We start from the raw sequence: 576,716 nt of genomic DNA on the forward strand, positions 1-576,716 counted from the left end.
TCATTCCCACGCCTCGCTGGTAGCCCGCCAGAAAGTGTTTTCACTACGTTTCTGCGAAGTAACGGAACCTCTAGCCCAGCCGCTACTTCAGGCCCCTCTGGGCGTGTCTTTTGACAATGTCGGCGTCTGGAAAGCATTCACTCGACTCCCTCACACCCTTTCAAAATCAGCAGAGCCTGCCTGTCACCGGACCACCCGGGTGACGAGAGACGCTGCATGGGAAGTCCGCGTGTGAAGGAATAGCAACTTTCCACTGCATGCAATTAGAGAGGAGAATCGTAAGATAGAAATATGAGAGGGGGCTCATGCCACCTCTCAAGTTCTCTGTGAGACCCAATAGCTCGAAACATCTTAATGTCAGTTTAGAACCTGACACAGATCTCGAAGTTGTGGTGTGAAAAACAAAATGTATGGTGGTGTCCAAAACTGTGTCATACGCTGCTTGGGCATGTTGCGGCAGAAAAAAAAAAAACAATGTTTCAAACAATGACACAGGAACACCGGGACCTTCTCTTGCAAATGATAGTGTAGTCTGTGGGATTTGTTCCTCCTCCTACAGCCGGCCGGTGTAGCCGTGCGGTTCTAGGTGCTTCAGTCTGGAACCGCGTGACCGCTACGGTCGCAGGTTCGAATCCTGCCTCGGGCATGGATGTGTGTGATGTCCTTAGGTTAGTGCTCAAAGCCATTTGAACCTCCTACAGTAGAGCTTATGACGCTTTACGCTGGTCTGTACTGGCGACTGAGTGTATATTCAATGGGGCTCATTGCATATGCTCTATGCCAGCACATAGACGGTACTTGTTTTCGATATTATATCGAATTCTTTGTCGAGCGAAGTTAGCGGACTTTTATAGTTCGTAGTTAATGTTTTCTCTGTTGGTGGGTACATGATAGAATGTTTGGGTGGCAGACGTGGATGCGCCCTGAGAGTCACATATCTCCTTCGGACTGCAGTACCTGTATGTAGGTTGGAGACACACCGCAATTCAGCAGTAAAATTCTCGACCTTCTCCCAGGTCCCATAACTGCTCGTACTGTCTTTTATACTACCTCATGTTGCACGAGAAAGCTTCGTTTGGTGCTGACCTTACACATTGTAAATGGTTGGCGGCGCTACGATAATATGTGCCCATTTCCATCAAGTGGTCAAAACACGGCCCCGTTGCCTTAACTCAGCTCACCCTGTTTCTGCACTGGTTGCAGAAGATGGTAGATATAGTGCTCTCCGACGTCTGTACAGTTCCGATATTAATTGGAACGATGACATGCACAAAGCTGCAGGGATGGCGGGCACCGCCCGAGGAACACTTACAAGATGCATAGGGAATGTCTAAAACCACGTTGGAATTTTACTGTAGCAGATAGATTCGAGAAGGATGAGTCGATCCGAGATATGAGAGTGCCATCAATATGGTTCACTAGAGGCTGTAATCGTTAAAAGGCATCTCCACAGGATTCAACGCAGGTCTGTGGTTGAATGGAGATACTTGAGTCCAAATCACAGACAGCATTTCTATCAGAAAGCGAACAATATAGATCTGAAAAGCCAGAGTATTTTGTACATTTCTTACGAGTCAATCTAGTGTAGCATTTTTTTAAGTGATTCGTCGCATAACACACCGTTTACTGTACATGATCTTTCTCAATCAACCATCGCCTACAACCCAGTGGATATACTGCAGAACCTCTGACATGCCATCGAGATAGAATTGGTTACAAATACTGGAGAAATATCTAGCGGCGGCATGAGAGAGTTGCATATACCGGCTTCATACGATGTTTCTTTCACTAATCACATTCGAAATTTGGTGACTTTGTTAGGAGCTTACATCACCGGCTACGTGCACGCGCACTTTCGGTCTGTTAATACACACCCCAGAGATCACCATTCATATTCAATGTCGCGGTATATGTGTGGAAAACCACTTCATTCGGAAGCAATACCATATCTCGATTTGTATGGATACTTGAGTGCTCTGGTAGAACTAAGACCGATTGTGACAGTAACATAGTCGTTGCGATCGTGTTTTTAACATTTGGTGGCTTGTTAGACGATTGCAACTCTCTTTCTACGAGAGGCTGGTAACATTCACAAGAAAAACTTATGAGACATGTAAATTATAGATTGCAACGATCAGTCGTCCTTTTTAAATTTTATTGTACAGATTTAGATTTCGGCAAGAAACTAGCCATTCTTAAGGCACTATTATTTTCGCTCAATGCATGAAATTCCCTTTTGGTCGGGATTCATCCACAGTTCATTGAATAATTATGAGACATGCCCATCCATCGCGGATTTTCGCTCAGTATTGTTTGGTATCGCCAGCATTCAGTTATTGGCGAAGTATTATATTTAATCATATGGGGTGCATGAAAGGTTCGCTGTGATCAGTGGGCTCATGAAGTATGTGTGTGTTCCAACACGTGCGAAGAAAATGGCTATGTCCTGCCATAAGGAAAGTACGGATTCGACGTGGAAAATTGCGATAGCCGCAAAGGGAATGAAAGGTTTTCGTACTTGTAAAATTACGTCCAGTCATAAGAATGGTACAGATATTTCTATTTCCAGAGCCACAGTCGTCAGGGGGTGTTTCCAACACTTCGCTCATTGTCGAATGTCGTCCAATTGGGGCTGCAATAGTAATATTTAATTGTAAGTACTGTATCAGATATATGCTGCTGGTTTCCTAGGAATTGTGTCTGGGGTGCGTGGTGCGATGCGGCAGCGGCCTGTGGCGAGAACGGTTGACGTTTCCAGCTTATGGTGGGAGTTGTCCGAATGTTCAAAAATGGCTCTGAGCACTATGGGACTTAACTGCTGAGGTCATCAGCCCCATAGAACTTAGAACTACTTAAACCTAACTAACCTAAGGACATCACACGCATCCATGCCCGAGGCAGGATTCGAACCTGCGACCGTAGCGGTCGCGCGGTTCCAGACTGTGGTGGCTAGAACCGCTCGGCCACTCTGGCCGGCGCTGTCCAAATGGAGAGGCTGGCTGCGGTGCAGGAAGCTGACCTAACCCTGTCACTCTCTAGACGGCTGAATAGCGGACTAATACTCAGTAAGTGCTGGGTAGCCTCCATGATCGCGTGTGTTCTCCATGGAAATTTGAGAAGATTCGATACGGATGTGTGTTTGCGCTGGACAGTTTCACCCTCCCATGTAAATTGTCCGGTTGACAGCTTGTGCACATTTCCTGTCTTAATTTGACTGAGAAAACATCTATTGTGTTGTGCGCATATAGATGGTGAAGGATGGGTGGAAGACAGATTTGCTGGTTTTCCAGACATGAGAAACACCTTAGTTGACTTCTTAAATTGGAAGGATTCTTTGGAATCTGTTATATCATTGACTTAGGTATTCGCGACTGGAAGTATAAGTTTCCTCTATTGTTTCGAGTTTACACGTAAAGATCTTGGCAGACGAGATTAGTTTCTACTTACTCAGTGTTTTGCAACATGTTCCACCTCCCTAAAGTGTAGGGTTTCTAGAAATATAGTTTCCATTCTTTATCTTCAGAATTATACTGTCTAAGCGATCGGTAGGATACTGCTATGTGCTTGATATCGAGAGCTATCGCCTAAATAATATGAAATTCTGGCAAACCATATGAAAATATACACTACTGGCCATTAAAATTTCTACACCACAAAGATGACGTGTTATAGACGCGAAATTTTACCGACAGGAATAAGATGGTTCAAATGGCTCTGAGCACTATGGGACTCAACTGCTGAGGTCATTAGTCCCCTAGAACTTAGAACTAGTTAAACCTAACTAACCTAAGGACATCACAAACATCCATGCCCGAGGCAGGATTCGAACCTGCGACCGTAGTGGTCTTGCGGTTCCAGACTGCAGCGCCTTTAACCGCACGGCCACTTCGGCCGGGCAGGAATAAGATGCTGTGATATGCAAATGATAAGCTTTTCAGAGCATTCACACAACGTTGGCGCCGGTAGCGACACCTAGAACGTGCAGACATGAGGAAAGTTTCTAACCCATTTCTCATACACAAACAGCAGTTGACAGGCGTTGCCTGGTGAAACGTTGCTGTGATGCCTCGTGTAAGGAGGAGAAATGCGTACCACCACGTTTCCGACTTTGATAAAGGTCGAATTGTAGACTATCGCGATTGCGGTATATCGTATCGCGACACTGCTGCTCGCGTTGGCCGAGATACAATGTTAGCAGAATATGGAATCGGTGAGTTCAGGAGGGTAATACGGAACGCCGTGCTGGATCCCAACGGCCTCGTATCACTAGCAGTCGAGATGACAGGCATCTTATCCGCATGGCTGTAACGGATCGTGCAGTCACGTCTCGATCCCTGATTCAACAGATGGGGACGTTTGCAAGACAACAACCATCTGCACGAACAGTTCGACGACTTTCGCAAAAGCATGGACAATCAGCTCGGAGACCATGGCTGCGGTTACCCTTGACGCTGCATCACAGACAGGAGCGCCTGCAATGGTGTACTCAACGACGAACCTGGGTGCACGAATGAATCCAGGTTATGTTTACAGCATCATGATGGTCGCATCCGTGTTTGGCGACATCGCGGTGAACGGGCCTTTCTGGATACAGAAAATGTTCGACTGCTGCCCTGGCCAGCGCATTCTCCAGATCTCTCACCATCTGAAAACGTCTGGTCAATGGCGGCCGAGCAACTGGCTCGTCACATTACGCCAGTCACTACTCTTGATGAACTGTGGTATCGTGTAGAAGCTGCATGGGCAGCTGTGCCTGTACACGCCATCCAAGCTCTGTTTGACTCAATGCCCAGTCGTATCAAGGCCGTTATTACGGCCAGAGGTGGTTGTTCTGGGTACTGATTTCTCAGGATCTATGCACCCAAATTGCGTGAAAATGCAATGACATGTCAGTTCTAGTATAATACATTTGTCCAATGAATACCCGTTTATCATCTGCATTTATTCTTGGTGTAGCAATTTTAATGGCCAGTAGTGTATATATGTTCTTGTTATCCCAGAGTATGGAGATTGTTGAAGAAAGCAAGCCGGTCGGGGCCAGAAACAGTAACGTCTTTGTGCCGAGGGGAACCGGCCCCGCCTTTGTACAGCAGTTCGGAAAGTGACTGCTGTCCATGGAGGATGCTGCGGTCGTGTATCGGTCCAGCGTGTGTTTGGGGGCAGATGACTGGTGACTGCCGCCATGGATAACCTATGGAGCTCATGGGTAATATCTAGTACTGCAAGACGTGTATACGGTGTTTGTGCACATGCTATCTGTCTTTGCAGTATATGTACAAGTGTCTGGTCGACGACAGCTATATATGCAAGATGTAGAAGTGATGATCTTGTATAGTGCAGGATACGAGTTGTGTGTTTACTACATCGATATGGTATGTGGTGATATACCTGGGTTGGAGATCGGTTTCACGCTGAAATATTCAAAGTTTCCTTGACAGTAGCAGATCAGTGCGATTGAGGAAGTGTCTTTCTGTATTTCATAATCTGTAGACCACTTTTGCAGGGTTTAACTGTCAGTGCAATATGGCTGCTGTATGTTTTTATCATTCTGTACAAAACAGTTTTGCCGCTGAAAGTCTCGTAATTTGTCTGTCTGTAGAAAAAACTGGCGGACAGTGCTCCCACAGTGGCAGCAGCAGCAGTTTGGTTGGTAAATTCAGTAATAGCCATTCAGAATGCTCCATTCATTCACAATACGTCATCTGTGCAGGAAATAGAGGCCTCTACACACTGGTTCGAACAAGAAAGGGGACAGGTATCTACAGAAAATTCTGAGAGTAAAGTGATGTCTTCTTTGTCCGAGTGTTCAAAGGTAAGTTCAAGCAGACCATCTCTGGTGGAAAGGTGTTCCTCATCCGCCATTGTGGCCTTAGAGCATCTCCAGATCAGCGCTATGGGACCCCGAAAATTCCAGCCATTGTTCTCATCTGTAGGAGAGTGCTTCGAATTCTGTTTATGTAACTGTTATGATTTTCCCATATGTGCTTAGACACCAGTGTGTGCTTCGAGAAGTGAGGAAAAAAAACGTTCCTGACTCCACAAGCAAAAAAATGGCTCTGGGCATTATGTGACTTAACATCTGAGGTCATCAGTTCCCTAGAACTAAGAAATACTTAAACCGAACTAAGCTAAGGACATCACACACATCCATGTCCGAGGCAGGATTCGAACCTGCGAACGTAGCGGTCGCACGGTTCCAGACTGAAGCGCCACATCGGCCGGCACTCCAACAACAGTTAATACAGGGTTATTACAAATGATTGAAGCGATTTCACAGCTCTACAATAACCCTATTATTTGAGATATTTTCACAATGCTTTTCACACACATACAAAAACTCAAAAAGTTTTTTTAGGCATTCACAAATGTTCGATATGTGCTCCTTTAGTGATTCGGCAGACATCAAGCCGATAATCAAGTTCCTCCCACACTCGGCGCAGCATGTCCCCATCAATGCGTTCCAAAGCATCGTTGATGCGAGCTCGCAGTTCTGGCACGTTTCTTGGTATAGGAGGTTTAAACACTGAATCTTTCACATAACCCCACAGAAAGAAATCGCATGGGGTTAAGTCGGGAGAGCGTGGAGGCCATGACATGAATTGCTGATCATGATCTCCACCACGACCGATCCATCGGTTTTCCAATCTCCTGTTTAAGAAATGCCGAACATCATGATGGAAGTGCGGTGGAGCACCATCCTGTTGAAAGATGAAGTCGGCGCTGTCGGTCTCCAGTTGTGGCATGAGCCAATTTTCCAGCATGTCCACATACACGTGTCCTGTAACGTCTTTTTTGCAGAAGAAAAAGGGGCCGTAAACTTTAAACTGTGAGATTGCACAAAACACGTTAACTTTTGGTGAATTGCGAATTTGCTGCACGAATGCGTGAGGATTCTCTACCACCCAGATTCGCACATTGTGTCTGTTCAATTCACCATTAAGAAAAAAATGTTGCTTCATCACTGAAAACAAGTTTCGCACTGAACGCATCCTCTTCCATGAGCTGTTGCAACCGCGCTGACAATTCAAAGATTTGACTTTGTCATCGGGTGTCAGGGCTTGTAGCAATTGTAAACGATAAGGCTTCTGCTTTAGCGTTTTCCGTAAGATTTTCCAAACCGTCGGCTGTGGTACGTTTAGCTCCCTGCTTGCTTTATTCGTCGACTTCCGCGGGCTAAGCGTGAAACTTGCCCGCACGCGTTCAACCGTTCCTTCGCTCACTGCAGGCCGACCCGTTGATTTCCCCTTACAGAGGCATCCAGAAGCCTTAAACTGCGCATACCATCGCCGAATGGAGTTAGCAGTTGGTGGATCTTTGTTGAACTTCGTCCTGAAGTGTCGTTGCACTGTTATGACTGACTGATGTGAGTGCATTTCAAGCACGACATACGCTTTCTCGGCTCCTGTCGCCATTTTGTCTCACTGCGCTCTCGAGCGCTCTGGCGGCTGAAACCTGAAGTGCGGCTTCAGCCGAACAAAACTTTATTAGTTTTCTACGTATCTGTAGTGTGTCGTGACCATATGTCAATGAATGGAGCTACAGTGAATTTATGAAATCGCTTCAATCATTTGTAATAGCCCTGTATACTCGTAAAATAAGCCCACTCACCATTCCAGAAAACTGTTGAACACCACAGCAGCTGTAGAACTTAGAAAGTTTTCTCTCTCTCTCTCTGGTAGCGCCTTGAAACGAGCAGCTAAAACTCCAAAAGTAGTGACCGTCCTGTTTAGAGTTACAGAGATATTTATTTCGACTTCCAAATATCATCGTTTTGTATGTAAAATCAGGTACTGCAGCTGATATTGGTTTCGGGATCTGTTTCCCACAAAAGCGTGTGAGTGTCACAGGGAGTTTTCACAAGTGTGCCGCAATCTTTTTTTTTTAGAGTCAGTGCCGGTATACATCGCAAAATTGAGGTAATCTACTAAGCATCAATCTCTTTGAATGTGTATTTACAGACATATGAAGTAGGATTTAGTAACTCCTCAAGCAGCTCATGCTCAAAGGCAAGTTTTTTGGCCAAAAAAGCGGGCGAAGTGCTCGGGGACGGTTTCACAAATGTGTCAATGTCTTTTTCTTTTAGAGTCCGTGTTCAAGTGTGGCGGTACTGGAATTTCTTGGAATAAAGTGTGTGTAATTTTTTAAATACTCTCTCTCTCTCTCTCTCTCTCTCTCTCTCTCTCTCTCTCTCTCTCTGTGCAGTAGTACATTTAGTTCCTGTTATATTCAATTTACGCACATGAAAGTATTCCGCAACACAAAATAACTAGTGAAATAGTTCGTGTTCTATGACAATGGGTATCCGTGTGCTGAGGAAGGGTGTGGGGGAGGCCACAGGTATTTCCAACACGACAGAAAGTGCTTAGCAGCTACTGCACGACCGTGCCGTAAGCCGGCGCGGAGACTTGGCGGCAGGTTGCCTGCCCGAATTCCTGGGCCCGTTGGAAGGGGCCATACGCCAGAGTGGGTGATCGCCTCGCCTCTTGCGCTTTGATTGGGCTTTTGTCAAATGATCTACATTTACAGCACTCGCTTTTATCAGTACAAATTGCGAAGAGCAACTTAGTACGTATTCGTCTTCACCAAAGATCAATGCTACTGGACTTTTATCAAACGATCTTCATTTACATCACATGAATTTATCACTAGGAGTTGCGATGCGTAACATAGCCTAGATTCGTCTTCACCAAATATCAATGCTATAGACACAGTCCTCAGATTCTAATATACTCCTCCTTCCCCAGCACTGATATCTCCTGCATTGAACACAGTAAACAGTCCAGCAGCCAGACACAGATTGGGTTCTTTTCCCGCCATTTTTCCCCCAAATCGCCATCTTGGATCACGTCACGGGAGGGGAAGGGACGACAGTGTTCTCTGGTAGCGGCACTGTGAGCTAGGTCAGATGGACTCTGGACCTCATGGTGAACGCACTGGATAGAGCTATTGCCTATGACAACTCAAATTGTTTAAATAAATAATGTATGCAAAATAAAACTTACGTCCATCCTGTCCCGCAGCCCAGCACAGACTAAGTGCCTTTCCCTCCAATTTCCAGATGGGGAAGGGGAGGGGAGGGAAAGGGGGAGGGGTGGTGGGAGGGGAAGGTAGCCGATGGGGAGGGGAGGTGGTTAGATGGAGGTAGCCCAGTTGATCTATTTTCCCGCCAAAATTTGAATTCCTGCCGTGACGTCATTGTGACATCTTGGTCCGCCATCTTGAATAAATTATGCAACAATGCAACATTGGGCAGTGCTCTCTTCGTTCAAAATGTTCAAATGAGTGTGAAATCGTATGGGACTTAACTGCTAAGGTCAGCAGCCCCTAAGCTTACACACTACTTAACATAAATGATCCTAAGGACAAACACACACACCTTTGCCCGAGGGAGGACTCGAACCTCCGCTGGGACCAGCCGCACAGTCCATGACTGCAGCGCCCTAGACCGCTCAGGATATCCCGCGCGGCTAGCTCTCTTCGTCCTACTACTATTGTGCATTGCCAGTCACTTGTAAAATTGAGTTCTAAGCATCAGATATTAGCAGCTACAGGCAATGGAGCAGCACTGTCCGCAAGGAGCCTGCATCTGTAGCCATGGCACTCGAAATGCGGACATTAAGTCAGCTACCAGAAGCTTCGCCGTTGGTGATAACCCATACCAGTGATTCTCTGATCTCAGCAGTGCTACAAAGAACGATGACGAGATCGTCTGCATAAGTAGTCCAGCTGAAAACATGGGAACTGAGAGACATCCCAGACAGGTGTAGATGGAGGCCGCAGAGCAATGGTTCCATGGCGAAAGCATACAAGGTACAGAGGGCAGACAGCCTTGACATATCGAACGACAGATTAAGAAGGGAGGAGCGAGGCGGCCATTGCAGATTCATCGTTATATCTCCAGAAACTGAGACAAAGGAGAGTCAGGAGACTGCCATAATGTTGGCAGGTTGCTGACGTTGTGCAGGGTACTGCATAATATAATGCACATAGAGGGCAGACCCGATATCGCTTTGGGTATCTAAGCACCACCCATCATCAGTCGTAAGAACATTAACCAGAGTGATCCGTTACTGGCTCTGTTCTCCTTCACATGTTACATAGGTGTATGCTCCTGTGATAACCTGTCATTTGCCCATGCTCTGACCATATCTCCTTCAAGGTGATGTCTAGAGAGGGATTTGAGCTGTGCTTTGGCAGATTCATCATTGCGTGATGCTCTGGGGCATATAGCATCATCATAGTACATTCGTGGAGAATGCTGAAGTAGAGATCCTGGATTCATCGCCACCGTGCTACGACCTGGCGTCTACGACAGGCTATCCACATGGTCTCATGAGCTGCCAGTGGTCAGGTCAAGTAAGATGGATCATGGTCGGTTTCCATGGTCCCTGGCCGCACCACAGCCTTTGGCGGCAGAGATTGATGGCACAAATATGTGCATCATGGTCAGAGAATTCAACAGGCTAGATCTCAGCAGCCTGCATCCTACCAACAATAGCATAGGAGATATGAAGACGATCGAGGCTACTGGCAGAATGGTTAGTGAAATGTGTAAACCCTAGACAACATGAACATGCTCGCTACAGTCCACAAGGTTGAGGAGCTGGAGAATTGCCACTAACGTTGCACAGACAGAGTGACTTAGCAGTTGGTCTTTGGGCGTCTGAGTGGAGTTGAAGTTGCCTCCGATCATCAGTACATCCTGTTGACCCAAGAAGAGATGTGCAACTGCCTCGCAGAAGAAAGTTGAACGTCCACAGTGGCAACTCGAACCAGCTGGCACATAGACATTGATGATTCTGACGTCACTAAACGTGAGAGCTGGCATCAGGAAGATAGCAACTGCATCAGCGAGGATACCGTCATGAAGAACGATCGCCACCCCACTATCAGTAGAGAAAGCATAAATCCGTAGGGAGCACATGCAGTTGCAACGTGAACCTCCTGAGGAAGGTCGACGTCAACGTCTGCAACATACAGCATTTCATGGAGTAAAGCCAGTTTGTGCCATGCGCAAATCTATTGACATTGACCGTGACTATGCGATAAGTTTGAGACGCTGCCATCGCCACCGGCTAGTGTGGCCGAGCGGTTCTAGGCGCTTCAGTCCGGAACCGCGCGGCCTTTACGGTCGGAAGTTCGAATCGTGCCTCGGGCATGGACGTGTGTGATGTCTTTAGGTTAGTTACGTTTAAGTAGTTGTAAGTTCTGGGGGACTGATGACCTCAGATATTAAGTCCCATAGTGTTCAGAGCAATTTGAACCACTTTTTTGCCATCGCCAGCGTGATGGGTGACGCAAACATGAAGGAAGCACAGGGAGTTCACAGCTAGGCCCCTGTGGAAGGGCACATCACTGTGACTGGGAGAAAGTCGACCCCACCAAGGGGGTTCCATCGCTATGTGTACTTCCTGAACGTAGATCCTCGGCATCGATATCATCCACCCAAGAGACAGATGTCTCACTGGGGCGGTTCAGTGAAACACTATCAGAGGTGCCCCGAAAGGTAGCGTCAGACACAGAAATGAAGGCAACCATATCAGACGCAGTCGGGGGAAGGTCGGTGTCTGTAGGTGGATGTTGACTGGATACAGAAGTGGGCTCTGAGCACTATGGGATTTAACTGCTAAGGCCATCGGTCCCCTAGAACTTAGAACTACTTAAACCTAACTAACCTAAGGACATCACACACACCCATGCCTGAGGCAGGATTCGAACCTGCGACCGTAGCAGTCGCGCGGTTCTGAACTGAAGCGCTTAGAACCGCTCGGCCACCGCGGCCGGCACAGAAGTGGGGAGAGACATCGCATCATCCGGTGCCAGAGTGTCAGAGGACAGCGCATCATCAGTAGGAGGGTCGTCATCCTGTACCCACATCCAACGGAGATAGTCATCAGAAGGGGTACGGCATTGTCTCTTCCGTTTGCTCGACGGCGATCGCTTCGTAACATGTTGTTCTGTGTCGGATGGCGAGCAGCTGTCGTCCGACATACGTCCAGACGGCAGTACAGCTCCATGATCAACTACTATGAGGTCGGGACAGGCGGCTTGTGTCTGCTGAAGGCCATCGTCCAATGGTACTGCGTCCGATGGCAGTGTAGGAGAGACAGCAAAACGTCCATCAAGTTGTCAAGAGGAGTCGAAGTGCCGACTAATTGAGAGTGGCTGCAGCAAGCAGTCCCGCTGCGGACGCATAAGATAGAGGTAACACACTGGGCGCCGCAGGGGGAGCGACGTCTCTGATCAACGGCTGAACCAGTCTACGATGGAGACATACAGAGCTGACATGGTCTTCCTAGCCATAAATTGAACAAGTGCACAGCTGGCCATCGTTCATGACGACAGCCCTACAACTGGTAATAACCAAGTAGGAAGGCACGTGTTCCCTCAGATCAGTTTTTATCTGGCAGACACAAATGAGGACATGGTAGGCTTAGAACGTCTTCCACGTTTCAGCAACGCGACTGACGACATTGCCATAAGGTTTAAAAGCGACCACCACAACGTCCGACGGCACCTCAAACGGGAGTTCAGAAACTCTCAACGGTCGGAGGCCAAAACCAGCGCGATCAACCACGACGCTCCCTACGTGGCCGTCAGAGTATCGGTACTTGATATCATTATCGGGACGCCACACAACATAGGAGCACAGCTCCTCATTCGGCAGATTTATGTGCACAGTGTAACTGAAGATCGAAAAATGAATTCCGAGAACATATCACGGCGGGAGACAACTGTATAAACTGTTCTATTTCATACGCCTTTGGTCGTTCATGATCCAAAGGAAAAGTCAATTTAATCATGGCTCAGCGGTAGGAAAATGTCATGATGGTCGATGAAGATAAGCTGCTATGCACAAGTAAACAAACGCGCCCTCTCTCACAACGAGCACCACAGTGCCTTGGAGACAACAGCACTTTAAAAATTTCTCATACTTTCGAGATGCACAATACGCTATACACAATTTAAAAGCAAAATACTGACCTAGTGCTGCGAGAAATATAGCACTCGTAGTTCCGGAAGGGATGACGTCACATCAGACTATGTGCAGTAGAATACAGACAGCTGTGTCACTTCTCTGAGTTGATCATAGCTTGGCTGTCCATAATCGCAATACTTGACTCTATTTTCTAGTTATCACGGAGAGAGCGCTACAAAACATGTTTTCCTCCATTATATTAGAATACCAGCACGCATGTTAAGAGAAATGGCATTGTTTTAGTGCAAATTCCGACTCGTATGCAATGAGAAATGGTGTAATTCTAGTGCGATTTCCGGCCCGCATTCGAAGGGAAATTTCGTAATTTTACTGCGATATTTAGAATGTGCTGGAGAACATTAGCATATGATAAGTACCGGCCGCCACAGTTAACGACATTTGAAACGTCTTGGAAAGATGAGTTCAATGATTGGGGCGAGGGGACCAAACAGCGAGGTCGTCGGTCGCATCGGATGAGAGAACGATGGGGAAGTAAATGGGCCGTCCCTTTAAAAGGCACCATCACGGCATTTGCCTGAAGTGATGCAGGGAAATCACGGAAAACCTAAGTCAGGATGGCCAGACGCGGGCCGATGTGTGTCCAAAGTGCTAACCACTGCGCCACCTCGCTCGGTAGATCAACGATATAATGTTTGCTAAGGCTTAGCGAAATTTTCACAAAACCAGCCAGATAACTTCTACACTTACATCTATACTCTGCATACATCTGTGGAGCACATGGCACATGGTTCGTCCCATTGTACCCGCCAGTTATTATGGTTTTCCCCATTCCATTCATACATGGAGCGCGGGAAGAATGACTGTTTAAATCTCTCTATGCACGCTGTAATTAATCTAATCGTATTCTCACGGCCACTATGAGAGCGATACTAAGTAGAAGCGCCAAAGCATGCTCAAGGGGCTTTCCCTTCTACTATTAATTGATCAGAACTTGGTTCAGTGCCGGAAACACGTAGCAGATGAGAGACAGCACCATTCCTCTTGTTGCGACAGTGGTATTTAGAAAATAATGTTACTGCTTTGCGTAAATATTTTTGTAGAATGTGAGAAGCTTTATATCATTGAACCCCTCTTTCCAAGAGGTTTCAGGTGCCATTAAAAAGAAAATTTTTCCAATGAAGAACCGGTATATCAGTAGATTCAAGTGTTACCAACAGATCTATAGCAAGCCCATTTCTGTGCTACTACTAGGCAGAAACTTTATTTCGACACCTAGAACTGTTTACGAAACACTCGAGGAGTCCAAGTTATGTGGTTCACCCTGTATATAATAAAAAGTTTTAAAAATTACTTAAAAATAGTACTTTCATCTGGGTGCATGTAAATATGGCCAGTAAAATGTATTAGCGACACGGCTATGCAGCTTACAAGTATCCAGAAACAAATGACTGGAAACTTCAAGCTCTGTGCTTCTTGGTACAGGCCTGGTTCTGTGGCACCAATTTTCCAATTTTCAGCTCTTTTCAGCTTCCTGTTTTGTTTTCAGCTATGGTGTTTGTTGCAGTCTGTGGGGATGTCAGGCATCCACCTCACAGTGTTGCGATAAAATAGTTTGTGATTTCAAATAAATCTGTAATGACAATCTCAGTTGAATGAGCAAAATATTTCTGTGCTTTTGTGTGTGTGTGTGTGTGTGTGTGTGTGTGTGTGTGTGTGTGTGTGTAGCAAGAAGAAAATACAAAATTAATAAAACAAATAGTATCAAGAGTAATAAAAATACAAATGGAATTTATTTTAATGTCATCACATGATTTATCCACTATAAACTACAACGCATTAAATACAAATGACAAATTAGTTAATTGTGATAATCAGTTGGTCGCATTAAGTGTTATTAAAAAAGTTAAAAAAGTTGAGGCGTGGGTCACTTCTCCAGAAAGTAATAATCCGTTGAGATAAATACTGGTAAAGGTACCGGTACGTGACCTAACAAGAAACGTTGTACGGTGAAACGCGCTGACAAAGACGCGTCGTCGAGATGAATTAGTGTAAAAACGTAATGTATTCTTCTTACTGCTATCATTCTGCGTTCCACGACTGTAGGTTCTTCCGAATTCCTTGCAGAATGTTTAACGGGGCACGTCACTCAATACACAGTAACAGGAACAGCCATATACAGCCATACGATGAGTCTCGATCTTAGATGACGTATACGATAGGTCAATTGCAGAAATTCCCGAAAGAACTTTTATTGTGGTATTTAAATGATTTCACTCGTTTGACTGAGGGATTATTGGATGCATACGGCAAATTATATACGATTTCCTGTCGTGGCGAATTTTACGACGATGACGCGAAGTCATGCAAAACTCCGGTCATTGCTCTGGCAGCAGGACCTCATTTATAACGTGGATCACACCGTTCGTATTCACAATATCGCAGTTCACCATCGTCGCGTCGTTCACCTGAAAAAGAAACAAAATAATAAGCTACAAGAACTTGTAGAGTTTTGTGTAACAGTGTACAGTCTGAATCATAGTGTTTAATATTTTTAAATTGGTGGAAGTAAGACAAAGTGAGCGCACAAAATTCCACGAGTTTTGTCTTAAAACAAGGAAAACGAGGGATACAATGAAACTAGCTTTGTTCGCCTTCAAAATAATCGCGACATCACACACATCCATGCCCGAGGCAGGGTTCGAACCTGCGACCGTAGTAGTCGCGCTTCCGGACTGAAGCGCCTAGAACCGCTCGGCCACCATGGCCGGCCCAACCAGCGTCCTTGATGGAAAACATATAACAATTCCTAAACTTAGCCATTCTAGACGTCAGTACTACAATTACAATATCGCTTTTCAGTTGTTCTTCTGACAAAAACATATGCAAGATAGAAATTTCCAGCGGTTGATGTTTGAGATTATGGAAAACACGGTGATGCTGGTGTACTGAAAAATGAGGTTTTTCATTAAAAAATTTGATCAAATTGGCTTATTTTGCCTGGGCATTTCATCCTCCAAAGTGAGATTTGAAAGTGCTACCTGTGTTTGTTGGGCAGGAAGCATTTCCAATAATGGTTCAAATGGTTCAAATGGCTCTGAGCACTATGGGACTCAACTGCTGAGGTCATTAGTCCCCTAGAACTTAGAACTAGTTAAACCTAACTAACCTAAGGACATCACAAACATCCATGCCCGAGGCAGGATTCGAACCTGCGACCGTAGCAGTCTTGCGGTTCCAGACTGCAGCGCCTTTAACCGCACGGCCACTTCGGCCGGCATTTCCAATAATAACACTCGTAGAATGATCATAACCTACAAGAAATTTATCAGCTGAAAAAGCGTTTCCAACGAGAGACTTTTTCCAGCAAGAGATGTTGTGGAAGACTCCTTCGATATTCCCTAATCAGAGTGGAGAACTTTATTGAAAGCCACAGGTTCTGATGTTCAAAATGCTGTAGCAGTCATAAAGGCGGCTAAAATTCTGCATAATGCTGCCGTTGATAGCGATGGTAATGAATCTATATCATCTACTGTCAAAAGCAAGCTAACCTCGGGGACAAACACAAGTCCACCAGTGAAATTAAATTCTTCTCACACAGAAGCAACGATTAGAACCGCATTTTGCCGTTATTTTAATTAGTACAAGCAGTAAATTTACAATTAAGTTCATTTAAGGGCGTGTCCATTCAATGATATAAATGTGATCAGCCCAACATTTTTCTTACTGATTGCTGTATGAACTTACATGCGCTCTAACCTATTACGTTTTATAGAGCGCGCGGCATTGCCTGTCCCACGTCTAAACGCCTTTTTGTGCCCATACACATGTGCGCATTTGTAAAACATACTGTTAATCAGTATCGATCAATTCACAGCACATCTTGGGCACCTCTATTAGCTGATTAGAGACAGTTAATCAAAATGACATAAGCTGACCTAGAGGGCATACAGGCAGGAGTTGTGGAGTGGCATTCGTGTCAGTTTTGCGTTGAATAAAGAAATGGTTGTGAAATTTCGTCACAAATGACTATGGGTACACTTGCTACTGGTCTATATCCATTATACGAGGGTTAGTACTTAAATAGTGGCAACTATTTACTCACAACCGATACAAAAGAGTTACATGTTTGCATCTGTTACTGTCCTTCAAAGTAGTCACCAGCGTTGTGTAGAACCCGTTGCCAGCGATGTGGAAGGCGTAGTATACTGTTAGCAGAGCCTGTTCTGTTGATGGTGCGAATGGAGCGGTCTACTGCCTGTCGAATCTCTGGAAGAGTTCTGAAGCGAATACTATGAAATGGTTCCTTCATCTTCGGAATCAAATCAAAGTCACAAGGACTTGAGTCCTGGGAGTATGGTGGATGGTACAGTGCTTCCCAGTCCAATCGACCCAACAGAGCAGCCACAGCTTGCGCTGTATGCGCCCGCGCATTGTCGTGCAAAATGATGGGTGCGTTGCCCAGAAAGTGTCGCCGCTTCTTTCGCAAAGCTGGTTGCAGGTGATGCTCCAAAAACGAACAGTAATACTGTGCAATGACGGTGCCCGTTGTTCCTGTTTCGAAAACATAGTGACACCGTTATGTTAGACCGCTCGCTCACAAGTGACTATGTTTCCCTCGGTTGTGCGCACGCCGGTGACGTGGGATGGGCGAGTCCATTTGCTCGGAGGTAAGGTAGGTATATCAACAACGTGTGCTATAAGTGACAATAATAGATTCCATTGCATAGTGTTTGAACAGTAGTGTTGCCACTTCAAAATGGTTCAAATGGCTCTGAGCACTACAGGACTTAATATCTGAGGTCATCAGTCCCCTAGAACTTAGAACTGCTTAAACCTAACCAACCTAAGGACGACACCCACATCCATGCCCGAGGCAGGATTCGAACCTACGACCGTAGCGGTCGCGCGATTCCAGACTGAAGCACCTAGAACGGCTCGGCCACTCCAGCCGGCTAACGCACGTAACTACTTATAGTTTTTCAGGCTAGAGAGTGCACATGCCGACTCTGAAAATGTTGTCAGCTGAGACTTGAAATATGAAGTTCAACACGATTCTGTGCTACACAGACAAAAAATGTAGTTGTACAGTATTTTAAGACTACACCAGTAACTTATACCACAGAAAAATTACGTGTATGAGAACGTGTCAACCAATATTGCCTATTTTGTAAGACTTGATTACTGCTCGAAACATGCACCATTTCTTAAACTGTGGTAAAGATTATTTTTATTTTCTCTCTTCATAATCTGTTCAGGAAATATATTTCTTTCATTTATCGTTTATCAGGATTATGCTATTTTGTTATTTCTTTCAAGACATTTATGTTGTCCTGTGAGCCATTGTACTACAATATAACTGTGACCACACTACTTTCGACTGTCTCTCACACAAATAACTTGTTACAAGGAACGGACAAGTTCTGTGGAGCTCCCAGAATGCTCAAATGTTCAAAATTTACGCAATAGCTCGCAGCCTTTGCAGGTTTTTTTTAGTGAATGAATGAATGCACGTTTCAGTTGCAGGAACGCATGTGTAATACACACTGGTGAGTCAAAACTATACTTAATAGTGTACTTATACATCTTTAGAATTCTATGTGACGTGGATTCGACAAGTCCTTAGCAGATTTTCGAAGGTATGTGATACCAGATGTCTACGAACAGGTCACGCAATTTTTTTCAATTACGGGCGGGTAGTTGTGACAGCAGCGCTGGCGGCCGATAGCACCCCAGATGTGCTCCATAGGGTTCGTATCTGGTGAATTTGGTGGCCATGCTCTTCAAACCACTGTAACAAGATTCTGGACTTGTGACACGGGAAGTTATCCTATTGGAAGATTCTATCGCCGTCGGAGAAGACAAGCATGAAGGGATGCAGGTGGTTAAAATAATGGTAACATAGTCAAAAGCAGTCACGATGCCTACGATTAATACCACAGGTCCCATGGAAGCCCAGGAGAACGTCCCTCATCGTATAATACTGTCCTATCCCGCCTGTGTTTATAGCACGATCCATGTTTCCACCAGCCGTTTGTCTGGATGACGGCGTCTCTGGACACGGCCGCGGACCTCGTTAACACGAAACGTGATTCATCGGACCAAGCGAGACGGTTCCATCGGTCCACGGTCACAGCTCGATGAATCCCGTGCCCACAGGAATCGTAAATGACGATGTCGTCGAGTCACCATGCGAACACATAGGGATCGTTGCTGCGGAGCCCCATGTTCAAAATGGACACTGTTCAGTGTGATCTAAAATACGTCTGCCTGCACCAATAATGTACTCAGTTGTGGGATTTGCTACAGATCGTCACCTATCCTGCTTTTAAGAGAGGAAAAGCCTTCAACCTCCATGTATTCTACTGAGGCGTCGACGTGGGCACCTTGTGGTTTCACTGTCCTTCAACCAGTTTCCATATACACTTGCATGCGGACAGCTGACCAGTTTCGCCGTTTCCAAGATGCGCGTTCTCAGTCGCCGGGCCATAACAATCTGTCCCTTGCCAAAATCTCTAATGCCAGTGCATTTCCCCATTTGTAGTCCATATGGTGGCTAGAGTGATTCACCTTTTTTTTTCTTTTTTTTTTCCCTCCCTCTGTGCTACAGGCCCATTGCCCATACAATCTGCCGTGGATGAGTGAATCAGGTTACGGCAAAATTTATTTATTGATTTCCCATTCATCTCTGCTCTGCTTACATACTTTCCTTACCATGTTACGTGCTCACAACGTCTACAGGCGCATTCAGTATCGCAGTGGGCAGCGGTCATAATATTTTGGCTTCAGTATACATCCTCTTGCTTTATTTTAATTTTTCTATGGTCTGTGCATAGTCCTATTCAGTGGTCGTATATCCCTTTTCAGAATGATGATAAGTAAGGAGAACACATTTGGTTACTATAGGTTTGTGATGTCTTCGGTTTTAAGCGAAGTGGGCTTTTCCCAGCGCTCCTACGACATGCATTGTATGGTACAATTTCATAATCGATTATCGAAGTAAAGTCGATTGCGACACCTAACAACAAACTGTTTGATCCTACCCCATTGTATATCAAATGAATTACACTTTATTTGATACATGACATATTTATAACAACAGCATAACCTTCCTGATTCCATAGATACCACACACTCCCTCTGAAACTGTATTTTAGGAACTGCAACTGAAACTGTATTCTAGGATTCCCGTAAGAAATCCATATTTCGAATGTTTGAATCAGTTTAATTCGTCACCCCATATTTTTCTACCACATTTTGAGGATCCATGGCAACTAAATATCGTAATATGATAACTGGGTTCATGGGGGACTTGTTCAATTGATTAAATTAAAAATCGCGTCACGTATTAACAAAAGGAGCTGTTCCGCATTATTAAAATTCAGTTAAACAACTGTTTTGGAAAGTACCTTTCATTCAGTTGATCCCGGAGGACAGAATATAACGTTTTAGACTTACAACGGTAACCAACGCATCATCTGAATCAATATCAATAAAATATAAGTAGTAATATTAAGTTCTCGATAACTTCGCAAATACTGCAGAGCCACACAATCTAAGATCAGTTTTGAAATAAATACGAAAATTCCAATAAGACGAGATACTTCACACATCAATTCTAAGTTGTTTTAAATTTCGTAAAAATTTCATTTATTTTGTGCTAAGATGACAGATAAGATTGAGGAAATAATAGTGGACTCAAGTATGATTGACACTCCACTGATACACATTCAAATAAATTTAATAAGCAAAGGAAAAACGCTCTTAAGTTCATACTAATATAAATTAAAATAACACTAGCCTCCAGGCAGCTTAATTATGAACTTTTTTTATTCTTCATGTTTGTGACCTCACATCCCTTAAACTGGTGAGGAGAGGATTGTCTTTAATATATTTTGGAAAGATGCCAAACCGGCAGTTCAGAGTGAACTGAGAGGTCGTTTAGACCTGCAGTTCTTTTAATTTATACGAATACCATCCAAAAGTAGATTGGTAATAGTGCATATGCATGTCGAATATCAATGTTACTGGGAACATCTTTTGTAAATCGTTTACGAAATAAATATCTTGCTATGAGGAAAAGCTTTGACTTATGAGTATTAACATAGCACACAGATACAAAACCTGAGCAAAAGTGAACTTTGGGATCAGAAACCTGGAATGGACTGTAGCCATTAAATTCATCAGATTACAGCGACGAAATCCACAAGTTGTATTTGTGGCGTGGCTGAGTGAGGGTTCAGACTTGATTTTCATCGACCCCAAGTATAGGTAACGTCACAACCGTTTTTTTTTTCAATCAGGTATAAAATAGTACATTCATCGCAGTTACGTATTTGGTGAGGCAGCTTCGCCTTGTTTCACTTAAACGTGGCCACAGTGATCTCTGACATACGGATTCTAGGTCTCTTTTGACAGAATTTAATATTTTTGTTGTCTGTCAGGCAGATACGTTTCCCAACTCCAAGTATTCTCCCAACATTGTCTCCACTGAGTCAGTACATTCACGTGTGAACACACACTTAAATTCCTCAATCACTCTGTTCCGAATCACAACCAGATCATGAACCGATGGATTATTGATATGAGGCTGGGTATTTCGTAAGTACAACGTTTATTATGATTGATTCCCGACCGTTCCCAGAATTTTATTTTTACATTTGTCCTCATTTGACCTGCGGAAGTTCTTGAAGTAGGCCTATTTGAAAAATGTAAAGCTGTACCGTAATTCGGATTCAACGTTAGACTGCAGGTTAATCTAGTTGTATAATGTACAGTAAAGCACGTGCTGTTCAAACTGATTTTCCGGTTGATGACTGCTTTTAATAAATTTTACAAGTCTGAACTTGTGATATTGATAGTATGCAGCCATGATAGTAACGAAATCATCCAACTTTGCAACAATATAATAACACCAGAGACAGTAGTAGTAGTATTTCTTCGAGTATATACTATTGGATGATTAGCACCACGCTTACTCTGGCAGTGTTGTCTGGCAAGCGTAAATTACAGGACAAGTCTCTCTTTATATGGCAGAAGGAGACATCATCAGATTATGTCTGTAATTTCATAGTATATCTTCTTCGTTAGACCTCTCATCTGCAAGCATGTGGTCCATTTCCACAAACTGCGCTGACTGGTGGGTTTGCTAGAAACATGCAAACATGTCAATGTCAGTGTCAGCGACAGTGTGACATTTAATGCACACTACATAACTTTTCTACATACAGCTGCCTCCAAAAAACAGTTGGGCAGTCACGAATCACGTGCTCGGAACTTCTACCAGCAGCGAACCACCCGCTATTCGGCTTTCGGTGGTAGTTGAACGACAGGGAAAGCCAGGTTACTTGTCGTGACGTAGTACTAACGAGATGCAACGTTAGACGTTCTTAGATTGTCCAATGTCCACTACAAATTATTGTTATTTGTAGTAAATGACAAAGATTTTGTGCTATATGAGAGATGGTTGGGAAGATTAAGACGTTCCACGAAATTTAAGCTTTAGTAATAACAAAAAAAGCAAACCTTCGAGACAGTCTATTACCAAAATATGCCTCATGAAGATCTACAAACATCAGACGGGTTTCTTGATCGGTGTTTGGACTTCTCTCTGTTACTTGTTTCAAACGAAACACATTGTGGGTGCAAGCGCTGCGAGCTTTGAGTCCTGACTGCTCTTCTTCCTGTTGATCCTTGTATTCTGATTCCATCAGATTTATTAGAATCCTTCGATACAAACGACTCATTGCACTTGTCACTGAACTCCCTCTGTAATTTGCACGATTCAGTTTATTTACTTTCTTGTAAATGGACGACACCCAGGCATCGTTCCACTGACCTGGTACACGTTGGTCGGTTGATTCGGGGGAGAGGACCAAACAACAAGATCATCGGTCCCATCGGATTAGGGAAGGATGCGGAAGGAAGGCGGCCGTGCCTTTTCAAAAAACCCATCGCGGCATTTACCTGAAGCGATTTAGAGAAATCACAGAAAACCTAAATCAGGATGGCTGGACTCAGGTTTGAACCGTCGTCCTCCCGAATGCGAGTCCAGTGTGCTAGCCACCCACTTCGGTCGGTACCTGGTACAGGAGCACCGTCTAAGAACATGTTTATATACCAGGTCAAGACTTCGAATAGTTTCTTTGTTCCACACTTGATGAATTCTCCTAGGATTCCTGCTGGACCTATACGTCGGCCATTTTTCAATTTATGTAGAGTTCTCTTAAGTGTGGAAACGTCGAGGTTTATCTAGTATTCTTCGATTAATATTTCAGTCTGTGAAATGGTTTTATATTCATCCTTTTTTTCTGTCAGTAACGACTCGTAGTGGTCTACCCATTGTTTTCTTGATATTAATTGTATACTGGTACGATTCTCCTCGTTTGACTTAACACTTGTAATAAATTTCCATACTTCTGAACACTTTATTCCTTCTTAATGTGTGTTAACCTCAGTGCACTTTCTACTGATATGGATGAAATCTGCTCGTATACACTTTATTTTGCGGATGATGAAGTCATGACTGCCAACGGAGAAGATAATCTAAAATATATGGTTCGAAAAGCACAGGAAGAGTATGAACGATAGTACTTGGAACTTAACACCTACGAAAAAAAATTATCTTCAAATAGGGGCAGAACTCTCCGGCATCCAGCTCGATACAAATGTAATTGCAGTTCTCAATAGTTACACATATCTAGGAGCAGAATTTGGTACCGCTGGTAAATATGAAAAAGAAATTATGAAAACAGTAATTAATGTTAGAAGACTGGCCTATTGTTTAAACAGAATCCTTTGTAGCATCGAAACAGGAAAAAAAACAGAAGTTTATTACCTATGAAACTCTGATTAAAGGTTCCTTGTTGTGTGAGACACAGAGATGAGGAATTATACAGAATTAGCAGAAGAAGTTAGAGACCATGGAAATGAATGTGTTCAGACGCCCATTGGGAATATTCAGAAGAGAGAAAATACGTAACGAAGAGTTTCGATTTCGAATGGGCGTAGAAGTTCATTAACAACTGATATCGAACAGAAACAATTATTATCGGATGTTCACGTTCAATGGACTGGCTGAATTCAGGTTACCTAAAAAAAATATGCTATGGAAACTACTGAACCGCAGAAAACGAGGAAGAGCGAGGAAAACTTGTCAAGAGGCAATTGTGAAAGCAATGAGGTCAAGAGATCTAAGAGGAGCGCAATGCGAGGTTAGAGGACCATGGCGTCGTGGGTAATGATACCCATGAAATAAAAGCAAGCCTTCCATCCAGTTGTGCAGAAAACTGAGCCAAACGGGAATAATGCACTTGGAGTCTATGGCTCAGTAGAACTCGTGCTTCTCACTAGCCCATCTGTTCACTTAAGGAGAGGGAATTAAACAAAAAAAGGGGGCAGACTGATGTCAGTCAGTAAGTAACCAACAGGGCGGTCCTGTTCCATATCATCACACTCCGGAGCAATCAAATTCTGAGGATTCCGAGGCCTTCATGTTTTCTGCTAGCAACGCCGTCCACTAGATCATGGATAGTAAGACCCAAACGGAACATCTGCTCAGTATGCTAATGAATGGACGAGCACTAAAAGCCTGGTTGCTGTCAGAACTAACCAACGTACAACCATTTCTGATAACTGAAGGCTGTAATCGTTGCGCACCTGATCCTTGTATTCTGATTCCATCAGATTTATAAGAATCCTTCCATACTAATTTAAGATCTGAATACGATCACACGTAGTATAGCACTTCCCCATTACGTCCAATGCTGGGGTGCTATTCCAATGTCGGAGAGCCCTGTTAATAGTGACAATATAAGGGGAGATGTGAAACGGAATTTGTGGCGGGGAGGGTTTTAGTTGGGTAGCTCGTGCAGCTACTTTGACCATAATGAGGCGGTGGTGTACTGGTCAGCATATTTGCCTACTAAAAGTAAGAAGACCACGTTCGAGTCCTGGCCGCAGCACAAATTTTAATTCACTTCTTCAGCTTCCAACGTTATAGTAGATAAATTAGAAACTTAAATTTAATTTAAGGTCTATACGATCACATGTAGTATAACGCTCACCCATTACGTCCAATGTTGGGTGCTATTCGCTATTCCAATGTCGGAAAGCCCTGGTAATAGTGACAATATAAGGGGAGATCCCCCCCCGCCCCCCAAGAACCATGGACCTTGCCGTTGGTGGGGAGGCTTGCGTGCCTCAGCGATACAGATGGCCGTACCGTAGGTGCAACCACAACGGAGGGGTTTCTGTTGAGAGGCCAGACAAACGTGTGGTTCCCGAAGAGGGGCAGCAGCCTTTTCAGTAACTGCAGGGGCAACAGCCTGGATGATTGACTGATCTGGCCTTGTAACACTAACCAAAACGGCCTTGCTGTGCTGGTACTACGAGTGGCTGAAAGAAAGGGGAAACTACAGCCGAAATTTTTCCCGATGGCATGCAGCTTTACTGTATGGTTAAATGATGATGGCGTCCTCTTGGGTAAAATATTCCGGAGGTAAAATAGTCCCCCATTCGGATCTCCGGGCGGGGACTACTCAGGAGGACGTCGTTATCAGGAGAAAGAAAACTGGTGTTCTACGGATTGGAGCGTGGAATGTCAGATCCCTTAATCGAGCAGGTAGGTTAGAAAACTCAAAAAAGGAAATGGATAGGTTAAAGTCAGATATAGTGGGAATTAGTGAAGTTCGGTGGCAGGAGGAACAAGACTTTTGGTCAGGCGAATACAGGGTTATAAATACAAAATCAAATAGGGGTAATGCAGGAATCGGTTTAATAATGAATAAAAAAATAGGAGTGCGGGTAAACTACTGCAAACAGCATAGTGAACGCCTTATTGTGGCCAAGATAGACACGAAGCCCACGCCTACTACAGTAGTACAAGTTTATATGCCAACTAGCTCTGCAGATGACGAAGAAATTGAAGAAATGTATGATGAAATAAAAGAAATTATTCAGATAGTGAAGGGAGACGAAAATTTAATAGTCATGGGCGACTGGAATTCGGTAGTAGGAAAAGGGAGAGAAGGAAACGTAGTAGGTGAATATGGATTGGGGCTAAGAAATGAAAGAGGAAGCCGCCTGGTAGAATTTTGCACAGAGCACAACTTAATCATAGCTAACACTTGGTTAAAGAATCATAAAAGAAGGTTGTATACATGGAAGAAGCCTGGAGATACTGACAGGTTTCAGATAGATTACGTAATGGTAAGACAGAGATTTAGGAGCCAGGTTTTAAATTGTAAGACATTTCCAGGGGCAGATGTGGACTCAGACCACAATCTATTGGTTATGAACTGTAGATTAAAACTGAAGAAACTGCAAAAAGGTTGGAATTTAAAGAGATGGGACCTGTATAAATTGACTAAACCAGAGGTTGTACAGAGTTTCAGGGAGAGCATAAGCGAACAATTGACAGGAATTGGGGAAATAAATACAGTAGAAGAAGAATGGGTAGCTTTGAGAGATGAAGTAGTGAAGGCAGCAGAGGATCAACTAGGTAAAAAGACGAGGGCTGGTAGAAATCCTTGGGTAACGGAAGAAATATTGAATTTAATTGATGAAAGGAGAAAATATAAAAATGCTGTAAATGAAGCAGGCAAAAAGGAATACAAACGTCTCAAAAATGAGATTGACAGGAAGTGCAAAATGGCTAAGCAGGGATGGCTAGAGGACAAATGTAAGGATGTAGAGGCTTATCTCACTAGGGGTAAGATAGATACTGCCTACAGGAAATTTAAAGAGACCTTTAGAGAAAAGAGAACCACTTGTATGAATATCAAGAGCTCAGATGGAACCCAGTTCTAAGCAAAGAAGGGAAAGCAGAAAGGTGGAAGGATCTACACAAGGGCAATGTACTTGAGGACAATATTATGGAAATGGAAGTGGATGTAAATGAAGATGAAATGGGAGATACGATACTGCGTGGAGAGTTTGATAGAGCACTGAAAGACCTGGGTAGAAACAAAGCCCCGGGAGTCGACAACATTCCATCAGAACTACTGACGGCCTTGGGAGAGCCAGTCCTGACAAAACTCTACCATTTGGTGAGCAAGATGTATGAGACAGGCGAAATACCCTCAGACTTCAAGAAGAATATAATAATTCCAATCACAAAGAAAGCAGGTGCTGACAGATGTGAAAATTACCGAAATATCAGTTTAATAAGTCACGGATGCAAAATACCAACGCGAATTCTTCACAGACGAATGGAAAAACTGGTGGAAGCCGACTTCAGGGAAGATCAGTTTGGATTTCGTAGTAATATTGGAACACGTGAGGCAATACTGACCCTAAGATTATCTTAGAAGCTAGATTAAGGAAAGGCAAACCTACTTTTCTAGCATTTTTAGACTTAGAGAAAGCTTTTGGTAATGTTGACTGGAATACACTCTTTCAAATTCTGAAGGTGGCAGGGGTAAAATACAGGGAGCGAAAGGCTATTTACAATTTGTACACAAAACCAGATGGCAGTTATAAGAGTCGAGGGACATGAAAGGGAAGAGGGAAGCAGTGGTTGGGAAGTTAGTGAGACAGGGTTGTAGCCTCTCCCCGATGTTATTCAATCCGTATATTGAGCAAGCAGTGGAGGAAACAAAAGAAAAATTCGGAGTAAATTAAAATCCATGGAGAAGAAATAAAAACTTTGAGGTTCTCCGATGACATTGTAATTCTGTCAGAGACAGCAAAGGACTTAGAAGAGCACTTGAACGGAATGGATAGTGTGTTGAAAGGAGGATATAAGATGAACATCAACAAAAGCAAAACGAGGATAATGGAATGTAGTCGAATTAAGTCGGGTGATGCTGAAGGAATTAGATTAGGAAATGAGACACTTAGAGTAGTAAAGGAGTTTTGCTATTTGGGGAGCAAAGTAAATGATGATGGTCGAAGTAGAGAGGATATAAAATGTAGATTGGCAATGGCAAGGAAAGCATTTCTGAAGAAGAGAAATTTGTTAACATCGAGTGTTGATTTAAGTGTCAGGAAGTAGTTTCTGAAAGCGTTTGTATGGAGTGTAGCCATGTATGGAAGTGAAACATGGACGATAACTAGTTTGGACAAGAAAAGAGTAGAAGCTTCCGAAATGTGGTGCTACAGAAGAATGCTGAAGATTAGATGGGTAGATCATATAACTAACGAGGAGGTATTAAATAGGATTGGGGAGAAGAGAAGTTTGTGGCACAACTTAACTAGAAGAAGGGATCGGTTGGTAGGACATGTTCTGAGGCATCAAGGGATCACCAATTTGGTATTGGAGGGCAGCGTGGAGGGTAAAAATCATAGAGTGAGACCAAGAGATGAATACACTAAAGAGATACAGAAGGATGTAGGTTGCAGTGGGTACTGGGAGATGAAGAAGCTTGCACAGGATAGAGTAGCATGGAGAGCTGCATCAAACCAGTCTCAGGACTGAAGACCACAACAACAACAACAACAACAACAACAAGGGGAGATGTGAATTGGACTTGGTGGTGGGGAGGGTTTTTGACTTGGGTCGTTCGTGCAGCTCTGTTGATCATAATACTGCGGTTGTGTAATGGTCAGCATAATTGCCTACTAAAAGTAAGAAGACCCGCGTTCGAGTCCTGGCCGCAGCACAAATTCGAATTCACTTTTCACGTTAAAGCCTATAGTACTTCGAGAGAGACCTGTGTCGTGAATTTTAGACTATGTTGTATCTTTTCTTGACCTCTAGTACTTAAAATGTGACATGTTTGAAGCTGTAATGTTCTTTCATTATTTTACGTAATGCTGTGTGAGTTTAAGGATGTCCATTATAGGATGCAGAGCTGTATGTGTTTCTTACCTTAAGCTTTCCATTCTTCTTTACGACATCTACAACATCCTGCCGCGTTGGGACGTCGTAGAACAAATCGGGCTTGAAGGCTTCTGATGCCATCATCTTGTCCACCAGGTGGTTCTTGATTGTCTGAAAAGAAAAGTAATATACCAGTTATACCCCCAGTTTATACTAGATGCTTGAAACCATTGTTACTTGCTATATGAATATCAAATACGTAGAGTGATAACTTTATGGATAGGCAGGCTTAATAGCTTTGTAATCTGAATTAACATTTGTGCAAACGGCAACACCCAGAATGAATGGTCTTAATGAATCCCAAGTGGAAGTGTAAAAATATGTACCAAAAATAGTAACTTTTCTGGCATGCATCCATGATCCAATTATTTGCTCTTCCGATATTTCGGATGGGACCTTTCCACCCTAAATGAAAGCGAGTCGGTGACTGACTCCCGAGTTGAAAAAGCGCTATTTATGTACTAAGGTGCCAAAACCACTTGACTGGAAGGTATACTGGTGAGTATTAGAGACGGAGTAGTAAGCGTTCCGGCTGGAAAAAAGGACCAGGCGCGACTTTGATCACGCAGCCAACGCGATTTTCAGGCAACTGAGTTAGAGGAACCACCTGAAACTTATATTAGGTTGAGTAAATAGGGATTTCAAGCCTGCCGTTTTAGAATGTAATTGGAGAATCTTAGCTGCTGAGACACTGAGGTTCCGGACTGAAGCGCCTAGAACCGCTCGGTCACAGTGGCCGGCTGTGCCATGTTCTGTGCTTTTTTAATTTATTGCACTTCCTGAAAACTTTATGAAAGGTTATGAAGGACGTGGAACTCGCGTTATGAACGGTTTGCAGTAGGAAAGATTAACTGAAATTTTATTTTCTTTGCCTGAGTTGCTCTAGATAAATGATACAACAATTTTTGGCCAGATAAAAATTATTTTCCGGAAAATTTTGAGATATAGACTGAAATACACTGTATATAACTTCCACAAAATTTGTAAAGAAACAATAGTACTCTTTCAGGTTGGAGCTCTTATTTGTCACCTTTAATCAATGATATTCCATCTGAGAGCATGATGCAGGAGATTATGGGGTGGGAATGACTATATAGTTGCTATGGAAATTCCACTTATCGGGGTACACTACTATTTCGATCTTCTTTTATCGATACACATATCAGCAGCTCATGTGCCATGTCAAAAAAATGGTTCAAATGGCTTTAAGCATTATGGGAATTAACATGTGAAGTCATCAGTCCTCTAGATTTAGAACTACTTAAACCTAACTAACCTAAGGACTCCACACACATCCATGCCCAGGGCAGGATTCGAACCTGCGACCGTAGCAGTAGCGAGGTTCCGGACTGAAGCGCCTAGAACCGCTCGGTCACAGTGGCCGGCTGTGCCATGTTCTGTGCTTTTTTAATTTATTGCACTTCCTGAAAACTTTATGAAAGGGTAGAAGTTCTTCAAAATATTCTTAAAATCAGACTTAGGGCAATAAGGAGACTGATGAGCTCCGATGTTATGTCCCTTAGTGCTTAGAGACATTTGAACCAGTTGAACTTAGGGCAATATATACGTAACTCGAAAGGCTATTTACAATTTGTACAGAAACCAGATGGCAGTTATAAGAGTTGAGGGGCATGAAAGGGAAGCAGTGGTTGGGAAGGGAGTCAGACAGGGTTGTAGCCCCTCCCCGATGTTATTCAATCTGTATATTGAGCAAGCAGTAAAGGAAACAAAAGAAAAATTCGGAGTAGGTATTAAAATCCATGGAGAAGAAATAAAAACTTTGAGGTTCGCCGATGACATTGTAATTCTGTCAGAGACAGCAAAGGACTTGGAAGAGCAGTTGAACGGAATGGACAGTGTCTTGAAAGGAGGATATAAGATGAACATCAGCAAAAGCAAAACGAGGATAATGGAATGCAGTCGAATTACGCCGGGTGATGCTGAGGGAATTAAATTGGGAAATGGGACACTTAAAGTAGTAAAGGAATTTTGCTATTTGGTCGAAGTAGAGATGATATAAAATGTAGACTGCCAATGGCAAGGAAAGCGTTTCTGAAGAAGAGAAATTTGTTAACATCAAGTATTGATTTAAGAGTCAGGAAGTCGTTTCTGAAAGTACACTCCTGGAAATTGAAATAAGAACACCGTGAATTCATTGTCCCAGGAAGGGGAAACTTTATTGACACATTCCTGGGGTCAGATACATCACATGATCACACTGACAGAACCACAGGCACATAGACACAGGCAACAGAGCATGCACAATGTCGGCACTAGTACAGTGTATATCCACCTTTCGCAGCAATGCAGACTGCTATTCTCCCATGGAGACGACCGTAGAGATGCTGGATGTAGTCCTGTGGAACGGCTTGCCATGCCATTTCCACCTGGCGCCTCAGTTGGACCAGCGTTCGTGCTGGACGTGCAGACCGCGTGAGACGACGCTTCATCCAGTCCCAAACATGCTCAATGGGGGACAGATCCGGAGATCTTGCTGGCCAGGGTAGTTGACTTACACCTTCTAGAGCACGTTGGGTGGCACGGGATACATGCGGACGTGCGTTGTCCTGTTGGAACAGCAAGTTCCCTTGCCGGTCTAGGAATGGTAGAACGATGGGTTCGATGACGGTTTGGATGTACCGTGCACTATTCAGTGTCCCCTCGACGATCACCAGTGGTGTACGGCCAGTGTAGGAGATCGCTCCCCACACCATGATGCCAGGTGTTGGCCCTATGTGCCTCGGTCGTATGCAGTCCTGATTGTGGCGCTCACCTGCACGGCGCCAAACACGCATACGACCATCATTGGCACCAAGGAAGAAGCGACTCTCATCGCTGAAGACGACACGTCTCCATTCGTTCCTCCATTCACGCCTGTCGCGACACCACTGGAGGCGGGCTGCACGATGTTGGGGCGTGAGCGGAAGACGGCCTAACGGTGTGCGCGACCGTAGCCCAGCTTCATGGAGACGGTTGCGAATGGTCCTCGCCGATACCCCAGGAGCAACAGTGTCCCTAATTTGCTGGGAAGTGGCGGTGCGGTCCCCTACGGCACTGCGTAGGATCCTACGGTCTTGGCGTGCATCCGTGCGTCGCTGCGGTCCGGTCCCAGGTCGACGGGCACGTGCACCTTCCGCCGACCACTGGCGACAACATCGATGTACTGTGGAGACCTCACGCCCCACGTGTTGAGCAATTCGGCGGTACGTCCACCCGGCCTCCCGCATGCCCACTATACGCCCTCGCTCAAAGTCCGTCAACTGCACATACGGTTCACGTCCACGCTGTCGCGGCATGCTACCAGTGTTAAAGACTGCGATGGAGCTCCGTATGCCACGGCAAACTGGCTGACACTGACGGCGGCGGTGCACAAATGCTGCGCAGCTAGCGCCATTCGACGGCCAACACCGCGGTTCCTGGTGTGTCCGCTGTGCCGTGCGTGTGATCATTGCTTGTACAGCCCTCTCGCAGTGTCCGGAGCAAGTATGGTGGGTCTGACACACCGGTGTCAATGTGTTCTTTTTTCCATTTCCAGGAGTGTATTTGTATGGAGTGTAGCCATGTATGGAAGTGAAACATGGACGATAAATAGTTTGGACAAGAAGAGAAAAGAAGCTTTCGAAATGTGGTGCTACAGAAGAATGCTGAAGATTAGGTGGGTAGATCACATAGCTAATGAGGAGGTACTAAATAGAATTGGAGAGAAGAAGAGTTTGTGGCACAACTTGACAAGAAGAAGGGACCGGTTGGTAGGACACGTTCTGAGGCATCAAGGGATCACAAATTTAGCACTGGAGGGCAGCGTGGAGGGTAAAAATCGTAGAGGGAGACCAAGAGGTGAATACACTAAGCAGATTCAGAAGGATGTAGGCTGCAGTAAGTACTGGGAGATGAAGAAGCTTGCACAGGATAGGGTAGCATGGAGAGCTGCATCAAACCAGTCTCAGGACTGAAGACCACAACAACAACATACGTAACTAGCGATCATATTTATAATTCAGATTTCACATATACACTGAAGAGAAAAATCGCAACACCAAGAAATAATTAATGTAAAGTAATTAAATTTCGGGAATAGATTTATCTAGGTAACATATTTCAGTGATTAACATTGAAGGTCACAAGCTAATGCAAGCGCGAGATAAGCCATTGCAAATGTGAAATGCTGGTACATTAATAACTAGTGTAACCGCCAGAATCTTGACTGAAAGCATGCAAACGTGCATGCATTGTGTTGTATAGGTACAGGATGTCAGTTTGTGGGATGGAGTTCTATTCCTGTTGCACTTGGTCGGTCATTACAGCGACGGTTTATGCTGTTTCTGGATGACGCTTGAGTTGTCGTCCAGTGATGTCCCAAATGAGTTCGATCTGGTGATAGAGCAGGCCAAGACAACATGTCGACATTCTGTAGAACTTGTTATGTTACAACAGCTGTATGTGATAGAGCGTTGTCCTGTTGGAAAACATCCCATGGAATGCTGTTCATGAACGGCCGCACAACAGATCGAATCACCACAGTGCTTGGGATAACCACGAGAGTGCTCTCGCTGTCATACGAAATTGCACCCTAGGACATAACTCAGGCGTAGGTGTATTGTGTCTAGCAAGGGGAGAGGTTGGTTGCAGGCCCTCAACTGGCTTCCTTCTACCCAATACACGGTCCTCACTGGCACCGAGGCAGAACGAGCTTTCATCAGAAAAAACAACAGATCTCCATCCTGCCCTCCAATTAGCTCTCGCTTGACACCACCGTAGTCACAAATGACGATGGTTTGGGGTCACTAGAATGCACGCTACAGGGCGGGTGGCTCGGCGCTGTCCTTGAAGTAACCGATTTGCAACATTTCGTTGTGTTACTGTAGTGTCAACTGCTGATGCAGAAGCAGTACGATGCGCCGGGGTGATACGCCGAACACGATGCTCTTCCCTGTCAGTAGTGCTACGTGGCCGTCCGGAGCCCAGTCTTCTTGCGACCGTACATTTTCGTGACTAAACTTTGCCAGCAATCATGTACAGTGGCTACATTCCTGCCAAGTCTTTCTGCAATATCGCAGAAGGAACCTCCAGCTTCTCGTAGTGCTATTTCATAATCAAGGAGGTGTTGATAATGGCGTTTTTATCACCTTAAAGTCCGCCCCCGGTAGCTGAGTGGTCAGCGTGACAGACTGTCAATCCTAAGGGCCCTGGTTCGATTCCCGGCTGGGTCGGAGATTTTATCCGCTCATGGACTGGGTGTTGTGTTGTCCTAGTCATCATCATCATTTCATCCCCATCGACGCGCAAGTCGTCGAAGTGGCGTCAAATCGAAAGACTTGCACCAGGCGAGCGGTCTACTCGACAGGAGGCCCTCGTCACACGACATTAATTAATTAATAATCACCTTAAAGGCATTTTTGACTAACATCAGCTCAACACATCGAACGTCAAAGGTAGCTAACTCTCATGACCGTACAGCATACATTTAAAGCAAACCTGATTTACATCATCATAGTGGCGCTACTAGCGCTCTTTTATGCTACTGGCGCGAAATTTGAACAGACGTCATCTTTCAGATGTAGTAACACACCTATCAACTTTAGTTTATGTCGCACAGCTCCTGCTCGGTGTTGTGATTTTTTTCCATCATTGTATTTTAAGTCTGTGATATAAATTTGGAGTTAGTCTACGCAGTTTCAACGTCTTTTCAAAGTACGCTTGACACGGATTTTTTAAAAGAAATAACAGAATAAAACTGTTAGTTGCTTCAAATAAGTGGAACTACTGTTTTGTATCGATGGTACGGCAAGGCAAACGCTTTTTATTTAGTCGTTGTAAGAGTTAAATATCTTCTTGTTCTTTTTGCGCTCGTAGTTGAAAAGATTTATGTTTAGTTCTGTACATATTTAAACTTATTTTCATGTGACACTGACGGCTTTTTCGGATAAAAGAAAACGGAAAATTTTGTTGTTGCAGGTTTTAAAATGCAAATGTTGTCGCATTATCAACACAAGATTGCAGCTGCTTTTATGTGGCGTCACTCTTAATTGTGTAATTCTGGTACGGCTAAAAAGAGTTTTCTTGGTAAAATACTAAGTAAAACCAGAAATTTAAGGTTATATAGCTTAAGTCGGAACGAGTCTCACAGATTTAAGACACTTGTTAAGTGACAAATGTTACGACCAGGATTTGAGAAACAGATTTAGTTATAATTTTATGTTCGAATCCAAGCACCCAGTTTCTGGCAGTTTCTAGCAGCATTCATTTATTTAATGAAACCTTAATCGAGACACCACATAAAGTTCTGGAAAGAAGGAAAAATACACTACTGGCCATTAAAATTGCTACACCAAGAACAAATGCAGATGATAAACGGGTATTCGTTGGACAAATATACTAGAACTGACATGTGATTACATTTTCACGCAATTTGGGTGCATAGATCCTGAGAAATCAGTACCCAGAACAACCACTTCTGGCCGTAATAACGGCCTTGATACGCCTAGGCATTGAGTCAAACAGAGCTTGGATGGCGTGTACAGGTACAGCTGCCCATGCAGCTTCAACACGATACCACAGTTCATCAAGAGTAGAGACGAGCCAGTTGCTCGGCCACCATTGACCAGGCGTTTTCAGTTGGTGAGAGATCTGGAGAATGTGTTGGCCAGGCCAGCAGTGGAACATTTTCTGTATCCAGAAAGGCCCGTACAGGACCTGCAACATGCGGTCGTGCATTATCCTTCTGAAATGTAGGGTTTCGCAGGGATCGAATGAAGGGTAGAGCCACGGGTCGTAACACATCTGAAATGTAACGTCCACTGTTCAGAGTGCCGTCAATGCGAACAAGAGGTGGCCGAGACGTGTAACCAATGGCACCCCATACCATCACGCCGGGTAATACGCCAGTATAGCGATGACGAATACACGCTTCCAATGTGCATTCACAGCGATGTCGCCAAACACGGATGCGACCATCATGATGCTGTAAACAGAACCTGGATTCATCCGAAACAATGACGTTTTGCCATTCGTGCACCCAGGTTCGTCGTTGAGTACACCATCGCAAGCGCTCCTGTCTGTGATGCAGCGTCAAGGATAACCGCAGCCATGGTCCCCGAGATGATAGTCCATGCTGCTACAAACGTCATCGAACTGTTCGTGCAGATGGTGGTTGTCTTGCAAACGTCCTCATCTGTAGACTCAGGGATCGAGACGTGGCTACACGATCCGTTACAGCCATGCGGATAAGATGCCTGTCATCTCGACTGCTAGTGATACGAGGCCGTTGGGATCCAGCAAGGCGTTCCGTATTATCCTCCTGAACCCACCGATTCCATATTCTGCTAACAGTCATTGGATCTCGACCAACGCGAACAGCAATGTCGCGATACGACAAACCGCAATCGCGATAGGCTACAACCCGACCTTTATCAAAGTCCGAAACGTGATGGTACGCATTTCTCCTCCTTACACGAGGCATCACAGCAACGTTTCACCAGGCAACGCCGGTCAACTGCTGTTTGTGTATGAGAAATCGGTTGGAAACGTTCCTCATGTCAGTACGTTATAGGTGTCGCCACCGTCGCCAACCTTGTGTGAATGCTCTGAAAAGCTAATCATTTGCATATCACAGCATCTTCTTCCTGTCGGTTAAATTTCGCGTCTGTAGCACGTCATCTTCGTGGTGTAGCAATTTTAATGGCCAGTAGTGTAGCTTCAGTGTGTGGCACTGTGGCTCTGTGTGTCAATGGGTACGTGGGAAATTACAAACTCAGAGGTCTGCGCGTCAACGTCCAAGTAGGTCCTAAGATTTTTTCATGATATACTTACCCGCTGCAGGTAGGGAAGATCGTTCATTATACGCTGGAGCCGAGTAGAGCCCAGCTTGTTAAACGCCTGGTCCGTCGGTACGAAGAAAGTGTACGATGAAGACGACGAGGAGGACGAGGACGTCGTCGAGGATAACGAAGACGAAGAGGACGACGACGACGAGGAAGAAGAGGTGGACGACGTGGTCTTCTCCAGCTGCAGGAGGTCAGGGTTGGACTGCATGACGCGCTCCATCGCTGACAGGAAGATGCTGCAACACACACGCTTTTGGTAAAGTATCTCGACGTTCATCAGTTTCCTGGGTTTACTTTTTTTTTGTACAGAGAAAGCGCCTCCCCTCCGCACTGACGCGATGCTGACTATCTAGCCTAGAGCAGGATAGTTTCCTTTCCTTCTCAATTTCTGCAGCTCTACTTTGAAAATACTGGATTTAAGTTCCCATCTCCGTGGCCTAATTACAGTTACTTCGACATGTACCCGTGTCTATCTGGTTCTGATTTAGTGGTCCAGCTAACCTTCCAGTGGTACACAATGCGGTGCTGGAAAAGACTTTTTATCCTCACTACAAAATTAATTGTTACGCAGTCTGCGTCACAAGTAGTTATTTGACTGATTAATTTGGCCGAGAAGGATATGAAAAGCGACAGAGTGCATTCAAGACTATCGGACGTTTTGCCAATGTCTTGGGTTTCTTATATAGCGGCCATAATTCCCAATCGTTATTTATATACACAAACGGCACGCCCCCGATCGTCTTCCCATAAACCGGTTCATTGTAACGCCTAGATAATTATCACACAACCGACGACGCAGTGTTACAGACATTGATACGTCTGGGAACGTTACATATAACCGACAAAATCTAATGTGGCCTCAGGGAGGCCACCCACACTCCAACGAGGCAGACGCCCCCGGCCGCCTACCACAGCCAGCAGCATTCGTGCTGTCTCCTCCCAAGTAACCCCTCCACGAATTTAGCGTGTCGCCCTACCAACTGAAAGACTAAATAAAATGCAGGGTTTACTTTAGCGGGTCATTCACCATGGGCATCTCCGACGCAACACTCCTGAGCACGCGCCTCGCGTAACTGCTGACATCGGTGGTCTGCAGCCGCTGTTCGGACCTCTGAACTCCTCAGTCAACATGACAGGGTCCAGATGAGCTTCCTGACATTCCCACCTCCTCTCTGGGACTACCCCAGCGATCAGCTACACACTGGGGTGACAAAAGTCATGGGATAGCGTCATACACATATACAGATGCCGGTAGTACCGCATACACAAGATATAAAAGGGCAGTGTACTGGTAATCTGTCATTTGTACTTAGGTGATTCATGTGAAAAGGTTTCAGACGTGGTTAAGGCCGCATGACCGGTATTGACAGAATTTCAGTGCTTAATGGTAGCTGGAGCTGCACGCACGAGACATACAATTCCGGAAATCGTTAGGGAATTCAGGATTCTGAGATACCCATTGTCAAGAGCGTGCCAGTAATACCAAATTTCAGGTATTATCTCTCACCACGGACAATGCACTGGCCGACGGCCTTCACTTAAAAGACCGAGAGCAGCGGCATTTGCGTGGAGTTGCCAGTGCTAACAATAAGCAACACTGCGTGAAATAATCGCAGAAATCGATGTGGGAAGTACGACGAACGTATCCGTTAGCACAGAGCTGCGAAATCTGACGTTAATGGGCTATGGAAGCAGGCGACCGACGTGAGGGCTTTTGCTAACAGCACGTCATCCCCTGCAGCGCCTGTCGTGGGCTGGTGACCATATCGATTGGACTGGTCTGGTCAGATGAGTCCCAACTTCAGTGGCGCAGACCCACACGTTGTATCGTTCTTCTTAACAACACAGGCACTGCAATATCGTATTTATCCGCTTATACCAGGCAGCGACTTTCAATTGAAATGTTCTGCTCTGTACGGGAACTACTTAATGCGGTACGAGTGTAGGTTGTGGCACAGGAATGACGACATATGGAAGTTTGGGTCTCGCCGTGTCTCGTGCATTGATAGCCAAAGCGGTTAAGGCGACCGCTCGCGTAAAGCAGTATATCGAGGTTCGAGTCCCGGTCCGGCACATATTTTCATTGTCGTCATTCCCTTATACAACTGATGGTCGCAGCTGCGAATTAATTTCATGTACTACATGTTTCCTTACTAATTAGCGAGCTAATGGCTCTAAGCAAAGTCTGCATAATATGCCACAGTGTTACGATAAACAGTTAGAAAGCAGTTTTCACTGAAGCTAAAAGAACTCTCAGAAAAATCAGCCAAACCGGATGTAAATGATTATGACCGCTTTGTACTCTGCTCAGTCACACTGACAAAAAATATTTACTTTAATCTACCGTCACACCTACATTTTGTCTAATGACTGATTTGTTTTGGTACCAGGTACCATCATCAGCGATTCTATGGTCAAAACCCCACAGTACATAGTTAAAATATTCCTTAAGAACCATTTACATAACATTCGTCTCTATGCTGGCTAACTTATGGCATAAAATGCACCCTTAAAATATAGGCAGCTGCATATCCCTGGCATGCAATCGCCAAGCTCGCTTACCCAACCAAGTAGGTGTATCATAGACTAAAAGTAAACGTCAAGTCTATGTTTTAAAATATGCCAAATGCGGCCAGAAGTGATAAGTGTGCCGCTGCGTGCTGGTTTGTCTTGTATTTCTTTGAAAAATCGTAATACGAAAGATATCTAAAAATAAAAACCGTACAAAGTATAGAGTGTAAAAAGGTAAATAATAAATCATAACGAATGAAACATTTCCCACAGTAGTATAACATTAAAGGTAGAATAACACATCTAAACTGCTACGTTTCTATCCACCGTCTGTATTCAGTGCGTAGAAATACAAGACATCCATCTGAACGTGAATATTGTAATCATGTGTGTATTGTCCATAATAATCTCATTATTAGCTGAAAACCAACATAAAAAGTACTCGAGCATCCAGAGGGAATAGTGGCGCAGTGTGGCTATTTATTACCCCGCAACTGTCAGTTAACGCTGCCTGGCTGCATTGCCAGTTTCCTGTTTATGCCAACAGTGTCATGTGTGCGACGGAGCTCCCGGCGCCACTGCACAGAGTTCCTCCACACGACGTCGCATTTCAGCAGCCCGCCACAGCCGTGATAGCCACTCCTCCTATGCAACGTGCAGTTGTGAGGGGCTGCATCCATCTACATCTACATCTACATCTACACCCAAATCTATATGACTACTCTGCAATTCACAATTTAATGCCTGGCAGAGGGTTTATGGAACTATCTTCAAGTTACACTCTCTAAAAGTGCGTGCGGAAAACGAACACTTACATCTTTCGAATCAAAATACCTTTCAGCCGTCTAAATTTCCAATTGTTATTTTGTTCGAGCAACCAGTTTCGACGCTACATTACGCGATCTTCATGCTGACTGGTATCTGTGGATTTCTACTTGACACTGCGGGATGAGTGTCGCATATGCCTTCAACCAGACAATCATCGGAGACGTGTTTGGAAGTCAGGCTGAACGCCTTAGACACACTGTTCAGCGAATGTAGCAAGGTGGAGGTTCCCTGCTCTTTCGGAGTGGCATTATGTGGGGCCTATGTACGCCGCTGGTGGTCATAGAAGGAGCCATAACGGCTGAACGATACGTGAATGCCATCCTTCGACTGATAGTGCAACCATATCGGCAGCATACTGGCGAGGCATTAATCTTCATGGACGACAATTCGTGCCGCCATCGTGCACATGTTTTGAATGACTTCCTTCAGGATAACGACATCGCTCGACTAGAGTGGCCAGCATGTTCTCCAGACATGAACCGTATCGAACATGTCTGATATGGATTTAAAAGGGCTGTTTATGGACAACGTGACCCACCAACAACTCAGAGATCTACGCCGAATCGCCGTTGAGGAGTGGAACAATCTGGACCAACAGTGCCTTGATGAACTCGTGGATAGTATGTCATGATGAATACAGGCATGCATCAATGCAAGATGACGTGCTACTGGGTATTAGAGGTACTGGTGTGTATAGCAATCTGGACCACCACTTCTGAAGGTCTCAGTATATAGTGGTACAACACGCAATGTGCGATTTTCAAGAGCAATAAAAAGGGCGGAAATAATGTTTATGTTCATCTCTGTTCCGATATTATGTACAGCTTCCGGAACTCTCGGAACTGAGGTGATGCAAAACTTTTTTTGATGTATGACAAATATGCATGCCAACCAGTCAAGACACAGATGAGGAAGCACTGGAATATTATGAAAAGATTGAAGAAATTAAGGATGAAGAAAAAAAAGAAATATCTGCATCATCATTATAGGGGATCTGAATAAGTGGCAGGACATGGAAAAGAAGATGGAATAACTGGAAGATCTGGGTTGGGAAGTAGGAACAACAGGGGTGAAAGGCTGTTTAATTTCTGCAGAGAAAGTTCTCTTGTGATTAGAAATACATTGCTTGCCGACCACAGAAGATGAAGATATACAGGGATATCTAGAGTGAATGATGACAGACACAAAATAGATTATATCATAATTTAGAATAGGTACAAAGAGAGAATAAAGAATACCAGATCATACCCTGGAGCAGACACAGATCCGGACCACAGCTTTGTGGTGGCAGACCTGCAATTATGATTGAAGTGAGTGAGAGGAAGAAAACCAAGAGACTAATGGAAGAAGGTAAGGATGCAGAGTTGGAAACACATGTATGTAAAAATGGGATAGAGGGCCCAATGAACAGAGTGCAAATGAGAAATGGAAGAGGATGAGACAAAACCTTAAGCAATCTGCAGAAGAAATTGTAGGAAAATTGTAGGGGTGAGGAAGTTTGAAAGAATAGGGAGAGAATGGGTAGCAAAAATAATGCTGGATAAGATGGAACAAAGAAGGAAATGGGAGACAGTTGGAACTGAGGAAGGAAAAAGGATGTTCAGAAAGCTGAGTAATGAATTAAGGAGAGAAATAGAACAAGCAAGAAAGACAGGGATGAAAGAGAAATGTAAAGAAACAGAGACACTAGAAAAGGAAGAAAAATATGAAATGACATATAGATTAGCTGTTGTTCTAATCTTTGAAGCAAAGAAAAGGAGGACAAGTTCGAGAATAGAAAGATGCAATGGTGCTATGGACCATAAATCAGAGGAAGTGTTGAGAAGATGACAAGAATATATAGAGTGCCTATATGAGGCCAATCAAAAACCAAACAGTATTGAATGAGAAGAGGAGATGAGAGGTATAGAAGAGGACAAAGGATACTGCATCTTGGGAGGAGAAGTAGAAATTGCTTTAAGAGAGATGAAAAATCATAAAGCAAATGCAATTGATGGATTACCAGCAGAGTTGTTTAAGAGCCTTTGGAGTAATGGTGTGTAAGAGTTAATACATCTGTGTAATAAGATATGTGAAAAAGGTGAATGGCCAGATGACTTTCTATTGACAGTAATGATACCAACTGAGAAGTAAAGGAATAACAAGAAATGTGAGAATTTTAGAAGTATAGTTTTGATTTCTCATGTGGCAATAGTTTTATCAAGGGTGATAAACAGAAGACTTCACAGGAAACCTGAAAAAAGGAATTGCAGAGAAACAGTATGGAGTTAGAAGAGGGAAAGGTACAAGAGAGGCAATTGGACTGCTGAGAATTATAGATGTATGATACATTGAAAGAGAATGAGAAGTTTATACTGTTTTCATTGATGTGGAGAAAGCACTTGACAGAGCACAGTGGAATAAATTAATGTACATTCTAAGGAAGAATGGTGTTGACTGTGGGTTTATACAGGGTGTTTCAAAAATGACCGGTATGTTTGAAACGGCAATAAAAACTAAACGAGCAGCGATAGAAATACACCGTTTGTTGCAATATGCTTGGGACAACAGTACATTTTCAGGCGGACATACTTTCGAAATTACAGTAGTTACAATTTTCAACAACAGATGGCGCTGCAAGTGATGTGAAAGATATAGAAGACAAAGCAGTCTGTGGGTGCGCCATTCTGTACGTAGTCTTTCTGCTGTAAGCGTGTGCTGTTCACAACGTGCAAGTGTGCTGTAGACAACATGTTTTATTCCTTAGAACAGAGGATTTTTCTGGTGTTGGAATTCCACCGCCTAGAACACAGTGTTGTTGCAACAAGACGAAGTTTTCAACGGAGGTCTAATGTAACCAAAGGACCGAAAAGCGATACAATAAAGGATCTGTTTGAAAAATTTCAACGGACTGGGAACGTGACGGATGAATGTGCTAGAAAGGTAGGGCGACTGCGTACGGTAACCACAGAGGGCAACGCGCAGCTAGTGCAGCAGGTGATCCAACAGCGGCCTCGGGTTTCCGTTCGCCGTGTTGCAGCTGCGGTCCAAATGACGCCAACGTCCACGTATCGTCTCATGCGCCAGAGTTTACACCTCTATCCATACAAAATTCAAACGCGGCAACCCCTCAGCGCCGCTACCATTGCTGCATGAGAGACATTTGCTAACGATATAGTGCACAGGATTGATGACGGCGATATGCATGTGGGCAGCATTTGGTTTACTGAATTAGCTTATTTTTACCTGGACGGCTTTGTCAATAAACAGAACTGGCGCATATGGGGAACCGAAAAGCCCCATGTTGCAGTCCCATCGTCCCTGCATCCTCAAAAAGTACTGGTCTGGGCTGCCATTTCTTCCAAAGGGATCATTGGCCCATTTTTCAGATCCGAAACGATTACTGCATCACGCTATCTGGACATTCTTCGTGAATTTGTGGCGGTACAAACTGCCTTAGATGACACTGCGAGCACCTCGTGGTTTATGCAAGATGGTGCCCGGCCACATCCCACGGCCGACGTCTTTAATTTCCTGAATGAATGTTTCGATGATTGTGTGATTGCTTTGGGCTATCCGAAACATACAGGAGGCGGCTTGGATTAGCCTCCCTATTCGCCAGACATGAACCCCTGTGACTTCTTTCTGTGGGGACACTTGAAAAACCAGGTGTACCGCCAGAATCCAGAAACAATTGAACAGCTGAAGCAGTACATCTCATCTGCATGTGAAGCCATTCCACCAGACACATTGTCAAAGGTTTCGGGTAATTTCATTCAGAGACTACACCATATTATTGCTACGCATGGTGGATATGTGGAAAATATCATACTATAGAGTTTCCCAGACCGCAGCGCCATCTGTTGTTGAAAATTGTAACTACTGTAATTTCCAAAGTTTGTCTGCCTGAAAATGTACTGTTGTCCCAAGCATATTGCAACAAACGGTGTAATTCTATCGCTGCTCGTTTAGTTTTTATTGCCGTTTCAAATATACCGGTCATTTTTGAAACACCCTGTATGTGCTATGATGTCCTAATCATTATGCTTGTTTTGTAGGCTTCCAAAGTATGTGTAGATAATGGTGAAACTGTATTGACTGCTGGATCATGTCAGTGGATGGAAGTCCATAAGATTGTCCAGCAGGCTTTACAAGTTTCTCAGCTCCACACTGAAGTTTTGATGAAAGTGGAAGCTATCTTCATCTATAGAAGTCATCACTGCTGAAGATCAGTCCTCAAAGGACTATCAGCCGGCTGTTGTGGCCGAGTGGTTCTAGGCACTTCCGTCCTGAACCGCGCTGCTGCTACGGTCGCAGGTTCGAATCCTGCCTCGGGTATGGATGTGTGTGATGTCCTTAGGTTAGTTAGTTTAAGTAGTTCTAAGTCTATGGGACTGATGTCCTCAGATGTTAAGTCCTATAGTGCTCAGAGGCATTTGAACTATAGGACTATCCCACTCCCTGTCCTTTACCAAAGGGATCATATCCCTGTGGAAGACTCAGGTACAAGACCTACCCAATCCATGCACCCAGCACTTCCTATTGCAGTCCATCAGTCATTTCGTACACCAGCTACGTTGCAACCATTGCACAGTTTTTTATATTGGTATAACTACCAACCAGTTGTCCACCGGGATAAACGGCCACTGCCAAACTGGGTCCAAGAGCAAAGTACACCACCCTGTGCCACAATATGCAGCTGAATATAACATGCTTGATTTAAATGGCTACTTCACAACCCAGGCCATTTGGATTCTCCCTCCACCATCTGCTTTTCTGAGCTGCACTGATGTGAGTTATCCTTACAACACATCCTCCACTCCTAAAATTATTCCAGCCTTAACTTATGGTAACAGTGGTGTCACCGCCAGACACCACACTTGCTAGGTGGTAGCTTTAAATCGGCCGCGGCCCATTAGTACATGTCGGACCCGCATGTCGCCACTGTTAGTGATCGCAGACCGAGCGCCACCACACGGCAGGTCTCGAGAGACGGACTAGCACTCACCCCAGTTGTACGGACGACTTTGCTAGCGACTACACTGACGAAGCCTCGCTCCTTTGCCGAGCAGAAAGTTAGAATAGCCTTCAGCTAAGTCCATGGCTATGACCTAGCAAGGTGCCATTAGCCTTACATAGCAATTGATACTTATCGTATAAAGCATGTCTCATCAAGAACGATGTTACAACAAGGATGGATTAAAGTTAAGTATTCCTAAAGCTACGTACTTTTCTTTATAGCATTCATTACGTATCCTGTTTCAGACCTCACGCCATCCTTCGTGTGTTTATAGCGTGCATTGCGGTCCCCTCAAATCACACTGTGTCGGCACTTCTGTCGACACATCAGTAACATACTGTCCTCCACCTAACAGTTTCCATCCTGTTTCTCCTGTCACCTCCTTCCTATTCTCACCTCCCACCCACTGACAGCACACCAGCCTGTCTTTCCCCTTTCTTGCTCCTCTAATTTTCCACCCCCCCCCCTCCCCTCCCTATCTACCTACCATAACAGCCTTCTGACACTGCACCTGGTAGTAGTCTTGTCATGCCTCCATCTAGTTCCTGTCTGCACACTCCACCAAACAGTTCTCTTCTCTCCTCCCACCTGTAACCTCATAGCCCTTTCCCTTCCCCACCACCTCCAGATTGCTGCATTCATTCCATGTGACAGATGGATTCTGGTCCTAGCTGCCAGAGGCGGCAGTCGTGTGCATGAGGTGTGTTTCCTTGTGTGAATGAATGAATGTGTGTATGTTTTTCCTTTTCTGAAAATGTTTATTTAATATTTTATGTCTTTCATATCTAGATTTTTTTCCTTACTGGTCTGCTTAATTTCTTCATTCCCTTTTGTTCATCTAGCTTATAATTAAGACATTTTAAATGAGAGTGTCTAATTGAACCTTTGCTTTATTTTTCTTAGGTATTTTTTTTTCCTACCTGCAAGATAGGATGTGGGATGAAGCCAGTTGTCTTCTGGAGACATTACCTCACTTCTTTTGTCACTTATTCTGACTTCTTAAGAAGGCAGAGGAATGATCAAATCTGCAGTTGTAATCTTCTCAGAAACATCAACAATAGAAATAGATGGCACATTATTGTTATGGTTAGATTCTGTTGGCAAAGATCAATCAGTCTAATAAGTCTAACTTCTGTATTATTTCCATTGGAGAAGACAATGGGAAATTATATACCGACCTGTACAGAACATCACAGATTGTTATTGATCTTGCCATAAGATCATAACATACTGTATTATAGAATAACCTGAGAGAAGCAAGAACTCCTGAGTCTAGAAGTAGACTATTGCTTGTGTGAGGTAGCAGAGTAAGCAAAATTATACTATTAGTATTTTGCGCTGATAACTGTGCAGGATGTTGTAAATTGTCAAAGAAGACTTCCACATTTGCCCCTGTGAAGTTAGTGTTCCGCCATAGACATGTCTGGTGTACATAATAGAAGCTGCATGAGGCATTACAGTTTTGCCATGTTCTCTTTCTTGTGTCTGCATTACAGATTTTCCACTTCCCTTTGCAAATTCATATACCAGAATGCTTGCAGTTTTTGTAGTTAACACATAAGGGATATTGCATAGAGAAGTAGTATAATCAGGAGTTTTTTTTTTCTTTCACTTTTGTTAAGACATTTGACAGCCTGAAACATATTTTCAAATCTAGAAGAAAAATCTCTTGTGTGTATTGTTTAAGGGTTGACAAAGGAATTCCTACAATTCCTTGTAGTTTGATCATTCAGCAGTTCTGCAGTGAGAGATAGAGAGAGAGAGAGAGAGAGAGAGAGAGAGAGAGAGAGAGAGAGAGAGAGAGAGAGAGATCTATTGCTTTAATGCTGACACTTGATACAATTTCAATTTTTGAAGACTATTGTGTGTTGAATTAGAACAGTTAAATGTGAATTATTCATTTAAACTTAATACTTGATACACACATGAACCATTTTAAGTAGTTCATATCTAATGTTCATATAATACTTTTAACTATGATTGTGGTAATGTGTAATGATTTGTAAATGCCATAGAAAAAGAAACTGATTTTCATAATTTTTTGTCTGTGTATTATAATATGGTAGTTTGTTGACTTGGATTATGCCTGTACAAAGAATTACAATTTTATTGGAAATGAGCCAGAAAAAGATCACAAATTGTGTACATAAGGAAGCTAAATTTGTAAGGCCTTTACTGAAGATTACTCACCACCCACAAAACTGAGGCAGCATTCAATAGAAGTACATGATGGTGATGCATCACTAAGGCAGGTACAAACCTTGAGATTTTGAGATAGCTTTACCACCAGAAAATTATATTCATCAATATGTATTTTTCACATTAGTCTAAGGAACCTTGTATGTCTCTTGGCCTTGAGTTTCATGTAATTTTGTGCCTGATACCTGTGTTATCTTTCCTTAATTTTTTCCTTTTAGATTTGTTATATTGTTTAGAGAGCCTGCTGTTAAAAACATTAGCAATCCACATAGAGTTGCCATATGTGTCTGATACTACTTGTGTCACAATCTCTTATTTCAGTTTTACTCTGTGGTTTCTGGTAACTTTCACCATGCAAGAGTAGATTTGTTACTCCAAATATTGGCTACCTTAAGGCAGATTCAGAAATATATCATTTACAAATTAGTGAAAAAAGCGGCAGGGTTTCCCAGAAGTATCAAGGGATGCCCGAAGTAAACACTTTTATTAGATTAAACTACACTCCTGGAAATTGAAATAAGAACACCGTGAATTCATTGTCGCAGGAAGGGGAAACTTTATTGACACATTCCTGGGGTCAGATACATCACATGATCACACTGACAGAACCACAGGCACATAGACACAGGCAACAGAGCATGCACAATGTCGGCACTAGTACAGTGTATATCCATCTTTCGCAGCAATGCAGGCTGCTATTCTCCCATGGAGACGATCGTAGAGATGCTGGATGTAATCCTGTGGAACGGCTTGCCATGCCATTTCCACCTGGCGCCTCAGTTGGACCAGCGTTCGTGCTGGACGTGCAGACCGCGTGAGACGACGCTTCATCCAGTCCCAAACATGCTCAATGGGGGACAGATCCGGAGATCTTGCTGGCCAGGGTAGTTGACTTACACCTTTTAGAGCACGTTGGGTGGCACGGGATACATGCGGACGTGCATTGTCCTGTTGGAACAGCAAGTTCCCTTGCCGGTCTAGGAATGGTAGAACGATGGGTTCGATGACGGTTTGGATGTACCGTGCACTATTCAGTGTCCCCTCGACGATCACCAGTGGTGTACGGCCAGTGTAGGAGATCGCTCCCCACACCATGATGCCGGGTGTTGGCCCTGTGTGCCTCGGTCGTATGCAGTCCTGATTGTGGCGCTCACCTGCACGGCGCCAAACACGCATACGACCATCATTGGCACCAAGGCAGAAGCGACTCTCATCGCTGAAGACGACACGTCTCCATTCGTCCCTCCATTCACGCCTGTCGCGACACCACTGGAGGCGGGCTGCACCATGTTGGGGCGTGAGCGGAAGACGGCCTAACGGTGTGTGGGACCGTAGCCCAGCTTCATGGAGACGGTTGCGAATGGTCCCCGTCGATACCCCAGGAGCAACAGTGTCCCTAATTTGCTGGGAAGTGGCGGTGCGGTCCCCTACGGCACTGCGTAGGATCCTACGGTCTTGGCGTGCATCCGTGCGTCGCTGCGGTCCGGTCCCAGGTCGACGGGCACGTGCACCTTCCGCCGACCACTGGCGACAACATCGATGTACTGTGGAGACCTCACGCCCCACGTGTTGAGCAATTCGGCGGTACGTCCACCCGGCCTCCCGCATGCCCACTATGCGCCCTCGCTCAAAGTCCGTCAACTGCACATACGGTTCACGTCCACGCTGTCGCGGCATGCTACCAGTGTTAAAGACTGCGATGGAGCTCCGTATGCCACGGCAAACTGGCTGACACTGACGGCGGCGGTGCACAAATGCTGCGCAGCTAGCGCCATTTGACGGCCAACACCGCGGTTCCTGGTGTGTCCGCTGTGCCGTGCGTGTGATCATTGCTTGTACAGCCCTCTCGCAGTGTCCGGAGCAAGTATGGTGGGTCTGACACACCGGTGTCAATGTGTTCTTTTTTCCATTTCCAGGAGTGTATTTTCACATCCTTCCTGGAGATTTCAGTCTCCTGCATCCTACTGTAGCAATATGACAAACCAGTGGTTGCCTCTAATGTCATGAATCCAATTTGTGTAACAGCAAAATATGACAGAATAACTTAAAAGCCTTGGTGTACATGTCCAGACCAGAAACAAACTTTTTATTAAAAGCACTAAGGATCTGTTCAATAACTACATTTGTTGATGGTTCTGTTTCCATAACTTACATTTTGTGTCATGGCATTTTATAAATATTTTTAACAAGCAGGAAGAATGGGAATTGTTTAACTTATCTTTATCCTAAGCCATATTGCAGATTTCACATGCAAAACAATCAACACTAATTGAATAAGAGCTCTTAGTTCACCTGATAATTATTAAAAGAAAAAATTAATTTGAAGGCAATATTATAGGAAGCATATAAAGATGATGATGGCATGTGATACTACGAGAATAATTTCACTGGGCAATGAAAGACCTGAGTCAAAACTAGTCCTCTGGGGTAGACAACATTCTCTCACCTTTGTGGAGACCCTCAGACAGACAGACAGACAGACAGAAAGGACAAACTATTCCCCCCTAGTATGTAAGATCTGAGACAAGTGCAATACCCTTAGACTTCAGGAAGAATGTAATAATTCCTGTTTGAAAGAAGGCAAGTACTGAAAGTCATGAATATTGCACAGCTATGAGTGTGGCACATCATGGTTACAAAACGTTGACTAATCAACCACAGATGAATGGAACAATGGGTAGAGGCTGGCTGACCTCAGGAAAGATAACTTATGGATCTGCAGAAACGTAAGAACATGTGAGGCTGAAGTGACTATGGCTTATCTCGAATACAGAAGCTGAACATACACTTATAGCATTTATGCATATAGACAAGGCTTTTGACATTGTTAATTGGACTACACACTTCAAAATTCTGAAGGTAGCAAGGGTAAAATACAAAGACAACATTTAGTCTAAAACTCGCACACAAATGAAACACAGTTTTGCACTATGACTTGAAAGTGATGCAGTGCCTGATAAGGAATAAGAGGGGGAGGGAGGGATTGTTGAGGGAGAAATCACAGCATCAGTATAGCATGTAGCTTCAAAGGGATGTTGTTCCAAATAAAGTCTCATTTTTGTTGTACAGAAGTTAATTATTTTGTATACCATCCTTCCTGTGTTTTGTGTAACTAATATTTTGAAGGGAATGACAATATTAAAGCGATTGTATACAAATTCAGCAATGATATTTTGACTCGTCAGTGTCATCTTTGTCATGCTGTGATGCTTCAACATGCATTTAAATTGCTTGGATGTATATTATTACACTTGACTGTAGCTCAAGACAATTCATTAGAAAAAATTTGAAGATTCAATAAACCTGACATAAAAGTAGCATTCATTGAGCAACTAGATATGACAGTGATCCTACCCTGACAATATTTTTCATATAAATTATAGCCATAGGTGTTACTTCATTTCAATTCAGCTGGATGTACAGCGGTAAAATCTACACTATAAATATATATTTTATCCTTAAGTACGCAACTTAGCAACTGAAATGGTGTCACACCATACTGTTCAGTGAAGCCTTGTTTAGCATACACTAATAAATTTTGTTATGTAATGTTACTAGAATTTTCAAAATGCAGAACCTATATATATCTTGGCATCAACAACAAATTTAAATAACACACAATTTATCTCACTGATTAGGAAGCAGTCTGCAACTTACTTTACAGGTGACAGCAGAGGCAGCAATTTCCTTTCACTGTCATTTGTATGGTAAACAGTAGCCTGTCTTCCTAATCACAGTTATTGTAACATAGCTCATAGTCTGCAGTCTTTTACATTTAGTCATCTTGTCAGACAGTAGCATATCATATTTAATAATTATTTACAGGATAGATACAGTAGCATTATATATACACCCGAAAGCAGAAAAACAAATGGAGAGAATGGACTGTTCTTAATTAATAAATATTCTACAGATTCAGGGAGCTTGAACCATTGCCTACTTCTCTCTCCTTATTAGAACCTCTGAATCAAATGCACAGTAACTTCGCATTACATGGTGCAAATTGTAGATGTGCCATGATAATGAATGATGCAGAAAAGAGCAGAAATAAAGCTTGTAGGAATCTCACACTAAGATTGGTTACAACAATCCTTTACTGAGCTGAAATTACAGTAAGGAAAGCTTCATAGTGTTCTGTTCTGCATGCTGAAAATTTGCAGTTTTCATGAATTGAACACTTACAGGCATATGAGAAGAAATTCCATTTGAATTGGATTCATATACATAATGGACTATTTCATTTAGCTGTGTGGCATGTACAGTCATGTTTGCTAACAATTAGAAATAATGTGCAAGGTTCACAATGAAATGAAATGAAATGAGCATATGGCATTGCTGGCCAGGAGGCTTCGTCTGGGGAAGTTCGGCCACCAGGTGCAAGTCTTATTGCAGTCGACACCACATCGGGCAACTTGTGTGCCAGTGATGAGGATGAAATGATGATGAGGACAACACAACACCCAGTCCAAGAGCAGAGATAATCTCCAACCCACCCAGGAATCGAACCCAGGCCCGCTGCATGTGAGACAAGCATGTTACCACTCCGGCTAAGCAGGCAGATGGTTTACAATAACTCTCTTCGTACAGTAACATAGTTTCTGTCATTTACTCTTTTTTTTCCTGCTGAGGGAGAGATGTAGCCTATATAGCAAACTGTATTGTAGCTTGTGCTGTGAATATATTTACCCATTCTTTCTGCACCTATGTATAGTTCTTGTGCGGTGGCACTGAATTTCATTATTGTGGTGTAACTGGCAAGTATTGTTACCAATTTCACTGTAGTAGAACGAGTACAAGGAAAAAAAACAGTAATTTTATAGAATTTATGGTGCCCTTGGGGGGTTTCTTTCATGATCTTTAAAACCCATTTTTGCATGCTTGAAATCTGACTCTATGAACATAAATACCGTTAATATACAAGACGAAAAGAAGCTGTCATGTGTGTAGCCAAACAGACACTACATAAATGTATAACAATGGCTGCTCTTTCTGAAAAGTAATTTGGTAATTAATGGAGAAGACTGTAAGGGATTAAAACTTCCTGTCAGGCATATACCAGAAAACATATCTAGGTATATGTTAAAATGTGTAACAGCTTTTGGTAAACCAATATTTAATTATAACTACCCTGGAATTATATGTTACCCAGCAAGCAAAAATTAATGGCATTATGATGACACTCTCCTTAAAGTTCATTGTATATTTTCTGAAGATGGGCTCTGTACTCAACAACAAATTGCTATTTTTCATATGCAATGACAATATTAAACCTCTTTTTATAGTCCTACATAATGATTTCTGGAACATGTTGTTATTATTTAGGTGTATACTAAAGTACACATTATGCTACATATTTGGTCCTCAAAGGAATAATCAGATCAATCAAAACAGAGTCAAGGAACAGGTAAAAATAGAGTAAGATGAAGCACCATATGACTTACTGTCTTGTATGTAATCCACCCTTGTTTCCATTTCTTCACTGTAGTGTAAATGCAACAAGTACACCAGACACAACAAACCACACTACTTCTGCACTACACTCAGATTACATACAGAGAGCATCGAGCAGTGACTCAGCCTCACTTCAAAATCCTTCTGTGACACACACACACACACACACACACACACACACACACACACACACACACACACACCCACACATATATATATACACGCACGCAAAATACATACATGTGGTATTACAAATGAAAAAACAAAAAACGTGTGTGTGTGTGTGTGTGTGTGTGTGTGTGTGTGTGTGTGTGTGTGTGTGTAAAACTTTCCCAAGCCTAGTTGCCTGACATTGTGCAGAACATTGAGAGGCCAACTCGCTACTGCCTCCCGCCACCCTTGCCCCTTTGTCCTTCAGAGGTTCCGCGTCTTTGGGAGCGTCTATTTGTGGACTTTGCCAGTCCCTTCCTCAGAGAGATACAGTTTATCTTCACAGACTGATTTTCCACGTTACCTTGTGTAGTTCCAAAGTCAAAGACCACAGCAAGGGAGACATAAGCGCCTTGCAAAGAAATATTAGCTATTGAAGGGTTCCCAGAAACAATTGTCTCGTACAATGGGTCTCAGTTTTCATCCAGTATATTTCAGAATATCAGCTTTCGGAATATCATAAAACATCTGACAACGGCGCCGTTCCACGCAGCCTCAAATGATGATTCCGAGGAGTTCTCCTCCATCTTTAAAGTCCAGATACAGAAGATGGTGTCAACTATACCCGAGGCCGAGATTCCGATCCATTTCCCGATCTCCTAGAGGACCACATCGATAGAAGAGCGCATCCCAGCAGAACTGCTGTATGGGCGCCAACCGGATCGTTTGGAACCTTTGGGGCCTACAACACGCCCACAACAGCCTAGCTGTCGTCCCTGCTACACGCCAGGCATAGAGGTTTGGGCTTGCACCTTCGGGAGGGTACCAGGACGGCTTCCAGGCGTCATCAGAGTCACTCGCAGACAACAAATGTTAACAATGGTGCCATGCTGGTTGTTGTAGGTTGGCAGGAGAGCCAACACCGTGTTACTAGAGGAAGCACGCGTTTTAGCTCACGCAGGCTGGCGTGAGGTCTGGAACACGACAAGGAAATTAGAATTTAGAAAAAACGGACGTAGCTAGTGGAATACTTAACTTTAATCCATTAATGGTGAACGTCGCTCTTGACGGTACATGATTCAGTATCAATAGTAACTGGTAATGGCGCCTTGCTAGGTCGTAGCAAATGACGTAGCTGATGGCTATGCTAACTATCGTCTCGGCAACTGAGAGCGTATTTTGTCAGTGAACCATCGCTAGCAAAATCGGTTGTACAACTGGACGAGTGCTAGGAAGTCTCTCTAGACCTGCCGTGTGGCGGCGCTCGGTCTGCAATAACTGATAGTGGCGACAGGCGGGTCCGACGTATACTAACGGACCGCGGCCGATTTAAAGGCTACCACCTAGCAAGTGTGGTGTGTGGCGGTGATACCACACTGGTACTATACGGTCACAAGCTGTGTCCTCGCTTAGCGGCTGACACGTGCGATCGACGTTTGACCACGCCGTAGAACAGGAATGAGGGGGACCGACGTCAGCGTGCTCCACTGGACGACAGCATATGCCAGTAGCTGTCTAAGCATACTGGAACAATGAAGTGTTTACACGCACGCCGTCTGTCTTGCTGCAAACACTTCGATGGATTCCTGAAGCCTTAGCCAACCCACCGAACCCACTGAGTCTTTTTCCTTGAAACAACCGCAAAGAGCCACATTGTAACTTCCTCACTTACGAACTTCAGTTTCGACATTGTGAAAGAAATATGCTGTCGACCAGACATTCTTCATATTCGCAGTCTTCCATCTGACCACAAAAATGTCATATTTCTCAGACTGTACAATGTTTGTGTTTTTACACCAGTTTGAATTCATGATGCTAATGAAAATCTTGTACAATCACTTCTCCCAGTTAACAGTCTCGTCAAAAGCCGCGACCGCGGCTCTGTCTACAGCCGTCCACAGAGGCCTAACTCCACAGGAAGGAGATTAGATTACATTAGATTTACTTTCATTCCAATTGATCCATAGTGAGGAGGTTCTCCAGCTTGTAGAACATGTCAAAAAAACAATAATACATGACAAATATTTACAACTGAAACAAATAAGCTAATGTACATTCCACAGGTCCCAAGTGGAATGATCGTAATTTTTTTAATGAACACTATATGAAAGAATCATTTTACGAACACTAATGCACTGAATTTAAAATAAAAAAAAGTTTTTTTTATTTATGATGTAATAAACATGTAATAGAACTACTACAACACTTATTTACAATGAACACATTACTGCAGTGACCACACACACACACACACACACACACGCACACACACACACACACACACACACACACACACACGCACACTTATTCACAATGAACACATTACTGCATTGAAATGGTGCAGAAGTTATATTGTACTTTATATGTATATATCAGTTGGTTTCACTGAGAAATTCATCAATGGACTAGCAGGAGTTGGCCACCAATAAATCCTTTTGGCTTCTCTTAAACTGAATTTCATTGGTTGTTAAGCTTTTTGTGGCTGCTGGCAAGTTATTGAAAATGTGTGTTCCTGAATATTGCACCCCTTTCTGTACAAGAGTAAGTGACTTTAAATCCTTGTGAAGATTATTCTTATTTCTAGTATTGATTCCATGAATTGAGCTATTGGTTTGAAAAAGTGATATATTTTTAATGACAAATTTCACTAAGGAATAAATATATTGGGAAGCAGTAGTTAGTATCCCTAGTTCCCTAAACAGGCTTCTGCAGGACGTTCTTGAGTTCACACCACATATAACTCTTCCTGCACGTTTTTGTGGCGGAAAGTGGCTTTAGTTTTGAGCAACTTTTGGTAAATATGAAATAATAAAATTTCGCGAAAGTCTTTACCATTAATAGCTGAAAGTGGTCGTATAGTTCTTACCGTCTGTAATGTGGCATGCATAAGCCGAATGAGAAGTTGTTTCTGCCTTACGTGAAGTTTCCGTCACGGCGTAGGATGTCGCCGGCCGAGCTGTTAGGGGGTTGGAGCGGCTTGTTGATGACGTGTATGCAGCCGTTCATGCCGTGGATGTCGGGCCTGCGCAGCATTGCGTCCTCCACGCCCAGCGCCTTGCGGTAGACCTGCAGTCGCAGCGGGTGTGTCTCGTCCAGCGACATCAGCACCTGAACACAAGTCTTGCAACTACAACTGTCCTCTGTCAACAATCTTCAGCCTAAAGCAGCGCACCCAAAGAACCGAAACCATATGCCCATCAGTCGTATTTTGTGTAATGCACAGTGGTTTCAAATTAATGGACGAGTTCGTGGGGCTGTATTTTCAAGAATAAGTTTCACATTAAACTTACAAGGGGGATCCTCAGATTGAAACAGTGACTTTCAAATCGCACACAAACCTCTGTAGAAGCTCTCGAACGTAGCGTGCAGCAAACTTGTAAGCATTTCCCATTAGCGCTTTGCTTACAAATTGCGTTTAATTGTTTCGATTTAAAAGTGATGGCAGCGATATGCGTTTTTGTTTGCAAGTATATTTCATGGAAAATCTACATGTACATCTACATCTATACTCCGCGAGCCACCTTACGGTGTGTGGCGGAGGGTACTTATTGTACCACTATCTGATCCCCCCTTCCCTGTTCCATTCACGAATTGTGCGTGGGAAGAACGACTGCTTGTAAGTCTCCGTATTTGCTCTAATTTCTCGGATCTTTTCGTTGTGATCATTACGCGAGATATATGTGGGCGGTAGTAATATGTTGCCCATCTCTTCCCGGAATGTGCTCTCTCGTAATTTCGATAATAAACCTCTCCGTATTGCGTAACGCCTTTCTTGAAGTGTACGCCACTGGAGCTTGTTCAGCATCTCCGTAACGCTCTCGCGCTGACTAAATGTCCCCATGACGAATCGCGCTGCTTTTCGCTGTTTCAGTGTAGGGGCTGTAATCCATACAAATTATAAAAATGTAAGTATTTGTGTATGTATGTACCACATCTCCCCCTAAACCACTGGACCGATTTCAACCAAATTTGGTTCCCATATCATTTACTATCTGGAAAGAATCACTGTGGTGGTAAGAACCACCGTCCTATCAAAAGGGTCGGTGTGAAAATGCAGTGTAGCTCATGGCTGGACGTTACCCATACTTTAGTTATCCAGTCTCTGAGACTGAGAGCATTTGGAGACTTGCAACAAACTTTAGACATAATTTCAGACCGTCACGAAACTTTTTCTCGCTGATGACCCCCACGAAAGGATGAAAGGAAAAAAATTGTGGCTCTTTTCATTTTCGCTGTTCATGCAGTAAAGCTGCCACATGAAGTTTTAATTGATTACTTTAGTATTCCTGACATTTTGCAGGCGGTATTCACATATACCACTGAATGAACGAGAAAAATTACATCATTGTGCGACACTTAATTCAGGAGATACGACCTCATAAACACTGAATGTTTGAAAAACCACTGCACACTGCATCATGCAAGATGTTTAAATTTATTACTTCTTTGCTTCAACTCTGTTCGTAACACTTTTGTCAGATAGTACTCACATATGCCGCTGAATGTACGTGCAGAAATATATCATTGTATGACTCATAGTTCAAGAAATATGACTTCAAATACTGACATGCAAGAGAAATCTATCGCATCATGCATGACGTTTTAATGTATTACTTCTTTGCTGCTAATTCTATTCACAACACATTTCTTAGACAGTAGGCACATACACACTGGATGTACCTGCAAATTTACATCATTTCACAGTACATGGTTCAGGAAATACGACTCATAAACATTGAGCTGCGGGAAAATGGAACTACACGGTGAAGTTCGCTCGACATATAGGTGGGAATTTAAGGAGATGGGACCAGGATAAACTCACTAAACCAGAGGTTGTACAGAGTTTCAGGGAGAGCATAAGGAAACAATTGACAAGAAAGGGGAAAGGAATACAGTAGAAGAAGAATGGGTAGCTTTGAGGGATGAAGTAGTGAAGGCAGCAGAGGATCAACTAGGTAAAAAGACGATGGCTAGTAGAAATCCTTGGGTGACAGAAGAAATAATGAATTTAATTGATGAAAGGAGAAAATATAAAAATGCAGTAAATGAAGCAGGCAAAAAGGAATACAAACGTCTCAAAAATGAGATTGACAGGAAGTGCAAAATGGCTAAGCAGGGATGGTTAGAGGACAAATGTAAGGATGTAGAGGCTTATCTCACTAGGGGTAAGATAGATACTGGCTACAGGAAAATTAAAGAGACCTTTGGAGAAAAGAGAACCACTTGTATGAATATCAAGAGCTCAGATGGAAACACAGTTCTAAGCAAAGAAGGGAAAGCAGAAAGGTGGAAGGAGTATATAGAGGGTCTATACAAGGGCGATGTACTTGAGGACAATATTATGGAAATGGAAGAGGATGTAGATGAAGATGAAATGGGAGATATTTTATTTATTTATTTATTTATTTATTTATTGATTTATTTAACCTGGCAAGATTAGGGCCATCAGGCCCTCTCTTACATCTAACCAGGCATTCTACTTATTTTACATTCATATGTTTTAGTAGGCATGTTAAACTACATCTAGTACAAAAAGTGAAATAAACAATTTGAAAGGTACACCTGGAAAAATACATACATATAGAGTTTATATTCTTAGGTCACAAGTACTGTTATAATTAGACATTATTGAAGAGACAGATTTTAGATAGGAGTGCCGGCAGCAGGGAGTATGAGGGAGACTCATGGTGAAGGGAGGAGAAGAATAGAGACATGATGAAACATAATTAAGGAAATATAAAGGAAAAGAAGATTGCGTGGCTAATAGAGAAAGATGAAGAGGAAGGCATCTCAGGAGCAAGATAGGAAACGCTAGCTTTGCTATTTGACTGATGAGGGGATTGTCCTTGTACATTAATTTTGTGGAGAACTTTGTGAGGATGATAGTAGGAAATGCTTCAACTTCTTCTTAAAAGCAGCAGGAGATCGAATTTTGCGCAAGGTAAGGGGCAGTTTGTTCCAGAGGCGGACAGCGGCAACTGAGAAGGAGTTTGCAAAAGTTTTTGTTTTGTGAGTGGGCACAGTTAGGATACCAAATAAGAGTGACCTCGTGTTTCGATTATGATGACATGACAGGTTTTTAATCTCTGAAGCAAGGTACTGGGGTGCTTGCGCGATGAGGAGTCGGTGGAGTAGACATAGAGTGTGGTAGTCACGCAATTTGTCCGGCCGCAGCCACCCTAGCTCGGAGTATGAAGCACTAACATGATCATATCGGCGAATGTTGCAAGTGTAACGCACTCAGGCATTCATGGTTAGCTCTAGCCGTCTTTTGTTTTCACTACTCATGCCTTAATGAATCACATCACAATAGTGGAGGTTCGGTAGAACAAGTGCTTGCACGAGCTGGCGTTTCAAGTCCTGTGGAAATATGTTCCGAAACTTTTTGAGAGCATAGAGACAAGCAGACGTCTTTCGGCACACTGCGACTGTATTCTCCGCCCAGTTGAGATGCTCATCCAAAGTTACACCCAAGTTCTTCACTGTTTTCTGATATGGTATTGGAGTACCGTCGAGCAGAATAGGAGGTAGCTGTTCGCGGAAATCTGAACTTATTAATTTCTGATGGGCTATTAAGATTACTTGCGTCTTTTTTGCATTTAGTTTAAGCCCCAGGTTTTTCGCCCATCTCACTACTGAAGACAGATCATCATTCATCTGAGCGATTGCAGTGTTTACATCTTCAGGTCTGACGCTTAGGTAGAGCTGGAGGTCGTCGGCATAGAAATGATATTTACAGGAGGACAGAACCGATGAAATATCGTTGACATATAAAGAAAACAAAAGTGGTCCTAAGACTGATCCTTGTGGCACTCCCGAGGAAACATGTTTCCAGGAAGATTTTTCATTTACGCAGACAACACATTGCTGTCTGTCTTTTAAGTAGCTTTCAAACCAACTCATTGCACTATCAGAGAAATTAAGCTGTTGCATTTTTCTGAGCAATATGTCAAAGTTAACAGTGTCAAAAGCTTTGCTGAAGTCCAGTAGTGTCAATATTGTTGCCTTTCGATTGTCGATGGCATATTTCAGGTCATCAGTTACTTTAATTAGAGCAGTGTTTGTGCTGTGATGTTTACGGAAACCGGATTGAAATTTGTCATATAGGCTGAATTCATGCAAGTGTTCAGTGATTTGGTCATGAACAATATATTCAAGTGCTTTGGAAACAGCAGGCAGTATGCTAATTGGTCGGTAATCACTAGGCAGTTGCGGGTTTTCGATCTTAGGGATGGGTCGAATTAGGCTTCTTTTCCATGCAGTAGGATATATTCCGTTCACGAGGGAAAAATTAAATATGTCAGTTAAGACAGGTACTAAGATATCGGCAACATTCTTAATCATGGTTATACCGATACTGTCGTTGCCTATTGCATCAGAAGAGATTCTCATTATTGCTTTTCTTGCCGTATTTGTTGTTACATGTTTTAGATGGAAGGTATCGTTGTTAGTTATCCTGTTTGGGGATTCTTGTGGACGGTAATTATCAGCTGTGCTGGTATTCAGAGGTGCAGAGAAGAATTCATTTAATTCGTTAGCTGACACATGAAAAGTAGTTTCCGATTTTGCCTTTCCGACCCCCAAGCTACGGAGATTCTTCCATAGAGTCGTGGGCGTCAGATCGCTGCATACAAGGGAGCGAGCGTGCCTGATTTTAGCATTGCGAATGCATTGTTTCACTCTGTTCCGTAGCTTTCTATATTCTTCGAAACGCTCGGGTTTCGGATCTGCCTTGAAACGCCTGTGAGCAGCATCCCTATTAGTCATCATTTGACGTAATTCAGCTGTCAGCCATGGAGCAGGAGATTTTCTTACACGGATTGTGCGCACAGGTGCATGTTTGTCATAGAGGGCAGTGAGTTTATCACCAAGTTCATTAATTTTGCCGTCGATTGTGGGTTTTCTGATTATTTGATGCCATGAGATTTCTGAGCAATCGGCTGTTAGAGCGTCAAGGTCAATACGTTTCATGTTCCTACAAGTTATGTAACGCGATTTGATCCTTGGGGGCTGCACAGAGTAGGCCAGGAATATTACATCATGTGCTGAGAGGCCAGGGGCCAATGTTTGGCCAACATCTCTTACTTTGTGAGTCTGTTTCGTTGCGATTACGTCTATAAGAGTATGACTGTGCGCCGTATGGTGTGTAGGTTGTAATGGAAGAATGTTCATGCTATTGCAACTAAACAGTCTTCTTAGGTTTATTGCGGAGGGAGTGTCTCTTAGCAGGTCTATGTTCAAGTCACCCATTACGATGACATGTTCGTATTGGCACTGAAGTGAATGTAATTCCGACTGGAAGGAACTCATTGAGCTTATTTTTGGCGGCTTGTACACGACGCCAGTCAAGAATTTCCGACTTTGTATATTTATTTCAATGAACATGAATTCAGCCTCTTTTTCTTCTGCAGGATTTGACGTACATAAGACTTTCGCTTTGAGATCTGTTCGTATATACGCGCCGACCCCGCCACCTCGCTTTCTTGATCTGTCTGCCCTAAGAAATGTGTACCCTGGGAGATGAAAAGATGCAGAGGATATGTGTGGTTTCAACCACGTTTTGGATAAGAGGATTACGTGGTAGTTTAGTTGGTTGAAGAGGAGGCTAAGTTCTTCGTAATGCGCAGGTAAAGACTGGATGTTGCAGTGAGCTGCTAAAAGCTCTGACGCGTTCCGCCGAGCTGCCTGGAGTAGGGTGGCAGACTGGTTTGTCCCTTTGTTAGGCACTACCTGCCGTGAGGGGCACTGGCCGCTGCTTCCGCCAAGTGACATAACACAGGGGTGTCCGAGATTTTGCACTCCCTGTTTGTGACACCGCGAGTGCCGAAAGAAAGGCGCCTGCTAAAGATTTCCTGAGGTTGCGGGAGTATAGAAAATGGATTAGGGGTATTCTGTGCAAGGAGAATATGACCAAAATAGTGACGGCTGTCTGTCACTGTGTATCCTCTGTCGTACGAGGAGAAATGTAATTAGCGTATTTGAAACAGCTTAGGGTGGAAATAAGGGAGAGGGGATTGATTTAAGAGGCCGATGCTGCCAGCAGAGAGAAGTAAGCTTAGTAATTAATAGATTATCGTAGGAAGCTAGAATTAAATTGAAATTTACTAAAGTGATACTGTTAGTGATTATCGTAGGAAGCTACAATTAGATTGAAATTTGCTAAAGTGATACTGATAGTGATTTTTGTTATGAACAATTTAAACCGAAGAGATGGGTGATTAATGAACTAAAGGAGAGACTAATAATTGCAATAGAACTATTTCAGAACGGAAGAAAATAAACTGAGAAAATGAAAAAAAGAATTAGCAGTAACTAAAATTAAGTAATGGTTAGAGCTACAGACACAAAAAAAAATAGTGAAAAGTTAATACAGTTACAAAAACAATTAGTTGAAGGTACAAATATGGGTATAATAAAAAAATTAATAAAATTACAAGACTATATCTGAGTATTGGGGCTGTTACAATTGCAAATGGTGTTAAGTTTGCACTTTTGGCTCGAGTAGCTTCACTTAATACTATTCAGTTCTGTCATGTTTGTGACTGTCTTCTTTCCAGCTGCTGTCTTAATGATTACTCTGCCATCCTGAGTCAACACATTCTGAAGACCGAAATGGGATATGGCACTGTTTAAAATCTTTAGGCGTTCGTGTGTCAGATCTTCCCTTATTGTAAGCCCTGTCCTTGCTAACTTCTTCTTCTGGGTAAAGATCTCTGCCCTTTTTCGGTACGAGACAAATTTAATTATTATTGGACGAGGTTTGGTGGCACCTGGTAATTTTCGTCCCACCCGATGGCTCCTGTCAATGTCTGCCTTGGTCACTTCAACGCCTAATTTTTCACGCGCAACCTGTATAAGCAGGTTGTCAGTGTCTTCTTCCTTATTTTCTACTACTCCAAACAGTCGTAGACTATTTCGCCTTTGGTACTGTTCTAGTTCGTCAGTTGCGGCAGATAGTTTGACTTCCAACTCTCGTGCCTTTTTCTCGTATTCAGACACAGACTTTTTTAGTGCTGTAATTTCGGCAGTATTGGCCTCAACAGTTTCACGCATTTTGGCCAATACTGCTGCCGTTACAGTATCTGATATAGTGCCTGCTATCAGATCGAGGTTGTTTTTATCGCGAAGCGCAGCGTTTACCTCAGAGCGGACCAGCTCCGCTATACCGGGAGCCGCGGCCGCACCTTCCGCCAAGAGCGGGCCCGCCGCACCTGCTGCTTCCCCGCTGCTGGACGCGCTGCTGTTCACTCTTCTGTTTACCATTTTCTCGAAGATATTGGCGGAGCACAGAAAACAAATAGCACTACTGCACAGAACACTGTTGTTTTCACGATTTCCACTTGTACTAGACAACACCACCTGCGAGAACACCTTCGAATTCAACTAAATTTCGCGAGCCGAACTTAACACGTGTTACACTGCAGCCGCCATGACACGTGCCGCCATGATACTGCGTGAAGAGTTTGATAGAGCACTGAAAGACCTACGTCGAAACAAGGCCCCCGGAGTAGATAACATTCCATTAGAACTACTGACGGCCTTGGGAGAGCCAGTCCTGACAAAACTCTACCATCTGGTGAGCAAAATGTATGAGACAGGCGAAATACCCTCAGACTTCAAGAAGAATATAATAATTCCAATCCCAAAGAAAGCAGGCGTTGACAGATGTGAAAATTACCGAAATATCAGTTTAATAAGTCACGGCTGCAAAATACTAACAGACGAATGGAAAAACTGGTAGAAGCCGACCTCGGGGAAGATCAGTTTGGATTTCGTAGTAATATTGGAACACGTGAGGCAATACTGACCCTACGACTTATCTTAGAAGCTAGATTAAGGAAAGGCAAACCTACGTTTATAGCATTTGTAGACTTAGAGAAAGCTTTTGGTAATGTTGACTGGAATGCACTCTTTCAAATTCTGAAGGTTGCAGGGGTAAAATACAGGGAGCGAAAGGCTATTTACGATTTGTACAGGAACCAGATGGCAGTTATAAGAGTCGAGGGACATGAAAGGGAAGCAGTGGTTGGGAAGGGAGTTAGACAGGGTTGTAGCCGATGTTGTTCAATGTGTATATTGAGCAAGCAGTAAAGGAAACAAAAGAAAACTGGGAGATGAAGAGGCTTGCACAGGATAGATTAGCATGGAGAGCTGCATCAAACCAGTTTCAGGACAACAACATAGGTGAAATATGTGTACAAATGAGCGTGAAATATGTTAAATATGTGTAAAATATATCTGACATGTGCGTGTGCGAGGAAAGCCAAGGGTAAAAAGCTTATGCTAATCCCCTGGGAGATTTCAGTCAGATTTGGTACACACATTATTTACAATCTGGAAAGATATACTGTAGGGCTGTACTGTAGGGGTAAGAGCCACAAGCCTCCTATTGGGTCGAATGTACTGACACGGAGAGAGAAGGGAGGACGAGGAGATGGGCAGACAACAGTGGGGGGGGGGGGGGGAGGAGATAGGAGCACAGATAAGAGGAGGAGGAAATGGACAGTGGACAGAGGTGGGGGAGGGCGAGATGGACAGAGAGAGAGGGGAGAGAAGGAGATGGACAGAGAAAGAAAACAGGAGGAGCTGGGCAGAGTAAAGGGGGACGAGGAGACGGACAGAGAGAGGGGCAAGGATAAAGCAGAGAGAGGAGGGAGGACGAGACAGACTAATAGAAGATTGGAATAACAGATTTTTCTAAAGTTACGCACCGTATTCGGTTTGATATGTACAAAAACTTTGTAAAAGGACTTTTTTTTGCAAATTTTTCAGTATTTATTTCACAAGTATGAATTTTAAAGTCTCTATCTTCTATGAAAATCAAGTAAAATTCTGAAGCAGGCGTGGTATAGATCTTTATAGCGTCTCCCCTATGCATTCCTTTCGACTACTTGCATCGCAGATATTAAGGCATGCGAAACTAAAGGTAAAGCGACTCTCATACTAGAACAGTTCATTGAGAGTTTTGCTTTGCGCCGACAAGGGCAGGCTCCAACTTCTGCGCTGCTGGAGGGCGCAGTCCTGGCCGCAACCTCTCAGATGACAACTTGTTTGAACCGAATTACACGATCTAGTCAGATTAATGTGAGCGCCGCCTATGTTCGACGTCGATGCGCAATAATGCAGACAGCAGGTGGTAGCACTAGCAGTGGAGGGTATATAAAGCTCGCCGGGGGATGTGGAAAACAGTGCAGTCGTTGTCGTAACGCGGAAACGCTGCGATTTTTCTGACGTCCGGAAGGAAATGATCATTTGCTTTCGGGCCAAGAGTGGAAGCATTTCCGAAACGGCTAAATTAGTAAACTGTTCGCGTGCCGCCGCGGTTAAAGTATACCGTGCAAGGTAAAAGGCATTATCTAAAACTGGCGCTGAGGCAACTGTGGTGCGTCACCGGCCACGGACGACAGGGTGAACGACAGCTGTGGAGGTGTGTGCGGGCGAACAGGCGTGCAACTGCAACTGTCGAGTAGCTGACTGCCCAGATGAACCGAGGGGCTACCAACAGCGTCTCCTTAACGAACGTTCAGCGAACGCTGCCGCGTGTGTGCCACCGCGGCAGGCGTCTGGTTCAAGCAACCGTGCAGACTGCTGTTCATCGGCGATGAAGGACGGAATGTTGTTGTTGATGTGGTCTTCAGTCCTGAGACTGGTTTGATGCAACTCTCCATGCTACTCTATCCTGTGCAAGCTTCTTCATCTCCCAGTACCTACTGCAAACTACATCCTTCTGAATCTGCTTACAAGGGAACATCCCCATCGCACCCCCCTCAGATTTAGTTATAAGTTGGCACAGTGGATAGGCCTTGGAAAACTGAACATAAATCAATCGAGAAAACAAGAAGAAGTTGTGTGGAAATATGAAAAAAATAAGCAAAATATACAAACTGAGTAGTCCATGCACAAGATATGCAACATCAAGGGAAGCGTGAGCTCAGGAGCGCCGTGGTCCCGTGGTTAGCGTCAGCAGCTGCGGAACGTGAGGTCCTTGGTGCAAGTCATCCCTCGGGTGAAGAGTTTACGTTCTTTATTTTCGCAAAGTTATGATCTGTACGTTCGTTCATTGACGTCTCTGTTCATTGTAATAAGTGTAGTGTCTGTGTTTTGCGACCGCACCGCAAAACCGTGCGAAAGGTCGTGCCTCTCCAATGGGAACCGAAAACATTTGATCGCAAGTTCATAGGTCAACCAATTCCTCCACGACACTGGTGACAGCATGTGCGTCACATGACAGGAATATGTTGTCGACCCACCTAACTTGTGCACTTGGCGAATGGGTAAAAGGATTCTTCTACCTTGCCCGATTTAGGTTTTCTTGTGGATGTCATAATCACTCCCAAAAAAGTGATGAAAACATAAGAGTTTGTCACATAAACTGCAACAAATGAATGCAACAGTTTCACAGTGGCATAGTTTTCCCTGTGCTCTGCCAAAACATTTGTTTTTAACGTTTTCAAATTTTTCCGTGTGTAGACCGTCAAATCCTGCATATGTCCAAGGAGATCTGAACATGTCCTGGAATTTTAGAGAGCGAAGTTGATCGTGTGTGAGTGCCTGAACTTTGATAATTGTCTGAAAATAAAAAAAAACTCGTCACTCGGGGGAAGACTTGAACCAAGGACTTCTCGTTCTGCAGCTGCTGACGCTAACCACAGGACCACGGCGCTCCTGTGCTCACATCATCCTTGATGTTGCATATCTTGTGCATGGACTACTCAGTTTGTATATTTTGCTTATTTTTTTCATAATTCCACACAACTTATTCTTGTTTTCTCGATTGATCTATGTTCACTTTTTCAAGGCCTATCCACTGAGCCAACTTATAACTAAATCTGAGGGGGGTGCGATGGGGAGGTTCCCTTGTTAGCGCATTCATCTCTTGGTCTCCCTCTACGAGTTTTACCCTCCACGCTGCCCTCCAATACTAAATTGCTGATCCCTCGATGCCTCAGAACATGTCCTACCAACCGATCCCTTCTTCTAGTCAAGTTGTGCCACAAACTCCTATTCTCCCCAATCATATTCAATACCTCCTCATTAGTTATGTGATCTACCCATCTAATCTTTAGCATTCTTCTGTAGCACCACATTTCGAAAGCTTCTATTCTCTTCTTGTCCAAACAATTTATCGTCCATGTTTCACTTCCATACACGGCTACACTCCATACAAATGCTTTCAGAAACGACTTCCTGACACTTAAATCTATACTCGATGTTAACAAATTTCTCTTCTTCAGAAACGCTTTCCTTGCCATTGCCAGTCTACATTTGATATCCTCTCTACTTCGACCATCGTCTGTTATTTTGCTCCCCATATAGCAAAACTCCTTTACTACTTTAAGTGTCAAATTTCCTAATCTAATTCCCTCAGCATCACCCGACTTAATTCGACTACATTTCATTATCCTCGTTTTGCTTTTGTTGATGTTCATCTTATACATGCACGTGAATACCGAAACTGGACGTTCACCGAGCGGCGTCAGGGGGCCGTTTCAAATGAATCGCGTTTCATGCTCCACTGGAGAAATGGCCGTTGGGTATGGCGCTGCAACAATAGTAGTAAGGAAGAGGGACGATTAAGAACTGGGGAATGTTTTCGTGGCGTTCCCTTGGTGATCTCGACATAATGGAGGGCACAATGGATCAACACTAGTAAGCATCTCTGCTTGGGGAACAAGTCGACCCCAACATGCAGTTTGTTTTTTCCCTGGCACGATGGAATCTGACAGCAGGATAATGCAACGTATCGCACAACTCTCAGTGTACGCGCTTGGTCCGAAAAGCACTAAAATGAGCCTACCATACTCCCCTGGCCACCTAACTCCCCGGATTTAAATCCAATCGCGAACTTCTGGGGCTACCACGATGTGTCTATTCGCACCGCGGATTCTCAACCGAGAAACCTAGGTTAGGTGGCCACGGCACGGGGGTCGGCACCTTTCAGAATCTCACCGGCTCACGTCAACGCTCCAAATGTGGTTATCCAGGTTTTTGACAGGCGACCGCATTAATGTGATTGGACAGTACGCGTATCCACGTTTCAGTCGCAACAACTCTTTCGTATCTAACGACCCATATGACAAATGGATGCTAAGCTGTAACCCGTTGTGCCATTTTATAGCCTGTTGCCCAGAATTAAGTTATAGGACATCCTGCCTATAGGATTCAAGTCATTCATAAGAATTTTTGTACTTACACAGACAGGAGGCCCAATTAGCATTTTTGAGGGACACATGTCTCCAGAGGCACCGGTTGTAAGAACTTACGAGTTGTGCACAAACCTGGTTGTCTGTGAAGTCGTGGCTGTTGATGCGGCCTTGGGTGGCGTGGAAGAGGACGAACTGGCGGGCCTTTTCCCGCTGTGTGCGGAGTTCCTGCAGGCGCTGTGGAGGCAGCGCTGCACACAACATACACACAAGTCAGGCAGGGTCCGTCATCTCCGTGTCCGTCTGGGCGGGCAGCCGGGCAGCCTAGGCACGACTTACCTTCCATGGCTTGGTCGTCCGGAGCGAAGACGGTGTACTCGCCGTAGTTGTCGAAGGCGTCGTCCAGCCCGGCGGTGCCCACCACTTGCATGAAGGAGTACAGCCGCTCCTGCTGCAGCAGCTGCAGCAAGCTCTTCGCTGCACATCACGTACTTTGAAAATATCTAGTCTGGTATTGTATGTAAACATGTATGCGTAAAAGTGTATTGCTATGAATTATACACTACTGGACATTAAAAGTGTTACACCACGAAGATGGCGTGCTACAGACGAGAAACTTAACCGACAGGAAGAAGATGCTGTGATATGCAAATGATTAGCTTTTCAGAGCACCCACACAAGGTTGGCGCCGGTGGCGACACCTACAACGTGCTGACATGAGGAAAGTTTCCAACCGATTTCTTAACACAAACAGCAGTTGATCGGCGTTGCCAGGTGAAACGTTGTTGTGATGCCTCGTGTAAGGAGGAGAAATGCGTACCATCACGTTTCCGACTTTGATAATGGTCGGATTGTAGCCTATCGCGATTGCGGTTTATCGTATCGCGACATTGCTGCTCGCCTTGGTCGAGATCCAATGACTGTTAGCAGAATATGGAATCGGTGGGTTCAGGAGGGTAATACGGAACGCCGTGCTGGATCCCAACGGCCTAGTAGCACTAGCAGTCGAGATGACAGGCATCTTATCCGCATGGCTGTAACGGATCGTACAGCCACGTCTCGATCCCTGAGTCAACAAATGGGGACGTTTGCAAGACAACCACCATCTGCACGAACAGCTCGACGACGTTTGCAGCAGCATGGACTATCAGCTCGGAGACCGTGGCTGCGGTTACCCTTGACGCTGCATCACAGACAGGAGCGCCTGCGATGGTGTACTCAACGACGAACCTGGGTGCACGAATGGCAGAACGTCCTTGTTTCGGATGAATCCAGGTTCTGTTTACAGCATCATGATGGTCCATCCGTGTTTGGCGACATCGCGGTGAACGCACATTGGAAGCGTGTATTCGTCATCGCCATACTGGCGTATCACCCGGCGTGATGGTATGGGGTGCCATTGGTTACACGTCTCGGTCACCTCTTGTTGGCATTGACGGCACTTTGAACAGTGGACGTTACATTTCAGAAGTGTTACGACCCGTGGCTCTACCCTTCATTCGATCCCTGCGAAACCCTACATTTCAGGAGGATAATGCACGACCGCATGATGCAGGTACTGTACGGACCTTTCTGGATACAGAAAATGTTCGAATGATGCCCTGGCGAGTACATTCTCCAGATCTCTCACCGATTGAAAACGTCTGGTCAATGGTGGCCCAGCAACTGGCTCGTCACAATACGCCAGTCATTACTCTTGATGAACCGTGGTATCGTGTTGAAGATGCACGGGCAGCTGTACTTGTACACGCCATCCAAGCTCTTTTTGACTCAATGCCCAGGCGTATTAAGGCCGTTATTACGGCCAGAGGTGGTTGTTCTGGGTACTGACTTCTCAGGATCTATGCATTAAAATTGCGTGAAAACGTAATCACATGTCAGTTCTAGTATAATATATTTGTCCAATGAATAGCCGTTTATCATCTGCATTTCTTCTTGGTGTAGCAATTTTAATGGCCAGTAGTGTACTTTTAGAATAGAGGCAACCAAATTAATCCTGGATCGAGTCGTGCCTAGTCATACAAAATCGGTAACTTTTTATATCGATGATGCATTTTCAAATACTCTAAGACACGTACCGACTCTTTCGAGTTATAACTAAGTAAATAACACGTGGCAGATACAAGTTTAACAAACCCACAGCTCTAGCATATCCAAAACTTAGCTCTCTTTCTCGAAATCGTTTCATACTCTATCTCTGAATCTCAGCCAAAACTGTTATTTATATATAATTCTACCACCGTTGCCATCCTAATCGTTCCACCTAAGATTTGTAAAATGCCACTCGATTACGAAAACGAGTACAAAAGGTAGTCTACATAACAGAAAATGACTTGTATACCACTTGAAATATCTACTCTAACGTAGGTATTCATAAACTCAACCAAAAATCTCCACAATGCTTTAAAACGTACTTTGAAATAACAGTGTTGTTTTGTTATATGCTCTTTGCACTTCGAAGTAATACTTCTGTTTTTGCTATATGTTCTCTGCATCTAGTAATTTCAAGGTACCATCTTTGTTTATAAAATGTAACCGTTTTTGTGTGATGTACACTAATGCTCATAAATTAAGGATAATGCTGATACATGGTGAAACAACGCTCTGGTGGGCAGTTTTCGGGTTTAAATCACGTCGGGGTATGACCATGCATCGTCACACGGTGGCACTGGCAGCAGTCCACATACGCAGAGGTGTGTTGGTGCATGTCAGAGTTCGGTGCAGCGAGCAAGTGTGCAGACGTTTTCAGACGTGCTAATGGTGACTGTATGTTGAAAATGGCTCAAAGAACACATATTGATGACGTTATGAGGGGTAGAAAACTAGGGCGACTGGAGGCTGGTCAAACACAGCAGGTCATAGCACGAGCCCTCCGTGAGCCACAAAGTGTGATCTCAAGATTATGGTAACGATTCCAGCAGACAGGAAACGTGTCGAGGCACTACAGTACGAGACGTCCACAGTGTACAACACCACAAGAAGACCGATATCTCACCATCAGTGTCCGCAGACGGCCACGGAGTACTGCAGGTAGCCTTGCTCGGGACCTTACCGCAGCCTCTGGAACAGTTGTCTCCAGACACACAGCCTACAGACGACTCAATAGACATGGTATTCACCCGGAGACCTACAAGGTGCATTCCACTGATCCCTGGTCACAGGAGAGCCCGTAAAGCCTGGTGTCAAGACCACAGTACATGGTCATTGGAAAAGTGGTCCCAGGTTACGTTCACGGACGAATCCAGGTGTAGTCTGAACAGTGATTCTCTCCGGGTTTTCATCTGGCGTGAATCAGGAACTAGATACCAACCCCTTAATGTCCTTGAAAGGGACCTGTATAGATGTCGTGGTTTAATGGTGTGGGGTGGGATTATGACTGGTGCACGTACACCCATGCATGTCTTTCACAGAGGAATTGTAACAGGTCAGGTGTATTGGGACGTCATTTTGCACCGCCTTTTCAGGGGTGCAGTGGGTCCCACCTTCGTCCTGATGGATGATAACGCACGGCCCCACTGAGTTGCCATCGTGGAGGAGTACCTTGTAACAGAAGATATTAGGCGAATGGAGTGGCCTGCCTGTTCTCCAGACCTAAACCGCATCTAGCACGTCTGGGATGTTCTCGGTCGATGTATCGCTGCACGTCTTCACACCACTGGGACACTTCAGGTGCTCCGACAGGCACTATGCAAGAATGGGAGGCTATACCCCAGCAGCTGTTCGCCAACCTGATCCAGTGTATGCCAACCCACTGAGCGGCCTGTATACGTGTGCATGGTGATCATATCGCATACTGATGTCGGGGTACATGCGCAGAAAACAGTGGTGTTCCGTAGCACAAGTGTTTCGGGTTTTCTCAACTTATCACCAATACCGTGGACTTACGGATCTGTGTCGTGTGTGTTCCCTATGTGCCTATGCTATTAGCGTCAGTTTTGTGTAGTGCCACGTTGTGTGGCACCACATTCTGCAATTATCCTTAATTTATGAGTGTGAGTGTATTACGACAGAGGAGCCTGTGGCCAATGGAGGTATTCTATTTCAATTGTTTTATTTTCGTGTTTATCTTTACACTTAGTTTTTAGTCAGAAACCTCCCCAAAACCGTATTGAAATAGTGCTTTGTTTCTCGGCTAGACAATGCCACAGGCTTTCCCGAAGTCTTAATGTAGCACACACATGTCGTATTAACACATATAAATTCACCTGATGATGGAGGCTTAAACCTTCTAAACTCGTTGTGGTTACAAATAAACAGAGACTGGCAACAGTAAACTTGTTGTGCATCAGTAACAGTCACGGTAAAGTCTAACCTAAAATGTTCGAATTGAAAGAAAAAGTGAGTTAGTGCAGGTGTCTGACCCCTGTCAGGCAGCAGCAGGTCGTCAATCATGTAGAGGACGCCGTTGCGGCCGATGGTGAAGTCTGCGCGCAGGCGCTTGCCCTCCACCTTGGCGCCGTTCTTGTCGCAGTCGAAGGTGAGGTGCGGCTCGCCCAGCGTGCGCAGCTTCTGCTCGCCCAGCACCGCCGCCAGGCACACGGGGTGCGGCAGCACGTGGTTCGCCAGCAGCGCTGCAGAGGGCAGTCACACCGTGTAATCTCAGTACACAACTCACTCACGCCCAGCTCAAACCACTAAGGATTGGAACTTGGAAATTCCAGATGGTATCGATCTCATGCTGCAGGCGTCGTTTAAGAAGGGATTTTTTGAATAATTAATCCCTAAAAGGGTGAAACAGGGGATGGAAAGTATTTTGAAAATATGTCGCTATTACGAAAATTGTGAAGTTAGACCTACGAGAATTGGTATTCGGTTTCTCGGTCAGAAACAAAGAAGTCCGTGTTTCAGCATTTTTGGAAATTTGACTTCTATGGGTGTGAAACAGCGAGTGAAAGAATTTTTGAAAATAAATTATCAAAGAACTACTAAATTATTTTTAAAGCTACATCTATGAAAATTGGTATTTGATTTCTCAATTAGAAATAGAAAAAAAACACGTCTTTCAATGTTTTTGGGAATTCAACCACTAAAGGGGTGAAATAAGGGATGAAATATTTTATGAAAATATTCCATTATGAATGCATTTTTAAAGCTAAATCTACTAAAATTTGAATTTGGCCCCTCGATTAGAAATAAATAATACGCGTTTCACTGTTTTTGGAAATTCAGCCACTAAGGAGATGAAATAGGGGTGAAATGTTTTGTGAAAAGTTTCATTGTGAGAACACTTTTACAGTTAAATCTTTCAACATTGGTGTTTGGCTTCTCAGTTAGAAACGAAAAAATACGTGTTTCACTGTTTTTGCAACTTCAGCTCCCAAGGGGGTGAAATAGGGGATGAAAATTTTTAAGAAAGTATTTTGTTATATTGCAAAAATGCTAAATCCATTGAAATTGGTGTTTTAATTCCTAGTTAGATGTTCCACTGCAAGTATTACGACAGTTAGGAGGGAAGTGAGAAAACTTGGATTTCATGGTCGAGAGGCTGCTCATAAGCCATACATCACGCAGATAAATGCCAAACGACGCCTCGCTTGGTCTAAGGAGCGTAAACATTGGACAACTGAACTGTGGAAAAACGTTGTGTGGAGTGACTGATCACGGTACACAATGTGGCGATCCGATGGCAGGGTGTGGGTATGGCGAATGCCTGGTGAACGTCATCTGCCACTGTGTGTAGTGCCAACTGTAAAATTCGGAGTCTGCAGTGTTATGGTGTGTTAGTGTTTTTCATGGAGGGGGATTGCACCCCTTGTTGCTTTGCGTGGCACTATCACAGCACAGGCCTACATTGATGTTTTAAGCACCTTCTTGCTTCCCACTGTTGAAGAGCAAATCGGGGATGGCGACTGCATCTTTCAACACCACCGAGCAGCCGTTCATAATGCGCGGCTTGTGGTGGAGTGGTTACACAATAACATCCCTTTAATGGACTGACCTGCACAGAGCCCTGACGTGAATCCTACAGTACACCTTAGGGGCGTTTTGGAACGCCGACTTCGTGCCAGGCCTCTCCGACCGACATCGATACCTCTCCTCAGTGCAGCACTCCGTGAAGAATGGGCTGCCATTCCGCAAGAAACCCTCCAGCACCTGACGGTACGTATACGTGCATGAGTGGAAGCTGTCATCGAGGCTAAGGGTGGGCCAACACCATGTTGAATTCCAGCATTAGCGATGGAGGGCGCCAGGAACTTGTAAGTCTTTTCAGTCAGGTGTCCGGATACTTTTGATCACACAGTGTATGTTTATGAAATTATTTTTGATGTAATTATTACACAAATGTGGGCGAAGCAGATGGCGCTAAGCTAATAACAAGCTAAAGTGGAGTCAACCCACAGATAAACTGAGAATCTCCATTCAGGGAGTTATGTACCTTGAAACATCTCTCACTGTATTGACCTGAAGAGAAGTGTGTTGCTTATTTTCACTTTGTCATGTATTATTATGTTCTGGGTCAGTGGACCTAAAGTAAACGAGGTGTTTATTCGGCATTAGCGAGTAGGAAGAATATCGACGAAAGTAGAATAACCGTACATCATGTATATGCCTTTCCAAGGAGCTTTGGGATTCGCACGTTCACTTCACAGTACGTTTATTCCTGAATGGTTTCCATTTGAGCTGAACTGCGATTTATACAGTCACCATATAAGACACAAAAGTAATTCTGATGTAAACTTTACCTTAATGCCTAAGATTCAGGACAGAGCTATGTACTCCGGTTGTAAGATATTCAACAAGCTCCCGTCTAACATAAAACAAGAAACTGCAATTCCTACGAAAGTTAAATCGCAGCTCATTAACCACTCTTTACACAAATTATCTGAATATCAAAATTCGGGGATTCAACTCCAGTGGGTTTCTGTAGCTCTAGTGGCCTTTTTGCCAATACCATCTCTAAAGACACTGATGGCCTCATTGGTCACTTTTGATACCTTGCAGCTCATTTGAAAACGTATGTAGGTCTTCAGTTACGAGCAGGGAAGCCGCGTTTTGTTCGTTTGTCTCTGATGTGATTGGTTAACGTATCCAGTTTCAGTGCTAAACTCGTTCGAATGGTTCAAATGGCTCTGAGCACTATGGGACTTAACATCTGAGGTCATCAGTCCCCTAGAACTTAGTACTACTTAAACCTAACTAAGCTAAGGACATCACACACATCCATGCTCGAGGCAGGATTCGAACCTGCGACCGTAGCGGTCGCGCGGTTCCAGACTGAAGCGCCTAGAGCCGCTCGGCCACAACGGCCGGCCTAAACTCGTTCGTCTATAATAAATCATTATTACTGTAAAATCAGAGACCCTGCTTCAGAGGTGAACTACGCATGTGCTTGAAATAAATAGAATTTGATTGCTTAGCATTTTCTTAAAGCAGACGGATGTGATATGTGATTAATTATACAACTTAAACTTTCCTAAAATGACATCGAAAATTTTTAGTTATAAATCGTTTCTTGAGCTGCAATTAAGATTTATTTTTGCAAATAAAAACTAAAAAAACTCCTCCCGAACAGGCCATGAAGGCCCAACGGTACCGACCTCAATCCATAGGCGTCACTGGATGCGGATACGGAGGGGCACGTGGTCAGCACACCGCTCTCCCGGCCGTGTGTCAGTTTCCACGACCGGAGCTGCTACTTCTCAATCAAGTAGCTCTTCAGTTTTGCCTCACGAGGGCTGAGTTCACCCCACTTGGCAACAGCGCTCGGCAGACCGGATGATCACCCATCCAAGTGCTAGCCCAGCCCGACGGCGCTTAACTTCTGTGATCTGACGGGAACCGCGGTTACCACTGCGGCAAGGCCGTTGGCCCATTTTAGCATATAGTAGGGAAGAAAATTAGAACTGTGTCAGCTAAAGGAATTAGAAGGGAAAGATAGTTGAACAAAGGAACTAGCGTCCTGTCGTATCCCGCCCTTCATTGTCGATTTGGAATATACTTCGAAATTGTCACTCTGCCAGTCAGTTACCTTTACCTTAATCTTGTGTTCTCGTATTATGACGTTCTTAGATAATACAAATCTCCTTCATCATAACCAACATGGATTCCGCAAACAGAGATCATGTGAAACTCAGCTCGCCCTATTTGCCCAAGAAATTCACAGTGCCGTAGACACTGGCGAGCACTTTCATGCCGTATTCCTGGACTTCAGGAAGGCATTTGATACGGTTCCGCACTTACGTTTAGTGAAAAAAATACGAGCTTACGGAATATCGGACCAATTTTTTGTGATTGGATTCAGGATTTCCTTGAAGAAAGAACACAACATGTCATTTTTAACGGTTCAAAATCTGCAGATGTAGAGGTAATTTCGGGAGTACCGCAGGGAAGCGTGATAGGACCTTTATTGTTTACAATATACATAAATGACTTAGTTGACAACATCGGTAGCTCCGTGAGGCTATTTGCAGATGACACGGTTGTCTACAAGAAAGTAGCAACATCAGAAGACTCGTACGTACTCCAGGAGGACCTGCAGAGGATTAATGCATGGTGCGACAGCTGGCAGCTTTCCCTAAACGTAGATAAATGTAATATAATGCGCATACATAGGGGCAGAAATCCATTCCAGTACGATTATGCCATAGGTGGTAAATCATTGGAAGCGGTAACGACCGTAAAATACTTACGAGTTACTATCCGGAGCGATCTGAAGTGGAATGATCACATAAAACAAATAGTGGGAAAAGCAGGCGCCAGGTTGAGATTCATAGGAAGAATTCTAAGAAAATGTGACTCATCGACGAAAGAAGTAGCTTACAAAACGCTTGTTCGTCCGATTCTTGAGTATTGCTCATCAGTATGGGACCCTTACCAGGTTGGATTAATAGAAGAGATAGACATGATCCAGCGAAAAGCAGCGCGATTCGTCATGGGGACATTTAGTCAGCGCGAGAGCGTTACGGAGATGCTGAACAAGCTCCAGTGGCGGACACTTCAAGAAAGGCGTTACGCAATACGGAGAGGTTTATTATCGAAATTACGAGAGAGCACATTCCGGGAAGAGATGGGCAACATATTACTACCGCCCACATATATCTCGCGTAATGATCACAACGAAAAGATCCGAGAAATTAGAGCAAATACGGAGACTTACAAGCAGTCGTTCTTCCCACGCACAATTCGTGAATGGAACAGGGAAGGGGGGATCAGATAGTGGTACAATAAGTACCCTCCGCCACACACCGTAAGGTGGCTCGCGGAGTATAGATGTAGATGAAAATTCACTTCTATACGGACTTTCAGGCATAGGCCTTTGAAATGACTGAGTCTTTGCTGCCCTTGTCGGATCGGTCCTTACCGTTCCAACATCTGAAATGGTGCCAGGTTATCGACATATATTTAGAGTTGGTGAAAAACATATTATTTTCGAAATAAATCTAGTGTCAGAGTGTGCTTACAGGAAATATATTTTTAATTGGTTGTTATGTGTATTCTAGTTTGGCCGCGAACGCCTGTGGTCCTGATACGTGGTGACAGGTTTGGCTTGTCTAGTGTGCGTTTTCTGAACTCGCCGCAAACCTCTGAAGGCTCTCCGTTAGCGAAACATGATGTTTGTACTTCACTTTTTCCACTGTGCATCGATATGTTGCAGGAGATGGGGCCTGCAACACTGTGTGTAACACAAATATACAGTGTAGCAAACACGTGCCTCTCCACGGTCGTGCCGCTAAGTGCCCATAACGTAACTGACGTGGGAAATAAGCAACCTTCCAACGCATGCGTCGCAAAATAGACTCTTTAGAGCAAACAGTGCATTCTATGCCGAGGTCACGTTCCGCGAGACGAATAAAAAGTTGACAGGAATGTGACGTTTCACTGGCAACTGTTATGTTATTTTGAGCGCAGCTGTAGAGCTCTGAGCACTCAGTAAAGCTATTAATACAGTGGCGTTAAGCGAAATGCACGTAGCCACTTTGTTCGATTTATTTAGTTGTTTTCTTCTCCCCGTAAACCTACTCTCTCCCATCATCTACTTAGAAGTGTTTTACGACAAATTTACATATTTTGTAGTTTAGAGGGCTCTTCAGAATGCATAAAATTATTGCCACAATCCCACACTTTTATTACGTGTTTTTTACTACAACTTTTAAAGAGCCACTGCCATTGATCTATCTCTAGAAATATTCGAGTCAGCGTGTCGCGGAACTTCTAGGAACTGCATAAATCGCACATTTCGGCTGGGTATTCTGCAAAACAAGAAGTCGAAGGTAAGTGTGCTGATGTCGAAAAGGATGTTCGGAGGTTCTAAATGGCTTCAAATGGCTCTGAGCACTATGGGACTTAACATCTTAGGTCATCAGTCCCCTAGAACTTAGAACTACTTAAACCTAACTAACCTAAGGACATCACACACATCCATGCCCGAAGCAGGATTCGAACCTCCATCCGTAATGGTCGCGCGGTTCCAGACTGAAGCGCCTAGAACCACTCGGCCACTCCGGCCTGCTCGGAGGTTCTCATTGAGAAGTTTTTTGGTAATGACAACGCAAAGAAATCGAAAATAATGTAAGCAGTAGACATCTCGACTAAACGGTATATATTAAAACTGCTACGGAACCGATTTTCTGCAATATTTAGTTACATTAACAATAAAATGAGGTTTGCGCTGATCTCCGTAAGTCGGAGCCAAATGCTGAGTACACTGAAAGATACAGTTCCTGTGTAGAATGCTTGTCGTTGTGCTAAAGGCGACTGCGAAAACATAGCCAACTCAGTTATAATGTGGAAAGCTCATTCTTGTTGAATGTAGTCACAAGTGAACGGGACTCTCGCCACAGGGCTCGCTTTCACGGGCGCTTGTGACTGGAAAGTATCATTCCGTCCTTCCAGTGGCCAAGTGATTCAAAGAGAAATAGAGCATTAGACCCACTACGTCTACCTTACGTGTGCGCTTCGGCTGTGAACAAACGGCAGTCGCTCGGTGAAGTAATCAAAATAACACATCAATGGCGCCATTTTGACGCTATGTTATTGTTATACTCCTCGTATGCCTCGAAATAAGTCCTACAAATCCGGCAGTTCCACGACATTGAAACTCATGTCATCTTTCTGAGACGCAGGAAATCTTATTCGTAGGCCTGTAAAACGTCTGTCGGGAGTAACTAATCCACAATTAGCCAGTGTATGGAGTTAACTGATTTATAGTATCCAGTGATGCTTGCAGAACGTATCACTGTCGAATGGACTGCATCCAGTTTCCAGCCAAAATGTGCGTCGGAGGCTGAGATTAATCTATCTGTACCGCCAGTGTTAACGTGGGAGAAACCGAGAGGCGAAGCTGGAAGTGCTAAATGGGTAAACAGTAGAAACGCAAACGCTTTTCCTGTTGGTCTCACCGAGTATAATTTCATCCTTGTAACTACTATGCTGGATCGCCCAGTCGAAGCCACTGAAGACAATTGTTACCTTCATCGTTTACGTCCAGGTTTCCGGTGAAACAGCTGTACTAGGCCTACTGTAAGCAACCGGTCGCTTGTTTCCACCAGAGCGAATTCATAACCCAACAGTCTTCTAGGTTTGGGAAAGCTGCGAAAAGGCATTAAGGCAAGTGGGTCCCCACTCAGACAAAGAGGGGTAACAACAATTGCCCTGCGCTTACCAAACGTCGTATAGGTGACAATTGTTAATATTATCTATAACAAAAAGTAAGGAAACCTCCCTCGCAGCGTCACATGAAGGGAGACGCGCATAGCTGGAATAGTTTCGTGACGCTCTCGGAAATCCATCACGTGAGACTGGCCGCCTGTCCCCACGACAGGGGAATCTGAAGAAGAGAAACCCTAAACTATAAAACCCCATGTTTTTTTGCACCGACGATTCTTTCGTTTCAGTCATAGATGAGCTGAACCTGTGGCGGCCGATTTACGACCAGTGATGTAGAACTTATATTTCTGCGTCTTGTGTCTCCACATTGGGCACTGGCAGCATTATATCTCTCGTGGGACTTGAATTTTTGTGCACTTCTTCTACACCAGTTGCTGCTACTGAACTTCAATGTTCGTTCCTTGGGCTTTCCCTTTTTCGCGAAGGACTTCTTAACTAGCCGAGTCCAGTACAAGTGTCATTGCCACGGGGCACATAGCCACCTCAATTCATAGCGTTAACCTTACAGCAGATTGGTGTTGACCGCTCGTGACACTAAATGCTCTTTACAATCTTTGACAGCAAGTTTTTAAAACTGAGTCAATTCGTCTTCACGAAGATTTACTCTCGCTGCCTAGTAAACGCCTCAGATCCAGAAGACCAGTATATGGAGGAGTCCAAATGCTCTCCATTGCGTTCAATTGCGCCACTGAGTGGAAACATGAGTGAAAAGCTACAGAAACCCGGAATCACGAACTTATTGACAACCCATATGTTAAAGTTCCAGACTTTAATGATTCGAGAGAGGTGTGGGTATAGCTTAACAGATACCGGACTGCAGAAGGTATGTGCAAAAAAACATTAGCAAGTGGGGCTTTTGCACTGTCAGTACATGTCACTGTGTTGACATTCAGACAACGAGCTACATTGTAAATGAGTATCCTAACAGACGTTTCCCAGGTGGCATCAAGAGTCTACACGAAGCATCCAGCGAGGTGCTCCACTGGATTGAGTCTTCCGACATTAGTGGGTAGCCTGGGCTATTTGATATTTGTGGAGTTTAAATAGTTGAATATGTGTATTTTTTATTTAAATGTGTATTGGATTGGTTGTAATTGATGCATACGATAATAATAATAATCATAATAACCTAAAGTTGATGCGCAGACAACAATGTGCTCTTTACTGACAAATTCTGTTTCAATACGCAAAATTATTCTCGTCCCACACTCGTCTTGGGGAACGCAGAAACTAGGAGTTTAGTGATGGTAGGTGCTTGATGGAGGACACGTCGCTTTTTATCAGCGCGTGCAATTTCACATTTTTGTTCGTGTTTGTAAAGCAAAGAAATGTGTGACTGGTGCCACATCTGCGATTATTTAGAGCTGCAGTTGGCCTAAACGTTCTCTGACCGTACGATAAAACCCATCTACTCCGAGATGCTTAGCTAGGTGAATTTGTCACAGTTAAAGGAACCCATTCCATGGACTCGCTAGCGAGATCTAGGAATCTGTCAATAAATTTGGATCATAATACTAGAGGCCAGTCGCATGTTCCATACAGGTGCAAAAGATTCCAAGTTTTCCCACGTAGTGATGTCTCTTACAGCGCAACCACCACTACAGGCATGCACCATGGACAGTATATATTATAGGTGCCTAACTGTCGTTCGATTGAAGCCAAACACGCCCTTAGTGATCTTATAACTGTGCAGAGAATGTGTATTAAAGACGTAAACAAAATGTGTGACCACCTTTAAAGTCCGATGGCTTCATGTGCTTCTAGGGAGCGGCCACACATCCGTCGCATCATCCGGTTATAGTTCTGATGTTTACTGGAAATTAATTAAATTACATGCACGATGGGACTGGAAGAAAATAATTGTCCATAATACCGGAGTGGTTATAGTTTGCTAAATAAATAATTTTTTAGTGACGTTTGCACGAACTGGGAGTGCAACAAAAATTGTCAACAGTTCAGCATTAGAGTTATATTTGCGATTCTTGGAAAATGAGCTGAAGTTCTAATCACTCGAAGCTTTCCATGAAATAATCAGAAGTCCATTACGTGCACTGAGGAAAATACTACTTGTCCGCGAACTCGTGCAAGGATTTACTAAGTCTTGAATAACGCGCTTCAGCCAGAGTTAGAGCCCATACAACATAATGCAGAAATTTTTACTAAGTCTGCGAACACATTTAGAAATATTAAAAGTCCCTAGATCTATCGCATGAACTTTTCAGACATCTTTACAACTGACCGATATGCCACAAAATTCAGCTGGCTATCGAAGATCCTTCTTCGTCGAACACGCACGCAAGACTGCCCCGAACGAGATGGCTGCATCGCTTAAAAATCCGTCAACCTTTCAAAATCATTCCGCCTCCGTAGCACAGTGGTCAGCGTGACTGACTGTCATGCAGAGGACCCGGGTTCAATTCCCTGTACTGTTAGGGATGTTTCTTTGGTGGGAGGACTGGAACTGGGTCCATCAACGTCGTGATGCCAGTTAAGGAAGTGTGCGAATGAGAAATAGCCGATCCAAGGTCCTCAAAGTCGACAACGGTTGAAAGAGTTGTATGCCAACACCATGCCGCTTCATGCAGCGTCCAAATGATGCCACTGTCTGAGGAAGACACGGCAGTCGGTAGGTGTCGATTGTCCTGTCTCAGGCCAGAAGTAAGGTGATTTGCTCTGATTCTTCAAAAACAGGAAAAATTATTAATTGTATAACTACAACTCAAATTGTATGTCTAAACACGTCACACAATTCATACTTAGGCGTTGATTTCAACTATTTGCTAATTTAACATTGGTTACTTGCGAAATTTGGGATACAATCTGTCGGCTGTCTCAAGCGAACTTTTTCGTGAATAAAGACTATATTAAAACTTAATGCTACCACAAGTGTAATACAGGGTGATTATAATTAAAGCTCCACTTTCAAAACGGGTGTAAAGAAAGAACGACTGCTCGTAATGACGTCAGATTTGAACAGAATATTATAAAACAAGGGGGAAACGTTATGGAAACAAAAAAACAGTTAACGAGAATTTTACGAGTAGATGGTGCTGTAAGAGGCAGAATATGTGGAATAAAAGACCCAGGATACACGGCTATTTCTCAGTTTGCGTCTGAGACGCTCGCCACCATTGTCTCAATGCGGGATCGCGCGCTGCTGATACAGCTCTTTTACAGGAACGGTACCTGTACGTCAATAGGTCTGCAGAAGCTCGGGACTCTTAAGGGAATGAAAAGAGGCCTTGGTCTGATGTCTGCCAAGAGCCTGCAGAAAATGATCACGAAATCTGAAAAAACAGGTCCTTTCAAAGTGCAGTGTGACACAGGCAGGAAAACAATTGATCCGACGTCAATAGAAGATGCGGCCACAGCACTTCAGGGGGCAAGCGGTGGTCTGCAAACACGTAGGGCACATGGGACTGCTCGAACTTTGGACGTGCATCTGAGAAAGACGAATAAAATTCTACCAAAAATTCTGCACATGTACAAAATTACCCATGAAACTTCCTGGCAGATTAAAACTGTGTGCCGGACCGAGACTCGAACTCGGGACCTTTGCCTTTCGTGGGCAAGTGATCTAATGTCTGAGCTACCCAAGAACGACTCAAGCCCCGTTCTCACAGCTGTACTTTTGCCAGTACCTCGTCTTCCAAGGAAGTTCGGAAGATAGGAGACGAGGTACTGGCAGAAGTAAAGCTGTGAGTACGAGGCGTGAGTCGTGCTTTGGTAGCTCAGACGGTAGAGCACTTGCCAGCGAAAGGCAAAGGTTCCGACTTCGAGTCTTGGTCGGCACACAGTTTCAATCTGCCAGGAAGTTTCATACCAGCCCACACTCCGGTGCAGAGTGGAAATCGCATTCTGGAAACATCCCCCAGGCATGTATCCGCAATATCCTAGTGCTAGTTTTGGAAGGTTCGCAGGAGAGCTTCTGTGAAGTTTGGGAGGTAGGAGACGAAGTACTGGCAGAAGTAAAGCTGTGAGGGTGGGGTGTGAGTCGTGCTTGGGTAGCTCAGACGGTGAAGCACTTGCCCACTAACGGCAAAGGTCCCGAGTTCGAGTCTCGGTCCGGCACACTGTTTCAGTCTGTCAGGAAGTTTCATATCAGCGCACACTCCGCTGCAGAGTGGAAACCTCATTCTAAAATTAACCATGTCCAGTGGTTGCTTCATGCTGACCCCCCAGTAAAACAAACGTTTATTCGCATGGAAGTGGACAATGAATGGGAATGGAACATTCTGTAGACAGACGAAGCCCATTTCCAGTCCCAAGAACACGTCAATACACAGAATTGCGGAGGACGAACAACGGAAAATCCGTTCGCACATGAACCGGTACCGCTACATTCTGCAAAGGTAAGTACTACGTATGTGGTGCAGTTTGACGATGTCGTTTGTCGTAGAACCATAATGTCTCGAGGAGATGGGTCCTGGGGGTGCCGTTAGCTGCACCGTCACTGATAAACGCGATGAGCGTCTTTTGCGCACCAACGACGTTCCGACCCTTCAACAGCGTGGATGTGTGAGTAGGATTATTCTACTGCAAGATGAGACTCCTCCGAACACGGCACAGCCAGTGAAGCAGCTGCTGCAGGGGCATTTTGGAAATGCTAGAGTTATCAGCCGTCATTTCCCTACAGCAGTGGTCCCAACCTTTACGAGACCATTACCACTGAGTGGAATCAGGTATTAGGTAGCACTCTCACTATCATGAATATTAGCACCCACTGAACTTCAGAACGAAAAGAATTTGATATGAAAACTAGTTTTTAAAATGACGAAAGATAATGGTATTTAGTTTTGTAGGCGATTTATTAAACTAAGAACTAATGAGTCAATGAGGTAGATGGTACTGCTTGTTTCTAACAATATTTTTTCATAGAATGATGAAGGAATTCTCAGTGCATCGCGAGTGCTACCTACAACTCCTTCTCAGAAACTGTGTGTACTATACTTATTGTTTGTAAGTTTCATAATTTCTGGATTTATTAGTCTTTTTACCTCTGTGTTGGCAAATGGTAGCTACTAGGAGACTTCAGACTGCCTACGTTTTGTGTCTGACCACCGCCACTAATAATAGTAATTATTATTATTACACTTAGATTCTACAGCAGTGTAGTAGCCATTACATAATTACTGGTTAGTTCTGCTGTGAATTAGTTCGTTTATTTGTTACGAAGTGAACAATGAAGCGATTTCTGGTCCATTGTGAGAACTATCAGCATCTCTGAGAAGGAATTTTCATGAGATATTTAAACATATGTGATGTACTCAGTATGTGTCTCCAGTTTACTATCCTATATACGTGATACAAAGAACAAAGTATGTGTGTACCGCGTTGACTATGTGAAGAAGATGATGTTCACACATTCGTTTCATAATCTGTTACTTCCACCATATTGTTTCGCACGATAAATGTAGTCTTTAAAAATATGTAATTATTTCTAATTAATGTAATCAGTATTATAGTCTTACGAAATAGCGATAAGAGTAACAATCTTTTAAAAATAACTTAGTTTCGTCACCGAAACACAATTGAACCCTTTGGTTTTAGCCTTCAGAAAATTACTTTTTAGCCCTCAGGTTGAAACCACATATCTACAGCCTGGCCGTCCAGATTAGTTGATCTTAATCCGTGTGACTTCTGGCTATCAGCTTATCAGAAAGATGTTACGTTCAGTATTCCTGTTACAAACATAGATGAACTGAGGGACTGCACTGCGCATTGCATTCTGAACGTGACTTCTGAGGCACTCCGATCTGTTGTGGATCATGCTGGGGGTTCTTGATTTCACTTTTGGTAGAAAACGAAGGACAGCATATTGAAAATGTTTTGCGTCAGGTTCACGACAGTTACAAATCGATTTAATTGTAGCTTTGACTGCGTTTTTCGGTCTCAGGACAATCAAAAACCGATGTCATTTTCGCTTTTTATGCGGTTTATGGCCTCAGGGCAATGAAAAGCCGATTTTTCCCATCCGATGTGGTGCGACTTTATTGTAATGGATAGTCTTACATAACTAACAGCGCCACAGCTGTTCAATGCCGAAGTTGTGCAGTCATGCAAAAATATTCAAATGTGTGTGAATTCCTAAGGGACCAAACTGCTGAGGTCATCAGTCGGTAGACTTACACACTACTTAAACTAACTAATGCTAAGGACAACACACACACCCATGCCCGAGGGAGGACTTGAACCTCCGGTGGGAGGAGCTGCGCAATCCGTGACATGGCGCCCTAAACCGCGCGGCCACTCCGCGCGGCTCGGTCATGCACATTATACGGCTGGTGTAACGTGCAACTCTCATCGTGGCCGTCGTATTGTGACTCGTATGTCACTCATAGCCGGACCATTTACGTTATGACGCTTACAGTGCAATCTTGTGCAAAATTTTCGTTCAATTTTTTTCTTCTTTTCACAGGTTCCCTCCTTCTGCGATAATATTCCGTTCGGATATGAAGTCGTTGTGAGCAACGTCCCTTTTTTTAACTGCGTTTTGAATCTGGAACTTTAATTATACTCACTACACAAAAAATCCATCAGCTTTTACATTATGTCTTTGGTTTTTGATTGGGCAATAAGTTTGGAATTTATTTGCATTTTATTGCCAATAACTATTAGAAATTATTGTTACTCCCTATAAACCATTTAAACCCAACAGAATTATGTATCTACAGATTATTATGTTGATTTACTGTCGGATGCTGCCGTTAAACTCTTATTATTTTTTAAAATTTAAATTTACTTAAATTAGTTTGTAATTTTCATAAAACAGCATTCCAGCTTATTATTCAAACTGAATTTTGTTAGTAAAAAGTATGATACTGTTTCTCTACAGCTATTTGTCGTCACAGAGTGGCCAGTTTGAGAAGCAGAAGACGCTATAAAAGGCGACCGATGTATCCGACGTATACCAGTGTATTATACAGGCATCCACTCCATTATTAATACCGTCACACGGTGCTTTCCTAGGCTATCATCAATCTTTCGCTGTCTCCTAGAGCTGTATTGGTAGTCTGTTTTTTCCTTAATGCTGATACCAGTTTTGATACATTCTGCGTCCAACACGTGGAGCCATTTTTAATACTGGTCACGGAACGGTGGAGGAGCTTATGCGTCATTTCACTGGGAGCCTCGGAGTAGCTTCGGTTGGGTACTAGGCGATCGAATTTCGAACAGCTTTTCTCTGTGGTTTCTGGGTGGCACCAATTAGTTGAATCCTACATACAGGGTGAGGCATCCATTTCTCTTTAGATACCTTTTGATGCGCTAAAGATATTGATAATCTGTTTTCACTTTGACGAATAGTTACTATGCCCAAGTAAAACAACAAACAGCATTTTATCGAAACCTTGTTACACATCGAGATGCAGACATCAGATTTGTTTTTCCAAATGGAACCATGCGGCTTTTTGGTTTCAGAACAGTAGCTCTAGATCAGTCTGCTAATCTCTATGCATTATCCGTAAATTAACATTGACAGCTATTTCTTCATTACTAAAAGCCATTGTAGACCTAAAAATCATTTACAAATTTGTAAAAGAACGACATCAGATAGTTTACGAGAACGATTAATTAAATCAACTTCGGCATAAGTCACCTTCAGAAAGACAATACACGATTAATCGAGGACTTCCTCTCACAGCGAAGAATTTTATATAGAAAGAAACATGAAATTCCGGGCGGTACGTATCAAATACGAACACATGGAAAAAATAACTTTAAATATTTTTTCCTGCATAATTTCTTCCTAGACCTAGATACGAAATATTTATATCTCTGAATCACACAATCACTCTCTCTCTCTCTCTCTCTCTCTCTCTCTCTCTCTACCGACAATTCTACTAAGGTTTTCCAGGGATGCTTTGTGAGTATTTTGGTGTAAGGGACACATGGTTGCCGACTGCTCGTTACAGAGTAATAATAATTTAATTACAATTTATTGAGTTCGTTTCACAAATTACTTTTGTTTCAGTGAAAACACATTCACAACAGCCAAAAAGCCTGTAATATGCCATCACCAAAACGCACAACACAACGCACAGGTAGTGCAATACCTCTCAGATGCAAAAGTAGTGAGATGTGGTTGCTATTGCTGCGGGAACAGCTCAGCATAGCGTCGTTCTGCCGCTCTTGCAGTGCGTATCGGCCAACTGTTCACCAGCAGATCTACCCATACCGCTGTTAACAACTAAAGCTGCTAGACGAACAAACCCGAGACAGAACTGTTCAGTACCGAAAGCAACATTTATGGCGAAGAGTAAGGCTGACATTACTGTTGACAACAACAAGCACTGTGGGTGATTTGACAAAGTTTTTCGCAAACAACATACACATCGCATACAGCCGTCATTTTCACTGTTGTGTAGAGGTTTTGGTACACACAATTACCGAGTTAATGGGGGGAGGGGGATAGCAATCAAACGAAATGCAATTACTCTGTAATGTGCCACTGGCAACCACAGGTCCATTATACGAAAATGTGAAGAAAATATCACAGAACAACCTCCGAAATTTTGTTCAAATGGTTCAAATGGCTCTAAGCACTATGGGACTTTTAACATCTGAGGTCATCAGTCCCCTGGACTTAGACCTACTTAAACCTAACTAACCTTAGGACATGACACACATCCATGCCTGAGGCAGTATTCCAACCTGCGACTGTAGCAGCAGCGCGGTTCCGGGCTGAAGCGCCTAGGACCGCTCGATCACAACGGCCGGCTCCGAAATTTTGGCAATGGAGTACTATTCAGGATGATTCAGCTGCCCCTAGCCATCGGTTTTATGCAATCCTCAACACTTTCAAATACCATGCGCAATATTTTCGTATTCTCTCCCTCACTACGAGCAAACTTTTAGTTCTACAGACAAAACGAAAAGCACATTTTTGTAGAAAATTTAATATTGCACTGGGATATATATTTGCCAGTGACCATCGCTTTAGAATTATTCAAGGAGGATGTAAAAAGTGACCTTCAGACGCGTTTTTCTTGAATAACTCTAAAACCGTGACTTCGAGCAAAAACCTATCTCAGTACGAAATTTAACTACATTAAATTTCCTACAAAAAGGCACTGTGCATTTTTTCCGTAGGACTAACAGTTTGCGTGTAGGGAACGAGAGAATATGAAAATTTTGTGCATCGTTTATGAAGGTGTTGCGAGTTGCATAAAACCCATAGGTAGCTGAATCACGCTGTATATATACTGGTCTGAAATGCTTAAGGACGAGATAAGTAAAGTGACATACTATATGAACTACTCGATGGAAACAAATGAAAGTGCAGTAGTTCAAAAAATGGCTCCAAGCACTATGGGACTTAACATCTGAGGTCATCAGTCCCCTATACTTAGAACTACTTAAACCGAACTAACCTAAGGACATCACACACATCCATGCCCGAGGTAGGATTCGAACCTGCGACCACAGCAGCGCGGTTCCGGACTGAAGCGCCTAGAACCGCTTGGCCACAGCGGCCGGCAAAGTGCAGCCGTATGTTGCCAGCGGTCTCCCAGTTGTACATTGGAAGTTGGACACCATATGACGTAGGATCAGCGTGACTGTAGTGCCAAATGGAACAGGCCCCGTAACACGAGGCAGTTTAAAGGTTGGGAAAAGACAGCGTGTGTCAATTAGCGAGCAGTTATGGTGCACTCTGGTGGTGTTCTTCATTACAGCACGACCCGGAGACAACATTTGGATAACTTAATTTGGAGAAGAATCATCGGGAAACAGGAAGACGGACGAAATATGACGAGTGTAGTCCAGGAGTATGGTAATGCTATCACTGTTTCATGTGCATGAGGAGCATTTTGAATCACAGGCACTGCTGCCTGAAGGAGGCGACGTGGTCGATGATGGTCGAGTATAGCAGCTGATGAGTACTACATTGTACAACACTCAAGAAGGTACCCACATCGATGTGGGTGCACTTGAAGTCACCTGCAACAGGACTGCAAGGCATGCAATCACAAGTTCCACAGTATCACAGCGACTGCATGGTTTTGGTTTCTTTGCCCAACTAGCAGAACGTCGTGTTCCGTTGACACCCACACATCGGCGACAGCATTTGCGATGGTGCCGAGAGTATAGGGACTGGTCCAACGAGAATGGGGTCGCATGGTCTTCATGGCTGAGAGCAGATGCAGTTTGAGTAGTGATTCTGGACGTACACTCATATGACGAGGGATGGGAAGACGCAATGCTCCCAGGAACATTGTCGAACATGATCGTTTTAGTGGTCCGACTGTTATATTGTAGGGAGGCATAATTTTGCTTAGGCGATCTGACCTCCAAATCTTTGAACACGATACACTCACTGGTCAACGTCATTGTGACATTCTACTCCTTCTCCATGTGGGTCGTTTTAGGGGTGCATTCAGTTCCGACTTCGTTTTTATGGATGACGGTGCGTGACTGCATCAAATTGCGCACGTGGAGAAGGTCTTGGAACGAGAAGATATTCGGCAAATGGACTTGCCTGCCCGTTCTCCCGACTTAGATCCCATCGAACACGTGTGTGAAGCGTTGGGGAGACGTATTGTAGCACGTTCATATGCACCAACGACCATGCAGCAGTTTACAATCGCACTGGTGGAGGAATGGGACGCACTGCCACAGAAGCTCTTTAAGAACCTTATAGCCAGCATGAGAGCACACTGCAAAGCATGTCTTGCCGTCTATGGTGATCACGCGTCCAATTAAGAACCACGTTCCGTCTTTTATAATGTACAGGGGACCATCATAAATTTCGGTGATTTCGGTGAAATTATTGTCTATGAATAAAACTGTCATTTTGTTCGTATCATTTCTTATTTCTTTCAGTTACCTACTGTACTATACTGTAACAGCTCCTTATATGTAGAGTCGAAGTTTCATCGAGCTATGTGACTTGGCAGTGGCACATCATGCGAAAGTTACTTTCGTCCTTAAGTTTTGCACACCACTGTATTCAAACTTCAACGAACATATTCCTCCTTATGACACATTAAGCATATTATAACACAGAGTGTCAATTTTTATATCCTGTGTTTCAGCAAATAATGGTATCATATATTTCCTCGCCCCCCCATGAACCATGGACCTTGCCGTTGGTGGGGAGGCTTGCGTGCCTCAGCGATACAGATGGCCGTACCGTAGATGCAACCACAACGGAGGGGTATCTGTTGAGAGGCCAGACAAACATGTGGTTCCTGAAGAGGGGCAGCAGCCTTTTCAGTAGTTGCAGGGGCAACAGTCTGGATGATTGACTGATCTGGCCTTGTAAAATTAACCAAAACGGCCTTGCTGTGCTGGTACTGCGAACGGCTGAAAGCAAGGGGAAACTACAGCCGTAATTTTTCCCGAGGACATGCAGCTTTACTGTATGATTAAATGATGATGGCGTCCTCTTGGGTAAAATATTCCGGAGGTAAAATAGTCCCCCATTCGGATCTCCGGGCGGGGACTACTCAAGAGGACGTCGTTATCAGGAGAAAGAAAACTGGCGTTCTACGGATCGGAGCGTGGAATGTCAGATCCCTTAATCGGGCAGGTAGGTTAGAAAATTTAAAAAGGGAAATGGATAGGTTAAAGTTAGATATAGTGGGAATTAGTGAAGTTCGGTGGCAGGAGGAACAAGACTTTTGGTCAAGTGATTACAGGGTTATAAATACAAAATCAAATAGGGGTAATGCAGGAGTAGGTTTAATAATGAATAAAAAAATAGGAGTGCGGGTTAGCTACTACAAACAGCATAGTGAACGCATTATTGTGGCCAAGATAGACACAAAGCCCATGCCTACAACAGTAGTACAAGTTTATATGCCAACTAGCTCTGCAGATGATGAAGAAATTGATGAAATGTATGACGAGATAAAAGAAATTATTCAGGTAGTGAAGGGAGACGAAAATTTAATAGTCATGGGTGACTGGAATTCGTCAGTAGCAAAAGGGAGAGAAAGAAACATAGTAGGTGAATATGGATTGGGGGGAAGAAATGAAAGAGGAAGCCGCCTTGTAGAATTTTGCACAGAGCATAACTTAATCATAGCTAACACTTGGTTCAAGAATCATAAAAGAAGGTTTTATACCTGGAAGAATCCTGGAGATAGTAAAAGGTATCAGATAGATTATATAATGGTAAGACAGAGATTTAGGAACCAGGTTTTAAACTGTAAGACATTTCCAGGGGCAGATGTGGATTCTGACCACAATATATTGGTTATGAACTGCAGATTGAAACTGAAGAAACTGCAAAAAGGTGGGAATTTAAGGAGATGGGACCTGGATAAACTGAAAGAACCAGAGGATGTAGAGAGTTTCAGGGAGAGCATAAGGGAACAATTGACAGGAATGGGGGAAAGAAACACAGTAGAAGAAGAATGGGTAGGTCTGAGGGATGAAGTAGTGAAGGCAGCAGAGGATCAAGTAGGTAAAAAGATGAGGGCTAATAGAAATCCTTGGGTAACAGAAGAAATATTGAATTTAATTGATGAAAGGAGAAAATATAAAAATGCAGTAAATGAAGCAGGCAAAAAGGAATACAAACGTCTCAAAAATGAGATCGACAGGAAGTGCAAAATGGCTAAGCAGGGATGGCTAGAGGACAAATGTAAGGATGTAGAGGCTTGTCTCACTAGAGGTCAGATAGAGACTGCCTACAGGAAAATTAAAGAGACCTTTGGAGACAAGAGAACCACTTGTATGAATATCAAGAGCTCAGATGGCAACCCAGTTCTAAGCAAAGAAGGGAAGGCAGAAAGGTGGAAGGAGTATATAGAGGGTTTATACAAGGGCGATGTACTTGAGGACAATATTATGGAAGAGGATGTAGATGAAGATGAAATGGGAGATAAGATACTGCGTGAAGAGTTTGACAGAGCACTGAAAGACCTGAGTCGAAACAAAGCCCCGGGAGTAGACAACATTCCATTAGAACTACTGATGGCCTTGGGAGAGCCAGTCATGACAAAACTCTACCATCTGGTGAGCAAGATGTATGAGACAGGCGAAATACCCACAGACTTCAAGAAGAATATAATAATTCCAATCCCAAAGAAAGCAAGTGTTGACAGATATGAAAATTACCGAACTATCAGTTTAATAAGTCACGGATGCAAAATACTAACGCGAATTCTTTACAGACGAATGGAAAAACTAGTAGAAGCGGACCTCGGGGAAGATCAGTTTGGATTCCGTAGAAATGTTGGAACACGTGAGGCAATACTAACCTTACGACTTATCTTAGAAGAAAGATTAAGAAAAGGCAAACCTACGTTTCTAGCATTTGTAGACTTAGAGAAAGCTTTTGACAACGTTAACTGGAATACTCTCTTTCAAATTCTGAAGCTGGCAGGGGTAAAATACAGGGAGCGAAAGGCTATTAACAATTTGTACAGAAACCAGATGGCAGTTATAAGAGTCGAGGGGCATGAAAGGGAAGCAGTGGTTGGGAAAGGAGTGAGACAGGGTTGTAGCCTCTCCCCGATGTTATTCAATCTGTATATTGAGCAAGCAGTAAAGGAAACAAAAGAAAAATTCGGAGTAGGTATTAAAATTCATGGAGAAGAAGTAAAAACTTTGAGGTTTGCCGATGACATTGTAATTCTGTCAGAGACAGCAAAGGACTTGGAAGAGCAGTTGAACGGAATGGACAGTGTCTTGAAAGGAGGATATAAGATGAACATCAACAAAAGCAAAACGAGGATAATGGAATGTAGTCAAATTAAATCGGGTGATGCTGAGGGGATTAGATTAGGTAATGAAACACTTAAAGTAGTAAAGGAGTTTTGCTATTTGGGGAGCAAAATAACTGATGATGGTCGAAGCAGAGAGGATATAAAATGTAGACTGGCAATGGCGAGGAAATCGTTTCTGAAGAAGAGAAATTTGCTAACATCGAGTATAGATTTAATTGTCAGGAAGTCGGTTCAGAAAGTATTTGTATGGAGTGTAGCCATGTATGGAAGTGAAACATGGACGATAACCAGTTTGGACAAGAAGAGAATAGAAGCTTTCGAAATGTGGTGCTACAGAAGAATGCTGAAGATAAGGTGGGTAGATCACGTAACTAATGAGGAGGTATTGAATAGGATTGGGGAGAAGAGAAGTTTGTGGCACAACTTGACTAGAAGAAGGGATCGGTTGGTAGGACATGTTTTGAGGCATCAAGGGATCACAAATTTAGCATTGGAGGGCAGCGTGGAGGGTAAAAATCGTAGAGGGAGACCAAGAGATCAACACACTAAGCAGATTCAGAAGGATGTAGGTTGCAGTAGGTACTGGGAGATGAAGAAGCTTGCACTGGATAGAGTAGCATGGAGAGCTGCATCAAACCAGTCTCAGGACTGAAGACCACAACAACAACATATTTCGTCGGCGCCTCCTATGATTGCATTGCACATAACCGGAGGGAGCCTACTAGCCAAAAGCTACGGTTTACTCGCCAGTTAGTTGGCTTCGCTAACCTCTGTATCTGTAGTTTGGTCAAATGATTGCCCTCCGTTCGCTGTAGTTGCTCATGGACTCCTACGGTAATACTGCGGGACGCTACCCGTAGCTCCGGTTAACCTTCACCGTTCATGAGCTCTGGCTACTTGTAACAACAAGTCAGTTCTTTACCAAATAATGGTAGGTCCATTGACATATCAACACGAGAACATTACTTGCTTTGTAATATTACTCTCTTTGCTTCAGGTTATAAAACAACTATTACAGATTTTTTATTCTATACCACTAATATAAAATAATACCTCACCAATATTTGCAGCTACGCCTAGCACTGCAGGCTGCAAATATTATAGCAAAAATTCTATATTTAGGACAAAAATATCATATATCCTCCTAATACAGTAGCGTTTAGTAGCATCCCATTGTCGGTTGAATACTAATAACACAACGAAAATTCGAAACTATAATGTGATGCTAATTCTATGACTGCTTCTCTTCATTGTAATATTCTTTCATTGTATCTTCGTTCACAGACGAGGTTGAATAATTCTCAATCACTAGTTTCATTTGGATCATATCCCTGTCTGGCCGTCGAGATTTAGGTTCTGCACTGTTTCGCTTAATAATTATGGTACATGTGACATCAAAAAAATGGTTCAAATGGCTCTGAGCACTATGAGACTTAACATTTGAGGTCATCAGTCTCCTAGAACTTAGAACTACTTAAACCTAACTAACCTAAGGACATCACACACATCCATGCCCGAGGCAGGATTCGAACCTGCGACCTTAGCGGTCGCGCGGTTCCAGACTGTAGCGCCTAGAACCGCACTGCCACACAGCCCGGCACATGTGACATCGATTTTTTCGTGGTCGTGCATATTTCTCTTATGTAACTAAGTCGACACGTATAATTCACAAGCTTTCTTACAGCGGTAGGCGGAGGCTACTTCGTAGCATTGTTAGCCATTCCCACTGCTGTTTCGTTCGCATATGGAATACGAAAAAAATGACTATCTACATGCCTCTGTGCGTGATCTACTCTCTGATTGTCATTCGAAGTACATCAAAGAGACAGTACAACTGTAACGCTGTCTGTTGCCAATACCGATTGTCTCAGCTTACACAACAGGATTTCACGTGAACAACGACTACTGTCGTCTAACGATTCTCATTCAAGTTCCCTACACCTCTCTGAAACGCTTCAGATATGCTAACATGTTGCAATCTTAGCATTGTGTCTGTGAATGTCTTTGATTTCTACTGTTATTCCCGCTTTATTGAAGGCTCCAAACATTGGGGAGCTACACTTCAATGCTATGGCCTTTTATGCGTTTTCTTTACACGATGCATTGCATTTACCCTTGCTCCACTCACTATTATCCAAGTCTACTGTTCGTCAACTCAAAAACCAATTTCTTGAATCCTTTCCATTCCATATTGACTTGTAATAGTACCCGCAGGTTTTTAAACGATGTGGCATGCTTCCTCATTTTACCACTAATCCTGTAACCGGAAGCTGTCGGATTTTCTTGTTTATGGGCATTAACTTACGTTCATTCATATATCTTAAAGAAAACTCCTATTCAATCCAGCTGATGGAAACACTGTCCGAGCCATGTTGCGTCGTCTTTAAACTCAAGCAGCGATTATAATTTCCGACAGACAACAGCTTCGCCAGTGAACAATCTGAGTAAGTCAGTGTTAAAAAAATGGCTCTGAGCACTATGGGACTTAACTTATTTGGTCATCAGTCCCCTAGAACTTAGAACTACTTAAACCTAACTAACCTAAGGACATCACACACATCCATGCCCGAGGCAGGATTCGAACCTGCGACCGTAGCGGTCGCGCGGTTCCAAACTGTAGCGCCTAGAACCGCTCGGCCACAGGGGGCCGGCTAAGTCAGTGTTATCTCGAATTAGTTCAGTTTGTGTTTTTCTATTTTAACACCAGGCGAATATAACATATCACTTCAGGAACAGGTGTAGGCAATGACAGTGATTATCAGAAACTGATTTGAGTAAAACGTCAAAGCAACAAGTTTAACGAGTGTCGAGTCGAGTTGAAGAGTTCATGCTGTGTTAAAAGAGACTTAAGGAGCTGAAGACAAATGAAGATCTGAAATTCATGCCGTGCTTAGAAATAATTTCGAACATAACGTATCAGATATGGGGTGGGAACCAACTATATGATTAGTTTAACAACAGATGTAATCATTGATAGCTGAGTGGATTTTCACAAGTCTGAGAGTAGTAACGATGTGGAGATCAGAGCTGATGTTCGTCCACTCGTCCAACGTAATGCTAACCAATCTAAAAAACAACACCAAGAAAGGCTTGTCAAGTGAATGAAACGGGAGATTGGCACGTTTCCTTCCCACGTGTCAATACTCGTGACAACAGTGAATAACGATATTTATAAATTGCTTGTGGTATTCTTGTTAATTGTTCGTACTGAATTATAGTCGATGAGTTATTTAGTTAGTTAATGCGTGTCAGCCAAACCAGATTCACGATATACGTTTTAATGCGGAGCATTTCAATTGAACAGGTGTCTTAAAAATAATACTTGTATGGGTACACGCTGGCTAGTTATGGATTTTTCTGTATAAATGATTAATCATTACCATTCAGGAATTCATGTGTGGTGTAGAAGGAGTTGTTAAAACACTCTGTCTGTCTGTCAGACGTTTTATTCCAGTTGGTAGATTATCAAAGAGTTGTATAGCTATATATTTCACCGCGTTCTGTGTCAGAGTTAGAGCAGTTAATGAGTAATTACGTTCTCTTGAACAATGAATACTTTTAATGTAAGTGAGGAATCACCTCAGGATGTTATTCAATAAGACGACAGGGAATGAAAGTGTACAAAATATATTAACTTACTGACTTCTTTAGGCTCAAAGTTGACAGTTGTTCTAATGAGAAAAGTAGCATTACCTGAACGCTTCAGTAGGTCTCCTATATGGTTTTTCCAGTTTAAGTTTCCACCAATATGTACAGCTAAGAACTTAGTACTTTCTACCCTGTTATTTCTTCTTGGTATTCTAGTTTAATAAAGGTGAGATATTTTTGATAGTATAGAAATCTGTGAATTGTATTCTTTTAAAGTTTAAAGTCAGTTTGTGAATATATATGAATTTGCAAGACGACTTAATTCCTTAGAGGTAAATTTTGAAAAACAACAAAAGCCAGTTTATTATCTTCCTGAAGCGAATAGTGCACCAACTTACTGTACGATGTGATACGATTGTCGGGAATGTACTTGAGCATTTTGCGAATATCTTTAATTTTGTTCTCATTGAGTGGACACGCATCATTTGGATAAACATGTCTGGTTGATAGTTCTGGGCTACGTGGATATGTTGGACAGAGTGTGAAAGAATGTTGAATTCTTCCAGCTATGAACGGTTTTGTCACAAGTATTCCGCTCTGTTCAGCAGATAATCATAATTCCTTAAAAGTTGGAGCAGTGCACACCTTTTTATCCCTAGCCCTTAACAGAAGTCTATGGAACTGACCTTTTTTTTTTGTAATAAAATGGCCACTAGTTATTGTAATCATAAACATCTTCACTTTCAATGATAGTAACTGTAAAATTTCCTTTACCACTAGAGCTAACTATGAGTTCATACACGTCCTTCAGTGTATAGAGTCTGTCCACTGTCTCAGTCTTCTTCTCACTACTGCAAAGCCATTATCTGACGGTAGAAAAGAGTGTCCTCCGACGGGGAAAGTAAATACGATGCCCAAACAATGCTTCTGAGCACTTACAACCATTAAAAGCCTGATAAGGGTGATGTTCTTATTCTGCCCTGGACATCCCTCACAAAACAAAACAGATTTATTTAGCACTAGATGAAACACAGGTATTGCAATAATGGAGAAAAAAGCTGCATACCTGACAAGCAAATCAACTTAAGTGCTGGACTAAGGCAGTTTTGCCGGGTGACACGAATATTTCTTTACTAGAAGTAGTGTACAGAAGATGCGCACACGTGGTATTAAACTTCAAGGCCCTTTTTAAGGGCGTGGGGCGAGATCAAGACCACAGGGCGGGTTCTCGAGTGTATCCCACTTGAGTTGTGAAACTTTTGTGTTACGACACTTGCGATGTGGGGACGTACGTTATCATGAAGCAGCAGCACCCCATGTCGCACGGAACTTGGGGCACCATTCCACTACGGTTGTTTACGAGGGGCATGGTGACTCATATATATTCTTAATTTTCCGGTGGGTGTCTACCTGTATTTGTCTTTCGGCAGCCAATTCAAGAATAAAAGCACGTTAGTACTTTTTGGACGCATTTGATAATAATGTCACCGTAATTCACGTTCCCGTATTTATCGCACACACATCGGAAAGACACGAATGCTACGATAATCCGATAATCACTTGCCCACATGTCGGTGTTTATATGCCCGCATCAGAGTCTCAAAAATGGTTCAAATACATCTGAGGTCATCAGTCCCCTAGACTTAGAACTATTTAAACCTAACTAACCTAAGGACATCACACACATCCATGCCCGAGGCAGGATTCGAACCTGGGACCCGTAGCAGCAGCGCGGTTCCAGACTGAAGCGCCTAGAACCGCTCGGTCACAGCGGCCGGCTCAGAGTCTCACTAAGTGGCATATACGCTGCAGCAACGCCATGAGGTGGAAAATTTCTTATCGTTCCGTGTGTGTGTGTGTGTGTGTGTGTGTGTGTGTGTGTGTGTGTTTGAATGTTTTAGGTTCAGTTTGTTAATTTAAAAACTAGTCTGTTAACGTATGACGCAGAGACTTTTGCACACTGTCATTATTAAAGTGTTAAGAAAACTTCGTTTGCTGTGTGAATGCCCCTTTTGAAACTCTGCGATACAGCGACGAAATTTACACTCAGCGTAGTACCTGCAGCAAACGAAATTAGTTCTCCATGTTTGATTGAAGAAATGTTCCTCGACTGAAGTATCGAGAATTTTTTAACGACTACAGCAGTAGTTTTGCCACAGTTTAACGTGACGACAAAGGTGAGAAGCAGTGAAGAACTCACCCTCCCTGGCGGCGTCGTCCTGCAGGATGCGGTCGAGGCGCGACTTGGGGATCTTCTGGAAGGCCTCGTCGGAGGGCGCGAGCACGGTGCACGGCTGGTGTGAGCCGCGTAGCCGGTTCACCAGCCCCGACTGCTCCATCGCCTTCGCCAGCTGCCAGAAGCGCCCGTCCTGCCGAACACACATGCTGCACATAGCTTACGTCGCAAGCCACTGTTACGGCCGAAACTGATTGTCTTCTGTAAATTCGAGTACTGTGACTGAGAGCGTCACTCTTGTGTTTAGCCAGGCTGAAGAAAAGATGAGTATCTCTTTACTAAGTGCTAATTCATAGTTTGCCTGTGTTCTCGCACTTGACGATTTTCGATGAAATTATTTGAAATGAGTACCAGATGAACATTTCTCGCGTCCTTATCGATCTATACAGTCAACAATTGAGAATTACTATGTACGCATTTCAGCAAGTCAAATTTGTGCTCAACGACTGTAGGTGCCGCCCGTTAAGATGCCACTATGTGTTAATGAAGTATGTATGAGAATACAGGTTTTCTCGCCGAAATTTAAGCAATGTTTCTACAACATTCTGAGTTGTCTATTACGGCGGTGTGGGTCTCCCGCATCGTCCCCCTACGCTCCTCGGAGTATGGGAATTCTCTCATTTTCATGTACAGCATCGAGACACCACAGGTAGAATTATATTAATACCTTCTGCTGCTAACGGGCATTGATATATATCAACGGGGAAAGGTGAAAATGTGTGCCCCGACCGGGACTCGAACCCGGGATCTACTACTACATGGCAGACGCTCTATCCATCTGAGCCACCGAGGGAACAGAGGATAGCGTGACTGCAGGGACTATCTCGCGCACGCCTCCCGCGAGACCCACATTCTTACCTTGTATATCCACACAAATGGTTCAAATGGCTCTGAGCACTATGCGACTTAACTTCTGAGGTCATCTGTCGCCTAGAACTTAGAACTAATTAAACCTAACTAGCCTAAGGACATCACACACATCCATGCCCGAGGCAGGATTCGAACCTGCGACCGTAGCGGTCACTCGGCTCCAGACTGTAGCGCCTAGAACCGCACGGCCACCCCGGCCGGCTATATCCACACACTAAATTTGTAGTGTCCCACCCCAACAGACTCATTACTCTTGGAAGACATTCTTACCAAGTCCCGTAAGAGTTCGGCGAATATATGTGCATCGGCACAGAAGAAGTAGGTCATGGCCGGTGTTGCCAGAACTATATCCATATAACCATAGGAAGTGGTTCTTTGTGGGCTCTGAACTACATACTACCTCTCTCTGGTGCACCAATCGCGTGTTCGGAAATGAGTTTCTCGTCATTGATGGGGGTTTTGGTGGAAAACGTAAGAATAGCGTGCCTCAGCCAGAGAGACATGTCTCCAGTATCAGATGAAAGGTTCCGTTTCGGAAACGGATACGTGTCGGAGGGCTTCGTATAATACATAACGATAGATTTGTGTTGGAAATGCTAAAAATATTTTCCTCACAAGTTAAGGCTTTTTCTATTAATGTGTTGCATGTTCTGAAAATAAGCGCAATGCGTAGTGCTGTGAAGTGATGCTTCGGCACAGAGCCTGTGCTTTAAGATGGCTGAACCAAGGTGGTGACATCTCTTGGACATATCACGAACTCGTCGTCCACAAAGATGGATTTTAAAGCGAGGGTTGTAGGGCTTCGGAAATTTTAAACGATTCTTTTTGCAGTTAACCTTACCTGGTGACCGCCATTATTATTTTATGTTTTGAGAAAATGGTTGGAAATAGAAAATCGTAGTTAACTACACATTTCGTCGTTCTTAGAGTAAGGCACTTGCAGAAGAACATTGTCTTACAGAGCATTAAACTGACGATTTTAGTCTGCATATAATGAGAACTTGCTGAGTCCATGAATTGTAATTGCTTTGGTGCAACAAAGCGAGAAAGGTTCCGGATAAAAACTTCCGGTGGGCATAGGGAAGATTTTCTTTTCTATTAGAAGAAAGTGGCAGAAGTGACTAGAATTTGTTTTTGATTCTTTTACAGAGGCCAAGGCTTGTGTAGGACTTGAATGGAGACAAGTAGATATTGATGATTTATTCTACTGCATCATCTTCAGAGCTATGCGAAAACAGAAGCCCATAGTGGCATTGAACGGTTTACTGATCAGTGTATTTTTATATTTAGTGTATCCTTTTACTTGCATACTCAAATTTTTTTTTAAATTGGGCTAATCGTTTCAGTAGCTTTTAGCGCAGTGATTATAACCAGAATAGTTTTTCCGAAGTTCACACGATAGATATAAAGAGAAGAAACACGACGGAAGCATTTGTTAATATTAGCCAAAGACGTATTACTGAAAATAATTTATTTAATCTATCGAACAACTGGAAGAGAATCAAAGAACTAAATCAGTAAGGTATTATAGGGGAGAAAGAAATTATTGGAATTGAAATTGTACTGTTCTAAGTTTTGAACTCTGACGATGAACAGGAATACCCAAGCTATGGCTGGTGTTGGCATTCATCTGTATATAATGCACAAAGAAATCATTTCTCTTTCTATGAGTAATACGGAATCACGCAAAATGGCTAATTAACGTCATAAAATAATTCATTTTACAATAACTTAAGGAGGACCTGCTACGAAGCGCTTATATCGCTGACGAGCATGACAAAACACCCCCACCGAGAGAATTTTGAAAGCAAACAGAATTTGGACGTTAAAATATACTGAGTGCTTCAATGAAGTCAAAGTTTTAGGAGTATGATGTTGAATGCCATTAAAAAGAGGGAGACGAGGCGGTAAATTCTTGTTTCGTAGAACGCGGTCGGCCGCTGACGGATCCATAACCGCCCCCACTCTTGCACTTCCTCGTCCGACCGAAACCGACGTCCATGCGTGTCTCTCTTCAGGCCTTCAAAGATGTGAAAATCACACCGTGAAAGATCCGGACTGTACAGAGGATGTTTCTGCGTTTCCCAACCAAATCGCCGAAACGTTGTTTCCGTCCGACAGAATTTCTGCGCGTTTTGACATTATGATGTGAGGTAGTTTCTTCAAAGCGTCTTCATAGAGCTGTGCATTGATTGTGATTCCACGCTCGAGGAACTCCATGAGCAGAGGAAATATCGTGCTGTACGAAAACGCTCGCCCCACACTGCCAATCGGACGACGGCTACGTTTCAGCGATTTGGTTGGGAAACATAGTAGTCCTACCTACAGACCGGATCTTTGGCCGTGTGGTTTTGACATCTCCGTCAGCGGTCGACCGCTTTCTACGAAACAGGCACTTATCGCCCCGTCTCCCAGTGCAATATAACATCTTAACGCGTGTGGTAATTGCTTTTTAATGGAACTATTCCATGATCCCGTTGTCGGTTTTCGTTTGAGTGCCCTTATAATACACACATCTAAAAAAATGTCGCATCACACCGGTTCTCAGAACTCCTGAAGATAGACGTTGACTGTGGATATTCTATCACAGACACAGATGTAAGCAATCATGCATGAGCAGCGCCTATTAGAGGGAGGGGGTCCGACAGCCAATCAGTTCCAGTCACTCCACCAGGAAGGGGGTACATGGCTCGTGTTGTCTGTAGTTTAACCATGCCTAGACGGTCAATACCTCGATTTGATCACGTCCGCATTCTTACTTTGTGCCTGGAAGGGCTCTCAAGAACGAACGTGTCCAGGTGTCTCGGAGTGAACCAAAGCGATGTTGTCCAGACATGGAGGAGATACAGACAGACAGGAACTGTCGATGACATGCCTCGCTCAGACCGCCCAAGGGCTACTACGGCAGTGGGTGACCGCTAGCTACGGATTATGGCGTGGAGGAACCCTGACAGCAACGCCACCATGTTGAATAATACTTTCTGTGCAGCCACAGGACGTCGTGTTACGACTGAAACTGTGCGCAATAGGCTGCATGATGTGCAACTTCACTCCCTCTTGCAGTCACGACACCATGCAGCACGGTACATATGGGCCCAACAACATGCCGAATGGGCCACTCAGGATTGGCATCGCGTTCTCTTCAACGATGGGTGTCGCATATGCCTTCAACCAGACAATCGTCGGAGACGCGTTTGGAGGCAACTCGGTCAGGCTGAACGTCTTAGACACACTGTCCAGCGAATGTAGCAAATTGAAGATTCCCTGATGTTTTGGGGTGGCATTATGTGGGGTCGACATACACGGCTGGTGGTCACGGAAGGCGCCGTAACGGCTGTACGATACGTGAATGCCATCCTCCGATCGACAGTGCAACCATATCGGCAGCATATTGGCGAGGCATTCGTCTTCATGGACGACAATTCGCGCCCCCATCGTGCACATCTTTCTCCAGAATAACGACATGCTCGACTAGAGTGGTCAGCATGTTCTCCAGACATGAACCCTATCGAACATGTCTGGGATAGACTGAAAAGGGCTGTTTATGGATGACGTGACCCACTAACCACTCTCAGGGATCTACACCGAATCGCCGTTGAGGAGTGGGACAATCTGGACCAACAGTGCCTTGATGAACTTGTGGATAGTATGCCACGACGAATACAGGCATGCACCAATGCAAGAGGACGTGCTACTGGGTATTAGAGGTACCGGTGGTTTTTGAAGGTCTCGCTGTATGGTGGTACAACATGCAATGAGTAGTTTTCATGAGCAGTAAAAAGGGCTGAAATGATGTTTATGTTGATCTCTATTCCGATTTTCTGTACAGGTTCCGGAACTCTCAGAACCGAGGTGATGCAAAACTTTTTTTGATGTGTGTATAATACGTGCATTTGTATCAAATCTGCACGGTACGAAGGTGTAGTACTAGTATTCAACATCGGTCTGCGACTATACTACAGCGTTTGTGCCCTTATACAATCAAGCTGATAATTATTATGTGAAAGGAAAAGTTTTAGGAGGTGAACTTTTCTACTGCTTTGGCTGTTGTTCGTAAAGTATATGGGCAATTAGTAACCGCTTCTCTGCGACCCTTACATATTGGCAGAATGTGTTTCTTAATGAAGATAACTGACAAGTGTCAGAGTGTTTGCACTACTGGGCCTATGTGAAACACTGGCCAGGGCGCAGTATCCTTGAAGGACAGCTGTTGGACGTAAAGCAAAGAATCCTTGCCCTGTCTATAGATTCTGAGACTTTGTAAACAAAGAGACTGTGGAAATACAAGTGAATGACAATTTAGTCAACCGGAACAGTGGTTTCCATCTGAGTTACACATGGGATATTGCATATCGCCGATTCGACACGAGCGTTCCCTGAGAGCTATGCATACAGTAGGAGTTACGGACTGGTGTCATCTGGACTCGACGTCTGGTCCACCTACTACCACATCTCCACCAGACAGGAACACTCACTTTACGAGTCACGTCTATATAAGATGATTTTCCTACATGATTCCGACATTTTGTCAGGTGACGAGTAGAGAATTTATCGGAATGTTATTTGAATATGACGTTCTTACTGAGCATTGACATGTATTTAACATCTCTTCTGGTAAGATGGCAAATGTCTTTTCAGTTTGCGTTTCCAAACTGACTGTAACGAATGAAGATATCGATAGCGATGACGAGAGAAGGTGCCTGACATTAAGCAGATGGGTGGTGAGGGCCTTACCTCCATGATGATCTCAGCGACGTCCCTCTTCTCGACGAAGACGGGGTCCAGCACGCCGTCCACCAGGTGAACCACTCCGTTGGTCGCCTCCAGGTCGCGGCGCGCGATCCGCTTGCAGTTCACCGTCTCCACCTGACACACACCCCGTACTCGGTTGGAACACACTTTTATCACCAATACAGAGTTATTAAAAAGTACCTCCGTGGTTTCGGAAGATGACTGCGTGGAACATACAACACGGACAGTAACATGACACGTACCGGTAGAGAGAGCATTTCTCCGTGTTTCGATTCGTAATACGCGCTGTGGCATAGTTGCTCTAGTGGGTAGGCGTGTAAGAAAATGTAAACAAATCATCCACCCCGTACTATCGCATTAAATTAGTTCATGTCTGCATATGGGCAACCCAATGAAAATATTTACAAAGCGGAGGTCGTTGTTACGCCTTCTCGTGCAGTTTGCGCCAGCGACTTCAATGAAATGTTCTTAAAATTGCTGTTTACCGGGTCACAAATTGAAATGGCTCCAAGCATTATGGGACTTAACATCTGAGGTCATCAGTCACCTAGACTTAGAACTACTTAAACCTAACTAACCTAAGGGCATCACACACATCCATGCCCGGGGCAGGATTCGAAACTGCGACCACAGCAGCGCGGTTCCGGACTGAAGCGCCTAGAACCGCTCGTCCACAGCGACCGGCTTACCGGGTTACAGACGGTGCCCATATTAAACATCGGTAATGTGAGTTAAAAACTTCGAGAGATGCTCTGTCCACAGAAATATGTCTTTTTTGTTTATGTACTGAAGTTTTCGCACAGTCATCTTCTGAAACTCCGAAGTGCTTATAAGTAACCCTATATTCGGCTGGCAGGAAAAGGAAAGATTGTGGAGTAACGTTCCTGTACATGATACTGAGCCAATGTCCTCGGTGAAAATTATAAAATGTTGCAGTTTCTCAGGGAGTGCGTCTGTTATATGATGCACAGTAAGGTCTGCGGGCCCTTGATGCGAACTTAGTGGCGAAGGTATGTGGTGCACCAGATTTCCTTTTCCCTTCATTTCCACGGTGATAAACAACATAAACACAAAACTACACTCTATAATCAGTCCTGAGTAATCCGCGTGACACTGATACATACTTGATGTTCTAACTGAATAACTGAAGGCAACCGTTCCACACTATTTTAGTACGTCCCACAAACACTCATGACAATGGGTCACAAACCAATAACAAAGTGTAATTTTTTCTTCGTGTGGCTACCCAGCAAATCAGTTTTCTTGAGTACGCCCCGAATCAGCACTCTAAGTAGATCTTCAAACATATTTCTATTTCATGGCGTTGTTAAGACGTTCCATCTGCTAAATGATATATAAACGGTACGATTATAGGGTGCTTAATATTTTCCCTGCTTTATTTTTGTAATTCTTTTTGACGTCACATGAAAATTATGAGCGATTCCTTATATAAATCACAGATCAGCAAGAGAGCATTTCGAATGCTGTGTTTCGGTGACAGCTTCACGTGATTACTTGTTGCACTAGTTGTAGACTATCGCCGCACGACAACTCTGAAATGAGAAACGTGCATGACACGATCATCGTAGCGACACGGGAGTTCACGTTTGTCCTACGATCGACAAATTCTCGTCACTCGTACAGCTGTCCTGTACATAGTTGGAGTTCACGACCAATGACGTGTTTTCAGATTTAACTACTAGCAACTGCATTCCTAATTTGAAATCTGTCTTCTTTTTCTAAGGATTCCTACATCTCATATGGGGAATGAAGTGACAAGAAGCTTTGATTCAGCATAAGCCATTCACGCGTAGTTCATGGAAAGGAGAATAACGAAAGTAAGTGTTTAACTTTCGATCGATAACGAGGGCATTTCAAACACAGCACAAGTTCGGATTGGCGAAGAATGGGGAAGAAAAATGTAATTGAACTTGTTAGTGGAATCATACAGGCATTTGCCTAAGTGGTTTAGCCACTGCAGCCTGCTACCTAAACACTGAGGCGACAGAATTCATGGGATAGCAATGTCCACAAATACAGACGCCGGTAGTATCTCGTATACAAGGTATAAAAGAGCAGAGCATTGTAGGACCTATCATTTGTACTCAGGCAGAAATGGAAATGAGCGTTTGGCGTCATTGGCCGGGAGGCCCCTTGCGGGGCAGGTCCGGCCGCCTTGGTGCAGGTCTTATTACATTAGACGCCACACTGGGCGACCTGCGCGCCGGATGGGGATGAAATGATGATAAAGACAACACAACACCCAATCCTTGAGAGGAGAAAATCTCCGACCCAGTTGGGAATCGAACCCGGGCACGTAGGACGGCAAACCGTCACGCTGACCACTCAGCTATCGGGGCGGATTGTACTCAGGTGATTCATGTAAAACTGTTTCCGACGACATTATGGCCGCACGACGGGAATTAACAAACTTTGAACGCAGAATGGTGGTGGTATTTTTTGTGGTAAGTTCATCTGGGACCAAACTGTTGAGGTCATCGGTACCTAGGCTTACACACTACTTAATCTAACTTAAACTAACTTACGCTAAGGACAACAGATACACCCATGCCCGAGGGAGGACTCGAACCTACGACGGGGAGAACCGTGGCAAGGCGCATGAGACCGCGCGGCTACCCCGCTCGGTTGCGGAATGGTAATTGGAGCCTGACGCGTAGGACATTCCATTTCGGAAACTGGAAGGGGATCCAGTATTCCGAGATCCACAGTGTGAAGAGTGTTTCGAGAATACCAATTTCATGCATTACCTCTCACCACGGACAATGCAGTGGCCGACGGCCTTTACTTAACGCCGAGAGCAGCAGCGTTTGCATAGAATTGTCAGTGCCAACAGACCACCAAATCTGCGTGAAATAACCGCAGAAATCGATGTGGGACGTACGACGAACGTAGTGTTAGGACAGTGTGGCAAAAGTTGGCGTTAGTGAGTGTCTTTGCTAATAGCACGACATCGCCTGCAGCACCTCTCCTGGGCTCGTGGCGACATCGGCTGGACCCTAGCCGACTGGAAAACCGTGCCCTGGTCAGATGAGTCCAGATTTCAGTTGGACAGAGCTGATGGTAGGGTTCGAGTGTGGCGTAAACCCCACGCAGCCATGGACCCAAGTTGTCAACAAAGCACTGTGCAAGCTGGTGGTGGCTCTATGATAGTGTGGACTGTGTCTACATGCAATGGACTGGGTCCTCTGGTCCAAATGAACCGATCATTGACTGGAAATGGTTATGTTCGGTTACTTGGAGAATATTTGTAGCCATTAATGGACTTCACGATCCCAAACAACGATGTTATGTCACTGGGCCACAATTATTCGTGATTGGTTTGAAGAACATTGTGAACAATTTGAAGAGCATTGTGGACAATTGGTGTGAATGATCTGGCCACCCATCGAACATTTATGTGACATAATCGAGAGGTCAGTTAATGCACATAATCCTGCACCGGCAATACTTTCGGAATTATGGACATCTATAGAGACAGTGTAACTCAATATTTCTGCAGGGGACTTCAAGTTGTTAAGTCAATGCCACTTTCAGATGCTGCACTAGGTCGGGCAAAAGGAGGTCCCACGATATTAGAAGGGTCCCACGACTTTTGTCACCTCATTGTACAAGCAGCACAGGTTCTTACTTCAGTCACGTTTTAATACAAACCTGGGACGACGGGTTTCAGCGGCATGATGCCGTCATCAGGTGCTCATCTATTAATTACACATTATTTTGTCGTGCCAAATTAAATGTGATATTTAAACGGACTGAGGGAGAAAAGTGTGCTTTTATATAAGTCGCAGGCCACGTACAGTTTTATGTAGTATTTATAATTTTAAGTTTAATCAGCAAATATGGAGTCACGCAAATGTGTTACCATAACTACATGCGATTTCGCTGGCGAGGCAAGTGTGCGCATTTCTACGTTTATGAAATACAAAAAAAAAAAAAAGCGAAAAAAGTCTCGATTATGCACAAGACAGCGAATTCACATTATTCTTCGTTTGTAAAAAAATATAGTTTTGTGGCGGCGTTCGTAGCGACAAACAATTCGCTGTAGAAACGGCTTACGAAGTCACCGCCACACTTTTAATAGCGGGCCGACCGGTCCGCTGGAACAGTGAACAGAAAGATGAAAACCCAAACACTCTGATTAAATAAAAGTCGGTACTTATCTTTATTAACGAAGATACAGAAACACAGTAGTGAACTCCGTGTCTACAGAAATCTGTCTAGTTTGAGTCGGAGCGGCTAGGTCAACGTCGGCTGACGACAAACAACAACTCTGCTGCGATGAACACACAACTGACTAGCAAGTACACAATTCGGTGGCGAGTATCCAACTGAGCGGCGAATACAGAACTGTCCTAGCGCTCGCGACTCCAGCGCTTAAGAAACCAGAAGCCAGCGGTGGTGCGCGCAGACTTGCGGCGATTTTCTGTCTCGCTGGCGCTGCTTATGCGGACGGCGTCCGGACTTTGATGCTGCCAACCTTTTGGCAGCGGGCTCGGGTGGCATTACTGGCTAGGATATAACATATAGTTTTCAGTTTTATTTCTTTCGCAAAGTCGGCACTATGGACATGTCCCACGTTGTATGGATATCTCATAGGATGGCTATATGTGAGCGCCACATAGTTCCGAATGAAGTATTGGTTCCACTTGAAGTATAACGTACACTACATCGTCCACGTACAGAATCTGCAGCTTATGTGTAGGCCTCATTTTGATATAGGACACAATTCAAAGGTATGTTTTAGGTTTATGATTTCTTGGACATGCTTCCAAATAACCATGCATTCATACTCCTTATTACAATTTTCATTGTCGAACAAGATATCATCTCTCCCGATGAGCGCGATACTGCACTTACACGTTAATTGTTTTGACAACATATTTCCCTTGAAAGAGCTTTATCTCTTAAAGGTAACACACATAACCTTAACTTAACGCTTAAATTAAGTGAAGAATGAAGGGAAACAGTGAGCAGATCTGTTTCAACAAGGACCAGAGGAACGTCTAAAACCCTGATAGCGGACGTGTTGGTGGAAAAGTAGTTATTATGGAATATCTCTCCCGATGCTTAAGAAAATCCTACGTCGTTTTCATCGTAACACTGGCAACCCTTTTCGAATGTTTGATGTTTTACTTGTTTAAATCATCCGCTACTAGACAGCACAGAAATTACGCAGAATTATGTGCCAAGATCTCATTTCCGCTACCAGACACAGAGGACCCATGTGGGGATAGCAGTATCAACACAGAGGCATTTGAGTTCAGTGGTGGTGGTGGTGGGGGAGGGGGGGGGGGGGGTTAGTCGAGACGCGTTCTCTATTTTCTATATTTATGGTCTTTCTCCCGCTAGTTCCAGTACGGTTTAAAGCTTTTTTACACTGCACCTTGTTTTGCTCAGCAAAGAATTTCGTTTACTGTTTTTATCTTTGTGACTCTCCTTCGCTTTGTATTTCTTATGTCATATTTCTATACACTACTGTGAGGTATTTGTCTACGACCATGCTCTATATTTAAACTAGTTGTCACTTGACAGGCAACGGGCTGCAGGGCTCTCGCCACCAACAAACCAATGGCAGCCGGCTGCCACTGCATTGCCACTTCGCTCTGCCGAGCTGACTAAGGCATTGTGCCAGCCAGTCCTCAGCGAGCCGTTGTAGACGTGCGGGTGAGAGATTTGAGTGAATTGTAGCTTCGCGTATTTACGTTGTCTGATGACAGCAGTCACAAGAGAGGGAGGCCGAGGCTGCACACTCCTTGGAAACCTCCAAAAAGTGGCGGACTTGGAGTCGTTATACGCAGTCAGGCGTGTGAATACGTGTGTTCCTTAAGGGAGTATTTTGAGAGACAGAGAGGGATGCAGGAGGGCCTCTCGTTCCTTTGGATAAGGTGGCGGAGTGAACTGCAGCTGCTCTGCAAGTTAGCGAATGATCAGTGATAAGAATCTGCAAGGAGAAATTCACGAAAGAAGGCTCAAGCGAATCATCTAAATTGGATACTCCTGGGAAAAAGAGGCGACTAGAGAAGTGGGTCACAAAACCTGACTCTTTTCAGGAAGATGCCATTCGTCGTCAAATATACGCATTTTATTCGAGGAAGGAGTAAAACGGCTCTGAGCACTATGGGACTTAACTGCTGAGGTCATCAGTCCCCGAGGAAGGAGTATCCAACACTCAAAAAACTACATGTTACCCTCACACCGACTGACCTGTTTCAGGGTAGTAAATCGTCTTTGTTACGAGTCGTGAAAATGTTAGGATTCCGCTATAAATCCATCTCTGGAAGAAAGTTACTAATGGAACGCGAAGATATTGCAGCCTGCCGATGCCGCTTTCTTAGAGAATTAGTGGGGACGAATTTTGATGATATCGTTTGGCTTGTTGAAACGTGTGCGAATGCAGGACACAGTTTAAAAAAAGGCTGGACAGACGGTACCATCTGCGGTAGTATGGCAGCTCCGATCGGCAGAGGGAAAAGGATAATTGTAGCACATGCCAGAAATTCAAAAGGTTTAATTCCAAATTGTCTGCTGCTATTCAGTTAAAATAAGACCTCCGACCACCACGAGGAGATGAACCACAATACTTTTGTGAAATGGTTTGAAGTCTGTGTGCTCCAGAACTTAACAAAAAACTCTATCATTGTTATGGATAACGCTCCTTATCACTCAGTAATACAAGATAAAGCACCCACAAAGGCAACGAGGAAAAACGACATTGTTAGCTGGTTACAGAAACATAAGGTACAGCTCGACAGTAATTTGACAAGGGCAGAATTATTAGAACTTGTATCGCAACACAAGCCAAAGAACCCTATTTACATTGTGGATGAAGTAGCAAAAAAATATGGGCATAAAGTGCTCAGATTGCCTCCTTACCATTGCCATTTCAACACAACAGAGCTGATTTGGGCTCAGGTTAAACGGCATATTGCTGCAGAAAATAAGAAATTCACATTAACCGAAGTGGAACGCCTTTTGAAAGAGGCAGTTGAAATTGTGACATCGGAAGACTGGCAGAAGGTAGTGCATTACGTGAAAGGAGTGATACAGGACGCATGGAACAATGAAGGTATCTTACAACAAAGTGTCGAAGACTTGATTATATCTGTCAATACGAGCAGCGACACGGATAGTTCCACTGACTCTGACTCTGAATTAAGCGGTGTTTTCTCATTGTCTGATTAGTGTGTAGTGTACTTACTGCCATTAATATTGTGTTTGTGAATTTATTTCGATTAATTCTTATTCTTATTGTGAGACTAAGAAATACTGTTTGGCCAGCTCTCGTCATCTCCTTACGGTAAGTTAGACTGAATTTTAATTCTATTTCATATTGTATATACACCAAGATGTTATTCAATGTGTGTAATAGTTTTCGAGATTTGCAATCTAAATAAGAAAACTTTTCCGGACGCGAAAATTTCTCACACTTCAATAGTTAATGTAACAACGGGCCTAATTAAAATTAAGATATTTGATATGCTTAAAGATACCACTGAGACCGATACTGTACGTAAATTGCAAAATATTTACATAATATTTATAGGAGATAGAGATTTTAAACGTCATACTTGTTTCGAGTTCAGTAGTGATAGGGTTGCTTAAAAACGCTGTTTTCAGAAATTTATATACAGGAAACGTAATGCACTACGAAAACTTTTAAGGATTATTTTCCGAGTGCATTGTTTTGGTAATGAATGGAAAAAAAAATATTTTGCTGTAACACCAATAGTTTTTCAGTAATGACGTGATAAGTTAGAAGCTGTTTTCGAAATCGAGAATTTAAATGGTTTCAAACAAATTAACGTAACTCTTGTCCTAATTAAAATTAAGAATAGATATTTGACAGATTGAGAGACATTTTAGAGATATACATCAGATGTGGGTTTGAAATTTTTTACTTACTTTTTGTAGAATATACAGGCTTTAAAACGATTTTCTATCGCAAGGGGTAGCGATGCGCTGAGGCGGCTGCCTCCAGCCAGTGCTTGACGTGACAGCGCCGCAACTTCGCTGCGCAAATGTCAAGTGACAACTACTTTAAATCAGACTTTAAGAACCAAAAACCAAACGTTTGAATGGAAGTAAATGCCATTCACGAAAGCTTATATTTTAGTATATTTGTACCTACAGAACTAGTGAATAATCTAATATTTCTCATTCTGTTATGTTTTATTTATTATTAGTGCCTTGATTTTGCGTCATAATCCAGACTGCAATCCTTAACTAAGGCACTTCTTCTTGTCAGTCACTTGATGATTCTGCACTAGCAACAAACCGTATTTAAATGGTCAGAGGATATCATAATCCTTCATCTACTAACAATCAACCTGAAACATACCAAAACTACTCTCCGGCTCAACTTAGGAATGGCTCGCTTTCCAGCGTCTATATCTACAAAAATTTGGTGTGAGCCATCCTACCCACGAAGAAATCATTCTACCAATTCACCAAATTAATTTCGATTGTTCCCTACATAGAACACCTAGGAACTGCGTACAGCTCTAGCACACCTGTAAGATAAATCACTATCGTATCGCACATTGGTTATCCTAATACTCTGTCACACTATCAACGCACTGTACCTACTATACATAATTAGATTCTCCGAACCCTCGTACAGCGTAAATTAACTGATGCTTTACGAGTTAGCATCAGTTCTTCCGTAGAGAACTAGTTGGGCATTTTCATCCTTCACAGCTTCCCTACTTTACTTCACTTCCACATCTCCGGCCTGGCTTCCGTCGTACATTTTCCCAAACATCTGTAACTAATCTTTACTCAGGTTCACTTCGTTGCCACTGCACAACCTACACAACGACCACTCAATGTCCTTTCTCCCAATATACCATTTGTAGGTGTATGTACTGCTATTAACACCACCATCAATAGCATCCTCAATAAGGATCACTATTGTCTTACATTAAATAACCAAACGTTAATACACAAATATTTTATTTATTGGGGAGTAAATATTTTTCTGTTTTACTTTATGAGTCATTCAGATGGATGTTACATATTTTTTTTACTACTGGCAGCTCACCTTTCTCGTTAAGGGCGAGGAGTTGTATAAAAGCGAAGAAATAGTAATGTAGGATGAGAATATATAATTACACAATTTCTGTAAAACATTCTAGCGAATAATTTAGGCATAAAATGTTCTAAACTGTTGAGCAACAGGATGAAAGACCCTGCCCTAGTAACGCGTGAGATCCCTTTCCGCCCTAATGACAAATATGGTAAAATGATGTCGTGGACTGCACAAGGTATAAGTACACGGACCTATAACAGTCATCCACAATTCACAGCACTGATTAGAGCAGCATGTGATGTGTACTCATCTTTGGACAAAATTTAACTTGTAATTAAGAGAGTTCAATTCAGACGATTTTGGGAGTTAGAAACGTACCCTATATCTGTGACCGAGCGAGGTGGCACAGTTGTTAGCACACTGGACTCGCATTCGAGAGGACGACGGTTCAAACCGTCTTGGTTCAGGCTTTCCGTGATTTCCCTAAATCGCTTCAGGCAAATGCCGGGATGGTTTCATATGTCTGTGGAGCATTCGGAGGTAATGATCTGCCTTGCTGAATGTGAAGACATCGAAAAATTTGCTGCTGATGAACAAAGTGTTTGAACATGAGACCTGCATTGCAAGATTCGATGGCAGATGTAGCAGAAGTCTTATTACATTTTATCCATTTGTTTTTATCCATTTGTACCAACAGGTAAGGTGAGTCATCAGTGTTGGCTACGTTTTTCCAGATTCAAACGTAATGTGATGCTGTGCCTGTATCCATACTGTAATATACCGACAAAAACCGGCCTTCCGCAGAGTCACAGTGTTGCCAGGCTCCGCTGGTCGTAGCGGAATTCCAGGAATGCGGACAGAACTTAAATTGTTCTGCCAGCTACTCATACGCACAATATGGCATATTTTGGTACAGACCCAGAGGTCCGCTTGGTCACGCTTGAGGTTATTAGCATGAAGTTACAAGTAAACACTATTGTACGACATGCAGAGAGCAATCTTATCTTTGGCGCCTAAACACTTCGTTACGCCCACTGCTGAAGACCATGTGAAGGAATGCTAGTTTTGAAGTACATTGAATGTGAGGCGCTCCAACGTACTTGGGCGAAGAAAATCAAGGGGAAAATTGATAAATGAGAGGAGAATGGAGAGAGAGGGAGAAGGAGAGAGCAAGAGAGAGAGAGAGAGAGAGAGAGAGAGAGAGAGAGAGAGAGAGAAAGACAGGAATTGGCGGGCAGAAAGCATGAACTAAGCCAACTGTGACTATACTAATCAAAGCCCTGGTCATATATAACGAACGGAAGAGGTGACGAAGTTTTGTTATAGAAGTGGAAAATGAGATTTTGTGGATTCTCCGATAATTCGTAGACAGGAGGAGTCTTTCGTTTGAGACTGAGAGAGGCGGCTCGGAGACGAACTGCGAAGGCAGCGGCCGCTTCTCACATAGTCAATGACTAGATGCACATCGGAGGTAATTGGAAGTTTGTGGTAGGGTTTCATGGGACCAAACTGCTGATGTCATCGGTCCCTAAGCTTACATACTATTTAATCTAAGTTAAACTAACTTGCGCTAAGGACGACACACACACCCATGCCCGAAGGAGGACACGAACCTCTAACGGGGGGAGCCACGCGGACCGTGACAAGACGCCCGAGACATCGCGGCTACCCTGCACGGCACATAGGAGGTCAGATACCGAATGCAGGCATAATGTTTGTTTACTTGATGGTCCATTGACGCAGTGAGCAGGATAAACGATCCGATCGGTAGCCTCTGAAGCAGCAGGACTCCTCAAACATGCCACGCTATGTACTGTATTCCCCTACTTTTGATCTAGCTCAAGCGACCCAGAGAGCACCGAGCAGTCTTATTCATTTGCGTAATTAATTGTTTATGAAGTTATACAGAATAAATGTTACCTCTTTTAGGTCTCAGTTGAAAGTTTCTGCACAATTCCTCCGAAACCCTATTAAAGCGTTAAGTTCATGGTCTGTTGCCCACGCCAGGAGGCGACAAGAGTCGATGGAGAGATTACGATAAGTGTAACGAACTCTCAAAGTCAGTGTTATTCCGTTAAAGTCAAAACTACCATTAAAATACTAATCTCAACGATCCCAGACGTGTTATGTCATTGTGTGGGATGGTTGTTTCAGTATTCCATATCTGATTTTTATGGGTGCTATCTCGTATCGGCGACTGTCATAATTTCAAGCCATAAGAGATCTCGTGATTCACACTTCGTTGACGAAAGCGGTTGGTCCTTGTGGCGACAGTTTTACTCGAATTCAAGAATATACAACACTCACATGAGACGGTTGCTTGTCAAAGCAGCATTTTTACATGACGATGGATACCTTGTTCCAGGTGCTTGACTTAGCCAACATGGACCCGTCACGAACAAAATATAGTAAGCGTACGTTTACCCCGTATCCCCGCTGCTCGCACGTCACCAGCATGCCCCGATGATGCAGAAACAAGTCCAGTTAGTCTTACAGGTGCATTTAGCTCGCAGTAAATCAAATTCAAGAGGGAAAGAGTCACACCAAAACCCCACTCTCAAATTGACACTTAAACAAATAAAATATTTTCGTTATCAGTTAACCCTAGCCAACTCCGTCACTTTTATCCAGCACCACCTCCAACTGGCCAATGGCTCCACGCTCTGCCTTGAGACCTCTTTTTAGCGAACAAGTCCACGATTTATAATCTAGACACTCGACGAGAAAAACAGAAAACTACCTAAGCAGAATTCGACGTCCGTATATAGGAACGCACTTTCGAATCCTCTGTAGGCTTTCCGTGCGGGAAAAGTAACTTCGTTGATAACGAACGACTTCCAGAAGAATAAGAACCACTTTCAACACAAACTCCGGCGCCGAGAGCCCACGACCTGCCGCCTCAGTCCCACGATGGCTTGCAGCCGGCTCGCTGATTTCGCCGAGCTACAGATCTCTCGAAGAAATTATTTTAAATTTTCGCCTACCAATTAATACACATCGGGAGTGAATGAAATGTAGGTATTTTCATTGGCCATTCCCTGCTCCCACTTACAGCACTTATATAACGTGCGGCATTCTCGTGGGACTTTAAGAACTCACTTTGCAATGAGTGTTGAAAAACCAGCAGTCCTGGACAAATTACTCTTTCCCAAAATCCACCTAGTGTCCGGGTCGTGCAGCGGTTAACGCAATTGCCCAGTAAGCAGGAGATCCCAGGTTAGAGTCCCAGCCCAGCACACATTTTTCACTCGTCGCTGCTGATTCCGCATAAAGTCCCAAAACAGCTGATATCATAAGCTCCTTTCCTTTCTCCTCCTTCCACCTTCAATTACATAAGATGTATTACAGCTGCAGATTCCTCGTGGTGTCTGCTCTTTCGGATGTGTCCGAAAGAACAGACACCACGTACGTATTCATGAATTTAATGTAATCAGTTAAATACGGGCACGAATTTTTATTAGTTGTGGAGCTAGAATCCAATTTCATGGTTTAGTTTCCACAGTCAGTCCAATAATAAAAGTAGTAGCCTACTTAAGGCGAACTTAACAATAAGCAGCCAACACATAGTTATTCTCGCTCGTACTCGATTGTTTACATCGGTCTCGTGCACCTTGGCGTAGCTACATACCTACATGGCCCCAGCTTCTCAAAACATAATTTTCGTGGGCGGTGTGGCGTCATTTTTATTATAAATAGTAGGTACCTGATTAATGATTAACGGACTCAGATTAAGTTAACGGAAGTGAAAGAATCCGTTACTTGAAAAGTTAACTTCGTTAATTAACAATTAACAGGTTAATCTTCTCGTGTCCAGTTACATCTAGCAGAAGAACGAGTGAGGCGGCGCAGTTGTTAGCACAATGGACTGGCGTCCCGCCATCCTGATTCAGGCTTTCCGTGATTTCCCTAAATCGGTTCAAGCAAATGCCGGGGTGGTTTCTTTGAAAGGGCACGGCCGACTTTCTTCCCCGTCCTTCTCTTACCCGATGGGACCGATGACCTCGCTGATTGGTCCCCTCTCCCGAATCAACCAACCAATCAATTTAGCACAAGGCGGAGGAGCATAACGTAGGTAGTCTGTTTAGTGTATTTGTTGCATCTTCTAAGTGTTCTGCCAATAAAACGCAGTCTTTGGTTCGCCTTCCCCACAACATTATCATTGTGATCAAATGGTTCAAATGGCTCTGAGCACTATGGGACTTAACATCTGAGGTCATCAGTCCCCTAGAACGTAGAACTACTTAAACATGACTAACCTAAGGACATCACGCACGTCCATGCCCGCTGCAGGATTCGAACCTGCGACCGTAGCAGTCGCGCGGTTCCGGACTGAAGCGCCTAGAAACGCTCGGCCACCATGGCCGGCTCAGTGTGATCATTCCATTTTAAGTTATTCATGATTGTTATCACTAGCTATTTAGCTAATCTGATAGCCTCTGGAATGGTGTGGTTTACAGTGCAACCAAAATTTAACGAATTCCTTGTAGAATTAGTGTTGATGACTCACGCGCTTCATTATCTAGAATCAATTGCCACTTTCCACACCATATAGATATCTTGTCTAAATCATTTTGCGATTGGTTCTGATCATCTGATGACTTTGCAAGACCGTAAATGACAGCATATCTGCAAACAATATAAGAGGGCTGCTCAGATTGTCTCCTACATCGTTTACGCATGTCGATAACAGCAGAGGTCCTGCCACGCTTTCTCGGAGAACGCCAGGTATTACTTCTGTTTCACTCGATGCTTTCCCGTCAGTTAGTAAGAACTGTGATCTTTCTGACAAGAAATTACGAATCCGGTCACACAACTGAGACAATACTCCATCGACACGCAATCTGAGTAAAAGTCGATTATGGGGGACAGTGTCAAAAGCCTTCTGAATTCTAAAGGTATGGAGTCAATTTGCCCCAAGGAGATAATTTCAAGAGTGAGAACTGCAAGAAACAATTTTGAACAGGCATTTGTTGCAGTCCTTTCTGAGAGGGTGTGTGTGAATTCCTAAGGGACCAAACTGCTGAGGTCGTCGGTCCCTAGACTTACACTCTACTTAAACGAACTTAAACTAACTTATGCTAAGAACAACACGCACACACACACCCATGCCCGAGGGAGGACTCGAACCTCCAGCGGGAGGGGCCGCGCAATCCATCACATGGCGCCTCAAACCGCGCGGCAACTCCACGTGGCCTTTTCTAAATACAAAGTTATTTGAGACAAGAGATATACAGATCACCGCAGCTTCATAATGTAAAATTTTGTTTGGTAAAACATCAGGATTAAAATATACAACTAGCAGTTGTAGGTCACGAAGCAGATGTCCAAGAAAATGTTACAAAATTATACCTCAGAATGAGTAAGCCTACTAATGCGTCTTGCATAAAATTTGTATTAGTAATTTTAGGTTTCATCTCATATGTCTGTTTATGGTTCAGAAATATTTAAAATAAAATAGAAAATCTAGGTAAGCTGTCAGACAAACTAGCCAAAACACTGAAAGCCCAAAAGTATAAAATATCATTTTATGTAAGAGGTACTACAGCTAATCTCCTATTCAACAGCAAGGACAAAACAGATAAACTAAGCAACAGTGGGGTCTACAAAATAACCTACACTGACTGCAATAAACTGTACATTGGTCAAACATGTGCTCAAAGAAGGACACAAATATCTAACACACACAGAAATGCTACATATAGCCAACAAAGGCAGAAAACTCAGCGTACTAGAAGCACTTGAAATTAACAAACACTTAGCCCTAAATCCCCGGCTGGTCCTAAATGACCAATTGCAACTGAGCACATCACCACTCTTAACCTTTACACAATAAAGTAAACCTGCTACTAACCATAAAGTGTCCCAATAGTAAACAAATTCACACCCCAATATAATGTAATATTCCTTATGTGTTTACATTCCTAACTGTAACTCAACTGTAACATTATAATATTTGGTATATATTAATGCGCAATTTTCTAATAACAAAATGTAACCGCCAAAGAAAACGTCGTTGTTGTACAACCAACAATTAATGCCCAGTGCAACTGTTCACAACAAATACCGAAAAATTGTAAATTTGTAATAATGTGTACTGTAAATAATTCTAATTGTTGTTATACATGGTACTGACAAACCATAAAATGTGATTTATTACGTTAAAGAACAGTTTTACAGAACAAAAATTCAAAAGACACGTTTGACAATTCCAAAGACAATACCACAATTAAAGATCGTATGTAAGTGCGCTGTATCTTAGTCCAGAATGTTTGGTTCGTAAGAACACAAGCTCCTTGTAAACAATAGCCAGTAGTTATCTGAATATGGCCTAATAAGCCGAAAACTAGTTCATACAAATAAAAATCAGTAGAACAAAAAACTGTCTAAGTGTTATTCAGCCCTAAATAAAATAGAAAACTGCGTTCGACATTCGAACCTGAAAAAATTCTCTCAAGAATTTTTGAGCTGTTATGAGAACTAATGAAAGTTTCTACAGTGTATACTGCATTCGAAGGGGCCATCTACACCGACTCTTCTTTCTCTTGCCAAGCGAACGAGCGACTGTTACTATCGCCAAATGACCCAGAAAATATAGTTTTCGTTTCACATCAGTACAAGTTGTGGTGTTACCGCCAGACACCACACTTACTAGGTGGTATCCTTTAAATCGGCTGCGGTCCGTTAGTATACGTCGGACCTGCGTGTCGCCACTATCAGTGATTGCAGACCGAGCGCCGCCACACGGCAAGTCTAGTCTAGAGAGACTCCCTAGCACTCGCCCCAGTTGTACAGCCGACTTTGCTAGCGATGGTTCACTGTCTACATACGTTCTCATTTGCAGAGACGAAAGTTTAGCATAGCCTTCAGCTACGTCATTTGCTACGACCTAGCAAGGCGCCATGTTCAGTTACTATAATCTGAACAGATAATATTGTGAATCATGTACCGTCAAGAGCGACGTTCATCTTTAATGGATTAAAGTTAAGTATCAAACTAATTTCTTCCGCTTTCTGAATTCTAATTCCTTGTCACGTTCCAGACCTCACGTCAATATAGTCTTTCCCTCCTCACGCCATCCTGCGTGAGCTAAAACGCGTGCTTTCGGCCTCCTCTAGTAACACGGTGTTGGCTCTTCAGCCAACACTACACAAGTAATCCATTCAAATAGCGATGCTGAAGACTCCCGGAGAGCAGCGAGATGCGATATTTAACAATGGTCAGCGAGGCTGCAGAGTAAACGTACCCAAAGATCTCGTGTATGACACATTTTGTGTGCAACAGGAGTAGTAACTCACAGACATGGAAGATAGATACGCTAGCGTTTGATGTGTCAGAGTGCTCACCCCGCTGGCGTACTTGTTGACGCGCAGGTGATGTCCGGTGTAGCGCGACTCGAGCAGCAGGTCGGCCCGGAAGTGCTGCGACGGCACGCGTCCGGACACCATGTGGTACAGCAGCAGCGACTGGTCCGTCAGGCGCGCGCGCTCCTCCCGGGACAGCTCCTGTGTAACAGTAACACCCTGTAACAAAACTTCGAGGAGTAACAGAAACGACTCTACAGATCGTCTAAGATATAGGGCAAAAACATTCCGCTATGCCACCCTTACGGCTGAAAACGAGAGTTGGTACGCTGACTGATTAGACCTGGCCGTCTCAGCAATGCTGTGGCATGCGTGGATGCATTCGATGCAATCCGACGTCCTGAATGTTGTCAGGCCCACCGACAGAGTCCGCAACTCGTAGTATAGTGGGTAGCGTCGCTGCCTCTGGATCGCGGAGTCCCGGGTTCGATTCCCGGCCGGGTTGAGGAAAAAAATAGTTCAAATGGCTCTGAGCACTATGGGACTTAACATCTGAGATCATCAGTCCCCTAGTCTTAGAACTAGTTAAACCTAACTAACCTAAGGACAGTACACACATCCATGCCCGAGGCAGGATTCGAACCTGCGACCTAGCAGCAGCACGGTTCAGGACTGAAGCGCCTAGAACCGCTCTGCCACAGCAGCCGGCGCAGGGCGCCACACTTTTGCACCATTGCAGAAGACATTCGTAGACACGTTTGAGCCAAATTACGCACTGCTGCGTCGGACTGGGGGAAAACGAAGAGGTTGCAAAAGAGTGACTCTTTAATTCTTTTGCGCAGTGTATTTCGTAATGAGTTCTTGTCCTCAATCTGTTCTTCAAGACTTTCAATACAACCCCTCGACGTTTGTCGGTAACATTTTGTAAACGTTGTGTATCACAGAAGTTCACTACATTAAGCTTAACAACACTTACATAAGTATATATGAACTTGTGCACACTATATCCAAACTCCCTGTATGGAACAATAACACACAGACAAAGCTGGGAAACATTAATCGGAAAGCTAACCTCGCTAATCGTTAATCCGTTACTAAAAAAAGGTAAGAACATTAAAGCGTTACTTTACAGGAGATTTATCAGAAGTTAATCATTAATCGTTAACTCGTAATAGGAAACTTTATGTTCTGGATGTAGTGAAATGGCCGGCCAAGTGGCCGTGCGGTTCTAGGCGCTACAGTTTGGAACCGCGAGACCGCTACGGTCGCAGGTTCGAATCCTGCCTCGGGCATGGATGTGTGTGGTGTCCTTAGGTTAGTTAGGTTTAATTAATTCTAAGTTCTAGGCGACTGATGACCTCAGAAGTTAAGTCGCATAGTGCTCAGAGCCATTTGAACCATTTTGTAGTGAAATGAGAAAGTGAATCAAACATATTACCGTTGCTTGAATAAAAATCTTTTGCTTTAAATGCGAACATTTTTAGGTTAGGCTTTACCGTGACTGTTATTAACATTAAATGAAACAACAAGTTCACTGTTACCAGTCACCGTTTTATTTATTTCCACGACGCGTTTCGAAGGTTTAAACCTCCATCATCGGGTGGATTTACATTAGTAAGTATTACATTTGTGTGCGTATTGTGTTACGATTTTTTGGAGAAACTTGTGGCACTGCCTAGTGGAGAAACGAGACACTATTTCAGAATATGGTTTAGGATTACTTTTGACGAAAAATTAAACTGATATCTAATGGTAAACATTAAATAAGTAAACTACAGTACCTTCAGTGATCACAGGTTCCTTTTGCTATCGTAACACATCACATGTATACTGCCACATTTGTAAACAAATATGGCGTCTGGAATCAGCTGGGTACAAGGTTCGTATAGCAGAGGTGAAGACATAATCGCAAAGTGCAAAGAATATACACCATAACAATATTATTACAGAATAATTGCATTGAGCATTTGGCGGTGTTTGTTTTGAGGTGTCAAATATATGTGTGTGTACTTCAGGTGGTATATAAATCCAATTCTGACAAGTTAAAACAGCAAACATTCGTACTCGTTTATACAATCAGGTGAAATGTTGAAATGGCTTAAGCTTCATACTTATTGATAACAATTAGGTGAAATGTTACAGACTGTAATTACAATGATCATATTGGCTATAACAGTAAAATCATACATACATTACACTCTTTGATTGGGGTTAATAAACAGATGTGAACTGAGGGGCTGGAGGCAGAAGGAGAGGTAGAGAGAAAGAGAAAGTGTGTGTGTGTGTGTGTGTGTGTGTGTGTGTGTGTATAAGTGTGCATTTTTATGAGTGTAGGCAGTTGCTGAAAATGGAGATGATACTATTGTAAATATTGTCATTTTTGTCATTTAAGATGGATTCTGGTTGTTTCATTTGATGTTTGTATATTTGGAATGTTTCAAGGATGTCTAGTTTTCTGCCGTTTGGTTGGATGTGTAAGATGCTAATACTTGTGTTGTTAACATGGTGTTTTGTTTCATGCAGGGAGGTAGCTATTGCTGATGTGTGATAATTTTTTTTTTTTTTAGCGCTGCCATGTGTTCCTTGAACCTAATCTCAAATGATCTGCCTGTCTGGCCTATGTAGAAGCAGTCACAGTCCAAACATTCAATTTTGTACACACCTGTGTGATGAAGTGGGTTTCGTGTGCCGATGTTGTGGGGTAACTTCTGTCCAATCTTGTTGTCTGTTATAAAGGATATGCTTATGCCTTTCCGTTTGAAGACATTGGCAATCTGGTATGAAATGTTACCCAGAAAGGGGATTGTATGGAAGGTGTTATTTTCTTTTTGTTTTTTGTGTTGTGATTCCTTTGCCATTATTGAGTGTTTTAGGGTGTCTACTAAGGAGCTGTTATAACCATTTTCAATAGCTGTTTGTTGTAATGGACAGAACAACATACATAGAAAAAACTTTAGACTTCTTCCAAACCAGCAACATAACTGAAATACATAAAGATCCAACAGCCAGAATACAAAAGGAGATTAAACACATTTCAAACAACATTAACTTCCTACTCACCATCCAAGAAGCAAGAAACATTGTAACAATGAGCCCACAAGCACCTTGCCTTAGATCACAACCAAAGATCCACAAAAACGGAACCCCCATCAGGCCCATAGTGAACTGTAGGAACAGCCCAACATTCAAGCTCAATAAAATACTCTTCAGAATTCTCAAACAAACATACACATTCAATAATGAGAGAACACTTAAAAACACAACAGAATTTACACAATATGTCAAAAACATACAAGTACCTGATGAAGCCACACTTGCCTCATTTGTCATACAAAACCTATATTCCTCTGTGCCAATAGATCACACACTACAGATAATTAATGCCAACCTACATAAACACAAAAATATCCCTTCAACTCACATTAATGAACTAATGAACCTGCTTGAATTCACACTTTCACACAACTATTTTAAATTTAACAATAAAATCTACCAACAAACAGATGGTCTGGCAATGGGCTCAAATCTTTCCGGATTGCTAGCAGAAATATTTATAAGTAACCTAGAAGACAAAATCCTGAATTCCAATCACCCCCTCCTCAAAAATATCATCTACTACTACAGATATGAAGATGATACCATCATTTTAATCCAAGGCACTAAAGATGACATCAGTGAGTTGAATCAGTTTTTCAACAACTCCCATGAAAACATAAAATTCACAGTTGAACACCAAAAAGACGACAGTATAAATTTTTTAGACCTTACCATTAGAATAAAGAATAAGAGACATCAGTTTGAAATTTATCGGAAGCCTACCACAACACATACCACAATCCACAACTCCTCTTGCCACCCCGCAGCACACAAAATGGCAGCTTTCCGGTACATGATTAATAGAGCTTTCCAACTACCACTCTCAGAAGATAAATGTGATCAAGAAATTGAAATAATAAAACAAACAGCTATTGAAAATGGTTATAACAGCTCCTTAGTAGACACCCTAAAACACTCAATAATGGCAAAGGAATCACAACACAAAAAACAAAAAGAAAATAACACCTTCCATACAATCCCCTTTCTGGGTAACATTTCATACCAGATTGCCAATGTCTTCAAACGGAAAGGCATAAGCATATCCTTTATAACAGACAACAAGATTGGACAGAAGTTACCCCACAACATCGGCACACGAAACCCACTTCATCACACAGGTGTGTACAAAATTGAATGTTTGGACTGTGACTGCTTCTACATAGGCCAGACAGGCAGATCATTTGAGATTAGGTTCAAGGAACACATGGCAGCACTAAAAAACAAAAAATATCACACATCAGCAATAGCTACCCACCTGCATGAAACAAAACACCATGTTAACAACACAAGTATTAGCATCTTACACATCCAACCAAAAGGCAGAAAACTAGACATCCTTGAAACACTCCAAATATACAAACATCAAATGAAACAACCAGAATCCATCTTAAATGACAAAAATGACAATATTTACAATAGTAGCATCTCCGTTTTCAGCAACTGCCTACACTCATAAAAATGCGCGCACACACACACACACACACACACACACACGCACACACACACACACACACACACACACACCCCTAATATTTACCATAAATATTGACAGCTGCCAAGAGTACAAGAGATTGACCTCATTCACAGATAATTCATCACACCAACAGCTTGTACCACTTGTCAGCTTAAAACTGTATGTACATCAACTACTGGCACAAATGTATATCTATCTGCATATTTTATAGCATTAACACACACACACACACACACACAGACACACACACACACTCTCTTTCTCTCTCTCTACCTCTCCTTCTGCCTCCAGCCCCTCACTTCACATCTGTTTATTAACTCCAATCAAAGAGTGTAATGTATGTATGATTTTACTGTTATAGCCAATATGATCATTGTAATTACAGTCTGTAACATTTCACCTAATTGTTATCAATAAGTATGAAGCTTAAGCCATTTCAACATTTCACCTGATTGTATAAACGAGTACGAATGTTTGCTGTTTTAACTTGTCAGAATTGGATTTATATACCACCTGAAGTACACACACATGTATTTGACACCTCAAAACAAACACCGCCAAATGCTTAATGCAATTATTCTGTAATAATATTGTTATGGTGTATATTCTTTGCACTTTGCGATTATGTCTTCACCTCTGCTATACGAACCTTGTACCCAGCTGATTCCAGACGCCATATTTGTTTACAAATGTGGCAGTATACATGTGATGTGTAACGATAGCAAAAGGAACCTGTGATCACTGAAGGTACTGTAGTTTACTTATTTAATGTTTACCATTAGATATCAGTTTAATTTTTCGTCAAAAGTAATCCTAAACCATATTCTGAAATAGTGTCTCGTTTCTCCACTAGGCAGTGCCACAAGTTTCTCCAAAAAATCGTAACACAACACACACACAAATGTAATACTTACTAATGTAAATCCACCCGATGATGGAGTTTTAAACCTTCGAAACGCGTCGTGGAAATAAATAAAACGGTGACTGGTAACAGTGAACTTGTTGTTCCATTTAAAAATCTTTTGATTGGAAAGTATATAGTATATCGAAGGTACATAAAAATAAAATTTAATGATTTAATCATTTAGTTTAATGATTAATTAGTTATCAATGTTAAGTCAGGGAAGAATCAAAATACAGGAGAATCAGTTAGTATCTGACATAACGTGCATATTTCCCTTCATGAACATCAACATGCTGTAGTTTTCATCCGAGAGGGAGGCTCGTTTAGGAGACAAATTATCTTTGCCTATAGAAAGTTATATTTAATGAATACATTTATTAAAACCTGTTCCCCAAGAAATACCGCATCATGAGTCTCTTGACTTTATGTCCAGTGACATTTTTACTAGATTGGTTCAAATGGCTCTGAGCACTATGGGACTTAACATCTATGGCCCCCTAGAACTTAGAACTACTTAAACCTAACTAACCTAAGGACATCACACAACACCCAGTCATCACGAGGCAGAGAAAATCCTTGACCTCGCCGGGAATCGAACCCGAGAACCCGGGCGTGGGCAGCAAGAACGCTACCGCACGACCACGAGCTGCGGACATTTATTTATTTATTTATTTTTTACTAGACTCTGGGCTTCACTTTTTACAGATGGCTCCTCTTTAGATGGTTGTGAGAGCTAGAATGCGATGCCATGATTTAGTTTCCACAGTCAATCCACTAACAAAAAGTAGTAATTAATTATTAGTGCGCACTCAGTAAACAAACAACAATAAACAGCAAACATCCAGTTATTCTCGCTCGCACTCGATTGTTTACATCAATCGAGCGCACCACCTACATGACCCAAACTTGTCCGGACAATGTTTCCGCGGGATGCGTAGCGTCATTTTTGTTGTAAATAGTCGGTGCCTAATTAACGATTAACGAACGCAAAGAAAGTTAACGAAAGTTAGAATCCGTTAACGTTTTCTAAAATTAAAAGTTAATCCGTTACTCGAAAAGTTAACTTTGTTAATTAACGATTAACAAATTAATTGTCTTGTGCCCAGCTATGCACACGGGATGAAAAAGAGAGCACTGGAAATGGATAAACTGTTTCTGCCAAGCCCATTTCCATCATTCTCCAGTAGTGCAGACGTTATAACGAATAATGATATGATTCTCGCGAGTAGCATCTTCACGAATAGATTGCCAAAGTGCTGTAACAAATGCGACTGATAGTGATCACAGCATAACAAATTTAAACGTTTGTAATCTCGTGTGTATTCTGAACAGAAATAGCGGAACCAGAGAAACTGCAGTAAGACAAAGTAGGAGGATCGCTTCTCATGCACAGACATCAGATAGTGACTGTAATACTAGTGAGAGCGCACAGCCAACAGGGAACTCTCTTCACAATATGTCATTTAGGAGAAGGGCTGTTACACACCGCTCTATACTATGAGGTGCAGTGAAGTATCTTTAAAGAGAAAAGAGCAAATTTAGAACGGTACACATTCTTAAAATAGTGGAAGAAATTGTTATTCTGAATATAACAAGGAAGTGGCGAACTTCTGTAAGTAAGTACTTATCCATGTTAATGGTAACTGAGTTCCGTGACTGGGTTCAGTTACTAAGAAGAAATACAGCATCCAGCCACATTTTGTGTAGTTTCGCGCCGTCAGTACAAGGTTTTCATAGACAGCTTTTTGCATGTTGCAGCTGCCTTTCGTCCTGTAATTTATGGCTCCTTTTCCTCCTTTGAATACGTAGCGCACACACTGTAAGGTTCACTGATGCTCTGTCGTAGCGCAGTAATCGCCGAGTGGCCGCCTACGCCAGCTCGAGATGGCTGAAAGTCCGAAAAGCGTCTGGGCAGCTGGTTACTGTATTTCTTGGGTTGCACCACAGAAAGTAATTAGAGAGGAAATATAGTTCCGATAACTCTTTCCGTAATGAGAGAGGAATGAAAGTCTTCAGAGAGACAGCGGTAGCCTTCCTCAGAGACTTGCTACATGACCACTATTACGAATTTTTTGTAGTTCGAAGGCATATGAAAGGTACCTTAGAAGAAACATTACTTGATTAATAGTGAAGGTTTTGTGTTTTTAGACTAATTCACCAAATTTGACCAAACGGCTCCACTCTTTTCCTCAATTCCCGTTCTGCTGCTGCCCCTGACATCTGCAAAATTGTTCTCCAATGTGATGTATAGCCGACCATACAGTAACCAATATCTGGCGGCCACATAAGGTTGGCCAGTGAACCTGATAATATTTTGAGTGGTAAGGCTCAAGGGCGAAACGCAATTTCAGGAGAAGAAATGCAAAATTTGTTGCTTGCAGTAGCTGCTCTGTTGTCCAAAAGAATGCCTTGTATAGGACACACTTCTCGAATCTTTGGGGTACTACCTTGTAATGCAAGGCGAAGGGTACTCCTACTAATATTAGCCACTCCATGTCCATTGTACTCAATTACTGAGAGAGGGAGAATGATACTACGCCTCAGTACGTGCTTTGATCTCGCTTTTCTGATACAGACAGTAAAATACTAATCCTCTAATATTATCTAACAGTGTTTCGCGAAAACAATATCCGGTTCCTTCCAGAAATTTTCTTTTCGGTTTACAGAGTATCTCTGTTAAATTTTTAATGAGCTATACTGACCTCTTACGAGGGTAGAACCGCTTTTCTGCGTTCCTTCGGCGTTTGTGGAAAGAACTGCTTGATTGGGCTCCGAATATTCAAGCAGTACTTTAGAATAAGTCTCAAAGGAGGCCTGTATGAGGTTTGTCTGCCACTTGCACTGCAATTTTCCATAATTCCCCTAACAAATATAAGCTTCCATTTGCCTTCCGTACTAATATTTTTTTTTTCAAAAACAGCAAGGTATTTAAAACCAATGAACAGTGAACAACAGCAGCTCCACATATGGCGTATACAAACAAAAGTCGTATTCTATAGCGACTTGTAACATCATAATGTGGAAAGGAACCAAATTACCATCACCTTTTGAAATACATCATAATCGTAAAATATTTAATCAGAAACAAATCTAACAGAATATATAATTATAAAAACCATTTTAAATGACACTTCACAAGTAAAGATTTAAAATTCATCTGTTTTTGAAAAAAATTCAAAGAGCTTAAGTGTGGTAGTTACTTGTACTTTTATTGCATTAACTGCTTTATGCTTGACGAATGGAAGTTGTAATAAGTCATTCTCTACACCCAGGAAAGTCACCCCTACCTGAGGAACCCTTGTGGGACCAGAGGTAGTATATTAGTAGTTATACACTCCTGGAAATTGAAATAAGAACACCGTGAATTCATTGTCCCAGGAAGGGGAAACTTTATTGACACATTCCTGGGGTCAGATACATCACATGATCACACTGACAGAACCACAGGCACATAGACACAGGCAACAGAGCATGCACAATGTCGGCACTAGTACAGTGTATATCCACCTTTCGCAGCAATGCAGGCTGCTATTCTCCCATGGAGACGATCGTAGAGATGCTGGATGTAGTCCTGTGGAACGGCTTGCCATGCCATTTCCACCTGGCGCCTCAGTTGGACCAGCGTTCGTGCTGGACGTGCAGACCGCGTGAGACGACGCTTCATCCAGTCCCAAACATGCTCAATGGGGGACAGATCCGGAGATCTTGCTGGCCAGGGTAGTTGACTTACACCTTCTAGAGCACGTTGGGTGGCACGGGATACATGCGGACGTGCATTGTCCTGTTGGAACAGCAAGTTCCCTTGCCGGTCTAGGAATGGTAGAACGATGGGTTCGATGACGGTTTGGATGTACCGTGCACTATTCAGTGTCCCCTCGACGATCACCAGTGGTGTACGGCCAGTGTAGGAGATCGCTCCCCACACCATGATGCCGGGTGTTGGCACTGTGTGCCTCGGTCGTATGCAGTCCTGATTGTGGCGCTCACCTGCACGGCGCCAAACACGCATACGACCATCATTGGCACCAAGGCAGAAGCGACTCTCATCGCTGAAGACGACACGTCTCCATTCGTCCCTCCATTCACGCCTGTCGCGACACCACTGGAGGCGGGCTGCACGATGTTGGGGCGTGAGCGGAAGACGGCCTAACGGTGTGCGGGACCGTAGCCCAGCTTCATGGAGACGGTTGCGAATGGTCCTCGCCGATACCCCCGGAGCAACAGTGTCCCTAATTTGCTGGGAAGTGGCGGTGCGGTCCCCTACGGCACTGCGTAGGATCCTACGGTCTTGGCGTGCATCCGTGCGTCGCTGCGGTCCGGTCCCAGGTCGACGGGCACGTGCACCTTCCGCCGACCACTGGCGACAACATCGATGTACTGTGGAGACCTCACGCCCCACGTGTTGAGCAATTCGGCGGTACGTCCACCCGGCCTCCCGCATGCCCACTATACGCCCTCGCTCAAAGTCCGTCAACTGCACATACGGTTCACGTCCACGCTGTCGCGGCATGCTACCAGTGTTAAAGAGTGCGATGGAGCTCCGTATGCCACAGCAAACTGGCTGACACTGACGGCGGCGGTGCACAAATGCTGCGCAACTAGCGCCATTCGACGGCCAACACCGCGGTTCCTGGTGTGTCCGCTGTGCCGTGCGTGTGATCATTGCTTGTACAGCCCTCTCGCAGTGGCCGGAGCAAGTATGGTGGGTCTGACACACCGGTGTCAATGTGTTCTTTTTTCCATTTCCAGGAGTGTATATATGTTCTGTCACCGTTTTCTGTTAAACTTGGCTTTGTTGTAGGTATGTGTAAAATCTTGACATGTTTTACATTCTATTTCGGAAAATATTGTATTGCCTGTCTGGTAAGTATGTACCGGTACGATATATTCTGTGTCTTGTCAAATGCACGCAATAATTTTTGTAATATTTTATCGAATAATTTGTAATTTTAATATTCCGTCCCGCAGGATGATTTGAAAATGGTTTCACGTAAATCGAAACTTGTTGCCAGTTAAATAAAAAGCGAATCTTGCAACTTTGGCTGTTTCTATATCGAATTGGCTAATGCAAGTTGCTATCCTGCAGTTAATCAAAATGCTCACATGTGTGTGAATTCCTAAGGGACCAAACTGCTGAGGTCATCGGTCCCTAGACTTACGCACTACTAAAACTAACTTATGGTTAGCACAACACACACACACGCATGCCCGAGGGAGGACTCGAACTTCCGGCGGGAGGGACTGCGCAGTACGTGAGATGGCACGTCTGACCGCGCGGCCACTCCACGCGGCTGCAGTTAATATACGAGGGTGAGTCAAATGAAAACCTTAAGTATTTTTTTAAAATATTATTTATTGTGCAGAAGTGGTACAAAGCTGTATCACTTTTCAACATAATCTTCCCCACTCTCAATGCAAGTCCTCCAGCGCTTACAAAGTTCATAAAGTCCTTTAGAACAAAAATCTTTTGGTAGTCTGCGCAACCATTCATGCACCGCGTGGCGTACCTCTTCATCAGAACGGAACTTCTCTCCTCCCACTGTGTCTTTGAGTGGTCCAAACATATGGAAATCGCTTGGGGCAAGGTTGTTGAGTATGATGGATGAGGAAGACACTCAAAATGGAGGTCTGTGATTGTTGCAACTGTTGTACGGGCAGTGTAGTGCCTTGCGTTATCATGTTGAAAAAGGACATCTGCTGACAGCAATCCACGTCGCTTTGATTTGATTGCAGGCTGCAGATTATTTTTTAGGAGATATGTGTATGATGCACTGGTGACAGTGGTCCCTCTAGGCATGTAATGCTCCAAAATGACGCCTTTTTTGTCCCAAAAGCGTGTCAGCATAAAATTCCCTGCTGATGGTTCTGTTCGAAACTTCTTTGGTTTTGGTGATTAGGAATGACGCCATTCCTTGCTCGCTCTCTTCGTTTCCGGTTGGTGGAAGTGATCCCAGGTTTCGTCCCCAGTAACGATTCATGCAAGGAAGCCATCACCTTCCCGTTCAAAGCGCCAAAGAAATTCTTCACAAGCATCAGCACGTCGTTCTCTCATTTCAGGGCCGGCCGCGGTGGTCTAGCGGTTCTAGGCGCTCAGTCCGGAACCGCGGGACTGCTACGGTCGCAGGTTCGAATCCTGCCTCGGGCATGGATGTGTGTGATGTCCTTAGGTTAGTTAGGTTTAAGTAGTTCTAAGTTCTAGGGGACTGATGACCACAGATGTTAAGTCCCATAGTGCTCAGAGCCATTTGAACCATTTGAACCATCTCATTTCAGGAGTTAGCTGCCGTGGCACCCATCTTGCAGACACTTTGTGAAACTGGAGCACATCATGCACAATGTAGTGTGCTGACCCATGACTAATCTGTAAACATGCTGCAATGTCATTCAGTGCCACTTGCCGGTTTCCTTCACTATGGCTTCAACTCCTGCAATGTTCTGTGGAGTCACAACTCCTTGTGCCTGACCTGGACGAGGAGCATCTTCAACTGAAGTCACACCATTTGCGAACTTCCTACTCCATTCGTAGACTTGCTGCTGTGACAAACATGCATCACCGAACTGAACCTTCATTCGTCGATGAATTTCAGTAGGTTTCACACCTTCTCTGCGCAAAAAGCGAATAACAGAACGCTGTTCTTCCCTGGTGCAAGTAGCAATTTTTTTTCTTTATTGTTATTTTTAAACCTGTTTACAGGCAGGCCAGCAGCAGCATACTACGCCGCTCTTTGGCCACAAGTCGCAAGTGAGTCGGCCATCTTTATACTGATACAGCGACGGTACGTGTGCACCTGCACTATGCTGCCACCTACAGGCCCTTCTGCACGCTGTTTGTAACACGCTTACCAACTTACAGGATAACGACGCGAAATTTCGATTTGTTATTACAAATTTAAGGTTTTCATCTGACTCACCCGCGTAGCACACTGGAAATCCAGTAATATTTTAAGTTACCGCTAATGTTACAGTCAGATAATATCAGGTTCTTTCTTTCGTCTGTTGTTATCTCCCATTTATCAGCATTTAAAGAGAACTCTCATTTAACACCCGAGCTGGAAACAGTAAGCTTACCTAGTGACGACACGCTGATGACTCGTAAAAGTTCACACGATTGTCTCTATAGTAGAGAGGTAAAATAAAATTCCAAAATGGAGGCAGAGCAGCGGCGACTTACGTCGAAGGTGTGGTCGAGCGGCGCGAAGAGCGTGACGGCGCGCCCGCCGGCGAGCACGTCGGCCAGCCCCGCCTGCTCCACGTAGCTCACGAACTTGGCCGCGCCTCGCTCGCGCGCCGTCTCCAGCACGTTCTTCAGCGGCCGCACTGCACACAACACAAGCACTTCAGGCTACTGCCCACACACACCCAGCCCACGGCTCACACTCAGGAGCAAGGCTGCAATCACTCTTGAAAAGCAATAGTATAACACTAAAACAATTCTGAAGTCTTTAGATACATACACTGAAGCACCAAGGAAACTGTATAGACATACATATTCAAATACAGAGATATGTAAACAGTCAGAATACGGCGTTGTGGTCGGCAACGCCTACATAAGACAATAAGTGTCTGCCGCAGTTGTTAGATCGGTTACTGCTACTACAATGACAGATTGTAAAGATGAGTTTGAACGTGGTGTTATAGTCGGCGCACGAGCGATGGGACACAGTATTTCCGAGATATCGATGAAGTAGGATTTTTCCGTACGATCATTTCACGAGTTTACTGTGAATACCACGAATCCGATAAAACGTCAAATCTTGGACATCGCTGCTGCGGTAAAAGACCCTGCAAGAACGGGAGCAACGACGTGTGATGAGAATCGTTGAACGTAACGGAAGTCCAACCTTTCCGCAAATCGCTGCAGATTTCAATGCTGGGCCATCAACAAGTGTCAATGTACGAACCATTTAACGAAACATGATCGATATGGGCTTTCGGAGCCGAAGGTTCACTTGGTACCCTTGATGATTGCACGACACAAAGCTTTACGACTCGCCTGGGTCCGTCAGCACCGATATTGGACTGTTGATGACTGGGAACATGTTGCCTGGTTGGACTAGTCTCGTTTCAAATTATATCGAGCGGATGGACGTGTACGGGTACGGAGACAACCTCATGAATCCATGCCACCTCTTGTCAGAAGAGGACTGTTCAAGCTGGTGGAGGCTCTGTAATTATGTGGGGCGTGTGCAGTTGCAGTGATATTGGACCTCTGATACGTGTAGATGCGACTCTGACAGGTGACAAGTACGCAAGCTTCCTGTCTGATCACATGCATCCATTCATGTCCATTGTGCATGCCGACGGACTTGGACAATTGTATCAGGACAATGCGACACCCTACACTTCCAAAATTGCTTCAGAGTGGCTCCAAAAACACTCTTCTGAGTTTCAGCACTTCCGCAGGTCACCAAACTCTCCATACATGAACGTTATTGAGCATATCTGGGATGCCTTGAAACGTGCTGTTCAGAAGAGATCTTCACCCCCTCATACTCTTTAGGATTTATGGACAGCCCTGCAGGATTCATGGTGTCAGTTCCCTCCAGCACTACTTCAGACATTAGACGAGTCCATGCCATTTCGTGTTGCTGCACTTCTGCGTGCTAACGGGGGCCCCACATGATATTAGGCAGATGTACCAATTTCTTTTTCTCGTCAGTGTAAATCTAATAGCTTGGTAAACAGCACATTGAGAAATAAAGTTTAATCTTAAATAGAGTACCATACGTGATACACCAGGAACGATAGCAACGAAATTTAATTCATTTTTCGTGAACAGTTTTTTTTAAAAAGTCACAAGTCTTCATCAGACACAAGGGTATCGTCAGGAGTGACCCAGGGATGTGTGACAGGACCGTTGTTATTTTTTATATACATAAATGAACTGGTAGACAGGCCGGGCAGCAAGCTGCGGTTGTTTGCTGATGATGCTGTGGTGTGCAGGAAGGTGTCGAAGATGATACAAGAAGACTTAGACAAAATATCTAGTTGGTTTGATGAATGGCAGCAGGCTCTAAATGTACAAAAATGTAAATTATGCGGACGAGTAAGAAAAACAATCCGGAAATGTTCGGACACAGTCATGTCGTTTAAATATCTGGGCGTAACGTTGCTCAGCGATATCAGATGGAATGATCACGTGAGGTATGTGACAGGGAAGACGAATGGTCGACTTCGGCTTATTGAGAGAATTTTAGGAAAGTGTGGATCATCTATAAAGGAGACAACATATAGGACGCTAGTGTGCGCTATTCTTGAGTACTGCTCTAGTGTTTGGGAACCGCAACAGGTCGGATTAAAGGAAGACATCGAAGCAATTCAGAGGCGGGCTGCTAGATTTGTTACCGGTAGGTTTGAACAACATGCAAGTGTTACGAAGATGCTTCGGGAACTAAAGTGAAAATCCCTGGTGGGAAGGCGACATTCTTTTCGGGGAACGCTAATGACAAAATTTAGAGAACCAGCATCTGAAGCTGACAGCAGAACCATCCTACTGCCACGAACATACATTTCAAGTGAGGACCATGAAGATAAGATACGAGAAATCAGAGCTCATATGGAGACATATAGCCAGTCGTTTTTCCCTCGCCCTATCTGAGAGTAGAACAGGAAAGGAAACAACCAGGGTACCCTCTGCTATCCTCTGCCATTCACCGAACGGTGGCTTGTAGAGTATTTATGTAGATGTAAATGTCGATGTAGATGGTTTGGTGCGGCCCGCCACGAATTCCTGCCCCGTGTCAACAATTTCATCTCAGAGTAGCAATTGTAACCTACATCCTCAATTATTTGCTGTATGTATTCCAATCTCTGTCTTCCCCTACAGTTTTTACCCTCTAGAGCTCCCTGTAGTACCATGGAAGTTATTTGGTGATGTCTTAACAGATGTCCTATCATCCTGACCCAGATTCTTGTTAGTGTTTTCCATATTCTCCTTTCCTCGCCATTTCTGCGGAGAACCTCTTTCCTTACCTTACAAGGCCACCTAATTTTCAACATTTTTCTGTAGCACCACATCTCAAATGCTTTGATTCTCTTCCGTTACGGTTTTCCCACAGTCCATCGTTCACTACCATACAATGTTGTGCTCCAGACCTAAAGTTCCATAACTTCTTCCTCAAATTAAGGCCTACGTTTGATACTAGTAGACTTCTCTTGGCCATGAATGCCCTTTTCGCCAGTGCTAGCCCGTTTTTTATGTCCTCCTTACTCCGTCCGTCATGGCTTATCTTGCTGCCTAGAAGCAGAAGTCCTTAACTTCGTCTGCTTTGTGATCCCCAATTCTGACGTTAAGTTTCTTTCTGTCCTCATTCCTGCTACTTCTCATTACTTTCGTTTTTCTTCGATTTACTCTCAATCCATATTCTGTACTCATTAAGCTGTTCATTCCATACAACAGATCCTGTAATTCATCAAATGGTTCAAATGGCTCTGAGCACTATGGGACTTAACATCTGAGGTCATCAGTGCCCTAGAACTTAGAACTACTTAAACCTAACTAACCTAAGGACATCACACACATCCATGCCCGAGGCATGATTCGAACCTGCGACCGTAGCGGTCGTGCGGTTCCAGACTGAAGCGCCTAGAACCGCTCGGCCCTCCGGCCGGTTGTAATTCTTCCTTACATTTACTGAAGATAGCAATGTCATCGGCGAACCTTATCACTGATATCCTTTTACCTTGAATTTCAGTCCCACTCTTGACCCTTTCTTTTATTTCCGTCTTTACTCCTTCGATGTATAGATTGAACAGTAGGAACGAAAGACGTATCTGTCTTACACCATTTTTAATCCGAACACTTCACTCTTGGTCTTCCAGTCTTATTGTTCCCTCTTTGTTCTTGTACAAAATCTCGAAGTACGACTTTCCTCATTCAGACTTATCGTATAAAACGACGTATTTTTATTACATTTCCGTAGAAAACATATCGGCTATAACGTGAAATGTTCATTTTTGTTCGTTACGTATTTACTAACACCAATTAACGCTTATTTTCAAACTGTTGTTTTCTGGAGATTTTTTGTTTCAAATCAGGAGTTAAAACGACTACTTCATCAAATGTAAAGTGCATACGCACATCTTAAATGCAAAAAACGAAATAAAGAGAACAGATTACTTTAAGCAGGACATTACACTATAGTACGCGTTACTATACTGCATTTGAAGTTAAAGCAACTGATTAAAAAACTAAACAACTCAACCTTTGCTGTGACTGTGGACAACTAGAAAATTAAAACCCAGCGTGTGTTAATACACTCCTGGAAATTGAAATAAGAACACCGTGAATTCATTGTCCCAGGAAGGGGAAACTTTATTGACACATTCCTGGGGTCAGATACATCACATGATCACACTGACAGAACCACAGGCACATAGACACAGGCAACAGAGCATGCACAATGTCGGCACTAGTACAGTGTATATCCACCTTTCGCAGCAATGCAGGCTGCTATTCTCCCATGGAGACGATCGTAGAGATGCTGGATGTAGTCCTGAGGAACGGCTTGCCATGCCATTTCCACCTGGCGCCTCAGTTGGACCAGCGTTCGTGCTGGACGTGCAGACCGCGTGAGACGACGCTTCATCCTGTCCCAAACATGCTCAATGGGGGACAGATCCGGAGATCTTGCTGGCCAGGGTAGTTGACTTACACCTTTTAGAGCACGTTGGGTGGCACGGGATACATGCGGACGTGCATTGTCCTGTTGGAACAGCAAGTTCCCTTGCCGGTCTAGGAATGGTAGAACGATGGGTTCGATGACGGTTTGGATGTACCGTGCACTATTCAGTGTCCCCTCGACGATCACCAGTGGTGTACGGCCAGTGTAGGAGATCGCTCCCCACACCATGATGCCGGGTGTTGGCCCTGTGTGCCTCGATCGTATGCAGTCCTGATTGTGGCGCTCACCTGCACGGCGCCAAACACGCATACGACCATCATTGGCACCAAGGCAGAAGCGACTCTCATCGCTGAAGACGACACGTCTCCATTTGTCCCTCCATTCACGCCTGTCGCGACACCACTGGAGGCGGGCTGCACGATGTTGGGGCGTGAGCGGAAGACGGCCTAACGGTGTGCGGGACCGTAGCCCAGCTTCATGGAGACGGTTGCGAATGGTCCTCGCCGATACCCCAGGAGCAACAGTGTCCCTAATTTGCTGGGATGTGGCGGTGCGGTCCCCTACGGCACTGCGTAGGATCCTACGGTCTTGGCGTGCATCTGTGCGTCGCTGCGGTCCGGTTCCAGGTCGACGGGCACTTGCACCTTCCGCCGACCACTGGCGACAACATCGATGTACTGTGGAGACCTCACGCCCCACGTGTTGAGCAATTCGGCGGTACGTCCACCCGGCCTCCCGCATGCCCACTATAAGCCCTCGCTCAAAGTCCGTCAACTGCACATACGGTTCACGTCCACGCTGTCGCGGCATGCTACCAGTGTTAAAGACTGCGATGGAGCTCCGTATGCCACGGCAAACTGGCTGACACTGACGGCGGCGGTGCACAAATGCTGCGCAGCTAGCGCCATTCGACGGCCAACACCGCGGTTCCTGGTGTGTCCGCTGTGCCGTGCGTGTGATCATTGCTTGTACAGCCCTCTCGCAGTGTCCGGAGCAAGTATGGTGGGTCTGACACACCGGTGTCAATGTGTTCTTTTTTCCATTTCCAGGAGTGTATTTCAAAGTACTGAAGTAGAATAATAGTGTATTCGTTACTGATGTTATGCGGTTATGTGTGTTTGATATTTTCAATGTGTTGTAGTAGGTACGATACATCACATTTGTACAACGTTATGAAGAGAAGCATAGGAGAAAGTGTAGGTCTTCGTGGAATTTTGCTGCTGTTGATCAGTTTTTGCAGTACAGCAGCTGGAACGGAATTGTGTCATTGATGACTGTTATGCCACACAGCACTTACATGAACATTTAGACACGCCAACATTTTTTGTGATTCGTTATCCATGGCCGTGTTTGACAGTATCGAACAATTTACACTCTTTCTACTTCTTTCCTCACTTTTTAAAGGTTTTTACATTTTTGTGATATTTTGCTGCTGTATGTGATGCACAAATGTAAAAAACCCTGTTCACACTCTCTCTACAAATACTATATTATAAATACTGTAGATGAACTGTATTTCTGCTAATGTTTGCAGTGTTTACTCTATGCCAATCTAAAATTTCGAGTTACAAAATTTTTATCAAAAACAAAGAAAAAACTAAGTTATTGCGACTATCGGCTATAATGAACGTAAACTGTCGGTCCCTTCGACGCTGTCATAACCAGTTTCGACTGTATTACCAGTCTTCCTCAATAGTTTACCCCTATTTTTTCGGAATTTCGAACATTTTGTATCATTTTACATTGTCGAAGGCTGTTTTCAGGTTGACAAATCCTATGAACGTGTCTTAATTTTTCTACAGTCTTACTTTCATTATCAAACACAAAGTCAGAACTGCCTCTCTGGTACCTGTACCTCTCCTAAAGCCAAACCAATCGTCATCTAACAGATACTCAGTTTTCTTTTCCGTTCTTCTGTATACCATTCCTGTGAGCAACCTGGATGCATTAGCTGTTAGGCTGATTGTGCGATAATTGTAGCACTTGTCGGCTCTTGCTGTCTTCGGAATTGTGTGGATGATGTTTTTTTGATGGTATACCTCCAGTCCTACAAATTCTACATACCAGCGTGAATAGTCCTTTTGTTGCCATTTCCGACAATGGTTTTAGAAATTCCGATCGAATGTTATCTGTCACTTCTGCCTTTTTGATCTTGTTGCCCAAAGATATTTTAAATTCCGGTTCTAATACTGGATCCCCCATCTCTTCCTTATCTACTCGTCTTTCTTTGTGTGTCATGCCACTAGACAAGTCTTTCCCCTCATAGAGACCTTCAAGTTACTCTTTCTACCTACCCGCTCTCTCCACTGCAGTTAACAGTGGAATTTCCAATTGCACTCTTATTGTTACCACCCTTGCTTTTAATTTCACTGATAGTTGTGAAAGGGTACAGTACCGCCCGACAGTGAAAATAGGTACAACATACTTCATTATTTTTGTCAGAACAACATATTTTTTCTAATAATAACTCAATTTCAATTAATACAGTGAAGCCGGATACCAGTGTCGGAAAGAATGACAATTTATTTACACTCCTGGAAATTGAAATAAGAACACCGTGAATTCATTGTCCCAGGAAGGGGAAACTTTATTGACACATTCCTGGGGTCAGATACATCACATGATCACACTGACAGAACCACAGGCACATAGACACAGGCAGCAGAGCATGCACAATGTCGGCACTAGTACAGTGTATATCCACCTTTCGCAGCAATGCAGGCTGCTATTCTCCCATGGAGACGATCGTAGAGATGCTGGATGTAGTCCTGTGGAACGGCTTGCCATGCCATTTCCACCTGGCGCCTCAGTTGGACCAGCGTTCGTGCTGGACGTGCAGACCGCGTGAGACGACGCTTCATCCAGTCCCAAACATGCTCAATGGGGGACAGATCCGGAGATCTTGCTGGCCAGGGTAGTTGACTTACACCTTCTAGAGCACGTTGGGTGGCACGGGATACATGCGGACGTGCATTGTCCTGTTGGAACAGCAAGTTCCCTTGCCGGTCTAGGAATGGTAGAACGATGGGTTCGATGACGGTTTGGATGTACCGTGCACTATTCAGTGTCCCCTCGACGATCACCAGTGGTGTACGGCCAGTGTAGGGGATCGCTCCCACACCATGATGCCGGGTGTTGGCCCTGTGTGCCTCGGTCGTATGCAGTCCTGATTGTGGCGCTCACCTGTACGGCGCCAAACACGCATACGACCATCATTGGCACCAAGGCAGAAGCGACTCTCATCGCTGAAGACGACACGTCTCCATTCGTCCCTCCATTCACGCCTGTCGCGACACCACTGGAGGCGGGCTGCACGATGTTGGGGCGTGAGCGGAAGACGGCCTAACGGTGTGCGGGACCGTAGCCCAGCTTCATGGAGACGGTTGCGAATGGTCCTCGCCGATACCCCAGAAGCAACAGTGTCCCTAATTTGCTGGGAAGTGGCGGTGTGGTCCCCTACGGCACTGCGTAGGATCCTACGATCTTGGCGTGCATCCGTGCGTCGCTGCGGTCCTGTCCCAGGTCGACGGGCACGAACACCTTCCGCCGACCACTGGCGACAACATCGATGTACTGTGGAGACCTCACGCCCCACGTGTTGAGCAATTCGGCGGTACGTCCACCCGGCCACCCGCATGCCCACTATACTCCCTCGCTCAAAGTCCGTCAACTGCACATACGGTTCACGTCCACGCTGTCGCGGCATTCTACCAGTGTTAAAGACTGCGATGGAGCTCCGTATGCCACGGCAAACTGGCTGACACTGACGGCGGCGGTGCACAAATGCTGCGCAGCTAGCGCCATTCGACGGCCAACACCGCGGTTCCTGGTGTGTCCGCTGTGCCGTGCGTGTGATCATTGCTTGTACAGCCCTCTCGCAGTGTCCGGAGCAAGTATGTTGGGTCTGACACACCGGTGTCAATGTGTTCTTTTTTCCATTTCCAGGAGTGTATTTAATTGATCACATGTGCACTCCCACAAAATAAATCCCTACATCCAGTTTGGTGAGATCTGTGAAATGAATGACTGTATGTTGGTCTGCTAACCGCAGATAGTGAATGCGAATATATGATTATCTTTGGTGGAACCAAAGAGATGAAACTTACCGGAGCTTTGAGCGCCTGAAATGTGGCTGACCAATACGGTTGCATGGTCTTCCCCCACCTCGACAGAGGTGCGAGATGACCTAAAGAATGGCCATGTTTCAGCTCTCTGCCGCTGGATCTTGTGCTGTTAAGACCTGTTTTAGTTGTGCTCCGTAATGACAAAAGAGTGGAGACATGGTATGCATGTGGAATATTTAAGAGTAGTTTGAAATAATAATTTCTCTATTTCAGGAACTTTTGTGGGGAGAATTAAATGTCAGGCAGGTAATATTAATGGGATTGTAGTAATTTTTGGAAGTGACCAACAGTCACAATGAAACCACGTGTAGCAATAAGTCGAAATACTTCCGTGTGCTTAAGTTAAGCTGAATTACTAGCGTGTGTACAATAAGTCGAAATATTTAAGAAATAGCGTGTGTACCATAAGTTGAAATATTTAAGAAATGGCGTGTGCAGGACTTGAAATTAGAGACGAGTACTTCCACGTGGAGAGTACTGTGTGAGTCTCAATCTGTGTATGAGACAAAGGATAAAGAGAAGTACTCGTCCATGGTATCAGTTGAGGACTCGCGTGTGTGTTGAATATGTTCTTAATATTACTTTGCGTGATATGATTCCGTGTGACGCTAGATTCAAACTCTGAGAGAGAAGCAAAGTGAGTCGGCCGTCTATCCAGCAACGCCACTTGGCTTGCATTGCACGGGAAGACGTGCATATATCTCCAGAGTTCATAGTAGGAAAGTAGAATTACAAAGTGGTGCAGTGTCGTGTGAAACTGGGATAAATACTAATTGAAGTGGGAAAGCTGAAAGTGATAGTGTTGTGACTATTTAGTGTATAGTATTTCATATTGTAGTGTGGTGTATGTCATGTAATTTGGGTATGTGTAGTTTGCATGGGAGAGTAGCGAGGTAGTTTCAGAAGATTAGTGGGTTATGCTTGTTCCTTCGGTACCACTCGGTCTGGAGGAAAGTTTCGTGATGATGATTGTGAGAGTCGACGTGTGAGGTATAATAAAAGATCCACCATCCTATCCAGAAAGTGCACTGTAGCGTTAAATAATTACGAGACCATAAGGTAGAGAATCACCAATGTTAAGCCATGCCCTCTGGGCGGAATTTCTCATGTGTTATTGTTGTAGGTAATAGAATTTGTGTGTTTAGGTTATAGAATTTATCGGAATAAATAAGTTAGTGAAAAGAAAAAGATTGGTGGACTTTTCCTTCGAATTGTATGTTGTCATGATGTCCCGAATTTATAATGTGTGCGCCATTCATATTCAGTGCGGTGGCCACGTGTTGATAAAAGCCGTTAAATAAAAGACAAAAAGAAAATGTGGTATTGCCAGTGCGTAGTGAACAGTCAGAGTTCTGTAAATTACTGATAGTCAGATGCGTGTTTCCGTTGCGTATTATTCATACAGGAGGATAATTTGTAACTTAATTGAGAGCACGAGAGTTCATATTACTCGATAAATAAGAATGAATCCACTCGCTTGGCAGACCACTCATCTTGCAGGCCTGACTGTTTGATGCCACAGTATGAGCAAGGCATGTGGGTGCCTCTCAGTTGTTTTGATTTTTCTATGTTATGTGTCAGTGCTTCCGACAATCATTTGCTTTTCGATTCCTTCACATTTTTCACGTAGCCATTTCGTCTTTGCTTCCCTGCACTTCCTATTTATTTCATTCCTCAACGACTTACATTTCTGTATTCCTGAATTTCCCTACACATTTTTGTACTTCTTTCTTTCGACGATCAGCTGAAGTATTTCTTCTATTACCCAAGATTTCTTCGCAATTACCTCCCCTGTATCTGTGTTTCTCCTTCCAGCTCCTATGATAGCTGTTTTTAGAGACCTCCATTCCTCTTTAAATGAAATTCGCTTCTGATCTATTCATTATCGCAATATCTATAGCCTCAGAGAACTTCATGCGTATTTCTTTATTCCTTAGCACGTCTGTATCCCATTTCTTTGCACACTGATTCTTCCTGACAAGTGTAGTAGGATGCATACATGATTAAATTGGTAATTTTTACTAGGTATACAGGGTGTGAAATTTAGTACGCTGTGCTGCCATCTCTGGCAGCAGCAACGGTTCTAACCCGGCTGGGCATCTAATCGAACTTTGAACTTGGCCAGCATATACGGGGATGTCACCTCACGCCGCTCCAACTCTCAGCCAGAGTTCATCAGTCGCAGACGCTGGCGAGTGGTAGGGAACTAGCCCCTCAGCCACTCACGGTCAGGGGTTTCCAATGGAAGATAGTTCTGAACAACGTACTGGCCGAGGCAACAGTTCTCCTCGGAGCCGTCACACACGTATACGTCCTTCGAGAGGCTATGCGCAAAACTGCCACTGTGAAAGAAAACACGTGCTGCCGCTCCCGTGTCCGGTGTCGTCGTCGGACGCATCACTGTCGACGCGTCTCTGTCTGTTGTCGCGTCTAAGGAAGCCACAGCAACGGTCGCCGTGCTCACAGTCCGTGATGCTGTAGACGACGTCGCCCTCTCCGTGTGGATACTTGTCTTATTGCAAATAAGCCCAGTCCGTGATTCTCGATACCTGACGTGCCTGTACGATCGTGAACGGCTTAGCGAACATTACGGTTGTCCTCTCTGGCGCTAGCCGCTTAGGACCGTTGAGATCTCACATGGCGCTGAGTATGGCCCCTTAACCCATCGATTACGTATTCGATAAACCGCAATCTCGATAAGAAACAATCCTTCCTTCCGCTGACAAGTTCCACACATGCTGGTGCATGTTTCTCCTTCTTACACGAAACATAACACGATGTTCTCACAAACAACCAACATTTAAATGTCAGTTCTGGGTGAGAAATCCGCTGCTTTAATTTTATTTACATAGAGAATGTAGATGGAGTTACTCCTATCCGCTTTGTCCGGTTGCGCTGAAACGATAATCACTTGCTTATCTAAGCAATTAGTATACTTCACCTACATCTATACTCGGCAAGCTTTTCGCCTTGCATTCTTAGAAGTCAAATAGCGCAGTAAAAGTATCCCAATGAACCAAAAAGAAGAGAAGAGAAACACGAAGGCAAAAGAAGAGAAGCCCAACTAAATCTACTTAGATGGTGCGTAGAATGTTAGCTGGTGTGTAGAATGTATAGGACTGGCGTTATACCATCAGACTTTCGGAAAAACATCATCCACACAATTCTGAAGACAGAAAGAGCAGACAAATGCGACAATTATCGCACAATCAGCCTAACAGCTCATGCATCCACGTTGCTGACAAGAATAGTATATAGAAGAATGGAAAAGAAAATTGAGGATCAGTTAGTTGACGATCGGTTTGGCTTTAGGAAAGGTACAGGCGTAATTAGATGAAATTTTGAAGCGGTATTAAACTCTGAAATACTGAGAAACAATACGTAAATAGCACGGCGAGGCAGTTGGGGGCATGTTCGTAAGTAAAGACGGGCGCCTAAGTCAGTCCATTGAGATAAAAGATACGGTGAAAAGTCTCTGCACTTTGGCCACAACTCCCACTGTTCATATATCACAGTACGCGGAATATTCTCATTGATTCATTCAAAATCGTTAGGTATTGTGCTTGAGAGCTATCGAATTACAGGCAGTTGATAATTTGCGATTGTGACGGCATAAATAAATACATTAAAAGTATAATATCACCGAGCCTCAATCGTGTAAAAGGGAAAACTTGCACTGGGGAACTCAAATCATTTTAGTTTGGAGTTGCTGTTTTTCAAACTAATAACTTGGAATTTTATATTAGGTTGTTAATCACAAAAAATTTTCTTCGATGGTCTTCACAAGGCTACAGATGAAGTAAGCCAGAATAAACAATTTACAAAGAAAAGTGCAGCGTTCGACCTAACCTATCAAGAAATTGTCGCACTGAAAGTCAACGAGATCACACACTTCTGTTGCTGCAAGCAACCGAAACATTCTACAACAGCTTTCCCACTAGTAGCCGATACTCTTCACATATCAGCTGGGGTTCAGCATGCCATCAACATTTTCGTCCCTGAAAAAGCGCCTAACCTGATGCTGGCTGTGTTTTGTACGAAGGTGTCCTGGAAAGCAAAGCCTCCGAATTTTTTATTTGAAAACTCTTAAATATTTTGAAATAAAACAGACGTAATTAACACTCTACAAATTTATTCTTCGTGTTTACGTATATGCTTCCCTGTCTGCCCCCTTAGCTGTGTGGTCAGAGCATCAGACTGCCATGTAGCGCCCCGGGTTCGATTCCAAGCCAGGTCGGAGATTTTCTACTTGCGGGGACTGGGTGTTGTGCTGTCCTCATCATAATATCATCACAATCGACACGCAAATCGCCCAGCGTAGCGTCAACTGAAAAGACTTGCAACTCGGCTGACGAACTTCCCCAGATGCGAACTCATTTCTTTCTTTTTTTTTCATTTTTGCTATCCTTTGCCTCTAGAGGCTCCGAATTGTAGCATCTAACACGGCGATGTGTGAGAAACAGCATGCTGTAATCGAGTTTCGAATTCGAAGAGTTCGTCCACACATGAAGCACCCTCTGCTTCAGCATGACAATGCCAGACCACACACGAGCGCTGCGACATCTGCAACAGTCCGGCGCCTTGTGTTCATTGTCGTCGATCATCCTCCATACAGTCCCGACTTGGTCCCATCCTATTTTCATCTGTTTCCAAAATTTAAAGAACACCTTCGAGCCGGCCGGAGTGGCCGTGCGGTTCTAGGCGCTACAGTCTGGAGCCGAGCGGCCGCTACGGTCGCAGGTTCGAATCCTGCCTCGGGCATGGATGTGTGTGATGTCCTTAGGTTAGTTAGGTTTAATTAGTTCTAACTTCTAGGCGACTGATGTCCTCAGAAGTTAAGTCACATAGTGCTCTGAGCCATTTGAACCATTTGAACACCTTCGATGACTTCACTTTGATACTGATAAAGCGGTGCAAGTCGTGATGTTGTGGCCCGTCAACTAAGCCACACATTCTACATTGACGGAATAAACAAACCGGTCTCTCGTTGGGAGACGTGTGTTCCTCGCCAAGGTGACTATGTTGACAAATATATATGTATATACGAAGACTAAAGATGTGGGATGTTAACAGCATTTGTTTTATTGAAAAAGCTTTAAGAGTTTTAACATAAATAATCCGGAGGCATTACTTTTCAGCACACTCTCGTACGTTGGTGGCAGCAGAATCGCTATTCTGTCTGCCGTAAACGCGGTTCTCTAAGTTTTCTCAGTAGTGTTTCGGGAAAACAAAGTTCCATGGGTTCCCATATTATATTACGAAGTCTTTTCGTAATACTCACGTGCTGATCGAACCTCCCAGTATCAAATCTAGCAGCCCGCCTTTGAATTGCGTCGGTGTCTTCCTTATATCCGACCTAGTGTTGATTCCAAACACTGGAGCTGTAAACAGCAATGGATGACGGAAGTCTTCCTTACGCGGACTCGTATGTAGATGAGCTACGCTTTCCTAGAACTCTCCCAATAAACCCAAGTCGACCATTGGCTTTCCCTACCTTGGAATTAACGTGATCGTACCATTTCATATCCCTTTGCAACGTTACTTCTAGACATTTAATCGACGTGAGTGCGGCAACCGGCACGCCACTAACAGAATTTTTTATAAATGATCTTGTATCCTCCTACGTTCACTCATCGACGACACATTCCCTTACACTTCAGAGTCATCAACAAACATTGCTACCTGCTGCTCGCCTTATCCAATAGATCGTTTGTGTATGTAGAGAAGAAGAAAGATCCTGTCACACTCGCATTCGGTAGAACGGCGGTTCCCAATAAATCGGAAATAGGCTTTCTGTTGTTCCGCTTAATTGTGGAGAGCAAAGAACGGGATGTTCACTTAAAAAAGAGCTTGTGCTCGACAGTATGTTAAATCCTATTCTTCCTTTTTTTTTGTCGGACGCTACTTCCGCTTCTGGCGCCGCTTCCGCCACAAAGTCTTCGATCCGTGATAAGCGCGTTTACTATGAGAGGATACAGACCTGTAACGAAGGATTCCCGAAAGTAAAATAGTGGACCAACTTGGGTTCTGCCGTGTTAGATCTTCTGGATCTCATGGAAGAATAGAGAAAGATGGGTGCTTGTGGAATCTTCGTCGAGTCTCATGGAGCAATGGTTTCGTCTCCAAAAAAAGTTATCATACGCAAGTAGCAGAGGATCAAGTAGGTAAAAAGACGAGGGCTAATAGAAAACCTTGGGTAACAGAAGAGATACTGAATTTAATTGATGAAAGGAGAAAGTATAAAAATGCAGTAAATGAAGCAGGCAAAAAGGAATACAAACGTCTCAAAAATGAGATTGTCAGTAAGCAGGGATGGCTAGAGGACAAATGTAAGAATGTAGAGGCGTATATCACTAGGGGTAAGATATACTGCCTACATGAAAATTAAAGAGACCTTTGGAGAAAAGAGAACCACCTGCATGAATATCAAGAGCTCAGATGGAAACCCAGTTCTAAGCAAAGAAGGGAAAGCAGAAAGATGGAAGGAGTATATAGCGGGTCTATACAAGGGCGATGTTCTTGAGATCAATGTTATGGAAATGGAAGAGGATGTAGATGAAGATGAAATGGGAGATATGATACTGCGTGAAGAGTTTGACAGAGCACTGAAAGACCTAAGTCGAAACAAGGCCCCGGGAGTAGACAACATTCCATTAGAACTACTGATAGCCTTGGGAGAGCCAGCACTGACAAAACTCTACCGTTTGGTGAGCAAGATGTATGAGACAGGCGAAATACCCTCAGACTTCAAGAAGAATATAATAATTCCAATCCCAAAGAAAGCAGGTGTTGACAGATATGAAAATTACCGAACTATCAGTTTAATAAGTCAAGGATGCAAAACACTAACACGAATTCTTTACAGACGAATGGAAAAACTGGTAGAAGCCGACCTCGAGGAAGATCAGTTTGGATCCCGTAGAAATGTTGGAACACGCGAGGCAATACTGACCCTGCGACTTATCATAGGAAATAGATTAAGGAAAGGCAAACCTACGTTTCTAGCATTTGTAGACTTAGAGAAAGCTTTTGACAATGTTGACTGGAATACTATCTTTCAAATTCTGAAGGCGGCAAGGGTTAAATACAGGGAGCGAAAGGCCATTTACAATTTGTACAGAAACCAAATGGCAGTTATAAGAGTTGAGGGGCATGAAAGGGAAGCAGTGGTTGGGAAGGGAGTGAGACAGGATTGTAGCCTATCCCCGATGTTATTCAATGTGTATATTGAGCAAGCAGTAAAGGAAACAAAAGAAAAATTTGGAGTAGGAATTAAAATCCATGGAGAAGAAATAAAAACTATGCGGTTTACAGATGACATCGTAATTCTGTCAGATAGCAAAAGACCTGGAAGAGCAGGTGAACGGAATGGACAGTGTCTTGAAAGGAGGATATAAGATGAAGATCAACAAAAGCAAAACGAGGATATGGAATGTAGTCGAATTAAATCGGGTGATGCTGAGGGTATTAGATTAGGAAATGAGACGCTTAAAGTAGTAAATGAGTTTTGCTATTTAGGGAGCAAAATAACTAATGATGGTCGAAGTAGAGAGGATATAAAATGTAGACTGGCAATGGCAAGGAAAGCGTTTCTGAAGAAGAGAAATTTGTTAACTTCGAGTATAGATTTAAGTGTCAGGAAGTCTTTTCTGAAAGTATTTGAATGGAGTGTAACCATGTATGGAAGTGAAACGTGGAAGATAAATAGTTTAGACAAAAAGAGTATAGAAGATATCGAAATATGGTGCTACAGAAGGATGCTGAAGATTAGATGGGCAGATCACATAACTAATGAGGAGGTACGGCATAGAATTGGGGAGAAGAGAAATTTGTGGCATAACTTGACTAGAAGAAGGGATCGATTGGTAGGACATATTCTGAGGCATCAAGGGATCACCAATTTAGTACTGGAGGGCAGCGCGGAGGGTAAAAATCGTAGAGGGAGACCAAGAGATGAATAAACTAAACAGATTCAGAAGGATGTAGGTTGCAGTAGATACTGGGAGATGAAGAAGCTTGCACAGGGTAGAGTAGCATGGAGAGCTGCATCAAATCAGTCTCTGGACTGAAGACCACAACAACAACAACAACGCAAGTAGAAGATACACTGACGGAAAAAAGGGTTATAACACCAAGAAGGAGCTGTTCGATACAGACGAGCGTTGGTATGCGTGTTTCTATATGTAAAAGATGATGTCTATTCAAATTTCACGCCAGCCGCATAAGAGTCGCGCTAGTAGCACCACTATTAGGATGCAAATCAGGTTTCTTTAAATTCACCCTGTAGTGGTGGTGAGCGTAGGTTACCTTTGAGACTGGACGCGGTGAGTTAGTCAAGAATGCCTTTAAGGCAACAAAGACACCATGATCAACAGCTCACGAAGTTTGAACGAGGTCATGTAACAGGGTTACGAGAAGCTGGATGTTCCTTCCTCGATACTGCAGAACGACTTGGCCTGATCGCTGACAGCAGTGGTCACGAGAATAAAGTGTCGCAAGAAGACGGGTTCTGGACGGCCACGTGGCACTACCGAGACGGAAGACCATCGTGTTCGGCGTATGTCTCCGGCGCATCGTGCGTCTGCAGCAGTAACTTGAGCAGCAGTTGGCGCCACAGTGACGCAACGAACTGTTACAAATCGATTACTCAAAGCACAGCTCCGAGCAGGCGCCTGTAGCATGCATTGCACTGCCCTCAAACCACCGCAGTTTATGACGTCAGTGATGTCAAGCGAGAGCTCATTGGAGAACAGAATGCAGGTCTGTTTCGTTTTCTGATGAAAGCTGGTTCTGCCTCGGTGCCAGTGATGACCGTATGTGGGTTAAGAGGCCAAATGAGGGCTTGCAACCAACATGTCTGATTTCTAAGCACACTGGACCTGCAACTGGAGTATTGGTCCGGAGTGCAATTTCGTATGACAGCAAGAGCACTCTCGTGGTTATCCCACGCACCCTTACTGTAAAACTGTACGTCAGTCCGGTCATTCGACCTGTTGGGCTGTCATTCATAAACAGCATTCCAGGTGGTGTTTTCCGACAAGATAACGCTCGCCCACATACCGCTCTAGTACCCCAACATGCTCTACACAGTGTCGGAATGTTGCCTTGGCCAGCTTGATACCCAGATCTGCCTCCAATTGATCAGATATGGGATATCGGACGACAACTCCAGCGTCATCCCAAACAGTATTAACCGTCCCTGTACTGAACGATCAAGTGCAACAGGCATGGAACTCCACTGCACAAACTGACATCCGGCACCTGTACAACATAATGCATGCACGTTTGCATGCCTGCATACAGCATTCTGCCTATTTCGCCGGTTATTAATGTGCAAGCATATCACATTTGCAATGGCTTATCTAGCGCATGCATTAACCTGTTATCTCACAGCGCTTATCACTTAAATGTGTTACCTAGACAAAGGTATTCCCAAAATTTCACCACTCTACATCACTTATCTTTTAGTGTTGCGATTTTTTTCCGTCAGTGTATATTTCATAATTGTATAACAATTAGACTCCATGTAAAAGATGTCAAATTCTTCATCTACATACTTATATGGAAATGGTGTCTGTTCTTTCGGACATGTCCGAAAGAACAGACACCATATCCATGTAAGTATATAGTTCTGGCAGTACCGGCCATGACCCTCTTCTGTGCGGATGCACACATATTACTCGAACTCTTACGGGACTTGGTAAGACTGTCTTCCACTGTAATGAGTGTGTTGGTAGGGACACTACGAATGTAGTGTGTGTACATAAAAGGTGAGAATGTGGGTCTCGCTGGAGGCGTGCGCGAGATAGTCCCTACAGTCGCACTATCCTCTGTGCCGTCGGTGGCTCATATGGATAGAGCGTCTGCAAGCAGGAGATCCCGGGTTCGAGTCCGGTCGGGGCACACATTTTCACCAGCCCCCGTTGATATATATCAACGCCCGTCAGCAGCTGAAGGTATTAATACATAATTCTAATAATTCTTCATCTGCCTCGTGACCCTTCTTAAAATCGCAAACGATGTGCAGCATTCTCGAATCACGTGGGACGCTGCATAGTTACAGCGACTTACGAGAATCTGTTATCAGAAGGCGGACCAGTTCCTCCACGTATTCGACATGGACCCTTGCAGTTCCTTTGTCGGACTAGCTCTCTTGTGCTCTTGTGTATCAGTCGACTTTAGTCGTAATTTAGTTCCGTATGTCAGTTTTACATCTCTAAGTAAAGTATGACAAAATTTCTTACAGTTTCTCACAAACCTACAGGTAAGATCGTTCTTTCAAATGTATTGAATACTTGTTGTGTAGTTTAATCATGCTTGCTCCGACATTGTTCAGCATTTGTTTATCATCAAGGAATTGCTTTCTTTAAATCTACCATACATCTCTCACTTTATTCATACATACTTTTTCATGTTATTATTGAACCCTGGTGGGTTTTAAAATCACTGTCTGCTTTCCACGGCCGAAATTTTTGTGTTACGTATCCTAAACCACTTCTGAATTTCATCCGTACCTTCTCCATACTCTCCACATTAGTGTAATCACAGAGTACCTGTACTCCATTCCTAAAGAAGTGCGACTCACCCTTTCGTTTACTTCGCTTCAAGTCTCGCGCACTATTGGATATATTTAATTATGAATTAATTAACATTTAGTTAGGATAGCCCACGTTTTCTATATGCTAATACGACTTAAGTAATTTCCTTTGAACAAATAAAGAGGAAGGGACATATACACTGCAGTGCAGAACTTAGGGACGAGCTAGATAAAGTAACATAATACATTAATATTAACTGCTCAGTGAAGATGAATTAAAGTGCAGGTGCAGGTTGTCGAAGGTTTCCCAGTCATGCACAGACAGTTGGGCGTCACATGGCGTGAGTTCAGCGTGACTGTAGTGCCAAATGCGACTGTCCCTGCAACACGAGGCAGTTGAAAGAACGGGATAAACATTGTATGTCTGTCAGTAAGCATTTATGATACACTCTGGTGGTGTTCTTCATGACAGTGTGGCTTAAAGAGACAACACCTGGATGACTGCACACTGGGAAGAGTGCCTGGGAAATTGGAAGAAGGACGAAGTGAGGCGAATGTAGCCCAGGAGATTGGTATTGCTCAGAGTATTGTTTCACGTGCATGGTGAGCGTTCCGAACCACAGGTACTCATGCCCGAAGGAGAGGTCAAGTACAATAGCAGATGACTGCTAAATAGTGCAACAGGCATGAAGGGACTATCGTCAAACAGCGGCTGCAGTTGCAACCAAATTTAACAGGACTGCAAGACATGCAATGTCACGTTCCATAGGGGCACGGAGACTGCATGGGGGTGCTCCCTTTATTCGACGACCTATACGTTGTATTTCGTTTGCACCTGCACAGCGGCGGCATCGTTTTCGATGGTGCCAAGAGCGCAGGCATTGGAGCAAATATGTGTGGGGTCGCATGCTTTCCTCGGACGAGAGCAGATTCGGGCTGAGTAGTGATTCTGGACGTACCCTCCTATGGCGAGACGTGGGAACACGTAATGCACCCAGGAACATTGTCGAACATGATTGTTTTGGTGGTACGGGTGTTAAGGTGAGGGGAGGCTTAATGTTGCATGGGGGTACTGACCTCAAAATCTTTGGAAGTGATATACTCACGGATCAACGTCATATTTACACTGTATTTCTTCTCCATGTGAGTCTTTTCATGGATGGTTCAAATGGCTCTGAGCACTATAGGACTTACCTTCTGAGGTCATCAGTACCCTAGAACTTAGAACTACTTAAACCTAACTAACCTAAGGACATCACACACATCCATGCCCGAGGCAGGATTCGAACCTGCGACCGTAGCAGTCGCTCGGTTCCAGACTGTAGCGCCTAGAACCGCTCGGCCATTCCGGCTCTAACGAGCATCTAGCATTTATCAACTGCGCTGGTGGAGGAATGTAACATTGTGCCACAAGAACCCGTTACGAACAAGGGGGCACGTTGTGGCGCATGCGTTGCTGTCCTTGGTGGCCACACACCCAATTAAGAACAACCTTCAGCGTTTTGTAGTGTATAAAGGGGCCATCATGAACCGCGGTGATCTATCAGTGTTACTTGGCAGTGATGCACCATGCGAAAGTTATCTTCGCCCTTAAGTTCTGTACAGCAGTGTACACCGAAGGATCTAAAGTGATTTTTGAGGGTGCTAGTCTACCTGAAAGGTACGACTTGAACCGTATAATTTAGTATTAAGTCGGAAATTGCTAGCGATATAGGATCGAAAATTGAAGTAATGCTCGAAATAACTTAGAACTTTGAACCTCTTGACTTCAAGCAAGTATTAGGAAGCAGCAGACTGAAAGCAGAGAGAAAATACCACCACTGTATGAAATCTCACCGTTAACACAGAAGTCAATGTTCTTTAGTGGGGAAGCGTATAGCATGTTGCCTGCGAGTTAGGCAGCCCACACTGCTGTCGTGCACACCGTTTGATCTACAACCCGGATTGAATGTGGTAGTGCGTTGGAGACAATTCGATCCGAAATCTGTTTCGTGTTTTGAACCAAATACTGATAACTAATCTTGCTTTAATTGGTGATAATGCAGGATGATCGAAAAAAAAGAATTTAAGAAATTACCACACAAGTGCGTTATGTGGACTACACTCTCTCATGTCTTGGGATCCTGGTCTCCGGCATGTGCTGAACGTGTTTCTTCCATACATTTTTGTTATATGCAGCTTTCCCTGTTGTGTACGTCATATCGATTTCCAGATTTATGTACATGTTCCCGATTTTAACTCCTCTCTTGCAACTTTTTACAGAACAGATGAACTTCAACGTTGTTTATAAGGTTTATAATGCAAACAACAACCAGCCACAAGCATGGTTTATAAAAATTGTTTGAACCAAACAGTTTCGGAATAATTAAAAACACACGACGAGATGGCTCTAACAGATTTCCTTGTTTTCCTGCTGGGTCTCATTTTGTACTCGGTACTGGTTTTGCGAGCTAACATAAACAAAAGTTGTCGTTTAAAATTAGGTAAACTTACAAGATTTTTTTCTTTTTGACCTTCACAGAAACCTATAGGGAATGATTTTAAAGTTGATACAGGATGAAAATTGGCGAAAACTTCCGTGTTGTATATTTCATCTCGTGGAATTCGTCGTGCATTTATGTTATGCATTTTAAAGTTAACACATGTTTGCACGCACACTATATGAGTGCAGTTAAATTCTCTGAAAACTACATCGACGCACACAAATACATGACGAATTCATCACACAGAAATAAACACCACGTAAGTTTTCGGCACATTTCACCCGTAAGTTTACCGAATTTTAAGCGACAATTTTTTTATCGTAGTGAACGAACACGAGATCCCAAAAGGAAAGCAAGTAAATCTGTAAGAGCCATGTGAAGATGAATTTGTAATTGTTTATAATTTTACTACAGCCACGGTTCTCATTCGACAAGACAGCATTCAATGTTGATGTTTCCATTTTCGTAAGATATTTCTTGATTTGAGCAAAACATTATGCTACATATAGCAAGATGGAGACTGCCACTGCTTTATAACATTTCATTTAAATATATTTCCTCAATTTTACTTTGAAAGTTCTTGTAATTGTTCCACCCATTTTCTAACACATACTTTTTTATTATTTTACCTTTTTGTCGCAGCCGATGTACTAGGAATAAGAATACCGCTCCGATGTTTTATCATCAATATAAATTGTTTATGGTTGGTACCTACCCTATGTTAGTTATCACATTAGCTTTAGTAGCTGAAACCTTTAGACTATATACAGGGCTCAAGCGAAATGAATTGCATACTGCCCTTTGCAGAATTATTGTGTTTTTTCAGCGCTATCTCTGGAAGTATCAACATCGCTGTCTCATATAAACTACAAGTGTGGATAATTAATATAGAGAAACGTTGTTTTTACCTGTATGTTTCCTCAGTGGAAAAAGACCCTCGTGTAGTGAGGATTTTAGGTGCCTTGTGCGTAAAATCCTTTTTTCCCGAAAATTATTCCGCTTTTATATTTTGGTCAGTTTGAAGTCGAATGTGATCGGCCATCCTTCCACTCATGGTTTAAGTATTAGAGTAATAGGGGAATTTCTCTCTTTCATTCTTGATTCATTACCTCACATTTTCTCACACTATCGCTCACACAGGAAAACTATTGAAATAATTTATTTTTGTTTATTAAAATATTTAATGAATTAATGCTCAAAGGGCAATAGTTTTTTCCGATTTATGACAAATTACAGTACGTATGAAAGTCTCAATACTACGATCGGTTACAGGTAAGATAATGAAAAATAATTGCGACTAATGATTGGTTTTGTGTTGGAATCAGAATTTCAAAGAGCAGAAGGGATAGATGACATTGCATCAGAATTTCTAAAATCACTGGCGGAAGTGGTAATAAAACGACTACTCACGTTGTTGTGCAGAATGCATGAGTCTGGTGAAATACCATCTGACTTTCATAAAAATATCGTCCTCACAATTCCGAAGTCTGCAAGAGGTAACAAGTGCGAGAATTATTATCGCACAATCAGCTTAACAGCTCATGCATCCAAGTTGCTGACAATAATAATATACAGAAGAATGGAAAAGAAAATTGAGGATGTGTTAGATGACGATCAGTTTGGCTTTAGGAAAGGCAAAGACACCAGAGAGACAATTCTGACATTGCGGCTGATAATGAAAGCGAGACTAAAGAAAAATCGAGAACCGTTCATAGGACTTGTTGACCTGGAAAATGCGTTCGACAATGTAAAATGGTGCAAGATTTTCGAGATTCTGAGAAAAACAGAGGTAATCTATTTGGAGAGACTTGTAATATACAATATGTACAAGAGCCGAGGGGGTATATAATAAGAGTGGACGACCAAGTACGAAGTGCTAGGATTAAAAAGAGTGTAAGACAGGGGTGTAGTCTTTCACCCCTACTGCTCAATCTATATATCGAAGAAGCAGTGATGGAAATAAAAGAAATGTTCAGGAGTGGGATTAAAATTCAGAGTGAAGGGATATCAATGATACGATTCGCTCATGACATTGCTAACCTGAGTAAAACTGAAGAAAAATTGCATGATCTGCTGAATGGAATGAACAGTCTAATGAGTACCGAATATGGATTGAAAAAGACGAAAGTAATGAGAAGTACCGGAAATGAGAACAGCAAGAAACTTAACATCAGGATTGATGGTCGTGAATGAGATGAAGTTAAGGAATTCTACTACCTAGGCGGCCAAATAACCCGCAGCGGACGGAGCAAGGGGGACATCAAAAGCAGACTAGCACTGGCAAAAATGGCATTCCTGACCAAGAGAAGTCTACTAGTATCAAACATAGGCCTTACTCTGAGGAAGAAATTTCTGAGAATGTACGTTTGAAGCACAGAATTCTATGGTGGTGAATCATGGACTGTGGGAAAACAGAAGAGAATCGAAGCATTTGAGATGCGGTGCTACAGATGAATGTTGAAAATTAGGTGTGCCGATAAGGTAAGGAATGGGAGGTTCTGCGCAGAATCGGAGAGGAAAAGAATATGTGGAATACACTGACAAGGAGAAGGGACAGGATGATAGGACACCTGTTAAGGCATTAGGGAATGACTTCCATGGTACTAGAGAGAGCTGTAGAGGGCAAAAACTGTAGAGGAAGGCAGAGATTGAAATACATCCAACAAATAATTGAGGACATCGGTTGCGAGTGCTACTCTGAGACGATGAAGTTGGCACAAGAGAGAAATTCGTGGCGGGCCGCATCAAACCAGTCAGAAGACTGACGACTCAAAAAAAAAAAAAAAAAAAAAAAAAAAAAAAAAAAAAAATTGTTTTGGGTGTGAAAAAGAAACTCTGTTGTAGAATCAGAAAAAAATATAACATACTTTTAACACAGACTCATAGTTAGGTGATATGTGTTATCCAGTATTTAGCGATACCATTGGTGGTGCGCTGTGTAACGGTACGAGATCAGCAATATCATTTACTCAGAGGTCTACTCTGTCATAATACATGCCGTTGGAATTGAAAAGAGTCAGTTAACTGTGTTACTACATGAGTTAATAGTCATGAAGCTAGTTGAGCCCAGTTATTCCGTTTGAGATTTCACGAATAATACCTCAGCGCCCATGGAGCCAATGCTTTGCTCTGCTGTCAGTGATACGGGATTAACTTGCGTACTTAAACTTTCCATGATATTATACGACTGCTACTTTTTTTTCAGTGTCCGACTGGTCACAAAATGGACAGCACACTGAAAATAAAAAAAGGTTGTATTTGCAACATTTTGCTACACCTTCCAGCTACTTGTCTACATAGTCGTTCCTACGACTTAGACACCTGTCGTAACTTGGCACCAACACCAACTTTCCAGTAGAAGACATAGAAGGTAGCCGCCTGTGCTTTCCGCCAATTCTCTACGCTGGTCTACAGCTCGTTCTCTGGACCAAAAATGCTGTCCTGATAGCCAGCGGTTCATGTGAGCAAAGTGATGAAAACCAGAGGGAGCGAAGTCTGGGCTGTATGGTGGATGATCAAACACTTCCCACCGAAAACTCTGCAGGAGCGTCTGTGTTGTAGCTGCAGTGTGCCGCTGAGCACTGTCATGAAGAAGGACAATGCTTGATGACAACATTCCTCTTTACTAGTTCTGAATGAAATTTTCTCGAATCGTCTGATCCACTGGCGGAGATTGTTTGACACTCGCTTCCTTCCCCGACCGCCTGCATCGTCAACGTCTATACATGCTTTTTCAAAGTTTCTGCTCAGTTGCACTTTGCAGTTACGTGATTTGGGCTGCATGAAATGAGACGGAACCCCTGAAATTGAATGACTGCACGCACTTCGGCCTTGGTGGGCGACTCTTCTGTGCTAGGCATCTTTAGTGCTCACTGTGCGCTCAGAACTGAAAAGTGCGATGTGACACGATAAACGGGCCTACTAGAGACACTGCGTAACACATCTGCACAAAATTTCATTGGATTTTCACAGTGGTTGTAATTTCAGGTGCGATAGCACCTTGATAAAAAGAAGCCTTCATATTACCAAGATCAGAGTTCTTTTTATTAAGGACAAGACAAGTAGATGCCTTACTTGTCGGTCAGTGCAGAGTGGTTCCTCGAGAGAATTCTACATTTGTTTATTTTTAGGAAATGTTGTTCCAAGTCGGTTTTAATGATTTTAGCATTGGGACTGGTTAGTGAAATTACAGTTTTTCATTCTGCGCAGCGACATAAAAGCGGTTTTTTGCTGTACTGAACCTGGTGGGATAAGAAAATGCCTTTGAGCAGTTTGCCTGCCTTCGCCTCTAGGCTGCAGCTGATTTTCTTAGGGGGAGAAACAGCAATATAGTGTGATATCTAATTTATACTTCGTATGAGGAAAGGGCCAAAGAGATGAAACTATTTAGGAAGCATCGCCACATGGAAGAGGTGTGCTCCCGCTCACAATAAAGGGCTTCTGAGTCTGCTGGATCTTCTCACCCAGGACACGCCCTCAGAGGGCCAGTCTCGCTAGCGGGATGAAAACAGAGCTCACCATCTGCAGCGTCGTCGACAGGACTGACTGCGGACCTTTGGTACAGAGCCGAGTGGAGGGTCTGAATCAGAGGCTGAGACGGTTCTGCGACCGTGTGGGCTGCAGATTCCTCGACTTGCGCCATAGGGTGGTGGGGTTTCGGGTTCTGCTGGATAGGTCAGGAGTCCACTACACGCAACAAGCGGCTACACGGGTAGCAGGGGTTGTGTGGCGTGGGCTGGGCGGTTTTTTAGGTTAGATGGCCTTGGGCAAGTACAGAAAGGGCAACAGCCTCAACGGGTGCGTGGCAAAGTCAGGACATGCGGGGACCAAGCAGCAATCGGTATTGTAATTGTCAACTGTCGAAGCTGCGTTGGTAAAGTACCAGAACTTCAAGCGCTGATAGAAAGCACCGAAGCTGAAATCGTTATAGGTACAGAAAGCTGGCTTAAGCCAGAGATAAATTCTGCCGAAATTTTTACAAAGGTACAGACGGTGTTTAGAAAGGATAGATTGCATGCAACCGGTGGTGGAGTGTTCGTCGCTGTTAGTAGTAGTTTATCCTGTAGTGAAGTAGAAGTGGATAGTTCCTGTGAATTATTATGGGTGGAGGTTACACTCAACAACCGAACTAGGTTAATAATTGGCTCCTTTTACCGACCTCCCGACTCAGCAGTATTAGTGGCAGAACAACTGAGAGAAAATTTGGAATACATTTCACATAAATTTTCTCAGCATGTTATAGTCTTAGGTGGAGATTTCAATTTACCAGATATAGACTGGGACACTCAGATGTTTAGGACGGGTGGTAGGGACAGAGCATCGAGTGACATTATACTGAGTGCACTATCCGAAAATTACCTCGAGCAATTAAACAGAGAACCGACTCGTGGAAATAACATCTTGGACCTACTGATAACAAACAGACCCGAACTTTTCGACTCTGTAGGTACAGAACAGGGAATCAGTGATCATAAGGCCGTTGCAGCATCCCTGAATATGGAAGTTAATAGGAATATAAAAAAAGGGAGGAAGGTTTATCTGTTTAGCAAGAGTAATAGAAGGCAGATTTAAGACTACCTAACAGATCAAAACGAAAATTTCTGTTCCGACACTGACAATGTTGAGTGTTTATGGAAAAAGTTCAAGGCAATCGTAAAATGCGTTTTAGACAGGTACGTGCCGAGTAAAACTGTGAGGGACGGGAAAAACCCACCGTGGTACAACAACAAAGTTAGGAAACTACTGCGAAAGCAAAGAGAGCTCCACTCCAAGTTTAAACGCAGCCAAAACCTCTCAGACAAACAGAAGCTCAACGATGTCAAAGTTAGCGTAAGAAGGGCTATGCGTGAAGCGTTCAGTGAATTCGAAAGTAAAATTCTATGTACCGACTTGACAGAAAATCCTAGGAAGTTCTGGTCTTACGTTAAATCAGTAAGTGGCTCGAAACAGCATATCCAGACACTACGGGATGATGATGGCATTGAAACAGAGGATGACACACGTAAAGCTGAAATACTAAACACCTTTTTCCAAAGCTGTTTCACACAGGAAGACCGCACTGCGGTTCCTTCTCTAAATCCTCGCACAAACGAAAAAATGGCTGACATCGAAATAAGTGTCCAAGGAATAGAAAAGCAACTGGAATCACTCAATAGAGGAAAGTCCACTGGACCTGACGGGATACCAATTCGATTCTACACAGAGTACGCGAAAGAACTTGCCCCCCTTCTAACAGCCGTGTACCGCAAGTCTCTAGAGGAACGGAGGGTTCCAAATGATTGGAAAAGAGCACAGATAGTCCCAGTCTTCAAGAAGGGTCGTCGAGCAGATGCGCAAAACTATAGACCTATATCTCTGACGTCGATCTGTTGTAGAATTTTAGAACATATTTTTTGCTCGAGTATCATGTCATTTTTGGAAACCCAGAATCTACTATGTAGGAATCAACATGGATTCCGGAAACAGCGATCGTGTGAGACCCAACTCGCTTTATTTGTTCATGAGACCCAGAAAATATTAGATACAGGCTCCCAGGTGGATGCTATATATCTTGACTTCCGGAAGGCGTTCGATACAGTTCCGCACTGTCGCCTGATAAACAAAGTAAGAGCCTACGGAATACCAGACGAGCTGTGTGGCTGGATTGAAGAGTTTTTAGCAAACAGAACACAGCATGTTGTTATCAATGGAGAGACGTCTACAGACGTTAAAGTAACCTCTGGCGTGCCACAGGGGAGTGTTATGGGACCATTGCTTTTCACAATATATATAAATGACCTAGTAGATAGTGTTGGAAGTTCCATGCGGCTTTTCGCGGATGATGCTGTAGTATACAGAGAAGTTGCAGCATTAGAAAATTGTAGCGAAATGCAGGAAGATCTGCAGCGGATAGGCACTTGGTGCAGGGAGTGGCAACTGACCCTTAACATAGAAAAATGTAATGTATTGCCAATACATAGAAAGAAGGATCCTTTATTGTACGATTATATGATAGCGGAACAAACACTGGCAGCAGTTACTTCTGTAAAATATCTGGGAGTATGCGTGCGGAACGATTTGAAGTGGAATGATCATATAAAATTAATTGTTGGTAAGGTGGGTACCAGGTTGAGATTCATTGGAAGAGTGCTTAGAAAATGTAGTCCATCAACAAAGGAGGTGGCTTACAAAACACTCGTTCGACCTGTACTTGAGTATTGCTCATCAGTGTGGGATCCGTACCAGATCGGTCTGACGGAGGAGATAGAGAAGATCCAAAGAAGAGCGGCGCGTTTCGTCACAGGGTTATTTGGTAACCGTGATAGCGTTACGGAGATGTTTAATAAACCCAAGTGGCAGACTCTGCAAGAGAGGCGCTCTGCATCGCGGTGTAGCTTGCTCGCCAGGTTTCGAGAGGGCGCGTTTCTGGATGAGGTATCGAATATATTGCTTCCCCCTAGTTATACCTCCCGAGGAGATCACGAATGTAAAATTAGAGAGATTAGAGCGCGCACGGAGGCTTTCAGACTGTCGTTCTTCCCGCGAACCATACGTGACTGGAACAGGAAAGGGAGGTAATGACAGTGGCACGTAAAGTGCCCTCCGCCACACACCGTTGGGTGGCTTGCGGAGTATAAATGTAGATGTAGATGTAGATGTATTTATGTGAAGGGCACGCACTGCATGTTTTAGCACGTGACTGGTTAATATTTTGCACTTTGTCAAAGAGCCGATGGAGGCAAAGTGTCTGATGTGCAGCAGTTCTACTTCTTATCGCGGTTTCAGCGCGGAAGCGGCCGTATCGACAGAAGCAGTTGTTAGCTTTCGTGCTTAACGCTGTGCCTGGAGTGTGACCCTCGGGATCGAGTAACAACACCATGGCCAAGCAAGAGACGACAGAATGCCTGTGCTAATGGCAGCCTGATGCTGCGATCTGGCGAACGTGTAACCCGTCGCCAACATGTCGAAGAACTTAGGAATAATCCGGTAAGGGGATGCCGCCAGTTCTACTTGCTGACAACACAGAACCTACACAAAATGCTCCTAATGGATAGGAATGGCCAGAGGTGGGAAGACCAGGGAGGGACGAGGCGGTGGTGGATGGGGTGGGGGGGAGGGGGGGAGGGGGGGGGGGGTTAGCAGCATAACGCAGCTGCTTCCCTGTGAGATGAACGTCGAAGGTGAAAATGGACTGCGACTGGACTACCTATTCAAGATCAGCGAGGCATCCGACCTTGTTATCTCTAGAACTTCCGCCGCGATGGATCCAGACGCACAGCTTCCTCGTACTTCCTCAGCGCGGGGGGAAATTCCGCCTCGACTATCTAGGCGGATGCTTTAGCGAATTCCTCTCAAAATGTGTGCGTTGTGCAATGCAGTGCCAATTCTGTAAAGTAAACTGTCATCACAAAATCAAACGTGACAATTGAATAGAGTGCTGTTTCGAATGCAATGGTCCAAGTTCCCAAACTAGTCGGTGTGTGCAACAAAGAATAGCTCCGCGTTGAGGAATACGTGCAAGTACGTTCTAAACGAAGTAAGAAGAAAGAATTACCGACTTAAAATAATGCGATATGTCATAATACTGCGAGACTACTTCTTAATATTCATTATACACTACTGGCCATTAAAATTGCTACACCACGAAGATGACGTGCTACAGACGCGAAATTTATCCGACAGGAAGAAGATGCTGTGATATGCAAATGATTAGCTTTTCAGAGCATTCACACAAGGTTCGCACCGGTGGCGACACCTACAACGTGCTGACATGAGGAAACTTTCCAACCGATTTCTCATACACAAACAGCAGTTGGCCGGCGCTGCCTGGTGAAACGTTGTTGTGATGCCTCGTGTAAGGAGGAGAAATGCGTACCATCACGTTTCCGACTTTGATAAAGGTCGGATTGTAGCCTATCGCAATTGCGGTTTATCGTATCGCAACATTTCTGCTCGCGTTGGTCGAGACCCAATGACTGTTAGCAGAATATGGAATCGGTGGGTTCAGGAGGGTAATACGGAACGCCGTGCTGGATCCCAACGGCCTCGTTTCACTAGCAGTCGAGATGACAGGCATCTTATCCGCATGGCTGTAACAGATCGTGCAGCCACGTCTCGATCCCTGAGTCTACAGATGGGGACGTTTGCAAGACAACAACCATCTGCACGAACAGTTCGACGACGTTTGCAGCATCATGGACTATCAGTTCCGAGACCACGGCTGCGGTTACCCTTGATGCTGCATCACAGACAGGAGCGCCTGCGATGGTGTACTCAACGACGAACCTGGGTGCATGAATGGCAAAACGTTATTTTTTCGGATGAATCCAGGTTCTGTTTACAGCATCATGATGGTCGCATCCGTGTTTGGCGACATCGCGGTGAACGCACATTGGAAGCGTGAATTCGTCATCGCCATACTGCCGTATCAGCCGGAGTGATAGTATGGGGTGCCATTGGTTACACGTCTCGGCCACCTCTTGTTCGCATTGACGGCACTTTGAACAGAAGACGTTACATTTCAGATGTGTTACGACCCGTGGCTCTACCCTTCATTCGATCCCTGCGAAAACCTACATTTCAGCTGGATAATGCACGACCGCATGTTGCAGGTCCTGTGCAGGCCTTTCTGGATACAGAAAATGTTCGACTGCTGCCCTGGCCAGCACATTCTCCAGATCTCTCACCAACTGAAAACGTCTGTCACTACTCTTGATGAACTGTGGTATCGTGTTGAAGCTGCATGGGCAGCTGTACCTGTACACGCTATCCAAGCTCTGTTTGACTCAATGCCCAGGCGTATCAAGGCCGTTATTATGGCTAGAGGTGGTTGTTCCGGGTACTGATTTCTCAGGATCTATGCACCCAAAGTGTGTGAAAATGTAAACACATGTCAGTTCTAGTATAATATATTTGTCCAATGAATACCCATTTATCATCTGCATTTCTTCTTGGTGTGGCAATTTTAATGGCCAGTAGTGTATCTTTCATTATTTGTTTTATAAAATTAATTTATTTTCTAACATGAATGCTTTACATAAAAGCTAAAGCTACCATTTTCGAGTACATATTTCTGTAAAATTGTCTCTTAGCTGACTAGACTATAATGGTTCGGCTGTTTGAAGAGCTATGTATTGACGCGCATTATAAAATTATTGGCAAATACTTATGTACAGTGTGTTCAATGGCCTCTGTGTCACACTTATAAAGGCTTTAGAAAGGACTCCGTGGACTACGTTTCACTGAGAAACTAGCTTGTGCTAATAATTGGCTACGTTACATAATCAACTACAAGAGCTGCTCTATCTGGCTAACTGTACGTTCTCTGCGCTAGCTGTATCTGCGTTTTAACTTCTGATACGTTGGGTCGAATATACCTAGTGTGTGATGAATCATTTCAGCGTCACCCATAACTGGAGCAATCTGGTCTTTCTTAGATTGTACAGCAGCCTATTCTAGTCCCACAAGAAAAAAGTCTTAAAAATTAACTCGGGGGACCTTGGTTGTTAAGTACGTTGTCCTTTCCCGATTGTTGATGAACATATACAGCTACTTGGATTATATGTTTAGTGCTGCGTGACCCAGTATTGAGTCGAGATGGCCTCGGATTGGAACTAAAAGCGTGCCAGCACCCCGTCGTCGCTGAACCCGCATTGCTTCACGAATCGTCTGCGGCACAGCTTCAAACACCATCAGTACTTCATACTAAATAGTCAGATAGCTTGACCCGTTAGGCGTGGAGGATGGATGTACGCCTCAATTGAAACACAATCGTTGTTTACTATTCATGTATACGAAACAGCACTTAAAACGTGGGCACCATGTGATGTCAGTTGATCGTGTTATGTAACTGCTGTGTGTTGGTAACCTATGATACAGGAAAACATCGTAAGATACATTGACATTAGCACAAAAGCTTATTTCTTAAAAAAAGGAGAACATGAGTCGGTTTAGTTTTACGTATGTCATTGAAACGGACCGTTTTCTGAAATATGTGCATACAACTGGAATTGACATGTTTGGCACATAGCGTGTTTCGGTCATCATCTTTACGCAAAGATTGAGGTAATTATCCTATTTCGGTTCCCATAGCTTCTTGACTTTTCTGGAAGGTCGATATCTCCAGTAGTGGATCCACCCAAGACTGATATGGCCTAAACCCAGGCTGGATAAGTTGAGCAACAAGACTTTCACACTACGCTCTGTCAGAAATTCTTCTGCCAGGTCCATGATGGTGGAAGTTACATGCGAACGGAATAGTGCGAGCGAAGCGCATGACGACTTAAAATTAGGTTTTTCGACTAAGAGGGAAACAATTCATCGAAGGAAATGGGGATTTTGTGGGGATCAGTAAGTGACTCATCCGCATCAAAATCACAGGACCAAGAATAATCTCAGAATCCCTGCCGACTTCAAGATGACAATAAAGAGTGAAGCGATTTCGGTGATATAGACATCTTAAACATATTTTTTATTGTACTTCCTACTTGTAGAGGTCCTACCGTAACTCAGTTGCTTTTACAAATGTTTAAAATGATTTACCCTTTGCGTTGATGTAATAGGACACTGATGACTGCGTTAATTTTGTGGAGAAATACAAGTCAAATGTAAAATTATCTTTGTTTCGAGATAGTCCTGTTTATTTCTAGGGGCCTTTGACTGAGACCATTTGTGAGGAAAGCTGCATTAATTATGGTGTATTGCCTTTCGTTACCCTCATTTAAAATCTGACTGACGTTGGGACATTGATTTTTCGCATCAAGTCTTCCCCCCTGCCACGTCTTCAAAATCTCCAAAGCTTATGTCTCCTTCTGTACAATTAGGGAAACAGAGTGAGATTTTCCAACCATAAAATATCAAAGAATACGCAGCTTACAACGCAAAATAACTTCTGTTGTTTGAGTCTTTCGTAAACACAGCAACGGCCAGTAAATCACGTGTTTGTTCTTCATATTCATTATGAGCTGAAGGTTCTTGCGAGTTCGAGAGAGTGAAGTGTAATGAGTACCCACTATTAGTTTGCTGTCTATGTAACATACCTTACAGGAAGTCTTTTTCTGCGTAGAATGTTGTCTTATTTTTAAATAAGCACTCTATTTCATTATTTAGCAATTAGCTAATTTCGCTCCCTTGAGCATTATCAACGTACATCACAATAAAAATTGTTACGCTTTTTTAATAGATAAGGAAGATTACGTAACATATAGCAGGTCGGCAATATTTGGCGAAGCCAGTCAGACTCAGATTCACAGATATCCATGCTCACACAGTTCGCTATAGAAATTATGAAAATGGCAATATTCAGAAAGCGTACAAACGCGGAGAGAATTGTTCCAGCGATATATATTTAAGGTTGCAGGGAGACGAAGAACTTGTGTGAAGAGCTAAGTTCTCTCTTGTGTAAATGGAAATGTCGGTGTTGCTCCAAGTTAAGACATGAAAGTCTCGTAAAATGAAATGGAAACGTGGAAGCATCTGTGTATACACCTACATGACTATTCTGCAATGAATACTTAAGTACCTGGTAGAGATTTTATCGAACAACTTTCACACTATTTCTTTACAGTTCCACTCTCGAACAGTGCTCGGGAAAAACGAACACTTAAAATTCTCGGTGAAAGCTCTGTTTTCTCTTTTTTTTTTTTTAACGATAATCATTCATTCCATGTAAGTGGGTGTCAGAGAAGTATGTCCGCATTCGGAGGATAATGTTGGAAATTGAAATTTCGTGAAAAGATCTCGCCGCGTCGAAAACCGCCTTTGTTTTTATGATTACCACCCAAACTCGCGTAGGTTCGATTCCCGGGGGGTCAGGGATTTTCTCTGCCTCGTGATGACTGGGTATTGTGTGATGTCCTTAGGTTAGTTAGGTTTAAGTAGTTCTAAAAAAATGTTCAAATGTGTGTGAAATCTTATGGGACTTAACTGCTAAGGTCATCAGTCCCTAAGCTTACACACTACTTAACCTAAATTATCCTAAGGACAAACACACACACCCATGCCCGAGGGATGACTCGAACCTCCGCCGGGACCAGCAGCACAGTTCATGACTGCAGCGCCCGAGACCGCTCGGCTAATCCCACGCGGCTAAGTAGTTCTAAGTTCTAGGGGACTGATGACCATAGATGTTCAGTCCCATAGTGCTCAGAGCCATTTGAACCATTTGAACCAAACTCGCGTAACATATCCGTGACACTCTCTTCTCCATTTCGAGGTAGTACAAAACGAGCTGACCTTCTTTGAACTTTCTAGATGTCCTCCGTCAGTCCTATTTGACGCGGATCCCACACCATGCAGCAGTACTCTAGCAGCATAACTGGGTAACGTTAATCAAAAAGTTGACTTCGCTAATCGTTAATCCGTTACTAAAAATGTTAACTTCGCTAAACATTAAAGCGTTACTTTACAGGAAATTTATGAGAAGTTACAATCAATCGTTAATCGTTAACTCGTAACAGTAAACTTTGTCGTGGTATAGTGAAATGGCAAGTGAATCATACGTATTACGGTTACTTAAATAAAAACGTTTTGGTTGGGGAAGTTTTGGGAGGAAGATAAATAAAAAAAACAGTTTAATGGTTTAATAATTCGGTTTTATAATTATTTAGTAATCATTGTCAAATCACAGGAGAATAAAAATACAAGACAATCAGGTAGTATATTTTAATAAGATATTGCTTTAATCGAATATGCTCATCAACGATGCGTCTACCAAGTTTTCTCTTCGAAACTGAACTTTATCTGAGGTTTAAAGTTTTTATCGACTTCTCAAACGACTTCTATTCGACGACAGGTAAAGGAATCATGTTCGTAGTAAAAAAGTTTACTACGCATTCGTCCACACTATCTTGAAACATACCACTGCCAATTGCTGCATTGCCAAGAGTCTCTCCAGGGCTTCTCTGTCGTATTCTTTCAATCGGTTTTTTTGCTACTGGCTCCACCGTCGGTAACTGAATTTCCAAGGCTGATTTTTCTTTTCGACTTTCCTAGACCACATCGTGCCTTCTCTGTTTCTTCGAACTGTATGTATCGAGATTCATGTGCTCTCCTAATGGGTTGTTTCAAATTGTTAAGGCCCGAAGTGTTAACCATTAAGGCTAACACAATGGAAAAGTATTTGTGCTCCCGATCTGGATACATAATTGAAGGCGGAGTTTGCGGCTAGGTGGCGTTAGGTGGGAATGTGAGCCGGCCAGGAAGCGTACCGATATAGTTCGCGCATTTGCGGCAAACACCTTATCAGGGTGGTGCAGTGGTTAACGCAACTACCTAGCAAGTTGTGGATCCCGGGACCGAGACCTGATTCGGCACACATTTTCACTCGTCGCTGGTGATTCCTCACTAAGTCCCAACACAGCTGATATCGTAGGTCCCTTTCCTTTCTCCTCCCTCCACCTTCAATTACATAGCATGTAGCAAAGCTGCGGCTTCCGAAAGAACAGACATTAGGCATTCATAAAATTAATGTAATAATTTAAATGCGGGCAAGGATTACTTTTTAGCTGTGGAGCTAGAATCCGATTCCATGTGTTATTTTCCACAGGCAGTGCAATAATAAAAATTAGTAGCCTACTTAAGGCGAAACCAGCAATAAACAGCCGACACCTAGTTATTTTCCCTCGTACTCTGTTTTTTTACATCAATCGAGTGCACCTTCGCGTAGCCACACACCTACATGACCCCAGCTTGTCAAACATAATTTCCGCGGGCGGAGCAGCATTATTTTCATCATAAATGATGGATACCTAATTAACGATTAACGAACCAAAGAAAGTTAACAGAAGTTAATGATTCCGTTAACGTTTTTTAAAAATTAACTTAAAAGTTAATCCGTTAATCGAAAAGTTAACTTCGTTAATTAACGATTAACGGGTTGACAGTCTTGCGCCCAGCTATGTGTAGCAGAAGACGGACAAGCATAGCGCAGGCAGTCTTTAGTGGATTTGTTGTATCTTCTAAGTATTCTGCCAATAAAACGCAGTCTTTGGTTCGCCTTCTCCACAACATTACCTACGTGATCGTTCCAGCTTAAGTTGTTCAGAACTGTTATTCCTAGGTATTTACAGAGTTACTACTACACAGGCCTGCGACGTAAAAATTGTTTCAAATTTATGAAGTGATTTTTGTAGTATTTTCAACGCTGATTTCGGGAAAAATAGTGAAAAAATTCCATCACGTACAGTTATTTCACAAACTGATTGTCTAGTTTTAGCTGTTTTCGATATTTCAGCACTGAAGTGAGCTTGCATTTTGGGTTTTAGGATCTCCACAAACTGTTATTTAGCCGTTTTTATACTAGATATACGTAAAATAAAGATTAATTAGGAGAAACCAGCAGTATTTTCATGTCAGTGCCTGTCTGTCGCGCTGCTCCTTCCCCGGCCATCACCAACTAGTGAGCTTCTGCTATTAATACTGGCAGAAGTAAAGCTGTGAGGAGGGGGCGTGAGTCCTGCTTGGGTAGCTCAGATGGTAGAGCCCTTGCCCGCGAAAGGCAAAGGTCCGAAGTTCGAGTCTCGGTCCGGCACATAGTTTTAATCTGCCAGGAAGTTTCATATGAGCGCTTCCGTGATTTCCCTAAATCGTTACAGGCAAATGCCGGGATGGTTCCTTTGAAAGGGCACGGCCGATTTCCTTCCCAATCCTTCCCTAACCCGAGCTTGCGCTCCGTCTCTAATGACCTCGTTGTCGACGGGACGTTAAACACTAACCACCACCACCACCACCACCATATGAGCGCACACTCCGCTGCAGAGTGAAAATCTCATTCCAGCTTCAGCTACTGTCCTTCAGTTCACAGTACCTCTTCACTCTGTGCTGTTCACGTGTTGTTGTTACTAGTGCTTTAAAGTAGTGATTGTTTTCTTGTGTTGTGAAGTTGTTTTATGGACAATGGACAGTGGCTACCAGAGGATGTATAAACTCGCCAGATAGCTTCTCCAACATTTGTGGTAACTATACCGTTAAAAAGCAACAAAGAAACATTTCCGATTTTGTTGAAAAAGTATATTTCACCTACTTTGGTATAAAGTTAGGCGATCAACGTAAGCCTTGGGCCCCACACAAACTTTGTTCAGTGTGTGTTGAAGAACTGAAGCAATGGTTTCAACGTAAAAAGCAATCCTTACGTTTTGGAATACCAATGGTTTCGAGGGAGCCCAAAAATCATAGTGATGACTACTATTTTTGTTCTTGCAACGTACGAGGTTTCAATTTGGAAAACAAAAAGGATGTTTCTTACACTAACATTCAATCAGCCATTCGCCCTATTCCTCATGGACCTGAAGTACTAATACCCTCTCCTCCAGATTCTTTGGATGATATAGATGATCAAGATCCATTGGCTCAGCAAGGTGATAGTGACGAAGACACAGACTGCTACGATCCTGGCACAACCGATCCCATTCCATTCTCACAATCTGAATTGATCGATTTAGTTAGAGACCTAGGCCTTTCTAAAGAATCGGCAGAGGTTTTAGGATCTCGATTGAAAGATAAGCATATGGTGGCTCCGGGTACATCCTTTTCTTGGTATCGATCGAGGGAAAAGGAGTTTGTATCTTTCTTCTCTCAAGACGGGGACCTGGTGTTTTGCAGTGATGTTCCTGGACTTATGACACGTTTCAAAATAGAATATGCTCCTGATGAGTGGAGACTTTTTATTGATTATTCATAAAGAAGCATTAAAGCAGTACTTCTACACAATGGCAATAAGTATGCTTCCATACCAGCTGGACACTCGGTTCACTTAAAAGAATGTTACGAAAACCTTGAACTGCTTTTAAGTAAACTGTGTTACTCAGACCACAAATGGACACTATGTGGTGATTTAAAAGTGATTTCAATGCTGCTTCGTCAACAAAGTGGCTATACAAAGTTCCCTTGCTTTCTCTGTGAATGGGACAGTAGCGACAGAAAGCAACACTACATAAAAAAACCTTGGCCCTTGAGAAAAACCTTACCGTTAGGGGTTTAAAATGTTGAGAGGAAAAGCTTTGTGGATCCCAAAAAGGTGTTACTTCCACCATTTCACATTAAGTTTGGGCTGATGAAACAATTTGTTAAGGCATTGCCAAAAAAGGGGAGTGTTTCAGATATCTTTGTGGTCAGTTTCCTGGTTTATCCGAGGCAAAGCTAAAGGAAGGAATCTTTGTCGGACCAGACATTAAAAAACTAATGACAGATCCCAACTTTGTGGACAAAATGGAACGAAAAGAAAAGGCGGATTGGACATCTTTTAAATTAGTTGTTACGGGTTTCCTAGGAAGCCGGCCGAAGTGGCCGTGCGGTTAAAGGCGCTGCAGTCTGGAACCGCAAGACCGCTACGGTCGCAGGTTCGAATCCTGCCTCGGGCATGGATGTTTGTGCTGTCCTTAGGTTAGTTAGGTTTAACTAGTTCTAAGTTCTAGGGGACTAATGACCTCAGCAGTTGAGTCCCATAGTGCTCAGAGCCATTTGAACCATTTTTGTTTCCTAGGAAACAAAAGAGATCCAGGCTACAAGAAAATCGTCGCAGACATGCTCGACAACTTTGAGAAGCTGGACTGTAACATGAGCATTAAAGTTCATTTTCTCCACTCACATCCTGACTACTTCCCTGCATACCTTGGTAATGTAAGTGAAGATCAGGGCGAAACATTGCACCAAGATATCAAAGAAATGGAAAGAAGATATCAAGGAAGATGGAACGTTAACATTGTAGCGGACTATTGCTGAATGATAAGAAGAGATAATCCTCGACGATTCCACAGCCGGAAAATCAATAAAAGAAGCTTCGACAGAAAGTGAAAGCGTTGTTGTAAGAACTTACGAGCTTCAAGAGAAATGGAAGTGTACTGGAAATGTAGTTTACAACGTGATTTATAAATAAAATAAAATTTTATAACGTTGGAAAAAATGTGATAAATGCTTAAATTTTTTTATTATACCCAAAATACTTCCTTTTTTGTGAGAAAACCTGACTGATAGAAAAAATGGATTGCATTTTTGAAAAGTACATAAAATTCAGCTATCAAATTTGAAACAAGTTTAAAAAAATATTTTTTTGTAGACTTGTGTTACTGAACTATATGAAATAAAATCGTCATAACATCTGAACGGCTTGTGTTAGGACGTTGAAACTGCAAGGTTGGCCGCGGGGCGTGATGGGAATTAGTATACGCATGTATGGTTTGGTTTAGCGACGAAGCCCACTTTCATTTGGAGGGGTTCGTCAATCAGCAAAATTGGCGCATTTGGGCGATTGAGAATCCGCATCTTGCGATCGAGAAGACTCTTCATCCTCAACGGTTGACTGTGTTGAGTGCAATGTCCAGTCCCAGAAAAATCGGTGCCATATTCCTTGATGGTGCGGTGACTACCGAACGGTACGTGAAGGTTTTGGAAGATAATTCCATCGCCATTATCCAGAATGACCCTGATTTCGAAAAGATGTAGTTCATGCAAGACGGAGATCGACCCATCGAAGCAGGGGAGTATTTAATGGCCTGGAGGAGCACTTTGGGGACCGCATTCTGGCTCGTGGGCACTCAGGGGCCACTGACATCGGCCTCGATTCGCAGCCATATTCTCCGGATCTGAACCCATGCGACTCCTTTTTTGGGGCTATATTAAGGACCATGTGTACTGAAATAACCCTAAAACCATGGCTGAGCTGGAAACCGCCAGTCAGGACGTCGACAGCATCGATGTTACTACACTTCAGCGGGTCATGCAGAATTTCACTATTCGTCTGCGTCACATTATCGCCAATGATGTCAGGCATATTGAACATGTCATAAGCTAAATCCGAATATCCGTAGCGCCGTGTAACAGGAATTTAACAAATTCTTTTTGTAACTCATGTGGATGACATCACATTGTTCATTACCTAAATTGCCACTTTTATCACTAAAGAGATATTTTTGCATTTGGTTTTGATCATCTATTGACTTTAGAAGATGGCAAATGACAGCATCATCTGTAAACAATCTAAGAGGGCTGCTGAGATTGTCTCCTATATAGTTTACGTAGGTCAGGAACAGCAGAGGTCCTATCACACTTCACTGAGGAATGCCAGGTGTTACTTCTTTTTTACTCGATTGGTTTCAGTCAGTTAGTACGAACTGTGACCTTTGTGGCAGGAAATTACGTAACCAGTCTCACAACTGAGATAATACTCCGTATGCAGGCAATTTGAGTAGAAGTCGCATGTGAAGAATGATGTCAAGGGCCTTCTGGAACTCTAAGGGTATGGAATCAATTTGATATCCCCTGTCGATATCACTCATTACTTGATGAGAATAAAGAGCTAGTTGTGTTGCACAAGAGAGATATTTTCTGAATCCGTGCTGACTGTGTGTCAATAGATCGCTTTCTTCGAGGTAATTCATAATGCTCGAACACAGTATATGCTCCAAAATCCTGCTGCAAATCGACGTCGGTGATACGAACCTGTAATTCACTGGATTACTCTTATTTCCTCTCTTAATTATTGGTGTGACCTGTGCAACTTTCCAATCTTTAGATACTGATCTTTCGTCGACCGAGCGGTTGTCTATGATTGCTAGGAATCTAGCTACTGTATCAGCATACTCTGGAAGAAATGTAATTGGTATACAATCTGGGTCGGAAGGCTTGCCTTTATTAAGCGATCTGAGTTGCTTCGCTATATTGAGGAAATCTACTTCTAAGTTAGTCATGTTGCCAGCTGTTCTTGATTCGAATTCTTGAATATTTACTTCGTCTTTTTTGGTGAAGTCCTTTTGGAAATCCTCATTTAGTAATTACTTTAGTGGCACTGTCACTGGTAACGTTACCATCTCTATCGAGCAGTGAAGGTATTGTTGTGTCTTGTCGCTGGTTTACTGCTCCTAAGACAAGAATCTCTTTGGATTTTCTGCCAGATTTCGAGACAGAGCTGGAAACTATTAAAAGCCTCTCGCATTGAAATCCACACCAAATTTCGAGCATCTGTAAAACTTCGTCAATGGTGGAGATTTTGCGTTCTTTTAAATTTTGCATTCTTTATTTCGTTGCTACTGCAACAGTGTTCTGACCTGTTTTGTGTACCATGTGGGATCAGATCCGCCTCTAAATGAGTTATTCGGTATAAAACTCTCAGAATAAATCAGAAGGTGAGTTTGAACGAGACAGAATGAATTGTCTTCGGGAAATGGGTTTGACATACCCAAACATTTTGGCTCATAAATGGCATGCAGCTCGGGCAGTAATGCGAATGTGGAACTAATAGATACAGACGGCTGCGCGGAACAACGAGTAGTTACTGAACCACGCGGAGCGATCACAGCGTAATATGACCACTGTCTAGTCTGCATATCGTAACGGGCAGTGTGCTTCCGTTTTCATAGTTGGCGCGAAGCGTCTACGTCGTAAGTTTAATATTGTCTGCAGTGGGCTGAACCGGTGGCACATATGCCTTTGCGTATCTATTATCCAGACACTATATATGACTATGATTGTAATGGGAACATGTACGACGACGTGCTTAGTGCAGAAATTTAGTATTTCCATACAGCTTTCGCATCGACCTTCACAACTGTGATTGCTCCGAGAGGACTTCAAAAATTGAGTTACAAATTATTATTTCAGGTCACGTTACTTTTATTGAATGCTGCACTACACCTCAAAGTGACATAGAAACATGAATCTTTCTCGACATACTTTACAAGTCTCTGCAAACAGCGGTCGGAACGTTCTACCAATCTGTCGATTCCTCGACGATAGAAATCCACTCCTTGGTCACGCAGCCATTCGGGCACCGCTGTGTGAACGATCTCATCTTTGGAAAATCTCTTTCTCCCCAGATGTTCTTTCGGCTTGCCGAAAAGGTTGCATGGTCGTTGTCGTCTCTTGACGATGTCGACAGCCTTCCTTCCCGATCAAAGTCACCCACGTCTGTGCGGCCTTTATCAAACTGGTCAATTTCATTACAGCTGGGCCGGCCGCGGTGGTCTCGCGGTTCTAGGCGCTCAGTCCGGAACCGCGCGACTGCTACGGTCGCAGGTTTGAATCCTGCCTCGGGTATGGATGTGTGTGATGTCCTTAGGTTAGTTAGGTTTAAGTAGTTCGAAGTTCTAGGGGACTGATGACCACAGATGTTAAGTCCCATAGTTCTCAGAGCCATTTGAACCATTACAGCTGGACGCGACATTACACGTATTCCATATACCTCCAGGATTTCGAGTTGAATCTGCGTGCAATTTAGACTTTTGCATTCAAGAATCACACCGTCGCGATCGTTGCAACATTGGAGTACGTTTCCACTTACCGCGCAGCTTTACTCGCACACTGTGAGGCACCTGATATCCGTACCGCAGCAGAACTGTGTCTGCAGGAAATCTGGTACATGTACTCACTTCTGACAAGGCTCTACTCTTGTTGCACAGTGGTATTAGCGTGGGACGACATGTATAACTTGCTTTTGGAAGTACCTTTGTGTAAGTACATTTGTGTAAGACCGCAGCTGTCAACCTGAATTGTTAAGCAGCTTAGCCGATAAACATTGCATGTCATGTTTTGTGGCACTTGTAATCTTCACTCCCATACATCACTATTAAAATTCTCTGTCTCTGCACAAGTTTTGGAAACTTCGTGAGGCGTAAGATATACAAGAGAAAAAATTTTTACTTATCTTCATTTTCTCTTGTTGTTAGCTCCAGTTCTGGCGTCTAGGGGTAGATTTTTGCGGCTGAAATTTTGATTTAAAGTTGCGGTTTCCTGATGACTAAATAACTGATGAAGTACTATCTGTTGCTATGATCTTCTTTTCTTTAATCCCGTCCTTCTATATCACACTGATTTCACAATATCCATTTTCATACAACCATACATTGCTGTAGAACAAATTAAAAAACACGTGCTTTTCCATCAGAGGCGTGCCACTACTCCCAGCATTTTGCGTTACTCACAATATTCCAAGGAGTTTACAAAGGGAAAGGGTTTACATACATTCTCAACAAAAGAAGAATCATCACCAGGTTATAACATTATTTTATAAATGAGTCCAGAAATAAATTTAATAATTAGCGTTAGATAGTGCAATTAATAATAAGAATTTTAAATATGCCAGATACTGCGTAATTTCAAATATTTCTATCGTATACAAAATCAAATGAAATTCTTTCAGTGAAACAGACGAGAATGTTCACCTATACCAGATTCGGGATTAATCCTGGTATCGGGTACTTGTATAAAAAAAGGTTACGTTAGAAAAGGGTGTCCCATTACACACTGCTAGGCACAATATGCAATCATAGCCACTTCATATTGAAAGCTATCTACCACTACATCGATGAAGTTGTAGAGCCTGAATTACTTTCTCTCCCTCAGGTCATTTGGCAATAATAGTTGAGTGGTATTTATGATGCAATCGACGTCGTATGGTTCTGGTGATTCAAGATGACTGTCATAACGTCACTCCAGCCACCTTTCAATATTTTCGGTAAAAATTGGGGGAAAAACCCAAGATAGCGTAAAAATTCCACTTTTAATGTGTAAAAATCCACGATGGCGTAAATGCGTAATTTGTGCTACGTAAAAATGGTGCAATACGATTTTGCAAGAAAAAATAAGTCAACTAAAAACAACAAGAAATTTAAATTGAGTCAAGCGCTAATTTATAAGGCTAAGAAATATACAACATTGCGGAAATGGGCAAATTACCTCACGCCAAAAATTACTCCGCCCCAGCACCCTTTCCAGTTTTAACTTTGGACATTCCCACACAAGTTCCCGCCAGTGATTCAGAAAGTAACTTCCGGTAACAGCATTGTTACGCTGTTGTCAATAATTCGCCCTTTCCGGGTTTTTACTCTTCACAAGTGTATGATTTCACAGTTTTACATCAAATTACCCACACCTCACTGTTTGTAGTCCCAGAAGCAGTACCTTTAACCATATATTTCTAATTCCACTGTTGTGACATTGTGCAAGTGTTGTGAATACACACGTAAGCTGCCCAGTAGAGTTTACTTTAATATATTTATTTATTTCCAGACTAGTGTCGGCCGCATCTTCATCATCAGCGGCATCTGCATTATAGAAGACAGAACTGTACCAGTTTCGTGATTTCATTTGCTATAGACTAAACAGTTAGTTACAAAATTATTTGAACAATTCCATCCTTAACTGTAAGATGTTGTTCTTGGTATCTAATTTAAAGAATGGAAATTCTGAGAAAAACCAACACACTACGCTTAATTTTCTAAACATCCTGCAAGTAGTACAAATTAGGAAACTGGTTTCCTAATTTGCACCATGGGTGCATAAATTGTAACACCCTCATAAACTATGTCCCTGATCTTAAAGATATGTACTAGTTTAAGTTTAAGGAACGTTCCGTACTTTAGTTTACACATATTTTAGTTTTTTCATCACTTTTTGAAGGCACTACACTAGAACTTTCTCACTCCTTTCCCCCTTCCCCCTTTGCACATTTTGCATAAATCCACATTTTGCTTTTCCTTGCATCTGATAATTTTTTCCCCATACGATTTTCTTGTACTATTTTACGAATGAGTTTCAGTGGTAAGTTCCCCGCAGAGTCTCCAAAATTCTTTTCCACGGGTGGAGCTGTAGTTCTACATCTATTCTCCTGTGCTTTAGTTAGTTGTTTTTATGCATGGGCTCTTCGTCAGTTCATAGCTACATCTTAAAGTTTTGTTTGGAGCTTTCATGAGTTCTCTTGCATTCGGCGATATCGCTTGGATGGGCAATTATAGCCCACATTTTGCCTGCCATGGCTTCTTCCGCATTGAAATTATTGGGCAATCCGTTTCCCTCTGCAGTTTTTCGTTGTTAGTTTCCTACAAACGGACCACAAGGGATACAGATTAATGATTCCCTGAAAACTAAGATAATTTCATGTATATTCACCCAGAAATAGAACATTATATTGTCCCTTACTTTATAACAGTAATTGTCTTTGCAATGTACACAGAAAATTGAGGGATAACTATCACAAAATCAACACTGGCTGCAGGCGATCTGTTCTTCAACACACAGAACTCTTGGCTGACAATATGCGTCCAGTAAGAACGTAGAGCCGGTATAATATACACAACTCTACGCTACATTTATCTCTAATGTACTGCGCTTTGCATTACTTAATGTGACTGTTTCTTTTCATATAATTTAACTTATATACTGTTTTCTCAGCACATGCCTAAGACTTTTGCCAATAACAGTCATATAATTATCTAACTATATGGATTTTAAGTAGCACATTCTTTTTGCATAAGTGTAGTCATTTACTTGTCAATGGCGATGTGATTAACATCCAAAGATACTAATTGAGTTGATAAAATCATCTCGGGATTCCGTGACGTTTGGATGACTGTCACTCTCATCATTTTCTGGTGAAGTGGCGAGATTGGGTGGGCCTGTCTCCCCACCCGTTCCCCAGGTGTGGAGTTCAGCGACCTCGTTGCGTTTATTATTGCCCATACTCGCGAAGCGTGAACTGCTGGGTCCGGTATTGGCATATAGCTGCTAGTGCAGGGCTTCATGCCAAACATAGCTGGTAGCCCTCGTCCCTATTGACACGATTGTCATGGAGCCTTATCTCAATTGATTTTTCGATGATGCTCATCCAAAAGTATCTAGCTCGGCACAACATGTTTGATTTCTCAAATTAGAACATACGTCCCTTGTTGAGGCTGTGCTCTGCCACTACTGATTTACCTTTATGCCCCAGACGGATGCAACTAATGTGTTCAGTCAGGCAACAGCGACCGGCTGAGGCAGACGCAGCAACAGGGAAGTAACCGATTTTGTGACCTTTACGAGATCCGGACCAGGAGCGAATTGTGTGCTTTCATCTGTGTGCTTTGATAGTTTAATTTATTGAGTTTCTGCGTATTAATTTAATATCTAAAAGCCACAGCTCTCGTGTTTTCGTTTACATCGTAAAGTAAACGGATTTTGTGACATTTTACAAGTTCCTAATCACGGGCAAATTATTTAGTATCACCTGAGTGCTTCGGTAGTTCCGTTTCTGAATCTCTGAGTATTAATCTAATTTATTAGACACAGTTGTTGCATTTTAGTCGGTGTCTACAGTGGAGATCCGTAGCACGAATCGATAATCTGTTTATCTTTGCAGTGTAGTTTTCCAAGGTCTTTCGTATAGACAGGGAATGTGATTGTTTTGTGCGGATGTGAGCCGAGTTGGTGACATTTCACTCTCAGCTCCAGGCTGTGATGACTTCGATTACATAGCTTGATGCTGCAGTGGATGGGCACCACTGTTGTGGGCCCACTGTGGGATCCAATGGACGTCCAGCACGTCCAAGTCGTCCAATCGGTCCTCACTGGTGGCCAGCACAGTTACTATTCGCAGTGGGGTTGACCCCTCACCTGTGGTCGAGTGGGAGGTCGCCTCAGAGCGTGGCAGGCGAAAGACTTCTCGGGGGCCCGCATGCAAGGACTCCCCAGTTAGTCTGACAAACAGGTTCCAGGTGCTGTCTGTGGCTGACACTGTCGATCAGCCAAATGCAGTCGCCTGTCCTGTTTGAGAGGACGACTCTTGGCCTGCAAGATCTGGACAATCACAGAGGGTGGGATTATTGACAGTTTGGAGCTCCAACGTTAGGCGCATTATGGCGCCTCTTAGGGACATGGCTGCCAAGAAGGGGAAGAAAGTCAATGTTCACTCTCTGTGCATACAGTGTGGTGCCATTCCAGATGGGGAACGGGTCCTTCTGGATGCCATGAAGAGCACAGAGTGCAGCCAACTGCAGGTGGTAGCTCACCTTAGTACCAATGGTGTGTGTCACTTTGGATGTGGATGGTTTCGAGCGGCTAACAGAAGTAGTAAAGGCTGCCAGTCTTGTCTGCAAGATGAAAGCAGAGCTCACCATTTGCAGCACAGTCGACAGGACCGATTGCGGACCTCTGGTACAGAGCTGAGTGGAGGCTCTGAATCAGAGGCTCAGATGATTCTGCGACCCTGTAGGCCGTAGATTCCTCGACTTGCACCATAGGGTGGTGGGGTTTCAGGTTCTACTGAATAGGCCAGGAGTCCACTACAGGCAGGTGGTGGCGTGGACTGGGCGGTTTTTTATGTTAGAGGGTCTCGGGAAAACACAAAAAGGGCTTCAGTCACACACAGTGCAGGCCGAACACAGGAAGAATGTAGATAATTGTCGTAGCTATGTTGAGGAAGTACCACAGCTCCAGGCGCTAATAGAAAGCACTGGTTCTCGAATCGTTATAGGCACTGAAAGCTGGCTAAAGCTCGAGAGAAGTTCAGCCGAAAATTTTTGCGGAGAGTCTAACGGTGTTCCGAAAGTATAGGCTAAACACAGTTGGCTATGGCGTGTTTGTTGCTGTTAGAAGTAGTTTATACCTTGTCACGAAATTAAAGCAGATAGTTTCTGTGAGTTAGTATGGGCAAAGGTCATCCTTGGCAGTCGAAATAAAATAATAATTGGATTCTTTTACCGACCTCCCAATTCAGATGATACGATTGCTGAAAGGTTCAAAGAAAACTTGAGTTTGATTTCAGTACAATTGTAGTTGGCGATGACTTTAATTTAGCCTCGATATGTTGGCGAAAATACAGGTTTAATTCCGGAGATAAACATAAAAAGTCACCCGGAACTGTGCTAAACGCTTTCTCTGAAAATTATTTCCAGCAGTTAGTTCATGAGCCCATGCGAATAATAAACGGCTGTGAAAACACGCTTGACCTCTTAGCAACAAATAATCCTGAGCTAATAACGAGCATCGAAACGGATACAAAAATTAGTGAACACAGGGTTGTCGTAGCGAGACTGAATATTGTAAGCCCAAAATCATCCAAAAATAAACGAAAAATATACCTGTTCAAAAAAGCAGATATTAGATTAGATTTACTTTCATTCCAATTAATCCGCAGTGAGGAGGTCCTCCAGGATGTAGAACATGTTAGAAAAACAATAATACATGACAAATATTTACAACTGAAACAAATAAGCTAATGTACCTACCTTCCACAGGTCCCAAGTGGAGTGATCGTCATTTTTTTAATGAACACTATATGAAAGAATCATTTTACAAACACTAATGCACTGAATTTAAAATAAAATTTTTTATTTATTTATAAGGTTATAAACATGTAATAGAACTACTACAATACTTATTTACAATGAACACATTACTGCACTGAAATGGTGCAGAAGTTAGATTGTACTTACACACACACACACACACATACACACACACACACACACACACACACACACACACAAACACACGCACACACACACACACACACACACACACACACACACACACACACACATTTCTTCATTTTCAATACCACATTTTTGTATTTTGTGTGGAATATCCGCTCAGTTATGTGACTGGATTCGTGATTTTCTGTTAGAGAGGTCACGGTTCGTAGTAACTGACGGAAAGTCATCGAATTAAACAGAAGTGAGTTCTGGCGTTCCCCAAGGTAGTGTTGTAGGCCCTTTGTTGTACCTTATTTGTATAAACGATTTGGGAGACAATCTGAGCAGCTGCCTTAGGTTGTTTGCAGACGAGTCTGTCGCTTATCGAGTAGTAAAGTCATCAGAAAATCAAAACAAACTGCAAAAAGATTTAGAATAGAAATCTGTATGGTGCGAAAATTGGCAGTTGACCCTAAATAATGAAAAATGTGAGGTTATCCACATGAGCGCTAAAAGGAATCCGTTAAACTTCGGTTACACGATATATCAGTCAAATCTACAGGTTGCAAATTCAGCGAAATCCCTAGGAATTGCAATTGCGAATAACTTAAATTGGAAGGAGCACACAGAAAATGTTGTGGGGAAGGTGAACCAAAGATTGCGTTTTATTGGCAGGACATTTAGAAAATGTAACAGATCTACTAAAGAGGTTGCCTACACTACGCTTGTCCGTCATGTTTTAGAAGACTGCTGCGCGGTGTGGGATCCTTACCAGACAGGATCGACGTAGTACATCGAAAAAGTTCAAAGAAGGGCAGCACGTTTTGTATTATCGTGAAACAGGGGAGAGAGTGCCACTGAAATGATACAGGATTTCAGGTGGACGTCATTAAAACAAAGGCGTTTTTCGTTGCGGCGGAATCTTCTTACGAAATTTCAATCACAGACTTTCTCCTCCGAATGCGAAAATATTTTGTTGAAGCCGATGTGCATAGGGAGAAACTATCACCATAATAAAATAAGGTAAATCAGAGTTCATCCGAAAGGATATAGGTATTCGTTTTTTCAACGCGCTGTATGAGATTGGAATAATGGAGAATTGTGAAGATGGTTCGATGAACTCTCTGCCGGGCACTTAAATGTGATTTGCAGAGTGTCCATGTAGATGTAGATGTAGACATAGACATGCAGCATCCTGATATAATTTTACAGGTATATTCAATAGTGTATGTGAATTCTGTCTGCAATATGTGTCGCGAATAAAGTTAGTAATAAGGAAGTAATTAATTAAAACGTCATGCCTGATGTGGCATTTATATTGCACGAACATCGAAAATGTAGTAAGCGATAAACTTTTTCCCGTTCATCATTTTGTGGGTGAGAGAAATTCTCGTAAAAGTTTGAAATTATGTTAAAGTTTGTAGCAAGTCACTAAGTGCTCTCATTCTCAAATACTGGATTAATAAAATCTGTGCTTCCACACGTCGTGGTCGACACTGCCTTTCCACACCCACCACTACCCCTTTGATAGGCAGGTGGTTTTTACGCCAACAACGGGTCTTTGCAGACAGTAACTAATAAGTGTACCAAGTTTGGTTGAAATCGGTCCAGTGCTTTAGGAGGAGATGTGAAACAAACAAACATACATACATACATAATACATACATACACGAATACTTACAACCATTTTTGCAATATGTATGGATTCTATTTGTCAACGTGTAACTATATCGAAACATTTAAATTCTGAATCAAACTCCAAAATTGCCCGTGTCTGATTATGATGATGGAATAAAATATTATGTTTTCTTTCTGATGCTTAAATCTTATCGTTTGATGTTCGCTTTTGTCAAATTTGTTAATCGATCTCATAATTATTTCAAATGCACGATTTTTTAGTCGTTTTCCTGTTTTTAGTTGAGATAAATACAGTTTGGTCTTTAAGAATTCATTCTTTTTATACTTTTCTCGTATTTATTTTTTATCTACATCATTTAACCTTTTTGTTTTACACATCTGGCAACTTTTTTCATTTGTTTTATAATCACGTAAGCATGTAATGGTGTAACTCGATTGGTGAGACACCTTTTACTGAAACATTAACCTTATGCATTCCTCGTATTTAACACATATAATACAGTTTAGAAATATCATTACATAAACTATGAAATAAACGACTAAATGAGTATATACGTATGTTAGGCATATCATCATTTACAATTACATAACATCCGAAATTATCATGCTAATTAAAACTGACATATAACTAGATAATTATATGACTGTTATTGGCAAATGTCTTTGACACGTGTTAAGACACCAGTGTACAGGGTGTTAGGAAATTCCCGTTACAAACTTCTGCGACATATAGAGGGGACTGACTACATGACATTTTGAAGAGGAACCCATGTTCGGAAACGTGTCGTTTCCGTTTTACGACGCTTTGAATTCAGATGAGTAGCACGTCCACGTCTTCTGAGGAAAAGAGAAAAGCCGCAGACTTGCTTTTCCTGGTATGCAATAGTGTATACAGGATTACGCGTTCATCGGATTTACTCCTATGGAACACTTCTTGTGGGTCGTATGCAAAATTTAATTTACGAGACTCATGTGGAGATGGAGGAAGTTCTGTTGGCACGAGTTCTGCCCGCTGCACTACTCGTATAAACTGAAGAGACACCAGGTGGAATGGAGAGTGTATGCCAGAACATGCTCGTAGGTACAATGTCTGTAACAACACTGGTGGTCGCCACATTGAGCAGCTTTTATAATGCAGCAATACAGTTCTGTACGTAAAGTATGCTGGATCATTTTTTGTTTTGGAATAATGTGAACACGTAATGTTTAGATGTTAATACAAGCAAATATGCTTAAGTGATAAATGGATGTTTCGTTATGTTTCTTCTCGGACTGTTACCCAATAACTGTATTGCGTCAAGCCTAATTCAACTCCTCAGCAGAAGTGGATGAGTTAAACACCTGAACTGAGACCATCCTAGAACGGAAACGCTACGTTTCCGAACAAGGGTTCCTATGGAAAATACTATGTACTCATTCCTCTGTACAAGTCCCATAAGTTCATAACGGGAATTTAGGAACACCATGTATAAGGCAAATTAACATGTATGAAAAAGTAGCAGTCACATTAAGTAACAGGAAACACTGTACACTAGAGATAAATGTATATCGAGAGATATTTTGCCTTCTGTAATGCAGGCGACAGTGATGATTGGCATGTGCCAGATACTATTCTGTCATTAAATAAATAAATAAAACGAATATCTCTTGGGCAGCTTACGCGTGTGTATTGTTGTAGCTTTTGTCGACTACAAAAAGATTTATAATTTCATAGATAGCCAAACATATATTTTCTAGGAATTCACGATTGACAGGTAATCAATGGCAGTTATCCAGCTGATGTTAACAGCTACAGCCTCCAAAGTTAAATTCATGGGAGAAACTTCATAAGCATTTCAAATCCACACCGATGTTCGCGAATCAGACGGACTCTCCCTCTCCCATTTAATACAATCCTGTAAAAAACTGTGAAATAATGGGAAAAGGAAATAAAGGGACTCCAACTCGGGATTAAAAAAGAGCAGAGAATCAATATGAAGTGTCTGGCTTTCGCAGACGATATCGTTGCTTTACAAACATTAGAGGAGAAGCCAAACTTGTCCTGGAGAAATGTCACGAAAGCTCACAGCAAACTGGCCTACGAATTTCCTACGTGGAAATTAAATAGATCGGAGGAAGCTTGCAGATAATCTTTCCATTATAAGTCGGTGAAGGGAAGTGTCCTAAGTTACACACTTTAAAAAATCTAGGTATCTAGGAGAGACCATCCAGACATCAGGACTGAACACAATAGTCCCAATCAAGGAAGAATCTGAACATTACAAGAAGCACACAAGCTCACTTTGCGTCATTTCAGTAACAAATCTCTCTTTGTCAATGCGAAATTAAGGTATTACAACACAGTAGTATTAGCGGAACTCCACGCTGCAGAAAAACGACGATTCTTGGTCAAACAAACACAAAAGAGACTGAAAAGCAGGAAAGGAAATTTATGAGGAAAATATTTGGACCTAATTTTCGCAAGGGTGTTTAGACAAAGAGGCCGTCGTGAAAGCTCTGCAAACAGACAGAAACAATAACGGACATCTCTGGAAAAAGGATAAAATTCTATGGACATATTCACAGGATGAACAAGAACAGGCTCACTATGGAAAACTCGAAATTAGCAAAAAACACAAAATATGTCACTAAAACAGAAGAATATATTAAAGAAGAGGGAATCATACAAGGTAACATAACGACCTTCCACACCTAAACAAACGTACATGCACACATAGAAGTCTTAACGGGTTCAACAACACCAGCACACTGACCATAAAAAAAAAAAATGCTTGCCTTTCACACAGAACACCTCGTCGTAGCATAAAACTTTATTCTCGCACATAATTCCGACGCTAGATGTTCCTAGAATATCAAGTACGTGGTGCACAAACGTGGAGAGGCCTGTTTTAGGCGCACGCACCGCCGGCAGGCAGGAATGTAGCGTGTGGCTCGCTGCCACCGCGGCTTCAAAGCACGTAACTGCGTGCCGGCAGCTGCGGTCAGTAGGCCCAATTGGTTTGCGGACGTGCCGCGGATTGTGGCAAATGACACCTGGCATTGCCCTGGTCTTTTTGCGCTACAAAGCCAATAAACACTTTGGTGTTCCGATCACCAGCTAGAAGTACCCTGGTTCACATGTGGGAAATCTCGGTCAGGCTTTGCTAGTCCTGTTGCCTCCAGTCAGCCCACCGAAAAATACCATCGCTCCATTTCATAAAATTATTAAAATTTACAAGCGTTTACCCCTGGATCCATTCGGAGCGGATTATATGTCTTCATGAAGTTTTTGCTTCAAATGATCATTTATAGCATCTCTCAGAATACTGAAATTTCCTGATAGGGCATTCTGTACAGCATGTGACAGGTGATATGAGGTTGTGCAGTTAGCACGAAAAGCGTGGTGATCACCACATCGGTGTTAGCAAGCTGAAATCCTAATAAGGCATTGTTGTTGATAATTCTTCCGGGTTATAAGGGCGTGGTCCATGGAATACTTATATTCCTAACGTTTCGTCCAATACTACGTTGGACATCCTCAGAGGTATGGCTGGTCCTGTTGAGTCCTGCCGACTGACGAGTCGGGCGTCGGAGAGCGGCCTAAATACCGAGGGAAGGGGGCGTGGTCTAGCTTGCACATAGTAGCAGAGAGAAAACTAGTCAAAGATAAAATGTAACTATCGATAATAGTCCGTCATAGATAAAAATCACTTATCGATTCTGTAACGCCACTGTCCATATCTCGCTTAATTTCAAGGCCTCTTCTCTTATATTAAAATTATCTTCATGTTTATAAATTTCAATAGCCTCCCTATACAGTAGTGGATAAAGTTCGTGGTAGCACTTAAAACTGTAGTTTCAGAAAACTTAACTACATGGTCTCCGGACTGAAGTGCATGTTCCGCATTATCTATTTTACCCAGTCGGAAAAGACTTTTATGCTCCTTTACCCTCGTATTCACACTTCTTTTCGTGGTACCAATATAGACCTTGCGACAGGTACACGGAATTTTATACACACCGCTAGATGATTATGGTGGCCTTCTATCTTTAACAGAACGAAGTACTTGTCCTATCTTTCTGGTAGGTTTAAATACCGGTTTCACTTTATGTTTCAGCAAAATTTTGCCGATTCGATCTGTAACCTTACTAATGAAAGGTAAAGACACCGTGTTCTTCCATTGTTGTGTACCATCCTTGTCCTTTGGCCTGCTGTAATTAGGTCTTGCTGAAACATAAAGTGAAACCGGTATTCAAACCTACCAGGAAAATAGGACAAGTACTTCGTCCTGTTAAAGACAGAAGGCCACCATTATCATCTAGCGGTGTGTATAAAACTCCGTGTACCTGTGGCAAGGTCTATATTGTTACTACGAAAAGAAGTGTGAATACGAGGGTAAAGGAGCATAAAAGTCTTTTCCGACTGGGTAAAATAGATAATGCGGAACATGCACTTCAGTCCGGAGACCATGTAGTTAAGTTTTCTGAAACTACAGTTTTAAGTGCTACCACGAACTTTATCCACGACTGTATAGGGAGGCTATTGAAATTTATAAACATGAAGATAATTTTAATAGAAGAGAAGAGGCCTTGAAATTAAGCGAGATATGGACAGTGGCGTTACAGAATCGATAAGTGATTTTTATCTATGACGGACTATTATCGATAGTTACATTTTATCTTTGACTAGTTTTCTCTCTGCTACTATGTGCAAGCTAGACCACGCCCCCTTCCCTCGGTATTTAGGCCGCTCTCCGACGCCCGACTCGTCAGTCGGCAGGACTCAACAGGACCAGCCATACCTCTGAGGATGTCCAACGTAGTATTGGATGAAACGTTAGGAATATAAGTATTCCATGGACCACGGCCTTATAACCCGGAAGAATTATCAACAACAGTACCATCCGGTCGTGAAAGCCTTCATTGCCTAATAAGGCATACCAAGAATGTATGTGACTGCAGTAAGTTAAATTTTTCGTATGAGCTTAAATAATCAATAAGCAGTGTAAAAGTAAAAGTTAATACTGGCTGAAATCGGAAGATAAGAGATGATAGTAAGAAACGCGGCTTACCTCCTGCGCAGCCTGGCTCGCGGGCGACTTGCTGGTAGCCTTCACAGCACTCGTAGCGGATCACCCTGCAAAACACAACACAGCCTTTGCTCATACTCTGCACTTTCATTATAGATGTTTTGCTTTTGTTCTGTGATATATGACGCTGGTTAGAGGCTTTAGTACGCAATTCTGCTGACAGATATAACGCTGAGTACGATGCCAGAATTTGGGGGGGGGGGGGGGGGGGGAGAAGGGGGAGGAGAGAGGAGAGGCGGGGGTTAGTACGGACAATAACGGGAACAATATTTCCGGAAGTTATAAAATGAGGATAGAGAAGAGTATCCAGAGGAAGGAAAAGTGGAAGGAAAGAAACAGGGAGGGGAGAAGATCCAAGTTTTAGAAAGAGAGGTGAGTAAGGTATTAAGAACAGGAAAGAATGGTAAATCACCTGGACCAGGCAGTATCAATCCGAAGCTTTTAAAATATGGTGGTGACGAAATAGTGAAACTATTAACACGGTTGTTCAATAAAATGTTACGTGGAGATACAATACCCAAGGAAATGAAGCTGGGCGATATTAATACTATTTTTAAGAAAAAAGATCGCAAAAGATGCTCGAATTATCGAGCAATTTGTGTTATAAACACATTAATGAGAAGTTTTGGGAAAATAAGCCGGAAAAAAAATTAAAACGCAGGAAGAACAATGTGGTTTTACAGCTGGTAGATCATGCCTAGACCATATTTTTACATTACGACATATCTTAGAGAAACATAGCGAAAATAAAAAAAAACATAGGATTAAATTTCATAGATTTACAAAAAGCATATGACACTGTCCCAAGCAAACTACTTTTGAGAGCATTACATACGACAAACATAAGGGATACTTTAATTAAAATAGTACAAGAAATGTATAAAGGTAACATATGTCAACTGAAAATTGGTAGCACACTTTCACTGAAATTTAGAAAAAGCAATGGTCTGTTACAAGGCTGCCCCATTACACCAACATTATTTAAAATCGATACAGACATCAATCTTAATACATAGTCTCGTAAATGCAATGGGATGGGGCTATGAATTACAGAGGGAGTTTATCTGCATCACCTATTATTTGCTGATGATCAAGTAGTTATAGCAAAGATTATATATGTAACCAATTAGCAATGGAATACAGAAACTGGGGATTGAAGATTATTTACCACAAAACAGAATACCTCACTAATGATCCAGATGTCTTATTCATAGAGGGAATGAAAATTAGAAGGTCAATACTTTCTGTTATTTGGGATCCATTTTAGAGATGAAGGGATCATCAGAGGTAGAAATTAATAAAAGATTGCCAGTGGAAGGAAGGTCACTGGGATGCTCAACTCAGTCTTATGGAGCAGAAATGTAATAAACCAAAACAAAACAAAAAATCATATAAATCGATACTAGAGAGCATAGTTATGTGCGGAGTGGAGACTTGGATTACTAATCTGAAACACATAAAAAGCTGCAAGCAGTAGAAATGGACTCCTAGAGATCAGCAAGAATTTCTAGAAAAGAGAAAGTAAGAAACGACGAAACAATGAAGAGAATGAAAGTAAGAGAAAGAATACATGATGTGATGGATAAAAGGAAATTACAATGGTATGGGCATGCAAGAAGAACTGAGGAAGCTAGAATTCCGAAAATGATCCTGGAATGGGAACCGGAGGGAAAGAAAAGAGGACGCCTTATGATCACCTAGCTCTACAATGTATGATTAACAGTGGGAAGACTTTGCGCAGAGGAAGAAGATATACAAAATCGAAACACCTGGAGGGACATCCTGAGGAGATAAATTAAGATCTTATGTAACAGATGTAATAATTTCCGTGTATTTGTTATGTTGGAGAAAAATCTTTGTATAGAAAAAAATCTCAATAAAAAAATAATAAAAATTCCGTCTTATCCAGATGAATCTCTTTTCTGTGAACCAGACACGTTTCGCCTATTCATGTTAGGCATCTTCAGTGGTCTATAATATGTAAGAAGATTATTTAGTTACACATATCTTGTTATGAGATTTTTACAGCTTCGTGGCGGTTTTGTTTAAATCTGTTTCTATTCATAACTGTATGGAATGTAAGTAAAAAAATACAGCTACATAAGTATAAATAGAAATAGCTAGAATTAAACAAAACTGTCAAAAAATCACCACATATCTAATATCAAGATATTTATAAGTAAATAATCTTTTTGTATATTATAGACCACTGAAGATGCCTAACATGAACCGGCGAAACATACCTGGTAAACAGAAATAAATTCAGTTGTAAAATACGGACTTTTCATAAGTTTTATGATAAAAAAGAACTTATAACGGCTCCTTTCCCCTTCCCCTCCTTCTCCCCCTTCTCCGGCAATTTACGTACCTGCTGCGCAAAACGGAACACAGCTAGTAGTCTAAGATCTCGACTTAAGCCAACCTTCCCTCATCGAGTTTCCTAGTAAAACGTATATTTAATATATTATAAAGAATAAATAAACAAAACGCGATAGGATTGCCGCCCCATGTCGCTGCACCGCTGTTTTAATTAAGGATTGTTTAATTAAATGTTTTTCGCTATTTGCTCTCATGCAGTTTTTTTAATTACCATCAACGAGGAGTAAAAGATGTAAATAAAACACTAAAGTAAGGTTGCCTGTCTTTTTTCCCCTCAATAATGGATGTAGCTAGGAGCAAACAGGCACACTTGTAGGAGTAAATTGTTCTCATTGAGTTTCCTTATACAATCATACGTAAAATGTAGATAACTTTGTTGCAAACACGACAGTATAGCGTTGCCTAAGAAAAACTGGACCTACTTTAGGGTTGCTGCAGTTTCAAGTTTCAGTAACTGAGTACGAGAGCTTGTCGTGTCGAGTCCACGCGAAATTCCCACAGTTTTTTTGTAACTTCTACTGCAGCACCGCCAAACGATTTGAATGTCTAAACACACTGCGAAATGATTGTGTATTGGAGGGTAGAAGCACTCTCAAAACCCATATCTACACTCAGCTAATAAACTTACCATCGACTCCATAAGTTCGCGTCAAAGATGGACTCTCACAATCAGCTATAGTATGAGAACGAAAATATTGACTGCTGTCAAGAAGAATATTGCTTTGTCACAACAAGATGAGACATATTCTTTGCAAAAAATCAGGATAAAAAGGACAAAATATTATTATAACGATTAAAAATAACATACCCATTTGATAGTAGTGTCGATAAATAGGTTTTATTTAACATTTCTACAGGTAAAGCAGCAGCATCCGCTGTTACTGATTTCTTGCTTGCTGCTAAGTCAGCTGGAGGTTAACAAAAGTTAAGTTTTATATCTAAAAGCTACTTCGTTACGGGAAAATTTGAGAAACCGATATTACGAAACAGAATTTTTAATTCCGCATCACAATGCACCTCCAGAGCTCAGGTGAATAATAATAAAGAGGCAGTACTGAAGTCTAAACGTCAAAATCGACAAGGATTTGATATTACTTATAGAATTACAGAATCTTTACAACCCAAATATACTGATTTTTTGGATGCCTTAAGAATTATCGTTTTAAGAAGGCTTTGGTACAGTTATTAGCCAATTACTGGGAGAATGACTATTTGGCATCAATAATGCAAACTAAGGAAGTATTTATAGCCGTTGGAAGTCACAGGTACTCTTATCAAATAAAGAAAATAATTTCGTGAAAACTGAAGAAATTGATGAAGAAGTGGATATGGGGATTATTATTCATATTAGCAAAATGCCACTAAGTTCAAAAATTTTAGTAAAATTCTCTGATAATGATGTTTTAATAATTTTGCTGGCCAATATGCATAAAGTCTCTGAGTCTGAAATTTGGTTGGTAGGTTCAGCACCTAAGACAAAAAAACAATGAACATATTAATTGTATCAACTGCGCAGAATTAGCATCGATGTTGGAACCCCATTATGTCTAAGTTTACCAGCATTCGACGCATTTACAAGCTGTGATTACAGCTCTGCTTTCTGCAATACAGGAAAAGTCACAGCCTTTCAATTTCTTGCAAAAATCTGCAAAACAAGTTTTGTGTCATTTACAGATGACATCGACGTTTGACGAAAAAAGTAAATTGGTTCAGGAGTCTACTGCTGTTATGTGTGGCATAAAGCAGTACGAAAGTGTTAACGATGCAAAATTTCGTGTGTTCCAAACGAATTATTCAAACCAAAAAGGTAAATAGGAATATATTAAAAAATTAAAATCTTCAATTCAAATATAATACCACCATACTGGAAATCGTTAAACAAAAAATTTTACGCACTATATATGTAAATTCAATGTGGCTTAACGCTACCGACCCTTATTGTAAATCTACAGCCTGAATCTTGTGGCTGGTACACGAATGGCTATTTAAAGCTAATCCTCGGGGACCCAACGCCCTTTACAAATTGACGCAATTTTACGGGTTACACACAGGGATAGTAATGATGACAATCCCTCAGAATTTGATTTAAGTATTTCAGTATTTCAGTATTCAGATTCTGAATAAATATTAGTATTTTAAATCTTTGTATTTTAAATTGTACTATATTGTTTTTGTTACAACAAATGTGCTGATAGGTTTTTAAGGTGTTGATTTATTTTCTTCATTTATTGACCCTATTTTATAAATAAATACATAAAATATGAAAGGTGAGTGAATATTTCTTATTATTAGTACATTGTGAATTTATATAGTGGAAATTATTAGGTACTTTAAAACGTTAAACACTGAGTGTAGATTTGCGTTTTGAGCGTGCTTCTACACTAAATAAATACAATACACAATCATTTGACAGAGTGTTTATTACACTCCAGTCGGTTGGCAGCGCTGCAGTAGCGGTTGCAAGAAAACTGTGGAAGTTTCGCGATTCATTATCTTGGAGTCTGGTTACACGGAGAAAAGAGCATGCCCTCTTTCCTTTACTCGGCGACTCACACACAGCTATTATTCTGCGTCTTTCTCTGTCGCATAGATTTGTACGTTCAGTGTTTCTCTGTTACTGCAACCTAAGTCACAGCAGTACTAGTCCCAGTTTTGCTAAGGAAACCCTGTACCATCGTGTTCGCAGTAAAAGTACCTACATTGTGTATATTATTGTATAAGGAAACTCGATGAAGGTAATTTACTCCTACACGCTTACCTATTTTCTCCTAGCAACCTTTCATTATTGCCTGGAAAAAGGTAATTATTTCCGGGTTTTCTTTATCTCTTGATTGTTGCTGATGTTTTAAAGAATCTGCATAAGTGTAAATATCGAAATAATTAAACTAAACAGTTTTAATTAGAAACAGCTGGGCAGGGATATGGAGCGGCATCCCTAGTACGTTTTGTATATTTATTATAGACATTATATTGTATAAATTATATATATTTTACTACAGGATCTTAGACTATAGTCTCCTTGTCGGCCAGGAGAGCAGCCGAACGCAGGAAGTAGTGGGTAGGGAGTCGAGCTAGAGCAACAGGTGGCTGCAACCAGTGGATGACAGGCGCCACCTCCCCGCTGCTCCTGCTACCCTGCGCGCCAGCGCAGGTGACGTAACACGTCGCTCCCAGCGGTCCGTAGGGGGTTGGCAACACTGTTTACAGTGATGGATTAAGATAGGCTAACTGTGAAACTGAAGTACGAAAATATGAATGAGAATAGTACTTCGTCATGCCCGTGGAATACTATACCTGCTACTTTTTAAAGGCTGTAAAATGTTATCAGGCTTCCTGTGTGCATGAGTATGATTTGTACGTATGTAGCCGGTAACGTAACTCTTCTGCACAATATATTTACCTTCCACACAAATATATGGTTCAATAAGCGTTTAAGGGCTAGCTTCAAATGATTTTTAATTAATGGACATCATGACATCTTTTCAGTAAAACGGAATGCAAACAGTCGCTAAAATTTTGTTTGAAACTTTAATGCTCAATTCTGTAGCCCCAACGATACATCAGCTTAATTACTTACATGTTAATTACATCTGGAGCATCTTCATCCACAGCAATGCATTAATTATTTTAAATGATGAAAAAAGAATTGGTCTTTACAGTACATAATTAAATAAACCCTCTGAGGGTACGCGTACCACAGTTGTATATCACTGCTTAAGTTCAACTAATAAAAGTACTACAGACTGGTTTCACTCAGAAGAATTAATGGGTAGTCAACTGAAATACTAAACAGTCATTTTATTTGACAGAAAACCTAAAATGGGTAGTCAACTGAAATACTAAACAGTCATTTTATTTGACAGAAAACCTAAAATCAATAATTCAGTCAATATTGGAAACCATAATACGCTAGGTCGACTGTTTTTATCCAGTTGCTCCCACAGACTGGTTTCACTGAAAAGAGTGAATGAATAATTCCATCAATATGCAGAACTACAAGAGAATGAACTGAATCGACTCTTTTCATTCGGTTGTTGCCATCACGAGCCTGCAGCTGTTTGACCACGTTCGCTCAGTACGTTCCAAGTGTCAGTTATTCACAACAGTGTTCTCTGTAGGTATGACTGAATAAATACGAGTAAGAGCAAAATAAATTCGAATTCGAATGTGGGCAAATAGTTGTTGCTTGTGTGGTCGGTGCTCCCGTAACCAAGAAAGCCGAAGTGTTACGTAATCCAAGAGGCATTGTATCGAAGATTTATACCGCATAAAGCCGGCTGCTGTGGCCGAGCGGTTCTAGGCGCTTCAGTCCGGAACCGCACGACTGCTGCGGTCGCAGGTTCGAATCCTGCCTTGGTCATGGATGTGTGTGATGTCCTTAGGTTAGTTAGGTTTAAGTAGTTCTAAGTTCTCGGGGACTGTTCACCTCAGATGTTAAGTCCCATAGTGCTCAGAGCAATTTGAACCTTCCAAAACTCTTTTGATACTCTTAGTTGATGACACCGGAAAATGTAGTTAAGAGACCACGACAGGTACAATCTCAAATGCGGAAGTACGAAGAAATCAAAATAGGCAGCTATAGTTGATGGACGTCATATGACACCATTACGTCCAAAGGGAAGCGAATTTGAAAGTGTTCGAAGATATTTCCAGAACATTGTTCACGTTTTAACCATCAAAACCAAACACAGGCAATAGGACGAGTGTATCAGTAAAATATTGGATAAAAGTAGATAGAGACATTCTCATCACTGGGGAAGGAAAGTCTTCTGGGAAGGTCGAGGTAACTACGCAGAAGATAAAAACAAGGGGAAACACTCAGAATTAATTACAGTAAGTTTTCATAAGGAGATCGTACACCATAATTAGAAGACCACCGTAACTGACAACTGTTTTCAATTAGCTGCAAAGTCATTGCAGTAAACTTCCATTATTATCAACTCGTGTAATACATGAGAAACAAAAGGGTGAAGATGTGTGAGGTAATTAACTTTCTGTTAGTTGAATACAAGTTTTACCCAATTTCTGACTAAATGACAACAAGAAATACATCATACTTTACCTAGAGCAGAAATCAAGTTGGTGACAAAAAACTGAGAAGCTCGATGGTATGATCACAAGTTTTAAACGATGTAACAGAAGCAACGAGTGGGTGTTGCCACTTCATGTGGAACTTATGGTTCTAACAACGTTATTTGCCACCCTTCAACAGAATACATGCTGACAATACTTGAGAAACGGGGAATCACATCTTCAGAGCGAGGTGAGTAGTGGTCAAGTCACTGGGAAGTAGTGGTGTTCAAATCTTCAGTAGGCCACCTAGGCTGTACTTTCGCCTTAATCGTTTACGGCGAAAGTGGGAGTGGTTCTTTTGAAAGCGCGCTACCATTTTCCTTTCCTTTCCTGGTGCTATAGAAACGTTTTCTCTGCTCCCAATTACCTCGTTGTCTACGGGTATTAAACAGTAATTTCCCTTGCTTTACTTACTCCGTTAGACCAAGAGAGTAAAGAATTTGAAAGCAATTAGGGAGTGCATGTACTGCAGTCTTAAGAGAAATGTTACGAATCTCTATGTTAGGGCAAAGAAAGTGTTTGCACCAGCGAATCTTACTTAAACAATTTTCAGTCTGCAGATATTATTATTTTGTTTGCTTGTAATAAGCAAGATCTTCAATGAAGAATGAATGAACTGAAATGGGACAGTGTGAGAGTAGACCAGAAAATTGAGTACATTTAGACCTAAAACATACCAGTATGCTTAAAGGATGACAGTTAAGCCTTACAACGGTGGTAATGAGCTTTTTGACAAGTCAGTTACTTAAGCTACCTGAAAAGAGCGAGCGGTTGGAGACCAAAATAAATAAACCAAAAAATAAGATTCACTTGGAAACTGCCGACTTAAAAGTGAATTTACCGTTTGCTTAAATAATAAAGTCAGTACCCAGCACATACTCTGAGTTACAGCCTATGGCAGTGAGACATCTACATCTACTTTTACATCTACACTTCTCAAGCCACCTTATGGTGTGTGACGGAGGGTAGATTGTGAGCCACTGTCACTTCCTCCTACGATTCGCGGAACGGACGATTACTGGACATGGACGACAAATGCGCAAACTTTCCAAGCAATGAGATTAACTCGACGCGCTAAGGAAAGAAGCATACTACGAATATCAGTGTTTCCCAGGAAGATGAACAGATCAGAAAGAAGAAAGGCAGGATTTGAGGGGGTCATAATAATTATTACATAGTTGGAACGGAGAGGATTTGTGCATATAGCCACGCTATCTGACCGAAAATGAACTAAGAATCTTCTGTGCTGCATTCACTACTACAGGTAACATTTAGACGACCAGGATGGCGAATAGAGGATAAATAGGGACGTTGCAAACTCTCAGTTAGATACCACTGAAGCAGGAATTCAGTCATGGGTTAGTTAAAGTACTATACTGATATTCGTCGGAAGCGATTTAGAGAACCCATGGAAAATCTAGATCAGGATTGCCGTGCGGGGGTTTAAATCTCTAACAACACACACGCCCAGTGTGCGACTGGACTAATGATGAAGATAACAAGTGAGTAAGTCTGAAAGAAGCCATTGTCCATTACGAATGTATGTACTCAGCGAAGAATCATCGTGCAACCCAGAACGTATAAAAACTGCCCTTGTCGGGCAGTAGGTAGTGAACGTTCGTGAATGATAAAGTAACGGAAGGATTCATAAGAACCTAATAGTATACAGAATTTCTGAGCCCTGGTGCAGGCACATCACGCTCACAAATGGATACTATTTTGTGTTGCTCGAGCGCTTCGACAATTACGTGATGGGGAAACGAAGAACCATCAGCAAAATTTTGACGTACACGAAAAGGTTAATGAAGTGGACTGACAAGGCAGCCAGTCCACAGTGACGGGTGGCCGACAGAAAGGAAGGCACGCGTACACACACACGCCGACGGGCGTCAATTCTGGAACAGGATAACTATTGAATGGTAGCAAGAAAAGTACGTAGCTGCTTTATACTTAACTTTATTATTTGATGACTACAGCATTCTTCTTGAGACATTTATACTATAACTCTCAAAGTAGGTAAGGCTAATGGCGCCTTGCTAGGTCGTAGCCATGGACTTAGCAGAAGGCTATTCTAACTGGCTCTCGGCAAATGAGAGGAAGGCTTCGTCCGTATGGTCGCTAGCAATCTCCTCGTACAACTGGGGCGAGTGCTATATCGTCTCTCGAGACCTGCCTTGTGGTGGCGCTAGGTCTGCGATCACACAGTGGCGACACGCGGGTCCGACATGTACTAAATGGACCGCGGCCGATTTAAGCTACCACCTAGCAAGTGTGGTGTCTGGCGGTGACACCACAGTTAATATTCGAAGTAAGCGTGCCAAAAGATGAAGCACTACAGAACAACTGACCAAACAACACAACAATGGACCCCAAACTATTTATTCTTGGTGTCCATGCAGTGAAATCTCACGTAATTTGGACTATTCCAGGGGAAAGTCAAAGTGTAGCCAGTGCTTAATACAGAAGAATACTCGAAAACTACGGGTCTTTTGCAACGAGTACGTGAATTCAGTGGATACCAACTATTAAAAATGCTTCTAAATGTGACGATTCATGGCATTCTTCCACACTGTGATCTACGAGTGAGTGTTACGTAATTTATTTTACTTTCATCAATTTCCTCGTTAAAAATAATTTTTATAGAAATGAAATACTGTAATATCGTTTCTAGCACACATAGAGTTGATTTAATCTATGTGGTTGCCATCTCGATTGCAAGCAGTCTTTTCTACAAACAAGCAAATGTCACTACTACAGTGAGTGTTTCTTGTCAGACTAACTAAATAAATATTTTCACATCAATAAATGTTCCTAGATAGAAAACTTCCATAAAATAAGTGAAGCACCGAAAAGACATGGGTTGATGTCAGTGTAGCTTTGTACATGCACAAAACGTCGGTGGGTATATAAACAATTTGAGTTGCAATTGTCTACGACATGCAGAACGGCCACCAAGTTGATTTGTGTTGTCCTTGTTTAATATTGTAACAGACTTGGTAGAGTATATAAAGGTCATGGACAGCATCAGATGTTGAGCTCTTACCGTGAAGGACGCGGAGATACCACGCACTCTATGAGGTAGCGTTATCAGCACCTTACAGATACTGAAAGGGTTCTCATTGTAATTCTCCATTCGACAGCTAGTCAAATCGAGGAATATCGAGATTTGTGGGACATTCAGATGTGTCAGCGGCTCAGTGTTGGACAGCATGGGTACGTCAGGTTCGACCACATCTGACCACCACAAAGAAGGATCGTCGTATTGTGCACCAAGCATATTGTAAACCGTTCGCATCTGGGCCTGCCATCAGAGAACAAGTAATCAGCTGCTTGTGACATTCTGTGTCATCTCGCACCACTGGTCGAAAACTAACAGCAGCCAGACTAGGGAATTACCGTCCCATGAGCAGGTTGCCACTAGCACTGCATCACCAACGGTTGCGTTTAGAGTGGTGCTGTAACCGGGAAGCATTATGGCGACGACCTGAGTAGACGCCCCATTTTTCAATGTTTTGGAGAGGCACAGCTGTGTTACACATGGCGTCATAGTGTGGCGAGTCATCGAATGTTACATCAGGTCACAGCTGCTAATGACTGAGAAAACTCTGATGGCGCAACTGTAAGTCACCTATATCCTGTGTCCTCGTGCGTCCTCCCATGCGACAGTATCGAGGAGCTATTTTTCAACAGGATAATGCTCGTCCAAAAATGGCACGCGTCTCTACGACATGTCGGAGTGATGCTGAGGCAGCCCCGTGGCCAGCAAGATTGCCAGATGTGTCCCCGATAGATCATGTGCGGGACCAGCTCGGACGTAATCTCAGTCCCAATGCTAGTATCCCCAAGATTCCAAGGATCAGTTACAACAGTTGTGGGCCAGCTTGCCTCAGGAGAGGACATAACAGGTTCATGACATTCTTCCCAAGCAAATCAACGCACGCATACAGGCTGGAAGGAGTGTTACGTCGTACTGATAAATGAGCTCCAATGGCAAAGTTGGTTGTAAATTTGATTCTATGTTATAATCACTGAAAACATCACACAACATCCAACCCCCGAAGTTTCGTTTCGTCACGTCGTCGGATGACATACTTCGCCGCACGTGTAGTGGTTGGGCTCGGATGTGAAGGGATGACTGAGCGATGCAGTACTTGCATTCCAGCAAACGGCGCAGATTTCGAACTCCTTTTGTAAGTGTGATTTGTTGAGAACCTATAAGTTGCTAAATTATTGTCCTCTCTGTAACCAAGTAAAAGCTATTCTTCTTTTGTGTTTCTTTCCTTTCGCCCTTTTTTTTTGTTTACAGACATTATTTAGCAAAGAAAGGATAGATCATTTACTGCTAACAATGCAACTCGGAAGCTTTACTTCTGACGCAATACGTAGGTTTCTGTTGTACTGTACTTTGCAATTAACCTGTGGAGATCGCGAGCCCGGTAAATAAAATGATAAATCTTACCTCAATGTCGACATATAAGTGTCGAACGCAGTGAAAAAATACTGACTGCCAGAAACAAGTATCGAAACCCGAGCCCGAGGTGCTAAAGTCGCATCCGTAGGCTTAGAGCGACACCGACCTGAATACTTGACTTGGGGTGGGATGATCAGGTGGTTCAGGCCTACAGGCTCAACAGCTGCACTTGTAGCGAGGTACGTCATCTGGTGACCTCACATGTTCAACATTTCTCCTCCACTCCTGGGGTATTTCCCGGCATGTATCTTATATTAAATTACTTATCTCAGCGTCATCTACAGCACTTCGGAGGTTTTTAAAAATTAAGACTCACCCTCCATAACGGCATGAATATGATGAAATTAGATTCAGTGGGGTACAGCAACGTAAAACGGAGAATGTACAGGTACTTCTCAGCAGGAGACTATAGGGTAATAACAACAGTATTGCAGTTAGTAAAACAGTGGTAGCTTCGTAATGAATTGCAATATGGCTAACGGAGTGAGTTACTACAAGCAACACAGTGAGGAATTAATCTTTTCAGTATTGGAAAAAATCTTCGGCAGAGGGATTATATTGGAAACTGAGTACTTCATAAAATGTGTGATGATGTTCGAAAATGTGGTAAGTTTGATTAACTGAAATGCTATGAAAAAGGAATAATAGAGTTTAACGTCCTGTCGATGACGAGGTTATTACAGACTAGCACTAGTTAGGAGAGGATGGGAAAGAAATCGATCTTGTTCTCATCAAATGAAACATCTTCGCACTAGCCTCAAGCGAATTGGGGAAACCACCGAAAACTTAAATACTGATGGCTGGGCGGGTATTTGAACCACCGTACTACCGAATGTGGAATGTTACAATAGAGGAGAAAAACGAGGGCAACGTTATTGAAGAATATTCGACAGAGAATCGAAACGAAGGGGGAGAAACAATTAAAATCTGCAATATGTTAAAAATGACAGCAAGAAATATAGTCTTCAAAATCACAAAGGAAGTAGATATACCTGAAAATGAAACACTACTACGAAAAGATATCGAGTGAATTGCATAAACATTAGATAAGGAGTTGAGAACTAAATGTTTGCCTGTTAAGTGCATACAGATACGCCTACGGATTCAACGAACTGTATCACTAAATTCATTAGAGTATATCGGAGCTGATACTTTGGGGTGGGGCATTTATCATCTAAGAAAGAATAAGACAAAGTCGACATTCTCCGAGACGATGACTACAGGACTGAGTTAGGGAGTTGAAGTCAGTTTAGTGAAAGAGCTAGCGAATGTCACAAAGAAGAAAGTAATTTAAAGTGTAAACGCCTGTATAGGTACAGGAAAGCTAGAAGTGAAAAAGCTATGGGTAACACTAAATATACCCAAATGTATTGATGCAAAAAGTAAATACTTGAAGTACAAGGATTACGTGGGTAGCCAGCAATGCAAGTTATTTTTCGTGGTAAAATTCACAGTGTTCAGGAAGACTGAACGACAATACCGGGCAGTGAAATATACATATATGAAATGCAAATGTATGGAACGCAAATCGAATGACTGTTAAATGCAGCATAAAGACAGCAGCAAAATATCTAAAACCAGAGAATAGCTGACACGCAATGACATAGAGGAGGATGGGTTTAATGCGAAAGAAATAGGTGACCCAATAATGGCCTTAGATTTTTTAACATTGGTGCATGATGCGAAATCAAATAACTCAGAAGCAGTCACTGAGATGTACTCGCAGTCGCTGATATCAGAAGAAATACCGCAACGTCAAAGTTATTCGAGCTGGTGTCCAAAACCTATCAAACAAAAGCCTTACAAACAGATTTCCAGAATTATCACCAGCTCACCGAAAAACGCACGAGCTGATAAACGTAAACATCTTCGGATGATATATGTGACATTTCAGGTTTGGAACTTGATGGCTAACATAAGACTCAGAAGAATGGAAAGAAAAATCGAAGGCGTAATACATGAAGGTCAGCTGGCTTCAAGAGAGTTAAGAGAAAATAGAATAAATTGTGGTGGTACGCTTTGAACTGAAAGGAACGTTGAAAAAAGTTGAGTAAACCATCATAACATTTATGGACTTACGAGTGTAAAAGCACTTGGACTTTGTAAGGTGACGTAATATGATCGAAATCCTAAGCGGAAACACGTGTAACCGATAATATCTACCGCAATAGAGTGGGAACAATGACATCAGAAAATTTATAATGAGAAGCCTGTGACGAGGAGGATGTATGGCAAGATTGCAGGTAATCGCAACTACATTTTAACTTGTATGTCGATGATGTAATTAAGGAAATGAAAGAAATTTTCAAACAGGACAGGAATAAAAGTACAGCGCGAACAGACACAAGTGATATGTTACCCTGTTGACATAGCTCTTTGGGTGAAAGTATAAGGCCGTTGAAGAATTGAAGAGTTAAATGGGGAGGCTACTTAGCTCAGGACATTTGTTAACGACAAACAAAATAACGATAACATTCACGGAGAATTGTGGAAACAAGAAAAGCGTCCGTCTAAACATCGAAACTAGGAATGGTAAAATAGAATGAATAGCAAGATATTTTAACCTAGAAAGCGGGTGGGTGAAACAAGGAAGACACGAGAAGCAGAATGGAAATGAAAATGTTATTTATCGAATAGTTGCAGTTGTATGAAATACAGAATTAATGGAAATGTTTAAGAAAGTTTATTTCTGGAATATGAAAATAAATGGAAAAGAAGCATCGACTGTAATGAAGACTGGAAGCACTTGGAATGTATTGATTCAGTATGTGACAGGCGAAGATCAGAATTTGTGAAAAACATTATTCCTGGAGTATGGAATTGTATGGAAAACAAGCGTCGAGTTTAATAAAGACTGGAAGCATTGAGAATGTATCACTACAGTACCTAGTAGGCGAAGATAAGAATATGTGAAACATCATATTGAGGCTATAGGATGGTGAGGAAGAAAAAAAAACGAAACCAAGCCATTCAAAACGATATGAATATAGAAACGTATTAATAATGACTACAAGCACAGTCACCCAAACAGAACAAGGTGCCATCTAAGCAGAGACTAAGATACAGTGTTGTCAGTAGATTTCTTCCCGGGTATTCGCTCTAATTGTGTATGAACGAGTGCTCTTTCAAATAAATGAGTACAAGATTCATTCTCGAACTTCACTGAATGATATGCTCGTAAAGTATAATGCGCAGCGCACTACCTTGCGTGAAAGGGACGTGGGTAGTCCCGCGCGGCGGATTAACAACCCAGTACTGGTACACTGGCTAGCCTAAGTGTAATTTTTAGGTGGTTTCCCACATTCATTTAGGTAAATGCTGGGGTGGTCCCCAATTCCCGTCTCACGGAATACGATACACAAATAGTTAAAACATAATAATGCACAGAACGAAATTTACAGATTCACAGGCAATGGGTGCACACGATTCTCTGCTTTAGGTTGCCTTGATGACTGTGACTTCAAGAAGGGCACCTGGCAACAATGTTCAACGATAAAATAAAATTTTCCAAATCCCGAAACAGTTGACCCTTACTGAACGGGATCAGTGCTAGAGAAAGGAAGGAGACCATAGACAGTAAGCATTCAGTGTTATCTCGCAACTCTTGATTTTGTTTTTATGACAAAACCAAGAGAATTTCTCATCTGCTGGCTAGGATGGTAAGATGAATTTGTTAGGTACCTCGAAAGAAACACTTCATATTCGCATAGGAGTTCTGAAATCACTCGGAAATTACAAAGGAGGTACAATTTTTAACAAAGTCTATATATTGGAATCTAGTGGCTGGCAGACAGCTGAGTCAGGAAATCCGAATTTACAGCACAAACTGTTAATATCTACGCTAAACAGCGGGGTTAAGTGGTTGCCTGTTAGAGGTAACTGGATTGGCCTCAAGTCGAAGTATGAAAACAATATCTAACCTAAGGATGGATAGAGAGAAGATACATTCAGATCTGGTAAAGAGTTACGACACGCATCGGCAACTGATTTTTGTTGTTATTCAGTCAAAAGGCAAGACTCGAGACATCATTCGAAGAAATGAAGCGCAGCTTCACGGGTTCAAAGAGTAGGTGATGTTATTTCAGTGATTGCAATATTGAGAAAAATTTACAAAGAATACGACAGTATGAGCAAGGTCATCGCCATACTAGCTGTCAATGGTCGTCCGGTATAGTGCACAACGGCGATTCATGCTGTACGCAATGCGACACCATTCACCAGTAGTTCATGCTTCAAGGTCACGAGTCCGCTCCAAATGCAACCGTTTGCGTTGTGGTGTTAATGGCAGCCTACGCATGTGATGGTAATTCCCCTTGTCTGGCTGTTGCTAGTCTCTGACCAACGGTGCATGATGATACAGAACGTAGCAGGAAGTCCATTACTTGTTCTCGGAAGGCAGGTGAAGAATTGAGGGTTTACTATGCGCCTGATGCACTCTACGATGATCATCCCTTGTGGTGGTCGAGTGGAACCTTGACGATGAGTAAGCCCACTCTCACGTTCCCTTCTACATCTACATCTACGTAGATATTCTGCAAATCACATTTAAGTGCCTGGCAGAGGGTTCATCGAACCACCTTCACAATTCTCTATTATTCCAATCTCGCACAGCGCGCGGAAAGAATGGACATCTATGTCTTTCCGTACGAGCTCTGATTTCCCTTATTTTATCGTGGTGATCGTTCCTCCCTATGTAGGTCGGTGTCAACAAAATATTTTCGCATTCTGACGAGAAAGATGGTGATTGCAATTTCGTGAGAAGATTCCGTCGCAACGAAAAACGCCATTCTTTTAATGATTTCCAGTCCAAATCCTGTATCATTTCTGTGACACTCCCATATTTCGCCTTTCTTTGAACTTTTTCGATGAACTCTGTCAGTCCTATCTGGTAAGGATCCCACACAGCGCAGAGGTATTCTAAAAGAGGACGGACAAGCGTAGTGTAGGTCAGCTACATTTTCTAAGTGTCCTGCCTATAAAACGCAGTCTTTGGTTAGCCTTCCCCACAACATTTTCTGTGTGTTCCTTCCAATTTAAGTTGTTCGTAAATGTAATACCTAGGTATTTAGTTGAATTTACGGCTTTGACATTAGACTGATTTATCGTGTAACCGAAGTTTAGCGAGTTCCTTTTAGCGCTCATGTGGATGACCTCACACTTTTCGTTATTTAGGGTCAACTGCCAATTTTCGCACCATTCACATATCTTTTGTAAATCGTTTTGCTGTTTGTTTTGATCTTTTGATGACTTTATTAGTCGATAAACGACAGTGTCATCTGCAAACAACCCAAGACGGCTGCTCAGATTGTCTCCCAAATCGTTTATATAGATAAGGAACAGCAAACGGGCCTATAACACTACCTTGCGGAACGTCAGAAATCACTTCTGTTTTACTCGATGACTTTCTGTCAATTACTACGAACTGTGACCTCTCTGACAGGAAATCACAAATCCAATCACATAACTCAGGCGATATTCCATAAGCACGCAATTTTACTACGAGCCACTTGTGTGGTACAGTGTCAAAAGCTTTCCGGAAATCCAGAAATACTGAATAGATCTCAAATCCCTTGTCAATAGCACTCAACACTTCATGTGAATAAAGAGCTAGTTGTCTTTCACAGGAACGATGTTTTCTAAACCCATGCTGACTGTGTGTCAATAGACCGTTTTCAAAATGGTTCAAATGGCTCTGAGCACTATGGGACTTAACGTCTGAGGTCATCAGTCCCCCAGAATTAGAACTACTTAAACCTAACTAACCTAAGGAAATCACACACGACCATTTCCGAGGCAGGACTGAAGCACCTAGAACCGCTCGGGCACTCCGGCCGGCTAGACCGTTTTCTTCGAGGTAATTCATAATGTTCAAACACAACTTATGTTCCAAAATCCTGCTGCATATCGACGTTAACTGTATGGGCCTGTAATTTAGTGGATTACTCCTACTACCTTTCTTGAATATTGGTGTGACCTGTGCAACTTTCCAGTCTTTGGGTACGGATCTTTCGTCGAGCGAACGGTTGTATATGATTGTTAAGTATGGAGCTAATGCATCAGTATACTCCGAAAGCAACCAAATTGGTATACAGTCTGGACAAGAAGACTTGCTTTTATTATGTGATTTAAGTTGCTTCACTACTCGGAGGATATTTACTTCTACGTTACTCATGTTGGCAGTCTCGATTCGAATTGTGGAATATTTACTTCGTCTTCTTTTGTGAAGGCATTTCGGAAGGCTGTGTTTAGTAACTCTGCTTTTGCAGCACTGTCTTCGATAGTATCTCCATTGCTACCACGCAGAGAAGGCATTGATTGTTTCTTGCCGCTAATATAGTTCACATACGACCAGAATCTCTTTGGATTTTCTGCCAGCTTTCGAGACAAAGTTTCGTTGTGGAAACTGTTATAAGCATCTCGCATTGAAGTTAGCACTAAATTTCGAGCTTGTGTAAAAGACCGCCAATCTTGGGGATTTTGCGTCTGTTTAAATTTGGCATGTTTGTTTCGTTGTTTATGCAACAGTGTTCTAACCCGTTTTGTGTACCAAGGAAGATCAGCTCCGTCGGTTGTTAAGTTATTTGGTATGAATCTCTCAATTGCCGCCGATACTAGTTCTTCGAATTTAAGCCACATCTGGTCTACACTTATATTATTAATTTGGAATGAGTGGAGATTGTCTCTCTGGAAGGCGAAAAGTGAATTTTTACCTGCTTTTTTGAACAGGTCCAACATGGGGCCACTGTCATATCTGAATTCCCCACAGACCTGGATACTGCACGATTAGACCATCCGGCTAAATGGAGACTCACAATGAGGCTGCTTTCAAACTCTGTCAGGTGCTGCTAGCGCAGTCTCGCATTGGTGTGCGGCAGCTCCGTGTCCTTCACAGTGATCACTCAACATCTGACACTGTTCACGCCCGTTATATACCCTACGAGGTCTGGTAACAGAACCAAAAACGAACAATACTAACGCACTCTGGTGAACGTTCGACCTGTCACAGAGAATTGCAGCGATATTCATTTACATACCCGCTGATGATGTGTACGTGTACGAAGTTACCTTCACAACCAACCATGCCTTCTGGGAGCTTCACTTTTTTTGTCAGGCAGTGTATGTGAGACGGCCACTCAAATATTTATCGCCCATCAAACGTAACAGGAGGAACGCTTGTAACGAGCAGTCGAAGATATACACTGGACTGCAGTCCAATGGAAGACCTTTTCGTCATTGTTGAGTAGCGGTGACAGCGAATTTATTTTGATGTGCTAAGAAGCATAAATGCTCCCAGTCGTGACAGCATATGTGTGGGATATTATACCTTTAGGTTGTCGCACAAACCTACATGCCTTTAAATTTTGAGTTAGTTAGTTATTTACATATTCCATAGTCCATTTGAACGATTCTCTTACCGAAATGATGTGGAACGAATCAGTTTACAGAATATGTATGCATGATTAGTGTTAATATTAATGAACACTTAATTTTTTAGTCCTACTTACGCAACTATGCTTAAAAAAAGATTTTTTCTCTATGTTGTTCGTGAAGTTCTGTAATATGCTTCTTCCCGTCCAAGTTTTCATCAATATATGCACCCAAACATATGAGACCTTCTACCTTACTTACTGACTCCTACTCATCTGCTACATTAATTATTGCTATAACTATTTGTTGTACAGAACAGAATATAATGTGTTTTCCCAGAATTTAGGGAGAGTCTATTTTCAGACAACGACTTATTACTTCTTTGAAAAATATCATTAACAATCTCTTCTGTGGGATTTATTATAACACTCGTATGACCTACAAAAAGTACCAACTCTGCTTCTTGAATGTAAGGAGAGGTCAGTCACACACTGTTGCTGTGGTCCTCAGTCCAGAGACTGGTTTGATGCAGCTCTCCATGCTACTCTATCCTGTGCAAGCCTCTTCATGTCCGAGTAACTAATGCACCCTACATCCTTCTGAATCTGTTTAGTGTACTCAACTCTTGGTCTCCCTCTACGATTTTTACCCTCCACGCTGCCCTCCAATACGAAATTGGTGATCCCTTGATGCCTCAGAACATGTCCTACCAACCGATCCCTTCTTCTGGTCAAGGTGTGCCACAAACTTCTTTTCTCCCCAATCCTATTCAATACTTCCTCATTAGTTATGTGATCTACCCATCTAATCTTCAGCATTCTTCTGTAGCACCACATTTCGAAAGCTTCTATTCTCTTCCTGTCCAAACAATTTATCGTCCACGTTTCACTTCCATACATGGCTACACTCCATACAAATACTTTCAGAAAAGACTTCCTGACACTTAAATCTATACTCGATGTTAACAAATTTCTCTTCTTCAGAAACGCTTTCCTTGCCATTGCCAGTCTACATTTTATATCCTCTCTACTTCGACCATCATCAGTTATTTTGCTCCCCAAATAGCAAAACTCCTTTACTACTTTAAGTGTCTCATTTCCTAATCTAATTCCCTCAGCATCACCCGTCTTAATTCGACTACATTCCATTATCCTCGTTTTGCTTTTGTTGGTCTTCGTCTTATATCCTCCTTTCAAGGCACTTTCCATTCCGTTCAACTGCTCTTCCAGGTCCTTTGCCGTCTCTCACAGAATTCCGATTTCATCGTCAAACCGCAAAGTGTTTATTTCTTCTCCATGGATTTTAACTCCTTCTCCAAATTTTTCTTTTGTTTCCTTAACTGCTTGCTCAGTATATAGATTGAGTAACATCGGGGACAGGCTACAAACCTGTCTCACTTCCTTCCCAACCGCTGCTTCCCTTTCATGCCCCTCGACTCAAACTGCCATCTGGTTTCTGTACAAATTGTACTCGTAAATAGCATTTCGCTCCCTGTATTTTACCCCTGCCACCTTCAGAATTTGAAAGAGAGTATTCCAGTCAACATTGTCAAAAGCTTTCTCTAAGTCTGCAAATGCTAGAAACGTAGGTTTACCTTTCCTTAATCTATCTTCTAAGATAAGTAATAGGGTCAGTATTGCGTCACGTGTTCCAACATTTCTACAGAATTCGAACTGATCTTCCCCAAGGACGGCTTCTACCACTTTTTCCATTCGTCTGTAAAGAGTTCGTGTCAGTATTTTGCAGCCGTGACTTATTAAACTGATTGGGGATTGGAATTATTATATTCTTCTTGATGTCTGAGGGTATTTCGCCTGTCTCATACATCTTGCTCACCAGACGGTAGAGTTTTGTATGGGCTGGCTCTCCCAAGGCTATCAGTAGTTCTAATGAAATGTTGTCTACTTCCGGGGCCTTGTTTCGACTTAGGTCTTTCAGTGCTCTGTCGAATTCTTCACGCAATATCGTATCTCCCATTTCATCTTCACCTACGTATTCTTCCATTTCCATAAAACTGCCCTTAAGTACATCGCCCTTGTATAGACCTTCTATATACTCCCTCCACCTTTCTGTGTTCACTTCTTTGCTTAGAACTGGTTTTCCATCTGAGCTCTCGATATTCATACAAGTGGTTCTCTTTTCTCCAAAGGTCTCTTTAATTTTCATGTAGGCAGTATCTATCTTACCCCTTGTGATATATGCCTCTACATCCTCACATTTGTCCTCTAGCCATCCCTGCTTAGCCATTTTGCACTTCCTGTCAATCTCATTTTTGAGACGTTTGTATTCCTTTTCTGCCTGCTTCATTTACTGCATTTTTATACTTTCTCCTTTCATCAATGAAATTCAATACCTCTTCTGTTACCCAAGGATTTCTACTATCCCTCGTCTTTTTACCTACCTGATCCTTTGCTGCCTTCACTATTTCATCTCTCAAAGTTACCCATTCTTCTTCTACTGTATTTCTTTCCCCTGTTCCTGTCAATCGTTCCCTAATGCTATCTCTGAAACACTCTACAACTTCTGGTTCTTTCAGTTTATTCATATCCCATGTCCTTAAATTTCTACCTCTATTCAGTTTCTTCAGTTTTAATCTACGGTTCATAACCAATAGATTGCTGTCAGAGTCCACATCTGCCCCTGGAAATGTCTTACAATTTAAAACCTGGTTCCTAAATCTCCGTCTTACTGTTATATAATCTATCTTAAGCCTTCCAGCGTCTCCAGGTCTCTTCCATGTAGGCAAACTTCTTTCATGATTCTTAAATCAAATGTTAGCTATGATTAATTTATGCTCTGTGCAAAATTCTACCAGGCGGCTTCCTCTTTCATTCCTTACCCCCATTTCATATTCACCTACTACTTTTCCATCTCTTCCTTTTCCTACTATTGAATTCCAGTCCCCCACAACTATTAAATTTTCGTCTCCCTTCACTGCCTGACTAATTTCTTTCATCTCATCATACATTTCTTCAATCTCTTCGTCATCTGCGGAGATAGTTGGCATATAAACTTGTGCTACTGTGGTAGGCGTGGGCTTCGTGCCTGTCTTGGCTACAATAAAGCATTCACTATGCTGTTCGTAATAGCTGACCCGCGCTCCTATTTTTTTTATTCATTATTAAACCTACTACTGCATTACCCCTATTTGATTTAGTATTTATAACCCTGTATTCACATGAGCTGAAGTCTAGTTCCTCGTCCGCAGCTCGTGGCCGTGCGGTAGCGTTCTCGCTTCCCATGCCCTGGTTCCCGGGTTCGATTCCCGGCGGGATCAGGGATTTTCTCTGCCTCGTGATGACTGGGTGTTGTGTGCTGTCCTTAGGTTAGTTAGGTTTAAGTAGTTCTAAGTTCTAGGGAACTGATGACCATAGATGTTAAGTCTCACAGTGCTCAGAGCCATCTTGTTCCTCCTGCCACCGAACTTCACTAATTTCCATTATCTCTAACTTTAACGTATCCATTTCTCCTTTCATATTTTCCAATCTACCTGCCCGATTGAGGGGTCTGACATGCCACGCTCCGATCCGTAGAACGCCAGTTTTCTTTCTCCTGATAACGACGTTCTGAGTAGTCCCCGCCCGGAGATCCGAATGGAATATATTACCCAAGTGGACTCCATCATCATTTAACCATACAGTAAAGCTGCATGCCCTCGGGAAAAATTACGGCTGTAGTTTCCCCTTGCTTTCAGCCTTTCGCAGTACCAGCACAGCAAGGCCGTTTTGATTAATGTTACAAGGCCAGATCAGTCAATCGTGCAGACTGTTGCCCCTGCAACTACTGACAAGGCTGCTGCCCCTCTTCAGGAACCACACGTTTGTCTCGTCTCTCAATAGATACCCCTCCGTTGTGGTTGCACCTACGGTACGACTACCTGCTCATAGTGCCCAATACCGCAAACACCCCTTCTGGTGGTCAGATGTGTTCGACCGGAACCTTGATGACGAATAAGCCTGCCCTCACCTTCCCATACGGTCCAACATCGGGCCACTGTCACGTTCGAGTGTTTCACGAACGTGTACATTGCACGATTCAATCAGCTGGCCAAATGGAAACCTACAATGAGATTGTTGTTGTTGTTGTTGTGGTCTTCAGTCCTGAGACTGGTTTGATGCAGCTCTCCATGCTACTCTATCCTGTGCAAGCTTCTTCATCTCCCAGTACCTACTGCAACCTACATCCTTCTGAATCTGCTTAGTGTATTCATCTCTTGGTCTCCCTCTACGATTTTTACCCTCCACGCTGCCTTCCAATACTAAATTGGTGATCCCTTGATGCCTCAGTACATGTCCTACCAACCGATACCTTCTTCTGGTCAAGTTGTGCCACAAACTTCTCTTCTCCACACTCCTATTCAATACTTCCTCATTAGTTATGTGATCTACCCATCTAATCTTCAGCATTCTTCTGTAGCACCACATTTCGAAAGCTTCTATTCTCTTCCTGTCCAAACTATTTATCGTCCACGTTTCACTTCCATACATGGCTACACTCCATACAAATACTTTCAGAAAAGACTTCCTGACACTTAAATCTATACTCGATGTTAACAAATTTCTCTTCTTCAGAAACGCTTTCCTTGCCATTGCCAATCTACATTTTATATCCTCTCTACTTCGACCATCATCAGTTATTTTGCTCCCCAAATAGCAAAACTCCTTTACTACTTTAAGTGTCTCATTTCCTAATCTAATTCCCTCAGCATCACCCGACTTAATTCGACCACATTCCATTATCCTCATTTTGCTTTTGTTGATCTTCATCTTATATCCTCCTTTCAAGACACTATCCATTCCATTCAACTGCTCTTCCAAGTCCTTTGGTGTCTCTGACAGAATTACAATATCATCGGCGAACCTCAAAGTTTTAATTTCTTCTCCATGGATTTTAATTCCTACTCCGAATTTTTCTTTTGTTTCCTTTACTGCTTGCTCAATATACAGATTGACTAACATCGGGGAGAGGCTACAACCCTGTCTTACTTCCTTCCCAACAACTGCTTCCCTTTCATGTCCCTCGACTCTTATAACTGCCATCTGGTTTCTGTACAAATTGTAAATAGCCTTTCGCTATTGAGGTAGGTTTATTATTCTGTCAGTTGCTCATAACGCTGTCACACACAAGTACAGGCGCCTGCGTGTGCTTTCCAGTGCTCGCTCAATGTCTGACGTTGTTCGCGACCGCTATCTACCCTATCAAGTCTGGTAACAACGCTAAAACGAACAACATTAAAGAACTCTGCTGGCCGTTCTGCGTGTCAGAGAGAACTGCAACTCCAATGATTTACGTACCGGCCGATAGTGAACACGTGTACGGCATTACATCGACATCTGACCACATCTTCTGGGTGCTGCACTTTTTATGTCATACAGTGTATTAGAAGAATTATGGCAACAATTCTGGCTTACGTTAAGGAGCGGGAGTAGTCTAACGAGTTTTCTTCTATTTCCAGTAAACTATTCTAAGTAAATTTAATTAAGGCTGGAGATGGGGAGTGCAGGTATTATACGCCAAATATGCAGGTGAGTATGCGAGTGGAGTTTTATTGCCAAGTATTTTCTTAGATCACCTGTGAAGGAATTTGGAAAGCTTAATCCAATTTGTTTGTAGACCGTAAAATATCAGAGGAATATTGTAATGACAAAAAAGAAGACAAGTAAACTAAGGTTTTAAGTTTAATTAGAAGATACGGTGACATAAGCAATATACTTAAGTAATTTTAGCTAATGGGAGGATTAACCGTCTTGTAAAACCATTGCTAATGTCCTCTGCATATTCCCGGCAGAGTATTCTGCTTCACTTTTAAGTATTTAACTGCATAAGATACAATTCTCATCCACCCATGTTTCCATCTTTTGTCTCTGCGTCCTGCAAGCGATGGTGTGCGCAATGCATACAGCAAAACGTAATATGGAGAAAAAAACAACAGTCTCACTAGTCAAAAGGCAGACTGTATTGATTTGGTCGGACGACTTCGAGAGTAAAGGACGTGGTGTTGCCACGCGATAACGTGACGCATTACACCGTGCGACGGTCTGTTGCAAATATACGTATACAGTGGTTACCAAACATGAAACAACCACAAATGGCAATAAGAGGATTGACAATGTTCCGCTGCTTCCTTGCAGCACTGACTACAAGAATACATTGTTAGTCATAGATTTTGTGACTGTCCACTCGATTTCAGTCAGGCTACCGGGGTCAGTTCAATGGCAGTGAGTTAGCTAGAAGTTGAAATCTAATGCATGCTCAGCAGAAATAGTTAACATTTTTTGAAATAAAGTGATACAAGTTCCACCATTCCCATGGATAAGTGGCCGATTCACAGTGGTAACAGGAGATCACAGGAAAGTGATTCACAGACTGTCTCTTCTCCATCGGGAGTATGGAGTTCTAATAAGCAAAAAGATTCGAATTTAATAAAAGTACATTCCTCTTTCGCTTTTTCCTGTGTTTTTATAAGTAACGTTAGTTCTAAATGCGAAACAGAGCGCTTCTTGACTGCCATTCAATGGTTTATCTTTGTTAAACGATTAGCACAGCGGTTAAATGATGAATCTTGTATGACGCCTCCACATCACCAATCACACGATTTGTTTGGAAAACACTGCAGCATCCTCTGTACAGCCCGGATCTTTCATAGTGTGATTTTCACATGCTTGGCGACTTGAAGAAAGACAAGCGCGGACGTCGGTTTCAGCCCGACGGTGAAGTGCAACAACGGGTACGGCTATGGATTCTTCAGCGGCCGATCGCGCTCTACACAGAAGGAATTGATTGAATTGTGGTGACTATTTTTGAATGGAACGATTCCACGCTCCCCTTGTGACGAGTGTTCGGTTTTCATTTGACTGCCCCTCATATTGTGTAACGAGTCACCGGAAAGTAGTGTCCTACACCAGAATACTCGGAAAATATCCTTGCCAACCTCCGAAACCATGTCAGTGGTCTTGTAATTAACTACGTGTAAGCCACGAGTTGTAACTAACCATTACGTTGTTCGCTGAATACATTAGTTTAAATTACATTCCACGTTTATCACAATGACATTTGCATAATATGCATAAAGGAAAATGATCGGTTACTCTTTTATGTCCAATGATAGATGTTTGACAGGCAGCGTGTCCTCACTCTTTAAGATAAAACACGGTAATGTAAGATATGGAAATAATGGGTGGAAATGAATATTTAGGGTTTTTTTTTGACGAAATCAACTCACGCCTTGTAGCAATTACAAATGCTAAATTTTTTATCATAGGAACTGTACAGAGTGGAGTTTACTAGCGTAATAAATGCATTACGATATAATATATAGACAGAAGAGCTGGTGGTTTCATTAGTTACCACAATGGTTATGATATCGGTGTAGTTGCTGCTTCACCAGTAGTCTCCAAGCAGTATTCTTCGAGTGTGTATTTCACGGGTAAGGAGACGGGTACTCATTGTTGGATCTTCTCCCAGATGATCTACCATCACGGTGTATGTTTACTATTATATTTTAGATCACAATGATAGTATTTCATGGAGGCCACGGAAAGTGGTCCCTAGGATATGAAAAGAAGTCAAGGCTGTGTAATTTAAGAGTAATGCAGTGGAATAACTTTATATTACTGTATTAATGTGCTAATTTAATTATAAACGAACATAAACCGTGAAATTTAACAGTTTGTGTGAACATGCTCTTCACTGGAGTGGAAGGAGTTGGCAAAAGTAAAGTTCTTGAATTCAGTCTTAAACTATATCGCATTATATGTACATAATATTTAATGTGCTCTGTAGGCTGTGTGTTACCATATATCAATGTCCTTTCTGTACTAATGTTAACCCCGTGAAGTCTTTGTAGAGGTTGTTCTCTGTCCTAGTACGAGGGGTGTCCAGAAAGTAAGTTCCGATCGGTCGCGAAATGGAAACGACTATGAAAATCCGATAAAGCTTTGCACAGATTTGTTGGGCAGTGTCTCTAGAATGACCCTAGATAGCACCACGTCGCTCATTTCATTTCTGAGCTCACAGTGAGCCCTTAAAGATGTCTAGAAAATAGTGTCTACCGCCAAGTAGGAGAGCCTGGTGAGAAATTTCGCCTGAAGCTATGCAGCCAACATTACATAACTGTCGTGCGGTTTCTTTTTCAAGACAATTCTCAGCCGCATTCTCCAGGGGCAATGAAGATGCTCCTGCTTCGTTTTAAATTGGAAATGTTTGATTACCCACAATACAGCCCGTAATTGTCTCCCTCTGAGTTTCATCTCTGTTCACATGAACTGCTGGCTATGAAGACAATATTTTGGCACAGACCAGCGTAGAGAATTGGCGAAAAGCACTGGCGGCTGCCTTCTATGATGAGGGTATTGAAAAGTTGGTACAACGCTACGACAAATGTCTAAGTCAGAACAGCGACTATGTAGAGAAATAGCTGTTACAAATAAAACATTTCGAATTTTCACTGTGGTTTCCATTTCGTGATCAATCGGAACTTACTTTCTAGACAGCCCTCGTATTACACTACGCTTTTCACAATGTTTTGTCAAGAAAGAGATATAGGCAATGACAAAGGAAGTTAATAAATATACGTGTTGTGCAGAAGTTGTCAAAATAATCAGCTTTTTGAAGAGGTGCTTGCAAGATGTCTAGAATCAACGCCAAACATAATTCTAATGACACACTTCTCTATTCCGAAAATGATATCTCTGTAACCTAATGCTGTAACTCATTAGTGAATGGAAATATGAAGAAAAATCTGGTTTTCATCATTTTTAAAGAACCTAGGTGCGTCGTTAATTCTAGGTAGCAGGTAGCAAACTGAGATTGTGATCTGTCTGTATCACCAAAAGCTTAACACATTCAATTACATGTATTTCACTGTTTATGAAACCTATTTTTATAGCTTGTGGAGTTCTATGAGAAGTACTGAACTGCATGTATTGAATCTTTTCAAAATTCAGTGATAATCCATTTGCGCTGAAACATCTGTTGAAGTTCTAGCATAGGTCATTAGCTGCCTTTTCATTAACGTGGTTTGTGCTATTTTATATTCCTATTATCGTATCATTTGCAAAAAGGACAAAATTTGGATCTTCTGAAACTGCAAGCGAAAGATCATTTCTGTAAAATGTGCGAATTTTTTTATTTTTTTATTGACAGCATTGGACAGTTCCCTGTGATTCTAATGAGCTAATTTCTCTAAAGCCTGTGTTCACGTTCACGATGTTTTTCTACTTAAGACAAAAATTGTTGCGAAACTCTTTCTCAAGATATTTCAAATGGTTCAAATGGCTCTGAGCACTATGGGACTTAACTGCTGTGGTCATCAGTGCCCTAGAACTTAGAACTACTTAAACCTAACTAACCTAAGGACATCACACACACCCATGCCCTACGCAAGATTCGAACCTGCGACCGTAGTGGTCGCGCAGTTCCAGACTGATGCGCCTAGAACCGCTCGGCCACTCCGGCCGGCCAAGATCTTTCAGCTTTCCACATAAAACACTCCACTACAGCATATATTAATGGCACGTCTGCAATTTCTTGTAACGAGTAATGGTTTACTTTCGACAAACGGTCATGAACTGCAAAGAGCCGGCCGGTGTGGCCGTGCGCCTCTAGGAGCTTCAGTCTGGAACCGCGTGACCACTACGGTCGCAGGTTCGAATCCTGCCTCGGGCATGGATGTGTGTGATGTCCGTAGGTTAGTTAGGTTTAAGTAGTTCTAAGTTCTAGGGGACAGATGACCACAGATGTTAAGTCCCATAGTGCCCAGAGCCAACTGCAAAGAGAGGTGAATTCTACAGACTATCGTGTATTGTTTATCAACATGAACGCGGCATGTTATGAATCATAAGCAGTTCGCAAACACTTAACACACCCACAAGACCTCAAACTGCCTGAAGCATTTATTTCGGATTGTTGATTTCTGACCACAAATGGTTGGTTCAAATGGCTCTGAGCACTATGGGACTTAACTTCTGTGGTCATCAGTCCCCTAGAACTTAGAGCTACTTAAACCTAACTAACCTAAGGACATCACACACATCCATGTCCGAGGCAGGATTCGAACCTGCGGCCGTAGCAGTCGCGCGGTTCCGGACTGAGCGCCTTAACCGTGAGACCACCGCGGCCGGCTCTGACCACAAATGCTCAGTTTCAGATCCTGTACGATCTTCACCGTTTTACCCTAACGATTTGGTACCCCCTTTGTATTGCAAAAATCAGTTGACCTGCAACAGAAACCTGTGGCATTATCCAGTTTCCAGTACGCCAGCTATATTTCTGTACATAAATTACATGTACCGAGATGTGTTACTACTGTCTTACACATCTTCTGAAAATTCTTCGAAAAGACGGGTAGCAAATAAATCGGCGGGTGATTGCCGTTGCAAATAGGAAGGATATGATTGTAGCCACCTGTAGAGACTGTGACCATACTACAGGAGAGAGCATATAACGTTTAATATACGATTTATACTTGCAAAACGAAGTATAACTGAAAGAAATAAAACGTTATCATTTTCATCTCAAGGGAAGACTCGTAAGGTCAATTGTCAGGCTTTGCAGAGGCATAATTAGTTGCGTTGTTAGTGATATTTTCCTTACGTTAATGAGACGGTTCCCTGAATTAGTTACCACATCTCTTTCCCCTTTGTGTACGTAACATCGATCTATTTCTTCACAAATCACGCAGGTAAGTGTAATAGCGAAAAAAAGTTTGCCCGAAAAGTCACGGAAAGTGCCAATACTCGAAGTATAACGTTAATAAAACCAACTTACAACATTTCGTTAACTGTAAGTGACAGGCGTCTTAGGTTCACGTAACAAGGAACAATGCTGCTCACCTATACTGTCCAGTCACATTGATCTGACCACCTGTCAAAAGCCTGAATAACCATCTCTAGTAGTGTGATATGTGCAGGAAGAGAGTCAATGGGGCTCTGAAAGATACGTGCGGTTCTAGGCACTTCAGTCCGGAACCGCGTGACTGCTACGGTCGCAGGTTCGAATCCTGCCTCGGGCATGGATGTGTGTGATGTCCTTAGGTTAGTTAGGTTTAGGTAGTTCTACGTTCTAGGGGTCTGATGACCTCAGATGTTGAGTCCCATAGTGCTCAGAGCCATTTGAACCATTTTTTTCCAAAAGATACCGACAGGGATGTGGAGCCATGTTGACTCCAGCGCCGTAGCCGGCTTCTCGGTTGAGGATCCCTGGCGTGAACAGCCCGATCGAGCTGGTCCCATAGAGTCTCGACTGGATTTAAATCAGGAGGGTTTGGTGAACGGAGAAGTACGATAAAATCGTCCTGGTGCTCTTCGAATTCCGCACGTACACTGCGAGATGTGTGACACGTTGCATTGTCCTGCTGGCAGATGCCGACGTGTCGAGGAAACAGACACTGCATGTAGGGATGGACATGGTCCCTAAGGACAGATGCACGCTTGGGTTGATCCGCTGTGCATTCCAGAATGACGACATCTCCCAGAAAATATATATTGATACAGTTCCCCACAGTCCTTTAATGAACAAAGTAAGAGCATATATGGACTATCAGACCAACTGTGTGATTGGGTTGAAGAGTTCCTAGATAACAGAACGCAGCATGTCATTCTCAATGGAGAGAAGTCTTCCGAAGTAAGAGTGATTTCAGGTGTGTCGCAGGGGAGTGTCGTAGGACCGTTGCCATTCACAATATATATAAATGATCTTGTGGAAAACATCGGAAGTTCGCTGAGCCTTTTTGCGGATGATGCTGTAGTATATCGAGAGGTTGTAACAATGGAAAATTGTACTGAAATGCAGGAGGTTCTGCAACGAATTGACGCATGGTGCAGGGAATGGCAATTGAATCTCAATGTAGACAAGTGTAATGTGCTGCAAATACATAGAAAGGAAGATCCTTTATCATTTAGCTACAATATAGCAGGTCAGCAACTGGAAGCAGTTAAATCCATAAATTATCTGGGATTAGGCATTAGGAGTGATTTAAAATGGAATGACCATATAAAATTAATCGTCGGTAAATCAGATGCCAGACTGAGATTCATTGGAAGAATCCTAAGGAAATGCAGTCCGAAAACAAAGGAAGTAGGTTACAATACACTTGTCCGCTCACTGCTTGATTACTGTTCACCGGTGTGGGATCCGTACCAGATAGGGTTGATAGAAGAGATAGAGAAGATCCAACGGAGAGCAGCACGCTTCGTTACAGGATCATTTAGTAATCGCGAAAGCGTTACGGAGATGACAGATAAACACCAGCGGATGACTCAGCAAGAGAGACGCTCAGTAGCTCGGTACGAGCTTTTGTTGAAGTTTCGAGAACATACCTTCACCGAGGAGTCAAGCAGTATATAGCTCACTCCTAAGTATATCTCGCGAAAGGACCATGAGGATAAAATCAGAGAGATAAGAGGCCACACAGAGGCCTACCGACAATCTTTCTTTCCACGAACAATACGAGACTGGAATAGAAGGGAGAACCGATAGAGGTACTCAAGGTACCCTCCACCACGCACCGTCAGGTGGCTTGCGGAGTATGGATGTAGCTGTAGATGTAGATGTAGAAAATATCACTAAAACATTCCCGAGATCACAACGATGCCTCCCCGACGATTGTTGCAGGGCCGTACACAGCTACGGACATCTGTCCGCTGGATCATAAAACGTGATTCATCTGAAAAGGCCGCCTGTCGCCACTCAGTGGACATCAATTGCAATATTGGCGTGCAAATTCCAGCCTTCGCCGCCGATAAACAGGGTCAGCATGGGTGCATGAACCAATTGCCTGCCATGCAGCAACGTTCGCTGAACGGTCGTTGAAGGCAGACTTTTGGTAGCCCCTTGGTTCCTGTGGGCGGTCAGCTGCTCAACAGCTGCACGTCCTTTCGCCCGCACACATCTCCGCAGCCGTCATTCACCCCTGTCATCTATGGCCCGTGGTGTACAACAGCTGTTCAAAAATGGTTCAAATGGCTCTGAGCACTATGGGACTTAACATCTATGGTCATCAGTCCCCTAGAACGTAGAACTACTTAAACCTAACTAACCTAAGGACATCACACAACAGCTGTGTTGGTGCCTGTTTTGAATAGCGCCATTTTGCCAGGAACGGTATACATTAATCTCGGCGTCACGTTAACAGTTTACAAACCCAGCCGTTTCGGAAAGCCATTGATCATGCCCGTTTGGACGTCAGATAAGTTGCTCAGTTTCCGCATTACGACAACGACTGCAGTGTTTTCCGTGTCCCCCGACACGTTTTATATACCCTCCACTGATAGTGCTGCCACCTACTGTCTCTGAATGGTTATTGTACGTTGACGTCGAACAGAGACGGTTGCCACATTAATGTGACTGGACCGTGTATAAAGCCAATATTTCCTGGCAGCAGCAATATCTGCCGTCTTTTGAGGCCCACGAAAGATTTCATAGGCGCGCTTGATGCTACAGCTATGTATGGAGTTTGGTGTGAGTGCAGCGACGTCAATGTTGGTGAACCAAGGAGAGGGAATAGAACACCCGTGCCGCTCTGTGCGACTGAAGGAAATCAGTATCAAGGCAGCCGCGGATGCAATAACGGAAAAAGACAGATTATTGAGATAGTTGAAGTCTCTATCAGGAAGGATGGTTACTAGCTGCCGACGTCCTGGCTGTCCGTGGTTCCACTCCAACGGGCTGCTTGTATTCAGCAGGCAGCCGCTTCACCAATGGCAGATAGACAGGAATACAGAGAATTGCCGCACAGTACTGACGTCCTTCAGTTATACAAAAGTGTCCGGGTATATGCTTCCGATTCGCTGTTGCCACCTAGTCACCTGCTACAGTGGCACAAACAGTAGTCTCATATAACACCGGCATCTAGAATTTAGATAGCCCTCTCGTGAAACTAAGGAAAGGGTCCAAAAAAAGAAAGCTCATCACCAAATACCCACGCGAGTGACAAAATTTTAGTGCGCAACAGTGAACAAGATGTTTATTGACCCTGTAACTGGGCGCATAGGCTTTTGCACGTAACACCAGCACGGACAGTTACCAGTGTCCAGTGTGGAACATTTCTTTTGTAAAGGAAGGATATTCGTACTGTCAGTCGAGAAATCAGAGATAATAAATACTCTGTTACTCGGAATACACTGAGGAAACAAAAGCTATGAGATAGCGATGTGCATATGTACGGATGGCGGTAGTATCGCATGCAGTTGTTGTTGTCTCCAGTCCAGAGACTGGTTTGTTGCAGTTCTCCATGCTACTCTATGCTGTGCAAGCTTCAAGTTCAAATGGCTCTGAGCACTATGGGACTTAACATCTGTGGTCATCAGTCCCCTAGAACTTAGAACTACTTAAACCTAACTAACCTAAGGACATCACACACATCCATGCCCGAGGCAGGATTCGAACCTGCGACCGTAGTGGTCACGCGGTTCCAGACTGAAGCTACACCTGTTATTCGTGACCAGGTAACTTCACAGTCACACTCAACTTCTACCTCGATAGAGACATCATTTCAGAAACGGGTTGGATAGCGCGGCACTCGCTATCCGCTGTGCTATGGGCGATTTTGACGGAAGACCGAGAAGCTACTCGGCGCAGACATTTGATGTCAACAACTCCAGTATCTGGACAGCTAGCAGCGCGCAAACTGCCCAATCAGATCGAAAATAGACTCCTGTTGTCAACAGCGACGACAATGATGTTTCTTCCAATCGAGGGAGTCGTACTCTACAATCAGATAGCCAGGAGATAACGCTAGATGCATATGTCATTACTAATAAGTAATGAGGTAAAATCTCCAGTACGAGGCCGCTTACTTAATTACCCGTACAATAAATTCCGTATAGATTGAAAGAGGATTATTATACAAAATATAGGAAACCTAGACGGAATTATTAGTAATAATTCCATTACAACGCCCTTGGAAGCGTCCAAGGAACCAACAGGCAACATCTATGAACTGGGGAGCGATGGAGTTTCTTTCCGAAAACTAACGTGCAAAAGACTGTTGTTGTTAATTATTGTCTACAACTCATTTCAAGTAGATATAGTGAATACCTACTCTAGCCAGTAATGAGACTGCCTGTTGTGCACTGAGTAACTGCATTTTATTTGACTTGCTACCCTCGTTTATCTTTGTATCTGCGTTGCAGTAAAAATATTGACACAACAGTGCAAATGTCGTCGGTATGCGGTGTGTGTCTTGCTTGGAAACAAACTTGTTCCGTTCACTCAAGAAAACTGCCGTAGACAAAAGTAATGACCATTTACTCTTCGTCCTCAAACTTGAATTGAGTGCTGCCCGGGTCTGTCTCGAGTTTGCTTCTCCGGCAGTGTTAGCTGTACCTTAAGAATGATACACACCAGCGTAGGCAGGTTTACTAATGAAGAGTTGCCAATGTGCAGCTCGACTGTGGGTTCACTGAACGCAATAGAAAGCGTCACAGCGACGTTATGCTGAATTGTTTCCGCATAGACAGTAACCACATCACAGGGTACACGATTCGTCTCAGAGCTGTTGCATTACTCTATGTTTAGTGCTGTTGTCGATGGTTGTAATTTAAGTGCAGCTACTCTTAGAAAGTGGGGGCTGTAGTTATCGGCTGACAGTGAAACTCGGTAGATATTCTCATGCGTTAATGCGAAACCGATCTGCGCTGGAAAAAAATAGTTTGAATTTGGGCTGCCAGGTACAAATCTGGCTCTGTGAAAGCAAGAAATGTGTCCACATATAATGGATTAGCAACAGGACGAGTGCAGAAAAGGTCAGACAAGTGAGAAAGGCACAATGTTGATTTTATTGTTAATCGCCGCTTACACAATTTCTTCAATATCATCACCGGAGACGTAGACGAGATGCTGCCCACATCCTTTTCCTAATCCATTACATATAGAAACATTGCTATTGTATTATGAAATGCATTCGCAAATTGAGGATTCTACAACGGCTGCGCGATTAATTTGTAACATTCGAAAATTTGTGCCAGACTGGGACGCGAAACCGGATTTCTCGCTTTAGGCGACCTGTCGCCTTTACCGCTATGGCTATACGTGCACGACTCAACGGCCAGAGCCAAACTTCCATACGTCCCAGTGTCTACAAACCATAGTGCTCGCAAACAAATTGTATGTTTCCCGCACAGGGAGAGACAGTGTTTTGATTGTTAGATTGCCTTGCTTTGGTATTAAATACATTAGGACAGTGTCTGTATTTTGCAGTGTGTATATAGTTCGATGAAATGCTCCTTCGGATATGCATGCTCTACTACATTTCTTTCATCTTTCACAGCACAAGATTGGCACTTGATGGCCGAAACTGGAACTAACTTTTTTTCAAAAAAATGGTTCAAATGGTTGTGAGCACTATGGGACTTAACTTCTGCGGTCATCAGTCCCCTAGAACTTAGAACTACTTAAACCTAACTAACCTAAGGACATCACACACATCCATGCCCAAGGCAGGATTCGAACCTGCGACCGTAGCGGTCGCTCGGTTCCAGACTGTAGCGCCTAGAACCGCTCGGCCGGCTGAAGATTTAAGTGAGTTCGAACGTGGTATTATAGTCGGTGCACGGCCATGGGACACAGCATCTCCGAGGTAGCGATGAAGTAGGGATTTTCCCTTACGACCATTTCACGAGTGTACTGTGAATATCAGGAATCCGGTAAAACATCGAATCTCCGAAATCACTGCAGCCGGAAAAAGATCCTGCAAGAAAGGGACCAACGACGATTGAAGAGAAATGTTCAGCGTGACAGAAGTGCAACCCTTCCGCAAATTGCTGCAGATTTCAATGCTGGGCCAGCAAGAAGTGTCAGCGTGCGAACCATTCAACGAAACATGATCGATATGGGCTTTCGGAGCCGAACGTCTACTCGTGTACCCTTGATGATTACACTAAACAAAGGTTTACGACTCACCTGCGCCCGTCAAAACAGAAATTGGACTGTTGATGACTACAATCATGTTGCCTGGTTGGACGAGTCTCGTTTTAAATTGTATCGAGCGGATGGACGTGTACGGGTACAGAGATAACCGCATGAATCCATGGCCCCTCATGTCGGCAGGGGACTGTTCAAGCTGGTGGAGGCTCTGTAATTGTGTGGGGCGTGTGCAATTGGAATGATATGGGACCCCAGATACGTCTAGATACGACTTTGACAGGTGACACGTACATAAACATCCTGTCTGATCACCTGCATCTTTGCAACGTGCTGTTCAGAAGAGATCTCCACTCCCTCGTACTCTTACGGATTTATCGACAGCCCTGCAGGATTCATGGTGTCAGTTCCCTCCAGCACTACTTCAGACATTAGTCGAGCCCATGCCGCGTCGTATTGCGGTACTTCTGCGTGTTCGCGGGGGCCCTACACGACATTGGACAGGTGTACCAGTTTCTTTGGCTCTTCACTGTATACCACTGTATTCCTATGACTTGCGTCAACGGTGGAAGGTCACATGACCACATGGTACCAGTTCTGCAACAGCAACGACACTGTAAAGCGAATGTCGCGCCCTCTAAAAGGAGATGTCTAAGATTTTGTCTAGTGAACTTAGGCCGGTATTACATTATCATATTTGTTTGACAAAGATTTGGTCAACGATATGATCAAATATTCATCAAATTTGTTTGAAAAAGATATCTGACATGGCGCTAAAGAGGGGTATTACACTGTCTTCATATTTTTCATCAAATTTCAAGATGGCGGACGACAACCTATTATTATGCACTGCAGTTGCTAGTTCCACAACTGCACTGTGTGTGTGTTTGGCAGAAAAGCGGCGGAAAAAAAGGAAACATACTTCATTGAAGCCATAGGTATTACGTCGAGAAAGTAAAAGCATTCAGCAAAATGTGTTACGTGAGCAGCTTGTGGAGGACGTAACATACTTACGAATAGATGAAAGTGTATCTCAGTATTTGCTTAGTAAAGTGGCTTCTCACATTGCAAAAGAGAATACTCTTTTGAGAAATGCTATATTTGCAGAAGACAGGCAAACTGTGACACCGGGATTTCTTGACACAGGAGAGAGCTACTCTAGTTTACCATAAAGCACTCGAATATCACATTGCACATTAACCAAAACAAGGTCTACTGATCCAAATTCACAAAGTTGCAGAATCCTACGCGTTTATTTTTGCTGGAGATGAACTGTCTGGTGTTAACTTTGAGGATAACATGTAAGGTAGATTAGAATACCTCACCCCCTTCATGCTAAAGTGAAGAGACACTTCAAGTTGAAAACTGATTTCCCTGACGTCTGTCTCATGGAAAATTGAAAACAAATTCTCCCTGAGCGTACAGAATAAATTTCCTACAATAGGAAGAGAATATATCATGGTAACACCCCGCGTGAGATTCAAGTCCTCTCCTTTTTTCTGAAGAATGGATGTTGTTGAAGGAATAGATCATCTTATTTCTAAAATTATTTAATGATTCCTTCGTTACTTTACGACACATAATTTCCCATGCGACATCTTCGTGCATACATCACTTCGTAGACGATTTGTTACAGACTGAGCCTATAAAGTGTACACAGTATGAGTTTAGAGATAGTGTGGCGGACCCATCAGACACGGTATGTGCAACAGCGTTGCCAAAGAAGTGAAGTACCCAAAAATGTTTCGATAATGTGGTGAACTCAGCTTACTGTAATCGTAACACTGAATAATACGGCACTGACTGCACTAAATGTTAAGGAGGAGAAACGTAGTTGCAAATATCTACTCAATTGTGTTACTCTAATGAAGCAGATCACGTGAGTGAAATATGAAATATTTATCATCACAAGAAGAGGTATGAAATGGGTTTTATATATGATACCGGCTTGACTGTACTGGAGGAAACGCGGAGAAGGTAGGTTATATAGGAAAAATTGTACGCGCGTAACGAACGGGAAAAGGTGTGGCGGGTTGTAACGCCTAGACATAGCACACTAAAAGCTAAGATCGGTGTACATTTGCTAGGGAATAAATAGATCATACGACGAATGTTGTCTTGCTGGCTAATCTTGCTTTTTTCAGATTTTTCGAGTAGTCTTCCCGTGGACAAATAACAAATAAAAGACAGACAAACGAGTCACCAAAACGAGGTACTTAATTTTGCTCATTGAACAGTTTATTACACTTTCTTATCAGTTAATCATAGTTCTTGTACCCTGAAAGACGGAGAAGAGAATTTGACTCCGAACTCTACCTCGTGTCTGGTGAATGAAAATATTTTCAAGGTACGGTGCCTCTGCGACATTTCATAATTGATAGAAAATCATTTCCACTGTCACAAGGATAAAATGTTATCGTCTTAAGTGATAAAAAAGTTTTGGTAATAGGCAATAACCGAAAAGAATTCATCCGAGCAACAGCGAAAAGGTCCGCAGCTCGTGGTCGTGCGGTAGCGTTCTCGCTTCCCACGCCCGGGTTCCCGGATTCGATTCCCGGCGGGATCAGGGATTTTCTCTGCCTCTTGATGACGGGGTGTTGTGTGATGTCCTTAGGTTAGTTAGGTTTAAGTAGTTCTAAGTTCGAGGGGACTGCTGACCATAGATGTTAAGTCCCATAGTGCTACAAAAAAATAAATAAATAAATAAATAAATAAATAAATAAAATAAAACAGCGAAAATTTTTGCCTGCGTATGTCCTGTCTGCGTTATGTAGCATGTTGTTAGTTACATCATTTGTGAATGAGCTAAACACGAGGACTGACACTTCAGAATAACTTACGTTTTTTGTCCGCAGATGTCTCTGTTGCGCCAGTACTTGCACTCTGTGTAGAATCGCAGCTTCGTCCCGGGTACTTCCTCCACAACACAAGCGTTGGGCCTGAAACGAAGTGTGGAAAGCATATTTAGTGTATAGCTAAAGGTAAGTATAGAATAATATAAGCACTATTTCCACCCATAAAGTAACATCATCTGTAATAAAATGAAGGCCAAAGATATTTTAAAGAGAAATCTCAAACACATTTTCTCCATATAAACCAAAAAATGTGCCTAATATATTGATTTGTGTTAATATCTGATATTTTGAGAGAAAAACCGTAGTTCAGATGAGCGTTTACGTAAGCCTCTACCTGTGTATATTAAATGAAAAGTTTCGTTAATTACATTTGGAGTCAATGAAAGGCCCGTTCGTTTCCGGAAAAGATCGTGGTGAAGGTGGTTTACCATTGTCATCTTCCAACTATATATGACAAGACAAAGATTCTTTCAGGTTTATCACCTGATTCGCTTCTTTTTCTTTCTTGTGATTTCATCTTACTGCGCAGCATTAGACACGTTTGAAGGAAGGAAGTATATGGCTTTTGTGTGTAATACGCAGTCTTAATGCCACAAACACCTGAGGGAGAAACTGTTGCACAGAATGGGCACTTTCTCATGGAGTGAAATTTAGGACGAAGGGAGAAAGTATCGATGATAGGAAACGATTTCAACCTCAGCGAGTCATTCACACTATTACTGAAAGTTTCGATACGTCTCTTGCGAGCAGGTAGTGTTCTTGCCTTCGTTTTGAGAATAGCTGCCAGGCTTCGCACAGCTGTCTGATGACGTCCCGTGATAAGCCTGAGCACTGAACGTGCTTTCTGGAGGTCGCCTCTAATTTCACCCTGTAAGCTTTTTATTGGGGAAAGATCAGGAGATCTAGCCGAATTCCAGGCACTTTAACCCGAGAAGTAATGACCATGACGGAAACACTACTGAAATAGTCGACAGTAAGTACATCGCGGGAACCATTCTATAAGTATATTCCACAGTTTGTAACGATAAAAGGCCGTTCTTTAAGAGGTGATGTTATTGCCAGTAACTGCAGTAGTACAGAAGACTCAGAGACGCAATTTATGACGTCAACATCTAAGGGCAGTCCTCTTGGTTTTCCTACGGGAGGAGCCTCGTACTTAGAAAACATGAAACTAGTGTCCAAAAGTTAAGCATAACTGTGAATAAGGCCTGGTGAAATTTACAACGTAATGGTCCAAAGACTTCATTTGGAATCCTTAAGTGGCTTGATGCAGATTCCCCAGAAATGAACCCAACTGATTTCTCATAATTATTTTTGTTGCACAAGCATCAGCAGGGGAAATGGTAACTAGTGGAGTCACGGGAACCTCGTGGACAGGAACCAGACTGGTGGCGATGGGATCTCGGTGTGAACAGAGATCATACTCGATGTATGTACGAATATTAATGTTTTGGGAAAATATGATGTGTTTGTCACTGTGTGGATAAAAACAGTGACTTACAAAATGTTTAAAATGTTTATTTACGAAGTATTTCATGGAAACAATCTGCCCAACAGACATCAAGCGTTTTCAGATCCATACAATCGAAATACAGTTCTACTTTTTTATTTGTAAATGTAGAAAGTTATTGATACATTGTCTATAATATTATGAGTACTACTCACTGTACAGAGATGAATGACTGTTTAAATTTTCCACACACCTACAGGAGGTAGAGAACAGCAAAACAATAACCACAGAAGATACAGGGTGTTTCAAAAATGACCGGTATATTTGAAACGGCAATAAAAACTAAACGAGCAGCGATAGAAATACACCGTTTGTTGCAATATGCTTGGGACAACAGTACATTTTCAGGCGGACAAACTTTCGAAATTACAGTAGTTACAATTTTCAACAACAGATGGCGCTGCAAGTGATGTGAAAGATATAGAAGACAACGCAGTCTGTGGGTGCGCCATTCTGTACGTCGTCTTTCTGCTGTAAGCGTGTGCTGTTCAGAATGTGCAAGTGTGCTGTAGACAACATGGTTTATTCCTTAGAACAGAGGATTTTTCTGGTGTTGGAATTCCTCCGCCTAGAACACAGTGTTGTTGCAACAAGACGAAGTTTTCAACGGAGGTCTAATGTAACCAAAGGACCGAAAAGTGATACAATAAAGGATCTGTTTGAAAAATTTCAACGGACTGGGAACGTGACGGATGAACGTGCTGGAAAGTTAGGGCGACCGTGTACGGCAACCACAGAGGGCAACGCGCAGCTAGTGCAGCAGGTGATCCAACAGCGGCCTCGGGTTTCCGTTCGCCGTGTTGCAGCTGCGGTCCAAATGACGCCAACGTCCACGTATCGTCTCATGCGCCAGAGTTTACACCTCTATCCATACAAAATTCAAACGCGGCAACCCCTCAGCGCCGCTACCATTGCTGCACGAGAGACATTCGCTAACGATATAGTGCACAGGATTGATGACGGCGATATGCATGTGGGCAGCATTTGGTTTACTAACGAAGCTTATTTTTACCTGGACGGCTTCGTCAATAAACAGAACTGGCGCATATGGGGAACCGAAAAGCCCCATGTTGCAGTCCCATCGTCCCTGCATCCTCAAAAAGTACTGGTCTGGGCTGCCATTTCTTCCAAAGGGATCATTGGCCCATTTTTCAGATCCGAAACGATTACTGCATCACGCTATCTGGACATTCTTCGTGAATTTGTGGCGGTACAAACTGCCTTAGACGACACTGCGAACACCTCGTGGTTTATGCAAGATGGTGCCCGGCCACATCGCACGGCCGACGTCTTTAATTTCCTGAATGAATATTTCGATGATTGTGTGATTGCTTTGGGCTATCCGAAACATACAGGAGGCGGCGTGGATTGGCCTCCCTATTCGCCAGACATGAACCCCTGTGACTTCTTTCTGTGGGGACACTTGAAAGACCAGGTGTACCGCCAGAATCCAGAAACAAATGAACAGCTGAAGCAGTACATCTCATCTGCATGTGAAGCCCTTCCGCCAGACACGTTGCCAAAGGTTTCGGGTAATTTCATTCAGAGACTACGCCATATTATTGCTACGCATGGTGGATATGTGGAAAATATCGTACTATAGAGTTTCCCAGACTGCAGCGCCATCTGTTGTTGAAAATTGTAACTACTGTAATTTCGAAAGTTTGTCTGCCTGAAAATGTACTGTTGTCCCAAGCATATTGCAACAAACGGTGTATTTCTATCGCTGCTCGTTTAGTTTTTATTGCCGTTTCAAATATACCGGTCATTTTTGAAACACCCTGTACTTTATAAATTCAGGCGAAAACCGTCCGATGTAATACTCTATTTAGTTAAATTGCATTAAGCTTAAGACGAAGAAACAAATAATAACTGATGTCAACAATTGCTGCGGAAATTGGCCATGCAAAGAAACACACCAAAACAAATATATTTAGTTACGGTACATATGTTGTGTGACCGCAATTTCTGATGCTGTGGACGATTTACACAGGAGGTAGTTCAGTATGCTAATTTACAGCAGTGGCCTTCTCAGGAACTGCTCGGATGCGCTACCATTGGCCTGTATGCACGCAGTGCATCGTCGGACCATAGATTGTCCAGCCCGTTCGAAATCTGCTGGCACGTCGGGAATGGCACCAGGAGCGACCGCAATTCAAGTGAAGAGGTCTTCTTCTGTTTCCACAACGGCTTCCTACACCAGCTGCTTCATATGCCCCCAGAAGAAGAAATCTAAACACTCGAGGTCAAGTGACGCGGAAGGCCAGGCCAAAGAGCAACCTCTATCGATCCATCGATTCCCGAAAGTGGCTTTCAGATGATTTCCCACAGCAGTGCTGAAACGGTTAGGCACGTTATCGTGCTGGCGGGACATACTTTGTCTAGCATTGAGAGGTACATCCTCCAGCAGTTCTGACAACACATGTTCCGTGAAAACGCGATATCTCTTTCCGTTGAGGCGGAATGAAAGTATGTATGGTCCAATTAGCCTACCACTGAGAATGCCGCGCACATATTAACACCGAATCCCATTGATGAGCACGATATCGAGTACGTCGTGGACCCACATTTGTCCCAACATGCGAATTGTTGATATTTGAATGGCAGTACACATTTCCAGTCAGCGAAACCGATACAACAACTTACGTCAGCACCACTAACATTAAAAGCTGACTTCGGAGACCATATTTTCCTTATTGAAATATATTCGTTTTAATGCTGTCTATCTCCTGTGTTAATTTGAACGGATAGTTTCGGAACATCCTGTATATACAAATGTTGTTTATCGTTATGGTACTTTAAGATGGAAAAAAACCTTGTTTAAATAAAATGTTTGAATATATTTTTGCTATGTATGTAATACGCATCTTTAATATTTAGTACACATCTTATCTCGGAAAAGAGTTTTTAAAGGACGTTACGATGTGGATTTTTTCAGGTATTATAAGTGGCTAAATTGTAGTTCGAGTAATGCAGTTATGTCATACTGTGATGTAGATCAGACACGTAGCTATTTAATGTAATGAGGGCAGATTATATCCATTTGTTTGTAGGAAAATGTTCTTATATTACCGTCTTGTTTTCTTTTCTTTTATTTTATTTTAAAGTTTGCATTTTATTTTGCACTGGTCTTGTAAGATCATTGTTTTCAATTCTGTATACCATCGAATGTTTCACGCTGTGGCAACTCCAATGCGTCAATGCTATGAAAATGTAAGATTTTCTCACCATTTGTACTGGTTAATAATGCTGTTACTTGTAACACCGAGATTATCACTGTTTCCCACTATGGTGTGACAGTCTCGCAAGATTTAAATTTTAACAATGTTCCATGTTAAAATATTTAAAATTTTATCTGAAATTCACTTTCATTTGGTTCTTATAGAACTGAAGAGCGCCTGAAAATCGTTATTTATGTGAATTATTTTGTTATTATGCCAGAAAATAGATATTTAAAAAAGCTTCATATCTTCGTTGGTAGTCCAGAACACTGTTAATCCTAGAGGCGCGGAGACAATGTCCTGTAGTCGTACGTGTTGTGTCTCGAAGGAGAGGCTGTTGCATACTACCACGCTATGGATAGTGTTGTCTGTCCGCAGTCACCTTCTGTAGCTATCAGAATCCTGTACTGTAGTGCTCCATCCATTTTCAGTATGCTACCACTCGTTTTCAAACAAATCGAAACTGAAGAGTTTCCTCAGGGCTCACTTCTTCTGTTCTGTCGAGGAGTTCCTTGAAAAATTAAGTTGATTCTTGTTGCATTGTTGACTGCGTTTACTTAAACTTATGGATTGACATTTTTCGGGTTCATAAACATTTTATTTTTATCTGTTATTTCTTTTATGTTGTAATTTCATGTACTGAGACGTTCCATGACCTTGGAGATTTGTTCCTCAATTTGGTTCTACGGAACTTGACGTGTAAATAAAATTAAAAAAAATATTAACGGAAGAGCTGATATGCTATTATTCTTTCCACCGAACCTAAGTGAGTTGGTATTCAACACTGCGTAAAAAATCAAAAGTTTTACACATATTTTTTAATTTGCACATTAATTAAAGAATTACCATAAACATTTAAATGTACACATATTGAATTCCATAAGATAGTTACAAGGCTACTGTAGCCAAGCATCGTCAGAAACAAAAAAACAGAGTTGGATGGTTACTTACACAGATCGCTTTACTGCACTCATGCTGTGCCGAAGTCAGATACTGCACTGTAGTCAAGTCATGAGATACAGTGGCTATATAGATTTACAAATGAAATGAAACGTCGTGTTTTGCAGTAGACAATACACACACACACACACACACACACACACACACACACACACACACATACACACATGCTAACGCAAAAGCACTCAAAACGTATTTTAGTTGCCAATACGAGTAAAATTCTTCGTTGTAAGTTGCTGACTGCTACCATCATGTATGCATGGGCAACTATGGCAGATTGGCGCCTCGGTCGGATGTATTATTGGAGGTCACACTTTAAGTTCATCACCAGTTACTGGTATAGCAAACGAATCGTACGACCTCTGATAAAGTACCATGAATGTCCTGGCACTGAGAAGAAATCGTTAGAATGTTGTGCAATGCGGAACCATCTGTCAACTTTGGAATATTCTCATCGTCCTTGAAGGTGTATCTCCTTTTATGTCGATGTGTATAAATCAGCGTAATAATAGCTCAGAAGGTTAAATTACAAACCGAAAAGTCCGGGGTTTGATTCCCATTCCCTTCTAGAATTTTTTCTGTTATCGCTTCTTTCACCTCTGGCAATTATATTTATGTGTGAGAAACATCAAATTATAATATCGTTAGGAGTCCACGCTGAACTGGAGGACAGCTGTAACTAGCTGGGTAAGCTAATTCAAAGATCGGCAGAAGGCAACGGTATGCAACATCAAATAGGACCACACCTAGTAAAGCTCTGTGGTATCCGAGCGAATTTCCAGGTGGAAGGCGACTTTGCCTTACCTCTGCCTAGATGTGAATAGAATCAGATTCGTCATTTGATTACTTCATGAAATTTGTGAAGTATTACTAGTGGCCAACGGTCATCTCTCGTTGAATATACCGGTTCTCGTCAGATTCCTCATGTTAAGCAACATCGGACGTGACCGGTACTTGGATGGGTAACCGGCTGGGAAAGGGACGTGGTGTTGGCAGTTTTTCGTTTGCCTTTTTGGCAGAGGGGAGGAGGGTTGGTGGCGTAAAGTCCCTGATCACTAGTCTTGTACTAAAGCAATAAACCCTTAACTTGACAAAATAAAAGTCAAAACAACAAGGAATACCGCAAACACAGTAATTCTTGAGACTGACGAGAGGAAGATTACTGAAAAAACATCACACTTAACGGACGTTCGATGCGAAGAGCCGACGAAACTAAGACCACTGCTGTCATACGCAGCGTTCCGACAACACTTACAGATCAAGACATTGTAGAAGAACTGTTTAAAGTAAGATCACCAAAGAGGAACTTCAGGAAGTCAATATACGATTGAAAACATGTCCGAAAGGGAAAATAACGGTAAATAATATTCTAGAGGTAACACCAAGGGTCAGATTACTGGTGTCACAGAGGGATAGGGTGTAAATACAATCTGAATCACCACGCATTAGGAACTACGTTTCAGAGCAAAAGTACCTCAACTGTTGGGATTCTGGCCATTCGTCGAGAAGAGTTGACAGGGAAGCTATCTCCGGAAAATGTGCGAAAAATGGTCACAAAAAATTCTAATGTAATGAAGAAACAACCGTTGGCTGTATTCGTTGCATGAACAGGAAAAGAACATTTAACAAAGCGGTTAGAGTAGAATACCCTACTTACAATGAACTCTACTAAAGATAAACAGAAAAAACGGAGTATGATGTCACCAACAATGTCAACTAGCACACACCAAAACAAAAGCGGTGAGATGACATTCTCTGGAAATATAGGTAGGGATACGAATACAAATACCAACAACGGAAATGTGCAAACGTCTTCCCAACAAAACAGATATGAATACCAGCATTCCTAATCGCAGAAGCAAACACAAATCACCAGGAACCAAAACAAGAGCATGGTGACGTGCAGTAGCCTGGAGGCAACAACGCTGCTTATCAGAGACTCTCCAACGGACATGAATCCCCTCAAAAGTTGCAACATTGTGCAGATATACACTCCTGGAAATTGAAATAAGAACACCGTGAATTCATTGTTCCAGGAAGGGGAAACTTTATTGACACATTCCTGGGGTCAGATACATCACATGATCACACTGACAGAACCACAGGCACATAGACACAGGCAACAGAGCATGCACAATGTCGGCACTAGTACAGTGTATATCCACCTTTCGCAGCAACGCAGGCTGCTATTCTCCCATGGAGACGATCGTAGAGATGCTGGATGTAGTCCTGTGGAACGGCTTGCCATGCCATTTCCACCTGGCGCCTCAGTTGGACCAGCGTTCGTGCTGGACGTGCAGACCGCGTGAGACGACGCTTCATCCAGTCCCAAACATGCTCAATGGGGGACAGATCTGGAGATCTTGCTGGCCAGGGTAGTTGACTTACACCTTCTAGAGCACGTTGGGTGGCACGGGATACATGCGGACGTGCATTGTCCTGTTGGAACAGCAAGTTCCCTTGCCGGTCTAGGAATGGTAGAACGATGGGTTCGATGACGGTTTGGATGTACCGTGCACTATTCAGTGTCCCCTCGACGATCACCAGTGGTGTACGGCCAGTGTAGGAGATCGTTCCCCACACCATGATGCCGGGTGTTGGCCCTATGTGCCTCGGTCGTATGCAGTCCTGATTGTGGCGCTCACCTGCACGGCGCCAAACATGCATACGACCATCACTGGCACCAAGGCAGAAGCGACTCTCATCGCTGAAGACGACATGTCTCCATTCGTCCCTCCATTCACGCCTGTCGCGACACCACTGGAGGCGGGCTGCACGATGTTGCGGCGTGAGCGGAAGACGGCCTAACGGTGTGCGGGACCGTAGCCCAGCTTCATGGAGACGGTTGCGAATGGTCCTCGCCGATACCCCAGGAGCAACAGTGTCCCTAATTTGCTGGGAAGTGGCGGTGCGGTCCCCTACGGCACTGCGTAGGATCCTACGGTCTTGGCGTGCATCCGTGCGTCGCTGCGGTCCGGTCCCAGGTCGACGGGCACGTGCACCTTCCGCCGATCACTGGCGACAACATCGATGTACTGTGGAGACCTCACGCCCCACGTGTTGAGCAATTCGGCGGTACGTCCACCCGGCCTCCCGCATGCCCACTATACGCCGTCGCTCAAAGTCCGTCAACTGCACATACGGTTCACGTCTACGCTGTAGCGGCATGCTACCAGTGTTAAAGACTGCGATGGAGCTCCGTATGCCACGGCAAACTGGCTGACACTGACGGCGGCGGTGCACAAATGCTGCGCAGCTAGCGCCATTCGACGGCCAACACCGCGGTTCCTGGTGTGTCCGCTGTGCCGTGCGTGTGATCATTGGTTGTACAGCCCTCTCGCAGTGTCCGGAGCAAGTATGGTGGGTCTGACACACCGGTGTCAATGTGTTCTTTTTTCCATTTCCAGGAGTGTATATTAGCCTAACAGATTACGTCGACGATGCGTGCTTCTACGGCTGCATGGACTACAATGTGGGGAGGCACATCAAACATGAACTTTTCCAGTGGGCAACTCTCCAAACGGCGACATTTCTTAGAGTAGAAGAACTGGAAGAGGAAGCCCTCAGTAAAGAAGACATCAAAAACAACACGCTACACTCAGTAGATGTGCAGAAAAATGGCAACAGACATCAGAGACACGGTCAAGCCCATCCAGAACAGGTTCATAACACAGACGAAACACCAGTACTTCAGGACACATCGAAACAACATAAACATGAATTAAATCTTCCCCCACCAGAAGACAGCCTACTAAACTAAACTCCGCCCGAACAGGCCTTGAAGGCGCAACGGTACCGATCAGCCGCCGTGTCATCCTCGCTCACAGGCGTCACTGGATGCGGATATGGAGGGGCATGTGGTCAGCATACGGCTCTTCTGGCCGTGTTGCAGTTTACGAGACTGGAGCCGCTACTTCTCAATCAAGTAGCTCCTCAGTTTGCCTCACAAGGGCTGAGTGCACCCCGGTTGCTAACAGCGCTCGGCATACCGGATATTCACCCATCCAAGTGCTAACCGAGCCCGGCAGCGCTTAACTTCGGTGATCTGCCGGGAACCGGTGTCACCACTGAGGCAAGGCCGTTGGCAGAGGACATTTTACAGTATAACAAAATAACAACTACAGAAAGAATGTGAATATAACACATCAAAATGTAAACAATACATGCAAATCGTATGTTTCATCCACGGTGGGAATACGCACGAAAAGACACCTCAGGTGCAACAAACAGTTATGAATGAGAAATGAACGCGAACAGAAAACTTCAAACAAGACGTGACCATAGACCATCCGGACGCTAAAAACAACATAAACACAAAAAAGCTCACACTGAAATATCACAACAATCTCCACTTGACGAGACACCAAAACTACATCTACACTTACATACATACTCCGCGAACCACCTCACGGTGCGTGAGGGAGGGTACTCTGTACCACAACTAGTCGTTTCCTTTCCTGTTCCACTTGCAGACAGAGCGAGGGAAAAACGACTGCCTATATGCCTATATGAGCACTAACCCACAACCGAAAACTACAGTAAGAGATAAACACCACGATCCAGTACAACAGATAGAGTTACAAAGCCATGAAATAAGAAACAAAATAGACTACGACGACATCGAAGAGAACTTGCGCCTCAGTCAACCGGGAAAGAAAGAAGTTTTTCATACTTCACTAGGACTAGTAACAAGAATGAATCACCCACTGGGCAACATTATATGCTACCTCGCCACTGAACAAACAGACAGAATAATTCTACGAACCGAAAACATACACACATATAAACGAGAACTCTGTAATTTTTTTAAGAAAATCATGTGGACGAAGAAATGGAGGCCTTAATCTTAACAATGTCTACAAGGACCTAGTAAGGGTTCACGGACGCGTGTACTTCGATAACATCCAGAACGCGCGGAAGTGCTTTGTTCATACAGACGAGGTGGAAGATTTTCAGGCCTTCCGAGGCAGTACATGCAAACCACAGGTGCAAACAAGACCATGGGTGCAATCGTTGTAGTGAACACTAACTTTACAGTAACACAAATAACGCAACTATACACACAACACACGATTACCGCCGAAATAACTTCAGGCAGGGAAACATGAATTATCTCGTCGATCTACGCCAAGTACTAAATGATACAGAGTCTTTAGCTGAAGTAATAAAAGAAGTTGCGCGATTTGCAAATGGCAGACGACTACTTATCGTGATAGACATAAACCTAGATCAACCCTCTGACACAACGAATGCCAGAGGACAAATAATAATCAACGTTATAAATGAACGTAAACTTTTCGTTTGAAGCAAACTAGCCCAGCTGCCAACTTAACCGCGGAAATAGTGGAATAGGAAGCAACATTGATATTTCTCTGGAAAACGGCGCATCATTAACACAGCTATCGAACTGGCAGATGCTCGATAGGAGAATACTCAGTTATTTTATTTTTATTTATATTCACTAAAACAGACACATCACAACACCCAAGGTTGCTGCTGCGTAAAGCAAAGTGGCAAAAACGCATGCACGTGACTCAAGAGTTTACTGAATGTGTCACCCAAGGAAGCATAGATTACAGAGGTCACATTCTTACAGACGTCCTCCAGAGAGCACTAGCTACAGCAATGCCTGCAGAACGCAACGTAGCCAAACAAAACCCACCATGGTCAGTATTATTAACTAGACTAAGAAAAGACATTCGTGATAAACGACGCCGGCCGCTGTAGCCGAGCGGTTCTAGGCGCTTCACTCTGGAACCGCGCGACCGCTACGGTCGCAGGTTCGAATCCTGCCTCGGGCATGGATGTGTTTGATGTCCTTAGGTTAGTTAGGTTTAAGGAGTTCTAAGTTCTAGGGGGCTGATGACATCAGATGTTAAGTCCCATAGTGCTCAGAGCCATTTGAGCCGTTTTTGATAAACGACGATATTACCAAAAATTCAAGACAGTACAGGAAAGAGAAATTAGACATTTAGCACCACCGCGACGCTAAAACACTATACAAAAAAGAACTACATAGGACTACGAAAGAACACTGGGACACATATATTGGGACAAACTTACAGAACAATATCTGCGATATCTGGGGGGAGCCATTTAAACTGCAGACTCCTACAGTGTTTTCAACACTGAAGAAACCAGATGGTACTAATACAAGGGGCTGGAGATGCACAGCACAGTATCTCCTCAACAAGCTACTTCCTGTCGATGACCACACTCAGGACAATCAACTTCACAACGACCTTCGCAGACTACCTGATGACAAATACGAAAACGAAGGTATGACCATCCCCTTTTCACGAGAGGAAACTGCAGTACACAAAATAAAAACAAAAAGCCTCCGGGCCCGAATGGCATCCACCCGAAACCATCAAACAAGCTGCTCCACTTATCTTACCGAACCTGACAAACTTACTGAATGATGCTCTACAAGAATACCGACTAGATCGAAAACGGTAAATGCAGTTATAATCAAGAAAGCAGAGGACAAAGACCTGACTGTCCTTAAGACATACAGACCAATATGCCTCATTAACATTCTGGCAAATGTGCAGGAGAGATTGCCGTGTGGCAGACAAGACATGACAAATAAATAGTAGGAATACAAATTGACATAGCTGGTGCTTTCGACAAACTTTGGTGGTCGGCCCTGTCTGCGAGACTTAGAGAAATGAGTACTCCGCTGGCTCTATATAACAGCCTTAGAGATTATTGTAAAAACAGGATGTGCAATGGGAGACTGGTCACCAAAAGGCTATAAAGAGAGTAATCGGAGGTTGTCCGCAAGGATCCATATGCGGACCGCTTTTCTGGGTCATTTACATCTACATCTACACCAAGCGGTTTGTGGCGGAGGGCACAATTCGCGCATAAGTCGTATTTTCCCCATTCTGTTCCACTCGCGGATGGCGCGAGGGAAAAACGACTGTCTGAACGCCTCAGTACGAGCCCTAATTTCCCTTCTCTTTGAATGGTGATTATTGCGCGATTTGAAAGTTGGTGATAATAATATAAGCTCTACATTCTCGGCGAAGATCGGATTTCGGAATTTAGTGAGCAGCCCCTTCCGCTTATCGCGTCGTCTAACTGCAAGCGTGTCCCACTTCAAACTTTATATGAGATTTGTAACGCTCTCGCGATGGCTAAATGTACCAGTCACGAATCTTTCCGCTCTTCTTTGGACCTTCTCAATCTCTTGAATCAGACGCAACTGGTAAGGGTACCATACAGACGAACAATACTCTAAGACTGGACGAACTAACGTATTGTAAGCAATTTCCTTTGTTGAAGGTCTGCATCGCTTCAGGATTCTGCCAATAAACCGCAATCTAGAGTTCGCCTTGCCCGTTACTTATGTAATCTGACATAGCGACAGAAGGCTATTGAATGCGCTAGAAGACAACACATGATAAACAGAGTGGTTGCGTACGCTGATGATCTTATGGTCATGGTATCTGCAAACTCCAGGTTCCAATTACAGAGTAAAGCCTCGCAGCTCCTCGCGTTCATTGGTGAATGGTGCACGAACAGCAAACAATAGCAACTAACGAAACTGTTTACCTACTTCTAAGAGGCTCACAAAAAAGAAATCCAGTTATAAATATAAACAACGTATCTATAAAAAGGAAAACTATGACAAGATAATTCGGCATTTGTTCTGACGAACATTTACGCTTTAACGAACATGGCAGACTAACAATTAACAAAGTGACGAAACTCGTGCATGAACTTGCAAGACTGAACACTATACGATACAGAATACCCCTACAGTCAATGAGGACATATTACATAGTGCTCTTTGGGTCAATAACTTGTTTCGCAGATAGTGCTCGGGTACATCGATTGTGCTTAGGTACTTACAAAACTATTGTGAGGTGCGGCCAGAGAAGTGTTCTTCTCGGAATCTCGGGGGCTTTCGGTACGACCTCGATTGAGGCACTGTGTGTGGTACCGGGAGTTTTCCCTATAGCTATTATAATTCGCTACAAAGCAGCGGCCTACTGGCTGAAGAGGAAAAGACGCAACAAAATAAGAGAAATAACTGGACAAGACGTAACAGAGAAACGGAAATTAAGCAAGTGGAGAACTGGTGCATGGCAAACAGAGTGGGACGCAGCTGATAAGTGAAGACGGGTCTACTCTCTCTTCCCCAGTATCAGAGGGCGGTTGAATTTGAAGTACATAAACCCAATACGTAGCATGTACTTCCTCACGGGTCACGGTCCGTATGCTGTTCACCTTCACAGGTTTGGCCTAAAACAAACTCACACCTGTGCCTGTGGTGAAAGTGGTACACCAAAACACGTAGTGCTCATCTGCGATGCCCTAGGACATATAAGACCGAGGATAGGGAACCAAGTAATAGGACACTTAATACGCAGACAGGATGTCTGGAACTCTATGAACAACATCGCAGATGAAGTATCGAGAGTGGTACATGCGGCATACAAACAGGAGAGACCACACGCTAGAATACAACAGGCTCCACATCTGACAGATCAGCAGTACATTTTAAACGACATAGATTCAAACACAGACACTGATTCAGATGCTATACCACGCACAGGAAGTGAAGACGAGATCACATACGAACATAGTAAAAGTAAGCTTAGGTTCTCCAATACTAAATCGAATCAATCTGAAAATATAACTCTATACGTAGTTGGTTGTTATACCATTTCATAACGTGTAACACTATATAAAGATGTGACATTTCTTCTTCTTCCGCTGCATCAGGTGCGAATGATGCCGCTGACTATCAACTGGGAGTTGGGAATCTCCACTGTTACCTTAAGGGTGGAAACGCATTGTAACCTAACTGACCAGTACATTATTAACTCTTCCAGACCCTCTGGCTACAATTGTGTACATAACTTTTACTGTGTCTTCGCTGCAACAGAAGTATTTTTTCCCAATGGAAACCTGAGGTAGACATTTTTGAATGTCCAATCTGGCAAGTGGTGTCAACTGTTGGCCATCAGCAAGTCAACGTTAACAGTGCGCAGCTGCTCGTGACCACCAGAATACACGAATGTGGTTGGTTCGCTATATTCCACTGTATAATTGAATACTGTTATTGTTTTTTGCATGATAATTATTGAATGATCATTTTACTATTTATTACAACAAAGAATATCTCGTAATTAGTTATTTTAGACCATGAAATGAAGTCAAGTGTACAAAGAATGTTTTGATAACGAGTAGATATTTTTGTATAAATCTTACATAAAAAATCATTAAAAAATCACCTAAAAGCAGTACCAAGTAAATAAAAATTTTCCTTCCTCCAGAAAAAATTCAAGTCTGAAAGGGTTAACTAAGTATTGGCACACTCAAGGAATCATATGTAAAAGATGTATACCAAACACACAGAAGTTTTAGAGGGAAGAGCTGTCACATCATATGTAAGTAAAATTCATTGTTATGTTATTACTTCCATTACATACAATTTTAATGTTAACTTAAAATACATTCACAGCTCATTATGTATCTTTTTATTATATTTATCTAGGTTAGCAACAAATTTATAAATATATATATATATATATATATATATATATATATATATATATATATATATCCTTTTGCAAAATTCTCAAAAGAAATTGCAATAAAACTGAATTTGTGTGATATAAAATATAAAATCACAAAATGTACGACCTGCTATATTACAACAGGCAGCAGGTCTTTACATGAGAAATAAGAAAATTAATTAATTAAATTTCAGGACTCTACGCAGCGTCCTACATAGTGGGGACATGTGATGTCGTTGACGGTGATCCGTCCTGCACATGGGGACATTAAGATCGGCGGCCCCCTTGCTGCTATTCGATAGGAGTAGGCTATGTGCCGGAACCGGGTTTCCCCTTTCCCCTTTTCTCATCATCATCCGTGACAAACATGGCACCACACTACACGTACCCATTACAGTCACCTACACGTATCAGATACACTTAAACACACAACTTTCGCACTTCTCGAAGGAAAGGTGATATTGTGCGCGAAGGAAGAAAAAGTGTTCGAGTTAGGCGGCTGGACCTGCCCTTTGGGATGTCGCAGCCAGCAATGCCATGCGACTTTGCTTTATTAGCTGCACTAACATCACATGGCAGTTACAGAAACAGGCTAATTATCGGCGTTGTTTTAGCATTCGACCTACTTACAGGCATGGATTCCCCACGTTATCGTCCTTTCCTGAATACTAAGTGAGAGCATGTTGACATCCTCATTCGTCTCTGCTACCATCTTGAAAGATATCTTTGAGGTTCCTGATAATATCTACATTGACCGTTACGAGCTTTCCAACTTGCCCCATTGCTATAAATCAATGACCACAGACAGTTAATGGCTTTAATTCCTTTGTGTCTTGTTCGGTACTTTCGCTAGCGCGCCGGGACAACTAGTACTTCGCTCCCCCTCTCACCCCCCTCCGCCCCCCCCCCCCCTCCAGGAACTTAAACGGAAAAATAGGTCAGTGGGAGAATCTGCACTCAAGCAGATGCTTAGTTTCGTTGGCCACACCGCCACGGATGAACAAAAGAGAACGACTGGACATTTTCCATGATATAAAAATTTCTACCCGTAGGTGTAGAGAATGTGAGATGCATCATCGGTTGTAAATACTGGTTTTCATTAATTTTTATCCGTTTATTTTCAATGATCAGATATGAGTGGGAAGACATAAAATTACCTTTTTACCCAATTAGTTTAATAATAAAAACAGAATTATATGCAGAAGAGCACCATTTATATTTTATACCCCACGCAGTAATCCTCTCTTCCGTAATAAACGAGAACTTGCTGACATCCACACTAGTACCAGTCTCCCTGTTTGCTTAATAATATTAACTGTATAAGGTTGCTCGAGTCCAGTCTGTTGCCATTCTGCAGGGAGCAACAAGTAACTGTTTACAGTCTGCCTAAGGCATTCGTTTGCGAGAGATAACCAGATAAGAATTGTTGACTGCCCTTAGTGAAGTTATCACCGGGTTTAACGGTAGTCATTATTGGTATTCGGAATATTTTGTGAATGATCAACCACTAATCAATCCCTAAACGAAGGGCAATATTACAGATGTGCTACCTGTAAACTGTGCAGCAAGAATTATTAGGAAAGCAGTAGCAGAGATGAAGGTGAGTAGATCGATGTGAATGCTTACCTTGTGTGTGAATAAACAGTTGATTGCTTACCCCAAGAGCTCATCACCCACGAACTCAGTACTTTCGCCAAGGCCAACACAAGGTCTACTTTGACGGGTACGTCAGTTCACGACGAGAACACTTCACAGAGAGAGATGTAGCCTCCAGTCACAGACTAGGATGTAGCTATACTCTCGCAGAAAGATCACGACTTTGCCAATTACGGCTATATGAAAGAATCCCATGGTCATTGGTACAGTATGTAATACTGTCCTCTATATTACTTTCTATCCCCCTATTCCGCCTGAATTACACTATGTCGGAGATTGCTGCGCAAACACTGTCTCCACGTACGTGTGCCGGCCGCGGTGGCCGAGCGGCTCTCGGCGCTTCAGTCCGGAACCGCGTGACAGGTTCGAATCCCCTCTCGGGCATGGATGTGTGTGATGTCCTTGGGTTAGTTATGTTTAAGTAGTTCTACGTTCTAGGGGACTGATGACCTCAGATGTTAAGTCCCATAGTGCTCAGAGCCATTTGAACCATCCACGTACGCGTACACCATCATTACTCTACCACGCAAACAATTGGGATTACACTCGTCTGGTATGAGACGTTCCCGGGGGGTCCTCTGGGATCCACTTGGGGCCGAACCGCTCAATAACCCTGGGTTCAGTGTGGGGCGGCGGTGGGATGGGTGGATTGCAAACCACTGAGGGCTACGGCGGGACGAAGCCTCTCCGTCGTTTCTAGGTCGCCGGTTCAATATACACAATATACGATACAGAAATGAAATGTAACCTACGAATGTGACTGTGAGATCGCCAACTTATGATACACGTTTCCTATCTTTAAATCATCGATTTTCAAAGATTACTACAAGTTAAAATTGACATTCTGAGGGCATTGTCGCAACACCTATAATAGCTGATATTACAGTTCAGTTTGTGCTCAGTGGGAAACAGCAGTACGCTCGTTCTCTTGACTGGACAATGAAAAAGTGATGGAAAAAATTGAGGTACGTGGTTCTATTTCAGACAAGAACTTGTGTAGGAGGGGGAAAGGATCCTTGTGCAATTTTTAAGAAGAGAAGAACTACGTTATCTGAGTTCAAACACACAATTATGAGGAGCAAACTTACATACAAGAGAGGTCTGGGTAGCGATTCATAAAAGATACAGACTCTGGAGCTCAAATTCATCGTTACTAATAAGTATGAAGATTTGCTAAAATACGTGAAATGTGCGAAACTGTCATCCCTCGGGCTTGCACTGGGCATTGCTCAGCCGACAAAACAAGGATAACAGGATTTAAACTAGAAGTGGCAATAACTGGACTTTTCTGTAACACTAAAAGAATGTAAGATAATGACACTATAACAGGAAGAGCATTTGGTAGATTTTAATCTAAAATAATAAAAAATATACCGATTTGAGAACTCGAACTCACGATCTCACAAAAAAATGAGGTACGGAAAGGGTAGAAACTCAAAAAAGACAGGAGTTTAGTTGCAGAAGGAAGGAGTCCACGGGTAAGTAGGAGTCCTGGCCTACTTTCAGTTGGGAATTCACGTTACGCTGAGAGATTTTCACCTTGGCTTTGTCACATTTGTCACAGTTTTATCATTAGCCTGAATTCTAAGGTAATTGTCACTGCCACCAATAACTGACCTTATATTGTATTAGGTTATTCATTTTGGATGGTCGACTCGGCCAATATTGATGCTGAAGAACTACAGCGAAAATGTCGAGTATTAATGACAAAAGCTCGAAAAGTAATTCAGAACTATTGAGAGACTAGTCCACATGGATATCAGCTAGCAGACACAGAAGTGTTATACTGCTGGTTGACACCCAGGCAGCTGTTCCCAGTAACTTTTGGTTCCTAGGTGGCTTCGCAGAACCAAGTGATTGCAACAAGAAGCTATCTAGAGACTCCTCTAGTACAAAAAAAAAACAACTGTCAATATGGAATGCATACTCTGGAGGCAGTGCACCCACAACAATACTTAGAAGTATGAATGAAAAAGAATATTAGATATGATTCAGTTGTAAAAGTATTGCACTAGTAACCTGCACTGAAACATTAGGTAATTTCTGATGACGAACAGCCATGTTTAAAACACGGATGTCAACGCATTTTAGAAAACAATCAGCAGTAAATATATTTGGACCAAACGCTATTGACAGTTCGTAGATCAGTAAATCGTCCTGCATAATTGTTCCTGGATAGATATAACAGTAATGCATGACTAACATACATCGTATTACTTAATACCGTCAACTTTCATCAAAAGCATAAGATATATATTCCTGACATGGTCAGTCTGGGAGCGATCTGCGATGTATGGTAACTGAAGAAAACTGCACAAGCCGAGATAGCTAAAAAAAGCATTTATTGGATGACCGGTTTCGAGAGAGCTATGCTGTCGTCATAGGAACTTACGCTTTTGAATTTTTACAACAAATTATCCATCAGTGTTACAATGCAATGTGAAGCGACATGTAACACTGATGGATAATACACTCCTGGAAATTGAAATAAGAACACCGTGAATTCATTGTCCCAGGAAGGGGAAACTTTATTGACACATTCCTGGGGTCAGATACATCACATGATCACACTGACAGAACCACAGGCACATAGACACAGGCAACAGAGCATGCACAATGTCGGCACTAGTACAGTGTATATCCACCTTTCGCAGCAATGCAGGCTGCTATTCTCCCATGGAGACGATCGTAGAGATGCTGGATGTAGTCCTGTGGAACGGCTTGCCATGCCATTTCCACCTGGCGCCTCAGTTGGACCAGCGTTCGTGTTGGACGTGCAGACCGCGTGAGACGACGCTTCATCCAGTCCCAAACATGCTCAATGGGGGACAGATCTGGAGATCTTGCTGGCCAGGGTAGTTGACTTACACCTTCTAGAGCACGTTGGGTGGCACGGGATACATGCGGACGTGCATTGTCCTGTTGGAACAGCAAGTTCCCTTGCCGGTCTAGGAATGGTAGAACGATGGGTTCGATGACGGTTTGGATGTACCGTACACTATTCAGTGTCCCCTCGACGATCACCAGTGGTGTACGGCCAGTGTAGGAGATCGCTCCCCACACCATGATGCCGGGTGTTGGCCCTGTGTGCCTCGGTCGTATGCAGTCCTGATTGTGGCGCTCACCTGCACGGCGCCAAACACGCATACGACCATCATTGGCACCAAGGCAGAAGCGACTCTCATCGCTGAAGACGACACGTCTCCATTCGTCCCTCCATTCACGCCTGTCGCGACACCACTGGAGGCGGGCTGCACGATGTTGGGGCGTGAGCGGAAGACGGCCTAACGGTGTGCGGGACCGTAGCCCAGCTTCATGGAGACGGTTGCGAATGGTCCTCGCCGATACCCCAGGAGAAACAGTGTCCCTAATTTGCTGGGAAGTGGCGGTGCGGTCCCCTACGGCACTGCGTAGGATCCTACGGTCTTGGCGTGCATCCGTGCGTCGCTGCAGTCCGGTCCCAGGTCGACGGGCACGTGCACCTTCCGCCGACCACTGGCGACAACATCGATATACTGTGGAGACCTCACGCCCCACGTGTTGAGCAATTCGGCGGTACGTCCACCCGGCCTCCCGCATGCCCACTATACGCCGTCGCTCAAAGTCCGTCAACTGCACATACGGTTCACGTCCACGCTGTCGCGGCATGCTACCAGTGTTAAAGACTGCGATGGAGCTCCGTATGCCACGGCAAACTGGCTGACACTGACGGCGGCGGTGCACAAATGCTGCGTAGCTACCGCCATTCGACGGCCAACACCGCGGTTCCTGGTGTGTCCGCTGTGCCGTGCGTGTGATCATTGCTTGTACAGCCCTCTCGCAGTGTCCGGAGCAAGTATGGTGGGTCTGACACACCGGTGTCAATGTGTTCTTTTTTCCATTTCCAGGAGTGTATGTTATAAAAATTCGGAACCAAAAGATCCGATGATAGAGCATAGCTCTACTGAAACTAGTCATCTGCTAAAATTCTTTTTTAGCGATCTTGGGTTGTGAAGTTTTCTTCACTTACCACCAAATATAAGAGTCGTAAGTCACACTGATTGAAGATCTAAATGGTCTGTGCATGCCAATAAAGTTCAAGGTGTAGTTGCACCCGTTTGCTTATAATGTTATCAAGATGATCTTCCTTCCATTGTTTGAGTATTTATAATCTTGTCAGCGTAGGAATGGAACTCAAAGTTACTTTCTGCGGTCAGATATCTGCGTCGTTGTATTTATCTATTTCCTCATGGCGCCCTCGATGGTAGTAATAAATAAAATAAGTGGACTTCAGTTGTTATGTAAATTGAAGGTAGGAGGGTGACCGGGGGGGGGGGGGGGGGGACAGGAAAGGGAAGGAACTGGTGACATCAATTGCATTGGGACTTCATGCAGAATCAGCAGCCACGGTTGAAAATGTGTGCCGGAACGGAACTCGAACCCGGGATCTCCTGGGTAGCAGGCAGTTACTTTAACTACGGAGGATACAGTGTTAATCGCAAATGCGCAGACTATTTCGGCACGCTCCAAGTCAAGTAGCGCCACCACTTATCCCCAGTCCCCGTCCATGTCCACCGTGCTCGCTAATTTTAGATTCCCGCCTGAGAACGAACGTATATGTGCATCTGCGCTGAAGATTGTGGATTCATAGCGCATCGAGACATATCAATTATATGAATGTGTGGTGTCTGCTCTTTCGCAGTCATGTAATCATATATCATCAACTGTAGTTTTTTCGCTTGATGTTAGCCTCTTTGACAGACAGATCTTACCCAAGTGTTTCAGAATCAAGTTCAAAAGGCAAGTATTGACAGCGAAAGTGTTTCATATGTGCAATTAAAATTTGTGTAATTACAAATTACATCGCAGAAATGATCGTACGCTCGCATATGAAAGACAGTGCATTTGCCGTTCTGCTTTGGCGTATAAATTGAGTCCTCCTGAAGGTATAAGTGTGTCGTGGCCTTTTCGCGCCGCCTTCCACGGGCACCAGTCATGAAACATCTGCCCGTGGCGGTGACATGCCGTGGCTATTACAGCTGCACCGCTCTGTAACCTTTGCAGGAGCTGTTAAGCTGTCACAACTTAATTACACAACACCACAGAACCTACTTGCAGCGTTATTCTGGGAAACACTACGTAAACTTCTGTCCTAAGACTGGAACTCCTGCGGCTTCTATTCTTTTCTCTAACTATGCTCAGTGTAACCTCTACTTTGGTCGTGGAAGTAGACTATTTTGTTGAGATTATTAGTATTGCGAAAGAAATAATACCCTTAAGTGGAGCTACTGTTGGATGACGTAACAACAAAGATTGTTGGACTCCCAAGGATTTGATTCACGTTTTCAGTCAATGTGTGCCTTGTGCGTTTTTAACCGCAATGTTTCTATGTAAATTGTATACAGGATCGGCTGTTACGAGTAATTTTATTCTAAAGATGTAAGTCTGTAAAAAGGAGCTGTGAAACTAACCTGTTTATAACTTATTATCTAGCTGAAGGACACAGCGAGAAAAATCAGTAATAGCTAGTAACATTATGCTGTAATAATAATAGCACTGGAAGAATCATGGCACAGTTTATATCCCAAGATAGTAAACAAAAATTTTAAGGATACAGGTCCACGTGAAAACTGACGTTTAAAACTAAGAAGGTTATTTTTGGCAAGAAGTCCAGGTTAATGAAAAATATATAACATCGTATTGTTTCATATTTCTTTTCCATCAAATAAATGGCTAAAGCATATAATACAACGATGGGATTCGGAGATCTCTCAACATATTATGGCCAGCTGTGAAAAAGTATCAGTGGAGAAGACGAGCGCTCAACATATTAAACCTCTTCTATGGGAGCAGGACAATACAGTCACATTTTAAAAGAATGATGGTGGAAGACTATAAAGACAAACGGTCGATTGAAAAGAGGACCCATCAAAGAAGAAAGAGAGAGCGAATGAAACAGAACACTGAAGAACTGGAGCTTGTGAGGAATAAGATGGAGGCAAGAAAATTTTAGAGAGAAGTAAATGCAGCACAGAAACCCTGTGGTGGTAAAATAAGCCTGATAAAAGATGAAACGGGAATAATTTTAAGTGGCTGGGAAGAGATATGTGAAAGATGGTGCCGACACTTTGACAAATTCTTCAACCCCAGTACAGTAACATAAAGAGATCCAACGTAGGTGCACGAAGGAAATGACTGATAGATCAGAGCTACTAAACCCAGAAGAAATAAGAATTGCCATGAATAAACTGGAAAACAACCAGATGGCAAGAACAGACTGTATCCCAACAGAACTGCTAAGGCAAGAAGGATGCGAACTGGAACGGATCTTGTTAAAGATGGCTTACTTTAGAATAGGAAGAGGAGGCAATGCGCCTTCAGTGGAAAAAGGAATAATATGCCTCATATACAAGAAGGAAGATCAGTTAAAATGTGATAACTGGAGGGGAAGCACATTACTTAATTTTGGGTATTGAGTATCCTCCAACATAAAATTCAATCGTCTCCTCTCAATAGTTAGGAGACGGATCAAATCTATACTCTAAGGCAAAACCTGCAGAAGATGGAATTCGGTTTTGGCACGTATCATCTTATAGACTTTAAATCAGCATCTGATAGTACAGATAGAGAGCAATTATGTTATGCCATGGCTGAAATGGAAATCCCTAGGAAGACGCGATGCAGCATAAAAACTGGAAGAATGGGGTCTGACACACCAAACGTCGCAAATGGGGCAGGGCAAGGAGACGCGCTGGCCTGTCTCCTTTTTAATGCTGCTCTAGAAAAGGTGGTGAGAGATGCAAACCTTTTGAGCAAGGGGACGATCTTCCGTAAATCAGTACAGATACGCGATTAAACGAATGACATAGATACAGTAGCAAGAACGCGAAAGAAGGTGGCAGAGACATTTATCAACCTCGACCATGCTAACATGGTATTAAACATCAACCAGCAGAAAACAAAATACCATGGCTCCCCAATAATGGTGGGAAACTATGCCTTTGAAAAAGTTAAGCAATTCAGGTATATGGACTCGACAGTCACCTACTGAAACACGCTTTCTACGGAATCAAACAGAGACTAATAACAGCCAATAGACCCTATTTTGCTCTAACAATACTCTTATCACATTGATCCCCATTCCGTACCACCATGTTACCCATATACAAAACTCCATAAGATCAGTGCTCACATATGCCTCCTATACTTGGACCCTAATAGCAAAAGACATCGAAATGTTGAGCGCATTCTAAAGAAAGATTCTTCCAAGAACAATCGCTCCAATTTTTGAAAGAGGAGTATGGAGGAAATGATACAATCATGAGTTGCACATGGTTTATAAAGACTCACCTATCAGAAGAATAGTGAAATCATCCAGATTGAGATGGTCTGGGCATGCAGCACGGACGAGTGATGCAGAAGTACCTGAAAAGGTATTATAAGGAAATACAGGATGACAGAGAGGCCGTGGTTGGCCGAGAATCATACGAGATAATGGGGTCACTGAGGATGTACGGAAAAGATGTTATAGAAACTGGAGACCACTGGCAACGGACCGAGATAAGTGGCGGAAAACTGTTAAAGAGGCAAAGACTCTCAGTGACTGTAGTGCCACAAAAGAAGAATTCTCGATGTATCTACGTCGACTAAAGATACATAACACAAGTGAGGAGGAAACTGCATAAATCATGAGATCATTCGTGAGGTAAGACTCACATCGGTGTGATGCAAACAAATCTACTTAGATCTGTTACCTATGCACACTAGGGGTTAGAAAGTTTTGGGGAGAACTGTGCAAGAGAGTAATAACACATATCAGTATGCGAAATTTGCTGTCCGGCTCGCAGTTAGATTACATGGTTTGTGTAAACCATATTGATCTTTTGGAGTCGTGGAATTAAGAGAATAGCTCATTACTGATTCATTTCATGTCTAATACCTAAAAATTAGCTGTCGGGAAACTTCCTCTGCTATATTAGTGGGTAACCGTTGGCATGTGGGTCAGATCGAGCTCGCTATTGGTTTCAATCAGACCCAAGGAAAAAAAATCATGATAGAAAGAGTGACGTATTAGAACACTTCACTTGTTGAATCTCAATCTAATTTATAATGAATTAACTGAAACCAGTTGCTTTTACAGGGATTTGTTTTTCCATGATGACATGTCAAGGTGCTTGGCATCCCACTTTCAAAAATGGTTCAAATGCTCTGAGCACTATGGGACTTAACATCTGAGGTCATCAGTCCCCTATAACTTAGAACTACTTAAACCTAACTAACCTAAGGACATCACACACATCCATGCCCGAGGCAGGATTCGAACCTACGACCGTAGCGGTCACCCGGTTCCAGACTGAAGCGCCTAGAACCGCTCGGCCACACCGGTCGGCTCATCCCACTTTCAGACGTTTACATTTATCTATGTGTCCTGAACTTTTTTCCTTTTATAACGGCTTTGCAGAAATTTTCAGCGGAATTTTTGAAGACGGGCTAAACATAAAAAGAATGTTCTCTCAAGAAACACGTGCTATGGGGCATAAATTGTTAGCGTGATGTATCGGGGAAGGGGTGCCATTCACACCGGTGTGTCGCGCCATTAACATTGTGACGAGCGATAAAATTTCGACTTATGCGCCAGGAGAGCTGCTGTTACGTTACGTGACGAGGCGGCCTGCGAGCTGCAAGTATGCGAATAGGGGCCTGCGGGTAATCAAAGATTTCCCATGTCTGCTCTAGTGTCACCAAGCAGGGACACATTTGAGTCTGACAGTGGCGTTATAAAGCGGTGGTGAGGGGACAGAGGAGGGTAATGGTCTCAAAGCTGTTCTGGGTCTAAGGCTTTAGTTATAAAATATCAATAAAGCACAACAAAATGTGACAGGTTATTAACAACAGTATCTTTTTTGTAGAAGATACAAGTATTATCATGAAAGACATGGAATGTTATGTAACTTACAAGTAGGATAGTTGATAGTTCATAGGCCTACAGTTTCTGGTGAAGCACTTCCGTTAAAGAAAAATGCTACCATCACAGAGCGATCAAACAATCGCTGATGTAGAAGAGTTCAAATTCTTAGAACTGAAAATAGTTTTAAAAAATTCCTTAGGCGTATTATATTCAGCGTGGTTTGTGGAAACTGAAAGCTGCCTGCTTCACTATAAGCATAGTCTACACTGTCACTGACTATGAAGTAGGAAAACCAGCTTACTTTTGTTATTTTCACTCTATTGCCTTATCTGTTACCATATTTTGGGAAAAAGCATAGCGTTTACAAATGCACATTCGTAGTCCTGAAAAGTGTGGTCAGGGAAATCTATGGTGTCAATTCTCGTACATCGTGCATACCATTGTTCAATAATCTCAGAATGAAAACCCTACCGCCCCTGTACATATAAGGTCTCCTGGGATTTGTAGCTAATAATATTAATAATATGGACTTAATCAAATGGACTTGTTGCATTACATCAGTCAAAAATCGATAGAAATGGATTTATATCTGGATAGCACTTCCGTAATAATTTTACAGAGAGAAGTGCACATTTCTGTAGATTCTATTATTATTATGTTTCGAAGAGAAATTAAGTTGACAAATCCTAGACTCTCAAATCAATGTTGAAAGGCTTCCTTGTTGCAGACAGATCTTATTATTTACAGGAATTCCTCTCCGCAGTTCAGAATCTTTTATTAGAGTTTAATTTCTTTTTCAATTTAAGACCTTTGTAACAGTGCATGCGACCAGTTTATTTTTTTATGTTTTTGTTCACAATCCTACGAAGTATGTAGTAACTTGTTTCAAGACCAAGTAATGTTTGTTTACTCGGATTCTAGGAGGAAAAATGAGAATGCAGTGTAGCCGTCAGTTTGTGGCAGAAAACTGTTCATAGTTTGGTAAAAATGACTGCTTACGTCCGTATTTGTGTTCAGAAGTAAACTAATATCTTTCTGGTATATCCTAACATCACATATTAATTGTTTAATTGTGGAACAAATGACTAACGCAACACAAAATATTTTCATCATTGAGATGGTGTAATAGAAAGAACAGAAAAAGCAAACATCCTGAAACTACTGATTCGGATGTTTTGTTCTCCATATTATTCAATCGACATCAATAGCCGTATCTTCGACGGCATGAATGTCCGCACTATATGACCACTTCACCGTTATAGCGTCATTAGACGTTTATAGTATCCTGCGTTCTTGTTAACATTGACTGAATCTTAAAACTTCTCTCTTCAGAGCTTAAGTATCAAGAGATTTCTCAGATAGAATTTACCAATTAGTTAAGGTTCAATGGCACTCTGTCAACTAAGGACTCCCTTTTTACCATCTGCAACGAACCTGTCGCGGAATTATCTAAGGAATCAGAGCGTCGTTAAAGTGGACAGTGAACAGTCCAGAAAACCGTGAAAACGAGAAATATAGAATTGTCGATCGCAGGACCACCGTATGACTTCGCTGGACTATATAGTTAATTGAAGTGGAAGACGAGCACATGTGTGTTTGAGGAATAATGAGTACTCTGGTACTTTCAGCGATGTGCGTTACGCACGTTTCTTGTCTGCGAGACGCCAAGGTATGTGGAGCACTGGCCAGGAAACTGGACCTACATTCGAGAGGAGCGTCGGTACAGATCTCGTCCGACCATTTTGGTTTAGGTTTTCCTAGGCTTTTTTTAAATAGTTTGAAGTGAATGCCTGAATTCCAGGTAGTTTCTTCTAAATGAACGCCACCAATTTACATTTCCATAGTAGTCCAATTAAAGATTGTCTCCGCTACGTACATCCTCATCGTCAACGCGAGGTTAGACCCTAATCTTCCATAGTTACTTCATTTCTCTCGATGGAAACACAGATCTTGCAGACTCAGCTCGTTCTATTAGCCCATGAAACCCAGAGTGCCACAGATATCTGCGTCCAGGTTAATGCCGTGTTCCTTGATTTCAGGAAGGCATTTGGCACGGTTCCGAACCGTTGTTAAATGAACAAAATACAAGCTTACCGAGTATTGAACCAAATTTTTGACTGGATCCAGGACTTACTTGTAGACGAACTAAATACGTCTTTCGTATTGGAACAAAATCGACAAATATATAGATAATTTCAAGAGTATTCCAATGAAGTGTGATAGGACAGTTACATTTTACAGTCCATACACATTATGAAAATTGAAGTATGTATATATCTATGTTCTACATCTCCTCCTAAATCACTGGACCGATTTCGACGAAACGTGGTATATGTTTGAATTACTATCTGGAAAGAACCGCTGTTGGGTAAGAACCACCTGCTTATTAAAGGGGTGGGGGTGAAAAGCAGTGTAGCGCACGACTCGTGAATACCCACATTTTATTCATCCAGTTATTGAAAATGAGAGGACTTAAAGGCCTGTAAAAACATTAAACATTATTTTAAACTTTTTCTTGCTTACAACCACAACAAAACGATGCAAGGAAGAACGTTTATCGCTTACTACGTTTTCGCTGTCCGTGCAGTAAAACTGCCGCATGATCCATGACGTTTTAATTCATTACTTCTCTACTACTGACTGTATTCGCCACACTCTTTGCTTACAATATTCACATATATCACTGAATGCAGCAACAAAATTATATCGCTGTACGACACACAGTTCAGGAGATATGACGTCATACTCACTGAGATGCGTGAAAAACTACCGCATCAGGCATGACGTTTTAATTTACTTTTTCTTTACTACCAACTCTATTGGCAACACATTTTGTAGTCAGTAAGCACATATACAACTGGATGTACCGGCAAAACTGTATCATTGTACGACACATCGTGCTGAAGATTAGATGTCATAAACATTGAGCTGTCTGAAAATGAAACTTCAGGGCAAAATTCGCTAAGAATACAGGTGAAATATGTGTACAGATACTCGTGAAATACTTGAAATATATGTGAAATATGTTTGTCATGTACGTACGTAAGCAAAGTCACAGGTAAAAAGGACATCCTAAACCCCTGGAACAATTTGAATCAAATTTGGTACACATATTAATTACCATCTGGAAAGAAATTCTGTGGGGGTAATAACCTCCTGCCTCCTATTGGGGGGCAGGTGATAATGTGGAAAGAGAAGAGGGGGAAAGGAACCCTACCTTGGGCAGCAATGTCACCGTATCTCTCCCCAATTGTAGCATTATGGCCATGGCCCCCAAATAAATCACCCTATTTTTCTGAAATTGTAATCATTCGTTTCTCTGTATATATACAACACACCTACCGATTTCCGTCCCATTCGGATAATTTCTTCATGGTGAGTCTGTTTTCGTCTTACAGTGTACAGTATATAAAAATAATCTAGTGGATAAAGTGGACGCTCCGTGAAGCTATTCGCAGATGATTTGGTCGTCTATAAGAAGATAGAGAAGCGAGAGGACTCTATTCTGCGGAAGATCGATAACTGGTGCAAAGACTGACAGTTAACACTGAACGCAAATAAATGTATTGAGTATTGAGCATTCCAATTCGGTTTTACAGAGAGTACTCTACTACATTGGCTCCTTACTTAGCTTGCATTTATCGCGAATCTCTTGCCCAACGTAAAGTCCCGAGCGACTGGAAAAAAGGGCAGGTGACGCCTGTATATAAGAAGGGTAGAAGGACGGATCCTCAAAATTAAGGACCAATATCCTTAACATCGGTTTGTTGCAGGATTCTCGAACATATACTCAGTTCGAATATAATGAGTTTCCTTGAGACAGAGAAGTTGCTGTCCACGCATCAGCACGGCTTTAGAAAGCATCGCTCCTGCGAAACGCAACTCGCCCTTTTTTCACATGATATCTTGCGAACCATGGATGAAGGGTATCAGACGGATGCCATATTCCTTGACTTCCGGAAAGCGTTTGACTCGGTGCCCCACTGCAGACTCCTAACTAAGGTACGAGCATATAGGATTGGTTCCCAAGTATGTGAGTGGCTCGAAGACTTCTTAAGTAATAGAACCCAGTACGTTGTCCTCGATGGTGAGAGTTCATCGGAGGTGAGGGTATCATCTGGAGTGCCCCAGGAAAGTGTGGGAGGTCCGCTGTTGTTTTCTATCTACATAAATGATCTTTTGGATAGGGTGGATAGCAATGTGCGACTGTTTGCTGATGATGCTGTGGTGTACGGGAAGGTGTCGTCGTTGAGTGACTGTAGGAGGATACAAGCTGACTTGGACAGGATTTGTGTTTGGTGTACAGAATGGCAGCTAACTCTAAATGTAGATAAATGTAAATTAATGCAGATGAATAGGACAAAGAATCCAGTAATGTTTGAATACTCCATTAGTACTGTAGCGCTTGACACAGTCACGTCGATTAAATATTTGGGCGTAACATTGCAGAGCGATATGAAGTGGGACAAGCATGTAATGGCAGTTGGGAAGGCGGATAGTCGTCTTCGGTTCATTGGTAGAATTTTGGGAAGATGTGGTTCATCTGTAAAGGAGACCGCTTATAAAACATTAATACGACCTATTCTTGAGTACTGCTCGAGCGTTTGGGATCCCTATCAGGTCGGATTGCGGGAGGACGTAGAAGCAATTCAGAGGCGGGCTGCTAGATTTGTTACTGGTAGGTTTGATCATCACGCGAGTGTTACGGAAATGCTTAACTCGGGTGGGAGTCTCTAGAGGAAAGGAGGCGTTCTTTTCTTGAATCGCTACTGAGGAAATTTAGAGAACCAGCATTTGAGGCTGACTGCAGTACAATTTTACTACCGCCAACTTACATTTCGCTGAAAGACCACAAAGATAAGATAAGAGAGATTAGGGCTCGTACAGAGGCATATAAGCAGTCATTTTTCCCTCGTTCTGTTTGGGAGTGGAACAGGGAGAGAAGATGCTAGTTGTGGTACGAGGTACCCTCCGCCACGCACCGCGTGGTGGATTGCGGAGTATGTATGTAGATGTAACGTGTTGCGCATAAAAGGGTGAAAAAAGCCACTACAGTACGTGATTAATCACTGGAAACAGCAACTAACGCATAATACATAGGCATAACAATCCGGATCGACCTAAAGTGTGACCGTATAGCACAAATTGTAGCAAAATCAGATGACAGGTTAACATTCATTGGAAGAATCTTAAGGAAATATAATTTGTACGCTTGTTCTACCGTTTCTTGAGTATTGCTCGTTGGTCTGCGACCCTTACCGGGGTGAATTAATAGTGGAGAGAGAGAAAGAGAAAGAGAGGGAGAGAATGAAGATGCGACGAAGAGCGCCGCGGTTCGTCACATGGTCATTCAGTCTGCGCGAGAGCGTTACGGAGGTGGTCACCAAAAGGGGCGCTGCACATTACAGAGAGATTTATTATTGCCGCTCCGACTGAGCAAGTTCCGTAAGGAGTGGGGCAACATATTACTTCCCCTCACATACGCCTCGCGAAATGACCTCAACGAGAAAATATGAGAAATTAGAGCCATACGGAGGTTCACCGACAGTCATTCTTCCCACGCACGTGTCGCGAGTGGAATAGGGAAGAGGGGAAAAGCTAGTGGTACCACCAGGAGTACCCTCCACCACAAATCGTAACGTGGCTTGCGAAGTATACATGTAAATATAGGTGAAGATGCGAAATACTATACTGACACCCACGCAGACCCAATGACGCACCCGCTGTGAATTCCATATGGTATTTTACATTCATCTTCGCACAGTCTGCAATTTGCTTTCCCCACAACATTATCTATGCGAAAGCTCCAATTTAAGCTATTCGTAACTGTAATTCGTAAGTATGAAGTTGAATCTACAGCCTTTAGATTTGCGAGATCTATCATGTAGCCGAAATTTAGCGAATTTCTTTCAGTTTTCCTTATTTAGAGTCAATTGCTACTTTTCGCACCATACAGATATCTTGTCTAAATCGTTTTGGATTTTGGTTTGATCATCTGATCTGAATCTGCAAGACGGTAAATGACAGCATCATCCGCAAAAAATCTAAGAGGACTGCTGAATTTGTCTCCTAGATCCTTTATGTAGATTAGGAAGAGCAGAAGTCCTGTAACACTTTCTTGGGTAACGCCTAATATTATATCTATTTTACTCCTTGACTTTTCGTCAGATACTACGAATTGTGATCTTTCTGATACGAAGTCACGAAACCAGCCGCACAATTGAGACGATACAGCGTAGGCAAGCAGTTTGGTTAGAAGTTGCTTGGGAGGAACGATGACAAAAGTCTTCCATAAACCTAAACACATGGACTCGATTTGGCATACATTACTTCGTGAGGACAGAGAGCTAGTTGTGTTTCACAAGAACGATATTTTCCGAATCTATGTTGATTAACTGTCAATAAACTGTTGTTTTCGAGGTAATTAATAATGTTCGAATAAAGTACATATTCTAAAATCTTACTGAAAATCCACGTTAGTGATATGAGTCTGTAATTCAGCAGATTACTTCTGTTTTCTTTCTTGTATATAGGGTGTGACGTGTGCAACTTTACAGTCCTTAGGTACGTTCGACAAGTGAACGGTTGTATTTGATCGTAATTATGCTAAGTGTGGAGCTGTTGTATCAGCACACTCTGAAAGTAACCTCACTAGTATACAGTCTGGCCAGAAGGTATTGCCTTTATTAAGTGATTTAAGCTGTTTTGCTGCACAGTGGATATTTACTTCTAAGTTACTCATATTGACAGTTGTTATCGATACGAATTGTGTATTTGCTTCGTCTTCTTTACTGAAGTAATTTCGGAACCCTGTGTTTAGTAACTTGACATTAGTGGCACTCTCATCCATAACATCACCATTGTCATTGCGCAATGAAGGTATTTATTGCGTCTTTCCGCTGGTGTACTATACGGTTAGAATCTCTTTGGATTTTTTGCAAGATTCCGCGTCATTGTGGAAACTATTAAAAGCGCCTCAATTGAAGTTCGCGCTAAATTTCGAGCTCCTGTAAAACTGTTCCAATCTTCGGAGTTTTCGTTCTTTTAAATTTGGGGCTATTGTTTCGTCGCTTATGCAACAGTGTTCTATCCCATTTTGTGTGCCATGGCGTATCGGTACTCTCTCTTATTAATTTATGTGGTGTGTATATCTCAATAGCCGTCGATACTATTTCTCTGAATTTAAACCACATCTGCTCTATGCTAACATACTCAGATCAGATGGAGTGGAGACCGTCTCTTAGGAAGGTGTCAAGCGAATTTTTATCTGTTTTTAAATAGATGTGTTTTTAGTTTAGTTTTTGGTCGGTTTGGGTGTTACAGTGTTTAGTCTAGCTAAAACAACCTTGTCGTCACTAATTCCTGTATCTGTCAGGATGCTCCCTGCCTGCGCAGCATCATTTGTTGTAGCGAGGTCATCTATGTTTTCGCAAACAAGTGCATTTCGAGTGGGCTCCTGAACTAAATGCTCAAAGTAATTTTCTGAGAACGCATTCAGAACTATTTCGGACATTTTATGCTTATCATCGACTCTGAACATGTATTTTTCGCCAACATGTCGAGAGTAGAGTGAAGTTATCACCAACTATAGTTGTGTGTGTGGGGTATCTATTGAAATGAGACTCAAGCTTCATTTGAACTGTTCTGTAAGTGTTGGGTGAGGGGGGGGGGGGGGGGGGGAGGGGGAGGTCGGTAAAAGGAACCAATTATTAATTTATACAGGTTGTCAAGTATACTCTCTACCCATACTAACTCACAGGAACTATATACTTCAATTTCAGAAAAAGTTAAACTACTTCTGATAGCAATGAGCACTTCACCATGAACTGCACTTAATCTGTCCTCTCTGAACACGGTTAGGTCCTTTGTAAAAACTTTGGCTGAACTTATTTCCGGCTTTAGCCAGCTTTGCGTACCTGTAGCTATTTGAGCTTCAGTACTTTCTATTAGCGCTTGGTGCTCAGATTCTTTTCCAACACAGCTACGACAATTTACAACTACAATTCCTGTTTCTGCTAGGTCTTGAGGCTGGATCTCCTGTTCTTTATCACAAATTCTACCACTAAACACTAGTTTAAGGTGCCTAAGCACTTGACGAAACCTCTTGTCACACTTTCACTGTCTTCTGCTGGTGATAGAGATATAGTAGGATATTAATGAAATCAGCGGAACATAAAAAATTGACATGGGTAAAGTAGCAGCTCAGTTAATTCACGAATTCGTTTGTATAGACGTCAATATGAAAATAAATTTTCGAGTTGGGCTCTGAGCACTATGGGACTTAACTTCTGAGGTCATCAGTCCCCTAGAACTTAGAACTACTTAAACGTAACTAACCTAAGGACATCACACACATCCATGCCCGAGGCAGGATTCGAACCTGCTACCGTAGCGGTTGCGCGGTTCCAGACTGTAATCGCTCGGCCACTCCGGCCGGCAAATTTTCGAGTTCTTCGCTCCCTCACCATTACGTCTGTCACTAGAATGTTGGCTGGAGTCAGGTAATATATAATTAAAATCTACTTAGTGTTCACACGTTTGTGGCTGGTTTATGCCCTATGGTGCTGATTCAACGTACAGGGAACAGGTCTCGCAAGAACACTGCGTTATTTAATGAACTGGCTTGTTCTAAGGAGACAGCTTATGGGATTGCGAGCAGGAGTATACAGTTCATCAGTGAACTGTTCACTGCAGAACGAGAAGCTGTTCAGAACAGAGCAGGGTGTAGTTGCCAAGATTGCATAACATCCATCACATTTATTTCGTAGATTTTCTGACATGCGGAAAATAGTGGGCAGTGTGATTTGTAATGTAGACCTAGATGGCAGAAACTATTTAAATGTTTTTATAAAGGAACTGGTTTGCTCATTCTGCGGCAAGAAATTGTTAACCCAACATTCACTGGTTGCTCTGTGATGTCGGAGTCAGTATGAGACGTGCCAGGGGTATGTCCTCTCATTGATCTCGCTCAGTACATAATCCCTAAGGTCTGGTATTATAGCATCTAATTAAGATAAGAAATCAGTTAGAAACAAAAGCTGTGTGGATGCAGATTTTTATTTATGAGAGAGTGATGTAAACTACATCATGATACGAGCTTGTGATCACGATATATTTTAATTTTGATTAAGCGCTATAACCGGAATTGATGACAGCGAGCAAGCAGCCATTGTCGCGTGGGGTGAAGGTGTGTGGGTGGAGGAGGGGTAGGGAGAGGGGGGAGAGGGGGGAGAGGGCGGGAAGTGGGAAGAGGCCAATTAGCCCAAATACAACCAGATCTGGAAGGCTGGCGTAAGAAGTAAGAAGGGGTAAGAAGTAAAAGTTGGACATCCCTTTGGCGACAAACAGGTGGACCCAGTCAAGGTTGTGCAATTCGGGAATGGGAAAGTAGTCCATCAGAAAATTACAGTATTTAAGACTTAACTTGGATGGAAAATTGTTTCATGTATTGTTGTGTAACCTAGAGGAACCGATGTAAGACCTCACATCCACAGCCGGCCGCGGTGGTCTCGCGGTTCTAGGCGCTCAGTCCGGAACCGCGCGACTGCTACGGTCGCAGTTTCGAATCCTGCCTCGGGCATGGATGTGTGTGATGTCCTTAGGTTAGTTAGGTTTAAGTAGTTCTAAGTTCTAGGGGACTGATGACCACAGATGTTAAGTCCCATAGTGCTCAGAGCCATTTTTGAACCCACATCCACAAAAAGGGAAATTAAAGTTGATTGGCTGACATCACTGCAGTCCAAGAAAATTAGAAGTAGAGGTTATGGACCATTGTTTCGGAGAATGTGTCGGATATAGGGCGAGGTAGTGTGGGTGTCGAACGGCAGCTCCAACTCACCTGATTAACAAGCTTTGCCCTTATTCATTTTAAGTTGACAATGTCTGATGAAGTGCTGTCACGTAGGAAGTCCTTTTAACTGGTGTTTGAAGTATGGTAACAGTATTTGGCAGACTTATATGAATGTACAAAGAATGTAACGTGCATATGTCGAGTAATGCACCATCACTCGAACTATAGTCCAATCATCTTGCCACTTCAGTTGTAGTTAGTCTTTCTGTTACAAGATCACAATCAGTTTCGTGGCACTTAAAACCATATCCTCAGATTATATGTAACTAAGTAATAAGAGCTTAGCAGCCCCGCACATGGAAGATCAAAATTATTTGTCAGATTAAACTAACAAACTGCTAAATGGCGATAGGTCAATGAATCAAAATCAGCCGGACATACCACCATTTAGCATTCTGACTATGAATGTTGGGCTTAGCCCTTATGACTTAGTTACATGTCACCTGAGGATGTGGTTTTCAGTGCCACAAAACCGATTGTGAAACGATAATACAAATATTAAATACAGATGAAGCGGTTTGTTAGTCCCCAAGATCATTAGTCACAGCTGCAGTTGCCATATCTACAACGATTTGTGCTGCTGTCGGAGAGTTGGACGATGTTGATTGTCTAATAGTATACTATGTCACTGTTGTCAATAGGCCATCACTGATGACCTTCTTGTCTCAAAGGTGGGTTTAGGTTATTTTGTGTCCTAGAGAAAATCATGTGACTTATTCCCAATATAATCAAAACAATCCTGGCGTTTCGTTTCTAAGTCCCATGTGGCAGATAGCAGAAACTGTTTGGAAGACAGTGGCACAGTGGTATTTTATACACGAGTAACCATTATGCTGGGGGCAGAAAGGAGCTCCCAACTGGGAGTAGTATTCGGCAGCGTAAACTTCTTGAATTCTAATACGCACTCTTGTAACCTTGCTTAATATTGTTGAAACACATGTACACCAGCAAAATTGAAGGACGCAGGGCCTCGGCAAATTAGTTAGTTCTTTATATGATGTTGTGCCAACCTCCCCTGGAGATTTGTTATGTTCACATATGGGAATGCAGAGAATGAAAAACTGCGTAATAGGTAAGGGTAGGTATGATTAACACGTCGAATATATACGGCTGGACTTGGAGTATGCAGTACCGGAAGGTAGGTCTGTGTGGTAACTCAGACACGCGCAACTGTTAGCTCTCCACTTACTATGTCTGGCAGTTTGTACTATATTATATTGTATGTTAAGCTTTTTGCTTTTATTTTCTCTTTATATAAAGCAATGTATAAATAAGTCAGGTCTCGTTCCGATTAGAACAAAACATGCTAAATTCAGTTAAATTCAACCACGGGTGGGAATTCAAACCTTCCAAGCAGAGCAGTGTTGAAGCTTTGCGGTGAAATGGAACCACAATATTTCGCATGCCTCCAAACCAAGGTTCTCAGCTGGAGCTCATCATTCTACGAATCTTCTGAGGTTTATGAACACACAACGCCTAGAGATAGAAAAACTGAATGAACAGTCACATTTAAAACGTGAAACGTTTGCTATGAGCCATCTATCTGACACTGTTTTAAAGTTGCGCATACACTGTAAAATACTGGGAGGCGCTACAGATTATTCTTTTATTATTAAATGTGAAAACCTAAGGTTTTACCCCACACCAATATTTGAAAGTAATATATTTCATGTGATTTTATTCTGGAATGCTGTGTGATTAGTGTGATTTGAGTTGTAATAGTATGAAGCATTTTGACTATAAGACCAGTAGTGAAGTAGTCAGTTACCAGGCTATTATCTGGGAGGAGCAGGGCTCAAATCAGTATTCGATCATCATAATTTAGGCTTTCTGTATTTTTGTAAAACATTTGTGGCGAATACTGAGGTGATTTTTTAAACAGGAAACTATCGATTTGCTTATCCGTCTTTGTCCAAAACGAGCACACAATCCAGTCTGTCCCTAGAGATCCCGGTATTGATGGGGCGTTGCAACCTTGCAACCTGACACTTTTCTATAGAATTTCTTTCTGCTGTGTAACTGGGCATATCTCGGCCTTTACTGTACTGTAACAGTGCAGCAGTGGAGTTAAATATTGCGCCCTTCAATTGATAAACATTTTTTAGATTTTCTATAACGGATAAAGCGAAGAAATTAACAATAAAACTCATCATACTATTTTGTCCTTAGCAGATTTTAAAAAAATCTTATGACTCAGCGGCCCGTAAATCTCTCTTCCAGGTCATGAAAGAACAAGGTCTGGACATGACGTCAAAACCACTACAGTTATTCGTGAAACAATAAATGGTAAAAAATTTAAAGTAAAATTCAAGGAAGAAATTTCTGAACAGTTAGAAATTAAAAGAGGAGTGAGATAAGATCGTGGACTCTCTCTATTATTTTTAAAAGTAATCCGAGAGTGGCGGAACTTTAGTTAAAATTGAAATTGACGAACCATTGAGATTACTACGAACAAATATATAAAAAATACATTTTAAAACATAAAAAACGAGGACACTATAACACAGTAAGTAAAACCAGAACGTCTTTATAAAGCTGAAACGCATTTTAAACAGGGGGAGAAATATTGAAAATATCCAAAAGAGAGAACGAAAAGTAATTAGGAAAGTCTTATACCTTAATTATACTGAAGATGGAACTCCGGACCAAGAACAAATAAAGAAATTGAAAATTATGCCAACATTTATTTGGATATGAGAAAAAGAACTCCAAACACAGTGGGAATATTTAAAAAAAATAGAAGCAACCGTATTAACTAGACTGGTTGTGCAGTTCTACGAAAGTTGCAGTAAAGCCAAAATTAAGACTATAAAATGAATCGGTGCAGTAAAAGAAACCCCGAAGGAGCAGGAATAACACAACTTAATATTCCGGACCGAAACATTTCAGGCAGAACATTCACCACTGGACAGCTGGCCTGGCAGAAAATCTAAATAAAACCAGAACAACTTGCACTGACGAGCAGAAAAGAACCCGTTCTGAGATAATTAAAGTAATATGGGCACAAAGAAGAGCTAAAGCAAAACTCTGGATATGCCCTTCCTTGTGCGTCGCTTGGCCCAGTTGGGCCCAAACGTGAATAACAATAATAGAGCTCATAATAATGTGCGGGCGAATGTCAAAGAATTTAGAGAAGATAAATAAAACATGTAATGAGAAGCAATCCAGGAAGCACATCCACAGCGTTTATTGGTGTGAAGTAGTTCAAATGGTTCAAATGGCTCTGAGCACTATGGGACTCAACTGCTGAGGTCATTAGTCCCCTAGAACTTAGAACTAGTTAAACCTAACTAACCTAAGGACATCACAAACATCCATGCCCGAGGCAGGATTCAAACCTGCGACCGTAGCGGTCTTGCGGTTCCAGACTGCAGCGCCTTTAACCGCACGGCCACTGCGGCCGGCTGTGAAGTAGTAATGTGGGTATCCGTGAATGGAATGGTTCATTGTATGTCGACAAGCGAACATAAGAATTATAAAATCATCGGATGGTACTGTCAGGAAGTCTACTTTTTCTGGTAGCCTTGCATTTTGCCACACTACTAAAGCAAGGTTGCACGTAAATGCTTGTGTACTTGATAAATAAACAGATTGTCTCGACGACGAAGTAGCGGAGACAAGAGGGCAGTTGTGGTATTCAAGTGCACTCGATATCCGCCCCGATAACTGAGTGGGCTTCGTGACGGACTGCCGTCCTACGGGCCCGGGTTCGATTCCCGGCTGGGTTGGAGATTTTCTCCGCTCAGGGACTGGGTGTTGTGCTGTCTTCATCATCATTTCGTCCCCATCCGGCGCGCAGGTCGCCCAATGTGGCATCGAATGTAATAAGACCTGCACGAAGGCAGACGGACTTGCTCCGTAAGGGGTCTCCCGGCCAATGACGCCAAACGCTCATTTCACTTCATTGTACTCAATGTGTGAATACGGGTAAAATGAGGAAGCATGGTATAAGACAGATGAGGGAAGACAGGCGCCAGTCAGCTGGTGAAGGTGGTGCAGTGGTGATGAGGGGACGCGGTAAAGTGAGAATGAAGTACAGAAGAACTAAAATGTGTGTGTGTGTGTGTGTGTGTGTGTATGTGTTACACACGGAGTGAGCTTTCTTCCTAAATTTTTATGGAACGTTTTACAGTACTTCACAGTGCATAGGAACATCTGGTTAAGATTTTCTGCTGTAACGTGTCATTAATGGCTTTGTTTTGATTGTGACTAACAGCAGATGGATGGAAACACATTTATCGAGCTTCTGGAAGAGAGCTTGCTAACGTTCTAAGTGATTTCTCTTCGGGAGGTGTAGTGTTCGAATCCTTGTCGAATCATCCACGGATCGGTTTTCTGCGATTTATCTAAATCAATTTAGGCGAGTGTCGTAATGGATCCTTTCGAAAGATCACGGTCGATTTCCTTCTCCTGTTCATTCTCAGCGTGTACCCCGCCTCTAATGATCTTGTCGAAGACGATCGCGAACGAAGTTATACCAGAAACAAGAGATCCTTGAACTATAAAACGAAGGAAGTTATAGCAGGAACAAGGGGATCCTTGTACTATAAAACGAAGCGTCAGTTAACTGAAGAAACATTGTCACGTTACACCGACGAACACTATGACCACGAAAAAGAGTGCCAACGACCTTGCCTCGTTGAATACAGCGGTTCTTGTGTGATGACCGAAGTTAAGCTGCGTATGGACGTGGCCAGTACTTGGATTGGTAACCGCTTGGTTACGCCAAGTGCTACTGCCTGATTTCCCTTTTCCATTACAGCAGAGGGGAGGAGGGATTGTGCTACACTTACCTGATGTACTTAAACACACAGCCAATAATGCCATAGGACTACTTTTTGCCGGCCGCTATGACCGAGAGGTTCCAGGCGCTTCAGTCTGGAACCGCGCTACCGTTACGGTGGCAGGTTCGAATCCTGCATGGGGTATTGATGTGTGTGATGTCCTTAGGTTACTTAGGTTTATGTAGCTCTAAGTTCTAGGGGACTGATGACCTCAGATGTTAAGTCCCATAGTGCTCAGAGCCATTTGAAGCATTTGAATTTTTGACTACTTTTTACCATGAGAAAGTGTCTGGTCCCCTTACTGGCTTAACTAACATAGATAGAAAAGTTCGGTCCTATCGTTACCTACTCCTCGCATCATCTGTCAAATACTATCTGAAACGTGTTTCAACTAGGCATTATTATGAACGGGACCTAACTATCGCCATCCCTAGCGCAATTCAGTCGAGCAAATGAGTAACGTGTGAACCGGGACTTATTGTCACTTCTGTTCCATTTATTGCAAATCTTTGTTTGCCCAGCATATAAAGCAGGCTGCAAAACGCAACAGATGCGAGTAATCGTGATGCAGGCAGACGATCGCGAGACGGCGATCAATAATCAGCTACCCCGTGACGCACGCGTGCACTATTATGATGCTGCTTACTGAGCAATACATTACGAACTGTCTAACTGAAAGGGCTGTGTATTAAAAATTGTAGAGGATATATTTGCTATAGAAAGTAAATGACCCTTCTGAAGCAATATCTGTTTACATGCGGGATGCGGAGTGTGTACTTTTATAACTTCGAGGGATGACTTTAGGTCTTTAGTTAACAAAGTACAGCCTGCAAACGCATAGATGTTTTTCTCTGGGCTGTTCTCCTGAGAAACAGATTCGCCTGTAGCGGAATATTTACTGTAGGCCCGGCTTTCATCGTTCGTATTTCAGCTGTTTCAAAATAGAATTTCAAATCCTCGGTATGTTTGACGAAGTCCAATAGTCAAGACATGCACTATCTGTTTGAATTCTGAAGGAGGAAATGTTTAACCATTTCTACTGTATCGCTCTGTCAGCAATACAAAGTACTCGAACTGTAATGTCTAGTGTCGTTTCACTCTCCTCTACAACTAGGACATTGAGTTCCCTAGAGAAAAAGATTAACTGTTTTTAACTCTCCGTACCTCAGGCATCTGTAGCAGACGCGCGGAGTGGCCGCGGGGTTTAAGGTGCCATGTTCAAATTGCGTTGCCTCGATGACCTCAACAGTTTGGCCCGTTAGGAATTCACACACACACACACACACAACTTTAGCAGAAGACTCTGTCGCAATGTATTTTAACGGGAGGAATTATTTTGATATTGGATAAAATACTGCCTCTTTATACACATAGCCAAGATATAGGGATAAAAATTCAACATTTTCGCATTGTTAGTTTATCAGTTGCTTTCATACGCTCTTCCACAACTTTCTTCTTACGGTAGGTTTTGGTCTGTTCGTACATGGTATAAGCAAGATCTTCAGTGAACTGTACCGAAAAAAAAAAAATTGTTTCTCACCAGCGCGAATATAATTACTATGAGATGAACTCATTCTCGATGATTCGAGAATGTATTATAATCCTGCCTCTCTTTGAGATATTTCCACGTCGTTTTGTTTATATCATTTGCAATCCGTGTTCAAAGTCTGTTATTTCCCGTCGTGCGGTCATAATGACGTCGGAAACCTTTTCACGTGAATCACCCGCGTCCAAATGACGGATCCGTCAATAACTCTTCCCTTTTATACCATGTGTACGTGATACTACCGCCATCTGTGTTTGTGCATATCGATATCCCATGACTTTTGTCACCTCATTGTATATATTGTAAATTTTAGAGTGATAAAATATGAGAGGATACTAATTAGAAGGATTACAAAACAATTAAAAGCCTTGTGGCACAAAACAGTGTCCAAAACACGTATGTAATTAGAAAAATCCTGGAATCTAAGACACATTTTAACAGAAAATTTCTTCCACACAGCACAACACTGAACAGTAAACAGGGTTACCTATGGCTGCCATGTACACTGGGCAGTCACTTGCTACGTTCTCTGTGAGTGCTGCAAGACCTCTGCTACCAGCCGAACACATTCCTGAATAACCGCTGTTTGGATATCTGGAGATGCCCTCGTTTGGTAGCTGGCAAGCTGCATTTTATCTCCTCGACACATACTAGACAGACTCTCTATGGTTCAACTAGATGATACATTCTGCCGACAACAAAAGTGAAAACACTACTGAAACATCTTGGTTGTAAGAAATCTATTTTCGTTATCTTTGTCTGTCGGAGTTATTCGAAGGAAGAAATTATTCTCTCTTATGCAGGTAACACAATTCCGATTTGTGACCAAACACTCAAAATCAACTCCTCCGTCAGTGAAATGAATTCTGTTTGATTTTTACCCCCTGTACAGAACGTGTCAGTGAATCTGTTACGATCATTCGAGGTATAAAAGCCAGTTCAGCATGATCAGTTCTAGGAGTACACAGTTCGTAAATTCATTCCGCTTTTTATTTGTGCTACGAGTATTAAAAGAGTCCATCTCATGGTTTTGAAACTCGTCGGATGTTGAAAGGAAATTGACATTCTGTTGGGAGAATGAAGAAGTCGATCAGCTACCGTTCAGTTTCCGTCTGTCGTGGTTAATCAGTTACCACTGTTTCAACAGAAGAAACCATTTTTTACACGCATTAATATTAGATATTGGTCTATACAGCGACTGCTTTTGGTTCTTGACTTCCACATTATTGTTCATATGTATTTTTCTATTCGTGCCTCTAGGATTTCCTGCTTTGCGCAGACTTTGAAAGAAGATTTATGCACCATCAGGCAAGAGAATCTCGTTTTCTGTCTCTTATCGTGACATTAACCAGTAATCTTAACGACTCCAATACAGATGGGATTGATTTCGTGAAGAAGATCCAGCAATAGAAGAAATTCTGCTATCGACTATTGGTACAAATTTACACGGCCTAAAATCTCATACGAGGATAAATTATGGAAGTGAAGTGAGTATCGTATTATCACATTTCATGTATAATGCACGTGCCAAATTTTCTGATAGATGAGAGATTCACAGACATAGTCTGTGAATGTCCATCTCCACCCGTTTTTTTGAGGATGTTTTTACCTGCATTCATCTGATCTGAAATATATTCAATGTGTTTAGTTTTTTTTAAATTGCTGTTTACGTGTGATAGTTTACCGGAAGAGTACCAAGTATGTTTTTTTCTGTTGAGTGATCTATTTGCTTCAAAATTCCGTTAGTTTCTTTGTACATTATGTTAGTAGTCCTGCTGGGCGTTTCGTCTCTAACAATTGTGATAGCTTAACTGGTAGACAATTGACGTCTGCGTTTTGGTGCGTGTTTCTGTACCAAAGTGCTACTTCTGTAAGCTATGTCAACGCCTCATTATATCACTACATACCCTACTTTGTCTGTGTTTTGTTCTTATATGTTGAAGAGTGTCCTTTTTGTGGTTTCATTTTCACGTTTCAAGCATCTGTCTGCAGTGTGCTGTCAATGTGTATGCACAGTTGTTTTGATTATTAGTTTTTGGAGACGACACGTTGGTACTTGCTCTTCTTTTTCCACAATTATATTGGGGAACATGAAGGTAGCCATCCCTTGTATTTGCTGTTCATGCAGAATTCAAAAGAGTTGTTCCTCTATCATCTTAATTCTGGCATTATCTGCTGTTAGTGTAAATTTGTTAGTTGGTTGTGCATTCTCAAGTTGTCTTTCAATTGCTGTATAGCCTCATGTAAATAATATCTGTCCTCAACAGCAAGTTTTCGTGACGATATTTGGTGTAGGATGACTCTTTCCATGTGCCTTAAAAGACGAATAGCCGTTTTTGCTGTTTTGTTATAATGTAGTATTGAGTAAGATGTGTTAACAAATGATTGGCCAGTTGGTGTATGGCAGCTACTGATCTGATGAAAATGTCCTGTATATAGCTTTCTTGACATGTCATTATTTAATATTCTCTTGTATAGTACTCACTTTTTTGTATTTGTTTGAAAATTCTATCTGTTTTTCTCTTCAAGGTGCCTTTAATTTTTAGTGGATATGAATTTCATTAAATGTTGCTTCTAGGAATGAAAACCACTTTTCCTCTATATATTCTGCTTTGCTTATTAGCTCAAGTGAACATTTCACTAAGCCGAGCTTTTTGTGCAATGAAGCTAAGCGAGTAACAATATAAAACAGAATCTGTGATGGTAATTATTCTTTTTATGCATGCACCAGATGTTGAAAGACTCTACCAACAATGAGTACGTCTGTGAAAAGGGTATACTGAAACTTCCTGGCAGATTAAAACTTTGTGCCGGACCGAGACTTGAACCTAGGACCTTTGCATTTCACTACCATTACGTACGGGTTTTTCGATACTTTTGATCAGACAGTGTACATTAGAGCTTATTACATCATCATTGTTAACGGCCATTAGAAAAGCATCAGGATAGCGTTACAAATATCAGCACGTCAATTTGCTGTTGGTTTAAATACCTGATTAGTAGTAGATCTATCTACAAATATTTCACGATAGTAACAGAAACATAAATGTGTCTTACGCTTTGCTGGCAGAATCTAGTTTCATTGCCACTACCAACTACCATCATCGCATAACACTGCGCCTTCTTCAGTCTACCAAGCCATGAGAAGTCAAAGCCACGAAGTCTCCGCTAGAAGGGAACTTTGCAACGTCCCCCTGGGAAGTAAAAGACAATCCGGGCTAGAAGGAACGTTCTGTTAGCTCAGCACTTTTTCAGATTCGCCAGCCAATTACAGGGCAGTCATCTTCCCACGCTGTGTCCTTTTGCTATTAAGGAAACTAGGGTTTTTCATTTATTTTTTAAAACATCTGCTTTTTTTGTCTCGGTTACACTTGATTCTACAGTAAGGTACTGTTTCTGTCTCCCAAAGGTTAGTTTTAATTGTTGGTGTACTAGCTGAGTCCCAGGCGTTGATGGGGTGTGTATTTATTCTCATCTTCTATTAGTCCGCCTCCTCCTTCTGCCTCTCTCTCTCTCCAGCTTCTCCAGCGCCCACTCTCTGTTAATCTCCTCCTCCCCCTTCTCTCTCCACATTATCACTCTCACCCAAATGGGAGGTTGTTTGTTCTTATCCCCAAAGTATTTCTTTCCAGATAGTAAGTAACATGTGTGCTAAGTTTGGCTGAAACTGATCCAGGGCTTTAGGATGAGCTTTTCACCCGAGGCTTTGCCTGCATGCACACTTGTCACAGAGACTATTTATTTCACATATATTTAACATATTTCACTCATATTTGTACACATATTTCACCTATATCTGTAGCGAATTTCACCCTGCAGTTTCGTTTCCATGTAGCTCAATGTTTGTGACATGATATCTCCTGAACTATGTATTATACAGTGATATAATTTTAGAGGTACATCCAGTGGTACATGCGGATACTGTCTGCGAAATGTGTTTCGGTTAGAGTTAGTAGTAAAAAAAGTAATAAATTAAAACGTTATGTATGATACGGCAGTTTTTCACGCATCTCAGTGTTTATGACGCCGTATCTCCTGAACTCTGTGTCGTTCAATCATTTACTTTTGCAAGTACATTCAGTGGTTTATGTGAATACTGTTTGCTAAACGTGTTGCTAATACAGTTAGTAGTAACGAAGTAATACTGTTAGTTCAGTGATTACAATATACAGGGTGGTCCATTGATAGTGACCGGGCCAAATGTCTCACGAAATAAGCATCAAACGAAAAAACTACAAAGAACGAAACTCGTCTAGCTTGAAGGGGGAAGCCAGATGGCGCTATGGTTAGCTCGCTAGATGGCGCTGCCATAGATCAAACGGATATCAACTGCGTTTTTTAAAATAGGAACCCCCATTTTTTATTACATATTCGTGTAGTACATAAAGAAATATGAATGTTTTAGTTGGACCACTTTTTTCGCTTTGTGATAGATGGCTCTGTAATAGTCACAAACGTATAAGTACATGGTATCACGTAACATTCCTCCAGTGCGGACGGTATTTGCTTCGTGATACATTACCCTTGTTAAAATGGACCGTTTACCAATTGCGGAAAAGGTCGATATCGCGTTGATGTATGCCTGTTGTGACCAAAATGCTCAACGGGCGTGTGCTATGTATGCTGCTCGGTATCCTGGACGATATCATCCAAGTGTCCGGACCGTTCGCCGGATAGCTATGTTATTTAAGCAAATACCGTCCGCACTGGCGGAATGTTGCGTGATACCATGTACTTATACGTTTGTGACTATTACAGCGCCATGTATCACAAGGCGAAAAAAGTGGTCCAACTAAAACATTCATATTTCTTTACGTACTACACGAATATGTAATAAGAATTGGGGGTTCCTATTAAAAAAAACGCAGTTGATATCCGTTTGACCTATGGCAGCGCCGTCTAGCGGGCCAACCATAGCGCCATCTGGCTTCCCCATTCAAGCCAGACAAGATTCGTTCTTTGTGGTTTTTTCGTTTGACGCTTATTTCGTGAGATATTTGGCCCTACCACGATCAATGGACCACCCTGTAGAGCCAAATTTACAAAAGAACTTGGTCCACTTCTCAATGTGACGTTGCATCCCCTCTAACCTGGACGCATACATTGATTCTGTTGGGCTGAGTGTCGTAAACTGGCCCAAAACTGTTTTAAGTATTCGTCCATATACTGGATAGTGGCACTAAGACAGAGACAACGTCTGACATGGTCTCACTCACGTTCTGTCGGGGGCAGATCTGGCGATTTTGCTGGCCACATGAGTACCTCAGCATCACAAAGACAGTTCCTACAGACACGTGCCATATGTAGATGAGCATTGTCCTGTTGAAAAATGACACATCTATAATGTCGCACGAAAGGTGATGCATGTGGATGCAGAAATTCCGTCATGTACTATTGTACCTTCAGACTTCACTAAGTCACTACTAACCATGACCTGAAGTTATACTCGATGGATATCCACAACATGATGTTAAGAGTAACACCGGTGTGCCTCCCGAAAACATTGGAATTACAGGACCTCTCCCCGGGTCGCCACCATACGCGCCGACGATTGTCAGTTGGAGTGGTGCAGAACCGTGATTAATCGCTGAACACAATACTATATAACTGATTAGCAGCGCATGCTTCCTGGCCACGGCACCTCTTCAAGTGCAGCTGTTTGTGTTCTGGTGTTAGTGGCAGCCTGGGTATGGGACGCTAATTCTCTTGTCCATCTGGTGCTAGTCTCTGGCCAATGGTGAAGCATGACACAGAATGTTGCTGGGAGTCCAGTATCTGTTTTCGGATGGTAGGTGCAGATTTCAAATTGTTATAGCGTGCTTGGTGCACGATCCAGCACTCCTCCATTGTGTTAGAAGGGAACCTTGACGACGAGTATGCGTGCCCTCGTGTTCCCATGCAGTCCTGTATTGGGCCGTTGTCACATCAGCATGTTCCACAAATCTAGATATTCCATGATTCAACGCCCGGCCAAACGGAGACCAACAATGAAGCCCCTTTAGAACTCTGTCTGGTGCTGATAACGCTGTCTCACACGAGTGCACAGTATCTCCGTGTCCTTCACAATGATATGCAACATCTGACGCTGTTTAAGCTCCTTATATCCTTTCAGACCTGGTAACAACACTAAACACGAACAGCATTAACGCATTCTGGTGGCCGTTCTACCTGTTACAGAGAATTACAACTCTAATACTTTACATAACTACCGAAGACATGTACGTGTGTCAAGTTACATTGACATCCGATCATGTCTTCTGGATACTTGACTTCTTTGTTAGGTAGTGTACTTTAACAGCTGAATTTGTGCATTGTATTGTAACAAATGACACTAATACACAGGGAAAAAATTTTAGAAACACAAGTTGCTCTTAAAACGTCTCATTATTGACTAATATCTAAATTTTACCGTGTATTAGAAATGTGTAAATGTCCACGGCGTGGAGGAACATTTCCTGAAAGATAAGTAGCTTCGAACACACTCAAGCTGACGTATATTTGTTTGCTGCAGCCAATCAACACATAGTGGAGGTGTGGGAGTGTGTCATAGTGCTGTGAAGCAACTCATGTTGTTGTTGTAGTGGTCTTCAGTCCTGAGACTGGTTTGATGCAGCTCTCCATGCTACTCTATCCTGTGCAAGCTTCTTCATCTCCCAGTACTTACTGCAACCTACATCCTTCTGAATCTGCTCAGTGTATTCATCTCTTTGTCTCCCTCTACGATTTTTACCCTCCGCGCTGCCCTCCAATGCTAAATTTGTGATTCCTTGATGCCTCAAAACATGTCCTACCAACCGATCCCTTCTTCTAGTCAAGTTGTGCCACAAACTTCTCTTCTCCCCAATCCTATTCAATACCTCCTCATTAGTTACATGATCTACCCACCTTATATTCAGCATTCTTCTGTAGCACCACATTTCGAAAGCTTCTATTCTCTTCTTGTCCAAACTAGTTATCGTCCATGCTTCACTTCCATACATGGCTACACTCCATACAAATACTTTCAGAAACGACTTCCTGACACTTAAATCTATACTCGATGTTAACAAATTTCTCTTCTTCAGAAACGATTTCCTTGCCATTGCCAGTCTACATTTTATATCCTCTCTACTTCGACCATCATCAGTTATTTTACTCCCTAAATAGCAACTCATAAATGTACAATTTGGTGTACAAATTGCGGAGGACGGTGACAGATGTGCATATGACTAGCCCTCCATGTCTTTAGCTAACATTTCTACACCGCGGAACTGTACAATCACTGGAGCAAGGAACTATCACTATACGATCAAAAGTATCCGGATACCTATTAGCGGACTTTAGTATGGGATGGGTCCACTCTTCTCCTTTATAACGGCTGTAATTTAGCTGGGGACACTTTGAATGAGGTGTCTGAGTGTCTGTGGAGGAATGGCAAACCATTCTTCCTCAAGAGCCGAAGCCATAAAAGGTAGTGAGGCTCGACGCTGCGATCTGAAGCGATGACGACGTTCTGACTCATAACAAATATGTTCCATACGGTTCAGGTCGGGACTCAGGGCAGGCCAGTCCATTTCAAGAATGTCATTGTCCACAAACCATTCACTCACAGATGCTGCTTATGACAGCGTGTGTTGTATTGTTGATACAGTCATCGTTTTCGATCTGTTCCTCTATTGTATGTAGTACATAATTCTGTGTAATTTTTTCATATCTTGATGCATGTAGCGTTTTATTAAGGTCAATAATGCGACCACACCCCAACCACGAAACCCAGTCCCAGATCGTAACCCCACCATCCATGCACTTCGTTGTTAGCACTATATATAACAGCACGTAAGGCTCTTCAGGCATTCGTTCAAAACCAAACAGTTCCATCTGACTGGCATAGTTTATAGTGTGACTCATCACTCCCAGTCTCTCGTTTCCCGTCGTCCACTGTCCAATGGTGCTGCTCTTTAAATCGGCTCAAGCGTCTCCTGGCATTAACTATAAAACTGCGTGGCTTATGTGGAGATGCTCGACCATTCCAGTCCATCCTTTGTAACTCCATACACACAGTCATAATGCTAGCTGAACTGCTGGGAGCACTTAGAACTCACGAGTGGGGTTGAAATGACTTTGATGGATTAGTTGCTCAGGTGACATCCAATGACTGGTCCACATTTGAAGTCACTGAGCTGCTGCCTTTTATGCTGGTGGATCCGCCTCTCATGACATCTAATGGTCAATTTCGCAATACATAGGGATGTCAGGATACTTTTGATCAGATAGTGTATATCATTAGCTATTTTAGCAAAAACCTTTGCATAAAGACATCCTCTAGAATTTTCCATGCATTCTGCTGTTCAGCGATACGATGGTGGTGGTGGTTAGTGTTTAACGTCCCGTCGACAACGAGGTCATTAGAGACGGAGCGCAAGCTCGGGTTAGGGAAGGATTGGGAAGGAAATCGGCCGTGCCCTTTCAAAGGAACCATCCCGGCATTTGCCTGAAACGATTTAGGGAAATCACGGAAAACCTAAATCAGGATGGCTGGAGACGGGATTGAACCGTCGTCCTCCCGAATGCGAGTCCAGTGTGCTAACCACTGCGCCACCTCGCTCGGTTCAGCGATACGAATCCACGCAGTTTACGATTGTTCTGTTATGTCATCTTCCCACTTTTATCTCTGTCTTTCCTCATCTCTTGGAATCTAGCAAAGAATTCCCTTGGTTAAAATGGCTCTGAGCACTATGGGACTTAACACCTGAGGTCATCAGTCCCCTAGAACTTAGAACTACTTAAACCTAAGTAACCTAAGGACATCACAGACATCCATGCCCGAGGCAGGATTCGAAGCTGCGACCGTAGCAGTCGCGCGGTTCCAGACTGAAGCGCCTAGAACTGCTCGTCCACAGCGGCCGGCTAATTCCCTTGGCCCATTTGCCATCGATTTCCCTGAATATAGGTCGCGTCCGGCTCCTTTTAATTTTAATGAGCGTCATAGTTAGTAGACAATGCTACAAAACTGGCGACTGTTTCTGCGATTGAAACTGGAGTAAGTGAAGATTAGTAAAAGACAAGGTTATCCCTTTCAGTCACAAGGCGAAAGATGTGTTCACAACTTGTACCGCACAGACGCATCTAGGAGGAGAAAGTAACATGGATGGACGTCGGGACCACGTGGAAACGACGAGGATGGCCTTCCGGCGATACTGCCTAGGAAAGGAAAGTTCCACTATTAGTGCATTGTCTTGTGAGGGTGGAAAATTGTAGTTTTCGGCGATGAACTACTGCTGCGACCAGTTCAACGTTTTCCAGACAGTATATTTTCGCGTTTCACTTCCAACTTACGCAAGTAAACGGAGCGAGACTGCAAGTGAGAATCTTACGGTTAGTTATGTATGTTTGTATTTAATTTTCATTGAAATTGGTGCATTTGAATGTAATGAGCCGGGTTATCACCCACGCGTTGTCAGCTGGCCACTTTGGAGGCAGACAATGAAGGACAGTGTGGCAAAAAATGACTGCAGTGACCCTGTCTGCTGGCTAACAAACACGCTGTGAATCCTGGAGTTCGTTCAACGTCCGACAATATATGAAATTAGAGTGTTTCCCACTCAATGGTGGCACGATATGTGCCGAATACAGTTTTCAATGGTGTCGAGCCGCAGTCATGCGATATTTTTTAATAGAGTAGACCGCCGTTTGACCTTGTATTACTATTTTTATCTTCTGTACTATCTAGATTTCGGCTCTTACGTTATTCTCAAGTAAAATGCTAAAAGTTGGAGCGTGCAAATAGTAAGACACATAATAAAAATAATGACAATTAAAAAAAATATTGCAGCCACACTGATATAAAATTACAAGACATTCACTTACTTGTTAGACCATTATTATGAACAAATCTGTTAAGGCAGTCCAAAGCAGGTAAAAAAGACTAACGTATGTCTTTAAGATGAACTGTCGAAGAACGTCGACTGTAGGAGATATAGTAAATATAGAAGTATTACAGAAATAGGACTACAAGTGTTAGGTGTCATCCGACCGCATGTCATTACCTTTGGAGGCAGCATTTTGAATCATCACCTTTGCATTTAGACGTGTACATCAGATCGTGAGTAATATGAAGTGAACATACGTTTACACAACACGAAAAAAACGAAGTCCTTAAGCAACAGACGAAATAGCGTAGAGAAGGCAATGAATCGCACATAACGATATAGTAAGTGCCAGTAATAATATAAAAGGTACTAAACATAAATATACGAGTGAAGAAACGGCGGCGAGAGGGGGGGGGGGGACAAGGGCGGGGGTGGAAATGGGAGAAGTTGAAGTAGGAGTGGATATTATTATGTGAAAGTCGTATAAGATTAAGAGAAGGAGGAGGAGGAGGAGAAGATTAATATCTAACGTCCCGTCGACAGCGAGGTCATTAGAGACGGAGCTCGAATTAGGGAAGGATGGGGAAGGAAACCGGCTGTGTCCTTTCAAAGGAATCAACGCGGCATATGCCTGAAACGATTTAGCGAAATCACGTTAAACCTAAATCTGGATGGCCGGACGCAGGCTTGAATCGTCATCCTTCCGAACGCGAGTCCAGTGCGCCAGTCAATGCACCTCCTCTCACGGTTATAAGATTAAGAAAAAGAAGAAAGTGAAGAGTGTTATTGGAAGGGTAAGAAGGGATAGGATCTGAGGGGAATGTAGGGGGAGGGGTGGCCAACCTATAGAGGTCAGTTTGTGGAATGAATAACCATGAAATCTTGTGTGAAAATTCGGTACATGTAGGGGAGGGGAGGACAGAGGGGGATGTAGAAGGGGGGGGGGTTGGAAGAGGGAAACTGCATAAGTAACATGAATGAATATTCGACTGAGTGTTGAAGTTGGATAGATCAAACTGGTGATGAGGGAGTGGGAGTAGGCTTGGGAGGGGGAGGTCAAGAAATTATGACTGACAGGCAGATTACGAAGGTGCTGAAAGCTTAGGGGTGGGGGGAGGGGAGGATAGAAGAAATATAACAGACATCATGATGCACAATAAGCTGAAGAAATGGGGGATGTAGGAAGGAGAGAAATCCACATTGTATTGGGTTGGTATAATATTGATGTCAGAGGGGAAGGAGGACGAGAAAAATGGGGCATGGGAGAAGACGTGAGCTGGCAGACGTGTATAATGAAGTTTAAGAAGATAGAAAAATGGGGCAGGTGAAGAAAAAATGGGGGCAGGAAAATAGAGGCGGACAACAGCGTGGGGGACAGGTGGTGCGAGTGAACAGAGGCGAACGAATAACGTGGGACTGCAGCCTCATTGCAGCATGCAAGTTTGCGTATGAAATACACTCCTGGAAATGGAAAAAAGAACACATTGACACCGGTGTGTCAGACCCACCATACTTGCTCCGGACACTGCGAGAGGGCTGTACAAGCAATGATCACACGCACGGCACAGCGGACACACCAGGAACCGCGGTGTTGGCCGTCGAATGGCGCTAGCTGCGCAGCATTTGTGCACCGCCGCCGTCAGTGTCAGCCAGTTTGCCGTGGCATACGGAGCTCCATCGCAGTCTTTAACACTGGTAGCATGCCGCGACAGCGTGGACGTGAACCGTATGTGCAGTTGACGGACTTTGAGCGAGGGCGTATAGTGGGCATGCGTTAGGCCGGGTGGACGTACCGCCGAATTGCTCAACACGTCGGGCGTGAGGTCTCCACAGTACATCAATGTTGTCGCCAGTGGTCGGCGGAAGGTGCACGTGCCCGTCGACCTGGGACCGGACCGCAGCGACGCACGGATGCACACCAAGACCGTAGGATCCTACGCAGTGCCGCAGGGGACCGCACCGCCACTTCCCAGCAAATTAGGGACACTGTTGCTCCTGGGGTATCGGCGAGGACCATTCGCAACCGTCTCCATGAAGCTGGGCTACGGTCCCGCACACCGTTAGGCCGTCTTTCGCTCACGCCCCAACATCGTGCAGCCCACCTCCAGTGGTGTCGCGACAGGCGTGAATGGAGGGACGAATGGAGACGTGTCGTCTTCAGCGATGAGAGTCGCTTCTGCCCTGGTGCCAATGATGGTCGTATGCGTGTTTGGCGCCGTGCAGGTGAGCGCCACAATCAGGACTGCATACGACCGAGGCACACAGGGCCAACACCCGGCATCATGGTGTGGGGAGCGATCTCCTACACTGGCCGTACACCACTGGTGATCGTCGAGGGGACACTGAATAGTGCACGGTACATCAAAACCGTCATCGAACCCATCGTTCTACCATTCCTAGACCGGCAAGGGAACTTGCTGTTCCAACAGGACAATGCACGTCCGCATGTATCCCGTGCCACCCAACGTGCTCTAGAAGGTGTACGTCAACTACCCTGGCCAGCAAGATCTCTGGATCTGTCCCCCATTGAGCATGTTTGGGACTGGATGAAGCGTCGTCTCATGCGGTCTGCACGTCCAGCACGAACGCTGGTCCAACTGAGGCGCCAGGTGGAAATGGCATGGCAAGCCGTTCCACAGGACTACATCCAGCATCTCTACGATCGTCTCTATGGGAGAATAGCAGCCTGCATTGCTGCGAAAGGTTGATATACACTGTACTAGTGCCGACATTGTGCATGCTCTGTTGCCTGTGTCCATGTGCCTGTGGTTCTGTCAGTGTGATCATGTGATGTATCTGACCCCAGGAATGTGTCAATAAAGTTTCCCCTTCCTGGGACAATGAATTCACGGTGTTCTTATTTCAATTTCCAGGAGTGTATAATAGAAGAGTGGGACAATATGAAGTACCCATAATAAGCTTCCAGAAATGCAATAATGCATTACAAATTGTATCACATAGGGTGATTGCTCCTTAAAACACCTGAGATAACAAAACCAGTATTTTATTATATCACAGTAACAAACTTTTCAGGCACTTGGTATTGTGTTTTACTTCTCTGCTGCCCACATATTTTCTAAATCAGTTATGTGTGTGTAAGGTTCCTGGATCAATATACTTTGCTGAAAGTTCCTGTAAATGAGATTATATGAGAAATGTATTTTAGTTACCAGTTGACAACGTAAACCTGACTGTTACTGCTTCTATATTAAGTTATTGCTGACTTCTTTTTATAGCAGTATTTTACACTGAATGAACTATCTTCCCCCAGCAGAGTAATTCTGGTCTATCCACAACTAAGGCATGTAATAATCTTTGCATAATTAACCACTATATTAATTACTGCACCAGCCGGCCTGGGTGGCCGAGCGGTTCTAGGCGTTATGGTCGCAGGTTCGAATCCTGCCTCGGGCACGAATGTGTGTGATGTCCTTAGGTTACTTAGGTTTAAGTAGTTCAAAGTTCTAGGGGACTGATGACCTCAGAAGTTAAGTCCCATAGTGCTCAGAGCCAAGCCATTTTTTCTATCTGCAAGAAAGTCTTGAATCCTATCACAAATCTGCTCCGATACTCCGCAAGCTCGTATTTTTAAAATCAACGTGGATTCTGCAAAAAGAGATCCTGCGAAACTCAGCTCGCTCTGTTCCTCCGTGAGATCCACTGCGCAGTGGACAACGGTGCTCAGGTTGATGCTGTGTTTCTTGATTTCAGTAAGGCATTTGACACCGTCCCGGATTTGCCGTTTAATGAAAAAAATACGAGCTTGCGGAGTATCGAGCAGACTTTTAAAATCACCCATTTTCTTTTTAGGATCTACAAGCTATCTGAGTCCAACATTTCAGAATGAAACGATAGGGTGCTTAGGGAACAAACTTGAAAATGAGCTGCTAAACAAATTAGAGCATCACCGTATTTCACCATCATAATGAACACTACATAGTATATATCGATGGTATATCAGCTAAGCATTGTTCTGAGATATGCAGTAATAACCAGATCGGAAAATGGACAACCAATCGATATAGAAGTAAAAGAATTACTTCTAGGCTTTTATGCAGTCATCAAAAATGGCGCAGCAGATTTAGTCAAGCAAGTGACTAAATTATTTTGTATTGACAGAAATATTGATTTGATATTCAGCCAAATGTGGATTATGTGCATTGCGCCAATCATAATTTGAGTTTAGTGATATAGGATGCCGTTAGCAGTTGTGTGGAAGTACAGATCTTTTCGCAACAATGCAAGAATGGTATAATTTTTTCGGGAATGGAATGAAGCGTTGGGATCTACTGCTGAAATTCGCTGGCGAATCAGAAACCACTCAAAATAAATAAATAAAAAAATCCGACTAGATCGTCTAGTAGACGTAATACGATATCTGCAATAAAACTTCGGTTTTTTTATAAGTAATCAAGGCATTGTCAGAAATAGTACTGAAGAGTTCCAGAAAAGATTAGCGTAGCGAAGCGGAAAGTATTAAAACAAAAATGCTAAATTTCGAGTTCGTATTTCTTTGTGAATTCATGTACCAAATATTGAATGACATCAATTATGCATCTAAAATTTTACACAAACTCGATTGATATTTTGCAGAAATGATTTCGCATCATTCAAGCACAAAGCCACTGAAAATGCAAACAAAATATTACATAGATCCCAATTTTCACTAGAAACGGCAAAAGAAAGTTAAAAAAAAACGTTTTAATGAACTAGCTTCTGACCACCGATTTCGAAACAGGGGAGGAATATTTAAAGTTATTATTTTCAGAAATGTACTAGACACAATAATACCTCAGTTAAATAAACGTTTTTCGCGCCAAGGTGGCCGAGCGGTTCTAGGCGCTTCCGTCTGGAACAGCGCGACGGCTACATTCGCAGGTTCGAATCCTGCTCGGGCATGGGTGTGTGTGATGTCCTTAGGTTAGTTAGGTTTAAGTAGTTCTAGGTTCTAAGGGACTGATGACCACAGCAGTTGAGTCCCATAGTGCTCAGAGCCATTTGAAGCCATTTATTACAAGAATGTGATCAGTTCCAAAGTAAATACTTTGATATAACAGGCCCAAATTTTTCACTTCAGTTCATAAATACTCATCACCTTGTCCTACCTAAATTGAAAGTGAACTGGACTGTTCACCAATTATGTAAGGCGCTTATAACTAAACATGCAGTGCTAGAATGCGACATTACGAAAGTGTTTACCACAATTTTATTACTTTATACAATACCTGTCACTTCGGCAACAGCAAATTAAAAATAATCGAAACTTACTTAAGGAATAGTTGGGTCAAGCTCGACTACGACATCTAGCACTCATAGCAATCGAAAACAAGGCCGCATTAAGTCTAGATGTAACGGTACGTATTGACGATTTCGCAAAAACTAAAACCAGAAAAGGATTGTAAAATAAATCGTTAAAATAAAATAGTGTACTTCGTTTTACTGTTTACCTGTATTATTAACTGTAATCTACTACAGCTACGAAAACAGTGCCCTTGCCTCAGACGCTTACCGACAATCACCGGTCGGAAATCGTAGCTCTAAAGGCCTGGTCAGACTGTGCGGTTCACGTCGCGCCGGCTAGCAGCGTCTTTCAGCGGCGAGGGACGCCAGTCACGCCACAGAGCTGCAGATAGTGGTGCAAGAGAAAAATGAGTTTTCCGAATTTCTTGCTATAAAAAAATACTATATGTAAATGAGGCAAAATTACACCGACTCCCGTAGTTAGCTTTCCGGTAGCGATTCTCTTCTTTAAAAAAAAATTAAAAACCATTTCTTTCGGTTTTGTGCATTTTCCTCACTATAAAATACGTCTCATTCGAGTCTAATAAGGACAAAAAGTTGATATTTGCATATCTTACAGTTTCAAATTATAGCTTGATGATGAAGTGCGTATTTTGTTGATGTTGATCATAGTAACTGTGATACCTACTTTCCAAGTGCTACTTAGCACAAATTTTGAAGGGTTTGCAGTGAAAAATGTGGTCGCTGGCTACTTTACGTTTCGTTCGTTTTAGGTGATATGTTGCTTCCAACTAAACGTAGCTAATATATCGAAATTGTTTTAAAGTTTGAACGAAAGCCATATCTCGGTACAGTATGGAGAAAATAAAAGTTAAAGTACTTTATTTGTGTGCGCTGCCTGAGCGCGCCGCGGCCATTTACCGTAGCCTGCAGCGCAGTCATGAACATTTCGTGGAAATATGCGCATCTTTTCCAAACTAGTGATCGCGAATTATTATTGAACTTTCTGCTGGAAGAAAACGATGATGATGAAGAAAAAGACATTTCATTCCAATAGTTGCGTAATGGAATAGCTGAAACGTGTTCTATCTTGCTGACAAGGCTTGATAAAAATTTAGTTTTTGACACTTATCAATCGTCATTTATTAAACGAAGACAAAGTTCTGTGAGTTCTTCAGGTTAGATCTAGTCAGAAAAGCTTTTGAGAAGAATTTACACTTCAAGTAGAACGTTCTACCATTTTCAAGACAGTAAAGCAAGTTAGCATAAAATATGGCACGTTTTTCACAACTATACAAATCTGAACCGTATCAACATTTATCAAGCTGAGCCTGTCGTAGCCACAGAGATATTCTTTCAAGTGTCTCATAACGCAGTTAACTGCAGAGCTACCTATGTTGCATTTTCAGTAATGGGTAGTTTCGTAGACTGCTACAGTATTACATTTGAATAAACGAATACCTTTAAAGAAAAGAGAACCAAGCGCCACTTCTGCGAAACTGTATCCAAGATCTTACTTCTTTTTTTGTGTATCTAGACGTAATTCTACATCTACATCTATGCTCCGTGAACCGCTGTGAAGTGCGTGGCAGTGGGTGTGTCCTATGGCACCCTTCACATATGGAACGCGGAAAAATGACTGTTTAAATGCCTCTATGCGTGCTGTAATTAGTCTAACCCTGTCCATACGACCCACATCGGAGTGATGTGTAGGGGGTTGTGGTATATTCCTAGAGTCATCATTTAAAGCCAATTCTTGAAACTTTGTAAGTAGGCTTACTCGGCCTAGTTTACATGTATCTTCAGGTATCTGCCAGTTTAGTTCCTTCAACCTCTCAAAGGTCAAACAAACCTGTGACCATTAGTTCAAATGGCTCTAAGCACAATGAGACATCTGAGGTCATCAGTCCCCTAGACTTAGAACTTCTTAAACCTAACTAACCTAAAGACAGCACACACAGCCATGCCCGAAGCAGGATTCGAACCTGCGACCGTAGCAGCAGCGCGGTTCCGGACTGGAGTGCCTAGAACCGCTTGGCCACAGCGGCCGGCGTGACCATTTGTGCTGCCCTTCTCTGTATACGTTTAATATCCCCTTGTAACGTTCAAACTGTTACGAGTTGTCAACTTGCAATGAAAGCGTAGCTTGACGTGGAGCCAGGAGGAGAGCGGATATTGGTTCTTGCGCTGGCATAGCTGACGCTGGCTACTGGGCCAGCGAGCCGTGTACCTGGCTAATGCTGCGTGCAGTACGTTACAAAAAAATGGCTCTGGGCCCTATGGGACTTAACTTCTGAGGTCATTAGTCCCCTAGACTTGGAACTACTTAAATCTAACTAACCTAAAGACATCACACACAGCCATGCCTGAGGCAGGATTCGAACCTGCGACCGTAGCGGTCGCGCAGCTCCAGACTGTAGCGCCTAGAACCGCTCGGCGACTCCGGCCGGCGCAGTACGTTACACATACACATTATAAATCTGAGGAAGTACTATTAAATATTATCGATTTTTTCATGCTTAGTTTACCAAATTCTACGGATAACACAACCGAACTGTTAAACTTTCAAATCTTCAGTACTTTCGGAGATATTAATTTTTACATAAAACCCATAATAGTCATGCTGGCATTGTGAAACCGAGCTATGGACTCTAATGTATTTATCTATAGAATCAACTGAAACAACAACCAAGAGTATACACTCATATAATCTAATTTTCTGGAATTTTCTTTAGTTTGATTAGGACAGATTTCTTTCGCAATTAAAAGTACTTTGGCAAATTTTTATTTCATCGTGTTTTGGTTGTGTGAGTGTTTTGGAGAGACTGAGAGAGTGAATGGAGGACATACGCAAAGAGAGAATGAGATATTTTATTAAACCATGTAAATGTAAGCGTGAGAAAGTTGTTGCGCAATAGGGGAATTTGTGCCGTATATCCGGGTGAGCCGCCCGGATTTAGCCGAGCGGTCTAAGGCGCTGCAGTCATGGACTGTGCGGCTGGTTCCGGCGGAGGTTCGAGTCCTCCCTCGGGCATGGGTGTGTGTGTTGTCCTTAGGAAAATTTAGGTTAAGCAGTAAGCTTAGGGACTGATGACCTTAGCAGCTAAGTCCCATTAGATTTCACACACATTTTTTTGTCCGGGTGAGCTTAATTTTGTAAAAGGCAGCTAGAAGGGTAGTTGAGTATTAAAATTTTAGTAATTTATTTTGTGGAAAGGAATTGTATTTTGTTTTCATTAAATTTTATTTGGTTTCGGAATTACGAGATTTGTTGTCTAAATTACTTGAAGTAATCTGATTGGCTGACATACCACGAGTATAGAAATGCTTGAGATGGTCTCATTGGCTGCTTCACATACTAGACAATCGGAATTCAGAGTTCCCCGCACGTTTCAGTTGGGCTTTGTGCCTCAGATCTAGAAGTCGAGATAATCGCTCTGGAGCCATCTTCTGGTAAACACCAGTGTTAAACTGCACTGATAAAACTTGTACCAAAATGAAGAAATTTGCACGTTTCATTGGTTCTCGTGTCTCGTGTGCTTACAATGATGTATATCAACGCCTGTTTGCAGCTAGGGTGTCGATTTAATTATCATTTCAGTCTAGAGAAGCTGCACGGTCATCAATGGTATCTGTTCTTTCGGGAACAGATACTGCCTTGATATATAGTCGAAATGGTTACGTTCGGCTACGTGGAGGCCATTTGTAGCCGTTCATGCGCTTCATGTTCCCAAACAAACATGGAATTTTTGTGAATGACAATGTGCCATGTCAGAACATTCTGGGCAATTACAACGAATGATCTAGCCGCCAAGATCGCCCGACGTGCATCCCATCTAACACTTAACGGACCTAATAGAGAGGACAGTTCGTTCAGAAAATACTGCACCGACAACAGTTCCGTAATTGTACGCTGTTATAGAGACAGCACAGACCCGCCAGGGTAGCCGAGAGCGCTAACGCGCTGCTTACTGCATTCAGGTAGGGGCGCCGGCCCCGGATCGAATCCGCCCGACGGATTAACGACGACTGTCGGTGTGCCGGTCAGCCTGGATGTGGTTTTTAGGCGGTTTTCCACATCCTACTATGTGAATACTGGGCTGGTCCCCACGTCCCGTCTCACTTACACGACTCGCAGACATTTGACACACATTCACACTCTTTCACGATTTACACTAGATGCAGACAGCTGGGATACACTAATTCCATCCCGGCGGGTATGGGGTGGTGGCAGGAAGGGCATCCAGCCACCCCTTCAGAATTAACTATGCCACATCTGTCCTTAACCCTGCCAACCCTGCGCACAATGCGGGATAAAGGCAGTAGCAAAAGAAAGGAAGATAGAGACAGCATAACTCAACATTTCTGCAAGGCACTTGCAACAACTTGTTGAGTCCGTGCCATGTCGAGCTGCCTCACTAAGCAGGACAAAAGGAGATCCGGCACGATATTGGGAGGTATCACATGACTTTTGTCATCACTGTGTATATGATGATTGGAAAATAAGTAGATGAGTAGAATTTTCCGATATGACAACCATAATGATTCTAACACATTTACATGTTTACTGACTTGCAGCATTAGTCCTATACGATATCACAGCGTTAGGCTTATATGATATTACAGCGTTTTTCATAGAATTTGGAAGAGCAAAATATCATAATGTTAAGTGAGATTTCCTTTTCTATTAATGTGCATGTCGCAACTTCATTGGATACAGTTTGACCCTTGGGCTGCGTAACATGAAATGGTACACAAGATTCGGAAAATACTACAAAAATATATCGTAGACAGTGTGGTCAGTCTCATTACCAACACACCCTACGTGGTGTGGCTCGGTGAAGTGATGTGAGACTTCTTAAAAATTAGGGAAAAGAATTGAGAAAGAATATTTGTATACTTGTTGTTGTCTGGTCTTCAGTCCAAAGACTGCTTTGATGCAGCTCTCCATGCTACTCTATCCCATATACTATCATATATTTATAGACTACAAAAGTTTGTAACTATAATTTAGAAATCGGGAATATAATTTGGAATATAAAGATGTCGATTTACTATGGGTAAATATACAGAAGAAATATTGCGAATATTCGCCAGAAGAAAGCAGATGTGTAATGAGCTTAGTGTGACGTAATGGTAATTTTGAAAGATCTCTGTGAGAAGGTGTGAGTAAGGAATCGGTTAAATTAGCAATGGCCTTAGAAAGAGGGCTTTCTACAGAAAAGGTTGCTGCAGGTCACACAAAAAGTTGTATATGGGCTTGCTGCAGGGTACGTTTGAAGTTTCTGTCACCTTGCAAGGTCACTCGATTTTGTTGAAATCACAGAGCAACGTTTTTACAAATCAGCATAAACTGGATCGACGAGGTCACTTTCTTAGACAACCAGCACATTCACGCTAGACATCGGCACCAGTGTACACCTATTGACTAACGTATTTCCACAACTCTACAATGGAACTTTGTGATGTGTGTCCACTAGACACAAGTATCACACATCCACAAAAGTCACACCAAAAGTAATGTTTCGGTTTCTTTAACTGTCAGTTAAAAGAAAAAAAGGGCAGCTGATTGAGTATCTATTATGCATTTAATAAAACAATAACAGTTAATGATTTTGTAAAATTAAAACTGAAGTCTCTTCATCCATTTAGGGTCTTTGTGGCAATGATTTCCCTAAATTGGATAAAGAAATAATGTATTTAAAAGTGTTCGTTTCTTCTCTCGTCAAATTGAAATTTCTTGCAGTGTTACATATGTTCGATAAAATTCAAAAATTCTGACGTTTGTAAGGAAAGTACTGTTTTTGTGATTTTTAGGGGACATTAGACACTTGTTACTTGTTATAGCTGTGTTCACCTTGGAAAATAGATCTTATGTATCATAAAGATATCGTTTGGCACTCCCCGCGGCATAGTGATAGAGTCATTCTTAAGGTTAAGAGTTCAAATCTGTTATCATATGAGACGAATAATGAGTTCCTCTTGATTTACGATAAATCTTTCTTCCTAAAAACTTCGGAATGAGATAGTAAGTCCTTGAAATACAAACAGAAAAAAATGTGTGATCAATAATGCGGAAAGAAGGCAATGGAATTCCTCGAATGCGTTATATTTAACGACACTGCCCAATCTCTTTGATTCAAAAAAGCTCTACTGGGCAAGTCCAAAATCAAGGCCATACGTTTTTTTTTATATTAGCGGCATCATTCACAAAAATTTGTGACTCTTGTTTGAACTATAAACCAGTTATTTTTATAAGGGGGCTTTAGATGACTCTGTATAGCAAATGGTTCAAATGGCTCTGAGCACTATGGGACTTAACATTTGAGGTCATCAGTCCCCTAGAACTTAGAACTACTTAAACCTAACTAACGTAAGAACATCACAAACACCCATGCCCGTGGCAAGATTCGAACCTGTGACCGTAGCGGTCGCACGGTTCCAGACTGTAGCGCCTAGAACCGCTCGGTCACTCCGGCCGGCTCTGTATAGCAGATTTGTAGTAGATCGCCCACTGCGGATATTTTTATTCTACAGCATGACCACTCTCCCTGTTGTACGGCCCGTTACGTCAACTAGTTTTTGATGAAAAAAGAATTTCTGTGACTCCACAGCCCCATATGCGTCGGATCAAAGTTTGTTTTATTTTTGTTTTTGTTTCACCTGATCAAAGATAACTCGAAAAGTGGTTACTTTATTACTCTCGATAATATACACACATGTCTCGCGAAATGACCATGACCGGAGAAATTAAATAAATTCAAGTTCGTACCTAGACTTGCCCGCAGCCATTCTTCCAGCGAATGGACAGGTAATGAGGTAATGATAATGGTGCTCCAAATTTTTCAATTTATTGTACTTAACGTTCAATAAATGTCGTGCGGGCGCTTTCTAAATGATTCCAGCAAAATAGAAATTATTAAGTCGTCGTGCGAACAGAACATCGCTTCTCTCAATGGCACTCTTACCGGCATAAACACATGGGAAGCACGAGAGGCGGGGTCAACAGCCTGTGGTGGCTGAGGGATACGCTAAACATAGAAATTCTTGATACTTTTCACAGTTGCTTTATCTTTAATTTATTTATTGAAGTTTATTGGAATGTGGTGTACATTCCGTGCATCCAGCAAAACAATATACAGAGTAGTCAGAAGCAGTCTGAAAAGCTTGTAAGGGTGTTGCAGGGTAGGTTACTCTGAGAAATTATGGTTAAGAAAAAAATCGATATGTTGCGTCGCTTCCGATTTAATTAGCATTGGCGTTACCCAATCACGTCGTTCCGCGCGCCAATTCAAGCCCTTGCACGCACTAAAATGCGGTAGCGTACAGACATCTATGGATCCGTGAGATATCACTTGTTTAGATGATTGTTACCAGTTAAAAATGAGCCTTTTTCAGAAGTGATAAATTTAACCTAGCTGAGCAAAAGCTACGTTTGTTCGGTTTAAGGGATCAAACGATGAACACGCTTGGCGACAATTTCTCTGTCAGGCTGTTTGAATTTGCTCGCTCAACGACCTGACTGTCTGACGTCAATGCTAATTAAATCGGATACGGCGCAACGTATCGAATTCTTTCCTCAGTAATTATTTGGCAACACAGCGTACGCTGCAATACCCCCACAGGCTTTTCAGACTGTTTCTGACAACCCTGTGTAGTGCTACATCTGATAATTAAAGCAAATTTGTGTACGTACACACAAAGGAGCTTGTAATGGGACACCCTTTTCTAACATAACCTTCTTTTTTTATATAGAAGTAGCAGATACCAGGATTTATCCCTGTGAACATTCTCGGCTGTTTCATTGAAAGAATTTCATTTGATTTTGTACACGATGTATTATGTTTCAGACTAAAATGTATAAAAAGGAATTAATTTGTTAAAATCGTAACGTACTAATCTGTATGTGCAGTTAAAATTACTGTTCCTTTCAAAAATAGTTGAAATTATGAAATATCTGCCATACTTAAAATTTATATTATTAATTGCGCAATCTAACGTTAATTATTACATTTATTTCTGGATTCATTTATAAAATAATGTTACATCTTGGTGATGATTCTTCTTTTGCCAAGAAAGTTTGTAAACTCTTTATGCGTTGTAAACTCTTTGGAATATTGTGAGTACCGCATAATGTAAGGAGTAGTGGGTATGGCTCCGATGGAGACGGGCAGTTTTCTTTTATCGACGCTAACAATGCAATTTGGAATATTAAGTGGAAATTGTAAGGACAGTGTGATACTGAAAAATGTGACAAAGAATAAAATTTAAGAAATATATAGGCAAATCTTCACCAGTTATTTAGTTATCAGGAACCCAAAACGTTAAATCAAAATTTCAGCTGCAATTATGTACCCCTAGACGCAATAGCTGCAGCCAACAACAACAAGAGAAAATGAGGATAATTAAAAATGTTTTCGTTTGTATATCTTACGCCTCTCGAAGCTTTTGGAACTAATGAAGATACTAAGAAAAATTTAATAGTGATGTGTGGGAGGGTAAGATTACAAGCTGATAACCTATAACAAAAAATGTACATGAAACAAAAAAGGTTAAGAACGCTACAAATATAATAATTTGTTCTGAAGTAATATCGTGACATTATGTTATGTTTATACGGTGCTTTCCAAAAGGTAAAGATTAAGCAGTACATAGCTATGGCACTATCCTTGACAGACAGAAGCTCTCCACATTAGCAGACTCTTAATTATACGTGCAGGTTACAATTTCTTAAAAACTCCACTCTTGTCCTGTAAGTTGTTGCATTTTCTGATGCCAGGTTAGTGGTGTTATAAGTGGTGAATTAGTGTCTCAGTTTTCTTAGTTACTTGCTGATTGCAGTATCACCCACACGAAAAGAGCACGTAATTAAAATCACCTTCTGATGCTGGGGTCGATCAAACCTCTGCTATGGAGGAGATAACAAGTTTCTGTACTGGAAGCGCATCCATATGATGGTCGTTGGGCATCGTCTACCTCACGTCTGATTAACAAACTACCGTATTCTGGGGAGAGAAGGTTGTAGCAGTCGTTTTTCTCACCATTTCATTGCTCAGCTGAATGTGACTTCATCTAGTGTGAAGCAACACATAGATTGCCGTGACGAATGACTCTCGAATTCTAAGAGTGCAAATCTTGTATATTTGCATAAAGTTTTCACGTCGTTATACGCAACTGACATATCGATTAAGAGTAAACCAAGAACGCTACGTCGCATGCACGCGGCTAAAAAGTCGGTCGTTCATATTTCATTATTATCATAAATTTCCCTTCCGTTGCTAAACTGATTTTTGCTGCTTGGCAGTAATAAATGGCTATCCAACCACCATTTCAGCCGTGTTTTAACAATGCGTTCCAGTGTTTAGCTTATGTTTGAACTGTTGGGCAGGCAGTTCGTGGCCTTCAATTATAATGTACAACATGACATCCAGTTACAACCGTCAGGTCTGGAACCGCGCGACCGCTACGGTCGCAGGTTCGAATCCTGCCTCGGGCATGGATGTGTGTAATGTCCTTAGGTTTAAGTAGTTCTAAGTTCTAGGGTACTGATGACCTCAGATGTTAAGTCCCATAGTGCTTAGAGCCATTTGAAGAACAGTCAGAGTGCAATTCATTTCGGAACAAGACAAGAAAAAACATCCATGAGAAGTCTTAATATGACGAAATTGTGCAAGAGTTCACACCAATGTTATGCCCTGTTTATCACAAAAAGGGTCGTCGTTACCTTCGTTGCAGGAATACACGCTCAAGACTTTTGCATTGCTTGAGAAAAACGACATTTCTTGGTACATCCTTTTGATTTATGGTATTTGGCACTGTATTTCATCCGCAGTAGAGACTCCTACCAGTCACACGTCAATTTATTGTTCAAAGGGCCGCAAAAATTCTGCGCACATGATCACAAATCGCTGTTTCAGTTCTAATCCTGGAGAAAGAAATGGCCAAATGGCCAACATCAGTATTCGCTGACCATGAGGAGAAGTGGTGGTTCGTGTATTTCCTGACAACCAGACCTCGCTCTAAATCCTATGTTAAATCTCAAGCACAATTCTTGTGTCTCATAAATTGAGGACTTGGAAGAGTGTTAATCGATGGTGATCAATGGGTCAGGAGGATGCGTTAGGGTCGGTGGAAATCTTGATTCTACTCAGAAGGAAAAGGCTATGTGATGCCACAGTATTTCCCCCTCTCCCTTCTCTCTTCTCTCTTTCACGTCATCAACAACACGAACAACACACTAAAACCTACACACACTCACCACAGCCAAATAGGCGAGAAGAGTTTCGCTTCACACATAACAGTTGCAATTTGCAAAATGAAGTGCCAATGAAGTATGAATACATAAAACGTTTCTCATTTAGGTGCGTTAAGTCCTAGAGAAAGTGTCAGACAATAATGCAATGTTTGTGACGTGTTGTGCACAGCCTGGTGTACTGTCCCACGACCTGCGTGGGTCCAATTGCTTCATAGTTATCACAAACAACAAGACGGTGTTCAAGAATAGTACGAGGATTCTTTGCCGCTGAAGTCATATCATTTTCAAATTTCCTAATCCAGTCAAAATTTTAATGTATTTTTCTTCTGTAGCACTACATTTCAAAAGATTCTATTGTCTAAATTGTTTATCATTCATGTTTCATTTCCATAAATGGCTACACTCCACACTTGAATCCCTAGTCGACGTTAGCAAACTCCTCTTCTCCAGAAACGCTTTTGTTGTCATTGCCAGTCTACATTTTTATCCTCTCTACTTCGGCCATCATTAGTTATTTTGTTGCCCAAAGAGCAAAAATCATCTAATACTCTAACCGTCTCGTTTCCTAATCTAATTCTCTCAGCATCACCTCATTTAATTCGACTACATTCCATTATCCTTGTTTTGCTTTTGTTGATGCTCATCTTATATCCTCCTGTCAAGTCACTGACCATTACATTCAACTGCTCGTCTAAGTCCTTCGCTGCCCCTGACAGAATTACAATGTCATAGGCAAAGCTCAGAGTTTTATTCCTCCCGCTTTCTTCCTACTCCACATTTTTCTTTGCTTTTCTTTACTGCTTGCTCAGTGTACAGACCGAATAACATCGGCGACAGGCTACAACCCTGTCTCACTCCCTTCTCAACCAGTGTTTCCTTCTCATGACCCTCGACTCTTAAAACTGCCGTCTGGTTTCTATAAGAGTACAAGAGAACGGAACGATAATACAAGGATCCTGGGGTCGGAACCCTATGTGGAAACATTTTTTTATTTTGAAAGTTTACGTCACTTACGCTGCACATAAACCGAAACAATGCACAACATTTTGTTTATATTAATATTTTAAAAATAGAGGAAAATTTGGAATTGCAAATAAATTTCCGAGAAGGGATTATCAGGCGCACACGAGAACTTCATATATATAATTAGACACTTTTATTATTGTACAGTTGATGATTTATGCGTTCTGTGTGATATAAATCGTCAAAACAGAGGAAGCAGGAATTATCTTGGCTTCTTACTCCGGGAACACATTGATCGTGTGCAACTACGTAGGGCTATTCGAAGGTCAGAATGAAACTTACGGTATACGGTGTCCTGTATGCTTTAATTACAATCCATTCTTCAAAAGTTATTTGCAGAATCCTCGTGGATGCTGTATACACAATCCTATCTTGGAAATTCATTTGCAATCCCCAAATTTTCCTTTCCCTCTCCTTTTCATGCCTTCTATGATGATATTAATAAATACAATATATTGAGCATTATTTCGGTGTATTTGTAGTATAAGTAACGTAAAAATTCAAAATAAAACAACGTTTCCGCATAGGGACTCAACCCCATGACACTTGGATTATCGCTCTGCACTCATTCCACTACTCAAACCGCTGCCTGGAAAATCAGCTAACGTAAATGGCTCATGTCCCGCACGACCGGCGCCGAATATGTTATTTTTTGTAAATGTTTGACCATCTTTAGCTCTCACTTCTGTCACTTTCGTTTGCTGTCAAGCCCTGCATATACCACCAATTTGGACGAAATCGGTGATGAGTAAGTGCGATCCCCTTGTGAAGTCCATTCCACCGTAAGAATCAATAGGGATCTACAAGCATAAGGAGACTGAATTCCAATTTACAATGGAAACTGGTTAAAGCCAAGGTGTACTGTATCGAACGACAGTGCGCTTGTGTTGAAAATACTTCGCTGAAGAGTACCTTCATGAAATCAAGAACAAAATAAAACCAGACCAGGTAACATGTGAGGCATTATTAAAGGTAAGAGCATGGAAATTCACAGACACGAAGTTCATAAACTGATTAAATGCGTGATCACTGGGTTATGCAACAGTTAACGGGGGCTAACAGAAGAAATACTTACTTTCTGACTTACCCGAAATTGTGAGGTTCCCTAAATGAATGACATTTACGTTCAAACTGGGACTTTTACGGTAATGTGATATATCTATGTACGTCGTTCCAGAATGCAAAGGAAACGCTGTGACCTTGAAAACATCGAGTTTGACGGACGACTAAAACGTTAAAGGATTAGTCATCTCTAGTCAAGTGGCGACCCTCTTCTGTGACTCCCGTCACCTCATACCGTTTAAGTTTTTCCCACCAGAAAAGGTAAAAAAAAAAAAAAAAAAAAACAGTGACGCACAGCGCAAAAACCATACGTAACAGCTTTTCGTCACGAAGCAAAAGAAGTGAAGTAATGAAATTTTTGCCTAATGTGATGGAAATCCAGACATCAAAAGAAAATATTGAACAGAAAAGTATCTCCAGAATATGTGTGCAGCATCCTCATTTTTGTTCGGATCGAGCACGATCATATTTTCACATATTCCGTCCATCAAGGAAACTCTTGTCAACAACAGCATAAATAACCAGCTGTACAGACATGGGAGGAAATGCAGTTGTTTGCAGGACGACCGACGCTCAAATCTCCGTCAGGCTGCACTTACGTTTACCTAAGTCACCCCAGGTGACTAAATCAGCTGGTATATTTTTATGCGTTATTCAGATGACACCAACGTCAATTTAAGCTCTTTCCAAATAATTGCTCAATTACGTAACAGTGTTATCGGTGATTTTTATGCAGCACAATATGTTTAATGTAGTCGCTAGGCGCTGCAATATATGCTCGAATGCACAGGGTTTTTGTGCTACCAAACTGAATTATTTTTCCCTAGGAGAACGTGTAATTTGGATGCGTACGACTCTCACTGAACAACACCTTTAACATGAATGTATTGATTTATGAGTTCCGTTACATTCTCCAAAGAAAGCTAAGGAAATTCTCCGAGTAACAATTGTTTATACGCTGTCCAGTCACATTAATAAGACCACCCGTCAAAAGTCTGAATAACCTCCTCTTGCAGCGCAGGACCGCTGCGAGACGTGCAGGAAGACAGTCATTGGGGTTCTGGAAGGTACTGACAAGGAGTGCCATGGCCAGCTGCGCAGGTTTTCCGGTTGAGAACCTATGGAGCGAACAGCCCAACAGAGGTGGTCCCGCAGATTCTCGATAGGGTTTAAACCCGGGGTGCTTGGTGACCAGGGGAGTTCAAAATGGTTCAAATGGCTCTGAGAACTATGGGACTTAACATCTGTGGTCATCAGTCCCCTAGAACTTAGAACTACTTAAACCTAACTAACCTAAGGACATCACACACATCCATGTCCGAGGCAGGATTCGAACCTGCGACCGTATCGGTCACGCGGTTCCAGACTGAAGCGCCTAGAACCGCACGGCCACACCGGCTGGCACCAGGGGAGTGTGACAAACTCATCGTGGTGGTTTTCGAACCAAGCACGTGCACTGCGAACTGTGTGACAAGTTGCACTGTCCTGCTGGTACGTGCCACCGTGCCGAGGAAAAACAAACTACACGCAAGGGTGTAAATGGCCCCCAAGAATAGATGCCTACTTATGATGATCCATTGTGCCTTCCAGAATGACGGGGTCACACAGGTAAAGAAAACATTCATCAGACCATAACGCTCCAAAGATTGTTGCAGGGTCTATTCGCCCGTACACATCTCCACAATCGTCGTTCATCTCTGTCATCTTTGGCCCATTGTGCACCACTGTTCCCCTGGCGCCAGGTTTTGATAGTGCCGTTTTGCCATGCACGGTATACTTTAAGCATGACGACACGCCACTTAATCGTCGTGGATGTATTCTGTGTGTATCACTATGACCAGAGACAGAGCAAAGGAACCAGTCGGGACTTGTGGATTCACTACCGTCAAAAAATGAGCACGAATCGACTATCATCGGTATAGTTGATACTGAGTGTTTTCGGGACTGCCACGGTGTGGGGCTAACATTTAATTCTCGAAAGAATCTGACTCTCGCAGCAACATAGCCTTCTGTAACCTCGTCAGATTTCGGTGGCGTCAAAACTAAGTGTCACTGGTATTTGTCCAAAGGGATACTTTTGCTACACGAAAAAAAAACCGGCTAGTTCTGCACATGATAGAATCACACATGTTGTTTCCGATGGCCTCACTCGACCTATTCTCCTGATGTGGCACCCATTTACTCTTTTTTTCGGATGAAGAAAACATTGCGTAACGGGTATTTCCAGAGTGATGACGTAGTGATTTATAATGTGTAACGTTACCAAAACAACCAAAATGCGCTCTTCTACAACTTATGTCACTGCCAAGCCATTCATTGTTTGAAAACATTGGAGGGTGACCAACACCACTACCAAGTTTCATGGTGACAACTTGCTTTTTGTCGAAGTGATGATTAATACTTTACGACTAGCCTCCTATAGGGAGTAATAAAAATAGGTTACTGCCATTTATGGAAGAGCAGCGCATATCAATTTGCGCAGTTAATGAGATATTGTTAGCTGCACCGGATGACTTCTCCATGTCGGGTTATAACATTGTCCATGGGGAACGATTGGACGGTTATGGCGGGATAGCATTTTAAAATAAATATGGTGTTCAATACAAAAAATTTTGATTCAGCGCTTACCGATGCAGAATTTTCTTTCAGAAACTGGGAACGTTGATATAATCGCTGTATACAGAGCACCAAATAATAAAATAAAGATAGGCTAGAGGCGTACTCACAATAATACCACTATTAACCAAAAATTAATAGTGGGGAACTTAATTAGGCAGCAACCTGCATTTGGTCTAGGTCGTGATGAAGGCTCTAGGAAGTTAACTGCAGAGTTCATCGGTGAAAACAACTTAGAAATAATCACTGCTGGGGACAAATGACAATCAGCCAACATTAGCGACGGAGGAGTGCAGCTGACCTTCGCTTAGCGTTCTCATCCACAGTTATAACTTTCACGTGGAAGGTGTCGGAGGAATTACTAGGTTCGGACTATTTACCAGTTATCCTCAAATTTATACCAAGAAATCACGTGAAATCGATTGTATACTCTAGCTAGCGTTGGAAAACACCACAGGAAGACTGGAGGTAGTGTAAAATGGTTGTAATACCCCTAATAAACATATTTTAAGTTGGAGGAAACCCTGTAGAGCATTACATACATTTCAGTAAAAATATTGAGAAAACATTGAAGATGTTCATACGATAGCGTAAAGTGTTCGTTCCAAGAGAAAACTTTGACAGGCTGGTGGTATAAAGATTGTAAACATGCGGTGGAGGAACGTTGAAAAATACTGAAAGTGTACAAACGACAAATCAAAGTACATTGATTTCAACCTTGCGCAGGCGAAAGTGAAATGACTTTTAAATTACATGACTGGAAGAACTACTCAGAAAGCTTAAATATAAGATCATCCATTTCGTATACAGGGTAAAAAATTAAAGGTATCAGAAAATTACAGGTATAGAAATCTAACCCCTCGTTCTTCGCAATTAATATGGTGGAGCTGTTTCTATAATGTATTACAGCTGATTCTGTGGACCTCGATGTTAGTAATACAAACGCTGGACATATTTCTTAAAGGAGCCCTAACAGTAATCCAAATATATAAACTGAACGCTGTTGGACCAAGCTGAGCATCGTGCTCCGACAATATCCACATGCTGTTTAACTTGAGATGAAGAGAAAAATTCATTTGTGGAGTATTTTAAGCAAATCTTGAGAACGACTGATATAACGTAGGACAGAATGGTGATACGAACATCACATCCATTACGTATTAGACAAGTGCGATTCCACAGAGAAAGTGGAAACAATGAAATACAAGTACAGTCCATTACAGATATCCAGTTTTGCCTCAGCAGCAACCAGCTACTAATAGCGTGTCTACTGATGAGCCAAAACATTATGAAGATCCCTATCATTTACATAGAGAGCAGTTAAGAGTGAAATGCCGAGTAGCGACGTAGATGTACATTCCTAAAATTTCGGCTGCCGAAATTCGACGAGTGTTTGACACAGTGTTCAGAAGGTGTCAAGATACTCTTTCGCAGATGGCTGTCACGTTGTTTACATGCTGTAAATTAAGGGTCCTCTTTATTTATTCGGATTGCCTCTTGCTGAATTTTTACCTCGGGGAAGACGCGCCGAGCTGTCATGCAGCAACTGAGGTGGGAACAAATGAGCGCACGTAGTATGCGAACTACGTTCATGCAGCTGCGCTGTACAAGAATTAACTCCACGCCATTACCTCGCATGACACACTGTCCGAGCAGCGGGCTGGGACGTCATGCAGTGACGGAAGGCAGGCAAGTGTTGCTGGTTCCCGCGCAGCGACGGAGACAACACTGGTGTCGTACGTGCAATATCCTTTATCTTTTCCCATGCATCGACAGCAAACTGTATCATGTTAGAAAAGTATTAACGAGCTAAGATTAGTGGCTGGCGTAACATGGCGTCCGACTACAACACCTAGAACGACGGCACCTAAACTGCGGAAATAGAAGCAAATGGTGCTGATCGGCGACGGACAGCTTATTATAAAAATTAACAGAACACAATACAAGGCACTTAGAGCACCTCTTGATGCCAAGAAATCGATACCAACAGATGCATTACTGGTAGAAAGTAACGAACCATACCTCCACTTGAGGCGAAAATACCTAAGTATAACATTATTAATTAATAGAGATTACTTTTCGTAAGATGCTTTGTTAGATCACATAGAGAAACTTCCTATAATTTTCTGCACGTAAATAGCTGGTTGCGCAAAGAGCTATCTCCATTCGCAGGGGAGTATGTAGAGGCATCGTCGAACATCCGATTAACCAGTTCTGGAGGACGGCTCATCAAGTTTGCACAAAGGTAATGTACAGAGTATAAAGTTTGAATCAAACTTGAGACTTGATGTTTCGGTTAAATTAAGTTTAAGAAATGGCTCTGAGCACTATGTGACTTAACTTCTGAGGTTATCAATCCCCTAGAACTTAGAACTACTTAAACCTAACTAACCTAAGGACATCACACACATCCATGCCCGAGGCAGGATTCCAACTTGCGACCGTAGTGGTCGCGCGGTTCCAGACTGTAGCGCCTAGAACCGCTCGGCCACCCCGGCCGGCTAACAGTTTAAAAAGATCGTTCTTCTTGAATCCGGGGCCGATTATACACAAGCAAGGATACTCTGCACTTTCGATTCAAAAAAGAAGGAGCGTACAGGATACGCTTTTGGGGATTCTCATACCTAAGATGGACTTGAGTGCATGTTGTCGACGGGAGTTACCACAAATCAAATGGCTCTGAGCACTATGGGACTTAACATCTTTGGTCATCAGTCCCCTAGAACTTAGAACTAGTTAAACCTAACTAACCTAAGGACATCACACACATCCATGCCCGAGGCAGGTTTCGAACCTGCGACCGTAGCAGTCACGCGGTTCCGGACTGCGCGCCTAGAACCGCGAGACCACCGCGGCCGGCCGAGTTACCACAACTTAAGCTGAATTTACGGAGATTTTGGACGCCTTTTACTATTGTCAAATGGTATCGGAGTCTTGTCCAACTCAAAATCTGCGCTCACTCTCCTGAAGCGTACAAACTAAGAGATGACGGCATATTGAGCCCGACTGGAAAGAAAGGATCGTAATGAGTCCGTATTGGATTAAAGCCCACTCAACACATCGAGAAATGAAACTGTTTATTCCCTTGCGAAGAACGCAGTAATTTCAGGTTAAGAAGACTGTGCACTCATTCCCGCTAATGATCTCTTACCGAACTACGAGAAGAGGATTTGTAATGAGTAGTACAAATAATGAGATACCTAGAGGAAAATGCTACGCACATACAACGTCAGGCATACAAGCCAGCCGTTTATGTCACGAACTTTCGTGTTCACGGAAATTTGCAGTTACCATAGTGCGGCTGCAGGTCAACTATTGTTGCTTTGTACAGCGCCGACCCCACATTAACATAACACCATCTCCACTTAGTGCCTACGGCGAAACGGAAGACACAAATCATGTATTCTTTGAACGCATCAACTTGTGGGACCTGACATAAAAGCCACAACGTAATGCCATTAATCGGTATATAAGCCCATAATGTTAGCAAGCAAAAAAATTTGCAGTATATAAAGAATTTTACTGCTCCGAATGGAAGGTGGAGGAAGGTCCATTCTTCCCCAAGAGCCGAAACCAGAGAAGTTAGTGATGTCGGACGCTTGGATCCTAACTCATCCCAAAGGTGTACCATTGGTTCCAGGTCAGGACTCTGGTCAGGCCATTCCATTGTCCTCCAACCGCTGACGCACAGGTGCTGCTTTATGACAGGGTACATTGCCATGCTAACAGGAACAGTTGTTGTCTCCGACCTGTTCCTCTACTGTTCGTTGTACATAATGTTGTTAAATGTGTTCATATCCTTCCTCATGTAGAGCCCTTTCTTAAGCGCAATAGGGGGGCCAGAAACAAACCACGCCGATCACCCCCATACCGTTACCCCACCATCTCCGTACTTCAGTGTTGGCGCTACCCATAATGACAGATATTGTTCTCCAAGCATTCGCGTAATCCAAAACGATCCATCCGTTTGCCACAGGGTATAGGGTGATTCATCACTCCAAATCACTCGTTTCCAGTTATCTGCTGTCCAGTGGCGTCCACTTTACACCACCTCAAGTGTCGCTTAGCAATAATAACGGAAATGTGTGGCTTTACGATGAGCTGCTCAACCATTGAAGCCCATAATTTTAACTCCCTACGTACAATCATTGTGCCAGCTGGACTGTTGGCAGCACTTCAGAACTCAGGAGTGACTCCTTCTGCTCGGCAGCTCCCGTCCGTCAGCAAGTGAGGCATGTCTGGTTTTCGTTTATCTGCGGTTGTTCCTGTATATTTCCACCTTACAGCCAAATCACCAACAGACAACCCGGGGAGCTTCAGAAGGGTTGAAATTTCCCTTATGGATTTGTCACACTGGTAACATCTAATGACTGTTGTTACTGTTTCCCTACTGACAACAAACTTGCTAGCCGCTTATCTGTAGCGCTTTCCTTGCTCCACATGTGTGCAGGTTAAACATAAGAATGTTATTCTTGTTGAGCATCTCGATGTCGTGTTATGATTATCTGACGTGTAGGATTGGCCTCAGGTAATGTGGATATGCTTGTCCTCAAGTTGCTGTGAAGAAAATTATTCTCGCAGCAAGGTTGGCCTGTGGTGATGTGGAGGTGAGATGCCCTTAGGCTACTGCGGAGAAAATTGTTCTCGCAGCATGTCCGGTCAACGTGTTGTCGGCATGCGGTGTTGTTGTTGGCGTAGTTGTAGGACGAGCCGACTGCGGTATTCACCTGACTTGTCGCAGGATGCTCGAGCACTCTGCGGGATTCTGGGTTGCAGCGGCAGGATGCTCATTTCCTTATGCAGCAGACAAGTTGAATACAGTCTCGGGAGGCATAGAGCGAGTTTCAGAGCCCGTTTCTGCACCTTCTACAGCGCTGCGATGTGTGCGTCTGCGGCCTTTCCCCACACTAGGGCCGGGTATTCTAGCAGTGGTGTGACCAGTTTTAGAGCCTAATGCTGTGGTACGGAGGCAGCGACGACGGGGGATTTAGCAGAGGATACAGGGCGCGGAGACGCCCCACTGCTGTGTTTACGACGTCACGAATATTCTGCGCCCATGTGAGGCTCTGGTGGAGAACGGACACCCTGTCTGCTTTTATACTGGCGGGTCCGCCTCTGGTAACATGTGTTTGCCAGTTACACATCACGTAGGAATGTGCGGGTACTTTTGATCAGATAGTGTTTGTTTTTTAAATCTGCTTTTATATCATCAGAAAGCGTTTATTATCAATTACTTAAGGTATATCAATGGGAAATAGTTTAATTTTATGACATATCTAATTGATCTATTTATTTATATTTATCTGCTATGTACGCAGTCAATAGATACACAGCGAAATCACAAGAGGGCGCCACGAAGCGGACGCTGTTCACACCAGGCGTCTCACAGATCCGAGCAAACCTCCGCTTGATGGCGCTTACATACTGAAACTAATTTATTCTTCCGCTACGGGCAGTTCAAAGCGTCAGACCCATCCGCCACTAGTTCCGTCAGCCACCACAGGCGACGCTGAAACCCGGAACTACTTTTCTGCTATCGCCAGTGAGATCGCAGATGGAAGATTATTCCGCCGGTCGCCGATACATGGAGAGGCGGTACCACACTCAGCATGTTTCTGCAGCTTTATAGTTGCTGATCCAGTTGCGGCTGACCAGTTCGTCCGTGCTACAGTCCAGTTTATATTTCCAACCGCGCTGATCATCCATTGCTGCTGTAAAGGCAAGCCGCTATTTCCGAGCGATCATCGGACAGTTGAAAGCCAGGTGTCTAGCGAAAACTGTGCTCAATAATTGCTACAGACAGCCGCCGAAACAGGACTCTATAAATTAGACAATTAACTTTCAGAAGATAGGACTTGAACCCCAGTGTCACACAGCTATCCGCACTCCGAGTTGAGTATTGTGCATATACATTATTTTAATAAATGTTTATTATATATTTCATATTCTATTGCCGACAATAATTAATTTAGAGATTACACCCTGTGATAAAATACGTCGAGAAGCATGCAAGCCACCTACCTTTTACAGCAACGAAAGTTCTGTGTTAAGAGTTTCGCTTTCTGCTACATTGGGTGTTGGGCGCTAGAACTGTTTTAGTGAACACGGCATATTGTGGATGACATGACATGAAGTGGATTGCTGTGTAGGATGTTATCAAACGCAAAAGAAAATAGTTTACACACCAGATGAATTAAACCAGATAACGCTACCGCTTTGGTGAGAGAGAGGGCACTTATTTCGCGTCAGGATGGAAAAGTTCTGCTGGACACATGAACTTACCCTAGCCACTGGCGTTACAATCTAGTGCATTATGAACAAGAAGTGCGTTAGATAGGGGCAACATAATGGGGACACGACCAAAGGAACACCCAATCCCGTGGTCGCCGTGGTCGTACACACACAGATTCTCAAGTGCCATAGTGTCAAGAGTGTTCCACTTGTATTTCGAGAGGGATAAAACCACCGCCACCTACGTCAGCTGACGTGGACGGCAACGTATTGATGATAGAAGTGGCCGTCGGCAAGAACCGATTGTAACAACGTGTGGACGGGCCACAGTGCGGCGATTTACTTGATGGCCAACAAGACTGAGTATTCATACCATCTAAAACAACCACTACACGACACATGATCTAGTTTGGGCGTACTGCCACCGCAATTACATACTCGAGGCGTGATAATTGGATGACTGGATTGATGAGTTGCGGCACATATTGACACACAGTGATAGCAGGGTACGAATGAGGTGAAAACCACGTGAGGCGATGCATCCTGTTGGCGACAAGACAGCATACAGGAAGACAGTAGAGGCATTCCTGAGTGACGTTGTTTACATGGTTTTAAATGGGATCTGCTAGACACGTGAACTTACCCTAGCCATTGGCGTTACAATATAGTGCGTTATGAACAAGAAGTGCGTTAGATAGGGGCAACATAATGGGGACACGACCAAAGGAACACCCAATCCCCGTGGTCGTACACACACAGATTCTCAAGTTCCGTAGTGTCAAGGGTGTAGCACTTTTATCTCGAGAGGGATAAAACCAGTGCCACCTACGTCAGCTGACGTGGACGGCGACGTGTTGATGGTAGAAGATATGTCGCTCTTTGGCGAATGATACTGGATCCTGGTGTCGGACTATATGTGTCCATTTGGTCGTCTGCAGAGCCTGCACGCGACTTGCACTAACCACAAGGCATTGCAGCACTCCGTTAGTCTTTCTCTCTCACACATGGAAAATAATTTGGAAATTTGTGCTAAGGACTATGGAACCAAACTACTGAGGTCATCGATCCATAGGCTTACGCTCTACTTAATCTAACTTAAACTAACTTACGCTAAGGACAACACACACACCCATGCCCGAGGGAGGACTCGAACCTCCGACGGGGGGAGCCGCGCGTCTCACACAAGGAAGCCAACCTCATTCCTCTTGAGCACATCTTGGACGCCATCGATTGAGATGTGCGAAACTTGGACTCAGCTCTGCCAAAATGTAGTGAGTCGTATGATGGGTTTCTGTCGTCATGCTTTGGGAAGGTTGCCCAGTAGTTTCAGTGTCGCGCTGATTCAATGGCACGACGTATCATTCTTATGATGGCAAAAGGATGTTATGTGCTAAAAAGCCCTTTTGAAAAAATAGCGAGATCTGTACAAGAAACAACAATGATTACGATTGGAGTGCTTGTGCTATTGCTAATTACAACGCAAAGTTCCTTCGGACATGTATGGATGCATGTCGAAGCAACCTTGCGTCTAAATCGCAATAACATAGGCACTGCAATATCGTAATCATCCACCGACACCGGGCGAGCGATTTTCAAGTAAAATATCTCCCCTGTACGGGAAAATACATAATAGATGTACGGGTACAGGTTGTAGATACATGGCTGATGACATATAAAAGTTAGGGTTTCGTCGTGAGTCGTGCTCGGATAGTCAAATGGTAAGGCGACCGCTAGCGATAAACGGGGAATCCGGGTTCGATTCCCGGTCCGGCACAAATTTTCATTGTCGTCATTCCATTATACTCGTACAGCTGATGGTAGTCCATATTCGCAGCTGCGAATATATTTGATGTAAAATTATCACTATGGGGAGGAATTTAATTTATTTGCACTCGTAACGTCACGATGATGGACCAAGAAATGCAAAATACGGTAATGTACGACATATCAGTTACTGTGTGACATTCATATTACTTGCTAAACGTTCCGTAATTAGTTGCTTGACAAGTGGTAGAACTCATCACTCAGTGATTTGTGCTGCTCTGGCATCATTCCTCTCAAGGTTTATTAGTGGCTCCTTAATTTCAGCACTGAGAAAAAAGGTAGTAAATGAGTTCCAAGAAAACATAACTCCCCACGCGAAAGCTGCAGACAAGACTAGACTTGTTCTGAGGCAGGTTTTCCAGACGCGTAATGATCAGTACTAGCGTTTACGGCCAGTATCTCATACGCATTCCGGACGCAGCTCAAGAAACGCGAGATGACAGACTGAGCACCTCACGGCTCCACTGTGCTCACATGACGTAAGCATTTATCCAGGTGTGCAGCGGGTACTTCGTGAACATCACGACTGTGTAGTCAATTAATTATAGCTGCGTCCAGTCACCCCACGAAGAACTCGCATCAATAATAATTTCGCGCCATTTCTCCGTCATCTTCAGACTGTTAGTGCAAAAGACGTGTATGCTGTCATAAAATCATCATAGTAGGCACTACGTAATCGAGTTGAATAAAAACGACGCACTGCACATTGTTTACTTAGATTTGACTGAAGTTCGTGGATACAAAATCTGTTAACGAGAACGAAACTCTCGTGTAGAAGAAGTGTATAAAACAATAACAAAAGTGATTGTAATCAGCTCTTGTAAGGGATATCATCATTCACAATATTCACATAACTCGGTACTATAGACTAGCGTTAATAAAGATGTGAACGTTCGAGACATCGTCATCTGTGTTCGAAAAGCAGTTTGAAACTTTTGTAGGACTCGCAAAAGCGTTTAAGGAATACGAAGATTCACTCTAATACATCCCACGAGTTCAAAAACGTTCAAATGTATGAAATCTTATGGGACTTAACGGCTAAGGTCATCAGTCCTTAAGCTTACACACTACTTAACCTAAATTATCCTAAGGACAAACACACACACCCATGCCCGAGGGAGGACTCGAACCTCCGCCGGGACCAGCCGCACAGCCCATGACTGCAGCGCCTGAGACCGCTCGGCTAATCCCGCGCGGCATCCCACGAGTTCCTGTTTGCTTTGTGTAGACGGTTATTATCGAACTGGCCCGTGTTTTCCCTTCCCATTATTATACTGTCTAAGAATTTCGTATCTCTCACGAGGTATCTTTATCACCTGACGAACATACACTTTCCATTGACTAGTTCCACGTATAAGTTGTAACTGACAAGTTGTATCCTTTGTTTCCTGTTCAGTCTCCTAGAAGGAAAATTTAACATCCCAGCGTCGTAAGAGTCACAACACAAACTGAAACTCGGGAAGGAAAAACGCCGTGTTCTTTCAAGAGGAACCTAAATCTGGACGGATTTGACCTTGTGACCTCCCCTTCTCTCTTTGCTCCGTTTCTTTCGCTGATCTTTCCTCTTCTTTCTTCCTTCTTCGTACCGCGGCTATATCTCAGGGTTTTCAATGCAGAAATGTAGTGAGAAGGGGGCAGATGTGTGTGATGGTTCACGATATCGTAGTGCTGTGAGGGAGCGTCACTCGTGCCTCTGCTTTGAGAATACGTATGACTGAAGTACGAACATTTCTCAAAAGAAAAACAGGTATGTGCTCTCTTTTCTTTTAAAACTATAAATAGTAGCGTAGCTAGTGCTATCTATCGTTCTACTAAACTGAATGAGCGCGACACCATTGATCAAGTTTCAACCTAGAAAGAAGTTTATTAATAGCAATTAGAAACTCATCCAATCCAGAAGTCACTGACAGTTAGAGTAATTAGTTTCTGATGTGTTTGTAGTGGTCATTGATACTTAAAAGATCGTTTCAGTAATTCTATCACTGTCCGTTTATGAGTTGCTAAGCAACGTATCGACAAGCTGACTATGCAATGATTAATATTTGTCGCATCCCGGCAGTAAATCGCTTCTCGCTTGCTTTAAGCATCAAGACGATTACTATGCCGCTCATATAAGTCTTTGATAGTTATTATCAAGCTAATGTCCGTAAATTGCGGTTAATGTTATTGAATCCTTCACGCGAGGATAACGCCCAATATCCAGCCGCGTATTTTAAACTCCGCGCCGATATTTGAGAATTCGCGCGCGATTTGTTTGCACCAAAGTCGGGCCGTGGTTCCCTAGAATAATTTTTAAATAAACTCCGGGTTGTAAATTAACATTTCTATGCACATTCATGAAAGTTACAGCAGATCCGCAGTCGACGTCTACTTGACCGCGCACTCGAGCAACACGGAAGTTTTTGTTCTTACAAAGAGAAAACATATCATGCATAATGCAACAAGGTGATTTGCTATGTCAAAACATATTTATATCTATCTCATTAAAACTCAATACCTATTAAATGTTGTACATAATTAAATTTTTTAACTCTGCAAATAATCAAATAAATTTAACAATGAATTACGTGTATAAAATTATCTCAAGTTGATATAACGTCATGGGTCATTACTTGTTTCGACTCCCCTACACTCACGTGATGCAATGTAGATCCTACTATATTGGAAATACTCATGTAATGTTACAACCTACCATCTTCTCAAATGTGAGTCTAGTGTGCAAACCTCTATCGCTTTCCAGTCTTCGTCGAGAATCATTGTCTACAGAGAACTGGGAAGGAGTGTGACAGTGGCTGCTCATGCGTCCATTTCGTATGCGGTGCAGTTCAAATTAATTATCAGTGTTTGTACCAGTGGTTTTCGAGCAACAAGTGAGCGTTCGTGTCCCTACATGTGTCTGCGATTGGTACTTGCTCCATCTTCGAAAGAAATTCGAAGGCATTCCAAGCTTGACTGGACTGTTGCGTCATACTCGATAATTAAGAGAAAGTTAGGGTAGAGTTTTCTCTGTTTTTGGAGTGTAACTGCCGCAAACATACGCATGAATCATTTAGGTTTGTAGTATCATGAGTTGACTAGTTCCTACTAATTATAACCATAACTGAATTACACAGGGACGGGTCTGAACATCGTCTTTAGTAATCCACATCTTTCTCACTAAGATTTTGATGTTCATCCTCACTTCCCTATTCAGCAAATGAAAATTGAAAGTACTAATGTAAAACTTACATTTTCTTTGGGTAATAATGACATTCTTAGTAAAAAGTGAAGCGCTCGTCGTTCTGCTTTTTATCAAAACCATGCACTCTTTTATAAGTACATTATTCTGTTTTACGTGCAACTATGAAGAAAAAACTTTCAAATGTAAAGAAAACACACGGCCACTCACACAAACATGACGTTACCAAATAAGTAAAGAATAAATAAAGTCTACTAAATACGACAGTTTGTTTCATTTGAAGTAGTCACGTAACACGCATAATGCGGAAGTTAATGTCGATAGAAGCCGCGTTCTCAATAGCAGGTAGCTCGATAGACTTCTGTGTAATGGAGCAAAACGGCCTCGGGGCGTTAGAACACGATTGGGGGTTACATGTGCAATAAAAGCACGTGGGTACTGGTTTGAGTGTGGAAAGAGCAGGCGGTATGATAAGTGGAAGCTAAACATAGATCTTCCGGGGTCATGCGGCGCGGATTTAGGCGGAGGCGGAGGCGGTGCGGCCGAGGTCGCAAAGCGTTGCGCAAAGCAGCTTTCCCTGCCGCGGACCCACTTTCTCCCTGCTGTCACACAACATCTATTTCCAAGTCCCCTTTTACGTCATAGCGAGCATTTCTTCGAAAACACCCGTCTCCATCATACGCTACCTGAAAAAATTACGCCATCGTCTACAAGGTTGTTTTTTTGTACCAATCAGAGGCATTATGCCGCGCTGTCAACACCATCGCTCTATGAAGATGGAAGTTCCCATTAATTCCGAAATTAGACCAAAGATCAGGATGAAGAAAACGGATTCGATTCAGCAGTATCTCATTATTTTTCGACTTGGGAGTGAAAAGTATTCATCAATACGTTATTTCCTGCGTCAGACGGCGGTCGTTTTACTCAGCTCGAGGTAGTAGTGGTCCAATCTTGACACGGTGGTGCGTACGTCCGCGATGGTCGGGCTCCCTTGCGTCGGACGCCCATCATATGACCGCGATCAAATGCACTTCTTGCCTACAATGAAGTAGAATGCAAAGCCCACGGCCTGTAAAAGGTCACACGTTTCGCGGAACTATTCCATTCGCCGCAGCGAAATAAGCGTCCTCTCTCTCACCAACGCGGCAGCTATATCTGATTTAACTTTTCTGGGGCGTGTAGTTTTTTTCGTTTGCGGTTGATAATAACCTAATGATTTAATTATATTTAATCAGGAAGTCAAAACAACAGTGGACTTTGTCCCCTGTTGTCCACACCGAAAGTAAATTAATACTGCCGTATCTCTCCCTGCCATTCTTGAGAAGCGAGCCGGTACCTCTGAAATACTATGGGACTAAACATCTGAGGTCATGAGTCCCCTAGACCTAGAACTACTTAAACCTAACTAACCTAAGGACATCACACACATCCATGCCCGAGGCAGGATTCGAATCTGCGCCCGTAGCAGCCACGTGGTTCCGGACTGAAGCGCCTAGAACCGCTCGGCCACAGCGGCCGGCCCTCTGAAGAGTAGCGGGAGTCACTTTTTAACTTATTTCCAGGATTCCGGAAGGCATGATGTCAGCAACTGTACGGTTTACCAATTCATGCAATAAATTACAAAAACCGTCGAAGTTGTAATATTGCTACTTCGACGATTTTTTTGCAATTTATTGCAGAATTTGGTAAAGGAGTCCTTTTGCTGGGTCTTTGCTACAGACAGTCTCTTTAGGAATTAGTGGCCCAAATATTTTGTGTCTTTCGGCCTCCAGTGCTTCATAATGGAAGGTGAAATCTGCTACGGTTTCATCCCCTTCCTCACATAGTCTACACTTACGGGCTTCTTTCTCTATTTCCACCGTGTGTAGATGTTTCTTGATGTTATCGTGGTCAGTCATTAAACTCACTATGAGCTTTCTGTGTCTTCGTTCAAGCCCAGGATTCCAAAACTCCTGGCATCATTAACTTGGCATGTTTCTGTTTTCGTATCTTAGTAAAAAATTCTGCGTTCTGCTTTCTCAACCAGCCACATAGTTTAGATTTTGTCATCAGCTTGCTGATAGGATAGGTTCCGGTCCAACAAATGGGGTCGTTCCCCTGTCCTGCTTAGCCTATCGGCTTATTCGTTACCAGTAGTACTGGGGAGACTAGAGACCCACAGCGGGTTAACTCTGTTGCTTTCCCCTAGCCTCACAAGGAGTTCTGGCATACGGTTGACGATCTAAGACTTCGTTGCAGGAGCTGACACACGTTGCAGGAGCTGATGGAGAGTATAGTGCTGCTTGGCTGTCTGAATGATGGAGAAGCTACGATCCCTGTAGCATCTACTACGTAAAATCTCTTTCGCAGACCTTGACAGCAGATACCTCCGTCTGGAGTCTCCCCTTAGAGAGAATGCGCTCTCATAGTCTAGTCTGTACCCCACATATCCCGGCCCCAGCTCCGTCTGTTTTCGACCCATCAGAAAAGCAGAACATGTGACCTGAGCGGTATCGTAGTCATTCTTCCAGTGCTCCCAACTTCGAATTGTTACGATGAAAGTTATGTTGAAGCAGCTGGACGCCAATGTATAGGCAGCCATAACTTCTCCACCCATTCTTATATTTCCGAAATTCATTGCATTTGTGTGGGATTCTGGATATCCTAAAGATTTCCAGTTTTCTTCCAGATTTTAGCCTGTATGCCCCTGCCGCTGCCTCCAGCTACGCTTTCGATCCAAATCACGTTTACAGGAATCCAAATAAAATCCATTTGCCTACACACGTGGTAATTCAGATCCAATTATTAATGCCACCGCGTTTTAGAAGTGCGATCATTCCCATTGATAGCTAGCTTAAGAAACGCTTCGGCTAATGAACGTTTTCTGGCTGTGGCGAGTCTAATGGAGAATTCGAAACATTCTAGAACACGTTTGGCAGCTATGTCGCCGTTTATTTCCTCGTGTGGTGCAGAATTATCCTACGAAATTTACTCGCTAATAACAGTATTTTGTTATTTCGATAAACATCCAGAATGATTGTCACATAAGCGGTGCCATAAAGGTAGAGAATTCATGTTTTTGAGTGCAGAAAGCTCTATGCAACAGAAACTGCAGATCATTTTGCCATTTTCATTTCGGAATTGCTGGCTTATTCATGTCTCGGGTAATAATAGAGGGCTGTTTGCCTGGGTTGTCTGCTAACGTAGTGAAAGATGTTTGCTACTTCAAGGGAGGTCTGGTTTGTTTTCGGTTCTAATCTCGATGGAGGCAGATAGACTATCAGTAAAGCATTTGTAAGAAATTCTCGCGCCTTCAATACGTTTTATTGCTACCTTTATTCTGTACTGGCGCTCTGTGGATGTCAATATGAAACTTTTGTAGAATTTCATACTTGTTACTGCGTACTTTTTCCGCTTCAGTCAATAATTCAATTGACTTAAGTGTGGCACTGAATGATTTTTAGCTGAATTTCGTTATGAATCTTAACGCATTGCTAAATTTCCACACTTTCATGGTCAGCAACGGTAATCCAGTATGACTGGTCTGAAGGTTGACACAGACCGTTTCGCGGCCGAATGCTCATAATATTTTGCTAATTCGTAACGATCTGGGGTACTTTGTCTTACTAAATCAGTTATGTTATCTCGACAATCTGAAATTAATTTTTATTAGTACAGTTCATACTAATTAGCGTTTCTTGTTTCATTTATATCTTATATTTACGTGTTGTGTTTACCACACTAATCAGCATTAATATAGTCTTACACATGATTGAAAACAGTCTGACCAAGTTCGGATAGTTTTTCAATTTCACGCCTGTGCGTAGTATGTTGGTAGCACTTGGTCGCCTTGCCTGTTATACTGTGTAGCAGACTTTAAAGCTGTGTGGATCAGAATAACGAAAAGGCGAGGGGTCTCGCACGTTTTGTCCACGACTGTACATTCCATTGTTTCAGTTATTAGGACTTGTTCCCATTCCATTCACGTATGGACTGCGGGAAGAGTGACTATTTAAGTGACTCTATGCGCGCTATATTTCATCTTGTTGTCACGATCCCTAAGGGAGCGATAAGTAAGGGATGCAGTATGTTCCTGGAGTCACCATTTCAAGCCGTTTCTTGAAATTTTCTAAGCACGGTTCCTCGGGATAGCTTACGTCCATCTTCAAGAGTCTGCCCGTTTAGTTCTTTCAGCACTCTCCCACGGGTCAAACAAACTGGTGGCCACTCGTGCTGCCATTTATCCCCTATTAGTCCTATTTGATGGGGGTACCACTTACTTGAGCAATATTCTAGGATGCGTCGCACGAGAAATTTGCAAGTAATCTCTTTTGTTGACTGATTGCATTTCCCTAGTATGGGACCAATAAATCGAAGTCTACCACATCTTTATCTATGACTGAGCCTATGAGATCGTTCCTTTTCATATCCCTACAAGGTGTTACAGCCAGGTACACTGACGGCAAATAAAATGGCAACACCAACAAGGAGTTGTGCGACATAAACGAAAGTTGGTAGATGTGTTTCTAAATCTGAATGATGATGTCTATTCAAATTTCGCGCCAGTTGCATAGGAGTGGCGCTAGTAGCGCCAATATCAGGATGAAAATCTGGTTTGCTTTAAATATACCCTGTAACGGTGATGAGAGTTAGTTACTCTTGAGAATGGAGTGGTGAGTTAATGTTATTTCAGAATGCCTTTAAGGTGACAAAGACGTCATTATCAACACCTCACCTCAGTTAGTTTGAACGAGGTCGTGTAATAGGACTACGAGAATCTGTATGTTCCTTCTGCTATACTGCAGAAAGACTTGACAGGAATGTAGTTACTGTACATGATTTCTGGCAGCAGTGGTCACATGAGTGTAAGGTCAGGGCTCGTGAAGGCCACTTGGCACCACCGAGACGCAAAATCGTCGTCTTCTGCATATGGCTCTGGCGCAACGTACTGCATCTGCACCATCAATCTGAGCAATAGTGGCACAAATCACTGTTAAAAATCTGTAACTTCAAGGACAGCTCAGAGTCAGACTCCCTATAGTGTGCATTCCACTGACGCCAAACCACCACTATTTGCTTCAGTGGTGTCAGCGAGAGCTCATTGGAGGGCAGCGTGGAAGTCTGTTGTATTTTCTGATGAAAGCTGGTTCTGCCTCGCTGCCAATGATGGCCGTGTTTTCGTTAGAAGGAAGCCAGCAACCAATCTGTCTGCGTGCTACACAAGCTGTACCTACACCTGGAGTTATTACCTGGGGTGTCACGTCCTATGACAGCAAGAGAACTCTCGTGGTTACCCCTCGCACCCTGACTGCAAATTTGTACGTCAGTCTAGTGATTCGACCTGTTCTGCTGTCATTCATGAACAACATTCCAGGTGGTGTTTTCCAACAGGATAACGCTCGCCCACATGCCTCTGCTGCAACCCAACGTGATCAACAGTGTCGATATGTTGACTTGGACTGCTCGATCACCAGATCTGTCTCCAGTCGAACACACATGGGACATCATCTGATAACATCGCCAGTGTCATCCTAAACAGCACTAATCGTCCCTATATTGACTGACCAAGTACGACAGGCATGGAAATCAGTCCCACACACTGACATCCGGGTCCTTTAGAACACAATACATGCACGTTTGTATGCTTATATTCAACATTCTGACGGTTTCATCGGTTATTAATGTACCAGCATTTCATATTTGCGATGGCTTATCTCGAGCTTGCATTACCCTGTGATCTTGCAATGTTAATCACTTAAATATGAGGCGGGCGCTGTGGCAGAGCGGTTCTAGGCGCTTCAGTCCAGAACCACGCGGCTGCTACTGTCGCACGTTCGAATCCTGCCTCGGGCATGGATGTGTGTGATGTCCTTAGGTTAGTTGTGTTTAAGTAGTTCTAAGCCTAGGAGACTGATGACCTCAGATGTTATGTCCCATAGTGCTTAGAGCCATTTGAACCATTTGAACTTAAATATGTTCCCTAGACAAATGTGTTCCCGAAATTTCATTACTCTACATTAATTATTTTTTGGTGTTGCAATTTTTTTTTGTAAAAGTATTTGTATGTGCTGATCGATTCCAGCTGTCACTCACTGATGTTACAGTCATTGAATACTACTGTTTTTCGCTTTGTGAAGTGCATAGCTTTACATTTCAGAACATATAAAGCAAGTTGCCAATCTTTGCACCACTTTGAAATCTTTTCAAACTCTGACTGATCCTTTACAACCTATCAACCGGAATAAGTTTGACATACCTACAATGAATACATATAAAGAAACAAATCAAACTGATACCACAAAATTATACATTTTTTTATGTAACTTAAGCACTTGATAATAGAACGCATTCTGATGATATAAAAACAAAGAATAAAACAGATATAAAGACCTTCTAGGATTGCGCAATATTCGTTGATTTACACCTGTTAGCTCATATTCATCTTTTCGGTTCCCTTAGGAAGTAGTAACGTTCTTATATACTGCAAGTTTTTTGCTAGCTACCAATGTGGGGGTGGTGATAAGTGGTATTTCTTACTCACAACATTCCTTCGTGGCTTTGATCACAGGCCCTATAAGTTGATGCGTACAAAAAATGTATGAATTGTGTTTTTCGTTTCGCCGCAAGGACAAAGAGGAGATGGCGCTATGTTAATGTAGTATAGGTGTTGTACAAAGCAGCAGTAGTTGAACTGCAGGCGCTATGGTAACTGCCAATTTCGATGTACACGTGAGTGCCTTATAACACCGCCTTGTTGCTATTACTGATTTTATTCGTGTGCAGTGTTTTCTTCTAGTTATCTGATAGACTTGCCATTATTTGTCCTACTATTATTATCGTAACTTCTTACAACCTTTCTGAAATAGTCTTTGAGCCACTTCCATCAAAAGTATTCGATATCTAAAATTTTAACCATCTCCTGATACACAGCTACAGCTGCGGGCCTACCATGCTATACGAAATCAATTCATAGATTCCGTGAAAGCCGATAAATGAAGTTGGAGCTTCATCACCATATCTCTATCTACTACTTACACGTGAGAGGTTCATTTATTTGCTCACTGTCTTTAATGGAGCGATGCGTGTGGACCTGAACAATATTCGTAATTTATCCCTGAAAGCTCGTTATTTGAATTTTACAAATAGGTTTATGGAGATACACTTTTTTAGCATTGCTGTGAAACTCTCCTTCAGCTAAACATACCGATCACCGTTCACTCCACCTTTTTCGTATACTCTCGACGTCCGATTTCAGTTCGACTTGATATGGATTGCAAACAGTTGAGTTATATTCTAGTGACAGCAGCGCAAATAGAGTGTTTTCTAAGCAAACTACAGTTTCCCAGTGTCCTACCAACGAATCAAAGCTTGATCCCATGTGATTTCCACACACTGCTACTATCACGTATTTTTATGACACAATTAACTTAATACATTTACATTGTGCTGTGAAAGGCTATTACGTTTTTGCCTTTCGTAAAGCTCAAAGCTTTATATTTTTGTACGTTAAGAGCTGTGTGCAAGATTTTTGCAGCAGGTTGTTATCCTTCCGTGCCCTAATCAGATATTACTGCAATTCGCACTGGATAACACATCCTCACAAATAAATGAATAATAAGCGAAAAGTCTGAGAGTGTAACTAGTATTAACCTCAAAGTCATCAATGTACTCCATAGACAGAATGAATGTGTGGCACTTCCTTGGAACACACCAGATATTAATTGTTTCTATGAATAACTCTTCGTCGAGGATAATGTGCTGTGTTGTCCCTGTCAACAAGTATTCAGTTTAGTCGTTAACATGAATCAATATTCTTTTAAAATTTATTTCTGTATTAGGCGTTCTGATACTGAATCAAATGTTTTGAATCAGAGCTGGAACATCGAATACACATAACTGCCTCAACCCATGGCACACGTGTTAAGATTTCATCATGTCACACTTTACAGATATTTTCATTCAGTATTTTCCACTTTTGGCTACGGATCGAGATAGATTCTCCTGAGTCGAATTTAGGGTTTAAGGAGACGAAACATCTGAGGTCACCAGTCTACTATCCCCTCCCCCCCCCCCCCCCCGCCCCCACCCAGTTTGCGTGTGGCCGCGCGGTTTGAGGCGCCATGTCACGGATTGCCGGAGGGGTGTGTGTGTTGTTCTTAGCATACGTAAGTCTAGATAGTGTGTAAGTCTAGGGACCGATGATCTCAGCAGTTTGCCCCATTAGGAATTCACACAAATTTGAACATTTTTTTGCGTTGCGCGTAACTGTGGCGGGACTGGGGTATCAACCCGGCAGTCACCTAGTGGGATGTGGGGAACCGCCAGAAAACCACATCCAGAGGCTGGCCGGCACACTGACCGTCATCGTTAATCCACCGGGCGGATTCGAAACGGGGTTGTCGCTTCCCAGTCCCTAAAACGAACACTTGACGCGCTTGGTTACCCGGTCGGGTGATGGAGATGGCGAACCACATCTCATTCTGTAACGTAATGCCCACGGTGACCTTCCGTTTAGTACTTTGACCACAACGCGTCCAGGTTCTGTATGGAACACTTGTGCACTGAAACCCTGGACACTCGTTTGCGAGGACGTTTGTTGAAATCGCCCTTCGGCCATCCAGATTTAGGATTTTAGTGGTAAGACGAATGCTGGGATGGCTCCGCTGCAGTGAGGACAATCCCGATGTCTTTTCACATCCTCCCGCAATACAACGTTGTGCTCCGACTGTAATGAACTAGTCGTCGATGGGATTTTGATTTTTGTTTTTTGTACACTGAATTTCATTTCCTGACGGAATACACAGGTCAATTCTTGGATGTCTAACAGCTACCTATTAGCAAACTGAATACAGTTGTCAGTAGAAAATTATAATCAATACAAATGTTCCTGCAAAACAATGTTTAAATTGAACATTGCTTCTGACTTTATACCTGTGATTTTGAACAGTACGGACATTTTTGTCGATTTTTCTCCATGACAGCTAAGAGAGGTACTGTAACTCTTGCAATTATCCTTTCAATAGAAAATTTTATTTTCTTCCGAATCAAGGTTAACGATACAAGCCACAGTTGTCTTTGCTTAACAATAAAAAAAGAAGAAATGAATTGCCGCGATGTAATATCGGAGAAGTGTAGTGATAAATGAAGTTTCTACATCTGTTAATCTTTGGCCACAATTGAATTAGACTTTAAATTTAACCAGTTATAGCTAAGAGGAATATATGGAGCAATGCGAATACTATTTAAGTGACACATTGAGTAAATATAGAAACTGAGTTTTGCTACATTGAATCTGATATGCATTGACAACACGTCGTCAACGACAGATCTTTCTCAAGAGACTGGCACGACTCCACAGTGGGACTGTTCATGTTAAATACCAGCTAATTCAGATTACTAATGTCCATGTCAGTGGGAAACACCTTCTTACGTCGATAAAATATTCAAATGAGACATTCAGATATGTCAAAAAATACAGTTGTAGGAGTATTTCAGTAAGTAATTTAATATTTTAGAAGGGGAGGTTCAGTTCGGTAGAAAAAGTCAGCCCATTAGAAATTTTGGAAATTTGTGGTAAGGACTTATGGGACCAAACTGCTGAGGTCATCCGTCCCTAAGCTTACACACTATTTAATCTTTCTTTAACTTACGCTAAAGACGACACACACACCCATGCCCGAGGGAGGACTCGAAACTCTGACGGGGGGAGCCGCGCGGACCGTGACAAGACGCCTCAGCCCATTACTCCGAACAGATTTAGAACAGCAAAACTCAGTTTTAACTGAAACGATTATAGTAAGACGAGGGTAGAAGTATTGAGGGACTCTGTTTACCCCATATAAACATTTGTACACCAAAGAGCCTCAACAAAAAGTCCTAAAGGTATCGTGTTGCCAACCACGTTGGTTTTAGCCGTTCTTGTACCCTGCAGTCGGCATACGGGGTAAGCAGAGGTAGATTCATCTGGGACTGTCATCTGCAACCCATAGCGAGGAGGTGCTTCTGGGCGATACGGTGATCGGTTTTTGAACTGAGGAATGGTTTGCTGCAATCTGGATAGCCTACCTGCTGTTACAATTAACAGTACTCAACGATGGCCCTGTCATCAACACGTTGTCCATGATGAAAGACTCTGATGGCAACAGTTTTCACCGAATCGAGGCACTCAGCTCATGCTATATGAAAGGTGCCTACACGACTTCTGAAAAGGCGAACCACTGCATCGAGAACTCTTTTTTAGACAATGATTCTCAAAGCACACTCTTTACAGCTGAACAGGCTCCATTCGAAAATGATTTTTACTTATAGTTATTTATTCCTGTGATTCAAAATATGTCTGGTATTAGAGACAGGTTGAAATGAGGAATCTTAGATCACACAAAATTGTTCATGGGGATAATAGCTGTCCGTAAAGGCAGAAGAGAATTCGTAGGTTGCTCGTAACTTTTTTTCACGGGCTTTCAACTCCTTCACTGATCATACAAATGTTATGAATTGCTTTTCGAACACAGAGACTGGAAATGCCTGCAATGCAAGGCAAAATGTTAAAACCCATTTTTAACACTGTCACACTTAGGAAATCACAACTGATGTTCCATTACGTACATTTGTGTCAGTGAAATGTGTGGCATTATATTTGAAAACTACTTAATTCTACGTAGGAATGGAAATCTGTTCCCACTCTAACACGTTCACGTCGACGTATACCACTGGTGGCTCACGCTAGATCCTCCCCTGGGTCGGAGTGTACCATCGGTGGTTCACGCTCGACGCTAGCAATAGTGGTACCAGCAATACATGATGTACTGCCTATCAGCTAGGCGCAACAAACAGCTGCGAATACGATTTTTGTGACCCTTCAACGAGAGAGCTTTCTGAATAAATGAGATATCACATAAATTTTGATTAATTTAGTGTAAAATTACTTAATGCGATCTCTCGTTGTGTTAAGAGAATGGACTTTCAAAATAAAAGGAGAATATATTAAAACAGTAGTCTAGGGCATTTGAATACGACCGCTGCCCCGCGGCAGAAACAGGAAAAGCATCGCCGCCACACGGAGGAAAAAATGAAAACGGCCGATGCACATAGGAGTGTTTCACGCAAAAAGTTAGCCCAAATTAATGTTTGGTATTTTCTGTAATGTGAGACACTAGATGTTATTGGTAGAATAACAATGCATTTACGTGCTTTATAATATTATATAAAACAAAATTATGGTATTTTTATTAGATTCTTTATTTTTTAGCTACAATACTATGTATTATTCAAATGATGTCTGCCAGTCTTGTTCATCTGAGCCGTCTGTTTCTATTGCGGTCTCCTCTTATCATCATTTTCAGCTTGAGGAACCTGCCTAATCCATCCTTCGCTTGAGAGCAGTAAATGTAATATTTCTTCAAGAAAGATTTGCTGGTTTTCTTTAACTTCGGTCTCACACCTCTTATTAATGGATCAGATGTCAAAAGTATCCTGTTTATTATGTCCAGACTGTATTCTTCTCTTGAGAATTTCCTAGCAAACGCTTGTCTGTACAGACGAAAGTGCTTAATACTAATGTTTTCGGAATTCATTTCGGAGATGACATGATTACAGCTAACAACTCATTAATGTAAAACAATCGTACATAATCAAACTGCAGTATTCAACAGCTACGTTTTTAAATTTACTGTGAGGAAATGAATTTTATATCACACTTTGTTAACAAATATGCAGGGAAACACCCTGACCTATAACAAAAAGAATGATTGCTAGTAAAAGTAGAAGCCGGCCGGTGTGGCAGAGTGGTTCTAGGCGCTTCAGTCTGGAACCACGTGACCGCTACGGTCGCAGGTTCGAATCCTGCCTCGGGAATGGATGTGTGTAATGTCCTCAGGTTAGTTAGGTTTAAGTAGTTCTAAGTTCTAGGGGACTGATGACCTCAGATGTTAAGTCCCATAGTGCTCAGAGCCATTTGAACCATTTTTTAAAAGTAGAAAATAGTATGAATAAAAATGATGATAAGTAACCGTACATACTCGGATCTTCGGAATCCATGTTGCTTGTCACCACACTTCAAGTAAAAACTCACTTTACACATTCACAAACGTAGAGTGGTTTCAAGCCAGCAGAGAAGCTTCAGATTCACTGCAAGTGAGACGTAAATAAGTAGCTCTATGGCGTATCAGTGCAAAATGGTTGAAATGGCTCTGAGCACTATGGGACTTAACTTCTGAGGTCATGAGTCCTCTAGAACTTAGAACTACTTAAACCTAACTAACCTAAGGACATCACACACATCCATGCCCGAGGCAGGATTCGAACCTGTGACCGTAGCGGTCGCGTGGTTCCAGACTGTAGCGCCTAGAACCGCTCGGCCACTGCGGCTGGCGTATCAGTGCACAATAAGCAAATAATATACGGCCTCATTTATAAGACTACCGTAGGAATTTATGCATTCCATGAATTATTCGCATTTGGAAAGTGCACTTTTGGCCAGCTTTTAGGGCATAGTACCCCTATGTGCGCCACCTCACAGCAAGAAACAATTCTCAGCACCGGCGTGAACGTATTAAATACAGGGTGATTCTGTGATGATACTACAAGCTGTCGGGAATGGTGCAGAAGGGTAAATGTATCAGCTTGAGATAAGGAACCATGTTCCGAAAACGGCCGAGTCAAAAGTTATAAATGAAAATTGTTCTGATACCTCTGACAGTGGAGTAAATCTACAACTACTCTTGTTGCTGAGATTGTAGGGTAGGCAACTCTCAGAGGTGGCAGTATGGACGAAAACAAGAAAAAAATGTCTAGCAAACAGCCCTTAAGGGCTGTGAGCACTTGTTCAGTAGAAGAGACAAGCTTCACAGTAGCGAATGATGGAGAAGTCTAAATATATCCACCCTTCTCCATTATTCCTGAAAGTTTGTAACATCATCACGGAGTCACTCTGTGTAGCGACATATATTTCACGAACGCAACTGTAAGTAATATAACAACTCTTGTAATTTGTAGAGTATGACAACATTAAAAAAAGTGTTTTACTTCTTTAGACGCAACGGCCTTGCCGCAGTGGATACACCGGTTCCCGTCAGATTACCGAAGTTAAGCGGGCGTGCCCGGCACTTGGATGGGTGGCCATCCTGGCCGCCATGAGCTGTTGCCATTTTTCGGGGTGCACTCAGCCTCGTGATGCCAACTGAAAAGCTATTCGACCGAATAATAGCTGCTCCGGTCTAAGAAAATAATCATAACGACCGGCAGAGCGGTTTGCTGACCACACGTCCCTCCTATCCGCATCCTCATCTGAGGATGACACGGCAGTCGGACGGTCCCGATGGGCCACTGGTGGCCTGAAGATGGAGTGCTTTACTTCTTTAGCTTGTATTACCTCGTTGATATTTGATACTTCAGGCATTTGAAAATGCCCATAGGCTGTAAATTGTCAGTGATGTAATACAATATGTAATAAAGTTCATCTGTATGAAAAAGGTCCAACAGCTTACAGTGGGCATAAAACGTGGTTTTAGCGTTCAGAAATCACGTCGAGGTTGTGGACTCACACATAAAGGGACTAACAGGGAAAAGTTCTTAAAGGTGATGATATTAATTGCTAGAGCTGAATACAACATTTCTTTTATAGTTTTGTAAAAATCTCTTCGAAACTTCGGAACGTATTGACAAAGAGATGGTATAGCTACAATTTTCATTCACTTCTCTGCAAATCACGTAGATCGGTAATATTAAACTCCATTATCTGTTTCTGGCATGATGATTTAGTTACAAAAATACAAGCATTTAATCCACCCATCTGAGCGTGAATGATAAATGGCGCGAAACTAATTGTATAAATAAGAATTTTACGAGGCGATTGCATGCACATATAATTAATTGACTACATAGTCATGGTGTACACAAAGGACACACGCCACTCGTGGATAAATGCTCGTGTGATGCGGCCGTGAACCGGTCACTCACTCTGCCCTTGTCTTGAGTCGCTCCCGCAAAGCGTCTGAGTTATTGGCCATAAACGTCAGCACGGAGCGTTATGTGCCTGGGAGGGATTTCTCAGAACAAGACGCATCTTGTCTCATCAGACACTTCATGTTGGGTTCACTGGATTTTGCACAGAGAGTTACGTTTTCTGGGGACTCAGCTGCTTCATACCATGTTTCTTCATGTTGAGACGAAGGAAAGGGTAACAGCCCTTTACAGAAATGGTCGAAGTCCTTCATAAGCAACCAGAGCAGCACAGATCACCAAGTGGTGAGTCAGTCTGATTGACATTAATCATCGTGGGTTAACCACTATAAAGCATTTTAAATGAGTTTAATGGTCCTTCTGAATATGCCAAGTTACTGGGATGACCCAGTCATTGTTCAAACATAAGAATACATAGCATCCGGTCATTTTCCTCAATTTGAAACTCGATCTTCAACAGTTTATAAGTTACACTAACCTTATTCTAACCTCAGAAACAGAATGCATATTTATGATCACAATCATGTAACATGAAAGACAATTGTTTTTTCAATCTGTATGCCGCGAAACTGCGCTACGAGCAATTGAATTACAAGAGAGTGGAAGTAACGTTGTTGTTATCATCACTACTTCATTGTGTACAAAGTGATTCACGCTACGGAAAAGGTCTTTTACGGTTCAGCTGATTGCTTTTGGAAATTAAATTCCTCTTACTGATATCTATAAAGTTATTCGTTATGTATGTCTGAAACAAAGTACGCTTGTTAGTGTAATCAAGCGATCATCCATTGTGCTCTTGAAGCTCGAAGTTTTTGAAACGAGACAGGTGTTCACCGTGTGCGAAAATCTACACGAAGTGCCATATGTTGTCCACTTTGGACCAACTACATTTTATAAACAGCGACCGTTGCAGATTTCCTCGGAAATAGGTTCCACTCGCTAGTTTTTGCTGAGAGAATTTGTAAATCATTCGTTGGAGACTATAGCAGAATCCACGTAACGGTTCAAGCCTGTTAAAAGTATCGTTCGATAATCAAGAAACAGATCCGAAACATATCTTTCCAAAATCATGATTTGGTACAACAGCCGTACGTCACTTCCTTACTACAACAAAAATATCGGTCAAATAACAGACCAACCCCACGCAGATGCCGGCCTAGTGCTCCGCCCTGACAACGTATTGCTTTATGTGTCACGCTGTTGCTTCCCTACATTTTACAATTTTGATACAGAAAATTGATAACTATGATTACGAAACTAATTATCATATTTGCACGTATGCGTTGTAATGAATCTTTTTATTAATGCCTGATCATGGTCTGTTGCGTGACCGAAACTGCTATTGCTTCAACGAAGACATTATATGCAGATACATCTACATCTACATCTACATTTATACTCCGCAAGCCACCCAACGGTGTGTGGCGGAGGGCACTTTACGTGCTACTGTCATTACCTCCCTTTTCTGTTCCAGTCGAGTATGGTTCGCGGGAAGAACGACTGCCGGAAAGCCTCCGTGCCCTCTCGAATCTCTCTAATTTTACATTCGTGATCTCCTCGGGAGGTATAAGTAGGGCCAAGCAATATATTCGATACCTCATCCAGAAACGCACCCTCTCGAAACCTGGCGAGGAAGCTACACCGCGATGAACAGCGCCTCTCTTGCAGAGTCTGCCACTTGAGTTTGCTAAACATCTCCGTAACGCTATCACGGTTACCAAATAACCCTTTGACGAAACGCGCCGCTCTTCTTTGGATCCTCTCTATCTCCTCCGTCAACCCGATCTGGTACGGATCCCTCACTGATGAGCACTACTCAAGTATAGGTCGAACGAGTGTTTTGTAAGCCACCTCCTTTGTTGATGGACTACATTTTCTAAGGACTCTCCCAGTGAATCTCAACCTGGTACCCGCCTTACCAACAATTAATTTTATATGATCATTCCACTTCAGATCGTTCCTCACGCATACTCCCAGATATTTTACAGAAGTAACTGCTACCAGTGTTTGTTCCGCTATCATATAATCATACAATAAAGGATCCTTCTTTCTATGTATTCGTAATACATTACATTTATCTATGTTAAGGGTCAGTTTCCACTCCCTGCACCAAGTGCCTATCCGCTGCAGATCTTCCTGCATTTCGCTACAATTTTCTAATGCTGCAACTTCTCTGTATACTACAGCATCATCCGCGAAAAGCCGCATGGAACTTCCGACACTATCTACTAGGTCATTTATATATATTGTGAAAAGCAATGGTCCCATAACACTCCCCTGTGGCACGCCAGAGGTTACTTTAACGTCTGTAGACTTCTCTCCATTGATATTAACATGCTGTGTTCTGTTTGCTAAAAACTCTTCAATCCAGCCACACAGCTGGTCTGATATTCCGTAGGCTCTTACTTTGTTTATCAGGCGACAGTGCGGAACTGTATCGAACGCCTTCCGGAAGTAAAGGAAAATAGCTTCTACCTGGGAGCCTGTATCTAATATTTTCTGGGTGTCATGAACAAATAAAGCGAGTTGGGTCTCACACGATAGCTGTTTCCGGAATCCATGCTGATTCCTCCAGAGTAGGTTCTGGGTTTCCAAAAACGACATGATACTCGAGCAAAAAACATGTTCTAAAATTCTACAACAGATCGACGTCAGAGATATAGGTCTAGAGTTTTGCGCATCTGCTCGACGACCCTTCTTGAAGACTGGGACTACCTGTGCTCTTTTCCAATCATTTGGAACCTTCCATTCCTCTTTAGACTTGCGGTACACGGCTGTTAGAAGGGGGGCAAGTTCTTTCGCGTACTCTGTGTAGAATCGAATTGGCATTCCGTCAGGTCCAGTGGACTTTCCTCTGTTGAGTGATTGCAGTTGCTTTTCTATTCCTTAGACACTTATTTCGATGTCAGCCATTTTTTCGTTTGTGCGAGGATTTAGAGAAGGAACTGCACTGCGGTCTTCCTCTGTGAAACAGCTTTGGAAAAAGGTGTTTAGTATTTCAGCTTTACGCGTGTCATCCTCTGTTTCAATGCCATCATGATCCCGGAGTGTCTGGATATGCTGTTTCGAGTCACTTACTGATTTAACGTAAGACCAGAACTTTCTAGGATTTTCTGTCAAGTCGGTACATAGAATTTTACTTTCGAATTCACTGAACGCTTCACGCATAGCCGTCCTTACACTAACTTTGACATCGTTTAGCTTCTGTTTGTCTGAGAGGTGTATTGTGTCACATTAACGATTTTTGAAAAGTATTTCAAAACTGTAAATCGTCGCTTTCTCAATATCATGTGCAAATTATAACTAATGCTCAGTGTATACCAACAATATTATTGTTTATCTGGTTACATACCAGTCTCCCAGCATTTATTCTGGGAAGCTAGGGCTGCAAGTATTCCTGCCGTGGAAAAATGATGCAGATCTGCATAACATTACCGATAAGCTCATTAGATATTAGAAAGCGGACTGTAGTTAAATGTTGACACCGACACGCCTTTGATGACGTGCAGCACGATATCAGTTGTATTACTCTCCTCAGGTGATTTGGGAAAATATAAAGCAGTCCAACCTGGTGAGGATTTGAACCTCACTTCTCCCGCAGGGGGTTAAAATTCAAAGTTAATGCGCTGCTTGATTTCGGCTGTTCAGGGTGGGAGCTTCGTCAATGTAAAATACTTTTTAGTTGAGACTTTTTTTGTTTAAATGTGTGATGTGCTATCGCATCACACAGAATTCTCTGTCATGGACCTTTGCCGTCTAATGGAAATACGAAATTATAAATCATTGTTAGTAGTGTGGGGTATTGCTAGTTTGCTTCCTCTACCATTGGAAGAACCTTGCACAACATGAGGTGACAAGAGTACAATCAGAGGATTGTCACCATTTCATTTTAGACGGGTGCTATTTTTTGTTTTGTCGTCAACGAACGTGGAAATTCCTCAGGTCATTAAATATCACTTAAGAGTCTGGAACTAACCCGTAAGCCAATGTTACATCGCCAGATAAGATCTCTTCCGAAGTCAAATCTCCTTTCTCTCTCGCGTCTCCTCGAGTGAAGATGAATGAGCACATTCATCACAGCAGCAAAAACGGAGCTCATGTCATTTTTTTTCCTTCTTCAGCCAAGCAGAATGAGTCCATTCATCACAGCGATGAATAGCTATCTAATGTCACTCTGCAGGCCTAGTGTTGCTTATTACTTCAGAGAAGGACGTTGACAGCACTTGATACCGTTAAATCATTAGTCTTGCTATTATAATGCTGAGTCGCATTAACAGCTATCACTTTTTTCCGTCACGCTCAATAAAATCGAGCCTGAAATTGAAACATCTCGTTTTGTGTTTCTCAGAAACAACAAGGCACTAAGATCTGGGATTATGTGATGAAAAGTATAGCAATGTAATATGTGCATTTTGTACCTTTTTTAAGGCCTGTGAAAGTAAAGTGACCTCTTGCTGCATGGATAAATACGGAACTACGTCAGTTAATGGATACACGAGTCTCTGTATATGGAAAAGTGAAGCGAAATCCAACACGTGAGCTGTGTGAGGTATATAGGGACCTGCCGAATACAGTGGAGCGAAGCAAGAGCAACGTTAACATAGGCACACCCGTTCTGCTGCATACAGTGAGTTTAATCCTGCAGTACCGTCAGAAAAACGGAGCTTCTTCTGCATAGGAAAGATAAAATTTGGTGCTATTTTTCAAGCCTCTGCAGTCTAATTAAACGACTATTTTTCAGCAGCAGTCAGTTCTCAAGTTGTGATAAATTATTAATTACAAGACTACACTTTCTTCACAGACGCAATTTTCTGTAACCTTGTTTGTACGTAGAGTACAAAAAGTATTCACGAGAATCTCTTCAGGATACTCTACGTAAAGATGGAGTGAGCGTAGGTATCATTAAAAAGTTGCCAATACTAATATTCTGGTTCTCACAGACATTTTCAATCTCTCTGTTGCTAGTGATACATATCATACTGAGTGGAAGCTTAAAGTAACCAACGCCTTGAACAGATAGATAGAAACCCACACACAACGGGAATATTTTAGACTTTGTAGTTACAAGCAGGCCTGACCTTAATGACTGTGTCAGTGTAGAGACAGGGAATAGTGATCATAATGTCGTCATACAGACGGTGTTCAGTAAAGTTAATAAATCAAGAAGGCTAGGAGAGTATTTATACTAGAAAGAGCAGATAAGCAGTTATAGCACCCTTCTTAAGCGCTGAATGGTCATCACTTATTTTCAATGAAATGGACTCAGAAGACTTATGGCAAACGTTTAAACTGACTGTAAATCGCGCTCCGGATAATTATGTGCCGTGTAAATGGGTTAAGGACAGGAAAGACCCACTGTGGTTTAAGAACAAATTTCAGAAAATGTTGAAAAAAGAGATATTGTTGCACTCTTGGTTCAAAACAGAACGCAGAATTGTCTGCAGGCAAAAGTTAGTAGAAATTCGTGTGTCTACAAAGAGACTAATGCGCGAAGCTTGCAGCTTTCATTGTCACAACTTAGAAAAGATCTTCCCGAGAACTCGAGAAAATGCTGGTCCCATGCAAAATAACTAAGCGGGTTGAAGTCTTCAATCCAGTCACTCGTCAACCAGTCTGGCGTGACAGTAAAAGAAAGAAAGAGGAAAGCTGAAGTTTCAACATTCTCCTTAAAAAAAATCACGCACACAGGATGATTGTGTAGGCATACCATCGTTTGACCGTCGCACAGACTCCTGTATGGAGCAAATAGACGTAGACATCCCTGGCGCTGAGAAACATCTGAAAGAGTTGAAACCAAACAACTTGCCAGGTCCGGATTCTGAATTCGGTTTTACAGAAAGCATTCTTCGTCATCGGCCCCTTACTTAGCTTGCACTTATCGCCAATCTCTCGCTCAGTTCGAAGACCCAAGCGACTGGAAATAGGCGAAACCCTAAAGTTACAGGCCAACATCCTTAACATCGGCTTGCTGCAGAATTCTTGAGCGTATTCTAAGTTCAAAAATGGTAAACTTCCTTGAGACAGAGAAAAACTTCTGTCAGCAGATAAGCACGTATTTAGGATGTATCGCTTCCGCGAAACTCAGGTTAACCTTCCCCTGTGTGATACCCTGCGATCCGTGGAAGAATGGCAACACACAGAGTATGTTTCTAGATTTTCGGAACACATTTGACACGGTAAAGACTGTTAACGAAGGTCCGAGTATACGGAATAGGTTCTCAGATATGTGAGTGTCTCGAAGATGTCTTAAGTAACAAAACCCAGTGCGTTTCTTTGGGCGGCGAGTGTCCGTCAGAGACAAAGGTATCTTCACGAGTGCCCCAGGGAAGTATGACAGGACCGCTCTTGTTCGCTACATACACAAATGACCTGACGTATAGAGTGAGAGCCAATCTGCGACTGTTTGCTGATGACACTACAGTTTTCTGGAAAGTGTTGCCTTTCAGTAAGTGTAGGAAAATATGCTGGCGTCCAAAATTAAAGTAGCAAACTGCTTTACCCCCGTACTGTGTCTAATTCAAGATACAAACATACAAACTGTCAACAGATGTCGTTACGATCGTATTCTGCACAGGGGATGGCATTCCAATCAACGGACAACCACTCCAGCAATGACGTCAAGGTACCTATCAAGCGGGGTAGTGTTTGCAGGGTAGTCCCACATCCACAATCGCTGTGTAGACAGTCACAGACGGTGCTGTATGGCACAGAGAAGACGCCTACAGACTCTGTGGAGGGAAATAGGAAGAATGGAAGCAGGAGAGTCGCAAACTAATGTCGCCCGATGGCTAAATGTGAATCGTTCTGTTTGTTTCTCGGATGAGGCGACAGTTCATAGAGACCGAAACTGTATCCCGGAGACAAGGACGGGGCGGACCACGTGTGATATCGGAAAGAGTGGACCGTTATTTGGCGGTAAGGGCACGAGGGTACCGCCTTAGTACAGCACTGCAACCAACATTTGACCTCGCATCATCCCCTGGTCGTGTAATATCGAGGCAAACGGTGTGCAGCAAGCTTCAGCAGAGTGGCCTTTATTGTTGGAGACCTGCTGTCTTCACAGAAGGGAACGTCTAGAGTGGAGCCTTCAGCATGCCACCTGGACGGTCGAACGGTAGGCTAATGCTCTTGTCTCAGATGAGCCCCGATTTGGTCTGGAGAGCGATTCTCGACGGATTCGCATCTGGAGGGCACGTGGAACACGATTTCGGGACCCAAAAATTGTGGAAAGAAAATGACATCGAGGAAGCTCCCTAATGGTGTGGACAGCTTGACCACTCAAACACCTCTTCATGATGAAATTGTATGTGTGAATCAGCGAGGTGCTGTGGGCCCAGACTTTTTTTTTTTTTTTTTTTTTTTTTTTTTTTTTTTTTTTTTTTTTTTTTTTGAAACGGAATATATTGTACGCATGGCATGTCCTGCTCGCTCTGCAGATTTGAATCCCATAGAGCATGTCTGGGATGTACTAGTGAGACAGGTTGCATCACGTCAGTATCCACCCACCACTCTCCAAGACTTGTGAGCAGTTCTCTACGAAGAATGGGCGTTATTGCCTCAACATGAGATTGATGACATCATTCACAGCATGTCCCATCCTTGTCAGGGTTCTATTAGTGCCAAAGGTGGTCACACCCTATGCTGAGCACATTAACCTGTTGTCGGAATATGTGTGTGCAAATCCGGTTAGTTGGAAAAGAAACTAAGAACAGTTTTGTCTGCCGTTATGCATATCGCAGTTGATTACGTTCTGTATTCTTTATATTGTTTCTGCTTTGCTATCATTGATTACGTTCTGTATTCTTTATATTGTTTCTGCTTTGCTATCACCTATTTATAGTGTTTTGCGGCAAAATAAACGCAACCTTGCAAAATTTCCGTTTGTTGCTTTAATTTTGGACGCCAGAGTACAAGATGATTTATAATTTTTATTAGGTGAGAGGAACGGCAGCTTGCTCCAAATCCTAAAGAAAAAAGTAAGCTACAGCAAATGAGTAGGAAAAACAATCCTGTAACATTCGAATACAATGTTAGCGGCGCGTTGCTTCACACAGTCTCGTCCATTAAACATGTAGGCATAATGTAACAAATGATTCAAATGGCTCTGAGCACTATGCGACTTAACTTCTGAGGTCATCAGTCGCCTGGAACTTAGAACTAATTAAACCTAACTAACCTAAGGAAATCACACACATCCATGCCCGAGGTAGGATTCGAACCGGCGACCGTAGCGGTCGCTCGGCTCCAGACTGTAGCGCCTAGGACCGCACGGCCACTCCGGCCGGCCATAACGCAACAGAACAATGTGAAATGGAACGAGCATGTAATTTTATAGGTAGCAGGGAAGGCAAATCGTAGACTTCGGTTTATTGGGAGATTCTAGGAAAGTGTAGCTCATCTACACTCCTGGAAATGGAAAAAAGAACACATTGACACCGGTGTGTCAGACCCACCATACTTGCTCCGGACACTGCGAGAGGGCTGTACAAGCAATGATCACACGCACGGCACAGCGGACACACCAGGAACCGCGGTGTTGGCCGTCGAATGGCGCTAGCTGCGCAGCATTTGTGCACCGTTGCCGTCAGTGTCAGCCAGTTTGCCGTGGCATACGGAGCTCCATCGCAGTCTTTAACACTGGTAGCATGCCGCGACAGCGTGGACGTGAACCGTATGTGCAGTTGACGAACTTTGAGCGAGGGCGTATAGTGGGCATGCGGGAGGCCGGGTGGACGTACCGCCGAATTGCTCAACACGTGGGGCGTGAGGTCTCCACAGTACATCGATGTTGTCGCCAGTGGTCGGCGGAAGGTGCACGTGCCCGTCGACCTGGGACCGGACCGCAGCGACGCACGGATGCACGCCAAGACCGTAGGATCCTACGCAGTGCCGTAGGGGACCGCACCGCCACTTCCCAGCAAATTAGGGACACTGTTGCTCCTGGGGTATCGGCGAGGACCATTCGCAACCGTCTCCATGAAGCTGGGCTACGGTCCCGCACACCGTTAGGCCGTCTTCCGCTCACGCCCCAACATCGTGCAGCCCGCCTCCAGTGGTGTCGCGACAGGCGTGAATGGAGGGACGAATGGAGACGTGTCGTCTTCAGCGATGAGAGTCGCTTCTGCCTTTGTGCCAATGATGGTCGTATGCGTGTTTGGCGCCGTGCAGGTGAGCGCCACAATCAGGACTGCATACGACCGAGGCACACAGGGCCAACACCCGGCATCATGGTGTGGGGAGCGATCTCCTACACTGGCCGTACACCACTGGTGATCGTCGAGGGGACACTGAATAGTGCACGGTACATCCAAACCGTCATCGAACCCATCGTTCTACCATTCCTAGACCGGCAAGGGAACTTGCTGTTCCAACAGGACAATGCACGTCTGCATGAATCCCGTGCCACCCAACGTGCTCTTGAAGGTGTAAGTCAACTACCCTGGCCAGCAAGATCTCCGGATCTGTGCCCCATTGAGCGTGTTTGGGACTGGATGAAGCGTCGTCTCACGCGGTCTGCACGTCCAGCACGAACGCTGGTCCAACTGAGGCGCCAGGTGGAAATGGCATGGCAAGCCGTTCCACAGGACTACATCCAGCATCTCTACGATCGTCTCCATGGGAGAATAGCAGCCTGCATTGCTGCGAAAGGTGGATATACACTGTACTAGTGCCGACATTGTGCATGCTCTGTTGCCTGTGTCTATGTGCCTGTGGTTCTGTCAGTGTGATCATGTGATGTATCTGACCCCAGGAATGTGTCAATAAAGTTTCCCCTTCCTGGGACAATGAATTCACGGTGTTCTTATTTCAATTTCCAGGAGTGTATAAAGGAGACCAGGTATAGAAAAATAGAGCGACCCTTTCTTGAGTACTGATAGAGTGTTTGGGACCCCAACAGGTCGGATTGAAGGACGACGTCGAAGCAATTCAGAGCCATGCTGTTAGATTTGTTACTGATAAGTTCGATCAACACAAGAGTATTACGGAGTTGCTTCATGAACTGAAAAGGACTTCCCTGGAGGGAAGACTATTAAGAAAATTTAGAGAACACGCAGTTGCAGCTGACTGCAGAACGATTTTACTCCGCCAGCGTACATTTAGCGTAAGGACCGCTAAGACAAGATAAGAGAAATTAGGGGTCGTACGCATCATGCCTCACTCGCTTTGCGAGTGAAATAGGAAAGCGAATTGACTGGTAGTGATACAAGGTACCCCCCACCACGCACCATATCATGGCTTGTGGAGTATGTATGTAGACGTAGACGTAGATGTAAAGCCTTGGAGCACATTTTTCATTAACAGCTGACGGATTATCTGAAAACACCTAAAATTACGATAGATATGAATCAGGCATCCGAAAACACCATAGCTCGGCAATTCCACTATCAAAGCGAGTCATCTAACGAGCTGTGGACAGGCTAGAAGCGGCCATGTTAGCATTTCTTGATTTCAGCAAGGCTTCTGAAGCAACTTATTCCGATATATTAATCATGAAAATGAAGCAGTGCAATAATGTGTTTGACAGTCTTTCGGTTCAAATTTCTCTCCAATTAGGAGCCTTTCAGAGTATGCTGATGCAATAGCTCCATACTTAACACTCATATACAACCCTTCGCTCGAATGAATATCTGTACCCAAAGACTGGAAAGTTGCACAGGTCACACCAACATACAAGAAAGGCAATAGAAATACTTCACTAAATTACAGGCCCATATCATTAATGTCGATATTCAGCAGGACTTTGGAACGTATACTGTGTTCCAACACCATGAATTACCTCGAAGAACGGTCTATTGACACAAAGTCAACACGGATCTAGAACAGATCACTCTTGTGAAACATAACTAGCTATTTACTCACACTAAGTGTTGAGGCTATTGACATGGGGGTTTCAGATTGATACAGTATTTCCAGATTTCAGAAGGTTTTTGACGTCGTACCTCACTAGCGGCTTGTAATCAAACTGCGTGATTATGGAATATCGTCTCAGTTATGCGACTGGATTCGTGATTTCCTGTCAGAGAGGTCACAGTTTGTAGTAATTTATAGAAAGTCATCGAGTAAAACAGAAGTTATTTCTGCCGTTCGCCAACGTAATCTAATCTAATCTATAGGCCCTCTGTTCTTCCTTGTCTATATGAGCGATTTAGGAGACAATCTGAACAGCCGTCTTAGGTTGTTTGCAGATGAGGCTGTTGTTTATCACCTAGTGAAGTCATCAGAAGATCAAAACCAATTGCGAAACGATTTAGATATGATGTCTGTATGGTGCGAAAATTGGCAATTGACCCTAAATAATAACGTGTGAGGTCATCCACATGAGTGCTAAAAGAAAACTTCTAAACTTCGGTTACACGATATATCAATCAAATCTAAAGGACGTAAATTCAACTAGATTCCTAGAAATTACAATTACGAGGAAAGAACACATAGAAAATGTTATAGGGAAGGCGAACCAAAGACTGTATTTTATTGGTAGACACTTACAGGATGTAACAGATCTACTAAAGAGACTGCCTAGACTACGCTTGTCCGTTCTGTTTTTGAGTACTGCTGCGCGCTGTGGGATTGTTATCAGATAGGATTAACGGAGTACACCGAGAAAGTTCAAAGAAGGGCAGTACGTTTTTTGCTATCTAGAAATATGGGAGCGAGTGTGACGAAAATGATTCTGAATTTGGGGTCGACATCTTTAAAGCAAAGGCGTTGTGGTAAGAATTTCTCGCGAAATTTCAGTCACCAATTTTCTTCTCCGAATGCGAAAATTTTTTGCTGTCGCCGACCTACATGGGGATAATCGATCATAATAATGAACTAAGGAAAATCAGAATTCACACGGAAAGATGTAGATGTTCGTTTGTAGCGCTCGCTTTCGAGAGTGGAATAACAGCGAATTATTGTGCCGGTGGTTCGAAGAACCGTCTGCCAGGCACCCAAGTGTGTTTTGCAGTGTATCCATGCAGATATAGAAGGCAGCGACTCGTATGTGAGTCAGAGAAGTGAAGACGGAAACATGTACTCTTCAAAGCAGCAGTCCTGAGAACACTGCTGCTGCCGTTTCAAGTACGTATGATGATCTTTGTTCAATATCAAGATAAGCAGAAAACATGGGTCTTAAACTAAACCCTAACAAGTCACAGACAATCTTCGCATCTTACCGTAAGTTGAGTAACGGATTCTTTCGTGAAAGACTTCCTCCAACTCTTCTTGATTGTATCCAAATACTCAATAGAAAACGGTGAAAAGGTAATCTTGGTTGAGCATCTAACTGGCAAATTTTGGAGCATGCAGGAAATATCTCTCTTGCTTACATGTCACCCAAAAATTTAGAATAATATCTCCATTTCCGACATACGATTTTGGAATAAACTACCCTGTGACCTGCGTGCTGTCAAAAATAAGTTTGCATTCAAAAGAAGATTAAAACTCTATCTGTTATTATCGGCAGAGCTCCCCTTTCGGCATATGCCAGCTGTTTTCTTTTTGTCTAACAAGGAACAAGTATGTCTGTCACACTGAAAACTATCCGTATTTTTTCATAGCTTACTATCTCTTATTCTTCCTTCCACCTCATCTGCTAATCCTAATCTATTATTTTGTACTGTTGCCATACATTTCTGTTATATGTCACAAATCACGTTTGACAAGTTCACAATGACGTAACTACGACACGATTTTGGATTCAATAATTTTGGGTATTAGACCGCTGCATTGTAAACTACTAAAACATCTAAATTGCCGACGGTTCGGCCGACTTGCTGCGGTTCACTGCAGCAGTGAACTGACCTGAAAAAGGCCGCAGTAAGTCGATCGAAACGTCGGCAAATTAGCTTTTTTAGAAGTTTACAATGACGCGGCCTAATACACAAAATTATTTAATCCAAAATAACACTGGCCGCGGAAGCTTATCACGATATTAATAAGAATAACATTTCTTGAATTCCATTATTATTATTATTATTATTATTATTATTATTACATATTGTTCATGTACTATACAAATTGTAGTTTTGGCTCACTAAGACTGTCTGGTTAGATGTAAGACAATACCTGGAGGCCCTAACATTACTAAGGAAAACAAATGCACACACAAAACAAATGTATTCACAAAATTACGATTCATAAGCTACGCAGAGTTTTAATCAAGATACGTGTTTTAAACTTTTGGAGACGCTACGTTACCAGTTTTATTGGTATGGTGCAATACAGAAATACTGTAAAACTACATTATGTTATCGAAAGTATCCGGACACCCCCAAAAACATACGTTTCTCATATTAGGTGCATTGTGCTGCCACCTACAGCCAGGTACACCATATCAGCGACATCAGTAGTCATTAGACATCGTGAGAGAGCAGAATCGGGCGCTCCGCGGAACCGACAGACCTAGAACGTGGTCAGGTGATTGGGTATCAATTGTGTCATACGTCTGTACACGAGATTTCCCCACTCCTAAACATCCCTAGGTCCACTGTTTCCGATGCGATAGTGATGTGGAAACGTGAAGGGACACGTACAGCACAAAAGCGTACAGGCTGACCTCGTCTGTTGACTGACAGAGACCGCCAACGGTTGAAGAGGGTGGTAATGTGTAATAGGCAGACATGTATCCAGATCATCACATAGGAATTTCGAACTGCATCAGGATCCACTGCAAGTACTATGATAGTTAGGCGGAAGGTGAGAAAATTTGGATTTCATGGTCGAGCGGCCACTCATTAGCCACACATCACGCCGGTAAATGCCAAACGAAGCCTCGCTTGGTGTAAGGAGTGTAAACATTGGACGATCGAACAGTGGAAAAACGTTGGGTGGAGTGACGAATCACGGTACACAATGTGGCGATCCGATGGCCGAGTGTGGATATGCCCGGTGAACGTAATCTGCCAGTATGTTTACTACTAACAGTAAAATTCGGAGGCGGTGGTGTTATGGTGAGGTCGTGTTTTTCATGGAGGGGGCTTGCACCCCTTGTTGTTTTGTGTGGCACTATCACAGCACAGGTCTACATTGATGTTTTAAGCGCCTTCTTGTTTCCCACTGTTGCAGAGCATTTCGGGGATGGCGATTGCATCTTTCAACACGATCGAGCACCTGGTCTTAATTTACAGCCTGTGGCGGAGTGGTTACACGACAGTAACATCCCTGTAATGGACTGACCTGCACAGAGTCCTGACCTGAATCCAGTAGAACACCTTTGGGACGTTTTGGAACGTTGACTTCGTCCCAGGTCTCACCGACTGACATCGATACCTCCGCTCAGTGGAGCACTCCGTGAAGAATGGGCTACCATTCCCCAGGAAACCTTCCAGCACCTGATTGAACGTATGCCTGCGAGAGTGGAAGCTGTCATCAAGGCTAAGGATGGGCCAACATCACATTGAATTCTTGCATTACCAATGGAGGGCGCCACGACCTTGTAAGTCATTTTCAGCCAGTTGTCCGGATACTTTGGATCACATAGTGTATATACGCTGCCGGAAGAAGAAAGTGCAACGTCCTCAAACAAGAGTTCATTTTTTTAACAAGTGAGATGACAGGTAGTTCATCATTGCAGGAGTATATGATAACAAATTCAAACCATATGAATGACACGTCACATTAAAGAGTACCCAGTTGCATCAGCACACAGTATATTCCGCTTTGGCGGAAACGCAGGTGTGTGTTCTCGCATGCAAACGATCATAAAGTGCCGAATGGCATCTTGAGATAGATTATCACAAGCATCTTGCGCCTTTTGTTGCAGTTCGTCAGTGGTTCTTGCAGACCCTGGAAAACGAGTAAGTTGCCGCTTCATGAGGTGCCATACGTGTTCAACTGGCGATTTATTTGGTGAGCTTACTAGCCAGGGTAATTGTTGTACACCACGAAGAGCACGTTGCGCCGCAGCATCCATATGTGGACGTGCATTGTAGTGCTGAAAAAGCAAATCACCTTCTTGTCGAAGAAATGACAGTAGTACAGGGATAAACGCCTGTGCAGTGAAGTGAGCACTGGTTACTTTACCGTGCAGGAACAGCAAACGTGACTGCGAGTTGTAATTGATGTGCCTCCCTCCTCCCCCACTCCCCTTACCATGAAGCCTGGGACAGAGCCTGTGTGTCGTAGGCTAATACGCTGTTATAGTAGGTGGGTCACCACAACTACTCCATGCAAGAGTACGTCCTTCATTCGCATACGGACAGAACCTACTCTCATCACTAAAGATAACAGAACGCCATTTCACTCACCACTCAATGACACCATGCTTAGCGGTGTCGTGGTTTCAATGGTAGCCTGGCCAGAGGGACGCGTGTCTACAAGCAGACGCTCCCCAATGATTCGTGATGACAAAGAAGGTACAACATGTGCCCACCAGTGAATACGTAGATCCTGACGTGCGTCTGTATTACACGGATTTCCAGATCCTGGTCTACAGGTGTGCGAATGTTCCACACCACCGATACACTATGCCCACCATATGCAGCAATTCAGGCAATTCGTCGATATATTCATGCAGCTTCCCATAAGCTCACAATTCGACCCAGTTCAAATGGCTGAAACTGTTCAGCAGCAGGAAGTACTTGTCGGTGGGGCGTGGCTGTGTCCTGGAATGAATGTTACAAATCATATTCACCTCTGACTCAGTACACTTACCTCCTGTACAGTCAAAATAGAAGGTGCACAGACAGGATTCCTGAGCGCCATCTGATTCCCGAGGACAATGACAAATGAATCGCTGGCACTACAATTCCTAAGTATTACACTGGTGCCACCGAACACAGTTCCTAATGGTGTTGCATTCTTTTTCCGGCAGTGTATTTACATTCACTAAGACCAGAAATTACATATCAACCTACGTATTCTAGGTTGGTCTTGTTTCCCCAGTCGCACCATCAAATGCTGTGGTTGTCCCCTCAGTAATTTTATAAATAAACAGTTTCACTGTATTTGTCCAGCAAAACTAATGATTGGCCTCTAATGATCTCTCTTTTAGGGACAACAAACATTAATAAACATGCTCTTTGTGATAAGAAGATTTCAGAGAAGAAATCCTATTCTTCAGTACATTATTCTACTATACACTGAGGTATCAGAAGTCATGAGATACCTCGTAATATCTTGTCGGACCTCGTTTTGCACCTCTACGTTGGAAGTCCACTGCAGAAATATTGAGCCATGCTGCTTCGTGGCTGTCCATAATTGCGAAAGAGTTGTTGTTACAGGATTTTGTGTACGAAATAACCTCTCGATTACGTCCCATAAATGTTTGATGGAATTCATGTTGGGCGATCTGGGTGGCCGAATCATTAGCTCGAACTGTCCGCAATGTTCTTAAAACCAATTGCAAAAAATTGGAGCCCGGTGAGATAACGCATTGTTCCAACGTTTTCAGGGAAGATGAAGTCCATGATTGGCTGCAAATAGTCTCCAAGTAGCCGAACATAAGCATTTCCGGTTAATGATCTGTTCAATCCATGTAAACAAAGCCCACACTCGTTGTGGAGCCACTACCAAGTTGCACCATGTCCTTATTATGGCCTTATCACTTTGGGACATGGTGTAAAAAAGATGCCGGCCAGTGTGGCTGACCGGTTCTAGGCGCTTCAGTCTGGAACCGCGGTCGCAGGTTCGAATCCTGCTCGGGCATGGGTGTGTGTGATGTCCTTAGGTTAGTTAGGTTTAAGTAGTTCTAGGGGACTTATGACCTCAGATGTTGAGTCCCATAGTGCTCAGAGCCATTTGAACCATTTTTTTGTTAAAGAGATCTGAAGATGGTCATTACGGACTGAAACCGGTCATCGTCTAAACAATTCATATTGTGATCAAAGACTGAAATAAAAAATATTTAAATATTTAAATAAAATTAGTCAAATCTTGGGAAAAAAGCGAATCTCGTGCTAGACAGGGTAAACGATAGGGATTCGAAAAAAAAAAAAATGGAAAATTGCCTCTGTCCCATAATCTCAATCAGTGTAAACAGAACTGAGAGGAAAGTCAAAGGCGGCACTACATGAGAGGAATTCATAGACGATGTGATGTATTTCACTAAACATACTTCATTTCGTGACGTGTATCACTGCGCTGCCGCTCTCGTTCGTAATTTTCTGATATACAGGGTGTAAATTTTAAGTTGACAAACCAGAATAACTCGAAAAATAAGCTTCACACGAAAAAATGTGTAGAATTCAAAGTTGATTATTTTCGAGGGGGACATCTGCTGGTGCTAAAATTAGCCCGCTACCCCAGCCCATGGGGTGGGGCGGGAGTCAACTTTAAAATTTCAAATGGGAACTCCCATTTTTTATTGCAGAAACAGATTCAACATAAAAAACTACGTACATTTTGTATTACACATTTGTTTCAGTTCTTGGTGGTTGGCGCTGTAAGTCAAGAAAATCCATGTTCTCATTTTTGCGTGGAAAATGGCTACGGATAAATAAAAAATACTTATTTACTTCGTAAATTTTGATTCGCTAAAATTAAAACTCTCCCTCTCTCCCTATAGGGTGGAGTTAGAGACAGAGAACTTAGAGTTTTACAAATGTTGACCCAAATATTAATTTTTTCCGCAGATTCAGAGAAGTTTTGTTTGTTTCGTGGTCATGAGACCACACAACTTGTAATTATCAAACAAATCTTCTTACTAGCTAACTAAGTAACCAAACATCCAACGAATTAAATAAGTATTTTTTATTTATCGGTAACCATTTTCCATGCAAAAATGAGGACATGGATTTTCTTGACTTACAGCGCCAACCACCAAGAATCAAAACAAATGTTTAAGACAAAATGTACGTAGTTTTTTATGCAGAATCTGAGTCTGCAATAAGAAATGGTGGTTCCCATTTGAAATTTTGAAGTTTCCTCCCGCCCAGCTCCCAGGGGGCTGGGGTGGCGGGCTAATTTTAGCACCAGCAGATGTCCCCCTCGAAAATAAGCAACTTTGGATTCTACACATTTTTGCGAGTGAAGCTTATTTTTCGAGTAATTCTGGTTTGTCAACTTAAAATTTACACCCTATATATAATGTAATGCTACCTATACTATTTAATTCTAGTCTCCTTACTGGAGACCCATATAGTAGACATCAGTGTTGCTGTCTTGAATTAACGAACTCATCAACGGAGGCAGATAGCTGAATATAGAATTGTGAACAACAACTGCACTGTTGCCTGGAAGTAAACAATTCCTTCAGTACTTAATACAAGAACAGAATGATAAGCGATAATCAGTTGTCCCTGAACTATAAACGCTGACCGCAGACGTGTTGACATGTCTTGATCCTATCTATTACACTCCACTGTTAATTAACACAGAGGGTGAGTCAAACGATTGCGCACAAACTGAAGGAACTGAGAGAAAAGTTGAAATACATTAACTTTGGTACAACGACTTATGGTCTTGGAAGTAACTCTGAACCAGTGAAAGCTCTAGGAATGTTAGGAAAAACTGGGACAATCAATGCAAATGCACCTTAAATTCAAAAAAGATAATTGAAGGAAGATGGGGTGCAACGTCCCGTCGACAGCGTGGTCATTAGAGACGGAGTACAAGCTCGGATTGCGGAAGGATGGAGAAGAAAACTGGCCCTCCCTTTTTCAAAGGAACCATCCCCTCATTTGCCTCGGGCGATTTAGGAAAATCACGGAAAACCTAAATCTGGATGACCGAACAAGGATTGGAACCGTCGTCCTCCCGAATGCGAATCCAGTGTTCTAACCATTGCATTACCTCTCTCGTTCATAGACAGTTTACTGTTTACTCAACAATATTGTAAATTACAAAAGTTGTTCAAAATGGTGACCACCACATTCTATACTAACATCTTCGTAGGGAATTCTGGCGCAGTCTATCACGTACACCAAGCATCCCAGGAAGCTCAGCTGATGCTGCAAGTATTCTGGCGAGAAGTGTTTCTTTGTCGGGGACTGGTGTCACGTACACGAGGCTTTTCATATATTCCCGCAAACAATATCAAAAGGCTTCAGTTAAGGGTGCGAGGTGACCATACATTTGGACCTCCCTTTCCGATCAATGTGACACTGAGCACATCGTGTACGTATACGTCTGATAAAGGCTCCTTGGTGAGTGAGCTTTGCCGGATTGCATTCGTCTTCGTGATATGGGCCCAGGACTTGACATGATTGTGGTGGCATCGGGATATCGAAGGGCAAGTCTCACACTTGGCTCCACTACCGACACCACTAGGAGGGAAGTTGCTGCCCGCCGGAATGATCAACCATAACGCGGCCTACGATCGCGCCTTGAAGGAAGATTCAGTGTGCCGCCGCTGCCGGCTAGCATTTATTTCCGTCCACAGAGCTGAGTGAGCAGATCCATAAACACATCCCGTCATCCCTACACCTACACACACTCCATATCCCGTCTCCACGCAACTTCAACCAACGGCCTCTCGCAAACAATGAGATGCGCTCCTATATTTATCCCTCCTACCAACATTAACCCTTCCCCACCTCTCCCGGTTCACATCAGGACTCCTCTCTCCTTATGCCTCTACTCCCACCCCTATCCCTTTCTTCTTGTGCTACTACCCTTCCCACACACCATTACTCCTCCTCACCCTCTGTCCTTCGAACTATCTATATTTACATTATCTGCTTCACCTCCTAAGTATCATCTCCATAGTTTCTCCACCTAACAGGCCTCTGTCTCCTTACTCACTTCCCCCAAACCTCTATGGAACATATTCTCAACTCTCAGAATCTTTTTCACCCAGTGCAGGTCCTTCTGATGTTAAGTGAAAGTGCAATGCTACACTGTTTTTTCATGGAAGAATTCCATTTCGTCGCAACTGTGTTTTTAAATTGTATCTATTGTTCGGTCTTTTAGCTGTCCGTCATTAATCATTTACAATTAGAACGTAAACAGTCCCCATATTTTTATTTTTCTACCACCTTTGTTATCTCTTATGAATTGTCTTGGCTGAAGTCCGGAGTCTCGTACTGCTGACAGCCCATCCCCGCCCATAAAACTTGCCGGCCGGAGTGGCCGAGCGGTTCTAGGCGCTACAGTCTGGAACCGCGCTGCTGCTACGGTCGCAGGTTCGAATCCTGCCTCGGGCATGGATGTGTGTGATGTCCTTAGGTTAGTTAGGTTTAAGCAGTTCTAAGTTCTAGGGCACTGATGGCCTCAGAAATTAAGTCCCATAGTACTCAGAGCCATTTGAACCGCCCATTAAGGCGTGGGGGATGAATTAACAATGAAGAAAAAGAAAAACTGAGCCGGCAGACTGTATTCGGCCTCGTGTCTGATTAACGCAGAGCTTATTGAGTGTGCTGCAGACTTGTCAGCAAGCTACAGTGGACTCAGTACAACCCGTTTATTCCCCACGGAAAGACTCTGCATATTATTGAACAGTTATCAGTGGCCTGGACACTACTTCCTTTATATAGCGTATCGATGTAATGACCCATAAATATATTTCAGTTAAGATTGTGTCTCCATTGCTTACTGATTTAGGACTGTCCTTTCCTGCCTCCAAGCAGTGAAACAACATGTTGTGTCATTGGCTACACGAAACGGTCATCTCTTGTTCTCATATTTGTCAATTAGGTCAGGAACCGTTAGATTTCTGGGCAGTGGCTGAGGTCTGTCTTCGAGGTGTGTGATGTCATCTTTCAACAAGAAAACACAAGACCACATGACCGTGTTGTCCATCCCTACCTAGATACATAGGGTACTTGACTGTTGCCCTCACCAGCGTGTACTCCAGATATGTTACCCGCTGAAAACATCTACCCAGAGACTGGCACCGCACCACACACCAAGCACTACGATTGATAAACTCTAGCATACAATTTAAGCAGCAGATAGAACCACAAGAAAATCTGGTTCTAGACCACGAGAGACATGCCGGTGGCGTATTTAGTATATTTTGAAGTTACTCGTAGTAACTGTTCTTTTATTGTTAGCTCAGTATGATGTCTCAGGTACCCGTTACAATGAAAGCGTGATTTGAAGATGGTTGTTACTCAACTGCAACCTGCAGTTTAGAGACTACTGGATTATTTTCTGATTTTGCGATCAAATTTGTAATTAATAATAGAGACTGCTGCGTCTCCGACGCCTGGTGACGTCAGGGTTGTAACCATAGTTGAACAAAAAATTTTGGCAACAAACGTCAACGATCCTTAGTTTAAAACTTCTAAAGAACCGATAAGGAGCAGCATAAAATAAGTAACTGTACAAAATTGGACTCATGCGTGTGCATGCATTAAACTGTTAACAAGGTTTACCGACAACATCATGCTTTAATAGAGCAGGAAGTTGGAACTGTAGTACATGTTGGACTTCAAATTAGAGACAATCAAAAGTGCCATAACAACAACATTGGGCTATGCAGCAAATAGTAAGAAAGATCTACCAACAAGTCAACAGAAGCTACAAATGCAGCCGACAAAACAACAATTTAAAGACTTGAGATTTACTACAGAATTTTTGATTCTGTACGATACTAAATAAGAAGCGTTATAGGTAATTAATGATTACAACTTAGAAGCTTGCGACGTATTTTCTGTGGCTCCACAATGCCCAAGATGTTTTGAAACTGAGAGTATATGCAGTCAACGGTGGCACGATTTCTGCAACTAACATAGCGCCTCCGCTACTCAGCATTACAACAGCCTCAGGGAAACAACTTCTTTGACTAAAGAGTTTGGTAGCTTACCAGTGGTTTTGTTAATGGTAAAAATACAGTTCCTACAACGGAAGAAGACGTCACAAAGCAGATACGCAAATACTTTTTGCGAATGTTCTGTTCTAATATGAAAAATCAGGTTACGTGCTGCCACTTTAAAAAGTCAGCACCTCGTGGTCTCACGGTCTTGTGGTCAGCGTTGATGACTATCGATCATGAGGTCCCAGTTTCGATTCACAGTCGTGTCGCAAATTTCGCTCTTTGTCTTCATCATCAGCTCACCATCATCGACACACAAGTCGCCGAAGTGGCATGAACTAAAAATATTTGCATTGTATGGCCAATCCCCAGAAGGGGATCCCCAGCCAAATATGCCATACACACATTTTATTTCAACTTTTAAAAAAATTATTATTATGTACGTTTTTTAATGCTTGCTCTGCCTTTTTAAAGTATGTTGTTGTTGTTGTGGTCTTCAGTCCTGAGGCTGGTTTGATGCAGCTCTCCATGCTACTCTATCCTGTGCAAGCTTCTTCATCTCCCAGTACCTACTGCAACCTACATCCTTCTGAATCTGCTTAGTGTATTAATCTCTTGGTTTCTCTCTACGATTTTTACCCTCCACGCTGCCCTCAAATATTAAGTTGGTGATCCCTTGATGCCTCAGAACATGTCCTACCAACCGGACCCTTCTTCCAGCCAAGTTGTGCCACAAACTCCTCTTCTCCCCAATTCTATTCAATACCTCCTCATTAGTTATGTGACCTACCCATCTAATCTTCAGCATTCTTCTGTAGCACCACATTTTGAAAGCTTCTATTCTCTTCTTGTCTAAACTACTTATCGTCCATGTTTCACTTCCATACATGGCTACACTCCATACAAATACTTTCACAAACGACTTCCTGACACTCAAATCAATACTCGATGTTAACAAATTTCTCTTCTTCAGAAACGCTTTCCTTGCCATTGCCAGTGTACATTTTATATCCTCTCTACTTTGACCATCATCAGTTATTTTGCTCCCCAAATAGCAAAACTGCTTTACTAATTTGAGTGTCTCATTTCCTAATCTAATTCCCTCAGCATCACCCGACTTAATTCGACTACATTCCATTATCCTCGTTTTGCTTTTGTTGATGTTCATCTTATATCCTACTTTCAAGACACTGCCCATTCCGTTCAGCTGCTCTTCCAAGTCCTTTGCTGTCTCTGTTAGAATTACAATGTCATCGGCGAACCTCAAAGTTTTAATTTCTTCTCCATGGATTTTAAATCCTACTCCGAATTTTTCATTTGTTTCCTTTACTGCTTGCTCAATATACAGATTGAATAACTTCGGGGAGAGGCTACAACCCTGTCTCACTCCCTTCCCAACCACTGCTTCCCTTTCATACCCCTCGACTCTTATAACTGCCATCTGGTTTGTGTACAAATTTTAAATAGCCTTTCGCTCCCTGTATTTTACCCCTGCCACCTTTAGAATTTGAAAGAGAGTATTCCAGTCAACATTGTCAAAGGCTTTCTCTAAGTCTACAAATGCTAGAAGCGTCGGTTTGCCTTTCCTTAATCTTTCTTCTAAGACAAGTCGTAGGGTCAGTATTGCCTCACGTGTTTCAATATTTCTACGGAATCCAAACTGATATTCTCCGAGGTCGGCTTCTGCCAGTTTTTCCATTCGTCTGTAAAGAATTCGCGTTAGTATTTTGCAGCTGTGACTTATTAAACTGATTGTTCGGTAATTTTCACATCTGTCAACACCTGCTTTCTTTGGGATTGGAATTATCATAGCTTACTTAATATACAATTTTATAATGCTCATATGTCACTTACTTGGCAATAATGACAATCATATGCAGCACTACAATGATAAAGAAAACAGTTTTCGTCCTTTCAGTCCACATTTGATGGAGAGAGTGCCCCATGTGCGGACGAACTCTTCGAATTGAAAATTCGGGTAGAGCATGCTGTTTTTCACGCACCGCGTTAGTTAACGTTACAGACCGCCATGTTACACGTTAAAATACGGAGCCCTCTAGCAGCAGAGGGGTGTAAATATGTACGCCTGAGGAATAAAGATGTAAAATGTTAATAATGTTTGTTTTATTTAAAAATCTTTAAGAGTTTTCACTTAAAAAATTCGGGGGCATTAGTTTTCAGCACGCCCTCGTACATTTCATGTGCCATGTACTGATCCACGACTATGGACGATATCTAATTTTATATTTTTAAATTCCGTGTTTGTATTTTGGTTTTCATATTTTACATTGTAGTTCCTGAAGATCTGATCATAAGTAAACACTTGGTGATTGCGTCTCACAAAAAATATAGTAAGTTATTACTTCGAATGTAAGAGTTTTAAAATTTAGGCTTTATTACAGTTCTTGTTCGAGTATCTCCAGTACCCTTCACCAGTAGTCATTGTAAGGTAACACACCACGGAAGAGTCCTCTGCTAATCTACCTGTCGGCAGCGTGGTGAGTTCGAACAATGAGATTAGTGGACCTTTGGTGGGCGCAGTTTACAAGACATCCATCATCTTATCCTCCTCCACATCTTCCTCTTGGGCATGTTCTCAGGATTCAACCGCCATAATGTCATGGTTGACGAGTGTAACATGTGGAGTTTCTAATGCACAGGAATCGAGTTTTATTGAAGAAATCAAATGGATCACATCCACTTTGCAGCCGTAAGTTTCGGCCGAGAACGATCTGGTCACGGGACTTTTGTGTGAGCATCACTGGCTGCCGCTGATGGAAATAAGAACCTAAGAAGAAAATTATACACTGTCATCACAATGAGGGTTTTGTAAGACAGCATCTGCCAGAATGGTGAATATCGAATTAAATGGCCATTTATTCTTGAAAGACGTAGCGTGAGATTTTCAATTGCCTTAAATAACTGTACTATGCACCTGAAGAAACAGCGAATTATTGTTCTAGAATATTATTAAACTTAGACAGAACAACATACACAAGGATTAGGATTTCCTATACAGCGTAATGTCTTGCTTAATGCTGCGTTACCTGCCTGCAGTGAGTTTCCTATCCTCAAGCTTCTTCACTGCTAATATTAGTACGAAATATGTAGATACGAGAAACGAGATAAGCAGCAATTCCTGGCTCCTGTCTACTTTGCCCCATCGTGTACAGTGCCACGGCACCACCATAAAATTATTTTAATTATTAATTTAATAAAACCAGATACTGGCTCTTAATAGTGTTTTGGAAACAAAGACATTTCATGTAAATAGGTTATACAAACTGCAACCAGTCACTTTTTTGAATAATTATGTTTTATTCCATGAACCGGTTTTCGAACCTTTTCAAGTTCATCTTCAGATTGTTTCAAGAAGTTACATCATTACTTCCTGAAACCATCTGAAGATGAACCTGAAAAGGTTCGAAAACCGGTTCATAGAATAAAACATAATTATTAAAAAATGTGACTGGTTGCAGTTCTGTATTACTTATTTACATTCAATATACAGTCACGGTTCTAAAATATCCATAATGGATAAGCATAAAAAGACATTTCAGTCCTAATGGAGGCGACAGCGACTGATAAAATTTTTTTTAATTGGTTTATTGTCCAACACTGTCACATAAAATTTCAGAAAGAAACTACCTATTTCGGCAGCCATCGACCATTCTGATCACGAGAGGAAGCAGTAGTGTATTCAGAACTATATTGACAAAACCACAATCTCAATATGCTTGTGAGTGTAGTATTGCTCCCTTTCACGTCTTGAAGATGACATATGATGCCCTAAATCAATGATTTCTTTTTGAAATCTTATGTGATTGACTCCTTCCGGTAACGACCGACCGCCGGGTCATCCTTAGCCAACTGGCGTCACTTAATGCGGTTAAGAACGGTCATGTGGTCATCAAATCGCTCTCCCGGCCGTTGTCAGTTTTCGTGACCGCGGCCGCTACTTCTCAATCAGGTAGCTCCTCAATAGGTCTCACAAGCGCTGAGTGCAGCCCGCTTTCCAACAACGATCGGCGGACCCGGACGGTCACCCATCCAAGTGCTAGCCAAGCCCAGCAACGCATTACTTCGGTGATCTGACGGGAACCGGTGCTCCCACTGCCACATGCCGGTGGCTGATGTGACTGAGCTAGATAATAAACGATTTAAAAATAGAGGTGTACCGTATCTCGTTCGCCGTAGCGACAGCCGTGCGGACGAGACGGCAAAAATGCGCGACTACCCACTACCCGCGCACAAGCCGCGTATGGAAGTAGTCTCGCTGGAGAATTTGTTTACGTCTGTCTCGCCGTGGTGACTAGATGTGTGACCCGGATAATCACCGCTAAATAGGGCAGGAGTTCAAACCGAGGGAGCCGCCAGCTGTTTCCTGTTACTCAGCGCACTGCATGACGTCACAAGCTATTTGTTGCTACCGCAGAGCGTTTTTGCGCGTGCTAGTGGACTTTGCTGCGGTGTGATCACTAAAACTGCACATCGCGGCTGCTGGCAAAGGGAGCCTTCCCTAGCACGTGTACAGCTTTCGCAATACAGCAGTACCGAGATCGTGTAGCGATAGCGTTGCCTATGGGAAAGCAGTCTAATCTAATAAGAGAAATCCGTTCTAATTGTCACTGCAGTACATCTGCATCTACGTATTTACTCCAAAAGACACCTTACGGTGTGTGGCGGAGGGTATTTTGATTACCACAGTCACTTCCCCCTGTTCCTCTTCCAAACACTTCCAGTTTGCGGAAAGAACGATCGCTGGTAAGCCCCACTGTGGGCTCGAATCTCTCTAATTTTATCTTCATGGTCTTTTCGTGAGATATACCTGAATATTCCAACACGTCTGCAACATTACTTATTATTCCTAAACACGGCAGTATTGACGTGAAATCCTCCTCCACAACGTATATGGCAGTATGGAGTTCACATTGTGAAATATCATCCTTATTCGCAGACATGGGTAAATAAAAGTCAATGTGATGAATATTGCAAAAGTGGCTATATTCGGCCGCAGCATTTCTTTAGAAATTTCGGCAAGCAGTATGCCTGTAGATGGTAATCAAACATCCACCTTAAAATGAAACTGAAGCGACATTGTTTTTGCCGAATAATATCTTTCTAGCAATAATAATGAAACTGAACCAAAACGCTTTCTAAAAAAAGCTCGGGGACAAAAATTTATATTACCAAATTTAGCAGCCTCGGAGGAAGCATCTGTGCGTAACGTTGCTAAGCGAAATGAGATGGAACAAGCATGTGAGAACTGTGGTCGACTTCGGTTTATTGGGAGAATTTTAGGTAAGAGTGGTTCACCTCTATAGGAGGCCGCATATAGGACGCTGGTGAGTCCTATTCTTGAGTATTGCTCGAGTGTTTGGGATCCGTACCAGGTCCAGTTGAAGAAAGATAGCCGGCCGCGGTGGCCGAGCGGTTCTAGGCGCTTCAGTCCGGAACCGTGCTTCTGCTACGGTCGCAAGCTCGAATCTTGCCTCGGGCATGGATGTGTGTGATGTCCTTAGGTTAGTTAGGTTCAAGTAGTTCTAAGTTCTACGGGACTGATGACCTCAGATGTTAAGTACCATAGTGCTCAGAGCCATAAAGCGCGAGGAAGGATGTGTCCTACGAGCATATCCAGGTCCTCCTTGAGTCCATGCCACGACGGCTAGACCTTGTGATTGCAGCGCGGGCTTCACACCACGCTAAATTATCAGACCACGTACAGCTCTGTAATACCATACATGCGTCGCCTGTCACGTAAAAGTTAGTTTCACTTAGATATAGGGTGGTCAGAAACAGTCTGAAAAGCTTGTAAGTGTGTTGCAGGGAAAGGTGTGCTGAGAAATAAATGTTGAACAAAATTCGATACGATGGGCCGTTTCCGAGTTAATTAGCATTGAAGTTAGCCAATCAGGCCGTTGCACGCACAAATTCAAGCGGCCCGCCAGTGACGGTGTCGGCAAATGTGTCCTACATTTAGGTTCCTAACACCGAACAAAAGGCTGATTCAAAAACTGGACATGAAGTGGTAGTAAGGATCGCACCGGAGCCAAAGGTAGAGCAGTCCCGTGCGCTATTATCTCCTAGATGAGAAAAACTGACACTAATTGTTTCTGTCGGGCCGCTTGGAATTTCGCGCGCAATGGCTTGACTGACTAATTTCAGAGCTAATTAATTCGGAAACGGTGCAACGTATCGAATTTCTTTCTTAATAATTATTTCTGAGCAAAACCTACCCTGCAACACCATTACGTGCTTTTCACACTGTTTCTGACCCCCTGTATATCCTGCTTGACGTTGTAATTTCGATGAACGGTACATTATTCAGATAACGCAACATTTTTAAATTCGAAAACTAACGACTTTGTCGGGTTATGCACACTGCAGTCGTATTTATTTTCTATTCCAACTTATTTCGAATACAGAATGAGATTTTCACTCTGCAGCGGAGTGTGCGCTGATATGAAACTTCCTGGCAGAAGTAATGCTGTGAGGACCGGGCCTGAGTCGTGCCTCGGTAGCTCAGATGGTAGAGCACTTGCCCGCGAAAGGCAACGGTCCCGAGTTCGAGTCTCGGTCGGCCACACAGTTTTAATCTGCCAGGAAGTTTTATTTCGAATTGTTTCTGAGTATTGCTCATAAGTAGCGAAATGGAGAATGCAATTCAGCATCTGAAGAACTATAATCTTTTGGTCTAGACGGCATATCTGGGGAGATGACTAAACTATTGAGGCAGGAAGGTGTCGATGTGCTACATCATTTGTTTGAAAAGAATATGGGAAACAGGAGAGTGGACAGAAGAATGATTGCAGTCTGTTTTCATTCCGCTGCACAACAAGAATCAATCCGAAATTGCTCCAACTACGGAACTATTGCTCTCACGTCCCACTCAAGCAAAGTTTTGCTATACGTCTTGAACCACCGCTTGTAGGAGTTCATTCGGCCTCACATATCCACAGAACAAGCGTGTGTTCTGGGAGGAAAAGGAACTCGTAAACAGATTCTCAACATGCGACAGTTAGTTGAGAAATTGCAAGAATTCCTGTTAACATCTGCTAGCTTGACCGTAGTAAAGCCTTTAACTGTGGTGTGTGGGAAAAGATGTGACAGGTGCTTATAGAGTTCCGTCTCCCACCGCACTTGATAGCACTAATCAGAAATATATACAATAATCACCTTGCAGTTGTGAAGACAAGTGTTCGCACGTCTGATTTCTTCAACGATTCAAGAAGTGTCAGGCAGAGTTGTGTACTATCCCACCAACTGCGCTGGCCGCAGTGGCCGAGCGGTTCTAGGCGCTCAGTCCGGAACCGCGTGACTGCTACGGTCGCAGGTTCGATTCCTGCCTCGGGCATGGATGTGTGTGATGTCCTTAAGTTAGTTAGGTTTAAGTAGTTCTAAGTTCTAGGGGACTGATGAGCTCAGAAGTTAAGTCCAATAGTGCTCAGAGCCATTTGAACCAATAACGAATAATGCAAAGATCCAGCTTGTTGAAACATTACATTTTTCGTCTTCTTTTACATCGTGTTGGTGCATTCAAGCTTCGGACCGTAAGAACTAATGTGTCCATTATTGAGCAACTCAGTATCTCCCAGGCGTCGTTCTTCTCGTGTAACCAAAAAATTCTCAGGTTCTTTGGCCTTGTTTTAAGAAGAGGTATAGAAAATCTAGAACAAATAATCATTTAACGAAAGGCCGAGTGGGAGAGCAGCGAGTAGATGTACCTCTTCAGCAGGCTCTTAGTTGGTAACCATACTCGACGGAGACGCTTGGTTGATGGCGTCACGACACTCAGCAATGAGTACAACGATTTGTGACGATTGCTTAGCAGTCTGCGACCCTTATAAGGTTGTATTAGTAGAAGAAATAGAGTAGTTCCAACGAAGAACTGCGCGTTTCGTCACGAGGTCGTTTAGTAAGTGTAAGAGCGTTACGGGAATGCCAGTGGCACGTTATAAGAGACGGTTATTCATCACGGAGAGGTTTACCTTTGAAATTCTGAGAGTGTACGTTCAAAGTACAGCCAAGCAACATTTTTTACCTCACATGTACGTCTCGTGAAATGATAAATCAGTGGAATTTGAGCCATGATGGACGCTCACCGTGTATCGTTCTTCCAATGCACAATTCGCGAAAGGAACAGCGACATGGGGAAACGTGATGGTATCATAATTACATTCTGCCAAATACCGTTAGATGACGTTCAGAGTACACGCGTAAATGTAAGTCATTTCAGATACATGTCGATGAAGTCAAGACGATATTTGTACATCAGGAACCATGTGTAGAAAGATGACCTATTCGAGCTGTGACGGATTTCACAGGCCAGACCACATTACACTGCTGCTAAAATTGAAACGAGTGTTACATATGCACGTCACCACAGAGTACAGAAGAAGACGCGACACGTCAGCGCCTAAAGCTGCTGTGTTTCAGGAAGCTACGCTTCACCGCAGATTTCAGAGAGGCGGCGAGTTAGTCACCGGCACAGTAAAGGGCTTCCTGTTACCCGGGATGTGTGCCGCCACAATTTTTCTGCCACAGTTTTTATACCGCAGCGGTTCCTTGACATTAACTTCGGGGTCACAGTGGAGTACTCTTCATTCACATAATTTTCTTTATAAGAATGAAGAAATCTTATTTATGTAACACTACTTATTATAATCTTAATGCAGTACTAACAGCGATATATCATCGTAAATCTTGCATCCTACTGTAGTCCATAATACATACGGTTTATTGTATTATTTAGTACTATTTTTGAAAATTGGAACAGAATCAGAGTAAGATGATGTTATTGTTGTTGTGGTCATCAGTCCAGAGACTGATTTGATGCAGCCCTCCATGCTACTCTATCCTGCACAAGTTTCTTCATCTCCAAGTAACTACTGCAACCGACATCCTTCTGAATCTGCTTAGCGTATTCAACTCTTGACCTCCCTCTACGATTTTTACACTCCCCGCTTCCCTCCAATACTAAATAGGTTATCTCTTGATGCCTCAGAACATGTCCTACCAACCGATCCCTTTTTCTAGTCAAGTTGTACCACTAATTCCTCTTCTTCCCAGTTCTATGCAGTACCTCCTCATCAGTTACATGATCTACCCATCCAATCTCCAGCATTCTTTTGTAGCACCACATTTCGAAGGCTTCTATTCTCGTCTTGTCTAAACTACTTATCGTCCATGTTTCACTTCCATACATGGCTGCGCTCCATGCAAATACTTTCAGAAAAGACTTCCTGACAAATCTATACTCAATGTTTACAAATTTCTCTTCTTCAGAAACACTTTCCTTACCATTGTCAGTCTACATTTTATATCCTCTCTTCTTCGACCATCATCAGTTATTTTGCTCCCCCAATAGCAAAACTGATCTACTACTTTAACTGTGTCATTTCCTAATCTAATTCCCGCAGCATTACCTGATTTAATTCGACTACATTCCATTATTCTCGTTTTGCTTTTGTTGATGTTCCTCTTATATCCTCCTTTCAAGACACTGTCCATTCTATTCAACTGCTCTTCCATGTCCTTTGCTGTCTCTGACAGAATTACAATGTCATCCGCAAACCTCAAAGTTTTTATTTCTTCTCCATGGACTTTAATTCCTACTCCAAATATTTCTTTTATTTCCTTTACTGCTTACTATCATCAGCAAGATGATAAGTAGCCCATATATAAACCAGAATGATACAAAGATTGATTACATATACAGAACAATGAATCGATGAAATGTGTGTATGGCATATTTTGGCCGGGAGTCCGCTTTCGGGGATTTTGGCCGCCTCGTCATTTTATTTGACGCCACTTTGGGAACTGACGTGCCGATGGTAACGAAATGATGATGAGGACAACACAACACCCAGTTCTCGAGCAGCGAAATTCTCCGATCCGGTCAGGAATCGAACCAGGACCCCCCGCATGACCACCACCAGCATAAGCGGCACACTACGCAATAAGAACCGTATGTTTAATGAATCTTTGAAGCGTCTGCCCTATCTGGTTTAGGGGAACTGAATGAGTATAGGCAGACGCGAACTTGAATCCCGATTCTGTCAAATTCCAGTAAAATGCTTACATCGTCATGCCGTGCGTGAAGAATAATGTTCACACCTTCAACTGCGTAACAGACATCGCTCTACACCGACATTAAGTTTTATGTGCTCCGTCGCTGGAGGTATCTGACACCAAACAAGGACATTACTCTTCCAGGTTTACGAGTGTTTGAAGCTCTTCGGTCCATGGGCTGCAAACACCCACTTACACGGCTGTAGGTATACGATTTCACGACACGGCCAACGACATTCGCGAACGCTGACCATTCGTTCTATTCAAACTCCGTCTCTTGGTAACACGGCGCCTCCTAACATTTACTGTTGGCTTACAACGACGCACAACTCCTTACAGCACATTTTACAGGATGTCCATAAAGTCCTGCTGTCATTTCAAAAAATCGCGATTTGTAAATTATTAGAGAAAGAACATCGTGGTTTGTTGTATAAAGTTTAGCAGCTCTCAAAGTTTTTTTCAGTTATGCCAGACTTTCATTGTGTGCCCCACTCGTTGCTCGTAGAGCATCAAGGCGGTAGTCGAGTTCTGCCCAGGTACGCGTCAGCATTGCTGCATCATCAGCTCTGATTTCTTCATTGATTTGTGCACGAAGGATAGCAAGTCATTCACTGGTGTTATGTACACGCGACCCTTGACGTAGCCACACAAAATGCGGTCTAATGGCGTGGCACCTGGAGAGTGCGGAAGCCATGCGAAGATACAATTAAGGCTCATCCACCTCTCAGGAAATGTGTCATCGAGCACATCCCACACGTTCAAACTCAAGTGTGTATGTGTTGGGGAGGGGTGCTCCTTCTTGCTGGAAGATGATGAATGGCTGTAGTTCTTCGATACCAGGAACTGTTCGAGCACATCCAGATAAACATTTCCCGTTATTGTTTCCTCTCTGAAGAAAAATGGACCTATCACTCTATGATGCATCAGGCCACATCAAAGATTAAGCTTTAGGCTATTGTGGATGTGTTCACGTGTCTTGCGTGGGTTTTCCGAAACGCAAATCCTAATGTTGTGGCGATCCCCGTGTCCAAAAATATGGAGCGTTGTCTCACCTGAAAACAGGCACTTTTTTAGATAGTCGTCGTCAGGATCTGTGGAGGCCAGCTTGGAACATTCGAATGCATACTGCAGAGGGTGCTCGTTTGGCTGCAATGCTTGGGACACTTGCACTTTGTATCCGAAAAGGCGTAACCGCTTATGTAATACTTTACAGACAGGTGATTTTTCTTCCTACAATTCTTGTGATGCACAACGAATTTACTTCTGGGGGATGTGTAGAAATGCTGCTTGCACTTTGTCACGACGAGATTGAAGCACAGGGGACGTCCACATCGAGGAAATACTTTCATACTGCCTCTCTCTTTAAAGTTTTTGATCATTATGCTTGTTTTTACCGGTGGTATCGTCCAATACTGCTGTCGGTAATTCCGCAGTACCTGTGTCACAGACTTGGATTCTGCATTTAAGATGACACACTGTGGCTTCTCTTGATCTACCGACATTTTGATTCACTCAGAGTCAAATTTACAGCAAACGACAAAAGAAAATTTTTGAGAGCTACTAAACATTTTACAATAAACCGTGATTCTCTCTCTCTAATAGTTTCCAAGCTATGATTTTTTGAAATGATAACGGTCCTTTGTGGATACCGTGTACACATACATCTAGCGTAGCTATTGAAGAAGTGTTGTTCGTTCATACACGTGTTATCGTTACTTAAGTCCAATTATTCACATGCTGTTGTCAGATCCGTGTATCTTTTATGTGTCGTATGGTCTGTACGCTTCTTGAATGAAGCTGCAGTTTTCCAAGTAATTAATGTGTGAATAGTTTTGAACGTATTATCTAAACGTTGCTTTCTTTGATTAGTCCATTCTCCAGTTCTCTAGACACCAGCTAATATAAGGAAACTTAACAGTGAGTCGTTGTGGCAGAGCAAATGGAAAAAGTACCAACGATTCCAGTTTGTTCAAACAGTAGCAACAAAATTAAAGTAAAAGTGCTGTACATTGTACAGAAAATAATGTTCCTATTATCACTGAACAGGCAGTGAGCAAGATGTTAGAAGGAGATGAGACTTCAAGTCTCTGTTGATTCCATCAAATTACACGACAAAAATTAAAGTCACCTACTGTCCACTCACTCATGTATAACTGACAGAGCTACTACCTACATTGTAACATACGCAGTTCTGCTGTCATCTTGTTGCCCTCGATGTTTATTTGTACGTTTTTGTTAACAAATCCTACCAGTGAGATCAATAGAACGTGATGCCATCGTATTCAGTTCATCTGATATGTCACTGAACTGCGAATATGAACTTCACGACAATGGGAACAAACAGTCTGCCGAGGTTACTTACACGAAGTTACAGTACTTTGCGCGCTAGACGCACATCTGTGTGTGTGGGGGGGGGGGGGTGGGGGAGGGGGGGGGGAAGGACGTTATAATGTAGCTGAAAAAAGCACGAGTGTATATATTTGTAGAAAACGCCATCTCCAAGTACGAATTACCCGTTTAGGTAGCAATGTATCAGTGTTTGGACATTCTGGAGAGCAAACCTGCGGCTACTAAAATTTCCGCTTGAAAGCGTTGCTGAAGCGTATATGCAACGCAGCGCGCCTCGGATGTGGGTATATATGCACCGAAAGGTAGCCAAAGGGTTAGTGCGGCCATCCAATGGAATCTTTCTGATCGCCTCTTTTAGTTTAAGGGCCCTGAATCTCTAGCGTTGACATATGCTACAGGGTAATGTAATCTAGATGTTAATGATATTTCGAGATGACTCGCATCTATTGATTTAGAAAGCCAACGCAAGTCTTGTGTTATTCGAAAGGAAGGCGTTCGATAAGTTCCGCGCTGTCGCCTGATAAACAAAGTAAGAGCCTACGGAATATCAGACCAGCTGTGTGGCTGGATTGAAGAGTTTTTAGCAAACAGAACACAGCATGTTGTTCTCAATGGAGAGACGTCTACAGACGTTAGAGTAACCTCTGGCGTGCCACAGGGAAGTGTTAGGGGACCATTGCTTTTCACAATATATATAAATGTCCTAGTAGATAGTGTCGGAAGTTCCATGCGGCTTTTCGCCGATGATGCTGTAGTATACAGAGAAGTTGCAGCATTAAAAAATTGTAGCGAAATGCAGGAAGATCTGCAGCGGATAGGCACTTGGTGCAGGGAGTGGAAACTGACCCTTAACATAGACAAATAAAATGTATTGCGAATACATAGAAAGAAGGATCCTTTATTGTATGATTATATGATAGCGGAACAAACACTGGTAGCAGTTACTTCTGTAAAATATCTGGGAGTATGCGTGCGGAACGATTTGAAGTGGAATGATCATATAAAATTAATTGTTGGTAAGGCGGGTACCAGGTTGAGATTCATTGGGAGAGTCCTTAGAAAATGTAGTCCATCAACAAAAGAGGTGGCTTACAAAACACTCGTTCGACCTATACTTGAGTAGTGCTCATCAGTGAGGGATCCGTACCAGATCTGGTTGACGGAGGAGATAGAGAAGATCCAAAGAAGAGCGGCGCGTTTCGTCACAGGGTTATTTGGTAAGCGTGATAGCGTTACGGAGATGTTTAGCAAAATCAAGTGGCAGACTCTGCAGGAGAGGCGCTCTGCATCGCGGTGTAGCTTGCTGTCCAGGTTTCGAGAGGGTGCGTTTCTGGATGAGGTATCGAATATATTGCTTGCCCCTACTTATACCTCCCGAGGAGATCACGAATGTAAAAGTAGAGAGATTCGAGCGCGCACGGAGGCTTTCCGGCAGTCGTTCTTCCCGCGAACCATACGCGACTGGAACAGGAAAGGGAGGTAATGACAGTGGCACGTAAAGTGCCCTCCGCCACACACCGTTGGGTGGCTTGCGGAGTATAAATGTAGATGTAGATGTAGATGAAACTGAATTGAAGAGAAAAAAAAAAACGATCCCCCCCTCGAAAGAAACATGCCGAATCACTGTCGCTCTTTCACACTTGCCTACTCATTTTCTTACTCGTTTTCTATAATATTTCATTTTATCAAAATCCATTTGCTATTATTTCGTAAGAAACTATTACTGGCATACAAGAGTAACAGGGAATTCGATCAGTGGAGTTTATGTATCTCACATAATGGCAGGTAACGACGCCGAGGCTGCAAAATATCTCCTCAGTGCGTCATGACCTCTCCATCAATAGCTCACTGTGCCTAGAATTACATCACGATCGCGAGTGGCGTACCGCTGAAACGTTGCGTAATTTCAACTTGACCATTCGGTAACCTTCCGAATGAGGAGCGGGGAAGGAGACACGTTGGGCAACGTCGGTGGTGGGCGAGCAGCGCGCGACTTTAACGCAGCATCCGTGTCAAGGACGTTCTAGTTTTCTCTTGCAGTAGGTCACAGAACACGTAAAGCATTTGGAATTCGATCAAAATCGCTATGCTTTGATCCCCAGGGCGTGCACCCTGTGCGTTGGCCTGCAGCGTGGATTGCCTAAGCGTAACAAACAGAGGTCGCAGTGTCGCCGGAGCCGTAAAAAGTGTGCGAGAGTGCGCGACAAGGGTTCGCTAACCGAGGAAGCTCCACTTCCCGAGATAAGGCTATCTGCAGGCCGGAAAAGAGACGGGGATCTGTGACGGCGCGACAGTGGCGCCGCAAGATCGCGTACACTCACCTCGGCTTGCGCAATTCCCAGCAGTCTTCTCCTGCACGACCACAGATAACGTTGCCACAGAGTTCAAGAATCTTAGCGGGAGCGTGCGAGTCCGTAACCCGTTTCCTGGCTCACGGCCGTCTTCGTGCTGTTACAGCTCACACTCAAAAACTGCTCAGGTTTATGGGAGCCACATCAGGGAATACGAAGCTTTTCAAAGAACGGTGGTGCAGGTAACGGGGGCAAAAGACTATGTACCATAAATGTTGATAAGTTTTAACTGGGACACACGCTACAACTCACAAAAAATTACGTAGGAAACTATAAGAACGGTCTTTCAGGACAAAAGGTACGAATATTCTTCAATCTCCTACGTATCTTAGAGACCGTACACATACATTTAAAATCAGTCAAGAGTCGTACAAGCATGCATTCTTTCCACTCTCTATCTGTGAATGGAACACGAAGAACTGCTAACATATGATATAATAAAAGGAACATTCCTCCAAGTAATTAAAAACGATTCACAGGGTATCAATGTAGATGTAGATGTAAATGTAGATGTAGAACATATTTTATCGGATGCCAACAGAATGCTTATGTTACTGCTCATATTTTAAGCCTGTCACCAATTTTGTTATTTATGGATTCACAAGACGCGTTTCGAAAAATGGTTGAAATGGCTCTGAGCACTATGGGACTTAACATCTGAGGTCATCAGTCCCCTAGAAGTTAGAACTACTTAAACCTAACTCACCTAAGGACATCACACACATCCATGCCCGAGGTAGGATTCGAACCTGCGACCGTAGCAGTAGCGCGGTTCCGGACTGAAGCGCCTAGAACCGCTCGTCCACCGCGGCCGGCAGACACGTTTCGTTTCCTGCAGGGTCACACACACACACACACACACACACACACACACACACACACACACACACACACACACATACAATGTATGTTCAGGCAACACTTTACTTCTAAGCACAAGGGCGAAAACAAAAAATAAATAAATAAATAAATAAATCTTTCCGCTGTCGTAGTGCAAACGTGTTGCAGCCACGTGGGAGAACCCTGTTTCATTCATTATTTGTGCTACGTGTTCCAAGCTTAGTAGCTCGTCGTTGCGTGTAGTTTTAGTTTGTTCTTACGCAGGAACTACGTGATACATGAGCCAAAAAATTCTAAACATGTTGCACATTAATAAATAAAATATAAATTTCAGGCTGTGGCCAGTAATCGCTTGTTTAGCTGTGTAGCCATATTTTAACAGCACATTAACATAGTAATGATAAAAACGAGCACGAAGGTTGGCAGTAGCCAAGAAAGAGAACACTGCTAGAAAAAAGAATCTCTAATAGCCTGGAGGAATCAGCAAAAAGACCTAATATTTATCCCACAGATAACTAACGGTCTCATAAATAAACGATTTAAGCTTCGACACTGTTGCCAAAAAACTGATGTTTTTAAATGTTTCTCCAACCTTCAGCCCAAGGCACCAAACCAGAGGTGGACTTGGCGTATGGGTGGGCCATTAAGACGTATTAATAGTCGTGCACCTACTTGTTGTAATATATTACATTTTAATTAAGCTGCATGTATCGAAAAATTAATACTTTAAATTATGTTCGAGGGTTGGAATTTTAATAGTTGCAGCTATTTATGTACAAGGTAAAATAGGTATATCTTTCAAAGTTTTACTGTCCTTCAAAGTAGTCACCAGCGATGTGGAAAATGTAGGACACACATAGAAGCCCCAATTGTGTTGATAGTTCGAGTGGAGCCGTCTATTGTCCGACGAATCTTTTTAACAGTTTTGCAGCGAATGCCATGATGTTTTCATTCAATTTAGGAATCACGTTGACGTCACAAGTGCCTAAAACGGGGAATGTGGTGAGTGGTAAAGCATTTCCCAGACCAATCGATCGAACAAACTTGCGCCATATTCGCACGAGTATTGTCCTGTAAAATTAGGTACGGGTCCTGCGGAAAGAGCCGCTGCTTCTTTCAATAAACTGATGAATTTTGAAACACAACATGCGAACAGCTTAGAGAAAGAAGTTCTGGCGCATATGGCGCAAATTGTGACTGATTTGTTCGATCGATGGGGCTGGGAAGAGCTGTACCACCCACTACACTCCTCGGATTTAGGCCCCTATGACTTTAAATTGATTCCTAAATTGAAGGATGCACTTCATTGCATTCTCTTCAGAACTGTTACAGAGATTCGTCGGGCAATAGATCGCTCCACTCGAGCTATCAACACAACTGACTCTGCTAAGGGCATCCTACTACTTCCATATCACGCACAATGGGCTATACACAATGCTAGTGACTCCTTTGAGGGACAATAAAAATTTGAAACATATATCTATTTTGTATTATTTTTAAGCAAATAGTTGCTACTATTAATGTTCCAACACTCGTACACAGGTGTCTGCAAGTCAGATGGCCAGATTACTGCCCATGACTAGCTTATCTTTTTGTCTGTTTGCTTACATATCATGTTAGACAAAAAAAGAAAAAGGAGGCTTCTTGCTTTGCTAAGGAACTATTCGTTATGTCGTGTAAGTGCGTGCAGTTTTATGATTTTCAACTGCGTCCTTACGCCGTGATAAGCTTGACCAAACTGGACAATCTCACTAGAAGTGGATGAACACTTTACAACAGTCTGTTCTTGCGTTCCGCTGAAAATTTGTATGACGTCTGAGTCAAAAGAAACAGTTCTGATACTGCATATTTCTGTGCGTACCTAATATGTTCGATTTGTGGCGATTACCTTCAAGGTTCGAGGGCTATCTTTTTTCAACCTCCGATTGGTCGCGAAATTAAAACCACATTGAATATCCGGTGCAGCTTTGCGCAGATGTGTCGCGCAGTGTCTCTAGTATGCCCGTTAATCGCGTCACGTCGCCCTTTTCAGTTCTGAGCGCACAGTGAGCACGTCAGGATGCCTAGAAGAAGAGTCTCCCGCCAAGTGTGAAGTCTTACTGATTTCGCCTGATTTCATGCTTGCCACATAACAGAACTGTCATACGTTTCGATCTTCATGGCAATTCTCGGACCCATATGGCAGGGGCAACGAGGACGCTCCTGCAGCGATTCCGATGGGAAGTCTCTAATCATCCACCCTAACATGAACCGACAACGCGCCGCCGACCAGCGTAGGGAATCGGCGGATATCACAGTCGGCTGCCTTCTGTGATGAGGGTACTGGAAAGTTGGTACCACGCTTCGATAAATCTCTAAGTCTGAGCGGAAGCTGTGCAGAGAAATAGCTGGAAGGTGTAGCTAAAGGTTGAAAATAACAAATTTTGATATTCACTGTGGTTTCCATTTCGCCACCCATCAGTGTTTGAAAAAAAGAAAAAAAAATAGACCTCGTATGGCCCACTTGAATTCACTCACGTCTGCGTGCGTTTTTCCCGTTACTCACAACATTTTTGCACATGACAGCTTAAGAGTCTGATCTTGAGATTCACCTATGTAACTATAGAGACCAACTAAAAACACGTTGATGAGCATAAACATTATGACCACATGCTTAATAACGTGCAGCTCCTCCTCCGCAGCGCAATACAGCATCTATTATGCGTGGAATGAGTTAGACAAGTTCTTGGTAGTCTCCTGAGGTATGTGGCACCAGACGTTGATGCGCAAGTCACACAGGTTTCATAAATAACGCGCCTGTGGTTTGTGTGCCCGATAACGTACCAGATGTGTTCCATAGCGTTCAGACCAGGCGAATTTGATGGCCAAGACATCAACATGAGTTCACTACCATGCTCCTCAAACCACTGCAGCAGGATTCTGGCCTTTTGACGCGGTCAGTTATCCTGCTGGAAGAGCCCATCGCCGTCGGGGAAGCGATGCGAGTGGTCAACAGTAACGTTCACGTATTCCACAGCTAACACGCTGCACTCGATTACTGCCTCACGTCCCATAGAAGCCTAGGTGAACGTCCCCAACAGCATAATATCGCCCCCACCGACATGCGTCCACGTCATGTCGCACGTTTCGAACAGCCGTTCGCTTGAATGGCGGTGTATACGGACACGACCATCGAGCTAGTGTAACAACAAAAATGATTTCTCCGAGCAGGTGACATGTTTCCATTGCTCCGCGGTCCAGTCACGATGATTCTGTGTCTACTGCAATCGTTAGATCGACATGGGAACACGTAAGGGCTGTCTGCTTCGCAGCCCCACGTTAACAATGTGCCCTGACCGGTGTGCTCTGAAACACTTGTTCTTGCACCAACATTGTATGCTGTCATCAGATGTGACACAGGTCGCCGCTTATCCTACTTTACAGAGCGGGTAAGCCTCTGACCTAACGACCTGTGAGGGTCTGTAGATGATCAACACGTGGTCGCCTACTTGTGCTTTCACTATCCCTCTACCACTTTCCGTAGATGCTGATGACAGCAAGAGCACTGCACGCCAGCCAGCTTCACAGTTTCCGATATCCTCATTCCCAGGCGTCGGTCCATAACAGTCTGCTGTAGATTCCTCATTTGCAGCCCTTATCGTCGCTAGAATGATTCCCCATTTGTCTCTGTTCTTCTTATATACTTTCCTTACCGTGTCACATTCCCGCAAAGCCACAAGGCGGGATTCAGTCTCACTGTGCGCATGAGTCATAATGATTTAACTCGTCACTGTAAATCAGTATGGCTGAGCATTTGCATTGCACCCGCTCCTCCTCAATACGTATTTACTACTGCGCTCACACACTCAGTCTCTTCCTGGTTAGTAAGCATCACTGAAGCGTGGTAGGAAGGGGGAAGGATAAAGGTTAAGGGTTTGCCATCCCGTAGACGACAAGGTCAATAGGAACGGACCGGATCTTTGATTGGAAAAGGATTGAGAAGCAAACTGGCCGATATCTTTATCATAGGAATAAACCCAGCATTGAAGCAAACTGGCCGATATCTTTATCATAGGAACAAACCCAGCATTCATATGAAATATGGAGGTTTATCGCATTCAGTAAATCTGTTCTAAAAGTCTGCGGAAATTCTCACTGCCATTAGACCAAATAACAAAATCGTCGTAAATACATGCGAAAAAGCACGAAAGTTTCAACGTCACCGACCGCAGAGCACATTCTTCGAAATCTACCCTAAAACAGTATTTCCATCAGAATTGGTCATACTGTGAATAAATACTACGCGAGGTGTATTTTTCGACCACGGTACGAAACTATACCCCTCTCCACCCAAACTGACGTCCAATGATGCCATTGGGACATTGTGTAGCAGAGCTCTGTCGACATCGCGTGATCCTCTGTACCTAAGCCCTGGGTTTAGTTTAGAGTAGTTCATCGCCGATCACAGAGAGCTTATTTTATTTTATCTATAATAATTACGGTAGATTGCCGCTATAAGAACTTATCCTACTATAAAACCTACAGACTATTTGAACTGATTTTAATGAACTGAAATGAAATTAATCGATTGAGGGGGATGAAGATGCAGATTAGACAAGACGCGTCATATATTGGCACATGTGATTGTGGATACGGATAGCATGGGACAGTCCATAACCTGGCACTGTCCCCACACGTGCTGCTGTGTGTCGGCTGTACCACAAATAATTCAATACGGTTGTAGACGCCGCGACCTGAGTCAACTCTCGCAGGCAACAAACTATTGATAACAGGTCGCTGTTGAATATCGTGGGTAAAGTCACGGTGCAGCTTGCAGCAAAGCACTCGTCGATTCAGCGCTGGATAGTAAAGCCGTCGGCACACGGACCGTGCATCTGAACGTTGAGCGTTGAGCGTGCCGAGTTTCTGACGTCATAGCGTGGAATAGCACGTTCGGGAGTCTTTCCGAACGTGCAGAGCAATATCTGGCATGTCAGATATTCTGAGCGTGCGTCTGAGCTTTGACCAATGAGATGGCACAGCGCCACTACGTCACACGCACACCGTCTCCATCAGTACAGAGTTGTGAGGCGCCATATTGGCGTTCATTTCAAACCTATATGTATATATGCCGTTTCTGAGCACCAGCAAATTGAGAATCACTGAAAAACCCGTTGTTAGTTGTGTGATTCGTTCCAATAAAATTGTGAGGAACATCGTATTCGTGGCAAAAGAATTATTGTAACCTGCGTATTATATGAGTAGGCTATTTGAAGGCAGCGACACACTGAAGATCCACCAAAAACGCATTGTTCTTGGTACAATTTGTTATAATTAAATTTCAATTAGTAACATAATTATCTACGATTAACGGTTTTAGCAAGCTGTAATACAATATGATTAAGTACACCACGGGTATTAGGGGTTTAGCGTAATGGTTAGCGTCTCTGTCTAAGAAGCTCTTTTTGTTGGGGCGGTGGTTCGCGTCTTAACACTACAAAAATTTTTTCCTAACATTCGCATTATTAGGTTCTGATACTTTATTATTAGTTTAATATAATTATACGCTATAATATTTGATGTTATGTAAATATAAGTTCACCTTTTTTTGAGGGGTGACTTTGTTCGATTGGCTTAATCTACAGGACAGCTTGCGCTACTTATATAAAGTTATTTTGTTCCTTTTTCTTTTACGCTTCGTAATTCACATGTTGCAAGGATTCTGCTACTGGGTAGGAACAGTGATCAAGTAAGCCTGACCCTGGAGTTTTACTAAAATGTGGGAATGATGAAATAATGTTTATCGTATGCAGAGAAGTATTCCAACTTGTACCCCGCTGTTTGTAATGGAACTGTTATAAGCCTGTGTCCTTATTGATTGGACATGGTACTTTCCTTTTCGTGGACGATGGAGAAAATGTGCGTTTTAATAGAGCTAACGTGGGAATTTTACGCACGCCCGTTGAGTAAATAGTGTGATTTACGAACTACTAGAAACAACTGCCGCTGGAGTGCGTTGCGATCGCGTACACCACGTTGGGGCCCACGTACCGAATGCACAAGTAGCATCGTTCCTGAGCGTTCAGCAGCACGTTGAACTTCGCACGCTCAACGTTAACGTTCGACAGCACGGTCCGTGTGCCGACGGCTTAACAACTGGTGAGCGGCCTGGCCACACACAGCCGTCTCCTTCCTGTGGGATAGAAAAGTCATGTGAACCGCTGTTCGCCGCATGTCACGGGGCACAGAGTTAGGAGAACCAACAAGGGACATTTGGAGTATGAAAAACGGTCACCTAGATTGATGAGCCGGTATACTCGTTGGAAGTCAAATCGCGCTAGCCAAAAGAGCTATGTTCGGAAACGTTATCATACTGACGAAGTTTTCATGGGATTCAGTGGGGTCCGCCATCGTCTCTCTCCGTCAAAAACCAACTGGTCGATAATGTGGACTTTACAGAAAAACCGCGGACGACCTGCACTACCCCAATTCTCCCGAAGTGTCTTAAAATTAACTGCAGAACTCTCCACGGCACGTGTGCCCACCATGGTAACCTGACCTCATTCCTACTGACCGCATCTAGGATACCATCGGGCGTGCCTTGTGCCCATTCGATTTATCTCCGAACAATGATCTGTGAGCGTCTGTTGAGCGGTAATGGACAGTGGTGGTACCCAACGCTTTCGTTGTCCCATGGAGTTTATGTGATAACACACCGTTGTCGCCATCAGGCCGGCAGAAGATGCTGCTCGTTACAAGGTATGTATTCACAATTCATTGTGTATCTTCATTATGGTTCACTAGAACTTCGTTTATCAAATAACAAACAAGCTGTTTCGGAAGATCGGAATGCTCCAAGGAAGGAAGTAGAACTTTTGAAAAATATGTATTCTTGTAAACACTCAAGAGTAAAATCGATACAGTTGCTTATAGAAGACATGCAGATATTGCATTGCCTGCCATTCCGGGTCTTTCAGCCATGCCATACGACTTTTCTTCATTGCCACACCACATCCCCGGCGCCCACTATTCTTACAGAATGCTAGTGGCCAATTTCAAAAGTTTGCATCCACTGATTAAGAAGCTATGGACGACTAAGAAAAATAAAACTCTTTAATAGTTTTCAGTACGCATATCCTCACGTTATTCGTGTATGTATTCTTAATTTCTTGTTGCTACATATGATATCGCGAATTAATTTTGGAAAGGAAGGAAATAAGATTAGAGTTTAACGTGATTAGAGACGGAGAGGAAGCTCCGATTGTTTCAAGGATGGGGAAGGGAACCGACCGTGCTCTGGCGAAGGACCCATCCCGACATTTGTCTGGATCAGTTTATAAAAATCACGGAAAACCTTAATCTGGATTGTCGGACGCGGATTTCAACTGACGTCCTCTCGAATAAGCTGGGAGTTCAGCCAATTGGGAACTAAAGGTGGTCTGATACGTAGAGGTATAAACCCGTTCATGTGGTGCTGGCAGGTGATAGCTATTATGGCGCGACGCCAGGCGTGCGGTGGCTAATCATGAAATACAGTGGCGAGCAATGCCATCGCAAATATGAAGGCGACCCCACATTTTCAATTTTTTACTTTGAATAGCAAGGCGAAGTTGCCATCGCTCTTCTATAATCATGAATGCGACACAGGCGGGTTGTAACTCGTTTCCCCTGAAAGGTTTTCTTGTACTCATGATTTCCTTAATCAAAGAGGAAAATCAACATATTTTACATTACTGTAGGCATCGCTACGTCCTTTATCGTCGTGATACCTAACCCCTTACCAGTCTAAACATCTAGCGGGACTTCTTAGTTTCACACTCATCGTAACCTAGTTTTACTCAAATCCAGGCAACAATAAACTGTATCTTATATTGTCCAAGTTGGACTATGGTTCGAAAACTGCGCTTATTTGAAACTTAAAATATGAATTAATACCAATGTCTTTGTCAGTCACTTTTATTTTCTGCCACGACGCGTTTCGAGGTCTTGAGCCTTCATCTTCAGGTCGATAAGTGGATTATATTACATTTTTGGTTGCCGTGTGTAGCCAGTTGTCTTTTCTGAGTTTCTTTTCGAATATGTTCCAGCAGAAAGAACCCTGCGTGTGGTCATAAATACAGATTTTCATTTTTTCCCAATTTTATTCGTTATTGTTCTCGTCATTTAGTCTGGGCGGACGTCACATGACACCCCTTCAAGTTCATCACTGAATATTTCACTCAGGCATCCCTCTGACCGAACACGCTGAGCTACTGTGCCGACATGTTTAGATGGCATACAAACAAGAAAGATGTAAATGTATCCGGCCGTGGTGGCCGAGCGGTTCTAGGCGCTGCAGTCTGGAACCGCGCGACCGCTACGGTAGATCCTGCCTCGGGAATGGATGTGTGTGATGTCCTTGTGTTAGCTAGGTTTAAGTAGTTCTGAGTTCTAGAGGACTGATTACCTCAGATGTTATGTCCCATAATGTTCAGAGCCATTTGAACCATTTGCAAATGTATATTTATGCCGATACTCAGGGTTCTTTCTTCTGGAACACAGTCGAAATGAAATTCAAAGCAGACTATTGGCAATCTCCAGCAAACAAAAATGTAATCCCGTAATCTACCTGACGATGTGGGTGTAAGCCGTCGAAACGCGACGTGGGAGAAAATGAAAAGTGGCTGTCACAGATACCTGTTTTAATTTATTAAACAGTAAACTAATAACAACAGACCAGTTACATGTCTGAGAAGTCCATCGTACTATAGTGCATGAGCCATTTGAGATCTGTTGCCTTTTATGCAACTTCAATACGAACAGATTCGTTGCTTTTCGCGCAAAAATAGCATTTTACTTGACGTATCCAACATTTGTATCAAAGGGCCCAGAAAATACAACGTTATATTTTGATTTTATTAGCTAGAATAATTCCCTTTTTACTCAATATTACGCGTTTTAAACAATTACGTTGTTTCATCACACCATGATTTCTTCATCGCTAAAAGTAAACAGCAATTTTCTGCAATTACACACACCAGTATTAGATGAATCTCTTTGAAAGAGACTTTTTATGCTTACATTTATGTGACTAATGTCTCAATCTTTTATCAGCTTATCTAACTCATATACAACGCCCAACGTTGTATTATAGAGAAATCAATTGTTTTTTCTCCACACTCTCTGCGGAAGCTAAGACTGCGTGTCAAAAATGTAATTTCAGGTGTTTCAGTCAATGATTATTAACTGCTAACTGTCAAACTTAAAGCTATCACAGATTTTTTTTTGTAACTGCTGCGTTATGACTGCTATTTATGATTAAGAGTGGCATCGCCAAGTCATCAGGAACTCCGCACTTGTTGCCATTGAAAATATCACTTCTTACATTGTCCGCTCCGAACTTATACCAGAATTTGCACACGCTTTTCTGGTGCAACCCGCGTTTCAGCATCGCTCAGCCAAAAATACTTTTGTAACACGATCCACTGACTAGAATACCTACGTTAAACAGCTCAACTTTAAACTTAGCCGCTGTGCCACCACGAACTCATCAGTTCATCGTCTAATTTTATGGAGGAAGGAAAGTAGAGCAGAAATGTTATGATTTAACGCTTCAGATTCATTACTAGCGCTACTAGACGAGGATGAGGGAAGGATTAGGACTGGATTTATTCATGAAACCATCCAATCATTAATCTGGAGCGATACAGGGAAACTATAGCAAATGTAATTCAAGATTTCCCAACGGACATTTGATGCACGCTCCTGTCGTAAGCGAGTCGTGTCATAAGCATTCCTTTAGCCTGCAGAGAAAAAAAAAATAGTATGAGATTTAAAAGGGGTAATGCCATACTTGGCACCTCACCTTTCATTGTTGCACGATTCAGATAAATAAAAATGGGAACCACTTCAACCCTTTTGTCAAATTTCCTACTGATTTTGTCAGACAGCTTCTCATTTGGCACTACACAGCAGAATAAACCCCGTTTCAGGTCTGCCTATATCATAAAAATTTGATATGTTCACGCCGAAATGTAACTGACACCTTGGCGTCAGCTGCTAGCGAAGCTAACAACTAGTCCGCGGACACTGTGTATTTAACTGATTACATCCTGATTTTAATATTCCGTATTTGTCTCAAATTATTACTATGGTAACGCCTAACTGTATCAGTCTGATAGACAACGACCAACACCTGTCCCTTCCCTTTCTCGTTGCTAAGCATCGTAGAATAAAAAATTCTTAATCTTTATATCTCTTATGATTATTATTGTTCCTATTTTCATTTCCGGTTTCATTTTGGCGTTTCATGGTTCAATGTGCTATTAATGTGATTTTTAGTTCTTTAAAAAATATGTTTATGTTACGTTCTGTTGGTCTTGTGTCATATACACAGTGATGTAACAGAATTAAAAGTTACATAAATAATTTAACTACATAATCAAGTGAAAATGAACGTGCATTGCTACACACTGCTGTTTCATCTTTCTAAGGCTCATTGACGACAACAGTGAACAGGCCGTGGTTCACCCCCTCAGTTATCCTAAGAAGCTGCGTGCCTTCCAACCCCCCCCCCCCCACTCGCCCCCCTCCATTCGCCAACTTATACCTCCACAAGAGAAAAATACTTTTCAACGTCGGGGTCGTAGCCACATTCTCGTGGGAAAGTGAGACGACAGGATATAACGGTCCGTCAACGTTTTTGGAGAAGAATCGCGAGTTCATCTTAGACTAGAATTGCGAATAATATTTCAGTAGCCTTTTCAAAGCAATGATTCTGATGCTCAGCTTAATCGATTTAGGAAAACCACGGAAAACTCAAATCTGGACTGTCGGACGGGTATTTGAACCTCGCGTTTCCCAGAGATGGGTACAGAGCCTTAACCACTGTGCCACCTCGCTTGATTGGGTCTTTCACATGTCGCTCTGCTGTAGTAACCGGTAATTAGGATTTGCAGAAAATAACTTAATCCCTGTCAAGTCGTCCTGACTTACTTATTTCTGTACTTACGGAAAGGCCCGTAACTGTTGTCACAACAGTAAAGGGTGTCACTGACTAGAGCGAGTGTCTTTATAAGAACAACCAAACAGTGAACGTATCAATACAGTCCTGCGTATGCTTGTTCGCTCATCCTTTCACGGTAAAATAAGCAAAACAAGTACATCGAAATTTGTTCGTCCACGTTTTCGTCTCACTTTGGTCTGTAGTGAGCTGCGTTTCGTCTTCCCTGTACATCAAACTGAAAAGAATACTTTTCGAAGTCGAAAGTTTCAGAATTTAGCTACTGTACTACGCTAGTGAAGATTTTGTTGCTATTTTTGAGGGTAATCTAAGGCTTGGACAAGAGCGGATATATTTTTTCCACTATTTGAAATGCAGAACTAGACGCGGTCACCCGTCGAACGTTGTTGTTGGTGGTGAGGAACAGAGTATAGAAATTAAATCATATTTGGTGTTTTTTTATTCATTATAATGTAATCGTACGATTATATTTTATTTGCTGTATCAGAAGCAAACAATATCAAATACAAACATAGACATTATAACTAAGAAGAATCAGAGAACTGAAGCGTCAGAATCTGACAACCTGAAGATTACTAATGGTAACTTTGCCTTCCAAGGTGATGAAAGTAATGCCTCCGAGCTTTTTATTCTGTTCACAATATCGATTCAGGTATTACATGTCGTGCATATTACTCGGTCGACTTTTCCGTTTCGATGACACAAGTTGCAACCCTCTGCCGATAGAGGGCTCTTCATTGTAGCGTGTAAAGTGGCAGTGTGTAACGGAACTACTGTACGTCGGCGCGTGAGATATCCTCAGAAAACTGAAAGCACGAATTCGAAGGGCTGTTGCACATAAAGAACACCCTCTCCTTCAATATGAAAATGCCAGACCACACACAAGCGCCGTGACGTCTGCAATAATCCACGCCTTGGGTTCACTGTCATCGAGAATCCTCCATACAGCCCCGACTTGGCCCCATCCGATTTTCGTCTATTACCGAATCTTTAAAGAACACCTTCTAGAACTTCTGTTCGATATTGTTGAAGCGGTGCAAGGTTGTGGCTCTGTCAACAAAGTCAAACATTCCACAGTGACGGTATCAACAAACTGGTCCCTTGTTAGAAGAAATGTGTTTATCACCGGGGTTACTATGTTGAGAAATATATATGTAGAGATGAAGAAAAAAGATGTAGAATGAGATTTTCACTCTGCAGCAGAGTGTGCGCTGATATGAAACTTCCTGGCACATTAAAACTGTGTGCCGGACCGAGACTCGAACACGGTACCTTTGCCTTTTGCGGGCAAGTGCTCTACCATCTTTTTTTTGTGATCTCATTTTGTTCGTTATTGTTCGTTTCAATTGTTCGTGGCGGACGTCACCTGATGCCCGTTGAAGTTCGTTAATGATCCATTCACTCAGTTTTTTTTTTTATTACAGAGGGCAGTTAACCCTCTGACCGAACACGCTGAGCTACCGTGCCGGCTGCCATCTGAGCAACCCAAGCACGAGTCACGCCCCGTCCTGCCAGTACCTCGTCTCCTACTTTTCAAACTTCACAGAAGCTCTCCTGCGATCCTTGCAGAACTAGCACTCCTGAAAGAAAGGAAATTGCGGAGACATGGCTTAGCCACAGCCTGGGGGATGTTTCCAGAATGAGATTTTCACTCTGCAGTGGAGTGTGCACTGATATGAAACTTCCTGGCAGTATGAGGCGAGGTACTCGCAGAAGTAAAGCTGTAAGGAGGCGGCGTCAGTCGTATTTGGGTAGCTCAGATGGTAGAGCACTTGCCCGCGAAAGCCAACGGTCCCGAATTCGAGTCTCGGTCCGGTACACAGTTTTAATCTGCCAGGAAGTTTCAAGATGTAGAATGTTAGTAGCGTTTATTTTATTTAAAAATTTAAAGAGATTTCATATAAAATGCATAGGCATAACTCTGCAGCATACCCTCGTTTATTCTGTACGATCTCTGATGAGGAGTGAATATCGTTTAATGTCAAATACATACCACGTTACAGATAAATAACAGTGGAAACATGTATACCTGTACTTCCATGCACTCAGTCTGAGGGAAGAGACACAAAATACGCAGAACCCAATCTGCTCCCACTGTACGCAAAAGTAGTGTAAATTACTTTGAGCCAATGGTGAACGCTTTTAGAAGAACTATCCTATGTTGATACTTTCTGTAATCTTCCACATTAAGAGCACACCAAACAAAAGCAGAATTAGAAACGGTGGACGAGTGTCTCTTCCCGAAATTCACCCGTTGATGCATTTGTTTCCTGTTGATGACGACATTATTAGGAATGGAAAACGAGCTCATATTGGGGTGTGTTGGGGAAGGAAATCTGAAATCCCAAAAGTAATGTCTAAATTATCATTTGAGATAAATAACGACTCCACTTCCCCAATAAAGAATGCCTGACCGACAACTCCTAACACCTAAATGCTACCTTCAATTTCTGTTTGGGATGGGCTACCGCAAAGACTTGGAACGACACTTCCAACAATGAACCCTATTCGAGTTCGCTACCATCAGTAGCACATCTTTGAGGCTACAGACTACTCGTTCTGGCAAAGCGTGAGGGACGGCGATATCCTAGAGGAACATATCATCAGTTTCTGCGAATCATAGTTCACAGGATATGACTTTGCATTCTAGGTGTGTGCACAGATGTATGCTTCTAACTGTTCTTTATTGTTACTTTGATTCCATTCCGATGGTGAAGATTATCAGAGAACCCTTGTTGTGAATGTACCATTGTAGCCACTAAGCGTAATTGAAATTTTGAAGGAATAAATGACTACCAGGTAATGATAGCACAGGTGTACCGAAATGTAACAATAATAATATGGGAGAATGCATTTTATGACAGGAGAAACACAACAGTAGGAAAGAAATTAGCCTGTTTTCAAAACTATGAATGTATCTAGAAAATGTATGCAACCCAAAATTCAGTCTAAGAAGTACAATTCATGCCTTAGCGAAAAACTATTGAAGCTAGGAACCAAACAAGCGGGGTCGGAGAAAAAACCAACAGTTAACATGTACACAGTAATGTGCATATTCGCATGAACGCGCAGCGTCACACCTTAGCCTGTATGTTGACTAACTTCCCTGCAACATCTCACCTGTCGCGTGTCAGAGTCTCGACGCCACAGTATCTGCATAATGTGGCTTGTGAACCAAATATTACGCATTCGTAAAATACTGAAATTCACATGGTCCCTGCCTGTCGCTATACTGACCCGATGATGAGTTTAAGATGTGGACTGTGCACGTGGCACTACTGAGCCTTGGAGCATCAGTTAATGATAACGAGCTAATTTGTCCAAAGGGTATTCCACAGCCGACTGCGTAATTTAGAACTCGTCATGTATATAGAACGCAAGATAAAATAAAAGAGTAATAACAATCTTACTTTCATCCCAAAAAATATGAATATGTAGAACCGAATAAGAGAAAGCAGCTGTGCTGAATATAAAAATGCTCCTGCTACCACGGCGGATGAAATGATTAGGCGTGCCACATTACTCGAACGTCGCAAGACCTTGTACCAGCAGTCTGCACAGTGTGTACGAGGCTCTCTCTGAGGACTTCACGTACATCGTCTCGTGTGCTTTCCGTGAGATTCTCGGTAGCCAGAGCCAACTGCCGCAGCTAAGAACGCACGGTTGATAGCGGTCACTCTCAACTAGCGCGGGTTGTTGACAGCGGATAGATGTACCACAGCGCAGAAAATCATTCAGAAGCTGAGTGCTGGACACGAACAACAAATGAGCAATGACGCCGTCCAGAAACGCCTCCTTTTTGTGGTGCGCAGAACACGTTTGCCGTCACGCAGCATGGACGGAGAAATACTGCCATTGGACTCTTGAAGCATGGAAAGAGATCGTTCGCACTGATCATTCGTGGCAAACGTTGGTATACGCCAATGACAGTGCGCGAGTTAGTTGACAATCATTCGTGGCCTTGTATACTGATGTGCCAACAGGGCGCTCTTTAGGCAGATGCTGAAGGTACTCTCGCGTGTGGGACGTTTATATGAGATGAAACGGAGCTCCACATCTTTCTCCTACAGTCTTTCATCAGCGATTCATGCACGCATCTACAAGCACTTCTCTTTCTTACAGAACCTCAGTCCCTTATCCGTCTGCTAGAGTAATTTATCTTTAGATGGGAACTGCAAGACATGTCTCAAGCAAGTCGCCTAAACTCCGAGATGAGCTAGCCAGTATAAAAGCTAGGAGGGCAGAGTTAGTTAGCATGGGCCGCAAGATTGGAGGACAAAGCGAAAAATTTGTTCTTCCACTTGGTGGCGTGAGGACGTGTCGGTCTGTTGAGTACAGACACCGCCTTGTGATAAAGAAATGGGTACACTGAAGTGACATCTTTCTGAATTGTGCTGAGACGGGTGCTTGTTTGCACTGCATTTGTGTAGTCGTGTTTCGTGAAACATCAAATTTATCAACAACAAAAAAATGGCTCTGAGCACTATGAAACTTAACATTTGAGGTCATCATTCCCCTAGACTTAGAACTACGTAAACCTAACTAACATAAGGACATCACACACATCTATGCCCGCTGCAGGATTCGAACCTGCGACCGTGGCAGCCGCGTGGTTCCGCACTGAAGCGCCTAGAACCGCTCGGCCACTCAAATTTATCTACGCGAGATAATTTGCAGTCGTATGTATTCAACGTGGACAATATTACTTCTTTATTGGAGTTCACTGTTTCCATACAACACGTGGGAATCAGTATCCAGTTTCCATCCAGTCATCTGTGCTTGCAATTTTATTATCTCATTGCTTTGAACCGCCCGGTCTAGGGCGGCTTGCCACGGTTCGCGCGACTCCCTCCGCCAGAGGTTCGGGTCGTCCCTCGGGCATGGGGTGTGTGTCGTCCTTAGCGTAAGTCAGTTTAAGTTAGATTAAGTAGAGCGTAAGCCTAGGTACCGATGACCTCAGCGGTTTGGTCCTATTGGAGATCACCACAAATTTCCAAAAAAATTTCATTGCTTTTCCACTATTAAATAATATCATGGGCGCTAATACTAATACACGGTGATTTGCTTGGTCTTTTGTATATGTATGATCATGTGAAACGATGTGGTCCATTGAAATGAACATGCATGTGAAACATGAGTTCACGTTTTCATTTTCTGAACAGTATACTGCGTTACATTCTCATGCTTAGGGTTTGCAGTCATGTAAAACTTTTTAAAAAGACATAGTAGTCGCCATTGACTGTAGAAATTATCTATTTTCACTAATACAGTTTTTGGCCTCGTGGTGATCATCAAGTGATACATTGCAAGAGGCTGTGATTTACGAACACTGAAAGTTGAAAAAAATCTTCTCACATGTACACATGCGATCGTCGTATCTGAGCTTTTTAGCAATTCTACCATCTTTATCATAAATCCCAACAAGCCACTCTTCTTGCACACTGCATGAGAACTGAGGCAGTTGGTGTGAAAATTTTCGCGAGGTTCGAACCCCAGTTTGTCCGTCCTCATTTAGGTTTTGTCGTAGCTTTAACTCACGTTATCCGAGTGGTGAGATATTTCGTTCAAGTAAGACGTGGCATATTTTTGGCGTCGTTTACGTCCAGTTGAACCACTGTGCCGTCTCCATGACCTCTCCGTAGACGAGTCACTAAATCGCAGAAAGAACAAGAAGAACGAAAAAGAATAAAAGAGAACGAGTTGTTACACGTCGCAGTGAGTGTGCAGCCTTCTTAGGAGCCTGAAGTACCAAAAAACAGTGATACGCCAAAAATGTCCTGAATCTTGAAATAAAAAAGTAAGTTCTTCCGGAGTAGCTAAAAAGGCTGCAATAGATTTGCGGCTAAGGAACGCTGATACGGAATACTTTATGTGAACAAAACATTGCATCCTTACGTCATCAGACGTAGTTCTCGACGATAAAGAGAGCGGCAAGTACTTGCGTTAGACTTGGAATACGAATGGGATCCAGGAAGACTGCAAATATCTCACCATTTCAAAAGCTTCGTTATGCTACCACAGGACCGCTGCGTTTTTCTGATTCTCTCCCCTATCTTAATGGGACTTCTCGAAACGAACGGGTCATACCCGAGAAACTGCCTGTTATTGGTTCGGCAGACCGACTTATCGCCGACAGCTCTTCCTTGTTCCAGTTTACGCAGAAGCAACGACGCTGATTCACGCTGCAGATTTTTAGCAGTTCGATTAATTTATCTCAAAGGTGCTGAAAGTAACGTGTAGCGAAGTTCGTTAAGCAAGAGGCAAATGACAGCTAAGTGTTCAGATAGGCGGAAGAGGAATGACAATTTAACAAAATGAGTGATATGGTTTGCTTCAGCTTTCCGACCGTCACGTACCACGAGAGAATACATCCTTATTTGAATCGTACCACGTGTGAATTTTGGATGGTTGCCATCATTCCCAGCTCAAGAATATGATATGTGGGATTGCTTTAGGAGAAATTTCTCGATATATATTTTGGGGAATTAAAAAGTCTTCTGGCAATCAGCTGTATACAGCGCTTTCGAAAATTCCTGTTTCGATCTTCTAGGACTTGTAGAGGGGAGTGAGTACATAATAGGAACCCATGTCCGTCAGAGGTATAACTAGTCGACGTCTGCTGAGGGAAAGAGAAAAATCTCAAGAGTTGCTTGTCCTGGCATGCAATAGGATAGACAGGATGACCGGTTCTTGGAAGCTGTGCCACTGAATTTCCGTTAGGAAATGTGGTTTCCGCACGATGGTGCACCACCTCTTTTCTCACCTGCGGTTCGGAGACATCTCGAGGGACGATATGGTGAAAGATGTCTAGGCCGAGGCGGTCCAACCGCGTGGCTGCCGTGATCGCCGGATTTAACTCGTCTGGTCTACTTCTTATGGTGTCGTATAATTTACAAGACTTCTGTATAGACAGAGGAAGATCCGCTTGCACGAGTTCTGGCAGCCACACTAGAAATTGAAGAGACACCAGATGGGATAGAGAGTGTGTACCACAACATGCTTGTTAGATACAATGACTGTAACAACGTCGGTGATCCCCATATCGATACGCTGTTTTAATGCAGTACAGTAAGCTGGGATCTTTTTTGTCTTGAAATAATGTAAACACGTAATGTTTAAGTGTTAATATCAACTTTCCTACCACGCTGTACGTGAAACTGGCTACAATGCAGCGTTGTTCGGGAAGGACGTTGAATTATAGGTCCTCGTACAGTTACCTGGGTATACCAGTCCACAGGTCAGAGAAAGGGAAGATCGTACCGTATGGAAGGGTCAGAGCTGTGAATTCGTCAGTTATTGGTTGGGCTGACCTAGCAAAGCACTACGTGGGCAGAGGCAGTGGAACTGTTGTTACGGCAGCGACAAAAAAATGGTTCAAATGGTTCTGAGCACTATGGGACTTAACATCTGAGGTCATCAGTCCCCTAGAACTTGTAACTACTTAAACCTAAGTAACCTAAGGACATTACACACATCCATACTCGAGGCAGGATTCGAACCTGCGACCGTAGCGGTCACGTGGTTCCAGACTGAAGCGCCTAGAACCGCTCGGCCACAACGGCCGGCACTGTCAGGTCTACAACATTCTGATAGTATCTTTCCAACAATGATATGATTTAGTAAATTACAGTCTTTAATAGCGGTATACCAGACGAGGAATTCTCTAGCAGGAAGAAAGGTTTTACTGTGCACGTGTCTTAGAAGTCTCACGGGTAAATTTGAAGGCGATAATATTAAATAAAAGAAAAGACAAATTGATGGAAAGCTATACAGATATATACATGTCGAAGTAAGTAATTTCTCACTGGCTCGTCTGAGGACATAAATATTAAGTATGGGCAGACTTTAATGAACGACATGGGGACGTGAGTAACGTGATGTATTTCAGAGCAATGTGAGAAAACCATTATAGTTGCCCCTGACGGAATCCTCCGTAACAAAGATAATTTGCGGAAGATTTTGGTTTCCATTGTTAATTTTCCTATTTCCACATACACGAACGATTGTTTAAGATTTTACATACGCAGCTGTAGCAAACGTTACGGCGGAAGTTATATTTGTCTGTAGCTACAGGACGCATAAAACTTGATGACCTGAACCACAATCCTACCACTGCAAGTCTAGCAACTCCATGTATTAAATATGCACTGTGCTCGTATGAGATGGAACGTTGGTTGTATGCTCAAAAGAAATGAAACTCCGATTGAGAAGATACTGGATATAGGAAGATATACGGAAGCATACTTCACAAAATATAAGACGTTAAAAATCAGCTGTTATAAGGCAATTAGACCAAAATGGGAAGTCACGATGTACAATAGTGGTAGCGCGAGGCCTTACAAAGTGTAATGACCTCATGAGATTCATGTGCCGTATAATATGTGACTAGGTTTGATCGGTTCTGGAATAGTACAGAATAGCTGGATGTCAAAGGCTTCAGGTTGTAAATGTAGTAACTGAGCTGGTCAGCAGTAATAGAAAAACATCGGCGATTTATTCACGGCTCCTAGTGACGAGGCTGTCATTGCATCCGGAGAAAGAAATAGGGAAATTTAGGGAAGGGGGAGATAGCGCGTGCATGCGACTTACCCCTGCTCCTGGGCGACCTTGATGTTCCACCAGGGGATGCGCGACGGCGAGCGCTGCCTGGCGGCTCCCAGGGCGAGCGCGAGCAGCAGCGCCAGCAGAGAGAGGGCGGTGCGCGGGGCCATGGCTGCCTGCTCACTGCTCGCTGCCGCGGACCGCCGCCGCCGCTGCCGCCGCCGACCGCAGGCCCCCACCCACACGCCCACGCCCTCCAACCAGTCCGGCCTCCAGACCGTCTTTTTGGCCGTCACTTGCGCCCATTCGCGAACGCTTTTTTCCTCGCTCTTTCGGCTGCCGTCTACGTCGAGGTCGTTAGAGTTAGAGATCTTGCTCCGTCGGTGGGAACTAGTAAAGACCAGACCTATAGCACAAAACTCGAAACTTGTACCTCTTTTATTTCGTGAGCCGTTCGAGATATTGGAGCGAGGTTTGCGGCAAATGGATGAGGACAGAGGAGCACACAATTTTGTTCTACGGGTAATATTCTTTAAGTAACATATATGGAACGATGTGCTCTTTAAAGCCATTCGAAAGTTCCAGAAATCACGAAGCAACACTGACAGTAATGAGTAAAATTAAATCATAAGTATACACTACTGGCCATTAAAACTGCTACACCACGAAGATGACGTGCTACAGACGCGAAATTTAACCGACAGGGAGAAGATGCTGTGATATGCAAATTATTACCTTTTCAGAGCAATCACAAAAGGTTGGCGCCGGTGGCGACACCTATAACGTGCTGACATGAGGAAAGTTTCCAACCGATTTCTCATTCAAAAACAGCAGTTGACCGGCGTTGCCAGGTGAAACGTTGTTATGATACCTCGTGTAAGGAGGAGAAATGCGTACCATAACGTTTCCGACTTTGATAAAGGTCGGATTGTAGCCTATCGCGATTGCGGTTTATCGTATCACGACAATGCTCTCGTGTTGGTCGAGATCCAATGACTGTTAGCAGAATATGAAATCGGTGGGTTCAGGAGGGTAATACGGAACGCCGTGCTGGATCCCAACGGCCTCGTATCACTAGCAGTCGAGATGACAGGCATCTTATCCGCATGGCTGTAACGGATCGTGCAGCCACGTCTCCATCCCTGAGTCAACAGATGGGGACGTTTGCAAGACAACAACCATCTGCACGAACAGTTCGACGACGTTTGCAGTAGCATGGACTATCAGCTCGGAGATCGTGGCTGCGGTTACCCTTGGCGCTGCATCTCAGACAGGAGCGCCTGCGATGGTGTACTCAACGACTTACCTGGGTGCACGAATGGCAAAACGTCATTTTTTCGGATGAATCCAGATTCTGTTTACAGAATCTTGATGGTCGCATCCGTGTTTGCAACATCGCGGTGAACGCACATTGGAAGCGTGTATTCGTCATCGCCATACTGGCGTATCACCCGGCGTGATGGTATGGGGTGCCATTGGTTACACGCCTCGGTCACCTCTTCTTCGCATTGACGGTACTTTGAACAGTGGACGTTACATTTCAGATGTGTTACGACCCGTAGCTCTACCCTCCATTCGATCCCTGCGAAACTCTACATTTCAGCAGGATAATGCACGACCGCATGTTGCAGGTCCTGTACGGGCCTTTCTGGACACAGAAAATGTTCGACTGCTGCCCTGGCCAGCACATTTTCCAGATCTCTCACCAACTGAAAACGTCTGGTCAATGGTGGCCGAGCAACTGGCTCGTCACAATACGCCAGTCACTACTGTTGATGAACTGTGGTATCGTGTTGAAGCTGCATGGGCAGCTGTACGTGTTCAAAAATGTGTGTGAAATCTTATAGGACTTAACTGCTAAGGTCATCAGTCCTTAAGCTTACACAGTACTTAACCTAAATTATCCTAAGGACAAACACACACACCCATGCCCCAAGGAGGACTCGAACCTCCGCCGAGACCAGTCGCACAGTCCATGTCTGCAGCGCCTTAGACTGCTCGGCAGCTGAATAGCTGAATCTGTACATGCCATCCAAGCTCTGTTTGACTCAATGCCCAGGCGTCTCAAGGCCGTTATTACGGCCAGAGGTGGTTGTTCTGGGTACTGATTTCTCAGGATCTATGCACTCAAATTGCGTGAAAATGTAATCACATGTCAGTTCTATTATAATATATTTGTCCAATGAATACCCGTTTATCATCTGCATTTCTTCTTGGTGTAACAATTTTAATGGCCAGTAGTGTAGAAATATATCGCTTGCCAGTCTCGGCATTGAAACTTTTCGCAAAAATATGAGAGGGTTCAAAATGGTTCAAATGGCTCTGAGCACTATGGGACTCAACTGCTGTGGTCATAAGTCCCCTAGAACTTAGAACTACTTAAACCTAACTAATCTAAGGACAGCACACAACACCCAGCCATCACGAGGTAGAGAAAATCCCTGACCCCGCCGGGAATCGAACCCGGGAACCCGGGCGTGGGATCGAGAACGCTACCGCACGACCACGAGATGCGGGCAATATGAGAGGAATATGTGAAAACTGAAAGGCAAGTCGGCCGGAAAATGAAGCTGCGGCGCACACACGTCCAAGTGAGGCATTCATGCCAGGTTTCGCCACTGTAACAAGCTTGTATACTATTCACGTGTTTCCCCAAACCTGTTCACTTAAACTGCCTGGAATCGCATTAGGGAGGACGACGGTTCAATCTTGTGTCCAGCCATCCTGATTTAGGTTTTTCCGTGATTTCCTTAAATCGCTCCAGGCAAATACCAGGATGGTTCCTTCCAAAGGGCTCGGCCGATTTCCTTCCCCGTCCTTTCCTGATCCAATGAGACCTATGACCTCGCTGTCTGGTGCCCCCGCCCCCCCCCCCAAAAAGAAATAAAAAAAAAACCAACTTAAACTGCAGCGTCAAGTCACACTAATATGACCACCGCTTATGTTCGACGTCCACGTCCAATAACCACTCACAGACGTCAGGTGGCAGGAATAGCAGTGGAGGATACATAACGCGTGTGTTGGGGACGCGCATAAAAGTGTAGTCGTTGTCGGAATGTGGAAACGGAGCGATTTATCTGACGTCCGAAAGGGAGTATGAGTGGCTTTCGGGCAAAGGGTGGAAGCATTTCCGAAACAGCTAACTTTGTAAACTGTTCGCGCGTCTCCGTGATTAAAATATACTGCGCATGACAAAATGGCACTACCCAAAAGCGGCGCTGTGGCAACAGTGGTCAGGCCGGCCGCTGTGACCGAGCGGTTAGTTAGGTTGAAGTAGTTCTAAGTCTAGGAGACTGATGACCTCAGATGTTAAGTCCCATCGTGCTTAGAGCCATTTTTGAACAGTGGTGCACCACGGGCCATAGATGACTGGGTTGAACGACGGGTCGGCCGGGTGGCCGAGCGCTTCTAGGCGCTACAGTCTGGAACAGCGCGACTGCTACGGACGCAGGTTCGAATCATGCCTCGGACATGGATGTGTGTGATGTCCTCAGTGTTAGTTAGGTTTAAGTAGTTCTAAGTTCTTGGGGACTGATGACCTCAGAAGTTAAGTCCCATCGTGCTCAGAGCCACCTGAACCATTTTGAACGACGGCTGCGGAGATGCACGGGCGAATAGACGTGCAACTGTTCAGCAACTGACCGACCACATGAACCAAGGGGTTACCAACAGTGTCTCTTCAACGACCGTTCAGCACACCTGGCTGCTTATGGGCCTTCGCTGCAGGCGCCTGTTTCATGCACCCATGCTCACTGCTGTTCATCGGCGACGAAGGCTGGAATTTGCACGCCAGTATGCAACTTGACGTTCACTGAGTGGTGACAGGTGGTCCTACTGATGAGTCACATTTTATACTCGTGTCAGAAGTAGTTTACCTGGTAGTGAAATTGAAGTACAAAAGTTCGTGTGAATTAGTACGGGTAGAGGTTATACTTGACAACCGGAATAAATTAATAGGTGGTTCATTTTTATCGACTACCGGTGATTTCAATCTGCCCTCGATATTTTGACGAAAATAAATGTTTAAAGTCGGTGGTTGACATAAACAATCGTCCGAAATCGTACTGGACGCCTCTCTGAAAACTGCTTTAAGCAACTAGTTCAGGAGCCCACTCGAAGTGTACATTGTTGCGAAAACATACTTGATCCGTTAGTAACAAATAATCCTAACCAAATAAGGAACATCATGACAGATATACAATGATTACTGACCACAAGGTTGTTGTAACTAGACTGAATACCGTAACATCAAAACCCACCAAAAAGAAACGAAAAATACATCTATTAAAAAAAATCAGATAAAAGTTCGCATGACACCTTCCTAAGAGACAGTCTCTACTTCTCTCAGTCCGACTATGTAAGCGTAGCCCAGATGTGGTGTAAATTCAAAGAAATAATATCGAAGGCAGTTGAGAGACATATACCAAATAAATTAAAAAGAGATGATACTGGTCCCCCATGATGCGCATAACGGATCAAAACACTATTGTAGAAGCAACGAAAACAGCACGCTAAATTTAAAAGAACAAAAAATCCCCAAGATTGGCGAAGTTATATAGAGGCTCGAAATTTAGCGCGAACTTCAGTACGAGATACTTTCAGTAGCTCGCACAACGAATTTCTGTCTCGAAATCTGAGAGAAAACTCGAGATTCTGGTCGTATGTAAAGTACATCAGTGGCAAGACGCAACCAATAACTTCACTGCGCGATAACAATGGTGATGTTATTGATGACTGCCGCCAAAGAAGAGTTACTAAACACGATTTTCTGAAATTCCTTCACAAAGAAGACGAAGTAAATACTCCAGAATTCGAATCAAGAACAACTGCCAACATGAGTAACTTAGAAGTAGATATCCTCGGTGATGCGAAGCAGCTTAAAACACTTAAGGAAGGCAAGGCTTCCGGTCCAGATCGTACATAAGTCACGTTCCTGTTAGAGTATGCTGATACTATAGCTCCATACTTAGCAATCATACACAAGCGCTCGCTCGTATAAAGATCAGTACCCAGAGACTGGAAAGTTGCACAAGTCACACCCATACCCAAAAAAGGAAATAAGAATAATCCGCTAAATTACAAACCGATATTACTAACATCGGTTTGTTGCAAGATTTTGGAACATATACTGTGCTCGAACATTATAAATGGTTTCAAAAAAACCATTTATTGACATGGATACGGAAAATATCGTTCTTGTGAAGCACAACTAGCTCTTTACTCTCCTGAAGTAATGAGTCCTATCGACAGGGGATGTCACATTGATTCCTAATTTTTAGAGTTCCAGAATGATTTTGACACCGTCCTCACAATCGACTTCTAATTAAATTTCGTGTCTATAGGGTAGCGTCTCAATTGTGTAATTGGGTCGTCATTCCCTGTCAGAACGGTTACATTTCGCGGTAACTGACGGAGAGTCCTCGAGCAGAACGGAAGTAATATCTGGCGTTTCCCAAGGAAGTGTTACAGGTCCTCTGTTGTTCCTGACCTACATAAAAGATTTAGGAGACAATCTGAGCAGTCCCCTTAGAATGTTGGCAGATGATTCTGACATTTATCGTCATGTAAAGTCATCAGATGATCGAAACGAACTGCAAAATGATTTAGTCAGGGTATCTACATATTGCAAAAATGTCAATTGACTCTAAATCATGAAAAGTTTGGAATTATACGCATCAGCACTAAATGAATCATCTAAATTTCAATCACACGATAAATCACATAACTCTAAAAGCTATAAACTCAACTAAACACTTAGGGCTTACAGCTATGAATAACTTAAACTGGAACAGTCACATAGATAATGTTGGGAAAGCAAACCAAACACTGCGATTTGTTGGTAGACCACTTAGAAAATGTAACAGGTTTATTAAGACAGCGCTTACACTACGCTCGACCTCCCTCCTCTGGAGTATCGCTATGCGGTGTGTGTTGTGACTTGGCAAGACAGCCAAGCCACTAGGAGAGGAAGCCGAAAGGCACGCGTTTAAGCTCACGCAGAATGGCGTGAGGTCTGGAACAGGACAAGTAATGAAGACTAGCAAATAAAGTACGTAGCTTCTGGAATACTTAACTTTAATCCATAATTGGTGAACATCTGTCTGACGGTACATGCATCACAAGATAAATAGCAAATGATAATGGCGCCATGCTAGGTCGTAGCAAATGACGTAGCTGAAGGCTGTGCTAACTATCGTCTCGGCAATTGAGAGCGTAATTTGTCAGTGAACCATCGCTAGCAAAGTCGGCTGTACAACTGGGGCGAGTGCCAGGAAGTCTCTCTAGACCTGCCGTGCGGTGGCGCTCGGTCTGCAATCACTGACAGTGGCGACACGCGGGTCCGACGTATACTACCGGACCGCGGCCGATTTAAAGGCTACCACGTAGCAAGTGTGGTGTCTGGCGGTGACACCACAGTGTGATATCCTCACTAGCTGAGTTTGATCTAGGACATCTAAAAAATTCGAAGAAGGGCAGATCGTTTTGTATTATCGCGAAACAGGAGAGAGAGTGCACGGATATGCTACACAAATGGGGGTGGCGTTCATTGAAACAAAGACATTTCTGGCTGCGGCACGACATTCTCACGAAATTTAAATCACTAACTTTCTGCTCAGAATGTGAACATATTTTGTTGGCGACCACCTACGTAGCATGCAATGATCATCACAATAAAATAAGAGAAATCAGAGCTCGCGTAGAAAGATTTAAGTGCTTGTTTTTCTCACGTGCTGTTTGTGAGTGTTACGGTAGAGAAGAAGCTTAAAGGTGGTTCGATGATCCCTCTAGAGGCACTTAATTGTGAACTCCAGAGTAATCATGTAGATGTAGATGTACATCGGACCGATGGCAGTTGGCATATACCGTCCAGCAACAATCATCGGAAGTTCGCAGGCCGGCGGAGGGGGCGTTATGGAATGTTTTGTGGCATTCCCTGCGTGATCTTGTTATTCTGAAAGACACATGTCCTTGGGGACCATGTCCACTGCCACATGCGGTTTTTTTTTTCGTCGGCTCGGTGGCATCTATCCGTAGGACAATGGAACGTGTCTTACTTCTCGTGTTGTATGTGGTGGTTTGAAGAGCGCCGGAATGAGTTACCGTACTCCCATCTCTGCCAATCTTTTCGGATTTGAACCCAATCGAGAGTGTGTGGGAGCACCTCGATCGGTCTGTTCGCACCAGGAACCTTCAAGCGAGAGACCTGGTAGAGCTGTCGACGGAAGTGAAGTCAGGATGGCTCCAATGCCTTTCGGTGCCTTCCCGAACCTCACTGACTCTCTTCCCCCACGTCTTACAGCGGTTCTCGCTGCAGATGGTGGTTAGTCAGGCTTTCGACAGGGGATCATATTAATGTTACTAGACACTGTACATTTGAAATAGTTTTCCTAAACGTCTTCGGATACGTTAGAAGTTAGGATACAGCGACTTTCACAACAATCGTAGTTGACTTTGTATCTATGTCGTATAAAATCTTAGCAGCATGGACCCATTTTCTTGCTGCAAATAGCGATGGGACTTTGTGTGAGAACTGCACTTGGCGGTAGTTTACACCGCAGTTAGGTGACTTCAGTAGCCTTGCCTTTCAACTTTAGCACTATTTTCGGATACTTCTGCGAAAATTTTCAATGCCAACTGTAACAAACGTTGTAACATCGTACTCGTGTTTTCTTTAAAAAAGCATAACATTCCATTTTCTTAAAAAAGCATAACATCCCATCTTAAATATATATAATTGCTTCATGGTCTTAGTTTATGCAAGACTCGATAATACTTGCCACGCGACAAAACTACGTTCGCCTCTACCTATCATCGAATGCCGAAAACATCGTCTGGATATCTTGAAGCATTCACGAAATGAAACCGGGCACGGTTTAGGTCGTCCACACTGTAGACCTAGATTTACATTTGCATTTCACAAGCCATCGTACGGTGTCTGGTGGAAAGTACATAGTTTTCCAGAATGATTTCCCCCTTCCCCCTCCTTCCTATTCACTCCACAAGTGGTACACAGGAAGAGCAGCAGTCTGCGCTCCTCATCGTAAGTCTGATTTTCCCTGATTTTACCGTTGCGATCATGTATGTTGGTCGAAATAATGTATACAAATTTTCGATGGCGTAAATCAGCAACCAGCCACAAATTGGTTTTAGGTTACTTTATTGAAAATGTACCGTTGCGCCTTCCAGTTGATACAATCCATCATCGTATGACTTGCATGCTTTCTGTGGCGCAACCATCATTATTACACCATTATAACTGTGAATTATTGTTTGTCGTAGGTCAACTCACCAGTGAACCAGAATAACATATGTTTTGACCAATGCAAGCAAGTCGTTAGATGACGAATTGATTAGTTCGAAACCGGTATTTTCAATACAGTAACCGAAAGCAATTTTGAGACTTGTTGCTGCCTTAGCCATCAACAATTTGCGTCACGTAACAGCTACGGTCTCCTATCATGTCTTTATTTGACAAAATCGCTTGAAGTAATGTACAGGGCTACCAAAAAGTCTATTAAGAGTTGGCATTTATTCACGGAAGAATGTGGGTAGAGGGGTAGAACATTGTGCACATGCCTGAAATGATATGGTGCTTCATTGAAACCATAAACGAGTGCAAAAACCTACCACAGATAGCGCTGGACCGCGGGATGTGTTGGCAGACACAAAAATTATGTAACTCATTCTCGTGAGAGCAGACGTTCGTTGATTTTTTTAACACACTTGCACTCTTCCGATTTAGGTCTTTTAAATATTTGTAGGGTTGTATCAGGCATGAAACTATAATGTGGAAAACAGTAGTTTCTGTTATAATAAGTTGTAATAGGATCATAAATGGTTATAAACATTAAACTAAAGTAAGTATGAGTTATGCATCTAATTGATAAGCTTATACGTCGGGGTAAAGTTGACTCAAATAAGAAAAGTTTCACACAAAAGTTATTAAGGCAAAGCTTTGAACAAAATATTAGTTTCATCTTCAGTGAAAACTTCTCGCACCTACAGTAAAGTTTTCTCAGCTCTACATGGACACAATTCTTTTGGTCCCACCACCACAGATGTGGCATTGAATCCAGTCTTCTTCGAAGGTTTCATTCATCGTACGATATTGGTTCCAGTTCATCATTAAATGGTCTCGGAAAAGTCTTCGTATGGCCATCTCTTTATTTTCACGTAAAGCATTACGTCTATCAGTTAATGTTCTTTTTGGAACTGAATAATGCTCACCCGCTTTCTTGATTTTCATTTCATGAAAATACGTCACCAGATGTCAGTCGCTATTTATCCTGGAACGAGTCAACTCAATTGCCACGTAACGAAAAGTCACTACTATCTTCCATGAACGAGAACAAAATATGACAGCTTGGTGAGGACAATGGACGACCCAAAAATTTAGTATGGCTCACTGAAGTCCATCGGGGATGGCCACGCATCCTCACTATTAAGCTAAAATCATAGCACAATTAAGTGTCCCTAAAACATTTTATTAGCAGAAATAAGGATGAAACAGTTAAATGAAATCCCATAGGATAATACTGTTGGCTGAACCAGGCGGTTTAAAGTTCGAAACAAACGTTTATTTCAGAGAAATGCACACAAATTTGTTTGAATCGTAGCCTTACGTAGTAAAAGTTGATAAAACGGTTGAACAATAGTTAATCCAGCATTGCAAAACGTAGTTATATTGTGCAAGTAGAGAATTTACAAACAGCAACATGAGGAAAATTACTACAAAAAGCCGCTCATTAGCTCACGGGAAAACACTAGGAAAATCGTAAACTCTAGCAGCGCAAAATATAAGTAACAGTCATACTGAAAGCTAAAGTCCATTAATCGCCAATTATATTACAGACAGTTAAACAGTGCGACACCCAGTTATAAATAATAAAGTGGAGCTAAAATATTAAAGTTCACAACTGCCTTAAACTGTTTAAGCAACGATAAACTTCGCGTGGTCACAAAAGGAGCAGTCTCTGAAAGCCACACGAAAATCGCTAAGTCGCAACAGAATCCAAATTCCAGAGATCACTCTCACAAAATATTTCTCAGTTTTCAACTGGCGACCAATAGAAATTTACTGAGGCCCTTGAACGCTATGTTAGGCCATGCAGGACTCTGGCCACCCAAGTCTGACTCACCCATCTTACCACACTCACCACTCGCCAACGAATGACCACGAGTTTGACTGCGCACACTCTTTCAAGCGTTTAGTCCCGTGACTATTAACAGCTCAATCCATGTATTTGCAAATGGCTACCGTCAAATTTTTAAACATTAATTTCTCATATATGTACATACTACAAAATACGGTAAATACTCATTGTCAGTTTGTGACCTCATATTAAAACACTTGTACAATATTTTAGTGGTTGGCTTTGAGCACTATGCGACTTAACTTCTGTGGTCATCAGTCCCCTAGAACTTAGAACTATTTAAACCTACCTAACCCAAGGACATCACACACATCCATGCCCGAGGCAGGATTCGAACCTGCTACCGTAGCGGTCACGCGGTTCCAGACTGAAGCGCCTAGAACCGCACGGGCACACCGGCCGGCAATATTTTAGTATCTATGAGTACATTTACAAATACCTCACCACATTCACCGCCTACAAGTGATGAGATTTGAATTATAAACTATACATAAGTTTTAAACACCGAATTATGATCAGTTAAAGATTACAATTTGTTGGATAATGGACTGGGATAATCGCTGACCTTATACTATACTTTCATGTGGAGAAATTTTAGTTATGATATGATTTACAGGTGTATAATTTAGTAAACAATTTATGTTTTTGTTTGACTGTGAAAGTAACATGTTATCATAATCTTTGGCGTCGTCAGCTTCGATCTGACGTATCATACATATATATTGCATGAGTGGTTCATTTGAAAATATTTTCACTAAACTTTAATAGAAACAGCAATAATTTTTTAAGTTATGAGTTTAAGTCAATTTTAAGTTTGCAGTGAGCTCGTCCCCGGCTTTCTTCATGATATTTTCATCTCATCTGTATCGTGACTTCTCCATATTTACTTCTTAAAAGAAAGCGACCGTAAAATTTTTTAATGAACATGATTTGTCGGTCAAAACCAAAAAAATACTTTACCCGGCACCACCCGAACGTACCGCTGTGCTAGTTTAACATTTGTTTAGTTATTACTTGGGCAAGATATTGACGCAGACTGTACCAAGAGAATAATACGCACATAAAAAAAAGTTTTGGATCACCCCGGTTCTCAGAACTCCTGAAGATAGACGTTGACTGTGGGTATTGTATTACAGACACAGTCGCTTTGACTGTTCAGAGATGTCACTAAACCCACCCAAAGATGTAAACAACTATGCATGGGCAGCGCCTATTAGACGGAGGGGGTCCGGCAGCCGATCAGTTCCAGTCATTCCACCAGGAAGGAGGTTCACGACTCGTGATGTCTGTAGTTCAACCATGCCTAGACGGTCAATACCGCGGTTCGATCGCGTCCGCATTGTTACTTTGTGCCAGGGAGGGCTCTCAACAAGGGATGTGTCCAGGCGTCTCGGAGTGAACCAAAGCGATGTTTTCGGACGTGGAGGAGATACAGAGAAACAGGAACTGTCGATGACATGCCTCGCTCAGGCCGTCAAAGGGCTACTACTGCAGTGGATGACCGCTACCTACGGATTATGGCTCGGAGTAACCCTGACAGCAACGCCACCATGTAGAATAATGCTTTTCGTGCAGCTACAGGACATCGTGTTACGACTGAAACTGTGCGCAATAGGCTGCATGATGCATAGCTTCACTCCCGACGTCCATGGCGAGGTCCAACTTTGCAACCACGACACCATGCAGCGCGATACAGATGGGCCCAACAACATGCCGAATGGACCGCTCAGGATTGGCATCACGTTCTCTTCACCGATGAGTGTCGCATATGCCTTCAACCAGACAATCGTAGGAGACGTGTTTGGATGCATACCGGTCAGACTGAGCACCTTAGACAGACTGTCCAGTGAGTGCAGCAAGATGGATGTTCCCTTTTTGGGGTGGCATTATGTGGGGCCGACGTAGGCCGGTGGTGGTCATGGAAGGTGCCGTAATGGTTGTACGATACGTGAATGCCATCCTCCATCCGATAGTGCAACCATATCGGCATCATATTGGCGAGGAATTTGTCTTCAAGGACGACTATTCGCGCCCCCATCGTGCGCATATTGTGAATGACTTCCCCCAGGATAACGACATCGTTCGACTAGAGTGGCCAGCATGTTCTCCAGACAGCAACCCTATCGAACATGCCTGGGATAGATTGAAAAGGGCTGTTTATGGACAACGTGACCCGCCTACCAGCCTGAGGGATCTACGCCGAATCGCCGTTGAGGAGTGGGACAATCTGGACCAAACAGTGCCTTGAGGAACTTGTGGATAGTACGCCACGACGAATAAAGGCATGCATCAATGCAAGAGGACATGCTACTGGGTATTAGAGGTAACGGTGTGTACAGCAATCTGGCCACCACCTCTGAAGGTCTCACTGTATGGTGGTACAACATGCAATGTGTGGTTTTCATGAGCAATAAAAAGGGCGGAAATTTTCTGTACAGGTTCCGAAACTCTCGGATCCGAGGTGATTCAAAACTTTATGTGTGTATTAGTCGAATCTAAAGATGACATAGAAAAATCATAGTACTTACTTCCAAAGAAAGCAAAACACTCCAAAGTTAAAATCGTGCACCTAAAACTCACAGTAAGTAAATAACTTGTTGCCACTTTTAAACGCCCTAACGTTCCAATTCAGAATTACGTTAGCGGTCTTGTTCCTTCATAGATAAAACTGCAGTGGGGCTTTTGGGGCTTCCAGTGGCGCTAGGATCTAGAAAGAGATTTTACACGATACTACACGATCTTTCACCACCAGTCTCTGAGTTACACCGGACCCTGTATTCACGACCGACAATGACTTCGCTGCTTGCTAGAGAGACTTCAGTCCAGACGCCTACCTACCTATAACACACGCATTTAGACTTGAATGACTCATAGAAACCACGGAAATCTGAATAAAGTTGCTTGATTACTATTTGAATACGACTCTGCATCATGTTAACTGCCACATTATGTGTGCAGACAGTGCAAGAAAGTTATCGCTCTGTGCTCTAAGCTGTATCTGGTTCACATGAGAGTACAACTGAGATATGTATCTCGTATCATCCATCAATCGATATATTACAAGCAGCCATTTTCAGGAGAAAAACATCGAGTACAGACACTCCAAAGAGTATTCTAAGTCTTCGATATTTTGAGACTGAAGCGGTAAAGAGACGAATCTTAAAATTAACAGACTCACTGGCTGGAAATATGATATGCTGTGATGTTTATTTCTAGCCAAATGTACAAAAAATTAAGGGACAAACACATACACTGGTGTGCAGAACGTAAGGAAGAAAGTAACTTTCGCATAATGTGTAACTGCCAAGTAACATAGCTCGATGAAACTTGGACCATACATAGAAAGAACTGCTACAGTTCAGTACAGCATGTAACTGAAAGAAATAGGCAATGAGACGAACAGAAATGGCACTTTTGTTCAAAGACAATAATTACACTGACGTCAACGTGATTCATTATGGTCCCCTGGCCAATACAAAAGGCGTGATATCTTTCGTAATAGGGTGTGTGATCACGACGGACAGCAATGCATGCTTTGTATGGTGCTTCTTCATTGGTTCCTTTCCTGCAAGTCCGCGGTGCAAAAGGTAGTTGTTCGGGCTTTTGACAGGTGGTCATATTAATGTGATTTGACCGTGTAGTTACCTGACATAAGTTTTAAAATCTCTCTGCCGTAGTAGTTGCTGCTCAGGGTGTTTCAATATGTATTAAACAAAGTCGCATGCTATCCAATGTCATTTCTAACCAAGATATTACCCACCCGTCCGCTGTACCCGTGAGCAACGCAGGCTGCAGATTGTGGTCACCATGGTTGCATGTAACGCCTATTTATTTATTTATTTATTTATTTATTTATTGTTCCGTGGGACCACATTTAGGAGAAGTCTCCATGGTCATGGAACGAGTCAATACATGAAATTATAACACGATTGTAGAAACACATAAAATGAAACAAGTCGTTAGTTTAAATAAAGAAAATCAAGAATGTAACACTGGAATTTGCTTAATTTTTTATCTCTTCCAGGAGCTCCTCGACAGAATAGAAGGAGTGAGCCATGAGGAAACTCTTCAGTTTAGACTTAAAAGTGTTTGGGCTACTGCTAAGATTTTTGAGTTCTTGTGGTAGCTTATTGAAAATGGATGCAGCAGAATACTGCACTCCTTTCTGCACAAGAGTCAAGGAAGTGCATTCCACATGCAGATTTGATTTCTGCCTAGTATTAACTGAGTGAAAGCTGCTAACTCTTGGGAATAAGCTAATATTGCTAACAACAAACGACATTAAAGAAAATACATACTGTGAGGGCAATGTCAAAATTCCCAGACTATTGAATAGGGGTCGACAAGAGGTTTTCGAACTTACACCATACATAGCTCGAACAGCCCGTTTTTGAGCCAAAAATACCTATCTGTGAGTCACTGTTGTACTAGTAATTTTATTCATCCATGGATGACTTTGACGAACAGACTGGACATGCCATGGTATTGTAGATTGAGAACGAAAAATATAGTCCTAAGATAGACGCACTTACATACTTAGAAGTCTAGTTCGACAAGTATGGGAGACTGTGGCCTCGCAATAGGAACCATCCTGGCATTTGACTGAATTAATTTGGGAGAGTTATGGAAAATCTAATTCAAGATGGCTGGATGGGAAATAGAGCGTCCAGAATACAAGGCTAGTCTATTAACAATAGCACAACGTCGTTCGACTTATCCCAGCACACAAGTTTGTTTCTTTCACACATACTTGAACAAAAATTATTTCATTACGTAAAAACGAGTGCTACACTGTTCTTTCATTTCACAACACTAGTCGCTGCAATTACTGTACACACACTGTTAGATGACATCAGGTCCACGGCGATGATGTTTTGTGTCCATTTTGTGCATCGCAACTTCGCACATGCTTTCCTGAAATACTGAATCAGCAACTTTTCATAATGACTCAGATAGTAAGTGCAGAAAGAGCATTAGATTTTAGTATTATACATTCCAGAGCTTCGGAGTACGGGTTTCCAGAAAAAAAATCTTTGTAGTGAAAAGTATGTAGTGGAATGTCAAAGTGTTTTACCATCATTTACTTGTGTTACACTGTTTTACCAAACAACTAATCTGTGATGTCTAAGTATTCTTTTACTGTATAGAATGTATTGCTAAGCAGGTATGTTTTAACTGTCTTTTAAAATAAGTTTGTTTTAGTAATCTCTTTGTTCTCCTTAGGCAGTTTTATCCTCTGGTAGAAAAATACTGTTTTGAATTTTTTGTTTATTATTTCTTGTCTGTATATTGTTCAAAAAAATGGTTCAAATGGCTCTGAGCACTATGGGACTCAACTGCTGAGGTCATCAGTCCCCTAGAGCTTAGAACTAGTTAAACCTAACTAACCTAAGGACATCACAAACATCCATGCCCGAGGCAGGATTCGAACCTGCGACCGTAGCGGTCTTGCGGTTCCAGACTGCAGCGCCTTTAACCGCACGGCCACTTCGGCCGGCTGTATATTGTTCCATGGTCATAGATAGAGCTATTTGCTCAGTAATTATCAGGCATTTTTATAAATGTATTTAAATGATTAGTAAATAATTGTACACAAGTGGTCCAGTTAAAATCCCCAATTTTTGAACAATTCTCTATAATGTGCGGCACTTCTTATTTTCATTATTATTCTTACAGCTACTTTTCATAATTCAGAAACTGTGACCACATTTTCCATTTTTACAACAAAACAGAGTTCCGTAGCCGTAAAATGAATGTACTTACTTATAGTATGCAACTAAAAAGCGCTGGCTGTCATACACTGATGAAGTCCCGTGCATAGCAGTTATGACTCCAGCAGTAATGCCCTGAAAATATTCCCCTTCTTGTACAAAACTTTAACCCACAAATGAACAACAACGCGATCCGACTACTGTTAAGGAAATATTAGTTACTTAACACACGCTGATAGCGCAACGGAATATATTAATGGGTCTTTAACATATACTAAAGCAATGCAAAATTATAACCAAGATGTTCAATCATTGTAGCGCAACACATAAGTGTAGCTGCGCCTTCTCTTGTAGAGAAAATGTGTGCAATGCCAATGTAAACAGTAGCTTTTACTACCTACACCTATCAGCAATAGGCATGGATCACAAAAGAACCAACTTTCGATGTAGTCTGGACTGCAGCATGTGTCTCGGAGTCCTCTGCAGCTCAAACCTACCTTATATTGGATGATAATTGCATGCAAAGAAGAAAATATTCTGTCTGCTGAAAGCTGCGTATAATACAGGGTGTCTGAAAAAGAACTCCCTAGTTTTAAGTGTAAATTTAACGGGGAAATTAATGAAAAATTACATCAATGAGTACATATCATGAAAGAGAATTCCTTCAAGTTTTATTTAATGTTATTAGACGTCTACGTGGGATACATTTGTTGCCCTGCACATGTCGAGACGATATTCCACTTCTCGCCACGTATTCATTTCAGGTTTAACTGTCCCAAACGCCGCGATGATTCTTTCCCGTAAATGATTAACGTCTCTGATATTTTTACTGTACACAACATTTTTTATGTGGCCTCAAAAGAAAAAGTCCAATGGGGTTAACTCTGGGCTTCGTGGTGGCCAAGGTATTGGCCAGCCCTGCCTATCCACCTTCCTAGAAAGCGAGTGCCCAGAGCCGCATGCACATGCTTACTGTTATGAGGTGGGGCGCCATCTTGTTGGAAAAACGCAAGCCTCTTTGCCGCCCCAGAATCGTATTTGACGAAAGACATACTCTGTCAGCACGTCACAGTAAACGTCCCCGTTTATTGTTTTTTCTACAAAAATGAAAGGACCAACCACACGATCTTCCATCAAACCGCACCAGACATTAACGTTGGGAGAGTCACGTTTATGCTGAATAACTTCATACGGACGCTCTGCCCCCCCCCCCCCCCCCAATCCTGCAGTTATGACGATTAACTGTTCCACTGACATGAAATGTAGCCTCATCAGAAATGAGCTGCACGCACGCGTGGACTGAGCTGAGGGAAGAGAGGAAATAAACAGCACTGGTGCCGTCTCAAGGTCAAGCAGACCTGCCAGCTGGAGGGAGCCGAACTTGGAGAGCTGATGAATCAAACACCACAAACTAGACTTGTGTACGTCACTTTGTACAGATTCTAGCACACATTAAAACCAGGGAGTTCTTTTTCAAACACACTGTACTGTTAATTCTGATGAAGATTGCTATTTCCCAGTAAGCAGTGCTGGTATCGGCTTCTGATGTGAATGAAGGTTAAAAGAGCACAGAGAGAAATAGTTATGGAGACAACTGAGATTAATATCAATTATTATTCAATACACAAGCATGAAACTTCACAAACAGTAGATACATATTGTCTCCAAGGAACCACGAGGAAATATAATACCACATGTTCTCAAAAACAGAAAATTTACTCCATATGCCTCTGAGCCCCTGTAATACCATTTTTTGAGAAAGAAATAAAACTGAAAATGACTGATATCTGGAGATGGCGCGAACAAAAGTAGGTACTAATCCTCATTATGTCAGACAAAGACGTGTACCGGACAAAGGTCTGACCTTGCTCCCACTGAAAACACATGCAAAGCTGAAAAATCGTGTAGTATACAATGACACCAACGCAATGCTAGCAGGCAGCACTCTCACCATTAATCCTAAATACTGTCATTTACAAGGGAAACTTCCCTTCTCACCCCCTCAGATTTAGTGATAAGAGGGCCCGGCGGACAGCCCATCAAAAACTGAACACAAATCGAAAACAGGAAGAAGATCTAATGACCTGTGAAAAAAAAAGCGAGATAGAAACAATGAACGGTCCAAGAACAGGAAGTGCAATATAGAATGCCATGCAACAGCAATGGCGTCGTGGTTAAGTGGTCACGGTGTAGGACTGCCAAGCGGGCGAGCCTTTTCTTTTTTTTTTTCTTTTTTCGCTGTATTCAAATTTGTGGCTGTGTCGTGGTGTAACGTCCGTTTGCAACAGCGAGGTGTAAAGTAGGGACCTGTAATGACAGTTGATTCTGCACAACTACTTTATTAGCAGCCGAAAGGAAGTGGCTTTCGAGTGGGAACCGCTAACGTTTGATGACAAGGAGACAAGTCAACCGAATCCTCCACTGCAAAAAACGTCTGGTATGTTATACACGACATTAGTGACAGTAAGTATGTCCTGTGATAGGAATCTCTTACCGACGTACCTAATTTGTACATTTGTACACCTGGTAAGTGAGGGAGATATTCTTCCTTGCCTGGGTGAGATGTTCGTATGGATGAGAATGGGTGTGATGATGATGTTGGGGTTGTGGGGCGCTCAACGGCGTGGTTATCAGCGCCCGTACAATTATCCAATCTTTGCTCAGTCCAATTTCGCCACTTTCCTGGATGATGATGAAATGATGAGGACAACACAAACACCCAGTCATCTCGAGGCAGGTGAAAATCCCTGACCCCGCCGGGAATCGAACCCGGGACCCCGTGCTCGGGAAGCGAGAACGCTACCGCGAGACCACGAGCGGCGATGGATGAGAATGTGGTCACTCCCAAGGAAATGATGAAAACATAACAGTTTGTCACATAAGCTGCAACAAATGAACGCAACAGTTTTGCAATTGTACAGTTTCTCTGTGCTCTGTCAAAACATATGTTTGAGCGTTTTTGAAGTTGCGTTCTGTTTTGGATGCTTTGACTCTCGAATTCCTTTGTTGTAACATAGTTCACACCCGTTTATTTGCTGTTTTTTTTGTATCTGAGAGACGCCTATGAGATATCTCGCCTGCTCTCACTATTCACTTGCGATGGTAACGTATTTTTACCACGTGATTCATATTGTATAACCAATGTATTGTATGACAACTGCCAAAGCTAAAGAAAGAGAACAAACATTTCAATGACTAGACGTACAGTTGATAGTGATGTGAAAAAAGTCAAAATAAATGTCACGAGAGAGTTTTGAATACGGCTGGAACGCTTGGCAGTCCAGCACCGTGACCACTTAGCCACGACGCCGTTGCTATTTTGAAGATATTTTATATTGCACTTCCTGTTCTTGGACGGTTCACTATTTTTATTTTGCTTTTTTTCACAGTTCAGTACACCTTCGTCCTGTTTTCATGCTTGATCTGTGTTCAGTTTTTGACGGGTTATCCACTGGGCCATCTTATCACCAAATCTGAGGGGGGTGCGATGGGGGCTTTACCTTGTTAGAAGTTCTCAATACACAAGTCAATGATGGCTGAGCTTAACAAGTACTACCTAACCACGACATTATTGCATTTGACGTCCTGAGGTCGTTATCAGAAACGCAGGATGATATTACAGTAAACAAAAATCACCTCAATTTTTCAACTGTCGTATACCGAACAGCTTCAAGAACAATTTGTTTAGTCGTTATAATGGGAGAAAACATTCTGATCGGCTTCAAGCGCACAGGTAAACACACGAGTCTACCGTAGCGCCCTCATTCCCGGCTGCAATAATATTGTGGTCGACAAACAGAACGATATTAGCTGCTGCAGGCGGCGACCACGGGATGAAGCAGAGCAGGAGACTTCGCCACGTGGCTCTATTAGAACTGAATCTAACCGACTAGCCACCTGATTGGTTGGCAGAGTACAAATTGGAGATGTTCTTTAAGCCGGTCCCTCACATTGGAGCCAACGTTGGCTCCAACAGTGTTCGCCCAATGTGTGGATCGATGAAACAGCATGGCACCAACGTTGGCCTCATTTTCGGTACGACAGGGTTGCCTGTCGATATTTCGACCAAACATCGAAAGGACGTTATGCCAATATCGATACACCGACCACACATCCGCGCGAACGTTGTTTGCTTTCTGTATTTGCCGTTTCGGAACCAAGTTTGTCTGTTCAGTCTTTTGATCATCGTCGTCGTCGTCGTCGTACTTATTTCCAAGTTCAGTTTTTCGAAATGTGTCAGGAACAGTGGAGCAATATCATTCACAGTCAAGCAGTAAATGCAACGGCCGTGATCTGTGCGTCAGACATATTTACACTGTCTCTATACGAATTCAACTGAATGCTGACCCCAATGTGTGGCTACTGTCTCTTAAATATTGGGAAATGTTAGCTGCAGCGTTGGCGTTAACGTGTGGACAGAGGGCTACTATGCAGCCAAAGAAGTGACTTCCGCAGCAGATGAGAGCATTGAGTAGCTAGTCTTTGAGCCACCCAATTGAATCGCAGTTCGCATATCGATACATAATATGAAAGCCGTTTCTAACGGACGGCGTTCAGACAGTCAGACAATATTTATCTCGAGAAATTTTCTGTTCGTTACCCATCTACGTTCATTTCAACAGTATCGTTTCTCTCTTCCTCAAATTGAAATGAATACCACTTGTTTTCTTCATGTTTGATGTAAAAATATTAATCAGTTTTAAACTATTTTTCAGAGACTACAGTGTTGCTATCTTGAAAAAGGAGCTTTTTTTCCTGGCTAATACTGTTGAGAAAGTCATTGGCGCATATCAATAAGAGTAACGACCATAAAGTGCTATTCTTGAGTTTAACAAAGAAGGAAGGAAGATCAGGGTTTAACGTCGCGTCAACATCGAGTACATTAGAGACGGAACACAAGCTCGGATTATTTCAAGGATGGGGAAGGAAATCTGTTGTGCACTTTGAAAGGAACCATCACGGTAGTTTCCCGGAGTAAAAACCTAAATCTGGATGTCATGGCGAATATCTGAAACATCGTCTTCGCGAATGCGGGTTCAGTGTGGTAAACTCTGCGCCAACTCGCTCGTTTGTATTGAAGAGGAACTCGTCCGAAAATATTACATCCGCAGGTCATCACAGCAGTCACCGCTCTAATGCGCCTCTTGCAGTAAGAGGAGCTTGTGGTTTCTGGACAACAGTATAATGTGTGCCGCTGCAGAGCTGCAAAGGGGAGCTGACATGTACGAAACCGTTACTGTCATGCCGACATGTTGTTATTTTGTGTTATGATCACATTATGCACTACAGTGACTGCAAATTTCCGTTCACTTGTTTCACACATACAGCTATTGAAGCAGCATATCCTGTACAGGCTGAAACAATTAGGTAAGTATTGGATGATTTCCTAAAGTATCCAGAATTACAAAGGTTATTTTACCTTCGACGTGAGAATCTCATTTTCAAGAGACGCATCATTCTGACCCATTGGACCTCGCTTGCACAGTGAAATTATCTTCGTGGAGGCATACTGGCACTGCTTTCACGTTACCACTTCGTTTAACGGATTTTCACTGACTGTGGTTGGCAGCTTGCAACAGCACAAAGAGAACGTAGGCGGACCTAAGTGTACCCCATGTATCCGCTATCTTAATGGCAGTAATGTATTATTAGTGGAAGCATAACCTAAATTAAACGATTAGAACTATCCAAAATACAGGGTGCAAGACGATGAGTCAATTCAGTTCCGACGTAGTGTAGACAGCCCGCATTCCTCAACCACGTGCGTGCTAGAAACATCATACTGAGTACACTACCGCCACAACATTGTGGTCTGGTCAAATACGTTGAGCCCAAAACTTCCTTCCATTTCTTTTGAAAACGTCCACTTTCGATTCACGACTGTCGAAAAAGAGAAGAATTATTCAACTTCACCAAAAAGGCGTACTGTCTAATGTGACAAAAGGATTCAGTGCGGAAAGTACGTCATTTATATTCGCTGGGAGAGTGCGTTTAAGAACTTACTTTTACGGGGCCTGCAGACTTAACGTGGCGTCACTGTTAAGGCCATGGCACAAGGCCAACGCGTCGTCTGTGCACGTTCATGGCGCTATTGAGGGCTAGGTCAGACGATAAAAACGTTTTGAGTTGGAAACAGTACGGCTAAGCGCAAACCGTCACTCATCCTGGGTTTGTACCACGAACTGTTCCGACTCATGATAGTGACCTAAATTTCTCCTCTTTCTCCTCCAGTTGTGTGATGGTTCCACTGATTTTCCTATGTCGTCAACCTATGGTCACGCTATGAAAGGACTTTTAATGAGGATTTGCACAATTTAATGTATTTCACATAAAACGATGGGCCATTCTAGTCCGGTGATCGACAACTGCTTATAGAGCAATGAATGTCTACACTTTGATTTTTTGTAGAATGGGAAACAACGACCGCAATGTTTTCTGGGTATGAATCAATTTTAGCTTTTCTGAAACATCTGGCCGTACTCAGATTCTTGCTCTACAGATGTGAGGGAGGTATGGTGAAAAATTAAAGCAGCATTTCCGAAACGCGGCACGGACAGTCCCCGTCTCTCAGCATCAGATGTATATATTTTCCCACTGTAAAGCAGGAATGATGAGTCACGCGACCAAATATATAGCTGTGGTCTGGGGCTTGAAGTTAAAAGCGATGTAAGCAGTCAAAATTCATTATCATTGTCCACATAATCCCCACCAGCATCTTTTTCTTTTGGAAGCTAATGAGAAATAACTTTCATAATATTGACCAACAAGACTGATTTTTTTTACGACTTAAAATCACTTTTTTTAAAGACTTGAAGAAAGACGCTATCATACCATTGATACTAATGTGATTTTAGTTTTGATAGAGACCAAGAGACTTGAAGAAAAAGTAACATCTGACAAAGATAAATGTCACAACAAATGAGGCGATTACTTTTGACATGATAAATCTTCAGTGAAACGTTATGGTGATTCAACTGTTCTTACATGTCTGTTCTTAATATATTCGGACGTGTTTTTATATCACACAACGTGCAGGTTAACCTATAAACCTTTTGTACCTATAATAAGGCAGTATGTAAATAATATGATGATAGCAACAGAACAGATCCCCGAAACATTGTTCAGTTTACTCGTAGACACCAACAGCCGACAGTACAGCCGTGGAGTGTTTTGTTATCAAATATGCCGAAGAAAGAGGACCCACAGAACTCACGTTACTAAGTAACTCAAAAAAAATAGGGGTGAAAAAGTAAAGAATGGTCATAAGTTTGGAACTCAATTTTTTACGAATAAGGCCAGGCCCTGAAATTTAACGTACGGAATATTCCTAGACTGCTGTTTCGCTAGATGAAATTTCTCAAAATTATATACTACTAAAAAGCTTTATGTATAATCAGTTGGAGAATTACGAAGAGGTATGACTGAATTACTATACTGTCTTTTATTGCAATCTACTGTCGCCCTTTTTTCACAATCCCCATTTGCCATTTTAAGCAAAAATTTTTACTTGGTTTATAATAATAATTATTATTAGCTTTAATTTGCCCTTAACGAGAACGCTAAAACACAATTAGTTTTCATGGCATTTTTCGCTCTATTTCTTTCTTCTTCCAAAAAATCTCTTATATACTCACGGTGTTTCTTCTTCCTCTCTTCTGTCCAATTATTTTCTTTTTCCTTCTCTTTGGGCGTTTGCTGAAATTTCTGTTTTACGGTTTTTTTTCCTCTGAATTTTTCCCTGCCTGTCATGTCTCCTGTGGAGATGGTTAGTTTCTTGAGGTCTTCCATGATTTTCTTCAAACAGTTGTTTTTCACTGCATTAGTCACCACCATATTGAAAATGTTCTTGGTCAGCCCGTTTTCGTTCATCCTATGCTTTTATCCGTAGAACTTTCCCTGATGTTTTTTGTTATCGTCTCTTTCTGTTATTACAGTTTTTCGTTGGTCTCTTTATCCAGATCCTCTGTTTCTGGACCGGCTCGTAGATATCCCTCAGTATTTTCCTATCTTGTTTCTCCATCTCCTTGATTTTCATTCTTCCCTTGATTACTATTGTTTGAAGGCCTCCAGTAAGACTACTGTATTGTAGTGCCTTACTCTGGCATTCTTAGAAATATTTCTTTTGTTGTAATGGTTCTATATACACAGATCAGCCACAAAATTATGACAACCGACCTACTATCGATATAAACCCGTCCAGGCGACAGCAGCGTCACCTGGCGAGGAACTGCTGCTACTCAGACACGCGCACGGCGCATGTAGCATCAGTGAGCGTGCTGTCCGTGTATACAATGTGGAAGGCGCGCGATCTACATGAGTTTGACCAAGGGCGGATTCTGATGACCCGGAGGCTCGGCACGAGCATCTCGAAAACTGCACGGTTTCTCGGATGTTCGAGGACTGCTGTGGTGAGTGTCTTCAGGACGTGGTGAAACCAAGGTGGAACCACGTCCAGCTGTCATGATGTCGGGCGGCCACCCCTCATAACAGATGTCGGACGTCCTAGGCTTGACAGACTGCTAAAACGGCCAAGCGGCGAACTGTGGCGGAACGAGCATTAGACTTTAATGCCGGACAAGTGTGTCTCAATATACAGTGCACGGAACGCGCCTAACGATGGGTCTTCGCAAGCAACGATCCACACATGTGCCATGTTAACACCCCGACAGCGGCAACTACGACTGAAATGGGCACGTGACAATCGGCGCTGGACGTTGGTGCAGTGGCAGAGCGTGGCACGGTCTGATGAATGCCGATACCTTCTTCATTACGCAGATGGGAGAGCGCGAATCCGTCGTCTTGCAGGGGTACAGCTCCTTGCGGGACGGAGACAACCTGGCATCGGCTTCATTATGCTCTGGAGAATATTCACGTGGGCTTCGATGGGTCCAATGGAGCTCGTGCGACGCACGATGATGGCCAAGGTGTATCGCACACTGGTTGCAGACCACGTACACCCCTTCATGACGATCGTGTTTCCCGACGGCAGTGGCATTTTTCAACAAGGTAATGCACCATGTCACAAGGCCAGGGTTGTGATCGAGTGGTTCGAGGAACACAGTGGCGATTTCTAATTGATGTGCTGGCCCTCCAACTCGCCAGATTCCCACCCGATCGAACACATCTGGGATGTGATTGAACGTGGCGTCAGAGCTCATCGCCCCCTCCCCGGCATTTTCGGGATTTAGGTGACTCGTGTGTGCACAGATGTGGTGTCAAGTCCCTCCAGCGACCTACCAACGCCTCATTGCTTCCATGCCACGACGTGTCGCCGCTGTTATCCGTGCCGAAGGAGGACGTACCAGCCACCAGGTACGTGCTCATAATGTTCTGTCTGATCAGTGTAAGTCTGTATACGTTTTGTAATTTTGTGATCCCTTCTTCACTGCATGTCGCGTTCAGTCCTGTTTTCTGTATTACGTCTCCCAGGTTTCTAAAACTTTCTACTTGTGTAATCTTCCCATACTTTGTTACCAGTGGGTATCTTTCTGTGGATTTTATGTCCATGTACTGCATTTTTTTCATATGAGATTTGTAGTCTTGTTTTGGCGGAGATTTCGTGTACTATCTGTAGAGTTTATTTGGCTTCTTTTCTGTTATTTGTTATGATGGCTATATCATCAGCAAAGGCCAGACATTTTATGTTGACATTTGTAACTTTGTGACTTCCCCCCCTTACCCAATTGAATCGTTTGTCCCAAGTCCTGTTTATTTTCTCTAAAACTGAGTTAAATTGAATGAATGATAGGCCATCACCCTGTCTCACACCTGTCTGTCCAATGAACTTCGTGTTGGGTGTTGTATTTATTAATGTTTCCTTCATTAGTTTTCTGGTCTTATTGTCTGTCTTCATTTTTTATAGTGTGTTGGAGAGAGTTACTCTATCTATGGAGTCTTATGCTTTGTTGAAGTCGTCGAATGTTGCTATGGGGTTTCTGGACTTTGTCATTTTAAATTTTGTTCTCAGGCACCTTATCTGTTCACTACATGATCTCCTCTTTCTGAATTCAAAAATGGTTCAAATGGCTCTGAGCACTATGGGACTTAACATCTGAGGTCATCAGTCCCCTAGAACTCAGAACTACTTAAACCTAACTAACCTAAGGACATCACACACGTCCATGCCCGAGGCAGGATTCGAACCTGCGACCGTAGCGGTCGCGCAGTTCCAAACTGAAGCTCCTAGAACCGCTCGGCCACATCGACCGGCTCTTTCTGAATTCTCTATGGTATTCTCCTATCTCTGAATCTATCGGAGGCTCTCGCTGATTTCACAGGGTGTTGGAGAGGATTTTGTAGGTCACAGGCAATAGTGAAATTTCTCTATAGTTATTAGTATCTGTTTTGTCTCCTTCCTTGTGGAGGAGATGTATTAGAGCTGACTTCCTTTCTTCTGGTAAGTTGTCTGTTTGCCAGATATTTCCGATGATTCTGTGTAATTTGTGTGTAATGTTTTGATTGTTTTATTTCCAGATTTCCAAAATCTATCCATCTTTCGCAGGCGCTCTGTTATTTTTCAATGATTTTACTTGATTTATATTTTGTAAGGAATTTAACTTCAGAACACATGAAACCAGATTATGTAAAATAGAATTTCCAAACCACGGGTTATTTTGATTTTTACCAACAGAAAATCAGTCAAAAGTAAATGTTTCCAACCTTGAAAACAAGTGATGACTATGCGCTAGAGATACGTAGTTTCCTTTTCGAGAACTAATTCTGTCTGAAGAAGCGTTTGCAGAATTATGATACTATGCAATTCGCATCTAACCCTGGCTTTCCAAGGGTACAATGTAATGTTACGAAGAGATAAATGGTATGCAGATACATTTCTGGCTTCGCGCTGCGTTCAATACCGTCTTAGATGATGCAGAGAAATTTTCTGCGTACGGAAAAATCCTTGAGTTAGAACCGATCACTAAAGACACTGCTGTTAGATAAAAGAACAATGAACGACATATAGAAATCGGTGGCGGTAGCGAGTACGTTCAGAGCGTGCGGACGGTATTGGAACGAGATTGTTGGGTTGGCGCCATATGTAGGACGCGACGCGACGCGCCGCTGACCTTTAGAGAACAAAGAGCACGTGGGAGGCGGCCAGTGCGTTTTGCACAGCGGCCGTGGCAGGGCCACACGTGTGCCAGCTCCAGAAGAGAACGGACAGCTTTCCAACATTCTAATAACATTTATTCAACGGTAGCAATAGTGAATGTCAACGCGTATACTGGTTTCGTGCAGGTTCACCCTTTAAGTGACAAACTGTTTCTTTTAAGCATAACAATGAAATACGTGTTAGCATGTACTCTTTGGGACGGCAGTCAATAAAACCGTTCAATTTATTATTCAGTTATTAGTCCATCATGAAGTATGCGACGATAAAAATTCATACCATTGAAACAGGATAAAAAAGTTGTACATGGTAGATACATAGTAGTTCCAGTGGTATATATCTTTAATAATGTCACTTGAAGGCTACATACAGTAGAGTCTCGATTATCCGACCTAAACCGGCCGTGGCAAGGTCGGATAAGCGGGAAAGTCGGATAACATGGAAAATAATTAAAAAAAACACAAAATTAAACTAAAGTAGGCCAAATGAGTTAAACATTTAATACAATACAAATCAAATTAGACTGAATAGATATTTATTGTGTGAAGAAGTTAGTAATTGTCTTTTGTTTGCCTGCTGTTTGCCTTTTTTTACCGCTAAATCGCATAGTCTCTTAAGAAGTAAAACCACGTTAGACGATGTTTCCTCCAGTTGCTCTACATATTTTAAAGCAGTTTCTAAGGCCTTGTGGCCTTCGTTGTGAGAAATCTTGGGCGCACTTTCCTCCACTACATCCGCTTCTTTGTCTTCTTCTTTTTCTTTCACCATATTGAATATTTCTTCAAATTCTTCATCTTGGACAATCCATTCATTTATGTCATCTTCTGTGGCGTCAGCACATCCCGGAACGTTTCGTAACAATGAAAGCAGGGTAGTATCTTCTGGTTCGGTCTGCTGCTGTAGATTTTCGTCATCTGGAGAATTTACTTGATTTTCCTGCAGCAAAATTTTCCAGGATTTTGCAGTTGTATTTGCTCCAACACTCTCCCAAGATTGGGTCTCGTCATAAGCTACGTCTTTCAAATTAATACGGCGCAACTGCTCTAGCTTGTCTTCTCCCTTGCCCATAGCATTAATTATAGAGGAAAGTAAGTTCCTGCGGTAGTTTCTCTTCAGTGTCTCTAAGGTCCCTTGGTCCATAGGCTGACGTAAGGATGTGACTTTTGGAGGCAAAAACATGGCCTTTATATCTTGATCTTGAAGATCATCTTCATTAGGATGACAAGTGGCACTGTCTAGAAGCAACAGTGCTTTGCGGGGCAAGTTGTTGGCTTTCAAAAACTTTTCAGTTTGTGGCACGAACTCGTTAAAAAACCATTCTTTAAAAATGTCTGAGCTCATCCAAGCATTTTTTTGGTTGTAATACTTCACCGGCAAAGCATTTTTAGATACATTTTTAAATGGTCTCGGTTTTTTTGGCTTACTTATAGACAGTTTCATTTTCAAATTTGCTGTGGCGTTACTGCATGCAAGAATTGTCAGTCTTTCTTTGCTACATTTGTGGCCTTTTCGGCCTTTGACGCTAATGTTTTTTCCGGTAACATTTTGTAATTGAGACCAGTCGCGTCGCAGTTAAAAATTTGATCTCGTGTTAAGTTTTCCTTGTCCAATACCTTGTGAAGTTTATTGCCAAACAATTCAACAGCTTCAAAATTTGCTGAAAGCTTTTCACCACAGACATTAAGTTGCCGAATTCCGTATCTTTTCTTCCATCTGTCGAGCCAGCCTACACTGGCTGTGAAATCAGGTTCACCTTCGTTTAGTTCGTTACGAAACTTTAAGGCTTTTTCCTGCAAAATAGGTCCGACATGGGTACACCTTTATCTCTATGTTGAGTAAACCATAGGAACAAAGCTTCACTTACTTTTTCATAATCACATTTTGTCATGGTTTTCCGATCTTCCATAACAGCCAAGGTTGCTCGGTGAGAACACCACTTCCCAATTTCATTGCGGTTCCTTTTCCAGTCTCCAACTGTTCTTTTCCAGACGTTAAAATCTTGGGCCACTTTTAATAAACTTTCACCATCGTCTATTCTTTTTAAAGCTTTAAGTTTTTCTTCCATTGAAACGACCACCTTTTTCCGCTTCGAAGCCATCACCACAGATTTTTACAACAAACAAAGTGCAACACGTCCACTCCACTGCAGATCTAAGTTAGCCCTGAGCAGTGAGGAGTAGCAGACGGCGACAATGAACTGACTATCAACAAACAACACGTTAGACACTGACCTGTAGTCGGCTGGCGCGGTGAAAGGGTCGGATAACACAGAAGGTCGGATAACCGAAGATTGGGTAATCGAGACTCTCCTGTACAACACAGAGACCGCATCAGAGACGTGTATCCCAGTTTGAAACAGTAGCGTTTATAACAACACAACTCTGTGGATGATCATACATTTTCGGCGTGTTTCACGAAGTTTGTTTTATTAATTGTTCTGAATATTATTCTTGTATATATGTTGTCAAGTTACAAATGCTAATTGTTATTTAAGAAAGAGAATACGCACGGACTGTTAACATTTTGTAAGTAGACACGCTGGCCTAGTGAGTGAAAAGCTATTGTCAAAGAGAGTAATAAATTGTAAATGCATTATCACTGGGCGTGCGAGCGCGCCAAAAAAGTAGGAGTTCGGAGTCGCCAGGAGACGATTGGTGTCGTTGGTTATGTGCATTCGCCGGTGTGGCTATGCAAAAGTGCGGGGATAAAAAGTCTGTTTCCGAAGTGCGGAGCAGTTGAAACTGAAATGGTTGTTTTGGCGGGTGTTCAATATGGACAAGCTATGTGTATGGCATTTATTGGGCACAGTACAAATGCAGCAAGAGTAATTCACATAATATCAAGAGTAATATGGACCCTTGTTATTGGCTATGGTATGCCAAGAAGACCAACCTGTGCCCTATTTTACCGCTAAATGAAGACGCTCGACAGACCAACGGCATCATGAAGTAAGATCTAGAGAGACATTTTATAACTAGAATTGTAATAGGCTGACAAGCGTAGTTAGAATTTTATTGCTTAAATAACACTGTTTTCGTGCATATTGTCACGTAAATAATTTTCCTAAGTCATTATCCAAGTAGTATCCATCCTATCCCCTTTTACTAACAGAGGTCATCAGAACACGAACTGAAAATGAAGTGCACATTAATTTATTAGATTATAAAAACATATTTTTCCAACTTTTGGACAATTACGTAATAATGGAATCTTTGGCTGTAGTATGAATAATGTCAGAAATAGAATTATGCAAAAGCCAGTGTTAATTCATTTGAGAAAATTAGAGTAACGTTCATAATTACAAAATTGGTAGTAAAACTTTATATAACTTGGACACTGAATTTCTCTGTCAAAGCAGAGTTCTAATTTATAGCTTGTGGCATAATTTGTAACATTTATTACAAAGAAATATCAGAGTAACTGCTAGGTAAATGACAGTCCTTACCAACGAGTAAATTCAAACAATCTTTCTGCTTGCTGCAATTAGGACAGTCAGTATTACAGTGAGTAACGTAACAAAAAGTTTCTGTCCACAGCCAGTAGCCGCGCGGTCTTAGGCGCCTTGTCGCGGTCCGTGCGGCTCCAACCCGGAGGTTCGACTCCTTCAAAAATGGTTCAAATGGCTCTGAGCACTATGGGACTTAACATCTGAGGTCATCAGTCCCCTAGAACTTAGAACTACTTAAACCTAACTAACCTAAAGACATCACACACCTCCATGCCCGAGGCACGATTCGAATCTGCGACCGTAGCAGTCGCGCGGTTCCGAACTACGGCGCCTAGAACCGCATGGCCACCGCGGCCGGCTCGACTCCTTCCTCGGGCATGGGTGTATGTGTTGTTCTTAGGACTAAGTGAGTTCAAGTTAGATTAAGTAGTGTGTAGGCTTAGGGACTGATGACCTCAGCAGTTTAGTCTCACAAGACTTTACCACAATTGTTTTCCACAGCCAGTAAACAATCTTACTTTAATTGATCTCTGAAAATTAATATAATATTTTAAATGTATTTGCTACTTGGTTATTATTTGACTACTGTCACATGTGTAGTGTGAAGTACTTGAAAGTGTGCGTTAGGTACTGTTCCTACGTTATGAGGTCAATAACTATTCTTACGTAAGATTGCTTACGAGTATAAACTTCAGTTTCAGTTTAATTATTCTTGTTCCGGTGAAGAACTGGCGACCGTTGGTTATTTTCATTAATGACACACTTTGAAAACCTTTTTCTCCAAATTTTCCACTATCTACTGTTAATTAAAAATTAGTTTACCGAATAAAAATGTATAAAGATAACCGAACTTTGTTTTTAATCGTCATTGGTAAGGTACTGAGCAGTGACGATTCGGTTATACCTTCATCTACTCCTCTCGGTTTTGCATTATTCTTCGGAGTAGATGCCTTTTCCCCACAGATTAGGGACTATAGGTACACGGTCATATAGAAAAGCCTAATTAGATGGAGAGGTAGGAGGATTATATATTGTTTAGTTCAGAAGAGTAGGACGTGACTTCCTGAACTAACATACCATGTGCTGCATCTACGTCTATACTGCGGAAGCCACTTTATATTATGGAGTGTGGCGATGGGTGTTTTGTGTACCACTGGTACTTCCCCCATTTTCTGTCTCAGTCCGAATATTGCGCAGCGAGGACGACCGCTGCAAGCCTCTCTGTGAGCTCGAATCTCCCTTATCTTACTTTTGTGCTATTTCCGCGAGAAATAAGTAGAAGGAAGGAATACGAATACATAGACTGCCTCTTCTAGGAACGCACGCTCTCCGAATTTTAACCTTTGACGTCTTTCTTGTAGCATCTGTCTCTGGAGTTGGGTGAGTATCTCCGTAGCACTTTCGCGCTTACGAAATAAACCTGTAGTGAAACGACCGGCACTTCTTTGGATCCTTTCTATATCCTCTGTTAATCTCATCTGGTACGAATCTCAGACTGACGAACAGTATTCAGGTATTGGTCGAACGAGGCTATTGTGGGCTGCCTCAATTGTAGGTGGACAACACTTCTCGAGAATTCTTGCAATGAATATCAGTTTAGAGTCTACCTTTGCTGCGATTAGGTTTATATGGTCGTTCCACTTAAAATCGCTCTGTAAGCATGCTCCTAGATATTTTATTGATGTGATTGCTTCGAGTGATTGTTCTACAATTCGACTCCTTTGGAATGACGAGGTATCAACTAACATTTCTTTCGTTTAATGTCAAAGACTCATTATCTCATTATTCAGTTTTGTCTCTACCTACAGTAGTAATTTTTTGATTTTGTAATAGTCAATACTTGTCACAATGAACTGTGAAGAACATTTACAAAAACACTGCAATAAGAATGCAACACAACTGCTTTATTCTTCCATCAATTCATTCTTTGCAAAACTGCCGCTGCAAAGAACCTCTGAAAACTACAATAAATTGGGTTCTGATCATGCTAGTCAAGCATCTCATGCCTTTTCACGTGCCACTTACCTCTAGCCTGATTTCTTCAGTCAATTTATAAGAGCAAATTTCCCCTTTATTGTTTTTTTTTTCAAAAAATGGGCAATTTCTATGGTAGACTTTTCCCAATGTAAGCCCTAAAGCTTGTTAATATGATAAGCTTTGACTAAAGAAAACTGATAATTATACAAATAAACCATGCGATCAAAAGTATCCGGACACCTGGCTGAAAACAACTTTAAAGTTCGTGGCGCCCTCCATCGGTACTGCTGGAATTCAATATGGTGTTGACCCACCCTTAGCCTTGATGACAGCTTTCACTCTCACAGGCATACGTTCATTCAGGAGCTGGAAGGATTCTTGGGGAATGGCAGACCATTCTTCAGGGAGTGCTGCACTGAGCAGAGGTATCGATGTCGGTCGGTGAGGCCTGGCACGAAGTCGGCGTTCCAAAACATCCCAAAGGTGTTCTGTAGGATTCAGGTCAGGACTCAGTGTCGTGTAACCATTCCGCCACAGGCCGTGCATGACGAACAGGTGCACGATGGTGTTAAAAGATGCAATCGCCATCTCCGACTTGCTCTTCAACAGTTGGAAACAAGAAGGTGCTTAAAACATCAATGTAGGCCTGTGCTGTGATAGTGCCACGCAAAACAACAAGGAGTGCAAGCCCCCTCCATGAAAAACACGACGACACCATAACACCACCGCTTCCGAATTTTACTGCTGGCACTACACACACTGGCAGATGACGTTCACTGGGCATTCGCCGTACCCACACCCTGCCATCGGATCGCTACATTGTGTACCGTGATTCGTCACTCCACACAACGTTTTTCACGTTTCAATCGTTCAATGTTTACGCTCCATGCCCCAAGCGAGGCGTCGTTTGGCATTTACCGGCGCAATGTGTGGCTTATAAGCAGCCGCTCGACCATGAAATCCAAGTTTTCTCACCTTCTGCCTAACTGTCTTAGTACTTGCAGTGGATCATGATGCAGTTTGGAATTCCTGTGTCATAGTCTGGATAGATGTCTGCTTATTACACAATACGACCCTCTTCAACTGTCGGCGGTCTTGTGGCGCCCTCCATCGGCAATGCTGGAATTCAATACGGTGTTAACCCACCCTTAGCCTTGATGATAGCTTCCTCTCTCGCAGGCATACGTTCAGACAGGTACTGGAATGTTTCTTGGGGAATGGCAGCCCCACCTCAGTCAACAGACGAGGTCGGCCTGTACGCTTTTGTGCTGTACGTGTCCCTTCACGTTTCCACTTCACTATCACATGAGAAACAGTGGCAGCACAATGCACCTAATATGAAAAACGCATGTTTTGGTGGTGTCCGGATACTTTTAATCACATAGTGTATCCGACTTAATTTATCATTACTTACAAAAAATAATTCAATATTTAAAACATTTAAGTTTTATCTGCCAAATAAAACCTTGTCATCCCAACGAATCGTACAAAGTGACATCAGCTGGAACTTGGACGTTCTTCTAAACCGGATGTTTCTCCACAGACTGCAGCACGAGTACGTTCTACATGTGGAAAAAGTCAGACAGAACTTTGTCACACTAACAGCTCATTTTCTTCGATTTTGCTAGCTGAAACCTTGTCATTCCAAAGAGTCTAATTGTGAAATTATACAATAATGAGTTTTACCTCTACTTCAGCGCAATACGTTCCATTTGTTTACGTTGAGGATCAACTGCTAATCCCTGCACCATGCGACGAGCCTCTGCAGATGATCCTGAATATCGCTAAAATTGTCTATTATTGCCACTTCTCTATATACAATGAGGTGACAAAAAGCCATGGCATAGCGACATGCACGTATACAGATGGTGGCAGTATCGCGTACATCAGGAATAAAAGGACAGCGCTCTGACGGAGCTGTCATTTGTACTCAGGTGATTTCCGTGAAAAGGTTTCTGACGTGATTATGGCCGCGCGACTGGAATTAATACACTTTGAACGTAGAATGGTAGTTGAAGCTAGACACATGGAACATTCCATTTCGGAAGTCGTTAGGGAATACAGTGTTCCGAGATCCACAGTGTCAAGAGTGTGCCGAGAATAGCAAATTCAGTCATTACCTCTCACCACGGACAACTCAGTAGCCGATGGCCTTCTTTTAACGACCGAGAGCAGCGACGATTGCGTAGAGTTATCGGTGGTAACAGACAAGCAACGCTGTGTGATATAACAGCAGAAATCAGTGTGGGACGTACGACGAACGTATCCGTTGTGAAAGTGCGGCGAAATCTAGCGTTAATGAACTACGGCAGCAGACGACCGACGAGAGTGTCTTTGCTAATAACACGGCATCGCCTGCAGTACCTCTCCTTGTTAAGAGCTGATGATAGGGTTAGAGTGTGGCGCCGACCACACGAAGCCACGGACCCAGGCTGTCAACCAGGCACTGGGCAAGATGGTGGTCGCTGCATGATGGAATGGATTGTGTTTACGTGGAATGGACTTTGTCCTCTGATCCACCTGAACCGATCATTGACTGTAAATGCTTATGTTGGGTTTCTTGCAGTCATTCGTGGACTTCATGTTCTCAAACAACGATGGAATTTTCATCGATGACCATGCGCCATGTCACTGGGCCATTGTTTGCGATTGGTTTGAAGAACATTCTGGCCAATTAGAGCGAATGATCTGGCCACTAAGCGCTATGCGACTTAACTTCTGAGGTCATCAGTCGCCTAGAACTTAGAACTAATTAAACCTAACTAACCTAAGGACATCACACACATCCATGCCCTAGGCAGGATTCGAACCTGCGACCGTAGCGGTCACGTGGTTCCAGACTGAAGCGCCTTTAACCGCACGGCCACACCGGCCGGCAATCGAACATTTAGCGGACACAATAGAGAGGTTATTTCATGTACAAAATACTGCACCGGCAACACTTTCGCAATTACAGACGGCAATGGAGGCAGCATGCCTCAATATTTCTGCAGCGGACTTCCAGCGACTTGTTGAGTCCATGCCACGTCGAATTGCTGCACTATGCCGGGCAAAAGATCCCATGACTTTTGTCATCCCAGTGCATTATAGCGGCATCACCGAAAAGTCCTTGGAACTTCTGATGTTAAATCGTTCATATAGGACCTTCACATTATACCAGGTGATCAAAAAGTCAGTATAAATTTGAAAAATTAGTAAACCACGGAATAATGTAGACAGAGAGGTAAAAATTGACACACATGCTTGGAAGGACATGGGGTTTTATTAGAACCACCCCATATTGCTAGACGCGTGAAAGATCTCTTGCGCGCGTCGTTTGGTGATGATCGTGAGCTCAGCCGCCACTTCCGTGAGGCTTGGCCTCCCAGGTCCCCAGACCTCAGTCCGTGCGATTATTGGCTTTGGGGTTACCTGAAGTCGCAAGTGATTCGTGATCGACCGACATCTCTAGGGATACTGAAAGACAACATCCGACGCCAATGCCTCACCATAACTCCGGACATGCTTTGCAGTACTGTTCACAACATTATTCCTCGACTACAGCTATTGTTGAGGAATGATGGTGGACATATTGAGCATATCCTGTAAAGAACATCATCTTTACTTTGTCTTACTTTGTTATGCTAATTATTGCTATTCTGATCAGATGAAGCGCCATCTGTCGGACATTTTTTGAACTTTTCTATTTTTTTGGTCCTAATAAAACCCCATGTCATTCCAAGCATGTGTGTCAATTTGTACTTCGCTATCTACATTGCCGGCCGCGGTGGTCTAACGGTTCTAGGCGCTCAGTCCGAAACCGCGCGACTGCTACGGTCGCAGGTTCGAATCCTGCCTCGGGCATGGATGTGTGTGATGTCCTTAGGTTAGTTAAGTTTAAGTAGTTCTAAGTTCTAGGGGACTGATGACCAAAGATGTTAAGTCCCATAGTGTTCAGAGCCATTTGAACCATTTCTATCTACATTATTACGTGATTTATTCAGTTTTCAAATTTATACTGACTTTTTGATCACCTGGTATAATGCGAAGGTAGGGTCTTATAACAATCCCATTGATACGTCTGAAGATACTTTCACATCTGAAGATTCCCCTCCGTTAAGAATAATATGCTGTGTTCTGCTTCCTAAAAACTCTTCTGTCCAAACACAAAGCTACTCTGATATTCTGCAGTTTGTGCACTGATTGTCATAAAGAGACTGCACCCAGAAAGACCCGACATATCCACTGCAAACTGAGTGGGTATGTTGCACGCCATCAGCTATGCCAATGACTACTTTTGCACGGTCGGCCGCGGACTAGGGGAGCGTGGGTGGGCCGTGACGTCGTGCCCATTGGTTGATGTGAGAGGGTCGCAACCAGCCGTACCGCCAGTGTGACAGCAGGATAGCGTCACTTGAGCATCATCAGCAATTGCATTATGCCCATGCACGGCATGTAGGATCTGGACGTCCGATACGCACCACAAGGAGGGAGGACTGACGGATTGTCCGCCACGAGCGAAAAGATCAGATGGCCACGATATTGGCCATTCAGCATGTTGCCTTGCATTCTATGCAACATACGTTAAATGCCAGTATGATTGGCAGGTGGTTGCATGATGCTGGGCTCGCCGCACACCGACGACGCGTGCCACTTACACTCACGCAGCATAGCGCCCGACTCGCCTGGTGTCGGCAAAGACGGACATGGAGCCCTGTAGACTGACAGCAGGTCATGTTTAGTGACGAGTTCCGCTTCTGCCTTGGAAGTGACGACCACCGAGTCCTTGTGTGGAGGCGCAGCGGAGAACGCCACTCGGAGTGATTTGTGATCTCCCATGGCCCGTCCCTTCAGCCGGTGTAATGGTATGGCGAGCAATATCCTGTAGACCGATGACCTCGCTGTCTGGTCTCCTTCCCCAAAACAACCAACCAATATCCTGTGGCGCCCGTTTACCGTTAGTGCTAGTAACAGGCTCAGTGACAACCTTAGTGTACGCGCGTAAGATCCTGCCCCTGCCACCTACCGACCACGCCTTGTGGTTGTAAATACTCTGCCATGGCCAGCCGCATCTCTCGACCTCTCCCCAGTTGAGAATGTGTGGGGTGCCATCACGACTCCACCTCCGTCCACCAATTTGCAAAAACTGGCGCTCATGTGCAAGCCGCATTCGATGGAATATCACAGGGCTGCATCTGAGACCTGCGCAACTTATTGCCGTGACGACTGGACGCTTGTGTTCACAGGCATGGATGCTCGACACCATAATAACAAGTACATTCTGTAGTCGTGTAGCGCAATAAATACTTGTACTTCAAAGATTATGATGCAATGATTTCGTATACGTGGTGTCATCAATCTGTCTTATCGCAATCGGCCTTGTCCTTCCGGGTGAAGCTCCTTTTATGATGGTCAGTGTATTTTATTCATTAGGCAACAGTGCGGAACTGTCTCGAACGCCTTCTGTGGGGCAAATGCCTCTTACCGCGTGTTGCGTACGTTGAGCACGAGTTAGGTGCAACATTCCCGGTTATTCAGGAAAAACAGCGCACTGTAACACCAGAAGCTTACCAAAATACCAAATGGCACGCGCGTAACATGACACTATAACGTGACACTATATCGTTGCGTTGTTGTCTTTGCACTAATCTCCAATTGTGAGGTAAATACGGAGTGGCAAGTATTGCTAAATGGGTAGTAACCAAAAAAGAAAACGAATAAATATCCACGTAATAGTGTTCAGCAACTGAGGATTAAAATATAATTTGATAGAGACAAGATACAAAGAGGGTTTTAAAAAGCCAGGAAAAATATTTCGAGAGGAAGAAGTATGAATAGTAAATAAATGAGTTAAACAGTTTACGTGGACATGTGTCTACTAAGCATGGGTTTAAAAGTACAGCTCTTTAAGAGCTGCACAGTAAAACCTTACAAAACGAACAATAACATTACAAATTTTATTTACACACGAACACAAAAATATTTCGCAAAAAATCAATTAAATTTTCAAATATTTTATTGCAAAGTGCAATAAATGTTTCACTCTCTTTGAAGCATTACATGCTTTCCTGCAAACGGGTTTGGAGTCATTAACACTCGAAACAGGAGAGACTAATTTGTGCCTTGACTCCGTTTTTCATCTGTTCCTACCTTTCTGGTTGACAATGAACAAGATCGGTGTGGCTAAGCTGCTGGCATGGAGTGTTAGAATTAGTTTATTTACATGGATGGTAAATTTGTGGAAGCTCCGCCATGCTGGCAGAATATGTGTACTATTGTACACAGACTATCACCTTTCAATAACAGTAGTAACTTTTTTCCCTCGAAATCAACATTCTTCACATCTGTAAGACGATCTGCAAACCAAGCACTAATTATTTGGATTTCAATTGCACCTGACGACATGGTTAGGACAACTCTTGTTGTAATCGTGTTTTCATTATGGTCTATGGATTTCGGTCGCACCAACGGTGCGAGGTACGTATGTTGATCGTTTCACATTCAACAAGGTTTTGCATGTGGAACATGGGATCGTGTGCTCGAACGAATACATTATATGCATGATGGTTCTCAGATCCACAAATCGAACTCGCATCCAGCCCCGCCACACAGACTGACGCAACAATTTAGTATCACTCTGGAGCAAGGTGGCACATGCAATGGGCAAATCCCGGTGTGCTCTTGACTAACAAGTCTGAAGAATGGCGTCTTTATCAGTTTCCATTTTGTTGTTGTTGATGTCTTCAGTCAGAAGACTGGTTTTCTGCAGCCCTATATGCTAGTATATCCTGCAGCCCTATACGGTAGTATATCCTGTGCATGCTCTTCAGTTGCGCAAAACTACTGCAATGTATATCCATTTCAGTATGCTTACTGTAATCAAGCCGTGGCCTCCCTCTATAATTTTTACCGCCCCCCCCCCCCCCTCTCAATTACCAAACTGATGATGATGTGTTCTACCGACCTATCCCTCGACTCGATTCAGTATCTTTTCATGAGTCATCCAACATACCCAGCAGAGTTTCGGCATTATTCTGTAGCACATATTTCAAAAGCTTCTATTCTCTTCTTATCTTAGCTGTTTATCGTCCAAGTTTTGACTGTAGTATATTCCAGACAAATAATCTCATAAATTACCTGAATTTATATTCCATGTTAATATATTTACTTTGTTTCTGGAAAGATTTTCTTGCTGGTGCCCGTCTACATTTTACATCCTCTTTACTTCTGCTATCGTCTATTATTTAGCTATCCAGATAGAAAACTTCTTATACTGCATTTAGTGTCCAATTTCTTAATCTAATTCCTTCAGCACTGCCTGATTTAATTCGAGTACACGCCGTTCCCCTTGCTTCACTTCCTTATGTCCATCTTATAACCTCTTTTAAGGACACTATGCATTCCGTGCAACTGATCTTCTATGTCCTTTTCCCTCTAGGATAGAATTACTGCGTCATCAGGGAGCCTTAAGGTTTTTATTTCTTCCACGTGAACTTCAACCGCTTTTCCAAATTTCATTTCGGTTTTTCTTTACTTCTTGCCGTATGAACAGATTGAATAACAATGGGATAACCTAAAACATAGTCTCATTCACGTCTTACATACCGCCTCCCTTTCAGAGCCTTTGCTCTTACAACTGCAGTCTGGTTTCTGTATGAGTAATGGATAACATTTCATTCTTTTTATTTATCCCTGATGACTTCAGAATTTGTAAATGTTTCCATGGCAACGTCGTCAGGGGCATTTATTTGAACCTACTAGTGCTATAAATGTTGGTTTGTTTTTCTTAAATCTTCTACGATAAGTTTTACGACCAATATTGGTTATCAGATTCTTATTATTTCCCCGGAAGCCCAACTGATGTTCCCTCAGGTTGGGTGCCATCTTTCGTTCGACTCTTCTGTAGATAATTTGTGTTAGTATTCTGCAACGGCTAATTAAACTTATAGTTCGGTAATATTCACGTATGTTAGCACTTACATTCTTTGGCAACACTTATCACCTTTTTATTGAAATGTGAGAGTATTTTATGTTTCTCGCACAATGCAATACAAGGTTTGCTAATACTTGGTTCTCTCAAGGATCTTAATAGTCCTGAGGAAATGTTGTCTACTCCAGATGCCTTGTTTTGACTCTTCTCGCAGTGTCCCATCGCCAATCTCATCTTCATTCACTTCCTCTTCCATAATATTTTCTTCAAATTTATTTTCTTTATGTAGTCCTACTGTACCTTCCTTTTCCCTTTCAGCTTTCTTTTCTTTGCTCACTACTGGTTCGCAATATGAGCTTTTATTGTCCACACGTTTACTTCTATTTTCTTCGAAGGTTTCTTTAACTTTCCTGCGAGAGACATATTCGTTAACTACAGTTAGACATTCTCCTACAGTTTTTTCATTTCTCCTATAGCCATTCCTGCTTTGCCTTGTTGTGCTTTTTGTCTACCTCATCTGAGGCATTTTGCTTTTGCCTTTTTCATTTTTATATGTTCTCAAGAAAAGTGGTTCTGAACGCTACGGGACTTAATATCTGAGGTCATCAGTCCCCTAGAACTTAGAACTACTTAAACCTAACTAACCTAAGCACATCACACACATCCATGCCCGAGGCAGGATTCGAACCTGCGACTGTAGCAGTCGCACGGTTCCGGACTGCAGCGCCTAGAACCGCTCGTCCACCACGGCCGGCTATATGTTCTCCTTTCATCAAATAAATTTAATATATCGTGCGTCATGCAAAGACATCTACTGGCCTTGTCTTTTTGCCAAATTGCTTCTCTGCTACCTTCGCTATGTCACCTCTCAAAGCCACTCATTCATCTTCTGTTATATGTATTTTGCGTGTTTTAATCAATTGTTGCCTAATTCGTCTTTAGAACTCTCACCAACCTCTGATTATTTAAACTTATCCAGGTTCATCTCCTTAATTTTCTACTTTTCTGCAACTTCTTCAGCTTTAGTGTACACTTCACAAACAATACTTAATGGTCAACGTCCACACCTGATCCTGGAAATGTTTTGCAGTTTAAAATCTGGTTTCTAAATTTGTGACTTACCAGTGTATAAGATATTTGAATATAAGGAATTTTCAGACCTGTTCCACGTGTGAGGGTGAGTCATAAATCGAAAATTGGGACAGATGCATCAGAGCCGCGTGTTCCAGCCTGTTGCTATCCTTTTGAACTTGCTCCCCTTGTATACTCAAACACTTATCCGATCGTTAAAAGTCTGCAGCATACAATTCTTGCGGTAGCGTTTGCATCGAACGAGTGATTTATCGGGACTTAACAGGTTTATTTGGTTCCTTACATTGCTGCAGCCCACAAGACCGATGTGTCCTGGAGGTAGCGATATGCACCTAGACGAGGATGTAATATGTCTTCACTGGATAACCAAGGCGGCCAATTTGATCCTTGTTTTTGATTCTTTTTGTCCTTAGCTGAATTCATCTACCCAATTGAACATACATTTCCATAAAGTACATCTCTAGCCATATACTGGATGAATTTCGCTATGGACGTGCTCGGCTCACAAAAATCGCGTTATTCTAATCGGAAACTCACTCATAGGACACCTGCCATCTTGGACTAACGGTACATTATTAATCGTTGGCCGCGGAATATAACCTACCTGCCACGCGACATGTGCTGCCATTTCTAGATACGTGTGACCGCGAAATTTATAACAATATGCCGTATCCTGGCGTTTGCGACTTGTTTATTGACTCACCATCGTATTTAAACTTCCTTCACGATTCTTAAACCAAGTGCTGGAAATAATTAAATCGTAGTCTATGCGCAGTTGTACTAGGCGGCTTCTGCCTTTCATTCCTGTCCTCCGTTCCATGTTCTTCTATTTTTCCTTCTCTTCCTTTCCCCACTACTGCAGGTCTATTAAAGAGACTGCTTGCACCACGCTTGTCCGCCCTATTCTGGAGTATTGCTGTGCGGTGTGAGATCCACATCAGGTGGAACTGACGGATGACATCGAAAAAGTACAAAGAAGGGCAGCTCATTTTGTACTATTGCGAAATCGGGGAGATAGTGTCACAGACATGATACGTGAATTGAGGTGGCAATCATTAAAACAAAGGCGTTTTTCGTTGCGACGGGATCTTCTCATGAAATTTCAATCACCAGTTTTCTCCTCCGATTGCGAAAACATTCTATTGGCACCCACCTACATAGGGAGAAAAGATCATCATGATAGAATAAGAGAAATCAGGGCTTGCACAGAAAAATTTAAGTGCTCGTTTTTCCCGAGAGCCGTTCGAGAGAGGAACAGTAGAGAGACATCTTTAAGCTGGTTCATTGAATCCTCTGCCAGGCGTTTTATTGTGAATAGCAGAGTAATCACGTAGATGTAGAAGTAGATGGGCACATCTCTCACTGTTGTCGCATCAAGAGAATCCGCATTATAGCTGTGTTCCATAAGTCATTACGCTGTCTCTGTGGATCATTATCTTGCTACAAACAAGCCCATTTCCTGACATACCTGCTCAAGCCTGCACGGTCTGCCAATTAATATGTCTGCCCCCTCGAGAGCTAGCCGTACTGGGCTATTGAGATCCTATATGGCGTTCAGTATGGTTCTCCTGAATCTATAGATTCCACATTTGCATGACAGTCGTGGTTCCCCGAATAACGGAAGCAGCAATATATCACAACAATAAATAGCAGTCTCGATAGGCCAGGATTCTGACGCTGCCATTTTTCGACATATGCTGGTAGACATTTCTCCTTTTTACCTACGATATAAAACAACTATCTTACAAATAAACAACAACGCGAAACTCACTATGTAACATTTCCTTATATGCAGGAGATTAATAGGTTACTCCTACCGACTTACGGTTGCGCTGAAAATCAGATCATCTACATACATAAACTTGTAGTACACTTCATACAAGTTTAACATTTTTAGCATGCTGCCTTCACCGTGTTGCAGTTCTTATGGCAAGCAGTGTAGAAGCTTCACCAGGGAAGAATGTCATAATTTCAGAAGTCACAATTCTTATAAATATTTAACTAAAAATAAATTTTTAACATGAGACTTTTTTCAGTCAGTCTAAAAAGTGTAAAACAATTTCTCGTTGCCCAGTACAAATTTCTAATGCTCTACAGATAGTCCAGAAAATGTGTACTTGAGAAGTTTTAATAGCTATGACCATACTTACAGGATTTGTAACGGAAAGCGTGCACAGCAAGTAATATGTAATTGCCGGCCGTAGTGGCCGTGCGGTTCTAGGCGCTACAGTCTGGAACCGAGCGACCGCAGGTTCGAATCCTGCCTCGGGCATGGGTGTGTGTGATGTCCTTAGGTTAGTTAGGTTTAATTAGTTCTAAGTTCTAGTCGACTGATGACCTCAGAAGTTAAGTCGCATAGTGCTCAGAGGCATTTAAACCATTTTTTAATATGTAATTCATGTATGAATAGTTCACCTCCTGACTATTATCAGCTGCATGCTCCCTACATTTTTCGTGATAAATCTTAAAAGTATTGTCCTATCTATTAAAGATTCACAATCATAAATTTTCAGGAATGTTTGTATGAGACTACGAGACACTGTTTCACACTTTTGAGTCTTACTTAAAAATATGTTATATAAAAATTTTTTTTAATTTCTTTTTAGTCTTGTGTGTATGAAACTTCTCAATGGATTTCGAACATTTTGATGAAATTATATTTCTTATATAAATAATACTAACATGTTACCCACAGCTTTGTCCATGTACCTGTATGTCACATATACAGCACACATCTCCTCCTCTCCCTCTCTTTCTGTCCTTCTCCAATTACCCTTCTCTCAACCGCGCGGAATGGTTGCGTGGTTAGAGGCGCCATGTCACGGATTGCGCGGCCGCTCCCGCCGGAAGTTCGAGTCCACTCTCGGGCATGGGCATGTGTGTGTGTGTGTGTGTGTGTGTGTGTGTGTGTGTGTGTGTGTGTGTGTGTGTGTGTTCTTAGCATAAGTTAGTGTAAGTTAGTCTACGTAGTGTGTAAGTCTGGGAACCGATGACCTCAGCAGTTTGGTCCCTTAGGAATTCACAGCCACACATTACCCTCTCTCTGTTCAGCTGTGCCCCTCCGCACGCATGCCACCTGGAACTCCATTCCAATACTACGTGCGCAACACCCCGTTTCTGTAGGGCTCCTGACATTTCAGGCGTTACCAAACGTTTTCACCTCCACATCCTTCTCTACCGAACAAACCGAAAAGAAAGCGGTTTCATATTGCAGTGTCATCCAGTTCTGAGCCATGTTTAATTTCAAGTCTATGGCTCACTGGGAAGTTATTTTAAAACCAATAGCAAAACTTGTACCAGTTAGACAGACAAGAAAGCGACCCAATAAAAACCCAAGTATAAGCTCTCGCAGAACGCAAATGAACCACTCTCTGGTTCAGAGTATCGTTCAGTACCATGCACGTCTACCGGTTTTATGTGTGAATCTGCTGGACGTTGCAGTGGAAGAGATGCATGCAAAAAAGTAGAACACGTACTTGGTGCTGGAGTCACAATTAGGAAACAAATAAAGAAATTGTGTCCTTAACCCTTTGACTACCAATTTTATTAAGAAAACGAACACTTACATCTTTCCGAACGAGCTCTGATTTCTCTTATTTTATTATGATGATCATATCTCCATGTGTAGGTGGGCACAAACAAACTATTTTCACCCTCTGAAGAGGAAGTTGATGATTGAAATTTCATGAGAAAGTCCTACCGCAGCGAAAAACGCCTTTGTTTTAATGACTGCCAACCCAATTCGCGTACCATGTCCGAGGCACTCTCTTCCCTATTTCGCGATAATATAAAATGAGCTGCCCTTCTCTGAACTTTTTCAATGTCTTCCATCAATCCCATCTGATGCGTATTCCACACCACACAGCAATACTACAGAAGAGGGCAGACAAGAATTGTGTAGGCAGTCTCTTTAGTAAACCTGTTATATCTTCTAAGTGTTCTGCCAATAAAGCGCAGTCTTTGGTTTGCTTTCCCCACAACATTATTTATGTGACTGTTCCAATTTAAGTTATTCGTAGCTGTAATCCCTAAGTATTTAGTTGAGTTTATAGCCTTTAGGTTTGTGTGATTTACGGTATAACTGAAATATAGCGGATTCTGTTTAGTGTTTAGAACGATGTGGAGGTGAAAGAGTTTGGTAACGCCTGCCATGTCAGGAGCCCTACAGAAACGGGGTGTTGCGCACGTAGTATTGGAATGGAGTTCCAGGTGGCATGCGGGCGGAGGGGCACAGCTGAGCAGAGAGAGGGTAATGTGTGGCTGTGACTTCACACTTTTCATGATAGTCAATTACCACTCTTTACACCATACAGATATCTTGTATAAATCATCTTCTAATTCGTTTTGATCAGCCGATGACTTTATACGACGGTAAATGACAGCATCATTTGCAAACACTCTAAGAGGACTGTTCAGAATGTCTCCCAAATCGTTTATGTAGACCAAAAACAACAGAGGGCCTATAAAACTTCCTTGGGGAACACCAGATATTACTTCTGTTTTACTCAATGACTTTCCGTCAACTATTACGAGCTGAGACTTTTCTGACAGGAAATCATGAATACAGTCACACAACTGAGACAACACTCCACAGGCACGTAATCTGATTAAAAGTTGCTTGTGAGGGACGGTGTCAAAAGATATGGAAGCAATTTGACATCCCCTGTCGATAGCACTCAATACTGTGTGTAACAATAAAGAACGATATTTTCTGAATCCCTGTTGGCCATTTGCTCAAAAAATCGCTTTCTCCGATGTGCTTCATAATGATCGAGCGCAGTATACACTATGTGATCAAAAGTATCCGGACACCCCCATAAACATACGTTTTTCATATTAAATGCATTGTACTGCCACCTATTGCCAAGTACTCCATATCAGTGACCTCAGTAGTCATTAGACATCGTGAGAGAGCAGAATGGGGCGCTCCGCGGTACTGACGGACTTCGAACGTGGTCAGGTGATTGGGTGTAGTATCATACGTCCGTACTAGAGTTTTTCACATCCCTAAATATTCCTAGGTCCACTGTTTCCGACGTGATGGTGAAGTGGAAACGTGAAGGGACACGTACAGGACAAAAGCGTACAGCCCGACCTCGTCTGTTGACTGACAGAGACCGCCGACAGTTAAGACGATCGTAATGTGTAATAGGCAGACATCTATCCAGACCATCACACATGAATTCCAAACTGAATCAGGATCCACACCAAATACTATGACAGTTAGGCGGGATGATTTCATGGTCGAGCGGCTGATCATAAGACACACATTACGCCGGTAAATGCCAAGCGACGCCTCTCTTGATGTAAGGAGCATAAACATTGGACGATTGAACAGTGGAAAAATGTTGTGTGGAGTGACGAATCACGGTACACAATGTAGCGATCCGATGGCAGGGTGTGGGTACGGCGAATGCCCGGTGAACGTCATCTGCCAGTGTGTGTAGTGCCAGCAGTAAAATTCGGAAGCGGTGGTGTGGTCGTGTTTTTCATGAAGGGGGCTTGCACCCTTTGTTGTTTTGCGTGGCACTATCACAGCACAGGCCTACAACGATGTTTTAAGCACCTTCTTGTTTCCCACTGTTGAAGAGCAAGTCGGGGATGGCGATTGCATCTTTCAACACCATTGACCACCTGTTCGTCATGCACGGCCTGTGGCGGAATGGTTACACGACACTGAGTCCTGACCTGAATCCTACACAACACCTTTGGGATGTTTTGGAACGCCGACTTCGTGCCAGGCCTCACCGACCGACATCGATACCTCTGTTCAGTGCAGCACTCCCTGAAGAATGGTCTGCCATTCCCCAAGAATCCTTCCAGCTCCTGAATGAACGTATGCCTGTGAGAGTGAAAGCTGTCATCAAGGCTAAGAGTGGGTCAACACCATATTGAATTCCAGCAGTACCGATGGAGGACGCCACGAACTTGTAAGTCATTTTCAGCCAAGTGTCCGGATGCTTTTGGTCACGTAGTGTATGTTCCAAAATCCCACTTTAAATCGACTTTAGTGATATGGGCCTATAAACAAGCGGATTATTCCTATTTCCTTTCTTGGGTATTGGTTCAAATGGCTCTGAGCAGTATGAGACTTAACATTTGAGGTCATCAGCCCCTAGAACTTAGAACTACTTAAACCTAACTAACCTAAGGACAGCACACACATCCATGCCCGAGGCAGGATTCGAACCTGCGACCGTAGCTGTCGCGCGGTTCCAGACTGAAGCGCCTAGAACTGCTCGGCCACACCGGCCGGCCTTGGGTATTGGTGTGACTTGTGCAAGTCTCTGGGTGCAGATCTTTCTACGAGCGAGCACTTGTATATGATTGCTAAGTATGGAGCTATACTATCAGCATACTCTGAAAGGAAACTAACTGGTATACAATCTGGACCAGAATCCTTTGCGTTTCTGAAGTGTTTTCAGCTGATTAACTAAACCAAGAATGTCTACTTCTAAGTCACTCATATTGGCAGTCGTTATTGATTCGAATTCTGGAATGTTTCCCTGTCTTCTTTTGTGAAAGATTTTCGGAAAATTGTGTTAGTTACTCTGCTTTTAGTGGCGCTATCATCAATAACATCATCATTGTTCTTGCGCAGTGATGGTTTTGATTTCGTCTTATCACTGATGTACTTTATAAACTCTTAGAGCTTTCTGGCCGAGGTCGAGACCAATTTTCACTGTGGAAACTATTAAAACATCTCGCATTGAAGTTCGCCCTAAATTTCGAGCTTCCGTAAAACTTAACCAATCTAGGGGATTTTTTTTTAATTTAGCATGCTTTTTTCGTTGCTCCTGCAGTAGTGTTCTGACCTGTTTTGTGTATCATGCGGTATCAGTACTATCTCTTATTAATGTATTTGGTATATATGTCTCAATTGCCGTCGTTACTCTTTCTTTAACTTTAAGCCACATTTGGTCTATGCTTACGTAGGCAGACTGGAAGGAGTGGAGACTGTCTCTTAGGCAGGTGTCAAGCGAATTTGTATCTGATTTTTTAAATAGATGTATTTCGCGTTTATTTTTGGTGGGTTTGGATGTTACAGTATTCAGTCTAGTTGCAACAAACAACCTTGTGGTTACTAATCCCTGTATCTGTCATGATGCTCCTTATTTGGAAATGATTATTTGGTGCTAAGAAGTCAAGTATGTTTTCTCAACAATTTACACTTCGAGTGGGTTCCTGAACTAGCTGTTCAAAATAATTTTTTTGAGAAAGCATTCAGTACGATTTCGGCTGACGTTTTATGCCTACCACTGACTTGAAACCTGTATTTTCGCCAACATATCGACGTTAGATTGAAGTCACCACCAATTATAATTGTACGATCGGGGTACCCATTTCAAATGACATTCACGTTTTCTTTGAACGCTTCAGCAACTGTATCATCTGAGTCGGCGGGTTGGTAAAAGGAACATGTTATAAATTTTTTCCGGTTGTCAAGTGTAATCTCTACCCACGCGAACTCACAGGAACTTTCTACTTCACTTTCACAACAAGGTAAACTACTTCTGACAGCAATAAACACTCTCCACCACCTGTATTTAATCTATCCTTCCCGAATACGGTTAGGTCCTTTGTAAAAATTTCGGTTGAACTTATCCCCAGCTTGAACCAGCTTTCTGTACCTATAACGATTTGAGATTCAGTCCTTTCTATTAGCGCTTGGAGCTCTGGTTCTTTTTTAACATAGCTACGACAGTTAACAACTACAATATTGAGTGTTCCTATGTCTACCCTCTTCCTGTGTTGGTCCTGTACCCTTTGAAACTGATGCCCTTTCTGCACGTTCTCGAGGCCTCATAACCTAAAAAACCGCCCAGTCCCCTCCACATCAGTGGACAGAGCATCTCTCTAGATGTGTAACTCAACTACAGGTGCTCAGTATGGTCTTTGTTTCTGATGTGGCAAACATCAATTCGCGGGTGCAAGTCGTTGACACAATGTGTGCGTGAAGGTACAAAGGCAGCCCACTTTACGAATCTGGTAACTGGGCTGCCTGTCTGCAGGTGCTAACTAATTCGATGTGATAATACGGAGTCGAGGATTAACAATGAAACTTGAGGACAGTACAAGCTATAAGTGCGATCTGTAATTATAAGAATGCTGTTAACCATTAGTAGGCTTCTCTTTACCAGTGAGACATTAATACAAAGCAATAACATGCAACAAATTCCCATTGGTTTTCTGATAAACTATCGTGGGCCACGTACGTCCAGATCGTAGTCAAAAGCTTAACTACGAATGGTAGGAAGTCAAGCATAGAACTGAAATGTGGAGAGGTACCCTATTTATCAGTTCCCGCTAAAGACAGAAAACAAATTATATGAATAGAGCGAAATTTATAAGCCAATTCTCAGTGAGATACGGTCCATATTCTTCATACCTGCGCAGAATGCAGCGACAGTGTAGAGATATCTGTGATAACAAATGCATTGTCATTTCACTACAAATCGTGTAGGAGTGTACCAATACTCATATATCAAGAAAGGAATCTCTTGTAAAATACAACAGTTTATCTGACACGAAGTAATCGTCATTTATCCGTATAATGACAGACATAACATAGACCGAGGGCTACAGGTGTATATGTGCCAAGTTTGAATGAGCAGCTGTCCAGAAGATGAGTCCAGTGACTTACAGCTGCGCCACTTCGCTCGGTAGTAACTTTTAGCACTACGTATTTATTCAAATGGTTCAAATGGCTCTGAGCACTATGGGACTTAACTGCTGAGGTCATCAGTCCCCTAGAACTTAGAATTACTTAAACCTAACTAACCTAAGGACATCACACATATCCATGCCCGAGGCAGGATTCTAACCTGCGACCGCAGCGGTCGCGCGGTTCCAGACTGTAGCGCCTAGAACCGCTCGGCCACCCCGGCCGGCTACGTATTTATTTATCAGGTTCTGTGCCATCATACGAGCCAAAACTACTTAGACGTGGAGCGCACAGATTAAAAAAATACTGATTTGAAAATGTATGAACAAGGAAGTGAACCCGGCCGAAGTGGCCGAGCGGTTCTAGGCGCGTCAATCTGGAACCGCGCCACCGCTACGGTCACAGGTTCGAATCGTGCCTCGCGCATGGATGTGTGTGATGTTCTTAGGTTAGTTAGGTTTAAGTAGTTCTAAGTTGTAGGGGACTGATGACCTCCGATGTTAAGTCCTATAGTGCTCAGAGCCATTTGAAGGAACTGAAAATTAATAAAACAAGAAAGAACGAGAGTGTATGAAAAAATAATACTTTACACAGAAAAGCTCTCAACTACTGCATGGAAATCAAGTAAATAATAGAAACAATGTGCCACAAGGAAACGCTTCGTCTTGGACTTAAATATTTTTTTCATTCCATTTTTTCACTCTTGCTGGAAGAATACTGAAAATTAAATCAGCTGAATAGTGTACATCGTCCTCTACAGTGCTTAAAGCAATGTTATGCAAGTGAATTTCGTTTTTCCGTCCAGTTTTCACTGAATGAATGTTGCAGTTACTTCTGAATGTATCAGCATTGTCACCAATAAATGCCATGATGGATTATATGTGTAGGGATGACAAAGTTACAATTTCCAGACACTTGAACAACGGCCAGTACGAAGTTAGCGAGCTGACACTGCAGATCAGTTTGACTGCCCGCTTCTGGTTTGAGAAGCTAATAACGGAAAATAAAGTTAACAATATACAGTAAATAATCTAACATAATGCGTAAATTTACAGAAGCGTTGCTTGCTGTATAGAATGAGAGATTTAAGGCCCCATCGATGACGAGGTCATCAGAGAAGGTGCATCAGCATGTATTGGGGAAAGATGAAGAAGGAAATCGGCTGTGCGCTGTCAAAGGAACCATCCTACCATTCCATCTGCCCGCCCCCGGTAGCTGAGTGGTCAGCGCGACAGACTGTCAGTTCCCAGGGCCCGGGTTCGATTCCCGGCTGGGTCGGAGATTTTCTCCGCTCAGGGACTGGGTGTTGTGTTGTCCTAATCATCATCATTTCATCCCCATCGACGCGCAAGTCGCCGCAATGGCATCAAATCGAAAGACTTGCACCCGGCTAACGGTCTACCCGACGGGAAGCCCTAGTCACATGTCATTTACATTTACCATTGCATATTAAAGAAAGTAATTTTCAAATGATTGTGTAGTAATATGCTCCATTACTACTGTTCAAAAGGCCATTTGTCTCAAGTTTTTTAATATGAACTCCGGCCAATCCCTTGCGTTTCTTCCATTGTGTAATTTGATAAGTGCGTGGACTCTAATCCAAGCATGTCCATTATGAGTGGTTACAATAAATTATCATTTGAAAATGTCTTCACAGCAATCATTGTGTCAGAATCTTATCGTTCAAACAGTCTAATGTTATATGACGTCGCTGTCTCGGGGTCCAACAAACGGGACTCTACAGACACTATTACTGATCGGAAATTGTTAGATATAGTTGATGCGTCTCCTACCGGCTACATTGTGAACGGAGTTTGTCATGAAGGTATAAAAATGACTAATTCGGTCCCGCAATTACGGACATCAGTTTGTAAGTTCATGAGTGTAATGCTTGTTCCACGAGTTGTCTTGGCAACAGTCTAATTAACTGCATGGCAATGATAACGAACCACACATTTATGGAGAAACAATGTTGAAAATGTGTGCATTTTCGTTCTACCTAAAATGTGAGTTTCTGGATTGTTGACGTTGTCACAAACTACAGCAGTTTCATCAACGATGAGAATTAATGGAACGATTAACAATTAGCTACAGGCAAAATTACGGTCATTTAGCTTCACCGTCTTCGTGAAGTCCTTGTAGCACTACTGATCAAAAGAATTGAGGTCACGCTGACGTGATGAGCACCACAGTTTTGTGTGTTGAAATGTTTGGTGCGCTTCTCGCAAGACTTATAGTCCCCTATGCATTCCTAGGTAGTTCATTTATACGCTCAGAACCATCATGCCTGCAGATAACTATATCAGACCCACAAACCTTAACGAGCTTTTGAAGCAGACTTGTTTCTGCCGCCTTGCGTGCAGAAAACCGCTACACCACATTTTACAAGTAGCAATAGTAATCCCTTAATAATCCAGTAAACTTAATTTCGAATTATGCTATATGTCTATAAATTTGCGGCATTGTTAGACATCTGTAACTGCGTCATCTTCGAAAACGCGTAACGTGAGCATATAGATAATTATACAAATAAATAATTATTTAAATAAAAATTAAATTTTGATATGCCACGTTTTGAAATCGGATTAAAAAGAACGAATAATTTATACTAGCCCCTTACAGACCCCTAGCCCAGTACAGAGAGTCCTGAAAATGAGTGACTGTGAATTTTTTATAGCTATGAAAATACTTCTAAGATTTAAAACGAGAAACGAGGTGCGTATGGGACAGATAATAGTAAGGAGGCGAACTATTCATGCATCAGTTAGTAATTAGTGTAACATTAAAGAGGTGAACAAACGAGAAACGAGGTGCGTATGGAACAGATAATAGTAAGGAGGCGAACTATTCATGCATCAGTTTGTAATTAGTGTAACAGTAAAGAGGTGAACTATTCATCCCTCAACTATGTATTGTATGCGCCCCTTTTTTAGTTTTAAATCTTACAAGTATTTTTACAACTATTAAAAATTCACAATCACAAATGTTCCGAAGTGTGTGTGTGTAAGGTTAGGAATTTGTATAGGGCTAGGAGACGTTATTTTATAATTTTTAGTCGGCCTTTAAAACTTCGTACATTGAAAATTTATTTTTATTTAAATAATTATTTTCTCCTTTTTAAACTTGTGTGTGTGAAACGATTTCAAACATTTTGCTGAGATTACAACAGAGACATGTAGTTAATTTGAGGTTCATTTGTTTCTCTTCGCATGTAATAAATTCTTGGAGACCTGTTGGACGTAGACAAGTTTATTTATTGTGACACTTTTCGATACATCATCTACAGAAAACTGTGGCAATACAAGAAAATATAAGAGTCATAATCTTTATCTTTATTGTTATTTGGTGCGCTGTCAGCGGATATAATTTCCCTCTTTTCATCCACATGAGAGTGAAAATTTCAAAAAACATTGTGTAAAAACTCCATATGGCGGCTGACAAAAATGAATGTTTTGCATACTAAAAAGATAGATCGTCAGTTGCATAAGTTAAAATATAGAAGGCTGTTTTGTTGATTAATTAAGATATAGACAAAGATGAATGGAAAATGAGTGTTGCACACGAATATACGTATAAAAATAGATAGATAGTTACATAACGTAAAACATAAAAGTGAATGTTAAAAATAGATACATAGATGAGCGAAGTGATGAGTGAATGTAGACTGGCAGGGATGAGAGCGTCATGGGAACGTAACATTCAAGAGTACTGTTTAGGTGGGGGTTGGTGTGGATGGATATTTTGAGGAGGGATTTGGGAAGAGTGAAGAGCGATGTGGTTCCGAACCAAGATTTAGGAAATGGGTGGAAAGGAGTGGAGGGAAAGGAACCCTTACAACAAGAGGATGGTAGGGATTTCCTAGATCTGGTTGGTCGGGTATACATATGGATGGCTTTGATGGTCGAGTAAGAGAAGGCGATTAAAGTTTCGTTGAGAGAAGCCGTAGAGGGTGTGACGGTGTAGTGTCGGAGGAATGTAGCAGTAGAGGTCCAGCAGAAACCAGGATCAATAAGTATGAGGAGAAACTTCAGGGTGGTTAGTGTCGAGTTTATGGGTGACGTAGGATATTCAGAGGTGTTCATGACGGAAGAGTCGGGTGGAGAATTTTGTAAGTTGGTAGAGGATGCAGGTGGGGGACGGAAATCGGATCCAAAAGGCTAGGCAGAGTGCATGGCGTTCGAGGATCTGTAGGGCGTGATAAAAGGAGTCCACGCCACATTTGTATAGCAGGGTATGTGTGAGATCAGGGCTTTGTAGGTGCAGAAGATTGTGGAAGGGTGCAATCCTCACGTTTAGCCGGTTTGCAGTTTTGGTAATTTTAGTATATTGTGGGTTTGTGTTGAATGGTTAGTAGATGCGATCATATGTTAGTCCGAGGTATTTTTGTGCATCAGTTAAGGTCGTAAATGGTAAGGTAAGAGTCGTGGGGGCGAAAGCTGTGAGTGACACAGCCTATAATTATTACCTGTGATTTGGTAGGTTTGATTTTGAGAAGCCACTGGTTGCACCAGAAGGTGAACTGATTGAAATGAAACTGGTGGGATCGTTGGGATTTCTCGGTACAGCAGAGGGCGAGAAAGGCGGTATCATCTGCATACTGGAGGATGTGGACAAGAAGAGAGGGCTTTGGAATATTGGCAGTGTAGAGGACATACAGGACATGAGAGAGAACAGAACCTTGGGGCACACTTGCAGTGGGTGGGAAGATACAGGAGTTTGAATTGTTGATGGTGACATAAGACAGGCAGTTAGAGAGAATGGATGCAATGAGGCTGACACCATTTATTGGAAGTGCATAGGTCTAGAGCTTAAAGAGGAGGTAGGAATTCCATAAATGGTAAAATTCTCTTTCGAGATAAATGGAGACAAAAATGGGGGATTTGAGGTTGTTGATTTGGTGGGATAGGAGATGAGTAAATTATGCGAGTTGGTCATTGGAGCAGAACTTGGGAAGAAAGCCACATTGATGGACAGAAATGGGTAGGTGTTAATGCATATGCTGGGTTAGAATGGCCTTGAAAACCTTGCTAAGCAGGGAGGCAAGGCTGATGGGACGGTAGGAGGTGTCATCAGTAGCAGGTTTATTAGGTTTGAGGAAGAGAGGATTCGAGAGGCTTTCCATGGCTTAGGATAGAAACCCATGTGAAAGACTATTTCGTAAATGGTGGCTAGGATTTCTAGGAAGGAGAGACAGCATTCTTTCAGATGTCTTTTGTTATGGAGTATCTGTTGAATGTCTTGTGTTGTTAGGGGGATTTTGTTGAGCTACTGGATGTTAGGAGTGAGGGGTGAGAGGGAGGTATTGTTGCGCTCAAAGACTGTTGGGAATAGGGAGTAATAGAAGTGGGGGACGTCTGGGATGGTGAAGATGTCAGAGAGGTAGAATGCGAAGTGGTTGGCTTTGCTTAGGTTGTCGGGGAGTCAGAAGGGGGTAGGAAGAAGCAGGTTTGTTTCCAGAAAGATGGTGAAATGCCTTCCAGTACATAGAAGAGTTTATGGGCAGAGTGGCTTTGAGGTTTGTACACATTTGTCGCCAAACGCAGCATTTCTTTGCGTTCAGCAGATATTGTATGTATCGTTGCAGTTGTCGGTGGTATGTAGTGTGTCTCGGTCACAGATCTGCAGGAAATATTGGTTAACTCGACAGGATTGACAGAGGAGTAGGAGAGCAAGTGGAGGGAGTGTGGGACGGTGTGGATAGATGGACTTCATCGGAATGTGGTGCGTCATGGCATCTGATAAGGTCTGTTGCAGGAAGCTGGCAGCATGGTGATGTCACCAGGGTGTTGGAAGAATGAGGGGTGGCTTCCAAGTTGGATAGCAGTGATTCCCTGTAGGCATCCTAGCTGGTACAGGATTAGTCCTGGGTGTGTTAGGGAGAGGCAGGAGGAGTGGGTGCACTGGTAGGGTGCTTGGTGTAAGGGATGGTGCGTAGGACAGGGAAATAGACACTTCTGATGAGGTCTAGGACTGCTGTAGTAATGCGCCCGTGGAGGTTAGGAGATGAGAGGATAACATCAGGACCGAAATTGCCTTCAGAGCAGGTATGCAGTGGGAGAGGGATTATATCCTCATGGAGGGAGTCAATAAACCAACGCCACCACTTGAGTTCAGCATGGGAGCTGCTGCTGATCTTAAGGTCAGCGGCAGTAATAGATGACAAAATACACTCCTGGAAATTGAAATAAGAACACCGTGAATTCATTGTCCCAGGAAGGGGAAACTTTATTGACACATTCCTGGGGTCAGATACATCACATGATCACACTGACAGAACCACAGGCACATAGACACAGGCAACAGAGCATGCACAATGTCGGCACTAGTACAGTGTATATCCACCTTTCGCAGCAATGCAGGCTGCTATTCTCCCATGGAGACGATCGTAGAGATGCTGGATGTAGTCCTGTGGAATGGCTTGCCATGCCATTTCCACCTGGTGCCTCAGTTGGACCAGCGTTCGTGCTGGACGTGCAGACCGCGTGAGACGACGCTTCATCCAGTCCCAAACATGCTCAATGGGAGACAGATCCGGAGATCTTGCTGGCCAGGGTAGTTGACTTACACCTTCTAGAGCACGTTGGGTGGCACGGGATACATGCGGACGTGCATTGTCCTGTTGGAACAGCAAGTTCCCTTGCCGGTCTAGGAATGGTAGAACGATGGGTTCGATGACGGTTTGGATGTACCGTGCACTATTCAGTGTCCCCTCGACGATCACCAGTGGTGTACGGCCAGTGTAGGAGATCGCTCCCCACACCATGATGCCGGGTGTTGGCCCTGTGTGCCTCGGTCGTATGCAGTCCTGATTGTGGCGCTCGCCTGCACGGCGCCAAACACGCATACGACCATCATTGGCACCAAGGCAGAAGCGACTCTCATCGCTGAAGACGACACGTCTCCATTCGTCCCTCCATTCACGCCTGTCGCGACACCACTGGAGGAGGGCTGCAGGATGTTGGGGCGTGAGCGGAAGACGGCCTAACGGTGTGCAGGACCGTAGCCCAGCTTCATGGAGACGGTTGCGAATGGTCCTCGCCGATACCCCAGGAGCAACAGTGTCCCTAATTTGCTGGGAAGTGGCGGTGCGGTCCCCTACGGCACTGCGTAGGATCCTACGGTCTTGGCGTGCATCCGTGCGTCGCTGCGGTCCGGTCCCAGGTCGACGGGCACGTGCACCTTCTGCCGACCACTGGCGACAACATCGATGTACTGTGGAGACCACACGCCCCACGTGTTGAGCAATTCGGCGGTACATCCACCCGGCCTCCCGCATGCCCACTATACGCCCCCGCTCAAAGTCCATCAACTGCACATACGGTTCACGTCCACGCTGTCGCGGCATGCTACCCGTGTTAAAGACTGCGATGGAGCTCCGTATGCCACGGCAAACTGGCTGACACTGACGGCGGCGGTGCACAAATGCTGCACAGCTAGCGCCATTCGACGGCCAACACCGCGGTCCCTGGTGTGTCCGCTGTGCCGTGCGTGTGATCATTGCTTGTACAGCCCTCTCGCAGTGTCCGGAGCAAGTATGGTGGGTCTGACACACCGGTGTCAATGTGTTCTTTTTTCCATTTCCAGGAGTGTATATGATCTATGTGGCTGAGAAATTCGTATGGGATGGGATGACATCTATGTATATAGATAGTGGCACAGGTAAAGGTTATGGTTTTGAGGAAGAGAGAGTGGGATAAGGTGTTCGTTAGGATTATTATAGAGGGGCTGTAACAGAACAGGGCTGTTCTTGTGAGGGCCAATAGCAACTCTGCCTCGGGCAATGGAAAGTGGGTTATCTGTTTGTTGGAGGATGTATGGATAAGTACAGATGAGAATGGAGGAAGGTGTCTTTAAGGATGGAAGTATCAGTGTGGTGTTGTGATATGGTGTGCATAAAGACGTGTTTGTGAATTGAAATGGAGCACGTATTGTGGAATAGGATATTATATTGCTGCCGTGCCATGATTTGGGGAGAGGTGTGGTGTGGATGGGTGGGTGGAATTAGTTTACACTAGGACCAGTTTGCGGGAGTTGGTGGCTTGTGTGTTGAGCTGGAAGACAGAGGGGGCAACAAGGTAAATTTGGTACATGTTGTGTTTTCTATGGAACAGGTGGATGTTTTAAAGAACTATGGCTGTTGTTGGGGTAGACGGGCTGGTCATTAGGTTTGATTGGAACTCTCAGCTCAGGAACAAAAGTCATATTTTTTTTCCTTTATTGTAATTTCATGCCCCTGCCCCATATGGACAGGGGAGGGCTGGCAGTGGCACAGTTCGCTACTCTTCAGCTAAGTGACTTTACAACAAATATAAAAAGGGACTCACACATAAAGGGACTTTTCATTCTTAACTCGTTATTTATTCCCACGTCGGATTGACTACCCCAATACAGAATTCTAGTACAACAAACAAATCTCCCCGATGCCGCGAGAAACTTCGCGATTTCTCTAGTGTGATGTATTTTCGTTTAATAACATCGTGGAGTCGTATTTCTAGAGGCTTGCCAGTTTCAATTTCAAAGAAAATTATTCTTCAGTTGTAAGAGTCGCAAGAGGATCTTATTGTTCCACGCTACGATCATTTTCTTCTTGATTTTCATACTTTCAATCAAGTATAGTATCTCAACGATGTACGAGACATTACAGACAAACGTAACATCAAATCGTGATAAACGAGAGTGTGGCTATGAATCCAAACGTTATGGGTTAGATCCTCGATCGCTCCTAGGACATTTTCTATCTTTTACTGCTTCTTCCAACTCTCATAGGCTTTTTGTAGACGGAAAATGTGAAGTTGCGTCATGACTTGAAGTCCACGTGTAAATATGGCTCCCTATAGCTGACTGCAAACGTCACTTCGAAGGTCGGACGGCATAATTTCTCATAGTAAAAAAAAAAAAAATGGTTCAAATGGCTCTGAGCACTATGGGACTTAACATCTGAGGTCATCAGTCCCCTAGAACTTAGAACTACTTAAACCTAACTAACCTAAGGACATCACACACATCCATGCTCGAGGCAGGATTCGAACCTGCGACCGTAGCGGTCGCGCAGTTCCAGACTGAAGCGCCTAGAACCGCTCGGCCACACCGGCCGGTTCTCCTAGTAAATTCTTAGTTTTCAAACAAACCTTCGCGTTGAGGACAGTTGTACTTTCGTGTACCTTACTGTAGAATTTCGTTTACTTGTTCTTTGGTCTCTCCAGCCATTTAACTGTAGCGTACCTCTTCATTATTTAACTCACAATTCCGGAAAGTAGCGTAAAGTTTAAGTTGTTGTTTCAGAAACTTTGCTTTGTTGTTTTTGTTTACACACAGTTGCGTATAGCCCAAATTTGTGGAATCATATTTTCGTGTTTATCTCTAATTTAACTGGCTTATTCTTAATAAACTGTTACTTTTATCTTGAGTGAAAAGTGCTTGACTTGCCGTAGAGTTGTTAGGTCGGGGATTTGGTGTGATTGGTGCTGTAGCTTTTTCCATGTGGGTGACTGTAGTGGCATGGGAATAGGGGAAGTAAATGAGACTCATCAGTGGTTTTATATGTTATTTAGTAGAAACAGGAAGATTCAGGCTGAGTTAGACAAGGCCAGGTTAAGGAGGGAGAAGGGTAAAGAGAGGTGGGAAGTGGCAACAGGCAACAAGAGGAACACGCCTAGAACTTTGTCTGACAGCTTCGGCTCTGAGCACTATGGGACTTAACATCTATGGTCATCAGTCCCCTAGAACTTAGAACTACTTAAACCTAACTAACCTAAGGACAGCACACAACACCCAGCCATCACGAGGCAGAGAAAATCCCTGACCCTGCCGGGAATCGAACCCGGGAACCCGGGCGTGGGAAGCGAGAACGCTACCGCGTCTGACAACTTCGTGGTGAATGTGGGAAATAGATTTGACCTGTTGCTTGAGTTAGAAGCTGGTGAACCTCAAGCAGTTGCAGGTGTAGACAGGGCAAAACAAACTTTCAGCAGCAAATTGAAAAGTAAGAATGTAGGGAAATCAGTAAAGAGAAAGAAAGTGTTGTTGGTAGGTAGTTCCCATGGAAGAGGTGTTGGCCAACAATTGAAGGATGAACTAGGATCAGAATATCAGGTTACCAATTTTTTTAAATCTAGTGCTGGTCTGAAGCAGGATTTAGGATCACTTTACAAAGATTTCACTAAGGAAGACACCGTGGTTATAGTGAGTGGGGCAGGTAATAGTATTGACAGAGATCCTGGGTACAGTATAGAGTGTGACCTGGCAAATATTGCATCAGCATCGAAGCATACTAGTGTTGAGCTTGTATCTGTTCTTGGGCTCCATGACCGACATCATTTGAACTCTTCTTTCAAGAGAGTTAATTTTGAGTTGGAACGGCTGCTTATGTCGGGTGCAGAGTCACACATTAGTATCGTTCCTGTTGATTCGCTCAATAGGTGGGATTATACTAGGGATAGCCTTCACCTCAACAGGAAAGAGAAGGGTAAACTGGCTGGGAAAATAGCACGAAAGTTAAAGGGGGGAGACACTGTCATAAGTGATAAAATACCAGTGGTTACAGGGTTCAGAAAAGACCCTTTTTTAGCGTAGGGAGGACAGAAAGAAACCAAATTTTAAGAAAGGTTAGGGCTGAGACAAATCTTCAGTTTGAGAAAGAAACCAAAAAACATAATTCTAGCTTATTACATCAGTATAAACAGCTATCGGTTGAGAATTCTCAACAGTTAGGAAATATTTCAATTCTACCCAATTTTAACTCAGTCAATGTGAAATGTCAGCTATCTTTATTGTATCAAAATCTTCGAGGACTGAGAAATAAATTAATGAATTAATTATCTGCATAGATGAGTTAGACTCATCAAACCCAGCTGACATAGTCTGCCTCTCTGAACATCATGTGACCACTGTTATAGAACTTTTAAGTGTCACAGGGTTCAGGTTAGCATCTCACTTTTGTAGAGCAGAAATGGAGAAAGGATGAGTTGCCACATTCATCAGGAACTGTCAAATTCAAGAACATAGACATTCATAAATTTTGCTTCGAACAGCATATGGAAGCATGTGCATCAGAAGTAGAATTTCACAATAAATCCTTCATAATATTAAGTGTATATCGAGCACCTGCAGGTAACTTTAATATGTTCATAAACCACCTTGAAGCTGTACTGGCCCATTTAACAACCAAAAACAAATAAATAGTGGTTGCTGGTGATTTCAATGTAGATTTCCTTAAAGACTCTCCCAACAAGAAATTATTTGGGTTAGCAACACTATCATTCAACTTAATTCCCACTGTAAAGTTCCCCACTAGGGTAGCAAATCGCTCACAAACAGCCATTGATAATGTCTTTACAGAAAAATGGTTCAAATGGCTCTGAGCACTATGGGACTTAACATCTATGGTCATCAGTCCCCTAGAACTTAGAACTACTTAAACCTAACTAACTTAAGGACAACACACAACACCCAGTCATCACGAGGCAGAGAAAATCCCTGACCTCGCCGGGAATCGAACCCGGGAACCCGGGCGTGGGAAGCGAGAACGCTACCGCACTACCACGAGCTGCGGACTCTTTATAGAAAAGTCCAGTGAACAAAATTATACTACAAAACCAATAGTCAGTGGCCTCTCAGACCATGACATGCAGTTCCTTCTGTTAAAATTTAATACTGAACAGGATATAAAATCTGTTAAATTTGAGCTGAAGAGGGTAATAAATAAGCCAAAAAGTGATTATTTTAAGACACTCCTCAGAAACATTCACTGGACTGATGTTTACAGTGCTCATGGCATAAATGAAAAAAATAACACTTTTGCTAATAAACTAATTACCTTCTTTGAACAGTGTTTACCCCAAATCTAACCAAGGTTAGAGCAAAGTCTACAAAGAAGCCACGGATTACTCAAGGAATAGGGGTATCTTGTAAAACAAAAAGAAAACTATATCTGTCAATCCGAATCAGTTCTGATGTTGATGCTATAGCACATTACAAGAAATACTACATAATGTTAAAGACTGTAATACGGACATCAAAGTAAATATATTACAAGGAAAAGATAGTCATTTCAGATAACAAAATAAAGACAATATGGGATATAATGAAGGAGGAGACCGGTGGAGCCAGACACGAAGGGCATTAGAGTAAATGATACATTGGTGACAGATATGTATAGTGTTGCAGAACTTTTTAGCAAACATTTTATAACTGTTACTTAAAAGATGGGGTTGTCAGGATCTGTAGTGTAGTGTTAGCAGTTAGCCAACACTACGCACACTACTTGGTTGAGGATGCCGATATGCACGCGTCAATTCACGCAGGCTGGCGTGAGGTCTGAAACAGGATACGTAATGAATGCTATAAAGAAAAGTACGTAGCTGCTGGAATACTTAACTTTAATCCATCCTTGTTGTACATCGCTCTTGACGATACAAGTGAGACTCTGTAGATGCATGCAATGTAATGCTAATGGCGCCTTGCTAGGTCGTAGCCATTGACTTAGCTGAAGGCTATTCTAACTATCTGCTCGGCCAAGGAGCGAGGCTTCGTCAGTGTAGTCGCTAGCAAAGTCGTCCGTACAACTGGGGCGAGTGCTAGGGTTACGATATTGAGAAGGCTATCTACACTTACAGTGAAAATGTACTTAATTCATTAGACAAAAAATTGCAGGCAACTGGTATATTTTGTGATCTGTCAAAGGCATTTGACTGTGTAAATTACAATACCATTTTAAGTAAATTAGAATATTATGGTGTAACAGGAAATGCTGCTAAATGGTTCAAATCTTGTATCTCTGGCAGGAAACAAAGGGTGTTATTAGGAAAGAGACATATATTAAGCTATCAGACATCATCCGACTGGGAAGTAATTACATGTGGGGTCCTACAAGGTTCCATTTTAGGGCCCTTACTTTTTTGTGTATATCAATGACCTTTCATCAGTAACATTACCAGATGCCAAGTTCGTTTTGTTTGCCAATGATATAAACATAAATAGGAAATCAAGTGCAGTCTTATAAAAATCGGCTAATAAAATATTTGTGGACATTAATCACTGGTTCCTAGCCAATTCTTTGTCACTAAACTGTGAAAAAACACACTACATGCAGTTCAGAACTTGTAAGGGGTATCCCACGAGTATATGCCTAAGATACCATGACAAGCAAATAGAAGACCTGGACAGTATGAAATTCTTGGGATTACAACTTGATAATAAATTCAACTGGGAGGAGCACACCACAGAACTGCTGAAGCGTCTTAACAGATCTCTATTTGCAATGCGAATTGTGTCAGACATAGGGGATATAAACATGAAAAAGCTGGCATACTATGCTTACTTTCATTCTATAATGTCATATGGGACTATTTTTGGGATAATTCATCAAGCCAAGCTAAAGTTTTCCGGACACAAAAACGTGCAGTAAGAATTATATGTGGTGCGAACTAAAGAACATCCTGCAGAAGCCTGTTTAGAGAACTAGGGATACTAACTACTGCTTCCAAATATATTTATTTCTCAATGAAATTTGTCATCAAAAATATATCACTTTTTCAAACCAACAGCTCAATTCATGGAATCAATACTAGAAATAAGAATAATCTTCACAAGGATTTCAGTGCATTAATGTGTTCATTATAAATAGGTGTGTGTGTGTGTGTGTGTGTGTGTGTGTGTGTGTGTGTGTGTGTGTGTGTCTGTGTAAGTACGATACGATCTAACTTCTGCACCATTTCAGTGCAGTAATGTGTTCATTGTAAATAAGTATTATAGTAGTTCTATTACATGCTCATTACCTTATAAATAAAAACCCTTTCTTATTTTAAATTCAGTGCGTTAGTGTTTGTAAAATGATGCTTTCATATAGTGTTCATTAAAAATTGACGATCATTCGCTTGGGACCTGTGGAATCGTAAATTACCTTATTTGTTTGAGTTGTAAATATTTGTCATGTATTATTGTTTTTCTGACATGTTCTACATCCTGGAGGACCTCCTCACTACGAATCAATTGGAATGAAAGTAAATCTAATCTAATCTAATGTATAAGTTTCAGCAAATGTAACAGTATCGATTGAACCATGGAGCCATCCCACTATGCACTGAAATATGCCCGGAAAACGAAGCAGTGGCTGAGAGGGACGTTGTATGCGTCGGCCTGGGGCTGCGCAGCATTTCAGTTTCACGCTCTGAGACACACCAGACGCTATTTGGCGCCCGATCGCAGTCATTAACCCGTGTGTCTTGCAATTGCCCCCAGTTATGCTGCGACCACTCTTCGATTGGCAGACAGAACAGCTGCCTCTTCTTGATCCGCACAACATGCCGATCCGATGACGTCACAATTCTGAGGCAGCCCCGGTTGCACCATTCGTCGCTGGATACACAATGTGTCCGTGCCAGCTGAACAGCGCATTAATAGACCGACGTGCTGCAGCGCTTAGAGAGTATCCGACTAGTGTTCGACAGTAGCCAGGTTCAAATCCAGCTATAGGTTATACGTGGTTTCCTTAAATTCTGGCGTATGCCAGGACAGTTGCTTCAACAGGCCAATCCCTCCTCTCCTTTCCCATAGGAACGAACACTGCGCATCTCATGACCTCGTTATCGACGAGAAGCTAAACTCTAAGTTTTATTTCCACTGTCTTTCAGATGAGCAAACATACGTATTGGCCTTCTGCAGGTGTCAGCTCTAACGGCCTATTTCACACGTCGTTCCCGCTTCTAAAGCCATGACAGTATTACATTTGACTCGCATGTCTTTCTTCACAACAGTAAATATTTCTACTTGAACAAGGCGTTTGCACCTGACAAGAATTCACGTTTTCACGTTTAGCAGAACGGATATATTCTACACATCAAAAATGGTTCAAATGGCTCTGAGCACTATGGGACTTAACTTCTGAGCTCATCAGTCCCCTAGAACTTAGAACTACTTAAACCTAACTAACCTAAGGACATAACACACATTTATGCCCGAGGCAGGATTCGAACCTGCGACTGTAGCGGTCGCGCGGTTCCAGATTGTAGCGCCTAGAACCGCTCGGCCACCCCGGCCACCCCGGCCGGCTTCTACACATCGACCACACATTCTTTGAAAGTTCAGGAATTCTATCTCGAGAACGTGCTATTTACTTCTGGATTCAAACTAATTCAATATATTTTTTTCAATCTGTGCAGCATTTCGTCTTTTCAGCTCCTCTCACTTTTTCTGCACGATGATAATTCTCCAGTTCTGAAAAGAGGCAGTCTGCAATTTTGTAGGAATTAAACACATTTGATGATCTATTAGTCTGATAACCGCGAGTAAAAATGGAGATGCAAACATGCGCTAGTTTCCACGTGGGAGTTACGGATTATGCAGGGCTAAGAAAACCCTTAATTTTTAGAGTGCACCAAAGCCGCCACAACTGATATCACCGGTACGACGAAACAACAGAAACCATTGCTGAGAGGTATTTTTAGCAATGCTTTTATGAAAATGTAAGTGGTGACAGCAGCTGATATATAACTCTTATAACGAAATGGGTAAAAGTGCAATGTGCACAGACATAGCCCAAGGGGGGCTTACAATGTCACTGGGAGCGGTTTCTCTGCTGCAGCTATGGACACGTTCTTTCAGCATGACGTGGCCCTGTAGAGATTCGTTGTGCGATGATTCGCTGGACGAATATAGCATTGCTTGAATCACGAGCAGTTGCCACTGTCACAGTCATTGACCGAGCTTCCACCACGAAACCTCAGTGTTGACACGAGACATTAATTTGTCCTCAACATTACGATTATGACTGTGTTCTTATAAGAACTACTGCAAAAAATGCTACAATTGTATTTACACACTTTTGTATAGTTAATTAAAACCGCGATGTCTGTTGAAATTGTGTACGACCCTTACCATTTTTGTAAGTCTTATTGTAGGGGTAACACTGAAACAGCTATGTCTCTATACTTTAGCTCTTGTTAAATACGAACAGCTTTACTCTGATTTTTCCTGACTGCTACTAATCAATATTTACTCTTCTCACAGTACTGATTTCATTCTTGACGGACTTGCTTCTCGTGTGATTCACTATCATATTGCTTATAAATTAGTATATATTTAATTAATTCAGATAATACCTACGCAAGTACGAAACTGCGTTTTTCAAATCAGAATTAGTGTTCCGTTTCATGCAGATAAAACATCGTCAGTGACTTTATTTTTATCGCCTATTTCTCACCTACACAGGGATCCACACGTGTTTCCATTCTACTTACCGCATTTTCCTCGCATTTTTTTCTAAGACGTTGCACACCTTTCAGTGTTGTATATCTAGCGCAAATGACATGTTGCCGTTTACTTTTAAAGGGGGTGCTTACAGAGACCAACGCTTTCACTAGTAGCGTACACAGTATCAGTAACAAAAAATCCTATTGAACACGAACTATTACTGTGGACACAAAAAAATTAGCAGCAATAAATAAGGAAATGGATTATGCGTACTAAAATAAACGAAAGCAAATAAAATTACAGTGCGAAATTAACTATCACACAGACAGTAAACTGCCTGAAACTGAAGCGAGGTGTAAGTGGGAAGAGTTTTTATTGTGGTGCGTGTTCGATGTGGCTACAGGTCTCCTGAGAATGGGTAAAACTTTGCCATGCCTTCTGTGTGAGTCTCAGTTCACAATTTCCTTCATAGTTGTGATTCTAAAGTAAATTTGGGCATAATTTAGTAAAATGAGGATTCATTTTATTTTATTTATTTATATGCTTCACCTAGCAAGATTAGGGCCTTACACAGTAAGGGGCAGTTTAATGTTCTGAACCAAAATAGGTCACGTGCTAATTTCCCGCACCTGTTTTCTGTAACGGCATAGACCACAGTCAGCAGAGTTACGGGCACCGACTGTCGTAAGTCTATGATCTATGCTGATGGAAGCACCCTTTGCTGAGCAGCCTGCTCCGTGCCGTCTATTTCCGCGAGGCAAGAGCTGAATCCAGGACACTGACCAACCTTCAGGGAGCTTCTACACTTCGATTCACTAATGCGTGGAAATCGCTGGACCTAACTCACCGGCTCCTGTTCGAGACGCTTCTGTGTGACATAGAAACGGGACTTCTTCCGCACGGTCAGCGCCCAAAAACTGCATTTAAACCACTCAAGCCAGTCTGTTATCATTGGTACAGCAGGGCCATGTTATGGCGCTCAGCCTGCGCCAGTCTACGCCAGTTCATTATGCAGCTACTACCACCGTCATCGCGACGCAAACTACTGACTGTTGCCTGATTGCACTGACAGCCAGCAGTCCGCCGCCGCTCTCCATCCTGCCGCTCTATATTCATCACCGTGGGAGTCCTACTGGCCGAGCCTGCCTAACCCCGGTTAATGGTCAAGGCGCCACTGCTCCGCCATCCTGACTTAAGCCGTCGGCACACGGACCGTGCTGTCGAACGTCAACATTGAGCGTGCCGAGTTCAGCGTGCTGCTGAACGCTCAGACACGACGCGACTTCTGCACACGGTACGTGGGACCCATCGTGGTATACGCGATCGCAACGCACTCCGGCGGCTGTTGCTGGAAGTTCCTAGTTCGTAAATCACACTGTTTACTAAACTGGCGCGCGTAAAATTCCCACGTTAGCTCTATTAAAACGCACATTTCCTCCATTGTCCACGAAAGGGAAAGTACCATGTCGAATCAATAAGGACACAGGCTTATAAAAGTTCCATTACAAACAGTGTGGTAAAAATTTGCAATACTTCTTCACATAAGATAAACATTATTTCATCATTCCCACATTTTAGTAAAACCCCAAGGTCAGTCTTACTTGATCACTGTTCCTACTCAGTAGCAGAATCTTGGCAACACGTGAATTACGAAGCCTAAAAGAAAAAGGACCAAAATAGATTTACACAAGTAGCGCAAGGTGTCCTGTAGATCAAGCCAACCGAACACCCAAAGAAAGATGAACTTATTTTTACATAACATCAAATATTATAGTATATACTTATATTAAATTAATAATAAAGTAACAGAACGTAATAAAAACGCAAATGTAAGGAAAAAATTTATGTACTGGCGAGTCGCGAACCTCCGCCCAAACATAAAAATGTTACTAAGTAGAGACGCTACCCACCACTCAGTTTTTTTTATATATATAGACTCCAATTATACTGAAACTTCCTAGCAGATTAAAACTGTGTGCCCGACCGAGACTCGAACTCGGGACGTTTGCCTTTCGCGGGCAAGTGCTCTACCATCTGAACTACCGAAGCACGACTCACGCCCGGTACTCACAGCTTTGGAAGGTAGGAGACGAGATACTGGCAGAAGCAAAGCTGTGAGTACCGGGCTATAGTCGTGCTTCGGTAGCTCAGATGGTAGAGCACTTGCCCGTGAAAGGCAAAGGTCCCGAGTTCGAGTCTCGGTCGGGCACACAGTTTTAATCTGCCAGGATGTTTCATATCAGCGCACACTCCGCTGCAGAGTGAGAATCTCATTCTGGAAACTTCCCCCAGGCTGTGGCTAAGCCATGTCTCCGCAGTATCCTTTCTTTCAGGAGTGCTAGTTCTGCAAGGTTCGCAGAAGAGCTTCTGTAAAGTTTGGAAGGTAGGAGACGAGATACTGGCAGAAGTAAAGCTGTGAGTACCGGGCTATAGTCGTACTTCGGTAGCTCAGATGGTAGAGCACTTGCCGGCGAAAGGCAAAGGTCCCGAGTTCGAGTCTCGGTCGGGCACACAGTTTTAATCTGCCAGGAAGTTTCATATCAGCGCACACTCCGCTGCAGAGTGAAAATTTCATTCTCCAATTATACTGGTTTCTCCTTCCAGTAAACAAAAATGAGTCTCCTTCGTCTTGTTGGCGAAGAAACAATCTTTTGGAACAAAAAAAATATATTTTTTTCTCAAAGCCAAACTCAAATTTCTTTTTCCTTTAAGAACAAATTATGAGGAATAAATAAGGAAAAGTTTTTATTTTTTTTTCAAAAGAAAACAAAGACTCCAATTATACTGGTTTCTTCTTCCAGTAAACAAAAATGAGTCTCCTTCGTCTTGTTGGCGAAGAAGCAATCTTTTGGGAAAAAAAAAGAGTTTCTCAAAACCAAAATCAAATTTCTTTTTCCTTTAAGAACAAATTATGAGGAATAAATAAAGAAAATCCTTTTTTTTTTTTAAATTAAAGTCGTCGTGCGACTTGTAGTTAAAGACCAGTTCTTACAGGAGCTCCTGAAGTGTCTCCGCCTACAGCACGCCAGCTCGTCCAAACGTGTCTTCTCATGGGGTAGGCGTGGGTTCTGGGTAGCAGATCTATTCAGTTCGGTTCGGTTTATACAGTTTTCAGCTTCTCAGGGCTTGGACGTACCAGCTACTAGGTGGGTCATCGAAAGTGCTTCGTAAGAAATTGGAAAAATATTGCTTATAGCGTGGGTTGCGTATCAGGACGCAGTGTCGTTCGTTGAGATAAGTCCAATATCCTAGCGCAGACTTGTCGCCAGAAGCAAAAAGATAGCGGATCGTGTGGCCACAGATCCAGTTCACAGAGTGAGTTTTGGCGGAGGGATAGAAAGTCTTATCGGGGTACAAAAGCATGTGGACGTCGATCTGAGCCGGTGTTTGGCGAGTAAGAAACGCCAAAATTCGCCGCGCAAGTGTCCAGACGTCGAACGCTGTGCCACAGTGGAACCGGTGGACATCCGTGTCATCCACTCCATGTGGGTGCAGAGGGATGAATCGGCGAGATGGATGCGGTGCAGACGATCTCGGTTAACTTGTTTGCCATTCACGGTGATGTACCACGCTGATTGAACGTCTGATTCAAGAAAACGCGCATGGATCGCCTTCCATATGTGTCGCCACACGTACTGTGGATACTTACGTTCGATGGGGTTGGACGGGCGACACTGTTGTAACAATTCTGAGACTGTTTTCGTGAGGTACAAACGTGTAAGTGGTAAGGACCGGTAGATATACGAGTAACTGAACTCCAGGAAAAATCGTTGGATGTATAAAAGGGGGTTGGAATGGTCGATACCAGTACTGGGGCGGACAAGGAGGCCGGTGCAAAGTTGTGAAGCAGGAGGCTAGTAAGGCTCTGCGGGCAACGATGCCAAAGTTTTAGTTGGGAACTGACGTATAGGGCCTTGACACGAGTCGGCACGTGGATGAGTCCCACCCCGCCACGATCTCGTGGCAGTGCAAGGGATTCATACTGCACCTTGAATAACATCCCCGAGCTGACGAAGGAGCCGAAAGCCATCAACAGTCGTCGCGCCAGGAGATTTGGGACTGGTAGTACTTGAGCCACGTGTGGTATACGGGAAGCATGATACATGTTCACGTATTGCGCGCGTTGGATAACGTCGAGAGCTCGTAGCCGGTGATCTGCGAGATTTGCTCTGATTGTCTGTAGCAAGCGTCTACCATTGATAGTCGCTGAGCGGCGTAGGTCTGCTGTGAAATCAAGTCCAAGACACCGTATGGTGGCGGCGACACTAAGGGGGGCAGCGCATCTCTCCGGCAAGCACTCACCAATGAGCAGGACCTTGGATTTTGACACGTTGAGGCAGCTCCCCGAAGCTTCGCCGTAAGTCGCCACCCATGTCAGTGCTGCTCGTACTTCATCTTCACTGCGCAGATATAGTACTATGTCGTCTGCGTAGGCTGTACAACAAAAACGGTGGCCGTGCACAGCCATACCTTCCAAACGTTGGTGCATGCCCTGGAGCGGGGGTTCCAAGGCGAAAGCATACAAAATCGTGGAATGAGGGCAGCCTTGCCGCACAGATCGTGCGATGACCAGGGGCGGTGTTAGGCGACCATTGTAAATGATTTTAGAGGTTGCACTACTCAACAGGCGCATAACCACTGTGACAATACCGCCAGGAAAACCCATATGCTGAAGAACTGTCCGTAAATAGAAGTGGTCAACACGGTCGAAAGCCTGGCTGAAGTCCAGTGAATCCAAGGTGCCAGGGAGACGCTGATAATGCGCTAATGCTATCATGTCTCTGTAACGGCAAAGGACCGTACGGATGTTGTTGTCGCCTCCTAGGGAAGTCTGGTCGCAGAATGTGACCTTTCGTGCGACCTTGTCGAGTCTCGATGCCAGTAGCCGTGTGAATATTTTCATGTCGCTGTTGAGCAAAGTAATTGGTCGATAGTCCTGGACCCTCGATAACCCGCGCGGTTTATGTACGGGGATAATAATGCCTTCTAGAGAGGCGCTCGGGACCACTGTCATCGGTGACATCAGCTCTTGTGCGATTGCCGTCCACGTGGAAGCCAACAAATAGTGAAAACTTTTATAAGATTCGATGGGTATACCGTCAGGTCCAGGAGATCTGTTATCGGAACCCGCCTTGATACCATCTACCACTTCATCTGTGGTTACGTCGTCTTGGAGGTCATGCACTGCATCCTCCGGAAGAGTGTTCGTAGTAAGCTGAGCGACTTCTGTGATCAGTGCTGCAGAATGCGGTACGGCTGCGTATAGCCCGGAAAAATGAGCATGGAGAGTACGACCGATGCTTTGTTGGGTGTCGTGTCGGCGACCTTCCACATCAGTGAGGACTTGGATCAGAGCTCGTCGTCGTCGTTGTCTTTCCTGTAGGAGGTGGTAGATCGACGGACGTTCTTGAGGGATTCGATTAGAAGCTCGAGAACGGACTACAGTGCCTTCCAAGTGACGCCGCATGATCAATGAGATCTGCGCCTTCGTGCGATGGACCATCGACTGCCGGGCTGGCGACAAAGGCATCGTCTTACAGTCACGTAGTATGGTGTAGTAGAAGTGCAGGGTATGAGTTTGCCACGCCTTTAATTTCTTCCCATAACTCATCAGAGTCTTCCTGAGGGTCGGCTTTGCACAGGAGAGCCACCATGATAAGGTGGAGTCATAGGCTTTTCGACGATGGTGGCAGCGTGCCCACGCTTCTTCGATCATACGGCGACAGTCTGAGGAGGTCAGGTGAGCGACATTGAGTTTCCACAGACCACGACTATGCCACACTCGCTGTCGGGCGAGAGTGACGTCACAGAGGTACGCATCATGGTCTGAAAAGGCCAAGGGCCGACTTCCGCATGACGTGTGCCATCAGCAAGGGAGCGGGTAACGTAGATGCGATCTATGCGGCTTGACGAGTGAGAGGTGTAGAATGTATAGCCTGGTTGAATTCCGTGGAGCTTCTTCCATGTGTCAACAAGTCGTAGACGGTCGATGACCACTGAGAGAGATGCACAAGAGGAATGTCGCGGGAGTTGGTCCGCGGGCTCTTGTGTCGAGTTAAAATCCCCACCGAGTACCAAATCGTCCTGCGGACCGGTGAAGAGGGGTGTGACGCTTTCGACAAAAAAAGTTTGTCGGTCATGACGGCGGCCAGTGCCGGACGGAGCGTAGATATTAATAATACGCACGCCGAACAGTGTGAGGGCCATACTTCGCGCAGTGGGGAGGTAGATGACGTCCTCTGCAGGGAGTCCGTCGCGTAGCAGGATGGCGACGCCGCTACCGGTGTCGGATGCGGGGGAAACATGGGCGTTGTATCCGGTGGGAACTAGGAAGTCAGCCACAAACACCTCTTGTAAGAGTGCTATATCCACATCCGCAGAGTAAATAGTGTCTCTGAACATGGCCAGTTTATGGGGGGCACGAATAGTGGCACGATTCATCGTGGCGATACGATATTGCTGTGTACGGCCACCCTCAGTATTTGCAGAACGTGCGGTAGAAGTAGCCGGCAGGTGGAGACCCGCCGGTGGTCCCGCAGTGGTGATAACTACTGGTGGGGCGCCAGCCCCAGTGTCGCCGAGGTGGACTCCTGTGCAGACACGCTGGCAGTCTGCTCCGCTTCTTCTTCAACGTCATCGGCCCAGGAAGCTGACGACGTGGACATGCGACGGTCACGTACTTCCGGAACGCGTGTTGTGGATTCCGCAACATGAGTGGCATGGGGACCGCCGTCATCATTCGTTGACAACGGCGAGGACACGTCCCGAACCGCGGGAGAGGAGGCGTCACAGGGTGGGGGGGGGGGGGGGGCGCTTGTTGCTGCTGCATCGCGTGACTGGACGCAATGTGGGAGATCACCGTCAGACATCAGTCGACATCTCGTGGGGCCGTCTGAGAAGGGGCGTCATCGGAAGGCGTTCGTCGTTGTTTCCTGTGTTTGCGAGGCGACCGCTGTTTTCCGATGTGGCCTTCTGAATCAGAGTGTGGTCGTCCGTCGTCTGACGCCGTACCTGTCTGGACAAAGGCAGACGTCGGCACGACACCGAGGTCGACGTCCATGGTTCCAACAGGAACATCGGTTTCGGTCTGCAACCCGGACGGTCCTGAAGCGAGCACTGGAGGTGACGTCGTGCTTGTGTCGTCGGCGCGTTGTGCTGCGGCGGGTGGCGTTGACGATGCTGCTGGCGCAATCGAGATTGGTACGACGGGGTCCTGTGCAACTTTGGCGTAGGTGATTGGTGAGGACGTGACCGTCGAAGCCTGGGTCTCTTCACGTAACGGCGTCTGTATTAAACGGCGGTGTAAGCATTCGGAACGTACATGTCCCTCCTGGCCACATCCTGCGCACGTTCGTGGCTGTCCATCGTACATGACGATGGCCCTCACACCGCCAATCAGCAGGTACGATGGGACATGTTTCGTCAGCTCAATTTTTATTTTCCGGACGACATTTAATACGGGGTAGGTGGTAAATGTTTGCCACTTCTCCGCGACGTGACCCAAGACGGTGCCATATGGTTGGAAAGCGGTAATGACCACATCCTGAGGCACCTCGAACGGGACCTCAAACACCCGCAATGTCCAGAGACCGAATCCAGCATGGGCGACTGTCACAGCACCCATATGTCCATCAGAGTGTTTAAATTTGAGTCCGGTGGCATGACGGTGAATTATGTCATTGCAAATTTCCCCCGTCGACATCTTGATGTAGACAACACTTCCAGTGATGGAAAAATGTATGCCGATTACGTCCTGGGGGTTCAAACGTAGATCCTCACGTATGAACTGTTCGACTTCGAAAGCTCTGGGTCGTGGATGTTCGGCCTGAAACGTTACTTTGATCGTTGCACGGCGGTACGAGTGCGCCATGGTGTACGTTAGTACTGGACTCGATAGACACAAACACCGCGACGCGGAAGTAAACACCGCCGAGAGCGGAGCGCCGGACGGAGCGCGGAGCAGCTCCGCACGCTAGCACGGCTGCGAGCCGACTGTGACCACTCTAATCCAATATCCTGTTAGTAATTGCCATTTCTAGGATATTACGTATCTTAGTACTTGCTGAAAGCTTTAATCGTAGCTATGTTACTAATTGAAATTTAATTATAACAAATTGTACCAATACCAATGCATTTTGGGTGCATCCTCAATGTACTGCTGCCTTATAATAGCATACTCTCATAATAGTCAAGTTACAATAATTCTTTTGCCACGAATATGATGTTTCTCATTATTTTATTGCAACGGATCACACAGTTAACAATGGGTTTTCCAATGATTCTCAATTTTCTGGTGCTCAGAAACGGCATATATACGTAAGGGCTTGAAATGAATACGAATATGGCGCCTCACAACTTTGTGCTGAAGGGAGATGGCGTGCATGTGACGTAGGTGGCGTTGTGTCATCTCATTGGTCAACGCTCAGACGCACGCTGAGAATATCTGACATTCTAGACATTGCTCTGCACGTTCGGAAAGACTCCCGAACGTGCTATTCCACGCTATGACGTCAGAAACTAGGCACGCTCAACGTTCGGATGCATGGTCCGTGTGCCGACGGCTTTAGCAGCAGTCACCCACCCCGTGTGTGTTACCGTTCACTGCCACCAACTGCGTCGGTGCACCCGTGCCTGCACGCTGGAATCCGTGGGTCATCATCGCCTGTCACGTGCTGTGTGTCTGCTGCAGACACACTTCTCTACGTTTATTTATGATGTAAGTAGGTTGTTTAGGTTTTTATGTTGGTAATGTCATGTAGTGCTGTGTATGAAAATCGCTGACTGCGCTGTGTGCAGTCTGTGGCTGGTTGGACTCATTGTTGGAATATTCGCTTGTGTAGTGTTGAGCAGTTGGATGTGAACAGCGCGTAGCGTTGGGCAGTTGGAGGTGAGCCGCCAGCAGTGGTGGGTTTGCGGAGAGAGATGCCAGAGTTTTGAGGGGACGATCTGGACGTGTCCCCGTCAGAAAAAGGAAACTTGTGTAATTGTATGTCACAAAATTATATATATTATGACTTTTGAACGCTATTAAGGTAAGTACATTGTTTCTTCTCTATCTCAATCTTTCATTTGCTAAGTATGCCTATCAGTAGTTAGTGCCTTCAGTAGTTAGAATCTTTTATTTAGCTGGCAGTATTGGCGCTCGCTGTATTGCAGTAGTTCTAGTAACGAAGATTTTTGTGAGGTAAGTGATTCATGAAAGGTATAGGTTATTGTTGGTCAGGGCCATTCTTTTGTAGGGATTATTGAAAGTCAGATTGCGTTGGGCTAAAAAATATTGTGTGTCTGTTTAGTGATAATCAGAATAAGTAAAGAGAAAATTGTTTGAGTACGTTGAGTTTTGCTCAGCTGTTTCTGTATGAAACAACGTAAGAGTTTTTCCAGCAGTGTCATTCATAATTTTTCAAAGGGGACGTTTCATAACGATGGAAAATAATCGTTTTTAGCAACAGATTTGCTCCCTTCACCTCCATCCACCTCCAGCAGTGAGGAGGTCGTCGACACGCGATAGGTATTGAGACGCTTGAGGTGGTAATAGTAAGCAAAATGTCTGTTGGTGAAGAAGTGACAACCCAGGAAGCGATTTAGCATTTTCTGGATCTGGTAGCTAGGGTTCAACCTGATAAGGAAACTTTTCATACGGAAATTGATCGCTGATAGATTGAAAGAATGGAACGGTCAACTCCTAGCATGCTTGATGCTTGCATGATCTCATTGGTAGCCCCAATTTTCTGGCAAATCCGGAGAAGATGTCTTTTGTTTTATCGCTAGGAAACTGGCATAGCGAGCAACTGTATAGTCCGATTAAAATTATCAGGGGGTCCCATAATGCAGGGGCAGCCAAGACTGCCACTCGTGGGCCATCCACGGGCACGAGTGCCAAAGCAGTCAGGCATGTCTCTGATATTCCCCACTTCCACGCCACTCTGTCTAAGCCCGAGAAGGGGGAAGATGAGAAAACTGCGAACGAGCCTCATTTAAATGGCATTGCATTCGCACTGCATACTACTTGGTTTTATATTTCACATTTCTCAGCAACATAGGTCACAAACGAAAACAAATTTTCAGTATTATTTAATTGTTTTTGACGCGCTGGAGACATAATATAGTATTTATCTATTACAAACATTCGGTTTACGGAGAGACGCAGACAATTTCACAGATTTATCACTCAAGTTGTCATGTAATCACGACTTATTTAGTTTCATAATCGAAAAAAGGTCTTTCACACAAATATATCGAACGAAATATTGTAGCACTTTTGCAGCCTCATTATGGAGACCTGGAAACACTACTTGAGGAAAGAAATCTATACGCCCTCGACAGTTTCAGTTCCAACGCAAAAAGATTTGTCATTAAAACTGGAATTACCTTGCAGGTCAGTCAGTTACGTCTGCACATGCACAGTGGCGCTTCCAACTGAAACGGCAAACGCTCTCAAAAACAGCTCGGAAGCTGTTGTACGATTGATAGTGTCCCCAAAACCTTTATAAAAGTACCCTTGTAATTCTTTCGAGGCCACAATGAGTTCCTTAAACCTCGCGTTTTCTTTACGCCAGTTAGCTTACGGAACTGCACTGTCTTTGTCGGGCTGTGTCCCTTCTACAACGCGATTTTCATTTTAAATGCATCCCCATCAAATCAAAGAGAAATTACCTTGCATTGTCTTACTGTGAGCAGTGTGGAGTCAAGTCCACTTAAAATTCGAAGCCTACACTCCACTCAGGATGTTCTAATTTTCGTTCTTTCACTCCTTTGTCCTTCATAAATACAACAATAGCGAGTTTTAAATCGACAAATCGTTCCAGGCATTTCTCTTGGCTTAAACAACATACTTTGCATACTAGATTTCCAGAAGGCTTTTGATACCGTTCCTCACAAGCGACTATTAATCAAATTGTGTGCATATGAAGTATCGTCTCAGTTGTGTGACTGGATTCGTGATTTTCTCTCAGACAGGTCACAGTTCGTAGTGATGGACGGTAAATCATCGAGTAGAGCAGAAGTGATATCTGGCGTTCCGCAAGGTAGTGTCATAAGCCCTCTGCTGTTCCTGATTTACATAAATGATCTAGGTGATAATCTGAGCAGCCCCCTTAGATTGTTTTCAGATGATGCTGTAATTTGCCGTGTAGTAAAATCATCAGACGATCAATTCCAATTACAAAATGATCTAGAGAGAATTTCTGTATGGTACAAAAAGTGGCAATTGGCACTAAACAAAGAAAAGTGCGACGTCATCTACATGGGTACTAAAAGAAATTCGATGAATTTTGGGTATACGATAAATCGCACAAATCTAAGGGCTGCCAATTCGACTAAATACCTAGGAATTACAATTACGAGCAACTTAAATTGGAAAGACCACATAGATAATATTGTGGGGAAGGCGAAACAAAGACTGCGCTTTGTTGACAGAACACTTAGAAGATGTGACAAACTCACTAAAGAGACAGCCTACATTACACTTGTCAGTCCTCCGCTGGAATATTGCTGCGCGGTGTGGGATCCTTACCAGGTAGGATTGACGGAGATCATCGAAAAAGTGCAAAGAAGGGCAGCTCGTTTCGTGTTATCGTGCAATAGGGGTGAGAGTGTCACTGATATGATACACGATTTGGGGTGGCAGTCACTGAAATAAAGACGGTTTTGTTTGCGGCGAGATCTATTTACGAAATTTCTATCACCAACTTTCTCCTCCGAATGCGAAAATATTTTGTTGACACCCACCTACGTAGAGAGAAATGATCATCATAATAAAATAAGAGATATCAGAGCTCGAACGGAAAGATTTAGGTGTTCCTTTTTCCCACGCGCCATTCGAGAGTGGAATGGTAGAGAACTAGTATGGAAATGGTTCGATGAACCCTCTGCCAGGCACTTAAGTGTGAATTGCAGAGTAACCATGTAGATGTAGAATATATGAACTATCCATACTCTTCGTTCAGTTCCATTGAAAACTGTTGCAGCTGACAGTGGCATACTGCATGCAAAGTCAGAAATTTTACTGTTTCTTCAAGCTCTCCAGGCCTGCCAATTTCGCTCAAAGGGTCTTTTGCTGTACAGAACAATGAATCCAGTTTGTCGATAGTTGTAATTTTTTGCTCTTTCATTGTCAACTAAATCTTTAAATTCTTTCTGCGTGATATTGTAAAGTCATTTCATAACAAATATGTAGTACCTGTCGTCTATGCGAATTGAGAATTCTCATCCCTCTCTTCTGACGTTCCCATTCATTTTAAAGGTTTGTGAAGATAGATTGCTAGACTGCCTCTTTTTGTGCAAACAAACGCTGGACCTGTGAACATCCTTCACACCATGAACAAATAGCGAAGGGTAAACAGCGCCGACAGTACCATTCTACCGAACTCAGGGAGTTGTACCGAACGAAAAATGGCGCCTTGCAATGCTAAATGAATCGTGGCGCTGTTCCATGTGCTTCCGAGGAGGACCGAGCAAAGCCGAGTGGCATCCCGGGCTTTGGCTCGCCCGCGGCCCGTACACGCTGCAAGCGTGAAGTTTGCCGGCCCTGCAATAATGTAATGTTAAGTGAGAAGTTACACAATGCTCAGTCCTTCGCGGACTTACAGGAGAGGTTAGTGCATCGTTACAGAAGAAAAATACATCTAGATATTATCGAGAACAGCTTACTTGAGAAGTTCAAAAACAACAGGAATCGGTGGAAGATTTTTGTCGACCGTTTCGGGAAAATCAATATAAATACGTATGAACTGACTGATGATGAACGTACCAATAAGGCCATTTTGCAGGAAGCAGAACAGTGGGCGCCTGAATCGTTTTGCAGGGTGTTCCGACCTAAATGTCGCTAAAAGTGCGCATGGAATTACCAAAAACTTTGGACTAATCAGTAGCAACAGTGGCAACTTCGGCTGATATTGACCCGATGTCTACACTGAGATAGAGGAGAGTAGTTATTAATACCGAGTCATATGCCATAGATGTGGCTGTCCAGGTCACATTCAGCGGTTTTGTAGGAAGCTAGTGTGTCAAAGGTGCAAGTAGGTGGTGCACTCCGGTCCAGAATGTGTGCAGTTGCGACGAAGATGGAATCATGGTAACAGTCACAGTACTACGTTGATGGGGTGGGGGCGGTGGCACCACTGTGTAACGCTCCCAGTAAATGTGACCACTGTACACCCCATTGCGAAATAATTGGCAGACATTTGTCCAGCTAGCTACATGCAAGTTTTTGTTGCATACAGGGTCACAGGTAAGCATGACGAGCCACGGTACATTGGGTGCAGTAAATTTGAACCTGTCACGTTGCTAGCTAAGTGGTGTGGGTGGTAATAGTGATTACTCTCTCTGTTTTTCATTTTTGAGTTTCTGAGTGGGAGGGAGAGACTTTAGGGGGTGTGTACGGAAGTTCGCTATACGATGGCATGAGTTATGATATCGTTCGTGGGCTACACTTCCTGATTACACATAAAGCCAAAGTTGACCTACAGTAGCGCATAGTGGAAAAAATGGAACTGCCATAACGAACACCCGAGACGACGGGTGAGCCAAATGAACTGCATACACGGCATCTTAGCCTAGAATCACGGGATAAAATATCAAAAGATACAGGGAGACTGCTCTGCATGAATGTAGGAGCTGATCTGCTGATTAATACTTTACGTGTTGTTGAGTTCTTGCCAAAAAATGAGGAACAGGTTCAGACACTATGTTTCATACAATGTAGTTTGCCCTTTGTGCACGAAACTGGCAAAAATTGAATTCAATTTTGATTCAAAAGAAGTAAAGCTATCAAGTGATGCACTGATGGCTAACTTAGAATGTTAGATGACCTGAATAGGGATTTCAGTGTAGAATGCTCTTTCAATTAGGAACACTGAGGGGAAAAAAGTCGCATTTGAAAGAATAGAGTGCACATGGAGACGTTAATGCAGAAATACGCAACATTTATCCACCTCAGCTATTGCTAGCTACACCATTACTGCAGCATAGTATTTCCATTGGAATGAGCCACCTGTACGCAAAAAGCCATACAGAGTCCCATGCCATCTACAACTAGTGATGGAGGAATTTATCAGTTAACAGCTCTGGGACAGCAGCCAGCACTTGCAGTCCTTGTTCCACAAACGGCCTCTAAAGGCAACGTAAAGCTGCGAATATAGATTTCTAAACCAATGAACAGTTGCAGATGCTTACCCATTGCGTAACACTACAGAGACCTCGGACAATCTGGGCCATTACCATTATTTTACCGCCATGGATTTACGAAGCGGGTACCATCGACTGCAGGTAGCACCAGAAGATCGACCCAAGACAGGGTTTACGGCTCCATCTGGGCATTATTTTCAACATTCAAATGAAACAATATCGTACCATGGATCTTTTCAAGCTTCAAACATCTATGATGCATACGTGCAGACTGAAGTTAGAATGAAAATTTTAACCAAGGCCAGGATTCTAACCCAGGTGTCCTGCCCACTAGCCAGATACTGCAACCACTACACCACCCTGGCCCAGCGGCTATGCACAACTGTTTGGACTTCCCTAGCATGCCTCTCTCATCAGTCCGAATTCCCATTCACGCCTCATCCCACTTGGTATTGCCCCTAAACTCGAACAGCATTGCAGAGGCTCTGCTACTGTGTTAGAATAGCACCTCAGCATCTAACGAAATGGAGGATCCTGCCTGAAACCCAGGTATAGGTGCATTAATCCTGGCCTTGGTACAAATTTTCATTTGTCGCTTTAGCCTGCAGACAAATACACCACACATATCTGAGACTTGGAAAGCTCTCTGGAACTATAGAGTTTCATTTGAATTAAGCACCTATGTCTGGGTTTCAGGCAGGATCCCAGGTTTCGCTCGAGACTGAGGTGTTATTCCAATACTATTGGAGAGCCTCTGCAATAGGAAGAATACCAAGTAGGCTGAGGCATGAATAGGAATTCGAGTTGAGGAGGGAGGTATGCTAGGGTAGTCAGTGCAGTTGTGCAAAGACACTGCTAGGGTGGCGTAGTGGTTAGTACATCTGCCTAGTGACCAGGAGACCCAGGTTAGAACCTCGAATTTCATACAAATCTTCATTCATCACTTCAGTCTGCATATAAACATTGTCAGTGTTGTTGGATGCTATTCGGTTTGAAAAACTACCAGCGACTTTCTAACGTTTATTAGACGGGGTGCTATGATGTTTGAGACCAAAACAACACATGGGCTGCCTATGTGACATCATTGTATTTTCCAAGGACATCCAAGAGCACATGATGCATCTCCACCTCTGCGAGGTCTTTGATAGATTATGTACAGTATGACTGACCCTTAGTTGAGAAATGTGACACAGCGTATTATAGGAGGTCCATTATTTAGGCCATATTACTGCTCAGGACAGTGTACGAACCGACCCACGACTTGTGAAAGCTGTAGCACCTAGCACAGCAAAGGATTTACAGTCAATTCCCGGAGTTGCTAAATTCTATAGGAAATTTTCTCAAAAATTCTGACATGTAGCAAGACACCTAACCGATTTATTGATGAAGGGAATAAAATTTCACTGTGCTCCAGATTGAAAAGCAGCATTTGAATTATTACATCATCAGTTGACCCAGACTAACAGAAGCAGTTTATATTATTGTGTGATTCAAGCAGCTATGCTCTAGTCTGCGTTTAGAGCCAGAAGGAGGCAGGGAAAGAACGCCCAATAGTCTATGCTTCCAGACAGCTGAATAAGGCAGAGAGGCATTATTCATCTACAGAAAAGGAAATGCTGGCATTAATCTTTGGCATCTCCTGTTTGCGGTGTTACTTTATAGATGACGGTTTAAGTTCATAGTGGATGACGTTGCACTGAAATGGCTTTTGAGACTGAAAGATCCAATTAGTCGTTTGAGTGGCTGGGCTTTACAGCTGAGTGAATTTTATTTTGAGGCTGTACATCTTCCAGGTAAATCTCATGGTAATGCAGATGGACTTAGTCGCAAAGTACGCGCCATAGAAGGTAGTGGGGTAAGTGCAGAAGGGTGGTGCAAAGCCCGCACTATTGAGCCAAATTGTCAACAGTTTGCGAAGCAGGCACAATTTAGCTTTGATGACGGATTTCTGTAAAAGCAAATGAGATGCGTCTGCCGAGTAGTTGTGCCACAAAGTTTATGGAACGCACTACTAGGGAAAGCTCACCATTCCATTTTGGCAGGGCATAATGGACGACGTGCCACAGAGCACCGTGATGCAGAAAATTATTGGTTAGAGATGAGGGAGCAAGATGTAGAGCGTCACGTAAAGAACTGCATTCCTTGCATTCAAAGAGCCAAGCTGAGTCATCAGCGAATCTCATTATAAAGCTTACCTGAGGCAGATAGACAATCTAACACGATTGCTGAGGACATTCTGTCCTATGCATGAATACCAGCATGGTATGTATTAACTAAAACTGAACATTTCTCTCGTTTTGTGGGTATGATCATATGTCAAATCAGAGGGCAGAAATGAGGCACAGACTATAGTTAACTAATGGATATTGAAATATGGAACAGCAAAGACCGTAATAACTGACCAAGGACCAAACTTTGTCTGAATTATTTAAACAGTTACGTCGACTATTACGTATTAAGAAGTTATGAACCAGTGCACTACACCTGCAAAAGAACAGCAAGATTGAAAGCGTGCATAGAATGATAGGAAAAATGCTGATTTATTGCATAAATAACAACATAGTGATTGGGAGACTCTACTACCACACGTTGTAATAGTTTATAGCTCAAATATCCACGAATGGACGTTCATATGACTTTTTTTTTTGGCCAAATAATGCCTTTCCCTTTAGAATTAAGAGAAGATATAACCCCCCTTCGAAATTTTGGTAAAAGGTAAAAGGTATGTGGTGCCTTAGTAGAAAGATGAATACAAAGGCTCTAGAATGTCAGAAGACCGCCCCCCCCCCCCGCAAAAAAAAAAAAAAAAAAAAAAAAAACAAAGCTGCTACATCGAGCAATGGGTAATGTTGGCTAACTCCTACGTGCCGAAACGGAACCAAAACAGCTCATTTCACGTTGCCAAAGACCTTATCAGGTAGTCGAGGTTACATCTCTGGTTAACACCAGAGTACAGCTTCTGACCCAGACCACAATAGTGCATGCAGACTGAGTGTATTTCAAAGTGCCCCAGAAGCACGGGCTCACTTGTCAGCAGCTCCTTCCAAAGGGAGAAGAGAAGTAAATGGTAAAAGGGCAAGAGAAGTAAAACCATGGAAGTGAAGCATGATGTACCTACAGTTGTTAGACACAACCATGCACCTTGTGGCCATAAGAGGGCCTTGCAAACTAAGGACGCAGTAGGTGTAAACTAATTTTTATGTTTTCTTATTAGTTATTAGGGATATTTGTAGTAATAAATTAGGTAACAGGTTAAAAGAAATTGTAGGAGAAATTTATATTTGCATTGTTAGTGGAACCTAGGTGTGTCTAATTAAGTTTGGTGCGGTAGTACATGCACGAGGAGAGTTCTGATGGAAAGTAGGTCACTGATGATGTCATCGATGACGCCAGTGATGAGTCATCAGATTACCCTACACCTCTTCCTCCTCCTGTGACGCCATGCTCTGATGCTAGATTTCTCCTAACAGCGCATTTGCATTATGTATAAATTGGCGGGAAATTCAAAAATCCTAGATGGCGCACCAACCGGAATGATGTTCAGTATATTATATTTATTGATATTTGCATAAAAGTCATGAAAAAGAAAGGAAAAGGAAAATTTTGGATTGCAAGTACATTCCCAGAAAGGGATTGTGAGGCATACAAGAGAACTTCATATATAAAATTAGGTACTTAGTTGATGATTTACACATGCCAGTGTCATATTCATCGTAAAAACAGTGGAAGCTGTAATTTTTTCGACATCTTGCAAACGTTGTAAGTGCCAAATTTTAACAGTTACATGGTTATTTTAATCTACACGAAAATAAAACTTTGCTTACATTCATAAAGGTTCTCTCTCATCGTACACATTAATAGGAAACGACGCACAATGAATCACCTCGCCAAATGCTGGTGAGAATAGCTGGTGATGTAGAATGGAATTTATTTTGATGAGGTCTTCCAGGGATGTCTCCCGCCGTGAGATGAAAGAAGTGTTGAAGGTATTTGATCGAATTCTTTACCTGACAATAAATGTAGACACTGTAGGAACGCACTAACGATTTGGGGGGTGGGGGTGGGGGGGAAATCACCTTAAATACTGCCCTATGTCAACTCTTCTTCATCTGGAAGGACTCCGCACGAGTCAATTAACAGAAGCAATTTGGTATTCTGCCTGTAGAGCTTCATCACATCAGTCAAAATTTTTTATAAGGCTATTGCAATTTCCCAGATTTTTGTGAAGTAATGACAACATTCCTGTATTTTGCTGTGTACTCATCCACTGTTTCTTGAATCCTTTGACCCAAAAAAGCCAATACTCTCTTTTAGGCATACGAATCAGCTCGTTAGCGATATGGAACGTTGTCTTTAAAGTTCACGAGCAGCTGCCAAGGGCTTCTAGGAAGACGAAATGAAACTAATCTGAGTACAAAGTCCTGTACGCTTCAGTTAAAATCCTTTCTTGGAAAATTTATTTGCAAACGCAATTACTGTTTTGTGTTTGATTTCTATGTATTTTATGAAAATATTAATAAATACAACATTTTGAGCAATGTTTCGATTTATTTATGATGTAAGTAACTTAAAAACTAAAAATGAAAAATAAAAATTTCTGCAGAGAAGGTCGACCCCACGACCCTTCAAACCCAGCGTATAACATAAATTTGGACGAAAGAGGTGATGAATAGTAGCCATGGTCCCCTTGTAAATATAAAATCGAAGATGGCTGACCTGTGATGGGCACAGCGTCTATGACCTGAGCAGGATCCAAGATGGTAGGACAAAGTGAAACCAGTGTACCTCAGCTCGTCGCAGTGGTGTGCCAGCTGTCGCATGACGTCATTCCGCACACAGTTTTCTGTCTCTGCGATGGTTGACAGTTAAACTTCAGTGACTGCTGTCCTACTGTCAACAGGATGTATCGATACCGTACCACGCCACACGCCAGCCAAGAGGTTTTCGCACTTGTGCGTGATTAACATCCCCCCCCCCCCCCCCACACACACACACACTACATATAGCTAATCTACTTTTCCACTACATGAAAATACTCTCAGAAAAGTTTCTAAGTTTCTATTTATAGCCAAGACGAAGGATGTCTGTCTAAACCTGATAGGTATTTCCAGGGCGCATAACCATGTTTTAACCCTACAGTCTGCCATGTACAGGGTGGTCCATTGATCGTGACCGGGCCAAATATCTCACGAAATAAGCGTCAAACTAAAAAACTACAAAGAACGAAATTTGTCTAGCTTGAAGGGGGAAACCAGATGGCGCTATGATTGGCCCGCTAGATGGCGCTGCCATAGGTCAAACGGATATCAACTGCGTTTTTTTAAATGGGAACCCCTATTTTTTATTTCATATTCGTGTAGTACGTAAAGAAATAAGTATGTTTTAGTTAGGCCACTTTTTCGCTTTGTGACAGATGGCGCTGTAATAGTCACAAACATATAGCTCACAATTTTAGACGAACAGTTGGTAACAGGTAGGTTTTTTAAATTAAAATACAGAACGTAGGTACGTTTGAACATTTTATTCCGGTTGTTCCAATGTGATACATGTACCTTTGCGAACTTATCATTTCTGATAACGAATGCTGTTACAGCGTGATTACCTGTAAATACCACATTAATGCAATAAATGCTCAAAATGATGTCCGTCAACCTCAATGCATTTGGCAATACGTGTAACGACGTTCCTCTCAACAGTGAGTAGTTCGCCTTCCGTAATGTTCGCACATGCATTGACAATGCGCTGACGCATATTGTCAGGCGTTGTCGGTGGATCAAGATAGCAAATATCCTTCAACTTTCCCCACAGAAAGAAATCCGGGGACACCAGATCCGGTGAACGTGCGGGCCATGGTATGGTGCTTATACGACCAATCCACCTGACATAAAATATGCTATTCAATACCGCTTCAAGCACAAGCGAGCTATGTGCCGCACATCAAATGGTTCAAATGGCTCTGAGCACAATGGGACTTAACATCTATGGTCATCAGTCCCCTAGAACTTAGAACTACTTAAACCTAACTAACCTAAGGACATCACACACATCCATGCCCGAGGCAGGATTCGAACCTGCGACCGTAGCAGTCGCTCGGCTCCGGACTGAGCGCCTAGAGCCGCTAGACCACCGCGGCTGGCGTGCCGCACATAAATCATGTTGGAAGTACATCGCCATTCTGTCATAGAGTCAAACATCTTGTAGTAACATCGGTAGAACATTACTTAGGAAATCAGCATACATGGCACCATTTAGATTGCCATCGATAAAATGGGGGCCAGTTATCCTTCCTCCCATAATGCCGCACCATACATTAACCCACCAAGGTCGCTGATGTTCCACTTGTCGCAGCCATCGTGGATTTTCCGGTGCCCAATAGTGCATATTATGCCGGTGAATGATGCTTCATTGCTAAATAGAACGCGTGCAAAAAATCTGTCATCGTCCCGTAATTTCTCTTGTACCCAATGGCAGAACTCTACACGACGTTCAAAGTCGTCGCCCTGCAATTCCTGGTGCATAGAAATATGGTACGGTTGCAATCGATGTTGATGTAGCATTCTCAACACCGACGTTTTTGAGATTCCCGATTCTCGCGCAATTTGTCTGCTACTGATGTGCGGATTAGCCGCGGCAGCAGCTAAAACACCTACTTGGGCATCATCATTTGTTGCAGGTCGTGGTTGACGTTTCACATGTGGCTGAACACTTCCTGTTTCCTTAAATCACGTAACTATCCGGCGAACGGGCCGGACGCTTGAACGATGTCGTCCAGGATACCGAGCAGCATACATAGCACACGCCTGTTGGACATTTTGATCACAATAGCCATACATCAACACGATATAGACCTTTTCCGTAATTAGTAAACAGTTCATTTTAAGACGGGTAATGTATCACGAATCAAATACCGTCCGCACTGACCGAATGTTACGTGATACCACGTACGTATACGTTTGTGACTACTATAGCGCCATCTATCACAAAGCGAAAAAAGTGGTCCAACTAAAACGTTCACATTTCTTTACGTACTACACGAATATGTAATAAAAAAGGGGGATTGCTATTTAAAAAAACGCAGTTGATATCCGTTTGACCTATGGCAGCGCCATCTAGCGGGCCAACCATAGCGCCATCTTGCTTCCCCCTTCAAACTAGACGAGTTTCGTTCTTTGTAGTTTTTTTCGCTTGATGCTTATTTCGTGAGATATTTGGCCCGGTCCTATCAATGGACCACCCTGTATAGCTAACCTACTACTACGCAACGTGGGAAACCACTCAGAGATAGACTATTTTTAACTCAAGTAGGCTATTATGCAGCAGTAATAAGTTCGCTGTATGTAGCTGACAACATGAAAACTGACTATTATTGCCTCAACAGGAATTTTTGGTATACTTTCAATGCTACTTGTAGCAGACCCAAGAAAATTCACTTGTCAGGAATCTGAAGCAATACTCCACATGATGGATAAATTAAATTTTGGCGACATCGACGTAAGACAGTTCCTCAAATAATAATAAATGAACGGTCACATGTAGTAATCAAAGAATATATTGATTCAAAGCTAGTAGAACTCAGTCATAGAATAAAGGAACAAGTAGATGATAAACGTACATGAACAGCGTTTCCCACAAACCATCATCCGCTTATAAAACTTCCTGGCAGATTAAAACTGTGTGCCAGACCGAGACTCGAACTCGGGGCCTTTGCCTTTCGCGGGCAAGTGCTCTACCAACTGAGCTACCCAAGCTTGGGTCTCGGTCCGGCAAACAGTTTTAATCTGCCAGGAAGTTTCATATCAGCGCACACTCAGCTGCAGAGTGAAAATCTCATTCTGGAAACATCCCCTAGTCTGTGGCTAAGCCAAGTCTCCGCAATATCCTTTCTTTCAGGAGTGCTAGTTCTGCAAGGTTCGCAGGAGAGCTTCTGTAAAGTTTGGAAGGTAGGAGACGAGATACTGGCGGAAGTAGAGCTGTGAGGACAGGGCGTGTGTCGTGCTTCAGTAACTCAGTATGGAGAGCACTTGCCCGCGAAAGGCAAAGGTCCCGAGTTCGAGTCTCGGTCTGGCACACAGTTTTAATTTTCAAGGAAGTTTCATATCAGCGCACACTCAACTGCAGAGTGAAAATCTCATTCTGGAAACATCCGCTTATAAAGTTAGCAAAGGTGTACGGTCGGCGTAGTGTATTTGGTTTAGTTGCAGCTGTTGTAGTAGATTCCATATGAAATCACGGTAACAGGTCCATTCCATACATTCAACACAATTTTCTGTCCTAGCAAAGATTCTAATATTAGGTTCCCCCTCACATTCAATTGCAATACATCGATCACACGCTCTTTCTCATAAAGTTACCCTCATTGCATTCGAAAGTGATAAATAAACTGACGGAAAATATCGCACCACCAAAAAATAATTAATGTAGAGTAATGAAATTTTGGATATACATTTGTCTAGGTAACATACACTCCTGGAAATTGAAATAAGAACACCGTGAATTCATTGTCCCAGGAAGGGGAAACTTTATTGACACATTCCTGGGGTCAGATACATCACATGATCACACTGACAGAACCACAGGCACATAGACACAGGCAACAGAGCATGCACAATGTCGGCACTAGTACAGTGTATATCCACCTTTCGCAGCAATGCAGGCTGCTATTCTCCCATGGAGACGATCGTAGAGATGCTGGATGTAGTCCTGTGGAACGGCTTGCTATGCCATTTCCACCTGGCGCCTCAGTTGGACCAGCGTTCGTGCTGGACGTGCAGACCGCGTGAGACGACGCTTCATCCAGTCCCAAACATGCTCAATGAGGGACAGATCCGGAGATCTTGCTGGCCAGGGTAGTTGACTTACACCTTCTAGAGCACGTTGGGTGGCACGGGATACATGCGGACGTGCATTGTCCTGTTGGAACAGCAAGTTCCCTTGCCGGTCTAGGAATGGTAGAACGATGGGTTCGATGACGGTTTGGATGTACCGTGCACTATTCAGTGTCCCCTCGACGATCACCAGTGGTGTACGGCCAGTGTAGGAGATCGCTCCCCACACCATGATGCCGGGTGCTGGCCCTGTGTGCCTCGGTCGTATGCAGTCCTGATTGTGGCGCTCACCTGCACGGCGCCAAACACGCATACGACCATCATTGGCACCAAGGCAGAAGCGACTCTCATCGCTGAAGACGACACGTCTCCATTCGTCCCTCCATTCACGCCTGTCGCGACACCACTGGAGGCGGGCTGCACGATGTTGGGGCGTGAGCGGAAGACGGCCTAACGGTGTGCGGGACCGTAGCCCAGCTTCATGGAGACGGTTGCGAATGGTCCTCGCCGATACCCCAGGAGCAACAGTGTCCCTAATTTGCTGGGAAGTGGCGGTGCGGTCCCCTACGGCACTGCGTAGGATCCTACGGTCTTGGCGTGCATCCGTGCGTCGCTGCGGTCCGGTCCCAGGTCGACGGGCACGTGCACCTTCCGCCGACCACTGGCGACAACATCGATGTACTGTGGAGACCTCACGCCCCACGTATTGAGCAATTCGGCGGTACGTCCACCCGGCCTCCCGCATGCCCACTATACGCCCTCGCTCAAAGTCCGTCAACTGCACATACGGTTCACGTCCACGCTGTCGCGGCATGCTACCAGTGTTAAAGACTGCGATGGAGCTCCGTATGCCACGGCAAACTGGCTGACACTGACGGCGGCGGTGCACAAATGCTGCGCAGCTAGCGCCATTCGACGGCCAACACCGCGGTTCCTGGTGTGTCCGCTGTGCCGTGCGTGTGATCATTGCTTGTACAGCCCTCTCGCAGTGTCCGGAGCAAGTATGGTGGGTTTGAAACACCGGTGTCAATGTGTTCTTTTTTCCATTTTCCAGGAGTGTATTTCAGAGATTAACTTTGCAATATCACAAGTTAATGTAAGGGTGAGGAAACCCATTGCAAATGTGAAATGATGGTGCATTAATAACCGGTGTAACAGCCAGAATGTTGAATGCAAGTATGAAAATGTGCATGCATTGTATTGTATAAGTGCCGGATGTCGGTTTGTGGGTTCGAGTTCCATGCCTGTTGCACTTGGTCGGTCAATACAGGTACGGCTAAAGCTGTTTGTGTATGACACAGGAGTTGTCGTCCAATGATGACTCATATGTGCTCGAGTGGAGACAGATCTTGTGAGCAGGCCAAGGCAACATGTCGACGCTCTGTAGGGCATTTATTGATGCAATACATGCTCTGTAGAGCATGCTGTGGTACAACGGCGGTATGTGGTCAGACGTTATCCTGTTGGAATGCTGTTCATGAATCATATTCGCCAGTATGTTAGGCTATGGCGAATAGTTCCAAAGCACAGCTCTCTGCACTTTCTCGACGTCGTTTTGAAGGAGCTATGGTAACGGCGCGCGCACACACGACGGGTTAGCAGGAGCGTCCTTCTATGTACCACGTGATAGCACAATGGCGCTAACATCGTAGGACTTTGATTATGTTCTTATGACTGATAATGGGCGGCGCTTAGATGCCGAACGCCATATAGGGTCTGCCCTCCAAGGTTGTTAAGCTGTACTCTGCACAACGTCACCACCCTGACAATATTGTGCGGCCTCCTGATTCTCCTTAGACTCGGGTCCTGTGGATGTGATGATCTGTCTGCTTGCGGACATCACGGAGGATGAAGCCTATGACGCTATCGAGGCGGGTTCTACGAACAAGTCGCCGGGCCTGATGGCCTACCACTAGAGTTTTATTGGTTATTTCGTTCCCTACTAGCGCCGACGTGGACGGAAATTTGTCGGGACCTTATGTCACCTGTCGTGCAGATCCCAGACGGTTTCCTCGACGGTCTCCTCATTCTCATCGACAAGCATCGAGGTACATCACGGATATGCGATTATCGCTCCTTGGTGTTGCTTAACAGTGACAAGAAGGTCTATATCCGGCTGTTGGCTGCACGACTTAAACGGATGGCCCGGTACTTGGTTTACCCTGATCAGACCTGTTTGGGAGGTGCCAGTAACATCCGCACCGCCCTCTGTCACTATCGAGACATAATCACTCGTGCTCACGCTCGTCGTATGCCTGTACTTTTGGCCACTCTTGGCTGCAGCCAGACTTTCGATCGGGTCGCTCATGACTACCTGGAAGTGATGCTCCGCAATATGGGATACTCTGATACTATCGTCGACGTGGTAACCCGTCTCCTTTCTAGAGCAACGTCCCGCGTACTCTGCAGGGCTGCCAGCACTGTTGTATGCTTTTGCCGTGGAACCGTTGCTCTCCGGCCTCCATCAACACCTGTCTGAAATGTCTCTCTGTGGCCATGTATTCAGCTCCATTGATCATAGGGATGATCTTGTCCTCGTTTTTCGTAGCGGTACTGAGATCAGGGAGTCATTGGCATAGGTTACCGCCTACGGCGAAGCTTCTAGTAACTGCCTTAACGTCCGCAAACCGAGTGCTCAGCCCCTATCCGGCTTTCAAACGTCCTGCCGCCCTTCTTTTACTTCTGCTATTTTTTCCTCGAATATGAGCTATGTCCGTACTGCGATAGTGCCAACGCGCTTGATGTCCACAAAGGCAATCTATGGCTTTCTTCAGCAGAACAGGACACCACATGTGGATGAGACGAAGCATCCCCACGTCGACTGGCGTGCCGTCTAGAGATCGGTGTCCAGTCTGCATGGTACCTTACGATCAATGGAAATCAAGTATGCCGGTCACGCCTTCATGGGATTTACCTTTCAGACACCGCACTGTGTGGCTCCTGTGATGTTCTAGACACGGGAGAGCATCCTCTGGTATGCGAATCAGCGACAGGTGTCTGGTTCTTGGTGCGACAGATGCTGGCCTTAATTACCCGTACGACTCAGCACATACCTCCTCATCCGCTCCTCTTTCCGGACTCGGGATACTTCCCACAAACAAATATTAGCTCCGTAAAGTGAATTTGCGGACACGCAGTTCACTACTTGTTCGCTAACATCGAGAAAAATGTCCTAGATTTTTGACACTTTCTTAATGAAAGTAGTCCGCAATCACAAATATTGAAAATTTATCTCTGATTTTCTTTGTAGTGCCTTTCTTAACCCGCCCCAGCGTTGGGGTGTTACTGCAATGAGGAGCTGATCCACTTCTTTTCGTCTCTTAGTACCGGTTATACTCTGCTCATAGGAATGTTCCCTGAAACACTATGCGTCGACAGTCCCACCGAGTGTGAATATTTGCCACTCCCTCACCTCTACTCCGCGTTCCTTATGCTTTGCTTGGTTCCTCTTTCCTCTGGGGGTTATGACCCCTGCCCAAACGCCTCCCTTTGGGCGCCATGAAGATTCCTTAGGAAAAAAAGAGGTCTGATGGAAGAGTCTTCAATCAAATGTCCTCTACACAGTCTTTTAAACTCTTATTCAATAGGAGCAAAACAGATCAGTGCACTCTAGGGTTTATCTTGTGTTTTAGTTCGTAGAGCTGCGAATAAAAAAAAAAAAAGAGCGTATGGCATCTTTGGCCGGGAGGCCCCAGACGGGGAAGTTCGACCGCCAAGTTCGACCGAAGTAAGACTTCTTACTTCATTCGACGCCACATTGGGCGACTTGCGCGCCGGTGATGAGGCTGAAATGATGATAAGGACAACACAACACAACACCCAGTCCACGAGCAGAGACAATCTCCAACCCGGCCGGGAATCGAAGAAGTTCTTTTACAAAATCTGAAGAAAACTTGACAAACTAAGACTTACTGCAAACTCGAATCAGTAAGCTGTGTTAATGGTCACAGATGTCTGCTTTGTGAATACCAAGCTTCTTCACTGTACGAACGTCTCTGAAGAGCTTCGACTCGACCGTGAAAGGTGTGAATTCGAGTTTTGTTCGTCACGTAGGACCCATATGTCAGGGGAATAGTTACGGAATGAATACTCTTCCTCGTTGCTAAATCTGTGTAATAGCAATTAGGCATTCCTGTAGACGTTTGCTACACCAGCGTTAGTAACTTCACTCAACTGTGGGTTGATCCTAGAATGGGCAGTTTTGTTGGTTTGAATCTAACTAAATACCTTAAATATGACTTTCGATTAGCGTCAAGTTCTCCATGAGTCCATATGTGGATCGCAAAATGAACAGAGTGCCGCGTTTCTGTAGAGCATGCAGTGCAAGGTATTCACACAGTTTTCTCATACATTTACCGTAAGAAATTAAACACTGACAGTGAAATAGTGTACATAAGTTCCCTAATAATCCAACAATCGATTGGTATAATTACAGTTTTGTTGACGGTGTGTGTGCCAAGACATCCTATGAAACATTACTAAATGCCTTATGTGAAAACTACTTAGAAAGATAGTTTGAAACATCACTATATATTAGATCTAATGGCAGCAAATAGAGCTGAATTCTTTGAGAATGTCCAAGTCTGATATCAGTGACCATGAGGCAGCTGTAGCAACAGTGATTACCAAAGTGAAAAGGGCAACAAGTATAATTATACGTTCATTAGTGTCATATATCAACGAGGAACTTTACACTATCACAAATGCATACGCTTCTTAAGCAGACAAAAATCGAATTATTTGCTGTCACGAAAGACAGCGTATAAATGCTTCTGAGATTGGAGAAGAATCGCATGTCGTGCAGTGTACGACGCTTTTACACGCTAATGGCCAGTGATATGTGTATCATATATTTCTTTTTAAAGTTGGAAATATTCACAAAAAATTTGAACGCCCAAAAAATTCCATCCCAAAGAACTCTCATAAAAAAGACAAGGACACTCAGTTGCTTGGATCCCGGCTGAGGTTCGAGTCCTCCCTCGGGCATAGGTGTGTGTGTTTGTCCTTAGGATAATTTAGGTTAAATAGTGTGTAAGCTTAGGGACTGATGACCTTAGCAGCTAAGTCCCATAAGATTTCACACACATTTGAACATTTGAACTCAGTTGTGTGAAATGAATGTCGATAAGTAAAGTTAAGTTTCACGAGACCTTCTCTGTTTCTATAGTCTTCATTTACAGTTTAACCGAGTGAGGTGGCGCAGTGGTTAGCGCTCTGGCCGCCCGAAGTGGCCGTGCGGTTAAAGGCGCTGCAATCTGGAACCGCAAGACCGCTACGGTCGCAGGTTCGAATCCTGCCTCGGGCATGGATGTTTGTGATGTCCTTAGGTTAGTTAGGTTTAACTAGTTCTAAGTTCTAGGGGACTAATGACCTCAGCAGTTGAGTCCCATAGTGCTCAGAGCCATTTGAACCATTTGTTAGCGCTCTGGACTCGCACTCGGGAGGTCGACGGTCCAAACCCACATCCAGCCATCGTGATTTAGGTTTTCCGTGATTTCCCTAAATCGCTTCAGGTAATAAACTTTTGTAATCGTTCGCTCGCTGTGTTTTATAGAGTTTTCAGTGTGTTGAAGTAATTTAGTAAATTTCGTGCTTTAGTTTTCAACTGACGTTTATTATTCTTTCTAGAGAAATACTTCAGTAAAATTTTCATTCAGTGTTTTAACTTCGCTTAGTGTTACAGTGGTCGTTTTAATTTTTTGGTTTTAGCTAATAATTTTTTGAAGTTTTTCTGGTATTGGTGTCGGCTGTGTTTTAATAGTATTAATACAAGTAGCTGCTTTCTTAGTAGGCAGAGAAGTTCGAGACCATTATTGTTAGTTCTTAAATAGTTCTACTGGTGTAACTGCACTTTGGTAACGTAGACGTATAGTTTTTTTTTCAGTAACTGTAAAATTTTACCACGAGTGAAAAGTGTGGGCTCTGTCGTAGGTTTGTGAGTAGTGGATTACGGTGTGGGATTTGTTCAAAGTATTTTCATTGGGGGGGGGGGGATGCAGTGGGGAAGCCAGTGGTCATTTTAGGGATATCCTCTCCTGGGAATGTACAATCTGTAGTAGAAACAAGTTAATAGAGGAGCAGGAGCGTAACATTTGTGCCCTTCAGGTGCAGTTACAATGCGCAAAGGAGGAACTAGATAGATTGAGTAGGGTGAAGGGTGTGGGGAATGGGAACTGGCAAGTGGCAAGACGGTAGCTAGGAAGAGGAGGTATTCAGACAGTTTTACTTTGCATCCATGCAATAGATACTACCAACTGTCAGAGTTGAGTGGAGAGGAGCGTAAAGCTGAAATACTAAACACCTTTTTCCAAAGCTGTTTCACAGAGGAAGACCGCACTGCAGTTCCTTCTCTAAATCCTCGCACAAACGAAAAAATGGCTGACATCGAAATAAGTGTCCAAGGAATAGAAAAGCAACTGGAATCACTCAACAGAGGAAAGTCCACTGGACCTGACGGGATACCAATTCGATTCGACACAGAGTACGCGAAAGAACTTGCCCCCCTTCTAACAGCCGTGTACCGCAAGTCTCTAGAGGAACGGAAGGGTCCAAATGATTGGAAAAGAGCACAGGTAGTCCCAGTCTTCAAGAAGGGTCGTCGAGCAGATGCGCAAAACTATAGACCTATATCTCTGACGTCGATAAGTTGTAGAATTTTAGAACATGTTTTTTGCTCGCGTATCATGTCGTTTTTGGAAACCCAGAATCTACTATGTAGGAATCAACATGGATTCCGGAAACAGCGATCGTGTGAGACCCAACTCGCTTTGTTTGTTCATGAGACCCAGAAAATATTAGATACAGGCTCCCAGGTAGATGCTATTTTTCTTGACTTCCGGAAGGCGTTCGATACAGTTCCGCACTGTCGCCTGATAAACAAAGTAAGAGCCTACGGAATATCAGACCAGCTGTGTGGCTGGATTGAAGAGTTTTTAGCAAACAGAACACAGCGTGTTGTTATCAATGGAGAGACGTCTACAGACGTTAAGGTAACCTCTGGCGTGCCACAGGGGAGTGTTATGGGACCATTGCTTTTCACAATATATATAAATGACCTAGTAGATACTGTCGGAAGTTCCATGCGGCTTTTCGCGGATGATGCTGTAGTATACAGAGAAGTTGCAGCATTAGAAAATTGTAGCGAAATGCAGGAAGATCTGCAGCGGATAGGCACTTGGTGCTGGGAGTGGCAACTGACCCTTAACATAGATAAATGTAATGTATTGCGAATACATAGAAAGAAGGATGCTTTATTGTATGATTATATGATAGCGGAACAAACACTGGTAACAGTTACTTCTGTAAAATATCTGGGAGTATGCGTGCGGAACGATTTGAAGTGAAATGATGATATAAAAAAAAAATTAATTGCCGGCCGTTGTGGCCGTGCGGTTAAAGGCGCTGAAGTCTGGAACCGCAAGACCGCTACGGTCGCAGGTTCGAATCCTGCCTCGGGCATGGATGTTTGTGATGTCCTTAGGTTAGTTAGGTTTAACTAGTTCTAAGTTCTAGGGGACTAATGACCTTAGCAGTTGAGTCCCATAGTGCTCAGAGCCATTTGAACCATTTTTTTATAAAATTAATTGTTGGTATGGAGGGTACCAGGTTGAGATTCATTGGGAGAGTCCTTAGAAAATGTAGTCCATCAACAAAGGAGGTGGCATACAAAACACTCGTTCGACCTATACTTGAGTAGTGCTCATCAGTGAGGGATCCGTACCAGATCGGGTTGACGGAGGAGATAGAGAAGATCCAAAGAAGAGCTGCGCGTTTCGTCACAGGGTTATTTGGTAAGCGTGATAGCGTTACGGAGATGTTTAGCAAACTCAAGTGGCAGACTCTGCAGGAGAGGCGCTCTGCGTCGCGGTGTAGCTTGCTGTCCAGGTTTCGAGAGGGTGCGTTTCTGGATGAGGTATCGAATATATTGCTTGCCCCTACTTATACCTCCCGGGAGATCACGAATGTAAAATTAGAGAGATTCGAGTGCGCACGGAGGCTTTCAGACAGTCGTTCTTCCCGCGAACCATACGCGACTGGAACAGAAAAGGGAGGTAATGACAGTGGCACGTAAAGCGCCCTCCGCCACACACCGTTGGGTGGCTTGCGGAGTATAAATGTAGATGTAGATGTAGAGGAGCCTCGTGTAGCTGTAGATGTAGGTAACTTGCAGTAGTCCTCAGCAATTAGGAGGCCTAGGTTAGTTGCAAAGTCTAGCAGAAATGTTCTGCTGCTAGGTAGTTCCCACGGTAGAGGTGTGGGTCAGCAGTTGCAGGAAGTGTTGGGGAGTGAGTACCAGGTCACCAGCATTGTGAAGCCTAGTGCAGGGTTGGCTCAGGTGACTGAAAGCATAGGGGAGTTATGTAAGAATTTTACGAAGGAGGATCAGGTAGTGATAGTGGGTGGAGCAGGGAACAGTTTCGATAGGGACGGGGAATATGATGTCAGTGGTGACTTGGTTAAGATAGCTACTCAAACTGGTGGCACTAATGTGCATTTCGTGCAACTGTTTCAGCGTCATGATCGGCCTCACCTCAATGCGGCTGTTAGGCGCGTTAATGTAGGGTTGGGGAGGTCACTAATGGCGGAGGGCATGAATCACATCTCAGTGGTGCCAGTTGGGTCTATCAATAGATGGGTTTCACTAGGCATGGCCTGCACCTCAATAGGTATTGGAAGGGGAGGCTGGCTAAGCTTATAGGTGACTGTGTAGTGGGTGGTGGTAGTGGTGTCACTCATGGAAAAATTCCTGTAGTAGTTGGTGTTAGAGCTGCACCTTTTTTAGACTGAAGTCAGCTAATAGGTATACCTGCTTAAAGGAAGTGCCTCTAACTAAGGGCTCACCTCCTGAGGATGTAATGTTTCCAAGTAGAGAAGGAATTAGCATATTTCATCAAAATATAAGAGGTATTAGAGATAAAGTTAGTGAACTGCTAATAGATGTTAACTCTGAAATTATTGGCATATCAGAGCACCACCTAAATAATTTGATAATTCAGAGGCTTCCTTTACCAGGCTACAGATTAGCTGGCTGTTTCTCAAGGAGTTCCTTGCGGGGTGGGGGAGTGGCTCTGTATGTAAAAAACAGTATTTCATTTGAGTCCATAGACGTATCACGACACTGCACTGAACAGATATTTGAAAGTTGTGCAGCATTAGTTGAATTTAGTGAAATTAAACTTCTAATTGCTGTTGTTTATAGGTCCCCTAACTCCGACTTCAGAGCATTTTTGCTTAAGCTAGAGAGGGTTCTTGATTCACCTTGTAGGAAGTACCAGAAAGTAGTTACATGTGGTGACTTCAATATTAATTTTGTATATGATTGTGCTAGAAAGAGGATGTTGGTAGATCTCCTAAATTCATATGATATGATGCAAACTGTGTTTTTTCCAACTAGGGTGCAGGGGAATAGTAGCTCAGTCATAGACAATATTTTTATTCATTCTTCATTACTAGATGGGCATTCTGTTAGTAAAAGGGTGAATGGCCTTTCAAACCATGATGCACAAATTTTAACACTAAAAGGTTTTTGTACTCAAACCAATGTCATATTTAATTATAAACTACGTAGGAAAATTAATCCAACAGCAATAGAGTTTTTTAAAACTTGTCAAGGAACAAGAGTGGCAAGATGTTTATAGTGCCGATAATATAGATGATAAATACAATGCTTTGCATAACACGTTTCTAAACGGGGTACTAGCAGTAATGGACAGTCCGGTTGGCTGACTAGTGGGATAAGGATATCATGTAGAACAAAGCGGGAATTATATCAATATGTTAGAAGTAGTCACAATCAAGCTACAGTAGCCCATTACAAACAGTATTGTAAGGTACTTAAAAATGTTATTAGCAAGGCAAAAAGTATGTGGTATGCAAATAGAATAGCAAATTCACAGGATAAAATTAAAGCCATATGGTCAGTTGTGAAGGAAGTGTCTGGTCAGCAGCACAAGGTCGATGATATAAAGTCAGTTCGCAGTAGAAATATTTCTGTTACTGATAAATCAGATACATGTACAGTATTTAATAACCATTTTCTGAGTATTGCTGGTGAATTAAATAAAAATTTAGTTTCTACAGGAAATCATATTAATTTCTTAGCAAATGCCTTTCCGAGATTGACGTCTCAAATACTCCTCTGTGATACAGACAAGAGGGAGATTGAGTCAATAATTAAATCACTGAAGACTAAGAACTCTCATGGTTATGATGGAGTGTCTAGCAGAATATTAAAAGTACTGTGCTGCACATGTTAGCCCTGTATTTAGCCATATTTGTAATTTTTCCTTTAGGAATGGTCAGTTTCTTGAGCGATTAAAGTACTCAGTAGTAAAGCCGCTTTATAAAAAGGAAGAAAGGGATAATGTAGATAATTTTAGACCTATTTCTATGCCATCAGTTTTTGCAGAAGTTATCGAAAAGGCTGTATTTAATTGATCATTTTATATCACACGATTTGCTATCAAATGTACAGTTCGGCTTTAGAAGTCGTTTGACAACTGAAAATGCTATATTCTCTTTTCTCTGTGAGGTACTGGATGGGCTAAACAAAAAGTTTCGAACGCTTGGAGTATTTTTTGATTTAACAAAGGCATTTGACTGTTTTGATCTCACAATATTGCTCCAGAAGTTGGACCATTACGGAATAAGGGGAGTAGCTCACAATTGGTTCACCTCTTACTTTAGCAACAGGCAGCAAAAGGTCATTATTCACAATTTTGATAACGGCTGTGATGTGGGATCTGAGTGGGGTACTGTCAAGTGGAGGGTGCCCGAGGGATCCGTGTTGGGGCCGCTCCTGTTCCTTATTTATATAAATGATATGCCCTCTGGTATTATGGGTAACTCTAAAATATTTATGTTTGCTGATGACACTAGCTTGGTAGTAAAGGATGCTGTGTGCAACATTGATTCGGTTTCAAGTTGTGCAGTGCATGATCTCAGTTCATGGTTTGTAGAAAATAAACTAACATTAAATCACAGTAAGACTCAGTTTTTACAGTTTCTGACACACAATTCAACAAAACCTGACGTTTTAATCTTACGGAACGGTCATATGATTAGTGAAACTGAACAGTTCAAATTTCTAGGTGTTCAGATAGATAGTAAGCTGTCGCGGAAAGCCCACGTTCAGGAGCTTGTTCAAAGACTTAATACTGCCATTTTCACTATTCGAACGGTATCAAGAGTGAGTGATACTTCGACACGTAAATTAGTCTACTTTGCTTATTTTCATTCACTTATGTCGTATGGTATTATGTTTTGGGGTAACTCTTCACATTCTAGAAGGATATTTTTGGCCCAGAAACGGGTGGTTCGGGCAATAAGTGGTGTGAGTTCACGAACCTCTTGTCGACCTCTGTTCACGAGTCTGGGTATTTTGACATTGGCCTCTCAATATGTATATTCGTAATAATCGTTTCTTGTTACCAATATTAGTTTATTTCCAAGAATAAGCAGCTTTCACTCGGTTAATACTCAGCAGAAAACAAACCTCCATTTGTATCGGATTTCTTTGACTCTTGTGCAAAAAGGTGTGCAGTATACTGCTGCATCCATTTTCAATAAGCTGCCACTCGAATTCAAAAAACTTAGCAGTAATCCACGCGCTTTCAAATCCAAACTGAAGAGTTTCCTCATGGGTCACTCCTTCTATTCTGTCGAGGAGTTCCTTGAAAAATTAAGCTGATTCTTTTTGTATTGCTGATAGCGTTTACTTAAACTTATGGACTGACTTCTTTTCAGGTTTCATGAACATTTATTTTTATCTGTTATTACTTTTATGTTGTAAGCTCATGTACTGACACATTCCATGACCTTGGAGATTTGCTCCTCAATTTGGTCCTACGGAACTTGACATGTAAATAAATAAATAAAATAAAAAAGTAAATGCTGGAATGGTTCCTTTGGAAGGGCAGGGCCGATTTCCTCCCCCCTCCTTCCCTAATCCGAGCTTGTGTTCCGTCTTTAATGACCTCGTTATCGACGGGACGTTAAACACTAATCTACCCCCTCCAGCCCCGCTTCCCCGTTTGAAGATTGTATCAGTACTTTTTGTGATCGTGCGAAACTTTCTACAAATAGCTGACTTTCGTAGCAATTCTACGTCTATTTTATCCATTTTGTCGTAAGCTAACAATCAAGTCATATCAATATCTCTTCTTTCTCTATGCCATCAAATTGACAAAGCAAATGCAAAGCAGCAGCCTCGCAGATGCAATACGCGCTTTTTGTTTAGCGCTCTTTACTTGAATCAGCTGAAAAACATATACTCTGACTTACGTCAAATATGTAATTAATATAGAGAGACATTATCACTTGTATCTTTTAGCACAGGACAGGAACACGTAGAGGAATTTTGGATTAAGTTTAAAAGAATAGTTGACCATGTGCAGAATAGGCATGTCCCCAGCAGAACAGTTCAGGATGGAAGGGGTCCGCCTTGGTATACAGTCACTGCAAAGAATCTTCTAACGAAACAATGACTACCGCATAAAAGGTATAAAAAGATATAGAGCTATAGATAGATACTGAATGAAATGCGTTTTGCTGCGAAGTCAGCAAAGCGTAAAGCCTTCAATGACTACCGTAGCAGAATGTTCTCGAATGACCTTTCTCAAAAACCCATAGTAATCCTAGTCGTATGTAAAGGTTGTTAGGGGCACCAAAGTTAGTGTCCTGTCACTCACGGATAAGACAGGAACTGGAATTGAGGGTAGCAAAGCAAATGCAGAAATGCTTAACTTCGTTTTCAGATATTCTTTTACAGAATAAAATCCAGGAGAATTGTCTCAGTTTCATTCTCGTATCACTGAAAAGCTGAGAGAAATAAGTGTTGTGTCAATGGTATTGACAATAGGCTGAAATCGTTAAAACTGAACCAAGCTCGAGGGTCCGATGGAGTCCCTATCCGATTCTATATAGAATTTTCGGCTTAATTAGTCCCTCTTTTAACTATAATCTGTCGTAGAGCCCTCGAACAAAAAACTGTCCATAATAGTTGGAAGAATGCGCAAGTCCCACTCGTCTACAAGAAAGGTTGTAGAAGAGATCCACAAAACTACCGTCCAATATATCTGACATCTATTTGTAGTAAAATCTTAGAACATATTCCGAGCTTATACGTAATGAGTTATAACGAACAGAATGAACTCCTCCATGCCATCCAGCATGGGTTTCGAAAACACAGATCATGTGAGACCCAACTCGCACTTTTCTCGCATGACACCCTAAAAGTTTTAAATCAAGGCAGTCAGGTGCCGTATTTCTTGACTTCCAAACACTATTTGATTCCGTACCACATCTGCGCTTAATATCAAAAGTACGATCGTATGTGGTATCCGGTGAAATTTGTGACTGGAGTGAGGATTTTTTGGTAGGGAGGACGTAGCAAGTTATCTTGATGGAGAGTCATCAACAGATGTAGAACTAGCTTCGGGTGTGCCCCAAGCTAGTGTCTTGGGACCCTTGCTGGTCATGTTGTATGTTAATAACTTTGTGGACGATATTAATGGTAACCTCGGACTTTTGGCAGATGATGAATCTATAAGACGAAGTACTGTCTGAAGCAAGCTCAGATCTTCATAAGATTTCCAAGGGTGCAAAGATTGGCAACTTGCTTTATATGTTCAGAAATGTAAAAACGTGCCCTTCAAAAAACGAAAAAAAACATAGCACCCCTTGACTTTAATATCAGTGAGACACAGCTGGAACCGATCAAGTCGTATAAATCTGGATGTCACGCTTTGTAGGGATACAAAATGTCAGTCGTGGATAAAGCAAGCTGCAGACTTCGGTATATTGACAGAACACTTGAGAAATGCTATCAGTCTACAAAGGGGATTCCTTACAAATCGCCGGCCGTGGTGGTCGTGCGGTTCTAGGCGCTCCAGTCCAGAACCGCGCTGCTGCTACGGTCGCCGGTTCGAATCCTGCCTCAGGCATGGATGTGTGTGATGTCCTTAGGTTAGTTAGGTTTAATTAGTTCTAAGTTCTAGGGGACTGATGAGCTCAGCAGTTGAGCCCCATAGTGCACAGAGCCATTTCGAACCTTACAAATCACTCGTACGACCCATCCTACGACATTGCTCTAGTGCTCTAGATCCACATCGAGTAGGTGTAATAGGGGATACTGAAGGTATACAGAGAAGGGCAGCACGAATGGTCACAGATTTGTTTGATCCGTGAGAGAGTATCACAGAGACGCTGAAGAAACTGTGAAACGTCTCTGTGGAGTTGTTTCATAATACTCTTGTCTCACTGGATCCTGTGCATCCTATTCTGTCCACAACCTGATTGCGGTTTAATTTATTAACTCTCACAGGAAGACTGAGCAAACAAACTAAGGCTTATTAAATGATACTATGTTTGATTTTTTTGTGTTCCATAGGAAATCATGACCTGTATTTATTACGTTTTCCCTTCACCCAACCCTATGTGTGCGTGAATGTGACTGAATGAGTGTGGTTTCGAGTTTCATTTGTGAGGGACGCTGAGCTGGTTGTCGTCTGGTAGGAGCAGGTGATGTTTGCTTCTCCTTTGGAGGGTAGCACAGGATGACCAACTTAGGATCCCAGTACCTTGACAGTGAAGTTTACCCCTTTTAGTCTGAGGTTGGTTTGTCTGTCAGGTTGGTGGCCAAGCCTACCCCTCTGGTAGCTTCCGTTGCACGGGTAGTGAGGCGTAGCTCGGTGGAGAAAGGACACTCTGCAGCTAGCGGTTGATGAGTACAGTTCGTAGCTACTAGAGAGGGTTTCTGCCTTGTCGAGTTAATTTTATTTCGTGACGGCAAAATCATTCCGCTATTGCACCATTAAAATTTCTTAACATTTGTGCCTAGTTTAATGTCTAATTTGTGAACAGTTAACTCGTAATCAAGTTTACCACGTGCTGAAGTTCGGCCGTTCGTAAGCGGCAGGCGCGGATTCTATGTCGTATATCTACCATTCAAACCTTGCGAATCGGATAAACCTCTTTCCAAGCTAGTGCATGAGCATAATGGTGATAGGTATCTCTCTGAACTATTTCTGTCGTGGGTATGTAGATGGAATGATTGAATTATTGTGTTCCACTACCCTTTTGTGTGTTTTTCCTTTTTTATTGCGCTATTCTACCATTTTTGGCGAATTATTTAGTTAAATTTTTCATTCAGGCACCAGTCATGTGTATTCATAGGATGTGCATCAAATTAAAGAAATAAATGTGCTACGTAAAAGATAAACTCTGCTTCCTTTATCCTTCTTATTGATGTCAGTGTTCAAATTAATTTTCTATTCCCTGATTTTTTTAAGTTAATCTGCTTGCTTGTGATGAACAAAAATGGGAGAAAAAGTCAATTTGATTAAACAAGCTCATTGATATACGACATACAATGCTGTTCATCGTGTAAGTGTCTTTAAAAAATTGCATTCTTATAGTTAAATTCTTAATTTAATTGAACTGATAATTTCCAGTTCGGTCTTTTCTTAATTGTTAGGAAGGGCTTGGGCTGGTGGCGACCCTGTAATTTTTAAATTTATGAATGTCCTTGTGAGGTGGCTTAACCAGAAATTGCGCACAAGGGTTACATCTCCATTATTCTTGGTATGTAACGTATGTCGAGCCTTGGCTAGGATCCGTTTACAGTTCCACATACATACTTTACAACTGAACTGGCAGACTCTATCCCGAGAAAGCCTATTTACAAAATTTCAAGAACTGACTTTAAGTGATGAGTAGGAATACGCTACAACCCCTACGTATCGCACCCGTAGGGATCGTGAGGATGAGATTATATTAACTACAGCGCGCACGGAGGCATTTAAACAATGATTCTTCCTGTGCTCCATTGGTAAATGGAACGGGAGGAAAAATACCTACAACTGGAATAATGGGTCGTATCCTCTACCACGCCTTCGCAGTGATTTTCAGAGTATAGGTGTCAGTCTGAATGTAGATTCAGGCGTTGGCCGCATGTGGCTGCGCTCGTGACGGCAGCGACGATGTTCTTCGGAACAGGGAACCGTCCCCTGCAGGGAGCAGACAGGCAGTCAAAGAGGCACATCTCACCACAAAGCTCTCCGCAACGCTCAAGAAACCGGCAGGGTAGGTCTACCGACTGCCGACTAATGGAGTGCACTGCGGAATGTGGCACACAAATGTTAATAATCTTTTCCAATTAGTTAAAGTGTTTACTGGTGACATATAGTAGGGAAAAACTGTACGACAATAATAACGGTAGACATAGATTTTGTAGTAGATATAGTTTTTTATTAGCAGCAGAAATAGTTATGGTGATGGGAAGTAGTATTGTGTCGGATAAAATAATCTATATTGTTGCTGATGTATAGGGGCAAAATTACTATTGATAGTTATAATCTGTGTAAGAATGAATATAGCCTGTGTTTAACTTGTACGTAACGGGTTATAATGTAGTAAATAAATAAATCTAAAAAGACTCTGAAGTAATTCTTGACTAATTATGCTGGGATCAATTAGTCTATCTTTGTCTTTCATGAAGATTTTTCTTTCTAATAAAAAAGACGTGACCTTTTGCAGTTGGGTGGTCTCTGCTATTCAGCACAATCTTGAGTTATCCTGTTAGCGACAAACAAGGCTAGCTAAATATGTACCTCCCTCAATATAATCTGAGTTTCGGTCGACGGAATGAATATTTTATCCAGCACTTTTTGCCGTTTCAGAATTCATATCAAATTTTTGTTAGGCACTTCTGAAATTCCAGCCCACCTTTACAGCCTGTTCTTTATAGTGCTTTCAAACGTTTTGGAAAGTCGAAAGCAATTAGATTAGATGTACTTCCCGTTATGTTTCTACACAATGTTGTGTCTTATCCTTAGAGCATGAGTAAGCGATTTACAGCCTGTTCTTTATAGTGCTTTCAAGCGTTTTGGCAAGTCAAAAACAATTACATCAGATTAGACGTACTTTTAGTGATGCCGCACACAGCTTTGTGTCTTGTCCTTAGAGCATAAGCAAGTGGCTGAAAAAGTTTGGGAGGACCTTAAAAATATAGTGCTTTTTTCTGGCCACCATTTAATATTCTGATGAGTACTTGTAAGTCTTGTTGCATTAAGTGATATATTACTATAAGAGACGGATATTAGAATGCTGAATACACCAGACAGAGAATCTGCAGTGGTTTTCAACACTTTATGAAATTTTAAATGCCAACATTTCGAGAGATTGTGACAGGTTTTAAATTCACAGAAGGGCATACAGCAGGGGGGCCGCCTCCATAGCTGAGTAGTCAGCACAGATGGCTCCAATGCCGAGGACGCAGGGTTTGCTCCTCTTCCTGTCGAGGATTTTTCGTTGTTGGAAAGACTCTTACGAGGTGCACTAGGTCTCGTGGTAGGAATTGGAAAAACCTACCGGTTAAAACTGATACCGGTGTTGTAGTTCTGAATAACCTGTACTTGTCGGTATTTGTTTGGTCTCGTTTCTAATAGGTCTTTTTCATTTCTTACTAATAACCGGGTAAAGAAACTTTTGGTTTTTAAATAAAACTTTTGTTTGCTCGTAAAACTCCCACTGCTACGAAATATCGTATTCTTATACAAATGCGGAAAATCAATCTGCCGCGCGGGGTAGCCGAGCAGTCTTGGGCGCCTTGTATCGGTTCGCGCGGCTCCCCCCATCGGAGGTTCGAGTCCTCCCTCGGGCATGGGTGTGTGTGTGTTGTCCTTAGCATAAATTAGTTTAAGTTTGATTAAGTAGTGTAAAAGCCTAGGGACCGATGACCTCAGCAGTTTGGTCCCATAGGAAGTTACCACCAATTTTTCAGAAGTCAGTCAGCAATATTTTAAAAACAATGCCTACAGTTAGAAAGTAGCAAGAAACACGAGACATAAGAATCGGTACAACACTGCAGGGACAGTACTGTACTTGTCAACCCCGGATCTGCGATATTTCTGAACCGGGGCAAAAACTCGAGCGTTTGAGATACGACGTCAAATATTTTAAAAAATCTGATTTTCAAAAATATGTTCATTTTGTAGCGCGCTTTTTTAATGTTCGAGAAAGTGCAAGTCATGTTATTTGGTGAAAAATTGATGCCATCCATAAGCAACGATCCAGAGAAGTCATCAACTTTTGATCATTCGCTCTCGCTGTTGGTGCTCGTGTCTTCTTTACCGCCGGCCGGGGTGGTCGAGCGGTTCTAGGCGCTACAATCTGGAACCACGCGACCACTACAGTCGCAGGTTCGAATCCTGCCTCGAGCATGGATGTGTGTGATGGCCTTAGTTTAGTTAGGTTTAAGTAGTTTTAAGTTCTAGGGGCTGATGACCTCGTCCGCAGCTCGTGGTCATGCGGTAGCGTTCTCGCTTCCCACGCCCGGGTTCCCGGGTTCGATTCCCGGCGGGTCAGGGATTTTCTCTGCCTCGTGATGACTGGGTGTTGTGTGCTGTCCTTAGGTTAGTTAGGTTTAAGTAGTTCTAAGTTCTAGAGGACTGATGACCATAGATGTTAAGTCCCATAGTGCTCAGAGCCATTTGAACCATTTTTGAACTGATGACCTCAGATGTTGAGTCCCATAGTGCTCAGGGCCATTTGAACCATTTTGAACCATCTTCTTTACCTTGACCGGCTTTGCACAGCCCCAACCCCATATCGATCGTGATCTCCTACTAATTCACTTTCATTAGAATGTTTCAATCTTTGTTCGAAGTCTACGTTTACTACTGGAAGTAACAGCAACTTAAAAAAAGGTTATTTCAAAAACTGGTTATTTAGAGCGAATTTTACTGTGAGGTTAAAGTGGAGACGAAAAGAAGGGGCGCAACCGAAAACAGGTTGTTTCAGCGATGACCGCCAACCCTGCCTCGTGATGCTACTTGAGGAGGTACTCGATCGAGCAATAGCGGCTCCACGGTCTGGAAAGTCTTCAGAGCGGCCAGAATGGATCCATACCAGTGAGGCAACAAACGACTGGTTTTAAGAACCGAATGGCCAGTCGATTGTTTTCCCATTCACTCGGTTTTTCTCATTCGAATGAAACTAGTCTCTGCGGCCACGGCAGCTATATGAATGTCTTTCACTTACTCTCGTCGTCCGCCCCCGGTACCTGAATGGTCAGCGTGACGGATTGTCAATCCTCTGGGCCCGGGTTCGATTCCCGGCTGGGTCGGGGAATTTTCTCCGCCCAGGGACTGGGTGTTGTGCTGTCCTCATCATCATCCTATCATCCTCATCGACTGCAGGTCGCCGAAGTGGCGTCAACTTGAAAGACCGGCACCCGGCGAACGGTCTCAGGGGGCTCTAGCCATACGATTAAATAAACTCACTCTCGTGGTCTGACTAGTTTCACACGATGTGAGACAACCGACTGACTCAATTCTGTGACGGGTACGTCTGCCATATGAAATAATTCCACTCACAAGGGAACCTCCTCATCGCACCCCCCTCAGATTTAGTTATAAGTTGGCACAGTGGATAGGCCTTGTAAAACTGAACACAGATCAATCGAGAAAACAGGAAGAAGTTGTGTGGAAGTATGAAAAAAATAAGCAAAATATACAAACTTAGTAGTCCATGCGCAAGATAGACAACATCAAGGATGCTATGAGGTCAAGAGCGCTGTGGTCCAGTGGTTAGCGTGAGCAGCTGCGGAGCGAGAAGTCCTTGGTTCAAGTCTTCCTTCGAGTGAAAAGTTCAATTTTTTATTTTCAGACAATTATTATCTGTCCGTCCGTCCGTCCGTCCGATGCGAGGTAACTGCGCTGTAGTATGCGGACGCTACATCTAAACAAACATCGAAACACACGACGTCAGTCGACTACAGCGCACGGAAGAGAGATTATTCCTGCTAACGAGGCTCCCTGGCTGGCAGTTGACTGTTCGCTACTTTGGACGAGAGTGCATTAAATACGTGACATGTATTCCGTGGGCAATATGAATCCAGCAAATATAGCGGACGGACGGACAGATAATAATTGCCTGAAAATAAAAAATTAAACTTTTCATTCGAGGGAAGACTTAAACCAAGGACCTCTCGTTCCGCAGCTGCTCACGCTAACCACGGGACTTTTTTTTTTCTTTGTATTTGGTCGAGGCGGGAGTCGCATGACATCCGTTGAAGTTCGTTGTTCATCCTGTCACTCAGTTTTTTAATTACAGAGGCCAGCCAGTTTCTCATTTTGTTCGTTTTAGTTCGTTACATCTGCTCGGGGCGAACGTCGCAAGACACTCGTTTCAGTTCGTCGTTGATCCATTAACTCAGTTTTTTTTATTACAGAGGGCAGCTAATCCTCTGACCGAACACTCTGAGCTACCGTGTCGGCAGTCCTCGGCGCTCCTGAGCTCACACTATTCTTGATGTTGCATATCTTGCGCATGGACTACTCTGTATATTTTGCTTATTTTTTTCATACTTCCACACAACTTCTTCCTGTTTTCTCGATTGATCTGTGTTCAGTTTTTCAAGGCCTATTCACTGTGCCAACTTATAACTAAATCTGAGGGGGGTGCGTGGGGAGGTTCCCTTGTCAGTCTCTGGGTTTGAGTGATTTCACGTACATACTTTTTCAGTCCTTTCGGTTACACATGGACCACGACTACGGTTACGAAATTTTTTACAGACAAATAACGTATATAATTTCAAGGAGAGGTGAATAAAAGGAATAATTCTAAAAATATTAATTAACATTTTACCTGAAATTTAGCAACTTCGATAATATGTGGCCATCAGAAAACTATTGTTTTTGGTCTGCTGAATCTAATAAAACATGTCCCAGACGTGTATCTGCAATAGTTTTCCGGAACATCCAGAGAAGCAAAGAATACTATACAAGTAAAGACGGAAATAAGAACAACTCCGAGAAACTAAAAACGAGCAACAAAATCTGTTCATACACGTGCAGCTAAGTGCATTGACTTAGGATGAGACATTTTTGAACATTCAAACCTTCCCGTCTCCTCTATATCTCTTCTTTTTTACGCTACCTTCCCTTCTACAATAAGCTATGAAACCTTTCCTTAGGATTTCTATCTCTTGCTTAATAATAACAAATGAAATCTTCCCTTTGAAATTTATTCTCTTTCTCAATCTTCGCATATAAATTTAATTCCTGCTTATTAAAAGTGATTTTCTGATTATTTCGACGAAACATAGAATGTGTCGTCGTCGTGGCCCTCAGTCTTTATCTGCAATAACCCAAAACTGTTCCTTACCTTTTTTACTGTTACTGGATCGCCATCTGACTGCTACATCGAACTGCGACATGAATATACTTACTCTGGTTTACTATACTCTATTAACTGCTGGTGGTCTGTCATAATAAGTGGCTGTATTTAGTACCAAAGCTAACGTTGTTCTTTAATAGCAAAGCTGACGTTATTCTTTAATTAATTTGACTGAAGTTACGTAGTTCATAGTTACACTTTTTCTTGACAACAATAAAATTTTTGCAAAGCTTTACGTTGATGGTTTTTGGGATGGATTATAATCAGTAATACAACATTGCTGGCAAAATTAATTATATTCTGAAAACGCTTTAAATATTTACTGTTGGTAATGAAATGATTTTACAAACGTTCAAATAGGACTTACTTTTTACAATAATCTTACAACTAGCATTGCGCAAACATACCTTCAGTAGTCTTGAGTTTCGCAAAGAAAATAATTCAATAATATTAGTTCCTCTTATGATAACAGTTAGTTGATGTCTCTGTGCATCCGTTTATAATCTCTTGTAAATCACAGCTGGTGGCTGGCAGGCACACTGCTCCTCTCAACCTCTCGCTTCAGACCTGCTACCAACTAGCTTCACATCTCGCTTACTACTGACTTCCTACGAACGCTGAAGTGCGGTCTCTCTTGCCAACAATGCTTTCTGGTGAAGACAATCCCTGCTACCATTACAAAATGTATCAATGCGCGGTCTTTCCCGCTCTTTTCTTAAAATGTATCCATACGCGTCTCTCCCGACCTTTTTAAAATTATATCAATGTGCGGTCTCTCTTGCCAACAATACTTTGGTGCAGACATTCCCTGCTACCACAGTTATTTCCAACATAACAAATATTAATTATTCATACTTAATCCTATTAATAAAACATAAACATCTTTCACAAATTGTGATTTGATAATAGACAATAGAAATATACACGTCTTACAACATTTATTGTGAATATTGTGAAATTGTTACCTACACTGTACAACCTCCTTAACACTGAGCTTTGTTTTTTCCAGTTTAACATGAATTAACGTGTGTTATGGTATTAATAAAAGCACATTATCTGACATATTCAAACAGTTTCAGTTAACGTTATTACCATAATTTTTCCAAAATTAAATTCTCTACAACTTCTATTGAAAACTTTGTGCAATTGTCTGGAGTTTAAAAAACAAATTGGGCCAAGTAGTTAATAAATAAAAAATTTTTGAAATTACTTCTTTGTTTCTACGGATGTTCTGGAAAACTACTGCACATACCCGTCTGGGATACGTTTTATTAGCTTCACCAGATCCTTAACAACAAAATAAATGGAAATCGTGCTTTACTTTAACCTCGTACAGTTTGCGATGGCTTCATATTAGCGAAGTTGCTGAATGTCAGGCAAAATCTTTTATTAGGCTTAACTCCGTAACTAAATATCTGCAGACCTATGTTTATGTGAATTTTTCCTTTAGTGTTACTTTTAGAATAACATATTAAAATATTTGCTACCTTCGTGAATCGCCATGTACAAGAAGATTATTTAATCACAGATTTCTTGATATGACAGTGGTTCCTTGGCAGTTTTGTTTAAATCTAGCTATTTCCGTTCGTAACTAAATGAAATGTAAGTAAAAAACACAACTATATGGAATGTAAGTAAAAAACACAACTATGTAGTTAGAAATAGCAAGATTTAAACAAAACAGCCAAAGAACCACTGCAATTCTCATTATCAAGCGAGATACGTATAATTAAATGACGTTATAGACCTGACATAAATACGCGTACCATGTCTGTGTGGTAAACAGAAACAAATTCAACTTCAAAAGACAGAAATTATTATTATTATTATTATTATTACTACTACGTAGGGGCAACGACGCGCAACCAACCTTCGTGTCGGCCAGGCTGGCAGCCGACAGCAGAAAGTATCGGCTAGCGAGCGGCTGTTAAGGTACTAAGGGGCTTCAGCTTGCGAACGCAGGCGCCTGCTACCCTGGGCGGCAGCGTACGGGACGTAAGTCCCTTCCAGCAGTCCATAGCGTTGGCAAGACTTTGATGGCTAAAAAGTGAAGTTGAAGTAGCGGTATTTGAATGAGAATAACAGTTCTTCTTTGTACCCGTGGAACACTACACCTGCTACTTTTTAAAGGCTGTAGAATGTAAACAGGTTTGCTGCGTGCACGTACGTCGTCGTCGATAAAGTAATTCTTCTGCACAATATATTTATTTGCCTCCCACACAAATAAATGGTTAAGCGTTTAACCCTTTCGTGAGCCGTGGGAAACATGTTTCCCACTACAATGAACTCGCTCCTAGTTCCGTGGGATTCACAGTTCCCACCTCTGTACGGTGCTGACCACCTAGTGAACAGTATAGGGTACTACTTGCAATCGGCAGTTCCCGCCGTTTTTGCTGTTCCTTCGCGCAGAAGCATTGTATAGCAGAGTGTTGTTCTGTAGAGGAGCCTTTCAGTGCTGTTTGCGTGACATTTTGTGATTTTTTTTCTTAAAAGCTATAGTATAAGGTAAATACTTTCGATTTACCCAAATTTATGAAGGAAAGCGTAAAATTGGAACGAGGAGAATTCCAGTTTGAAACAAAAGGAGCCATTTCTGCAGTAAAATGAACGGATAACCGTCCAGTCACTTAACTGTCCTCAATTCATGACCCATGAGAAACTACCACAGTGAAAAGGAAAAACAAGGATGGCACTAGTACAGAGATTTTTGTCCTGAAATTGTGGCAGAATACAACAAAATAATGGGTGGTTTCGATAAGTTTGATCACTTACGAGAAAGGTATGCTATTGGCAGACGTTCTGTAAAATGGTAGCACAGAATATTTTATTTCCTGGTGGACGTTGCTGCAGTGAACAGTTTCATCCTGTGGGAAACAAGTAAAAGAGAAAGTGGACAGCATGATCAGCTCACATACAGGATCCATCTAGCCAGACAATTGATCGCTGGCTTCTCATCCCAAAAAAGGCGTGGACAAAAACCTGTCTTTCTGGCAAAAAAGGGTAAAGTACCTGAAGATTTTCGACATGTGGCTGTAGGGGAGCATCAACCCATTTTAGGAGAAACCTACTGGACGTGCCATCATTGTAGTACCAAAGCTGCGGAAAAGAGCACTCGCTGTGTTTGTACATATTGTCAAATACTACTTTGAACAGACCCATGTTTCAGAAATTTTCATGGCAAGTAATTGTGAACAATCATTGTAACAAGAGAAGTAAATTTATCAAATAAATATGACATATATTGAAAAAGTTGTTTTTGTCATTTAACTCCAAGGAAGGGCAGTGGGAAAAATACTTCCCACCTTGTTGTGTGACCTCACTTTCACAGTTGGAGCAAATTTGATGTTCTGTATGATAAATATACCTATCTAGTAACTACTATCTGTTCTCCATTCATTAAAAAAAACTGCTCAATAATTTTACCCACGAAAGGGTTAAGGGTCACATTCAAATCGTTTTAATTAATGGACATCATCACATCTTTTCAGTAAAACTGAATGTAAACAGTCGCTAATATTTGGTAATATTTCTTCGTCACGTACCTCTTAGCGACTTTTATGCTCAACTTTGTAGCCCCATCAGCTTAATTAGTTAGATGTTAATTGCATCTGGATCATTTTAATCCACAACAACGTATCAATCTGTTTTAAATGATGAAAAGAAGAATTAGTCTGCGTAGTAAATAATTAAATGAACCCCCTGGGGGTATGTGTACCCCAGTTAACTGCTTAAGTTCAACTAATCAAAGTACTACAGGCTGGTTTGACTCAGAAGAATCAATGAGTGAATCAGTCAGCTAAAACACTATAAAGTCGTCCGACCTGAAAGAATCAATGAATTTATGGTTCGACGGACAGAAAATCTAGAACGAATAATTCACTCAGTATGCAAAACCTGTTTTCATTCAGTTGCTCCAACAGACTGATTTCACTCAAAAGAATGAATGAATAACGCAAACGAGTGAATCGGCTGCTCTCATTCTGTTGTTACCATCACTAACACGTACCACATGCGCATGACGCTGTAAAGCAGAGGACACGGTGGCCTTGGCCTGGAACTCGTTTTTTATGTATGAGGAGAGGCAAGACTATCCACGAATTCCTCTAGCCATCTGTCAGCTGTCGGCATCTGGTTTACATGTCCGAGCAATAGCTTCTCAATTTACTTAGACAATTTCAGACAGAAATATTGGAATTCTTATCGAACAGATTTAAAAAAATTTTTGGATGTTGTGATGACATGTTGGCTTCTTCCTCTGCTCTTGATATAGTTTATTTGGGTTGGATATATCCCGTGGCCTGTGAACGCTGATCTCCGTTCAACTGTCGCTATAGATCAGTCGCTATTCCTGCAGCCTAACAGAGGAGTCTTTCTGGCACGTTATAGAACGTTTCTTTTGTACTGGTGTACGAGTAGGTATCTCATCCGTAAATGATTCGATTAAATATTCATATGTTTTCTGAGGGTTTGTCGATATCACAATGTTGCGAATCTCTGTACTTGTAACTTGGCGATACATGTCTCACAGTGCTTTATTGATTTCTAAACATGGTTTGTTATTCCTCCTTGGCCAGCGAGGTAATTGATGGTATCGTTGGCAAATGGTGAGAGCCAAGTTAATCTGGTATAACTTCCAGATGGTAGTGTTTGCAGCTATGGTAGAACCGAGCTGTCAATGTCGGGGCCCAAGGCTCCTTACACAACAGTCATTGTCATCTATTGTGGTCAACAGATTGTCACCATTTCTGTCTAAAGAAATTCCCCCAGATTTTAGAGACGCACAGAAATCTGTGTACCTATAGTACTAACATATAGCGCTGCTACAAGTGAAAGAGTTTACTTGCAATTGGTTAGTGACCTGTAACGATTAAATTAAGGACAATTATGTAAGGGATACATCTCGGGGTTAAATTAGTCACAAAACCGTTTCCATAAGCTCTGTCGGATCTTCTAACATCAATTGTTTATCGCACTTACGGTACTATATTTCACACAGAAAAGCTACTGTTCTATTTAGGCTATATACTCTCTCTCTTAACTTTCCGTGTCGTGATGACTGGGTGTTGTGTGATGTCCTTAGGTTAGTTAGGTTTAAGTAGTTCTAAGTTATAGGGGACTGATGACAATATATGTTAAGTCCCATAGTGCTCAGAGCCATTTGAACCATTTTTGAATTTTCCGTGTAGGAGCCAGCATTCCACTACAGCGTTAAAATTCAATTAATAATTAAATTCACTGCATCTACCTAATCATCAGCAACCTTTGGTTTAGTTGCTATCACAAAAGACGTGTCGCTGTTTTTATTTATTCAATGATTATCGGAATAAATTGAAATATGCCGTCTTATAATTACTAGTGGGGAAACTCAGCTAACCCTATCTGGTAAACATGTCGAAGTATGGTGGGATAACTGTGTTTGCATTTATGGGGAATTAATCGTTAGCTGGGGTACCGTATCTCAAACAGATTTCTGCACAGCTGTGTTCAGTTATTCGAGATATCTGTTTAATAGGGGATTGAGTATGCACGCTGCTAAGAACAGCAGTTACAGAATTTTCTGTAATTGTAGTAATACTGTTATGGGCGTAAGTAAGACATTTTATTTAGGCAACACTTCAAACTGACTGTTGTTGATACATTTAAATTGTGGATGGTTATGGTCATGAATCCAAAGGCCAATAACACAGGGAAGAAAAAAGAAAAGATTGTGGAACGTCACGTAAATCACGTTAGCGTATAACCCTTTTTACTTCTATCGTTCACTTCACTTCTCGGCAATGAAATAAAATTTACGGAACGCTGAAGGCACTGAAGCACTTCGGCAAATTATCGTGAGCTGCAATATGATTTAAATAAATGCTGTGACTGTTGATTACCAAATGTGTAACAAGATCCTTCGAAGAGCATTTGGATTGAGTAATAAATACATAGTGGTCTCTGCATAAATTCGTAATACTCAATACTCAAAGGTAGCGGCAATTTTGTCATACAGTGCTAATAACTGACAGTAGCACCTCTAGTGGTGGAAGACGACTTCCTGCAACTCCGTAGGAGTACATGTAGCCTCCGCCAGAGGGCAGAGAACGCCGGCATCTGTGATGTTCGGATACCAAACACATCCGGTAGAGGGCATCCAATACACGTTACAGTGCTGCTCACCTTTCAAGGGTGGCCGTCCGCTCGCCAAACCGTAATTGGAAGGTCACACGGCGTCTTTGTATCGAATGTTCCAGGGATGTACATCATAGAGAATTTTTTCACTGCGTGTGTCTGTTAACTGTTACCATTACAATCAAGCAGGGAACTTGAGACGGACAGCTGCTAGTATGTCTTTATAACTATTGAAATTAATTGTTCAATTAATCTTACTTTGTCCGTAATAAATGGTTGTCTGAAAGCCTGCGACTGAGAAAACAGCGGGATTGTTTATAAATAACTCTTCTGCTACCAGTCACTCTTTACTTTTACTTATATTTTACACGACGCGGTCCGGGAAGTGATTTATATTTTCAAGTGCGTTTTTCTCTGTGTACTATGTGGTAAATATGCAAACCTGGCAAATACACAAAGAAAAACGCACTTCAAAATGGGAATCATTTCCCGAAACACGTCGTGTAAAATATAAATAAAAGAAAATCGTGAATGCTAGCAGGAAAGTTATTTATAAACAAATCCATCGTTCAATTAAACCCTCGTGTAACCGAGTTGCTTGTGTCGGTAATAAGCACACGTCACTTAATTGCCGTAAATGCAGGGGAAGAGGGCGGTGAGCTGTGACGCCAAGTTAAATCACACCACAGATGTGTTCGATCGGGTTCAGATCTGGCAAGATGGGGGGCCAGGACGCCAACCGGAACCATTTCATCACACTCCTGGGCTTATGACATGGCGCATTATCTTGCTGAAAAATGCCACTGCCGTCAGGAAACACGATCGTCATGAAAGGGTGTACGTGGTCTGCAACCAATATACGATACTCCTTGGGCGTCATGATGCGTTGCGCGAGCTCCACTGGACCCATGGATGCCCACGTGAATGTTCCGCAGAGCATAACAGAGCCGTCGCTAGCTTGTGTCCGTCCCGCAGGGGCTGTACCCCAGAAAGGCGACGGATTCGCGCCCTCCCATCGGCATGATGAAGAAGGTATCAGGACTCATCAGACACATGCATGTGTCTTTGGCTGCGGCAGCCCATCGTTAGGAGTGTTCGGTGCACTGTGTGTTCAGACACATTTGTACTCTGCCCGGCGTTAAAGTCTGATGTTAGTTCCGCCACAGTTCGCCGTCTGCCCAGCCTACGACGTCCGACATCTGTGATGAGGGGTGGGCGCCCAACACCACGACGTCTGTACTGGTTTCACCTTGATTTCGCCACGTGTTGATGACATTCGCCATAGCACTCCTCGAACACCCGACAAGTCGTGCAGTTTCCGAAATGCTCATGCCAAGCCTCCCGGCCATCACAATCTGCCCTCGGTCAAATTCAGATAGATCACGCGCCTTTCCCATCCTACACACGGACAGAACAGTCAAATGTTCAAATGTGTGTGAAATCTTATGTGACTGAACTGCTAAGGTCATCAGTCCCTAAGCTTACACACTACTTAACCTAAATTATCCTACGATCAAACACACACACCCATGCCCGAGGGAGGACTCAGACCTCCGCGGGGACCAGCCGCACAGTCGATGACTGTAGCGCCTAAGTCCGCTCGGCTAATCCCGCAATGTATGCTTAAAACTGCCATCTTTCCTTGTATCGTTGCCTATTTCCGATTGCGAGTTTTTAAAACCCCTGTTGCTTGAGTCGAAGAAACTCTCCATACCCCTCTCATTTAGGTGTTATATATTTTGTGATAGAACCCAGCTGATCTAAAACCCACTCTTGAACAGTTCAACATGTTACATCGTACTAGCGCGGCGAAAGCGAATTTTCTCAGTCGAGCAGGGTCCTTCGATTTCGTATTCACAAGTACAATAATTACTGCAGATATTTATCACTAGAGACCAGATTATATGCATCATAAAAATCTTAAAATATTCATGAAAATGCTTAAAAATGCATGAAAATTGTCGAAATATGCAAGATCAAATAATAAAAGTCGAACCTGTTCATACCAATTTTGAGGAAGAGCGCCGGCCACGCGAAAAATCGGTGCATTTCGAAAGCTGATATCATTTACTGAATATTTCCAGGTAGAGGTTAGGAAGGGGGCCATTCTGGGATTATTTTCTACAAATTTGCAAAATAGGGACGCATACCGTATATCAAGAATTCTTCCTTCTTTCTATTGTTGTCGGTAACAAGCGCATGCGATGCGAGTGAGTCGCAGCGAAACATTCGATATTTACAGGACCAACTTTTCGAGATATATCATACGCAGAGGGGCACGCTCAAAAACTCCGTAATATTTTATTTAAAAAAGAGCACTCATGAATTTTTTTGAACAGCATTAACTTTTAATTAATACTATTGGACTAAAGCACCACTTACAATTTATTTTACATTTTTCTACCATTGTAAACATGAACGACCAAGTACTGTTCCAAATGTTCGGTACTAAGATTGTGTCTTCGATCACTCAAAACATTTTTATAAGCAGAAAAGGACCGTTCTAGATCAACTAAGGTAACTGGGCGGTATTTGAATTTGGATTCTATGTTGGCACGTATTGTTTCTGGTAAAAGTTCACCTTTCCCATTAATAAAACCATCAATTTTGCACAAGGGTTCAAAGCCTGGGTTACTGTTTGAAATGTTTTCAAACTTTTCTTTAAGTTTTCTTCGGAATACCTCCGGCAATGAGGAGTTCACTAGAATAATTTTATTCATTAACTGAATAGATTCATTCAACGCCAAACCATGAGTTTCAAGCTTTTTAATACTCGCAGGTGTATGGGAATAATGACTGTTCATCACAGCAATGTCTTTTTTAGTACTGGAATCATTAAAAGCTTCCTTGCACTGGCACTACCGAAGTCGTTTACTACCCCTCTAACGGTCTCGAAATGTTCTGTAAAACAACACAGCTTCGACCTACTTACCCCAACGAGTTGCCACTGGTTCGGGAGTTAAAGGCACATTTGGTAGTTTTTCTTTGTAGATCTTGATGCGAGCAGGAACCTTTAGAAACATTTTCTTTGAGGATGAGGTCAGTTTATTTACATTCACAAACTTAGAACGTACTTCTTCAGCAAGGCGATGTACTCCATGAACAAAGCACGTCACATGAATCAAATTCGGATAAAATACTGGAGGGCTTTTTCTGCTTTGATCATATAGCGAGTAGCATCTGTAGTAAACGCAGACACTGTTTCAGCTGCAGGAGATTCTGGAAATATTTTTCTAACACCCTCATTCACAAATCTGGCGATCGCTGAATGATTTACTTTTTCAAGTTCTTTGCAGGCCGCTAAATAGGAAGAAGAAGGCTCTTCTTTTAAAGCACCAACGATTAAATTTGCAATGTAACGGCCACAAGTGTCTGTAGTTTCGTCAACTGAAATCCAGATAATGCTGTCCTTGAGTTCATTGCGTATTTTTCCAGAGCATTTATGTAAATTGTCAGTATGGAATTTTTACGCAATGTTGATTCATCTGGTATATTTTGGTTCGCGCAATATTTGCGCAGGAAGCCTTTGAGGATAGGGTTTGTAAGTTTGTGAAGAGGAATATTGCTTTTAATGAATGCTTCACATAGATCCACGTTAAACCGACTTCTCTGGTTACCTTTGCACAAATCCCTGCTACTGCAACTTGTTGTTGTCAGAAGTTGTTGTCGTGTCCTTTCTTCTACATTCCTGCGGTGTGAAGACTTGTCTTGACATGCTGATCTATTTGAAATGTTTTTTTGTACGAAACGCTTTTCTCGCAAACTCGACAATGTAAAACAGTTCCGTCATATGTAAAGGTTCCAGGATGCTCAGCTACCCACGAAACGACGTTTCTTTTTTCGGGTGGCATGGCGCACAACACATAGTAAACACGTTCAACTGTGTACAAGTAAATAGAAAGCTAAACTGAAACAAGGGACGTGGGACTAAAAGATTGCGTAGTTTAATTGTTGCCGACGCGTACGGTACCACAGTGGAGGGGATTCACCGGGCGCAGGAACATTGACTCTGTGTGCCTGTTCTTCTTCTGTGATGATTTCGCTAGGCAGTGGCCTCTCGGTTAGCGATTGCACGCTGTTCTAGGTCGCGGTCAATCTGTGAGACATCAAAACTAGATCGAGCTAGAGACCGCCCGTCTACATTTTTATAATATTGTAAGCATAGAGCGAAAATATGCATCGTCACTAGTTTTTAGTTAAAATATGCAATAACGGTTGAAAGGGAGCTAAATATGCAAATGCATACGCAAGATGTAGATGCATTTAATTCGGTCTCTATTCATCACGCATGTGGTAAACTTATACAGCATTTTTTTTTAAATTCGTTGAAGCACCTTGTTCCATACTTAGAGCATCTAGTTTCATACCAGACAGGAATTTTATTATGTTGGAGATGGAAAATCGAGGAAATTCCTAAATATTGATACTGCTGCTACTATTACACAAGTAATGGGTAAGGTGAACTCTAGATTGCGGTTTATTGGTAGAATCCTGAAGCGATGCAGTCCTTCAACAAAGGAAATACCTTAGTTCGTCCAGTCTTAGAGTATTGTTCGTCTGTATGGGACCCTTCCCAGTTGGGTCTGATTCAAGAGATTGAGAAGGTCCAAAGAAGAGCGGCAAGATTCGTGATGGTTCAAATCGTTCAAAAATGGTTCAAATGACTCTGAGCACTATGGGACTCAACAAGTGACGTCATCAGTCCCCTATAACTTAGAACTACTTAAACCTAACTCACCTAAGGACATCACACACATCTATGCCCGAGGCAGGATTAGAACCTGTGACCGTAGCGGTCGCGCGGTTCCAGACTGTAGCGCCTAGAACCGCTTGGCCACTCCGGCCGGCATTCGTGATGGTACATTTAGCATATTGAAGTGGGACACACTTGCAGATAGACGACGCGCTGAACAGAAGGGGCTGCTAACTATATTCTGAAATCCAATCTTTTCCGAGAATGTAGAGCATATGTTATTACCACCAACTTTCAAATCGCGTAATGATTATCATTCAAAGATAAGGGAAATAAGAGCTCGTACTGAGGCGTTCAGATAGTCGTTTTTCCCTCGCGCGATCCGCGAGTGGAACAGAGGGGGGAAATATGACTTTGGCGCGAATTGTGCCCTCCGCCACACACCGCTTGGTGGCTAGCGGAGTATATATGTAGATGTAGATTACTAAATTCAAACTCAGCAAACTACTGTGAAATGCATGGCAGAGGGTACTTCCTATTGTACAACAAATTAGGGCTTTTTCCCATTCCATTTGCACATGGAATGCGGGAAGAAGGATTTCTTAAACTCGCAACACAAAAAAACAGTTAACGAAGAGTAATGAAATTTCGTTAATACATTTATCTAGGTGACGTATTTAAGTGATTAACCTTCCTAGATCACAAGTTAATGTAAGCACGAGATAAGCCACTACAAAAGTGAAATGCTGGTACAGTAATAACCGAGGGAACCGTCAGAATGTTGAAGACAAGCATGCAGACGTGCATGCATTGTCTTGTACAGGTGTCAAATATCCGGTTGTGCGATGGAGTTCCATGCCTGTTGCACTTGGTGCGTCAGTACAGGGAAGCTTAATGCTGTTTGTAGATGACGCTGGAGCTGTCGTCCGATGATGTCCCATATGTGCTCGATTGCAGACGGATTTGCCGATCGAGCTGGGCAAGGCAACATTTCGCCACTCTGTAGATCATGTTGGGTTACAAGTGCGGTGTGTGGGCGAGCGTTATGCTGCTAGAAAAAGTCACATGGATTGCTGTTCATGAACAGCAGTACATGTCTAATCACCATACTGACGCACAAATTTGCAGTCAGGGTGCGTGGGATAACCACGAGGGTGCTCCTGCTATCATACGGAATCGCACCCCGGACTTTAACTCCAGGTCTAGCACCAGTGCGTCTAGGCCGCAGGCAGGTTGCTTTCAAGCCTCCCAACTGGCCTGCTTCTAACCAACACACGGCCATCACTGGCACCGAGGCAGAACCAGCTTTCATCAGAAAACATAAAAGGCTCGACCCTGCCCTCGAGCTCTCGCTTGACGCCACTGTATCTACATCTCCATCTACATATATACTCCGCTAGCCTCTAAGCGGTGTGTGGCGGAGGGCACAATTCGCGCCAAAGTCATATTTCCCCCACTCTGTTCCACTCGCGGATCGCGCGAGGGAAAAACGACTATCTGAACGCCTCAGTACGAGCTCTTATTTCCCTTATCTTTGAATGATGATCATTACGCGATTTGAAAGTTGGTGGTAATAATATATGCTTTACATCCTCGGTGAAGATTGGATTTCGGAATTTAGTGAGCAGCCCCTTCTGTTTAGCGCGTCGTCTATCTGTAAGTGTGTCCCACTTCAAATTTTCTATGACATTTCTAACGCTCTCGCTATGGCTAAATGTACCAGTCACGAATCTTGCCGCTCTTCTTTGGACTTTCTCAACCTCCTGAAGCAGACCCAACTGGTAATGGTCCCATACAGACGAACAATACTCCAAGACTGGACGAGCTAACGTATTGTAAGCTGTCTCCTTCGCTGAAGGACTGCATCGCTTCAGGATTCTACCAATAAACCGCAATCTAGAGTTCGCCTTACCCGTTACTTGTGTAATCTGATCATTCCATTTGATATCATTTCGAATAGTCACACCCAGATATTTGACTGATGTTACCACTTCCAAAGACTGTTCATTTATTTTGTACTCGCACATTAATGGGGATTTTCGCCTTGTTATACGCAGTAGGATACACTTACTAATATTGAGAGATAACTGCCAGTCATTACACCACGCATTTCTTTTCTGTGATACTACTTTCCTGTAGGCTACAGCATCATCGGCAAACAGTCTAAGGCCGCTGTCAATACCCTTAACCAGATCGTTTATGTAAATCGTTAAAAGCACAGGACCTATTATGCTGCCCCGGGGCACACCTGAAGTTACGCTTGTTCCTGTTGAAGTTACCCCGTTCAGGACGACATACTGCTCCCTGTCTGCTAGAAAACTTTCTATCCAACGGCATATGTCATCGGATAGACCGTAAGCGCGCACTTTTTGTAGCAAGCGACAGTGCGGAACTGAGTCGAACGCCTTTCTAAAGTCGAGAAATATGGCATCAGCCTGGGAGCCGGTAACTAGAGCCTGTTGTATATCATGCACTAAGAGGGCCAGCTGTTTCTCGCATGACCGCTGTTTCCTAAAACCGTGCCGGTTTCTGCAGATGAGCTTCTCAGAGTCTAGAAAGGTAGCCGGAAATGGCGGTGGTTTGGGGCCAGTGGTCCGTCTGGCTCGGAGTTGTCACTGTGGTGCCGTACGATTCGTCAGAGCCGTACGTCGAACGCGACCGTCTTCCCTCTCGGTGGTGCCACGGGACCGTCCGGAGCGCTGTCTTCTTGCGACCGAATATTCTCGTGAGTACCGCTGCCAGCAATCATATACAGTAGCTATACTCCTGCCACGTCTTTCTGAAATATCGCAAAAGCTTCTCGTAGCCCTATTACACAGCCTCGTTCAAGCTCAGTGAGATGTTGACGATGGGTCATCGTCGCGTTGAAGGCATTCTTGACTAACATCAACTCATCACGTCCCATCTCAGAGGTAACTAGTGCTCACGACCATTACAGCGTGTATCTAAAGCAAACCTGCTTTAGTGGCGCTACTCTTATGCGACTGGTGCGAAATTTGAACAGTCATCATCTTTCAGATGTATAAACACCCCTACCAACTTTCGTTTATGTCGCACATCTCCTTCTTGGTGTTGCGATTCTTCTCAGTCGGTGTGTAACGTACAAGATGAAAGAAAGAAGGAAATATTCCTTGCAAAAGCAAGACTACGGTGTCTTGTAAACGATCGAGACGAACAGGTCGGCTCCCTTTCCAGTCACTAGAAAGGCAGCAGTGTAGTTATGTTGTTGCTGGAATAAGAGACCACACTCTATTTCTGATGTCGGTGTCCCGGTTAATCTATGTTGAGGTACGGGGGGTTTATTAAAGTCCGATCGGCCGTGAATTGGAAAAAAAATGGCTCTGAGCACTATGGGACTTAACATCTGTGGTCATCAGTCCCCTAGAACTTAGAACTACCTAAACCTAACTAACCTAAGGACATCACACACATCCATACCCGAGGCAGGATTCGAACCTGCGACCGTAGCGGTCACGCGTGAATTGGAAACCGCAGTGAAAATTCTATGAAGCTTTGCACAGATATATTGGACAGTGTCTAGTATGGCCGTCGAGCGCATCAAGTCGCTCTTTTCAACAACAACAAAATTTTAAAAAAATGGTTCAAATGGCTCCGAGCACTATGGGACTTAACATCTGAGGTCAGCAGTCCCCTACACTTAGAACTACTTAAACCTAACTAACCTAAGGACATCACACACATTCATGCCCGAGGCAGGATTTTAACCTGCGACAGTAGCAGCAGCGCGGTTCCAGACTGAAGCGCATAGAACCGCTCGGTCACAGCGGCCGGCCTCGCTCTTTTCAGTTCTGATCGCACAGTGAGCACGTAAAGATGGCTAGAAACTAATGTATCCCGCTAAGTATGAGTCCCTGCTGGGAGATTTAGGCTGATTTCATTCAGTCCGCATAACGTAACTGTCACGCATTTTCTTCTTCATGACAATTCTCAGCCATACACTGCAGGGGCAATGAAGACGTTCCTGTCGCGTTTTCTATGGGAAAACAGGCCGGGCTTTGCTTCCACTAAGATTCATCTGTGCTTTCATGAACCACTGACTATGAAGACAAAATTTTGGCACAGACAACGAGTTGCAGACCAGCGTAGAAAATTGGTGGAAAACACAGGTGGTAACTTCCTTTGCACGCTTTGTGATTCTTTAGTGGATACAGGAGTAAGGAACAGATTCGCTTCGTGGACAGAGACTTCAGATATTAATTTATTCTGCATTAATATCAAGTAGTAAAAGTAATACATAGTTTCGTTTGCTGTAGTTGCAGCGTCAGTTGCTAACAGTAGATTTGAATATTGAAACATACACAGATACAAAGATTTACAATTCAATCACTCTTCAATGCAATGACTATTCCGTAGACTGCGTGCGTTGATCGCTATGAAGTCTGTAAATACTATGAAATGGCAAATACACAAAAAGAGCTCTGTGCATCGATGTTTGAACTAAAGTTGGTCCGCCGCTAGAGCTCCAGAGAGGGCATGCTTGCATTATCATTGGCATCGGCGTAAGCTGGAGAGCCTGTATAGGCAGAGAGTGGCCAACCGGACGATACGGCGGCCATTTTTCTGCCAAACTGCGGGCGGGACTTTTGAATGGCCAGTAGTGGAGTACACACTCACCGAATCAAAACCACAAGACAATATGGCGAAATCATTCCTTAAATGCCTTTCTTTACAGCTATAATATACTCATAGTAGCCTGCTACGTACAGCACAGGAAAATTTGATACAGTGGCTGCAAAAATTATTCGGTACTTGCATTTATCTCCTTTAAAGTTCGTGTACTAGACATATTGCAATGAAAGTAACGTAAATAAAAAAATATAGTGTATAGCATTTGTTTTGTATCGGAAATGCATAACGCTAAATATTTAACGTACCTGTATTACGTCAGATGAATGAAAGTCGTAAGCAGTCGTTTACTTGTGACATGCAAAAAGTGTGAGACGTATTAGTACTTCTTGTCACGTGTTCAAACTTTTTGCATTTCACAAGTAAACAACGGCTTACGACTTTCACCTCTCGTAGATTACAAACGAAAAAGAGTTCAAAAATCAGGTAATGTTAAATGTAGGCTACTGTAATAACGACCAAATATAACAAGAAAACTACCGTATCCCTTCTACCCCACAGTAGGTAGGCCTATTAAAAACTGTCTTCAAGAGTACCTACAATTATTTACTACCAATAATGTTTCAGCAACCACAACAACTGCGGAAAACGTGCTTACAATTTGCCTGCGTCAACAACTAGGCAATAATACTGAAACCAAAACAATGCCTAGTGTTCTGATTCGGAACGAAATAAAGTTTGACGCTATAAAGTCGAATGAGCTTGGCACAACAATTACAGGAACTTTCCGTTTCCAGCAAGGACTGTCAGATATTGGCTACAGAAAAGCTTGTGATGCTACCAGTATGCACGAACTGTTAAAGAAATAAGAACTTAAAAATGCAGTAAATTGTAATAGGCCTACTTGTTTTGCGTGACTATTTAAGATCGCAAACGATAATTACGTACTAAAAACGTTATACAACTAAATCGAACATGCATGCACAACGCATAACAAGTCTCTCAATAATTCAAATACCGTTTAATCGTTTCCAAAAGTCCTCTGAACTTCAGTTCAACTCAAAAGCACGGCGAACATAGGAAGCGCGAGTGAAGTTTGGCAGAAAAATGGCGCCAAAGCTAATCAACCAATCGCGGGCAATTTCACCTATGGCCACTCTCGCGTAAGCGTTCTAGTAGCGCCCTCGTGTCGCGGTGGCGGCTGCAGGAACGCAGCGGCGAGGTTGGCGGCGCGCGTGTTTTAAAAGTGAGGCCGACCGGATGGCGACCGATACTGCAACAGGCTGCTGCCTTCTACGACGATGGAATTGATAAGCTGGCTACGACAAGTGTCTGAGTCGGAGCGGAAACTATGTAGATGTAGCTGGAAAGTGTAGTTAACTTTTGCAAATAAAACATTTTTGATTTTCACTGTGGTTTCCATTTCGCGAGAGATTTGAGCTAAATAAACGAACAGACGTCGTAGATGAGATGGGCAACAATATGTAAACGACAAAAATGCAACACAGTACCATGCATAATGCCGTTGGCGTTCATAACAGCTCCCAGTCGTCTCGGAATGGATCATCACAGCTCATGTATGGTTTTCAGGGGAATCGTACACCATTCTTCCCATTAATTGTGGCAAGTGCAAATAACAATAGTGAAGGTGAAGAGAGATCACGCACCCTCCTCACCAAAGTAGACCACAAATGCTCAATATAATTGATATCTGGTGACAGTGGTGGCCAGGGGCAATACGACGATTCATCCTCGTGCTCAGAAAACCAGTACTGGACGATGTGATCTGTGTGAACAGGGGCCCAGTCGTCTTGGAATACAGAATCGGCATTGGGGGAAAAAACGTTGTACCATGGGATGGACCTGATTAACCTAAACGGTCACACAACCCTTGACAGTAACGTTGTTCTGCGGAGTAACCAAGGGACCCATGGAATACCACGATGTGGTTGCTCAAATCATCGCTGAACCCCCGCTATATTCCGCTCTTGGGAAGTGAACTCGACCAAAAGTTGGAAACAGCGTGAAAAGAAACTCATCCGACAAAATGACATTCATCCATTGGTCCATGGTCCAGGTTTCATGACTTGGGCACCACGTTTTCCTGTTAGGGGCGTATGAATCACTGGTGGGTGGTTTTGTAATTCCAGCTCTCCCTGCAATTCCGTGCAAACGGGGCTCCTTTCGTGTTGTTTCGTTACTGGTAGGGTTCGCTAGTGTGACATTCAGTTCTGCAATGACTTTTGCAGCTATCGTTCTCTTATTTTTCGTCACAGTCCCCTTCAATAACCGTCCGTGTCCGCCACGGTAGCTGTGTGGACAGCGCGCCGGCTTGTGATGCCGGAGGGGGCCCGGGTTCGATTCCCGGCCGGGTTGGAGGTTTTCTCCGCTCAGGGACTGGGTGTTTATGTCGTCTTCATCATAATCGTTTCATCCTCATCGACGCGCAAGTCGTCGAAGTGGCGTCACCTCAAAAGACTTGCACCAGGCGACCAGGTTTACCTGCCGCGAGGCCCTCGCCACATGACATTTCATTTCACCGTCCATCACGATCACTCAACACACAGTTCGTCCGCCTTTTTCCTAGGCCGGTATTACACTATCAAATTTCTTTGTCAAAGATTTGATCAAAGATGTGATCAAATATTCGTCAAATATATTTGAAAAAGATCTTTGACGTGGCGCTAAAAAGGGGTATTACACTGTCATCATATTTTTCGTCGAAGTTCAAGATGGCTGACAACAACTTGTTATCAATCTCAGCAGTTGCATGTACCACAACTGCACTGAGAAGAGAAGCGCTCGCGTTGGTCGAGATCCAATGACTGTTAGCAGAATATGGAATCGGTGGGTTCAGGAGGGTAATACGGAACGCCGTGCTGGATCCCAACGGCCTCGTATCACTAGCAGTCGAGATGACAGGCATGTTATCCGCAAGGCTCTAACGGATCGTGCAGCCACGTCTCGATCGGTGAGTCAACAGATGGGGACGTTTGCAAGACAACAACCATCCTCACGAACAGTTCGACGACGTTTGCAGCAGCACGGACTATCAGATCGGAGGCCATGGCTGCGGTTACCCTTGACGCTGCATCACAGACAGGAGTGCCTGCGATGGTGTACTCAACGACGAGCCTGAGTGCACGAATGACAAAACGTCATTTTTCGGATGAATCCAGGTTCTGTTTACAGCATCATGATGGTCGCATCCGTGTTTGGCGACATCGCGGTGAACGCACATTGGAAGCGTGTATTCGTCATCGCCATACTGGCGTATCACCCGTCGTGATGGTATGGGGTGCCTGTGGTTACACGTCTCGGTCACCTCTTGTTCGCATTGACGGCACTTTGATCAGTGTGTTACGATCCGTGGCTCTACCCTTCATTCGATCCTTGTGAAACCCTACATTTCAGCAGGATAATGCACGACCACATGTTGCAGGTCCTGTACGGGCCTTTCTGGATACAGAAAATGTTCGACTGCTGCCCTGGCCAGCACATTCTCCAGATCTCTCACCAATTGAAAACGTCTGTCACTACTCTTGATGAACTGTGGTATCGTGTTGAAGCTGCATGGGCAGCTGTACCTGTACGTGCCATCCAAGATCTGTTTGACTCAACGCCAAGGCGTATCAAGGCCGTTATTACGGCCAGAGGTGGTTGTTCTGGGTACTGACTTCTCAGGATGCACCCAAATTGCGTGAAAATGTAATCACACGTCGGTTCTAGTATAATATGTTTGTCCAATGAATACCCGTTTATCATTTGCATTTCTCTTTGGTGTAGCAATTTTAATGGCCAGTAGTGTAGTTTGAAGAAGACATCACTGCTTTTGGTTTCTATAGACTCATTGCGTAAACCGTCCCGTCCAAACAAGGGTCCGCTTGCCATAGTAATCTAGATCTTTGGACGCTGAAGATCGTCCTTTGTGTAGGCCATTTGTTTGTTCTCCTAAAGTTGCACGAATCAGACTTGTTTTACCAGTGAAAGCTCCCCAATGTACCGCTGCTCACAAGCACTCTTGATGTGACACACAGGAGCACGAGCAGTCTACTGAAATACTTCACGGAGTCGGTTCGGTGCTTTTTGTCCAGTTAAAAGGCAAATTCTGTGCTACTCAACCGTGAACCAGCTTCTAGCATGACTGCAGTCTTCTGTTCGTCCCGGTTTCCTTTGATCACTGGAAAAGATCCCCAGTATTGATTTGATAGCAGGCTGAGTGGACCCGGGGCCGTCATGGAGAAACTGGAACGAGGGAAATTCACCGCTCCTACCCGAGATTTAACGCGGAACCGGCAGGACTGGATTCCAGCACTGTATCCACTAGGCCTCCACAGCTACCTTATGTCCGGCAACGGGCTCAAAATCGTCTCGGCGAGATTCTTCGGAACTTCTCACTCTAATTAGTCCTTCGTTGGGTCCTGAGACGGTTCTGTTGTGCACTCCTGACCACCAACGTTTGGTACATCCACTGCTAGAAGACTGCCAGAATGACGTAACAGCGACTACGATGAGAAAGATGACTGTTCCAACACATTTACGAGTACAGCGTAGTGTATATCGGGGCCGGCTGACAATTTTAACTGTTTCATTTTTGAAACAGATGTATTTTATTAATAGAGTAACGTTTTAGTCTACTGTACATATTTGCATATATTTTTATTTTAAACATTCACAGTTATTTTGGCGATTTTACAAACTAATACAATAAAATTGAATAAATCTTTATTGTTAGAGAGTATAAGACGGAACATTAATTAATGAAACGTTGTTATCTATTTCTATTGTATAATATATAATGAAAGGATTATTTTGTGGAAATGAAAATTAATGTAAGTTATGAGCAGCGTTTTTCATTGACAAACGCCACAGACAAATTTGCCTCGTTCAAAGTACGAGCAATCTTCAAGCCACCATGTGTGTAATTTTGCAGCACTCTAATCACTTTCCTGGTGGACTGTCACCATAGACTTCGTTACATGCGGGACGCTGCACTACACCATCTTTGAAAGTCTTTTCTTTTTTCTTTCCTTTTCTTTTTTTTTTTTTTTAACGTAATTGCTCCACATTGTGTGCTTTCTTATCAGCCAACATCTATTTCATAGATGAACTTGTCAAAACACTTGCTCTTTGTGTGCTGTGACGTTTCTGTTTTTTCACACATGATTCCTTTAGGCAATAGTTTAAAATCAAAGCTACTTCGGCAGTGTTTTAGCTCCATAGGAACACCATTTATTGAATGTCCTGGTCTACCTGATATCCATCAGAATATTCATTAGGAGTTTCTGTGGACTGGCGTTAGGCGCTGTATCCTGAAAAGCAGCATTTTGTGCTTCGGTATGGCCCATTAAAAGGTCACTATCTCTGGGTTTTGTAGCAGCAAAATCATGTTCGTTAAAAACGAGGGAACAATAAAGTTCGATCCTATTTTTTTAATCGATCAACTACATTACCGTCTGAAATTGCTTTTAAATAATTAGTGCTCGATAGATGACGAAGTCATCGACTTACCCCATAGCTTTGGTAAAAAAAAAAAAAAAAAAATTCCTAGGAGTAACAGGAACAAGAAATGTGTAAATAATGGCACTGAAACATATGCTGTGTAAAGTAGCCATGTATAGCAAAGAATAACCAAATACACTGACGGAAAGAAAAATCTCAGCACCAAGAAATAAGAAACGTAGAGTAATGAAGTTTCGGGAATACATTTCTCTAGGTGACATATTTAAGTGATTAACGTTGCAAGATCATAGGCTGATGTAGAAGCGAGAAAAGCCATCAAAAATGTGAAATGCTGATACATTAATAACCGCTGTAACGGCCAGAATGTTGAGTGCATGCATTGTGTCGTACGGATGCCGGATATCATTTTGTGAAATGGAGTTCCGTGCTTGCTGCACTTGGGCGGTCCCGTACGTGCTGGATGGAAGACATATCTGGTGATCGAGCAGGACAAGGCAACGTTGCGACGCTCTGTAGAGAACGTTGGGTTACAACAGCGGTATGCGGGCGTACGTTATCCTGTTGGAAAACAGCCCCTAGAACGCTGTTCATGAATGGCAGCAAGTCAAATCAGCTGACTAACCTACAAATTTGCAGTCAGGTTGCGTGGGATAGCCACTAGAGTGGTCCTGCTGTCATATGAAATCGGACACTAGGTGTAGGTCCAGTACGTCTAGGCTGCAGACAGGTAGGTTGCAGGTGCTGATCTGGCCTCCTTCTAACCAACACACGGCCATTACTGGCGCCGAGGCGGAGCCAGCTTTCAACAAAACAGACCTCCACCCTCCCCTCCAATGAGCTCTCGCTTGACACCACTTCAGTCGCAAGTGGTGATGGCTTGGGGTCAGTGGAATGCACGCTATAAGGCAACTGTCTCGGAGCTATCCTTGAAGTAACCGATTTGTAACAGTTCGTTGTGTCACTGTCGTGGCAACTGTTGCTCAAATTGCTGCTGCAGGTGCCAGAGCCATACGCCGAACACGATGGCCTTCCCTCTCACGTGGCTTTCTGGAGCGCGGTCTTCTTGCGGCCGTACATTTCCGTGACTAACCGCTGCCAGTAATCATTTACAGTGGCTACATTCCTACCAAGTCTTTCTGCAATATCGCAGGAGGAACATTCAGCTTCTCGTAGCCCTATTAACTGACGTTGTTCAAACTCAGTGAGGCGTTGATAATGGCGTCTTTGTCGTCTTAAAGGCATTCTTGAGTGAGATCAACCCTCCATATCCAATTTTAAAGGTAAATAAATCTCAGGGCCGTTGCAGCACATACTTAAAGCAGGCCTGGTCTGCATCCTCATGGCAGCGCTACTAGCGACACTAAGACGTCATCTTTCACATGTAGAAATATTCCTGTCAACTTTCATTTATCTTGCACATCTCTTCTTGGTGTTTGGATTTTACTTTCAGGCAATGTATCTAACCTGTTATTCCACAAAAACTTACGCTGAAGTCAAGCAACGTACATGACAACTGCCTACCACATACTGTGGCTTCGCCGTGAGAATTTTTAGTGTCACCGTGTGCAGCGTTAACTGTATCCATAGGATGGTGCTGCCTAGAAGAATGAACTTAAAATAAGTGATTAAAAGAAAAAAGATCTGGCTGAGTTATTTTCTTATTTTCATTTACTCGAGTGTCGCTCGAATTTCGCTACCGTTACTGTCAGGATGTTTTGGGCTATGAAGTGTGGGACTCCTTTATCATTTTTTTCATCTCATCTTATATTCAATGTGGGTGGTGTTTTTGCCACCATATCGACGGAATCACCATAGGATTTTCTTTGGATCGAGGAAGTCAAAACCTTTATACAGAGTGCTTTTAAGCTACATTTATTGAAACTGCCCAGCTGAAACTTTAACAGCTCATACGTAGGTACAAGGGGGGACAGTAGCGTGTCTGCATGACTGTTGTTTATTACGCACACATTAGATGCGTGCTTCTGGTGGACAAAAAAAAAATGGTTCAAATGGCTCTCAGCACTATGGGATTTAACATCGGAGGTCATCAGTCCCCTAGAACTTAGAACTACTTAAACCTAACTAACCCAAGGGCATCACACACATCCATGCCCGAGGCAGGATTCGAACCTGCGACCGTAGTAGTCGCGCGGTTCCCCGGACTGAAGCGCCTAGAACCGCTCGGCCACAGCGACCGGCTCTGGCGGACAACAAGCCAGCCGTCGCCAAATGTACACAGTCCTGTCACGTTAATGTGACGACTTGCAACGTTCGACATCAACGTGGAATAACGACTGGCACACGGCAAGTAGCAGCACTAGCTATGTAGGGTACAGAATGCGCGACAAGGGGGAAGGGGGGGGGGGTCGGAGCGATTAACACACTGACGGCCACGTGTACACATTGTACTGTGGTCCACGTGAGCTATAACTGGCTCACATGCAGAGTTTTCATTTCAACTTCAGGTTTAAAAGTGGTGGGTCCACTCATGTTCGTAGTACTCAATATTTTTGCAGTTGGTAGCCATGATGATTCCTACTTTCGGCCTACGGTTAAATGGTATAGAAATATCGTTTTTGAAATCCTTTTTGGAACATATGTTGTAAATGCTCAAGTGCTGTACAACTTGAAAAACAAAGGATCCAAGTCTTGCATACAAATAATTCCTTTCAGGGAGCGTTTGACTCTACTGATATTGAATGCCAAAGATCCACAACCACGAGCAAGACTTCAAACCGTTCCACGAAGATGACAGCCATCGCCTCGTGACAGTAGAGAGACCAAAGCACAGCAGTGGAAGAAAACGTTTGGGCTGTTATAAGCGCCTCCGAAGAACAAAAGAAAGAAAGGATGCTGCTAAGAAAGTGAAGAGGGTGTGCACTAAATGCAATAAATGTGACAGTTTTATGTGCAACGAGTGTTTTAGTGACATTCACAATCTTGTGTTGAAGAAGTAGAATATTCTAAGGTCTTTATTCGTAAACATTATTGTCAGACCAAGCAAACAAATTGTAAATAATATTATATGTAGCTAACATAATCAAATAAACTAAGTGTTTGAATCATTTTTTGAAAAGCGATTTTTAATACCTCTTGTGGTTTTAAATCATGTGAGCCACATGTGACTCACGTGGCAATAGAATATGATAGTGCTATAATGTTGTTGTTGGGCCAGCTGAGCCATATATGTCTCACACCTGTTATCAGTCCAGATCACTCATAAATTGACTTTTTATCAAGTAACGTAATTCTACATGTTGAAAAGAAGACATCTGATGAAAAAAGTCAATTTGACTTTAGAAGTAATATTCGTGATTTCAATGTGGCATAGCAATGCATGGTGTAAATTTCATCATGGCAGTCAGTGTGTTAATCTGACATTCCAAAAGGATATGATCACTGGCTTTTGGGACAAGGGTGGAAGCCTTTCCGAAACGGCTATGTCTGTAAACTGTTCGCGTGTCGCCGTTGTTAAAGTATACCATGCATAGAAAAATGGCGCTATCAAAAACCGGCGCCGAGGTAACTGCGGTGCACCACAGGCCATAGATGTCAGGGATGAACGACGGTTGCGGAGACGTGTACGGGCGAATAGACGTGCAACTGTTCAGCAACTGACCGACCACATGAACCAAGGGGTTACCAACAGTGTCTCGTCAACGACTGTTCAGTGAACATTCCTGCGCACGGGCCTCCAGGGCAGACACCTGGTTCACGCACCCATGTTGACTGCTGTTCATTGGCGACGGAGGCTGCAATTTGCACACCAGTACCACAACTGGACTTTCACTGAATAGTGACAGGCAATCTTTTCCGATGAATAACTTTTAATGCTCCATCGGACAGATGGCAAACACATTGCAACAATTATTGGAAGGGTCCAGGCCGGAAGAGGAGGCGTTAAGGTCTGGGGATTGCTTTCATGTCATTCCTGCGTGATCTCGTCATTCTGGAAGGCACAGCGCATCAACACAAGTACGCATCTATCCTTGGGGGGCCATGTCCACCCTTACATGATAAGTGCTGATATTGATTAAAGATCGACCCTGTGGAACTCAGACAGAACAGATGACAGGGGAAGCATAGTCACCGACCTAATACAAGAAACACAATTACATGTTATGAACACGGAAGGACCTACACCAACATATACAGGGTTCGATGGTACGAGCAGCAATATCGACTTTACGCCAGCAAATAATACAGTAATGGCAGACGTGACAAACTTGACTGTACACGACAAAATAACCAGTAGTGATCACAATGTCATTACATACACACTAACTCACACTCTGAACACAACGACCAAATCACACACCAGACACTTTTTGTTTGCACAAAGCAGACTGGAACAAATTAACGGAAATTATCCGACAACACAATCTAGAAAACATCAATGTAGGTATCGATTATAGAGCACACAAGTTAACAGAAGTAATACAACATGCACAAAACACATCATTATCGACAGCAAAGAACACAAAACGCTCACCAGTATCATGGACCAAGGAACTCATGAGACTCAAACATGATGCCAGACGCAAACTAAAATTATATCAAAGGGCGATAGCAGATAGGGACAGACGCATAAGACTTGAAGCATGTAGGCATACACAAGACTTATACAGACAGGCCCTATACAACACGCGTAGACAACAATGAGAGCTATTTATAACACCGCAAACAGAGCAAAATATATGGAGGGAACCGTACAAAATACTGACAGAGAAGATAAAAACCCCACTAGTTCCCAGGACTTCAAGGCAGGATGACGGCACGATGACGAGGGGATGGAGGAATACAGCGGAGTTTCTGCGGTATAAACTGCTCACATCTTGACATCTCAGAACACTGTGAGCACGACTTTGCCTGCTGATAGCCTGGTCTTTACCCTTTTTAGTGTCAGCGATCCTTTGTGGCGGAACTCCATTGATGCTCTTTTGTTTTCGGGGTCAAATCCAGCTTCCATCACCTGTCGCATCGTTGTTAAGGAACCAATCACCCTCACGCTCAAAACGCAAGAGAAGTTATTGACAGATGTCCAGTCTCCTCTGTTTCATGTCAGGAGTGAGCATTTGAGGCAGCTACCGTGCAGTTTTCTTTACTGTAGTTCAGCAACGATGGCTTGTACACGCTCTTGGGATATGCCACACTTACCTGAAAGCTGTGTCTGTGTTACCCGACGATCTTCTCTGATGAATTCATCAACCCGATTCCGATGAGTCTCGTCGGTTGCCGTTTGCGGTCGTTCACTCTGAACCCTGTCACACACGTTAAGGTTAGCACCACCTTCATTACCAGCATGAACAACCTAACGCTGCACATTGCAGATGCTGATACAGTCATCACCGTAAACAGCTTTCATTCTTGTATGGATTTCAATTCGAGGTACATTTTCTGCGGTTAGAAACCCAATTACAGTACGTTGTTTCTCACTCGTTGACAAAGTTACGTTGCACACCGCCATGTTACACGCTACAATTTGGAGCCCCCTAGCGGCAGAGAGTTTTTCCCGCCACGCGCTTCCACTGAATAGTGAGTAGAAGTTTTGTTCAATAATTACCTTGCTCAGTGCAATTCAGTTTTTTTACTTCTTATTTTGTTTCAATGAGGATAGACCTATAATTATTTGGATTTTAAGAAAATTAGAAAATCTTATGAAATGGGAAAGCTTTTTGACAAATTCTCCGTTTATAGATAAAACAATACTCATAATACTGGGCAGATTTATAACAAACTTATACCTGTGTGTCGTTATGAAACACTAGGTGAGCCTACCTTTCTATACAACCGAATTTAACTCTACTTTTCCTGTCTTAGACCTTAGTGTCAGTGTTGTTTATCACATGGGGAGTAACTTTGTGACAATTAATATTCCATTTTCCGAATGTCGCAATTCACATAAAACTTTATATCCTTCAAAATTTAAGGATAAAGCTTATAAAATTCCATAAACGTGGAAATTAAATATTGCAATACATAGTTATATTAGGTATTGTAACGAAAAGTGCTAAAAATATCAAAAAGTTGCTCCTTTTACCGTACTTTATAGAAACACAGAATGTAGAAAGACACTGGAAGTTGTCTTTAGTTCTTAGAAGATTAACATAAAATGCAAGAACAATAAATCTGAAGTATATGCATTAATAATAGTAATATTGTTTCTCAGAATCTTCTGAATTTCTGTCATTAGTGGATTTGAGTGAATACTCCCTCACTTAAACTTTTAGCAGCAAGAATTACACGATCGACAAAAATAACGTCAGGTATACGAGATTTCAGATATGCTAAAAATCACGACATAGACGAAACATGGAACAAATGTTGTCTTCTTCAACAATTCTACCACATCGAAAGCCATCTCGTCGAATCTTTTGGAAACTGTGCCGTTACTGACAGGAATTAATTTCATCTTACACGTGCATCAGTCTGTAGCATATCAATGACAATGTCTTTAACTGCAAGTCATACAAGTTCTTCCCTGATGGTATTGTATTTCCCACATGCCTCTGTTAAGAATGAGACTTTGTGAGAATCTTGAGAGTAAATTTTTCGGACAACTTGCCTACACTATCGCGTTTCTCAAATTTTGACTTTGATACATAGAAAACTGAGCTTGCCCACTTTGCCAGAAAGTAATTTGTCAAGGACATCACTTAGTCTGGAAAGTTCCATACCTTTACTGAAAAATGTCTTCCCACAATTGCTAAGTGTTCATTTCTCGCCAAGGGGATGAATTTGTATCTGAAGTACTCACTGGAATATAGGCGACACCCATTTGTCGCCAAGGGGATGAATTTGTATCTGAAGTACTCACTGGAATATAGGCGACACCCATTTTGTCACTCATTTTGAGAAAATATTCCTCCACTATGCACTGGTCATGTCACTAAATAAATGAGAAAAACTTTCTCCGTGCAACATACAGCAAAATGGTGCACAGCTTCAGCATTCTCAATAATGGCGCTTCACTGCTGCTGAAGTGGTGTTCCGTGTCTAGTTTGTTCGGACGATCCCCTTGTTGGAGTTTTGCCTAAATCTCAGCTCGTCCACTTCATGCGCACGTGTTTACTCCAAATCAAAACACTTGCTGACATTATTTTGACTTCTCGAAATTAGAGTATTAAGTCTTTTAACAAATGCATTTAAAAGTGTTTTCCTCTTTATGTATATTTGAAAGCTATTCTGGTCTCATTTTTAGAATCAATGATGTCGCAAATGTAATTTTAATCTAATGCATTAAACTAAAATGTAATGTATTACCGTATTTAGGAAATCAAATTCACCTACATTTTTGGCTGATAGTAACTAAAAGACAGTCATCAAAACAAACACAGAACGTCCCCTACTGCCGCCCTTTTTCGTTCCACGTCCCCACTGAGTAGTGAAAACAACGTCCATGCTGAGGACTATTTCAAGGACGTCATCTCAGACGCCGCCGTTGCCTTTGCTCCATTCAGTCCTGTAGTGTTTTAAATGACCAAATTTTCATTGTATTCGTAATTTATGTTCATCATCACTCGTATGAAGTGTTGTAAGGTTTCTACAAAAAATGTTATGTAATTTTTTTTAAAAAAACTTCCTTCTCGTGTAACGTGTGCTTTAGATATCGTATTCTACTGCTGAGCAATGCTGACTGCTGATTGGCCCCGTGTTGCCCATCAGTACAGTGTCGTCAAACAAAACTTTAAACTTACTCAAAGACGGAATTTGAAATAATGAAAAGTAATTGAATTAAATGTCAAAAGCAACTAATTGTGCACTCAAGGGAAACTACTTAACTGAGACTCAATATTGAAGTACATTATGAAAGTTACATAGCATGAAATACAATTTCTGACTTAAAATGTACACAAAAATAAAATACAGCTCTACTCAGAACAATTAATAACTGTTGGAGGCTACCTTCACCGTTCACTGTAAATTAATCTGCTTACTAAGCACAACACCAGACAATTCTGACTACGAACTGTTTCCTCATAAGAATGCAAAGTGAGATCTGCCCTGAAGAAAAGTAACTTACCTCATGCTCAGCATATTGTTTCGTTTGCTGTGTACTGACGTTCTCGAAAGCAAACAGAAATCAGCAGATGCAGCAGCTGAAGAAAAAATAAACAACTCACTGCAACATTTGTTTTCTGCTTGTCAGAAATAAAATGTAGCTTCGTGTGGCGTAAGGTGGAATGCACATATGAGAAAATAATCAAAACCTTACTAAGAATGAAGGAGGAGGGCTTTACTTTAAAGAAAGTCGTTCTTGAAAAAATAACAGTGGTTATTGATGAAAAATACTGTGTAACATAAGAAGACACTATCAATTACGAAATTCTCTCAATACAAAAATTACAGACATTCCAACCAATTGCATTATTTGTGACATAATGAAAACAAAGAGACCAAATTACCACTAATCATGAATGTTATTAGTTACCTGACGGACAAAGATTTTCTTCAACTAATAGTTCTGACAAACAAACATTTCATTCTAGCGCATGCGTTGGTTACCTTGAAAAATTCCTCCAAAAAGCTTCTCCATCAACAGAATCAATAACAAACGTTTAAAAACAAGTTTTCATCTCAGTAATATAGTATTCCAAATAATTTCTCTCAGATTTACAAACATCAAATCTCTTTCTCTAAAAATTAAACTGGTTGCTATTACGCCTCAAATAAGAATGCTCCAGCGCTGCACAACTAACAGGCGAGCAAGCGCACCACAGATCCATTTAAACACAGAGTCAAGGATATTATTCACTTCACTTGCAGCGGTCTCATTCATCTTTGTTTCATCTTTGTCCCGGTACAGTAAAGGTGAATTATTTACAATGTCAGAAAACATCAGGGAACAGGGCAGGCCATTTAGGTATCCACACACTCCTCAAGGCGTTTGTTGTGTGAACTGCGGTGCGTAGTCTTGCATTATCTTACTGAAATTTGCCATTTGGCAACCTGGTCATGAATGGTGTGGGAACAGGATTTACAATTCTTCATACCTTCTCACTCTATGACTCCAGGAGTTGGAGGGGCATGCCACTAGAGAATCGCTGCTTCCTGTGACCTTTCACTACGTTGCCTATTGACACGGTGGGGTAGATTTGACTGCCACAACCAAAGCGAGCCTCATTGCTGAACACCACGGAATGTCGCTGAATGTACCAGCTGAATCTGCCTCTACATCATGCACATATATGTTGTTTGTGGTATGGCAACTCAAGATCTCAACCCAGATTCTAGGAATCTGTTCCCGAGCGTTTGTGGTGACATTCTCTTTTGTAACCTCTGGTCCTATTTCAGGTGTTATTATCGGTCTATTTGTCAAACCCATCTGAACAATCCTCTCATAGTGTAACCCTTCTGAAAGAACCCATGTCCAACAGTGCCGGATTAAGCCAGCTCGGGGCATGTAGCAAATGCTAAGAACAAGTCCTTGGTTTGCTTTAGGCCACAAAGTTTAGCATATAAAATAAAACAAAACAGTTTCTCGATTTAATTTGGGCAAATTTAGAGACAACACTAGTCAGATAGGTCACTAGTCAATCAGTCACATTCTGTATTCATTAAGGTGAAATCTTTCAGATGTTTTTGTCCCGTGGTGTTCCTTAACTCATTTTTAATGCGCTTTAATGCTGAAAAAGAACATTTTCCACTGCAGTTGGTGATCGTAAAAGACATATACATGCATAAGACTATTCCTACATTTGCGAAACACGATTATAATTAATTTTCCATTAAAAGTTTACAAAACTGCAACTCCTGAGGCTCGTGCTTTTTCTGTCAACAGCAGCAGCCATATCTGTCTTGAGCACCATGACAAACAGCATCAGTTCGTCACCTAGGCTTTCTTCCAAATCATCTGGGTAAGCACTGACGATAATTGGATTTTCTTCTCAAGATATCTTGTGCTGTTAAAGACTTAAATTGCCGAATTATTTCAAATAAACTAGTCATTTGAGGATATTCTTGCATGCTTTTAGGTAATGCAGACAGCGCATTATAAGTTATGAGAGTAAACATATGAATTTAAAAATTGTGTTTGTCTCAGGTGTTTGATTTTCCCCAACTTCATCGACACCCAATAGCCATCATGCTCTCACATCACTTATCATCCATAGGTATTCATTTTTTCGCGCTGAAAATGAGCTCTCATAAGGGTGAAATTTTAATCATCATATCTTAAAGGCCTTAAAAAGTCTGTTTATCAGTTTGTAAACGTTCGTTGAAGGTGTTTGTGGCGGAACGCTTTTTCTTTCCCTCAGTGTACATCTGAAACTTTCTTCGCAAAAGGCTTTTGAGCTACGCGCAGCCGCCTATGTAACGGAGGTGAAAGTAAACGTGTATTGCGAGCGTGTTATTCCTCTGTACGCTGTTCAATCGGTCGACATGCACAGAAGCGTCATTTCAATCACGGACCATATGCACGTTGCCACTTTGCAGCAACAAGGGTTTTCAACACGGGAAGTTGTCCGCCGAATTGGCGTACTACAACGTGACGTCGTTTCAACATTCAGGCGCTTTCGTGAGACACAAAACGGCGAAGATCAGCGTCATAGTGGCCGTACACTGCCAACAACACCAGCTAATAATGACTGCTACCTAAAAATTATGGTGCATAGGTTCCGCGAGGAGAATGCAACAGAACAGCGTTCTGCCTGTTTGAACGCAGATGGGAGCCGGCCGCGGTGGTCTCGTGGTTCTAGGTGCGCAGTCCGGATCCGCGTGACTGCTACGGTCGCAGGTTCGAATCCTGCCTCGGGCATGGATGTGTGTGATGTCCTTAGGTTAGTTAGGTTTAAGTAGTTCTAAGTTCTAGGGGACTGATGACCACAGCTGTTAAGTCCCGTAGTGCTCAGAGCCATTTGAACCAACGCAGGTGGGAGGACTTTGCCGATGAAACCAGTAGGTAACCCTATCCTCTGAGTATTTTTCTTTTTTTGTCTCTAGGCTACCAAAATGACAACAATACAGACCCGCCATGATTTTGCAGAACGAAGAAGTGGAGCAGGGGAACACCTGGAATGGAACTTGGATCATTGGTGTTGAGTTCTCTTTACCTAAGAGTGTAGAATTTGTCAGATGCCTGATGACCGTCGTAGAAGGGTTTGCAGGAGCCAATGTACCGATTTAAATCTCATGCATGCAGACCTATGGGTTCAGAATGCAGGTGAGACATGCTTTTTATCTGATCATACAACGATTCGGACACCTCTCATCGCAGTCGATGGTAATTTTAAGTCTGTGCGTTATTACGACAGGAACCTCTAACATGTTATCTACCTTTACGGGAAACATTTAGACGATGCGTGTATCATTTTAGACGATAATGCACAAACACATAGCGTCCACCACGTGATCACACTGCTCCAGGAAACAGGACTGAACCGAATTGCGATTGGACATGCTTGGGATTTTTAGCATGTCGTCGCAGGAATCCTCTTCGCATATTTGATAATTTCTTAACGATGCCGTTTCATAAGGCTTATTCACTCTTTCCTTCCCACCTCCTCCTCACACACTTGAATCCGAGCAAAAATTACACTTGCGATTTTCATATTAGCAAAAATCAACAAAGTTTGAAGTTTTTTAGAAAAATACTGAAGGTCTAACGTCAAAGCACCGTTAAGGCGCAACCGGTCACGACCCTGAATCAACTCGACAAAACCCACACGAGTAGCACAAGTTTCGGAAGCTGTTCTTGGTTCAAATGGCTCTGAGCACTATGCGACTTAACTTCTGATGTCATTAGGCGCCTAGCACTTAGAACTAATTAAACCTAACTAACCTAACGACATCACACACATCAATGCCCGAGGCAGGATTCGAACCTGTGACCGTCCCTCGCTCACCTTCGAATTATATCTAATTATATATTGGCGTCCAATAACTACGCTTGAAGGGTACATGTCTTCACTCTGTACTCCTCTATTAGCCTGCTCCTGTTGCAAAGGCAGCAAAATCAGGAGAAGGTCTTAGTGTTATCCTCACTACATCACTTCAACCCCTTCCATTTTATGAATCCTCCGCATAAAAATCCAAAAATCGGGGTAGTACTTTCTCTGGCAAAAGTAAGTACACTGGTTTCAAACTTCTTACTCCATACAGTCACTGAAGTACTCATCCCTTACATACAAAAAATATACTAAGTAATTCTACAGTTGTGCAAGGTGGATGACACTGCGCTTAAGACGCCGGCTTGATCACAGTTATACGAAAGTTTCTTTCTTCGCTTAGTGAATCAGGCGTTCCCAAACTGAAACGGAACGTATCTGACGGAGTGATTTCTGTATGTGGCGTCTGCTCTTACATTCAGACGAGACACGTACTTGATGTCACTTCTGAGATGACTTTGGCACATTCTGTTAACCAATGAGGTTCACCAAGGAGGCTGATTACATGAATTATTCGTAGATTGTTTCGCTGCGACCCTTGTGTCTGGCATTAGTTTTAAAGTCTTCTTAGAAGTTGTTGATAAGAGAAATAAACTCCTAGTATGAGTCCACGATCATAACAAACTTTACTAATAGTACCCCATGTATCGTTTAGTATTATTACATTATTACCTTATTTCATGTACACGTTTCTGTTACTGCCATTAACAGATCCAAATTTTGAACTTCCGAAGTAATGTGTTTATTAATATACAGTGCAACCTCTGCCAAAGAAGACTGACATATTGATTCGGTATAGGATTTACTGTATATCGACATTAAGCCATACAAACGGCATTATTCGTTAAATCATCTCAGAGCTACTAAAAAATGAAACTTATGACTTACTATGGCAACAAAAATAATTCATAATTTACAACTGAATAATTCCACTAATTTTGTGCCCGACGTACTAATATGCTGTGCTCTAAAATACTCGAAAGAATTTATCTTCAGCACGGCGAGCTAAATGAACGACCAGATAAAAGGGAAGTAACCACAGGATGACATGGATGCTGGTGACCAGAAAGACCCATCTTACGGCATAACTACTCACCATATTCGTAACTTGCTTCAAGCGACCAGCTGTAATAGTTATGTAACCTGAGTCTTACAACTTTTCAATGGACAAGAAACTGTTCTACACATCGCGCACAGTACCTGAGAAAGCAGCAAATAAGCGATGATACAGGCATAGAAGATGGAACAAATTTAACCGTAGTACACAAATATAGCAAAATTTGTCCTTTGCTAATATAACTGGAACACCAGGAGCCATCAGTAAACATAAAATGTAGTCTACTTTCTAAATAGATTAGATCACTCGCGAAGAAAGGTATAAAATTATGTATATTGTGCTCGACCTATATCTGGGGAAATGTCAGTATACATTTGAGCAGACGACGGATATAATGATTCTGATGCATCTGGAAGAAAGGACGAGCATTGTGGATTCACGGTCAGGTAGATCTCCTGTTCCTTTTAACAAATTTGAAAGTCCAAAAGACACGCAAGAAAAGATACATATCAAAGGACACAAAAGAAAAGATACATATCAGATACGTATGTAAATTTCGATGTTATCGTGTGAACATGGTTTATGTATGTATTACAGGCCGTTCGGAGAATCACAGTAACTATTAGTAACAGTCAAATGCTAAGGCGTCACCCCGCGTAGAATTAACGGCCCGAAAACCACCATCTGTTGACGATACTGAAAACACGGAGAACAAAAGACGCGTAGTCACCAATTACCAGATCGTCTGTTTTCTTTACTAACCGGCAATCAGGTTTGCGATGCGTGTATTCATCTGACATCAGATGTGTGCGGCATTAAAGTGGGGGTGAGAAATGTTGTTCGTTTTTTGACAGGGCTAGAAATCTGACTTCGAATATTTTTGTATTTCGCAAAGACATGCACGCAATAGTCTTTTGGAGCTGTTGTCTCTAATATTGCCACAAAGCTGGATACTACTGTCTAGGAACACCGAACGGGTTCAGTGCATTGACTTCTTGTTGCGATGGGCGTAAGTCATGATTATATGCCCACTGTCAATAACGTAAAATTTCCAGTCTGTACTGATAAAATGGTATGTACTGAGTCGCACATCATCTTTCGGAGACACAAATAGGCCAAAGAATGGCTGTAGATTTGGATCATTTATAACCATAATAGACTGAGGCACATGTATCTACGAAGTCAGCAGCAGAAGCACAGAAATTCTCTCCGCAGAAAATATCAAGCTTTGTGTATAAACTTCAGAAGAATATAGTTTTCATTTGCACGGATCCACTTCTTGTTGACGTTCATCACATACGAAACCGCAATGAATGACAAAGACACTGTCGAAATGGCAGTTAATTTGCATGTCAATTATAAAATAAGCGATTTAAATCTCTAAGACCATTTTCGAATTTGTGGCAATCACGAAGTAATCTGTTGCAGTACGCCGGAAATAGGTTACCTTATAATACACGCGCAAAAAGTTTGCTGATATCGCTGGACAAGTGTTCCTTAACACTACGGAAACCTAAGCTCTCTAGTATGCTCTTCGTCAGCACTATCTTCCTACATCACAACAATTATCCACACGTTTAGAAACTTGTGTCTGTACCGGGATATACGTTAACATCTGCCCAACTGTCTCGATATTCAGCCACGTTGATAAGTGACTGTCATGAAACTGGCTGTATTTGCTCGGTATTTTGTGACAGTGTCAGCTCTTTGTTGAACTAAACTCGCAGAAAGAAACACAAAGCTAACTGTGATAGTCTCCGATAGTACCTGTTCTGTTGAAAGCTTAAGGTTTCGGACCGCGAGCTAGAGTTGACTGACTCACGGATGTTCTCGGATGGAATCGCAGAACCACTTTGTCCAAGGCTGGGCATAGATAAAGACTAGGTGGCTGTTTTTTTCGGTGTGATAGTCTCTTGTCTGATGGCCATATTTGTAAAGCCATTCTTACGTGACACATTAGTAATATTCACGTCAGTGGCTATGAAGTAATTGTTTTCTTGACTCATAGCTTCCTTTACCTTAAGGAGAGGTTAACTATCTTTTGGTTCAAAAAATCGATTTTTTAAAAACTGCATTTTTTGGATCCGTAACAGTGTTTAGAATCCACCCCTGAAACAGTTTTTCCGAATACGGAACGGAAATGTTTGTTATTCGCGGTTGAAAAAAAAATGCACCTGCCTGAAATCGGCCTTTTTCACGCACCAGTTTTTTTTTCTTTCGGAGGACGAGTTATTGTACCAGTGCTTGGGAGGAAATACACAAAATTCAAATGAAAGTTTCAACGCGTGTGTTTGGAAGTTAGCCCCCAAGCATTAGCATTCTGGTGCGAAGACTGTGGAGATTGCGACTTTCCTGGCAGTGAGCAGCTTCAACGAAGGGTATTCAGCAATTCTGAAGACCATGAAAACTATGGACGTCACCCTGCGACTCTATTCGACGCAGTTCGCCAAGCATTCGGACGACCACCGGATTCAAGTGGCCGAAAACCGCTTGTCACCGACTGTACGAGCGGCTCTGCAGCAGCGCAGGATGGCCCAGATCGAGCAAAACGCCCTCTGTGAGGAAGGGGAAGGACTAATTTATGGAATAGCAGATTGTACGTAAGTTGCATAATATTGCATTTATATGTAGTCAAAACTTCAAACGCGTTATTCTCGAAATGACGTTTTTTTTATCGCGCGGCATGGTAACTTCAAATCTACTGAACCGATTGGTATGATTCTATGTTTCCGACGAAACTAACTAAATTGTCTATGAGTTGTACCGCTTTTATTCCGATCCATCAAGTATAAATATGAGATTTTCACTGTGCAGCGGAGTGTGCGCTGATATGAAACTTCCTGGCAGATTAAAACTGTGTGGCCGTCCGAGACTCGAACTCGGGACCTTTGCCTTTCGCGGGCAAGTCCCGAGTTCGAGTCTCGGCCGGGCACACAGTTTTAATCTGCCAGGAAGTTTCAAGTATAAATATTTTTACTTGGCCGACGAAGTCGAAAAATCGATGAAAAAACCTATTTTTTTCAAATCCCCGCCATTTCGTTTCCTGTGGTCCAAATAACTTAAGCGAGGTACAGCTTCTAAAGAATCTTATATACTTCCCTAACGTCAACTCAATTTTGATTTGAGACGAGCCAGCTGACCTGTGACATACCGCGCGTGGAGGTCTACATCGAAATTTTGTTTCGTTCCGACGGCACTTCCACCTTTTTCTTCGACATTTCCGGTGGAAAAAATTCCAGTTTGTAGAAGAAATATCAATAAACATTTTAACCAAATTTGACTTCGATATCTATAACACATCCCGAGAAAAATATTCTCAATTAACATGTTTCTTTCGGGCCAAAGATAGTTACTGCCCCTTAATTTTTTCCCAGGATAGGATAATAAATTATTCAGTTACTAACTGCAGAATTGGCTTCCGTTCCTAACTTTTCAACAGAAGAAGGCAAAAGATCTCACAGAAAAACGTTATCCAGACACTGATATGTAGGGCGGCATTGACAAGTAGACGTCACGAGTCGCGGAGCTGCCAGTGTAAAAGGACGTGTGGTGTATTGCGTTGTCAGTAGGGAAGCAGTAAGAACAGAATGGCTCGGTCTGGACAGAACAGTGACTTCCAACGTGGGTTAGTGACAGGATGACTCCTCAGTAACAAATCCATGAGGGACATTTCAACCATTCTATAGCTGCCCAAGTCGACTACTGATGATTTGACTGTGAAGTGCAAATTGAATGAACAACCACAGCTAAAGCGAGACCAGACCGACCTCATGTACTGACAGACACCTCGAGCATTATGCAAGAGTGTTGTAAGACATTGCGTGAAATAAGCGGCATCAATCATTCGTGAGTTTGAGTGCTGCCAGCAGTCCAGCCAGCACAGTGACTGTGAATGGGGAGTTCAAAACAATGGAGTGCAATAGTCGAGCAGCTCCTCCTAAGCCAAACGTTTCTGTGTCAGTGCTGAGCGACGCTTCAGTTGGTGTAAAGAGCGACGCCATTGGGCAGTCGATGCCTGGAAATGAGTGATGTGGAGAGACAAATCACATTATATTCTGTAGCTGTCTGATGGAAGGGTTTAGGATTGGCAAATGCCTGTAAAACGACACCTACGATCAGGTGTACTGCTGCGGCGGCGCGATTTCTTTCGTCCATTACCTGCACCTGGCCGGCCGCTGTGACCGAGCGGTTTCTAGGCGCTTCAGTCCGGAACCGCGCTGCTGCTACGGTCACAGGTTCGAATCCCGCCTCGGGCATGGATGTGTGTGATGTCCTTAGTTTAGTTAGGTTTAAGTAGTTCTAAGTCGATGGGACTGATGACGTAAGATGTTAAGTCCAATAGTGCTTAGAGACATTTGAACCATTTGAACCTTCACCTACGTGTGAACTCGTTGCAGCAGATCGCCGGTAGGAAAGTCGAGCAGAAACCTACCGTAATGCTACTCGCACCAGGCTGCATACAACGTAACTATTCCAAGAATCGGGTAAAGGTCTTAATTTTGAATGAAAGGTGGAAATACTGGCAAAACGTCGGTATATTCTGAACCTTGATAACGTACACATTCGCTGCCAAGCCCAAACTAATCTTAACACAGTCATGCACAAATCTTTCCATTCACGTTAGCTAGTTTATGGTAACGTATTTCCCGAAATCCGAACAGCTACTAAGCACGGATTGTTCTTAAATGAAAATGCTCGCCATACTATTAAGTTTATCGGTGTCTAATGCACTCCAATTTTTAGTCACCGATCTGCTCAATATGTCACGCGGAATTACTGTCTTTTCTCATACACAAAATTACTTGAAAAATCCATACTTTCTAAAAAACACACCGGAATAGATATGCCTTCGCTTTAAAACACTTAGAAGATGTAGCGTAACTAAAACTGGCAAATTGTAACTTCCTTCGGAGATGATGCTACACACGACCGTACCATTGAAAGGCTGGGCTACGACTACTTAGACTGCTGTAACCATTCTATATCTCCAAGAGAGAAGACGCGCGAAGAATACTCTGTTCTAGTTGGTCAGTTTCTTTTAAGGCCAATAGAAAAACATCATTCTCCCGCGTTGGTCCGCGCTTTTCATGACTAACCAATCAGAATGTAACACAATTTCAAACTGTACTTTTTCCCGAAATAAATACATAACCTTCTGATATTGTGTTTATACTTTACGTTATTAACTATTTCCATTTGCACTCGAATTAGCTTTCCTTTTACCATAAACTTACTTAACATATTATGATACAAAATTCCCCGTCGTCTGCATTCAACTGTCTTAAAACTTTCTCACACTAGTTCGTACAGCTTTCATCAGTAGCACAGTGATTTACATATTTACTTTAGACCACATTCACGCATCGTTCACATTACTAAAAGCATATAAAAAACAGTACAACATAAATAGACAAGAAAGCCTTCGGGAAATAAACAGAAGAATTCGCAAAATCATTCTCTTGACCTGTTTCTTGAATTTCTCTGTGCACTACTGCCCTCTAGCAGATGAAAATTAGAACTATGTACTCGACTAAAACCACTTCAGACCACCTATCACTGTGCACACATGAGTCATTGTCGCGAAACATAGTCTCTAGACAGGAGCAATGTAAGGCGCTACGCCCCACTACCAACAGTAAAGTACGGAAGAAGAGGTGTTATGGAATGGAGGTGTTTTCTGTGGTTAGGGAGTGATCTCCTTATTGTGGTTAAGAAAAGGCTAAATGTGAAAGGACATGAACAAATTTTACATATTGTGTACTGAGTACAGTGGAAAAACAGTTCGGGGACTTGATTGATTGTGTCAACATGACAATGCACTCTGTCGTAAAGCAAGCAACACCAGTGAGGTAATGGTTTGTAGACAGTAACATTCCTGAAATGGACTTGCCCAGAGTCTTGGCTAGAACCGAATGGAACACCTTTGAGATGAGTTAGAATGCCAACTAATCTCCTTGCCCCAACTTCCAACACCACTATCTTCTCTGGTTTCGACTCATGAGGAAGAGGAATGGCCTCCCATCCACCACAGCCATTCATAACCTAACAGGAAGTGTTTCCAGCAGAGTTCAGACCGTCATAAAGGCGAAGTGTGACCACATCCCATATTACATATACATCTACATTTATACTCCGCAAGCCACCCAACGGTGTGTGGCGGAAGGATCTTTACGTGCCACTGTCATTACCTCCCTTTTCTGTTCCAGTCGCGTATGGTTCGCGGGAAGAACGACTATCGGAAAGCCTCCGTGCGCGCTCGAATCTCTCTAATTTTACATTCGTGATCTCCTCGGGAGGTATAAGTAGGGGGGAGCAATATATTCGATACCTCATCCAGAAACGCACCCTCTCGAAACCTGGCGAGCAAGCTACACCGCGATGCACAGCGCCTCTCTTGCGCAGTCTACCACTTGAGTTTGCTAAACATCTCCGTAACGCTATCACTGTTTCCAAATAACCCTGTGACGAAACGCACCGCCCTTCTTTGGATCTTCTCTATCTCCTCCGTCAACCCGATCTGGTACGGATCCCACACTGATGAGTGTTTTGTAAGCCACCTCCTTTGTTGATGGACTACATTTTCTAAGGACTCTCCCAATGAATCTCAACCTGGTACCCGCCTTACCAACAATTAATTTTATATGATCATTCCACTTCAGATCGTTCCGCACGCATACTCCCAGATATCTTACAGAAGTAACTGCTACCAGTGTTTGTTCCGCTATCATATAATCATACAATAAAGGATCCTTCTTTCTATGTATTCGCAATACATTACATTTGTCTATGTTAAGGGTAAGTTGCCACTCCCTGCACCAAGTGCCTATCTGCTGCAGATCTTCCTGCATTAATGTCCATTAACATCTGTCCAGATACATTTGATAAAATCTTACCGGAATTACAATGGTACAGCTCCATATACTGTTAACACTTCTGAAAAGTTGTGTGTTCCCAGTTACCTGCTACTCAGAAGTGACGTCATCGAGATCTAAGTGCTCACCGACTTTTACAATAATTATAGAAGTGCACGGTGTTTGCGGCAAAAACAATCACACTGCTCCGGATAAAAGCTTCCTACGAGATGAAAGTTCCGAATAACTACTACAATCGTTAAAAACCGATAGACTCTTAGCGAGTTGAAAGAACGTACTACCATAGAAAATTATCTTCATCCAGACCAAAGACCCGTCAAACAAATTTTAGCATAGGAAGTTCTGTTACACAGGTTCTAAATGATATTCATCCGGCGAAACTGGCCGTTTAGAGTAAATGATATAGTCGTTTTATCTGAACCCTTTTGTATAAAATGTTTTTAAATGTATAAAACATTCAGGTGTACTTCCCACTCATTATGAACAAACTGCTGTAAAGTGACCATGTCCCTGGACACCTCTGTTGTCATCTCACATTTTTATTAGTGCACAGGTGAATAAAACTCTTTGTAGTTAAATGAAGAATCGCATTTGTCCCTGAACTCAGTGCTCCTTTGATGTAGCTATTTGGTTTCAAAGTAACGTAGAGAAAAGGAATTAGTCAGAAGAGTACTGTGCTCCTCTTACGAACACGTGCAAGTAGCATATTTTGTTCCTTTGCTGCTGCCAATCCCTGCGTGCTGCTCACATGATGAGAGTGTGGAATGTAGGGATGCCACGTCATTGCGTGTCGGACGGTAGCAGTGAGAGGACAGAGCTTAATATGGACATTGTGAGAGTATGTGCGAAGAACTGTTAAAATTAACGTTTGGTATAGAATGTCGGCGGTACAAGAAAGACGCAAGTATTACCAGCAATATAACAAAACAAATATCAAACCTCTTTCAACGTGCAACAAAGTGCCTAACTTTACTCATCAAGATTGTGCTATCGCTGCTAGCTTTGTAGGATAACAGTCGGTGCTTGAGAAGCAAAGCGAAGAATAATAATTCGAAACTCAAGAAAACGACCGATTGTCGGTTTCTTCTATAATTTAATCATCTTCCCACAAAAATTACTGCAACGAAAATTTACAGTGACATCATTACGCAAGAGTGATGCCAAGGTTATTAAAAAGAAGGTTGAAACCGAAGCAAAACGGACTATGGTTGGCTGGCGCAGTGACGTCACTGTTTTAGCAATTCGAAGCTGCGGCTGGCGGGGCAAGCACAAATAACTACTTATAGCTGCAATAAATTCTCATAAAATTATTTAAAACAGTTTCTTTACCAGTTTAGATGTTAATAGTAGGTGAAGAGTGCCACTTCCAGGATTTTCGCTTTTGGGCTGCTGCCGCCTCTGGCACTTGCAGCTTCATATTAAGGAAGCGCACGCGAGTGAAAATTCTTGTCCTAACATACAGCTTGATGACTTATGGTGAAAAAATCAGCATATTTAGTTTGGACAGCAGCAAAGATTGTTTTTACTACATTTCTTTCCTCCGAAATACTTTATAAACAGCAAAATTCATTGAACATATTTTTAATGAACAAACTGTGACATCTTATGTAGACAGTTATCTGTCGGAACTGTAAGGCCACCGCGAGATTGGACTTCAATCCAGCCAAAATGTTCCACAGCTATTGCAGAAGGACTTAAAATATCACTAGACAGTGTTCCCAGTGCGTCATCATACTTCTTCGCACGATATGCGATGTAGCTAGCCGTGTATCGAATTCTTTGTGCAGAGCAGTCAGGTCCCTCTCAGACAGCTAGCTGACTCTTCTGGTGCGTAGGTAAAGCTAATATCTTGCATTGCTCCTTCACCATCTACGAGGGTGAGTCAAATGAAAACATTAAATTTGTAATAACAAATCGAAATATCGCGCCGTTATCCTGTAAGTTGGTAAGCTTGCTACAAACAGCATGCAGAATTGGCTGTAGGTGGCAGCATAGTGAAGATGCACACATACCGTCGCAGTATCAGTATAAAGATGGCCGCCCCACTTGCGACTTGCACCAGGGAAGAACAGCGTTCTCTTATTCGGTTTTTGCGTAGTGAAGGTATGAAACCTATCGAAATTCATCGACGAATGAAGGTTCAGTAAGGTGATGCATGTTTGTCACAGCAGCAAGTCTACGAATGGAGTAGGAAGTTCGCAAATGGTGTGACTTCAGTGGAAGATGCTCCTTGTCCAGGTCAGCCACAACGAGTTGTCACTCCACAGAACATTGTAGCAGTTGAAGCCATAGTGAACGAAAACCGCCGAGTGACACTGAAAGACATTACAGCATGTTTACAGATTACTCATGGGTCAGCACACCACATTGTGCATGATGTGCTCCAGTTTCACAAAGTGTCTACAAGATGGGTGCCACGGCAGCTGACTCCTGAAATGAGAGAACGACGTGTTGATGTTTGTGAAGAACTTCTTCGGCGCTTTGAACGAGAAGGTGATGGCCTCCTTGCAAGAATCGTTACTGGGGACGAAACCTGGGTTCACTTCCACCAACCGGAAACGAAAAGAGCGAGCAAGGAATGGCGCCATTCCTCATCACCAAGTGACTTCCACATATTTGGACCACTGAAAGATGCAATAGGAGAAAAGAAGTTCCATTCTGATGAAGAGATACGCCACGCAGTGCATGGGTGGTTGCGCGGACTACCAAAATAATTTTTTTCTAAAGGAATTTATGCACTTTGTAAGCGCTGGATGACTTGCATTGACCATGGGGGTGATTATGTTGAAAAGTGATACAGCTTTGTACCACTTCTGCACAATAAATAATATTTAAAAAAATATTTAATGTTTTCATTTGACTCACCCTCGTACCATTTCCAGTGCTTCGCTCATGTCGGGCGAAATTTCTTGGGACAAATGTCACGTCAAACATGCATCACTGTCATCTGCCTCTACCGAAGTTTTATTTCATAGAGGAATATCATGAGCATTGTGCCCCAAGAGTAGCAGACCTAATCGATGTTTCATTTCTGTTGGAGAAGGATTCAAGTGAAAATGACTAAGCCCTCATATCTGAGAAAAAAATTCTCCAGTGCGTCTTGGTTCAATCGTGCAGGTAGAATATATTTCATCTGCAGTGACTGATGGCCTGAAAACAGTCTAAATAACAACTGAATAGTTGCCATGATGCCATTCTGGAATGGGAAGATCTGTACCGCCTACGCGCATTTTTTCGGCACGTATGTACACTCTCCTTAGTATTCTTCCCTGTACATCCTTGTGTATCCCATAACCACAGCATAACGTATTCTTGTCGTTGGATCTTCGGGCATTCAGGATGTCAAATGAGTCGCTTGCAAGCTGAAAAGAATTTGCTGTTTCCTCTTCTTCGGGCATCAGATATCCTACGGCTTTAATCGTCGTAATCGAAAAAAAGTTGCATAGCTAAATGAACCCTTTCACGTTCTCTGCTCTTGACACTAAGGTGAATTTGTGACACTTTAGGACACAACATCATTTCACCCCTGTCTAACACGAGTAGCCTTTCAACAACGGGTTTATTAACAGTTTTCCCACCTGGAAGACCGAGCGAGGTAGCGGTGTCGTTAACACGGTGGAATCGTTATGCGCAGAACGACAAACTGTTCAGCGATCTGCGCTCACCCTGAGTGGCGCACTCAACCAGGGTTTTCCAACATGATGCAGGTAAAACAGAGCAAATTATTGGTAGACTCCTATCCTTCAATTGCTGAAGAAGGATCAAAAAACACTTTAATATTAAGACTATGGGATTCAGTGCTCAAGAGTAGATATTGCATGTTGCGGATTCTTTCACTAACATTTCCTTTTGCAGTCAGATTATGTAATGCAAAAATAAAACCATTGCACAAATAAAAGGTTAAAATGACATTCGCAGGGTCATAAACATTAATAGACAGTCCTTAAGCAATAGAATAAATATTCAAAAGTGATGAAATTAATTAACTATACACAAATCCACATCACTGCCGCTTTCTACATTTTAATGCTGTTTTATTCTAGGTATGCTTCCAGGCTGGCGAGCCAATGTTCACTCTCGATATAATATCCCATTCTGCCATCTGGATGGCTAGCTGCTACCTCCTAACCATGTGGACGGCAACCACATCTACTGTGGTTCCTATGTGAAATCGCCTTCAACAAATGCATGAAGCCTACCGCCCTAATGAAGGAACCAAACACGTAATGTGGAGAAATTAATGATGTGACTATATATATCCAAAGATTGAGTATTTTGAGGTAAACGAATCAAAGTAAGAAGATTTTTCAGAAATTTTTGCAAATAAACTTTTGTTAGATGACAGGTGGTAGGACTATCAATTTGATAAAATATTGTCCAAGAAGAACAAAATTACAACATACATTTAACTGGGAAAAATAACAAGGTGCATTCATAAAAGAACTTTAGAATCAACAGAATTGAACTCTATTATCAAATTATTACAGAATTATTTCCAATGCACATGACAAAACTGGGAAACACATTCACTGAAAAGATTTGTAGAGTCAAGAAACTTAAGTAAAAAACACACCGTTTAAGCAAGTCGTAGGAAATCTGTTTTAGTGCAGGAGAAATTGCTCTTAATAATGGAGGCAGATGTGGAAGTAATATTAGTAAGCATCTGAAACCATTGGGACATTGTTCTCGGTAATGACAGTAAATCTGACTCGGGTAGGAAGGTAGCCAGCAGCGCACTCAAATACTGAATACAGAAGATAACGAAAGAAAAAGATGGCAAAACAAACAAAGTAGATGTAGTAGCAGATCAGATATTAAGGAAAGGCCAAGACTAAACATTATAATTCAAAACTGACTTAATGGCCACATAAAATGATTAATTTGCATTAGTGCATCGGGGAGCCGCAGAAACTGATACATTTAAGAACATAATCAACAATAAGGCAGAATGATTCAGCACAGATTAACTTTGACCTTGGAGCTAGGGGGGAAAAATCAGTAATTCATCCGCTGAACAAGCTCCATCATACATTTCAGTTCGAGCTGATGAAATGGCCATTGCACTTCTACAAATAGTAGATCAGTTCCTTTAGCTATCCGTAGCAGTAAAGTTGAAAGTTGCCAGTTATTATTGTCACCATCACAATCATCATGTTTCACGTTTTCATTGTTGTTGTTGTTGTTGTTGTTGTTGTTGTGGTCTTTAGTCCAGAGACTTGTTTGATGCAGCTCTCCATGCTACTCTATCCTGTACAAGCTTCTTCATCTCCCAGTGCCTACTGCAAATTACATCCTTCTGAATCTGCTTAGTGTATTCGTCTCTTGGTCTCCCTCTATAATTTTTACCCTCGACGCTGCCTTCCAATACTAAATTGGTGATCCCTTGATGCCTCAGAACATGTCCTACCAACCGATCCCTTCTTCTAGTCAAGTTGTGCCACAAATTTCTCTTCTCCCCAATTCTCTTCAATACCTCCTCATTAGTTGTGTGATCTACCCATCTAATCTTCAGCATTCTTCTGTAGCACCACATTTCGAAAGCTTCTATTCTCTTCTTGTCCAAACTATTTATCGTCCATGTTTCAGTTCCATACATCGCTACACTCCATAGAAATACTTTCAGAAACGAGTTCCTGACACTTAAATCTATACTCGATGTCAGCAAATTTCTCTTCTTCAGAAACGTTTTCCTTCCCATTACCAGTCTACATTTTATATCCTCTCTACTTCGACCATCATTAGTTATTTTACTGCCAAATAGCAAAACTCCTTTACTACTTTAAGTGTCTCATTTCCTAATCTAATTCCCTCAGCATCACCCGATTTAATTCGACTACATTCCATTATCCTCGTTTTGCTTTTGTTGATGTTCATCTTATATCCTCCTTTCAAGACACTGTCCATTCAATTCAACTGCTCTTCCAGGTCCTTTGCTGTCTCTGACAGAATTACAATGTCATCGGCGAACCTCAAAGTTTTTATTCCTTCTCCATGGATTTTGATTCCTACACCAAATTTTTGTTTTGTTTCCTTTACTGCTTGCTGAATGTACAGACTGAATAACATCGGGGATAGGCTACAACCCTGTCTCATCTCACTCCCTTCCCAACCACCGCTTCCCTTTCATTCCCCTCGACTCTTATAACTGCCATGTGGTTTCTGTAAAAATTGTAAATAGCCTTTCGTTCCGTGTATTTGACCCCTGCCACCTTCAGAATTATTTCGCAAAAATAGTCTTTGCTATAATGTATGTGTCCGCTATCGATATATGTGTAAGCGCTACTGATGCTGAGCAGATGATTTGTCTTAACTAGGGTGTTTGGGGCGAATAGGGATTCTGTCCGTGAGAAATCAAGGTGGCCAGAGAGACATTATGGCCTATGGTTTTGAACAAGAACAAAGATGTCTATTCTGTTGCGGCAGTCTTTGTTTTCATATGTAATGTATTGTGGAAAGAGACGTAGGTGCTCTGAAATGTACTGAGAGGGAAGCAGATTGATGTGTAACTACAGCCTGGGTTTGTACATGTGGTAATATAATGAGAATTACAAACAGCATTTTCTCTGTGGATCAGTGGCAGTAAACGAGGTAACATTTGCTTCAATTGCACGCTTAATGAGCCACGTTAATATAATGTGTTCTTGGCAGCATCGACCCATTCTGAATAACAAGGTCATATTTGGAATTTCGGTTCATGTGGGCCAGTTCTCATGTCTTCTGTACGGTATGTTTGTTTTGGAAACGATCTGAGCAAAGAGGTTCTCATTCACCTAGCAATTTAATGAATTTTCGATGGTTTCCATAATATTTTATAGACTAAGTCTTTGTTTTCTGTCATATAACCTAAGTAACATTGGTTCTGGTAATTCGTATAAAGTAACTGTATCAAATGGGTTTCAATAATTATCACATTATACAACATTCATTATATTTATTTACTTACCTTCCTTTCGTTAAAGTGAGAATATATGTTTTTTATAATAATTGAGGAGCCATGAGTCTATGCACTTGCACATTGGTCAGTAATTCTGATCGATTGTGATTTTTGTGCCTTAAGCACTAACTCTTCTTCACTGAGAATTACTTTTCATATTTTACAGACTTTTTGAGAGTGTGAGATTGCTTATCGAATTCTCAATAGATTCCTTTGAGGTTCCCGAAAGTAAGTTATCATATAAATAATTGGACCAGCACTTACTATGTAATGTTCCATCCAGTTTTGTACGAATATTCAATATGATCCTGTTCTTTGTAGAAGAGTGTTCTGTATTACTGTTGTGAGCCAAGATCGATGGTTCAAATGGCTCTGAGCACTATGGGACTTAACTTCTGAGGTCATCAGTCCCCTAGAACTTAGAACTACTTAAACCTAACTAACCTAAGGAACTCACACACATCCATGCCCGAGGCAGGATTCGAACCTGCGACCTTAGCGGTCGCGCGGTTCCAGACTGTAGCGCTTAGAACCGCTCGGTCACTCCGGCCGGCGCCATATTTGATCATCACGCTTATTTTACCTATAAGGTGGGGCATGTAAAACTTGTCAAATAAAGTGTAAGTCCTTTATTACGGACTTAGTTATTACAGATAGTTTATAAGTGTTCATGAAGTCAGACTGCGTTGTAATACTCTGGTGTGCAAAACTTAAGGCTAAAACTAACTTTGTCATGGTGTGTCACTGCCTAGTAACAGCACGATGAAACTTCCATTCCTATTTTTCATATGCTTCACAGCTTTACAAACTTCTTGTGAGGTTACGTATCATGCACAGGGATATCCGTCAAATTTAATATTCTATGTATAAATTCCTTTCTCTTCTCTGGGAGCAGGGCTCGATAATGATGCAAAATTTTGGTAGTTCTGAGTTAAGCAATCCTGCATGATTCATTGAAAATATGTTGTTGAAAAATTAATTTCTACAAAATCCTTAAAGTCCTGCCGAGCTGATACACATCTATCTTATGAAACTTCATTCACATTTATGTCAAATTATTCTGGGTGATCGAGTGAACAATGAATTGGAAGGTTTCAGAGCTTATTATAGGAGTTAGAGTATGACAGCAGTGATGAGAATAGTCGCGGTATGAATAGTAATCAGTTTGTTGATCGAGATCCAAGGCCACAAAGAAGGAGGAATTATGACTGTGAGTGGTATGATTCATAATATAAGGCCAGTATTACACTATCAAATTTCTTTGTCAAAGATTTGATCAAAGATGTGATCAAATATTCGTCAAATATATTTGACAGAGATCTTTGACGTGGTGCTAAAAAGGGGTATTACACCGTCATCAAAGTTCAAGATGGCTGACAACAACTTGTTATTAACCGCAGCAGAAGCATGTATCACAACTGCACTGTGTGCACATGCGGAAGAGAAGCGGGGAAAAAAAAGGAAACGTACATGGGGGAAGCTGTGAGTTTTACGACGACACGATAAAAGCATTTAACAAAACTTGTTATGTGAGTTTATAACGGAAGACGTGAAGTCGTACATCAGTTACTTAAGAATGGATGAGCATACATTTCAGTATGTGCTCAGCGAAGTGTATCCTCATATCACAAAGCACAATACTCACTTAAGAACTGCTATATCTGCAAAAGACAGGCTCACTTTAACACTTCGATTCTTTGCTACAGGAGAGAGTTAGGTTAGATTAGAATAGGTCTCCAATTTTCTTAATCTGTTTTTGTATTCAGGGTGCCTCACGTTGTAAAGCGCCTCACCAGCTTCATACATCCCTATTAATTTTGTAGTTGTCGGTACACACCAATTGTATTTACCTCTAATGTTTATGAAAACACTATAGATGATAGAACGCTGCAGCCATGCTAGCGCTCCACATGGTAACATATCACATTGCAGTGAACAGAAGACAAGCGACTTCTTTGATCAAATCTACAGCGAGGCCCTGATTTGCTCAAATTTACTTGACGACAGACGAGATTTGACAAAGTTCCCTATTACACCATCAAATTTCTTTGACAAAGATATTAGACAAAGAAATTTGATAGTGTAATACCGGCCTATCGGATATGGTAATTGTAGGTGGAGGCCTCGGGATGAAAGAACCAACTGCAGTGAGAATGAAGATTATAGGAGAGGTTGAGGCAGTCGGACTAGTAGGCCTTTCGGTCACAACATAAATACCAGGACTAACGGCGGAGGTAGTCACTTTAACATTGGAGTTTCAGGTTCATGCATAGTGTAGATGTAACCAGCTGACCCAAGGATAACGTGCGTGCGGAGAGCCCACCAAATCATGGGCTGTGAATGTGATGAACATTACCTATGAACAATTGGATGTGTTGACTTTTAAAGATATGAGGGAAATTTTGCTTAGTGAGAGACAGAAAAGCGCAAATACTTTGGTGAGTCCAGTGCTTAAAAAGATATTAACGGAGCTATTTTAGCTTGTGTTCTTGATATGAACAGCCTGGTGTCTGTGTTGAGTGAGGCTACATTTCAGAGGTGGAAGGCGCAGGTTCATGGCCTATTCTTTCTTTACGGTGGACCAAGGTCAAAGGAGTAGTCGTTGGAAAAATTGTAGAGGGGAAGAGACAAGTGAGTACAGAATTTCCTTGTCAAAGCAACACGTTTCCCGCAAAATTTGCTTTTGTGCCAAAGTTAGCAACTAATGCAATTTTAAGAGTTGATTATTTTGTCTAAGCAGCAAGAAATAACGTATTTGGGTGGTGGTAAGTGTTGCTGAGTGAAATGAGTCGACAGCGAAGTTAAGTTTTGATGAATGTGCGTTTAGGGTGAAGACTTTTAACAACTCTTTAAAATTTCTTACGAGATCTACATTATTCTTGGAGTCAAAGCCTGTTGTAAGTGAAAATAATGCTAATGCAGTTGTGTTACTAAACTGCCAACGAGATTTTTGTACCTTACAGCAGATATGCAGATACGATGACTGCACTGAGAAAATATATGAAGTACTGAAAGAGAATTTATTTGGTGTACTATGATGTTATTCATTGGTATTTTCTGTGCATCCCGGTATAATTAAGGATTTTTCCTATCAGTGTAGGGTTATAGAGCATAAGAGAGGTTTTGTCACGCCATATTCTATCTCACTGCATTATAAAGAAAGAGTTGATGCTGAGGCTGAAATGTTCAACAAAGACTACTGAACCTGTTGTGAGCTCTTATCACACACTCTAAGACAAAAAAGAAAAAAAAACGACGTACCATGAATAAGTTATGTACAAAGGGCGTTCAGAAGTTTTTGCGTAGTCGTCTCTAATTTTTTTTTATTTCTTGCAGAAGGAGAACGAAACTTTTTGTGAACATACTTGGAACATTTAGCTATACATTGAGCCTACTCAATGTAGCCTCCATCAGCTGTGACGCATCTGGCGCCACGTTCTTTCCATGATGTAAATGCACTTTGGTAAAATTCTGGGGATTGACTTTTACACCATCGCTTGACACATGAAATAAGGTCTTTCTCACTATCAGATGTTTTACCGCGCAGGTGGGCCTTCAGACGAGCAAAGAGGGGAAATCAGACGGAGCCAAATCCGGACTGTAGGGAGGAAGAGGAACAATTTTCCAACCCATTGTCCTGATTTTCTCCTGCGTCGTAAGGGCTGTATGAGGTTTGATATTGTCATGGTGTAGTCTGATGAGCTGACCCTGAAACTGTGGTCTATGGGTCTTGATGGCACGTCGCAGCTTGTCCAGTGACAAACAGTAACGGTCCCGGTTGATTGTGGAGCCAGGTCCCAAAAAGTCAACGAAAATGACACCACACTGATCCCAGAAGAAGAAGGCCATCACCTTTTGGCCTTCTGTTCGTGAAAGTCTTGGTTTCTTCTTCCGAGGGGAACCCGGATGACACCACTCCATGGATTTTGCTCTCAGGTTCGGACAAAAACAGCCACCTTTTACACTGGGTAATGACGCCGCAAAACACTGTTCCCACTCTTTAGTAAAGGTCTTCATAAGATCCTTGCACACATTCTTCTTCATCATTTTCATTTCTCTTGTCAATAATCTAGGCACCCAACGTGCACAGATTTTTCTGTACAATAGTGACTCTACCAGTGATACCGCACTACCCAATGACAAAAGAGTCATTTCAACACGATGGTGTGTCGTAACACATCTGTCATTTTGAATGATTTGATCAATGGTCTCCTTATTCAAATCACTCACTGCCGTCGATGGTTTACCGCATCGTGGATTGTCCAATAGAGAGAAATCACCTTCTTTAAACCTCTGCAACCGCCTCTGGATACTGCTGCGATCCACTGTGTCCTCCCCATAAACAGGAAGCAACTTCATGTGAATTGAGGTGGCGGAATCATCGCCGGTCTTGAACAGGAACTTCATCACCGACCGTTGTCGCAACATGACGTCTATTTCACGGTCCATTATGGCTCACCTGCAAATAAAAGAAAATACTTTTTTTTACCAACTTATAGCTAAATGTTCCAAGTATGATCACAAAAAATTTAATTCTCCTCCTGCAAAAAATAAAAAAAATAGAGACAACTGTGCAAAACTTTTTGAACGCCTTTGTACATTGGTCACAAATTGGTATTCATACAGATATCGATGGAAAACGCAAAATTGCAAAATTGTAAACTTTGGATGAATGTGTGACGCTGCAGTGCCATTTCACCACACAGCTGGCAAGGATAGTAAGCAGGGGGCTTGTCGATACCAGGGTATAAGGCCATTGCCAATTTATTTCTATGTATTCACTTGGACAGTAACTATGCCTCGCAGACAGATGTGTGAACAATATATGTAAGCACCCACATTTGAGAGAGGATATGTAGTTGGACTCAAAGAAGCTTATTGTAGTGATTGGCGGATTGTCCTACATTTGAATAAGAGCAATGCCACTATTCGACGATGATGGCAGGAATGGGTGAACCATGGCAGAACACAGTGCAGTCGACCTACAGAGACGACAGAAACCAAGAGAGACGACAGAACGAGAGGATCGAGCAGTTTTCATAGAGGCGCCCAGAGACGCATATCCATCATTATCATCGATCAAACTTTCAACTGGTGTCTCAGTGACCACAAAGTGTACTAACAGGTAGCTCACAGAAAGGGGACTGAGTTCACGGCGTCCCTTGCACTGACTACCGATGACCCCTGTACACCACCAATCCCGTTTGTACCGGTGTATGGCTCATTTGGTCTGACATCTCATTGACTGGAATAGAAATGTATTCAGTGACGAGTCCTACTTGGAAATGAGTTCTGGTGACAGCAAAGACGTGTTTGGAGACGCCCCAAACAGTGGTGGGATACGTGCCTGATTGTTGGCCGCCATACGGCCCGATAACCTGGAGTGATGGTATGGGGTGCCATTTCGTTTCATCGCATGACCCATTTCTCTGTCATCCATGGTAAACGTATACCACAGCGGTGCTTCGACGAATTCTACGCCCTATTTTGTTGTTCTTCATGGCAAGCCATCCTGAAATTACATTTCAGCAAGCTAATGCCCGTCCACCCAAGGCGAGAGTGTCTACTGCTTGTCTTTGTGCTTGCGAACTCCTACCTTGGTGATTGAAGTCGCTAGATCTGTCACCAGTTGAGGAAGTTTTGAGCATTATGGGCATGGGCCTCCAAACAGCTCAAGATTTTGACAATCTAAAGCGCTACTTCGACAGAATTTGGCACGAGATCCCTCAGGAGGACATCCAGCACCTCTGTCAATCAATGCTAAGCCGAATAACTGTTTGAATAAGGGCCAGAGGTGGCCAATGCGTTACTTCCTTGCGAAGCACTTTCTCTGGAATAAATGACTCAATTCTTCTGATTTAAGATAGAATGAACAGCCAAGATCGCAATAATATTCGTTTACTTACCGGGTTCGGCTTATGTAAAAGCCATCTTCAGAATTTTTGGCCCCGCACTCAATGGTGGTATCACGAGACAACCGAGGAGCCGCCAGCACCAGCCATAGGAGGCCAAAAATTCTGAAGATGGCTTTTACATAAACCGAAACCGGTAAAGAAGCGATTATTATTGTGATATTTACTGTTCATTCTAACTTAAATATAGCACCAGGTCGCTGTACTCCATAGACTATGTTGTCTAAATGTATGAACAATTCTTCTGAAACTGTTTGTCAGTACACGTAAGTCACATCTACCTGTTTGCATTCCATTTGGATAATTCCTTTGTGGTGTGTCTTTTTTTTTTGTAGTGTAGATATTGTTGATGAAGAAAGAATATAGAATTCGATTTATGTTGGATACCAGATAAATTAATACAGTATTGAACCAGAAAGTGACAGACCATTGACATTAGATGAGTTGTTTCGAAAATTTCGTGGTATTAATGTCCTGACTTCTGTTGAGTTATAAAAGACCTACTGGCAGACTGAACTGCATTTTTCATGTCGGAAGCTTACAGCATTCTTGTGTTATGTCTGTGGCCTTTCAGGTTCAATGTCAGATCAGCTGCATTTATCAGACAGCCTTTAATAACATTATTCCACAGGTTTGAGAAAAGGGTTAACCATCTATGTCGATAATGTGTTGATTGCCGAACCGAGTTGAGAAAAGCAGAATGAGGTTTTTGATAGGTTATCAAGCCTTTTCAAAATGCGAGGTGTCATTGTTCCTAAAAAAAAAGACTCAGATTAGAGAATTTATGGGATTAATTTTAAAAACAAGTTTATTAATGTAGATATTTTGGCAATGCCATGATTGCGCCTATTGATGGGAAAGAAAAACCCACTGGGGTTGGTATGCCAGGGTGCAGGCAGAATTTGAGTGCGTCGAACAGGCTCGTTTGAGAGCACCAATTCTGTCACATCCAGACTTAAGTAAAAATTTTGTCTCAACTGAGATAGTGCTGAGACTGGTATAGGTGTTGATCTCTTTCAAGAATTTGAAGTAAATGAAGTGATGAAGCGTCATACTATTGCTTTTGTGAGACAGGTGCTCACGAAGTGTAAACACAGCTATTCAGTCACTGAGCTTGTAGCTCTATCTATCGCATGCAGATGTTATTTGTGTGGCATTACTGAAGCTTTTAATGAGTATGAACTTCACTCATGGTCGTTTAGCCACATGGATGTGGTACCTCCAAGTGTTCGATATCGAACTTGTGCATATTGCTGCAAAAGATAAAGTCATTGCTGATGCTCTTTAAAAATCTGCTCTTGGATTGAATCATGAGACGGAGGACGGTAGTGTGCAAAAGATTTCATTGTCATGTTGTAACACTATTATCGATAGTCTTGTACCCCATGTGAAAAATAGATTTAAACTTCGTTGTGAACAGTGCTAGTACTTAGTACAACTGCACCTAATAAGGTTGGTGACAGTTTTCTTTTACATAATTGCAGTTTACTTTGTACCTAATAGAACATTGGTTCGAATCCCGTTTGTTATATTACTGCTTCCTTTCATTGGAGTTCATTCGAGACATGAAATTTAGTTCAACTCCTTAGCCATTACATATGATCACAGTCATTCCAAACGCCTTTAAAAGATGTAAAATTATAGACGTATAGTTAATTTAGTAAGAGACATTAGTATTATAATATATTTACGGAATGTTCCTTTTGGTCATTTCATTATGTGTGCACTTGAAACTATTTATAGGTAACAAAATATAGATTCAGGATGGAAGGAGGTTAAGGAGGAGTGGAGTGATCGAGACTATGTTGCAATTAGACAGTTTTATTTGTAGAACATGGTGTTTTGTTTAAGAAAAAAAAGTTATGTACAAAGGGCGTTCAGAAGTTTTTGCGTAGTCATCTCTAATTTTTTTTTATTTCTTGCAGAAGGATAACGAAACTTTTTGTGAACATACTTGGAACATTTAGCTATACATTGAGCCTACTCAATGTAGCCTCCATCAGCTGTGACGCATCTGGCGCCACGTTCTTTCCATGATGTAAATGCACTTTGGTAAAATTCTGGGGATTGACTTTTACACCATCGCTTGACACATGAAATAAGGTCTTTCTCACGAAGTGTAAACACAGCTATTCAGTCACTGAGCTTGTAGCTCTAGCTATCGCATGAACTGTCCTGCAAATGACATGCACTACATGGATACACTTTCCTATCAGTGTTGGTCCATTTGTGTGACATACACAAAGCGAATAGAATCAGAAACATTAAGAACCAGATCATCTTTGAAATGTGAAACTCTTGTGTGAATAATCGTATTAGAATGTTAATGGAGACTTCATAGTATATAAAAGAACTTTGAAGTACTATTGATATTTATGTTTTGTATAATGAAATAATTATATACGATTACATTTTAGAATATACGCAGTTCCTATTGAATCCCATTTTATTATAAGAGTGGTTGGAAACAAGAAGAAGAGAAATGTTGGCGAAAAGAAATAGTTCACAAAAGACAAATTGTGAAGGTGTCCGGGACGATTAAATATTTGAAGAGGAAGACAGTAGTCAGGAGTGAATTGTGTAGTAAACTATTAGTACTGGCAGAAAAATGCCAATGAGAAAGGTGATTGTGATTATGTTGGAGATTTGATTTTGTTTTCAAAATATCCACGGGTGTACTGCCAGTCTACAGTGCCCGTTGGACACTGTAGACCGGCAGTACACCCATGGATATTTTGGTTATCAAATACGCCGGGAGAAACTCAAGAATCACATGATTTTGTTTTAATTATTGAGTGGTTATCCACTGCCTTTTTTTTTAATTGTGTGTTACTATACGATTATTCCATTTATGTGTTCTAAGATGTTTCTAACTGCTTGTCTCAGGGACGAAAGGCAAGTCAAAGAAGTGACTTAATAATGATTAATATTTTACAGGAACATAAAAATTAGTGATTAACCAGTTAAGTTGTATGTTTCTTATTTGTTGGTACAAAGGGTGCAGGCTTGAAAACAGATGAAGCAAGAGTATGAAAGATTTTGAAACTATATATTCTTCTTAGATTTTACTTTGTGTTTTCTATACCTTTGTGTGTATCATGGACATTTTCTCCACAGGAAGAGAGTGATTCGTCAGATGATGTTGACAATGATAGGAATAATTTCTCCATAATATTGTATTTCATTCCAAATGAGTTCATTTCCTTTAGGTGGAGCAGATTTTTTTCTTATGTGAGCATTTGACTGTCTTTTGTAGAGATGTAACTATTTTGAGTGCGAGAGGAAAGAATAAATCATTGCTAAGAATGTTATGGTATGAGGACTGGTAAGAGGTTGATCACATATTTGCTGTTAGAGAGTAGTATGGATTATGTAGTTAGACGTACTGAGGAGGTATAGGTAATTAATGGGGTTCAGTATGGTGCACTGGTTAGTAGTAATCTGGCTAGTATTGATGGGATGTGATAAAAATTCGAGCTACCTATGAACAGATACTGCACTAGATGAATTAAGCATGGAATGTGTATGCAAACATGTTAAAATTATGGTAAACTATATTGAGACATATGACTAGCTATGAACTGAGCAAATATGTCTTAATATTATATGTTCTGATATATATATATATACATATATATATATAAACAAAGGTCACTAAGTAATAACTCAGTGAACCAATTTTCTCACTATATAATATGAGTGGAACTCCCTGGGAATGGGAGATAATGTAATGTTGTGATTGAAAGTGCAGGTAACCAATTTTCTTATCATTATTTCAATAAGTTGCATGTAAAACCATGTGACAGAGGAGGTGAGTAATTGAAGCAAAGGGAAGGCACATAAGAGGATGAGACAATTCACTTCCAACAGATTGTTGATCCAATGTATATGATGGATCATTATGGATGAGGTTCCACTAACATACTGAGACCAAAACAAGCTACAGCTAGGTATGGAGTTAATATCTATCTGTAGTCAACTTTACCAAGAATACACATACTGTGCTACGTTGTGCTCTTGTGTCCTCCATCCTAAGCATGTAAGATCATTGATGACATGTCAATCAGAGTTACAATTATGATTGAACATGTCATTTTAAATTCCTGTGTGTGTTGCCATATTATGAAAACATTAGTGGAAACTATAACTTCATCTCATCACATTACGAAGTCCAATGGACGAACGATTTTGCCACTGAGAACAGTTTCAATAAATTACTTGACTATGAAATCGGTTTTCTTCAGTTGCAAGGCAAATTTTTGTATATAACATTTTACTATTAAGTAAAGTTTTATAAGAGTTTGGTCATTGAACATTCAAGTCCTTACTTTTCATTTTAACTTTTATGTAAAGTATGACACAACTGCTTATAGTTCATTGGTAAGTTAATATAATTATTGGGCAAACACATTTCGTTTTTCGTAATTGATCAACAGGAATTTATTTGCTTTTACTGTACAACATCATCTCAGTACCTTATCTTGGGCTGAAAATGTGTATTTAATTGTTTTATGTATGTGCTAAGACATTTAGAGGTTGTGAGTGCTTCATTCACTTTCAGCGAGGTCATTGCAAGGACATTTATAGATAACATTAATTTATACTTTGCTAGAGCATTTTATATATTATATGAGGATGTTTATGCTGAAGTGTGTGTTTGTTGAGGCTATAGTGAGGTCATTTACGGAGGTATCTAATGAATACTTTGCTGAAGCGTTTTGTGTGTTACATAAGCATGTTAGTACACAAGTGTGTTCACTGGGACTATTTTGGGGCCACAGTAAAATACTCTTTGACACTAATACTTATGTGACTTTTGTATAATCATACATAAGCATATAACCATCAGATCACATCATGTACATTGCTTAATCAATGTTAATTTTCAATGTTTCAATAATACTTAACTTATGTACAGGCAGACATATCTGTATTTTCCTAGCTCAGCGATATGCAAAATTACATTCATTTCAAGTCTGTAAGCTTAGTATATTTAAACATTCAACCTCGTAAAGAAAAATAGATTTAACTATTTCATTTTTTTAGTTAGGAACAAATGTTATTACTTTTCCTACAAACACCTAGGAACATATGTATTGTAATATTAAACTATATTAATTAATAATGACGTTATTATGGATGTTCTATGTTTTTATGTTATTTTATCAGGCTCACAGATCTTTGAGAGTATTTAATTCATTAATGAACAAAAGGTAATTTTAACTCTGTCATGTTTTGGTGAATGAGGACTGTACTTTTCATACTCAGGATAGTTTAGTTTATCAGGTTCAAATGTGTTCTGCTGATGAGTCTACGAAAAACATTCAAAGCCTGCTTTACAATTCCAAATGGTTCAAATGGCTCTGAGCACAACAACGTGGGACTTGCAGCTTCGACTCGTGTGCGCCATTTGTCGTGTATTCTATAAGGTACTTTAATATGTAACCAAACTGAGTAAAGATGTCCTCATTCATTTAGTAATTCTATGCATTTTGGATGCTTTCCATAACACTTTTAAGTTAAGTCGTTGTCTTTCGATACTTTAAGTAGTATGTGGTTCTTGTAATTCTGATCCTGGTGAAGCCACTATGTCTTTTGAGTTCCAGCAATTATCAAGTAGTACAAAATTCCTTGGATTTATTTACGTACCTTCCTACCATTAAATTGAGTATATACATTTTCGTACTAACTGCGCTTGAAGAGCAAGGATTCTATGCATTTGTACACTGGTCAGTAATTCCAATCGACTGTGGTCTTGTGCCTTCAGCACTAACATTACTTCAGTGGGAATTACTTCTCATGGCGTACAGACTTCTTGACAATGTAAGATGGTTTGTAGCATTCTGAGCAGATTCCTTCGAAGTTCTAGAAGGTAATTTATCGTCGAGATCATTGGACCAGTACTTATTATGTCATGTTGTTTCCAATTTTCTACGAATATTCAGTATGAGTCTGCTCTTTGTAGAAAAGTGTTCTGTAATACTGTTGTGAGCCAAGCATGTTTATCGCACGTTTTGCCTGTATGGTGCGGCATATGAAACTTGTCAGATAAAGTGTTAGTTCTCTTGATGCCAAACTTAATTATTGCAGAGAATTTATCAGTACAGGTGTCCGCCCCAGTAGCTGAGTGGTCAGCGTGACGGATTGCCGTCCTCTGGGCCCGGGTTCGATTCCCGGCTGGGTCGGAGATTTTCTCCGCTCAGGGACTGGGTGTTGTGTTGTGTTCATCATCATTTCATCCCCATCCGGCGTGCAGGTCGCCCAATGTGGCGCCGACTGTAATAAGACCTGCGATATGGCGGCCGGACCTGACCCGCGAGGGGCCTCCCGGCCAATGAAGCCAAACGCTCATTTCCATTTCATTTCCATCAGTACAGGTGCTCAACTTAATCACTGTACTATGTTAGTTCGCTTGTGTTAGATTATTCATGAGGTCGTATTGCGTTATAATTGTATTTTCATGGGTCTATGTTCATAGAACAGAGGGCATTATCAACAGGGAAAATTTCTGTGAGGATTTCAATGTCTACTCAGCTTACTTCTAACTGACAGGCAGCTTACGTGGCGTTAAAGCAATTAAAACGAAAGCATTTGATGCCCTGTCTACATAGCGTCTGACGGTGTATCTCGTTGCGGGAAATGAAACGCTACTCATGAAATTGTGCCCAAGACCCAAACACAATATGACGAAGAAATATTCAAATATTGCCAGTTTTAAGAGATTACTTTTGGAGAGAGTATATGAAATGTTCTCAGGGCACTGTGGTACATAGGAACGTGGCTGCACTAAAAACCTTATTTTGAAATAATTGGTTTATCTTCCTTTTCTATCCACTCATCTGATATTAATAGAATAATAAAATACCGCTTGTTATCATACCTTGTATTCTTTAAAATTCCTTGAGAGCATTTGTGGTGGCTTTAAGATGACTAAACGTGAATGTGCGCATACACAAAACCATATGGCTTTTGTCAAATGCATCTGCAAGAATATTTGTCACCTCGAATCTATCTGATATGGAAAGTAACCACGTCTCTGTGAAATATCAACTGTGTAAAAAGAACAGTAAAAGAGTTAATATTGTTAAAAAGAGTGTTACTCGCCACCAGAGCGTCTAATGCTCGACTGATTGAGACTACATATGACAATACCAACGACACGGAGGATACTTCAATAAATGGGTGTATCACATCTCTTCAGACACTTGTATACGATATTTCGGCTCAAACTGTAACAAGTAGCCGAGTATTGCACCCAGTGAGCCTGAGTGACAGCCTGTTCGTCAGTAGCTACATGCACCGATCACTGTAAGTAGGGGAGACTGTTTTTCCTGGAGGACAGTGTACCTACGAACACATGATTTTTCCTTATCGTTGTTTCAGTCTAGTGACCGATTTTAGAGTCACATGAAGGAAGAGACCGCCATAAGTAGTTTACCATTTTTCTAATGTTTTTGTTGTTGTGAGACATGAATTTCTGTTTTGTGAAGCGTTTGCCAATATTAAACGTTCTGGATATTTGGTTCTGTATAATATATTAAAGCTATTTTGAGGATACTATTAATTCTTCAGTTAAAGTCTATTATGGTGAGTAAAATTCTATATAGTCTTAACCCTTGGATGCATGAGTGTCTGGATCCACAAAAACGCGTGAGAGGGGTGCATAAGGCCAGTACGTTAAAATAAATACAAAATGCCGGTATTAAAAGAAATACTATGAAATTTTGAAGGTGTAGGTGACACAGAATGAATAAGAAAGCATTTATTACAATATTTTAGTATGTTATGAAACACATAATTATAAATTACTTTATAATTTCCTGAGACTGAATAATTATCTCTCAAATTTTACTGATCAACAACAGGAGACTGTGAAACGTCCCCTCAGAAAAATTGAGAATGACAGTGCTGGTAAACCTCTTACGTTATTTGATTTTCAAACAGCTGAGCAAAACTGAACGCACTCAGAAATTTCTCTCTTTACTTATTCTGATCAACAGTAAACTGACACACAATATTTCTTTTTTAGCGTAACGCAATCTGACTTTCAATAGTCCCTACAAAAGAATGGCCCTGACTAACAAGAAGCTATACCTTTCATGAACCATTTACCTCACAGAAATCTTCGTTACTGAAACTACTGCAATACAGCGTGCGCCAATACTGCCAGCTAAATAAAAGATTCTAACTACTGAAGGCACTAACTACTGATAGGCATACTTAGCAAATGAAAGATTTTGATGGAGAATGAACAATGTAATTACCTTAATAGTGTTCATAAGTCATTATATACATATCAGTTCATGACATCCGGTCTTACAAATTTCGTTTTTCTGACGGACACACGTCCAGATCGTCCGCTCTCAAAACTCTGCCATCTCTCTCCCCACATCCACCACTGCTGGCGGCTCACCTCCAACCGCGCAACGCTACGTGCTGTTCACATTCAACTGCCCAACACTACAATAGCAAATATTCCAACAACGCCAACCAGCCACAGATTGCACACAGCACAGTCAGTGATTTTCATACAGAGCGCTACGTGGCGTTACCAACATAAAAGCCTAAAGCCCACTTACAGCTGGCTCATAAAAAAATGACACATTTCATACACTACTTCACTATGTTCATTGCATATAATTCTTGCGCATTCGTAGAACGTTTGACTGTTTTGTGTCTAATCGGTTGGGTCACAAGAAGCATCTTCCTGTTGGTGATCTTCCAGCCTCCGCAATCTTCGTCTGTAGGTGCACCGTGCTGTGGCTCGTAGCACTTTCTCCTCTCCATATGAGACAAATTCTTCTTTTATCAGATCTACCTTTCTTGTAGGCGGGAAGTTGCTGTGAAAAGAATGACAAGCCGTTTATTGCTACTATTTCTAATATGTTTGTCCATAGAAGAAATTACCATCTTCTTGACTCCCACTTTCAAGCGTATATACGTGCCTTCTTGTCAAGAGAACCAACTCGTCACTTACATTCATTACACAATAAAACATTCTCTCACCCGTTTTTACGTCCTTCATGTACAGTGGTGCTGTGGCGTAAGGAAATTAGCAGTACCACACTTTTGTTCTTTTTGTTCATGTAACGTATTGTTGTGAAATTCTCTTTAAAATCTAAATGATGGTGATAAAACTCCTCTTAACCTCTAACCCTTCATTTCTTACGGAATTACCTTTTCTTTCTCTTACTACACGTCTTAAGGGATCAGGAGAAATTTTCGTGATCTCGTGAATAGGTATGCTGCTCACTGGTGGCAGTGAGTCACCATACTGAGATCCGTCATGACCCACAATGACATCAGCAATTTTGTAGTCTGTATCATCTAAATCTTCACTGCCTGTTTCACTTCAGATGAAAATGCGGAGTGCTTATCCTGGGAACAGCCACCGCCGGAATATATTTTATCTTCCAGATCAAAGAGAGCTTCATTTTCAAGCCATTAGTAACAGCTGGTTCAAAATTTCGAACATTTGTGCTGACTTCAGCTAATGTTTCTTTGTGTCTTACAGGTAGAATGAAATCCCTGTTCGACCTAACAGATAAAAGTCTCTTACATAATTATTCTAGTTGTGAGATTACGCTCATCTGAAAGTATTTTGGCAATGAGCAGTACACAACCTTCAAGAGAGTACGCGGCGGTAGCTTTTACAGTACTTCTGACCTCTGAAAAAAGAGTATAACTACCAGAACTGACAACTGTTACCAGTAACACGTTACTTTCGTGCGCCACCCAGATCAATAATATTATCCTGTTGGAAAAATTGTTAGTTTGCTAATGGGCCTGAAAGACCCCTGTCAAGCATTACAGGTGTAGGATTATAAAATTCATAAAATAAAATTAGTAATTCGACTTACAACAAATAATATTCAGTTGTTTTTCCAAGAATTAAACAGGACATCAAGTAAAATAAACTAAATTTAAAATCATTTATTGAGGAAATGAAAGGTTGCCGTGTCTTAAAGACCCCTGTTATGTATCCAAGGGTTAAAAGTTGCTACACAACGTGTAGGCGGTTAAGCCATATTTCGTTAGTCGTGTACCATATTTTTATCATGGAACACGTGATATTTGCATATGAACAAAGTTTGTTTAGTGTTTAAAAAATTTTCTCTGACTCTAAAATGAAAATTTGTGATAGATACCAATATGTACTATTTCAAAATATTTTAACTTGTATCTGGCTTCATCTAATACTTCAGCTTAATTTGATATCACTTACTGATTATTGGTGCGTAATGGAGTCGTAATGCAACACATAGACTATTAAATATAGTACTGACAATATATTCTCTAGCGTAACATTTTTAAATCTGATCAGAATATATGTTCCTAGGTACATGACTATATTGTGACTTGGAACAGTTTTTCACATATGGAAAATCCTTAGCTTTTCGGAGTAGTTTCAGAAAAAGAATGCAACACGCATAAAGTGAATGTTATCATTTAAAACATGACTAAGAACATATATTACACTTATATTACAGATCTCGCTAGAGGTGAAAGTCTGAGAAGTGTTCGATGGTACAGCAATTACCTTAAGTGACGAATGGATATTTTCTTACACCATATCATTGAATTCTGTAGTCGTCTCACTCGCGAATGTAGCATGGCAGGAATGCTTTATGCATCTGTGCTTGTTCTAAGCAATATAATATTATTTTATAAATTCAGTGCTAATCGTGTCTCAAAAACAGGAACTATCATAATTAATAGCGAAGACTGATACGGGTGAAAGTGAACGATAATACAAGGAGAAACGTTCCAGCAAACATGGGTTCGAGCCGTTTGCGATGTAACTGTGAATGTGTGGTTACGATCCACCACTATCTTTAGTATGAGGTAATGTTCTAGTTGGTACACATACACTCAGATGATTTCAAATTAAATGTTCAATCATAATCATATTGACTGATATATCATCAATGATCTCACATGTTTAGCTTGGAGGAGACAAGGGCACTACATGGCATAGCATGAGCAATCTTGGTAGAGTTGCAGATACATTTTACCTCTGCACTCAGCTCTAGATAGTTTTGGTCGCAATACATTAGTTGAACCTTATCCTTATTCAAAATGAGAATTTCACTCTGCAGCGGAGTGTGCTCTGATATGAAACTTCCTGGCAGATTAAAACTGTGTGCCGGACCGAGACTCGAACTCGGGACCCTTGCCTTTCGCGGGCAAAAGCAAAGGTCCCGAATTCGAGTCTCGGTCCGGCACACAGTTTTAATGAGCCAGGAAGTTTCTTACACTTATTAGTTGATCCTTATCTGGACTAGATCAACTACCTGTCAGAAGTGCGTTATTTCGTCCTCTTGTGTGCGCTCCCGCTGCTTCAGTTACTCACCTTCTCCCTCACACAGTTTTGCGTTCAAAATATTGAAATAATGATAGGAAAACTGGTTACCAGCATTTCCAATCACAACATAACATCATCTCCCACTCCCACAGAGAGCACCACTCATCTTATATAGTGAGAAAATTGGTTCACAGAGTTATTACTTGGCAATCATATACTATTCAGTGCCTTTGTTCATAAAACTTATAATATATAAAACAGAATATATAAATTAGGACATATACCGAGGTGATAAAAGTCGTGGGATAGCGATGTGCAGATATACAGATGGTGGTAGTATCGCGTACACAAGATATAAAAGGGCAGTGCATTAGCCAGCTGTCGTTTGTATTCAGGCGATTCAAGTCAAAAGACGTCCGACGCGTTTATGGCCACACGATAGGAATTAACAGGCTTTGAATGAGGAATGGTTGTTGGTGCCCGACACGTACGACATTCCGTTTCGCATCCCGTCAGGGAATTCAGTATTCCGAGGTCCACAGAGTGCGACGAGATACCACATTTCAGGCTTCACCTCTCACTGCGGACAACACAAGGCCAACGGCCTTGACTTAAAGACAGAGAGCAGCAACATTTGCGAACAGTTGTCAGTGCTAACAGACGAGCAACACTGGGTGGAATAACCACAGAAATCAATGTGGGACATACGAAGAACGGATCCGCTAGGACGGTGTGATGAAATATGGCTTAAATGGGCTATGGCAGCAGGTGGCCGACGCGAGTGACTTTGCTAACAGCACGACATCGCCTGCAGCGCCTCTCCTGGGCCCGTGACCATGTAGCTTAGGCCCTAGACAACTGGAAAACCGTGGCCTGGTCTGATGATTCCCGATTTCAGTTGGTAAGAGCTGATGGTAGGGTCGGAGTGTGGCGCAGACCCCACGAAGGCATGGACTCAACTTGTCAACAAGTCGCTATGCAAACTGGTAGTGGCTCCATAATGGTGTCGGCAGTGTTTACATGAGATAGACTGGGTTCTCTGATTATGTTTGGCTACTTGGAGACCGTTTGCAGCCATTCATGGCTTCCATATTCCCAAACAATGATGGAACGTTTATGGATGATAATGCGCCATGTCACAAGAACACTGCTGTTCGCGATTGGTTTGAGAAACATTCTGGACATTTAGATCAAATGATTTGGCCATCTAGATCGCCCGATATGAATCCAATCGAAGATTTATGGGACATAATCGAGAGGTCAGTTCGTACACAAAATCCTGCACCGGCAACACTTTCGCAATTAACGACGGCTATAGAGGGAGCATGGCTCAGTATTTTTGCAGGGGACTTCCGACGACTTGTTGAGTTTCTGCCACGTCAAGTTGCTGTACTATGCCTGGCAAAAGGAGGTCCGACACAATATTAGTAGGTATCTCATGACTTTCTCACCGTATACTAGACAAAGGAAAAAAAGCGGAAGCCACCTTGTAAAACTTCGCACACAGCACAATATAATCATTGCTAACAGTTGACTAAAGGATCATGAAAGAAGACTGTTTATGTAGAAGAGATCTGTGGACACTAGAAGGTTTCAGATAGATTACGCAATGGTAAGACAAAGATTTTTGACATAAATTTTAAACAGCCGTATATTTCCATATACAGATGTGGACTCTGCCCATAAATTATCCTCGGATATTTTATTTAATTGATGGAAGGAGCAGATACAGAAATGCAGCAAATGAAGCAGGCAAAAGAGAATACAGAAGTCTATAAAATGAGATTGACGGATAGTGTAAAATGCATGAGCAGGAATGACTAGAGTAGGAACAGAAAGCCATAGAAATATAAATCACTACGGAAAAGATAGATGCCACATACAGGAAAATCAGAAAGTCCTTCTGGGAAAGGAGAATCACTGGTGTGAATAATAAGAGCTCAGAAGGCAAGGCAATACCAAACAAAGTTGAGAAGACTGCACAATCGTAGGAATATGGTAACGGCAAGGCAACCAGCCTGAAGATAATATTATGAAAAGGAAATAGGGAATAGAATAAAAATTAATGAGAGGTATGAAACAGCGAGATGAATTTGACAGAGCACAGGAAGATCTAAGTCGAAACAAAGCACCTTGAATACAAATCATTCCCTCAAGATAACAGACATCCTTGGTACAGAAAACAGACTCCAGTTGTAAGTGTCGAAGGCTATTAAAGGAAAGCAGTATCTGAGAAGGAAAGGATACTGGGTTGTAGCCTATCTCAGATGTTGTTCTACCTGTGCATTAAGCAATCTGCGAAACATGAGTATCAACAAAACTAAAACAAGAGTAATGTAATATAGCTGAATTAAATCAGATATTGCTGAGGAAATTGGATTAGGAAATGAGACACAAAAACAATAGGTGACATATTATTTAGACAGCAAAATAAGTGACAATCACCAAATTAGAGATGATATAAAATGCAGACTGTCAATAGCAATAAAAGCATTTCTGAAAAGAGAAATTTGTTAACATCGAATGCGAATTTAATTGCTGTTGCTGTTGTTGTTGTTATCGTTGTTGTTGTTGTTGTCCAAGTCTACAGTCCGAAGAGAGGTTTGATGCAACTCTGCATGCTACTCTTGTCCTATGCAAGCCTCTTCGTCTCCGAATAACTACTAAAACTTACATCCTTCTGAATCTGTTCACTGTGCATTTCATGGTCCTCTCCACAATTTTGACCCCACACACTTCCCTGCAATACTAAATCGGGCAGCCGGCCGCGGTGGTCTCGCGGTTAAGGCGATCAGTCCGGAACCGCGCGACTGCTACGGTCGCAGGTTCGAATCCTGCCTCGGGCATGGATGTGTGTGATGTCCTTAGGTTAGTTAGGTTTAAGTAGTTCTAAGTTCTAGGGGACTGATGACCACAGAAGTTAAGTCCCATAGTGCTCAGCGCCATTTGAACCATTTGAACTAAATCGGGCAGAACGTTTCCTGTCAAACGCTCCCATCTTCTAGTCGGTTGTGCCAAAAATATCATTTCTCCCCAGCTCCAGCCAGTGCCTCTTCATTAGTTATGTGATCTACCCATCTACTTTTCAGCGTTCATCTGTAACACCACATTTCGAAATTTCTATCCTGTTTTTGTCCAAACAGTTTGTCGTCCATATTTCACTTCCATACATGGCTGCACTTAATATAGATCCTTCCAGAAACGACTTCTTGCACTTAAAACTATATTCTAAGTTAACAACGCTTTTGTTGCCATTGCCAGTTAACATTTCATATCTTCTCTACTTCGACCATAATCAGTTATTTTACTACCCGAATAAAGAAACTGATCTAATACTTTAAGTGTCTCGTTTCCTAATCTAATTGCCTCAGCATCATCTGATATAATTCTACTACGTTCCATTACAACTGTTTTGCATTTGTTGCTGTTCACCTTATATCCTCCATTCAAGACACTGTCCATTCCGCTCAGCTGCTCTTCCAAGTTCCTTACTGTCTCTGACAGAATTACGGTGTCACCGGCAAACCTCAAAATTTTATTTCTTCTCACTAGGCCTAATTTTCTTTCGGTTCCTTTACTGCTTGCTCAATGTACAAATTGAATAACATCGGCGATATGCTACAAACCTGTCTCACTACCTTCTCAACAAAAGCTTCCCTTTCATGGATGGCCCTCGACTCTTATAACTGACGTCTGGTTTCTGTACGAGTTGTTAACAGCCCTTCGCTCGCTGCATTTTATCCACGCTACCTTCAGAATATCGAAGAGTATATTCCAGTCAAAATTATAAAAAGCTTTCTCTCAGTGTACAAATGCTATAAAAGTAGGTTTTCTTTTACTTCACCTATCTTCTAAGATAGGTCGTAGTGTCAGTACCGCCTCGCGTGTTCCTAAATTTCTCCGGAACCCAAACTGATCTTCCAAGAGGTCGGCATCCATCAGTTCTTTCCTCTGTAAATAATTCGCGTTAGTAATATGCAACCATGCCCTATTAAACCGACAGTTCTGTAATATTCACACCTGTACGGCCTTGACTTCTTTGGAATTAGACTTATTACATTTGTGTTGAAGTCTGAGAGTGTTTCGCCTGTCTCATACATCTTGCCGATAGGATGGAAGAGTTTTGTCATGGCTGGCTCTGCCAAGGCTGTCAGTAGTTCTGATGTAATGTCGTCTACTGCTGCGGCCTTATTTCGACTTAGATCTTTCCGTGCTCTGTCAAAATCTTCTCCCAATATCATATATGCCACCTCATCTTCCTCTACGTCCTCTTCCATTTCTATAATACTGCCTTTAAGTTCATTTTTCCTGTACAGACCCTCTACACACGCCTTTCATCTTCTAGCTTTTCATTCTTTGCTTAGGACTAGTTTTCCATTTGAGCTCCTAATATTCATACAGCTGCTTCTCTTTTCTCCAGAGGCCTGCAGGCGGTACCTATCATTCCTCCTCGAAACCACGAAAATGTGGTTTTAAATCCTTACATTTGTCCTCTAGCCATTTTGGACTTCCTGTAAATCTCATTTTTTAGACGTTTGTATTCCCTTTCGCGTGCTTCATTTGCAGCTTTTTTATATTTATCCTCGATCAATTAAATTCAGTATCTCCTGCGTTAGCCGAGGATTTCTACTAGACCTTGTCTTTTTATCTGTTTGATCTTCTTCTGCCTTCACTATTTCATCTCTAAAAGCGGCCCATTAGTCTCTTACCGTATTTCTTTCCTCTGTTCAATCATTGCGTAGTGCTCCCCCTGAAATTCCCAAGAACCCTTGGTTCTCTCAACTTATCCAGGTTCCATCTCCTTAATTTGCTACCTTTTTGCATTTTCTTCCATTCTAATCTACAGTTAATAACCAATAAATTGTGGTCGGAATCTACACCTGCCCCTGGAAATGTCTTACAATTTAAAATCTGGTCCCGAAATCTCTGTCTTACCGTTACATAATCAATCTGAAGCCTTCCGATGTCTCCAGGTCTATTCCAAATCCGCAACCTCACTTCATGAGTCTTAGACCAAGTGTTAGAGATGTAAAATTCAGCCAGGCGGCTTTCTCTTTCATTCCTTTCCCCCAGTCAATACCAACCTACAAATTTTCCTTCACTTCTTCTACCTGCTATCCAATTCCAGTACCACATCATAATTAAATTTTTGTCTCCCTTACCTATGTGAATAATTTCTTTTATTTCATCACACATTTCTTCAGTCTCTACATCATCTGCGGAGCTACTGGCATATAAACTTGTACCACCATGGTAGATGTTTTCTTTATATCTAACATGGGTACGATAATTCGTGAACTATGCTGTTCATAGTAGCTTACCTGCATTCTTACTTTTTTACTCATTATTAAACCATCCCTTTGATTACCCCCATGTCATTTTGTATGTATTGCCCTGTATAAGAAGTCCTGTTCCTCCTGCCACCGAACTTCACTAATTTCCGTTATATCTAACTTCAGTATGCCCATTTCCCGTACTAAATTTTCAAACCTACTTGTGCGATTAAGGGATGTAATATTCTACACTCCGTTTCACAGAACGCTAATTTTGTTTCTCCTGATGACGACATCCTCCTGAGTATTCCCCGCCCGGAGATCCGAATGGGGGACTATTTTATCTCCGGAATATTTTACCCAAAAATATGCCATCATCATTTAACCACACAGTAGGGCTGCATGCCTTCGGGAAAAATTATGGCTGTAGTTTCCTTTTGCTTTCAGCCGTTCACAGTACTAGCACAGCAACGCCTGTTTGGTTGATGTTAAAACGCCAGATCAGTCAATACTGTTGTCCCTGCAACTACTGAAAAGGCCGCTGCCGCTCTTCAGGAATCACACGTTTGTCTAGCCTCTGCATGCATACCCCTCCTTGCGGTTGCACACGCAATACAGCTATCTGTATCACTGAGGCGCGCAAGCCATCCCACCAAAAGCAAGGTCCATGATTTATGAAGGGTGAATTGTTAGGAAATCTTATTACAAGGTATTTGGGTGTTGTGTAGCACTGTACGCAAATGAAACATGGATGATAATCAGTTGAGACAAAAAGATAATAGAAGCTTCTGAAATGTGGCGTTACAGGAGAATGCTGAAGATTATATGTCGGGTGGATCGGATTACTAATGAGGAAGTACAGGGCTATTACAAATGATTGAAGCGATTTCATAAATTCACTGTAGCTCCATTCATTGACATATGGTCACGACACACTACAGATACGTAGAGAAACTCATAAAGTTTTGTTTGGCTGAAGCCGCACTTCAGGTTTCTGCCGCCAGAGCGCTCGAGAGCGCAGTGAGACAAAATGGCGACAGGAGCCGAGAAAGCGTATGTCGTGCTTGAAATGCACTCACATCAGTCAGTCATAACAGTGCAACGACACTTCAGGACGAAGTTCAACAAAGATCCACCAACTGCTAACTCCATTCGGCGATGGTATGCGCAGTTTAAGGCTTCTGGATGCCTCTGTAAGGGGAAATCAGCGAGTCGGCCTGCAGTGAGCGAAGAAACGGTTGAACGCGTGCGGGCAAGTTTCACGCGTAGCCCGCGGAAGTCGACGAATAAAGCAAGCAGGGAGCTAAACGTACCGTAGGATGGTGCTCCACCGCACTTCCATCATGATATTCAGCATTTCTTAAACAGGAGATTGGAAAACCGATGGATCGGTCGTGGTGGAGATCATGATCAGCAATTCATGTCATGGCCTCCACGCTCTCCCGACTTAAACCCATGCGATTTCTTTCTGTGGGGTTATGTGAAAGATTAAGTGTTTAAACCTCCTCTACCAAGAAACGTGCCAGAACTGCGAGCTCGCATCAACGATGCTTTCGAACTCATTGATGGGGGCATGCTGCGCCGAGTGTGGGAGGAACTTGATTATCGGCTTGATGTCTGCCGAATCACTAAAGGGGCACATATCGAACATTTGTGAATGCCTAAACAAAACTTTTTGAGTTTTTGTATGTGTGTGCAAAGCATTGTGAAACTATCTCAAATAATAAAGTTATTGTAGAGCTGTGAAATCGCTTTAATCATTTGTAATAACCCTGTATTGAAGCGAATTGGCGAGAAAACAAAATTTGTTGTACAACGTGACTAAAAGATAGGATCGGTTTATACACACACCCTAGGCATTAAGTACTGGATGACTTCGGAATGGAAGGAACTGTAAGGGGGTAAGAACAGTTGGAAAAAGAATGAAACGCTCGTGTAACATTGATGGCCGGGAGGCCCCATCCAGGGAAGTTTGGCCACGGGGTTGCAAGCTTTATTTCAGGTGACGCCACATTGGGCGACTTGCGTGTCGGCGATGATGACGATGATGGGACAATACAACATTCAGTTCACGAGAGGAGAAAAATTTCCACCCGGCCGGGAATCGAGACGTGTGTGGTTACCGCAGCGTGGTAAGCACACGCTTTACCACTCAGCTAAGCAGGCGCACAGAGTTCGGGGAGCCCAAGCTTGTTGAAGTAGAGATAGGCTGCAGTAGTTATGGAGAGATGAACGACGTTATACAGAAGAAACTAGAGTGGAGAAATGAATCAATTACATATCAACAATATCGATATATTTTACTAACATGGGGAGCTTTCATAGTGCTCTCATCCGTATACTTTTGCTTGGCAGTGGATGTCGGTAATTACTGTTTTCACACACCTGTGAAATAATCTTAATAAAACCAAGATTCATGAGGTATTCCTAATATCACAATAATGTGACACCTCCACTCAGCTACATGTTACGTTCATAAGTATTTTTAAGTAATTCATTTTGACTTCTTGCCAGTTTGTATATATCACATTTGTCACACACATTCTTAGCCTTATACTTACAAAAGAACATAAGTGACATTGTTAAGTCCATAAAACGATAGCCAAATGCCAGTAATCAATTCAGACAAGTGAAAAAAATTACAGGAATACTGGGAGGAGAAGCATTGAAAATGGTACTGTACACGAGGATATGGTGGAATTCCACATTCTACATGTCAGAACGATTTTCCGTTTTCTCAAACAATGTAAGCAGTATTTTTGTTTGTAGTCCTTCCCTAACCCATGCTGACTGCTGTAGAGCTAGGCGTTGATAAGAAGTGAAGTACTTGTTACCACATTTAGAGCACTTGGAAAAAAAAAACAGTAAAACCCAGGGCACAGGTGGTGTACCAATTTCAATTATAAATTTTTTTTCGGTCAATACACACATACTCTCCCTAATCTAACGTTCAACTTCAGAGAACAGACATAATTGTTTGCTCTGTTTATAATTCCAGTCCCAAAGAAAGCAGGTATTGACAGATGTGAAAATTGCCGAACTATCAGTTTAATAAGTCACAGCTGCAAAATACTAACGCGAATTCTTTACAGACGAATGGAAAAACTGGTAGAAGCCGACCTCGGGGAAGATCAGTATAGATTCCGTAGAAATGTTGGAACACGTGAGACCATACTGACCCTACGACTTATCTTAGAAAATAGATTAAGGAAAGACAAAACTATGTTTCTAGCGATTGTAGACTTAAGGGAAGCTTTTGACAATGTTGACTGAAATACTCTCTATCAAATTCTAAAGGTGACAGGGGTAAAATACAGGGAGCAAAGTGCTATTTACAGTTTGTACAGAAACCAGATGGCAGTTATAAGGGTCGAGGGGCATGAAAGGGAAGCAGTGGTTGGGAAGGGAGTGAGACAGGGTTGTAGCCTCTCCCCGATGTTATTCAATCTGTATATTGAGTAAGCAGTAAAGGAAACAAAAGAAAAATTCGGAGTAGGTACTAAAATCCATGGAGAAGAAATAAAAACTTTGAGGTTAGCCGATGACATTGTAATTCTGTCAGAGACAGCAAAGGACTTGGAAGAGCAGTTGAACGGAATGGACAGTGTCTTGAAAGGAGGTTATAAGATGAACATCAACAAAAACAAAATGAGGATAATGGAATGTAGTCGAATTAAGTTGGGTGATGCTAAGGGAATTAGATTAGGAAAAGAGACACTTAAAGTAGTAAAGGAGTTTTGCTATTTGGGGAGCAAAATAACTGATGATGGTCGAAGTAGAGAGGATATAAAATGTTGACTGGCAATGGCAAGGAAAGCGTTACTGAAGAAGAGGAATTTGTTAAATCGAGTATAGATTTGTGAGGAAGTCGTTTCTGAAAGTATTTGTATGGAGTGTAGGCATGTATGGAAGTGAAACATGGACGATAAATAGTTTGGACAAGGAGAGAATAGAAGCTTTCGAAATGTGGTGCTACAGAAGACTGCTGAAGATTAAATGGGTAGATCACATAACTAATGAGGAGGTATTGAATAAAATTGGGGAGAAGAGGAGGTCGTGGCACAACTTGACAAGAAGAAGGGATCGGTTGGTTGGACATGTTCTGAGGCATCAAGGGATCACAAATTTAGCATTGGAGGGCAGCGTGGAGGGTAAAAATTGCAGAGGGAGACCAAGAGATGAATACACTAAGCAGATTCAGAAGGATGTAGGTTGCAGTAGGTACTGGGAGATGAAGAAGCTTGCACAGGATAGAGTAGCATGGAGAGCTGCATCAACCCAATCTCAGGACTGAAGACCACAACAACAACAACAACATATTTCTGGATACAAGGTTAAAAATCATACATTTGTTGTGTGACTGGATTAGTGATTTCCTGTCAGAGAGGTCACGGTTTGTAGTAATTGACGGAAAGTCACCGAGTAAAACAGAAGTGATTTCTGTCGTTCCCCAAGGTAGTGTTATAGGCTCTTTGCTGTTCCTCATCTATATAAACGATTTGGGAGATAATCTGAGCAGCCGTCTTAGCTTGTTTTCAGATAACGCTGTCGTTTATCGACTAATAAAGTCATCACAAGATCAAAACGAATTGCAAAACGACTTAGAAAAGATACCAGTATGGCGCGACAATTGTCCCTAAATAACGAAAAGCGTGAGGTCATCCACATGAGCATTAAAAGGAATCCGTTAAACATCGGTTACACGACGAATCAGTCAGATCTAAAGGCCGTAAATTCAACTAAATACCAGGGAATTACAATTACGAACAGCTTAATTTGGAAGGAACACATAGAAAATGTTGTGGGGAAGGCTAACCAAAGACTACGTTTTATTAGCAGGACACTTAGAAAATGTAACAGATCTACTAGGGAGACTGCCCACATTACGCTTGTCCGTCCTCTTTTATAATACTGCTGCGCGGTGTGGGATCCTTACCACATAGGATTGACGGAGTATATCGAAAAAGTTCAAAGACGAGCAACACGTTTTGTATTATCGCGATATAGGTGAGAGAGTATCACTGAAATGATACAGGATCTGAGATGGACATAATTAAAACAAAGGCGTCTTACGTTGCGGAGCAATCTTTTCACGAAATTCCAATTACCAACTTTCTCCTCCGAATGCGAAAATATGTTGTTGACGCTGACCTACGTAGGGAGGAACGATCACCATGATAAAAGAAGAGCCGTGCGGGATTAGCCGAGCGGTCTGGGGCGCTGTAGGCATGGACTGTGCGGCTGGTCCCGGCGGAGGTTCGAGTCCTCCCTCGGGCATGGGTGTGTGTGTTTGTCCTTAGGATAATTTAGCTTAAGTAGTGTGTAAGCTTAGGGACTGATGATCTTAGAAGTTAAGTCCCATAAGATTTCACACACATCTGCACATTTTTTTGACAGAACAAGGGAGATCAGAGCTCGTACGGAAAGGTAAAGGTGTTCGTTCTTTCCGCGTGCTATACGAGATTGGAATAATAGAGAATTGTGAAGGTGGTTCGATGAACCCTCTGCCAGAAACTTAAATGTGATTTGCAGAATATCCATGTAGATGTAGATGTAAATTTCTTGGGAACCAAATTAATCGTCAAGAGCTCCTAAAAATGGTAAAAAAATTGTAGTGCCGTCAGGAAAGGTATCACTGTCGAAGTCGCAAACAGAGATGGTCAGATTTAAACAGAGAAAAATAAGCCTTCCATAGGAATAAAATAAAATAAATTGATTTTTATTAGTTTTAAAAGTGAGTTTCACACGATTTCCTCCTATAAAAACATTGCTTTAATCCGACACTGTACTCAGATACTGAGTGGAAATTTAAAAATGTGAATTTCATTTTAGAAAATTTCAATCCACAAGAAATATTTAATTTTTGTAGCCTTTTGAATAAACGTTAAGAGTAATTAACCAACCCTCCATTTTTTTAATTCTTCAGAAAGGAAAACGTTAAAATATTTTTTTAAATAAAGAAATTTGTTGATATTTCATTCGTAAATCAACAGTAACAGACCTCTCATGAAGAAATAACATAACGGTTTTCTGTTTCGAATTTCAAATTTTTTTTCAAACAAGAGTAACTCTTTTTGATATACAGAAAAACCGGTAAACCTAAAACACCGATATTTTACCTCAAATACATTGTTAGCATCAAGATCGATCAATCGGTTGATTGAAAAGTTAATATGTGGATACTTCAGAAAGTTTTACCACTGGGTTGAAAATCACCGTATGATCATTCAGATCTAAGTGTGCCGTGATTTGTGAGGCTAACTGAAGGTGAATAGCGAGTTTTTCTTAACATGTCAAGGGTAATTTCCTTCCCCATCCTTGACAAATCAGACCTAATCTTCCGTCTCTAAAGACCTCCGGCTCCAATGATTTTCTCTAGTTTGTGTTTCTTGTTGATATAAGTCGCCTTGTACGAGGGGCGTTCAATAAATAATGCAACACTTTTTTTCTCAGCCAAATTCGGTTGAAAAAGTGAGGAATTGTTTGTGGGACATCGTGCAATATTCCTGCCTCAGCTTCTATAGTTTCATGAAGGCCCGATAGGTGGCACAGCTACACGTAGCCTTCAAAATGGCATGTATAAAGGACGTGCGTTCTAAGCAGAGAGCTACCATTGAGTTGTTTTTTCTTTTTGCGAAAAACCAGAGAATCACAGGTACTCAGAGGCCCTTGCGGAATGTCTAAAGCGACCTGGAAGTGAACAAAAGCATGGTGAGTCGTTAGGCGAGACATCTGTCATCATCACAATAAGGTCGCGCAAGCGTGTCCGATCTCCCGCGTGCCGGCCGGCAGTTGTGACTCCTGCAATGTTGGAACGTGCGGACACTCTCATTCGTGGTGATCGACGGATCGCAATGAAACACCTCGCTGCCCAACTGGACGCCTCTATTGGTAGTGCTGATACACTCTTCCACCAGTTGAGGTTCTCAAAGGTGTGTGTTCGCTGGGTCCCTCGCCGCCTAACAGAAGACCATAAAGATCAACGAAGGAAAGTTTTGGTCGAACACCGTCACAGGCGATGAAACATGGGTTCATCACTTCGAACAGGAAAGTAAACGGCGCCACACCGTCACCTCCGAAGAAAAAGTTAAAGCCGCACCCTCAGCCGGTAAAATCATGGCGACGGTGTTGGCGGGACTCTGAAGAGTGTATTCTGTTTGATGTCCTGTCTCATGGTGCAACGATGAACACTGAATTGTATTGTGCTACTCTCAGGAAATTGAAGAAACGAGTGCAGAGTGTTCGTCGCCACAAAAATGCAAACGAACTTCTCCGTGACAACGCAAGACCTCACTGAAGTCTGCGCACCCGAAAGGAGCTCACAAAATTTCATTGGACTGTTCTTCCTCATCCAACCTACAGCTCGGATCTCGCACCCTCCGACTACCATCTATTTGGCCGAACGAAGCATGCACTCCGTGGGAAGCAGTACGTGGATGATGGGGTTATTGATGCAACAAGACGGCCGGCCGAAGTGGCCGAGCGGTTCTAGGCGCTACAGGCTGGAACGGCGCGACCGCTACGGTCGCAGGTTCGAATCCTGCCTCGGGCATGGATGTGTGTGATGTCCTTAGGTCAGTTAGGTTTAAGTAGTTCTAAGTTCTAGGGGACTGATGACCTCAGAAGTTAAGTCCCACAGTGCTCAGAGCCATTTGAACCATTTTTTGCAACAAGACGTCGGCTCCGACGCCGACCAGTAGAATGGTACGATGCGGACATACAGACCCTTCCAGTAAGATGACGTAAGACTGTCGCACTGAACGGAGATTGTCTTGAAAAGCAAGGTTTTGTAGTCAAAAGAGTGCAGAATAAGATACTGTATTGGAATCTTGAATGAAACCAAGATAATTTCAGAGAAAAATGTGTTGCATTACTCACTGTAGCCCCACGTATTATGATTACCAGATAATCTATTTAAATCTGCAGATTCGCATATACTGCGATAATGATTTTATTGAACTTCATGGCCACGCTTTTAAGCAATTTCGCCTGAGTTCAGCATTAAAGTTCTCAGTGGTACAGCCAATATGTTGTAAATTTCCAATCTGAAGCAATATTTCACAACACGATTTGAAATTTGGCCATTAAATCTTTGAGTACCAGTGGTTTCTGCCTGATACCACAATTTTAGTAATTGTTTTAAGTACCAGTGCCTTTCGCATGAAACCACTGACGCTACTGCAGGACTTAGAGATCAGAGGTGCTTACGTGAATGTACTGCATTGTAGCAGTCACTTACAGCGGTCAAATCAAGAATTGGTGTACACATCATGCTACGTGGTTGCAGGAGACAGGGACACTACTTTGTTTTTTTTATGATCATATAGAAGAGATCGTCGACAATGAAAATAAGTGTACTGCAACGTAAATCAAGACCTTGCACTACTACTTTTATGTTTGGATCGAAATGAAAGCACTGGGCAGCATGGACTTTTGATAGAAATTGATTAAATTTTAGGCCCATTTTTGCTTGCTATTTAGGACTGTAATCTGTTGTAGACATTATAGGTCCAAGAACTTTCGAGATGTGGGATTGTGTCTAGGATAAATGCGAAATTTTTTTCATGTATGATAAAACCACGTGCAGTTAAAAACAGTATGCCCCAGTGCTTCCATAGCGAAACCTCCGCCTTAAATCAATTGATTGTTTAGTTTTTGCCAGCTTCTCGTATTCATTGCTTGCTATGATAATATAAGTTAATTTTGCGAAAAATTTTTACGTTATATTCCAGAGTGAAACCAGCTTCTAAGAACATAGTTTGTTTACTTTTTGCCAGTTTCTTCTTGTATTCGTTTCTTACGTACAAAATTTTAAAATTAAATTATCTTTATATTATTGGGACTCAATGGGTTAATATTTATCTTTTCCACTTCATTTCTCGTATCTACTTAATTTTCATTTAATAGAGGATTTCAAAAAGTAATTTACACATTATTATGGCAGACTAAATAACTTCTATGGAATGCTGTGCTGCACCTCAAACTGACACAGATTAATGACACTATTTTTCAGCATAGTCACCAAATATCTGTAAACAACGTTCGGAACGTTCTACCAACCGTTCATTTCCTCCACGAATCAGCTTGTCCGCCATTATTACCATTGTTTCAAACATTCTTTGCAGTTATTTCCCTTTCTCAGTGTTTTTGACATTCGTTGTCTACTATAATGCTTTAACCCGACAGCAACTACGCTATTACGAAATCTCTCAGTTCCTATTCCTTGCAAGAATTGCAGATGGTTACCGAAATAATTACTAAAATAATGGAACAACTCCGGTCAAGAACACAACATTTTTTTATGTAATGCTGTGATTTTCATAAAATGTTCAAGGAAATCTGTACTCTGCTGAAGAGTAAAAAACTATCATCTCAGTAACATACTTGAAGCTACGATTAGGTGGAACTACATTCTCTATTCCAGGAGTTGTGGCATCGCAGCATCGTCTGGAAGCCTATGTGCAGCTTGGGAAGGTATGTAGCGCAGTTAGTGGCAGATCGAATCTTTGAGGCAGTCCACGAGATGGCTCCGACAGTGCAGTTCGTAATGCACTGCTCGTCAAATGCAGGAATTCTGCTTCAGGTCCGAATTATGCACACTGTTTTATCTAAAGGTGAAATAATTACTCCTGTTCCTCACAGAAATCAGAGCCATTTCACTCGGATGGGGTAGCGATAGAACTTTTTGCCACTGGGTTTCTCTGTTTCCATCAGTTTTGTCACATCTGACCCTGGAAGTGACTTTCCTTTAGTTCTGGGCAAACATAGCCTCATCTACTGAGGGAAATTACCTGCTCGTATATATTTCATGTTGTATAGTTCCAGGGTGTCTAAGACCATGAGAGACAGTCCAATGCTGAGTTATTTACGAATAAAAAAATTAAAATTAAAAAAGAGCTTGGCAAGTACATAGGAGCCTCCGCGTCGAAATTCTTCAGATATAGAGATCGGTATGTAATGGTGAGATTACTTTTGCGGATATGTCCTTCGTATCTTTGGGCTATGTTACTGATAATGACAAAACGCATATTGGAGTAATACTACACCTTCAGACTGCACCGACTTAAACTGAAAAATGTACATGTTTTATTTCAGTTGTTTTAGTGTCCTACACCATTTGAGTACTTAACGTAGTTTTGGCTTCCAGACACAATCGCATTTATACTTTTAAATTCCTTGTTTAAATCGTCAGAAACGATTATCTCGAGATCAATGCGCAGGACAAAAACTTAACCTCATGGAGTACTATGCACTAGACCTCTATTATTTTAACAACGATAGTAGGTAAAAATATCGTACTTCACAAGACTTCAGCTCTAGTTATAAGCTCTTCAGACCAATATTTGTACTGTTAAGTGTACCACTAGCAACAGCCGACATTTTTTCCCACTTGGGAGTACATTGACAACCACAATATCGTTCTGTTGTTACGGCCGTTCTAGTTATTGTAAAGACAGCAGTCTCCGAAACTGTCTCTTCTATCCTGGATGAGCAATCTCATCGTTATGTGCTGGATGTATAGCTTCCCTGGAGAAACTCACTCTGTTTTAAATGACGCCTTTCAGCCGACTCTCAGTACAATCTGCGTGGTCAGCAGAAGTCACGTAGCCATGGTTACTACGTCAGAACCATGAAAGGCGGGTCACAAAGAGCCACTTGAACGCTGTGAGCTATTCTAGTCGTCTTTTTCATGCTGTCCGGACGCACGTCAGTAGCCCGTTATAAGAGCAGTCATTGGCAGTTCACCAAGGACAGTTTAAACCATCACACAGTGGGTCAAAAATGAAAGCTAGGGACGCACACTGGAGGTTGCCGCAAATTCGTGTCATTAATGAAATCCAATGGGGAACGCTAATTTAACTAACTCGAATAATGATCTATGTTTGCCATGAAAAAACATTAGTATGTTTACAATTTTTTCAGAATATCATCATCAATAATAGGCAGAAATAAATGGGGGAAAATCACGTGCCGTGTTATGTTATTTTGTTACGTATCATGATCTTATTTTTACCTGGCGCTTTCCGTACTAACAGAAAGTGTGCTTTGGTTGGTACTTGGCTTTGTAAATGACTTGCAGACATCTGAAGGAATTCCTTCCTTATACCGTGTTGCTTTCGTGAGTCATACTACGAAGCAGACTGACTTCATGGCAATCGACTTACGTCTCTTCCTTCGTGAAAATACTCTTAAACAAGGTTGTGCTATCAAAAAGGCGTATTCAAGTTCACACTGAAAACAAAATAAACTTCGCAAGCTCATCATGAAGGTGTGATTATATGTTTCATTGAACGAACAGAGGCACAAATGAACGATTAATGTGTCAGACCAACACAAAAGAGTGTTTCATAACATCCTTCTGAACTGGAGTAAGGCCTCCTTTACTTCAACCTATCAAATCAGAGAGATATTCGATGTGCTTCAATTGTATCGTCTACTGGGGTGCTCGAGTCGTACCTAAAGCGCTTTAAGAGTTACCAAATGACCACATCCCATACACAAATTTTTAACTCGTTACGTGTCAGACCAGGCAGAAAGATTCACGCAAATATACTATAGGGTACAATTGAGCTATTCCACTCACGGGGCTAACCCACCTGAAATAAGAAATGTTGCAACAATGGAGTAGTTCCTCACATAGTGAAGGTCATTAGGCCTTCAGTGTGTGTCAGTATCTCTGTGTCGCCACATGTGGTTGTAGAAAGGGTGTTTTCAGTTATGTTATTGATAGGACAGAAACTCTAGAGTTCAGCGAATTGTGATGGATTATTGCCATAGTTAAAGAATAAAACCTAACAAATTAATGTGTACCATCCACAATAACGTGAAATTTTAAGCTCTTATTGCCACTTGTATAAGAGCACAGGTTATCAATTGCGTGAATCAAAATATATTGTTGGCTTTTTTCACAAAGGTCTAATTTGCCACATCTTTCGAAATGTCTGCACATGGGTCAGTTTCCGCATACATGTGGGGCTATTCCTGCTCATTCAAATTATCGGTGTAACAGATATTTTACTGAGAAATTCTACGCAACACGTTTTCTTGGTTTCTTTTCAGATTGTCGCTACATACAAAGTGAAAAAGCCAAGTACTTCATGGTCCTAGGAAGATGTGAAACAAGCAGTAAGAAGTGTTATAGGCAGCTACTCTCGATAAAGTGCCAGCAATGTGCTACATGGTTTCAGAAAGTGTGTGTGGGTGTAAAAGGACTAAAAAGATTTATTTCTAGTAAATGCCCGTGATTCTGACACTGAAAGACACTGGAATAACTCAACCATTTTTATATCTTGTGATCTTTGCCTTCTTCAGGTGTTTGTATAATACTGTGTTCCTTTAAAGAAATTTCGACCTTTTATGCATTGGAACGCATCCACAGTTAACATAACATAGTTGTATCACAACGACAGATTTTTAAAAAAGTTTTATGTCATATTACATAGGGCTCACAGTTAAAATAAGCGAACTAACCCTGCTGTACCCTGAGAGGAGTCGAGTTGAAAGGGAGACTTGATCTAATGTACCTAATATATCATACATATGTGAAACCGTCTGAAGGAAAAAATCTACATCTACATCCATACTCCGCAAGCCACCTGACGGTGTGTGGCGGAAGGTACCGTGAGTACCTCTATCGGTGCTCCCTTCTATTCCAGTCTCGTATTGTTCGTGGAAAGAAAGATTGTCGGTATGCCTCTGTGTGGGCTCTAATCTCTCTGATTTTATCCTCATGGTCTGTTCGCGAGATATACGTGGGAGGGAGCAATATACTGCTTGACTCCTCTGTGAATGTATGTTCTCGAAACTTCAACAAAAGCCCGTTCCGAGCTACTGAGCGTCTCTCGTGTAGAGTCTTCCACTGGAGTTTGTCTGTCATCTGCGTAACGCTTTCGCGATTACTAAATGATCCTGTAAGGAAGCGCGCTGCTCTCCGTTGGATCTTCTCTATCTTTTCTATCAACCCTATCTGGTACGGATCCCACACTGGTGAACAGTAATCAGGCAGTGAGCGGGCAAGTGTATTGTAGCCTACTTCCTTTGTTTTCGGAATACATTTCCTTAGGATTTTTCCAATGAATCTCAGTCTGGCATCTGATTTACCGACGATTAATTTTATATGGTCATTCCATTTTTAAATCACTCCTAATGCCTACGCCGAGATAATTTATGGAATTAACTGCTTCCAGTTTCTGACCTGCTGTATTGTAGCTAAATGATAAAGGATCTTTCTTTCTATGTATTCGCAGCACATTACACTTGTCTACACTGAGATTCAATTGCCATTCCCTGCACCATGCGTCAATTCGTTGCAGATCCCCCTGCATTTCAGAACAATTTTCCATTGTTACAACCTCTCGATATACTACAACATCATCCGCAAAAAACCTCAGTGAACTTCCGATGTTATCCACAAGGTCATTTATATATATTGTGAATAGCAATGGTCCTACGACACTCCCCTGCGGCACACTTGAAATCACTCTTACTTCGGAAGACTTTTCTCCATTGAGAATGGAGAATGAATTATCTAGGAACTCTTCAATCCAATCACACAATTAGTCTGATACTCCATATGCTCTTACTTTGTTCATTAAACGACTGTGGGGAACTGTATCAAACGCCTTGCGGAAGTCCAGAAACACGGCATGTACCTGGGAACCCGTGTCTATGGCCCTCTGAGTCTCGTGGACGAATAGCGCGAGCTGGGTTTCACACGATCGTCTTTTTCGAAACCCATACTGATTGCTACAGAGTAGATTGCTAGACTCCAGAAAATACATTATACTCGAACATAATGCGTGTTCCAAAATTCTACAACTGATTGACGTTAGAGATATAGGTATATAGTTCTGCACAACAATGTTGCCGCAGCATATGCAAGTACACTGTCGATTTTCCTTCAGATATATAGGTATCAGAAACTAGTACGAAGGGGAAACTCGATGTAGTGTGCTATAGCCACTGAGAGCTTCATTTAGTTAAGCACTGAAATACTTGATGATGTCAGCTTTGCATTCGCTTCTTTTATTTAGTTTTCGTTTACAAATGTTTCTTTTCTTCTTTCTTTTCAGTCATTGTTATTCTTCTTTTGTAAAAGTTTATGGTGGGTTGTTTTAATGGGTAATCTAGTAATTGTCAGTAAAGCACCGTAGCTTGAACTTTGTCTGTAAGTGTACATTGGCAGGACAACCAGAACTGTCGTCCGCTGGTAAGAGCGAAAAAATTTTATCAGAGTAACATTTTAAGAATCCACAACGAAAAATATACGCATATTGCACATCTTCTTC

The 576,716-nt window shown here is 42.7% G+C and overlaps 1 protein-coding gene across 1 annotated transcript; it reads right to left on the minus strand.

Moving 5' to 3' along the window:
* Nucleotides 1-14,701: 14,701 nt before the first annotated feature.
* LOC126470561 (transforming growth factor-beta-induced protein ig-h3-like) lies at nucleotides 14,702-382,130 on the minus strand. The gene is made up of 14 exons (XM_050098498.1): nucleotides 381,999-382,130; nucleotides 228,021-228,119; nucleotides 189,012-189,076; nucleotides 133,589-133,734; nucleotides 120,986-121,144; nucleotides 104,576-104,707; nucleotides 98,936-99,104; nucleotides 72,226-72,435; nucleotides 68,204-68,341; nucleotides 68,000-68,115; nucleotides 55,639-55,829; nucleotides 36,570-36,819; nucleotides 28,749-28,871; nucleotides 14,702-15,405 (listed from the first exon to the last, which is right to left on the minus strand). The coding sequence occupies exons 1-14, from the start codon at nucleotides 382,118-382,120 to the stop codon at nucleotides 15,316-15,318; spliced, it is 2,010 nt and encodes a 669-aa protein (XP_049954455.1). The 5' UTR covers nucleotides 382,121-382,130; the 3' UTR covers nucleotides 14,702-15,315.
* Between the last annotated feature and the right edge of the window lie 194,586 nt (nucleotides 382,131-576,716).

This window comes from Schistocerca serialis, chromosome 3 (genome assembly GCF_023864345.2).
Source record: "Schistocerca serialis cubense isolate TAMUIC-IGC-003099 chromosome 3, iqSchSeri2.2, whole genome shotgun sequence".
In the NCBI taxonomy this organism is placed as follows: Eukaryota; Metazoa; Arthropoda; class Insecta; order Orthoptera; family Acrididae; genus Schistocerca; species Schistocerca serialis.

Coding starts and splice junctions, on each gene's coding strand:
- LOC126470561 (XM_050098498.1), bottom strand. CDS start 382,120: ATGGCCCCGCGCACCGCCCTCTCTCTGCTGGCGCTGCTGCTCGCGCTC. Junction 99,105..104,575: donor TCGCTGAGATCATCATGGAG/GTAAGGCCCTCA, acceptor TGTGTTCGGCAG/GACGGGCGCTTCTGGCAGCT. Junction 36,820..55,638: donor CGCCGTGACGGAAACTTCAC/GTAAGGCAGAAA, acceptor TGTGTGTTGCAG/CATCTTCCTGTCAGCGATGG.